General features: G+C 38.5%; 1 protein-coding gene across 3 annotated transcripts; it reads left to right on the plus strand.

Moving 5' to 3' along the window:
* The first annotated feature begins 5,312 nt into the window (after positions 1-5,312).
* AGO3 (Argonaute 3) lies at positions 5,313-471,503 on the plus strand. Of its 3 annotated transcripts, none has more exons than XM_067138589.2 (17): positions 5,313-5,533; positions 82,569-82,756; positions 134,199-134,372; positions 171,680-171,878; positions 174,538-174,737; positions 193,085-193,198; positions 201,561-201,726; positions 243,671-243,778; positions 251,557-251,722; positions 284,338-284,519; positions 293,829-294,113; positions 316,946-317,062; positions 355,375-355,569; positions 373,114-373,305; positions 413,102-413,212; positions 425,012-425,152; positions 470,788-471,503. In XM_067138589.2, exons 1-17 carry the CDS (start codon positions 5,423-5,425, stop codon positions 470,812-470,814), a joined length of 2,676 nt encoding a protein of 891 aa, XP_066994690.2. In that variant the 5' UTR covers positions 5,313-5,422; the 3' UTR covers positions 470,815-471,503. The 3 variants fall into 3 exon arrangements, with proteins under 3 accessions (XP_066994690.2, XP_066994691.2, XP_066994689.2); XM_067138590.2 differs by lacking the exon at positions 470,788-471,503 and adding an exon at positions 445,835-445,960; XM_067138588.2 differs by lacking the exon at positions 470,788-471,503 and adding an exon at positions 430,176-431,893.
* Positions 471,504-552,775: the final 81,272 nt, after the last annotated feature.

Consider the following 552,775-nt stretch of genomic DNA (forward strand, 5'->3'; position numbering starts at 1 on the left):
GCTCTACAAGAAATGAATATCTAATTACAAACCTCCTAAAATAATTGCAAACTCCCAAAAAGGACCGAAGTTGTTTGACGCTACGTGGTGTCCTAGTGTTGAAAATGTGTTCTAATTTCATCTGTTCTGGAGTTACACCCTGCTGCGTGATAGTGTGACCTAGAAATGTTATGTGTTGTGCACAAAATGTAGATTTATTCAATTTCAAGGTGAAACCCCCATCCCTCAACTTACGAAAAACAATCCCTAAGTGTTTCATGTGTTCCTCGAATGTATGTGACGCAACGACCAGGTCATCAATATAACTGGTGGTGAGATCCTCCGTTTCATGTCCCAACACAGTGTCTAAAGCTCTGATAAGTGCGGCAGATGATGTTTTTGTGCCAAAAGGGACGCGGGTGAACTGACTAAACTTATTCTTATAAAGAAATGCGGTGAACTGCCGATCTTCCTTCCTTAAGGGAACTTGCCAGAAACTAGAGCTTAAATCTACCGCCGTGAGCCATTTCCTACCATCAAAACGTTGGATTAGGTCTTCGGTAGTCTCAGGTCGTTGTTGATCGGGTGCAATGCGTCTGTTCATCTGTCTGATATCCAAGCACACACGAACTCTCCCATCCTTCTTGGCTACAACCACTAAAGGGTTCACATATTGACTACTTGAAGGTTCAATGATCTCATCCTCCAACATTTTCGATATAACCTCATCTACAGCTCTGGCATGAACATGTTGAATAGGGTACCGCGGTCCCACAAAACTCGAGCGATCAGTGATGTCAAACTTATGTTCATAAAGGTGAGTTTTTCCAGGCTTACCACTAGAAACGTCGCTATACTCTACTAACAAAGAAAATAAGCAATCCTTCTGCTCCTGTACTAAATTCGTTCTGTCCACAGCCTCGAGGAACTGGTCTTCCTGACCAGTGACTTCTCACTACCTGAATCTAATAAAGCCTTGACCTTATTCTCCCAAATCTCAACTTCAATCACAGGCGTAATCATAATAGCTTCAGATTCCTCCTGATCACAAAACACTTGGTCATTCAATAATTCCTCTTTCACGTCTAAATCATAACTTACATGTTTCATCACGTGAATAGGAATTTCGGTATAGGACTGCCTAACTGACCCAACTAAGAAGTCCGATTCCGGTTTAAATTACTTGACGTGGACTGTTCACTATTATCATGTCTCTGCACTTGATCTGGAGGTCTTTGATCCGTACGCCCCCTACTTTCTGATTCCCCTTGATTAGGTCTTCTGCCATAATATTCCTGGTGATTACCTCCTTGGTTAGAGTGTCTGTTTCCCCTTCCGGAATTACCACCCTGATTCCCTTGCCTAGAATGACTGAAATTCTGATTATTCCTATCTCCCGCTACCTGGTTACCTTGTCTCCCATTATCCCCGTAATTTCTACCTTCACTTTGCCTAGTCCTCCCCTGCCCTTCCAAAGCATCAAACCTCTCTAACAGCTGCTCTAATTCCTTAATCGTAACAATATTCTGCATACATGCAGCTAATCCGACCTTCTCAGGAAAATGCCTCAACATTTGGCGGACTGTATCTCTCTCCGATGCTAGACCTTCAATATTCTGGCTGATCAGAACATGCGCCAAGAAATACTCCGTCATAGATACACCTTCCTGAGGTTTATACCTGCCAAATAGCACGCGATCTCTTTCCCTTCCCTGAATAGCTTCACTCCAAAATTTAGAACTAAATTTCTCCCTAAATTCCTCCAAACTCGAAATACCCTGTCTGTAAACTTGAAACCAAGATCTCGCTTCTCCAACAAATGCAACATCCAACAGCTCATCAACCATACTCCAATCAATCAAACCATCGTCAAGATTGTGAAGCTTCCACGGTGTGAAGAATTATTTAAGTTATTTTCCGGGTTGAACCGTGTTGTACTTGTACGCATATCACTTACAGTTTGCCGACGTTTCGAATACATTGCAGTGTTCTTTGTCAAGACGACTGAAATACCCCTACTCGATCCGAGGTAATCAGTCTCCCAGGCAGAAATTACACTACTAGAGTGGCCTTGATCTTGGCCTTTTATATCCTAGCCTATCTGGCTGACGTAAGCCCTGGCTGTCTCGCGAGGCTTCTGGAAAATTTATGTCACAGCCAGGTAGTGGAGGCTTGCCCGCGCTGTTATGTAATGGGGTTGCGGCCCGTGTGTTTATGTTGTGGTCTGTATGTCTTAAACTATGAATGATGGGCATCCAAGAATTACTGATTTTGTATCCTTCTTCTAAATTTATGTTATTCGGATGTTTCTTTATTTCGATAGCCTCGCGGATTTTCCTTTCCAGGTTCCAAGGGATAGCTGCTAGGATCTTGGTCTTGTCAAATGATATTCCGTGCCTAGTTTCGTAGGAATGCTTGGCTACTGCTGAACTATCTGTGTTTTGGTTCTTTGTGTGACGGATATGTTCTTTTAAGCGGGTGGAGATCAGACGTTTTGCCTCACCTATATAACAAGCTCCGCAGCTACATTCAAAGTGATACACTCCAGGGGCCTGTAATTCTATTGTGTCTTTTACTGGTGGTAGATAACGGGCTAGCTTACGGTGAGGTTTATAGATAGTTTTTATGTTATATTTGTCCAGTATCTTGCCGATCCTGTCTGTAGTGTTTTTAATGTATGGCAGTATCGCTGTTTTCTGGCGGGTCAGTTCTCCTTTCCCGTTGTTTTCTCCTGCGGTGGTCTTTTCTTTCTTCTCTTCTGATTTTTTAAGGACTCGTCGGATGTTATGGAGCGAGTAGCCATTTTTCCTAAGGGTTTCCGTGAGGTGTTCTTTTTCTTCCTCGAGGTGCTCTGCGTCAGATATCGCTATGGCCCTGTTCACTAGTGATGTTAGGACAGCCTGCTTTTGTGATGGGTGATGATGAGACGAGGCGTGTAGGTACCTGTCTGTGTGAGTGGGTTTCCTGTATACTGCGCGACTCAGCGTCCCATTGGGGTTACGTATTACTAGCACATCCAGGAACGGTTCCTGGCTGTGGAAGTAAGGCGAAATTGAAAGAACTTACTGGAAAATTGAATCTAGCACAGAAGGCAGCTAAGGATAACATGATGGCACGCATAATTGGCAGTCATACGAATTTTAGTGAAAAATGGAAGGGTATGTATAGGTATTTTAAGGCTGTAACAGGTTCCAAGAAGGACATTCCAGGAAAAATTAATGAACAAGGGGAGTGTGTTTGTGAGGATCTTCAAAAGGCAGAAGTATTCAGTCAGCTGTATGTAAAGGTTGTTGGTTACAAGGATAATGTCGAGATAGAGGAGGAGACTAAGGCCAAAGAAGTAATAAAATTTACATATGGTAACAATGACATTTACAATAAGATACAAAAGTTGAAAACTAGAAAAGTGGCTGGAATTGATAAGATTTCTGGGGATATACTAAAGACAATGGGTTGGGATATAGTACCATATCTGAAGTACTTATTTGATTATTGTTTGGTCGGAGGAGCTATACCAGATGACTGTAGAGTTGCTATAGTAGCCCCTGTGTATAAAGGAAAGGGTGATAGACATAAAGCTGAAAATTACAGGCCAGTAAGTTTCACTTGCATTGTATGTAAGTTTTGGGAAGGCATTCTTTCTGATTATATTAGACATATTTGTGAAATTAATAACTGGTTCGATAGAAGGCAATTCGGTTTAAGAAAGGTTATTCCACTGAAGCTCAACTTGTAGGATTCCAGCAAGATATAGCAGATATCTTGGATTCTGGTGGTCAAATGGACTGTATCGTGAATGACCTGTCTAAAGCATTTGATAGGGTGGATCATGGGAGACTACTGGCAAAAATGAGTGCAATTGGACTAGACAAAAGAGTGACTGAATGGGTTGCTATATTTCTGGAAAATAGATCTCAGAGAGTTAGAGTAGGTGAAGCTTTGTCTGACCCTGTAATAGTTGAGAGGGGAGTTCCTCAGGGCAGTGTTAGCGGACCTTTATGATTTCTTATATATCTAAATGATATGAGTAAAGGAGTGGAATCGGAGGTAAGGCTTTTTGCGGATGATGTTATTCTCTACAGAGTGATAAATAAGTTACAATATTGTGAGCAACTTCAACGTGACCTCGAAAATGTTGTGAGATGGACAGCAGGCAATGGTATGTTGATAAACAGGGTTAAAAGTCAGGTTGTGAGTTTCACAAATAGGAAAAGTCCTGTCAGTTTTAATTACTGCGTTGATGGAATGAAGGTTTCTTTTGGGGATCATTGTAAAAAGATCTTCTTTGGGGTAATCACATAAATGGGATTGTAAATAAAGGGTACAGATCTCTGCACATGGTTATGAGTGTGTTTAGGGGATGTAGTAAGGATGTAAAGGAGAGTGCATATAAATCTCTGGTAAGGCCTCCAACTAGAGTATGGTTCCAGTGTATGGGACCCTCACCAGGATTACCTGATTCAAGAACTGGAAGACATACAAAGAAAAGCAGCTCGATTTGTTCTGAGTGATTTGCGACAAAAGAGTAGTGTTACAAAAATGTTGCAGTGTTTGGGTTGGGAGGAATTGAGAGAAAGAAGAAGAGCTGCTCGACTAAGTGGTATGTTCCGAGCTGTCAGCGGAGTAGACGAATAAGTTTGAATGGCGTTTATAAAGGTTGGAAAGATCACAATATGAAGATAAAGTTGGAATTCAAGAGGACAAACTGGGGAAAATATTCATTTATGGGAAGGGGAGTTCGGGATTGGAATAACTTACCAAGGGAGATGTTCAATAAATTTCTTTTTTCTTTGAAATCATTTAGGAAAAGGCTAGGAAAGCAACAGATAGGGAATCTGTCACCTGGGCGACTGCCCTAAATGCAGATCACATTGATTGATTGATAGACTTGTAAATGTTGGGAAATTTGGATAAGTTAATTGAAGCACAAAACCTAAATTTTAATCCTTTTCAGTGAATCTGTTTGTTGTCCTCGAGTCGAAATGTTGATCACTCCAGTGTTGTGTATGGAATTCTTTAGCCAACCGAACGTAACGTGAGATACCTTTCGTTTATTTTCGTTATCAGTTTTTTGTTATTATTCTGTTTACGGTACATTGTTAAGTTTCCTTTTATAATGAAATAATTCAATTAATACGCAATAAAAGAAAGTGATTTTGAAAATGGAAGCAAACATTTATTGATCATTCCGTAAAAATTTCTTTCTGTTTACTTATTCTATGTTGTAGAGTAATATTTTTGTTGTGTGTTGGCTGTAGTGGGATTTGATACACATTCTCTTTGGTTGATGCAGGTTATGCCATGCCATGCAGCCATGCTGTTGTGTTTAAGGGTTGAAACATTTTGTTTGTTACTGCGTGTCAGTGTTTTTCAGTTATTAGTGGTTGTGTTTGGCATGAGTTTTCGGATTATAACTAATCATTGGCTATAACGTTGTATAATAATGTCTGGAAGCGGGGGTGCTGGGCGTGGTGGAAGAGGAGCTGCCTTATTAGAGGCATTACGAGCACAAGGCTCGAGACCAGGCAGCAAGCCTGAAGAACCTCCAACATCAGTAAGTATGAGAATGAGAACATATTATGGTACTTGAAGATTAGGGCTGTTACACCTCTCGTGTGCGTTGTGTTTTTGGATATTTTTACGTTATATTTCGGTAGTTCCCACGTAAATTTCAGTAGGTAATTTGTTTTGATTCTTAATGGCACTTTGAAGTGATGATTGTTTATAATTTATAGGCTATCTTAATTTAATACTGATTCAATTTTACGTTGAGACTAGCTGAAAACACGACTTATTTATGATTTTTCGGCCTCTATTATGTTGTAATTCACGAGTTGTGCTCTTCGTATCATTCTTCTTCTTGTAGGTAGTACTATAGCAGCATATCTGGGTAGGGAACAGCATTTACAGTACGTTTAATTCATTCTCAAATCGTAACAAACTTGGTGCTTAGTTGATGGAAGGGATAGGAATGATGCAATTTTTTTAGTAATGTTGATTAGTGTTAATATCACTGTAATTGGATTTTTAATGTGTGAAAGCAAATTTTCGAATAGCTCTGAAATTGGATTTTTATTGCTTGATAGCAAATTTTTGAACAGTAACCTCTCCTAGGCATCATGGAAAAAGAAAACAACATTGTTTTATAAATCTTCAGTTGTCTAGTTTGGTACAGTATACAGTTTATTGTTTTTGGTCATTCGCCTTGGTTTATAGCCTTCACTTAAGCACATTATTGAATTTGCATTTTTGAGTTTCATTACTCAAAAGCATGAAATGATGGTATGCGTATCCAATGTTGCCTATAGTACGTGCACTTTTTAGTCATAGATTTTTGTACTCGGTGAGGAATAAGAAGGGAACACTGCCAGTTCCGGTAAATACTAGCAGTTGAATGGAAATGAAATCTGAATTGAATCGATAGTATGATCGATCGATATGAATTTTCTAGACCTTTATCATCTTACGCCAACAACTGTGTCACACACACAGTATATAATACTACACAATATTTCCCGATGCGAAACGTGTTCCTAGCTTTAATTCTATAGTTTGGCTTTGGTGTGTAAACAACAACAGTACGAGTACGTAAAGTGTACGCCAGATGACGCACAGCGATGGTAAGCGATTCTTCGTTTGTGTTTCAAAGGTTGCCAATACGAATCTCGAAGATAACCTAAGTTGACCAATTCAGCACTAGGGTGTAAATCTATCGCTAAAAAGTCCGCAGATAGTACTTCCATTTTATCACATACATCTGCACATTTGGTCCAATGGTGCTTTCATGATTGCAAGCAGTGGAAGGTAAGTGTTATTGAAGTAAGCGGCCAGATGGCAGCTGTCTGTCATCGTAATGCTGAAAATGTAAATTGAACGCCCACGAGAAGGTAATCGAACCTACCGAGCAAGTGGCTGCAAGGTTTGGGTCACATACCTGTCGCCTTGTATTTGGGAGATAGTGGTTTCAACCCCCACAGTTTTCAAGCCCTGAAGATGGTTTACCGTGTTTTCCCATTTTCACATCAGGCTGTTTCTGAATTAAGGTCATGGTTGCTTCCTTCCCATTCCTAGCTCTTTTCTGTTCCATCGTCGTCATAAGACGTATGTGTGTCAGTGTGACATAGAGCAAATTGTAAAAAATTAAATTAACCTCCTATGTTTGGTGTAAGGGACTGATAATCATTACCAAAACTTAACCAATGCAGATGTCATGCCGGGGGGCGGGGGTGGGGAGGGGCGGCTTTGTATACTAGTAATTACATAAGGGTGGTCCCTAAACAGAAAGTATGGCTGATAATTGCTGCCAAGTTGATTAGTTGTGTATTACTTACATACATACATTCATTACATTATCATTATAGGCTGTTATGCCTTTCAGCGTTCAGTCTGCAAGCCTCTGAGAATTTACTAAACGTCACCACAATCCTCGATTTGCAACTAGTGTTGTGGCCTCATTTAGTTCTATACATCTTATCTTTAAATCGTTAGAAACCGAGTCTAACCATCGTCGTCTTGGTCTCCCTCTACTTCTCTTACCCTCCATAACAGAGTCCATTATTCTCCTAGGTAACCTATCCTCCTCCATTCGCCTCACATGACCCCACCATCGAAGCCGGTTTATGCGTACGGCTTCATCCATCGAGTTCATTCCTAAATTAGCCTTTATCTCCTCATTCCGAGTACCCTCCTGCCATTGTTCCCACCTGTTTGTACCAACAATCGTTCTTGCTACTTTCATGTCTGTTACTTCTAACTTATGAATAAGATATCCTGATTCCACCCAGCTTTCACTCCCATAAAGCAAAGTTGGTCTGAAAACAACCGATGTAAAGATAGTTTCGTCTGGGAGCTGACTTCCTTCTTACAGAATACTGCTGATCGCAACTGCGAGCTCACTGCATTAGCTTTGCTACACCTTGATTCAATCTCGCTTACTATATTACCACCCTGGGAGAACACACAACCTAAATACTTGAAATTGTCGACCTGTTCTAGCTTTGTATCACCAATCTGACATTCAATTCTGTTGAATTTCTTACCTACTGACAGCAATTTAGTCACCGAGAGGCTAATTTTCACACCATACTCATTGCACCTATTTTCAAGTTCCAAGATATTAGACTGCAGGCTTTCGGCACAGTCTGCCATTAAGACCAAATCGTCAGCATATGCCAAACTGCTTACTACATTTCCACCTAACTGAATCCCTCCCTGCCATTTTATACCTTTCAGCAGATGATCCATGTAAACTACGAACATCAAAGGTGAAAGATTACAGCCTTGTCTAACTCCTGTAAGTACCCTGAACCAAGAACTCATTCTACCATCAATTCTCACTGAAGCCCAATTGTCAACATAAATGCCTTTGATTGATTTTAATAATCTACCTTTAATTCCATAGTCCCCCAGTATGGCGAACATCTTTTCCCTCTGTACCCTGTCATATGCTTTCTCTAGATCTACGAAACATAAACACAACTTCCTATCCCTCTCGTAGCATTTTTCAATTACCTGGCGCATACTGAAAATCTGATCCTGACAGCCTCTCTGTGGTCTTTAACCACACTGGTTTTCATCCAACTTCCTCTCAACCACTGATCGCACCCTCCCTTCCAAGATGCCAGTGAATACTTTGCCTGGTATACTAATCAATGAGATACCTCGATAGTTGTTGCAATCCTTCCTGTTCCCTTGCTTATAGATAGGTGCAATTACTGCTTTTGTCCAATCTGAAGGTACCTTACCAACACTCCAGGCTAATTTTACTACTCTATGAAGCCATTTCATACCTGCCTTCCCACTATACTTCACCATTTCGGGTCTAATTTCTTCTATTCCTGCTGCCTTATGACAGTGGAGTTTATTTACTATCCTTTCCACTTCCTCAAGCATAATTTCATCAACATCATTTTCCTCCTCCCCATAAGCTTTGCCGTTTGCAATACCACCATGATGATTTCCTTTTACATTGAGATGATTCCCTCCACCTCTCCAGTGATTCCCTGGGATCTATTATGAGTTCACCTGAATTACTCAAAACACTGTTCATTTCCTTTTTCCCTCCCTTCCTAAAGATTCTTTATTACTGTCCAGAAAGGTTTCCCTGCTGCTTGACCTAGCCTTTCCAGGTTATTACCAAAATCTTCCCAAGACTTCTTTTTGGATTCAACAACTACTTGTTTCGCTCTGTTTCTTTCATCTACGTACAAATCCCTGTCTGCCTCGGCCCTTGTTTGGAGCCATTTCTGATTAGCCTTCTTTTTACGTTTATAGGCTGCTCTCACTTCATCATTCCACTAAGATGTTCACTTTTTCCCATCTTTACACACAGTTGTTCCTAGGCATTCCCTTGCTGTTTCTACTACTGCATCCCTGTATGCCACCCATTCACTTTCTATATCCTGAACCAGCTTACTGTCTACTGTTCGAAACTTCTCACTAATCATATCCATGTACTTCTGTCTAATTTCCTCATCCTGGAGATTTTCTACCCTTATTCGTTTGCAGACAGATTTCACTTTCTCTACCCTAGGCCTAGAGATACTTAGTTCACTCCAGATCAGATAGTGGTCTGTATCATCGAAAAATCCGCGAAAAACTCTTACATTCCTAACAGATTTCCTGAATTCAAAGTCTGTTACGATATAGTCTATTATGGATCTGGTGCCCCTAGCCTCCCATGTGTAGCGGTGAATAGCCTTATGCTTGAAGAATGTATTCGTAACAGCTAAACCCATACTAGCACAGAAGTCCAGCAAACGCTTCCCATTCCCATTAGCTTCCATATCTTCCCCACATTTACCAATCACCCTTTTGTATCCTTCAGTTCTATTCCCAACTCTTGCATTGAAATCGCCCATTAGCACTATTCTATCCTTGTTGTTGACCCTGACCACGATGTCACTCAATGCTTCATAAAACTTATCAACTTCATCCTCATCTGCACCCTCACATGGTGAATACACTGAGATAATTCTAGTCCTAATTCCTCCCACTGACAAATCTACCCACATCATTCGCTCATTTACGTGCCTAACAGAAACTATGTTGCGTGCAATGGTATTCCTGATAAAGAGCCCTACCCTAGACTCTGCCCTTCCCTTTCTAACACCCGTCAAGTACACTTTATAATCTACTATCTCTTCCTCATTATCTCCCCTTACCCGAATATCACTTACTCCTAGCACATCCAGATGCATCCTCTTTGCTGACTCAGCCAGTTCTACCTTCTTTCTTCCATAAGCCCCATTAATATTGATAGCTCCCCATCGAATTCCATTTCGTTCGCCAAGTTGTTTCCAAGGAGTCCCTCGCCTGTCAAATGGGAGTGGGACCCCGTTACTTCCATAGGTCCGAGGCTTGCTTTACGTGTTCTGAGCTCGGTTAATTCATGAAGCAGGATGCTGCCCTACTTGCACATAGTCCAAGTGAGGATCTCTTCTCTAACGGGTTATGGACCACCGGTGAATTGTATAGTCCTAGCCGCCTGAGCACAAGGAGGGCCAACAGTCAGAATATGTCCGAGATGCCCACTCCCATTCCATAGCAACTGGTATCCCGACTCTCAGGACCACTTACTAGGCCACTCAGCCGTTGCCCATGATTCACGAACTAGGACGTGACTACAGTAACCCACAAACATGAACCCATAGTTGTGTATGAAAATTATCAAAATAACCTATTGTAAGCAGAAATAATAATAAAAATTATAATTCAAAAAACTTAAAATGTAACAGTGCCCTTTATGTGGCCGTATGAAATATTCATAATAAAGTTAGTTTTCAAGCTCAGTGAGGAGCTGAGAAGAATTGGTTTGATGTCCCACTAGCTATTTTTATGGCTTTCAGAGATGTCGATGTGCTGAAATGTGGTCCTACAGGTGTTCTTTTAAATGTCGGTAAATCTACAGACTGAGACATGTATTTGATCACCTTCAGATACTGTCAGGCTGAGCACGGATCAAAGCCACCAACCTGAGCTATTCAGCCTGGCAAGGGGAGTTAAAGAAAACAAAGAAAGACAGACGCATTTTCTCCCTCGCTTCATTAATTTAATTTGATACACTTCCTGCTTTTAATTTCTATGTACACATTACTATAACTGTCTTCTGAAAAGCAAAGAGGTGACTTGAATGATTTATTGTGATTTTCAAGTTCAAGTTGAACTTCAAGAATTTTTACTGTCCTTTCTTTCCTTTGTTTGAATGTTGTTTTCCTCTTTTTTTTTTCAGTAAGAATTAAGAGAGGGAGGTTTTAAATATATTTTCAGCTTGCAGGCTGGTTGAATTTTCATGCCTACCACATTAGGGAAATCTAGAAAGTATACACAGGCACTAATGAGTCAAACTAACTTGTGTTTTTTAATCATCAGTCCATAGAATGGTTTGATATAACCCTCCATACCACCCTATCCACATCCCAATTAAAATATGGAAAGATCATTTTAGCTAAGTCTTGCAAACAAAAGAAACTCGACCAGAAGAGCTAAATGAAGACGAGTATCCAGAGATTAATTTCACTCCCTTTACGGTAGAAGAAGTAGAACATGTAATAAACACAACGAACGAAAAAACGGCTTGTGGTCCAGACGGAATTTACTACGAAAATCTTAAAGGTACAGCAACCCATCTCAAGAAAATATGGACAGACCTATATAATGAATGCATAAAGCAAGGAAAAATACCTCATAACTGGAGACTTCCTACTCAAAATTTTATACAAAGGGAAAGGAAACATCAGGGATCCAAACGCATATCGTGGAATAGCTCTCGAATGTACTGCCCTAAAAATACTGACAAGCCTTATAACAAAACGTCTATACAGCTTGGTTGAAGGATCAATACCAGAAGAGCAATTTGGATTCATGAAGGGAAAATCAACACTCCAAGCGGTAAAATGTTTACAAGGGGATATAGAAGATGCATTAAGATTCCACAGAGGTAAACTACACGCCGTCTTTATAGACTACACTAAGGCCTTCGACCTCGTGAATAGAAATATAGCAGTCGATAAACTGGAAAAACTCATTGGGAAAAATTACATCACGAGGATTTTAAGGAACATTCTGAACAAAAATTTCATACAGATAGATGACAATGTTGATATATCAGATCCGAAAGAACAAACAAACAGAGTTTAGTTCGCTCCTATTTAACATAGTAACTGCGGACATAACTCGGAGCTTTAGAACAGAAAAGGTCGAATTGTACGCATACGCGGACGACATGGTGGTTGTATCCACTGAGTTAGCGAATCTCCAGGAGCCTTTCAACAAACTTACTGTATGGGCAACCGAGAACGAACTTCAATTAAATGAAAATAAAACTGTGTCAGTGACTTTCAGGAAAGGAGGCAAACCTGCAGCTAACGAATATAAAAGAGACACACTCGATTGTAGCACATTACAAATATTTGGGAATCACATAACAGACTCACGGAAATGTATACATTATCCATGTTCGGGAGAGAGTTATCTCCGCTTTATCAACTATGAACAGTATACCAAAGTTACGGAAGTCATCATTAAATACCGCGTTAAATATTTTTGAGTTAAAAATCACTCCAATAGTGACATATGGTTTGACTTTAATTTGGGACCAATTAAGAAAGAAGAATCTGAAGGAAATCGAAAAATTAAAAGCAAGATTCCTGAAAAAGGCCTTGTGTATTTCAAAGCATACACCCTCACGTCTGGCATATGTTCTCGCCAGAGAATCCTTCTACATTGAGGATTTGAGATACGACCTATGCCTGCCATCAACAGAAGCATACCAGAGTCTACTCCGTGAACTGCAAGGAAAAAGAGAAGAAATATTTACTGAATTTTACGCTACAGATACTATGGTCAACAGAGAATGGATAAAAGCCAATTACGCATTGAGACACTTCATGACGCGTTTTGCTGTTCATGGTTTTCACCACCGTATCTGCACGGGAGACATCTACCACCAACCAGATATACTATGCGTGTGCAAACTTTGTGATAACCCATGTGACAGATATCATGTAATGACATGTAAGCGCAGAGAAATATCTCTGACAAAATTCTGTGAAAATGCTTAAGAGTATGTCCTCTAATTATGCACATTGTGCAAAATTAATCATTTCTACATAACTGCTGCATCCTACATCTGCTCTAATCTGCTTGTCATATTCATACCTTGGTCTACCCCTGCCATTGTTACCACCTACACTTCCCTAAAAAACCAACTGTACAAGACCTGGGTGTCTTAAAATGTGCCCTATCATTCTATCTATTCTTCTGGTCAAGTTTAGCCAAATCGATCTCCTCTCACCAATTCGATTCAGTATCTCTTCATTTGTGATTCTACCTACCCATCGCACCTTCAGCATTGTTCTGCAACACCACATTTCAAAAGCTTCTATTCTCTTTCTGAGCTAGTTATCGTCCATGTTTCACTTCCACGCTCCGGGCGAAAGTCTTCAGAAACCAGGCACGGCTCCATAATACGATCTGCAGAGCTGCAGAACCACCACAATGATAGATATACAGTAATATGTAGAGATTAACGATCCCATCCTTCATATTGAGTGTTTATATCGAGCCAAAGATTGATACCCGTACAGCTGCTGGTGATCTGGCAACCCTGTTTAGATCTGTGAACGACAGAACATTAGGAGAGTACACTTTAACTACAGCTTTCTTACGATAGGTGGTTAAGAGTCGCCTATAAGGTTCTGCATGAACCTTGCAGTACGTCTGGCTTATTCCCGTGACCATATAGTTAGTAAATAATGCACTGGAGGTATCAGCAGTGCCACGGTCCGTGAGAGAATATCTGCAGGGAGCGAGCATGTTGAAATCTCAACTGTTTGGGAAAAGCCTCCTCCATTGTACTCATCAGTGTAAATAGAGAACTTTTAGAACTGTGTGGATATTGATATGGTTTAAAATTCTTACGGGTCAACATTCCCATTATATTACAGTATAGTTGTGATTCTGTTAAGTAGAAAGGATGAATGAGTAATTAAAGAGGATAGTTGTGATTAAGTAACACAAAATCAATTTACTGTTCATGTTAAGTCTTCAATCAATGTACCTTGAGATTGGAGGTATGTATATTTCTCTATCTTTTGTGTAAATGACCAGGACTTCAGCATAATTCTATCCAACGACCAAAAACATTCTCTCTCGTACGAAGCGAATGAGTGAGTTCTTAGTAATCATGACTATGTTTCACAATTAGAATTCAAGAAGGTTCAACCTATTCAATACAAAATGTGTTGTACAAGGTGTTCACAACATATTATTTATTATTACTAGTACCGGTTTCGACACTTAATGGCGTCATCAGCTAGAAATAACAAAGTGGGCATAGTACATGTCATAAAAGTTGTATAGATAATAAATACATTGCAAAATACAAATGATAGGCTGTTTTCTCATTAAAAGCTAGATGAATGATGTGTAAAATATGTGTGATAAAGTATAACACATAAAGGCGTTATAGTCTAAAGAGGCAAGTGAGTATTATACAATAAAATTGGTCTGATGAATGAGAATAGAAGTCTTCATATGATAATAAAACGATGCAATAAAATTGTCCACTCTTCTATTGTTGTTCAATGGAGACATACATAAGTCCAGGTCCAGTGTTGTATGTGGTTGGCAAGACCATCAAATATTTGTCTAAGTCCGGGACATCTGACGTTGAGAGGTTGAATAAGGTTGATTTTTAAGGTTGTCTCAGCTCATCGTGGGTGGTGGAGCTTAAAAGGAAGAAAAAACTAAGTTAATGAAATGAATAGCTAAAAATGGGATCGCGGCCGAATATGATAGGATATGAGACTCGCCTTGTTTAGCATGCTGGTTCCTTGTTTAGCGTGCTGGTTGTATGTTGTGAGAAGAGTTGTGGACGAGTGAAATGGGTGTGAGTAAGTTGAGTGAGTGTGAAGGTAGGATGGGAGGAGAAGAGGAGGGGGGGAGGAATAGTTAGGGGAAGGCATAAAAATTTAATTCTCAGGTATTTGTTATTAATGGTCGTATCCAGTCACTCTTTTGTCTAGTCCAATTGCACTCATTTTTGCCAGTAGTCTCCCATGATCCACCTTATCAAATGCTTTAGACAGGTCAATCCCGATACAGTCCATTTGACCACCTGAATCCAAGATATCTGCTATATCTTGCTGGAATCCTACAAGTTGAGCTTCAGTGGAATAACCTTTCCTAAAACTGAATTGCCTTCTATCGAACCAGTTATTAATTTCACAAACATGTCTAATATAGGCCTAATCAGAAAGAATGCCTTCCCAAAGCTTACATACAATGCATGTCAAACTTACTAGTCTGTAATTTTCAGCTTTATGTCTATCACCCTTTCCTTTATACACAGGGGCTACTATAGCAACTCTCCATTCATCTGGTATAGCTCCTCCGACCAAACAATAATCAAATAAGTACTTCAGATATGGTACTATATCCCAACCCATTGTCTTTAGTATATCCCCAGAAATCTTATCAATTCCAGCTGCTTTTCTAGTTTTCAACTTTTGTATCTTATTGTAAACTAGCTGATGTACCCGTGCTTCGCTACGGAATTCTACACTGTATACAGAATTCTAGGCTAGGTAGTGTACACGTTGTGAGCAAGATTGTATTAAATTGCATAGCTCTTAACGTTACCCTAGAAACGCGACGGGGAAGTCATTAAACGACTTTTCGCATATGAAGACTGTGTTAGGGAATTTTCATTGTAACGGTAGGCCCGCTTGCCTACCATCAGTCACAATCAGGTTGGGGAGTTTTCATTATAATGGCAGACACTCACTCTCCACCAGCCATTTTACATCCTCAGAAAGACTGTCTTAGTGTTTATTTTCAACTGAAATGAGCATAGGTCATTGCAATGACGTCAGTAGGAATGGCGCGATTAAAAGCAATACTTTCATATGAAATACTCCATCAAATGAAAGACCACACACTTTCTCACTTTTAACGAACAGTACTATGCTGGAATTCCAGAGCTGGAATGACCAAGTCGCAGACAGTTCTGATCCGTGAACACACTTAGTCTTTTTATCTGCGGTGCGGGGGGAGTGGGGGGGGGAAGGCGAATAGTGGAGAGTCCCAGGGCAAAAACTATGCCTTTTTACTAATCTGTTTCCGAGGAGTACCCGATGAGTCTAAAATCTCAATTCACTACAATGGGAACGGAAAAACCTATTTGATTTGGAGGCAATTTTTTCCTCCAAGCCAGAGGAGAAGCCCCCTCTTCACTGCTAATTTGGAATTAAATGAATGTAGAATTTAATAAAAGTGAAGCGGAAGAAGCTTTTCTTAAGAAACGGCTCTTTTCAGGGTTGACTTTTGAGTTATTTAGTGAATTGTGGTGGTATAATTGGAAATAGGCTTAAATAGTAATTCTAGACCAGGTCATACTACTGCTATAATTTGAAATAGGCTTAAATAGTAATTCTAGACCAGGTCATACTACTACTACTACTACTACTACTAAGTTAGCATCTGCCGTAAGTGTGTGCATACAGCTCATTCAAAACAGCGCGTCAGAGTAGGCATCGAATAACTGGAATACTATGATGAACCAGTGTGTTACGTACCTGCAGTATCAGAAAATGTATGAACCAGAGGAAAATGAAAATGAAAACCTACAACCTGTTTTCCAGTCATTGACCGGGTCAGGGATGTAATAAATGAAGCATATATATATATAGGCTGTTAGTACGATGGGTTCGTCACTCCCAAAGTGATTTTATTAATGACTGATAGATGCTATGAAATGAGAATGGAGAGTGTTGCTGGAATGAAAGATGACAGGGAAAACCGGAGTACCCGGAGAAAAACATGTCCCGCCTGCGGTTTATCCAGCACAAATCTCACATGGAGTGACCGGGATTTGAACCACGGTTACCAGCGGTGAGAGGCCGACGCGCTGCCGTCTGAGATACGGAGGCTACATGAACCAGAGGAATGGCATGCTAAAGAAGAAAGTTTTCCAATACCCCAGCTATTTCCCGCTAATGTCCAGTCGGGCTGTTATACTCGGTACGCAGCAGTAATCCCATCCATCGGAGTTGAGCAGGACCATAAGAAACGAAGAACATCACAACAAACAATGGTCAATGTAAAGTTATTGTTGATCAGTAACAAACAATGGTCAATGTAAAGTTATTGTTGATCAGTGTTATGCGCTTTCGATATTGTAGGCCTTCTGAAATACCACTCTTATCATAGTCGGTACAGTAAAACACTGAAACATAAATGATCGGAAATTGTATTGTCTATAACTTTTGTTATGTAGTACTTTTCGATAGCACCAATAACATAGGTACCGGTAATTAAAAATTAAATTTTAGGCGCCTTCCCCTAAACTACCATTTCATCTCGGGCGAATAAAATTATTTACAGCCTAGACTGTAGTTTCTTATTCCCCGACTCTATATAGCGGTTTTCATTAAATTCTGTTAACCAGTTTTCTCGTGGCTCGGCGTTGATATGGACTTAGCAACAAAACTACAAATTCATTAATATCTGTGTTATCAGAGCCGGTACGGTAAAAATCTATAAGAGATAATTGATTGGAAATTTAATTCTATATAACTTTAGTTACATAGTATTTGTCGATAGGGCCGGTAATAATATAAATATTCGAGAATTAAATTTAAGGCCTTCCCCTAAACTACCATTTCACTCGGCGTGAATACAATTATTTATAGCCTAGATTGTAGCGGTTCATCCCCCGACTTTACATACCGATTTTCATTAAATTCTCTTCAGCCGTTTTCTCGTGATGCGTGTACATACATACATACAGACAGACAGACAGAAATTACGGAAAAGTAAAAAATGCATTTTCTTGTTACTGAGGACATGACCGATACAGAAATACCATTCTTTTCAAATTCTGAGCAATGTACAGACAAAACTCTTATTTTATATATATAGATGTCATTGTTATCGTATGTAAATTTTAATACTTCTTTAGCCTTAGTCTCCTCTATCTCGACATTATCCTTGTGACCAACAATCTTTACATATTGCTGACTGAATACTTCTGCCTTTTGAAGATCCTCACATACACACTCCCCTTGTTCATTAATTATTCCTGGAATGTCCTTCTTGAAACCTGTTTCTGCCTTAAAATATCTATACATACCCTTCCGTTTTTCACTAAAATTTGTATGACTGCCAATTATGGTTGCCATCATGTTATCCTTAGCGCCTTCTTTGCCAGATTCATTTTTCTAGTAAGTTCCTTCAATTTCTCCTTACTTCCACAGCCATTTCTAACTATTTCTTTCCAGTCTGCACCTCTTTATTTCTCTATTATAAAAAGGTGGGTCTTTACCATTCCTTACCTCCCTTAAAGGTACACATCTGTTTTCGCATTTCTCAACAATTTCTTTAAACCCATCCCAGAGTCCGTTTCACTCGGTACGACCTGGCGAGTTGGCCATGTGCTTCAGGGCACGCACCTGTGAGCTTGCATCCGTGAGATAGTGGATTCGAACCCAACTGTCGGCAGCCCTGAAGATGGTACCCTGTGGTTTCCCTTTTTCACACCAGGCCTTAATTAAGACCAAGCCTGCTTCCTTCACACTCCTAGCCCTTTCCAATCCCATCGTCACCATAAGACCTATCTGTGTTGGTGCAAAGTAAGGCAAATTAAAATAAAATACTCGGCACGTAGCAGTAATGTTATCTACCGGAGATGAGGAGCAACAGAAGACACAAAGCACATCACAACAAACAGTGGTCAATGTAATGTTATTGTTGATATATTTTTTGAGCTTTCTGTATTGTAGGCTTTCACATTGTTTTCTCCTGACTCTGTGATATTAGGGTGTCCTATAAAATTATTTATAGCGTAGACTGTAGTTCCTTATTCTCCGACTTTACATACAGATTTTCATAAAATCCTGTTTACCCATTTTCTCGTGACTCGGCGCTGATATGGACTTAGTAACAAAAATCCTAATTCATGAATAACTCTGTGATTATAGCCGGTATGGTAACAATGTATAAGACATAAAGGATTGGGTACTATATAACTTTAGTTAGGTAGTATTTATCGATACGACCACTAGCCTAATAACATAATTATTTGGTAGTTAAATTTTAGGACTTCCCCTAAATAAAATTATTTATAGCCTAGATTATAGAGAGTTATTCCCCGACTTTGCATACCGATTTTCAATAAGATAGGACCACTAATAACAAATATTTGAGAATTCCATTTTAGGGCTTCCACTAAACTATCATTTCTCTCAGCGTGAATACAATTATTTAGGGCCTAGATTGTAGCGACTTATCCCCCGGCTTCACCTGCCGATTTTCTACAAGATACGACCATTAATAACAAATACCTGAGAACTAAATTTTTATGCCTTCCTCTAACTACCATTTCACTCAGCGTGAATAAAATTATTTATGATCCAGATTATAGCGACTTATTCCCCGACTTTGCATACCGATTTTCATTAAGATAGGACCACTAATAACATAAATATTTGAGAATTACTTTTTAGGTCTTCCCCTAAACTACCGTTTCACTCAGCGTGAATCAAATTATTTATGGCCTAGATTGTAGCGACTTATTCCCCGACTTTGCATACCGATTTTCATTGAATTCTCTTCAGCCGTTTTTTTTCGTGATGTGTGTACATACAGACAGACAGACAGAAATTACGGAAAAGTAAAAAGTGCATTTCCTTGTTACTGTGGACATGACTGATACAGAAATACCATCCTTTTAAAATTCTGAGCAATGTACAGACAAAACTCTTATTTTATATATATAGATGGTACTGCCTAATAGTCCTTTTAAGACCTTCCTTTCTATCACATTTATTTTTAACTACTACAAAAACAGCTTCATGATCACTAATACCATATATTACTTCAGTTTCTCTATAGAGCTCAACTGGTTTTATCAGCACCACATCCAGGATATTTTTCCCTCTGGTTGGTTCGATCACTTTCTGAATCAGCTCTCCTTCCGAGATTAACTTATTTGCCATTTGTTGGTCATGCTTCCTATCGTTCGCATTTCCTTCCCAATTGACATCTGGTAAATTCAGATCTACCGCTACAATCACATTTCTTTCCTTGTCGTTTCCTACATAGCTGATTATCTTATCAAATAATTCTGAATCCGTGTCAGCGCTACCCTTTCCCGGTCTGTAAACTCCAAATATATCAAGTTGCCTATTATCTTTAGAAATGAGCCTTACACCTAGAATTTCATGTCTCATCTTTAACTTTTTCGTAGCTTACAAATTCTTCTTTCACCAGAATGAATACTCCCCCTCCCACCATTCCTATCCTGTCTCTACGATACACACTCCAGTTCCCATGAGAAAATTTCTGCATCCATTATATCATTTCTCAGCCATGATTCAACTCCTATTACAATATCTGGTAAATATATATCTATTAAATTACTCAATTCTATTCCTTTCTTTACAGTACTTCTACAGTTCAACACTAACAATTTTATATCATCTCTACTTGATTTCCAGTTCCCTGTTCCCTTATCACCGCTTCCTAGGCCACCCTGTTTCCCTGAATGTACCTCCCTATTACCCTTCCAAACAAATTTCCTAACTTATACGTACCACTGCAGTTTAAGTGAAGGCCATCTGAGCGCAGATCTCTATCTCCCACTCACCCATGAAGATGTAGCCATTTCACTCCCAGTTTCCCACATACCCACTCCATAGTCTCATTTAAATCCCCAATCACCCTCCAGTCAGTATCCCTCCTACACAGTATTCCACTAATAACAATCTCCGCTTTCTTAAACTTCACCCGTGCTGCATTAACCAGATCCCACACATCTCCAACTATGTTGGTACTTATATCAGCTTGCCTTACGTTGTTGGTACCAACGTGAAACACTACCACCTTCTCCTTCCCCTCCTCCCTCTCTTCTACTTTCCTCAACATCTGCCTCAACCTAATTCTTGGATAACATTCTACCCTGGTTCCCTTTCCTCCACACACTTTCCCCACGTGTCTAACGATGGAATCCCCCATGACCAGAGCCTCAACCCTACGCACCTCATTTGATCCCTTCCCCTCGTGGTCAGCCCTATCTTTCCTGATAGCTGCAGAAGCTACTTCCTCCTGCCTTTTCTCCTTCCCATGACCCTGTTCCACCTGTCTTTTCCTATCCTCTACTCCACATTTCCCTTTCCTACCTTTTCCCGTCCTCCTACTTCCACACATCTCAGCAACAGTTCCCTGTCCCTCATCTTCCCTCTGTTGTTCTACCTGGAGTGACTCATACTGATTTCGCACAGACACTTGTCCTGAATTCTGATCCTGAATAGAGCCCTTAACTGCAATCTCCTTTCCCTTAGAACATTAGACCACCTGTCTTCTACAACTCCCCCCTTTCCTTCTCCTCCCTCTTGTATACCTATTGTAACCTGTACATTGTTTCAGGGAGTCCTATCTTCCTTCCTGTCTTCTGTGAGAATCCTAATTATCTCCCTCCATTCGCCTCACATGGTCCCACCATCGAAGCCGGATTATGCGTGCAAATTCATCCATCGAGCTCATTCCTAAATTAGCCTTTATCTCCCCATTCCGAGTACCCTCCTTCCATTGCTTCCACCTTTTTTAAAACCAGCAATCATTCTCGCTACTTTCATGTCAGTTACTTCTAACTTATTTATAAGATATCCTGAGTCCACCCAGCTTTCGCTCCTGTAAAGCAAGGTTGGTCTGAAAACAGACCGATGTAAAGATAGTTTCGCCTGGGAGCTCACTTCCTTCTTACAGAATTCTGTTGATCGCAACTACGAGCTCACTGCATTAGGTTTTCTACACCTTGATTCAATCTCACTATATTACCATCCTGGGAGAACACACAACCTAAATACTTGAAATTATTGACTTGTTCTACCTTTGTATCACCAATGTGACATTCAATTCTGTTGAATTTCTTACCTACTGACATCAATTTAGTCTTCGAAAGGCTAATTTTAATACCATGCCCATTGCACCTATTTTCAAGTTCCACGATATTAGACTGCAAGCTTTCAGCACAATCTGCCATTAAGACCAAGTTGTCAGTGTAGGCCAGACTGCTTCATACATTTCCACCTAACTGAATCCCTCCCTGCCATTTTATACCTTTCAGCAGATGATGCATGTAAACTACGAACAGCAAAGGTGATAGATTACAGCCTTTCTGAATGGAAAATTGTAAGTTCACATGGAGGGAATTGCTAGGCGGGCAATAATTCCATTGTGGAGATTTATCTCCTCTATGCAGTTATCAGACTGTGCCTCTTATAATGGGCTTCTGATAAGTTCACCTGCATACACCCCAGCGTCAGTGGGTAGAGTCTGACACATCCCACTGTGAGTCTGGTGTCAGACCTAAGACGAAACGCTGGTTAATAGAGCAAACGCCTGAAAAGCCTTACATCTGATCAGATTACAGCCTTGTCTAACCCCTGTGAGTACCTTGAACCAAGGACTCATTCTACCATCAATTCTCACTGAAGTCCAATTGTCAACATAAATGTCTTTGATTGATTTTAATAATCTACATTTAATTCCATAGACCCCCAGTATGCAGAACATCTTCTCCCTCGGTACCCTGTCATATGCTTTCTCTAGATCTACGAAACATAAACACAACTGCCTATTCTTCTCGTAGCATTTTTTCAATTACCTGGCGCATACTGAAAATCTGATCCTGACAGCCTCTCTGTGGTCTGAAACCACACTGGTTTTCATCCAACTTCCTCTCAACGACTGATCAATGAGATACCTCAATAGTTGTTGCAATCCTTCCTGTTCCCTTGCTTACAGATAGGTGCAATTACTGCTTTTGTCCAATCTGAAAATACCTTACCTACGCTCCATGTTAATCTTACTACTCTATGTAGCCATTTCATCTCTGCCTTCCCATTAACTTCACCATTTCAGGTCTAATTTCATCTATTCCTGCTGCTTTATGACAATGGAGTTTATTTACCGACCTTTCCACTTCCTGAAGCATAATTTCATGAACATCATTTTCCTCCTCCCCATGAGCTTGGCTGTTTGCAACATCACTCGGAAGATTTCCTTTTACAATGAGTTGTTCAAATTATTCCCTCCACCTCTCCAGCTGGGATCTATTATGGGTTCACCTGAATTACTGAAAACACTGTTCATTTCCTTCTTCCCTCCCTTCCTAAGATTCTTTATTATTGTCCAGAAAGGTTTCCCTGCTGCTTGACCTACGGTAGCCTTTCCAGGTTATTACAAAAATCTTCCCATGACTTCGTTTTTGATTCAACAACTGTTTGTTTTGCTCTGTTTCTTTTATCTACGTACAAGTCCCTGCCTGCCTCGGCCCTTGTTTGGAGCCATTTCTGATTAGCCTTCTTTTTAAGTTTACAAGCTGCTCTCACTTCATCGTTCCATCAAGATGTTTGCCTTTTCCCATCTTTACACACAGTTGTTCCTAGGCATTCCCTTGCTGTTTCTACTACAGCATCCCTGTATGCCACCCACTTACTCTTTCTATGTCCTGAACCTGCTTACTGTCTACTGTTCTAAACTTCGCACTAATCATATCCATGTACTTCTAATTTCCTCGTCCTGGAGATTTTCTACCCTTATTCGTTTGCAGACAGATTTCACTTTCTCTACCCTAGGCCTAGAGATACTTAGTTCACTACAGATCATATAGTGGTCTGTATCATCGAAAAATCCGCGAAAAACACATACATTTCTAACAATTTCCTGAATTCGAAGTCGGTTAAGATATAGACTATTATGGATCTGGTCGGTTAAGATATAGACTATTATGGATCTGGTACCCCTAGTCTCCCATGTGTAACGGTGAATAACCTTACGCTTGAAGAATGTATTCGTAACTGCTAAACTCATACTAGCACAGAAGTTCAGCAAACGCTTCTCATTCCCATTAGCTTCCATATCTTCCCCACATTTACCAATCACCCTTTCGTATCCTTCAGTTCTATTCCCAACTCTCGCATTGAAATCACCCATTAGCACTGTTCTAATATCCTATCCTTGCTGTTGACCCTAACCATGATGTCACTCAATGCTTCATAAAACTTGTCAACTTCATCCTCATCTCCCCCCTCACACGGTGAATACACTGAGACAGATCTCGTCCTAATTCCTCCAACTGTGAAACCTACCCACGTAATTTGCTTACGTACGTCCCTAACAGAAACTATGTTGCGTGCAATGGTATTCCTGATGAAGAGCCCTACCCCAGACTCTGCTCTTCCCTTTCTAACACCCGTCAAGTACACTTTTTAATCTCCTGTCTCTTCCTCGTTATCTCTCCTCACTCAAATATCACTTACTCCTAGCACATCCAGATGCATCCTCTTTGCTGACTCAGCCATTTCTACCTTCTTTCTTCCATAAGCCCCATTAATATTGATAGCTCCCCATCGAATTACATTTCGTTCGCCAAGTTGTTTCCAAGGAGTTCCTCGCCTGTCAAATGGGAGTGGGACTCTGTTACTCCCATAGGTCCGAGGCTTGCTTAAAATGTTCTGAGCTCGGAAAATTCATGAAGCAGGATGCTACCCTACTTGAACATAGTCCAAGTGGGGGTCTCTCATCTAACAGGTTATGGACCACCGGTGGATTGTATAGTCCTAGCCGCCTGAGCACAAGGAGGGCCAGGACTCAGAATATGTCCGAGATGCCCACTTCCATTCCATAGCAACTGGTAACCTGATTCTCAGGACCACTTACTTGGCCACTCAGCCATCGCCCATGGTTCACGAACTAGGACGTGACTACAGTAACCCACACTATGAACCATTTACCCTGAACCTTTTACATGCTATATTAAATCTTCTATCTCTTCATATATTCTCTCGATTTCTTCACCAGCCGCTGAACTAGTAGGCATATAGACCTGCACTATTGTGGTGGGCATTGGCTTGGTGTCTGTCTTGATCACTAAAATCCTTACACTATGCTGGTCATAGTAGTTTACCCCCTGCCCTATTTTCTTATTTTTTATTAAACCTACTTCTGCATTTCTCCTACTTGATTTTGTGTTGGTAACTCCGTAGTCGCCTGACCAGAAATCCTTCTCTTCCTGCCAGCGTAATTCACTTATACCATCTACATCTAACTTTAGTCTATCCATCTCCCTTTTCAGATTCTCTAACCTACCACAACGATTCAAACTTCTAACCTTCCATGCTCCGACTCGCAGAATGTCTGTATCCATCTTCCTGTTGATTGCCCTGTGTCGTGCAGTCCCCACCCGGAGATCCGAACGGGGTACTATTTTACCTCTGGAATATTGTACCCAAGAGGAAGCCATTATCAGTACATCATTCATACAAGGAGAGCTGCATGCCCTCGGGAGTTAGTTACGGCTGTAGTTTCCCGTTGCTTTCAGCCGTGTAGCAGTATCTACACAGCTAAGCCATGTTGAGTAATTATTACAAGCATGGAGTTAGTAAATTATACAATAGAGGTAGCATTTGCGCTACAGTTGCGTGCGAAGTTGAGCGAGTGTGCTGTTTGGCAAAAGCTGGAACGTTTGGCACTGTCACTACTGGAGCTTTACGTCTCTGAAGGAAGACGCCAGTCTCCTATCTTTGGATCTCGCCGTGAAGAGTAAAATTAATGTTTTAGGAAATACAAGGGATGACGTTTTCCTTTCACTGAATGGCCATGCCTTTGAAAGCGAATATCCAGAAAAATCATGTGCATGACACCGAGTGAGTGGTTGCAAGCTTTAGGTCACGTAGCTGTCAGCTTGCATTCAGGAGATAGTGGGTTTGAACCCCACTGTAGGCAACTCTTGAAGATGGTTTGCAATTTTTACACCAGGCGCACCTTTATTAAGGCCACAGTCGTTACCTTCCCACTCCTAGCTCGTTCCTGTCCCATAGTCGCCGTAAGACGACATAAAGCAAATTAGTACAAAAAATAAAATAAGTAAAGATGTGCATGATAGCCTGGAACTGTGCTTCTTCTTTCACTTTTTGTGTGTATTTATAGTATTAAAAGCTGTTGAATATATTTTCTGCGTATACAATTTGTTGCATTCCGTTCGTACAATACGTGTGGCAGTCCCCGTTCACACCTTACCAGATTGTAATATATAGAGACTAGATGTGCAACAGCGTGTGAACATCCGAGGCCTTTAAATGTCCTATAGGACTATATACAAGCATAATAAATTAATGATTGAGCTAGTTGGATCTGCGGTTAGGGCCTCGCAGCTGTAAGCTTGCTTTCAGGAAATAGTGGGTTCAAACCCCACTGTTGGCAGCACCGAAGATGGTTATCCGTCGTTTTTCATTTTCACAACAGGCAAATGCTTGGGCTGTACCTTAATTAAGCCCACGGGTGCTTCCTTCACACTCCTAGTTATTTCCTTTCCCATCGTCGCCATGAGGCCTATCTGTGTCGGTGTGATGTAAAGCAATTGTAAAAAATATTGTAAGTATTTTTTCAGTTCTCTTCAGTCATATAATTTACCACTCTCCCTTTCAATTAACAGAAATCATTTTACAAGTTAAAATTTTAAAGCAAATCGTACATTTTAGGAAAAACTAAGTAAAAACCACAACCGAGTGTCATATTTTGACTTGTAATTATGTTTCGAAAACGACAATAATAATAATAATAATAATAATGATAATAACAACAACAATAATAATGATGATGGCTTTACGACCCACTAAGTATTGCACGATTTTCGGAGACGCTGAGGTGTCTGAATTTTTCCCCATGAGAGTTCTTTCATGTGCTGGTAAATCTGTCTACAAGAGGCTGACATATTTGTGCACCTTCAAGTATCACCGGACTGATCCAGGCTCAAACCTGCCAACTTGGGCTCGGAAAGCTAGAGTCTAAACCTGCGATGATAATATTTTGTCTATTTTACCCTAATATTTTGTTTATTTTACCCTATAATCTTGGCAACGTTTTCAGGCCTAAAAATTCGCTCGCTTCGTACGAGAGAGGACATTTTCAGTCGTTTGGCAGAATAATACCAAAGTCCTGGTCATTTACACAAAAAAATAGCAAAAATACAGGTGTCCTCTTCCTAAACGTATGTTGTAAGAAGACCTAATATGAACAGCAAAATTGATTTTGTGTTACTTAACTGCACCTGAACACGTCCTCTTTTATCACGCATTTATTCCTGTATTTATGCTTTTTGGGTTTTCTTTTTTACTGGAGAGGAGCATCACACGGTATCTGAGAATGTTTACATGTAACAATTTTAAACCTTAGCTATATCCACGCAGTTTTAAAAGTCTCGTGTTTACATTGATGAGTACAGCGGAGTGAGCTGTTTGCCAAAGAGCTGGGATTTCTACATGCTCCGCTCACTACAGTGATTCTCTCGTAGACCGTGGCGCCAATGCTACCTCTAGTGTATCATTTACTAACTCTATGATTACAAGGCCATATCAGTCAAACATCGAGACTGCTGCGCTTGAAGCTTCCGAAAGGCTGCTACCCCCCTTTTCGATGAACCATTCGTTAGTCTGTTCTCTCGACCGATACCCATCTGAATGGTTGCACCTACGGCTTGGCTACCTGTTTCATTAGGACGCACAAGCTTCCCCATCGTGGCAAGGTCCCATGGTTCACAGGGCAGGCAAACTAATGTATATGGACAGAAATCAGGCTGCCACTTAAGTCACTCAAATGATTTAAAACTCTGATTAGCGAGAAACCTCAGTAGTTTTGGGTGTTGGATTTGTTGCATCAGCTGAAGACAGGTCTTACGGTGATAATGGGACAGGAGACTGCAGTTTGGAAGAAATACTAATAAATGTAGCCAGTTGTGCAGAAAGGTACCTACAGTAGGATTATTCAGTTTAAAGATTTTTGTGGTTCTGAAATTGACTGCTGTTCAGCCTTAAGTCCTGCAGATTATGAGGTGGTGTGGTCACCATGACATACCTCTTGGTTGTCTAGACTGGGGCCGCTATTTCACCGTTAGGTGGCTGATGGTTCTGTGTGCAGTACTTCAGAATTTGCCAGTCCTGTGAACATGTAGAAATGAAAAACCACCTCAGATCTCCAGCAGTGGAGTTAGATTCAACCATGTCCCGAATGCAAGCTCGCAGCAACGTGACCCAGACTGCGCAGGCTAATCGTTCCATTTCTCGTGATTTTTAATACCACATGAACACACTAGTCGTTGCTACACTCGTGACCGAGTATTGCGACTCAAGCACTTTCTTGCTTTTCCCTAAGTTGTTGCCATTCTGTGTAATTTTGCATCTTCCAGACAGTAGTTCTCCATGTCAGATTAGTTATCGCTCTGATTCAACCAACCCATCTTTTTGCAGCTCGTTCTCTTTACCTTTTTCTTTTCCTTGAACAGCTAGCTTTGGTAGAAATATAGTCTGCTCTGCAAGGATTGTAACATATGTTAGTTTCATTGCTGCTATTTTTACCTAGAAATAATTCTGGAGGAGAGATATGTTCGTTACGGAACAAGTCCAGAAGATATAGATGTTGATTCCCATAGGGAACCTGAAATATTTGTCCTGAATGAGTAAATTTATAATACCAATATAAATGGTCCGTTATTGGACATTATACATTTTCCAGCTAACTCATTCCTGGTTGCCAGCGTTTCGCCCTCGTGTGCTAGGTTGGCCTCACGGTATGCACTAGTCAGCGTCTTGGTAGGTGTGCTAGGTACCAACTGACGAGCCCAACCTAACACACGAGGGCGAAACGCTAGCAACCAGGAATGAGTTAGCTGGAAAATTTATAATGTCCAATAACGGACCATTTATATTGGTATTACAAGGCCAGAATCCGCCGACACAGCTATGACGACATACTTATGGGACCTCCTGGGTAGTAGGGGTTTCGGGTGGGGAGAAACTGAAAGTTACTGAAGAATTTTCCTCGTTTTACTTTCCATCTTTTCACTGTCCTTCCCCTCCCACTTTTACTTCACCATTATCCACTTACCCATATACATATTTACACTGACTTAGCAAATGTCATGGGATAGTCACCTAATAGCGTGTGGGGCCTCCTCTGGCCCTGCGAACTGCAGTGAGATGCCGTGGAAGTGAGTCGACAAGTTCCTGGTAGTCCTGTGGATGCAGCTGACACCAAATCATTTGCAGAACGGCCGCCGAAGCTGGTCTGTTCGTGGGTGCAGGATCCATGGCACGGAGCCTGCGTTCCAGGACATCCCAGATATGCTCGATAGGGTTCATATTGGGGCTCCTGGGTGGCCATGGCAGTCGTTGGACCTCCACTGCATGTTCCTGGAACCATTCCCGGGCGATGTGGGAGCGATGTGGCGGCGCGCTATCATCTTGAAACACCGCGGAGCCGTCTGGGCGCTGGAAGGCCAAAACTGGGTGGAGATGGTCTTCGAGCAGCTCAGCATACAGCGTACCATTCAAAGTCTCTTCCAGAACCACTAGGGGACCCATTCCATATCAGGAAAATGCACCCCAGACCTTAAGAGACACCAGTGCCCTGGACCACACCTTCGAGGCAGGCGGGATCCTTCGCTTCATGTGGTCTGCGCCGTACACGATGCCTCCCATTGGCACGGTGCAGTTGAAACCGTGATTCGTCCGAACATATCACGTTACGCCATTGTTCCAGTGTCCATCCCTGGTGACTGGCGACAAAGGCGCTTCGTGCCCGATGACGTTGGCTTAACAGTGGCACCCGTGTGTGGTGCCGGCTCCCATACCCCATAGAACCCATGTTCCTACGGTTGTCCACGGGGAGACGTGCCTAGCACGGCCTGTGTTGAATATAGCCGTGATTTGTTGCACGGTTGCCTGTCTGTCACTATTGACAATCCGTCTCGGATGTCGCCGGTCACGGTCATCAAGGGTTGCTGAATGGCCGGTCGTTTGTCTGTTGTGGACGGTGACACCCGCATTCAACCATTCACGATACACCCTGGACACGGTTGATCGTGTGAAGCTGAATTCCCTCACCACTTCCGAAATCGCATTTCCCATCCGCTGGGCACCGACCACCATACCCCGTTCGAACGGTGTCGGCTCACGACGACGTTCCATGTTACACCTGTCACATGCACAGCCACTGCCCACAAGGTCTCCTATACAACTGCCACTGGCACAGGTGTGGTGCGTAGACAACACACCTGCGCATCAGTGCTCCACTACCCCCATGACATTTGCTCAGTCCGTGTATATCACATATTTGCATATTATACAAATTTTATTTACCTGTTATAAATTCGTGGTGACAGGCCATCTTGAACCAGTGATCTTCAACTCCGCAGTCAATCAGCTTCTCCACTCAGCTAACAAGTTACTAGATAATCTGAGGTGTTAAGGATGTTGTGTATAAACATATAGATACAGATACTTCATAACCAGTAACACAGTTGGCATCGCAAAGTAATTAATATTTATCCCAAAAGATGACTCTGCCATCTCTCTCTCTCAGTTGTTGCCAACGTAACTTCTAAGAGCAACAAAAATACATCAAACTCAAATCACGAGTTTCATTACCAGCGGTGCTGATTATTGTTTTAAGAGGAAGTACAACTAGACAAAACAATCCAGCTGTGTGAAGGTGGTGATTGTTGTTTTAAGAGGAAGTACAACTATGCAAACACAAGAAGTCCATCTTCTGTCCACTCCTGTGCCAACGGATCCTGCACTTATGGTGAGTAGGCCTAACCTCGTCTTAGTGACAGCAGTATACTCCATATATATTGTATTGCTTTCCCATTAGTGACGTGATCACCAAAAGTATACTTCCAATGACAGTCACTCAATTAGCAATGCTGTCGCGCCTAACCTAACCTGTCACTATCACAGAGATGCCAACCTTCAAGAAAGGCAATTCATAATGCAGCCGTTAGGGCACTGGGTTGGGTGGGGGGAATTGCGGGCGTAGATTTTTCTTTTTTTCCGAGATCTTAATAACTTCCATATCATTAAAAATCAATTAACATACAATTCAACCAGATGTAACATATTCAAAGACTGGCATATAAAGAGTGTACGATTCTTACCTGCTAAAGTAACAGGTGATTTGCATTACATATCTGAGTGGAGGTTGAAGGATCATTTCTTTTGTTGAGTGCTGTAGTTGCTCCCTTAGCAGCTTGTAGTTCCTGTTTGGTAAACGTACACTGGTGACATGCTTTTTCTTTTGATATCATGTGTATCCTCTGCACTAACAGAGCACTTAAGAGTTGAGAGTTCATATTAGCATGGAATTCAGTCTTGTTCTTCCTCATCACGCACATCTGAAAAATCGCTGCTACACACTTCAAAAGACGTGTGAATGAGATTTTGAGAAACGCAGTAAACAGGGCCATTTTTTCGAGTATTCCTCCCTAAATTTTTGAACTATTTTGGTTTATTACTAGCGTCACTAGTCACGGTAATGTAATCACGTAATGTAATTTTCCTGCACAAGAAATCGCTTCATTATTTCAAACCTATCGCATTTCGTAACACACGATTAGCAATATATGTAAATCTGGCAACCAAAATCACAATAAATACATCTTCAACAGTCACACACACAGTATTCATAATTAAACGGAGTTTGTCACCACTTTGCCGCCAAAAGTAACGGGTGAAGAACTCTCATACTTGCATGGAAGTTTGATCATGTGACGCACACAGACAACAACTCCGCAGGATATACCACTTTACAGGTGCCTATATTTCCGGTACTGGAATCACACACTGTGTTCGGCGCGCGAAAACTCGAAATATTGTTAAACGTGGGACAGGAAAGGGGTATAAATCATTACTGAGAAATCCGAAAATAATATTCCGAGAATTCAAGCTGTAATGGCATTCCTTGTGTATCCATTTGAACACTTCACACACTTAGATTTAAAAATCAGCAAAAAATCATAATTTGTGGTGTGTGATTCGTAAAGGCGTAATTATGATGAGTAATTTGTAATTATTACGATTGAATCGTAATAGTTGGCATATCTGCTATCAGTGGTTTTTGGTGGATCACGACCTAACCCGTCACTACCAGTTCTTTTTGGTGAATTACAATTGTTTTCGTAAGGAATGCTAGAGGCCTGTTGGCCGCTTTGCGGTCCTAACCTGGGGACTTAACGCCCCCCAAACCCCCTTTGCTTGTCTCCAGACCAATGGTTTTGCCACTAGCCAGACCTAACCAAACCAGACCAATGCTTTTCGTACTTGCCAGACGTACCTCATACTCATCAAGTTTTGGCCTTGTCATGTCAGCTGCATCATATCAGCTCGTTAATGTCTCTTTTTATGAACCACCTAGTGAAGTCTTAACCCAATTTAGTGCGTGTAGATAGTGTTACATCTCAAACAGCCAAATATACCAGTTCATTAATTTATACATTTAGCAGCTGCTACACGTACCTTCGAACTATCTGCCATGATTGCAAACCTCAACTGTCTATAAATACATCATACATGATGTCCTATAGCCGCACAATCAGTAGCCGCGGAGCCTGTACCGGCAGATCCTGGACTTATATACCTTCATTACGCTTGCTAGGGACCATCCTACCTGACCCTAGAAGTATAGTTACTTTTAAAACCTATGGTAGTGATCCAGATGCCGTGATCCATTACTTCTGCCAATGATCATGGGCATTGTCTGGGATATCGAAGATTAAGACATCATTCCCACCAGTGAAGAGACAGATTTTGTTACCAACTAGTGCAGAAGAAAATGTGCCAAAGAGGCCCGTAAAGTTTGAAAGTGTCATGGTGTCGACAATTACGTCACACTTTCTCAGTTCCTCCTTTAATCTCGGGGTTTGCGGCAAGAAAAGAAAAGGTCATTTAATAGCTGTAACGTATTTTTACACATCCAGGCTAACCTCTGTCATGAGAAGCACGCTCCCCTCGAGAGGCTCTATCTATGGTCGTGGCGCATACTGTCCACACGGCAAGAAAAAAGTAATTTAGTAGTTGTAACCAATCTTTGCACATCCAGGCCAATCTCACATGGGAACAGTGACTCCCTTCAAGAGGCTCTTATCTATCACTGCGGTGCATACTGTCTGCCCGGCAAGGAAAAGGAAAAGACAACCATATCAAACCAACATCCAACAGTTGGCACCAGTGCTATTCTACTTACCTCAGCGCTACTAGTGGAAAACTAAGTATTAAGCAACAGAGGACAGTCCCTTTGCATGCACCACGTAGTGGTGCCTCGTGTTACTAACATTGCGGAGTGGACTCTATGATAAAGATGTTGATTCCCATAGGGGACCTGAAATTTTGTTTCAAGTGAGTAAATTTACCAATATAGTTGGTCCGTTATTGGACATTACAAATTTTCCAGCTAACTCATTCCTGGTTGCCAGCGTTTTGCCCCAGAGTGCTAAGTTGGGCTCATCAGTTGGAAATAGCACACCTAGCAAGACGCATAGCTATCGGACACGTCCCCATTGACAATTTCCAGAATTGCATTGGAATCAAGGCCTTAAAAAAAGAGAAACGTTTTATAAAATATTACTTCAAGTGAGACCCACTGTAACCTATAGGTTACATCATTACAAGATATGCCACTGTTCGTTACACTTTGCTGATTCCTATAAAATTATTCATGAATTACGTATTAGTGAACTTGTAGAATCATTACTACTCTTTTTTAGAATACTAGAACTGTTATATTACTGGAAAAGTGTACTTACTTTCACTGTGATGCGATTTCCGCTAATAACTTGTGGACTCCATTTTGTAAACATTTATTCTGACCAACTGAGGCGAGATAAGTGTCTGAAAATCAGCGTAGCCAATGCCGTACTCTCTGAGATGGTGTTGGAATCATTAGTATCGGCTTGCACTGTTTGGCGACCGAGATAAAAAATTGGGAACCTATGTAACCTATAGGTTATGTGCGGCACGAGGAGGTTAAGATGGAGGACTTCCAGCAACCTCTCATTAGGATAATATCAATTTGATTTCATACCTTGTCTCCAGGGTATGTTGTTAGTCATCAGTTCATAGACTGGTTTGATGCTGCTCTCCATGCCACCCTATCCTATGCTAAACTTTTCATTTCTACATAAGTGCTGCATCATACATCTGCTGTAATCTGCTTGTCATATTCATACCTTGGTCTACCCCTACTGTTCTTACCCCCTACACTTCCCTCAAAAACCAACTGCACAAGTTCTGGGTGTCTTTTAAGATGTGTCCTATCATTCTATCTCTTCTCGTCAAATTTAAGCACAACGATCTCCTCTCACCAATTCGATTCAGTATCAAGTGAGCATATTTCTTATCTTAAGATAGCTCTTCTTTGCTTGTGCTAACCTGCATTTTATGTCCTAACTTCTGCCATTGTTAGTTAATTTACTACCCAAATAACAGTATTCATCTACTTCCTTCATTTCCTAATGTAATATTTGCTGCATCACCTGACTTCGTACGACATTACTTTTGATTTGGACTTCTTCTTCTTGAGGCTCCGTCTCCTAGCGGAGGTTGTCGGTCCACATAGCCAGCTCCGTACGTGATGTTGAAGCATGGAAAGCATATTTGGAGTGCAGTTGTGGCATCTTCGGATGTCCTTCAGCTATGAATTCCTCCTCCTGCTTACAGACATTTTCCCCAGTATCTTACCTTCAATGATAAGTTGTAATAGCTGGTATTTCTCACCTCTCATAATGTGCCCTAGATATTGGGTTTTCTTTTTTTTTTTTTTTTTTTTTTTTTTTTTTTTTTTTTTTTTTTTTTTTTTTACAGGAAGTAATAGTTCTTTTTGTTTCTTCATGCGATGAAGTACTTCGTCATTTGAAATTTTCAGCACCCAAGGTATTCAGAGTAGGCGGCAATATAGATACATTTGAAAAGCATCAGTTCTTTTTTCTAGATTTTGGTCAAAGGTCCAGCTTTCACATCCAAAGAGAAAAATGGAGAACACATAGCACCGAATTATTCGCATTCTCAATTGCAGACTTAGATCCGATCTTGTAAATAGCTGTTTCGTGCTAAAAAATTGTCTCCTGGCCTGTTCTATGCTAGATTTTATCTGTCTCTTGGAATCACATTCCTCATCTAGCACAGTGCCCAAGTATTTGAAAGAGGGTACTTGTTCAATCTTATTGCCTTTTATTGACAGGGTTGCTTGGATTTTTCTTTTAGAGAAGACTACAACTTTGGTCTTGGAAGCTTTGACAAACAGGCCTAACTCGTCACTGCGCTGGACTAATTTGTCTATCATGCATTGGAGCGTAGGTAATTCATTTGCTGTGACAACACTATCACATGCGTACCTGATATTGTTAATTGCCTGTCCATTTATAACTATCGGCTGTATTTTTCCAGCAACACTTCCCTAAATATTGCTTCAGAATAAATGTTGAACAAGAGAGGTGATAGCACACATCCCTGACGAACACCTTTTCTGATTGTAGTCAGTTCTGATGTTCTTTGGTCGATTTTGACATCTGCTGTTTGATTCCAGTACGGTGCGCTGATAATGCGTAAATTGCTTTGGTCAATACCAGTCGATCTTAATATCTCTACCATCTTTTCATGTTTCACACAGTCAAAGGCTTTTTTTGTAGTCAATGAAGCAAGCATATACATCAACATTCGTGTCCCTGCACCTCTGTACTAGTACATTTAAGGAGAAGAGTGCTTCACTGTGCCAACCCCATTTCGGAAACCAAACTGGGTCTGATCCATATGAGATTCACATTTCTTGTAAATCCGGGTGTGTATGATTCGTCAAAATATTTTGAATACATGGGACATCAAACTAACCATACGGTAATCATCACACTGGGAGGAGTTCTGCTTCTTTGGTATTGGTATGAAAGTTGATCTCAGCTAGTCAGAAGGTATTTTTCCTGATGTATAGATAATGTTGAACAATGATGTTAGTAGACTGAGGCCGGATGCGTCCTGTTCTGCTATAACTTTAACAACTTCAGCGTAAATTCTGTCTTGTCCAGTGGCTTGACCGTTCTCCTAAAGTTTAATGGCATTTAATACTTCACTCTTCGTTATTCCAGGACTGGCTTAATTGATTCTTTAGTCAGGTAGTGGAGGATCATCTCTGTCATCTTTGAAGAGATATTCGACGTATTCCTTCCTGCTTTTAAGTTTCTCTTCAACTCCTAAAATAATCTCATTGTTTGTGTTCCTTAATATTTGTCTACATTGCTTCCTTTGTAGACCACACAGCTCTTTCACCTTTTTAATATAATAATAATGTTATTTGTTTTACGTCCCGCTAACTACTTTTTAAGGTCTTCACAGATGCCGAGGTGCCAGAATTTAGTCCCGCACGAGTTCTTTTACGTGCCAGTAAATCTACCGACACGGGGCTGTCGTATTTGAGCACCTTCAAATACCACCGGACTGAGCCAGGATCGAACCTGCCAAGTTGGGGTTAGAAGGCCAGCGCCTTAACCGTCTGAGCCACTCGGCCATTTCACCTTTTTAAATAGGTTAAAGTGATTATGTTTCTCATGAAATTATCTATATCCTTGTATTTGTGAGACTTTCAGGATTCCTTTGCTTCTCTGCATTTTCTATGAATCTCTTTGTGTAGATTTTTGTCTTTAACAGGATCTTTATCTTTATAATTCCTTCTTTCATTCATAAGCTCCAGGACTTCATCAGTCATCCAGTTTTGCTTTTTGTTGCTGTCAACGTATCCAATGTTATTTTCCTGGACTTGAGTTATGCTATCTCTTATGGAGTTCTGTGGATTCTATTTCTATATTTTGAGACTCTTTTATTGCTTCCATCTTTTCTTACCCCCTGTGGGTGGGGGACGCAGACAAAGAATACACCCACGGTATCCCCTGCCTGTCGTAAGAGGTGGCTAAAAGTGGCGACCAAGGGATAATTATATTAGAACCATGAAACTACTTTTGATTAGTACCACCATGCGGGGAACACCATGGGTCGCTTTTACTTGTGCGTAGTACCACTATGTTAGGTACCGATAGGTTTGTGATTAGTAGCAAACGAGGGCTCGGCGGCTTTTGCAGTACCTGTGATTAGTAGCACTATATGAACAACACCATGGGATGAGGGAACCCCTGGTTCTGGCTTGCCTATGATTAGTACCTACTATATGAGGAACACCACGGGGTAGTACGAGTCCCTGTGGTTAGTACCCTTTCGTGATGAACACCATAGGTTTGCGTTGTCTGTAAATGGCGCCGCAATGTGCGAAACAGCGTAGGTCTGTATTACATGTGTGAATTTCATTACCTGTGAGTAGTACCGTAATAATGTGTGGAATACCGCGAGTCTATGCTACTCTTGATTAGTACCGCAACATGACAAATACCATGGTTCTACTTTCCTAGCAATAAGTACCATTATGAGGGGCCACTGACTTGGATTTTGGTCCCCTTTTGACTACAAACATCATCGATTCAGTATTGTGCTATAGAAACAGTCCCTTGGTCAGTACTACTATTGTTCTACGCCAGTTTCTGTGCATGTGAGGCACTGTGGGTCGGTTCCACTGATAGTTTTAAATTCATATCCATCCATTCATTCTTCGTCCTCAAGTTAGAATTGTGGTCAGTGGATGTTTTGGGCTTTTAATTTGTCATTTCATTTCGTACCATTAAGGGCCGATGACCTCGCTGTTAGGCCCCTTTAACACTTTGAATACGATGTCGCCCTATGTGGGGTGATGGACCCTCATACAAAATATAGTATGTCACCCCTTATGGGGTGACACGGCCTCAACTTTAGGCCTTGGCCTGAAACTAGCGCTACCATTCGTTGTTGTATTGCATTGCTTGTTCACGTAAGGTGTCCATAGAGTGCAGCTCAGTGCCCATTCCTTTCTCAGCACACAACAGACAGTGGAATTTCTCTGACATTTGTCACCCCGTATGGGGCGACATACGCAACCATCAGAATTCAGTTATTAATGGCCAGGAAAATAATGTGGATTGGAGTTTTATTTTATTTATTTAGTCTGATCCAGGACACCCTAAATTTGCCATAAGTCACAGAATAATACACAATAACAATTTTGAGGGAAGATAAAAAGATTAATGTTTAAAAAAAATGATAGGTTACAATTAACCATGTTAAATGGCACGAACTCCATATAAATGGTGACGAAGAATCAAAACGGAGTATTTGATGAGTGAGACGATTATCTCATCTTGTAGGCTTCTCGCTAGTTTATATTTTTGTCACTATGTGACGAAAGATTTGGGAATTGTTCCCCTCGCGCCAAAGAAAAGTCCAGTCACCGTAATTTTTTTAAGGTTATACGACTCAAGAAAGAAAGGGATGGTTGGATTATAGATATCCTATTTCTCATTGTCTACGTCAGTCGGCTGAGAGGCTGAAGATTCAAAGTGTACCGTAGGATCAATAATTTCTGTTGTTCCTCCGTCTGTCAATCGCTATAATATCAATCCTGTGAGTGCTGCCTCATTCGGTGAGGCAGTGGACTTCTTCGTACACTTCTAGATTTTTGAGACGAAGAGCATTAGCAATCGTTTTCTTTTGATGTTATGGTGTTTGATCCTAAGCAGTTCTCCTTGAGGGCAACTCCCCAGCACATGTGGTAAGGTTTCATACTCACTGCAGTGTCTGCAGTGGCGTGTGCTGGTAGAACGTCCCGGCAGAGTACGTACTGGTGCAACCATCGCGGTCATCTTCAACATCTCCCTCCATTCCGAACAAGTTAAAACATCTCTTCTGGTAACCCAAGAATTAGCAGCAGGAACTTGAGCAAATAACTCAACACCTCTTCCTTTTTGTGGATATGCACACCAAGCTTCAAATTCGCGTGTTCTAAGTATATCGCGCAGTTGTCTAACAGATTTCGTTGATGTCTCTTCATTGAGTTGAAGTTCAGATAGGTAGCAAGTTTTTATTGCTGTGAAATTTCGAACAGCATTTATGTGCGAATCATTCACAGCTTCTAGCTTAAGATTGATGATTCTATCATCTTTGTCAGAAGTTGGTGCATAAATCTGGATGATATTCATAGGTCGGTGTGATGTTTGCAACCTTACTAACATTACTCGATCACTAATTGGAACAAAATCTAAAACTGATTTTGCACTCATTGATGACACAATCACGCCAACTCCATACCTGTGATACAAGGATCCTTCCTTCATAATCTGAATCCCTGATCCAGGCCATCTTACTTCACTTAAACCAAGAATGTCAGTTTTCAGCCTGCATCTTTCTGCTTCCACGTATGCAAGCTTCTCTGTCATATATGAGCTGCGCACATTCCGTGTAGCAATTTGAACTTTGTTGTCATACACTTTGATCTTTCCAAAACTGTCAGGCTGTCTAGTCATGGCAGCGTTCAAAGCATTCCCTCCTGGAGATCCGAATGGGGGAATATAAACTCCGGATAATAATTTTACGTTGAACAGAGCCATGCCACATGAACTCAAAGGGATATCCTTCAGGATCTTTAATGCAGTGGTTTCCCGTTGCCTTCCGCATCCTAATGCCTTTGACCAGTTGTTGGTTCTTCCGCCTTTTGGGACCATTTCCTGTCCCAAGGACAATAGAGTGCCCTAACCTCTACCCGATCATCCACCCTCAAGGAAACTGTTTTCACTTGGTAGAGGGGATCTTCTTATACCGGAGGATACTCGGTCCCTTCATTCGTTAGCCGCCTGCATATAACAAAATCGTCATAAACAGTCATTGCCCCCTATCTACTGTGGGGAGATCAATATCAGGACTTCACCATCATTGAAACTGAGACCATAATGGCTTTTCTCAGTTTCTCTGGATCTTCAGAGAGGTTGTTTTGGACTTAGTGTATTTTTCATCTTGTACTGCTCACCCAAGAGTCCATCCATACCATTCAGAAACTTCTCCAGATCTTCTACAGTCTGAGATAAAATAACAATATCATCGGCAAATCTTAGGGTTTTAATTTCCTCTCCTTGGATTGTGATTTCCTTTCCAAATTCTTCCTTCATTTCCTTTACTGCCTGTTCTATATAAACATTGAAAAGGAGGGGGGACAAACTGCAGCCTTGTCTCACCCCTTTTGGATTGCTGCTTCATTTTCAAAGCCCTCCATTCTTATCACTGCAGACTGATTTTTGTATAGATTGTAGATAATTCTTCTTTCTCGGTACCTGATCCCAATCACCTTCAGAATCGCAAATAGCTTGGTCCAATCAACATTATCAAATGCCTTTTCTAGATCTACGAACGCCATGTATGTATGTTTGCCCTTCTTATTTCGATCCTCTACGATCAGACGTATTGTCAGGATTGCCTTGAGTGTTCCTGCATTTCTCCTGAAGCCAACTCAGTTTCAACTTGTCTTTCCATTCTTCTGTAAATAATATGTGTTTGAATTTTGCAGGCGTGAGATACTAAACTAATGGTGTGGTAGTTTTCACACTTGTCAACACCGGCTTTCTTGGGAATAGGTATAACAGCATTCTGGCGAAAATTGGATGGCACTTCTCCTGTCTCATACATCTTTTACACTAAATGGAATAACCTCGCCATGCTGGTGTCTCCTAAGGCAGTCAGTAATTCAGAGGGAATGCCATCAGTTCCAGGTGCTTTGCTCAATTCTGTTTTCTGTATATGTCTCTCTTCTTTGTTATTTTAGCTGATGATGACCTGTAGGCTACATCACATGTCCCACGTAGCTTTTTAGACAGACCATTTATCAAATGGCAAACATGTATTGAACAGGTGGACTTTATTATTATTTATAAATTTCATTTTCCGTATTGACAGATTCAAAGTATAGATAAGAAAAGTGTTTTTCCACCAATCAATACACAATTTATTTTAAATAGATTAAACTAGTACCGGTTTCGGCTCTTTAACGGCCATCATCAGCTAGTACATGATTTGTTTCAACCATTACATTACAATGCCCAAAGACACAACAAATTCTCCACAATGGCCAACCACATGAGGGACACAGGGCATAAATTCACCACAATAGAACAAGACCTCCGTATCCTAAAAAGAGTCGATAAAAGCAAACTCATGACAGAATATGAAAACTTATTTATTTTTCTCGACCAACATTTTAATAAAGATAAGAATCTAAATGACACTATCGATAAAAAAAGCCCCTTGTATGAACAGATTCTTATTTTATCAACTTCCCTCACCAACATATTCTTAAAAATCTTCGACCTCACATCAGTTAGAGTTCCCACCTCCCCTACAGCTAAAATACCCCCCTCCCTTCCCCCCCGCCGCTAGTACCTCTAATTCAAATACATCCAATAAACCCATAGCCACACCCACCGTAACATCGCTCCCTCCAATAGCCTTACACCGTTACAACACGCGCAGTAATACACTCTTCCTTCCCTCCCACCAATAGCAGCCCCCAATAGTTACGTCAACGCAAACAGATCCCCCTCCAGCACAAACCTTCAGTTATAACACACGTAGCAAGAAGTCTACTGATGCAAATACTTCTAACTCATAATGTTACAAGCTATCTTTGTCACCGTCAAATGGTAAGTGCACACGATATTTTCAAATATCTTTTCACACAATTAACTCTACGTTTCTTGCTTCCTTTTACAGATTTCACTTTTATATGCTTTTTCAACTAGAATATCTACAAACTCACAATTTACAACATTTGAACATCACTTCAAATTTTGAGATGGTCCATAGTGATCCTATTTGAAACTGTTCTTCAACTTCTATTCACCAACTTCATATCCTCAACGTGTTCTACAACTTCACCATATGCTTCTGACTTTCGTCTTTTATCTTCAAGATCATGATTAACTCCGGATCTCTCGACTAACTTTGACTTTTATTCTCTCTTCTTTACTTTGATTATATACGATTTTTCGTCATCGTCTAATTATAACCGCCAGACTATCAACTTTACTTTTATGCCATCTTACTACTTGTTGTATAACAATCTGTTGTTTTATCCATTGTACTTATTTTAGCAGCCTTCTAATGTTAATTTTGTCAATACTTCCACTATTATATCTCATCACATTGTATTTTCAAACCATCATTGTTATTTTTAATGTTATTTTACTTCAAATCTCTTCAAGATTTAAAAATTCATTTCATTACTACATGTTATTTAGACGCTTATTTTTAATTTAAGGTTAAGACTATGGCTGATGATGCCTTCAGGGAAGGCGAAACATGTACCACTATTAGCTAACAAATCTTCGTAAATCATCCAAGACGATTTTGTATTGATTAGGTGGTCTAATAAATAACTTAATGTTATTATTTCAATCAAATATCATCAATACGGACCAAAAATGATATTTATTACATGTAATGTCAGTGCCAACCAGGCAATAGTAAGACCTAACAAGTACTTGAACCTAGAAATTAAAATAGGCAAGATTTCTAGAGATATCAAGTTTCTTAAAGATTGCTTGAAATTAGAGTTGGTACCTAAATTTCTCAAATCTTTACAAAGAAAAAGTCATCCCTATTCAAAATCTAATGCCACTCAAAAGAAAGTAAACAACATATGGTTGAAAAATGAAATTAAACTATTATACAAGAAGAAATCTCTACTAAATTTACAATTATATAGGACTCATTTGACCATCTCTCAGAAATTATCCCCACTTAAATGGAGCTCATTTTTAAGGTACACTGACCTTAAACTATCTTACGTATTAGACAAGAAACAGAAAACCCTAAACCATAAATTACTTTGTCTTCAAGAAAACAAATGTAAAACTCCTGACCAAAATACAAACAACAAAGTGTCCCCTTCCCATTTGACTTATATTCCCACTACAATCAACCTATCTAATGCAACCTTCTCTAACCAAGAATTAAATCTATTAGATAAAGGCATCAAACATAATTGGCCTAATCACAAAAAAGCAGAAGACATCATCACTACCATCGCTGAAACTGAAACTAATATCGATAAACAAATCCCAATTGATAAACAGAATGACGTACGATATGAAGTAAAAAAGAAACTCCCAAATTTGATTAATGAGATAACATCTAATAATAACTACAATGTCTCGAAACAAATTCTAAACCTGAAATCCAAAATCCATAACAACAACGTAGTAATTACAAAAGCAGATAAGGGCAACACCATAGTAATAATGAACAAACAAGATTACATCAATAAAACTGAAACCTTTTTTTCAGACAATACCTATACCTTAATTAACAAAGATCCAACAAACAAAATACAGCGTAACTTAAAGAACCTTCTTAAAAATTCACACTTCATTTTAAATGATCAAGAGTATCAGAAATTAACTGTAATGAACCCAAAATTACCTACAGTCAGATCACTGCCCAAAATTCATAAAAATGATGTCCCCATTCGGCCTATAATTAATAGTATCAATAGTCCTACCTATAAAACCTCTCAATTCCTACACAAATTCCTGAAAAAACACTTCAAATATCACAACTCCAACCCCATAAAGAACTCGATCGAACTTTGTAATTCCCTAAATAAGTTCATTCTACAACCAAACCACGTTTTATGTTCTTTTGACATCACCAACATGTATACTAATATCCCTATCAACAATACTATTAACATCATAAAAAACAATCTGTTGAAACATAGCACATTGAGTAAAATCGAAATTGATGAATGGTTAAAATTACTTAATTTCGTTTTAGACAACAACTATTTTACCTTCAATAAGAAAATTTACAAATAAGAAGGTCTAGCGATGGGAGACCCGTTATCTGGAATACTAGCCGATATATACTTAGATAATCTCGAACATAGTAAGATTATTAACAACATCAACGGACTCTGTCTTTGGCATCGCTATGTTGATGATACCATAGCTATCATTGATAAACAAATCAACAACAGCAATAACATACTATCATTTCTCAACAACTTAGATAATAATATTAAATTCACTAAAGGAGATGAGTTCAATAACTCTTTGAACTTCTTAGATATCAAAATCACACGAGCATTGAACAAATTCCACTTCCAAATATACAGAAAACCCACCTTTTCTCCAACAACCATAAAAAATGATTCTTTACATCCCAACTCACATAAAAAAGCCACTTATCACAGTTTAATATATAGAGCATTAAAGATCCCTATGTCCTCTATTAATTTAAAGAAAGAATTACTATTCATTAAGGAAATAGCTAAATTTAATGGATTTAACACGAGTATGATTGATAAAATCATCAATAAAACCAAACTGAAACTAGCTACCAATTTAACTCCATTGAAACCCGTCAAACCAAAATACGCTAAATTCACGTTCACTAACTATAGCATTTATCCGATAACCAATTCAATAATGAAGCACGAAATAAAAATAGCCTACACAACAAAAACACTAATCGTAATTTATTCTTCAATCACAACTCTATTAACATCACAGACAATAGTTACTCTGGATCAGGAATATACAGATTGAAATGCTCTACATGTAATTTTTCTTATGTTGGCCAAACTGGCCGCAGCTTCTCTACCAGATACGCCGAGCATTACAATGCCCAAAGACACAACAAATTCTCCGCAATGGCCAACCACATGAGGGACACAGGGCATAAATTCACAATTGAACAAGACCTCCATATCCTAAAAAGAGTCGATAAAAGCAAACTCATGACAGAATATGAAAACTTATTTATTTTTCTCGACCAACATTTTAATAAAGATAAGAATCTAAATGACACTATCGATAAAAAAAGCCCCTTGTATGAACAGATTCTTATTTTATTACGAGAATCAACTTCCTTCACCAACGTATTCTTAAAAATCTTCAACCTCACATCAATTAGAGTTCCCACCTCCCCTACAGCTAATATACACCAATAGCAGCCCCCCTCCAATAGTTACGTCAACGCAAACAGATCCCCCTCCAGCACAAACCTTCAGTTATAACACACGTAGCAAGAAGTCTACTGATGCAAATACTTCTAACTCATAATGTTACAAGCTATCTTTGTCACCGTCAAATGGTAAGTGCACACGATATTTTCAAATATCTTTTCACACAATTAACTCTACGTTTCTTGCTTCCTTTTACAGATTCCACTTTTATATGCTTTTTCAACTAGAATATCTACAAACTCACAATTTACAACATTTGGACATCACTTCAAATTTTGAGATGGTCCATAGTGATCCTATTTGAAACTGTTCTTCAACTTCTATTCACCAACTTCATATCCTCAACGTGTTCTACAACTTCACCATATGCTTCTGACTTTCGTCTTTTATCTTCAAGATCATGATTAACTCCGGATCTCTCGACTAACTTTGACTTTTATTCTCTCTTCTTTACTTTGATTATATACGATTTTTCGTCATCGTCTAATTATAACCGCCAGACTATCAACTTTACTTTTATGCAATCTTACTACTTGTTGTATAACAATCTGTTGTTTTATCCATTGTACTTATTTTAGCAGCCTTCTAATGTTAATTTTGTCAATACTTCCACTATTATATCTCATCACATTGTATTTTCAAACCATCATTGTTATTTTTAATGTTATTTTACTTCAAATCTCTTCAAGATTTAAAAATTCATTTCATTACTACATGTTATTTAGTGATAAAAATCATTGCTATCCGTATTGAAGATACTGAATGTAGGATGCTAAAAGGTTAGTTTTTTCCACCTATTCAATACATATAAACTTTATAAATTAGGAATTTATTATTGATTCCACTTGAGACATGTTTCGCCCTTCATTGAGGGCATCATCAGTCAAAATATCACCTCAAGGTAAAAAATCAGGTAACTGCTTGGTAGTTGACATGTACAAATTAATACATATTATTAATACAATTACAAAAATTAAGTTTGGGAAATAGTTGTACAAAAGTGATGGTTGAACATATAGGTTTATAGATGAAAAGTCGGCACCAATGCCTAAAATTAACATAGTAGAGTTCGGCAGTGGTGCTCTGGAGAAACAGTTGACGCCATCATAGGAAAATAATGAACAATGTAAATACTGTATAGTTACCAACCTTTGACATTAATTTTTGGTTACAAACATTGACGCCGAACACTACACCTTTTCTCCCTTAATTCTTTTAATGTAAATATTTTTTAACTTTTTATTTTCCTATGATGGCGTCAACTGTTTCTCCAGAGCACCACTGCCGAACTCTACTATGTTAATTTTAGGCATTGGTGCCGACTTTTCATCTATAAACCTATATGTTCAACCATCACTTTTGTACAACTATTTCCCATACTTAATTTTTGTAATTGTATTAATAATATGTATTAATTTGTGCATGTCAACTACCACCCAGTTACCTGATTTTTTACCTTGAGGTGATATTTTGACTGATGATGCCCTCAATGAAGGGCGAAACATGTCTCAATTGGAATCAATAATAAATTCCTAATTTATAAAGTTTATATGTATTGAATAGGTGGAAAAAACTAACCTTTTAGCATCCTACATTCAGTATCTTCAATATGGATAGCAATGATTTTCATCACTTGCAACGTCAAAGCCAACCAGGCTACAGTGAAAACCAACAAATACCTAAACCTCAAGGTAAAAATCGGCAAAATTTCAAAAGACATTAATTTCCTTAAAGAATGTGTTAAGCTAAATTTAGTACCTAAATTCTTGAGACCACTGCAAAGGAAAAGCATTCCGTTTCAAAACTCGACTATCACCCAAAACAAAGTCAACAACATCTGGTTGAAGGACGAGATTAAACAACTATACAGGAAAAAATCATTCTTAAATTTACAGCTTTATCGAACACATTTAACCCTTGCACAACACTTATCCCCTCTTGAATGGCAATCTTTCCTAAGACATACTGACAATAAATTAACCAACGTACTAGAAAAGAAACAGGACACATTAAACCTCAAACTAGCCCATCTGAAGGGAACCAAACCAAGCACATCAAACCACAATAAGAACAATAATACTACATCCATTATTTCAAACAACACCCCTACTACCATCAATTTGTCTGACACCACCTTCTCTGACATAGAAATGAACCTCCTAAACAGAGGCCTAAAACACAATTGGCCTAACCCCAATACTATCGATGACCTAACCACCACTATTGCAGAAGTAGAATCCAACATTAGTAAACAGATCACCACAGAGAAACAAAATGACGTCAGACACGAAATAAAAAAGAAACTGCCCTCCCTAGTTAATGAGTTAAAAACCAACAAAAACACTACCCTCTCAAAACAAATCCATGCTTTAAAGACCAAAATAAACACTAATAACGTTATAGTAACGAAAGCTGACAAAGGTAACACAACTGTACTCATGAACAAACAGGACTACATCAAAAAAACTGAAGAATTCTTTTCCGACACAACCTACACCACCATCAACAAGGATCCTATACCAAAAGTACAACGCAACTTGAAAACCCTTCTCAAAAATTCAACTTTCCTCTTAAATGACCATGAAATCTTTAAACTAGTCAACATGAATCCAACTTTACCCACAGCCAAGTCCTTACCCAAAACCCACAAAAAAGACATTCCCCATCTGACCAATTATCAACAGTAGAGGCAGTCCAACATACAAAACTTCAAGATTTCTACACTACTTTCTCAAAAAACACTACAAATTCAACAACATAAACCCCATTAAGAACTCAATTGACCTATGCCAAACCCTGAATAAATTTACACTGCAACCAAACCACATTCTATGTTCCTTTGACATCACCAACATGTATCCGAACATCCCAGTTCTCGAAACCATCAACATCATAAAAAACAACCTCTCCAAACACAGTGGACTAAGCAAAATAGAAATTGATGAGTTCATTAAAATATTAACCTTTATTTTGAACAATAATTACTTCACGTTCAACAACAAGATTTACCATCAAAAGGGCTTAGCTATGGGAGACCCTATTTCTGGCATTCTAGCGAACATCTATATGGACAACTTAGAACACAATAAAATTATAAATTCCATCAATGGTATTCATCTTTGGCTCCGCTATGTCGACGACACACTTATAATCATCGATAAACAGTGCAACAACAGCGACAACATCCTCACATTCCTAAACACTTTAGACAACAACATAAAATTCACAAAAGAAGATGAGGACAATGGCTCCATCAATTTTTTAGACATCAACATCACACGAATGGACAACGCATTTGAGTTTCGAATACACAGAAAACCCTCATTCACCCCACTAACAATAAACAATAATTCCTTACACCCAAACTCCCATAAACAAGCCCCTTACTACAGTTTAATATACAGAGCTTTAAAAATTCCCCTTTCACCTACCAATCTGAAAAAAGAACTTGATTACATAACAGATATTGCCAAGTTCAATGGCTTCAACACCAACATGATCAACAAGATCAACAAAGTAAAACTAAAATTAACAACTAATCTTTCCCCAACAAAACCCAATAAACACAAATACGCAACTTTCACATACACTAATCCAGTCATCCACCAGATAACCAACCCCCTAAAAAAGCACGAAGTCAACATTGCTTTCAAAACGCAGAACACGAACCAGAACATATTTTTCAACCAGAACTCTGTCAACCCAAGAAGAAACCACTACGCGGGCTCAGGTATTTACAGACTCACCTGTTCACAATGCAACTCCTCGTACATCGGACAAACTGGCCGAAGCTTCCAACCCCGTTATTTAGAACACTACAATGCCCAAAAACATAATAAATTTTCCGCAATGAGCACCCACATGAGGGACACTGGCCACCACTTCACCACAATAGAACAAGACTTAACAATCCTAAAAAAAGTCGAGAAAGGCAAACTAATGACTGAGTTTGAGAACCTATACATCTATCTAGACCAACACTTCAACAAAGATAAAAACCTCAACGAGGTAATAGATTTAAAAAACCCCCTTTATGAACAAATTCCCACCTTACTACAAAAAATAAATTTTCAAGGCAACAACTTGTCTAAAATCTTCAATACCACATTAACTAACTCACCCAGCATGTCGACAATTACCCCCCTACCCCCACCTCCCCCTTTCCGACCAATTCCCCCACACACATCCTCCCACCCAAGCACCTCCCCCCCACCACGACCCCACCGATACAACACGAGAAATAATAACCACTCGACCTTCAAAAACAATACAACACCCAACACAAGCAAATAACATTCATCACATTAACAAATAGGCATCAATATTATTTCCCATACTTAATTTTTGTAATTGTATTAATAATATGTATTAATTTGTACATGTCAACTACCAACCAGTTACCTGATTTTTTACCTTGAGGTGATATTTTGACTGATGATGCCCTCAATGAAGGGCGAAACATGTCTCAAGTGGAATCAATAATAAATTCCTAATTTATAAAGTTTATATGTATTGAATAGGTGTAAAAAACTAACCTTTTAGCATCCTACATGTTATTTAGACGCTATTTTTAATTTAAGGTTAAGACTATGGCTGATGATGCCTTCAGGGAAGGCGAAACATGTACCACTATTAGCTAACAAATCTTCGTAAATCATCCAAGACGATTTTGTATTGATTAGGTGATCTAATAAATAACTTAATGTTATTATTTCAATCAAATATCAATACGGACCAAAAATGATATTTATTACATGTAATATAAAAAATCTTACGCAAACCTTATTTGACGACGTAGAAACGGATATGTTGAGCAGTGGACCCAAACACAACTGGGGTAATGCATCATCCTACCAGAATATTATAACTACCATTACCGAAACAGAACTTGCTTTACAAAGGATCCCATATGATGTACGAGACGAAGTTAGACACGAAATCAGCAGAAAGATCCCACAATACATCAACAACATTCACAATAATAACCTAAACATGAATACCACCAATAGATCGAACTTAAACAAACTTAAAAATAAAATAAAACAGAACAACTTACTAGTAACGAAGGCCGACAAAGGCAACACTACGGTTATAATGGATAAAAATGAATACATAACAAAGACTAAAAAAATGTTCCAAGACAATACTTTTTCTATTAAATGCCGATATCCAACCAATAACATACAAAGGAATTTAAAAATTTTACTTAAAAACACACACTTTCTTCTCACCGAAACTGAATCTGCTAAACTCATAACAATGAACCCCCAATTACCGTCCGCGAAAGCCTACCCAAAAATACATAAAGAAGACGTACCTATTAGACCAATTATAAACTATAGAGCCAGTCCAACCTACAAATTATCGCAATTCATCCACAAATTTTTAAAAAAGCACTATACATTTTTAGCAAACAAAACAATACTAAACTCAATAGATTTCTGCAACAGAACCAAAGAACTAAAGATCGAACAACACCATACCCTTGCTTCATTTGACATAATAAATATGTACCCTAACATTCCTGTTAAACAAACAATCAAAATAATAGAATCTAACCTAAAAAACAATAGCAATTTGAGCACCTTAGAAATAAACGAATTCATAAACTTACTTGAATTCGCCATAAACAATAACTATTTCAGATTTCACGATTCCATTTATCAGCAACAAGGCCTACCTATGGGGTCTCCTGCCTCCGGAATATTAGCAGAAATATATATAGATTACTTAGAACACATGTCAATCAAAGAAATAGATAATGTACATTTTTGGTGCAGATTTGTTGACGATATCTTCGTAATTTTAGATAATAGATCCACTGACGCACAAGCTATACTAGACAAACTTAACACTCTAGATCCCCAAATTAAATTCACCAAAGAAACCGAAAATAACCGTACACTAAATTACCTAGACTTAACAATAACCAGACACGACAACCACTTATCTTACAAGATCTACAGGAAACCCACACACACCTCAAATACCATAAAAAATGACGTCCATCCCAATACACAAAAAAGAGCAGCCTATTATAGTATGATTTATAGAGCTTTTAACATCCCAATGACGTCAGAAGACCAAAACAATGAATTGAAGTTAATCCACGACATAGCTAAACATAACGGATACAGCAAAGAAATGGTCAACAAAATCATTCACAAAATAAAATCACAACCTAAAACTAAATTAGCAAAAACAACCAAACCCAAAAAAGACTGTCTTATTTACCTTTAACAACACCCATATATATACTATAACTAATATTTTCAGAAGCACAACATGAAAATAGCATTTAAAACCACATACAATAGTACCAACATTATACATAACACTAAAACAGTCAATAATAACAATAAATACAACCAATCAGGTGTCTACCGTATCAAATGTAACAACTGTGACACAAGTCACATAGGACGTACAGGCAGAAACTTCACCATCCGCTACAATGAACATATAAATGCAGTAAAACATAACCATTTCTCATCAATAGGCCAACATGTAGAAGAATCCAAGCACAGTTTCACAAACATCAATAACGACATGACGATACTAAACATAAGCTCCAAGGGCCCACTGCTCAACATAACCGAAGATTTCTACATTTCTTTAGACCAATACGCTAACCCCAATCATAACATTAATGATATTACTGATAAAACCAGCATCATTTTTGACAAAGCCATTCCGGCATTAAAGAATGATTACCTCAAAATAGTAAACACACGCTCCAACAAACCAACGAATCACAAGCCTGACCCCGCCCCTACTTCCCCAACGGCCACTCCTTCTTCCCCTCCACCTACATCCCCCTCCACAGCTAATATGAGCCCCAGACGCACTCGCAGTAGAACACAACAAGCCTTCAAACACATCGGCACAAGACTTCCACAACAACTATAGTAAGTACTCTTTCCATACACACACCAGGCATTCCTTCATACATACACCACCAGTATACTTATATTACCTTACCTTTACAGACTACAACCACAAACATAGACAAGAGAGGTGTTGCCACCAACTACTTCTAATTCAAACTCAAGACCTGCTGTTTACTATATTAAAACTTGCCAGAGTACATCACAAATTCGAATAAGGTCCTTATCAATATGACGCATACCAGCTTCAGAAATTTCTCGAAGATTACCATACACAGCTAAAATCAACACAACATAAAAGCAATGGAACTCCACAGAAGATAGAAGAATGGAACCTATGTAACATGACCTAAAAATTTTTAACAAGTGTCTACCTATACTTACCAAATTTTAATGTGTTAAAACTTTTTAAGTGTTTTATATTATGACCCATATGTTTTAATATGTCCTACATACTCATGTTCTAACTTATTGTAACTTTTTACCTAGACTACTGATATTTTAATTACATGCTATTGTATACATTTCCATCCCCCCTTAGACATCCGGATGTCTAATTCAATAACAACTTGTGAATTGTCTAATGGTTGAAACAAATCATGTACTAGCTGATGATGGCCGTTAAAGAGCCGAAACCGGTACTAGTTTAATCTATTTAAAATAAATTGTGTATTGATTGGTGGAAAAACACTTTTCTTATCTATACAGGTGGACTTGATACAATTAAATTCTTGTAGAATTTCATCTTAGATATTTTCTGGATCTTTAGATCTGCATTTTTTGTGTGGCTGCTCTATGAAATAAGGAAAGCGAGTGTGGAAGGTAATTTTATTAAGATGATGTGAGTTTGAGGCCCTTGAGGGCATAGTAAGGTGTAAAATGTAAATTATTGTCCAGGGTTCGAGACTTCTAAATGTAACCCTGAAGTTGGGCGTTGGATATCCCTCGCCATGACCTTGTTCCAGAAGCTCCTGCTTCTTTCTTTATGAACATGTAATATTGTGTGTCCTCTCTACAGGGAAACTTCTCTTGTAAAGGCTAAAGATTTGTGGGGGTGGTAGAATAATACCCATGGTACCCCCTGCCTATTGTAAGAGGCGACTAAATGGGGCCTCAGTTGCTCTTAACTTGGAAGTGTGGGTTGGAGACCACAGGGCCCTCAGCTGAGTCCTGGCATTTCTTCCACCTATTTGTGCCAGGCTATCCTGACCGCCCTTCCTTGGTCAACTCTTGTTCTTTTCCGACCCTGATGGTATTAGAGCACTCAAGGCCTAGGCAGTCTTTCATTTTCACGTCCTTCGTGGCCCTTGTCTTTCTTTGGCCGATACCTTCACTTTTCGAAGTGTCGTATCGCTTCTATTGATTAGTGTTATATAGAGGATGTTTGCCTAGTTGTGCTTCCTCTAAGAACAGTAATCACCACCACCATCTCTGTCCACCTCCGTAGCGTAACAGTGTTATTGGGGGCCCGGGTTTGTTTCCTAGTATTGCCAGGAATTTAAGAATGGTAGCAGGATCGGTATGTGGTTGAAATGGTACAGGCAGCTTACCTCCATTGGGGGGGGGGGGTGCCTGAAAAGAGCTGCACCACCTCGGGGTGAGGATAGGAGTTTGCTTCACTTCTGCCACCCCCTCTGATTTTAACTGAGTCTTGTGTAAAATGGTAGTCCTTTCTCCTCAGTTCTGAAAATTCTGAGCTTGCTTGTTAATTTCCTATTATTGTTCTCTTGACGATGTTTCTAAGAAAAGAAACACAATTTCAGTAATTATTGTCAAAATTTAATCCTCGGTTCATGCTTTGTGCAGCCATTTACCCCTCACGCTTCTTTCCTTCTGTGGACCACGGAAATTCATGGAATAATAATAATCGTCATCAAAATAGGAAGTTGTAGGATAATCCATTGAAATTTATTATTTGAAAATAGGTCAGTCCTCCTTGTGTTAATGATGTTAAATCTCATTTACCTGAATAATTCAGTTCCATATTTTTGGAGGAATATTCTGGTAATGCCTATTCTTTTTACTGCCGTATGTCACACCGACTCAGTCACGTCTTACGGCTGCGATGGGAGAGGTCAAGGCTGGACCTGGGAGAGAAGTAGCCGTGACATTACTTAAGATACACTTGCCCTGGCATTTACCTGATGTGAAATGGGGTACTAAGGAGAATCATCACTCAGTACTGTCAACAGTGAGATTAGAATCCGCCATATTCCAAATGCAAGACTACGTATTAAAACCTTTGTGGAAAAGAGGTCATTTTAAACCCTTGAAATAATTCTCGGTCACGGTGTTATCTATTAACAAGGAAATGAAATGTCGTATGGCTTTTAGTGCCGGGATATCCCAGGACGGGTTCGGCTCGCCAGGTGCAGGTCTTTCTATTTGACTCCCGTAGGCGACCTGCGCGTCGTGATGATGAAGACAACACATACACCCAGCCCCCGTGCCATTGGAATTAACCAATTAAGGGTAAAATCCCCGACCCGGCCGGGAAGCGAACCCGGGACCCTCTGAACCGAAGGCCAGGACGCTGACCGTTCAGCCAACGAGTCGGACTATTAACAAGGTTCTAACCCTGAGTGGTAACATTTCAGTACAAATCAATAATATGTTATTTGCTTTACGTCCCACTAACTACTTTTTTGGTTTTTGGAGATGTCGAGGTGCCAGAATTTAGTCCCGGAAGAGTTCTTTTATGTGTCAGTAATCTACCGACACAAAGCTGATGTATTTGAGCTCCTCCAAATACCGCCAGACTGAACCAGGATCGAACCTGCCAGTGCCTCAACTGTCTGATCCACTCAGCCCGGCTCGATACAAATCAAGCCTGATCTTTCCTTTCACATCCAGCAAGACAAGGTCGTCTGGGGTGATGGTCCAAGAGAGGAGAGTGTGATTTGCAGACGCGTTTGGGGAGAAAATGTCAACGATTCCAACGTCTCAGCCATAGAGTTAGTAAAATATATGTTTAAAAAACAGCTATGGCAATAATTTGTCTACTTAGCCCCATAAACTCACCAAGGCTTTCAGGCCTAAAACCTCACTCATTCGCATTGTATGAGAGAAAATGTTTTTGGCCGTTGGATAGAATTATACGTAAAGTTTAGGCCATTTACACAAAAGATAGAGAAATATATCTACCCCTAATCTTAAAATATGTTGTTTGAAAACTTGACATGAACAGTAAATAGATTTTGTGTGATTTAATTGCAACTGACCACTGTTCTTTTTATCACGCATTTCTCCTGTATTTACGCTTTTTAGGCTTTCATTCTACTGGACAGTTAGACACCATTTATTCTAAGTTTAAGATGGCTTATTTCTAAATTTAAATACAGTAGAACCCCGTTTAACTGAAACCCGGCTTAACCAAAATGCTCTGGCAAAATTGTATATTAATATTTTGTTTTTACCCTCTTGTTCTTAGCCAGCGATATTAGTAATTCTCTTGCTATACGTGCTGAGAGCTACTAGGCGAACCCAATTTTTATATTCTGACTTAGGGCCGGTTCTACCATCTGCTGGTAAAGTGGCTGGTAGTTGCCCGGGAGGTGAACTACCTGGAGGTGTAAATCGGCTGGTACTTTGGCTTGCGTCCAACCACCTCCGCGCAAGCGCTAGGTAGCTACCCGGAGCTAGACACCGATGTACGAAGTTGGCTAGACTGATTTTCAGCGACTTCTCACTTTCGAGTGTGGTGCTGTCTATCATCAGATGCATGAAACTCATTTCGATTGTCTTATTTCCCTGTGTTTGCATCTGCTGATTATCACGAAAAAGCCCAATAAGGGGAGTCTTAAGATGGACAACGAGTTATGTCAAGCTTTCTTGATTTTAAGCTATGATCTTCAATATCAATACCTAATTGGGATTAAAATCTCAAGATTGCATTTTCTTATGCCGGTTATAACCTGTTATGCAAGGCAGCGTTTTTGAAAAGTATTCTCGTAGTAGATTGGTGTAGTTGCTCGCTCCGTGATAGAAGGTACGCAGGTTTTCATCGTATTTCTAATTTACATTTTAAAATGTATTTTCGTTCCCTGCCGTTGTTCTTAACTCTCTTTTACGCACTTCCATATAGATATATATACACTCGCACATCTTCTTTATGGACTTATTGCCTTTGAGCAGTCTATCTGCAGGCTTCTGTGAATTGATTAAGTATCTCCACGAAGCTCTATTTGCAACTAGTTATGTGACCTCGTTTAGTTCCACATGCTTCCATTTATTGATAAAGCATTTCATTCTAATGTTTAACTTTATGAAGATAAAGTTGGAAGGTACTGTAAATGTAAAGAACTAATCGGGATAAATATCCATTCATAGGAAGAGGAGTTCGGGAATGGAATAGTTTCCAATTTCTTCGAAATAATTCACAAGAAGACTATGTAAACAACTAATAGGGGATCTGCTACATGGGCGACAATCATATGTGCTATTAATCATAACACCACTTTCTATAAGTAGCATACATATAAAGCAATTTCCTAGTAGACATAATATTGTGATTAAATATTTCAATGAAATATATTATTAACAAAAGAACATATGAAAAGAGGCATACAGATTGACACAACACTAATAATAGAAATAAAAAAGATTCGTCATAATGAAGGCTTGAATCTGCATACCTCGTATTACGAGGTGAGCATGTTAGCCATTACGCTAGGAAAACGCTTGAGGTAGTTAGGATACATACATTAACTTATACCTCATGTCTGAAAACTGAAAAAATAGAAAATTAAAGCTCATTTGAAATTATTTCCAAATAGATTTTGATTTTCTATCCTTTTAAAGTTTCTTTACGAAAGCTTGACGTATAAAATGTGTTCCCTAAGCTACCGATGCGAGAGGCCGGTGTGATCGTTGCAACTCAAGGGAAGCATTAATGTTCAAGGTCCTGCAATACAATATCGGCCACGGTTACAGTATCATGCTTCTTTCAGTATACAGTACTGTACCAGTAAAAGAGCCCGACTCTCAGATTAAATTTGATAGGGGCATGAAATAGAGTTCTCAGGGTGAAAAACTGGGTTAATTGTAGCTAGGGCTCGGGACAGGAGGTAGGGTCCTATCTACAGAAAACTTTGACTCTGATTGTATAAGAGTTTGTTCAAATAAGTCATGAGTTTGCACATCACCTCTAAGTAGAAATGGACTGTCTTCCTCGTATTCCAATAGTATGGCTTGGGTTCTCCAGCTCACCAAGCCAAGCTGGTTGAAGCACGTTCCAGAAGACTCCAGGGATTCCAGGGACTCCAAATACTCCAGACAGAGGCAGCTGGACTGTCTGGATTGACGGCAAGTAGAGATGACTCGAACTCTGATGCCCGGGTTGAACCCCGATGATCCAGGCGATGTTGTAGATAGTCACGTACTACCTCAGCCCAATGAGACTGAGAGGTTTGATGTTCCCAAGGTCACTAGTAGCACTGAGTCCATGAACACCTTGGATGATCAACTTATAAGCAGAGATCTTGATAATTGTACATCAAGACTTTCAACACTCCTAAAATGATATGAGTGGTATTAATAATTTTAGAGTTCATCACTAGGAAATTCTTCGTCTCTGAATAACGTTTGGCAACGAAAAATACAAGTCCCTTCTTGCGAAATTATAGTTAAACTCAAAGTTCATTACTGGCGAAGGTGCAAGTCTTTGTCTAAACTCGAACGAAAAAACACAAGTCCATTCACTTGGAAGTCTGAATATATTTAAAGTTAATCACTGGTGAAATTCATAAAGTCTTTGAGTGACCACTGAAAGTCCATTCACATAAATAGATTCACTGACGAAATTTATAAGTCTTTTAGACCAACACTGGCAAATGTACAAGTCTTTGAGTAAATGCAAGTGAAATCCTAACTTTGTTCAAAGCCGTTGGAAAGTTAAAGTTCATCACTAGCAATGTTAACCAATCACTGTCTATTAGAAGAATGAGTTTCTCAACAGTTGCAAATATTCCACGAAAAAAAACACAAGTCCATTTTACGAACACTTAGAAAAGTTCCAATCTCGTTTACGTGTAAATAATACAAGTCCGTTCAGTGAACACTTAGAAAATTCCAGCTTCGAAGACACGCAAATAATACAAGTCCATTCAGTTAACACTTAGAAAATTCCAACTTCGAAGACACGTAAATAATGTTCAGTGAACACTTAGAAGAATTCGGGTCTCGAACCCATGGAAATAATACAAGTCCATACAATTAACACTTAGAAAAATTCCAACTTCGATGACACGTAAATAATATTCCGTGAACACTTAGATGAATTCGGGTCTCGAACCCATGTAAATAATACGAGTCCATTTAGTGAACACTTAGAAAAGTTTCAGTCTCGAAGACACGTAAATGATACAAGTCCATTCAATGAACACTTGTAAATATTCTGAGTTCAATTACGAAGACTTAGAAAAATTTCTACAACACTCGAAGTCTTATGAGTCCACTTTATAAAACTTGGAAGAATCGTCTTCCCACACTTGTATAATGACAGAGTTCCACGATGATAGTAGCAGCAAGAGTGTCCTCACTGACTACTCAGCGGAGACTGTGTGTATAGGCTACAGTGGGTCCCCTTTTTATTCAATCCGGGATGTCTCGTCATAATACGGTTTGATTGAATAACTCCCGAATCCCTCGATGGATTTGCTTGAAACTCGAGCATTGGGACGTTTAGGTGATCCCAAACAAGATGACATATCGCTCGACTTGCTAGCACAATTATTATAGAAATTTCCAAATTTTCTCCATCGAACTCACTAGAACAAGTGACGTGGAATCCAGAAAATACCAGTCAAGGCTGGTAACACGTGTTGAGACATGCGGGCGGCCTAGCTAGCCCCTGTGGCTACGTCACAGCTCACAGTCGTCATACACTTCGCTAGCTGGTCCTCGCTGCTGGGAAACAAACCAGATGCGCTCGGAACATTACGCGTGGTAAATAAACGTAACTTATGCTCAAAAAATACTTATGTACAGGTCGTAACCAGTACAGTACTAAGCTAATTTAAGTTGTATCTCACCAGAAATACAGCTAATAATGTTCAACTCACAAAACTTGCCCGGCAGGTAAAGTTTTATCGGGCCCTCGAAGTGGTCGATAAATTACGCGCCGGGTAGCTACGATTTATGCTGCCGATAGCGCTACCTGGGGGTGGTCGAACGGAAACATCCTTTTACGCGGAGGGCAAGTTACGCGCTACTTTACCAGGAGGTGGTAGAACCGGCCCTTAGGCCAGAATGCACATGTAGCATTAAAAAAAAAGTTTCTTACCCTCTAGTTTGTACCATTCATTCAATGCCTAAAGGCAAGGCCTTGTCGCTGGAACCACATTTGTCTCTCCTCTGCTGAATGTTTCAGGTCAGCATATTTTTTCAAATTCAGCTAGTTCGTACCATGATACATTTTTCTTGAACAAGCAGTAATTATTATTATTATTATTATTATTATTATTATTATTATTATTATCAGTCATGAAAGTTATGCAGACGCCTCCGACCTTGGCAGTAGCAGTTCTGAGATTCGAGTTGCATTAGATGATGGATTTAATGCATTGGAGGTAAGATTGATTTAGAATTTTTGTTAAAATACAGTACCACACGCTTTACTTACAGTACTGTAATGAAATTACTGTATACAGTATTCATTTCAGTAGTAACAAAAAAAAGTTTAATTATTTCAGATTGCATTGTGCTTTGTTGAACAAAGCGATGAACCCACACCAGCTGATGTATTGTTGATTAAACGGTGGCACGGCATAGTTGCACGACAGCACTGCAATAAGAAAATTAATTTTAATGTTAATATACAGTAGGGGCCTATGCAACTGCTTAAGAAAGTTTATGCATTCTTATTTTGACATTTAACTTCCGAAAATATTTATCACGTGTCATCCAAAAATTCGCGTCAACCGAAATGGCTTCGCCCCCTTTATTTTGGATAAACGGGGTTCTACTGTAATACAATTTTGTGATAAAACTTGTGTCCATATGTAGTCTAAAATTTTCAATACAAAAGTATGGTTCATGTTTGTGGGTTGCTGTAGTCACGTCCTAGTTCGTGAACCATGGGCAACGGCTGAGTGGCCTAGTAAGTGGTCCTGAGAGTCGGGATACCAGTTGCTATGGAATGGGAGTGGGCATCTCGGACATATTCTGAGTCGTGGCCCTTCTTGTGCTCAGGCGGCTAGGACTATACAGTCCACCGGTGGTCCATAACCCGTTAGAGGAGAGATCCTCACTTGGACTATGTGCAAGTAGGGTAGCATCCTGCTTCATGAATTTACCGAGCTCAGAATATTTTAAGCAAGCCTCGGACCTATGGGAGTAACTGTATCCCACTCCCATTTGACAGGTGAGGGACTCCTTGGAAACAACTTGGCGAACGAAATGGAATTCGATGGGGAGCTATCAATATTAATGGGGCTTATGGAAGAAAGAAGGAAGAACTGGCTGAGTCAGCAAAGAGGATGCATCTGGATGTGCTAGGAATAAGTGATATTCGGGTCAGGGGAGATAACGAGGAAGAGATAGATTATAAAGTGTACTTGACGGGTGTTAGAAAGGGAAGTGCAAAGTCTGGGGTAGGGCTCTTTATCAGGAATACCATTGCACGCAACATAGTTTCTATTAGGCATGTAAATGAGCGAATGATGTGGGTAGATTTGTCAGTTGGAGGAATTAGGACTAGAATTATCTCAGTGTATTCACCATGTGAGGGTGCAGAGGAGGATGAAGTTGACAAGTTTTATGAGGCATTGAGTGACATTGTGGTCAGGGTCAACAGCAAGGATAGAATAGTGCTAATGGGCGATTTCAATGCGAGAGTTGGGAATAGAACTGAAGGATACGAAAGGGTGATTGGTAAATGTGGGGAAGATATGGAAGCTAATGGGAATGGGAAGCGTTTGCTGGACTTCTGTGCTAGTATGGGTTTAGCTGTTACGAATACATTCTTCAAGCATAAGGCTATTTACCGCTACACATGGGAGGCTAGGGGTACCAGATCCATAATAGATTATAATCTTAACAGACTTCGAATTCAGGAAATCTGTTAGGAATGTATGAGTTTTTCGTGGATTTTTCGATGATACAGACCACTATCTGATCTGTAGTGAACTAAGTATCTCTAGGCCTAGGGTAGTGAAAGTGAAATCTGTCTGCAAACGAATAAGGGTAGAAAATCTCCAGGACGAGGAAATTAGACAGAAGTACATGGATATGATTAGTGAGAAGTTTCGAACAGTAGACAGTAAGCAGGTTCAGGATATAGAAAGTGAATGGGTGGCATACAGGGATGTTGTAGTAGAAACAGCAAGGGAATGCCTAGGAACAACTGTGTGTAAAGATGGGAAAAGGCGAACATCTTGGTGGAATGATGAAGCGAGAGCAGCCTGTAAACGTAAAAAGAAGGCTTATCAGAAATGGCTCCAAACAAGGGCCGAGGCAGACAGGGATTTGTACGTAGATGAAAGAAACAGAGCGAAACAAATAGTTGTTGAATCCAAAAAGAAGTCGTGGGAAGATTTTGGTAATAACCTGGAAAGGCTAGGTTAAGCAGCAGGGAAACCTTTCTGGACAGTAATGAAGAATCTTAGGAAGGGAGGGAAAAAGGAAATGAACAGTGTTTTGAGTAATTCAGGTAAACTCATAATAGATCCCAGGGAATCATTGGAGAGGTGGAGGGAATATTTTGAATATCTTCTCAATGTAAAAGGCAATCATCCTGGTGGTGTTGCAAACAGCCAAGCTCATGGGGAGGCGGAAAATGATGTTGTTGGAAAATTATGCTTGAGAAAGTGGAAAGATTGGTAAAAAAAAAAACTCCATTGTCCTAAGGCAGCAGTAATAGATGAAATTAGACCTGAAATGTTGAAGTATAGTGGTAAGGCAGGGATGAAATGGCTTCATAGAGTAATAAAATTAGCGTGGAGTGTTGGTAAGGTACCTTCAGATTGGACAAAAGGAGTAATTGCACCTATCTATAAGCAAGGGAACAGGAAGGATTGCAACAACTATTGAGGTATCTCATAGATTAGTATACTAGGCATTCACTGGCATCTTGGAAGGCAGGGTGCGATCAGTTGTTGAGAGGAATTTGGATGAAAACCAATGTGGTTTCAGACCACAGAGAGGCTGTCAGGATCAGATTTTCAGTATGCGCCAGGTAATTGAAAAATGCTACGAGAGGAATATGCAGTTGTGTTTATGTTTCGTAGATCTAGAGAAAGCATATGACAGGGTACCGAGGGAAAAGATGTTCACTATACTGGGAGACTATGGAATTAAATGTAGATTTTTAAAATCAATCAAAGGCATTTATGTCTACAACTGGGCTTCATTGAGAATTGATAGTAGAATGAGTTCTTGGTTCAGGGTACTTACAGGGTTTAGACAAGGCTGTAATCTTTCACCTTTGATGTTCGTAGTTTACATGGATCATCTGCTGAAGGTATAAAATGGCAGGGAGGGATTCAGTTAGGTGGAAATGTAGTAATGAGGTGCAAAGACTAAATTGATGTCAGTGGGTAAGGAATTCAACAGAACTGAATATCAGATTGGTGATACAAAGCTAGAACAGGTCGATAATTTCAAGTATTTAGGTTGTGTGTTCTCCCAGGATGGTAATATAGTAAGTGAGATTGCATCAAGGTGTAGTAAAGCTAATGCAGTGAGCTTGCAGTTGCGATCAGCAGTATTCTGTAAGAAGGAAGTCAGCTCCCAGTCGAAACTGCCTTTACATCTGTCTTTTTTTTCAGACCAACTTTGCTTTACGGGAGCGAAAGCTGGGTGTAATCAGGATATCATATTCATAAGTTGGAAGTAACAGACATGAAAGTAGCAAGAATGATTGTTGGTACAAACAGGTGGGAACAATGGCAGGAGGGTACTCGGAATGAGGAGATAAAGGCTAATTTAGGAATGACCTCGATGGATGAAGCTGTTCGCATAAACCGGCTTCGGTGTTGGGGTCATGTGAGGCGAATGGATGAGGATAGGTTACCTAGGAGAATAACGGACTCTGCTATGGAAGGTTAGAGAAGTAGAGGTAGACCAAGACGACAATGGTTAGACTCTGTTTCTAACGATTTAAAGATAAGAGGTATAGAACTAAATGAGGCCACAACACTCGCAAACCGAGGATTGTGGCGACGTTTAGTAAATTCTCAGAGGCTTGCAGACTGAACGCTGAAAGGCATAAGAGTCTATAATGATAATGTATGTATGTATACAATAGTAATGATTACAGTAATGAAAATGGGAGCTCTTATGAAATTTTATTTTAATTGATAAATTTTGTTAAAGTTACTCAAATGTAAAAATAGTGTTCCATTTACCACAAAAGACTTGAGAGAAAGAGAAAATACAGTTTTCTAAACAGACAACTTTACTAATATGTAGACAATCTTACGTATTCACGCAAATTTGAAATATGCGGGAACATGCGCTAGGCCGTAAAACGAACTCGAATCATAATAAAATGTAAGAATTGTTTCGAATTCATATGTCAATAATATGTTCATTTGCGCATGAACTTATAATGTATCATAAAATATCAAAAATATCACTTTCGTCAAGCACATGTTTGCCGCGAGAAGCCATGTCTTAGAGCTCACTGTGTGACGACATCTACTGATGCATGTTGATTGAAAATATAGTAAATTCTCTGACTTAGACATATAATACTGCCATCTGCTTAAATGCTCTCGTAACTAATACATGAAGAAACACGATGCAACCACCAGAATGCGTGCATGGCTCGTTCTCAATTTTTAGTGAATTGTCAAACCTTACTATGTGCTATGCCCCCACCACGGCCTGAGCGTAATTTCAGCCACTGCGAGCATATCTCGCAGTTAGACCGGAAAGAGTTAAATTTCCTTAAATAAATGTTCTTTAAGAGGCATTGAAAAGGATGTGGGTTTTTTCCATTATTTCATTGAGATTAAAATTTGGGTTGGCAAATTGGTCCATGTTGATACAGAATTCCTCAAAGATATTGAACAAAGGGCCCTTGGAATTCATGTTTAGAATTTCCATATCACTTTCAATATTGGAAAATTCATGTTTGTATACTTCTATATGTTGTCCTATGGAAGAAAATCAGTTGTATTTTATAGTGTTTGGTTGGGTGGGGAAGGAGGAGGGGTAAGGTATGGGAGAGGGATATTCAGAGAAGGTTGGGTCTAGTTCTGGAATGTTGATGGTGAAACTCGTTTTTATTAACAAACTAGCTGATGTACCCGTGCTTCGCTACGGAATTCTACATTAGAATTCTGGATTATGTAGTGTACATGTTATGAGCAAGATTGTATGAATTGGCAAACGCGATGGGGAAGTCACCGAACATATTTTCTCATATGAAGACTGAGTTACAGAATTTTCACTATAATGGTAGACCCGCTTGCATACCATCAGTAACAGTAAGGTTGGGGAGCTTTCATTATAATGGTAGACACTCTCCGCCTGCCTTTTTACATCCTCAGAAAGACTGTCTTAGTGGTTTTCCCAACTGAAATTGACATACATTACAATGACGTCAGTAGGAATGGCACGGTTAAAAGCAATGCTTTCATATGAAATACTCAATCAAATGAAAAATCACAAATTTTCTCATTTCTAAAGAACAGTACTACGCTGCCGATCAAACAGTCCAAAGTTCCAGAGCTGGAATGACCAAGCCGTGAGCCGTAAACACTCTTTGTACATTTTCGGCGGGGAGGGGGTCGAATAGTGGTGACTTCCAGGGCAAAAACTATGCCCTTTTACTAATCTGTTTCCTAGGAGTACGCCGATGAGTCGGAAAGAATCAATTTTCTACACTGACTACGGAAAAATCTGTCTGACTTCGAGGCAAATTTTTCTCCAAGCCAGAGGAGAAACCCCCTCTTCACTGCTAATTTGGAATAAAATGAATGTGGAATTTAATAAAATTTAAGAGGAAGAAGCTTTCCTTCAGAAACGCTTGTTTTCAGGGTTGAATTTTGAGTTATTTAGTGAATTGTGCTGCTATGATTTGGAATAGCCCTAATTGTTATTCTAGACCAAACCATACTACAACTACTACTTTACTAAGTTAGCCTCTGCCTTAAGTGTGCCCACTGCTCATTCGAAACAGCGAGTCAAAGTAGGGATCAAATAGCTGGAATACTATGATGAACCAGTGTATTACGTACCAGCAATATCAGAAAATGTATGAACCAGAGCAATGGCATGCTATAGAAGAAAGTTTTCTAATTCCCCAGCTATTTCCCGCCAATATTCAGTCAGGCTATTATACTCGGTACGTAGTAGTAATCCCATCTATCGGAGTTGAGAGGCAGCTTAAGAGATAAACATCACAACAAACAATGGCCAATGTAATTTTATTGTTGATTAATGTTATGAGCTTTCGATATTGTAGGCCTTCACATTTAGTTTTGTTCCGACTCTGAAATACCTCTCTTACCATATTTGGTATGGTAAAACTGAATAAAACACAAATGACCAGAAATGGTATTCTCTGCAACTTTTGTTATGTAGTATATTTCGATAGGACCAAATACATAGGTATTTAAAAATTACATTTTAGGCGCCTTCCCCTAAACTACAATTTCATCCAAGGTGAATAAAATTGTTTATATTTTAGACTGTAGTTTCTTATTCTCCGACTATATACCGATTTTAAAAATTAAATAACTGGAGGTTCAACCTATTCAATACTCAAAAGAAAGAAACGTAGCAATCACATTTCTATTTAAATGGGACCGGTTTCGACCTTAGTCTAGGTCATCATCAGCCACGTTTCTTTCTTTTGAGTATTGAATAGGTTGAACCTCCAGTTATTTAATTTTTAACATCAATAATTTCAATACGGAACAATGAAATTTTTATCTTTAAATATATACCGATTTTCATTAAATTCTGTTCACCCATTTTCTCGTAGCTCGGCGTTGATATGAAAAATTGTTTATATTTTAGACTGTAGTTTCTTATTCCCCGACTCTATATACTGAACCCTTTAGGTCCATATTGAGGGATACCTACCTTCCTTACCTATCAGCAAAGTTCATGAGATCTGTCTCTTGGGTCGTTTCGGGTTCTTCGTCACTTGCTGAGGTAAAGGTAGGGTTCATTAATTCTAATCTATCTACTGGAATGAAAGGTCCATTTAAAGGATTCCTATTTATTCAGGAAAATTCTGAAGTAATTTACTATGTCAACGGTGTCATAGTCAATTGTGTCCACTGGACACCACAATCATTTTTACATAAATGTCAGAACACTGGTGTGAGACTTTAACATAACTGCCTGATGGGCATTCTTACTAGAAACCATTGTCTCAATTATTAATCATTTAAGAAAGGAAAGTCTGGAAATCCTTAAATTCGGCTTCCATGTGAGATCACATGTACCATCATAGTGATTCGTTATGGTCCAGCCCTCGTAACACGAACTCTGGACTCTGAGTATAATTAAGGCCGTCCAATCGGTGTGTGCCACACAGTGGTTCTACGGCATGGACCCTTAATTGAATCGATGTGACCTGCGTCTATGTCATGGACCGACATCTAATCTTCTAAGTTACTTTAAAGTCATTGTGGATGATGACCGCAAGGAAATGATGCTACAATGGCATATGGCCCTAATCTAAGTCACTGAGGTTGATGACCCCCTGACCATCCAAGTTTCTAGGCTGAAGGCTAAACACAATTAAGTTACATCGGTTGATGACCAAAGTTCCACTTTACTATCCCCAGCACATTCACTGCTCAATCAATCAAAGTTCAATAATTACACCAACAACAATGCTCACAAACTTTGTGGCAGTAAAATCCATTTCCTTCGGATATGTCCCTTTAATCTTTACTTTATTTTTAATATTCCCCAGACAACAAACTAAAATTTCCAGAATGCATCTCCAAGGTATTCGCTTGATTAAAGTTATTTCAAAATGCGGGTTCACTGAATTTAATAATTTAATAAATTTAAATGATTTAACGAAATATTCACAAACAACAAATTTTATCTCCGCGGACTCTGGTTTCCTCACAAATTTCTACGCAGCTGTGATGTAAAATTCAATATTGCGATGTTTATCTGGCTGGAAAAGAATTTGTTACATCATTCATGTCCAGCTATATATCTCATCTCGTGATATCATGCTTAAAAATCTAATCTAATCCTAACCGTTATTAACACTTGGATATCCTAATAATCTACGTACAAAGCAAACAACTCGCCATATCATTACGATGTCATATCTCGTCATCACTGAATTTTGCACACCCCTCGCAGACAAATCGATCATCACGACCATCGCTCTATATTTTAGACAACCCTGAAATTGGGTTACTCTGTTCCTTATACTCAAAGTTCATGGTTTCAAATGTTCATTCCGTCCCCAATTACAGTATTTCACAATACTTAGATCATTACCGGCTATGAATTTTCAACTAAATCCAGCATTTTAACGTTTCCCTGGCCAAGAAATGCAGTACAATCTCGACTCCACTCCTATTCCCGTTATTATCCCCGCTGTCCGCTTAGGTCTCTCACCCCATGCTCTCTTGGCAGTTACAGGAACCACCTGGTTTATTCACAGATGACTGACTTCTCAAAATGCTCCCTTTAAACTCTGCCGACATGATTCAACAAATACGATATTCTAACCAACAAAATGCACAGATATGCTTCAAGATGCCCACACTAATTATACGCCAATTATACCGCTATGGATTTCTATGAATTTCTTTCCATTCTCAACATTATAAAATATTCCTCGGGTTATCATATCCCGGCTTCAATGACAGGACTCTAACCTGATTCGCACATCTCATCTCAACTCATATAAAACATTCCTCGGGCTTCCGTATCCCGGCTTCAATGACAGGTCCAACCTGATTCACAAAACTGACCTCTATTTCCCAGCTCCACAATTATCATCGACCAAGAACTGGAATAAAATCCTCACTAGAAATTCCGACATCTAATATCGCACAATGCATTACTCATGAATAACTTCGCATAAATGATATCGTATTTAATAACTTGATTTTTACGAGAAATGACTGAAACATTCTACTAGATCTTTTTATTGTCAGTCAGACACAGTTTAAAATGGGCATAGAAAAACGTTTCTCTCCGTGACCAAATTCATCTCCCTTGGCTCTCACCCGACAGCGCGCTTCCTCTCGATTGAAAATGAGTAACCATGGATTATTATTATTAACGTCAAATTGCAGACAGAAGAATTTTACATCGAATGGACATCTTACTCCGACATCACAAAATACAGGCAGTACACTCACACGGATGACGATCTACATTGGACGTGATATCACTTCAGAACCCTATTCAATAACTTTTTACAACATTATACGGCCCTCGCAAGACTTCAAAAATTTATCCAAGTGGAAAATAAAACAAATGACTCTTTTAGTCGTACCCTCACATTTACAAAACTTAGTAGGGGTGACCACTGCGTCGTATATCCCCATGCAAAATACACTTTTAGAAATCACGAGATGAGATATAAGAGGCAGTAAGATGGGAAGTCACCTACCTCATGTCTTCATGCCAGTATTCGTCTTAGGGCTCACCTGCGACCCTGGCATTTTATTTAGCCATTTTTACATTCATGGCTTTACAATTTATAATTATTTCTTCAGGTTTCCTGGAATAAAGCATTAAAAAAAAGAAAATACCCTTCACTTGATTGCTTGAACGCACACGATGGATTATAATTACTCCCGCACACGAATTACTTAATCACATTAGAATATTTCAGTACTTTGACCGTCCTATCTGATACACTTATTTCTCTCAAGAAAACTATCTCCCATGGAGTCAAGACTTAGCCACACTGGCTAAAATCTGCAGTCGAACTCAGTCTACTTTCGTTGATTTGATTTCGCGGAGCAACTCAACAGTTTCGTCCGCTTTGTATCACAAATGCCGGAGAAGGAAGCTTCGTCATGGCGTCCCTTCATATTTATAGCAGTATGCCGCCAAGAAAATTCCTATAAATTTTCTGACTTACCTAAACTGTAATTTCAAGAGTTTTGAAAGTGACTACATTCTTGCTACACTTCTGGCGGTAGTGTTCATGGACATTTAAAAATTTTACGGGTTCGATTTGTGAGATTGATTGACCTCCTTTGATAGGCACTATATTTTTTGACTTGGCGTTGTCACGCCGTGTACACGCGCTTCGAAATAGTTCATAAAAATGAATTGAGATTCTTCCGCCGTCGACACGTGTGGCTGACGTCACGTACCCCAGAGCGTGGGACCGAAGGTAATCACCCCCTCGTCACGTGTCAAATCCATGCTATCAAGAATCCAACTTTTAATTATTTTGTTACATTATGCATAATGTTCTTAGGGCACAAAGGTCATGGGTTCATATTTCCCCCAAGACACGAATTCCTTTCGCACAGTGACAAGGAATTTCCTTTAAATACTCCAGATGGCGAAATTTCTAATTTTGACGTCTGATGAAACATGACCTTTGAACATAAATTCCTTTCTTCTCTCTTATGCAGTTGGTCATCTTCTGGCGTACGGATACTGGTTGATGCCTTCAGCTTTCTGGTAGTTCTCCACTGAATTTTCGACTGAGCTATTTATCCCTTCGTCGCCATCAAAGTCTTCCTCGCTGTCAAAGTCTTCCTCCTCAGAACCTTCCTCAAATTCTCCCTGTTCTATCGGGGTTTTCTCTGTAAGATTCCAATACTCCTCAAATGCTCTCAATATCACAGAGTCTGGGACTTGCCTGCATTCCCTACATCGTTTCAGTGGGTCATCCTGCTTTTCTTCGAGCGGTTCCACATCTTGATCCACCACTGATTCAATGAGGTTAACTTCCTGGTCTGCCATATCTTCAGGTTTGCGATAAACCTTCAAGTTGGCTGCATTGAAAATAGCCTCAGAGCGTCCATCTAACGACTGGATTTTATAGGAATTATTTCGGAAACTCTGGATGACTTTAAATGGACCCATATACAACGGTGCAAACTTCGCGTAGTACTTGTCCTCAGGTTTTGAAAGAGCGGGTTTACGAACAAGCACATATTCGCCTTCTTTCAAGGGCCGATGGAATCTCTTATTTTTGACGCGTCTCAAACGTCGGTCAGCTTGCTGACGAAGATGCCTAGCTGTCTCTTCAATGCGCATCGCTTGAGTCGGCCGTGGGTCGCTCGGACACTTCACCACTGCGTGCCATGGTCTCAGAGGATAAATATCGGAATGAACCACATTTGGGACGCATCCTATAGATTCGTGGATTGTGTTATTCACGCAATCTTCTATGATAGGTAACACATCCATCCATCTCCAATGCTCTTGAGCACAGAAGATCCGACAGAACTTCGCGATGACCTGCATAATTCGCTCTGACGGGTTTCCCTCCGGATGGCGAACTGAACTAAGAATATGTCGAATTTCAAGCCTTTGCAACTCCTGTTTAAATTGAGCTGAGGTAAATTGTGTACCGTGGTCCGTTAATAAAAACATGGGCTTCCCCATAGTTGGAATGATGGTCCTATTTATAGCTCTTAATACCAATTTAGTGTTTGCTTTCTGTAATGGACATAACGATGTGAACTTAGAGAATACGTCCACGGTTACCAAGACGTATCTATTCCCTCTACGTGACTTGGGAAGGACTCCGTAAATATCCATCGCGAACAATTCACGAGGTTTAGCTGGTAAGAGAGGTATCGGTGCCTGTCGAATGAGGTACGGGTTCGCCTTAACCCTCTGGCGTGTGTCACATGTAATTACAAGGCTTCTCACGTCTTCTCGTAGATGAACCCAAGTGAACGTTTCCTGAAGGGTGGCGGTGACCTTGTCAATCCCACCATGACCGGTTATCCTATGGGCATTCCATATAAGACCCTTCCTAAGTGGTGGTGGTATCACAATTCGAGATTTAGTGTGATCCTTGTCTATGAATTTCAACAAGGTGTTGTCGACAAACAAATAGCTCTCAGCTAGCTTCTCAACTTCTCCACGTCCTGGGTCGTCATGCGGAAGTTCTCCCTTCAACAACGAAATTAACCTGCCACAGAACTGGTCCTGTCGCTGACATTCTGGCAAGCGTGTCAGCTCATTTAGAAAGGTTCTATCCTCGTCAGTTAACTCCACGAAGTTCACCTCATGTTCGTCATCGTTTGGGTTTCGACTTAGGGCATCCGCCAGGACATTTGACATTCCTGAACAGTGCTCGATGGTCAGATCAAACTGCTGGATAAACAGTGCCCACCTAGCTACTCTCTCGCTAGCAACTACCGTTTTCATCACAAAGGTCAAGGCCTTGTGATCCGTCCTAATGGTTATAGGGAATCCAAAAATCATCTTTCTCCAGTGCTGTAGTGATTGAACAATTGCAAGCATTTCTAATTCAGTGACACTGTATTTTAGCTCGTGTTTCCTAAGTTTACGGCTAAAGAATGCCAAGTAGTTCTTCTTCTTGGGTTCTTCTCCTTCCTCTTGGTATAAAACTGCACCAATCCCTACGGTGGAAGCATCAGTTTGCAAGATAAAGGCCTTATCGAAATTCGGGTACCCTAGCTTCACACTTCTAGCTAACATCTCCTTAGTATCCCGAAAAGAAATCTCATGTTCCCTAGACCATTTCCATCGATTGTTCTTTACTAGCAAATCTTGCAATGGAGCCACAACCTCCGTATAATTTGGACAGTGATCACTGAAAAATTGACTCATACCCAAGAACTGTCGGACGTTCTTTACCTTGATAGGCCTTGGAAAGTTGTCAATTGCCTGCAATTTCACTGGGTTAGGGCGTACTCCTTCACCATCAATGATGTGTCCTAAGAAGAGAACTTCCTCCTGTCCGAAATTTGATTTTTTCAAGTTGATCTTAAAACCGGCCACCCTGAGATTTTCGAGTAGCAACTCGAGATGATGAAGATTTTCCTCGAAATCCTTCGACGAAAGCAATATGTCATCGACATAGCGCGTAGTTATGGCCTTAACCTGTTCGGTGAGGTTGCGATCTAGGGCGCGTATGAGAGCTGCACCGGCGTTTTTTATTCCAAACGCGAGACGGTTAAAAACATACGTGTGCTGGTCATACAGGAATCCAGTAAACAATCTTGACTTCTCATCGAGCATTATATGATGATACGACGAGGTCAGATCAATATTAGTGAAGCGGCGCTTGCCCCTGAACCTCCTAATAACTTCTTTGATGGGAGGAGCTCTATCATTTTCAGGGATTAGTCTGTCATTTACGACCCTTGCATCGAGGCATACCCTCAGGGACCCGTCGGGTTTCTGAACGGTAACTAAGGAATTAACGAATGGTGTATTTGCCTTGGAAATCAACCCACTTTCTTCCATCTCTTTAATAATTTTTCCAGCCTCCTGGCGATGTTTCTCCGGAATGGGATACGGCCTACGTTTGAACGGCTCCCAACTGTTTACAGCCAACACATATTTGAAATTTGGAATGCATCCTGGCTTTGAATCGAATACATCCTGATATTTGAGAAGTAGTTCCCTCAACTTCATCTTCTCTTCCGCCGTCCCTGGGCATTCTGATACTTTCTGATTTATCAAATCTTCTACAGCCTTTCCCAATTCAGTCTCGAGGACATCCCACTCTTCCTGGTTGACCTCTTCTGTTCCCTGTTCTATCTCCTCTTCTGCCTCCTTAGAAACGGTAGTGAAATGGACTTCTTCCTCACACATTCTTCTCCCAGTCTGACCCAATGATTCTTCGTTTAGAGCTACTAATTCCGGTCCGTCATCCTTCTTAAATTTCACCTCTCTCCTTCCTAAATCGATGACGGCTTACTCTCACAAATGAAGTCTGCCCCCAGAATAACATTATAGTGCAGCTTTGAAATTATGACAAAAGGATGCGAAAATGTCATGTCTCCTATCTGCAAATCCAAAAATGTCTGCGTTTTACAAATGGCAGTTTTGTCGGGAATGACTCCTCTAATTTTGATATTTGCTACAGGAATTTCTGGCAATTTCTTCCGAGTAGACAATTCGTTAAAGAAATTTTGTGAAATTAAGCTGATGCTGGCGCCTGTATCCAATAAACAGCTCACCTTAAAGTTGCATATCCTGACATTAATGATTGGTAGCTCTCTTATTTTCCTAACCTCCTGTCTGAGGTGGTCTTCCACTAATTCATCTGGTTGTATAATCCAGGAGTCAATCTGGGCTACTATCCAGCCGTCGCGAGAAACATATTCAGGCTGTGTGTGGGAATCCTGTCTCGTAACCACTACTGGAAATTTGGAGTTTTTTTTTTCCGCTCATTTGACGAATTCAGATTTTCGTCGAAATGAGGCGCATTAGGGTTTAATTCTCTATCCTGGTGGTAGGTTTTTCGGATAGCTCCAGTATGGGACATGTCTTGAGCTCCTACACAGTCAGTGTTGACTTCCCTTCGCTGGATGCTGTCCTTCCACTTGTCCTGTCCGGTACCTGACCTCAGCTCTCTCAAATACTGGTCCCCTTCTCTCCTTCTCTCTTCAGGCCCGTGCCAACGGTCAGAACGTCTGGAATTTTCGTAACCGTCCCCTCTTCTGTTGCCTTCATTCCCGCGTGGGTTCCTTCCTCTTAGATCTGAGTTCCCCTGGTATCGACCCTGGTTTCTTCTCCATTGTTCTCGGCGTCTGTCCCACTCTTCGTGATGGTATCTGGGCTGTTCCCAGTTCTTCCTACCTTGGTATGGCCTGGTGTCGAACCGCCGCCCCTCATTCTCATATCTCGGTGCTCGTGAAACTTCCCTATCTGGCGCGCTCTCCTGGCTGTGATTTACGACATTCACCTGGGGCTCTGAATGCCTGACTATTCGCGGGGCTGATTGATGCGAATGGGTCTGGTCCAGCTGTCGCAATATCAATTCTGCCTGCATCGGGGTTTCGACCTTCGCAGCAATAAGTATTCTCTGGATATCCGGTGGGAACTGTTTCTGGATAGCCTGAACCAGTTCTTGCTGACTTGGGGCTGATTCCAGTTCCTTGAACTTAACTAATTGTTCGGTAAAATAAAGCGAAAATTTCGGTGGTCCTGCGGTGTTATATCGGCGACTATATAACTCTAGCCTTAGGTTCTGCTGAATTTCAGAATTCCAAAATTTGCCCAAAAATGCGGTCTGAAATTCCTCGAACGTGTCAAAGCTATATCGGAAACCTTTGAACCACAGCGACGCAACTCCGTCTAGGTACCGTTCCACAGTCCTTAGTTGCCTCTCTTCAGGTATCCTATTATCGCGAATATACTCCCTAAGTTCTCTAAGAAAACCCTTTGGCGTCTGGGTACCACTGCCATCGAATTTCTTAGGCTGATCTTCCTTGAGATGAATCATGTTTATAACATTAGTGACGTTTTGCCCCTGAGAATGGGTAGAATTGTCAAAGTGTCCGTTCCCTGCAGGATGTATGGGACTACTAGCGTTGCTAGGGCAACTGAACGACATATCTGAGGTGCGGCGAGATTTACTAACCACTTCCTCTATCTTGGCCTGGACTCCTACGATGTTGTTCACTAACCCATCCAGTTCCAATTTCTGGGCACTAACTTCCCCCTTAAGAGCCTCATGAACAGATGTCAACTCATCGCTCAGTGTTATGACCTTATCTTGGGTATCTTTAAGTTGTTTCGATAGGTCTACCCTTGTATCGCCTAAATCCTTTCCTAGTTCCTCAATATCTGCTTGTACCTCCTCAATACTCCTAGCCGTTTCTTCCTGAGTTGTACCTAATTTTCTCATATCCTCTTTATTCATCTGGATTAATTTAAAGTCAATGGCCTCAATACGCTGGTCTACAGTTGCCTTGACGTCTTCGGCTAACTGGTCTACTTTGTCATTTACGACGGCTATCTCTTTACACAACATTTCCTTATGTTCATTCATTGCTGTGAAGACCTTTGACTTATCGTCTTCGCGCATGATGTTGAACTTCTCTACCTCTGTCTTCAGATCGGCCTTAAGCTCAGCTTGATCTGACCTCAACTGCTGATGTAGTTCCCTACTTTCGTTGACGTGCCTATCGAGGTCTCCTCTAATTATGTCCTGATTTTCACTAAGAACACGATGTAGCTCGCGAGTTTCTATAAACTGCTGATTTATTTCATGTTTAAAGTCACCAATGTCCTTCCTAATATCAACGCTAGCTTCCTTACAACTATCCTGCGTGTCCTGCACTTTAATGTCAACATTTTGAACAACTTCCTTCATACCTTTTAATTCTACATCTGCACTATCTAATTTATTGTCCATTGTTCCTACGACTTCCTTCATACCTTTTAATTCGACATCCGCACTATCTAATTTATTGTCCACTGTCTCTAGCTTATTATCCAACCTTACACCCATAGATTTAATACTCTCACTTAAGTCCTTCCTATTGGCTTCCATCCTTTCCATTAAGTCCTTGATCATTTGGACCACCTGCCCTTGGGCCAATTCTCCCTCCTGCATAAACATACTGTATTTAACAGAAAACGATAGGTCATCGGTGAGCCCGAGACTTCAACGGCGTATAATACGACTACAACGATAAACATCACAACATCCTCCTATCTAACACATCACACTGTTAATGCAATATTCTCTAAAATTTTATTTAATAAAATGTGAAATTCAATGTTCACTCGATCAAAGTGATCAGCCAAAACACTCAAACCAGTATTCAAAAATTTGGGAAATTACACTAACACACTTAAATTATACCTTTCATTCAGTAGATAAATTATTCTCATAATGGTATCTCCTAGCCTTACTCATCGGGCGTTTATCTATTTCTTCGAGTTCACTATCAACTCTGGCGCACGATTTTATCATCCATAATGTGGCATAGCCTCAACATTATTTCTCTTTTCCCATAGTACACGATTTTTCCAAAATATCGTTATCGTTATCGTGACTTAGGTTCCCTCATCGTTATCGTGACTAATGCCCCATCGTTGGTGCGACATTTTAATGAACCCTTTAGGTCCATATTGAGGGATACCTACCTTCCTTACCTATCAGCAAAGTTCATGAGATCTGTCTCTTGGGTCGTTTCGGGTTCTTCGTCACTTGCTGAGGTAAAGGTAGGGTTCATTAATTCTAATCTATCTACTGGAATGAAAGGTCCATTTAAAGGATTCCTATTTATTCAGGAAAATTCTGAAGTAATTTACTATGTCAACGGTGTCATAGTCAATTGTGTCCACTGGACACCACAATCATTTTTACATAAATGTCAGAACACTGGTGTGAGACTTTAACATAACTGCCGGATGGGCATTCTTACTAGAAACCATTGTCTCAATTATTAATCATTTAAGAAAGGAAAGTCTGGAAATCCTTAAATTCGGCTTCCATGTGAGATCACATGTACCATCATAGTGATTCGTTATGGTCCAGCCCTCGTAACACGAACTCTGGACTCTGAGTATAATTAAGGCCGTCCAATCGGTGTGTGCCACACAGTGGTTCTACGGCATGGACCCTTAATTGAATCGATGTGACCTGCGTCTATGTCATGGACCGACATCTAATCTTCTAAGTTACTTTAAAGTCATTGTGGATGATGACCGCAAGGAAATGATGCTACAATGGCATATGGCCCTAATCTAAGTCACTGAGGTTGATGACCCCCTGACCATCCAAGTTTCTAGGCTGAAGGCTAAACACAATTAAGTTACATCGGTTGATGACCAAAGTTCCACTTTACTATCCCCAGCACATTCACTGCTCAATCAATCAAAGTTCAATAATTACACCAACAACAATGCTCACAAACTTTGTGGCAGTAAAATCCATTTCCTTCGGATATGTCCTTTTAATCTTTACTTTATTTTTAATATTCCCCAGACAACAAACTAAAATTTCCAGAATGCATCTCCAAGGTATTCGCTTGATTAAAGTTATTTCAAAATGCGGGTTCACTGAATTTAATAATTTAATAAATTTAAATGATTTAACGAAATATTCACAAACAACAAATTTTATCTCCGCGGACTCTGGTTTCCTCACAAATTTCTACGCAGCTGTGATGTAAAATTCAATATTGCGATGTTTATCTGGCTGGAAAAGAATTTGTTACATCATTCATGTCCAGCTATATATCTCATCTCGTGATATCATGCTTAAAAATCTAATCTAATCCTAACCGTTATTAACACTTGGATATCCTAATAATCTACGTACAAAGCAAACAACTCGCCATATCATTACGATGTCATATCTCGTCATCACTGAATTTTGCACACCCCTCGCAGACAAATCGATCATCACGACCATCGCTCTATATTTTAGACAACCCTGAAATTGGGTTACTCTGTTCCTTATACTCAAAGTTCATGGTTTCAAATGTTCATTCCGTCCCCAATTACAGTATTTCACAATACTTAGATCATTACCGGCTATGAATTTTCAACTAAATCCAGCATTTTAACGTTTCCCTGGCCAAGAAATGCAGTACAATCTTGACTCCACTCCTATTCCCGTTATTATCCCCGCTGTCCGCTTAGGTCTCTCACCCCATGCTCTCTTGGCAGTTACAGGAACCACCTGGTTTATTCACAGATGACTGACTTCTCAAAATGCTCCCTTTAAACTCTGCCGACATGATTCAACAAATACGATATTCTAACCAACAAAATGCACAGATATGCTTCAAGATGCCCACACTAATTATACGCCAATTATACCGCTATGGATTTCTATGAATTTCTTTCCATTCTCAACATTATAAAATATTCCTCGGGTTATCATATCCCGGCTTCAATGACAGGACTCTAACCTGATTCGCACATCTCATCTCAACTCATATAAAACATTCCTCGGGCTTCCGTATCCCGGCTTCAATGACAGGTCCAACCTGATTCACAAAACTGACCTCTATTTCCCAGCTCCACAATTATCATCGACCAAGAACTGGAATAAAATCCTCACTAGAAATTCCGACATCTAATATCGCACAATGCATTACTCATGAATAACTTCGCATAAATGATATCGTATTTAATAACTTGATTTTTACGAGAAATGACTGAAACATTCTACTAGATCTTTTTATTGTCAGTCAGACACAGTTTAAAATGGGCATAGAAAAACGTTTCTCTCCGTGACCAAATTCATCTCCCTTGGCTCTCACCCGACAGCGCGCTTCCTCTCGATTGAAAATGAGTAACCATGGATTATTATTATTAACGTCAAATTGCAGACAGAAGAATTTTACATCGAATGGACATCTTACTCCGACATCACAAAATACAGGCAGTACACTCACACGGATGACGATCTACATTGGACGTGATATCACTTCAGAACCCTATTCAATAACTTTTTACAACATTATACGGCCCTCGCAAGACTTCAAAAATTTATCCAAGTGGAAAATAAAACAAATGACTCTTTTAGTCGTACCCTCACATTTACAAAACTTAGTAGGGGTGACCACTGCGTCGTATATCCCCATGCAAAATACACTTTTAGAAATCACGAGATGAGATATAAGAGGCAGTAAGATGGGAAGTCACCTACCTCATGTCTTCATGCCAGTATTCGTCTTAGGGCTCACCTGCGACCCTGGCATTTTATTTAGCCATTTTTACATTCATGGCTTTACAATTTATAATTATTTCTTCAGGTTTCCTGGAATAAAGCATAAAAAAAAAGAAAATACCCTTCACTTGATTGCTTGAACGCACACGATGGATTATAATTACTCCCGCACACGAATTACTTAATCACATTAGAATATTTCAGTACTTTGACCGTCCTATCTGATACACTTATTTCTCTCAAGAAAACTATCTCCCATGGAGTCAAGACTTAGCCACACTGGCTAAAATCTGCAGTCGAACTCAGTCTACTTTCGTTGATTTGATTTCGCGGAGCAACTCAACAATTTCGTCCGCTTTGTATCACAAATGCCGGAGAAGGAAGCTTCGTCATGGCGTCCCTTCATATTTATAGCAGTTACCCCCTCTCTTCGGATCTCTCCCTTTGCCGCCAAGAAAATTCCTATAAATTTTCTGACTTACCTAAACTGTAATTTCAAGAGTTTTGAAAGTGACTACATTCTTGCTACACTTCTGGCGGTAGTGTTCATGGACATTTAAAAATTTTACGGGTTCGATTTGTGAGATTGATTGACCTCCTTTGATAGGCACTATATTTTTTGACTTGGCGTTGTCACGCCGTGTACACGCGCTTCGAAATAGTTCATAAAAATGAATTGAGATTCTTCCGCCGTCGACACGTGTGGCTGACGTCACGTACCCCAGAGCGTGGGACCGAAGGTAATCACCCCCTCGTCACGTGTCAAATCCATGCTATCAAGAATCCAACTTTTAATTATTTTGTTACATTATGCATAATGTTCTTAGGGCACAAAGGTCATGGGTTCAATACAGAGTTTCATTAAATTCTGTTCACCCATTTTCTCGTAGCTCAGCGTTGATATGAACTTGGCAACAAAAACACAAATACATGAATATCTGTGTTGTTATGGCCGGTACGGTAAAAATGTATGACGTAAATGGTTGGAAATTTAATTCTGTATAACTTTGGTTATGTAGTATTTATCGATACCACCACTAATAATATAAATGTTTGAAAATTCAATTTTAGGCCTTCCACTAAACTACCATTTCACTCAGGGTGAATTAAATTATTTATAGCCTAGATTGTAGTGGCTCATTCTCCGACTTTGCATACCAATTTTCAATGAGATAGGACCACTAATAATGTAAATATTTAAGAATTAAGTTTTTTGCCTTCCCCTAAACTACCATTTCATTCAGTGTGAATAAATAATTTATGGCCTAGATTGTAGTGATTTATTCCCCGACTTTGCATACCAATTTTCATTCAATTCTCTCTAGCCATTTTCTAGTGATGCGTGTACATGCATACAGACGGACAGAAATTACGGAAAAGTAAAAAGTGCATTTCCTTGTTACAGTGGACATGACCGATACAGAACTACCATTATTTTCAAATTCTGAGCAATGTACAGACAAAACTCTTATTTTATATATATAGATTATCGACAGATGAGCGGGACAAAGGTTTCCCTAAAACATTTTTCTTTTCGTTGATTTCATTTAAGTTGTGTGAGGAATTGTTGTATTGAACAATATCAAATATAAATATTCTCAACTATATTGAGTAAGGGGCCTTTCTGTTCAACCCAAGCTCATCAGCTCTGACACGCTGTAAACAAGCTTAGTGTTAATAGTGACATGAGACTTTTGCCGGGCGAGTTCGTCATGCGGTTAGGGGTGCGCAGCTGTGAGCTTGCATCCAGGAGATAGTGGGTTTGAGCGCCACTGTCGGCAGCCCTGAAGATGGTTTTCCGTGGTTTCCCATTTTCACACCAGGCAAATGCTGGGGCTATACCTTGGTGAACACCACGGCCGCTTCCTTCTCATTCCTACGCCTTTCCTATCCCATCGTCGCCATAAGACCTATCTGTGTCGGTGCGATGTAAAGCAAAACAAAATGTGGCACGGAACCGACAAGATCGTACCATTTGAGGCGACAGCCTTTTAACGAGTAAGTTGATTGGGTCTCTTTTTTGCCATGGGATATTTTTGGCTTTGGTTTCATCCATTCATTCTCTTTTTTTTTCCCCCATTACAGATGATGCACACTTATTATTATCTTTATTGACGGTCTCACTACGCTGCGCAACACAGTGTTCCACTTTTTAAAAGGATTAGAAAGTTTTATGTCAACCAAACAATTTCAGACAAGAGGATTTTTCTACCTCAACATGTTTTTTAATATGTCAGTCATGATCGTTGTATTTTAATTTCACTCACTTCATCAGTGTTTTTATTTGTTTGCATAAATGTAATATTTGAGCTTCTACTGAGGATGGTCTTTAGATAGGCTGAAACATGTATAGATTTAGTCTCATCTTATATAGATGGTTGTTTTGTATTGAACCGGAGGATGATATAAGACTCTTATTTTTAAAGTGATAACCGTCAATACGGAATGAGATTTATAACATGCAATGCTTCAAGCTCTTCATGATGACATGTCTGGACAGGTTCTTCATGGTAACTCAGTATCGTATTCGCTCCCAATCACTCGTGGATTGAAACAAGGCTGTGTGCTTGCTCCGACTCTCTTTGCACTATACATGGCTGCCATATGAATCATCTGCAAACAACTTGGGCATGGAGATTTAAGTTTAATTTTGATGAAGGCTTTTTCAATCTGGCAAGTCTTCGCTCACAAAGACGCACTCTGGTTACCCGGATGACAGAACTGCAGTATGCTTTAAAACTGCATGTGATCGTTTTGGTCTTACCATTAATGCGAAAAAATGAAGGTACTTGCACAACCTGCCCCAGGATTGACTCTTCCTGGGTTCAGTATCTCCATCTTAGACAAAACACTGGAGCAGGTTGATCACTTTTCATATCTTGGTAGTATCTTATCTAAACGGTGTACCTGCGAACAAGATGTTGAGAAAAGAATCAGGGCTGCTCATGCAGCATTCGGACGGTTAATGTACAGTTTCTTCTTGAATGACAACTTAAAACTGTGTACGAAACTCATGGTGTACAAAGCTGTTGTCATTTCCGTGCTGCTGTATGGCTGTGAAACTTGGACACTATTGCTGCGATATCAAAAAACTTCCACCAACGGAAAATGACTTACATCTTCAATATTAAGTGGGAGTACTATGTGAGCAACACGGCAGTTCTCGACAAAGCGCAGCTAAATAGCTTTGAGGCAACAATCATAGCTCACCGACTGAGATGGTTATTAAGGGTTATAAATTTCATGTTGTTGGTCCGTATTGAACTGAGAATAACATATGAGTAAACAACACAGTAAAGGTTTCCACCTATTCAATACAAAATATATTCACAATATTTTAAAGTTACATGGAACTAGTTTCGACCCATCTAGGGGTCATCATCAGCCACATCAAAGCAAAGATCACTCTTGACGAAATCCTAAGAACATGTTAATTTTAACAGAAAGATTATTATGGAATAACAAGTGAATGTGGTAAATGAAAAGAGATGTTAGTATGGGACAGGTGAGTAATAGCTAATGAATATGCAAGGAATATACATAACAGGTTTGGAACAAAGTATAAAAGGGGGCTTAGTGTTGTAAAAAATTATATAATCATGGAAAACAGTAAGTCCTTATAATGAAGAATGCAATGTGAAATGACACACACAAAATCATTTACTGTGTTGTTTACTCATATGAGATGGTTAGGACAAATTCACCACATGAGTAATACCAGCCTTCCCTGCCAAATTCTTTATGGTGAACTTTGCCCCATCAGTGGACCTCATGGAGCCTCTCTAAGTGTTTTTAGGACCAGCTGAAACACATCATGAAGGCAACTGGTATAAATATACAGACATGGGAAGAATGTGTTGTGAACCGCTCACTGTGGCAAAACACTACATCCACTGCTGTCAGCTTGTTCGAAAGAGAATGCCGCAGGCATCAATAGGCCAAACGACAAGCAAGAAAACTCCGTCAATTACAACCCTGCCCTCCTGCATCCATTCAGTGTGACTTGTGTGGCCGTATGCTTTATGCCAAGATTGGTCTGTTTAATTATAAACTGAGTTGATCTGTTCACCTTATGTAGGAAGTTATATACTCGGATTGTGTTACAGCCTACGACGTTGTGCCAATTTCACCCTAGTTGAGGTGATCCAGTTACATTATTTCCTTATGTTGGCTTGCATATATAAAGTAGTGAAGAAAAAGAAACCATATTTGATTTGGTGGGGCATATTTCTGTAAATCTCTGAGTGGAAAGTAAAAAAAAAAAATGATATTCTGGTTTTGGGATTACTTTTTAATTTTGTTTGTACTGGTACAGGTGATGAGTGTAATGTCCCTGTTTTAACTCTGATCATTTTGTTTCTTGAGAGTTAATAATTGCTGCTACTTGATTGTTCTGTATCTTATTGTTCTGTATTTTGTAGGCTGCTGGAAGTGCTGCTCCATCTCCAGGGCCATCAGGAGGGCGTGGCCGAGCTTCATTAGTTGCTCTCTTGGCATCTCAAAAAACTGAGACTCCTCAAAGTCCAGTAAAGGAAGAACCTTCAGTACCAAGACCTACTGGCCGTGGCCGAGCTTCTCTACTTGCATCTCTTGCAAAGGCACCTCAGCCGTAAGTTCTTGATGCAGGAAGCTACTTAATTCCAAGTCAAAGCTTTGTACTGGATATTTCTAATCAGGGAAAAGTTGAGGAATTGAGTAAGATTTGAAAAATCTTGAAACACAGTAGAGTTTGGATGAGACCAAGGCTACTTTGAATTTAGAAAACTCACATATTGAATGGGAAAAAAAAGATACATTGTATTATACCTACTTAGGCCCGGTTTCATCAACACATGTTAGTACTTAACAAGGTGTTAAATCATTTTAACATACGATTTAAGAAAATTTGCGTTTCATCAACAAATGTTAACATTAACAAATGTTAAACTGCGTATTAAAGTTAACATCAGCCATTTCCAATGTTAAATGGCTAACATTAGCATTTAGCAACCTGTTCCAAAATGGCTGCTGTGAATCTCGCTTTCGAGGCGGAATTGCTCTATTTAGATCTTTTACAAAACAATCCTGATCGAAGAAGAGTTCAGCGACGTAATGACTTTGAAAATTTGACGGATCCGAAATTTCTTCATAGATACAGGTTATCGAAAACAGTCGTTGCTAAGGTTGTTGACGAAATACGAGTGAGGTTAGAATATTCTACGAAGAGAAACTTACCTCTTTCTCCAATGTTGCAGGTACTGATAATATTACGAGTTTTTGCTACTGGTTATTTACATATAATGGTCGGAGACAATGCTGGAATTTCTAAAGCCACTGTTAGTAGAGTTGTTTGACTAGTGTCTGCAGCAATAGCATCCATGAGGGGGAGGCATATAACATTACGTTCCCTTCAGTAGAAGAGCGTCAGCAAATTTTCCGCGACTTCTATGAAATAAGCCGTTTTCCTGGTGTTTGTTCTACGTGCAATAGATTGCACACATGTAAGAATCCAATCACCTGGAGGCAATTGGGCCGAAATATACCGTAATCGAAAGGGATATTTCTCTGTTAATGTTTATGTTCAGGTGATTAGTGAGCCTAACCTCCAAATCAGGGATATATTTGCTAGGTGGTCTGGTTCTGCACACGACAATACAATATTTAATAACTCCCATATCGGAGCACAGTTTGAAGTGGGACAATTAAGAAAGTGATTTTGTTAGGTGACAGCAGATACACACTAAAAAAAGGTATCTGTTTACCCCATTGAAACTCTCGCGGACTTTTCCCGCACCTCGTCCTTTACTTTTATCCTCAAGCCATCTGTGCGCTTGCACTCAATAACTTATATATATTTACGAACTAATTCAATTAACAACTCTTTTTCGAAGGAAGAAAAATTAGAACTACGATTCCGTTTCACTTCACGCGCCATATTTTACAGCTGTGCTCAAACAAAAGCGCATCGGAGCGCGCTGTAAAACAGCATGTTCGTACCACTGCCTCCTTGATTCACACCAGTTCGCAATATTGGGAGAGTTAACAGTCGATTAGTTAACATTTCGCAAGAAAAGTTTGATGAAACGCAAGAAAACTAACAAGATGTTAAATTTCTAACTCCGTATTAACTAACTACTTGTTAGTATATATTTAACATGTGTTGATGAAACTGGGCCTTTGAGTTACTTCTTTTGAGCATCTTAAAATTACAATGTTCATAACATAGCAGTTCATTACCGTTTTTGAATAAAAATGTTTTATCTTTGAATGGTATTCTGTTTTATGGCTGCAGTGTCTCACCAGTTTGTCGCAAAGTGCAAAATTTCAATTTTTGTGTGAAATTTTACAAACTTCAGCTCAAAAAATCTAATCAAAATCGTTAGATAATTGGTGAAATTATATGGAATCGCTACTTGATCCAAGCAGCATAATGAAAGATGATTTAGAAAATGATGAAGTCTCTCATCTAATGAAGCAAATTAGAATGGGAAATTTCATGGTGAAGATATTGATGGGACGGCCATTCTTCTTTCCTTGAAATCAGAATATAGACATTTTGTGGAAGCTGCAGTGAAGGCTCTATGAACCCCAGTTAGTAATGTTGATAGTGGTAGGTCATTTTCATTGTCTGACAGGAGAACAGCCCAGGCTCCCTGTAATATGGAACTCATGGCATCTGTTTTTTTTTTAGACTGATGTGTAAATTATGTACATAGGCTTTTTTCCAACGTCCATTCTTTGTTATGTGTTTTTTCATGTTTCTTATACATAGGCTATCTACATATAAAATACATACATACATTATCATTATAGGCTGTTATGCCTTTCAGCGTTCAGTCTGCAAGCCTCTGAGAATTTACTAAACGTCACCACAATCCTCGATTTGCAACTAGTGTTGTGGCCTCATTTAGTTCTATACCTCTTATCTTTAAATCGATAGAAACAGTCTAACCATCGTCGTCTTGGTCTCCCTCTACTTCTCTTACCCTCCATAAGAGAGTCCATTATTCTCCTAGGTAACCTATCCTCCTCCATTTGCCTCACATGACCCCACCACCGAAGCCGGTTTATGCGTACAGCTTCATCCATCGAGTTCATTTCTAAATTAGCCTTTATCTCCTCATTCCGAGTACCCTCCTGCCATTGTTCCCAGCTGTTTGTACCAGCAATCATTCTCGCTACTTTCATATCTGTTACTTCTAACTTATGAATAAGATATCCTGAGTCCACCCAGCTTTTGCTCCCGTAAAGCAAAGTTGGTCTAAAAACAGACCGATGTAACGATAGTTTCGTCTGGGAGCTAACTTCCTTCTTACAGAATGCTGTTGATCGCAACTGCGAGCTCACTGCATTAACTTTAAGACACCTTTATTCAATCTCACTTAATAAATTACCACCCTGGGAGAACACACAACCTAAATACTTGAAATTATCGACCTGTTCTAGTTTTATGTCACCAATCTGACATTCAATTCTGCTGAATTTCTTACCCACTGATATCAATTTAGTCTTTGACAGGATAATTATCGTACCATACTCATTACATCTATTTTCAAGTTCCAAGATATTACACTGCAGGCTTTCGGCACAGTCTGCAATTAAGACTAAGTCGTCAGCATAGGCCAAACTGCTTACTATATTTCCACCTAACTGAATCGCTCCCTGCCATTTTATACCTTTCAGCAGATGATCCATGTGAACTACGAACAGCAAGGGTGAAAGATTACAGCCTTGTCTAACTCCTGTAAGTACCCTGAACCAAGAACTCATTCTACCATCAATTCTCACTGAAGCCCAATTGTCAACATAAATGCCTTTGATTGATTTTAATAATCTACCTTTAATTCCATAGTCCCCCAGTAGAGTGAACATCTTTTCCCTCGGTACCCTGTCATATGCTTTCTCTAGATCTACGATACATAAACACAACTTCCTATTCCTCTCGTAGCATTTTTTCAATTACCTGGCGCATACTGAAAATCTGATCCTGACAGCATCTCTGTAGTCTGAAACCACACTGGTTTTCATCCAACTTTCTCTCAACGACTGATCGCACCCTCCCTTCCAAGATGCCAGTGAATACTTTGCCTAGTATACTAATCAATGAGATACCCCAATAGTTGTAGCCATCCTTCCTGTTTCCTTGCTTGTAGATAGGTGTAATTACTGCTTTTGTCCAATCTGAAGGTACCTTACCAACACTCGACGCTAATTTTACTACTCTATGAAGCCATTTCATTCCTGTCTTCCCACTATACTTCACCAATTCAGGTCTAATTTCATCTATTCCTGCTGCCTTATGACAATGGAGTTTATTTACTATCCTTTCTACCTCTTCAAGCATAATTTCACCAACATCATTTTCCTCCTCCCCATGAGCTTGGCTGTTTGCAAAACCACCATGATGATTTCCTTTTACATTGAGAAGATGTTCAAAATATTCCCTCCTCCTCTCCAGTGATACCCTGGGATCTATTATGAGTTCACCTGAATTACTGAAAACACTGTTCATTTCCTTTTTCCCTCCCTTCCTAAGATTCTTTATTACTGTCCAGAAAGGTTTCCGTGCTGCTTGAACTAGCCTTTCCAGGTTATTACCAAAATCTTCCCATGACTTCTTTTTGGATTCAACAACTATTTGTTTCGCTTTGTTTCTTTCATCTACGTACAAATACCTGTCTGCCTCAGCCCTTGTTTGGAGCCATTTCTGATAAGCCTTCTTTTTACATTTACAGGCTGGTCTCACTTCATCATTCCACCAAGATGTTCACTTTTTCCCATCTTTACACACAGTTGTTCCTAGGCATTACCTTGCTGGCCTTTTCCCATCTTTACACACAGTTGTTCCTAGGCATTACCTTGCTGCTTCTATTACAGCATCCCTCTATGCCACCCATTCACTTTCTATATCCTGAACCTGCTCACTGTCTACTGTTCGAAACTTGTCACTAATCATATCCATGTACTTCTGTCTAATTTCCTCATCCTGGAGATTTTCTACCCTTATTCGTTTGCAGACAGATTTCACTTTCTCTATCCTAGGCCTAGAGATACTTAGTTCACTACAGATCAGATAGTGATCTGTATCATCGAAAAATCTGTGAAAAACTCGTACATTCCTAACAGATTTCCTGAATTCGAAGTCTGTTAAGATATAGTCCATTATGGATCTGGTACCCCTAGCCTCCCATGTGTAGCGGTGAATAGCCTTATGCCTGAAGAATGTATTCGTAACTGCTAAACCCATACTAGCACAGAAGTCCAGCAAACGCTTTCCATTCCCATTAGCTTCCATATCTTCCCCACATTTACCAATCACCCTTTCGTATCCTTCAGTTCTATTCCCAACTCTCGCATTGAAATCGCCCATTAGCACTATTCTATCCTTGCTGTTGACCCTGACCACAATGTCACTCAATGCTTCATAAAACTTGTCAACTTCATCCTCATCTCCCCCCTCACATGGTGAATACACGGACACAATTCTTGTCCTAATTCCTCCCACTGACAAATCTACCCACATCATTCGCTCACTTACGTGCCTGACAGAAACTATGTTGCGTGCAATGGTATTCCTGATAAAGAGCCCTACCCCAGACTCTGCCCTTCCCTTTCTAACACCCGTCAAGTACACTTTATAATCTCCTATCTCTTCCTCATTATCTCCCCTTACCCGAATATCACTTACTCCTAGCACATCCAGATGCATCCTCTTTGCTAACTCAGCCAGTTCTACTTTCTTTCTTCCATAAGCCCCATTAATATTGATAGCTCCCCATCGAATTCCATTTCGTTCGCCAAGTTGTTTGCAAGGAGTCCCTCGCCTGTCAAATGGGAGTGGGACTCCATTACTCCCATAGGTCCGAGGCTTGCTTTACGTGTTCTGAGCTCGGTAAATTCATGAAGTAGGATGCTACCCTACTTGCACATAGTCCAAGTGATGACCTCTCCTCTAACGGGTTTTGGACCACCGGTGAATTGTATAGTCCTAGCCGCCTGAGCACAAGGAGGGCCAGGACTCGGAATATGTCCGGGATGCCCACTCCCATTCCATAGCAACTGGTATCCCGACTCTCAGGACCACTTAATAGGCCAGTCAGCCGTTGCCCATGGTTCACGGACTAGGACGTGACTACAGTAACCCACAAACATGAACCATTACAAATAAAATAAAATATGTTTTACTGCAGTTATGCTATCAAATATATTTTAATGTAGCATTTATTGCTGAAAAGTGGAAATAATATATTACAAAATTATTGACGAAATAAAATATACAAAGCAAAAAAGGTATGTCAAAATAACGTTCCTAAAATGATTAAATTCGGCAAAAAATTTCACCACGAACAGGTGCCTCTACTCATCAGCATTCAGTGAGCAGAACCTCTGTAACAGTTCCCTCATCCTGCTGTTTCCCATAGAGACTGAGTTTATCTGAACTGCCAACCACAGTTTTCACATCCTGCTAAACTTTTCCCTAAATTTACCAGTGATAATGTCCTGGGTATGAAGTTAAACTGCGTCCGACCGAGTGACCACCGGTTTCAGTGGTCTCCCTCTTTATAGTGTGGAAGAGGTACAAGGCACTCTCTTGTCCTTGGGGTGAGAAATCATCCCTAAAGGCGGATGGACGAACAAGGAATCAACGGCATAGAATGCAGAAGGCAATGGGAAACCACTGCATTAAGGATCCTCTGGATATCCCAAGGAATAGCGACTCATGTCAAGAAACATGTACTGATAAAAATTTTCCGGATTAGCACCGCAATCGGATCTCCGGGCAGGGTGAGTGTACAAGTGCTCAATGTAGGACATGGAACGTTTGATCATACTGCGACTGAAGGAGGACAACAACGAGAAATGAAATAAATCGAGAGGCAAAGGCAGCCAGAGAAAAACTAGTTAAGAATCATAAATTTGAGACAGCGTTTGTCAAAAGGTTCTTTGGGGATGAGAGGATTAGGTGCAATGGATTGAAGACAGATGGAGAACTGGTCTGGTATATGGAGAGTCTGAAATTGCCTCAAATTAGAAAGAATACATTGAAAATTTATATCGAGGAAAACGTACACTGTGTGAAATGCTAGAAAATTCAGAGCTAGTGCATAAGGAAGATGAGGGAGATGAAATACTCCTGGATGAATTTAATCAGTCAATGGAAAGGCTGAACAACGGAAAGGCCTCTGGGGTTGATGATATGCCAGCAGAGTTGATAAAAGCCACTGGAGACAATGTGAAGAAAGCCCTTAGATCTGATTTGTGAAATGTACAACACGGGACATATCTCATTGGACTTTAGTGAGTGGGTCATAGTGACCATTCCAAAGAAATCATCTGCTAATAGATGTGACCAATATCGCACACTGAGCCTTTTAACCTGTGCCTCTAAAATACTCACCAGCATTATCTCGAAGGAAAGGTGGTGTTGGCATTGACAGAAGATCAGGCCAGTAAGTTTGATACGCTTTGCATTTAAGCTTTGGGAATGCATTCTCTCTGATTATATTAGCCATGTTTGCAAAATTAATAACTAGTTCGATAGAAGGCAGTTCGGTTTTAGGAAAGGTTATTCCACTGAAGCTCAGCTTGTAGGATTCCAGCAAGATATAGCAGATATCTTGGATTCAGGAAGTTGAACGGACTGTATCGTGATTGACCTGTCTAAAGCATTTGATAGGGTGTATCATGGGAGACTACTGGCAAAAATGAGTGCATTTGAACTAGACAAAAGAGTGACTGAATGGGTTGCTATATTTCTAGAAAATATATCTCAGATAATTAGAGGCGAAGCTTTATCTGACCCTGTAATAATTAAGAGGGGAATTCCTTAAGGCAGTATTTTTGTACCTTTTTGTTTTCTTATATATATAAATGATATGAGTAAAGAAGTGGAGTCAGAGGTAAGGCTTTTTGTAGATAATGTTATTCTGTATAGAGTAATAAATAAGTTACAAGATTGTGAGCAACTGCAACATGACCTCGATATTGTTGTGAGATGGACAGTAGGCAGTGGTATGTTGATAAACGGGGTTTAAAGTTAGGTTGTGAGTTTCACAAATAGGAAAAGTCCTTTCAGTTTTAATTACTGCATTGATGGGGTGAAAGTTCCTTTTGGGGATCATTGTAAGTATCTAGGTGTTAATATAAGGAAAGATCTTCATTGGGGTAATCACATAAATGGGATTGTAAATAAAGGGTACAGATCTCTGCATATGGTTATGAGGGTGTTTAGGGGTTGTAGTAAGGATGTAAAGGAGAGTGCATATAAGTCTCTGGTAAGACCCCAACTAGAGTATGGTTCCAGTGTATGGGACCCTCACCAGGATTACCTGATTCAAGAACTGGAAAAAATCCAAAGAAAAGCAGCTCGATTTGTTCTGGGTGATTTCCGACAAAAGAGTAGCGTTACAAAAATGTTGCGATGTTTGGGTTGGGAAGAATTGACAGAAAGGAGAAGAGCTGCTCGACTAAGTGGTATGTTAGGCATAGATATCAAGGATAATTTAATAAAAAAAACACCTTTTTTATTAAATTATCCTTGATATCTATGCCTAATATCATCTTCAATATGGAACAATAATGAGAGTTATTACGTGTAAGTGGTATGTTCCGAGCTGTCAGCGGAGAGATGGCGTGGAATGACATTGGTAGACGAATAAGTTTGAATGGCGTTTATAAAAGTAGGAAAGATCACAATATGAAGATATGAAGAACTGGGAGAAAGAAGACGAGCTGCTCGACTAAGTGGTATGTTACACGTGATAAAATTCATTTTTGAATCCATATTGAAGGTATTTGTATTAAATAACACTAGTATATTTTTCTTTACCCACATATTCAATACAATACAATCTTAAAAATTGGGACTTTGTACTTATCAAAATTGTTTTTCTTCTAGTTGCTTTACGTCGCACCGACACAGATAGGTCTTATGGCGACGATGGGACAGGAAAGGGCTAGGAGTGGGAAGGAAGCGGCCGTGGCTTTAATTAAGGTACAGCCCCAGCATTTGCCTGGTGTGAATGTGGGAAACCGCGGAAAACCATCTTCAGGGCTGCCGACAGTGGGGTTCGAACCTACTATCTCCCGAATACTGGATACTGGCCGCACTTAAGGAACTGCAGCTATCGAGCTCGGTATCAAAATTAACATAAAATTAATACATTTTATGTTACATGTTTCGCTTATCAATAGTAGGCATCATCAGCCATATTTTACTGTAGGAATAGATCAGGTACCTGATTGGAAATGACTAATGAATACGGTACTGTTAAAAAGTAACTATGTCTTGTAAAATGGATTAGAGATTTTTAAATAACCATTACAATCTAAAATGTAGTATACTGTTACTTAATAATATCTGTGTTAATATTTGAGTCTAAAGCATGACAATTGTTTGAAAATTATGACATAGGTGGTTGTTTCTTTATATTAAAAGATATTACAATAAAGTTAAAAATCGGAAAGCGCATTCCAATTGATTGTCAAATGGCTTGTTGTTAAAAACTTGAGAAAAGTTGAGCATTGATAATAGTCCTTGGTTCTTTAAGTTGATAATTATTGATTTTCATTTAAATGCTTAGAAGTTTTGAAAAATTTTAATATGGCGTGGTTCCTTTTTGATGTAATATTAGTTAGAATGCTGGTGTCGTAGGCTATATTGGAGTTTATGTAGACGTCATTAGGCCATCTTCTTTGATGTAGTATTTGTGGGAAGAGTTTGTGATAGGTGTGGCTCTTTGTTAGACGTGTTGAAATGAGCGTATTAGTCGAAGGGGAACGTTGTTGTAGTAAAAGTTGTTGTCACTCAGAAGGTAGACGTGTGTGTTGAAATTCCCTTTGACCGCTGAGATGTTAACTTATATTGAGAGCTTTAGAGCAAGACGCACGACTAGTGCACACCGTGGAGGCCACTTTGTAGGCTGTTTGGAGCCGCCGGCTGTGTCAATGCACTATGAGACTGTCTCATTACCAAAAATTGATGTCTGCCCATTTACTCATCGGTTACATAAATTATATGTTATATTTTATTTTTTTCATCTTGCAGCTCCATGCTCACCTTATATAGAAGGCAGGTGCCATTCTTTCTCGGATCAATAATAATAATAATAATAATAATAATAATAATAATAAGCACCTCACCCTACGTGGCAACATTTGTTGACTTTCAGAAGGCCTACGATTCAGTAGATAGAGAGTCACTCTTCCAGGCACTCGCTGAACTGGGACTAGATAAGAAAACCTTGAATCTAGTGAAAGCAACTCTTACCAACACTACTGCCAGAATCAAATTCAGAGGGGAACTGCCCCAGAGATTTGAGATCAAAACAGGTGTTAGACAAGGGGATGGCCTATCTCCAATCCTCTTTAATTGCCTACTTGAAAAAGTCATTCGTGAGTGGACGAAAATGCTACAGGATGACTCTGGATTGAGAATTGGCTACAAGAAAGACAAGTTGACAGTCAACTGTTTAGCCTTCGCAGACGACCTTACACTCCTGGCATCCAGTGTAGAGGAAGCTATCCATCAACTATCCTCTCTCGACCACATAGCAGCTAAAGTAGGGCTGAAGATCGCCATCAACAAAACACAGTTTATCACCAACGTCAAAGATGCACCCAAATCAATCCCACTGGGGGACAAAACAGTACAAAGGACTAACTCCTTCAAATACCTAGGAGAATGGATAACCCCAAACATGAATGAAGATCAGGCCATGAACAGCAGATGCATCAAATTGGAAAATGCCTACCACCTATGTAAGAGTATGTACAAATCCAAATCCCTCTCCCTTAACCTCAAAATCAGGCATTACACTACTGTAGTGAGACCGTCAGTACTATACGCCTCAGAATGCCTAAACATGGTAAGAAAAGGGCAACTTAGAAAACTGGAGCTGAAGGAAAGGAAGATCCTGAGAAAAATCATGGGCCCCATTAAAGAAGAAGGCAAGTACAGAATCAGGCACAACAACGAACTGTACCAACAATTGGAGAGCATTACAACATCTATGAGGAAGAGGAGATTGAACTTCTACGGTCATGTCATGAGAATGGACAATCAGAGGCTCACCTCCAGAATCTTCCACACCATCTCTAGAGGGAAAGCGACTAATGCCAAGTGGGCAAGACTCGTCAGAAAAGACCTTCAAGAATTGGACATTGCTCCCAGTGAAATTTATGACAGGAATAGGTACAGAACGTTGATCAGAACATCAAACTCTCTCCAGTCACTAACAGAAAAAACAGTACGTCCGGGAGGAGGTGTGAAATGGACTCAGGAGCGAAAAGACATTCACAGTGCAAGAATGAAGGAGTACTGGTCAAAGAAGAAAGCTGCTAGAGATAAGAACCACGTGGTCCATAGCAGGCCCAAACGGAACTAAAAAAAAAATAATGATAATAAAAATAATAATATTCATGATTGTTAATCTAGGCCGTTTTGTGTGATAATCACCCTGTGAAACTGTTTCATTTCCTTTCTTTGATGTATGTGTCCAAGCATCTTCTTCTTTTCTTCATGGGGCATCTAAATATTAGTTCGTAATTAGCGTCAACCTCTAAGATCTTTTGCTACCATTTTTTTCCTTCATTCCCACATAGATATACCTGCTCCTTTCACAAAGCTGCAGATTGTTCTTACTGGTCCTCTTCGATTTTCTCTCTCTCTTCACCTGGTATTGTTACAGTGGAGTGTCTGATTCTACCCAGCGCCTCACATTCGAAAAGTGTGTGTTCAGCTGATTCCTCTGCTTCATTGAATTTCCTACATATATTGTCTCTTAATACAATTCTATGTAGGTGTTTTTTCAGATGGCGGTGTCCAGTCAACAGTCCTACTACCCATCTGTAATTTTACTCTTCTGAGTTTCAACAGTTCTTTAGTATGCTTCTTGTTTGGTCCTTTTATCAGTTCCTTTGCAAACCTGCATCCTGGAGTATATTTCCAGTTCTCCATTTGTTTTTGTTTTTTGTACCCATTTTCCTATATAGTGTCGGGGCTTGTCCATGGGAAACCCCACACACAGGTTCTGGGCCTACAAAATATGTTTCTGCCCCTTTCCTGGCCAGTTTATCTGCCTTTTCATTTCCCTCTATACCTGCATGCGCAGGTACCCATATTATTTTGACAGTGTTTTTTTTACTTTGAGAGCTTCAGGAGAAGTGAATGTCAATACCAGGCAATTCTGGATATTATCCGGACTGCTTCCAGTGCCTTAAGTGGCCGCTTGGCTGTCCGTGAAAATGAAAATGTTCTTATTCCTATAGTTCATTTTCAGATTTTCTTCAAGACATGTTTTGATAGCCATCACTTCAGCTTGAAAGACTAGTGTGTTTGCCCAGGCTCATCTGGATTGATCTCTCAGGTCTTCCCCCATTGATCCCTCCTCCTGTGCCATCCAGAGTCTTTGAGCCATCAGTCCACCACACTATATCTTCTTTTTCAGTATGCCATTGTTGATATCCCAGTCTTCTTTTTTTTTTTAACTGTGTCTCAAACAGTTTTTCAAAGTTGTACTTTGGTATCATATGATCAGAAGGCATGTGTAGAACTTCCTCTGTTATTACTCTGTTAATTTTAGAGTGTCCTACATTGGGTTGTTTTGCATTCCAGCACTCTGATTGTGCTAATCTATATGCACTCATTTTAGCGTGTCCTTTTATGAAATTGCATAGTGATGGGAGGTCTAGTAAAGTATTCAGGCTTCTGTCAGCATAGTTATTATGGCCCCAGTTATAGCTATGCATTCCATTCTCTGTAAGCTATCCAATCTACTGTTGACTTTTCCTTGACTTACTTTCTGCCTCCAGATTATTGCGGGAGATAGTAGGTTCGAACCCCACTGTTGGCAGCCCTGAAGATGGTTTTCCGTGGTTTCCCATTTTCACACCTGGCAAATGCTGGGGCACATCAAAGAAAAGTACAATAAGTTCCACCTTTTCAATACATTATATTATGTGACAGTTTTACGTTACAGTTAAACCTTCACATTTTTATACACTCGGGACCTGTTTCGACAGTGTCCCTGTCATCATCAGCCAAGAACAATTAATCGAGGACATTAAACCTTACAATATTTCAGGTATGATATAACAGTGAATATAAAATTATACATTATCTATCTACAAAAAGGTGTGAACATGTCCAGGTAAAAAATCACGATTAAGAAAAATCATGTCCTGTAGGGTGTACATTTATAAAAATTTCTAATTAAAATAACGTGTTAAAAATCTGCTGTTATATTATAGCTATAGCAGAGTATGTTTATAGGTGTAAATCTATGAAATTTTGGCACTCAAGACTTAAAATATGTGATGCAGTTCAGCTGAGGTTGTAGTAAATATGTTTGTAGGCTTGATTTTGGTATTTTTAACATCTGGGGCTGTACCTTAATTAAGGCCATGGCTGCTTCCTTTCCAGTCCTAGCCCTTTCCTATCCCATCGTCGCCGTAAGACATATCTGTGTCGGTTCGACGTAAAGCCAATAACAAAAAAAATAGATGATTGCGGCATAGGCCATCAACGGTCTAATGATCATTGCGTATATCCACATTACCATTGATGGTCTTAGGCCCCATGTCTTCCTGACGGCTCTTTTACATGCATACTGCAAGTTCTTGGCCGGGGTTATGTTCCTTTCTATATGTGGATTCCAGGTTAGATTTTTATCTAACACTACACCTAGGTGCAGTGCCTGTTCTTCCATATATATATCGTGACCAAATAGCTTCAGTGATCTCTTTCCCTCTAATTTTCTTCTTCTTGTAAAAGGGACCAGAGTTATCTTGTTCGGGTTGACTGATAGTTGTTCTTTGCATGAGGTCCTCTATAACACTCATCACCTTACCTTTTACCATAATCACTAGATCATCTGCGTATCCTTGTGTATAAAAAGCCTGTTCGTTGAGCATAGCTATGATTTTGTTCACCACGAGGTTCCACAGCAGAGGCGAAAGAACTCCTCCTTGAGCACAACCTCGGGTGGCTCTAACCGTCAGTGTTTCTTCAAACAGGGTTACTGTATTTTTCTATCTGTCTAATATGGATTTAATCCATTTGATGACGGTTTTACTCACCTTGCTATTTTCCAATGCTTTGATCATAGAGTTCATAGGTTGTATTGCTGAAGGCTCCTTCTATATCTAGTAATGCTGTCAGTGCAATTTCTTAATATTCTAGGCTTTCCTCCAGTTTACAAACCAACTGGTGGAGTGCTATTTCAGTGGATCTGCCAGGTCTATTTGCAAACTGATTTTCATGTAACGTTGAGTTCAGTTGCACCGTTCTTCTGATATATTTATCCAGAATTTTCTCTATTGCTTTCAGCATGAAGGAGGGTAAACACAATGGTCTGTATGCTTTGGCTTGGGCATAATTTGCCCTTCCAGGCTTAGGTATGAATACCGCTTTAGCTTCAGACCATGATTTCAGCACATACCCTAAAGCTAGATTAGCTCTGAAAAGGTCCGTCAGGGCATTGACGAGTATCTCCCGTCTTTCCTGTAGGGAGGAGTATCGGAAGTATCTCATCTGGCCCCGGAGCCTTTATAGGATGAAAAGTGTCGATTGCCCATTTTACATGGGTGTGTTTTATTATTCTGTTGGCACAGTTCCAGTTTGCTCTTCGAGCTCCGGTCTCTGTTCCAACCGTTTCTTCTTCTGTCATCTCCTCAGCCTCAGGAAAGTGACACGCCATTAGTATCTCCAGCGTGTCCCTCCCCGTCTGAGTTAATGTCCCATCTGATTTCTCCAGTGTCCCCACTTAATTTGTATGGGTTGCATTCGGAACCTTCTGGAACCTTGCTGTTTCAGTGTGTGATTCCACTTTCTCACAGAACAGTCTCCAAGATTACCTTTTTGCTTTCCGGTATCTCTATGTAGGTTATACTCAGTGAGTTTCCTATGATATACGTTCCACATACCATTCTAGATGATATTCTATACAACATCCTAACCTCTTTTTTCATTTTGGCTAGTTTGTTGTTCCACCAACTTACTTTTTTGGTGTTTTTCTTTTCTTTGAGAGGACAGTTGTCATGGAATGACTATAATGGCCTCTTCTAATAGTTCCACTGCCTCATCCAATTCTTTCTGTCCTCTCACGTTAGTTGGAATATTTTGTACAGCCTTCCCTAGAACTTCTCTGTATCTATCCCAGTTAGTTCCTTTTGGGTCTCTGTAAATTTCAATCCCACATAGTCTCGCATCTATTCCAAATTGAATGTGCTGGTGGTCTGCCAATAACGGTACCTCCAGTACCTTCCAGTCTTTAATAAAGTTTGCAATATGCGTAGTGCTTAGTGTAGGCTTGTTTCCTAGGTTTAGTATCGTCAACTCAGTTCCAATAATAAACTCTAGTAAAGACTCGCCTCTTGCATTGCAGTTCGTGCTTCCCCATGCCGTGTGGTGTGAATTTGCATCTGGTCCAAGGACTAGGTGTTCGCCTTTCCTCTTTGCTTTGCTTTGCGAATTAAGTTCTCAACTTCTTCTGATGGGGGCAGATTAGTTGAGTCATATGGGAGGTGTGCAGAGCCTTTGGTTATTTCTCTGGGTCCCTCCCAATTTCCAAGTTTAATCTTGGCCACGATTAAGTCTCGTGATCAGTGTTCCTGCAACATAAGACATTTTAGTTTCCTATTCATAAGAAGACAAGTTCTGGGTATTTCTGATGTTGTATCGTACATCAGCCTACCTCCAGATTCCGCCAGTCCTGCTACTCTGCGCTTGACTACCCAAGGCTCTTGAATAAGGCCCACGTCAATAGCCTCGGACTTGAACTTCCTGGTGAAATTGGCCACAGCTGCTCTTTTATGCTTAAGATTGGCCTGAAGGACCTTCAGCACCATCTTTATCAACATTGGGTTTTGTTTTTCCCCTGATGATCTAAAACTTGATCTACCCAAGTCCGAGCTTAGCCTTACGGCTTCTCTTTTTGAGCTCTTCAAAGTCTCTTTCACCAAGGGCTAAAACGACTGTTCTTCCCGTCTTGTCGATTGAAGTGGCATTCAGCACTCTTCACTCTTGCGTTATAAGTTTGGTATCGTGCTGATTAATTCTGACAAGAACATCCTCCACTTTCATCTAGTCAAAAGGAGGTGGGAACTTAGTGACGACCTTGGTCGTATTCAGCACCTGAGTCCAAGCATACAAACAATTTATTTTTTCAAAACGGTAACATTACCCAGGATCCTTGTGGTCTCACGGTACATGCGCTGATGTTATATGAAAGTATATATAGAATTAATTTGGGGATCCATAAATTTTTTTCAAATCCAAAGGCATCTGCGATCAAAAATGTTTGAGAACCACTGTACTAAAGGATAACCCCCTGTGGGTGGGGGCCGCAGGCGAAGAACACACCCACGATATCCCCTGCCTGTTGTAAGGGGCAACCAAGGGATGATCGAATTAGAACCATGAGATTACTTGTAATTAGTACCACCATGCGGGGAACACCATGGGTCGCATTTACTTGCGCGTAGTACCACTCTGTTAGGTACAAAATAGGTTTGTGATTAGTAGCAGCAGAGTTTTACAGTACCTGTGATTAGTAGCACTATATGAGCGACACCATGGTTCTGGCTTGCCTGTGATTAGTACCCACTATATGAGGAACATCAGGGGATAACACGAGCCCATGTGGTTAGTATACTTATGTGATGAACACCATACGTTTGCGTTGCCCTGCACCGGGCGAGTTGGCCGTGCGCGTAGAGGCGCACGGCTGTGAGCTTGCATCCGGGAGATAGTAGGTTCGAATCCCACTATGGGCAGCCCTGAAGATGGTTTTCCATGGTTTCCCAATTTCACACGAGGCAAATGCTGGGGCTGTATCTTAAGGCCACGGCCGCTTCCTTCCAACTCCTAGGCCTTTCCTATCCCATCGTCGCCATAAGACCTATCTGTGTCGGTGCGACGTAAAGCCCCTAGCAAAAAAAAAATAGCCCCGCAATGTGCGAAACACCATCGGTCTGTATTACATGTGCAAATTTAATTACCTGTGAGTAGTACCATAATGTGTGGAATACCGCGAGTCTATTCTACATTTGATTAGTACTGCAACATGACAAAATACCATTGTTCTACTTTCCTAGCGATAAGTACCATTATGAGGGGCCGATGATTTGGAGTTTGGACCCCCTTTCGACTTCAAGCTTCATCGATTCAGTATTGTGCTATACAAGCAGTCCCTTGGTCAGCAAGACAATTGTCTTATGCCAGCTTCTGTGAATGTGAGGCACTGTGGGTCGGTTCCACTGATTGATTGAAATTCATTTCCATCCATCCATTCATTCTGCGTCCTCACAGTTTGTATTCTGGTCAGTGGAGGATTTTGGACTTTTAATTTGTCATTCATATCGTCTCATTTCGTACCGTTAGGGGCCGATGACTTAGATGGCAGGCCTGGACACCATGCGGTGGCACTGCAGAGTTTCGAGCAATGCGTTGAATGTAAGATGTGGCATCTACACAGTCTACATGGCCCATCTGAGCTTTGTATTTCTATTTGTTTCACCAGTCCATGTGATTGATTGTGTTCTTCTAAGGTTACTGACTGGCCGGTGCTGAACCTCACAGTTGCATGTGCATCGAACATTGTAGATTTCCCATTCATGTGTTAATTATCATGTTATATGTATAATTATGCAACAATAAAGATATAAACAAAATATGGTACAATTGACAGGGTCCCTTACTTTAAATACCTCGGAGAATTTATCGAACAGACAGGCCTTGAAAAGATCTCCCAACAAACTCATCTCCGAAAAATTAAAGCATTAGGGTTAGTCCAAAACATCTACAACAAAAAAATTCATGTCAGCTCATACAAAAATTCGTCATTACAACAGAGTCATAAGACAAGTGAAACACTGGCACTCAAGTGAAAGCAAGAGAGGAAGATCTTAGGAGCAAGATAGTTACACGTTACAATGTAAACTCCCGAGGTGTTGCAGCTCTTTTTACACTGAACACTGTTACGCTACAGAGGCGGATACAGGTTGCTATCAATCAGAACAATGGAAACATTCTCTAACATTTAAATTGACATTAGGAAACGCAAATGAAATTCTTCAGTCATCTCACAAGATTACCACAAAATCGACTCACAAAAAGGAAAAGGACAATAGATTATGTAACCTCGCTTAAGAACTCAACTCCCCGGTTTAACGAACCTCGAAAGGACCTCAAAAACGCAAACATAAGTTCACCAGACTTCTAGAAAGAAACATCTGTAGACACAAAGTAAACAATTGGGAAGCTACATCGGAGCAACCACAACAAAAACAGTATAGACCAATCTGGTCGGAGGAACATAAGTCTTCTTGGAAAGAATGAAGCTGATTGGAAAAAGAAGAACCACCACAGAAGAATTGAATTACCTGCTTAACATCTTCCAATATTGGGAGAATTCTCTATTAATAATAATACTAATAATGGTTTAACATTCCACTAATTACCTTTATGATTATCAGAGAGAGAGAGGTGTCAGAATTTTGTCCCATAGGAGTTTTCATGTAATGGTAAATCTGCTGACACGAAGTTGGGGTATTTGAGCACCTTCAGAAAACCACCAACTTGAGCTCAGAAGGACAGCTGCTCTACTGCCTTTTATTTATTATTTATTTTTACTTATATGAGAATCTTACGGTTCTAAGTCGAACTCGATACTTTCAAAGTTCTAACTTGAGTGAAAAGAATTGTGTTAAGTGTCATTCTAATCGTGACTTCAAGATTTTGAAAATAAGTCCCATATTAAGTGTGTTTATATGTGCATTGATATAATATTTTTATTAACGATTGCCTGTTCTCATATTTGGCTGAAGATGACGCTCACCAGCGTCGAAATTAGTGCCAAGTAAATGTTATAACTTGTTTAGTTTAATATTAGTATTGAAAAGGTAGATTTTTAATTTTACTTATCTATAATTCTTGGTTCAATCGCACTTAAAAATGAAATTCTTAAATTTAGACTACTCAGCCTGGCACACACAACGGTATAAAGATATGAAAGATAATGGAATGGAGGAAAACAGTAAGTAATTCCCAAATAGGGATGTATAGAACTAGCACTGATAGAGCGCACTGCTGTTGTACTGGGTAAGCGCAATGCACTCTTCATTTGTCTCCTCTGTACTCATGCTGCTAAATATCCACGAATTTAAGTTTCTTGAATTGTTATTTTTCAAGATGTACAATATTATAGGGCAGGATCCACCTTTCAATACTCCGTAATAAGATGGTAAAAAGTAGTTACAACCTGTTTAATGGGACCGGTTTCAACACATTTTGAGTGTCATCATCAGCCAATTAGCGAAGATCTTAAAATAACTAGCACATTGAATACAGGCAAAAAATTAACATTGTATCATAACGTAGCAATTCAGTAAATGTTCAAAACACAATAATCACAGTCAAGAGAGTAAACAGAACATCACTATCTTGCGCCGAAAACAAATATAGCTGAAGTTCATAAGCAGGTCAAGTATGCACTTATGTAAAGTCGTTGCTAGGCAGGTCTTGTAGGCATTTGTTTCTCCGGCCGAAGAGCAAAAGGTGACGTGAATGAAGTCCTAGGAAAACAGTGTAGGATTTAATTTCGTCAAATTTCAAAGTGGATATATAGGTTTTTTAAAACAATTTAAAACGCCAAAAAAGAACAAAGCCAAAAAAATATATTTAAAAAATAGGAAGAAATAATGAAAGAAATACGAGGTTCAACTCGAAGCAACTTGCCGTAGTAATTGATAAAGAAATGATAAATAGAGAAAGGGGGGACGTTAATTAGAGGGTGGTGATGGTGGTGGTGGTGGTGGTTGTTATTAGAGGAAATACAATTGGGCAACAATCCTTAATATAACACTAATTCGAAGAAAAAAGAAAGAGAACCGACACTTCGAAAAATGAAGATATCGGTTAAAGGAAGACAAGGGCCACGAAGGGCGTGAAAATGAAAGACTCCCTAGCCCTCGCAAACCTAATAGCATCGGGGTCGGAAAAGAACAAGAATTGACCAAGGGAGGTCGGACAGGATAGATGAAAGTGAGGAGCCTGGCACAAGTAAGTGGAAGCAATGCCAGAACTCAGCTAAGGGCCCCGTGGTCGCCAACCCACGCTCTGAAGTTCAGAGCCCCTGGGGGATGGAGGATGGGAAGGAAAGAAAAATGGAAGGGATCCGATACTTCGAAAAATGAAGATATCAGCCAAAGGAAGACAAGGGCCACGAAGGGCGTGAAAATGAAAGACTCCCTAGCCCTCGAAAAACTAATAGCGTCGGGGTCGGAAAGGAACAAGAGTTGACCAAGGGAGGTCGGACAGGATAGATGAAAGTGAGGAGCCTGGCACAAGTAAGTGGAAGCAATGCCAGGACTCAGCTAAGGGCCCCCGTGGTCGTCAATCCACGTTCCGAAGTTCAGAGCTCCTGGGGGATGGAGGGTGGGAAGGAAAGAAAAATGGAAGGGATCCGATACTTCGAAAAATGAAGATATCAGCCAAAAGAAGACAAGGGCCAACGAAGGGCGTGAAAATGAAAGACTCCCTAGCCCTTCGGAAACCTAAAAGCGTCGGGGTCGGAAAGGAACAAGAGTTGACCAAGGGAGGTCAGACAGGATAGATGAAAGTGAGGAGCCTGGCACAAGTAAGTGGAAGCAATGCCAGGACTCGGCTAAGGGCCCCGTGGTCGTCAATCCACGTTCCGAAGTTCAGAGCCCCTGGGGGATGGAGGGTGGGAAGGAAAGAAAAATGGAAGGGATCCGATACTTCGAAAAATGAAGATATCAGCCAAAAGAAGACAAGGGCCAACGAAGGGCGTGAAAATGAAAGACTCCCTAGCCCTTCGGAAACCTAAAAGCGTCGGGGTCGGAAAGGAACAAGAGTTGACCAAGGGAGGTCGGACAGGATAGATGAAAGTGAGGAGCCTGGCACAAGTAAGTGGAAGCAATGCCAGGACTCAGTTAAGGGCCCCCGTGGTCGTCAATCCACGTTCCGAAGTTCAGAGCCCCTGGGGGATGGAGGGTGGGAAGGAAAGAAAAATGGAAGGGATCCGATACTTCGAAAAATGAAGATATCAGCCAAAAGAAGACAAGGGCCAACGAAGGGCGTGAAAATGAAAGACTCCCTAGCCCTTCGGAAACCTAAAAGCGTCGGGGTCGGAAAGGAACAAGAGTTGACCAAGGGAGGTCGGACAGGATAGATGAAAGTGAGGAACCTGGCACAAGTAAGTGGAAGCAATGCCAGGACTCAGCTAAGGGCCCCCGTGGTCGCCAAACCACGTTCCGAAGTTCAGAACCTCTGGGGGATGGAGGGTGGGAAGGAAAGAAAAATGGAAGGGATCCGATACTTCGAAAAATGAAGATATCAGCCAAAAGAAGACAAGGGCCATGAAGGGCGTGAAAATGAAAGACTCTCTAGCCCTCGGAAACCTAAAAGCGTCGGGGTCGGAAAGGAACAAGAGTTGACCAAGGGAGGTCGGACAGGATAGATGAAAGTGAGGAGCCTGGCACAAGTAAGTGGAAGCAATGCCAGGACTCGGCTAAGGGCCCCGTGGTCGCCAACCCACGCTCCGAAGTTCAGAGCCCATTGGGTGAGAAGGGGAAGAACTGAGGAGGATCAAGGGGGGTGTTGCGGAAGGGGGAAGTGGCATGAGAGGGTATTGTGTAAATTGTGAAAGATTGATTCCTTATTTGTTGACTTCAGGTTATTTAAAAAGGAGATGAGAAAATCGAAAAGGGGGTTGGGTTTCTCAGAAATATCATTCAGATTAAGATTTGGATTGAAAAACTGGTCAAGGTGTATAAAACAGTTTTCGGTGATGTCTAGGAGAGGGCCTTTATTTAGAGTGCTGAGAATTTCAATATCCTGGTTTATTGTAGTGAAAGCATGTTTTGTGTCATGTATGTGTTGTCCCACTGCCGAAAATCTGTTGTGCTTTATTGCATTAACGTGTTCAAAGTACCTAATTTTGAAGTTGCGACCAGTTTGACCTATGTAAGAAGAATTACAGTTGTGGCACTTAAAACGGTATACGCCTGATTTAGAAAAGACACTTGTTCTATTTAAGGAGTGGGAATTATGTAATAATTCAAGGTTTCTATTATTAGTTCGAAAAGAAATCATAGTATTATGTTTTTTGAAGACATTAGCTATACTATAGGTATTTGCATTGAATGTGAATGTGGTGTAAGCAGCTGGTTTGGGAATATCTTTTAAGAGTGTTGTGTTAGGGCGGTGTCTAAATTTGTTAATGATTTGTTCAATAAAATAAGAATTATAACCGTTAAATTTGGCAATAGAGCGGATGATGTTTAGTTCTTTATTTAAGTTATCCTTTGATAGCGGAATTTTGAAGGCGCGGTTAACCATACTGTTGTATGAAGCACGTTTATGTGACTGTGGGTGAAAAGAGTCTTGTTTTATGGTATTAGCTGTATGTGTGGGTTTTCTGTAAATCATATATGATAATGAGGAAGGTAATCTGTTTATTGTTATGTCTAGAAAATTAATAGATTTGTTTGATTCTGTTTCAAGAGTGAATTTAATATGTGGATCAATTTTATTGAGGCTATTAAGAGTAGAAGCTGCATTGAAAATTCTATCATCCAGTATAACAAATGTGTCATCCACATATCTAGCCCAAAATAATACATGTTTAAAGTCGTCATTGTTATCAATGAAATTGTGTTCCAAAAAGTCTAGGTATATTTCTGCAAGGATCCCCGAGGCTGGAGAGCCCATAGCTAAACCATCTTGTTGATAAATTGTATTGTCGAAGATGAAGAAGTTGTTAGTAACTACTAATTTTAAGAGGGTCATAAAATCATTAATTTCAAGTTTGCTTAAGCAACTATATGTATTTAAGTTATTTTCAATAATAGGAAATAATTTTCTGATATTAATACTGGGATACATATTGACAATATCGAAAGAGTGTAGAGAGTGGTGTGGTTGGATTTTGAAGTTATTTAATTTCTCAACTAGTTCTATGGTGTTTTTTACAGACTTATTCGATAAAAATTTGTAATTATTCTTAAGAAATTTATGAATGAATTGTGCTAATTTGTAAAGTGGGCTGGGTCTGTAATTAATAATTGGTCGAATAGGGATGTCAGTTTTATGAATTTTAGGGAGAGATTTAGCGGTTGGTAGGCCTGGATTCATACTTAATAATTTTGTTTTTTCATGTTCAGTAAATAAGAAAGAAGAGTTCTTAAGGGTTTGTTTTAGAAGACGTTGAATTTGTTGGGTAGGATCTTTCTTTGTTATAGAAAAGGAATTATTGCTGAAGAAATTTTTGGTTTTCTCGATATAATCAACTTTATCCATTATTACTGTAGTGTTACCTTTGTCAGCTTTTGTGATGATGAGGTGCTGGTCTTTAATTTTCTTTTTGAGGTTAAGAATGTGTTTACGTTCAACGAAGGGAACAGTGTTGCTATTATCATTGGATGTGTAAATCTTATTAAGTTTTCTTTTTACATCAAGTCTAATTTCGTCCTGTAGTTCTAAAGGCATTTTTTTGATAGCCAATTCAGATTCAGTGATTGTATTAAAAACACTGTTATTTTTATTTAAGTTAGGCCAGTTATGTTTAGGGCCTTTTGATAGGATTAAGTTATCATTATCATCTAGGATTGTTTTGGATAAGTTTACAACAGGGGGGTGGAACTTACTAATTATACTGTCATGATTTTTTGGTTCATTAGGTAATTTAGTAAAAGGTTTCCTTGTCGTACAGATATTTTTGAGATTGTTAAGTTTTCTGTCTAGAATTGATTGCTTTTTGGAAAGTATGAAGAATAATTTATCGTCTATATGGGATTGAAATAAGTCCCATTGAGCACTTGATAGTAGGCGAGTTGCTTCGAGGTGAGATTCGTAAAGACGATTGTTTAGGAAAGATTTCTTCTTATAAAGGAATTTAATTTCATTGGTTAACCATATCTTGTTAATTTTCTTTTGTGTTCTTGAACATTCATAAGAATTGCGATGTCTAAAACTGGTAGGTTTAAGAAAATTGGGGGTTAAATTATGCGCGATACACTGTTTGTGACTATGCCGAGCTGTTGCGGTGTGCCTCTTTGAAAAATCAGGGAAGCCCATTCTTTTTCGTTTCACCAGTTTCCACAAAATAAAGAAATCAGGACGAAATGGTTACATGCTATTAGAAGGAAAAATTTCGGTGAGAAGAATCTGACCGAAAATATTAAAGTGTGTTCCCATTATTTTAAACCTGGTGATTTCACGAAAACTTTGTTGGGTAAGTGCGATTTACGAAGAGAAATAATTCCTATTTTCAACCCATAAACTGTTTAGGCATTTTGATAACCAGGGAATTTATGCGTTTGTATTTAAAGGTGAGAGGGCAAGATTAAAACCGGGCGCTGTTCCATCGCTTTTTCCGTGGACCACGAACACAATAAAAACAAGGAAGAAGCCATACACCAGAAAATTGCCCGATTACCACAATAAACCTACATATCGGAATATGCAGAAATAACCTCCTTTGAAGTACGGGAGAAATCGTGCATATACCCGAAGAAGTGAATGTTACATTTGTGACTCCCATTTTCGAAGACATCAGCAATCAAAAATACTACAGGTAATTTGTTTTTTGAGCAAGCAATGCGTAATTGTGATGCCATATTGCTTTATGCAGGGTTTATAGACGACCAACATTGTAAGCTGGTGTTTGCTGTTCTGGGAGAAAACAGATACAATTTACAGATATTCCCTCTTGAACCCAGACTTTGTTTCTTCTTGACAGTTACGAAGCAAAGGACCAACAAATATGACAAGGAACCAGGCCTTAACTTCGAAATCCATAAAACTATTGCTGGGAGAATATTTAATGTTTGGATTAATTTCATGTACTGCAAATTTAAAGAGTTGCTTTTAGACAGAAATACCCCTCGACTAGAGTTATAACTAGTGCAACTGAGATTATACATAGCAAAACTTGTTCCAAGGGTATACATTCCACTTTCATAGGGCTAACTGGCCTCTACCGTTTGGTGGAGGGATGCTGAAAAGGTTATACATTTTGGCTGCATGTTTCTGAACACTGAATAATACCAGTCTTGGGGAAGTGCTCTAATGCGTAGTTTACAGCAGCCTGCTCCAGCAAAACGTTCACATTCCCCTCCTATAATGTCACCAGGTAATCCTAAAATAAGCTTCACATTACAGGTCTTATGTATTGTGTACTCGGTTTTCACAGCACTGCATTTTAGAATTTCACCCGATTGAAATTAACCTTTTAAAAACAAAACACTTTTCACTGAAAAGTCTGTATCTAGCATAACACAATGATTTGTAGTTGGAAACAGGTGCTCCATCTATTTCCGATTTTCTAAATACTGTAACAGTAAATTTGGTACTTCGGTAGAGATGAGACGCAGGGCGTGTACCAGTCGCTGAAGTGCATACAGAGGGAGAGGGTTTGTTTAAAAGAAATCCTAAAAACCTTTTTTCAGAGTTTATTAAAAGATTGAAATTAATATCACCTCTGTACAGCGTATACAGTCGAAAATGTTCCTCGTCCTATGGCTGGCGATGTCCTTGGATTCCGGCAGCTCCACTTTCCATAGCAGCGGACCACCATTCATCCCCCGATGGAAGTTCTAGAAGATCTATTCGGTGTCTTGAAAATCCATGGCGTTGAGGTAGTCCTTGTAAATGGTGAACATGAATGAACATCGTTAAGCTCTGGGGCGAGTTAATGCAAAGGCTGCTTCTGCACAGATGAGAGAGTGTTTATAAATGCTTTTAACAAAGTCCAAACACAAATGTCTCGGTGAAATATCACTTAATTTTGTCACGTGTCAAGTGAAAGAAATATTCATAAAATAAAGTCCACTCGGAACTGATTGTCGAGTTTAACAGAATTACTTAAAGTTCGTTGCACCTAGTACAACGTGAAGTAATGTCACATGACTCAGTTCATTGAAGCACTGTTCAATATAATTTAAATGAAATAAAGATGTTCCGCCCGTGAATCAGAACTCATTCACGTATTGAAAATAACATGAAACCAAAGACGAAATTAATTGAGTACTGACAGTCCTTGGTTCGACTGTTCGTAAACTAAATGTTCGCAGAATTGAAATACACTGCTTATTAGAATAGAAATGCACTGTTCACACATGCACAGTTCACAGTTTATGACCTAAAATGTCGACACAGTTTATGGATTGGTAAATTAAATTTGGATTCAAACACAGTTTATAACTCAAAGTATTTAGTACTCGGCAAGGAGCAATCAGTTCTAAGTCCTGTCCATAAAATTTCAATTTGAGCACTCGAAAACGTTTGTGGGTCGTAGACACTCGTATAGAGTAACAGTCAATAGATAATGTCCAGACGATACACAATTCACCTCACGTCTTATCGGAGTAAAAGTTGTCACAATAGAAATCTGCACAAGTCCATATCCAACACAATTAAGTTAAAGTCCACGAACTTGAAACTTAATAGCGGCTTCACGCTCGATCACGGTACCTGCGAACTGACTGTGCGAATACTACAGTCTAGTGTGCACATAGAAATTCCGGCCACACACTGGTATTACACTCAGGCAACATACTGTAACCTGCTGGAACACACACACTGCAGCGTACTGTAACCTGCTGGGATAGACACTGATCTGCTGAGCGAAACAGTACGTATTTATATCTGATCCGTCGAAACTCGTAGAACATTCTACATCGGTCCAGGCTCTGTAGTGTGGCGAGGCACGCTGTGACGTCACCCGCTCACTACGTCACACGCGCGCAGCTGTTGCTCGCTGCCTAGTTAGTTCTTCGTAAGCGGTCCGGAGCATAACACGTAAGTTTAAGATTTTATGACGGGGACTTAGTTGGTACCGCCGTTACCGGTACATCTCCCCCTCCTCCTGGGGAAAAGAAAATTCGATAGGATTTTCTTTTAATGATATTCTCTCTCGAAATATTTCTTTAGGTTGGCTGCATTGTAAATGCCCTCGATGCTTCCATCCGGTTTATTAATTTTGTATGCCCCGTTTTCGAGAACCTCTGCAATTCTATATGGTCCTGCATAAAGTGGGCAAAACTTTGCATAAATGCGAAGTTCAGGATGTGAAACAGCTGGTTTTCTTATCAATGGCCAGGGGGTTTAGATACAGAGTGACACATTTAGAAATGATACCATTATTTTCCATTTCCTTTATCACGGTCCTGGCTTCCTCTCGGTACTTCTCAGGAACTGGATAGGGCCGTTTTTTATAAGGAGAGGTGTCCTTGACATTCAATTGGTATTCAAAATCTCTAATAACGCCTGGTTTGTCATCAAAAACTTCAGGGAATTTCTCAAATATTTGTCGAGTTGCTTCTGCCACGCGGGAATCGAACTCTGGGCTTTCAGCCGCACTGGTGAGAAATATGAAGTGATCACGACCTTCGTCGAACACATCCTCAACAATGGGCACTTCCTGGCCCTCGACGGGTCCCTCTTGACCGGGTCTACCCTCTTCGCAATCTATTTCATCGGCAGGCAAAGCATCGCTCATCTTGCCTCCGGCTTCTATGAATGGGGTACCCAGACCTTGGCACTTCAAATTATTACAATCTACCAGCTGCAACTCTACAGAGTCGATATTAAAAAATCGTATGACGTTGGCAGGATAATCAATGATTCCCCCATACTTGGCTAGGAAATCTGACCCTAGGATGACATTGAATTTCATAGGTGAAATGACTAGGAATATATGCTCGAACTTGACACCTTCAATGTCAAATGTAACAAAAGCTTGAAATTTACATTTGATATGCTTGTCCGGTACTATCCCTTTAATTTTAATCTGTGCGACTGGTATCAATAACATGTCTTCTCCCCCCTTCAACATTTCAATTAACCTCTCAGACATTAATGAAGCCTGAGCTCCAGAATCGATTAAGGCAGTTACGTAAAGAGTATCCAAAGTAATATTAATAACTGGAAGACTTCGCTGGACCTTCGGTGTTGTAGGAGTGGGATCTTCATACAAGAGATCTGAGTCATCCAAGTACCAGTAATTAATATTAGTGACACAAATTATTTCCCCTCTACTACGGTTTTCAGGCAATCTTATTGTTGTGTTGTCGAAGTTTTTTTTTTTAATTGCGCCTGTCGATTCAAGGTTGGTCGCAGGCGTCGTGTTCTGTCTTCTGGCATGCTCTTGATATTCTAAAGAGGTAGCGCCAGGTAATCCTTCATCCCGGTTTCGATTCTGGATATATTCGCGAGTCTCTCTCCATCTTCTTTCGATCTCGGCTCTCGGGGAATCTCCATCTCGAGTAAACGACTCGGTAGGTTTCTTCCACGTTTGATTACGTCTATAAGGCGTACTTTGCCCGTACTGACGTCTCCTAAATCGCCGGAAATGAGATAACGAATCTCTCCGTGGTTCTACTTCCTCACGGGGTTCGGGATTCGATCTCGGCGGGTTGTTAACTTCGACATGGTTGGTTGCAACCTCTTTCGTCTTAGTAACCCTGGGTAGATTTTGTGTATGGGCAGTGTCAAGTTTCCTTAATAAATCATCAAGTTGTTCTAGGTCTTGAACATTGGCTGCCACAAGAATTTCTTGTACATGCGCCGGAAATTGTAAAGTTACTACCTGTATTAACTCCTGCTCTGGCAAAGGAGGATCAAAGAACTGCATCTTCTTTAATTGGGAAATGAGAAAATCAGAATATCGTGAAGAATTAATAGCTGTGTTGTATCTCCTAGAGTACAATTGTAGCTTAATGAAATGTTGAATTTCCGAATTCCAAAACCTCTTCAACAAGGCTTCCTTGAACTCATCATAGGTTTTAATGTTAAATTTAAATGCTGTGTACCAATTTAGTGCTTTCCCTTCCAATAATCTAGAAGCTATCCTCAATTGATGATCGGATCGTACTTTATTCTCTTGAAAGTACTCTTCAATATTAAGAAGAAATTCTTTCGCAGTGTACTCTTCCTTTCCGGAAAATTTTGCAGGTTTATCGTCTGATAATATTAAGACAGTGGAAATGCTAGAAGTATCTGCGCTAGACCCTTGACACTGGTGTGTAGACACCTCCTTGTCCACCTGAGAGATTCTATTATCAATCGTCTCTATTTTTCCTTGCAATTCGACCTTGATAGTCTTAACTTGCCCACGGATGGAGTTTTCCACGCTCTGGACTTCCTTTTCGAGGTCCTGTTTCACTTCATTTACATCGCGGCCTATGCAAATGATTTGAGTATGTGCGCTATCTAATTGGTTTTTTACATGCTTATCTGTTTCCTCCTGCCTTGTTTTAAGTAAATTAACCTCATTACTTATTTTCTGAAAGTTAGTCTTAAAAGATTCATGGATGTTATCCTGAATAGAGGCTATTTTTGCTTGTGCCTGTGATAACTGACCATGAGATTATTTAAATTCTGCCTTTAAGCTTTCAACTTCCTTAATCAATTGATGTGAGGTGGGAAAAGAAGCTTTTAAGTCTTCAACTATTTGTAGTTTAAGGTCCTGTTTTACTGTTTCTAGGTCATGGGTGAGGCGTTCGTTTATTTCCGTAAACTTACAATTAATTTTCGCATTAGTTTCAGAGAATCGTTTTTCAATCTCAGAACTAGCTTTAGTAAGCCTATTTTCCAAATTAGCATTAACTTCGGTAAACTTGGTATTAATTACTTTAGTTACTTGTGTGATACGACTTTCTAAGTTGGCTGTAGTTGCGGTACTGGTCTCATTAATACGAGTGTTAATCTCAGTAATACGAGATTCTAAAGTACTACCTAATTGAGCAGTTACGGCATTAGCCTCGTTAATACGAGCTTGTAAATCAGCACCTAATTGAGCAGTTGCGGCATTAGCCTCGTTAATACGAGCTTGTAAATCAGCACCTACTTGAGCATGCGATTTGGCGATACGTTCATTTAAGCTAATCTTAAGAGCTTCAATAGCAGCTAAAATATTTTCCATTTTGATGGTAATGTATTTAAACCAAGCCACAAGAAAATCATAAATCACTTGAAAAGAATTCAGATATCACCATTATTGTCCAATGGTTAAAAGTTCATGTTCAAAGTCATTCTCAAAAAGAAAAAATCTCCAAGACATTTAACACACAAAAATTATCCCATATCATTGATAGCACTTCTTATAAAAGAGAAGTTAAATCTTGTTAGAAAGTTCACTATAATGTCAATAGTTATTCCACATAAAGCACTGGGAATGTATCTGAATTATATTACTAAGTCACACGATTCTAGTGGGATTTTGTCTATCACTGCACTTCTAAATTTATTACTAGTACTTCAACATTGAGCCTAGAATGGTTAAGTGTCAATTTAATGTCTACTGCACTCATAATTAAGTTCTGATATTACTGAAGCGCTAATTTCTAATTTTACTGCACTCCAAATCGGCCCCGACACGACTGGGGCGCCAATTTCTTCCCCTCTCCTCTGTAACAGTAAATTTGGTACTTCGGTAGAGATGAGACGCAGGGCGTGTACCAGTTGCTGAAGTGCATACAGAGGGAGAGGGTTTGTTTAAAAGAAATCCTAAAAACCTTTTTTCAGAGTTTATTAAAAGATTGAAATTAATATCACCTCTGTACAGCGTATACAGTCGAAAATGTTCCTCGTCCTATGGCTGGCGATGTCCTTGGATTCCGGCAGCTCCATTTTCCATAGCAGCGGACCACCATTCGTCCCCCGATGGAAGTTCTAGAAGATCTATTCGGTGTCTTGAAAATCCATGGCGTTGAGGTAGTCCTTGTAAATGGTGAACATGAATGAACATCGTTAAGCTCTGGGGCGAGTTAATGCAAAGGCTGCTTCTGCACAGATGAGAGAGTGTTTATAAATGCTTTTAACAAAGTCCAAACACAAATGTCTCGGTGAAATATCACTTAATTTTGTCACGTGTCAAGTGAAAGAAATATTCATAAAATAAAGTCCACTCGGAACTGATTGTCGAGTTTAACAGAATTACTTAAAGTTCGTTGCACCTAGTACAACGTGAAGTAATGTCACATGACTCAGTTCATTGAAGCACTGTTCAATATAATTTAAATGAAATAAAGATGTTCCGCCCGTGAATCAGAACTCATTCACGTATTGAAAATAACATGAAACCAAAGACGAAATTAATTGAGTACTGACAGTCCTTGGTTCGATTGTTCGTAAACTAAATGTTCGCAGAATTGAAATACACTGCTTATTAGAATAGAAATGCACTGTTCACACATGCACAGTTCACAGTTTATGACCTAAAATGTCGACACAGTTTATGGATTGGTAAATTAAATTTGGATTCAAACACAGTTTATAACTCAAAGTATTTAGTACTCGGCAAGGAGCAATCAGTTCTAAGTCCTGTCCATAAAATTTCAATTTGAGCACTCGAAAACGTTTGTGGGTCGTAGACACTCGTATAGAGTAACAGTCAATAGATAATGTCCAGACGATACACAATTCACCTCACGTCTTATCGGAGTAAAAGTTGTCACAATAGAAATCTGCATAAGTCCATATCCAACACAACTAAGTTAAAGTCCACGAACTTGAAACTTAATAGCGGCTTCACGCTCGATCACGGTACCTGCGAACTGACTGTGCGAATACTACAGTCTAGTGTGCACATAGAAATTCCGGCCACACACTGGTATTACACTCAGGCAACATACTGTAACCTGCTGGAACACACACACTGCAGCGTACTGTAACCTGCTGGAATAGACACTGATCTGCTGAGCGAAACAGTACGTATTTATATCTGATCCGTCGAAACTCGTAGAACATTCTACATCGGTCCAGGCTCTGTAGTGCGGCGAGGCACGTTGTGACGTCACCCGCTCACTACGTCACGCGCGCGCAGCTGTTGCTCGCTGCCTAGTTAGTTCTTCATAAGCGGTCCGGAGCATAACACGTAAGTTTAAGATTTTATGACGGGGACTTAGTTGGTACCGCCGTTACCGGTACAATACGAAGTAATCCATCAGATGCAAATTTGTGATAGTGATCTTCACCTTATGGCTGATGGTGAAATATTAAAGTAACCGGCACTGGGATACTCAAGAATATTCACATGCCTTTGGTGGTAGACAAAGGCTGTATCTGCAGTTTCATGTAAGCCATCAACCTAAAAAGAATACATGAATCGAAGTCTACAAGCAAGAGGAGCAAGTGCGTGTTTAAATCTCTATTTATGATTTGTCTTGTGGAGGTACATTTATATATTTATCAATGTACAATACTCAAGTAATTGTAATCTTCAGGAAAAGGCATGCTGAAACCTATTCATTATTTGGATAATAAAGCGTATTATAATTTTCTAATTACCGCTGTACTAATTCTTCCTTCCTCCCGCTAGTTTTAGCGTTTCTGGTCCGTAGCTCATTTTGCAGCTGTTTAAGGCTTAAACGCTGAAACCGTTCGTAATATACTAGGGGATATACCTATGCAATTAATTAATATAGTCTTGGAGTAAAATTAGAGAAGATACAATCGGCTTTAGCTCAAAAAACTCGGTCACATTATATACATTACTCGCAGGTGACTGGGGGAAACACGAGACGATCGCCTTGCGCTTACCCAGTAGTACACGAGCGCTATCTGGTGCGAACTTTCTCTGCCTACATCCCTATTCTTAAAAACCTTCCCAAAGAAAAAATATATCATATATCAACTCACTTTCACCTTTCGATTCAAAACAAGGTCAACCAGTTATAGTTAAGGAAAGAGATTAAATTTCTTTAGAGAAAGATATCCTTTTTAAATGAAAAGTAGTATTTAGCTCATCTTGAGGCTCCCTATGGCTGGTCCCTCTAGAATGGAATTCATTACAATGTCATGTCGCAAATAAAATGGAATACATCTTAAGTAAGAAACAGGCCACATTGGACAAGAAACTAGATAATTTAAGAGGGCAAATTATGATAGGAAGATTCTTAACAATAACATTAATGATAGAAAATCCAGAGTAAATCATTTGAACGGTACAAGACAAGTTAAGTTCAGGCAGTTCAGTGAAAAACCTTTCTAGAATCCATTTCACAGACCAAGAATTAGACACTTAATAGAGGACCTAAATTCAATTGGCCAAGTTTTAACAAAGATGATATAACACCTATCGCCGAATCAGAATGTAACATCCAAAAACTCCCTGTAGATCCTCAAGACAATCTTAGGTACGAAATAAAGAAAAGATTCCCTCAGCTTAAAACCAATATTCCGTTTGACAAGGTTAATTGTAACAGGGATCTTAGGAATAAAATAAAAGACAATGACGTTATTGTGACTAAGGCAGATAACCATAATAAGACAATAGATATTATTAGAACGAATTTAACCAGTCAAGGTCGTCTAGGGAAATTAGAGATTGATCAATTTATGAAAATTCTTGTATTTGTTACAAGAAACAACTATTTTACATTCAACTACAGTATTTATAGTCAAGAGGGATTACCAATGGGAGCTCCTGCCTCGGGCATATTAGCCAATATTTATTTAGACCATCTAGAGCACCGCAAAATAATAGGATATATTCCTAGTTTGGATTTTTGGACACGATTCGTGGACGATACCTTTGTAATAATAGATATAACAATAGTAACAATATCTTACAGTTTCTAAATTCATTAGATGAAAGAATAAAATTCACACTTGAAAATGAGAAGGACAATGCTTTGAATTTCTTAGATGTAACCGTTAAGAGGGAACCTGGCAAGTTCCCTTATAAAGTATACAGAAAGGATACGTTTACTCCTGTGATCATTAAAAATTATTCTTTACATCCTGGGAGTCATAAAAGGGTTGCCTATTTCAGTAGGTTTATTGAGCCTTCAGTTTACTTTATCTCATACAGAAAGAGAAGAAGAATTACGATACATACAGAAGATAGCTATTATGAATGGGTTCAGTGTTAATACCATCAATAAAATTATAAGTAAAAAGAAAGAACAACATAAGATTAACACCAGAGAATCCCAAGAGTTCAAAATACGCAAATTTCACTTTTACTAATCCAGGGATTTTTCAAATCGCAAAATTATTTAAGAAACACGACTGTCGAGTCTCATTTTCGACTAAAACAATAATGGTCATATATTTTATTATAACCATAATATTGTTAATCACAATAAAGAGGATTTCTTAGATTCAGGAATCTATAAACTTAAGTGTGATAAATGCTTTGTCAAGTACTTGGGGCAAACAGGTAGGAGTTTTCAAACCAGGTATCTCGAACACGTCAATGCGAACAGACACAAGAAGTATTCTGCAATGAGTGTCTATATGGGGGATACTGGTCACCTATATACTGGCATAAATAAAGACTTAACCATTTTAAGAAAGTAAGCAAAGGGAACTTGATCAGCAATTACAGAAATATTTATATAGGTTTGGAGCAGAGTATTGATGCAAACAAAAATTTAAATGATGTACAAGAGAACAAAAATCCATTATATGAACAAATACCATCGCTTGTATCATCACGGAAAATTAATAATTTGAAGTCACCTCATCTAATTCAAACTTCCCGCCCTCCCGCTCCTACTACAGATTGAGCTATTTCCCCTTCCCTCACTAATAGTACTCTTCCCTCGCCGTTTCTTCACTAGCCAAGTTCCGCTGGGCGAAAGAAAACACAACTACAACACGCACATTAGCACGGCGAGAAGCAAGTCAGAGCGAGGCTCAGTCTAAACTAGCTATAGGGTGTTTCATTTTAGTAAGCTTTTACGTCATACATTTGTGACGGAATCTCTTTTCTTAGATATCCGAGGGTTTTAAACCCATTAATTTTTATCTCTTTTTCTTTCCGGACTTTGTCTATTTCAAAAAGGAATATTCTTAAGATTTATGCCAGGAATATGGTGGTCATGCAGCACTGGTCCTTGCCATATGATAGGCGGTCTCATAAGGCTTCAGGTTTCTTCTACCAGAATAGCTCAATTTGAAAGAAAGTCTACAAGTTAATGCTTTTAAATGTTGTGATATGGATTTAGTACCAATCCTTTTCCGAGGCCAGAATTTTGATCTTCCCAGTCAACACACTGAAACTACCAGATTCCAACAAGGCTTGCAACGTTTTTCAAGTAACGTCGTTCATGTTTAACTTTGCAGAAAGATTGTTTACAGCTCTCAGCTGAGACATCTGGTTATGTCTCATTGGGAGATGGAGTGGCAGGCCACTTCTCTTCCAAATAAGCTGAGAGCGGTTAAATGTACTACGAAGGCATGGAAGACTTCCCTTTGGGCCTCTCTGAGGGAAGCAGTGGTATTATGTCGTCTTCGGATCGGCCACGGTATCCTGACTCGCTCCCATCTATTGAAAGGAGAACCCCCTCAGGTGTGTACTTGTGGCGATCATCTTACCGTGGCACATATCCTTACGGAGTGTGTGGACCTGCTCGATCTGCGCCGTAGTCTTAACCTCCCGAGTACAATCTCTCTTATCTTGCGAGATGACGAGCATTCAGCAAACCTCGTCATTTGCTTTATGAGGGATAGTGGTCTGTTTTATCGTGTGTAATGATGTCCTTTGTTGTTGTGTTTTTGTGTCAATTGCGCTTTTATCCCATTGACTTCATTTTAGTTTGTGTTGCGTATTTTAATGTGTTAGTTTAACGTCCAACGTAAATTATGTGTATTTACCTATACTACCAGGCAATGCCTTATTCCTTTGTTTCCTGTATTTTCTCTTATTTTATTAAAAAATAAGGCATTGCGCATTAGATCCAGTGGTTGTTTTAATACCATACTCATTTTTCTTCATCACCATTTTTTTAAACTCTAGTCAGCGGATACATTTTAAAATTTTAACTATCATATATCCTGTCGTCCGTCCCATTCCATTAGGGGCCGATGACCTTTGATGTTAGGCCCCTTAAAACAACAAGGATCATCATCAAGATTGTTTACAAGATGTGTTAAACTACCTCATTAAATATGTGTATATTTGTTCTTCAATCTTTTTTCAACAGTTCAAGAGGAACTTCCATTTTAAATACGGACAGCAACAATGGATTTGGATTCCGTACGAGACTATGGCAGGCTTGTCATATTTCAGGTTATATTTCTTTTTTCAACATTAAAGACAACAAATGTTTTGCAAGGAGTGAGGTCAATTTTTGTAAATACTGTATTTATATCTCTTGTGTTTCTCAAAAATGTCCTTAAAAAGGCATTGGGTTGTTCACTTTTTTTCAATTTTTGAGTTTTTGTAATCTACCACCCGCTCGGCTCCTCATTCCTGCCACCCAGCTGACGACAATTTCTGGGGAGATCACTGTATTTGATGAAGGCTGTTCATGCAATCTTAGAATATACCTATATGATGCACTAAGTAAACATTATTGCATCATACCAAAGTCATCTGTCATGAACAAGACAGAGTATTTTGAACTTCTCATTTTCTACTGCTCGTTCATAATCATAAAATAGATAGACATTCAGTAAGGGTTACATTACTTTTATAGCATGATAAGGACGTAATGGGTGATATGAATAAAAATGAGATGTAACTCAGAGACAAGTCTCGAAGGAGGATTGAGACGGAAGTCACTTGCGAGACAGAACTCGTCATGTATATGAATAAAGTTTGTTTCTCGCTAACAAGACTTGTCTCCTTCCACTTGAGATGAGTCTCGCACACCGGCTCTGGTATCTGTCAGCTGACGAGTGAATTACTACAAAAAGTGGTTTTGATGGAACAGATGAAAGTGTTAGATTTACAAGCGAAAAAGATTGAAAAGCGACAGTGTGTTCTCGAAAAAACAGAAGAACTCATTTCAGTGCAAAAACAGATTCTGCAACTGCAAATGGAAAATCTTTTACCTGAAAAGGAGAGAAGAGCAGAACAAACAAGTACAACCGAAGTGGAACACCCACCGATATTTTTTTTCATTTAGAATAGTTCTTGACAGACTTTTCTTCTTCTTCAGTTATGTTTAACTTGGGAGCCTATTCTGCAAACTACAGGCTACCTTTCGTATTAATCAATATTCAATAATCACTAGTTCTTATTTCAATTCTTTCTAGGCTTACATAAACGTAGTGGCTCGTACATTTGGTATACTTGAAGCCCAGCTTGTGAACGACTGATTTAAGGTTTCTTTTCTTGTAAGTTTCCTTCAATATATTGTGTAAGAAGTTACATTGTATTTATCATCACATTCAGGATCCACATACAAATGCATAATTTTCTGTGCGGTCATTGAAAGTCACTCAAACACATTTTAGCACACGCTTCGTACTTCATTCTTCACGAATATGAAGAGTTTATTGACCATACCTGTGCATAGCTAGGGGTGTTTCTGCCTATAATGTACTTTTTTTTCTACAATTTGTTTTACGTCGCACAGACACAGATAGGTCATATGGCGACGATGGGATAGGCTTAGGAGTGGGATGGAAGCGGCCGTGGTCTTAATTAAGGTACAGTCCCAGCATTTGCCTGGTGTGAAAATGGGAAACCACGGAAAACGATATTCAGGGCTGTCGACAGTGGGGCTTGAACCCACTACCTCCCGGATGCAAGCTCACAGCCTTGCGTCCCTAACCGCACGGCCAACTCACCCGGTATATAATATACTACCAATACCTATATACTGTTGCATAAACTGTCTAAATTGCAAACTTTCAAAACTTAGAAACAATACAAAATGCTATCCATATTGATAAACGAAGGGAGTTGTTTGATTTGGACCGGACGAATTGCAATGAAACTTAGTAACATGATGAGCTAAGACATCCGGAATTCAATGGTGATTACCGTTCTGCCGTGAAATAACATTTTCTTACTGGTATTTATTGACAGTAAATTTTTGCTCCAGTTTTAAAAGGAAAAGGAACGTGGTGTGTAGATGGCAGAGATTTCAATGAAACATGGTAGGATGGTCAATTAAGACATCAGAACATCGCTGCATGATTGACGTTGTTATATAGGTTACCCGCAGTGTGACAAAATGAATCACTCTCAACAAGAATCCGAAAGTATAAGGCTATTTATAGCATGCAAGTTTATATACTAATGACGAGGATTTCATATTACATATTTCAGCCTCAATTGTAAACTACAACGAAGTATTAAAAGCCTAATATTTTGAAATATTCATATACTGTGCATGTTAGTAAAATGGGTTTGACGAGCAAGACATTCTGTTCATATTGTCAAAATCTAATTTTCACTCTACAGTATAGCGCACTGTTTAATGTAACTTTAAAATAGAACTATCAGTGCATGTCTACAGTGCATACGCGAGGTCAATACAGCTGCAACCCACCCAGCTGTTCTTTAGCAATTACTCATAACAATGTCGTTGATTTTATGACAAAGTGAATATCAGCAATAAATTTAAGACAGGTAGATTGACAATTCATGGAAGTTTCATCGAAATCTGTCTGATCCTAACTAAATGTTTTCCTCGTAGTATTCGGCGCAAGTGAGATTTTGGTGCGATGGTTGAGAAAGAGCAGCACTCAGCAAGTAATTGGCCGAATAACGTCATTATGCGAATCTGTTAAATGTTGTGAGACCAGTTATAGCATATTTTTTCAAGGGCACGAGCCGCCGGTTGAAACTTTTAAACAAACTTAGAAACAGTGCAATCGAAAAAGGCATGGGCAGGAAATTTTACGGCACTTAAACATAAATGGGATAGCTTACACCTGGACCAAAGATACTCGCACATTCGTTCAATACCATTTGGCCAACATGTGATAGAGAGCGATAATTTTCAGACTTGAAAAAATATCCTTCCAGATATCAAAATGTGAATAATAATAATAATAATAATAATAATAATAATAATAATAATAGGTAATAATTTCGTGTGGCTATTTCTAGCCTGGTACAGCCCTTGTAAGGCAGACCCTCCGACGAGGATGGGGTGTCATATGCCGTGTTATTGTAGTGGAGGATAGTGTTGTGTGTAAGTTGCAGGAATGTTGAGGATTTAAGGTTAAAATCTCTGACCCGACAGCGAATTGAACCCGGGGGCCCCCTGAACCGAAAAGTACCACGCTGACCATTCAGCTAAGGAGCAGGACAAAGTGAATAATGAAAACCTTGAATAATTGTAAGTCATATCTTAAACATACCTATGTTTTATTTCGGCCTTTTCCGTGATTGTGAATTAATTTTATTTATAAAATGTTAGTCGTATTTTGTGAATAGAAAAATGTCTACGTACAGAAAAAAATCACAAATGTAGAATATATTAAGAATAATTAAAGTAATTTAATAATTACTAAGAAAATTATTAGAATTGTATGTTGCACGGTTTTGCATATTTCTGGTTTGATTTTGAACATTTTAGACTTTATGATGCATGTAAATCCTATCGCAAATGGCTATCATCGTCATCATCTTTATCATTATTGTTATATGAACATCTCGTGTATTGGCTCCAGAAAATGTGCTAACCATTCCACATTTTCTTTCCGGTAACGGTAGAGATCTTTATAATCATGTTCGAGAGAATTTCTTCGTGGTTTATAAATTTTTCTTCTCCGTTGTAAAACCATCATAAACTTCGCCATCACGTTTTCAGCCTGATTCTGTCGCCTTGAGTCACGCTTTTTCAATCAATCAATCAATACTGATCTGCATTTAGGGCAGTCGCCCAGGTGGCAGATTCCCTATCTGTTGCTTTCCTAGCCTTTTCCGAAATGATTTCAAAGAAATTGGAAATTTATTGAACATCTCCCTTGGTAAGTTATTCCAGTCCCTAACTCCCCTTCCTATAAATGAATATTTGCCCCAGTTTGTCCTCTTGAATTCCAACTTTATCTTCATATCGTGATCTTTCCGACTTTTATAAACGCCATTCAAACTTATTCGTCTACTAATGTCATTCCACGCCATCTCTCCGCTGACAGCTCGGAACATACCACTTAGTCGAGCAGCTCTTCTTCTTTCTCTCAATTCTTCCCAACCCAAACATTGCAACATTTTTGTAACGCTACTCTTTTGTCGGAAATCACCCAGAACAAATCGAGCTGCTTTTCTTTGGATTTTTTCCAGTTCTTGAATCAGGTAATCCTGGTGAGGGTCCCATACACTGGAACCATACTCTAGTTGGGGTCTTACCAGAGACTTATATGCACTCTCCTTTACATCCTTACTACAACCCCTAAACACCCTCATAACCATGTGTAGAGATCGGTACCCTTTATTTACAATCCCATTTATGTGATTACCCCAGTGAAGATCTTTCCTTATATTAACACCTAGATACTTACAATGATCCCCAAAAGGAATTTTCACCCCATCAACGCAGTAATTAAAACTGAGAGGACTTTTCCTATTTGTGAAACTCACAACCTGACTTTTAGCCCCGTTTATCAACATACCATTGCCTGCTGTCCATCTCACAACATTTTCGAGGTCACGTTGCAGTTGCTCACAATCTTGTAACTTATTTATCTCTCTATAGAGAATAACATCATCCGCAAAAAGCCTTACCTCTGACTCCACTCCTTTACTCATATCATTTATATATATAAGAAAACATAAAGGTCCGATAACACTGCCCTGAGGAACTCCCCTCTCAACTATTACAGGGTCAGATAAAGCTTCACCTACTCTAACTCTCTGAGATCTATTTTCTAGAAATATAGCAACCCATTCAGTCACTCTTTTGTCTAGTCCAATTGCACTCATTTTTGCCAGTAGTCTCCCATGATCCACCCTATCAAATGCTTTAGACATGTCAATCGCGATACAGTCCATTTGACCTCCAGAATCCAAGATATCTGCTATATCTTGCTGGAATCCTATAAGTTGAGCTTCAGTGGAATAACCTTTCCTAAAACCGAATTGCCTTCTATCGAACCAGTTATTAATTTCACAAACATGTCTAATATAATCAGAAAGAATGCCTTCCCAAAGCTTACATACAATGCATGTCAAACTTACTAGTCTGTAATTTTCAGCTTTATGTCTATCACCCTTTCCTTTATACACAGGGGCTACTATAGCAACTCTCCATTCATCTGGTATAGCTCCTTCGACCAAACAATAATCAAATAAGTACTTCAGATATGGTACTACATTCCAACCCATTGTCTTTAGTATATCCCCAGAAATATGATCAATTCCAGCCGCTTTTTTAGTTTTCAACTTTTGTATCTTATTGTAAATGTCATTGTTATCATATGTAAATTTTATTACTTCTTTGGCCTTAGTCTCTTCCTCTATCTCGACATTATCCTTGTAACCAACAATCTTTACATACTGCTGACTGAATACTTCTGCCTTTTGAAGATCCTCACATACACACTCCCCTTGTTCATTAATTATTCCTGGAATGTCCTTATCGGAACCTGTTTCTGCCTTAAAATACCTATACATACCCTTCCAATTTTCACTAAAATTTGTATGACTGCCAATTATGCTTGCCATCATGTTATCCATAGCTGCCTTCTTTGCTAGATTCAATTTTCTAGTAAGTTCCTTCAATTTCTCCTTACTTCCACAGCCATTTCTAACTCTATTTCTTTCCAGTCTGCACCTCCTTCTTAGTCTCTTTATTTCTCTATTATAATAAGGTGGGTCTTTACCATTCCTTACCACCCTTAAAGGTACAAACCTGTTTTCGCATTCCTCAACAATTTCTTTAAACCCATCCCAGAGTCTGTTTACATTTTTATTTACCGTTTTCCACCGATCATAGTTACTTTTTAGAAACTGCCTCATACCTGCTTTATCAGCCATATGGTACTGCCTAACAGTCCTACGTTTAAGACCTTCCTTTCTATCGCATTTATTTTTAACTACCACAAAAACAGCTTCATGATCACTAATACCATCTATTACTTCAGTTTCCCTATAGAGCTCATCTGGTTTTATCAGCACCACATCCAGGATATTTTTCCCTCTGGTTGGTTCCATCACTTTCTGAATCAGCTGTCCTTCCCATATTAACTTATTTGCCATTTGTTGGTCATGCTTCCTGTCATTCGCATTTCCTTCCCAATTTACATCTGGCAAATTCAGATCTCCCGCTACAATCACATTTCTTTCCATGTCGTTTCCCACATAGCTGACTATCCTATCAAATAATTCCAAATCCGCATCAGTGCTACCCTTTCCCGATCTGTACACTCCAAATATATCAAGTTGCCTATTATCTTTAGAAATGAGCCTTACACCTAGAATTTCATGTGTCTCATCTTTAACTTTTTCGTAGCTTACAAATTCTTCTTTCACCAGAATGAAAATTCCCCCTCCCACCTTTCCTATCCTATCTCTACGATACACACTCCAGTGCCGTGAGAAAATTTCTGCATCCGTTATATCATTTCTCAGCCATGATTCAACTCCTATTACAATATCTGGTAAATATATATCTATTAAATTATTTAATTCTATTCCTTTCTTTACAATACTTCTACAGTTCAGCACTAAAAATTTTATGTCATCCCTACTTGATTTCCAGTTCCCTGTTCCCTTATCACCGCTCCCTAGGCCATCCCGTTTCCCTGAATGTACCTCCCTATTACCCTTCCAAACAAATTTCCTAACTTATACGTACCACTGCGGTTTAAATGTAGGCCATCCGAGCGCAGATCCCTATCTCCTACCCACCCATTAGGATCTAGAAATTTCACTCCCAGTTTCCCACATACCCACTCCATAGTCTCATTTAAATCCCCAATCACCCTCCAGTCAGTATCCCTCCTACACAGTATTCCACTAATAACAATCTCCGCTTTCTTAAACTTCACCCGTGCTGCATTTACCAGATCCCACACATCTCCAACTATGTTGGTACTTATATCAGCTTGCCTTACGTTGTTGGTACCAACGTGAAACACTACCACCTTCTCCTTCCCCTCCTCCCTCTCTTCTACTTTCCTCAACATCTGCCTCAACCTAATTCCTGGATAACATTCTACCCTGGTTCCCTTTCCTCCACACACTTTCCCCACGTGTCTAATGATGGAATCCCCCATGACCAGAGCCTCAACCCTACCCACCTCATTTGATCCCCTCCCCTCCTGGTCAGCCCTATCTTTCCTGATAGCTGCAGAAGCTACTTCCTCCTCCCTTTCCTCCTTCCCATGACCCTGTTCCACCTGTCTTTTCCTATCCTCTACTCTACATTTTCCTTTCCTACCTTTTCCCTTCCTCCTACTTCCATGCATCTCAGCAACAGTTCCCTGTCCCTCATCTTCCCTCTGTTGTTCTACCTGGAGTGACTCGTACCGATTTCGCACAGACACCTGTCCTGAATTCTGATCCTGAATAGAGCCCTTGGCCTGCAATCTCCTTCCCCTTAGAACATTAGACCACCTGTCTTCTACAACTCGTCCCTTTCCTTCCACTCTCTCTTGTACACCTACTGTAACCTGTACATTGTTTGAGGGAGTCCTATCTTCCTTCCTGTCTTCTGTGAGAATCCTAATTATCTCCCTCAAACTTTCCAACTCCTCCCTCATACCCCTCAATGCCTCACCACACCCACAATAAGTACACTCGCGCTCCTTAGCCATTCTTTACGGGGGAAAAATTATAAATTAAAAAAATAAAGTAACTTATTTGCAAAAAAAAATAAATGAACAGAGGGATATATTGTCTGGGATAGTACACAACAATAAGGTAATTAATATACGACTACACTACAATACTACTTAGTCGTGCTCTATTTTTTTTAAATCCTACAACCCCTAACAGGATAAGAACTGCTGTTAATTACTGAATATCGAAAGTAATACACAAGAACTACACAATTCCAAACTGCAATTAAGCCTATCCTAATTTCAACAATATTTTAGTAAGAGTTTCTACGGATACCTCTACTACACCAGTACTACACAAATATTTTACAATAATAAAATAAGCACACTAAATTCTAATAGAATATTACTCGTATACTACTGTACAGTACACTACAGTAATTTTTAAACTACTTTCAGACGTATCCTAATTACGATATCGGTACCGTACCGTATGTCACTACTAAGCACAACAGAAATGAAATTTGCAAGAACTACTGTACTCAAAGATTACCAACGAAGCTAAATGCTTAGACAAATTATTATTAGTATTAGGGTCTAATAGATACACACGAAAGATAACACACGAATATAGCAGGCAAGATACGGCACTATCTAAATGTACCGTACTGTATCTACACTACAATGTATCTACACTACACTATACTGCGTTTGGTTAAATGCTTAAGTATGAAAAGGATTGCCGTACACGAAGAAAAACACGAATATAACTGGCAAGATACTATCTAATATATTATAACTTATCTTCACTACAATTCTACTGAAATGTGGTTATGTGATTATTACAGCTGGTGGATTACTATTATTTTCCCTACTCCACGGGACGGAGAAAAAAAAAGTGTCCTTAATTAGGCCTACTGAAAAATACGAGGTTGTCTACAATAATTTCTCAAATATTCTGTCAAAACTACTACTACTATTACTCCAGGGACTTGAACTGCAATTACTGGGATATATGAACTTTATTATTATTAGCTAACCGCTCATAAATACTGAAAGATCGAGGGAGCGAAATATAAATTACGGATACTAACTACCTACTCAGAAGTACAAATGAATGGAATACAAGGTCAGCTGATTTTTATTTATATTTACTTGACTACACTACACCCTTTGTTCACGACTGTAGCCAACAATGCAATATTTGAATATGAGGAGCGACAATAATCAATAATAATACGACTGTTAACTATTACCGTGTAATCTCTTTAACTTCTTTTTAAATGGAAGTTTACAGGCGTATCATGTTTTTTAATGTAGTAAATTATTACCTTCGCGATAGTTTGAACGTATATCTATACGAAATACCGGAGAAGTTGCTGCAGAAGTTACGGTACTATTCCTTATGATAATCTGCCTTTGTAAGTACAACCAACGAACCTACAGATAACGGTATTTACAAATATTTTTAAAGTTAATATTGTTACCTAAAGTATTACCTAAACCTAAATTCGAAACAAGGTGCACCTAGGTAGCCTACTTAACCTAGAAAACGTAACTTACTGAAGACCAACTGAATTACTTGTTACAAAATTTAAATAATTATTACTACTCCCAATTTCTACCAACAAGCACTAAACACCACTATATAAACAGCACTAAATGAATCAGATATACACAAAATTAAGCTATTTCAATAGGTTTTCACCTTCTGGGCAGTCTCAAGAAATTCTGAGACCAGTCTCCATTCAGAGAGACTAAACTCCAGTTTATTCATATACATTTGGAGATGTGTCACCGAGAGAATCCGCTAACGAGCTGTGTCTCAAGGAGCAAAGGTTACTGCTGAGACATCGCTTTTTTATTCATATACATTTGAGACATGTCTTAATATTTATGAGACAAGAGACAAGATATCACCCAATATGTTGGAAATTTTAAGTGGAATACCTTGTAGAGGAGAGATGTGTTCACTGCGACAGTTAAGATCCCACCCACCGTCCCCCAGAAGTAATTTTGCTTTTATAACCTAATTCAACTTATCACGCGCCATAGTCCATCGCCTAACTACGTTCCAGCATTTTGATTGGGTGAGACACAATGGGATGTGACGTCACTCATAGCAATGAAGTAAATGAATTCCGTTACAACCCGCGCACAAGAAATACACAACAGCCCAGACCATTGGAGGTGTCACGCGGGATACTAGAGGCCTATGGCCGCTTCTAACTTTTAGAGAGACAAAATATAGCATGATGCCATGCAGTGTCACAGATGTTTTTGTTGCAGTGGTAAAGGGATGGAACGTAGATCAGAAATTCTGGTGTCGTGGTGGTCTCGCGCGTATTCGTTGTGAAATGTGTTGCGAACACCCAGTCCCCCAGTCAGAGGAATTAACCACTCCGACCCAACCAAAAATCTGGTCCCTCTGAGTCAAATTGCCTACTTTACTGCAAAATATTCATAAACTAGCCTATATTCCCCCACCGCCTCCCAAAAGCGAACCATGTGGATGGTTGTTTTGAAGTATTACGATTTTGATTGTTATACGGCCTTGTTGAATTTTAGGTTAGGTAAACTTTCGATAAAAAACTAGATAGATGCATGTTTCCTAATATGACTATTTCATGTGGAATTATAGGTTATTCAAATTTTCAACCAAAAAAACCAAATAGGCCATGGATGGACGTTATTTTAAAATGTTATAATTTAATAGACCCTCTAGGATATAAAATAATTGCTTGTTTTCATGTACATAAATGGAAGTTTATTGGGAAAAGCTTTAAAATTCATTCAGCGATTCAAATCTTTAAGGATTTGTCCTTACCTCTGAACTTTATTATTATTATTATTATTATTATTATTATTATTATTATTATTATTATTATTATTGTTGTTATTATTGTGTTGTTGTTGTTGTGTGTTTGAGTCATCAGTCCATAGACTGGTTTAATGCAGCTCTCCATGCCACCCTATCATGTGCTAACCTTTTCATTTCTACATAACTATTGCATCCTACATCTGCTCTAATCTGCTCGTTATATTCATACCTTGGTCTACCCCTACCGTTCTTACCACCTACACGTCCTTCAGAAACCGATTGAACAAGTCCTGGGTGTCTGAAGATGTGTCCTGTCATTCTATCTCTTCTTCTCGTCAAATTTTTCGTGATTCGATCTATCCATCTCACCTTCAGCATTATTCTGAAACACCACATTTCAAAAGCTTCTATTCTCTTTCTTTTTGAGCTAGTTATCGTCCATGTTTCACTTCCATACAATGCCACGCTCCACACGAAAGTCTTCAGAAACATCTTTCTAATTCCAATATCAATGTTTGAAGTGAGCAAATTTCTTTTCTTAAGAAAGCTCTTCCTTGCTTGTGCTAGTCTGTATTTTATGTCCTTACTTCTGCCATCGTTAGTTATTTTACTACCCAAGTAACAATATTCATCTACTTCCTTTAAGACTTCATTTCCTAATCTAATATTTCCTACATCACCTGCCTTCGTTCGACTACACTCCATTACTTTTGTTTTGGACTTATTTATTTTCATCTTGTACTCCTTACCCAAGACTTCATACCATTCAGCAACTTCTCAAGATCTTCTGCAGTCTCAGATAAAATAACAATATCATCGGCAAATCTCAAGGTTTTGATTTCCTCTCCTTGGACTGTGATTCCCTTTCCAAATTTCTCTTTGATTTCCTTTACTGCCTGTTCTGTGTAAACATTGAAAAGGAGAGGGGACAAACTGCAGCCTTGCCTCACTCCTTTCTGGATTGCTGCTTCGTTTTCAAAGCCCTCGGTTCTTATCATTGCAGACTGATTTTTATACAGATTGTAGATAATTCTTCGTTCTCGGTATCTGATCCCTATCATCTTCAGAATCATAAATAGCTTGGTCCAATCAACATTATCGAATGCCTTTTCTAGATCTACGAATGCTATGTACGTGGGCTTGTCCTTCTTGATTCGATCCTCTAAGGTCAGACGTAAAGTCAGGATTGCTTCACGTGTTCCTACATTTCTTCTGAAGCCAAATTGATCTTCTCCCAACTCAGCTTCAACTTGTTTTTCCATTCTTCTGTAAAAAATACGTGTTAAAATTTTGCAGGCATGAGATACTAAACTAATGGTGTGGTAGTTTTCACACCTGTCAGCACCGGCTTTCTTGGGAATAGGTATAACAACATTCTTCCGAAAATCGGATGGGATTTCTCCTGTCTCATACATCTTGCACACTAAATGAAATTACCTTGCCTTGCTGGTTTCTCCTAAGACAGTCAGTAATTCAGAGGGAATATCATCAATTCCAGGAGCTTTGTTCCTATTTAGGTCACTCAGAGCTCTTTCAAACTCTGACCTCAAAATAGGGTCTCCCATTTCATCAGCATCAACAGCCTCTTCATGTTCCAGAACCAAATTATCTACATCTTTACCTTGATACAACTGTTGGATATGTTCCTGCCATCTTTCTGCTTTGTCTTCTTTCCCTAGAAGTGGCTTTCCATCTGAGCTCTTAATATTCATACACCTAGATTTCTTTTTTCCAAAGGTTTCCTTGATTTTCAGGTATGCAGCATCTACCTTTCCCAGGACCATACAGCCTTCGACATGCTTGCACTTCTCCTTCAGCTTTTCTTCCTTAGCTGTCTTGCACTTTCTATCCACTTGATTCTTTAATCGCCTGTATTCTTTTCTGCCCTCTTCATTTCTAGTATTCTTGTATTTTCGTCGTTCATCAATCAGGTCTAGTATTTCCTGAGTTATCCACTGATTCTTAGTTGATCTTTTCTTCCTTCCTAACATTTCTTCAGCAGCCCTACTGACTTCATTTTTCATGACTCTCCACTCTTCTTCTATAGTGTTTCCTTCAGCCTTTTCATTTAGTCCTTGTGCAACATGTTCCTTGAAACAATCCCTCACACTCTTTTCTTTCAACTTGTCTAGATCCCATCTTTTTGCATTCTTTCCTTTCTTCAATTTGTTCAACTTCATATGGCATTTCATGACCAACAAATTGTGGTCGGGGTCCACGTCTGCTCCTGGGAAAATTTTGCAATCCAACACCTGGTTTCTGAATCTCTGCCTAATCATAATGAAGTCTATTTGATACCTTCCAGTGTCTCCAGGTCTCGTCCACGTATACAGCCGTCGTTTGTGGTGTTTGAACCAAGTATTGGCAAGGACTAAATTATGATCAGTGCAGAATTCAACCAGCCAACTTCCTCTTTCGTTCCTTTGTCCCAATCCAAATTCTGCTACTGTACTACTTTCTCTTCCTTGGCCTACCGCTGCATTCCAGTCTCCCATCACAATTAGATTCTCGTCACCTTTTACATATTGTATTAAATCTTCTATCTCCTCATGTATTCTTTCGATTTCTTCATCATCCGCTGAACTAGTAGGCATATAGACCTGCACTATTGTGGTGGGCATTGGTTTGGCGTCTATCTTGATGACAATAATTCTTTCACTATGCTGGTCGTAGTAGCTTACCCGCTGCCCTATTTTCTTATTCATTATTAAACCAACTCCTGCATTTCCCCTGTTTGATTTTGTGTTGATAATTCGGTAGTCGCCTGACCAAAAATCTTGTTCTTCCTGCCAACGTACTTCACTTATACCAACTACATCTAACTTTAGCCTATCCATCTCCCTTTTCAGATTCTTTAACCTACCACAACGATTCAAACTTCTAACATTCCACGCTCCGACTCGCAGAATGACTGTATCCATCTACCTGATGATCGCCCGCTCTCGTGTAGTCCCCACCTGGAGATCCAAATGGGGGACTAGTTTACCTTCGGAATATTTTACCCGGGAGGAAGCCATCGTCAGTACATCATTCATACAGAGAGAGCTGCATGTCCTAGGGAGGTAGTTACGGCTGTAGTTTCCCGTTGCTTTCAGCCGTGTAGTAGTATCAACACACCTAAGCCACGTTGAGTATTATTACAAGGCCGTATCAGTCAATCACCTAGACTGCTGCTCTTGCAGCTACCGAAAGTTAGTCTGGTCTCTCAACAGATACCCATCCGATATGGTTGCACCTGCTGCTCGGCTATCTGCATCATTGTGACACGCAAGCCTCCCCACCGCGGCAAGGTCACATGGTTCGCAGAGGATTATTATTATTATTATTATTATTATTATTATTATTATTATTATTATTATTATTATTATTAGCATGTTTAACGAAATGTTATTGGTCCCGTAGGTATGTCCCAGGATCAGGAGATTGCCTCAAGTCAGTACCCTTAGCAGAGATTTTGGTCCACGTTGTGGAGATTCAGCAAGGGCAGAAATGAATGCTGCATTGGACCGGAAGCCCATTGTAGTAATCGCAGATGAGATGTCGGACAATGGAGGCAGATGTATCTTTGCTGTTCTATTCAGGACGATCACACCAACTGCAGAACAAGTTTATGTGGCAAGCTGTTCATTTTTGGATGCTGCCAACGGGACATCATGCAGCGGAGCCATCCTTGATGCTCTCAAAGATTATCATATTGATTATGAAAATGTGCTGTTTAGTGTCAGACTCTGCCAGATACATGGGTACATGTTTCCAGGCATTACAGATGATAATTGGAGACCATCTTCTTCACATAAGTTGCATCTTGTGGGGGATGTTATAGGAACTGTCACAGTTGAACAATTTGGTTTCAGAACTTAAGCTTTCTTTTCTCCACTGCAGGAAGTTAAGGAAGTCGTATCAAAATGTTTCCAAGATAATGTCCCTGATTTGAATGCAGTGTTGTTCCCAATGGAAATCTTGGTTTCGCTCATTCCAGTATTTGATAAGTACTTCACACCTCTGGTAGAATTCTTAAGTTCTCTTGATGAGAATTCCCTAAATAGCAGTGGCCATTCATTGTTGGATATGTTCAGAAATCAACTTCTGTTGATGAAAGTTTAGATAAAGTTTGTTTCACAGATAGCTGCAAAAATGAATGCAGCACTCATAGTACTGGAGGGATCATTGTACCCGTATGCTCGCAAGCTGTGGGATGATCTTTCCACTATTTGTGGAGAGAAGAGGTGTGCTGACGGATGGTTCCCGTTGGAAGCAAGTGAACTGCTGGAGAGTTGCAGAAACAATGTGAAGAAGGAGGAGATTAAGTTGCAATTTAAGCAGCGTATGCTTACATTCATAACTAAGCTCTCGAAGCACATGAGGGTCAGTGTTACTAACGTGTTTTTCAAAGAAGTGTGCATTTTATTTAATCCTGCAATAGCAGGGAAAAACTGTGCTCTGGAACCCAAATCACTTGTGCCTTTGAAGTATAAGTTGCCGTTTTTTAGCAGTGTCACTGTTGATCAGTTTGTCAAGGGCTGCGAAGCATGTCACCAACAGATGCTGCAGAACATTAGAATGGAAAAAAACAAAACACTGACACTCTTCAAATGTTGATGGCACTTAGGTTAAAGTTTCCTTCCTATGCCTCGGCAGCACTGCAGTGCATTTTGGGCCCCTACGAACAGTGTCGATGTAGAGAGGTTTTCTAGCAAGTACAACATGATTTTAACTGATAGGCAGTCTCGAATGAAGGAGGACACAATTCAAACAATTGGCATGGTGTACTTCAGTCATCATTGAAATTCCTCTTCCTTGTAGGTCTGCTGTACTGGGATAAATGAATACGATCAGAGTAGTATTTTTCACTTTGAAATTGTGTTTGTAAATGTTTATTCATGTATGTGTGTTAATACTTCTTGCAATCTTATGCTGGTGTTTGTCTTATTTTCCATAGTGTATTCAAAACTGCATGACAAGCAATTTGTGATTAAATAGTATACTCCCAACTGTTGTGTGCAATTTTGCAAATTATGCCTATTTTTAACTAATTTGCTACAAAACACTGAATTTGAGAAGTATATATGCTACAAAATACTAAATTTGAAAATCAAAATGCTGAATGTCTGATTTTTAAATGCTATAAACCACGAACTCTATTAATCATGTAAGACGGGGCCTAACCACTTGGTTGCTGTGAGTGCCACATGGGTTTGTGAATTCACGCGGAATTGAGTTCTTGGTCGGGATTCCACGCTAATTGAAACACTGCTTGCGCATGACACTACGTGGTAGTCTAACAAAACCTTTTAAGTATTTACATTTTAATTTGGAACACCCAGCAAGTCAAATATGTATTGATATTATGTAACTAGCACATGTTAGCCGGGAGTTCTGTAAAAGTGGCAGGGCAGGTCCTAGGGAGAATGATATATAATTGCTTCGGCACCACTGGAACATTGTGCGTTAATCGGCTTAGCACTTAACATGTTCAGTTCCTCATAACTGTTAGTGAGCATGTGGAGTAATGTTCCTAACTTCAATATAACCGTAATCATGATTAATTGTAACTTGCTTAGTGAGCCAAACCCCACAGTGCCACAGTCCGGATGGGCCATGGTATGCAGGGAAATTAGTGTCTTTTGCATTTCTTAACTCTTATTTAAAATGTTGTCTCCATTACATCTGCTGTACTAATTTATAAACTAATGAGAGGGGAGAAAATTGTAAACAGTTAGTTTGTTATTTTAATGTGGAATAATCCTCTTGGACAGTTCTACCTCCATTGTACCTGATATAATGTAACTTCTTGTACATTTTGGCTTGTTCCAGGGAACCTGAACTATTTAAGAAAGATGCTAGAGCTGAAACTCCCGAGGCTGGTACATCAAGAACATCGGAATCATGGTCCTCAAGGACTTCCGTCACAAGTGTTACACGATCTTTCTCGCAAGCATCGTTGGAGGAAAGGCCTCCCATCAAAATGCATGGTTCTGATGGCAAACAGTAAGTATTGGTCACAATTTTTTTTTTTAATGTCAGAGTGAATTGTTCATGTCACGTTGCTGCGAGCTTGCATTCAGGAGATCGTGGTTTTCTATAGTTTCCCATTTTTACAACATGAAAATGCTGGGACTGCACTGTGAGGTTGCAGCTGCTTCCTTCCCAATCCTCGCACTTTCCCATTCCCGCGTCGCCGAGAATCTCCCATGTGTTACTGCAAAGTTAACCCACTAAAATAGAAGAAAAACATTTGTTAAGCTTACAGTTAGGCGATTTCTGGCTGTTACTCCTCCTCAAAGAGTTAATTATTTGGAGAATATAAAGATGAAGTGGTTCGTGTCTCTTTTACTTTTAATTATATTTTCAGTGGAGGTTCATGGTGTGGGTTACTGTAGTCACTTCCTAGTTCCTAGCCACGGGTCAAATTCATAGTCATCACTTATATATAAGTGGAACCCTTAAGTAATAAGGGATCACTTATAATAAGTATTCACTTATATGAGTTTACATTTCATAGACAGCACTTAAAGAACACACTCATTGATACAGTAAGTATCACTGGAGATGTGGCAATGCTGTATATTATGCCCATGCTTCCTGGATCGTGCAGTTCCGGCTACCAAATAGCGGGATGATCTATTGCGTTTTGCTTATCGAAGGACATTGCACGACCACGCTCACGCAAAATTTTTGAGGTTAAAAGATCGTCTATATTTTATTTGGTTATCAAAATGGATAACAAAACAGCGAGCTGAGACGACACCTGCAAGAACTTGCACATAATATAGAACAAGCAGACAGACGCATTTTCCCATCAGAATATGAATGATGTGGGAAAAACTTGTTGTGGACAATGCAAACTATGAAAATGCCCAGTCTAATTTTCTTAATATAATGTTTATAGTTATACAGGTACTCGAACCTATACAAATATTCATCCAAATGTTGAATATCTAGCCTTACAACGCTTTTAATGATTTGACAAATATATCCGTAGGTAACTGTTATGTTGTAATAGGCCGAATTATTTCTCCAATAAAACGTAAATAGTATGTTTTGATGTGCGATGCCATAATTTCAGAAACTTCCGAGATAACCTGGCAAATGATTGGTTGATAACCTGATACCTTATATAATTAGCACAAATCAACCTTAAAATAAATGGTGGTAGTGCAACACGTTCATTTTTCTTATAATTCTTTACTATTCCATAGGCCTACAGTCTTGATAACTTACCAACTGTAACGCGTTTCCAATTAATTAAGCGAAATACCGGTAATGATTATCGTGAAAATAATAATAACCTGAAATTAAGAGCTGGCATAAAATATAAAAACAATATCTTCATTAATGGTGAGGTAGCGAGTCCTCCAGGGGTTATGTTCACTCTCTCAATCAAAGGAACAAGAATATTCATAATTCTCACTTTACTAAAACAAAACCTTCTTTAAATAGTTGGTCACATTACATTTCGACAGGATTTTCCATCTCTACTGTGTGCACGGGTAGCAGGTAACAGGTAGGGACCCTCTTCAGAGGCAGCTCTACCCAGGGAGTGGCGCCCCTGCCTATGTGAGTCCCAGAGCACACTGACCCGGTGTGTAAAACCTGTATGGGTCCCTGCTCAGGGTTACGAGTGAAGACCTCAACGGCATCTACGGCGGAGAAGGTGGACTTCGGTACGGTGGAGATGGCCGAAGGGGCAAATCCGTAGCGTCTACTCCAGAGGAGCGGCCACGAAAGGCACCTGTCTCCATGTTAGGTGCGGCCTAATTTTGAATCTGGCAGAAGGTATAAAATGCCTTTGGGTGTGGCGAGCCCGTCATAACAATAGCCTATATGGATAAAGCAGATATGGTGACTCGTGAAAGGTTAGGGCGTCCCCTGCTAAAATTGACACGCAGCTCTTCAGGTGCTGGGGGAACTGTGATAAAAGGAGCAACCAGCACCAAACTACATCAAGATTGCAACAGTAAATGTACTGACTCTGACGGAAAAGACAGAAGAACTGGTTGACTTCATGATAGAAAAAGATATAACCATACTTGGACTGTGTGAGACCAAGAAGAGGGGTACAGGGGAGATTCCTCTGAGAGAAGGATACAGGCTGTATTACAGTGGAGGACCTGAAGCAAAAAATGGAGTGGCCATCATACTTAGAAAAGAAATCCAAGAATATGTGGAATACACAAAATACGGCAGCGATAGGAGGAGGAAGATGATGATGATGATGACGATGATGATGATGAGACTCCAGTTTGAAAATGGAGTGAAAGATCTATTTCAGTTGTATGCCCCACAAACTGGTTGCATAGATGAACATCTAGAGGACTTCTTAGAGGAAGTGGAGAGACAGAAGTGCTATTGATGGGAGTTCTAAATGCACAAGTTGGAATGGAAAGGCAAGGAAAGGAACATGTTGTAGGCCCCTTTGGATATGGAAATGTAAATCTAGAAGGTGAGTTGTTGGCTTTTTGCATGAGGAATCAAATGATTGTTGGAAACACCTGATTTAGGAAGAAGAAGAGTCAGAAGATTACAAGGTATGGTTCGGGAGACAGACGAACAAAGACCATGATTGATTATATAATCATAGAGAAAGAATGCCGGAAGAACCTTTTAGATGTAACAGCCATGCCTGAAGAAGCCTTTGCTGGTGATCATAGAGTTGTGATAGGAAAATTGAAAGTTGGAAAGATTCAAAAACTCCCATTAAGAAGAGAGAAAAGAATTAAAGTATGGAAGTTGAAGGACAAAAGCATACAAGAGGAATTTCAAAGGGAAATAATACCCTTGGTACCCAGGACAGAGGTGGGGGATGTTGAAGATGAATGGAAAATATTTAAGGAAGCACTGGTTGGATGTGCAGAAAAGGTATGTGGTCGAACATCAGGAAATGTGAAAGACAAAGAGACACACTGGTGGAATGATAGGGTAAAGACTAAAGGGAAGGAAAAGAAAATGGCATGGAAAACATCTAAGACTGGAAAGTAGAAGAAAATATGTGGAGGCAAAGAATTTGGCCAAGAAAGTAGTGGAGGAAGAAAAGAGGAAAAGCTGGGCCTTATTCATGTAGAAATTGAGAGATTATACGCAGGGCAGCAAGAAATTACTGTATGGTATCTTAAGAAACAAAAAGAGAGATCAAGTAAACACCAGATTTGTGAAGGATGAAGGTGGCGTAATATTAACACATTGCTGGCTGGATGCTTGAGCTTGTCACATACCCTGTGGACCGGACATTTTTCTACTAAGCATACTAGGGTGCACTGGATTATAAAAATGTACATAAATATTAGACCAGTAAAGATTTTATCTTTAAAGTTGGTGGATCTGCCTTTACAAAACCATCTCCCGCGTCAATTACTAACCTGTCATTAATGTTTACATCGTTGTCGTCATCGGAGTCACTTGAATAAATAAGCACACTAGGTAAATAATGGCGTGTAGAGGCTTGAATATCACTTCCACTATCACTCTCACATTCAGTTTCCACTAATTCATTATCACTATATCCATTTGAATGATCATCGGCATATAATTCTTCTAAAATATCGTCGTCAGCTAACACCGTATTCCACGGGCGCTCCATCTTGTCATTGACTGAACCGGCAGAAAGAAAGTCGATGTTTCGAAACTAAATCAAAGTATAAAAGAGGCCATGAATAAAAGAAAAGTGGCAGATATACATCTACGATTTATTCTACTCAATGTGCAAGTCTGAAATACCGTATTTCACGGCATAATCGTTGCCACCGCGTAATCGTCGCGTCGTTTATTTTCAATACAAAAATCGGACTTTAAACCTTTAGTTACATAATCGTCCCACGTCCAAATTTTGTTCACTAATCTGGTTAAAAGGTAAATGGAACTGCAACGTAAGTTGCACATGAATGCGCAATTTAAATACGTGTATGGTTTATGGGCAATTTGGCAACACAGTCACGTTTGCGACATGTTGCACAACGTATAAATAAATGATACCGGTATAAGTACGACGCATGGCTTACCGGTAGACTATCGGCAGTTTGACAACGTGGTCGCGAGACAGTGTACTATTTATTCACCACCCACATATTATGCTTACCGGTAGGCTATCGGCAGTTTGACAACGTGGTCGCGAGACAGTGTACTATTTATTCACCACCTACATATTATGAGTTCCCATTTGAAATATGTAAGGCTGTAAGTTATCGCTTATCGGCAACGTCGCCAGAAAATACCGGCTAGGTAGGTTGAATGGACCTCGAACCAGCCCTCAGATACAGGTAAAATTCCCTGACCCGGCCGTGAATTGAACCCGAGGCCTCCGTGTAAGAGGCAAGCACGCTACCCCTACACCATGGGGCCGGCTCCTGTGTTATTGCGCACGAAGTGAAATCCAAGACGATAACGCAGATTTCCACGGAATTATTCAGCCGAATTATTTACGATGTCTCAGTTGTCATCGCTAGACTCTTATCTTACTACTACGTCATAAGTGTCCGGGGATGGGATGAAAACTTTTATCCAAGCAGTCAAGATAATTATTATCCAATGCTATCAAAGTTTTATTTTATAAACTCGTCAGTAGTGTAATGTAAAATCATCAATAACTGGAAAGAAATATTAACCTAATTACCGTATGTTTAAAAGAAATTGAAAAAAATGAATGTTTGTTACTGACGTCTCGGAATACAGTCAACTATACAGTAGATCTACACCGCGCTAGCTAGAGCTCCGGTTTGCGAGCTTTGCGCAAGCGCAGTAGTGTGTCGCAACCAACGAGCTAAACTGATAAATTGTTGCATGCTTCCTTGCTGCCTAACAGTATTGGCTGCTCTGGAATGGACAGATCACAGATGCATTTATTTGTTTCAGATTTACGTGATTACTGTAGACATGTGTGCGTGAGAATTTAAGTTTTTAATTTGTGTTTTGGGTGTTTGCAGAAATAATTTGTTTTAATAGTGAACAATTACGGAAAGTCATTTATATCACAAAACATTAACGTGTGAAGCATTTATAAGCGATTATGGGTAAATATAGAAACTATTCTGCGGGCTTCAAGCTAAGCGTAATTGCCTTCGCTGAACAGCACGGGAACAGAGCTGCAGAAAGAAAATTTTCTGTGAGTGAAAAGTTGGTGCGTGACTGGCGGAAAGTAAAAAACAAGCTAAAAAGCACAAACCCTTCTAGACGCGCGTTTCGAGTTCCTAAAACAGGGAAGTTTCCTATAATTGACGAAGAAGTGTTTCGGTACGTCAGTGAAATACGTAACAACGGCTGCAGTGTATCATATGAAATGTTACAAATTAAGGGACAGGAGGTAGCGCGCAAACACAACATACCGGTAACTCAGTTTAAGGCGACTCGTGGGTGGATTAAGGGGTTCATGCGACGACACAATCTGTCAGTGCTAAGGAGAACAACACTAAGCCAAAAGTTGCCTGCTGATTACACGGACAAGATTGTAAATTTTCACCGATTTGTCATACGTTTGCGCAAGGAAACTTCGTACTTGCTTTCTCAATTCGTTAATGCCGATCAGACTCCAATCTTTTTTGATATGCCTCGCAACAGCACTATTGCGCTAAAAGGATCACGGAGTGTATTAATGAAAACCAGCGGTAGTGAGAAGTTGCGATGCACGGCAATGCTAGCCATTACAGCTGACGGGAGAAAGTTGCCGCCTTACACGATTTTCAAGAGGAAAACGATGCCTAAGAATATACAGTTTCCCCGTGGAATTCATGTACGATATTTCCGGTTGGATGGACGTAGAACTCGTGCTGGACTGGGTTAAAACTGTGTGGAATAGAAGACCTGGTGCACTACTAAAACAACCAGCTCTGCTTGTTTTAGATAGTTTCCGAGGTCACCTCGTGAACGAAGTGAAGCAAATTCTCACTACAAATAAGACACGACAGATAGTCATTCCTGGTGGCCTAACATCTGCTTTGCAGCCACTAGACGTATGTGTTAATAAACCCTTTAAAGACCACTTACGTCGATTTTACAACGAGTGGATGATGAGCGGCGATCAGCAATTGACGCCCGCCGGAAATATCAGGCGTCCACCCTTGGACTTGTTATGCTCGTGGGTGAAGAAGAGTTGGGATCTTATACCACCTGAACTAGTCTCCAAGAGCTTCAAAAGGACTGGGATTTCGAATGCACTAGACGGTTCCGAAGATGACGCAGTGTGGCAGGGAGACGAAGAATATGATACTGGTATTAACAGAGGCGAGGACGGCGCATCAGATAGCGACACCGAAGATTTGGAATAAATTGCGTACCGGTAAGTCCGCATTTCACAACAAAGCGATAATTTTTTGCAAGTGTAATATTTTAACTTTAATACTCAAATTAATGACAAATTAACTTAATACGTTCATTTTTATTTTCAGGTTGGAAAAACGTTCGCCGAATTGTTGCGAAAAATTATGAATTTTGTTTTAGACTATTTTAATTATTTTGATGTATAAACGCGAGTATTACGTGCATCTTAAATTTGTATCAAATACAATTTAGTTATAAATACATTTTTTGAGTAATACAAATACTGGTGTTAAATATTCATCGTATAATGGTCGCACCCTACGATTTTTTTTGAAAATTTTGGTATAAAAAGTGCGACGATTATGCTGTGAAATACGGTAGTTCAATATATGGTCAAAAGATGTCACAGGAAGACCAAAAACAACTTCGTGAATAAAACGGAAATTTCTCGGGGCCCATCGCCTACTGCTGGCGAGCGTACTACGAGATTTCTCGGGGCCTGTCACCCATGTGTTAACAAAGCCTGAAGAAATAAGAAATAGATGGAGAGAGTATTTTCAGAAGCTGCTGAACATAAGAACGGATGACAGTCATTCAGTGGACGACCAGCAAAGGCAATTAGTTGATGAAGAAATGGATAAAGAAATTACAATGGATGAAATTGAAATGGCAGTATGAAAGATGAAGAATGGAAAAACTGCTGAAATAGATGAAATTTCAGTGGAGATGATAAAGGCAGCTGGAGGTGTAGGCCTGCAGTGGACATATCAGATTCTCGGGAATGTCTGGGAGAATAAGGAGGTCCCTGAGGATTGGCAAAAAGGAATAATCATCCCAATTTTCAAGAAAGGTGATAAGAAAGTTTTGAAGAACTACAGGGGAATTACTCTAATATCCCATATTGCTAAGATAATGGAAAGGATACTGGAAAGTAGAATAAGGTTGAGGGTTGAGAATCAGATACAGGAAAATAAGTTTGGTCTCGGAAGTGGAAGGTCAGCAATGGAGCCCTTTTTCATTAGTAGACAACTAATGGAAAAGCAATGGAAGTACTTGAATGATATGGTGATGACATTCATAGATATTGAAAAGGCATATGACAGTGTCCCCAGGACTAAATTTTGGTGCATAAAGGAATTGGACAGGGATTAATAAAAATTATCATGGCATTGTATAAGTAATGTTTTAGTTGCGTGCAAACACAAGTTGGCAGGACAAGTTGGTTCAAAATAACTAGTGGGCTGAGACAGGGAAGTGTTCTATCACCAATCCGGTTTACCCCTATCGTGCATGCATTTTCAGTTTGAAGTGAAAAAAAAATATTGTCTTGATTTTTTATTCATTAGAAGGTTACAAAATACAGTCATGTTAAAGAAAAAGAAATTATAGTTCATTTTCTTTCAAAATGAGGCCTATGTGCATGAAGGGAATCCACACACACCACAACCCAACTGAACCGAGGAATAATTTTCTTGGGAGATACTGTGGGCTGGATGTCAGTTTTACGTGCACGTTTTACCAAAGTAAATTTTGCATTAAGGAGCGGCTGTTGTTGTTATTTCCTGCTATGGAATTCCTCAAAACACTGTGGACAAAGGGCATATTGGCAGCAAAGGCAGACATACCTGGTTTTCCTTGAACAGCCGTGAGGGTGGCACTTTTATCCTTTCCCAGCTTATAGGTAGCCTTCACTTTCAACCATTTTTTGGTTGTTGGTGGCATCTGTGAAGTGGGTCTTCCTTTCTTGGGTTCATGATTGCTTCCCATGTAAATGAGAGAAGTAGTTGCTGAGGACTTGGAATTCTAACAGATCCAGCTTCTCACAATCTGGGTTCATTCTCCAGAGGATCCAACAGTTTACAATGGTCACATTCTGTAGATAATGGAATACTCTGAAGTATTCCCTTTTGTACCTTATGGTGTGCCGATAAAGACCTACGAGCGAGTCCATTAGATGTACGCCACCCATGTGGGAATTGTAAATGCTGATGGAATATGGTTGTGGAATTTCAATGATTGTGCGCAGTTTTCAACACCATCTCTTAGCAATACCTACAGGTTCTGCTCCAGCAAATGTAGATGCTACGTGTAAAAATGAATTATCATGCCAGCAGGTTACTGTGATTTTGGACTGCGACGTAACACAGTACAACCCTCTCGGTTCCTTCTTCAAGCTTTTCACAGACCGCAGCTTGAGATCACCACCACAAGGCCTTTTAGTTCTGATAGTCCTGGAAGCATAAATGCCATCTCCAAGAAGTTTCTAGAGAAGATTAATCGACGTAAACAGATTATCAAAAGCTTACGGCTTTTGAACTTCACGTCTTCACGCAGCCCAAGAACATCATCACCAACTGCTCCAAATTCAGAATGACCTTCACCATTTTGCACTTTTCCTTGATAGATCTCAAAGCTATGGACGTATCCTGAGGAACTGGTTGAGACCAAAATTTTGAAGCCTCATTTTTAGGGTTTACTCTTCATCCATTGTTTCAGCTTTGATCGGCCTTTGAAAGGGACTATCTCATTACCTGATGAAAATTCTTCTGGCTGGGAAGAACATCTAAAGATGTGCTTGAAATGGTCAATCGTAGGACTTAAATGTATAAGCCGATCAATAATGTCTGCTGGAATGTTCTGATTGTAAATGAAATGCAAATACTTCCGTATCTCGCAAAAGCGATTGTCAGGTATTACTGACAGGACGCAGAGTATATTGTGACATTTGTTGTGAAGACTACATTTTCTACAGACGGCCATTGTTCTTCATCCATTTTGTTCTAAATGCATAGAAATGAGAATATATGACAAATATGCCATGAAACCTCAGTAGTCTGTCTTGGTTTGCATAAAAAATTCCACCAAAACACTACAATATGGTGTAGTTCTAATTGAGGTTATGACTGTGAACCATAACCTCTCGTACATTTAGACCTCATATGAGGCCCCTATATTATTACATAAAATAATGGTAATAAATTGGATGTACAATAAAAATACTAATACCATTGGAAAGAGCATGCTTTTCTGCTATATAAAACATTTTTACTTATCAGTTGCATATATTTGTAAAGGACATATCAATTTCAATAATTTAGTCTCTATATGAAACACACAAATAACAAGAGTGCCACAACAGCCTACAACTTTGCAGCTGCAAGGAAGTGGTCTCATCTCATAGATATAGTTGTAACTAATATCACACCTCACTTAAGGTCTAAAGTGAAGAACAGAGTCATAATTTTTCACAAATTCATAACAATATTAAATGAACGGCGCACTAAACGAAACATCATTTTGGGACCTCATATGAGGCTTGTGCACACAAGAGGGTTACAATAGTAGTGGATGACATCATGAGAACAGCAAAAGCAGCATATGGAGGAAGAGAAATGAACATGATGTTATTTGCAGATGATATTGTGATTTGGGGAGAAGACGACAGGAAGGTTCAAGAACAGTTGAATGTGGTGAATGGGAAGATCGAAGACTGTGGATTTAAAATAAGTGTAGAAAAGAGTAAAACTCGTGTTATGACTAGAGGGGAGAAGGAAGGGAAAGGTCAGATGAGACTTGCAGACAAGCCCCTCGAAGTAGTGGAAACGTTCAAATACGGGGAGTGAATTAATGGAGAATGCTTGACTGGATGCTGAGATTAATAAGAGGACTCAGGCTGGAAGTTGTTTCTATCATAGTGTAAGAAACATGTTATGGGACAAAGATGTGCCAATGGAAGCAAAGGAAACTATGTACAAGATGTATTACGTACCCATAACAACTTACGGAGCAAAAACTTGGACAATGACAAAGAAGCATGAGGATACAGGCTGCCGAAATGAAGTTCTTGAGGAGTATGATACAAAACAGTAGAAGAGACAAACTAAGGAATGAGAAAATCCGGGAAGAAATTGGAGTGGAAAAAATGAACGATAGAATAGAGAAGAGCCGACTAAGATGGTTTGGGCACATAAAGCGAATGAGTGACGAAAGAATGCCAAAAAAAGTGATGGAAATACAAATCCAAGGAAGGAGAGGCCATGGACGACCACGATTGAGATGGAAGGATACAATCCAATGCAGTATTATAGAAAGAAACCTGGACTGGGACACAGTGTTCGAGGAGGAGTGGTGGAAAGTCTGAAGAAAGTGGAGAGGAACCATATTTGCCCCTACCCGGCTACGGCTGGATTACGGGAAATGATGATGATGATGACTGTGTGCACGGAAAGCATTCTGTGAATGAAATGCAACATAAGTGACGAACGAAACGTGGCCTATAAGGGGCACTTATGTATAAGTGCTGTCTATGAATTCTGCCCTGAGAGTTGGTATACCAGTTGCTATGGAATAGGAGTGGTTATCTCGGTCATACTCGGAGTTCGTGGCTCTCCTTGTGCTCAGATGGCTAGGACTACAGTAAAACCTCGTTAAGGCGTTTCTGTAGGCGGCAAGGAGAAAGAAAGTGTTAAGCGAGAAAACATACTTCTGAATATACGAATAAAAACTATTCGACAAGGATACAAACAATAGATACAATATTTTCCAACATGAGCTCATTTTATGTCGTGTATCCACGGGTATAGTGTAAACTATACCAACCCTCTCTAAAGATGAGAGGAAAGTATTAAAAGGTGTAAAATATGATATAGATTTGATTCCCATAAGGAACCTGAAATATTTGTCCCGAATGAGTGAATTTATAATGTCCAATAATGGACCAACTATATAGGTGTAAAAAACACTAGTATAAATCTGAAAACCTTTTCCTGGGATTTATAAAATAACAGTGTATTGAAAGGTGTGAAAAACATCAGACAACAAATATGAAAACGTGCGCTGGGGCCAATAAAAATATCAAAGTATTATTGCAGATCACACACTTTCTAAACCAGACGTTAGTAGAAGCCTTTGGATTTTGAATCCAACCAACTGATCGAGGTGTGAGTTTCAACATTCGCGACCTCTTCACAGTTAATGATGTGAATGTCAGTCCACTCTTTGACAGATTTTTAATTGTCACCATTAGTAAGGAATTTCATGAGTTTTTCCGTATCCATAACTAGACAGTCACAAGACAAATATGCACTGTGTTTGTCAACTTCACACAATTATGTTGCTAATCCAGCTATCACGCGACAAATATCCCCTACACTTCACTGTAACTCTCAATAAAAAATACATTTCTAACTTCTGAATGGATGCAAAATACAAGCACCAATAGGTTTAATGTGTTATTTAGCGATCTTGCTACTAATTGGCAAGCAAAATTGTACATTCCTGAGGCTAACGGCTTGCTCCCCGAAGGTGCAACTTATCTTGTGAAGTTTAGTATTTCAAGGACTTCTCCTGTAATCATGCAACTTTGGCGACGGCTTTTAACCAAGTTGGAAATCGCGATTCTTTCACAAGACATGCAAATAACATTTTCAGGGCTAGGTAAAATGTGATTGTGCTAAGCAGCAATAGCAAAAATTCGTGACTCAATAAGTGTGGTATTTTAATATAGATTTAATACGATATATTAACCGGTCGGCATCAGGAAAATTCTGCCGTATTTCCTCAGCAACCCTCTGCAACCTCTGAACAAGACACATCAGATGGACAATTTTTGAATAGAGTACCTTAGTCCCATGTGTGGTGCAGCATTGTTTACTATCAAGAAGATTCGTTATTGCCCAATTTCATCATTCCAAAAAAGCTTCATGGTATTGCCGAAATGTACTGCAGTTGTTCGCGGCATCTAAAACCTCTGAATGAAGTTAATATACATTGCCCGGACGATCCACAACATATCTCCTACAAACATCCATAGTAGTCCCATCAACGGATTTCCAGATGCCGTTGTTGCCTGTTCTGTTTTTCCATAGCGTGTCTTCATAACCAGAGGGCAAAAAAACTTTTCCGTAAGGTTAGACAGTGTTGTGTATGTAGTTAAACATTTTTGGAAGTGCTCGTTGCTCAGTTTATCAAGTGGAATATTGGTGTATACCAACATTTCACATAGGTCTTTGGAGAAATCAGAAAGCTTGGTAGATGAAGATTTCACTTTGTCAAACAAAACAGCCTGCCTGCTCTATTGAGAAGAGTTTTGATTTACTCAGAGCTTTTATGCTTAGTCGTTGTGCGATGCAGTTGGACATTAAATCTCTCTATCGCTGCTACATGCTTCACATGCTTTACAAAAATTGTTCCATCAGTACTGTAGACCTCTTCATCAAACTCTTTCATATTTCTTAGTTTTTCACCTTCACTGCCCTTCACTTTAGGAATGATGGAAAAGTCTTAAAAAACTTTATGTACTGGAGTACCTTATTAGGAAGATCCGAATGCTATATACAAATTACAAAAGCTCTGTCAGTATTGGAGATGGTAACTCTGAATGGTTCAATACAACCAAAGGAGTACAACGGGGAAGTGCTTTATCAGTTCTTCTATTCATAACAGTTATGCATACAATTTTAAAGGAACTAAAAGGAAAAGGTAGTAAAGATCTTCAGGCTCTGGTGTTTGCAGACGATGTGGTAATATGGGATAAAGCAGAGGAGGGAGTGCAAAATAATCTGAATGCATGGTGTATGAAGTTTGATGATTATGGAATAAAATTGAACCCATCAAAAACAGTAGCATTGAAAATCTGCAGACATAATACAGAATGCAACGTAAAAATACAGGACCACCTAGTTGAAGTAGTACACCAATTCAGTTATTTAGGAAGCATAATGGCTGGTAATAATAGAGCTGAGATAGAAATAAGAGTAGACACCTACTATGGGATGAAAAGGTCCCACAAAGAACAAAAATGACCCTGTACAAGTCATATTTAATTCCCATCCTTACATTTCTCTGGAAACCTGCACACTAATATCAAAGGATTGTAGTAAGATTCAAGCCTGTGAAATGAAATTTCTTAGAACTGCCCTCCTAAAGACACGACTTGATCGCATGAAGAAAGATGAGATCCGATCTAACCTAGGTCTAAATGAATCGATGGAGGAAAAACTTAGGTCATCTAGACTTAAATGGTTTGGGCATGTTAAACGAATGAGTAGCAGAAGGTTAGCATGTGCTTATTTGGAAAAGAGAATAACAGGTAGAAGACCAAGAAGAAGATGGATTGACCAACTGAGGGAAGACGTGGAGAGAAGAGGATGGAATTGGGAATCTGTCATGGACAACAAAATCTTTTTGAATAGGCAACTTTGTAAGACGCTCGTTTTCAAACACACTTCCCAGCTCGTTGGAAGGGCAAATTGATGATGATAATGACTACAAGTGTGACCAGAAATTCGTTCATGGTGAACAGGGAAGGGTGCTGTAACTGGATGAACTGGGCAAGAGATAACATGGAATTTCCTTTGTTAATTCTCTCCAAGCTAAATACAGTAAAACCTCGTTGATTCGAAGTCGTTGGGACTAAAAAATCGGATTTTGAATTAACCGCCAATTTGCAATTCAGAAGTACCAACCCTCGCTGCGTTACAAAATATTCTAAGGCCCGTTACTGCATGCAGTTAACCTTGAATCACAGTTTATACCTTTCAAATGCCATGAAAAAAGAACTATTTCCAAAATGTATCCAAGAAGGTGCATTTACAGTATTCAAATAGTGCACTTGGGTAAGTCACTTACAAACATAACCTCATGCAACGAAAGAAAAAAAAACAATCACACAATTCAAAGACGAGGATAAATTATGCTGGTTCCCCTGTGCAAATGCATTATTTTTTGGATTTCTGTACTGTTTGCATATTTAGATGCTTTGTACTGGCATGGAAAGTGCCCGACGCCCATAACCTTGTGGCTTATCGATCCTTCCTATGACTAGGGGATAAAGTTTCTCACTTCCATGGTGCATTGCAACGCACTACAATGACCCCCATCCCTCACACTTGTACGATTCTCCGGCTGGCACTTTCTCCTTTAAAACCATATTATCGTTTTCGCTCGCATTAAAATAAAGTAATGCAGGGGTTTTTTTTATTTCCCCCCCATCAAACGTCGGCATCGCCAGTGTCCGTGGATTCTGTTTTCCCGCACACTGCCTGTTGCGTGATATTACGGCGTTGCTTAAAAGGTTGAATACAAAAGAATTCTGATTTCATTCAACTTAGTAATCATGAAGCGTACTGTAGATCCACCGAAGTGAGTGTAAATGCGGAAAGCTACGGTACCATTCCACGTTCTGGAACACGCGTTCTATTATGACGCACATAGATTTCGAGTTGGAATTACTGTGTAACATACTACTGTTTTAAAATGTAAAGGCAGTTTCAAATTAAAAGTCTAAATTTCGGTAATGGGGCTGACATTGTACTTCGAATTACGAATTATCCGTATTTCGAATTAAACAATTTAAATAACATGCAAAACTGTATCTCATGTTTCCGGGAACGAGACCTTCTTCGAATTAGGCGGGATTTTGAATTAACCGATTTCGAATTATCGAGGTTCTACTGTAACAGCCTATCTGGAAGGAGTGAATGAAATGAACATTCAGCAGTAATAAGAACAGTGTCAAGAAGCCATTTATTTTTCAAAAATACTTCTAAGTGGAAGACAAATAGATATTTTTAGTGTAACAGAGATGAAATTTTTAACAGCTATTCTAATGAATAGATATAGTTTTTAAGCAGGCTAACCATGTATTCATCCTATCTGCTGGAGTGACATCCTACTCAGTGAGACGTCCGTACAGCTGCTCGTAGTCAGAATCAGGTCTTCTAAACCTGCTACCTGCCTCTTCTGGGAAAAGAACGAGGAAGGACGCTGGAAGCCATGTCTTCCCTCTCTGCCATTATTGTTTATTATATTGATGGATGAAATCATAAAACGTGTAAAACAGAGTATCAGTAGTGATGAAGTGAATGCTTTGATATTTGCAGATGATGTGGTGAGAATTTTCCTAACTCCTTCAGTAATTTTAAAGCCTTACAACTGCATTTAAAATGAAAAATATTAAAATGAATATTCATTAAATAAAATACACAATCGTTGGACCTTGTACTCACACTTAGCTCTTACCTGCTTACTTACACATACGTTGATGGGCGCCAGCTACAACTCAGTGCAGCAAGAAGAGAATGAGGTTCTTGAATATCTCTAGGATGTGGGGTAATAAGCTTACTTTTGCCAACATACCATATAAGTTCTGGGAAAAGGAGATTGGCGTTCGGTTTCCCAATTAAATTTGAGGTTAAGAAATTTTACTGTTTAAATAAAACGATTAATTAATTTGATAGAACAAAATATATTCTTGAAATAATTTCAATGAAATAGTGAGAACTGCTGCGATTAAACAGATGAGAATATAAAATTATGACATTGCAGCTGAAAGAAACTAGGCACGAGTTTGAAAATCTTCTTGACCGGACATTTGACTATTATACATGAAATTTATCCCTCACTGGTTCACTTGACTGTACCTTCAACACTTCGAGTGTAATTGCGATGTATTCGTTTGATCTGGTGTTTACTGTAGATGTATAAAGCCTAATTTGGTGATGTATCCTTTTTATTTCACTGACAACTAAGTATCCATGCGACTGCTTCTTCTCTATTGAGAGGACTTCTTTGTAAGTCTGTCCTGTATGCCTTCATGGTAAGTGTATCCCTCTAACTGAACTGACTGACTGAGGTCTCACCTTCTACTTGACTCCATCACTGTTCATCTTCCACTTTACTTCTCTTTTCACCTTCCAATTGAATAATGACTAATGACCGACTGAGGCCTCTCCATCTCGTTCACTGAATGACCAACTGTGGCCTCTGCTTCCAATTGAATAATGACTGACGCTACAAGATACAGCCACCTTATATAGTTCTTGGTTGACATATCTACGCAATCTCCAGAAATAACTATGATCTACTCCCACCTCGCGACAAATGTTACACCCTATGGCGAAATCGCCGTGGCACCCAGTAGGTATCTCCAAGAATGTGAACTCGCCACTAAATGCTCACGATGACATAGCGATGACTTGGCAGTAACGCCAGCAGTATTGCACAGTGTAACAATGTCATATCCACATCTGATATACAGCAACTGTTACTGTACATGTTTTAGTGTTAATCTACACACACGTATATATGCATACATTTAACTACAATCACGCAAGCGACAAGCATTGCAGAATTGAGTTGACTAATAATTATAGTTACAATAATAGTAATAATAAGGGTATAGACATAATAATAATATCACAGATGAAATAATAATAGTAAAACAAATACAGATATCATCTTGTAACGGGATTTGAACCGTTACAGTGGTGATTTGGGGAAATGGTGGAAAGGAAGTACAAAGGAGACTGGACATTTGGAATGAAAATCTGCAGGAGTTTGGAATGGTAATTAGTAGAAAGAAAACTGTAGTCATGCACTGTGGAAAAGAGTACAAAGAGATGCCAAGTGAACATAGGCGGAGAACGGTTAGAGAATGTAGAACAGTTTACATATCTGGGTAGCATTATTAATGGAAGTAATGAAATCAGGTACTTGAAAAATTGAAAGCTAACTTAGATCAGATTACCAGGACTCACTTACTCCAACCGCATCAAAAACTGACAGTAATAAATCAGTTTATTGGCCCTACACTGATATATTCCTTCTAGACTGTTTCGGTTGAGAAAATTCCTAAATCAAGTCTGTTAAAAGCTGACAACATGATCAGAAGCGCACTTAAAGAAATTCTACAACTTCCGAGTGACACGCCGACAAGTATGATCTAACTATTCTCATTGTGGTTCCGTATTGAAGAAGTAAGTACCGCCTTAGGCATTTTTGACGTACGGGAAATCTCTTGTACAGTATTATTTTTACCAACTTTCTTTAACATTTTGTTTCAGAAAGAACTCGATCATTTCTTCCAACAAATGTTTCAACGGGGTTATAACACCAACTTGACCGTCTTTTGGATCCAATTGACTACCAACATAATTACTGACACCCGCTAGCTTTGACATACGTTATCATTAGCAACGCCTCCAATAAAAGTTCCATTTTCTTTTCTACTTTCAGATATATCAACCATATACACATTTTAACATGTTTATTACGTTCACACTTCTGTTTTAAATAACTGACAGTGATTTTACCATCTTGGATTCATACTATGGGAATTGAAGAAACATCCCCCTTTGATTGTGTTTACACTCAAGGCCGTCACAGTCTTAATGATATATAACAAAAGGATCCATTTTAGTTTTAAACTCTCAAATATTCATGTTTAACCACGTTTTAATCTTCAAAAACTGTTATTTTTTTTAACACACTGGTGCATTATTGTTGTTTTAGATGTTATTGTATAATGTTTTACGAAATCATCATTCATAATTCATAAGATTAGAAAGACTCCATATGTATTATTTTTAGGATTGATATGGCTGATGATGCCCGTAAAGAAGGGTGAAGCATGTACCATTGACTTTTATGTATTATGTATAAAATTTTAACCATATGAAGTAGTGGTTTATATTGTATTGTATTGAACAGGTGGACTTAAAAAAATATTGTAATAATATTCGAGACATAAGTATGATCTATTCGAGCCACAGTTATAAAGGGTTAGCATTAATGCGCGCTACTTGGGAAGCTTACCTTCAACAGCTGAACATTAATCTTAAGCTAGAAGCTGTGAATGATTTGCACGTAAATGCTGTTCGAAATTTCACAGCAATAAAAACTCTCTGCCTATCTGAACTTCAACTCAATGAAGAGACATCATCGAAATCTGTTAGACAACTGCGCGATATACTTTAGAACACGCGAATTTGAAGCTTGGTGTGCATATCCACAGAAAGGAAGAGGTGTTGATTTATTTGCTAAAGTCCCTGCTGCTAATTCTTGGTTTACCAGAAGGGATGGTTTAACTTGTTCGGAATGGAGGGAAATGTTGAGGATGACGCGATGGTTGCACTAGTATCAATCAATCACTACTGATCTGCATTTAGGGCAGTCGCCCGGGTGGCAGATTCCCTATCTGTTGTTTTCCTAGCCTTTTCTTAAATGATTGCAAAGAAATTGGAAATTTATTGAACATCTCCCTTGGTAAGTTATTCCAATCCCTAACTCCCCTTCCTATAAACGAATATTTGCCCCAATTTGTCCTCTTGAATTCCAACTTTATCTTCATATTGTGATCTTTCCTACTTTTAAAGACACCATCCAAACTTATTTGTCTACTGATGTCCTCCCACGCCATCCCTCCACTGACAGCTCGGAACATACCACTTAAATACAAAGTATGTTACAAGTGTTATTATTTTTTATATCCACCTATTCAATACAAAGAGATCTTTTTAGAAATGAAATATTATTGCAAAATGTTAAGGGGCATGTTTCGCCCATATTAAGGGCATCATCAGCCTCAAACTCAGACCTGTATGGTGAAAAAGCAAGATCCTGATTGTTCTTACAAGTCATAAAAAGATGATATCATTGTAGGTGTCGGTCCAAACATACAAATTGTTAGAATGTCCTTGGCTAAAATTGCAGTATCAAGTTGCATGTCAAAAGTTCACACAATTATACTTTCTGGAGCGTTGAAAAACTTGTGTGAACTTGTGACATGCAACTTGATACTGCAATTTTAGCCAAGTACATTCTAACAATTTTTATTTTGGCAAAATCGTTGAAAATACTGAAAATATGATGCATAAATCGATGAAGGAAAGTAGCCGATTGATTGCTGCTTGCTGACTTTAATCGATATTTACAATGGGATTAGCAAGGGGAGTAAGATCTGTATCGATTATTATCAAAATGTAAATTGGGTGTCACAGAAATAACGAGATAGATGCAGTGTTGTTTTCCTGTTGTTCAAAATTGAAACTAGTGAAGAGTAGAAAGTTGAGCTATTGTTTAGGTTATGGGGCGCACGACAAAAACTGTGCACGAAAGGCCTCAGCAATATGCAAAGGATGGTTTATATGCCACAGATTCAGCGACAGTGTTTTGCAGGTATTGTAATTGCTGAGTTGGGTGGGGAAAAAAGGATAGCATTGTGAAAAATGTTAAATCTGAAAAACACTTGGGTAAGCGACTCGATAATTAAAGTTCAATCCCTGCTGCTAATACGTCTCAAAGAAAGGTATCTTTTGTGCTTACACAGTTAGATAGTTGTAAAAGATGAAAATTTTCTAGATATAACTTCTCGAAACGCACAGTTGAAATATTTGCCAAAGCAAATATACCTCTGGAAAAGCTGGAATGCAAAGAGCTAAGAGCCTGGATCACTGAGTTTTCAAATGAAGAGCTGCCATGTGTGAGAACTCTACATGAACTATGTTTACCGGGTAAGTTTCTATTTCATTGATCGGGTACGGTTTAGGTATACAACATCGAAACCACGCGCAAAATTGGAGGATACCAAATTTGGGTGCTATTTCCATATCAAACTATCTTACCCGTACCCAATTGATCCAGTAATTTTAAATTATTTTGTTATAATTTGAGGCCTTTCTTCCTTTCTAGAAGTTGCATCTGACCACCAGAAAAGAACAGCAGACGCTCTAGTGGGGAAGAACATTAACATACTCTGTGACGAAGCTACAGATAGAATGGGCCGTTGTGTTTTTATCATCATATTCCAAGTCCCAGCCGGATCAGAAAGAGAGCTGCACGTTGTTTCTGTGAACTATCTTGATGCAGGAAATGCTACAAACTGCTCTCGTGCTGTTTTAGAAGCTCTGCGCAGTTATCGTGTTTGTTAGTGACAGTGTCCCGTACATGACCTGGTGATATGAAACATTAAGTGTGGTCATAGGGGATCATTTAATGCATGTACAGTGCTGGGCACATAAGATCAGCTTGGTTGGCAATAGTTGGGTCGCAGTGATGGCAGATTTAAATCACGTGGTTGCGATGGTAAAGCCTGCATTTTTGAACACAAGCAAACGAAAATATAATTATTTACAATTCTTAACATCGAAGTAGGGTGCTTTAAAGGAAGCAAAGATTTTTCCTGCACCTGTCATAACCCGATGAAATAGCTGGTTTCAGGCTGTCTTCTATTTGAGTGCTTACTTTACTGATGTTACATTTTTCAAGATGTCTGACATGAAAGACATCAACAACTGTGGTATTAAGTACCTGACTGATCTGAGTGACCAAGAAGTGAATAGGCTTCACTCCCACATGGTTTTTGTCACAGATCATGCAGCTGGATTGGTTGACCTTCTTACTGAACTTGAAAGGTCTCTGTATCCTACCTCTCATCTCCTTCACCCCGAATTGCATAACCTTGACACCAGTATGACCTTAATTTGTGAGGGGAATTTTTCTGCAGCAACTAATGATGCTTTGATTAAGTTCACTCTTCTACAGCAGGCTGCATGTAGACACATTTGTCAAAGCTGCTCATTCTTCACAGTGCAAGCTAGCCACATTGAAAGCTAAAGACGCCAACCATAAACATTTTGTGTGAATTTCTCAAGCTTTGTATCCAAAAAGTATAATTTTCAATAACACTGATAAATTAGATGAGCTTGAGAAATTGTTTGGAGTAACAGATCTCTCACGAAACGATATCTGGTCTGGTTGCTGTTCTCTGAAACATGCAATTCAAACCCAGATAAAAGAAAGTGAAAAATGTGATTTCATGCTTGCATTAACTGCAGTTCAGACAGAGTTCAGCATATTAGCTAAATATTGTCTTGAGTTGTTGTGGACTCCAACGAACAATGTAGATAGCGAGCGTGTGTTGTCTCGTTACAACACAGTGGTTACAGACAGACGGTGCAGTTTGAAAAAAAAGCAGTGCCAAAGTTCTGCCAGTGCTTTCGTTTGAACAATGAATTTGCATTGTGTGTGAGCCAACGACGATAATTGGAGTGCATAAACTTGGAATCGTTAAAATTAGTAATACCATGCGATTATTTTAACGTAAATAGATGCTAATTTTGGAAAAACAGGTGCTAATTTTGAAACAGATAGATGGTAATTTTTCAGGTCCCTACTAATAAGAGACAAGATAGTAAGATCCAAGCAGTAGAAATGAAATTTTTAAGAACATCAGTTAAAAAGACAAGAAGAGATAGAATCCAAAATATTAACATCAGAGAAGAGCTAATTATAGAACCGTTAGTACAGAACATACAGAAAGCAAGACTGAGATGGTTTGGACATGTAAAAAGAATGGGAAAGGAATAGGTAGCAAGAAGGGAATTGAAAAGAGAAGTTAAGGCAAAAGAGACCGGTTGGAAGACTGAGAAGAAGGTGGATGGATCAGATTTCGAAGGAAATTAGAGAAGCTGGACAGGATGTGGCAGAAGTAATGGAGCATGAAAAAGTGGAAGGACAGAAAGGAATGGAGGAGGCTTGTTAAGCACACCCTGGCGACTGGAGTGGGATGATGATGATGATGATGATCATGATGATGATGACTTCAATACATTATGCTAGGAATGAGTGCTGTTGACATTTTTCTCAATTACTGTATTTTGGCTCCTACAGCTACGCCGCTCATGTTCTCTCATTTTCAACAGCAGCGTATTTTCTACCATCTACCGAGCTCGATAGCTGCAGTCGCTTAAGTGCGGCCAGTATCCAGTATTCGGGAGATAGTGGGTTCGAACCCCACTGTCGGCAGCCCTGAAGATGGTTTTCCGTGGTTTCCCATTTTCACTCCAGGAAAATGCTGGGGCTGTACCTTAATTAACGCCAAGGACACTTCCTTCCCACTCCTAGCCCTTTCCTGTCCATCGTCGCCGTAAGACCTATCTGAGTCGGTGCGACGTAAAGCAACTTACAAAAAAAAAAATTCTCTACCATCTTGCTGTACATTAGGTCGAAATGCTTGATAATGGTGGCCATTCAGTTATTTTACTCGACCCTATGCCTCAGCTTTCACGCTATGCTGGTATCTCACAGCATGCACACCTGGCAACGTCAGCCGTTCTGCCGTATCAACGTCTCCGCCAAATGGCTGTAGTTATGATACTATACAGATGATAATCCATGATGTCCTAATAATCTACACATACATACATACATACATACATACATACATACATACATACATACATACATACATACATTATCATTATAGACTGTTATGCCTTTCAGCGTTCAGTTTGCAAGCCTCTGTGAATTTACTAAATGTCGCCACAATACTCGATTTGCAACTAGTGTTGTGGCCTCATTTAGTTCTATACCTCTTATCTTTAAATCTTTAGAAACTGAGTCTAACCATCGTCGCCTTGGTCTACTTCTCTTACTCTCCATAGCAGAGTCCATTGTTCTCCTAGGTAACCTATCCTCCTCCATTCGCCTCACATGCCACCATCACCGAAGCTGGTTTATGTGTACAGCTTCATCCATAGAGTTCATTCCTAAATTAGCCTTTCTCTCCTTATTCCGAGTACCCTCCTGCCATTGTTCCCACCTGTTTGTACCAACAATCATTCTTCCTACTTTCATGTCTGTTACTGCTAACTTATGAATAAGATACCCTGAGTCCACCCACCTTTCGCTCCCGTAAAGCAAAGTCGGTCTGAAAACAGACCGATGTAAAGATAGTTTTGTCTGGGAGCTGACTTCCTTCTTACAGAATACCGTTGATCGCAACTGCAAGCTCACTGCATTAGCTTTATTACACCTTGATTCAATCTCACTTACTATATTACCACCCTGGCAGAACACACAACCTGAATACTTGAAATTATCGACCTGTTCTAGCTTTGTATCACATATCTGACATTCATTCTGTTGAATTTCTTACCAACTGACATCAATTTAGTCTTTGAGAGGCTAATTTTCATACCATATTCATTGCATCTATTTTCAAGTTCCACGATATTAGACTGCAGGCTTTCGGCACATTCTGCTATAAAGACCAAGTCATCAGCATAGGCCAGACTGCTTACTACATTTCCCCCTAACTGAATCCCTCCCTGCCATTTTATACCTTTCAGCAGATGATCCATGTAAACTATGAACAGCAAAGGTGAAAGATTACAGCCTTGTCTAATTCCTGTAAGTACCCTGAACCAAGAACTTGTTCTACCATCAATTCTCACCGAAGCCCAATTGTCAACATAAATACCTTTGATTGATTTTAATAATCTACCTTTAATTCCATAGTCACCCAGTATAGCGAACATCTTTTCCCTCGGTACCCTGTCATATGCTTTACTCTAGATCTACGAAGCATAAACACAACTGCCCATTCCTCTCGTAGCCTTTTTCAATTAGCTGGCGCATACTGAAAATCTGATCCTAACAGCCTCTCTGTGGTCTGAAACCACACTGGTTTACGTCCAACTTCCTCTCAACGACTGATCGCACCCTCCCTTCCAAGATGCCAGTGAATACTTCAACAACTATTTGTTTTGCTCTGTTTCTTTCATTTACGTACAAATGCCCATCTGCCTCGGCCCTTGTTTGGAGCTATTTCTGATAAGCCTTCTTTTTAAGATTACAAGCTGCTCTCACTTCATCATTCCACCAAGATGTTCGCCTTTTCCCATCTTTACACATAGTTGTACCTAGGAATTCCCTTCCTGTTTCTACTACAGCATCCCTGTATGCCACCTATTCACTTTCTGTATCCTGAACCTGCTTACTGTCTACTGTTCGAAAATTCTCACTGATCATATCCATGTACTTCTGTCTAATTTTCTTGTCCTGGAGATTTTCTACCCTTATTCGTTTGCAGACAGATTTCACTTTCTCTACCCTAGGCCTAGAGATACTTAGTTCACTACAGATCAGATAATGGTCTGTATCATCGAAAAATCCCCGGAAAACTCGTACATTCCTAACAGATTTCCTGAATTCAAAGTCTGTTAAGATATAGTCTATTATGGATCTGGTACCCCTAGCCTCCCATGTGTAGCGGTGAATAACCTTATGCTTGAAGAATGTATTCATAACTGCTAAACCGATACTAGCACAGAAGTCCAGCAAACGCTTTCCATTCCCATTAGCTTCCATATCTTCCCCACATTTACCAATCACCCTTTCGTATCCTTCAGTTCTATTCCCAACTCTCGCATTGAAATCGCCCATTAACACTATTCTATCCTTGCTGTTGACCCTGACCACAATGTCACTCAATGCTTCATAAAACTTGTCAACTTCATCCTCATCTGCACTCTCCCATGGTGAATACACGGAGACAATTCTAGTCCTAATTCCTCCAACTGAGAAATCTACCCACATCATTCGCTCATTTACGTGCCTAACGGAAACTATGTTGCGTGCAATGGTATTCCTGATGGACAGCCCTACCCCAGATTCTGCCCTTCCCTTTCTAACACCCGTCAAGTACACTTTATAATCTCCTATCTCGTTATCTCCCCTTACCCGAACATCACTTACTCCTAGCTCATCCAGATGCATCCTCTTTGCAGACTCAGCCAGTTCTACTTTCTTTCTTCCATAAGCCCTATTAATATTGATAGCTGCTAATAATCCTAATAATCTATTGTGAAAATATTACATGAATGGAACACTCAATCACCACTTAATCAGTGAGACCTTTTAAGCCTGGATATTATTAAGAATCTTGCTGATGTCCACATTTTAACTTTCAAACAGATGTTGCAAAGCCAACAACAGCTGCAGATCTATGAGTTACACTGTTGTAATAATTGAATGTTCCTGAGTGACTATATGGGCAATTGAAATGGATTTAACACCATGTTGAATAATGGCTCACTTGCTTCCAAAATATAAAAATTTGCATTGGAATCTTTCAATAGTTCCTTCAAAGTAAAAACAATAATTTTATCGCACTCAGATTCGGGATGATTGAGACAGAATAGCTTTTTGGGGAAGAGTTCTGTAAAATAAAACAAATATTTTTTACTCGCGGTTGTGAGGAATCTTCCTAGTTTTGCACGAAAAGAAAATATCCTTTCTTTAACCACTCAGGCTGGTTTGACGTTTACGTGTATGGACCTACAAAACATACGCCATGAGCGGTTTGATGTATAACTGTACAGATTAGGCTAGCGATGTTTTAGATGAACATCCGCGTGCCATCTGTTGGTTGTCAATGTGATCTTTTAGTACAACTCACAGCACAGGGTATCATTCTATGCGGGGGAATATCTTCTACTGTAATTTGGCATTGTATTGGCGTAAAAAAAAAAAGTTTCATAAACGATTGTTGTAAATAACATGGCAGTGTCCTCGCATGGTGTGTATTTATCTAATGCAGCTCTCGAATGCATGTTAGGTGAAAGTAGTGATAATGAAAGTGTCAGTGATGATGATTATGCACAGCAGAATGTGAATAATGATAGTAGTATAAGTCAATGCTCACCCGAGTGGTCATGGACACCTGTTGATTCAAATTTTATTCCTACAAGAATGTAATTAGGCATTTTTTTCACTTTGCATGCAACCTTTTTGTATGTAGATACATCTGCATGATATGAACTGCATATCCGCTTAATTTGAAGAAAATAAGACATGTCGTTTAGAAGTTATAGCAGTGTTTGGAACAGCATGTGATATTTACTATCTCTGTAGGGTAAAACATGGCCAACTTTTAATACCGGCTTGAAGGGCTAAGTTCAAAAGTTGTACTTACTTGTCCTTAAAGCCGTGTGTTCAGTTCATTCATATACTGAAAGAGGTGTACTCTGAAAGTGAGATTGATTAAAAAATCATCCTCATACAATGCTGGAAACTTTTAGAGGTATGATTGTTAGAAGCGAAGATTGATCTTATTTCTTCAAAGAATTCCCATATACTATTGCCTGCCCGTGGCTTAACCAACAAATGTGCATGAATCATCAGTTTTGAATGAGGTGCTGATAAGTCATTCAGGAATACATTTAGTAAGCATTTATTCTGGTTTAGAAACAAGGAAGTTTATCAATTTAACAATGACATTGAACTGCTCTGAAATTTCTGGAACCGAGTTAAAATTACAAGCAAGATTTTCAATGTGGACCAAACAATGGTAATGAATGAATGAAAGAAAATTCGCATCATGTTTCAGGAGTGATAAATCCTTTGTTTTTCCACACAGTCGAAGTTGCACCATCAATAACATCACAGATTAATTTTGATTTGGTCAGTGTTATTAGATGTTAAGAAATTTGTGACTGAGCAATAGAGGTCTTTTACCATAATTGTTACTGATAAAGGTTAGCACTGTCAAAAATAAATGATACATTTCCTGGATCGTCTATGCAATGCGCAATACACATTAACTGTTGTACAAAAGAAATATCAGTTGATTCATCAACTCCGAAAGAGAAATAACTACACTCAGACAATGTTTGGAGGGTTTTATGTTTTATGTTTTATTTGAGCTATGAAGAAGTCAACATTCCTAGCAGCTGTATTGTTGCTTAAGAGGGCTCGTGTTGCTGCATTTATTAAACTGTTCTATATTTTTGAGGTACGCTTTCATTAAGAGTCGTCACAGCTGAAACTATTCACTCTTCTGTTGTCACTTTTACAGTTGAAAATGATACCATAATCCATGTTGGACAAGTCTGTATGAAATGTCTATGGATACTTCAGTTGAAAGTTTATGTTGCTGGATGAAAAATATTTCTGTAGTCTCTTTAGCTGTAATTTTAGTTTATGAAACTGTTGTGCTCTAGCTTCTGTCACAATCGGATATTCATCGACAAAAATTTTGTAGTGAGTAACGTAGTGTCTTTCAGCTTTCCTAAAACCCAATAAGACCGTGTGCCATAAAATAAAACTTATTCCTATATAATTACCGTTTTTCTCAACTAAAACATCTTCCCGCTCGCCTTCGAAACCTCGCATATTTTACTGGAATTTTCCAATGACGAAGAATGTAATAACCTTTCTACACTATGTTTCCATATCACATATTTATCCATTTAGTGTTTAAACAAACGAACTCTCCACAATCAAACTAGATAATGATTGGCCCCACTATCGGCAGCCCTGAAGATGGTTTTCTGTGGTTTCCCCATTTTCACACCAGCCAAATGCTGGGGCTGTACTTTATGAAGGCCACGGCCGCTTCATTCACATTCCTAAGCCTTTCCTATCCCATCATCGCCATAAGACCTATCTGTGTCGGTGCGATGTAAAGCAAATAGAAAGAAACAAGATACCCATTGGCAGTGAATCCATTTCTAGCAGTTAATGGCCTGCTGCTAACAGCAAATTACTTCACCTTTTCTTTAATGACCTGTAATTAGGGCAGTGACCGGATCCATGGGGGTGCCATTGGTCTGCTCCTATCTTTCCATCTCCATGCAACTACGTCAATCTTTCCATAAGCTCTGGGACTGCTGCTAATTGGTGGACAGAAGTTAAATACATACCCATATTTCAGGAAGGTAATAGCCTTCCGAGCAGGCACTCCCTCCGCACTGAGCTGGGCGAGAATCATCTCTTCTGAAAAGCATGAACTACCATCCCACCTCATTGATATCAGTAGAGTGTAAATGCATGGAATGCTTGATTAAGATCTGCTAGTGCTCGCAAGCACCAGGTTGAGAAGGAATACTCCCGAAGCGACACTTATCTCTTGTTACTCCAGGGAGTTGCAAGAAATGATCCACAGCCCGACCTGGGAGTTCCCTAGATAGAGATGAGTAAGGAGAAAGAACAATCTGCATACCTCCATTCAGATCCACAGCCCAACCTGGGAGTTCCCTGGATAGAGATGAGTAAGGAGAAAGAACAATCTGCATACCTCCATTCAGTGCACTGTGTTGTCTCGTATAGGCTAGAAAGTTTGTTACTTTCATTTATCTGTCTCTAAATCTCATATTTGGATTTGATAATATGAAAGTGATATTTAGTTCTTCTTCTGGGGTTGAACAGTATTGTTGTTTTGTGAACATTACATGCAGTTTGCTGACATTTCAAATACATTGCATTATTATTTGTCAAGGTGATTGAAATACCCTTACTCGATCTGATGTAATCAGTCTTCCAGGCAACTAAGGGACGATTGTTTTTTTCCTTGGCCAGTTGTATGTATCCTGTTAATGTGTGAGCTCCCTTCAGCTTTGTGATTCTGCAGCCACAAGGGCGAACAAAAAATGTAATTAAGAAAGAAGTTCTATAAAACAACTGGACTTCACCAACCACCTTGGACAGGCAAAAGGAAAGGGGGCCTGCCATTATAATATAAACTCCCCAACTGGATGGTGACTTCAACAAGAACTCAAGACAACATAATTTGAATGGCAGTAAACAAGGGGGGTATGCCCTTATAACTATACAATTCAGTTGTGACTGGCTGTAGGCAAGGGACTCTGCCATTATCATGATAACTTCCGAAGTTGAGTGTGACTGCAATCAAAACTCTCCAAATCGATTGTGACTGGCAATAGGCAAGGGGGCCTACCATCATAGTGAAAACTCCCCAACTTGGACATGAGAAACGACGTATGTCAACCTAACCATGGTGTTTCTCAGGTAATGCAGTACAAACTAATTACAGTAGAACCTCGATAATTCGAAATCGGTTAATTCAAAATCCCACCTAATTCGAAGAAGCTCTTGTTCCCGGAAACATGAGATACAGTTTTGCATGTTATTTAAATTGTTTAATTCGAAATACGGATAATTCGTAATTCGAAGTACAATGTCGGCCCCATTACCGAAATTCAGACTTTTAATTCGAATCTGCCTTTACATTTTAAAACAATAGTATGTTACAGAGTAATTTCTACTCGAAATTTATCAGCTTCTTGTCATAATAGAACGCGCGTTTCGGAACGTGGAAAGGTAGCTTTCCGCACTTACACTCACTTCGGTGGGTCTACAGTGCGCTTCATGATTGCTAAATTGAATTAAATCGGAATTCTTTTGTATTCAACCTTTTAAGGAACGCCGTAATATCACTCAACAGGCAGTGTGTGGAAAAACAGAATTCGCGAACACTGGCGATGCCGACAGTTAACGAAAAAGCGTAGGCACCGAACAATATTGTCATTGCCGGTGAAACTCCATTGCTTTATTTTAATGCAAGCCCAAACGGTCTTATTGTTTTAAATGGGTCATATTAGTACGTTGCAATGCACATGGGATGGAAGCGAGAAACTTTATCCCCTCATCATAGGAAAGTTCGAAACCACAATGTTTCAAGGGCGTCGGGCACTTTCCATGCCAGTACAAAGCATATAAAAATGCGAACAGTACAGAAATCCAAAAAATAATGCATTTGCACAGGGGGACCGGCATAATTTATCCTCGTCTTTGAATTGTGTGATTTATCCAAGTGCATTATTTGAACATTGTAAATGCACCTTGTTGGATACATTTCGGAAATAGTTTTTTCCATGGCATTTGAAAGGTTTAAACTGTGAATCGAGGTGATTGCATGTATTAATGGGTCTTAGAATACTTTGTGACGCGGCAAGTGTTTACATTTCTGAAGTACGAAAGAAGTTGGTGGGAAATCGTACAAGGCTAGAGTCATAGAAAAGTTCGATTTTAAGGGCATCGGGTACTTCCTTTGTAAATACAAGGCATCTAAAATGCATAAAGTATAGTAATCCAATTAATAAAGCACTTGCACATGGGAGCCAGCATAGATTTCTCCTCGTCTTTGAATCGTGCTTTTTTTTCTTTCGTTGCGTGAGGTTATGTTTGCCAGTGAGATATCCGAGTGAATTACTTGAATACTGTAAGTGCACCTTCTTGGATACATTTTGGGAATAGTTCTTTTTTCATGGCTTTTGAAGGGTATAAACTGTGAATCAAGGTTAACTGCATGCAGTAACAGGCCATAGAATATTTTGTAATGCGGCAAGGGTTGGTACTTCGGAATTGCGAATTGGCGGTTAATTCGAAATCACGTAATTCGAAGTCTGATTTTTGAATCCCAACGACTTCGAATTAACGAGGTTTTACTGTAAATCTTACCTACAAAATGTATAGTATTGACCTGGAATTCCATAATAGATAAGTAAAATTAAAAATCCACCTTTTCAATACTAATATTAAACTAAACAAGTTATAACATATATATGTATTGAAAATGAAAATCCACAGACTGTTTCCAGTCATTCGACCGGGTCAGGAATGGAGTGAATGAAGCGCCCATCTAGCGGCGAGGATAGGGACTGTGCTTAATGCCGAAGCCTCTAGGGCAATGATTAATGAATGACAGGTGAACTGAAATGATAATGGAAAGTGTTGCTGGAATAAAAGATGAGAGGGGAAAAAAATCAGAGTACCCGGAGCAAAACCTGTCCTGCCTCCGCTTTGTCCAGCACAAATCTCACATGGAGTGACCAGGATTTGAACCACGGAACCCAGCGTGAGAGGCCAGCACGCTGCCGCCTGAGCCACGGGGGCTCATGTATATAATTATATAATGATAAAGTGATGACATGTTAATTTACGATTGCCTGTTCTCATATTTGGCTGAAGATGATGTCTCACCAGCGTCGAAACTAATACCAAGTAAATGTTATAACCTGTTTAGTTTAATATTATCATTGAAAAGGTGGATTTAAAATTTTACTTGTCTATTATTCTCAGTTCAATATGAACTTAAAACTGAAATTCTTAAATTTAGATCTAGAATGCCATAGCGAAGCGCGGATGCATGAACTAGTCGTCCTTAAAATTTCATTTCACTGGCCTGGAAAAGTCTTCATTCATTCTTTCATTCATTCAACCTTTCGTTTATTTATTTAGCTTCCATAGAGTGTCAACTGAAAATGGGAAAATGAGGATGATTGTATTGTAATGTTTGTCTACAATAGGTTTATTTGTTTCCTTTCCACCATTTATTCTCAGTAAATTGTAATTAAATATAAATGATGTTTGGCTTTTTTTTTCCAGGATTGATGCCACAGCCAATTACATCCCACTTATTGTAGAGCCTGGTAAAGGAGTTTTTGAATTAGCCTACCTTCTTTGTCTGTTGTCTCATCAATGGAAACCCAAATTGGACCGTCTTTAATCTCTTGCCTTATCTTCCGAACAGTATCATCGTATATGGCTGAACAGTACGTTTTTCTGAACGTTGACTTATCTGGGATGGATCGTTTAGTATATTTCGCGAGGAATTCCCTGAAGCTCTGATTATTCCGTTTGAAGAGATTTATGTCAGCGGAGATGAGAGCACGGCAGAGATCGGTGTTGAACTCGGGCGTTACACTGCATGTCAGATACAACTGTCTCTGCTTGGAATCTCGTTGTTTGTTAGCCTGGTTTACTGCTGTTGCACTAGGAACCTTTGAGTAGATGTCACTGTACAATGAACGTGAATGTCTTCAATGAATATACAACTGCACACTATAATCCGTCTCACTGCTAATATAAACTGTGAACTAGATGGAGTTATGAAGCAATCAAAGGGAATGCCTGAACTACAAACTAATCCGGAAACCACTAGCACATCGTCGATGAATGAGATTTCCCTAGTTGCGAAATTATGGCACAGACACAGTCGATGTTATGTAATGCTGCTTATCAGTGTTATAATTGTGATTTAGATAGTTACGGTACTGACCGGCTGATCTCCACTACTTCCGGGCTCAACCTCTCTCTTTCTTTGCACCGCTTATCAGCTTATTTTATCAGCCCAGATGAGGACAGGCGTGATAATAACCTGCACACCAGTTAAAATATCAATTTTATTTATTTATTTATTTATTTATTTATTAATGCCTTTTTTTCAGTGGTGAAGTTAGGGCTCGAGGCCCTCTCTTCCACTTAACCACATACTAATCAAAACCATACATAAAGTTATGAGATATTTAAAATAGTTAAAACCAAACAAAAAATTAATAGAATTGAGAGCAATTTTAAATACATTACTAAGATAATAATAAAACTAATTAAAAGTAAGAACTCTTAATAATGACTTATCCTCAGGCGCGCACACATTCATACTTCAACCATTCAGTTAGCTGTCCTCAGCAGGTAGTCTCGGCAGGTGACCATAAACCTTTGTAAAGAGCTAGTTTCTCTGACCTGAGCTGGCAGGGAATTCCATAATCTGGTGCTGGTCACTACAAACGATCTATTAATTTTATTTGTGCGGTGCACGGGAATAGAAAGAGTGGATCTGGAACGTGTATTTAAGTTGTGAAATGATGATAGAAAGGTGAATTTAGAAGAAATATACAGTGGCTGACTTTCCGCTAGTACTCTAAATACCATCGTTAAAATGTGTAGCTGCCGACGTTTATCAGGCTTCAGCCATGAGAGAGCCTTATAGTATGGAGTAATGTGAACATCGTATCCAATATTGTAAATAAATCGCACGCAGGAATTCAGTGCTCGTTGAAGTTTAAGTGTTTCTTCTCTTGTCATATCAACTAGAACAACGTCACAATAATCAAGAATAGGGAGAACCAGTGTCTGTATTAGTTTGGCCTTAAGCTCAAATGGAAATACATCCCTTTGCCGTTTAAGAGGGTGTAGCGCTCCAAAAATCTTTTTACAGATGATTTTCGTGTGATCAGACCAATGAAGTGTTTCATTCATAATTACGCCCAGATTTTTAACTGTTTTATTGTAGTGAATAATGTTACCATTCAGTAGGATAGGCGGGATTGCAATATTGTTTGAGCAGTTCAGTAATTTTCGTGTTCCTATTATGATTGCCTGAGATTTTGTGGCGTTTAGTATAAGAGAATTTCGTTGTGCATATATACTGAGTCGTCGGAGGTCATTGTTAATATCTTGTATTGTTTCATCTAAGTCTGAAGTCTTGCAGTGTCGATAAATCTGAAGATCGTCAGCATAGAGGTGGTGTGTGTTATTTCCTGTCACAGATGATATGTCATTGACATAAATACAGAAAAGTAAGGGCCCTAGAATACTGCCCTGTGGGGCACCACTAAGTTTCATTTTCCATTTAGAGACCTTGTCGTTTACTGTTACACGCTGCTGACGGTTACTCAAATAAGAACTAAAAAACTTAAGCACAGCCAGGTCAAAATTTAGTAGTTCCATTTTCTTTATCATAGTCTGAATGTCTATAGTGTCAAAGGCGCTACTGAAGTCAAGAAGGATAAGTATAGTAAGCAGTCGTTTGTCCATAGCATTTCTAATGTCTTCAGTAACCTTCAAAAGTGCTGTCGTGGTACTGTGCCCCTTCTTAAATCCAGATTGCAAAGGGTCCAAAAGAGCATTTTTATTTAGGTACTCCAGAACCTGCTCGTATACTAAACGTTCGAAGGCTTTAGAAAGCGCAGGGAGTATGGACACCGGACGATAGTCAGAGGGTGATTGTGGGTCTAAACTCTTAGGTACCGGTATAATATTGGCTGTTTTCCAAACAGTTGGGAAAGTTCCGTTTAGTAAACAAACGTTCAGTATGTGCGTCAGTATAGGCAGGACAGCACCCATAATGTTATGTATAAAAGCAATAGGAATATCGTCTACACCTGTGGCCTTTGATTTAATCGAGTACAAAGCCTTTTTAACCTGATTTTCTGTGACACTGTGAAATGTGAATGGTGGATTGGCTGGAGGGGAGGGCGGTGAGACGGTACAGTTAATTGGGGTAGGTTGAATATTTATTCTACTAAAGTAATCGTTCAGTTCGTCAAGTGGAATGTCAGTTGTTGTCTGTCTCTGTTGATGTTTTCCTATTCCCAGAGCTCTCAGTTGGTCCCAAGCACGATTAGAATTTATGTTGTTAGCTAAATTCCAGAAATATGCACATTTTTTATTTCTGATTAATTGCTTTGTGCGATTTCTTAAGATCCGGTAAGATTCGAAGTCTGCGTCATCTAGGGTATGCTTATAATGTCGAAATAAAGAGTCACGGTGGGCCATCATTCTCTTGGTTTCATCATCTAGCCATGGACAAGAAGGGCGAGAAACCTTTATTCGACGTTTGGGGGCATGTCTGTCATATAAGTTCTTTACCATCGTATTAAACAATTTAACTTTAGCGTCAGTATCATTTAGACTCCGTATATCGTCCCACGGTAGTTGATAAGCGTCATATTTCAAGTAATCCAAGTTTAAGTCCTTCGTATTTCTGACAGTTATGTACTTGGGTTTGTATTTAGGCACTTTGAGGGAATAGGATAAATATATAAGGTCGTGGGTCGAAATGGATGGTACAGGGATTTGTCCATGGGTTATTACTTTACCTGGGTTGTTCGTTATAATGAGATCTATGAGTGTGTGTGATAAACGGTTTGTTGCATACACGTGGTTCGTGGGTTGTAGTGGGAGAATGGTCATGTTACAGGTACTAAACAAATCTACTAATCGTTTACTGTCATGAGTCGTATTAAGTAGGTTACAGTTAAAGTCACCCATAATGATTATGTGTTCATAAATAGCCTGGAAGTCTAGTAAAGACGTTTCGAATTCGGTCATATCAGTTACACCAGGCGGTTTATATATGACAGAAAACATCACTTTTTGTCTGTTGATATTTACTTCAACGAACATGAATTCCGGCCGTGTTCGTACACCCTGGGAAGAAGTACATATCACTCGGCTCTGTAGATCGTTTCTACAGTAAATCGCTGTCCCGCCACCACGCCTTCCATCCGACCGATCGAAGCGTATTAGATTATATCGATCGATATCAACCATGGAGGAAGGGATGCTAGGAGACAGCCAGGTTTCAGAGATGCAAAGTATATGTAAATTATTTTCCGTTAGTATTGCTTGAATTTCGTCGTTGTGCGCCGGAAGAGAAAGAGCATTTACATGGCAACACTGTAGACTGTAAGAAGAGGACGACAATGCATGTTTCAACAGAGTACCGGTACTTGCTGAGAAGGGAGAGACCGAGAGTGAGGGATTATTGATACTGTCACTGCCAAGGTCAGGTCCAGGTGCACAATAACTGTCTAGCTGAATACTAAGAATTCCAACAAGTAGATTATAAGATAACAATACATGCTATTTAGAGGAAGGAAACTCACCTCGACTTCCTGGAGAATGAGACAGCTAACAATCACTTGCCGGCATTTACACACACATTCACACATTCTTAAAAACACTATAATAATAACAACAACAATAATAATTACAAGAAACACAGTTGTTAACGTTTATCCCACTAAAACTTTAAAGATTTCAAATCCGCATTCGTGGTAATAATCTTCTTAGTGCCGTCTGGAAGCAGAACTACAATATGACCATCTAGTGTCCACACATTTCTCATGCCGAATCTGTCCCGAGCAGAATTTAAAATTGCCTTACGTGTTCTTGTCAGCAATTCAGTGATCAGGATTTTCGTGCCTTTTAGCTTGCGCTTAGCACCCCACACGCGTTCACGTTCCCAGTAGCGAGTGGACTTGACGATAATCGGCCGCTTACCCGCTGTTAGTACCTCTGCTGCTGTCCTCTGAGGCTTTCCAATTCGGTGGATTCTATCGATCCCTTCCATGGGCACTTCCAACTCTAGATGTTTGGAGAATACGTCCTTCACTTTTCTGTAAATGTCTTCATTTGGTTCCTCGGCGATACCATGTATGAGCAAACAGTTTCTTCTACTGTACTGCTCTGCCTCATCCAGTAGCTCATCATGTTCCTCCAGTTTATGTTGAAGATCATTTAGTTCATCTCTAAGCGACTTGAGTTCACTGGTTATCGCTGACCTAAATTCCATGAATTCCTGCCTCAAGGAAGCTAGGGAATTACCAGCAGGGTTGGTTGTGCTGGAGCCTTGGGAGCCATCAACAAGTTCTAGGCGTGCCTCGAACCTGTTCATAGCTGCTTCAAATTTATCCAGTCTTTCGTGTGCACCTTTGACTGAAGGCATCTTCCAACGTACACTAGTTACTAGTTACAACTTAACACCACTTTTCACACAACTTACGGAATATATATGCTGTTTTAAATGCAGTTAGCGCGGGATAAACACGGAGCACACTCACAGCGTCACCTCAAAGTCCGCCATTTATTTCTCCATTATTGAGAGGACTGCTAATTTAATACAGTTTAATATTTTTTAGCCGAAACATGGACTATATATTGATTCTAATGATGAAGAATATGGAACATATGTGCTAAACTCCAAAATATGGAAAAAACATGGAAAATGTATACTTCATTTTTCAACTCCACATGTCATGATTCGTAAAGATAATGCAAAATATAGTTAATTTTAGCTTCCAAAAGAGAGATGTATTTATATATAAATCCGTTCGCTGTTCATCACTTTATTACACTTCCTGCTTCCAGGTGATATAGATGTTGATTCCCATAGGGAATCTGAAATATTTGTTCCGAATGAGTAAATTTATAATACCAATATAAATGGTCCATTATTGGACATTATAAATTTTCCAGCTAACTCATTCCTGGTTGCCAGCGTTTCGCCCTCGTGTCCTAGGCTGGGCTCATCAGTTGGTACCTAGCACACCTACCAAGACGCTGGCTACTGCATACCATGGAGGCCACTGCATAGGCTAATTGTAGCCACTGGCAGTGCCAATGCACTATGAGAGACTTTGCCTCATTATCAAAAATTGAAAATGGGACTCAACATATATATCATCTGATGGCCAAGCAGGCATCAATTTTTGATAATGAGACAAAGTCTCTCATAGTGCATTGGCACTGCCAGTAGCTACAATTATCCTATGCAGTGCCCTCCATGGTATGCACTAGCCAGCGTCTTGGTAGGTGTGCTAGGTACCAACTGATGAGCCCAGCCTAGCACACGAGGGCAAAACGCTGGCAACCAGGAATGAGTTAGCTGGAAAATTTATAATGTCCAATAACGGACCATTTATATTGGTATTATCCTTCTTCCAGATCAAGCTCATCACACTCTGGTAAAATGTATTTGCTGTGGAATCTGGAATTACTATTCGTGCCCCCTCCGACAAACTAACGAAAGTGCAAATGATCAGTTTATCAGAAAACCTTAAACGATTCATGATTGTTCATGTAAAATCCATTTTATTTTTTGTTATGGTAGTTTTTGTGTGTGATCCATACAGAATGAGGTGCAGATGCAAGACTTTGCCTGAGGGTAGATCTTATACAAATATAAAATCTAGACCTTAACTGTAGGTTTGTAGTTTTCTAGAGGGTGTTGTATTGTAATGTTTGTCTACAATAGGTTTATTTGCTTCCTTTCCACCATTTATTCTCAGTAAATTGTAATTAAATATAAATGATGTGTGGCATTTTTTTTTTCTTTTCAGGATTGATGCCACAGCCAATTACATCCCACTTATTGTGGAGCCTGGTAAAGGAGTTTTTGAATATGAAGTGCGCTTTAATCCTGATCTGGATGCAAAGAAATTGCGTTTTCAGTTGTTGAACCGTCATATGGATGACCTTGGTGGATGTAAAACTTTTGATGGAGTGACTTTGTACCTCCCAATAAAATTGCAGCAACAGGTATGTATGACTAGTAAGATGCTAGACGAATGTAATGGGAATTTAGGGCTGAAAATGAGCAGAAAGAACATTGGAAATATTGCTACCTGTTGGTCCTTTTTTATAAAGCCGACTTTTGAGAATTGCTTTTGTTGAGCTGGTGACACTGTCAGTGGCAGTTGACAAGAAGAGAAGACAGGTACAATTCGTGTATCCGCTAATATCTTATTAAGTTTGAGTGGTGTTTCTAAAAGTAGGGAAAAACACAATATGAAGATAAAGTTGGAATTCAAGAGGACACATAGGGGCAAATACTCATTTATTGGAAGGGGAGTTAGGGATAGGAAAAACTTACCAAGGGAGATGTTCAATAATTTTCCAATTTCTTTGCAATCATTTTAAGAAAAGGCTAGGAAAACAACAGATAGGAAATCTGCCACCTGGGCAACTGTGTAAATGCACATCAGTAGTGGTTGGTTTGGTCGGTTGGTCAGTCGGTCGTGGGATTTACGGTGAAAGTTAGAGGCACGATTTAGTCATTCTTGATTGACATCTGTGACCTACTCGGAATCAGGAAGTCATACATGCTGTTGTCCTCACAGCATTGACAGAATCCATCAGAATATTGACACACCATGTTGGTGCTCTCAGTGCACCACAAATCACTTATGTTTTTCCTTTTACTTCGTTCATAACTGCTATATGTTATTAATTTATAGAATTGTTGTTGTATTCTGGATCCTTGAGGTCACCTGTAAGTGAAATAAATACAGTGGTGACAGCTTACAAAATACATAGAACAGTCCAGTTAGCCTAAACAGAGCCTAATATGACCCCAGTGCTGAACAATGTTGGTATTTCTTGGTTAAGTGATGTTGATGCCAAGCGTAGTGGGCATGCTTAGACAGCTTTCAAATACTGAAAAGGAACAAGCAGAGAGGACATGCAGTAGGACAAACTCAGTGAGAGAGAGAAGGTGAGAACACTTCTCGCGCTGATGAAGCTAGGAAGTTTGTTGAGCCTGTCTGTTGTTCTTGTCCCACACTCACCTGTCCTAGTGTTCTCTACCTCAGACAGCTTTCAGTGTTCGTGAGTACGATGTTAGCTTATCTCTGCATAGTTTTTTTTACAAATTAACAAATTTAATGAAGTTGAGAGGCAAAATTTTATTTTCACCTTCAAATGATGTTTTCCAAAATAGTTTGTCTAATGGTTTACCATCCTAGATTGGTTGTTCTGATCCTGCAAATGAAGATGTAATGCTTAGCCCTTTATAGCCTCTTGTAATAACATACAACTTTGAATGCATTTTTGCCATTAATATCAATCATCTGTTATTTTTTCTCATAAGTTTAAGATCAATTAAGTGTGCTGCATTTTTGGGTGATGTATTAGTGTATATTTATTGCAAGTTAAAAATGAACAAAATTATAGCATTTTAAATTTTTTTTTGTCTTAACACTCTTACATTCAGCTTATTTGTAGGGGTCTGCTTGAAGAGCTCTGACTATTCTCTGTGTTTTTACAAACAAAATATTTTAAAAATCAACACATAAACAATCAGACACAATGTGAAATGAAAAAATATCTTGCTAATATGTAGAACAATGAGTATTTTGGAAATAAATGTTGTTGTTGTTGTTATTATTATTATTATTATTATTATTATTATTATTATTATTATTATTATTATTATTATTATTATTATTATTATTATTATGTGCCAGCACCTTCTTACCATCATGTCATTCATTTCATCTCATTCAGTCCTCTGATGTAGTTAACGCCAAGGGAGACATCTGGTCGTAAAAACTCTTGGCAAAGATTCATCTTGCTTCATAACCTACTCCATAGAGAAATGGGACAAAGGTTGAAATGCAGACAATTATTGTTATTATTATTATTATTATTATTATTATTATTATTACATCATTATGCCCTACTTAGGAACTTGCTTGAACCAGCTTAGCTGATGTGTTGGCCTTCTCCTCCCAAAATCTCTTCATCCTTTCCCTGAGCTTCTTCCTTCGTTCTTCTGTCCAAGTTTTAATGGCTCTGGTGTTTGGTTTGCCTTTTAACTGGAATTGTTGATTTTGGTTCTGAATTTACATCTGTTCTGTGCAATGTCTTCAGAGATGATTTCCTGTAGATCTGTTTCAATTTCACAAAGCCAGCTGGCCTTGGTTTTAGATGAAAGGTATAAAATACTAAATGTTTATTTCTTGGTACCATGGTAGTTCAGAGCATGAAAGGAACAGGAAAACACTTCAGTATGATCTGTCATAGACTACTTTTATGCTTAATATACTGTAGTTCAGTTTCCCTATAAAGTAGCATCAGAAGTATGCAAAAAGGCGGTCATGAACTGTGTCGCTCGCTAGCCCTGAGACATATAGAACATGGCCATTTCTACTTTTGACAGTCTCATGTCTGACCTTCTTGAGGCTAAGGGAGTTGTACATAATGTGAGGTTTGGTATTTCCTTTACTGTAAGAAAATACCTTCATTTCTGTTTGACAACATGAGAACTACTACCGCTAGTAACTCGTGTAACCATGTTTATGGTATTGTGGTTTAGTAAAACATTGTCTAAATGGGAAATTGACTTGTAAAACAGCAGCATTTATGGCATGAATTATATTTAGTTCTTGTTAAGTTAATGTTTGTGTTCTTTCCTCAGACCACTGTGTTTGAGTGCGAACATCCAGTTGATAAGACAAATGTGACAATGACCATTCAATTTCGGCGCCAGAAGAGACTAGGAGAATGCATTCACCTGTACAACGTCCTTTTCCGTCGAATTATGAACGTACTGGAGCTAGCCCATATCGGAAGACAGCATTTCAATCCTCACGCAGCGCATAAAATACCCCAGCACAAGTAAGTGTTGTAATGTGTGTTGTTATTTTGAATAAATGGATCAAGGACTTCTACCCAGTAGTACACCCACCAATGGTTTGTGGAGTGTTAACCGAGATTTAATACAGAGTTGGCTGCTAGACTTACAGGTTATACACAGATTATACAGTGGAACATCGGTATCTCGAATCACCTTGCGCGCTGAACTTTATTTCGAGTTATTGAAATTTCGAGATATAGAGAATACTGTTTTTGAGCCTGTGTAGCACATAATTGAATTGCAAGTAATCAGCTTCATTTTCCGTATCAAATTCTAATCACAGAGAGTTACAATAATTGAAAATCTTCCACCTTTTTGGTACTTTTTATATGCTTTTTAGCAAATTATTAATTATAAACAGTACATGTTTCGTTCTATCTTTTCCTTACGCTATGATGTTCATGTTACCCCTTATTATCGACAACTTTCCCTTCTAAAATTTGAACAATATAGAAACCTCCACGTGGCAGTATTAAAAGAGAATATCCCATACTACTTATCTTCACAACTCAATTTCCTATCCTCTTTCCACCAGCATAACACACGCTCCGGCAGTACACTTGCTATCCCTCTCAGCAGGTCAGCAGCATTCAGCCGTTCCTTTGTTGCAAATGGAGCTAGAATATGGAATTCTCTCCCCCACAACATTAGAGCCATACAATCCTTAAATTCCTTCAAGTTGTCTTGCCGTGAACATCTCCTCGATGTGTGCCGCCAGGCTTAATGAATCTGGTAGAGTGAATGTGTGTATGAATGTACGTTTACTGTGCTTAGGGTATTTAGTGTCAATCAACTTTTAATTTGTAACGATAGTTTAAGACATGACTAAGAATATTTATAGAGTTTATGTTATTTTGTTTCATATTTTGTTTCTAGTTTGTAATGGTAGTTTTAAGATAAGATTATGAATATTGCTCTAAGATGTACAATGTTAATGAAGTGTGGTTAAGTGTAAGAGAGGACCATGAATCCTAACTTCGCCACTACAAATAAAGGCAAATATAATAATATAATAATATAACATCTTCAGGTGTTGATAAGCTTAGGTGAATCGCTAAGTTTCTGAATACATTATTTTCAGGTACATTGTTCCCCTTCAAGACTAATTTGAAGCTGCTACACGTCTAGTACTAGACGTAAAGCAGCTTCAAATGTTTCCCGTCCAGGGTCACCGTAGAATTGGAGTCTAACAACATTAAGAAATTAAGACAAAGCTCCCTTCTCGAAAAGTGACCGGCAATCAGCTTCATAGTTCCGCATTAGACTCAATTTAGGGCACATTAAGCAAGCTCAAAATAAATACAGTAAAACCTCGTTAATTAGAAGTCGTTGGGACTCAAAAATCGGACTTCCAATTTCGGATTAACCGCCAATTCGCACTTCAGAAGTACCAATCAATCAGTACTGATCTGCATTTAGGGCAGTCGCCCAGGTGGCAGATTCCCTATTTGTTGTTTTCCTAGCCTTTTCCTAAATGATTTCAAAGAAATTGGAAATTTATTGAACATCTCTCTTGGTAAGTTATTCCAATCCCTAACTCCCCTTCCTATAAATGAATATTTGCCCCAGTTTGTCCTCTTGAATTCCAACTTTATCTTCATATTGTGATCTTTCCTACTTTTATAAACGCCATTCAAACTTATTCGTCTACTAATGTCATTCAGCGCCATCTCTCCGCTGACAGCCCGGAACATACCACTTAATACCAATTCAATGGTCCGTTATTGAACATTATAAATTTTTCCAGCTAACTCACTCATGAATTTACTCATTCAGGACAAATATTTTAGGTTCCCTATGGGAATCAACATCTACATCAACATACCACTTAGTCGAGCAGCTCTTCTTCTTTCTCTCAATTCTTCCCAACCCAAACATTGCAACATTTTTGTAACGCTACTCTTTTGTCGGAAATCGCCCAGAACAAATCGAGCTGCTTTTCTTTGGATTTTTTCCAGTTCTTGAATCAGGTAATCGCGGTGAGGGTCCCATACACTATAACCATACTCTAGTTGGGGTCTTACCAGAGACTTATATGCACTCTCCTTTACATTCTTACTACAACCCCTAAACACCCTCATAACCATGTGCAGAGATCTGTACCCTTTATTTACAATTCCATTTATGTGATTACCCCAATGAAGATCTTTCCTTATATTAACACCTAGATACTTACAATGATCCCCAAAAGGAACTTTCACCCCAGCGCAGTAATTAAAACTGAGAGGACTTTTCCTACTTGTAAAACTCACAACCTGACTTTTAACCCCGTTTATCAACATACCATTGCCTGCTGTCCATCTCATAACATTTTCGAGGTCACGTTGCAGTTGCTCACAATCTTGTAACTTATTTATCATTCTATAGAGAATAACATCATCCGCAAAAAGCCTTACCTCCGATTCCACTCCTTTACTCATATCATTTATATATATAAGAAAACATAAAGGTCCGATAATACTGCCTTGAGGAATTCCCCTCTTAATTATTACAGGGTCAGATAAAGCTTCACCTACTCTAATTCATGAGATCTATTTTCTAGAATTATAGCAACCCATTCAGTCACTCTTTTGTCTAGTCCAATTGCACTCATTTTTGCCAGTAGTCTCCCATGATCCACCCTATCAAATGCTTTAGACATGTCAATCGCGATACAGTCCATTTGACCTCCAGAATCCAAGATATCTGCTATATCTTGCTGGAATCCTACAAGTTGAGCTTCAGTGGAATAACCTTTCCTAAAACTGAATTGCCTTCTATCGAACCAGTTATTAATTTCACAAACATGTCTAATATAATCAGAAAGAATGCCTTCCCAAAGCTTACATACAATGCATGTCAAACTTACTGGCCTGTAATTTTCAGCTTTATGTCTATCACCCTTTCCTTTATACACAGGGGCAACTATAGCAACTCTCCATTCATCTGGTATAGCTCCTCCGACCAAACAATAATCAAATAAGTACTTCAGATATGGTACTATATCCCAACCCATTGTCTTTAGTATATCCCCAGAAATCTGAACAATTCCAACCCTTGTCGCGTTACAAAATATTCTAAGACCCGTTATTGCACGCAGTTAACCTTGATTCACAGTTTATACCTTTCAAATGCCATGAAAAAAATAACTATTTCCAAAATGTATCCAAGAAGGTGCATTCACAGTATTCAAATAATGCACTGGCAAACATAACCTCACGCAACGAAAGGGGAAAAAAAAGCACGATTCAAAGACGAGGAGAAATCTCTGCTGGTTCCCATGTGTAAGTGCTTTATTCATTGGATTGCTATACTGTATGCATTTTAGATGCCTTGTATTCACACAGAAAGTACCCGATGCCCTTAAAATCGAACTTCCCGATGACTGTATCCTTGTACGATTTCCCGCCATGGCACTTCTCTCGTAACACAGAAATGCAAACACTTGCCACGTCACAAAGTATTCTAAGACCCATTAATACATACAATCACCTCGATTCACAGTTTAAACCTTTCAAATGCCATGGAAAAAACTATTTCCGAAATGTATCCAACAAGGTGCATTTACAATGTTCAAATAATGCACTTGGATACACTGTCAAACATAACCTCACGCAACGAATGAAAAAAAAACAATCGCACAATTCAAAGACGAGGATAAAATATGCTGGTTCTCTTGTGCAAATGCATTATTTTTTGGATTTCTGTACTGTTTGCATTTTTAGATGCTTGGTACTGGCATGGAAAGTGCTCGACGCCCCTAAAACATTGTGGCATAGAACTTTCCTATGACGAGGGGATAAAGTTTCTCGCTTCCATGTGCATTGCAACGCACTAGAATGACCCTCATCCCCCACCCTTGTATGATTCTCCAGCTGGCACTTTCTCCTTTAAAACCATTAGACCGTTTGGGCACGGATTTAAAGGAATGCAATTTCATCGGCAGTGACAATATTGTTCAGTGTCTGCGAATTTATTATACGAGCCACGTTTTTCGTCAACTGTCGGCATCACCAGTGTTCACGGATTCTGTTTTTTCGCACACTGCCTGTTGCGTGATATTACGGCGTTCCTTAAAATGTTGAATACAAAAGAATTCCGATTTCATTCAACTTAGCAATCATGAAGCGCACTGTAAACCCACCGAAGTGAGTGTAAGTGCGAAAAGCTACACCTCCACGTTACGGAACACGTGTTCTGTTATGACGCGGAGAAATTTCGAGTTGAAATTACTCTGTAACATACTGTTGTTTTAAAATATAAAAGTAGTTTTGAATTAAAAGTCTGAATTTCGGTAATGTGGCGGACATTGTACTTCGAATTACGAATTATCCGTATTTCGAATTAAACAATTTAAATAACATGCAAAGCTGTATCTCATGTTTCCGGGAACGAGTACTTCTTCGAATTGGCGGGATTTTAAATGAACCGATTTCGAATTATCGAGGTTATGCTGTAACAGCCTATCTGGAAGGAAACAGCCTATCTGGAAGGAGTGAATGAAATGAACATTCAGCAGTAATAAGAACAGTGTCAAAGAGCCATTTATTTTTCAAAAATCCTTTTAACTGGAAGACAAATAGATATTTTCAGTGTAACAGAGTTGAAATTTTTAACAGCTATTCTAATGAATAGATATAGTTTTTAAGCAGGCTAAGTATGTATTCATCCTGTCTCATTTTATCAACCCATTAACCCTCACATTGTTTTAACATCATTTTAATTTAATTTTATATTCAAATTAGTCTTTAAGGGGAACAATATACCTGAAAATAATGTTTTCAGAAACTTAGCGATTCACCTAAGCTTAACCCCTATGCACCCGTAAGCGGACTGGTACGCCGGGATGCAAGGTCGCATATTGGAGACATTTGTGACATCTGTTGGCTTTTTCCGGAAACATTTCTAATTGAAACCTGTTCTTGGTGTATCAAAATGTCACCAAAGTGCTCTGATATGCTTCTTTGGCAAAGAGAATTGATTAAAATATCGATAGAGAAATCTGTATTCTGTTCTTGACAAGATGGCTGAGAAGGAAGTTGCTTGCTCGCGCGAAATGCTCAGTAATAGCAAAATTCAAAGCATATTTGATGTCTGAGGCTCTGATTTCAGCAGTGTTAGTGAGGAGGAAGTTATTAGTGATCCTGTGCATGAATGAACACGAAATATATCACCAGAGATCTTTGGCGTAGTAATATCGTACGACATGGAATGCCGAATGAATTCTCTTCCGCCCCTCATGTTCCGATTGCGACTGCCGGATTTGAACCTACGATCTTGGTACCTTTTCCACTTTACCACTGATCCTCAGACTAATCCTGAATAATAATAATAATAATAATAATAATAATAATACAGCGAGTGAGACATATGGCTGTAAGTTCGTATTTGGGATATAGGTTCGAATCTCATCATTCACTTACTCATGATTTGTTTCCCATTAGTTCCTTATTTCCAAATCAGGCAAATGTTTGGCTCGTGTCCTATAATTAAGGTCATAACACACACTAAAGAACTTCTGAGGTGAGATAAGTTAATGAAAAATTTAAGATTTCAAAGGAATTTTTTATGTGTTATATTTCTGTATTGTTCTAGTTTTTGTGTCATGAGCAATAGCGTGGAATTTTTCAATAGTATAAAACAGGTCCCGTGATAATACGCGCAGTCGATCACCCACTATACTGTTTTAACCGAAAGCTTGCAACACCCAGATTGCATACTAAAAAGTTGTCGGATTCCTAGCAATGTCAGAGCAAAGGGCAGGTGGGTGCATATGGGTTAACAACAGCTGAAGATGTTCTCAAGTGAGAACGAATCATGTACTGTTTGTAATTAATAATTTGCTAAAAAGCAAATAAAAAGTATCAAAAAGGTGTAAGATTTTCAATTATTGTAACTCTCTGTGACATAATTGAATTGTACGTATCTAGGGGGTTATGCTGAATACATTATTTTTAACAGTATTTAAAAATATACAAACTCTATTTTACAGCATCGCTTTAATTATAACCCTTATTATAGTAACTTTATAGAAGACAGGATACAGTACACACAGTAGTGAAACAAGAAACATAGGTCCGTTAACACCTTTGGAATGTTACTGCTAACCTTTCCTCCCTTCATGGCGAAACTTCTCGTCAATACTACGCAGCCAAGATTCTTAAATGGAGCTTGTCATCACCGACTTCAGGGATTGCTTTCGCATGTGACCGGTAATTAATTCACACCGAGAAACTGGGAGGGTCCGCCGATTTTCCGATCACTAGAAGTTTTAGTTCTTTGGTTCCCGTTGTATTAGCTCCCAGCATCTCTTGTTAACTGTTCCTCTCAAACCACAAATGCCGTATTGCACAGTTAAGTATTTTTTTGCTTTGCTTCAAGGGAGGAAATGTTTGCTTCGAGAAATTTGTGTAACTGAATTTCTAATAATAGAGAAATAAAAACACGTGAAGAATAGGACATACAGTCGGGAAATTTAAGTTGCTTCGAGATACTGAAAATTCGAGGAATGGAGATTCGAGATATCGAGGGTCGACTGTATGGTTATATATATATATTTATATTTGCTTTCTTTATTTTGTTGTATTGTTCATTTTATTTCATTTGTTTAATATGTGTATATCCTAACACTTTTTCTACCATATCACAGAACATTTACGACTTTAATTCTTCTTGTATGCCTCTATATCTAAAATTCTTGCCTTGTTTTATGTTCTTTTGCCTGTGTCCTTTTTCACATGCGATGTTTCAGTTTAATGAGTTCCCCCCCCCCCCCCCAACTCGATGGATGAAGCTGTATGCATAAACCGGCTTCGGTGGTGGGGTCATGTGAGGCGAATGGAGGAGGATAGGTTACCTAGGAGAATATTGGACTCTGCTATGGAGGGTAAGAGAAGTAGAGGTAGACCAAGACGATGATGGTTAGACTCGGTTTCTAACGATTTAAAGATAAGAGGTATAGAACTAAATGAGGCCACAACACTAGTTGCAAATCAAGGATTGTGGCGACGTTTAGTAAATTCACAGAGGCTTGCAGACTGAACGCTGAAAGGCGTAACAGTCTATAATGATAATGTATGTATGTATGTATGTATGTATGTATGTATGTATGTATGTCATTGATAGCCTACATTTCAGTTCGGTAAGAAATTTCATATCCCGTGATAGGCGTGATAGGAAGGGAAACTCTACAACATCCGATATTAATTTACTTCAAAAGAATTTTTAAGTTCTGTATTATTTTAACTTGTGTATTATTTATGGCTCCTTCTCCTTGAAGAAACTTCAAAACATTTTTGCATAGTTTTTGGTTTTAAATAAATTCTCCTTAGTTGGCAGAATGTTGAGCTTTTGGTGAGCTATTTGGTTACACAGTTGGAATGAGCATACTTCTGTCTTAGCCGGATTTGGACGAAGTCTCCACTTTGTGTAGTATGCATTCAAGGTTTTCAAGTCATTGGAGAGAATGCTTTCCCCCTCTTCTAATGTGACAGTTTGGACAGCGATGGCTAAATCATCAGCAAAGCAGAATTTCTTACTGATGGTGTCAGGCATGTCACTAGTGTACAAGTTGAAAAGTAGTGGGGCTAATACAGACCCTTGAGGTAGTACATTTTTTACTTTAAAAGACTGTCTTTTGGCCTATGATGACCTTGAAGTGATGATTTGTCAGCATGTTCTTCAGAAGTGCTGTAAGTTTTCAGCAGCGTGTATGCTTTTCAATTTTGAATAGTAGTCCATCCAGCCATACTGTATCATATGCCGCTGTCAGGTCAACAAAAACGACAGATGTCTTTAACTTCTTCGGGAATCCTGCCTCAGTATGTGATGTTAATGCTAATACTTGTTCACAGCAGCTTCGTTTGGTTCTGAAACCCGCCTGGTATGTTGGTGTTATGTCATTCATTATTTCCTGGATTCGGTTGAGGATGAGGCGTTCCAACAATTTGTAGCAGACACTCGGTAGTGCAATAGGACAGTAGCTAGAGGGGTCATCTGCTGGTTTTCCTGGTTTGAGGATTGCCATGGTTTGAGCCATCTTGAACTCCAGGGGAATGATTCTAGTCTCTAATACGTCACTGAAGAAGTTCTTGAGCCATATTTTCCCATGCTTCCCAAGATATCTTATGAATTCAGGGAAAATATTATCTGAACCTGCAGCCTTCCTCCTTTTTAGCATGATGATGATAGGAAGAGACCAAAGGCCACTTATACGGCACCATTTCTGAAGGTCTGCAGCCCAATATAATGATGAATATTATTATAGTTTTTGGCGTGGTTTACCAACACATTGAGCTTAAAACCTTAGACTCACTTTTACTTTAAGAATATTCCATTAAATTCTAATGTACGGCAAGTAAAATTCATCTCTTCATGACAATGTCATGCTAATGAAGAAATGTATTCCTTCCAGGGCTGTTTTGAGATTTTCTGTAGAGAACTTCACAGTCCTTTTTTATCAAGATATACAGTAGAACCTCGATAATTCGAAATCGGTTAATTCAAAATCCCACCCAATTCTAAGAATCTCTCGTTCCCGGAAACATGAGATACAGTTTTGCATGTTATTTAAATTGTTTAATTCAAAATACGGATAATTCGTAATTCGAAGTACAATGTCGGCCCCATTACCGAAATTCAGACTTTTAATTCGAAACAATAGTATGTTATGGAGTAATTTCAACTCGAAATTTATCCGCGTCATAATAGAACGCGTGTTCCGGAACGTGGAGGGGTAGCTTTACGCACTTACACTCGCTTCGGTGCGTCTACATTGCGCTTCATGATTGCTAAGTTGAATGAAACCGGAATTATTTTGTATTCAACCTTTTAAGGAACACCGTGATATCACGCAACAGGCAGTGTGCGCAAAAACAGAATCTGCGAACACTGGTTTTAAAGGAGAAAGTGCCAGCCGGGGAATCGTACAAGGGTAGGCGAATGGGGGTCATTGTAGTGCGTTGCAATGCACATGGAAGCGAGAAACTTTATCCCTTCGTCATAGGAAAGTTCGATAATCCACAATGTTTTAAGGGCGTCGGGCACCTTCCATGCCAGTACAAAGCATCTAAAAGTGCAAACAGTACAGAAATCCAAAAAATAATGCATTTGCACAGGGGAACCAGCATCATTTATCCTCGTCTTCGAATTGTATGATTTTTTTCTTTCGTTGCGCGAGGTTATGTTTTCAGTGATTTATCCGTTACCTACGTTATACTCAGGCCTGGAAATAGAGCCCGTAAAACGCTATCTAAGTGGTCACACTGAAGTTCAATGCCGGGCCGCTAGGTTCGCTTTCTTGCCCCCTGTCTACCAAGTTCGCGCCTTAAGAGTTTATTAACTGGGTTGGTTGTGAATGTATTATGTATTCGTCTGATGTTAAACATTTGCAGTTCCAGTCATGGCTTATTCACGAGAAATTAAAGGTAGTGGAATTTCGTATCACAAGTTTCCAGTGAATGTTCAATGTTCGAAACATTATACAAAGGGAGAATTACGCATGAGATACGACTTCCAGCTGATGAAATTAGACCTCTGTTCCTACGTTTTGATCCAAGTTACGTCATAAGAATCTGGTGATCCCAAAATTTGTCACTGGACCTTTTTGGAAACAATGCTACAGTGACCGGCGAATATTTGAGAGGCTTCTTCAAACTCAGAAATCTTAAATTAGGATACCAACCAGAAAAATAATTTACCCAACAAATCTGGAGAAAATGAATGTAGCTAGAGCTAAAAATATTGTGTTCCCCTGAAACAATCTCTGGTTTCAAAAGTGTGGAGGTGGTTTGTCCCGAGAACATTAAATACAGTTTAAAATAAACCATTTGTTTTATGAAGCATTTTATGAAATTGTTTGATGCGCATGACGTCTGCAACACTTCACTCGGGACATATTCGAGGAATGAGGACAAACGAGCATCTTTTAGTACTGAAGATGAACGCCTCAGTTAATTAATGATTTCCTGTCATATATAAATAAAATTCAAATGCATTCAGAGAAAGTAAAAACAGATTCATGCGGGAAATGTATCAGGCGTAGATCTTGACTACCCAATCCAATGTGGCCTGCGTAAAATACCTCGTAGGTATACATTTGCATTATGCATTGACGAGGAACCTGACAAGCGATGACATCGAGCTCTTCTTCAGCTACCTAAGATGCCAAGCAGAATACAATGACATTATGGTTCGTGTGGCAAAAGAACAAACAGACTGTAAAGGCTGTTTAGAACATATCTCTTCTCCAGCTACTCAAAGTTCAACGTTGTGTCTTATTCATTTTCAAGATAGATGAGCCGTCAGATACAAAAAATACACTTGCAGTGAACGATGGAAATTGTCACGTCCGCTACGCAGTACTTGCCCCGAAGAGAGTTACTGAATGGTGTACGGTTTTTCTTTTTGAAAGACATGTTCAACAGTGAAATTAAGTGTAGAAAGTGTAAAGACGACAAACCACCTCTTTTTCTACTCTGAAAATTTCTGTGACCTATGTGACAACATTGCTTTGAGCCACTCAAGTAGAAGAGAGAAAGTTTTGAAACTTGATAAGAAGCCCCTCAAAAGGAAAGTTTTTAAACTTCAATGACATATCCAAGCCAATGCAGTACCGCTCTGTAAGTAAATACGTGCAAAAACATTCAGTTCTTTTTATTTAGGATATAATTTACTGATTGACATATACGGACATGCGAATACAAGGGGGCAATGACGCGATCCTTGCGGCTGAATGGTGAACTAGGATGTCACCCGTTTCCATGAATGCATTTCAAGGCCTTGTATTATAGCGTAGGCAACAGATTTATTCAAGTGCATTATTTGAACATTGTAAATTCACCTTGTTGGACACATTTCGGAAAGAGTTTTTTTTACAAGTAATAAATCTCATTGTAGACCGTATTGGACATCAGATATGAACATTAAAACAAGAATAATAGTTAACACCACCTTTCCAATACTTATCTTTCCTTATATTTAGGAAATAAACATTACAACAGGCGTTGTAAGATGAGGCATGTTTCGCTTAACAGTCGTGAGCATCATCAGCCGAAAATAAATCTTAGCCTAAAGTTAGGTCAGGGCCCTGAACCTAGTGTCCTTAACATATATGGCACCGTAAAAATCAACATTTATATTTAGAAAATGAAAATAGGCTTAAAACTAGTGTGAAAAAAACATAGAATGTTAAACATGGCTAAGAGAAAAAACACAATCGAGTTGAGACAGAGGATAAGAACAGAAAGTACAATACAGAGCTGGTAGTGAAATAATTAAAATCATTAGGATATCATTGTTACCAGTCAGTCAATCAGAATGTTCAAATATAAAAACAAGAGTGAAAATATATAAGACTGTTAATCATGGCTGAGTTAGAAAAAACATGTAATTGTGTTGCCAGAGGTTAAAAACATAAGGTACAGCACAGAGCTGGCAGTGTAATAATCAAACTCATGGCTGCCAGTCAGTTAATAAGAATGTTCATACATAACAAAACATGATGGTTATATTCTTTTAACTGAAGAAATAATTAAATCCCACTCTTGTATAGATATGTGAGAACGGGCGAGAGAAATCATATATTGTAGCAGACATGGAGTAGTAACACTTCAAACAGGATTGATCACGCCTGAAGCTGCTTCATTTTTGCTGGGAGTTCAAGACAAAGGATGCCAAGTGCGTGAACTGAAGTCTCTTATGTTGGATGAGCGTTGCCCGGAGACATTAGCCGTTCAAGGGGGTCTGTTAAATTTAAGCCTATTTTCATTTTCCATATACAGTGGAACCTCGATTATCCGTTCCCGGAAAATACGTTTTCCCGGAATATGCGTTCAAATTACGTGGTCCCGCGAGCATCGTAATTAAATCACGTTGTAATAGTCCCGCATTATCCGTTCCTCGAAGAAACGATTTCCCGGATCAACCGTCCAGAAATTCCAGTCCCATCAACGCTAAATCCTCGATCAATCGTTTTTTAATAAACTGTATCTCACAAAAGGACGGCTATGGCATATTTATGGATCTTGGCGTTAACGCCCCGTCACTGCGATAATTAAAGCAAGTACTGTACCGGTACTGGAAAAGCGATCGGCGGTGAACTTGCATAAGGGACCATCTTAGCATCGCATTCGGGTGGTATTGTTTAGAGAATCTCGGAAAATCATAAAGCAGAGAGTGGCGACAACAATTGCAAGGAGACACGGCGCATTTCGACAGCTCTGCTTGAAGACGGAACGAGTTTCGTCAAACGTTCGCACTTATAAAACGTCCATATTACGTCCAGGGTTAGATGTTTATATTTTTACTTTTTTCGATCGTACTGCCGAAGAGGTTTTTGGCACTTTGCTCAGGGCACTGCAGAGTAACCGGGCTTTCAGGCAGGAATCGAAACTGCTTCTTAACACAAATTCAGTATTTTTGATATTATCGTACATGATTATGTTAGCGAGACCAAAACACATGTTGCACCTACATGTAATTTAAAAAAAAGAAAGCCATGGGAGGTCTTGGAATTGCCTATTACTGTTTAGGTCCTAATGTAAGACTGGGAATTTTACGTTTTTGTGTTAAAATACCAAAAACCACAGTCGTTTTATTTGCGCACGTTACATTTTAAATGGTTGGTATAATTTCAAACTCGCACTGACATGTGCAGCGAGCGCGCTTTCCAGATGACCTCAAGGTCACGAATAACCGTAATTTCTGAAGTTTTGATATTTCTTTTATCTTTCCAATTTGATTGGATTTGTGACGCGCAGAATTGAATATAATGCATTCGAGAACTTTTAAGAATCGATACTTATATTCGAAACCATGTTTTCGAGTTCAACATAACCTTTAAAAGTCGACGTAGGCCTAATTTGCGCGGTACGAGATTTCCAGAAACTGACTACGAACAGTATACCGGAGACCAAATTACAATGAAAGATTAAGAAATGAACGGATTTCACATTCATTTTGGGTGCTTTCGTATCTAATATGCTTTATTTTATTAGATGAGAGAATTAAAAACTACTTGTGGTCGATTGTCGTTTGGCTTGGCGTTATTAGATTTTTCGAAGAGTTTGGCTAGCCTAATCAAAGTCGCCGAACTGAAAGAAGTTTTCACGGGAAACTGACGAAAATTCCCCTGTAAAACTGAATATAAAGTATCGAGATTTTGAACTCGCGTACCGGTAATTAATGCGGTTTCGTGGTCTAACATGCCCGCCTCTCATCCAGAGGCCCCGGTTCGATTGCGACCAGGTCAGACAATTTTACCTGGATATAAGTCTGGTTCCAGGTCCACTCAGCCTACGTGATTACCTTTAATAGTGGAGCTATCTAATGGTGAGATGGCGACCCCGATCTACAGAGCCAGGAATATCAGCCGAGAGGATTCGTCGCACTGACCATGCGCACCTCGTAATCTGGAGTCCTTCGGGCTGAGCAGCGGTCACTTGGCAGGCAAAGTCCCACTGGGGCTGTAGTTTGGTTTGGTTTAGGAGTTTTGTAAGATTATAATTATACATATTTCATTTTTGTGATGTTTAGCCAAATTGTTGATGGTTTTCATTCATTCCCGGATTTTCCGTTTTCCCGTATTGTGCGTTTTATTTTCATGGTCCCTCGAAAATCGGAGAATCGAGGTTTCACTGTATAAATGTTGATTCTTAGGGTGCCATATATGTTAAGGACACTAGGTTCAGGGCCCTGACCTAACTTTAGGCTAAGATTTATTTTCGGCTGATGATACGACTGTTAAGCGAAACATGTCCCATCTTACAACGCCTGTTGTAATGCTTATTTCCTAAATATAAGGAAAGATAAGTATTGGAAAGGTGGTGTTAACTATTATTCTTGTTTTAATGTTCAATAGTTTTTTTCCATGGCATTTGAAAGGTTTAAACTGTGAATCGAGGTGATTGCATGTATTAATGGGTCTTAGAGAATACTTAGTGATGCGGCAAGTGTTTACATTTATGAAGAAAGAGAGAAGTGCCATGGCGGGAAATCGTACAAGGATAGTCATAAGAAAGTTCAATTTTAAGGGCATCGGGTACTTTCTGTGTAAATACAAGGCATCTAAAATGCATACAGTATAGCAATCCAATAAAAAAAGCACTTGCACATGGGAGTCAGCAGAGATTTCAGCTCGTCTTTGAATCGTGCTAATTCTTTCTTCCTTTCTTTCTTTCTTTTGTTGCGTGAGGTTATGTTTGCCAGTGAGATATCCAAGTGCATAGTTTGAATACTGTAAATGTTCCTTCTTGGATACATTTTGGAAATAGTTCTTTTTTCGTAGCATTGGAAAGGTATGAACTATGAATCAAGGCTAACTGCATGCAGTAACGGGCCTTAGAATATTTTGTAACGCGGCGAGGGTTGGTACTTCTGAATTGCGAATTGGCAGTTAATTCGAAATCACGTAATTCAAAGTCTGATTTTTGAGTCCCAACGACTTCAAATTAACGAGGTTTTACTGTATAGAGAAAGCATATCCTATAAGTTTCTCAATCCGTTGAACACAAAATTTATCAACCAATCAATGAACCATCAGTGGTCAGCATTTAGGGCTGTTGCCCAGGTGGCAAATTCCCTCTCAGTTGTTTACCTATACCTTTCTTAAATGTATTCAAAGAACTTGGAAACTTATCAAACGTTTCCCTTGATAAATGATTCTAGTACCTTATTTTCATAATATAAATGAAGACCTTGGGGGGAAAATAGTGATAAGCCTCATTTTGTAAGTTCTGAGATATAATGAAATTAATTTTCACAAAATATTTACTGCTAACATTTTTGATTTTTGAAACATATTACTAACGACAGTGGTACATGTAGTCCTTCTTTATAACATCCTGGAGAAAAATGCATCAAGAAACAGTATTATAAGGAATTCGAGTATATTAAACACTGAATGTGCCTACCAATTTGAGGATTATAATTATTTACATGCAATGTGGATAAAGTAGTGAACAATTGACAATACAAGAAAACATCTCTATGAAATATACGCAAATACATACAGAACGAAACAAGTTAGTAACACAATTACAATAATTAAATGCTTTGATTAATATCAGTTAAGTAGTCTTTCTCACTCTCAACTGGACTTATCTCTCTCATCCTCATCAATGAACATTCCTGTACTGTTTGTTCCACTGCACTTCAAACTACCATCAAATTCATTGAAGCACTTTCCTTACTGCCCTAGGAAAGGAAGAAAAATTCTGAATGTAGACGTATGTTTAATAAAATGAACTACGTTAAAGAAAAATAATTTAATATAATGTTACTGCTTTTACGTATCACTAACTACTTTTATGGTTTTTGGATACTCCGAGATGCTGAAATTTTGTCCTGCAGGAGTTCTTTAAATCTATCGACACGAAGCTGATGTATCTGAGCGCCTTCAAATACCTAGATCAAACCCACTAACTTAAGGTCAGAAAGCTAGTGCCCTACCGCCTATGCTAGCCACCCTGGCATGTTAAAGAGATGTCACATAATGCGGTTACCCAATTATTTTAAAGAAAATAACCGGTAAACTAATAATAACCTACATAGCACCGGTACATCAACAAGTGAAAAAAGTTATAACCCACATAGTCGCATAAAGGATGTGTATAGAGCAGTTATGTTTATGGAGGAGGAGTGGTGGAAAGACCGAAGAAAGTGGAGAGGAACCATATTTGCCCCTACCCGGCTACAGCTGGATAAAGGGAAATGATGATGATGATGATGATGATGATGGTGAGTATGATTTGATAATAATAATAATGAATACTAATGCTAATACTTTTGCAAAAGGTATTTTATGTCACAGCATGTAAATAGTTACAACTAGAGCCCGGATTTCCATGCAGATGCATGTTTTTATATAAGCTAGCTACACTTCTCAAACTTAGCAAATATTTGTTTTACGGATTAACAATTCCAAATGACCGTTCTGTTTCCGTGCATGTTTGCATGTTTTGGCATTTTTTGGAGAAAATTCATGCATAATGCATATTTGGAAGATTTTGGATTTAATAGCGCATATTTGGACATTTAATATTGCATAATATGACTTTTATTCTGACTTTGATGCATATATATTGTTAACTTGCATCATAGTGCATTTTCTGAATGTTAGTTTGCAGAATTTGGGACAATTGTTCACGTTGTAGGCTACAGTATGTCTATTACTGAGAGACGGAGAGAATGTATTCCTGGCATCCTATGTGACAACCATAGTTAGTAGCCTGCATACGGTACAGGTCCTACAGTATAATGCAATTAACCAAACACTTTCTTATCTGTTGCTTGAGTAAACAATGACGAAAGTCGGAAGGCCCCACGTTGAAATCTAATTCTTAGGAATAAGGTGTCCCAGTTTTACAGTTGTACATTGCTATAAATTGAACCGTAATTTGTGCATTAATCATTGACGGCTCATTTTTCATCTGTTAGACGAACAAAAGAAACCTTGTATCGCACTTCTGTGGCGCCGCGTTACTGGGATAGCAGCTTACAAATTGTGGTTTTTCATTGAACCCTCTACTGTTGTTATCCTGGAATGTCCTACCCGGAACTCTCAATTGTCACACGTCTGTGTTATCGCAGCAAGCAATCGTTACCACTTATTGAGGACATTCAAATGTGTCTGCAATCATCGCATGGAGAAGCAGATGCCGCAGATAGAGATAAGTTGAACATACTAATTCGTTCAAATCCTGATTTTGAATTCGTCAAGCTTATAAAAGACGTATTGTGGTGAAAATGCAAAAGACATACAATTTGACCTCACTTTGTCCAAATAGTGCATGGAAATCCGGGCTCTAGTTATAACCAACATTCAAAAGCACATGGTAAACAAAGCTGCTAGTCATCTCGAAAATGTATTTGTTCACTACTTCCAGATGAACTTCCATAATATGTCTGGGTTTCGACATAATCCGGATCCTTTAAACTGTCATCTGTGTCCATAAACTCCTCAACTTCATTGTTTTCTGTACCATAAATGACATTTGTTTTGCAGAAGGCACATCATTAGAAATATGATCCGCCATCTTGGAAATGTGGATTGTCATTGTTTACTGCAGAGACATGTGGCTTGTTATAAAAATGAAGCTTAATTGTTCTGCCATCCCTCATTAAATCAACTAGCTTTTTGATAAAAATGAAACTTCATGTTGGATAGAACTGTTTACTACAAAAAACTGAAAATTTTAAAATTTGAGGGATATATCTATTTTCTCCCCGAGTTCTTCAAATATGTCTCAATTTGTCCTCTTAAATTTCGACTTTATCTTCATATTGTGATCTTTCGTACTTTTGAAAGCTCCACTCAAGCTTATTCGTGTAGTAATGTCATTCTATGCAATCTCTCCACTGGTAGCTCAGAACGTACCGCTTAGTCAAACAACTCTTCTCCTCCTCCCAAGTCTTCCCAACCCAAAGTCTGCAGCATTTTCTTAACACTGCTCTTGTTGGAAATAACCAAGAATGAATTGCGTTGATTTTCTTTGGATCTTTTCCAGTTCTTGTTTGAAGTAATTGTGGTGAGAGTTCCATACATTGGAATCATAGTGTACTTGGGTGCTTACCAGAGACTTATATGCCCTTTCCTTTACATCCTTACTACAACCCTTAATTACCCTTATAACCATGTGAAGAGCTTTCTTTACAGCCTCATTAATGTGATTACTACAATGAAGATCATTCCTTAACACCTAAGGTACTAAAACCCTGTCAAGAAGGTTGAAAGAACTCTAACCTACTGGGAAAATATTTTTTTTTATTACCAATAGAATGACATGTTCCTTTCTGCTAAAACATCCTCAGATTCTATAAGCTTACTTTTTTATTATCTGTGTGTATGTACAAAATGATTTACTTTATTTTATAAACTTGTCATTGATTAAGAATGGGTGATATGAACAACTGCAATGTTAAAATTCTTTGTACAACATCTTTACAAATATGAAATTGTTTTCTGAACTTGCAGCCTGCTGTTCTGAGCAGTAATTTTATACATTTATACACATGATATACACATGATTTGACAGAATCTGACAATGTTCTTGTGGAACAAAACATTTCATTCTATCATTTGCAGATACGTTATAGTGTTTCTTAAATTTATATTTTGTGTTCAGCAGACTGAAAAATGAAAAAATTGTACTAACAAAGTTGATCTGAAAAGAATGTCTTTCCATCTTAACAAATGATAAACATAAATTGTTATGCAATAAACAGGAGAGTGAAAAGATTTAATGAGAATAAAAATACATTCCCCTTTTCCTTCTGCTAATATTTGTTAGTGTCCTGTTCTTGAATTATTACTTGTTTTTCAGTATTGACAGAGTATTTGGATATTTTTCAGGCTAGAAATTTGGCCTGGATATGTGACAGCTGTGGATGAATACGAAGGAGGTATTCAACTGTGCTGTGATTCTTCTCACAGAGTGCTGCGACAACAGACAGTTCTCCAGTGCATGTTAGTACACAAACAATTTTAATTTTTAAAATATATATGTACATGCTATTTGTTGGGTTTTTCTTAGCTGCACTTCTTGATTGGCAGGTCATAGAACTGGGCTGTTTCTTGAATTACTGGGCCAGGGGCCTGTTCCACAAATGAACTTGACAGCTTTTCACTTTGAGCTTCGCACTTTTCAGTTCAAATTTTGTTCCACCATCACTTTTCACATTTATCTTGCAAAGTGAAAAGTTAGGAATCTCTTCGCTTTTCAAGCCAATTATGTTCCTCTATTGGTACAGAAATGCAAAGTGCATAGAAATGAAGTGGAACGTTTTCAGAAAACTTGCAAAGAGATGATTCAAGTACGTACAGTAGAACTTCGATAATTCGAAATCGCTTAATTCAAAATCTCACATAATTCGAAGAAGCTCTCGTTACAAACCATTATTCTTGTCATTGTTCCGTATTGAAAACAGCTTTATCACTAAGTTTACACACGGAATATTTTATTACACCACCTGTTCAATACAATCCATTTTTTTTCCTTCACAAACTAATTCCTTTGATATTAGTTCTGTTTATATTGTATTATAGCTGGGGTACCTTTCTCCACTTTCACTCACTCCGGTGTGTCTACAGTGTGCTTCATACATGCTAAGTTAGAGTGAAATAGTAATTATTTTGTATTCAGCATTTTAAGGAACGCCACAATATCACGTAGCAGGCAGTGTGTAGAGAAATGTAATCCACTAACATTGACAATGCCGATAGTTGGCGAAAAAGCGTTTCTTATATAACCAATTCATACGCACCATAGGATATTGCCAGTGCCGATGTAACTGCATTTTTCTTTTTTAATGCGGAGCCTGGACGGACAAGGTTTTTAAGGAGAGAAGTGCCAGCCGGGAAATCGTAGAAGGGTAGGTGTCACTGTACTGTGTTGCAATGCACACGGAAGCGAGAGATTTCCCTCGTCCCACGATGTTTTATGGGTGTCGGGCACTTTCCATGCAAGTACTTAAAATGCATGTGGTACAGTAATCCAAGAGATAATGCATTTGCACAGGAGAGCCAGCATAATTTGTCCTGATCTTTGAATTGCTTTTTCTTTCGTTGCGTGAGGTTATGTTTGCCAGTGTTTAATTCAAGTGCATTATTTGAATATTGTAAATGTACCTTGTTGGATAAATTTCATAAATAGTGTTTCCCATTGTATTTGAAAGGTTTAAACTGAGAATCAAGGTGATTGCATGCATTAATGGGTCTTAGAATACTTCGTGACGCAGCAAGAGTTGCCATTTCTAAATTACGAGACAAGGCGGCCGTGGACAAGTGCCATAGCGAAATCTTACAAGGATAGTCACTGTACTGTGTTGTAATGCAGACCGGAGTGAGAGACATCCTCCTCTCGTCATACGAAAGTTCGATAAGCCACGATGTTTTAAGGGCAGTGGGTAGTTTCCGTGCAAGTACTAGGCATCTAAAACGCATCCAATGCAGTAATCCAATGAATAAAGCACTTGCACAGGGGAACCAGTATAGATTTCTCCTCGTCTCTGAATAATTGTTTCTTTTTTTTTTTTTTTTTTTTAAATTTCACTGCGTGAGATTATGTTTGCCAGTGAGTTATTCAAGTGCATTATTTGAATACTGTAAATGCACCCTGTTGGATGGAAACAGTGTACAGATCGGGGAAGGGTAGCACTGACGTGGATTCGGAATTATTTGATAGGATATGCAGCTATGTGGGAAACGACATGGAAAGAAATGTGATTGTAGCAGGATATCTGAATTTGCCAGATGTCAATTGGGAAGGAAATGCAAACGACAGGAAGCATGACCAACAAAAGGCAAATAAGTTAATATGGGAAGGACAGCTGATTCAGAAAATGATGGAACCAACCAGAGGGAAAAATATCCTGGATGTGGTGCTGATAAAACCAGATGAGCTCTATAGGGAAACTGAAGTATGGTATTAGTGATCATGAAGCTGTTTTTGTCGTAGTTAAAAATAAATGTGCTAGAAAGGAAGGTCTTAAAAGTAGGACTGTTAGGCAGTACCATATGGCTGACGGTACTCTCGTTAATATTGATGCTCCTACTTAGCATGAAGACGTTTATGTTTATAGACATGGGAATCATTCTCTCAATATTATGTTCATTAGTGGTTGCGGACTTTATCTTCTACAGTGTTAATGCTAGCTGGCTGGCTAGTGAGCACGATTCCATTGTCCTGAGAAACACTGCTGTATGTGGACATTTTGACTCAGGTTGGAGGCCATTCCCAGGGCAGTTATGATGGGTGACAGTGCCTATGGACTAAGCGAGTGGCTAATACCCCTCTTAATAGAATCCTGAAGATGCTGTTGAACAACGATTTAACAAGGCACATAAATTGACACAGCGTATTGTTGAGACCAGTATTGGAATTTTGAAGGAACATCCCCCTGCTTAAACCACTTACAATTATGTCTAATAAAAGTGGGAAAGGTGGTCTCAGCATGTATTGTGTAGCATAATATTGCATGTAAGTTTGGAAGAGAATACGAAGGAGACTTACTTACCTTAATAGATGAAAATGAAGACCCCCAATCCTGGAAATAATGATGCACCTGATCTAGACGCTGTTGCTTAACTCAATTCATTGTTGAGATATTTTGCTAACTGAACAGAACAATAATATCTGTTTCAACATTAATAACATTTTTATTTACTATGGTGTATTTCTAGTGACCTACATACAATAAACATGTTGCTATGTAATTTACGTTCAAATGAATCAATCAACACTTTCGTTGGCTATGTATTCTAAGCATTCGTCTGTAGTACATACAATATCCTGAGAAGCAGAAACTGTAATGCCATTCATAAATTCTGAAAATGGTATCCCTAATTCTCTTTCCATCTTCAGAGTTTGCAACTTCCTATGGTAAATTTCTGCACAGGAATGTTCCTGCCTCATTTTTTGCTGGTGTTGTATCTTTCTCACTCTCTTGTTTCTTTTTTTATTTTGTCTGTCCACCACCGTGTCTCCTTTCCCTTAAACTTTGCTTTTGTTTTCCCGCATACCTCAGTTGCTGCTTCCACAAATGTCTGTCTTAAATTGTCCCACTCTTCTTCTCCACTTCATATTTGCATGTTAGGCAACTTCCTTTTTTATCCAGTCTTGGAATGCCATTCTTTTATCCTCCTTCTACAATTTCCAAATCCTGATCTTTGGTTTCTTCAATAAAATTTTAGGGATTTTTACTTGTTTTAATTCCACAATTAATAATATATGATCAAACTGGCTGAGTCAGCAAAGAGGATGCATCTGGATGTGCTAGGAGTAAATGACATTCGGGTAAGGAGAGATAACGAGGAAGAGATAGGAGATTATAAAGTGTACTTGACAGGTGTTAGAAAGGGAAGGGCAGAGTCTGGGGTAGGGCTCTTTATCAGGAATACCATTGCATGCAACATAGTTTCTGTTAGGCACGTAAATGAGCGAATGATGAGGGTAGATTTGTCAGTGGGAGGAATTAGGACTAGAATTGTGCTTGTGTATTCACCATGTGAGGGTGCAGATGAGGATGAAGTTGACAAGTTTTATGAAGCATTGAGTGACATCGTGGTCAGGGTCAACAGCATGGATAGAATAGTGCTAATGGGCGATTTCAATGCGAGAGTTGGGAATAGAACTGAAGGATACGAAAGGGTGATAAGGTAAATGTGGGGAAGATATGGAAGCTAATGGGAATGGGGAGCGTTTGCTGGACTTCTGTGCTAGTGTGGGTTTAGCTGTTACGAATACATTATTCAAGCATAAGGCTATTCACCGCTACACATGGGAGGCTAGGGGTACCAGATCCATAATAGACTATATCTTAACAGACTTTGAATTCAGGAAATCTGTTAGGAATGTACGAGTTTTCCGGGGATTTTTCGATGATACAGACCACTATCTGATCTGTAGTGAACTAAGTATCTCTAGGCCTAGGGTAGAGAAAGTGAAATCTGTCTGCAAACGTATAAGGGCAGAAAATCTCCAGGACGAGGAAATTAGACAGAATGTTGTGGACGACAAAACAACATATTCGCCACACATAACAAAGTTCAGTTCCATAGGCGCACAAATACAATTTAGAAACAAGTCAGATGGAGGACCAGACTGCCCCTAACGAGCAGACACAAACACATCATTCAGAAGGTGATTCAAACATTTATTACACATGAATAAAACACTGCACATTTACACGTATGTACAACAAATTCAGAGGTACACCAAAACACGTGTACTGCTGCCGACATGCATGTGTGTGTGTGTGTGTGTGTGTGTGTGTGTGTGTGTCAAAACTCAGCAGCACATTGCCTACTGTAACAAAATGAAATGTGGCAGGCGATTACCAACACAAAAGCCGCAACATACTCCCCCTTTGAGGGATCTCAACACTCAAAATCAAAGTCAAGTGTTTATGCTCATCACAGACAAATGAATAGAAAAAAGAAAACTCAGATACAACATATATAAATGGGCAATGGACACAATTTCTCTATGGCACGGTGCAAAAGACCAGTTTTAGTCTTTACACTGACCACACGAGTAATATTGTCACAACCAGGATGGAGCTCCTGGATTATACCAGTCTTCCAAACCAGAGGGAGAAGGTTATCCTCCCTTAGAAGCACCAGATCTCCCACAGTTGGAGTCCACTTTCCTACGGAAGACCATGTACGTCTTTGTTGAAGTGATTGTATGTATTCCTTTGACCACCTCTGCCAAAAATCGTGATATAGCTGTTGTACCAAATTCCATTTCATTAGACAGAAGCGGGAGCTGTTGGATATGTCTGGAGAGGGGATAGAGGTCAGTCGTCTCCTTACTAGAAAATGTCCAGGTGTCAAATGGCATTGATCATTGGGGACGTCAGTCATTGAACAGAGAGGTCTCGAGTTCAACACTGACTCAATTTGATACAAAAGAGTACTCAGCTCTTCAAAATTAAGAATGCATTTTGCTAGGGTCCGCTTTAACCTCTTAAGCGGGGAGCTCGGTACGCACTAGCTCACTCTCAGGTGGGGAGCGATTTCCCTGATTAAAGAAAATATTCAATTACTTGATTAAAAAACAATCTTAGACTAAAATGAACTATTGAATGGCTAAAAGAGAAATATTCACTTGAATATAATTTATTTAATTCTTAAATTCTATTATTTTAATTTTTCAATACTTTGTGCAAAAACGTACTAAGTGCTTTCACACTGTGATATCGAGATTGCTTCTTCCTAACAGTAAAGCTCTGGTTTTTGTTTATACAGAAACTTTCACCTGACTATTTTAGGCAGTTTACTATCAATCTCTGTCTGGAAATAAATATATAAACTGTAGATTTACAAAGTTTACATATACTTAAAAGATGTGGAATGGAATAAGTTATCATACTCATGCAATTTTCTGTTATGTTGGTTAGCGCTTTCGAGGGATCAAGTTTATATAGCCTCCCTACAATTATTAAGTCACACAAACGGACTACATTATACTACAATTCAGGTAAAATTTACAATATCTGCAGTCTTCACAGTGTTATGTCTTTTACAGCTGTTCATTATGATACACACGGAAGCCGGTCATGTTGTATAACCTGTATCGCCTTTGCATAATTCATATAATTCCATTCCGAAACGCGATTGTTTTCTTGTTATGTAAGCTTTCCACTCTAACCACCCTTTCCATAGCAAGAGGTTCTCATCAATTTACATTTTGCCATCAGGGGTACAATCTTCCGAAAATTAAGCTAACAGGTGGTCAAATACTGGATTAATCTTGTATATTTTTGGAGGAAGTTGTGCATTATTCACCTTATTGTCAGAGATATGTATAAAGCTGTGGAGGAAAATCTAATAATAATAATAATAATAATAATAATAATAATGTTATTGGCTTCATGTTTGTGGGTTACTGTAGTCACGTCCTGTTTCGTGAACCATGGGACAGGCTGAGTGGCCTAGTAAGTGGTCCTGAGAGTCGGGATACCAGTTGCTATGGAATGGGAGTGGGCATCTCGGACATATTCTGAGTCATGGCCCTCCTTGCGCTCAGGCGGCTAGGACTATACAATTCACCAGTGGTCCATAACCCATTAGAGGAGAGATCCTCACTTGGACTATGTGCAAGTAGGGTAGCATCCTGCTTCGTGAATTTACCGTGCTCAGAACATTTTAAGCAAGCCTCCCACCTATGGGAGTAACAGAGTCCCACTCCCATTTGACAGGCGAGGGACTCCTTGGAAACAACTTGGCGAACGAATGGAATTCGATGGGGAGCTATCAATATTAATGGGGCTTATGGAAGAAAGAAAGTAGAACTGGCTGAGTCAGCAAAGAGGATGCATTTGGATGGGCTAGGAGTAAGTAATATTCGGGTAAGGGGAGATAACGAGGAAGAGATAGGAGATTACAAAGTGTACTTGACGGGTGTTAGAAAGGGAAGGGCTTGCATCCGGGAGATAGTAGGTTTGAATCCCACTATCGGCAGCCCTAAAGATGGTTTTCCGTGGTTTCCCATTTTCACACCAGGCAAATGCTGGGGCTGTACCTTAATTAAGGCCACGGCCGCTTCCTTCCAACTCCTAGAGCTTTCCTATCCCATCGTCGCCATAAGTCCTATGTGTTTCGGTGCGACGTAAAGCCACTAGCATTTCAATCGCCATACCCATGTGGGAGAACAATAAAACTTTGATTTCCATCTATTCAATACAGTAAAAGCAATTATAAAATTAGGATCTCATCCTTATTTTATTGTTTAATTTTTGAACATCTTTAGCTATAAAACTTCTTACAAGGTTAAACTGGTAATATTATTATAGAACTTACACTTATTGTTTACTGCTAACAAATTTAACTTACACTTATTGTTTACTGCTAACAAAGTTAACCATAATAAGCTATAAAAATCTCTTAAATATAAAGCTTTATATATTACGTCGTCTTATCAAAAACAATATAACTATTTGTAGCGATTGAAACTTTAAAAGCTTGTTCTCATATTTGAAATACAATGTCACTAGTTAGTCTCTGTATAAATACATTTACAGTCTGTTAAAATTGCTGAATGTCTTAAATTAAAATTATTTGTTGGAATACACATTAAAAACATTTTGTTGGTATTGGTGTGAGCTTTCCACACGTTGTACCATATGGAAATGAAATCTTCGTACACTCTCAAAACAGCTGAGTTTAGGCATGATTAATATTCTTTTCGTCCGTAAAATGACAAACTTGTGTATTTAATAGTAATTTTTCTCGCTAATCACATTATCTTTCCTTGTCCTCTGTAGAAAGGTCCAAATAATGTTTTACTGAATAAACTAACCTCTAAAATGAGTCGTCCACTCTGCACCGTATTTTGTGGTGTATTATATTCTTACTTAAGTTCAGTACATAACATTTAATTAAGCGATCGTTTACTTCAGCTTATAAAGAGTTAACTACTCAGTCATGTTATTTACGCATTGATTACGGAAACATATTCTTTTATTTTCAATTTGAGTTTACACAACACCCGTCGACGAGTATTATTAATAGACTTCGATATCCCCTTCGAGTTTGAATGTTGATGAGAGAGCTTGCTAGTGCACATAGTGCAAAAACCACACCATTCATTCATTCATTTTAATCGCTGGAGTGCATAAATATATATAACAGAAAAAAATAACCCACGCTTAATCGTTCATAATAACGAATGTATCAGTGATAGGACTCTTGTTGTAACCGAAGGATAACACACAATTTTCAAGGGACAGGAAATATCTGTCATTACAATGGATTTCTCACTATAGCGGGCTTTTACTGTAATTTCTTACAACGTAAGTTATATTGAAAATTACCTTAATTTCTGTCTACTGAAAATGAAAAATAAGGCTATTGCCTTCATATTCAAATGAACGGTCGCCAATCACCTTTACAGCCTGTGACGTAACCGCAGTGTTGCTGAGGCGTGCACTGATCACTCGTCTATCCAGTCGCATGTTGTGTGCCCGCAAGACGAAAAGCCCTGGGTGAGCACCTTTGATATAGCCGTTACTAAGACGTAGTGGGTGTTGCTGAAACTGAACTAATGCGACATTGACACTGGATGTGTCTGAAGAGATCTTATAGAGTTGTATAATGCACTAAATATAACATTTTAGTAATTTTTGAATTGTACTACATCAGTCTGAAATGAAGTGGGAGTTCTGTATGAGCAATTGGGATATGTATGTAATATATATTCTTGAGGAGAGAAATTCTTTTCTTCTTTTTTCAGCTTAATAACTAGAATGTATCGTGATTTTTAATATTTTAATTTTGTTATTGATGTCAGTGTGGAATATTTCCAAGATTGGTGTTTTTGTTACAGTGAAGATATTTCTACAAGGCAACCACAGGCATATAAAGAAGAAGTACAGAAGTTGCTAATTGGTGCCTCAGTTCTGACCCGATACAATAACAAGACTTACCGAGTGGATGATATTATGTGGGATCAGAACCCATCCCATACATTCACGTCATCTTCTGGTGAACAGGTAATTTTTTTTCTTTTACATTTGGTTCTTTCCAGTCTTGTTGGTAATTACAGTTGTTCATTGCAAAAAGACAATATCCTTGCAGTGGATCATCAGTATGAAATATGTTGTTGCTTCTGGAAGTATGATGTAAATAAGAAAATAAATGAGGTTATATTGAGAGAGAGAGAGGAACATGGACAGCTACTCATAAGAGGTTAAACAAAATGACAAGTGCGTGTTGAAAAAAGGGATCAGTGGAAAGAAGAGACTAGTGCAAACGTAAAAAAAGGCAAAACGACGTGAAGTCTCCGCACCTTCATACACTGCTATCTTCTAACAGATGGGCTAAATAAATTAATTGACTAGGAATCAGGTATTGCAAGCTGTCCACTTCTTGTCCGTATCGATGAGTATAATCAACAAATTAATCTAAAAGGCCACCTAATCGATACTTTATTTCTTTTGCCTTTGGCAAACTTAAAAATACATTAACAAACACAGTACATGTTTCGACCACTTAGTGGTCATCTTCAGCTGGATATAAAAAATCTTAGATGATAATATTTAAAAAGCAAGCACATTGGATCTTAAAACTATATCCCATGGGAATCTAAACACTATTGTTCTAGATGCTTTAAATGAAATGGAGGATGGGGGGGGGGGGGGGATGAGGAGATTTATGTGAATGATACTTAAATTACAGTATCGTTTACAATTGTGTTTAAAAACCTAAATGATGAAAAACATATTTAAAATATTTAAAAGCGTCTATGGTAAAATTATTTTTGATAACATTAGGTGGCGTGAATAAAAAGTTTGTTTTTGTAATAATCTTCAGGCATTTGTGAGAAAATAATAACTTAATTAAAATTCGCGTCTGTGGTGATGTTAAACACTTTGTTTTTAATAAACATACTTTAAAATATTCTAAAGTGTCTATGGTAAGGCACTTATTCAAAAAACATTTGTGCTTGAATGAAAGTTTGTCATATGCACCAGTCTTCAGGTGTTTGTTGTTTATATTTAATAACTTCCTTGAGTGATATTCTTGTGGTTAAAAGGCCGTGTTGACTGTTTAACTTCCGAGAATTGCTCTTCGGAATGTGATAAAAGAAATTGTGTTAGTCGTTTAACTTGGTGGTGGCTTCTGTTATATAAAATGGCAATCTGATTCGGGCAGCTTGCCTCGCGATCTGTAACCAGCAGGAGATCGTAATATATTAAAATATGACATATGATAAAAGTAAAAAACTCCGAATTCTAAATAGATAGCAGGAAGATATTTGTATTCGAGATTGCGTGGCCTTGACTTACCTTATCTGGCAAATGTTTAATCCGAGTTGCCTTGGAGAACTGTCTTCGTGCACGACCTAGTGTGATAGCGGTGTGACATGGTCTGATTGTTCGTGGAATATTCCGGAGGAAGGGGAAGTAGAGTTGTGTCGTCATCTAGTACGTCTTGTGAGGGGGGAGGGATTACCGTTTGTGTTTCAGTGACGTCGTATTCGAGTATTTCATTTGTTAGTCTTGTTTGTTTACTGTTTACCATTTCCACGTATTTACCGAATTGTTCGTATAGGAGGTTTTTTTCGTTCGTTTCGTTTAGATTCCGTTCCCTGTTCTCTAGTTTGTCAAGAGTAATGTGGATATTTTCTAGGTTATTCATTAAACTTCCTTTATTAATCCTACTGATAATTTGGAGATCTTGTCTGACGTTAGTGAAATTGTGATTTGCCTCCTTCATATGAGCTCCCATAGCAGAGTATTTTCTGTATTTCTCTGCATTAACATGTTCCTGATATCTAATTAAAAAGCTCCTCCCGGATTGCCCCACGTATGTTTTTTTTGCACTGGGTACATGTCAATCTGTAAATGCCAGATTCTTGGAATTCGTCATCTTTAAGTTTATTGACTTTATTGTGATTAAAAATTCTGTGTTTTGTATTGTTGTTGGTTGAGAAAGCTATTTTGGTATTGTGCTTCTTAAACAAATTTGTGATTTCATAAATCCTCGGGTTATTAAAGGTGAATTTGACGTATTTCGTTGCATTCTCCGATTGTTGCTTTAGTTTAATTTGTTGTTGATATTTGCACTTGGTAATGATTTTGTTAATGGATTTCAAACTGAAACCGTTATGTATGGCTTGTTGACGAATGAAAGATAGTTCCTTCTTTCTGTCTGTATTTGTTAATGGGATTTCAAAGGCCCTGTTGACGAAACTGTAGCAGGTGGATTTCTTTTGTGAAGTGGGATGTAAAGAATCGCTTTTAATTGTAGTCGGTGTAACAGTGGGTTTTCTGTGTATTTTAAACTGGAAATGGTTGTTTATCCGAATTGTTTGAATATCTAGAAAATTGAGTGTACCTTCTTCTTCTTCTTCCGCTGTAAATTTAATGTTTGGGTCTAAAGTATTCAAGGTATTTAGAATACTTTGACTGTCATTAAGTTCTTTGTTTATAATGACAAAAGTATCGTCAACAAAGCGTACCCAGAAATCTAGTCCTTTAATGTGGCCTACTATCTGAGTGTATTCCAAGTGATCGAGGTATATGTTAGCTAAAACTTTTTATTCACGTCACCTAATGTTATCAAAAAGAATTTTACCATAGACGCTTTTGAATATTTTAAATATGTTTTTCATCATTTAAGTTTTTAAACACAATTGTAAACGATACTGTAATAAATCTCCCCCCCCCCCCCCATCTTCCATTTCATTTAAAGCATCTAGAACAATAGTTTTTAGATTCCCATGGGATATAGTTTTAAGATCCAATGTGCTTGCTTTTAAATGTTATCATCTAAGATTTTTTATATACAGCTGAAGATGACCACTAAGTGGTCGAAACATGTACTGTGTTTGTTAATGTATTTTTAAGTTTGCCAAAGGCAAAAGAAAAAAAGTATCGATTAGGTGGCCTTTTAGATTAATTTGTTGATTAAGAATCAGGTATTGTTAAATAGAAGAAAATGTACAAAAAAATATTTTTTTAAAATAAAAATGGTGTCTGTAACAACATTATAAGTCCAACATTTTCTATATAATTTTATACTCCACACCCAGATCTTATGTTAACCTCGATTTAGCAAAACCTACATTTAATGCAAGGAATTTCAATATGGGATATAAACTTCAAGTCCGGAAAATTATTCCATCAGAGCAGTCTGATTTTATATTCAATGTAGTATAACTCACATTATGGTATAACCCGCATTTTGCATAAGTAAATTTTGAATTCTCAGGTATTTACATCTCTTCGTTGTGGCTATGTGACGTTAAGAACCTACGAAAAAGACAAGTTTTTTAAGGATGATTAAAGCCAGAAATGGTATTTGCCGAGCACTGGCACTTGGTGCTAAAGTGAGATTTCAAGCTCACATATAAGCGTACATTCGACCTTAGCCGAGAGTTGTGTTCTTGTTTTTTCTTAATGACTGTCGTGGACTCAGCAAAGTTGAAGATTGATAATGTCACATGTACGGGAAGAGAAGTCGTAATACATTTGATGCGATGTTCTGGTATCTGGGTAATGGCAAAATGCAGAGCCCAACAAAACCGCAGAGGAGGAGGAGGAGGAGGAGAAGAAGAAGGAGGAGGAGATACCAAGTACAGTATAAGCCACAAGAAGGAGACGTTATCAAGTGATTCAGTGTTTGTCTTGCCGAAGTTTGTTATTTCACAGTTATTGTTTTACACTTGCGTTTGTTGTTGGAGTTGTTAAAGTTATTGTCGCTGATTCGTCACATTTATTTTTGTTATTGTTTCGGTATTTTTGTTCTTGTTATGTGAGTCGAGCAGTCAAAGTGAATTGCTGTGATCTTCCTTTTCCGTCGTGTGTATTTGTTAATCCTTCTTGGTCATTGCTTTGTTGTTTTCCTGCTAATAATGGAAAAAATGAAGGAAAGAAAAACTGTCGCTATGGATGAGAAAGTTTGAATATTAGAAAAGGTTGATTCGTACCACGGAACACATGTTTCATTGGCACGCGAATTGCAGCTTCCTGTATCAGCGCTGAATACAATTGTGAAAAACAGAGGAAGCATTACATCAAGTGCTTCAGAATGCAGACCAAACTCCAAGAAAAGGAAGTATGCATCATACTGCAAATACGAGAAAATGGAAAAAATTGTAAAAAGTTGGTTTGAAACTTTAAGAGCCGCAGACATTCCAATTGATGGTGTGCTCTTAAGAGAAAAGGCGCTTAAGGTGGCAAACATTCTTGGCATTGAAAATTTTAGCGCGTCCAATGGCTGGATCGACCGATTTAGGAAAAGGTATAACCTAATCTATAAAACTGTTTGTGGGGAATCTAATGCAGTTAGTGATGAAACTGTGGAAGAATTTATCGATAGAAGATTGCAGGAGCTGACCAAGGATTACGAACCTGGGAACATTTTTAACCTAGATGAAACTGGTCTGTTTTCCGTGTGTTGCCCAGCAAGACTTTGGCATTCAAAGGAGATACAGTGAAACCTCGATTCTCCGTTTTTTGAGGGACCATGAAAATAAAACGTACAATACGGGAAAACGGAAAATCCGGGAATGAATGAAAACCATCAACAATTTGGCTAAACATCACAAAAATGAAATATGTATAATTATAATCTTACAAAACTCCTAAACCAAGCCAAACTACAGCCCCAGTGGGACTTTGCCTGCCAAGCGACCGCTGCTCAGCCCGAAGGACTCCAGATTACGAGGTGCGCATGGTCAGTGCGACGAATCCTCTCGGCCGATATTCCTGGCTCTGTAGATCGGGGTCGCCATCTCACCATTAGATAGCTCCACAATTAAAGGTAATCACGTAGGCTGAGTGGACCTGGAACCAGACTTATATCCAGGTAAAATTGTCTGACCTGGTCACAATCGAACCCGGGCCTCTGGATGAGAGGCGGGCATGTTAGACCACGAAACCGCATTAATATCCGGTACGCGAGTTCAAAATCTCGATACTTTATATTCAGTTTTACAGGGGAATTTTCGTCAGTTTCCCGTGAAAACTTCTTTCAGTTCGGCGACTTTGATTAGGCTAGCCAAACTCTTCGAAAAATCTAATAACGCCAAGCCAAACGACAATCGACCACAAGTAGTTTTTAATTCTCTCATCTAATAAAATAAAGCACATTAGATACGAAAGCACCCAAAATGAATGTGAAATCCGTTCATTTCTTAATCTTTCATTGTAATTTGGTCTCCGGTATACTGTTCGTAGTCAGTTTCTGGAAATCTCGTACCGCGCAAATTAGGCCTACGTCGACTTTTAAAGGTTATGTTGAACTCGAAAACATGGTTTCGAATATAAGTATCGATTCTTAAAAGTTCTCGAATGCATTATATTCAATTCTGCGCGTCACAAATCCAATCAAATTGGAAAGATAAAAGAAATATCAAAACTTCAGAAATTACGGTTATTCGTGACCTTGAGGTCATCTGGAAAGTGCGCTCGCTGCACATGTCAGTGCGAGTTTGAAATTATACCAACCATTTAAAATGTAACGTGCACAAATAAAACGACTGCGGTTTTTGGTATTTTAACACAAAAACGTAAAATTTCCAGTCTTACATTAGGACCTAAACAGTAATAGGCAATTCCAAGACCTCCCATGGCTTTCTTTTTTTTAAATTACATGTAGGTGCAACATGTGTTTTGGTCTCGCTAACATAATCATGTACGATAATATCAAAAATACTGAATTTGTGTTAAGAAGCAGTTTCGATTCCTGCCTGAAAGCCCAGTTACTCTGCAGTGCCCTGAGCAAAGTGCCAAAAACCTCTTCGGCAGTACGATCGAAAAAAGTAAAAATATAAACATCTAACCCTGGACGTAATATGGACGTTTTATAAGTGCGAACGTTTGACGAAACTCGTTCCGTCTTCAAGCAGAGCTGTCGAAATGCGCCGTGTCTCCTTGCAATTGTTGTCGCCACTCTCTGCTTTATGATTTTCCGAGATTCTCTAAACAATACCACCCGAATGCGATGCTAAGATGGTCCCTTATGCAAGTTCACCGCCGATCGCTTTTCCAGTACCGGTACAGTACTTGCTTTAATTATCGCAGTGACGGGGCGTTAACGCCAAGATCCATAAATATGCCATAGCCGTCCTTTTGTGAGATACAGTTTATTAAAAAACGATTGATCGAGGATTTAGCGTTGATGGGACTGGAATTTCTGGACGGTTGATCCGGGAAATCGTTTCTTCGAGGAACGGATAATGCGGGACTATTACAACGTGATTTAATTACGATGCTCGCGGGACCACGTAATTTGAACGCATATTCCGGGAAAACGTATTTTCCGGGAACGGATAATCGAGGTTCCACTGTAAATGCCATGGTAGGAAACACTGCAAGATGAGGCTCACAGTGATGTTGGGAGCCAATGCTGATGGCTCTGAGAAGCTCCACCGCTATGTGATAGAGAAATCTAAAAATCCTTGTTGCTTCAAGAATGTGCGATCATTACCTACTGCCTTGGAAAGCCGTGAAGCAGGATTTTTCAAGAATCATCGCGAATCTCAGCTGCCAGGAGGAGGAGGCGGCGCATGCTTGCTGATGTATGGAGAATGTTGCAGTCAGACTGCACTACTGAGGACTTGCTTCGAGAGGATGATTCTGTGATCACTGCAGAGGAAAGTAGTGTGGAGAAGTTGGTTGCGGAACAAACAGCAGCCGAGTATCCCACCAGTGGCAATGATGAAGCAGAGGAAGACAGTGAAGTGATGCCTGCCAGTTCTGATGCAAGTGCAGCAGTGGATGTTTTACGCAGGTATCTGTCATCTGTAGAGGGGGGTGAAACTAATTTTCATAACCTTTATGAGCTTGAAAAACAAATAGAGGTTATAAGAAATAAGAAGTGTAAACAGAGATCGATTCTGGACTATTTTGGTAGGAAGCAGTGATTGTGTAATTTCTGTCTGGAATAAATTTGTGTTAATATTGTAAATACAGGTACAATAGTAGCAGAATGTTTCATTCAGAGAAAATATTGCATCTTAGATAATTCTACAGCCATTCTAAGAAAGTAACTACTGTATATTAAAAGAATATATTACACAAATTTTTAACCAGCTACCAGTAACCTTCTCCTGGGCAAAGGATAAGCGGAATTACAAAGGCAGTGTAGTCAACAGTTAATACAGTACAGTAATTAACGTACATGGACCTTTGAGGTCAGTACAGTAAATAGATTGAGATTGAAATACTCTATAAATTAATGATATGCATTTTTTTAACATTTACCTCCTTTTCCAGAGCATTTTTATATATACCTGTACAAGTTGTTTCCCACGATTTATATCCCTCCCCCTTTACATTTCCCCCCCTTTTACACCAGTATTCCTTGGTCCCTTAAAAATTGTAAAAGAGGGGTAATACTCTTATGGAGGAAGTGAGTCCCTTTGTGTTGTTTGCCGTGAGACCCTTTCCAACAATTCAGTGAAGCCATCTTTATTAAAAAGACATTTTCATACAAAATATAAGAACCTGTAGAATAAGTCACTAGAATTTTCAAAAGAAGGAAGCTCATCTAAGGTGTAGTAAACAACTGATTGCTTCATTTTCATCTGTGAATATGCAGGGTCTTGAAGCTTCCGTACTGCAGCTGAAGTCATTGGTCCGTATTGAATTTCTGTATAATCTTAAAATATTCATTTTTATCTTAAATTGTTTCACCTATTCAATACATTACATTCATTTGAACATTATGACTTATACATTATGAATCATAATCGTTATTGGGACATGTTTCGTCTCGTATTACGGGCATCATCAGCCTGCACCTCCTCCTCGAAATCATAAATCATCGGGATCCCGATTGTCTATTACTAGGCTTCTTTATTATATTAAGCATAAAAATGTAAGTTAAAATGTACATCTCTGTTAATCAATTTTAAATTAACTAGTGGAATATTTGTACTATTTGCTTATAAATTCACATTAAAGATGGATGGTAAATGCTCAGTAGAAACACATTAAAACAATACGTTAGATGGTAAGCCGTGTTCTGGCTTCTTAGTCATTGTCCCGTAGTGAATATAATTCACAGTCACACATCTTATACAATTAAAACACCAATTAGGTAGCACAATATAATAATTTCCTGTGGCTATTCCTAGCCAAGTGGAGCCCTTGTAAGGCAGACCCTCTGATGAGGGTGGACGGCATCTACTATGTTTAGGGAACTGCGTGTTATTGTGGTGGAGGATAGTGTTATGTGTGGTGTGTGAGTTGCAGGGATGTTGGGGACAGCACAAACACCCAGCCCCCGGGCCATTGGAATTAACAAATGAAGGTTAAAATCCTCGACCCAGCCGGGAATCGAACCCTGTACCCTCTGAACCGAAGGCCTGTACGCCTGTAGCCAATGAGTTGGACAGGTAGCACAATAATAATTATTCACTGAACTGAGAATCTGGTTAAAAATGTCAAGTGTTGTCTGTAGTAAATATTTGGACTATCCCTAATCCCTGACTACACGTTTAAACACGTGAAATCAACTATACTGAGAGTCAACTTAAGACCTTAGCGGTCCCTTTGATGTTAGTCAGACTTCTGGTCGGTGAAAAGGCTTCCGCAGCGCCAAATAGTTCCCTAGGTTTGTTACTTGTTCCTGAAGTCAGGAGCTTCCTTCAGTTTGGTTAGATATTCTGGTGAACTGACTTGATGAATTAAAATTTTTGCCTGTATAAATATGGAAAATATATCACAGGTTGTATGTTATTCGGGTTCGTTACCAACTCTTATATTTCATACGTAGATGGCTGTGAATAGTTATTGTTCTCAGTGGTGTATGTAGCAAAATAATAATAATTTAATATGATATTGATATCTTATTGCACTGTGTACTTAGTAAGTTTGTTCGAGTTCATTCCACTGTTGATAAGTTCTCATAATAGGTGGGACGTTGAAGATGGATCCAAGAAAACTGTTGGCAATACTGGCTGCAACAGCGTGTTCACTGTTCAGTATTCATAATGGCTGCCAGCTGTGAGCAAGACGTGTGTGATGCTGTGACGCTTGAGTTCCCTGTGAAATACTTTAAAGCTAACAAAAGTAGAGGAAAATAAAGTAGAAAATCTAAACCAAATTGTTTTAAACGTTTACAGTAGCCTACGAGATTAGAATCCACTGTGGACTGTGGAAGACGTGAAAAAGTCCGCGCAGCTGATCGGCATTTCTGTGTACAGTTTTTACGCCGTTCGCTTGGAATGGAAAATCCAAGTCTCCAGGGAAAGAACGATGTGTCAGCTCAGCACTCGCCGTAAATAAAACAGGAAGGGCCTTAACACGGTATGGGAATAGGATCTTTGGCGTATTCGATGATGATGATGATGATAATAATAATAATAATGTGTACTTTACTTTCTATTCGCAACCACCCTCTACCTACAGAAATGTTGTCATGAGAGGATCATGAGTTCGTTTTTACCTTCCGAATGACGAGACTACAATATTTACAACATTCCTGGAAGCATTGTATTTTGCAATCCCACTCACCGTTTGGTTTTTCAGCTTTTTTAACTGTGAGAAACTGCCACTGACAGTCGTTGCACGAGAGCGGAATCGTATACGTATGTTGTAAGTCTCCATGTGCCTCACACAAATCGCATTATGAAACAAAAATAATTCTTGCTTCTCTTGCCTCGGAATTCGTCAGTATTCTGTAGGTTTTACATGGTCAATAAAGGAATAAATAGGTATGGTACGCAATCAAAGTACAGCTATGTGAAAGGCAGTGATTTCGTTTGATGCTTCACTATTTCAGAATGAAGTACTGTACTTGTCAGATGGACGCACGGCGTTAATGATAAGCTGGTTGTGGCGGAGATGGAGAACCATGACAAGACGGGAGGGGGAACAGGGGACGTGCTCACATGCGGAAGGGATACTTTTCCTAAGCTCTTAACTTGAATTTCAGTATAGAATAGCCTTGAAAATTTGAAATAGTTTGTCTAAATTTGTGGTAATATGTTTGGCAAACTTATTGTACTCCTTGTTCATATTATTATTATTATTATTATTATTATTATTATTATTATTGATGTCGATGCCGGTATTATTTGTAAAACTTCAACACTAGCTTGGTGGGTAGTGTTAGTAGGATTGATTATCGAAATGCTGATAATGAAATCTTGCCACGGTTGTTGACGTTGGTCTAATGGGAGACTTGCGACTTCTCGAGATTCTAAAATTGGTGGTGAAATCGTTATTTCTGGATCCGAAATGAAAGATGTTAAAACGTCTGTAATGAAATTAAAAGGGTTGTTAAAGAAAATAAAGTATGTAAATGGACACAATAAGGTGTCAACTTTGGACCTTTCTGCTTACCTCCTTTTGTCTTTCGTGGCATGTTTGAACTACTTGCGGTGCCAGCTCGACTGGATATCACTGTGCTCGCACTTCATGTGTTGTAACTGTGTGTCATCCTTGGTGGGGAAGTGTAGGGGAAGGAGGAGTGGGCGGAGCATTATGTACTTGGTTTGTCAGTGGGGGCGCGTTTGTAGGGGATATATGGGAGGTGGTGGTGTTGATTCAAACTGTAGGAGTTGTTGAGGGAGGAAATTTATAGATATTATTAAACACATGTCCCTTTATTTTTAATACTTGCGGTAATAGTAATTTCGTGTGGCTATTTCTAGCCGAGTGCAGCCCTTGTAAGGCAGACCCTCCAATGAGGGTGGGCGGCATCTGCCATTTGAAGGTAACTGCGTGTTATTGTGGTGGAGGATAGTGTTATGTGTGGTGTGTGAGTTGCAGGGATGTTGGGGACAGCACAAACACCCAGCCCCCGGACCATTAGAATTAACAAATTAAGGTTAAAATTCCCGACCCGGCCGGGAATCGAACCCGGGACCCTCTGAACCAAAGGCCAGTACGCTGACCATTCGGCCAACGAGTCGGACAATACTTGCAGTAAATTATGTATTATATCATAAATGGAGTTATTGTCATCTGAAGTATCATTTAAATTTCGGTCTTTATTAAAATATTGGTTCAAAAAGATGTATATCTTCTCGTACTCGTTCATTAGTTTTCCCTTATTTTATTTTTTGTGGATAGATAGATCCTGTTCTATTGTTGTATATTGATGGCCTGTTCCTTGCATATGTGTGCTCATTGCGGAAAACTTACTGTGCTTGATTGCGTTCTGGGTACCTTGTGTAAAAGCTGCGGCCTGTTTGTTCGATATAAGACACCTGACATTGTGAACATCTCGATCTATAAATTCCCGAACTTGAGTAAGGATCATTGTTAGGATTTACTACGTAATGGTTAAAGAATCTGCTTTGATTGCTGTTTTGGGTTCTGAATGCTATTTTGACATTTTGTTTTTTTAAGTGGGTTTGACACTTGATGGATTTCAATACGGACCTAACATGAGAATTATAATGTGTAACTTGATGTATGTACCGATTGTTATTCGTAACAGTAGCGTAGATGGACTTATTTGGTTGGTCTGGAATGAGGTTTGTCATTAATTTATATTTTACTTAATGTTACGATTGATCATTTCCGTGTTGTATCCATTAAATTTGGCTAAGTTCTTTATATATTTTAATTCAGTTTTTCGGTTTTGAGGGGTGAGGGGAATTTTAAAAGCTGTAGATTAGGCTATAGTATGCGGCTTGTTTTTGAGAGTTTGGGTGCAAAGAGGCGTTTTTGGTTGTAATTGGGGAATTAGTTGGTTTTCTATATATTTGAAAATTGAAACTATTATTCAAGCTTGTTGCAGTAATATCCAAAAAATTTAATGACTTATTGATTTCATCTTCTTTTGTATATTTGTGTTTTGGTCTATGGTATTGAAATATTCTAAATTGTTGCCACTATTATTTAGCTTATTATCTATTATAACGAATGTGTCGTCTACATAACATAGCCCTTCTGTCAATATTTTATTATGTCTTAGAAAATCCACACCGAGCTCGATAGCTGCAGTCGCTTAAGTGCGGCCAGTATTCAGTATTCGGGAGATAGTAGGCTGAGCCCCACTGTCGGCAGCCCTGAAAATGGTTTTCTGTGGTTTCCCTTACTTTAATTAAGGCCACGGCCGCTTCCTTCCCACTCCTACAGTAAAATACCAGTATAACAAAATTTTGGGGACCTCTGAAATTAATTTGTTATACTGAAATTAATTTGTTATACTGAAATTAATTTGTTATACTGAAATAAGTCCATTCTTAAGAACTCACCTAGTATTATATCCGTTAGTTATTGTTGTTTTTAGGGGCGGAACTACGAGGTCATCTGCCCTGTTATATCAACTGCAGGATCTATATAACTTCAAAATACCATTATAATAATACGAGTTACAGTACTGACAGATGTTTTCAGAAAATCTATTTTTACATTGTACCAGCAAGTCTACACACTGTTCCAGAACATTTTTTGAAAAAGTCTGTGATTTTCTTCTGAACAGATCCAGACACAAAAGCTCGTTCCAAATAGTCACCAACCACTGCACATGAATTTAAAACAGATTCTGGCACATCACTTCGTGACACGAGAAAATCTTGAAGGCTACGTGCCATGTTCGTTGCCTGCTGAAGAGTCAAGCTCTGTCGATCAAAATCATTTTGGGGGTTGTTTTCCTCTTCCTCCTCATCGCATGGATCTCTATCATTCATAATGTCCTCCACAGTTTCCTCATTTGTGATTTCTTTGTGAACTATTACATCACTATCTGCATTGATGTAGTCGGTAAGACTTACCGTAGATGGCACATCCAACGTTGTACACAAACGCTTCCAATTCTCCTCGGTTTCCACATCATCCAACACTTCACTTTCTGTGACGTCTTCTGTGAAAACCACTCCAGCTTTTCTGAAGCAGTTTGTGATGATGTCTGCATTCAGGGATTGCCATGCAGCATTAAACATCTGCATTGCTTCCAATATATTGATGTTAATGTCTCTATTCGTGGCAACGTTGCACAGCATTCGACGGACTACAAGAGCTCGGTAATGCCGCTTTACTGCATGAATTATACCCTGATCCAGCGGCTGCAGAATTGAAGTTGTATTTGGAGGCAAAAATAAAACTTTTACATGCTCCAAATGGCGAGGCACACAATTATGAGAAGAGCAATTGTCCAATAATAGAAGAATCCTCCTCTTCGGCCTTCATCCGACGTTCCAAGTCCAACAACACTCCTTGAATAGCACAGATGTCATCCATGCCTTAGAATTGTGCCTGTATTCACAGGGCAGATGTTGCACCCCCTTGAAGCACCTTGGCTTCCCAAACTTCCCTATTACGAGAGGCTTCATTTTGTCCGTCCCTGTGGAATTGGTGCACAAAAGAGCCGTGATACGTTCTTTTGAACGTTTGCACCCAAAACCCTTATTTCTCTTAAAATCAAGGGTTTTGTTCGGCATTAGTTTATAAAATATCGCAGTTTTGTCTGCATTATAAATGTCTGCCGGCGAATATTCTTTCAAGGCATCCTTTAGAGTCTCCAGCCGCCATGAAGACGCAACTTCCTTCGGGGCATCGTTAGCTTCACCATTTATAATTTTGTGGGATATGCCATATCTCTCCCGGAACCTATGAAGCCAACCAGCACTACCCATAAACTCAGGTGACCCAAGCGAACGTGCGAAAAATCGCGCACGATCACATAACAGTGGGGCATTTATTGGAATGTTTTTACTCTCATTCATTCATTCATTCATTTCCACAAACCACGTATAGACGGCTTGGTCCACCTCCTTGTAGTCGGCTGTCCTGATCATCTTACGGTGTGGACCTAGGGCATCAGCATCGATGTTTTCCTCTATCTTACTTTTCTGTTTTAAAAACGTAGAAAGTGTTGACGGGCTAATGTCATACTTCTTCACTACATCTCCTTTCTTTCCGCCTTTCTCTACTTCCGCAAGTATTTTACGTTTTTCACTCAACAAAAACTGCTGTCGCTTCTGCTTATCCATTTGCGATATGTACGGTACCGGTACTTATTTATTTAACGAAATGCACACGAACTTTGCAAGTTTAATGATATAACCTTAACAGCAAGAAGTAGTAGTTCTCCAAGAGAGAAAGAGAAAACAAGCAGAAATCAGCCTGGATTTTTATTCATCTGATTGACCGCAGCTGGACCGGTCCAAATAATGACATGAGAAGAGAATGTGAGAAGTGCTTTGAATAGGAGTTACAAATTAAATACGAAGAAGAAACATGCAATGCATGATGCGATGAAACCGTCACGTTCATTGGTGGATTACAAACATCGCGATCCTACTCAGCCAATAGTGTGACGTCTTACATTGGTTGATGGGCGAAGCCTATTGGTTGCGCAAAGCGTGGCGTTCATTGGTGGATTGCAAACTTGGCGTTCCTACTCAGCTAATAGAGTGACGTCTTACATTGGATGACGGGCGAAGCATATTTATTTATTTAATAGCGTACAATTGTGCATTAAAATAAAAAAATACATTAATTTTCGCATATTCTAGTGAAGATATTGTTCTCTTGTTGCACTTGCTGAAATGATAGCGATAGCAATGTTTATCACACAACGTACGCACACAATGTAGGGACGGTTCATGAAAGTCTGATCGTTGGCATAGACCATGGTGAAACCCATGTACCGCCAGCCTATTCAAAGCACTTCTCACGTCATTATTTGGACCGGTCCAGCTGCGGTCAATCATAGCATCAGCTGAATAAAAATCCAGGCTAATTTCTACTTGTTTTCTCTTTCCCTCTTGGAGAACTACTACTCGCTGCGTATGTGAAAGCTGCATTCTTATTTTCAAATCTTCCCGTAAAAAAGTTTCTTTGGATAATTCGTACGCACGTCATGATGGTGACATCTTGGAGATGCCCAGTATTCGTTTCAGAAATCTGGCCTTTACATTTTCAATAGTTCGAAGGTCGGACACCGTTAGTCTTTCCCAAATAAGTTCCATATCATACGTGAGAACTGGGCGAAGCGTATTGGTTACACAAAATCCATTGCCTTCTCGATCGCGTACGTTGCATATATGGAAAATGGCGATCATATCGCCAAGAAAAATGTTGGTCATAAAACAGGATGAATTTTGGTTTTAATTTGAGAAAATACGGTCAAACTGGTAAAGAAAAGAGCTCAAGTTTAATTCGTTAAACTGAAACTACGAAATTCGTTAAAATGAAACATTTTAACATACAACAAATAGGGAAAAAGGAAGGGACCAAAAAAATTATTCGTTATTCTGAAAATTTCGTTATACTGGTGTTCGTTACAGCGGAATTCTACTGTAGCCCTTTCCTGTCCCATCGTCGCCGTAAGACCTATCTGTGTCGGTGTGACGTAAAACAACTAGCAAAAAAAAAAAATCCATGTATATGTTGGCTAAAATACCTGATATGGGATCACCCATTGACAGACCTTTCTGACGGTATATTTAACCATTAAAGGTAAAATAATTGTTTGTTAATATGAAATTTAATATTTTGATGAACTGTTCAATTTCAAAATTACTTAGATGGCTATGTTTAGTAAGATTTTCTTTGATGATATTGACAGTTTCATTTGATGGAATATTGGGGTACGTGTTAGTTATGTCGAAAGAGCACATTACGTGTTTGAATTGTATAGTGGATTTACCGTATAATCTCTCCGCTCTCAGTATATGCTACTTCTGCGCTTGGTGTCAGTCTCATGCACGTTCTCGGAGTATCAACATGAATTCCACAAAGCGTTTGCGATCTTTTACTGCGAGTGAGAAACTGAAAGTAGTGAGGTAAGCCGAAATTATTGGAAATCGTGCCGCCGGTAGGAAATACGATATTGACGAGTCGTGTATTAGCAATTGGAGAAAGAAGAATAATTTGCTATTAACATGTAGTGGTGACCGTAGAGCTTTTCGTTTTCCGGAAATTGAAAAAAATAAATAAATAAATAAACTTTATAAATATGTGACAGAAAGGCGGGAATTGGGTTATGGTGTGTCAACCAAAATGTGTCAGCTAAAGGCGTTAGAGATTGCAAAGGAACTTCCAGCCGTAGGGTTTAAGGCAAGCCGAGGATGGGTTTGTAATTTTTATAAAAGAAATGGGTTGAGCATATGAAGGCATAACTCAATTTCATAGCATTTTCCTGGTGCCTACGATGAGAAGTTATTTTCGTTTCAGTGTCACATAATTCAGTTGTGGAAGGAAAATGCATATTTGCTTTCCCAAATTGGCAATGCGGATCAGACGGCAGTCTACTTTGAAATGCCAGTAGACAGGACTGTGAATGTTAAAGGTGCGAAAAGTGTTACCATTGGAACAGGTGGTAATGAAAAACAACGGTGTACGGTAATGTTGTGTATTCTAGCCGACAGAACCAAATTGCCACCGAGCATTGTTCTCAAGCGAAAGACGCTTCCTAAAGATCTACCCGCTGGTGTTATCGTCAGATCCCAGAACTCCAGCTGGATGGACAGTTCACTTGTGGAAGACTGGGTAAAGTGTGTCTGGGAACGTCGCCCTGGTGCATTATTGGGACAAAAGAGCTTGTTTATTCTCGACAATTACCGCGGCCACATAACAGACGCTGTGAAGAAACTTATCAAGAATGGGAAAACCGACCTAGCAGTCATTCCGGCGGGATGACGTCTATGCTACAGCCGCTGGATGTCTGTGTGAACCGTCCATTTAAAGCAGCCTTGAAACAGCTCTATACAGAATGGATGGCGGTTGATAATCACACACTGACGCCAACTGGTCGCATTCGGCGCCTGGATTTTCAGCTGTTGTGTTCGTGGATTTTGACGGCATGGAATCGTATCACTGGAGACGTCATATGGAAGAGCTTCAGGAAATGTAGCATTTCTAATGCTATGAATGGCAGTGATGAAGACATTTTGTTAGAAGGTGATGGTGATGAAAGTTCCGAAGTTGGTACTGATGATGATGATAAATGAACTCGTTGGATACGTTCTGGAAATGTTTGTTTACTTTTATTTGTATTTTCTAATCATTTGGTGTGTGTTAGTGAAGATTGTAAATAATTTTGCCTTCACTTTTGTTTTAAATTTTGTTCTTTCAAAATAAGTGTGTGGGTCTTATTCAGTGGCAGGTGGTATACGAGATTATACAGTATTTAATCTCACAGAAATCGATTGAAGTTTTTTATTGGTATAGTATTATGAAATTTGTATTGTTTTTTAAAGAAACTATGTAAAAACTTTGAATTTTTGTAAGTTGGGCTATTTCTACTGTTTGTTATAGGTATTAATGGGGGTTTCTTTTTTTGTGAATTTTAGATAACGCTCGTGCTATGGGGTTTTTGGGGTTCATATCTATTAGTTTTTGTTGTTCATGTTCTTTTAGTAGGAATGTTGAATTTTTCAGTAAAGTTTGTAAGTTACATTGTATTTTGACTATTGGGTCGTGTTGACTATGGAGTAGGATTTGTCTGAGAAAAATTCTTCTGTTTTCTTGATGTAATCGTCTTTGCTCATCAATACTGTTGTTCCTCCCTTATCTGCTTTTGTGACTTTTATTTGTTTTTATTTTGGTTTTCAATTCTTGGCTTAATTTATGGTTAGTGTGCTCAGAATTGGTTTTTATTTCCATAGCTAAAATGGGGGAGGTTTTTCTTTATCTCGTGTTTGTCGTTTTTTTGTTCTAATAGAAGTTTTGCTATGTTGGATTCAATTTCCACAATTGTTGCAATGATGCCCTCTTTGTGTACACCGGGCCAGTTGAACTTCAGTCCTTTATTGAGGAGGTTTATTTCCTCTTCTGAAAACTGTGTATTCGACATGTTGATAATGAGCTGGGTGTTGTTGTTTACTGGGTGATGGTTTGTTGTTTCTTTGTTCTGGCTAGTTTTATTTAGGTTGGATTTTAGATTCAGAAACAACAAATTCACTACCAAATTTAGAATCTCGAAGTCTCCCATTAGACCAACGTCAACAACCGTGGCAAGATTTCTTTATAAGCATGTATAGACAAGAAAAGTGTTCCACCATCAATACTTATTTATTGTAAATGGATTTTACACTAGTACCGGTTTCGGCCTTTCATGGCCATCATCAGCTAGTACATAATTATATTACAGCCATTAGACAAAATCATAAAGGTGTTATGTTAGATCATCCGGATGTCTAATGGGGAATGGAAATAAAATATATTGCAGTAGTGTGAGGTTAAAATATCTCCGGATGATATAACATCTTTATTCTTTATAAGCATTTTGATAATCAATCCTACAAACACTACCCACCAAGCTAGTGTTGAAGGTTTACGAATGACACCGGCATGGACATCAGTAATAATATTATGAACAAGGAGTACAATAAGTTTGCCAAGCATATTACCACAAATGTAGACAGACTATTTTAAAATTTTGAAGGCTATTCTAGTTGATTTCACATGTTTAAATATGTAGTCAAACAATAAGGATAGTCTAAATATTTACTACAGACAACACTCAGGCATTTTAAACCAGATTCTCAATTCAGTGAATGATTATTATTGTGCTACCTAATTGGTGTTTTAATCGTATAAGATGTGTGAATGTGAATTATATTCACTAAGGGATAATGACTTAGAAGCCAGAACAGGGCTTACCATCTAACGAATTACTTTAATGTGTTTCTACTGAGCATTTACCATCCATAGTGCAAAGTTTTAACTCTCATACCGATTAACGTAGACGAAGATAAGACGAAAAACATTTGATACATCATTCATGTACATACAGTAATGTTAACTTTTTCATTATTATATCAGTTATTGTAGACGATTCTTTAAACTAGAGCAATTGTAATGACTATATTTTTACCCATACCATGTGACTTTCTTATTGTAATGTTTTAATTGTATGTTATGATTGTCAGCTGAAGATGACCTTCACAAGGTCGAAACCGGTACTGTTGAGCAATAATATATAAATATATGTATTGATTAGGTGGAAGCTTCAAATCTTCATATTATTGAATATAATCAATACGGAAATGAAACTTATAGATTATGATACCAAGCTAGGTACTACGCCCTTCCTGCGTCCAGGCTGGATCACTTAAATCCCGACCAGTCTCTCAATGTTCTCGAATGTTAAAGTATTTTATGTCTACGTTTTACGTTTATGCCGAGATCTATTTCTATTTATGTCTCCATCCAACATATCCGTTTTGCGCATGCATATCCAAACATTCCATTGCCTTAGCTCAACGGTAGCTTATATTACTACAACAAGCTATACATTAGACATCAAATAAACCTTAATTATTATTATGATTTATTGATAAAATAGAAATCTTGGAAGAGAAAAATGGAATAATAATAATAATAATAATTTATATTCAACTATTATTTAGTGGACTGAAATTCTCGGTTAGCAATTGTATTCTTCATCTTGATTTCTAATTTCATTATTTGCTATACTTTCATATTATTTACAATCTTTGCCAATAAAATTTATAACAAATACAAATTGTTCATGGGAAGACTCACGATATCCAGGTCATATTCCTCGAAGCTAGGTCCTCTATTCGTTGTAAATATTCCTATGTATTTATAGAATGCATTAATAAAATATTGCTTGTTAAGATTTATTTACATGTATGCATGTTTTACTCGCACACTTTTTAATGATAGATTTGTGTATGGGGTTGAGGAGTAAGGAGGGAGCTCTCCCGGTTCTGGTAATACTACCAACCGAATGGAAATGAAATCTGAATTGAATCTAGAATATGATCGATCGATATGAATTTTCTAAACCTTTATTATCTTAAGCCAACAACTGTGCGCACACATTTGACATTATATAACATTTCTCGTTGCGAATCTTGTTCCTAGCATGAATTCTATAGTTTGGCTTTGCTGTGTAAACAACAGTACTAGTACGTAAAGTGTATGCCAGATGTCGCACAGCAATGCATAAGCGATTCATCGTTTGTGTTTCAAAGGTTGCCAATACGAATCTTGAAGATTGCTGAGGTGGACCGATTCAGCACGAGGGTGTCCATCTATCACTAAAAAGTGTGCGAGTTATATATCTGCAGCTATGTATTATGTAGAAATGGGTTATCTCATAATATCTTTACTCTACTTCCTCCTAAGCATCGGGAAAATAAATCATCAATCACTACTGATCTGCATTTAGGGCAATCGCCTAGGTGGCAGATTCCCTATCGTTTTTGTAGCCTTTTTGTAAATGATTGCTAAGAAATTGGTGAATTTATTGGACATCTCCCTTGGTAAGTTATTCCAATCCCCTACTCCCCTTTCTATAAACGAATATTTGCCCCAATTTGTCCTCTTGAATTTGCAACTTATTGTGATCTTTCCTACTTTTAAAAGACACCACTCAAACTTTTATCAAAACATCCATAATTAAAATTTATAGAAAGCTCACTAATATGTCATTTCCATTCTGTAAAATTAAATGAATTATATAGACTATTTTCCATCACTCGTTGAATATATAGAAATGAACATCATATTTATGCCTCAAGGTATGGGTTTGCCCAAATCAAGTTCCAAGCTGGGTACTACGCTTTTCCTGAGTTACAATTCATATTATACAGGAATTCTAGACTAATGCCATGTCATTAGATCCCAAACACAAGTTATTCTAGTCTGTGTCAATTATCTCCTTTCTTCCTGGAAAAAGAATTGCATTTCTTCTTTTATTTCTTTCCTACTGATGTCCTCCCACGCCATCTCTCCACTGACAGCTCGGAACATATTACTTGAATACAAAGCATGTTACAAGTGTTACTTTTAATAATGAATAGGTGGATATTAAAAATAACACTTGTAACATACTTTGTATTTACGTACATTTCAGAACGGACCTAACATGAGAATTATTATGTGTAATGTAAAAGCCAGCCAGGCCTATTATTTGCTTAATAAATTTCTCAACCTGAAGGTTAAGATTAGCAGTTTAAATAAAGACGTAGTGTGATATTTTGATGACTACATATAAATAATTTCTTGAATATCATATAATATATCATAAATAAAAATATATAAAAACTTAATAAACATAATTAACCGAAATGTCCGTAGTGTGGGTGCCAGAGTTCACCAAAATGGATCCCTCGAATTTAGATAGAGCATGATAATTCTTTATATCCCAGAGAGTGTACATAATGCTGTGTACTGCACATCTGCTGTAGGCCATACCTAACCTCCTGAAAACGACTAAATAGGTAGGAACTGCACCTAGGTTCACCAATAACTCCACTGATTCTAAAATATCTAACTATATTCTCAATAAAATCCGTGCATGGGCACCTCATCAACACAACAAAATACACATATAATACACAAACAAAAGATTGCTGGAAGACTCCGTATTTACAACAACAACAATGAAAACAGTGGGAAAACGAAAGCGAGAACTATGCCACCATTTGCAGATAGTCCGTTGAACAATCCACATATATGTAGATAAATACCCTTCACTGTCTCTGTATCAACACGACTTGCCGATTCTCATAATCGGCAGTAATAACATCACACAGATACTATACCTCGTAATACTGTGTTCACAGACTTTAACACTTGTTGTAAAGATTTATACATTTGAGCAACACACGCTTGTCGATCCTGAACATAAATTATGGAAAGTCTGAGATAGCTTTCACCATCATATAATGCCAAGCCGCCATAAGTGCTACAATACCTACTTAATGCGTAAGCACTCCACAATTTGTCGATCAGCCACTTTCTACGAACATAACAAGACTACGTTCCACGAACGTTTGAGGTCCAGTCCAGTATAGTGCAGCAGGTCTCACTCCAGTACCGTGTATCAGTACTATTTCATTCCCATACCGTGTGTCCACACTACTTCCTTCTCGTACAGTTTGACAGTTGTGGTTCCTCTCCGCTGTGATGTTGAAGTATATAAAGACCTCATCTCTCACATGATTCGCCGAGATTGATCCTTGCCAGCCAATCATGAGTGGTCCTCTTGTCAAGACCATGTCCTTAACTACTTCTTGGTCCCAAGACGTAAACAAACTCTCTGAGGTGTTTCACATGAGTCATAGAACTTTCCTAGTACAACATCAACAAGCTCATGTGATTCTGGGCTATTCACATGATTCATCGAACTTACCGACAACAACAAGTACATCTCATAAGACATTGGGTTGTCCACATGAGTCATACAAATTACCAGAATCCAATATAGCAAGGTTTTCCCACTCGTTCAAAACAAATGACTCATACTACATATGTGGAGATCTCCCAGCTTACAAATATTAATGACAAAATATACAACTAAAGTACAGATGATGATGATGATGATGATGATGATGATGATAATAATAATAATAATAATAATAATAATAATAATAATAATAATAATAATAATAATAATAATAAATAATAATAATAAATCTAATACTGACAATAATATATCTTACTTCTACATATAGTGCGAGGGTGAGATATATGTACTATCATATAACGCTCCCTTGCTGAATAGATGATCATCATATATTATGATGCACCATAAAACAGAACTTCTTAAATTATATAACTGCACACTTAAATAGTGTGATAAAGATATATACATTGCATCTGCTGCATTGTATTCACACACATGAAATAAAAGTTGTCCAAATAATAATAATAATAATATGACTATATACAAACAACACTGATTGTTTCATACATCATTGAATACAATCCCTGCTTACTAATGTACACTAACTTCAAAATTGATAATATTTACATCTAAGGTGCAGAACCTATCTCTTATATCTACGAAGACGGTAGATATTAAATGTCCCAAGGACCTTGTTGTCAGCGGTTAGGAGCCTATAAGCACACTTGCGTATTCTACTGTCCACAGTATATGGACCCTGATACAATTGAAAAAACTATACCTAAACTTAATATCTATCAGCATCGATAGACGGGGAATGCGTACCGCAATAAAATCTAACTACGTCTAGAATCCACTCTATCTTACACACAAACATTCATCCCATCCAGTCACACAAGAATCATACAAGCTTTCATTCAAGACATTCATAACAAAGAAATCCCTATTTCTGAAATATTCGGGAATCTTTCTACGTTTTCTCTTCCACAAACCGACAATTAATGCAAGCAAACAGATCGCATACTTTTTCACACATTCCACATCGATATCATTCAACATATCATTCAGATCATTCACACAACTCTCAGTCTTAAATAAAACGTTACACACTCGCTTGAAGAGACTTTCTTTCATCTCACGAACACTTCCATTCTCGCTTTCCTTAAACATTCCCATCACACACACATGATCTCTGACTCAAAAATTTCTCACAAAATCTTCAAACCCTGAATTACCATACAATTTACCACCCTTCCGATGAATCCCCTTAAGCACAAAACATGACCTACAATTCGCTTCAAACAACCCTTTACAAACAACAGTCTTAGTTAACTCACACTTATCAAACATACATACTTCAATTATCTCAAGCTCATTCACACCACACTTAGCACATGTTCTCTCACTCACGCTCACACTATTACTGAAATCATCACCGTAAATCTATTCGAGATCACCATCATTACTACTTAATGCCCCAACAATCAATCTATTTTCACCACCTTTCATATCGGCTCCTACTCGCACCACTTTCATGCCAACAACACTGCTACTCTCGACTCTCTTACCAGAAGTTTCATTAATCTTAAAGTCACCCTTTTCACACATAATCGACCTAACCTTAATATCCTCACATACAATTAAATCAACAAATACATCTGATGTATACTCCGTAAACACTCTTCACTCACTAAACAACCTTCATCAACTTTTAAAGTAATAAACTTCATGGTTGGGTTCTGTATTGAGTTAAGACTCAATTTAAAATGAATACAAGATTTATTGCTTCACCTTCTCAATACTTAAAATCAACAAAACATTACAATATGATAGTGTCAGGTACTAGTTTTGGTCCATTTTTTGGATGGTCCAAAAACTTATTAAAAACCCAAAACAAAACTAATGAAATCTGGCTTAAGGATGAAATAAAAAATCTTTCTATAAAAAAAAGTCACTCCTAAACTTACAACTGTACAAACTACACTTATCGGTGTCTCAATGTGTGAACCCTACAGAATGGAATTCATTTCAGTTACATGTTGATTATAAATTAAATGGTATACTAAGCAGGAAACAGTTCACATTAGATAAAAAACTGGCTCACTTAAAAGAAAATCAACTACAAGCACCCATACCAAAAACAAAAAAAAAAAACTCTTTGTATTGAATAGGTGGATATTAAAAATAACACTTGCAACAAACTTTGTATTTATGTACATTTCAATACGGACATAACATTAAATTATAACATGTAACATACCACTTAATCGAGCAGCTCGTCTTTGCAACATTTTTGTAACACTACGCTTTTCTTTGGATTTTTCCTGTTCTTGAATCAAGTAATCCTGGTGAAGGTCCCATACACTGGAACCATACTCTAGTTGGGGTCTTGCCAGAGACTTATATGCCCTCTCCTTCACATCCTTACTACAACCCCTAAATACCCTCATAACCATGTGCAGAGATCTGTACCCTTTACTTACAATTCTCTTTATGTGCTCACCCCAATACAGATCTTTCCTTATATTAACACCTAGGTACCTACGATGTTCCCCAAAAGGAACTTTCACCCCATCAATGCAGTAATTAAAACTGAGAGGACTTTTCCTATTTGTGAAACTCGCAACCTGACTTTCAACCCCATTTATCATCATACCGTTGCCTACTGTCCATCTCACAACATCATCAGGGTCATTTTGCAGTTACTGACAATCTTGTAACTTATTTATTATGCTGTATAGAATAACATCATCTGCAAAAAGCCTTATCTCTGATTCCACTTCTTTACTCATATCATTGATATATATATATAAAAAAATACAATACGACATTAACTCATCTCTATTAGCCATGACCTTACATGTTACTCTACATATGTCATGCATAATTTAAGTGTGTGCATCTTTTCAGAAGAAAATCCCAAGTTAATATGTCCAAGTGTAATGCATATTCATTCTTATATTGGATATCTTTCGATGACCATGTGCTGTTCTACGAAAGGTTATGATACGGTCCAATTTATATTATACACAAATTCTTGACTAATGCCATGTTGTTGGATCCCAAACACAAGCGATTCTAGTCTGCGTCAATTATCTCCTTTCTTGCTTAAAAAGGAATTGCTTTTCTTCTTTTATTTTGACGTGGCATACATATATCTATTCAATTCATCTTATATTTCCTTTTATAACATCTCAATATTTACTTCTTTTACTTATTTCAACTCTTATCTCTTCTTACAATTCTCAGCTCTCTACATATTAACTTCATTTTGATGCATAAGAAGTTTTACTCTCATGTTTTCTCCTCATTGGATCTAAATCTAGTTGAATTACATCACCATTTCTACTATCAGCTGATACTTCCATGTTTCAGTACATCTCTCCTTATTATAGCAATGTATCATCTACTCCTATTATCTAACCCTGTCTCCTGCATTTATATTGTAACCTACCACTTAGAACTGAACATCATGTATGGCATAACATTACTTGGATCACATATCGCTTTTATCATCTAACTAGGATTTGATTATTTTTTGTAGAGATGACCACCTATCTCCATTTAAATTGATCTAAAGCAGAAACACTCGCGAGAAATGGTAACATGATATAGGTTATTTTTTATGATTAAATTGCACAATTTCAACACTTTGATAACCAATGATCTATACAAGATTATTTCTACCAAACTATGTATTTACATATGAAACATTCCTTTTTCCCTTGCCTTTGGGATGATTTATGCTTGGTTCATTCTGCGCCGTGGTTATCATGGATGTATTCTCAAAATACATATCATTGCAGCCAGTCTCAAGGGCGAATTCTAAACAGGTCTTGCAGTGCCTATTAAAAATGTACTACCAAAATGGGAAAGCCAGGTAAAGTACTAACTGACCAAGGTACACTGTTTTCATCTATGCAATTCCGCGAAGTCATGAGAGAAATAGGTTTTCGGCATATACTGTGCTCACTCAGGCACCCATCATCAAACCCAGTGGAAAGATGCTCTACAGCATTTATTGTAGAGACTGCCATTAGAAGTGGATAGACATTATTAAAATAATTGAACTGAGCATAAATTCCACAATCCACGAATCCACAGGGCAAATACCCAGCATAGTTCACAGCAGTGAATATCCAAGTAGAACATGGGGCGCTATTCAAGGCGAAATAGACTAAACAAAACCTGGTATCGAAGAGACAACTCAAATGGTCAGTGAAAGGATGGAGAAACAGTCCGAAAGAAGAATGAAGAGGACGCAGAATAAAAGATTCCACCCACTGTTAGGAAGAAAATGACCTAGTAATGATAATGAAGTCGCCACGTTCAAACATATTTGCAAAAGTATTCATTCATTCATAGGACGGATCATATGTAATCAAGAGTATTTGGAAACAACGCTTAGGAGGAGGAAAACATTAATGGTACTTCTAGGAGCATTCATAACACCGCGAACAGGAAACCAAGGAGACCAAGAACCAATACCAAATAACATGCTAGAAGTGTGTAGAGAAAAGAATTACTCTGATCTGGAGTATAAAACGGACGACAGTGATGAGTCAGGTTGACCAACGACAGGTAGGCCATATAACAACATATACAATGCGAGGCACAATTAAATTGAAATAACAAATAACGTAGTTCAACCTATTCAATGCAAGTAAATAAGAAATGTGGTGTTACATTCCTATTTCATTATAAGTGGGAGCGGTACCGGTTTTGACCCCAATCTGGGTCATCATCAGCCGAATAAAATGCAAAACACAATGCATAGGTAAATAAGAAATTAAAGAATGAGTAACAAAAACAGTTGAAGAAGCAATACAAGATAACGGGGATAGTCACTGCGCGATTTTAAATCGTAAAATCTAAAAGAAGTAGGAGGTCAGTCACTTGAGGCGCAATCTTCTGAATAGTAGCACAACACACGCAAAGTTCGGCACTGCCTCAAGATGTTTACGAGAAGCGGAGAGCAGTTAAGCGAGCCAGCCTGCATATACTATCAGGCGCGAAGTCACAATACAATGCAAGGCAAACATACAAATTAACATTATGAAGTATTGTATATTCAAGGCAGATGATATATCGGAGAGTTAAGATAACAACTTGGAATGGTGCAAAGTCACATTAAAGTAGAAATGAACAATATATTTAATCCAGGTGGGAGGAGGAAGGTGCCATTACATTATTTCCGAAATGAAAGATCAATCGATTCCGAATGAGTGCGATTGCTTAGAGGGTTATTAAGTAAAATGAATGACTTACTTAAAAAACGTGTCGAAGTAGATTCACGAGGCCAGTGAAAAGAGACAAAACAAGGGTTGGACTGTTAAAAAAAAAAAGGGATCCAACACTGTAGAAGACAACTAAATGACTAGCCATCTTAGCAAATTGACGTTTCATTAATAAGCAGCAAATTGAATCGCAAAAGAGCATTATAGAAGAAGAAGATTTAGAGCAGCCCTGAACTAGCATTTGATTTTTGTTTATCCAAACGCTCGTATACAGTGGTATAGGTGTTTACGGGCACAAAATTAACCAGTATATACTCACAAGACTCTAACATGGAAATATGAAGAAGGGATACGCAAGACATGAACTTTTAAACCCATCAAGTGATATACATGTTTTTAGTGTTTTCAGTGTGTTTAATGTGTATGTACAATTAGTTTTTAGGCTTAAGCTTATGTTTTTACTATCATATTTGAACCTCAAAAAATATTTCACTTTCACGGACTTACAGTTGAAATGACAACTCGTACCCGGATGTGCTAATGGATGAAAACATCTTTTTAGATTAGTAATACAAACTAATGCCTAATAGATGTAATGTCAGCTGATGATGACCGGTACTGATGTAAGTAAACAGTATTGATGGATGGAATTTCCTTCTTATCCATATATGTGTAACCAGTCAATACGGACATGAAACTCATTAATAATGAAGAAGCTGACTGTCAACATAATCATACATTTTATCTATTCAGAGCTCTCTTAATACTGTTTTTTCCCATCCTTTTTTTTTATCACACATTGTCTTGCATTTCATCGGATGTGAGTAAAGATGGCTTCTACAAGCAAGTGCGGGTTATTGAGCGTTGAAGTAGATGTTTTAGAACATTTGAGTGGTTCTGACGAAAGTTTATTAGAATCAGATGGTGATTAGATGTCGGTGACATCGCTATATGCGAAGTCCTCGGTTCGGAATCAGATATGAGTGACAATGTGCAGAAAGGTACTGTGCATGTCACGGCTAATGCATTTTGGTGGGAAAATGTGTGTCATTATGTGGGTCAAATAGAACAGTTTATAGGGACTCGCGGAAATGTGGTGGTGTGAAGGTTTTCAAGATATTCTTTACGGACCAGTTAGTGGAACTAATAGTTTGCCAAACAAATTTATATGCTGAGCAAAGAATCCTATTTAGGGGCTTATTACCATTTCGTTCCAAAAAGCGGGATTGGAAACCAGTCACGAAGGATAAGATATATGTTGTGGTTGCTCTTTATATGGTAATGTGTATAATACAAAAGCCTAAGTTATGAAGCTGTTTTTCTAAATAATCTATTCTGTCTATACATTTGAATCAATTAGTAATTTTGTGCTTTTCAACAACAGTGAGGCCGCTGATACATGTCAGGTACCCCTCCAAACTTTTTCAGAATGTATCCGATTATGTCCTACCTAAAATGAAGTTCCAGTATTATTGAAATCCGTAAAATAGTACCAAAGTTATGTTGCTTTGAATGAAGCCTTGCCCGAATCTGAAAAAGTTTAAACACCATGCTCAGATCTCCTCCCGCAGCAGAGAGACGACCGGGCATTTAAATCCACCGCGCTGAGGAGTTGAGGAATGATAGTAGTCAGCAGACTAATCAAGTACCGATTTGACTGCGCGATTCAGGTCACTTAGCTGTGAGCTTTCATTCTGGACATTGTGAGTTTGAACTCCTCCATCACCAAGCTTGAAGTTGCTTTTCTGTGGTTTCCTGTTTTGACACCTGGCAAAGGTGGCGGTTGTGTTGGTGATTATTGTTTTCAGAGGAAGTAAAACTAGGCAGCCATTCTCTGTGCTCAAACGCCAAACCCCACGGCACTTAACGCCGTTGAAAAGGCCTTGGCCTTCCCAGCGACCGCTGCTCTGCTCGAAGGCCTGCAGATTACGAGGGGTGATGTGGTCAGCACGACGCATCCTCTCGGCCGTTATTCTGGGCTTTCGAGATCAGGGCTGCCATCTCACCGTCAGATAGCTCCTCAATTCTAATCACGTAGGCTGAGTGGACCTTGAACCAGCCCTCAGGTCGAGAGAAAAATCTCTGATCTGGCCGGGAATCGAACCTAGGGCCTCCGGGCGATCCTCTATGCTCACTCCTTGCTAATACTGGGGTTGTAATTTAATTAAGATGGCAGCTTCCTTCCTAATACTGCCCCTTTTCTTTATCACTGAAAACCTTTCTAGTATTAAATAACACTTGTATGTTTTATTATAAATTCACCTATTCAATACAATACAATTTTAAAAATTAGGACATTGTCCTTATGAAAACTGTTGACATGAAATTAATATATTATATGGTACATGTTTCGCCTATCAGTAGTAGGCATCATCAGCCATATTTTTCACCTTAGGATAGATCAGGTACCTGATTGGAAATAATTTATAAATGCTGTGTAAATCTATGTCGTTTAAAATGTATTGAAGATTATTAAACATGTAGTATGCTGTTACTTGACAATATTTGTGATAATATTGGAGTCTAAAAACATGACAATTATTTGAGGATTATGACATATTAAAAGATATTACAATGAAGATAAAAATCAGAAAACACATTCCATTTAGTTGTCAGATGGCGTATTGTTAAAAACTTGAGCAATGGTAATGGTCGTTGGTTCTTGAAGTTAATAAATGTTGATTTTCATTTATTTGCTTATAGATTTTGAAGAATTTTTATATGACCTGGTTCCTTTTGAGGTACTATTAGTTGGAAATGTTGGTGCCGTACGCTATATTGAAGTCTTTGTAGGCGTCATTAGACCATTAGTTAAACAAAGTCTAAAAAGCAAAATTACAACAGAAATAAACCACACGGTCAGGACAGCACAAAATGCATTCGATGAAACAAGCACCAGTACATGTGAAGAGAAGAATCAAATTCGTCAGAGATATACAATAAGGGAAAGGAGAAACAAATGGAATAACATATCGCCCTTAACCAATCAAAGACAAAATGATGACGGTGAACTAGAAGCAGCAGAAAAAATGGCATGGCTGCACGTAGGTCGGCTCAAACAGAGCACCACGGCAACAAATATAAGGAAATTCTTGGAAAGGAATGGCATCATAGGAGACATAGAATGTGAAGAACTTCATACACTGGGAGACAGAAAAGCTTTTAAGGTCGGTTTCCCATATATCTATCTGGAAGATGCACAGAGTGCGGATTTCTGGCCACAGGGAATAGAAGTCAGAAGATTTCGCTTTCGGAGATATGATAGGAGACCAGAGGAAGAACGAGGGGTGGAACGTCAGTAAACATCTCACCCAATTGCCAAAGAAGAAGGGACCTTGGTCGAGCACGGAAATAAGTGTATTATTATGGAATATAGGGGGAATAAGAAACGCAATACCCCACATAAGAAACGCAATACCCCACATATCACAGAAGACAATAGACGACACAGATGTTATGATACTGACAGAGACATTCCTCACGGAACCAATGGACTTGCAAGGTTACTATGGTATACACACGCTAGCGACCCCGACGGAAGGAAGACCAGCAGGGGGAGTCACAATCTTCATAAAAGGGAAACTGGGAGATATCAAGCGAATCATCAAGGAGGAAAACATGGTCACAATCACATCAGAAATTACGATAACAGGAATTTATATTCAGCCAAATACACCTGTAGAAAACATAATGGATAAAATATCTATAGCCATAGAACAAACGAAAGCAGAAAGGAACATTATAATTGCCGGAGATTTTAACTGCAGGGTAGACAAAGAAAATACCAAAACTCTCATCCTTCTTGAGACACTGGAAGAAGAAGGCTTCAAAATAGCAAACAGAAAAGAAACACCAACCTACTTTGCACAGAACGGTCATAGCGCCATCGACCTACTATTTTTTAGAGGAGTACAACTACAATTGTGTAAACAAGAAGGTCTATGGAACTCATCGGCAGCACCAATAAGGAAACACGTACCTATAATGACACGCCTACGCATGGAAATCCAACAAAAGAGGAAGGAAGCAAAAAGACCAAGTATATATACTAGAAAAATCCAGCGGGAAACAGTAGAAGAAAGCGAGGAAAACATCGGGAAAGCTAGAAACCTAATAGAAGAAGAAAGACTAGAAGAAGCCCTAGCAACAGCCACCAAAGTAATAACGAAAGCCATAATAGTAAAGGAAAGAAGACACGCACAAGCTTGGTTTGACCAAGAGTGTTACAAGGAAAGGAAAGCAACTAAAGGCCCTGAATGCAGCAAAATTATACAGACCCCCAGAAGACTTAACAGCATATGCAGAGAAAAGGAAAAAAATATAAAGAACTAATAAAAAAGAAAAAAGAAGAATATACAGAGAAACAAGGAAGGAAACAAGCCGAGGAAGCAAAATCAGACCCATACATAGCGCTGAAAAAGAAGACATCAATCGCAACAGGAGAAATTCATATGGAGAACTGGGAACATCATTTCTCGAACATACTAAATAAGGAAGGGCTGAAGCAAGCATATGACATAGAAACAGCAGAACCCGCACATGCTGTGGAGCCAATAACAACGTATGAAATTAGGAAAGCAATACAAGGAGGGAGAAACAAGAAATCCGCAGGACCAGACAAAATTTACATGGAACACTTAAAAGATTCACGTGGCGGGATGGAAGAACTGTGGAAAGACCTAATGAACAAATGTATACAGACTGGGAAAATACCAGAGGGATGGAACACAGCGACTCAAAGATATTGTTCAAAGGAAAAGGGAGCAGAACATCACTAGACTCATTTAGAGGAGTAGCACTAGAAAATGCATCCTTTAAAGTTTTCACGAAGATACTAAAGGAAAGATTACTGGAAGCCTTCAGTGGGTACATTCCAGAAAATCAATTCGGTTTTATGAAAGGCAGGAGCACGGTCCAGGCAGTGAAATACCTAATAAATCAGGTAGAAGAAGCCTTAAGACACAAAGGAGGGAAATATCACGCAGTCTTTGTTGATTTCAAGAAGGCATTCGACTCAATCGACAGGCGAAAGCTAAACTGTATATAGGATAGTATCTTTTGTTTATTTCCACCTATTCAATACATTACAAGAAGTTGGCATTTATTTTAAAACATTATTCAGATGAGACATGTTTCGCCTCTCACTGTGAGGCATCTTCAGTCATTATCAAAAACCTTATTATTTTACCAGGCATCTGGTTAAAGATATTCAAAAATGTGTTTGATGATTATAAGAGAGGTAAGATTTACGTCCTCCTCTGCGAACCATGTGACCTTGCCGCGGTGGGGAGGCTTGCGTGTCCCAATGATGCAGATAGCCGAGCCGCAGGTGCAACCATATCGGATGGGTATCTGTTGAGAGACCAGACTAACGAATGGTTCATCGAAAGGGCGGTAGCAGCCTTTCGGTAGTTGCAAGGGCGGCAGTCTGGATGATTGACTGATACGGCCTTGTAATAATACTCAACATGGGTTTGCTGTGTTGATACTGCTACACGGCTGAAAGCAACGGGAAACTACAGCCGTAAATAACTCCCGAGGACATGCAGCTCTCTCTGTATGAATGATGTACTGATGATGGCTTCCTCCCGGGTAAAATATTCCGGAGGTAAACTAGTCCCCCATTCGGATCTCCGGGTGGGGACTACACGAGAGGGGGCGATCATCAGGAAGATGGATACTGACATTCTGCGAGTCGGAGCGTGGAATGTTAGAAGTTTGAATCGTTGTGGTAGGTTAGAGAATCTGAAAAGGGAGATGGATAGGCTAAAGTTAGATGTAGTTGGCATAAGTGAAGTACGTTGGCAGGAAGAACAAGATTTTTGGTCAGGCGACTACCGAATTATCAACACAAAATCAAACAGAGGAAATGCAGGAGTTGGTTTAATAATGAATAAGAAAATGGGGCAGCGGGTAAGCTACTACGACCAGCATAGTGAAAGAATTATTGTCGTCAAGATAGACACCAAACCAATGCCCACCACAATAGTGCAGGTTTATATGCCTACTAGTTCAGCGGATGATGAAGAAATCGAAAGAATATATGAGGAGATAGAAGATTTAATACAATATGTAAAAGGTGACGAGAATCTAATTGTGATGGGAGACTGGAATGCAGGGGTAGGCCAAGGAAGAGAAGGTAGTACAGTAGGAGAATTTGGATTGGGACGAAGGAACGAAAGAGGAAGTCGTCTGGTTGAATTCTGCACTGATCATAATTTAGTCCTTGCCAATACTTGGTTCAAACACCACAAACGACGGCTGTATACGTGGACGAGACCTGGAGACACTGGAAGGTATCAAATAGACTTCATTATGATTAGGCAGAGATTCAGAAACCAGGTGTTGGATTGCAAAACTTTCCCAGGAGCAGACGTGGACTCTGACCACAACTTGTTGGTCATGAAATGCCATCTGAAGTTGAAGAAATTGAAGAAAGGAAAGAATGCAAAAAGATGGGATCTAGACAAGTTGAAAGAAAAGAATGTGAGGGATTGTTTCAAGGAACATGTTGCACAAGGACTAAATGAAAAGGCTGAAGGAAACACTATAGAGGAAGAGTGGAGAGTCATGAAAAATGAAGTCAGTAGGGCTGCTGAAGAAATGTTAGGAAGGAAGAAAAGATCAACTAAGAATCAGTGGATAACTCAGGAGATACTAGACCTGATTGATGAACGACGAAAATACAAGAATGCTAGAAATTAAGAGGGCAGAAAAGAATACAGGTGATTAAAGAATGAAGTGGATAGAAAGTGCAAGGCAGCTAAGGAAGAATGGCTGAAAGAGAAATGCAAGGATGTCGAAGGCTGTATGGTCCTGGGAAAGGTAGATGCTGCATACAGGAAAATCAAGGAAACCTTTGGAGAAAGGAAATCTAGGTGTATGAATATTAAGAGCTCAGATAGAAAACCACTTCTAGGGAAAGAAGACAAAGCAGAAAGATGGCAGGAGCATATCCAACAGTTGTATCAAGGTAAAGATGTAGATAATTTGGTTCTGGAACATGAAGAGGCTGTTGATGTTGATGAAAAGGAAGACCCAATTTTGAGGTCAGTGTTTGACAGAGCTCTGAGTGACCTCAATAGGAACAAGGCACCTGGAATTGATGACATTCCCTCTGAATTACTGACTGCCTTAGGAGAAACCAGCATGGCAAGGTTATTTAATTTAGTGTGCAAGATGTATGAGACAGGAGAAGTCCCATCCGATTTTCAGCAGAATGTGGTTATACCTATTCCCAAGAAAGCCGGTGCTGACAGGTGTGAAAACTACCGCACCATTAGTTTAGTATCTCATGCCTGCAAAATTTTAACACGTATTATTTACAGAAGAATGGAAAAACAAGTTGAAGCTGAGTTGGGAGAAGATCAATTTGGCTTCAGAAGAAATGTAGGAACACGTGAAGCTATCCTGACTTTACGTCTGATCGTAGAGGATCGAATGAAGAAGGACAAGCCCACGTACATGGCATTCGTAGATCTAGAAAAGGCATTCGATAATGTTGATTGGACCAAGCTATTTATGATTTTGAAGATGATAGGGATCAGATACCGAGAACGAAGAATTATCTACAATCTGTATAAAAATCAGTCTGCAGTGATAAGAATCGAGGGCTTTGAAAAAGAAGCAGCAATCCAGAAAGGAGTGAGGCAAGGCTGCAGTTTGTCCCCTCTCCTTTTCAATGTTTACACAGAACAGGCAGTAAAGGAAATCAAAGAGAAATTTGGAAAGGGAATCACAGTCCAAGGAGAGGAAATCAAAACCTTGAGATTTGCCGATGATATTGTTATTTTATCTGAGACTGCAGAAGATCTCGAAGTTGCTGAATGGTATGGATGAAGTCTTGGGTAAGGAGTACAAGATGAAAATAAATAAGTCCAAAACAAAAGTAATGGAGTGCAGTCGAACGAAGGCAGGTGATGCAGGAAATATTAGATTAGGAAATGAAGTCTTAAAGGGAGTAGATGAATATTGTTACTTGGGTAGTAAAATAACTAATGATGGCAGAAGTAAGGAGGACATAAAATGCAGACTAGCACAAGCAAGGAAGAGCTTTCTTAAGAAAAAAAATTTGCTCACTTCAAACATTGATATCGGAATTAGAAAGATGTTTTTGAAGACTTTCGTGTGGAGCGTGGCATTGTATGGAAGTGAAACATGGACGATAACTGGCTCAGAAAGAAAGAGAATAGAAGCTTTTGAAATGTGGTGTTACAGAAGAATGCTGAAGGTGAGATGGATAGATCGAATCACGAATGAAGAGATACTGAATCGAATTGGTGAGAGGAGATCGATTTGGCTAAATTTGACTAAAAGAAGAGATAGAATGATAGGACACATCTTAAGACACCCAGGACTTGTTCAGTTGGTTTTTGAAGGAAGTGTAGGGGGTAAGAACGGTAGGGGTAGACCAAGATATGAATATGACAAGCAGATTAGAGCAGATGTAGGATGCAATAGTTACGTAGAAATGAAAAGGTTAGCACAGGATAGGGTGGCATGGAGAGCTGCATCAAACCAGTCTATGGACTGATGACTCAAACAACAACAACAAGATTTACGTTAGTTATAAACATGTTCATGAAGTAACTAAAAATCCAATATATTGATAAAAACATAAGTAGTTCTTTGTTGAGTAGGACTTGTTTGATTCTACTATAGTAAGAGAAGGTGGCTTGAAGCCGTAGTCGTTAATAGATGTCTAATACATAGCGGAAGGCATAAAATATCAGTTCTATGAGAATATACATTACATTCAAATGATACTAAAAACTAATGGATTCAAAGGTAGTACATATAAAACGTTCAATGAAATAACTATTGATCTAATAAAATGATAAACACATATGTAGTTCTTTGTTAATTAGGACGTCGTAAGATTGTACGGCTTAAAGCTGTAGTCATTAGTAGATGTCTAATACATAGTGGAAGGCATATGAAATCAGTTCAATGAGAATATATAATACAAACAATTGATACATAAAAACTGGTAGATTCATAAGAGGTACATTTAAAAATGAAGGCGTCATGTGACTATAAAAGACAGTTGATGGCTTAAAGCCGTAGTCAAGGTTTGAAATGTAGGTCAAATAACTGCTAAATATATGGTAAAAAGATATAAGTCAAAATATACAGCTTAGTATAAAAAATATGAAGGAAAAACATTCCAATTGCTTGACAAAAGTTACTTGACGTTGGCATGCGTATGTCCGTGATATTTATTGGTCAACATTTCGTAGGTTATTTTAGATTTATTCGGCAAGATTGCGTTGACAAGAAGTTCACCTGATGTTTATAGTTGGCCTAATTTGTAAAAAGAAAGTTGCAGAGATGATGATGGGTGGAAATTCTCAACGTTGGTATGGTTTTTTTGACGTGAAGGTTGGAGAGCTGTTGTGTTCTTCTTCGATGACAATATATTTTATAAAACGTTGATTGTAAATAATTTATACTATTGAAGAGTATTATGGAAGTTTGATGAAGCTGTTGAATTATTGTTGTTATAGAATGGTTCTGAAATGAAGAAAAAAACTGTAGTTAATTTTGACGAAAATGAAAGAAAACATGGGAAGGTTTTGTTTAAGTGTTGTTAGTGAGAAAATGTTGGTGCTTACCTATGGCTTTGTAGGCCCATTTAACAAGCTGTGTGAGGCGCTATTAGGATACTAATGGTCACTAACGGTTTTGACTCCTTGTGTTGTACGTATGTCGTCTGGCTAGAGGGGACGGGGGTAGGAGGGGGCGGAGTTGTAGGCTTGTGATTCGTGAACGGGAGGGAGTTGTGAATGGTAGGGGAAGCGGAGGGGCGTGTATCATTTATTGGTTTCTGAATGGCGCGTGGAGGGGAATTACGTAAGATGGGAGGGGGAGGGGGGTATCATGTATTTGTTGACGTAGGGGTGTTTGTTGATACTGTTTTGAAAATATTAAAAAACTTTTTGTTCCGAAGGTTTACATTATTGAATAATGTTACTATTTGGTCATATAAAGGGCTTCTATTGTCTATTGGATCATTTAAATTCTTATTAGCATTGAATTTTTGGTCCAAAAATACGTATAAATTTTCGAATTCGGTCATAAGTCTACCTTTGTTTACTGTTTTTAAAATTTGAAGGTCCTGTTCAATTGTGGTAAAGTTGTGCCCCGTTTCTTTCATATGATTGCTCATTGCTGAGTGTTTATTATGTTTTTGAGCATTGAAATGTTCTGTGTACCTAGTTATGAAGCTTCTTCCTGTTTGTCCGATGTATGAGCTGAGGCACTCATTACATTTTAATCTATAGATACCGGAGCCTGAGTATTTATTATTTTCTGAATTTATTGTATTATGGTTGAAGAACATTTTTTGGTTTGAATTTTGAGTTTTGAAAGCTATTTTGATCTCTTGATTTTTTAAGGTTTTGGTTACTTGGTGTATGATTGGGTTGGTGTATGTAAAGGTTGCGAACTTTGATTTTTCATTTTTTATTGGGGAGAGGTTTGTGGATAGTTTCAATTTAACTTTATTGATTAGTTTGTCTATGATAGAGGGATTATATCCATTAAAAGTGGCTATTTCTTTTATTGTATTTATTTCTTTTTTAAAATTGGTCGCTGAAAGGGGGATTTTTAGAGCTCTGTACACCATACTATAAAATGAGGACTGTTTGTGTGATTGTGGATGAAGGGAACTTTGTTTAATAGTTATAGGTGTGAATGAGGGTTTTCTGTAAATTTGGAAATCAAACTTATTGGAAGTTCTTGTTATTGTGATGTCAAGAAAATGAATTGATTTGTGGTTCTCGTCCTCTTTAGTGAATTTAATATTGTTATCCAGATTATTTAAATAAGTTAATATGTTTTCACTATTGTTGAGGTTTTTGTCAATTATTACTAGCGTGTCATCAACATAGCGTAGCCAGAGATTTAATCCATTGATGTTATTTATTATTTTGCTGTTTTCGAGGTTTTCCATATAAATTTCAGCAAGTATTCCGGATAAAGGGTCTCCCATGGCCAGGCCTTCCTGTTTGTATATTTTATTGTTGAAAGTGAAAAAGTTGTTTTGTAAGACGAAGTTTAGTACTTTTAAGAATTCTTCTATTTCTATTTTGCTTAAATTGCTATGTTTGGAAAGATTGTTTTTTATTATTTCTATAGATTTTTTAGCGGGAATGTTTGAATACATGTTAATGACGTCGAAAGAGCACAATGTGTGATTCGGTTTTAAGTTAAATTTTTTTAGAGTTTCACATAGTTCTATTGAATTTTTGGGGTGTTTGTTATGGAATTTGAAATGTTTTTTGAGAAATTTCTGGAGGAATTGTGAGGTTTTATATGTCGGGCTATTTTGGCTGTTTATGATTGGTCGAATGGGAACGTCCTTTTTATGTACCTTCGGTAGTGATCTGACGGTGGGTAGTTTGGGGTTCATATTAATGAGACTTTGGTATTCATGTTCATTAAATAAAAATGAAGAGTTTTTTAAAAGTGTTTTTAGATTACGTTGAGTTTTTGTAGTGGGATCCTTTGAGATTATTGTGTAGGTCTCATTAGAGAAGAACTCCTCTGTTTTATGAATGTAATCTTGTTTTTTCATTAAGACTACAGTATTGCCTTTGTCGGCTTTAGTTATTATTATGTTATTAGTGTCCACTTTTTTTCTTAATTCTTGGATCTGTTTTAGTGAGGACGAGTTATTTTTGTTAAAAATTTCTTTTACAAGGGCAGGTAATTTCTTTTTAATTTCGTATTTTATGTCGTTTTGTTTGTCTGTTGGAATTTGTTTGTTTATGTTTGTTTCAGCTTCGGCTATTGTAGTGATTATATCTTCTGCTTTATGTGGGTTGGGCCAATTATGTTTTAAGCCTTGGTTGAATAAACGTGTTTCTTTATCTGTAAAGGTGACGTCGGATAGATTAATTGTAGTTGGAATATTGTTCCAAGGAGAGGGGGATATTTTTATATTACTGTTCCTGTTCATTGATTTTGCTTTTTCTTCTTTTAAGTGTGTCAATTTACGATTTAGTGTTTCTTGTTTTTTGTTCAATGCAATCTGTATTTTATATGTAATGTGTTGTTGATAAGAAAGCCATTCTAGCGGTGATAACGATTGCGCGAGAATCAAATGTTCACGATAAAGTTGTGTATTTAATAAGGATTTCTTTCTATACAATAGTTTTATCTCATTTTTGAGCCAAAGGTTGTTGATTTTGTTTTGAATATCGTTAGATTTATGTTTCGGAATGTTTTTCCTTTGAGTCGATTTTAGAAATTTCGGCACTAGATTGGATCTTACACATTCTTTTTCATCACTTGTAATAAGGCGAAAGCTAATCGAGAAAATGAAATTGACAATCGGCGAGAGAGACCCACTAGTGAGAATAGTTGAAGCATGTCTACAGAGGAACATAATCCGAATAAACAACAACGTAGACATTTTGGAACACATAATGCATAATACCAATTTATAAATTTTCCAGCTAACTCATTCCTGGTTGCCAGCGTTTCGCCCTCGTGTGCTAGGCTGGGCTCATCAGTTGGTACCTAGCACACCTACCAAGACGCTGGCTAGTGCATACCGTGGAGGCCACTGCGTAGGCTAATTGTAGCCACCGGCAGTGCCAATGCACTATGAGACACTTTGTCCCATTATCAAAAATTGATGCCTGCCTGGCCATCAGATGATATAGTTGATTCCCATAGGGAACCTAAAATATTTGTTCCGAATGAGTAAATTTATAATACCAATTTTATAAATTTTCCAGCTAACTCATTCCTGGTTGCCAGCGTTTCGCCCTCGTGTGCTAGGCTGGGCTCATCAGTTGGTACCTAGCACACCTACCAAGACGCTGGCTAGTGCATACCGTGGAGGCCACTGCGTAGGCTAATTGTAGCCACCGGCAGTGCCAATGCACTATGAGACACTTTGTCCCATTATCAAAAATTGATGCCTGCCTGGCCATCAGATGATATAGTTGATTCCCATAGGGAACCTAAAATATTTGTTCCGAATGAGTAAATTTATTATAAATTTACTCATTAGTAAATGAGTAAATTTATAAATTTACTCATTTACTCATTCGGAACAAATATTTTAGGTTCCCTATGGGAATCAACTATATCACAAGACATAATGCATACGAACGGAGTTATGCAAGGGGATCCCATGAGTCCCACACTTTTCAACATTTATACAGCAGATGTGAACCGCATAGTAGAGGAAGGATCAAAAGCAGAGCTGATCCTATACGCAGATGACATGCTGATCGGAGCGGGAAAAAAAGGAGGTTGTGCAAAGGGCAGTCCGCAGACTAGAGACCTGGGCGGAGGAAAGCAGCCTACAGATAAATGAAGAAAAGACAGTACAAATGACCTTCAGAAAAGGTGAGAAATCAACGCCTGAAGACAACATAACATTACACCAAAAGCCATTACAAAAGGTACGAAATTACAAACACTACAGACAACGGCGGCATCCTTTGATATACATATTCAAGAAAGAATGGCAGCAGCAATCAGAGCCTCATACAGCATCCAAAACATTTCAAACCTATCAATCAGCGTGGCGATGAGACTTTTCAAGACGACAGGAGCGCCAGTGATAACATATGGAATCGAGATCGTGTGGGAAAAGCTGAAGATCGGAGACCTGATGAGAATAGAAAGAATAAAAGCAATGTTCATGAAGAGGATTACCCGCGTCGGAAAGACAGCGCCATCCCGGATGGTATACGAAATGATGCGGGAGACGTATTTCATAGAAGACATACGATCACAATTCTACCTACAATCAACGGAAGCAAGCAGGGCACTAGTAAACATCAGGGAAAGGAAGAAAAGTGAAATCGACCTCGACTTCTACGCCTCACCAGCGATGACGGACGATAGATGGACTAGAGAGTGCAACACACAACGCCACGTGATAACATGACTCTCCATACATGGGTTTCACCACAAGATATGCGTAAACCAGAAGTTCCATGAGCCAGACGAAGATTGTAAGTGCATTTTGTGTGGACAGAAGTGTAGTAGATATCACATCATAACATGCACGAAAAGAACCAGGACAATTACAGACTATAGCAAAAACTGAAATGTGAAATTTATTTAATGCTCAAACTTGAGTGTACATTTCTATATTAATAATAATTAGACCATCTTCTTTGATCTGGTAAGAGTTTGTGATGGGTATGGCTCTTTGCTGTTGGGCGTGTTGAGCTGAGCGTATTAATTGGAAGGGAACGTTGTTGTCATTAGGTGGTTAGCCAAAGGTATGATGAGTTCCCTTCGACCATGTAGTAAGAGCTCGGCGACTGCCAGTTACTCTAAAACTCTCAACCTAAACTAACATCTCAGCGGTGCAATCTCACAACTTTAAAAGAATATCAAATGACTTTGGCTACAAAACAGTTGTGAAGAACATTTGTCTTATTCATGTAGGACAAGAGTGTGAAAGTAAGGTAGGACTTCAGGTGCCGTTATTGGAACATCTGATTAATATTGGTATGTTGACTTCAGGAAAAAAATGTTGGCAAATGGTGGTGTACTTACAGTGTACTGTAAGTAGTTGTTAAAATATTGTTAATGGCAGAATTTTCCAGAAAATATATTCTAAACTAGCTGATTAGCATTAGCAAATAATTTTATACACTTCAATCTCACTTTAATCAATTATGATGTCTGATTTTGCTTTTTCTAGTTGTCATTTATGGATTACTACAAAAAGCAGTACGATCTTCGAATAACAGATCCTGGACAGCCTTTACTCCTTAGCCGAGTCAAGACAAAGATGCCTAGGGGTAAATCGGTGAGTGTAATAATTTAATTGTGGATTTGTTTTGTTTTTCTTGAATCCTATTAAAGTGTTATGTAGTGACAGTAAAGAGGGTGGCAGTGGAAGTATAATAGACATTTTCTTTTATCAGTTCTCATAAGGAAAGTCTTTCTGGTAGTATGTTATCACATTACTTGTCCAGTTGAATCTTGTTAGCACAGTTTCCTGCTAGGTCAATCCGATCCTGTTGATTAAAGTATAAAAAACTTAATTTCACAGTTATCTCCCTCTTTACTAAGTTCATAAATTTGACAGCAAATATTTTCAGTTTGATTGTTTGCTGAGCATATTGTGTTGCGAATTGGGAGCTCACTTGTAGTTCTATGCTTTAGCGTAGTGTTTCTGCATTTACTGCTGCACGTATAATCTATGCAAAAATATGAAAGTTAGAGATTTAATAGTGAAATATATTACAGGGTAAGAAAATTGGAGGCAAAGGAAAGGGCTTAGTAGGGAGGAAGGGGAGGCGATGATGATGGCCTGTAAGGTGACCTACTGAATTTTGTCTTGTCTTAATTTTAGCCTAGTTGTATCATTTTCGCGAGACAATCTATATAAAATAGTTTTTCTATCTGTATTTTTTAAATGTATGTCTGTTACAAATACTAGCCTATGTGGGGTTCAGTTTAATTTTTGTCTGTTACAGTATCACGGGAAAACAGATAGGGTGGTTTTAATGAAAGTTACCAAATGTCTTCATCAGGAAGTGGTGAATAAAATGTTTCATTATCGGTGGAGAAAAACTTAGGGGGTTGAAAAAGCACTAAAATACAAGACAATAGGGTAAAACGGTAAATACAATAATTAAATAATACAAGATATTTTTAATGCATCATAAAGCAAATTTAGGCCTAATAGCAGTAACAATAGTAGGTAGCAGGTAGGGACCCTCTTCAGAGGCAGCCCTACTCAGGGAGTGGCGCCCCTGCCTATGCGAGTCCCCGAGCTCACTGACCCGGTGTGTAACATCTGGTTCATTCGAGTGTGTGCAACCGTTGCTCGTCCAATGAACTGTGTCTTTGTCCACGTGAAAGACAAGATGCTCTACTTAGTTGTTTACATCAGGGTTTAACTCTCGTGTTAAGAGTTTGAACATGGCTCTTTGATTCGGCCACCATGTCTTGGTTACTCAAAGTGTCTTAGGTTAGTTGCGACAAACGTGGTGTAAATGTTGAACATAAAAGCGGGGTAATACTGTAGTGGTTTTTTTTTTTTTTCATGCGTTGACTCAAAGTATTTCCGTAAGTTTTCAACCATTTTAAAAGTGAGTGTTACAAATTCTGAATAACAAACTGTTGCATGTTTGTGTAAAGTTCAAAGCTATGTATGTTAAAACAAATTTATCTGGAGCATTTTTTATTCTAGAAAAAGTTGCTTTTGAGAAAAAGCAAAGCTTTAGTGTGCGTCCTCAAAGGAATGCACAGGTGCGATTTAAGAGTGTCATCGTGGGCATTTAAAAATGACCACACATGCAATAAAACAGGGTATGACCCTGTGCCCTGAAGTGTCTACCAGAACTCAAATCTGTATAGAATGTTTTTTTGTTGCCGTTTTTGGTCAAGAGTCTCAGTAGGGTTCCTTAAAGTTATGGAAAAGGAACAATCGAGTGACAGACAGTATTAAATGTAAAAAGCTAGGAATGAGAACAGGAACAGATACCACATACCTTCTTGTGTTCCGGCCTTATAAGGACCACGTTACAATTTCAATTCTTCCTCCTTAGTTCTTTCCTTTTCTTCCAGTATTCTTTCATTGTTTCACTGTGCTGCTTTTTCCTGTCTTCAGTCCACTTTGTGCCTGTTTTCTTTTCCTTCCTCCCTTGGAATCCTTCCATTTGTAAGACTTTCTTCCTAAAAATCTTTCTTTCCAATAATTCTTCTTCTCGTATGTTGTTCCTTTCCAGGTCTTTCTTGACTTCTTGAATCCAGGTGGTAGTTGATTTCTTTTCCCAAAGGTACTTGAAGATTCGTTTAGTTAGTCTATTGTCATCCATTCTGTAAATGTGTCCAAGAAATAGCAATCTCCTTTTTCTTATTGTTTCTGATATGTTTTCTATGTTCTGGTAAATTTCATTGTTACTTCTTTATTTCCAAAACTCTGCAATTCTTAGAGGACCTAATATTTTCCTTATAATTCTTCTTTCTAATATTTCTAATTTATAGAGCTTGTAGTTCAGTGCTAGACATTCGCTGGCATAAAGGCATTCTGGTTTCACTACTGTGTTGTAGTGCTTTATTTTAAGTTTTCTTGATAAGCACTTTTTGTTATAAGTATTCTTAGTTATACCGTAAGCTCTTTTCATCTTTTGTATCCTCTCCTCTATAGCAGATTTTTCTAAACAATTTTCTTGAATTGTCTCACCCAAATATTTGAATTTCTTTACCTTTTCTATTTGACCAATATCCGTTACTAAAAACTTCGGGTATCGTCGCCATAAGACCTATCTGTGTCGGTGCGACGTAAAGCCCCTAGCAAAAAAAAAAAAAAAAAAAAAAAAAAACTTCGGGGACCTTTTTATATTCGTAAAAAAATTTGTTTTCTCGGCAGAGATTCTCAAGCCTGTCATGTTGGCTGTCTTTTCAAGGAGATTGACTTGCATTGCTGCATCTGTAAGGCTTTCTGAAAGTATGGCAAAGTCATTCGCAAATGCTAGGCAATTTTTTATTGCAACACATTTGTTCTTCTTCCCCAGCATGAGTGGCAATATTTTGGATTCTTTCAGTTTTTCATTCCAAACTCTTACAATTTTCTCCATGACACAATTGAAATGGAGTGAAGATAGACCATCGCCCTGCCTGACACCTGTATTTATTTTGAAAGGTCGAGATATTTCACCCATAAATTTTACTTTCGAGATAGTGTCTGTAAGTGTTTCACGAATTAGGTTTGCCAATTTAGTTTTAACTTCAAATTCCCAGATTACTTTATCTAGGATTTCCCTATCAGCAGAGTCAAAAGCTTTTTTAAAGTCAATAAATGTTACAACTATGTCTTTGGAGTTTATTAATCTGTGTCGAATTATAGATTTCAGGTTGAAAATCTGTTCAGAGCAAGATCTTCCCTCTCTAAATCCACCTTGATATTCACCCAATTGACTGTCCAGTGTCAATTTTACTCTTTTTAGTAGTATTGTTAAAAATATCTTGTAAGCAACTGGCAAGAGAGATATACCTCTGTAGTTGTTGACATCTTGCTTGTTACCCATCTTGTGTAATGGGTGTATTAGAGCCACTTTCCTCTCCTCTGGGATCATTTCTGTTTCCCAAATTCCTTCAAAGATTATTTGTAGATCTTCCATTTTGGTTCAGCCCATTTTAAAAGTTCAGCTGTTATGGAGTCTTCCCCACTAGCTTTGTTATTTTTAAGATTTTTTAATGCTTCCTTAATTTCTTCCGCTGTTGGGGGTAAATCAACTTCTAGATTTTCGTGAATTTCTGAAAATTCTAATTTATGATTTGGCTCAAGGCAGTTCAGCAGGTGTTCGAAGTGTTTTGCCAGAATCTCACAATTCTCGGCATTGTTAAGGCCAATATTACCTTTTGGATCTCTGAAGCAAATACTCTGGGATTGATAATCTTTCAGGTTATTCTTAAAAGGTCCGATAGAAATTTCGGGAGTTATTTCTTACTAAAATTATTCTCAATTTCTACTAACTGCGATTTTTCAAAAGATCTTTTAACCTGCCTTATGATTGTTGTTTCTTTTCTTTGTTGTTTAAATCGCTCATAGTGTTCATTCTTTCCGGAACATTTCCATTTTTTCCACTTTTTCGTTCTTTCCATAAGTGCTTCCTCACATACATTATTCCACCATACTTTTTAGTTTTAACTGATCCAAATACTTTCTTCGCTGCACTATTAATCTGTTTAGATAATTCTGGCCATTTGCCATGCTGAGTTATTTTAATTTCTTACTGAAAGTTTTCTATAGTTGCTTGTGTAATGTTGAGCCTATCTATATTGTATTTCATTAATTTTCTCGGCCTTCTTTGATTCCTGACAGGTAGAAGCTTTAGCTTAATTTTAGAGGAGTAGTGATCGGAGTCAAACTCCCCACTTCTTATTACTTTAACATTCCTAATTTCCTTAATATTTTTTTGAGAAATAGGTACATGGTCCAATTGAAACTCACCTAACATCGGGCTTGGGGACACCCATGTTTTAGCCTTTCTTGGAAATTTCTTAAAGAAGGTCGACATTAATTTTAGGTGAAGGGATTTACAGAGATTAATTAGTCTCATGCCATTTTTGTTTGTTCTTTTGTGTGCCGGATATGCCCCTACTGTTTTGCTGAAAACTTTTTCTTTGCATATCTGTGCATTAAAATCACCTAGTAGAATAATAACATTTGATTTTGGAATTTTTGACATTTCATCATCTAGAAGACTCCACAATTCTTCAGTTTTACTCGGGTTCTTGCTATTATCTTCATTTGTTGGTGCATGACAGTTAACAAATGTATACATTTTGTTCTTGCATTTAAGTGTGAGAAGAGATAACCTTTCTGAACTAGATTTGAATTCCACAACATTATCAACTATTGCTTCATGGACATAAAAGGCGGTACCTAGTAGTGGCATTCCTTTCATAATTTTGGTTGCTGGTTTACCTTTAAAGATTCTATAATTTTTGGTTTCTGTTACATTCTCATCCAAAAACCGTGTCTCTTGAGCTGCTAAGATCTGGATTTCATGTCTATCTAAGAAAATTTCCAGTTCTTTATGTATGCCGGTTTTTAACAAGGAATTTACATTAAGAGTGCCTGCAAAGAATTTCCTCTTAAATTTAAGTCTGAAAGGATTCCAAGGATGCTCCGACTCACCCTTATTTCAGATGTTGGGACTCCCCAGAACCCTAGGTGGAAAGCAATGGTGGATTTCTCTTCTGAGCTACCACCTGGGGTAGTGCTTTCATTCAGCAGACTTTCCATTCTGCAATTGAAATTGTACATTGTACAAGGTAGGAAATTAATTCCAAGATAAGATCGGATTGTTAGTCCGAAATGATTTTTTATTCGTGCTTTACTCCACTGGGTTCTTCCACTCTCTCCGCCATTGGGACATTAAATTTCTCATCCGCCTTCAAGACCGTTGACCAGGTTTCACCTGTAACCCTACGCAGGGGCCCTTACAGGGTGCTAATCCGGAGCCAGGTGGATCCAGGTTTTTTTACGAGGTTGTTACTCCTCCCCCTCCTCCTTCCCCATCAACTGCAAGATGAGGCCCCGGGTTTGGGACCGGCAATGGCAGAGTTCCAGAATAATTCTTAATTATTAATTTCATTATGGTCCGTATTGACAATTAATAGGGTCCAACTATTCAATACCATTAGAATGTACAGTACATCTTCCCAACATTCCTCTTCTAGTACTTTATTGCTATCGACTGCTCTATTTGCGACACAGTATATTGTGTTATAAAACTGGGACTAGTTTCGACCTCATATATATTGGGTCATCTTCAGCCACGCTCCAACTCAAAGACATAAGCACACATATAATCAATAATAATATAAACACGTTGGTATGACAAAATTTACAGTCTTCATTTAAAACATTGATGAGGTCCAAACAATATATCCGAACTTGAAACTAAATAACACATCAAAAGTGTAGTGATTGATGCTGAACTATTTTGCCGTTCCTACAACAGCCAATGTTCTTGAGTTGATGTGGGACTTGGTAACCTTATCTGTGTAGATGAGCAACTTGATTGATAATTTATGTTTGTTCATTAGTATTATGGGTAATGACTTATGTAGCTTTAAGGGGATGTAGTTATGATGATGATGCTTGTGGTTTAAAGGGGCCTAACATCGAGCTCATCGGCCCCTATCAGATGTAGTGGAGTCTGGTGTTGGTATCTGTACCAAGCGCATGCAACTTACGAAGAATATAGGAACATTCACTTCAAAAGAAATTAAACAATAATCACTACATCTGATGAAAAGGAATACCTATTCAAATTACGAATGTTCCCCTTAAAGCTACATACATCATTACCCATATTACTAATGAACAAACATAAATTATCAAATTGTTTGTCTATACAGATAAGGATACCAACTCCCAGATCAACTAAAGAACATTGGCTGCTGTAGGAATGGCGAAATAGTTTGGCTTCAATCACTACACTTTTGATGTGTTATTTAGTTTCAAGTTCGGATATATTGTTTGGACCTCATCAATGTTTTAAATGAAGACTGTAAATTGTGTCATACGAACGTGTTTATATTATTATTGGTTATATGTGTGCTTATGTCTTTCAGTTGGAGCGAGGCTGAAGACGACCCAAATATATATGAGGTCAAAACTAGTCCCAGTTTTATAAGACAATATACTGTGTTGCAAATAGAGGAGTCGATAGCAATAAAGTACTAGAAGTGGAATGTTGGAAAGCTCGAGTAAGGTGGAGGGCTTTGGTACACTACCCTACTTAGAGAGAATCTGGAAAAGGGAATGAATGAAGAAGAAGAGAAAGACTGTACATACTAATGGTATTGAATAGGTGGACCCTTCCTACCCTTTGATAGAGAATAAACACATGGTTATGGTAATATGTCCCAGGAGTGAAAATCATTACAGTATGTTTAAACTATTGTAATAGAGTATTTTAATTGAAAAACACGTTTAATAGTACTTATTCCGAATACTTCTAGGTTAATTCATAGTGCTTAACCCTCTGCTGCATACTGTTGCCATTAGGCAACAAATAACTTTCCACCTGTGTAAATGGATAAATATTATAGACAGAGGTAGTTTTACGGCACACCTTCAACTGTACAGTCAATTAAACACATATCCCAGTGATGCCTTTGTTTTTTTTACATAACATAAGACAAAACAGCCCTACAATTTTATTAGGTATTTACTTTACTATTCTTCAAGCCTATGAATATATTGAAGCTGCTTTTACTATTAGTGACGCGGTATATGGATCAACCTTTTTTGTAGCAACAATAAAATATAGTTCCCATAGGTTTTCTCCTACTGCTATGGCGGCAACTATTCAACCAATATGATTAATAGAAGAATAAGCTATTAGCTTTTAAAGTGGTTGGTAAACAAATCATAGAAGGTGATGGAAATATAACTCAACTTAATATATACCCCCCTAAAATTGCTATTATGACCAACACTAATATTCTCTTCAATATAATTCATCCTTCATCATTTAATGGGTGAAATGATGTGGAATTAAATTCACCTGTTATTGAATAATATACTAATCGTAAAGAATAACATACAGTCAAACCTGTAGAGAAAAAATATTAAAAAAAACTAAATATATTAATATAAGATAATCTAACCTACAGCCAAAGGTACTCCTTCCACCCCGTCAACATCCATGCGAACCAACCACCGTTTATTTTACGTGGGCCCTCCCCATCATATTACCACAGGCTTCAGGAGTACCTCTGGCTCAACCTCAAAGACATTACCGACCTGCGGTCATGCAATACGTACCCATGGCCAGTAGGCAGTAATGTTCGGTCTTTGAATGTTAAAAGCTTAGCGTAAAATCGTGGACAATCGTATATATATTCCAATATGGCAATCCACATCACATACGAGTGTTTAGCTATTAGGCCCAGTTAAGAATTGCTGGTATATGTAAACCACTGAGCGTATGTTGAACATTAAAGTTTGGAATTTTCTTCACCAAACGGAAACGAAAAATAATTCATGCAGTAGAGGGTTGAACTTATAAATTTGGTTGTTAATTATATGTCATCATTCCTATTTGGTTATAGACTGAGGAGAGAATGATCTGCTTGGTACCTGAGCTATGCTACATGACTGGGCTTACCGATGCAATGCGATCTGATTTCCGTGTCATGAAGGATATAGCTGTTTATACAAGAATTACCCCAAATCAAAGAATGGGCGCTCTGAAGAAATTTATTGCCAATATCCACAGTAAGTATCCCTGTTATTTATTCCAGGATTTCTGTTGCAATATTCCCAGTTCAAAAGGTGTTACATGTACTAAAAACAATAGAAATCCAATTTTTTGTTACTTTATTTAAAACGAATGGTTTTCAGTTCTCATAAGTTAAAAATATTCACATTAAATTTTATCTTGAATCAGCATAGAGCCTATGAAGGGAAACTTACAATTACTCATTGCAATTGATGAGAATAAGGGACACTGTACTGCCGGGATCGAACTGCTATCTTGAGCTCAGAAGGCCAGCACTCTACCACCTGAGCTATTCAGCCCAGCCCAGGCCACTGGCATTTCTCCAAAGTGATATTGTCAAGAAATGTTTATTTTTTTATTTTTTATTTACTTATTTATTTATTTATTTATTTATTTTAAAGTGTCTTTGTCATGATGTGTGAGAAAATATACAGTGGAACCTCAATTCTCCATCTTTGGAGGGACCACAGGAAAATAATGTACAATATGGGAAGACGGACAATCAGCCCATTTAGGGACACAAGTTCATTTTCAACAAAAATGGTCATAGTAGGTATTACAGCCAAAGCTGGTTAGGAAGTTTTTGTGGGGACCAAAAAAAGTCATGAAGAAAGAACATGCTAAAAAAAATGAAAAAAATTACGCTGTTAAATTTATGGTTAGGTTTGAACTTCAAAATAATTACAATGAAAACAAAGAAACAGGTATTTACAATTATAATTAATTAAATAAATAATTAAATAATACATTTTAAGAACACCAATGTAGCAAAACATCAAAGGAAAACGAACGTTGCATTGTTGGATGCGCTTGTGAACGGTTGGCTGTTGAGAGAGCTTTTGCATTATTGTAGTGAAAAAGTAGTTAAAGCCTATTCAAATTATTTAAATTTTGTGTGTATGTGTTCCATTTAGTGCTATTTATTTATTGGTGTTTAGTGCTTGTTGGTTGACATTGGGAGTAGTATTATTTATTTGAATTTTATAACAAGTAATTCAATTGGTGTTCAGTAGATTACGTTTTCTAGGTTAAGTAGCCTGGCTACGTACTTTATTTTGAATTTAGGTTTAGGAAATACTTTAGGTAATAATATTAACTTTTAAAACAATATTTTTAAACATCTCTAGGTTCTTTGGTATAATAGCCTACTTACAGAGGCAGATTATCATAAGGAATTGAAATTTCCGCTGCTACTTTTTTGATATTCCGTACAGATATCCGTTTAAACTATCACAAAGGTAATAATTTATTACATTAAATAACACGATAAGCATGTAAACATCGATTTAAAGAGAAGTTAAAGAGAATTCATGGTAATTTCACTAGATAATTACGGTACTTAACAGTTTTTTGGATTGTTGACGATTGTTGCTACATGCACATGATAGTTGTGTAAATAAATACAAAGTCAGCTGATTCATTATTCCCATAATGTGTAGTCTTAGTTCCCTGCATACTTTGTACTTTCCACCTTCGTTTATTCATCGAGTAAAAGTTATAAATCAAATCCCTATATCCCAATAATATTGCATTTCAAGCCCCCGGCGTGGTTTTGACAGAAATTATAGTAGACAACCTCTTATTCTCAGCATTTGACACTTTTATTCTCCATCCCGCGTAGTAGGGTAAATAATACTAATCCACCAGCGGTAAAAGTTCATATAACCACACTTCAGCTGAAAATTGTAGTGTAGATACATTGTAGTGTAGATACAGTATATTTAGATAGTGCCATATCTTGTCTGCTATATTCATGTGTATCTATTAGAGCGTAGTTCTAATAATAATTTGTCTAAGCATTTAGTTTTGTTGGTAATCTTTGAGTACAGTAGTTCTTGCAAATTTCATTTCTGTTTGTACTTAGTAGTGACATACGGTACCGGTATTGTAACTAGGATACGTCTGAAAGTAGTTTAACACTAGGTTTACCGCAGCGGTCAAAATGACCGTTTTCAGTTTTGTTTTCTCTATCACTCTCGTTATACGGTTAGAACATACAAACCCTTCCGTGGCTTTTAACGATATTTAGTGTACTTTTCGGCACATAGCTTCAAAAAGCCGTGACTCCTTTCTAGTTAGCGCTATGAGGTCATATACCTACTTTTACCGGGCGGTCATTTTGACCGGTATTGCAGTAGCTACCTCATCAGACTTATGTGGCATTCATTTAGAACGGGATATCACTCTAACAAGCTGTTACAGTGTACTTTATTACCGTAGTATAGGATAGAACTTATTGTTGTGCTGCGATGGAACAGCCAATGGCTCTTTTCAAACATGATACACATACACTGACAGGAAAATATAGTCAGTATTTGTTCAGTAATGAAAGGTGTGCAATCATAACGAGCAGTCAATCGTCGTGTTCACTTGTTACAAACATCCAAACTAGATTTCCCGATTGTAATTCCCCTGAAGAAGCATGTTCTCGCGTAGTTTGCAAATGGATGCCGAAATTCTGAAGCATAAGCATATAATTTCCCCATCACAATCAAGCGATGAAGCTGGGACTGATTTAGACTTCGATAATTGCGAAGACCTGTATAACTAGACAAACGGAAAGAGTTCGGATAGTGATTCTAGTTGCGTCGAGCATGCAGAATTTCCACGTGAACATGAAATCACACAGCAGCCTTCGACCTCAAAGGTTAGGGAACTACCCGCCAAATGGCGATGCACGCACAGTTAGACATTTTGTATTTACGTAATTCTGTGCACAGTGTAAGTAAGTTTGGTATTACATTTTTCAGGTGAAGGAAACACTAAGATAATGAAATTACTAGCAAGGAGCATGATATCAACTACAGAAGGCCGAGCATACGCTGTGATATGTCAACATATGGGCGTGGTCAGCATATGACGGTCGACGAGGAAGAAGTCGATTTGGATGGAACAGTGCGGACTCTTGTCGATCTACAAAGCCTGCCAGGCCGTTGAGGACAGTAAAATATACTGAGGGAAGTCCGATGTCCCACAGGACATACAAAACCCCACAATAAAGGAACTTGAGCCGCTACAGCTTGTCGTCTTTTTATTGAAGAAACCAAGCAGCGCCACATCGAATGATATGCTAAGGTTGGAGCCAGCGAAGTTCTGAACAATCCTGAACGGACACTTTCTTTGGAAGAATTGGACGCTGTCATCGGTATTTTATACGCACGTGGAACGTATGGAGCTGACACGAATGTTCTCGATCTGTGGTCACAGAAGTGATGTCCTGGAATTTTCTCCCAAACTGTGGCACGAAACCGTTTCCTGGATATCATGAGGTTTCTTTGATTCGATGACAAATCTACCAGCAGGGATCACCTGAAAATTGACAAGATTGGCGCTTGTACCTGTTGTGCGGGACAAATTTATATCTAATTTTACTATTTGCTTCAGACCAAGTGAGAACATTGCCGTGGATGAACAGCTCTTTCCATCGAATGCTAGATGCCCATTTATGCAGTATATGGCCAGTAAACCAGAAAAGTTTGGTATAAAATTTTTGGTTGGCTGTGGATATGGACGTCAAGTATGTTGTAAACAGTTTTTCTATCTTGGAAAAGATGAAACGCGACCCACTGATCAGACCCTAAGTGAACACGTAGTATTTCGTCTTGCTGAGTTTTTCATCAATCAGGGAAGAAATGTGCAAAGGGAACAAAATAATTGAAAGGTGTGCAATCTCTAAAATAACTGGTCTGTTGTTAAGTTCACTTCAAAGGTGACCAAGCAAAGTGTGTGTGTGTTCAGTGCGACAAATAAGTTGAAAAGCAGAAAGTGACATTCATGCAGATATGTATACAATGTAAGGTAAAGTGTGTAAGAAGAACATTCTGCCTTACTAGTGTACTTATTTGTTTGTTTATTTATTTATTCATAATAGTGTTTACAAGTCATGCATGATAATAACTAAATTATGGTCTATGATGTTTTATACTAAATTCGAACGTTTTTCAGACATCAATATCCTCAAGAAACGAATACCTGCCACTATCGGTCAAAATGACCGCTTCGGTAAAAGTAGGTAGAAAGAATGTTTGGTAATCCTAGTGTTAAAAATTACTGTAGTGTACTGTACAGTAGAATACGAGTAGCCTAATATCCTATCAGAATTTAGTGTGCTTATTTTATTATTGTAAAAATATTTGTGTAGTACTGGTGTAGTAGAGGTATCCGTAGAAACTCTTACTAAAATTCTGTTGTTGTAATTAGGATAGGCTTAATTAATAAGAATTTATTGCAGCCAGATGGCCATATAATGGGATACAATAGGTTTCAAGGTTACAAAGTAAGCATGAAATACCGTCACTACATACTGCGATTCACAGATGCTCGAGGCGGTTTAGTCTTTGCTATAGTCAACTATGCTCTTTTCCCTTTTACTACACAATGTTATATGGTATTTGTCGCATGGCTTCTCACACAGAGAACATATACATTCTTTGTTCGGTTCATGATATTTTATGTTTTTGCAAATTTTGTGATGGAAGCCGTGTAGGGCGGGTCTAGTGATTACGTTTCTTAGTTCCTGATTTTCCTGTGTCCATCGTCTATTGGTCATTGCTTCCGTTGCATAGAAATCAAGTGGTGTGTCCTGTTGTTTCAGATGCTTTAGCTCAAGTACCTTCTCCATTTGTAGAGTAGATGGCAGGTGTAGTTTGAATCGGAGGTCTTCGATACAGAAAGGTTCCCTTGCTAATTCATAAATTAGTCTGGACGGTGACGATCTTGCCATGCCCAGTGCTCTCTTAAGGAATCGTGCTTTCACTTTTTCTATCGTGGTGAGGTCTGTTGTGGTTAGCCTTTCCCATATTATCTCTAGGCCGTATGAGATAGCGGGAGTTATTTTGGCGTGGAAGAGTCATCGCTGTTTGTAGTGAGAGTTTGGTTATGTTCTTCAGATCGTATATTCCTCTGATGGCAGCTGCTGCTCGTTCCTTTATGTGGTGTCTGAAAGAGTGGCACGTTGTTTGCAGGGTGACGCTGAGGTATTTGTAGGTATTGACAGGCGTGAGTTCTTCTTCGCTGAGAGTCATTTTGTTTTCCGCTGCTAGTTTTCCCCCTTTTCGGAAAGCCATGTACACTGTCTTTCTCTGATTTATGTTGAGATCATTATCAATTGTGAAGGTTATTTAAGACTTTCTGTAGCTCTTGCCAGTTTGGGGAACCCAGGACCATGTCGTCTGCGTAAACATAGAGAGAAACTGAAGTTGTTTCCTCTAGAATCATTGTGATGTCTGCTGTCGTGACGTTAAACAGGATGGGACTCAGTGGATCCCCTCGCAGAACTCCATTTGTCTGGATTATTGCAGTTTGGAATTGTGTAGTTCTTGTGTATTCTTTTAGATATTCAGTAATTAACAGCAGTTTTTATTCTGTTAGGGGTTGTAGGATAAAACATAGAGTAGTATTGTAGTGTAATCGTATATTAATTACCTTATTGTTGTGTGATCTTTGAGTACTATCCCAGACAATATATCCCTCCGTTCATTTATTTTTTTGCAGATAGTTATTTTATTTTCATTTTTTCCGTAAAGAATGGCTAAGGAGCGCGAGTGTATGAACTGTGGGTGTGACGAGGCATTGAGGGGTATGAGGGAGGAGTTTGAGAGTTTGAGGGAGATAATGAGGATTCTCACAGAAGACAGGAAGGAAGATAGGACTCCCTCAAACAATGTACAGGTTACAGTAGGCGTACAAGAGGTAGCATGCTGGGGTTGAATGCACACCACCACCTATGTGCGTCAACTGCCTGGGTACACATGCTCCAATCTCCAAGGAGTGCCCCACATTCAAGACAAAACAAAGCACAAAACCAGTAAAGGGGGGAAGGTAAGAGCAACTACACAATATCAGAAACCACTAAACACTCAGCGAAACATCAGCTGGAGTACGCGGGTTTTCGCCGACAACATACGTAAAACAGTAGGGCCAACTAGTGGATAATAAACTAGGAAGGTGGAAGGAGCTAGGACTTTACCGAGGGCATGGACACGGCTTAGTTTGCAGACTCCAAAATAATTCGCCGTGATCCTTAAATTTGAAAAATATTATTTACAAATGAAATTTTACAAAATACATTCCGAAACCAAATCCACAAACTTGCAACTTACGAACTATAAGCTCTGTGATACACATAACTTAGAGGTTCTTTGATAATATCTACATACAAGTTACAAAATTCCAAACCAACTATACATCTAGTTACAAAACCAGTTGTACAATGCAGTTTACAGTGAAGTAAACGTACTCTCCAAAACTCTAGCATACATCAAGTGACACTGAACTACCAGAGGCAAACCCCAAGGTAAATATATTAAATTACAATCTACATATTAAGTGAAATAAGAAAAGGGAATGCCTCGAAAACAAACAGGCAAGCCCAGCTGAAAAGCTAAGGCGTCTTAAATAATTAATTTGGCGAATCTAGGTTAGGCTAATGCAGACTCCTATACGAAATAGCAACCAAACATTGGGGAAGGTTTAGCCGGAACGGAATCCAAGAGTGCTTACCCAAAGGTGGCCCATCTTGGTAGCGAAGTGTCCCACACGACGTAAAACTTCAGCCAGGCCAAGACAAGACAGACCGAATTATTACGAATGCTGCCTCGCTCTCTATAAGTAGTAAAACCCTGGCCTTGGAGTAGCCAATTAGAATGCATGAGTCCGCCCATCCCCTCCTAGGTTCACCAATCACAACTCCAACTTTAGTCTCGAACTTAACCTACATTCTCGAAAACGCGATCGCGAACCTTCCATTTCCAGAACAGTTAGAAAATGCCTTCTAGAACACACAACCAACAAAAGGCAACACACCCTGTTCAAACATTCATGTAACAAATGTTTCTGGATACTTCCAGTAAATATAGAACTGAATCCTACTATTTACAAATACATGTGTTACAAATATTACACAGTACAGGTTAGGTCATTACAAATAAAACATTATATCATACTTTACAAATAAAGTCTTTAAAAAACACTTTCCACTTCCACTACATGTTCACCTGTAACAGATAGGAATGGTGGGAGGGGGAGTATTCATTCTGATGAAAGAAGAATTTGTAAGTTACGAAAAAGTTGAAGGTGAGACACATGAAATTCTAGGTGTAAGGCTCATTTCTAAAGATAATAGGCAACTTGATATATTTGGAGTGTACAGACCGGGAAAGGGTAGCACTGACACAGATTCGGAATTAAGATGATCAGCTATGTAGGAAACGACAAGGAAAGAAATGTGATTGTAGTGGGAGATCTGAATTTACCAGATGTCAATTGGGAAGCAAATGCGAACGACAGGAAGCATGACCAACAAATGGCAAATAAGTTAATATGGGAAGGACAGCTGATTCAGAAAGTGATGGAACCAACCAGAGGGAAAAATATCCTGGATGTGGTGCTGATAAAACCAGATGAGCTCTATAGTGAAACTGAAATAATAGATGGTATTAGTGATCATGAAGCTGTTTTTGTGGTAGATAAAAATAAATGTGATAGAAAGGAAGGTGTTAAAAGTAGGACTATTAGGCAGTACCATATGGCTCATAAAGCAGGCATGAGGCAACTTCTAAAAAGTAACTATGATCGGTGGAAAACGGCAAATAAAAATGTAAACAGGCTCTGGGATGGGTTTAAAGAAATTGTTGAGGAATGCGAAAACAGGTTTGTACCTTTAAGGGAGGTAAGGAATGGTAAAGACCCACCTTATTATAATAGAGAAATAAAGAGGCTAAGGAGGTGCACACTGGAAAGAAATAGAGTTAGAAATGGCTGTGGAAGTAAGGAGAAATTGAAGGAACATACTAGAAAATTGAATCTAGCAAAAAAGGCAGCTAAGGATAACATGATGGCAAGCATAATTGGCAGTCATACGAATTTTAGTGAAAAATGGAAGGGTATGTATAGGTATTTTAAGGCAGAAGCAGGTTCCAAGAAGGACATTCCAGGAATAATTAATGAACAAGGGGAGTGTGTATGTGAGGATCATCAAAAGGCAGAAGAATTCAGTCAGCAGTATGTAAAGATTGTTGGTTACAAGGATAATGTCCAGTTAGAGGAGGAGACTAAGGCTAAAGAAGTATTAAAATTTACATATGATAACAATGATGTTTACAATAAGATACAAAAGTTGAAAACTAGAAAAGCGGCTGGAATTGATAAGATTTCTGGGGATAAACTAAAGAGAATGTGTTGGGTTTTAGTACCATATCTGAAGACCACGTTTCCTTGAAAACTGGAGTCACTGTTTTTAAATGTTCATAGTTAATCTGATCAGGTCCACAAGCCTTTCCATTACCCCATGCTGTGTATAGCATCCTCGATATTCATTACTGTTATAGGCAAAAACTCGGTTACATCTTCTAATTGTGTCTGTAGTGGTCGAGTATCTTTAACCTGAAGCACTTGACACATATGTTTTTCCCAGGTTTCTATTGGTATGTTCTTAGGGAAGTTTGGTTTTCTTGGGTTCAGTATTTTATAAGGATGTCCTTCAGCAACTTCTTTATATCGAGCATTTCTTGGTACTCTTTCATCTTTTGTTTTATTAGCTGCTTATAGAGCCTGCGAGAAAGTGTGTGTATTTCAAGGTTTTGTGGAGACGGATAATTCAAGGTAATGTGTAATTTATTTAGTGGTTTTTTTTTCCTAGTAACATTGCAGTCTGAGTTGAACCAGGGCTTTGCTTTCCGTTTGTATGGATCTGTATACTGCAGAGGTGCCAACCTTTGAACTGGGTTATCAGTAATCCCATTTTTAACCCCCCTCCCCGCCAAAAACTTTTACGGGTTAAATCCAAAGCACCCCGTTTGCCCTTTCCTACAGCAATCTATTCTAAAGTATATCATATCGTCCCTGCTCTGGCAAACTAACGAATCTGCAAATTGTCAAAAGGTTAGGAGAGCTGAAAGAAGTTGTGATTACTCATGTAAAATCAATTTTTATATTTAATTATTGGTTTTGTGTGTTAAGCATACAGAACGAGCTGCAGATGTGAGACTTTGTCAGAGGGTAGACAATATATAAATAACAAAATCTAGACCAGAACTTCAGAACTACAGATTCTTTAGTTTGTCACTTTCGCTAGTTTGCCAGAGTGGGGACGATATAACACAATAAAATTTGCTCATTACCTGTTAGTTCTGCGATAAAAAATTCTTTGTAGCTTTTTTCGCACCCAGCAGCTGCTTTTCGGTGTAGGTTTTCTTGTAACATACTTCCCCCTGAGATGACATTTTCGTCTTCAGAACCATAAGCGATTCCAGTGTAGATGTACTTGGTGTAGGCCTGAATTCTGTCTGATTTTTCCAAACAACACTGAAAACTGTTTCTGTGGGAGAGTTACTATGAGGTACACTTAGTACTGCAAACACAACATTACTTAAGGTTTTATACTTAATTTGTCCACTTTCATTTTTAAGCTCTGCAATCTTGCCCCAATTCACATCAATGTTAGGTCCATGTACAATATATTCCGGGAAAGTATCACACTGGTAAACTGCAAATTCCTCTTCAAGTTTGTCATGTTCACTTTCTTTTACCAAAGTTGGGAATCTTCGAACAAAGTGTTCAAGAGATGAATAGGAAACCTTTGTTCTGAGAGAGATGTCTACAACTTAGGCAATATGAAGAAATTCATCATCAAGGGGAAATTTCCTGGTAATGTAACTGCAAGCTGCCATATAAAACTCTCTTACAAAATTATAAAACATCTCTTCATCACAGTCATTATCTTTCAAGTATGCCCTAGCTTTTGCTCCAATTACCATGTCCTCATTGGCTTTCTGGTATTTCCTCCTCTTGAATTCAACACTCAAAAGGGAGGTAGATTCTGACTGAAGAGAACATGACTGAACAAATCTGACCAATAGGTCAGTTAAAAGACTAGTAAGTGTCCTCCTAAGAAGATGTATGGCTGGAGCATCTTGTTGCAGAAATATATTCACAGAGTTAAAAACAGGAAGTGTACTGTGAAGAAAGTAGCAAACCAGTTTTGTGTGTGGGTCTTGTGTATGAAAGATTTCACAGTTTCAAACTGCTTGGTGGTCTCATTTTTATGGAGGGTCTCGCTACAAAACATGAGTGTCAAAGCTTCCCACTGCTCAAGAACTCTATCAATAGACTGCAGAAGCGAGAGCCAATGGGTACTAACATATTTCAAAATTTTGTGACCCTCTGTGCCACAAACAGCCTGATAAACTTTCAACGTGTTTTGTCTTTTAGAACTCTTGTCAAGATAGTAATATAACTGAACCAAAAAGTTCTCTACATTGACTGGCAATTGGGCTGCTGCTTTTTGTGCACAGATGTGTATGAAATGACATGAACAACCCGGGACATAAACAGAAGAATGCCTGTCCTTCACAAATTTGGCAACACCTTTATTTGCCCCTATCATTGTGTATGCATTGTCAGATGAAAAAGAAATGCAATTTTCCCATGGAATGGCTAAAGAAGACAATTCACTATTAATTACAGAGAAAATTTCCTCACCAGTATTGTCGCTACTCTCTAACGATGACAATAGAAGAGTTGATATTTGACCTCTCTGAGCATTAAAGAGAGAGACAACTATAGGATAAAGTTTAACTGCATTTGAATCCGTACTACCATCAGTAGCCAAGGAAAAAGGCGTTATTTGCAAAAGTTCACTTAATTCCTGTTCAGATGAAAAAGAAATGCAATTTTCCCATGGAATGGCTAAAGAAGACAATTCACTATTAATTACAGAGTATTGAACTAAAGGAGAAGTTTTAGTTCTTGCACAACCATATTTCTGAGATATTTTTGAGTCGGGGAACATTGATCTAAACAAATTTCCAGCGTGGTCTGAAACTGATAACGGAATATTATGCTCCAAAAGAAATGATGTGAACAATAATTCGGCATTTGTCACCGCAGTTTCATTACTTTTTACGAAGAACGATGGAACAGACTGGTTTCGTAATTTTGATTCATCGTATGTGTGATGTTTCTTGGATTCTATGTGTCTTCTGCAATCATCTCGTCCACCGTGAGCCACAGAGAAATCACACGAACACACACTACAAAACACGTGGTTTTCACTAACACGTGAGACAAGCAGGCATGGCCATTCCTTTGAGTAACCGTATCGATATTTCTGTAACACTGCTGTCTTCTTAGAAGAAAATGCAATTTGACATTTGCTCCGCTTCATATCACAAAACCAATCACTACTTTTCGAATCAACGTCTAGGATAATTAGAATTGAAATGCGCTAAATATATACAATTTTTTCTACGAACACAACAGAGAGCCGAATGTGCGCACTGGAGAACAGCAAGGCAAGGAGTAGCGAGTAGCAAGGAGTAGGGCCTTCCTCACGGCCGACTTGATACGTCATTCCCGCGTCATTCTAGCTAAGAGAGCAGCGTATATCTATGTAGCTGGCCGTGATTTCACAACGCTCGTGGGAAACAAAAGGAAGTGACGACCAAATAACTGCCAAATATGTTTGGTAGCCAACGTACAAGCATTGAAACGAGGCGGGTTGACCAGTAATGCTCTAAGAGATTGAACATTTTTTTACTTCGTTCCTTTTTTTCTCAGAAATTAATTTTTATTGTGACAAGGTTGCTTTTCCGTAATAATTTCCCCTTCGACCGTAATGCCGTAGTCCCGAAGTGAAATCCGTAATCATTACGGACAATCCGTAATAGTTGGCACCTCTGATACTGTATAGCCTCCTGCATCTGGCCATCTAATTCTAGAACAGCTTCGTCCAACATACCGTCCCTGATCAGTTCCTGTACTATTTCAAAATTTGCTTCTTGTATCTTGGCAAAGTCAAGCGTCCTTGTGGGGTAGAGTTTTTCCATCTTGCCATAAAAGATTAAAGTTTGTTACTACTGGCAATAGCAATAGGGATGACCTGTTGGTGCGTTGGATGGATGTTTTGCATGTTCGTAAATACAAGATCTAGTGTACTCCTCCCGTTATATGCTACGTATGTAAATTGATTTCGCTGGTTGATTAATTTTAAGCCTTCTTCCAAATATTCCATCACACACACACGTAGTTTTAAAATCTGGCTTGTCAATTCTTATTCATATAACCAGCAAGTAACAATGGTTCATCTGGGTCCATCTTGTTTAAGATAGTACCTAATCCTTCTATTATGTCATTCACTGGAGAGTGTGGTTGGTAGTATAGGCATGCTATGGAACATCTTATAAACAAGATTTGCTCTGAAGAGTGTATTACTTGAAAAGGTGAGAAATCACATTTTAATAGACAGGTGATTGCACCTTTTGGTCTGCCTACATGCTCCTGGGAGGCGAAATTATGGATTGTATACATACCTTTTGTGGACCATTCATATGTTAGCATTGTCTCAGTTAAAATTGCAATTTCGTAAGTCATGAAGAAGTTATCAGGGAGCACGTGTGTGTGTTTAGTCCTCAGCCCATAGGCTGGTTGGATCCTCAACAGTTCCGCCATCAGTTGTCATAGATGGCCTAGGCATCACTGAAGAGGTGTACTAGGGAAATGAGGAGTGAGGTAGTTTTCCGTTGCTTTCCTCACCGGGCCAGTAGTTGCTATTACACATCAGTCTGCCAAGCCTACTGAAATGCATGCACCAACTGACCCTATGAGCAATATTTTCACACCATTCATAACAGGGACTGGCTGCAGAAGGAATGGCATTACCAGCATCACTCATACCTCAGTCACTTTCATTTTGTCAAAGCCAAGGATAAAGCTGAGACAGATCAATGAAAGTAACAAAATTTCTCTAGCCCATAGCAGAAGAAATAGTGCACTGTAAACAGGGAGCATATTGCTTGTATTTGTCAGGCCTTCTATATAATTCAAAGTAATGTCCTAATTTGCATCTGTGTGGTGCATCCTGTGCATTGGCTTCCAGTATTTGCAACATAATTACTGCTAATCAAGTTTGATTCCCTCAGTTCTCGTTCTCCGAAACCGATACTGTCTTACGAGCACACCTTTGGGCCAGAATGCGGGTGAGCTTGTTCGTTCTAGTTCATCGAACCGTATTCCAATTTTTAAAGCTTTAAAGTAGCCTTTACTTTGCAGCTCATCACACTGTACTTCACCTGTTATACCTTGTTTCTGCATATGCCTTTTATCAGTTGTGGTATCCCAATGTAACTTTGCCACGTAAAGCCAGGCACGTCTTTCTCCTGCTTGTGTGCCCACAACGACAATACTGTACTTTCTGCCTTCTAGTTACACCTTGGTATCCCTCTCTAAATTCTATTTTATATTTGTCATGAACTTGCTCTGTTGATGGATTTACACTACATTCTTCAATCTCAAATTTTCCAGGATTGTTCTGCTCCTTGCTCCGCCTTTCTCTAATGATTGAGGAGCTTCAAGGCTTCTCTGCTCTAGGATTACGGATTCATCATATACAGTAACTTCGCAGTTTCGTTTACTGTCGTCAGTAGCTCCGTTTGTTGTAACTGAGCTTCTAGAATAAGGGACATTTTCTGTCTCAGCGACATCATTCAGCTCCTTACAGGACTTTATGCTTTCTGTGATGGCTTCGGCATTTTCGGGTGATGTTTTACACAGCCCATAGTTGTGTAGTCTGTACCTGCAAGTGTCACACATTCAGAGTAGATTACCTTTTTTGGAATTCAATGCCTCGGTTTCTGTTACTCCCAATGGGGTACCGGTACTATGAAACCAAAAGGGGGCATCCATCACAACCCACGGTGTTGTCGCCCTTTGTGAAAGGAGCATTACATTTTGAACATTTTGTCCCATCCATGCTATATCTGTTTGGTGTAATGTCTTGACGCAAAGACGAATGTTACACCGAACTGTGTTGTGGCAATTCGAGCAGTTATAGGGGAACTGTCACTGAATAATTATTGCAAAATTTGGTTACTAAATGCATCTATATTCCTTGCTATCAATTTTAAAAGTCAAATTCAAGAATCTATATGAACAAGTAAAGCTCACTATCTCCGAATAATTATTGTAATAGTCGATTACTAGTCACCTCAAGGAACTTTGTGAACTAGTAAAGCTCGGTTCTTTCATCCAAATCATAAAATGGCCGTTGCTTATTGTAGTGCACTCGCACTTGAGTTATATAACAATCACAATTTGAAGTTCTTCGCCTTATGCATATGTCTACTGAATCACTACACAAAACGCAAGACTCAGTAATCCGCAATTAATGACACTGGATCAGTTTTGAAATAGTAAACTGTTTAAATCAACAATGGCTCACGCAGTCTTTAGTGCAAGGATATTCGCACTAAGTCATGTCGTACACACTTATCACGAATAAATAAAATAATGCCTTAAATTAATTTATCCCCATATCTACAAAACTGAACACTTGAATAAGGTGTAATTCTCTTGTAGCTTCCAATTGATCACTTTATCAGATGAAACGCACACACTCAGATCGATGGATAATCACAATAGATTCACAATTAAGTATTTATTTATTTTCCACCTAGTCGATACAATGATTGCTTAAGGCAACTTTTAATGGTCAAAAGTGGTACATGTTTCGTATATTATCAACATCTTCAGCCACATAACACTGTTTAGATGAAAAATATATAAAATTGACAAAGTAATGCTTTAGATGAAGTGTCCTTAAAATTAACATAAGATTGACAAGATTAAAACAAACAAATAACTCAAGAGAAAATATATAAATTATTTCTACAATAGAAAGCAGTCGTCAAGGAAACACTTGTACAATATTCCATAGAGAAATTGTCCTAATAAATATTCTTTCCTTAATAATTCATGAAAAAAGATCAATTTATAAATTAAAAATTATACAATTTATAAGTAATTATCAAAATGAAGAAATCCTGATATCACAGTGCGGCTCTTATTATTAATGTAGATGAAAATATAACTAATTCCTAGTTGTCAAATTTTATTAAGCCTGCTTTCCTTTGGAACAGTAACTCCTGTCATTCTTTCACAGTTTTGCGCCGGGTGTAATATTGATGATGCGTTCTTCCTTGCTCTTGCACCTGAGGAGGTGGAGGAGCGGGGGATATAGGTGTGTCAAGAACTTCCTTGCTGTCACCTATAGCTTCAAGTGAGGAGGAATAAGTTGTAGGGCTATCTGTAGGTGGAGAAATTCCAATTCTTTTTTCGTGATCCTTCTCAAGCATTTTCAAATATACTAGAATTTGATAATATAATGGATTCTTATATTCTACAGCCTCATTAAGGTTATCCTTTTTCTTTACAAGTTGGTCTAGATGAATGTACAGGTCTTCATAAGTGTTCATTAAGCTGCCCTTTTTTAACTTTTTTATGATGGTCAGGTCTTGTTCTATGTTGGTAAATTTATGACCTGTGGCAGTCATGTGTGATCCCATTGCTGAGAATCTTCTATGTTTTTCAGCATTCACATGTTCCAAATATCTAACTTTAAAATTGCGGCCAAATTGTCCTATGTATGTATTTTTACATTCAAAGCATGTGAGTTTATATATTCCGGAATCAAAAAATTTATCTTTTCCCGAGAGATTTATTGTATCATGGTTGAAAATACTATGTTTCATGTTGTTATTGGTGGAAAATGCAATTTTGAAATTTTTTCTCTTAAATAAATTTGTTATTACATGAATGTTTGGATTATTATATGTGAACTTGATATATTTTTCAGTTTTACTAGGTTCGACTGCTAATTTAGATTGTTGCTTCTCCGAAAATTTATTAATTATTTTATCAATCATGTTATTGTTGAAACCATTCAAGAGGGCTTGTTGTCGGATAAACAACAGTTCTTTATTCCTTTCAGATTTGGATAAAGGAATACTAAACGCTCTGTTAACGTAACTATAATATGCTGATCTTTTCTGTGCCTCAGGGTGTAACGAGTTGTTCTTGATAGTGGTCAGTGTGAAAGTGGATTTTCTGTGTATTTTGAAAGAAAATCCTTTTTCTTCTCTTGTTGTGACTATGTCCAGAAAATTCAGTGATTTTTCAACTTCTTCTTCTAAAGTGAATTTTATATTGTAATCCAAATTATTCAATATATTTAAAACTTTATTGCTATCGGTGAGTCTGTTATCTATTATAGCGTAAACATCGTCCACATAACGTGTCCAAAAATCCAAACCCTCTATTTGATTAATAATTTTCGTGTGTTCCAAATAGTCTAAGTATATATTAGCCAATATTCCTGATGCTGGGGCTCCCATTGAGAGTCCTTTTTGTTGGTAAATTTTATTATTAAACGTAAAATAATTTTGATTTAACACGAATTTTAAAACATTAATAAAATCTTCAATTTCTGGTATGCTTACTAATTTGTTCTTCGTTAAATTCTTCTTAATGATTCTGATAGTGTCTTCTATTGGAATGTTTGTATACATGTTGGTTATGTCAAACGAACATGTCGTGTGAGATGATCCAAGTTTAAAATCTTTAACTAGATTGCAAAAATCCACTGAGTTTTTGATAGGTGTTTTACAATGAAATACGTATTTACTTGATAAGAAATTATGTATAAATCTAGAAGTTTTATAAATGGTGCTATTTTTGAAATTTATGATAGGTCTAATCGGTTCTCCCTGTTTATGTAATTTCGGTAGTGCTCTCGCAGTCGGGAGTCTAGGGTTCATATTAATTAATGTTTGCACATCATGTTCATTAAACAAGAAAGACGTGCTTTTTAATAGTTTTTTAAGATCCCTCTGAATACGTGATGTCGGGTCTTTATCAACTGTACTAAACGAATTGTTATTAAAAAATGTTTCTGTTTTTTCAATATAAACATTTCTATCTAGGGCTACAACTGTTCCTCCTTTATCTGCTTTTGTGATAATTAAGTTATTTAGTTTGATTTTTTGTTTCAAGTTATTAACCGCCTTGTTGGTGCCTCGAAGTGATTGTAAACCTTTTACTAAAGTAGGAATTTTCTTCTTAGCTTCATACCTTATGTCATTCTGTAAGTCTACAGGTAGATTCTGTATTGCTGTTTCTGTTTCAGCTAATGTGGTGATTAAATCATAACTTTTGTTTGAACTTGGCCAATTGAAATTAGGGCCTTGACTTAAAATAGAGGTTTCTTCTTCATTAAATTCTATCTCAGACAAGTTTTTAATTGGAGGTGGATAAACACTATCATCAAACGTAACATTAGGAACTAACCTTCTTTCTTCTCTATTAGATGCTAAATTTTTCAACTTAAATAATTTATTATCCAAAATTTCTTGTTTCATTTTAAGTGTGTTCTCCATTTTTTCATTGATATGTTTCTGGAAAGAATCCCATTCCAGAGGAAGCAAGTTCAGTGGTGCTGAGAGGTGCGCGAAGTACATTTTCTCATTAAGAAGTTTCTTTCTTTTATACATAAATTGAATTTCTCTTTTTAACCATATTTTATTGACCTTCATTTGAGTAAACTTATGATGATTAGAATATATAGTTTTTCTTTGGGCACTTTTTAGAAAACTGGGAGTCAAATTATTTTTAAGGCACTCCTTCAAAAACACTATATCTTTTGTCACTTTAGCTATTTTCATCTTTAAGTTGAGGTAGGTGTTAGCTTCTTTGCTTGCCTGGTTGGCATTAGGATTACATAAAACCAGCTTCATGGTCCGTATCGCACTTCAATAGATTCACAATTAAGTATTTATTTATTTTCCACCTAGTCGATACAATGATTGCTTAAGGCAACTTTTAATGGTCAAAAGTGGTACATGTTTCGTATATTATCAACATCTTCAGCCACATAACACTGTTTAGATGAAAAATATATAAAATTGACAAAGTAATGCTTTAGATGAAGTGTCCTTAAAATTAACATAAGATTGACAAGATTAAAACAAACAAATAACTCAAGAGAAAATATATAAATAAAAATAAAATAAATAAAATTTGACAACTAGGAATTAGTTATATTTTCATCTACATTAATAATAAGAGCCGCACTGTGATATCAGGATTTCTTCATTTTGATAATTACTTATAAATTGTATAATTTTTAATTTATAAATTGATCTTTTTTCATGAATTATTAAGGAAAGAATATTTATTAGGACAATTTCTCTATGGAATATTGTACAAGTGTTTCCTTGACGACTGCTTTCTATTGTAGAAATAATTTATATATTTTCTCTTGAGTTATTTGTTTGTTTTAATCTTGTCAATCTTATGTTAATTTTAAGGACACTTCATCTAAAGCATTACTTTGTCAATTTTATATATTTTTCATCTAAACAGTGTTATGTGGCTGAAGATGTTGATAATATACGAAACATGTACCACTTTTGACCATTAAAAGTTGCCTTAAGCAATCATTGTATCGACTAGGTGGAAAATAAATAAATACTTAATTGTGAATCTATTGAAGTGCGATACGGACCATGAAGCTGATTTTATGTAAGGATAATCACAAGTCGCATTAAATTTATTGATATAGGCCCTATGTATTTCAGGAAATTGAGTACGTTAATATCACATTCATCAATCAAATTTCACACTGCTCTTGCACAATTATATTCCCACATTATAATTAACAGACTATATACAACACTGAATGCTATGATAACACGACAGAGTATTTTAATAAATTTAACCAAAGTTTCGTACGATGACTGATCTTATGGTTGAAATAACAATTCACGAATACATAACTCGAACTGTGTTGAATCCTTTAGCAGCATATCCTTGAGAGGTTTTCATTCCCCGTCAGAAGTATTGAATAATAGCGAATTATTGAGTCTTGCGGTTTGTGTAGTGATTCAGTAGACATAAGGCAAAGAACTTCAAACTTAGTTCAACTTAATAAGAGTAGTGAAAGGTGGATCCTTCCTTCTATTTAATATTGTATACCTATCGATTTGTCATGTTTCTCTTGTTTCCTGTATGGTGCATGATCTTGTGCTGTTGCAGTAATGATGGACTCCGTTTCGTGCCTCAGCTCATGAGGTTGCTTTTCCTCTGTCTCAAGCAATTCAAATCTGTTCTTTAGCTTGATAGAATATGAAGGCTAGACCTTAGGGAAGACATATTTTTGTGGAAGAGCAAGCTTCTTAATCTTGTAAAATTATACTCTGATTTTGGCTGCAAAGAATTTATGATCTGAGCTACAGTCTGCACCAGGAAAGGTACAGAATAGACGGAGCTATTCCAACATTGACTACATTGAATGTAGGGGAGAATGTTGTACCTTGGAACTGTTTTGACATTTAATTTTAAAGTTTTTTTGTATTTTGTGAATCCTACTTATTATTCCTCATTAATATAGGTCTTCCCACCTATTTGAATGCAGTTTGCACTGTGCTCAGTGTCAGAATTCAGATTTTAAAAGACATTTTGTTGAACTCTGCAACATGTTCCAAGGTACAACATAGTCATTTACCTTGGAACAACTTTAACAGTTATGACAGAATTACTGAATATTACAAAAATATTGTATATTTCACAAGAAATGATGTTGATATTCATCTGTACATGTATACATAATATTAAACAGGTTGTGTTACTGGACACAGCATTATTCTCCCATTACAAGTGTCTAAAAAAAATGACTTAACAATTTGATGAAAATGACTATTACTAAGAAAATAAAAAGAATCTGATTAAACTAGTTTTGTTGTTAGTTTCCCTTCATATTATAGCAACAGCACAATCAAACAGATTTTTTTCAGTGAACATTGTACCTGGAAGTTATGAAATCTATTTCAAAGTGCATCTGTTTCTTTTGTCACTGGGTGCCATCATTGAGACATTTGGCTGAGGCAATTTCATTGTGACGTCTACCTTGGAAACATCATATAGTGTATCCTTGTCAAAGATGTTTTTAGTGTTGCCCTGTCTCTTTAAAAACTGAATTTCATACTCAGAACAACATTTCTCATATTCATGTATTTTACCAACATAATGTATGAGAGACCTTTTTGTTTGAAATTGAATCAGAACAAATTCTCCTGGAAGACATGAATGATCAAAGTGTAAGCCTAATGCTCTTCCAGCAGATCAGCTGCATAATCTGCTTCACTACCACTAGACACAAAATCAGGTTCCTCTGAATTGAGAATACAGTAGAACCTCGATAATTCGAAATCGGTTAATTCAAAATCCCGCCTAATTCGAAGAAGCTCTCGTTCCCGAAAACATGAGATACAGTTTTGCATGTTATTTAAATTGTTTAATTCGAAATATGGATAATTCGTAATTCGAAGTACATTGTCGGCCCCATTACCGAAATTCAGACTTTTAATTCGAAACTGCCTTTACGTTTTTAAACACTAGTATGTCACAGAATAATTTCAACTCAAAATTTATCCGCTCCGCGTCATAATAGAACGTGCGTTCCGGAACGTGGAGGGGTAGCTTTCCGCACTTACTCACTTCGGTGGGTCTACAGTATGCTTCATGATTGCTAAGTTGAATGAAATTGGAATTCTTTTGTATTCAACCTTTTAAGGAACGCCCTAATATCACGCAACAGGCAGTGTGCAGAAAAACAGAATCCGCGAACACTAGCGATGCCGACAGTTGACGAAAAAACGTGGCTCATATAATAAATTCATAGGCACCGAACAATATTGACAATAATACAGATGTTGATTCCCATAGGGAATTTAAAATATTTGTCCCGAATGAGTAAATTTATAATACCAATATAATGGTCCGTTATTGGACATTATAAATTTTCCAGCTAACTCATTCTTGGTTGCCTGCGTTTCGCCCTCGTGTGCTAAGTTAGGCTCATCAGTTGGGACTTAGCACACCACCCAAGACGCAAGGCTAGTGCATACTGTGGAGGCCACTGCATAGGCTACTTGAAGCTACCAGCAGTGCCAATGCACTATGAGAGCTATGTCTCATTTCCAAAAATTGATGCCTGCCTGGCCATCAGATAATACAGATGTTGATTCCCATAGGGAATTTAAAATATTTGTCCCGAATGAGTAAATTTATAATACCAAAATAATGGTCCGTTATTGGACATTATAAATTTTCCAGCTAACTCATTCTTGGTTGCCTGCGTTTCGCCCTCGTGTGCTAAGTTAGGCTCATCAGTTGGGACTTAGCACACCACCCAAGACGCAAGGCTAGTGCATACTGTGGAGGCCACTGCATAGGCTACTTGAAGCTACCAGCAGTGCCAATGCACTATGAGAGCTATGTCTCATTTCCAAAAATTGATGCCTGCCTGGCCATCAGATAATATTGGTATTATTATTAATATTGACAATGCCGGTAAAACGGCATTGCTTTATTTTAATGCGAGCCCAAATGGTCTTATGGTTTTAAAGGAGAAATTGCCAGCCGGGAAATTGTACAGTGTGAGGGATGGGGGTGATAATAGTGAGTCGCAATGCACATGGAAGCGAGATACTGTATTCCCTCGTCATAGGAAAGTTCGATAAGCCACAATGTTTTAATCACTTTCCATGCCAGTACAAAGCATCTAAAAATGCGAACAGTACAGAAATCCAGAAGATAATTCATTTGCACAGGGGAACCGGCATCATTTATCCTCATCTTTGAATTGTGTGATTTTTTTTTTCTTTCGTTGCGTGAGGTTATGTTTATCAGTGATTTATCCAAGTACATTATTTGAACATTGTAAATGCACCTTATTGGACACATTTCGGAAAAAGTTTTTTCTCGTGGCATTTGAAAGGTTTAAACTGTGAATCGAGGTGATTGCATGTATTAATGGGTCTTATAATACTTTGTGACGCGGCAAGTGTTTACATTTCTGAAGTACGAGTGAAGTGCCATGGCGGGAATCGTACAAGGATATTCATAGGAAAGTTCGATTTTAAGGGCATTGGGTACTTTCTGTGTAAATACAAGGCATCTAAAATGCATACAGTATAGTAATCCAATTAATAAAGCACTTTTACATGGGAGCCAGCATAGATTTCTCCTCGTCTTTGAATCGTGCTTTTTTCTTTCTTTATTTCGTTGCGTGAGGTTATGTTTGCCAGTGAGATATCGAGAGTGCATTATTTGAATACTGTAAATGCACCTTCTTGGATACATTTTGGAAATAATTCTTTTTCATGGCATTTGAAAGGTATAAACTGTGAATCAAGGTTAACTGCACGCAGTAACGGGCCTTAGAATATTTTGTAACGCGGCAAGGGTTGGTACTTCTGAATTGCGAATTGGCGGTTAATTCGAAATCAACGTAATTCGAAGTCCGATTTTTGAGTCCCAACGACTTTCAATTAACGAGGTTTTACTGTATTCCTTTCAGTCCTTTTCTTTGAAGTCGAAGTTTTAGATTCATTATTTTCTTTCATAGTGGACAAGTTAGGTTGGGGATCATATTTGTCAGGAGTAGCTGTTATGCTTGTGGACTTCCCTTTCCTTCTTCCCTTGGTGCTCCCGGTTTCCTCTCTTCAGCTATGGGGAAGGGCCTGATCATTTGAGGTGATACAAGAGGACGTCTGTTTTGATCAAGAGAAGATAAAGATCTGTAGACAACTTCAGATTATTGGGTCTAGATCTATTAATACTGAGTTGGATTCAGGTGAATACAGAATAAGAACAAGATAATGTTTCAAAATAGCATCTAAAAGAACATAGTGTACCTTGTAATGTACCTTGGAACACCTATTGTATCTTGGAACATGTTCCAAGGTACAATAGTGTGCATGTTCCAAGGTACATGATGCAGACATTTCAGGAGAAAAAATGAATTTCTTTTTGTAGGTTAGGTAGAACAAAAATGTAACCTGTGTAGAAATTAGCCCATTTACATACTAACTTAGTGTAAATATTGAAGGAAACTCTTTTACATGTGAGAACGACTAATATGCCAATTTAAAATCACTCTAAAAATACTTTCAAGTACCAAAACGCTTTACACTTAAATAACTTGGAACTGAAACCACAATGGATGCCACCAGACAAACTGTGCTGCCCAGGGTGGCAAAGTAATGAACTCAACTGATCCAAAGTATGTTTACTAAGATCAAAGATGATGCAACTGTTCCAAGGTACAACACTCTCCCCCAGTCCATCTGGTTATGATATGCACCAACAGGTATACAGCCAATGTGTGTATAATTCTGAATTGATTTTCCGTGCTGAAGTGGAATATTTAGTGTGAAAATGTCATTTTTTAAGAACCTGTGTTAATGTAGCTTTTTTAATGTCTTTGTTATACTTTCCTAGACTGATGATGGCATACCTTATTGCTGAAACAAGTCCCACGAATGTAAATAAAGATATGTGATGATTTAATCATAACCATTTTTAGTATTTAATAGGTGGATCTCTATACTTAATATTTTTGAATGAAGTGGAATAGTCCGTCACCAGAATCATTACACTTCCCTAGCCCAAAGCTACCGATATTGAGGTCTCATTATTTGGACACTGTCACTGGTGATTTTTTTATATGACGTACTGTTTTTTCTCGCATAATTAACACACTTTTTTGACTAAAAATACAGGCAAAACTTTGGATGTGTAAATTATTCAAGGAATTCAGATATTTAAAAATTATTTACAATCCATTTCCATTTAAAAGATACATCTATATATATAAAATAAGAGTTTTGTCTGTACATTGCTCAGAATTTGAAAATAATGGTATTTCTGTATCGGTCATGTCCATAGTAACAAGAAAATGCACTTTTTACTTTTCCGTAATTTCTGTCTGTCTGTCTGTATGTATGTATGTATGTACACGCATCACGAGAAAACGGTTGAAGAGAATTTAATGAAAATCGGTATGTGAAGTCAGGGGATGAGCCTCTACAATCTAGGCTATAAATCATTTTACTCACGCTGAGTGAAATGATAGTTTAGGGGAAGGCATAAAATTGAATTCTCAACTATTTATGTTATTAATGGTCGTATTTTAAAGAAAATGGGTATGCAAAGTTGGGGAATAAGTTGCTACAATCTAGGCTATCAATAATTGTATTCACGCTGAGAAAAATTGTAGTTTAGGGGAAGGCCTAAAATATAATTCTCAAATATTGTTGTTATTAGTAGTCCTATCTTGATGAAAATTGGTATGCAAAGTCAGGAAATAAGTTGCTATAGTCTAGGCTGTAAATTATTTTATTCACGCTGAGTGAAATGGTAGTTTAGGGGAAGGCCTAAAATGTAATTCTCAAATATTTCTTATTAGAGGTGTAATCGATGAATGCTACATAACTAGGGTTATATAGTATTAAATTTCCTATTATTCATGTCTTATACATTGTTACCGTACTGGCTATGATCACAAAGATATTCATGATTTTGGATTTTTGTTACTAAGTCCATATCAGCGCTGAGTAACCAGAAATGGGTAAACAGTATTTAATGAAAATCGGTATGTAAAGTCGGAGAATAAGATACTACAGTTTATGGTATAACATATTGTACAAATCACAGAGACGAAAGAAAACTAAATGTGAAGGCCTACAATATAGAAAGCTCATAACATTGATCAACAATAACATTAAATTGACCATTGTTTGTCGTGATGTGCTTTGTGTCATCTGTTGCCCTTCATCTCCGGTAGATAGGATTACTGCTGCGTACAGAGTATTTTTTATTTGATTTACGTCGCACCGACATAGATAGGTTTTATGGCGACGATGGGATAGAAAAGGGCTAGGAGTGCCTTAGGCCTTAATTAAGGTACAGGCCCAGCATTTGACTGGTGTGAAAGTGGGGAAACCACGGAATACCATCATCAGCGCTGCCAACAATGGAGTTCGAATCCACTATCTCTCGGATGCAAGCTCACAGCTGCGCACCGCTAACCACACGGTCAACTCGCCCAGTCGTACAGAGTCTAACAGCCTGCCTAAATATTGATGGGAAGTAGCTGGGGAGTTAGATAACTTTCTTCTTTAGCATGACATTCCCCTGGTTTATAAATTTTCTGATACTACTGGTACGTAACACACTGGATCATCATAGCATTCGGGCTATTCAATCCCTACTCTGAGGCACTGATTGGAATGAACAGTGTGCATATTTAGTGGAATAATGGCAGATGAGTGTTCATGGCAATCTGCGGCCTGGTCATCCCAGCTCTGGAACTTTGGACTATTAGATTGGCACCGCAATCTAACCGTAGCACTGTTCGTTAAAAGTGATAAAACGTGCGGCTTTCCATTTGATCGAGTATTTTATATGATAGCATTGCTTTTAATTGCTACATTCATACTTACGTTTTTGTAATGACCTATGTTGATTTCAGGTTAAGAAAACCACAAAGTCAGTCTTTCTGAGAATCCCGTAGCGAAGCACGGGTACATCAGCTAGTCAAATATAATATAAACACAATTTGTTTAACTCATTTGCGGTTATAGTCATTTGGCGTAAAATGCCAGCATGGGATTTTTTCTGAAAAGAACAGTCTAGGCCTACAGCAGGTAAGTTAGACACGTGGGATGAAGTACTTAGGCCTAAACTGGAAAATATTCTTCTGGTTCCGAGCTGACAGTACAACCTGTAGTGAATTAAACATGAACTAATAAAAGCACAATTCATGTTATGTCATAACAATGACATACCGACAAAAAAAAATGTCGAACACGAGAAGGGCCGAGCATCGAAGAAGGGACTCTGTTAGATTTCCCCAAATCGTTTGTTTGCAATCTTGTACGAGTGACGTGTCCATTCACCCCTTTTCTAGGATACGAACATGGATCCCATGCTGAAATTTTACTTTAGGCACTGTTTTTCGTTTTTAGAACAAGGTAAGGTGCAAGCGCTCTGCCATCAGCTGTTACAGCAAGCATTTCAGTACGCCGGTACATCGTTGTTTTTCGCTTCCAGTAGCACCTACGATAACACTCGATGTCCCTTTCTTATCGATTGTTCGACTTTGTGGTATATGCATACCTGCCAACTTTCTCCATTTAGGCGGGAGACTCCCGATTTTCGACCGTTTTTCCCGCCTCCCAATTATTTTATTAATTCTCACGATTTTAGCTTATTTTTTGGCGAACTTCAAACATTTGTTTTCAAATCCCGCCATTTCAGCATTTTTACGCCGGTGGCCGGATGTCCTTCGCTCATTGGCCGCTTTTAAACGAAATATCGACGTTTATTAATGCGAGAAATGTGCGCGCATGTGCGTTGTTTATTGAAACCTGTATATTGCGACGTGTATATCGATTGTCAATCTCACGTTCTCGCGTGCTATGTTCGTGTTCGTTCCCATCAGTCTAGTCGATTCTGGAGACCAGTCGTTATATATGGAGTCTTTTTTGGTAATTTAGTGACAGAATTTCAATGATAACAACTAGTGACTTTTCTAGAAATTTTAGGAGCCATTTGGTGACAATTCTGACTAATTTTAATTTATTGTAATATAAATAGAATAAGAGTTTTGTCTGCACATTGCTAAGAATTTAAAAAGAATGATATTTCCGTACCGGTCATGACCACAGTAACGAGGGGAAATGCAAGTTGTAATTTTCCGTAATTTCTGTCTATCTGTACGCCCATCACAAAAAAACGGCTGAAGAGAATTTAATGAAAAACGGTATATAAAGTCGGGGAATAAGTCGCTACAAACTAGGCACAAATAATTTTATTCACACAGCAAAATGGTGGTTTAGGTGAAGGCATAAAATGTAATTCTCAAATATTTGTTTTTATTGGCCCTATCGCGATAAATACTACATAACTAAAGTAACATATTATCAAATTTCGTATCGTTTGTCTTATACATTTTTACCGTACTGGCTATGATACGAGATATTCATGAATTTGGATTTTTGTTGCTAAGTCCATATCAGCGCCGAGGTATGAGAAAATGGGAGAACAGAATGTAATGAAAATCATTATGTTAAGTCGGGTAATGAAGCGGATCATGAACAAAGGGGGTTCACTTCTGTTTGTGAGAATGATACTTTGAATGAAGAAGTGAATTCTTTGACTTCTAAAGACGAGAGGTTAGATCATTTTTGGCTTCGCACTGTTTTTCCAACAGTAAATTTGAAAACAGTAAAGTGGGCTTCATTTCTCAAAATGATACTACTATTGTTTCATGGAAATGCTTCACTTGAACGTGGTTTTCCTTTTAATAAAGAAATTACAGTCAAGAACATGCTACAAGTATCCCTTGTAGCTCAAAGAATAATATATGATGCTATCCCAAACCCTGGTGGAATTGAAAATGTCTCCATTAATAAGAACAGGAGTGCTCACACTTTCTATGTTCAAAATCCAAAGAAGAAACGTGAAGCATTGGAAGTAGAAGATTCTTTGCAAAAAAAAAAAAACAGAAGAAGAAGAAGAAGAAGAAGAAGAGAAAGGCCGCTTTGTTGCTGAAAGAATTAGAAGAAAAGAAGCGGAGGGTGATGGCAGAAGCTCGGCAGTCGTTGATGGCTATGAAGAAATTTCTTCGCTGAAGCATTACATTTTTAAAAAAACTTAAAGTGAATTTAATTAGACTAAATTAAACTTCCAAGTTTTGAAATTTAATATGCACATTAATTGCTTTTTAAAAATGTATTTTAATATTACTGATACTTCCTTTATAATTTTGTTTTTTGTCATTTTGTGTCAGGGAAAAAACTGGTTTTAATGTCTGGAAAACAGGGAAATGTCAGGGAATTTTAAAATCTGGATTTGGTGGACACCCTGTTTAATGTATCGAACGCCTGGAAAGAACAGTGGCAACAGTAATCCTCGTTACCACATCGTCACATCATAGAGAAGCCCTGCAAGTGCCCAGATGGATTTTTCCTTCCCAGGTGGCAGTGGAGGACGCTAAACCGAATTAGGACCAGCCAAGGTAAATGTGGAGCCACTCTCTTCAAATGGGGATGGAAGACATCACCGTAATGTGACTGCGGAGAAGAGGAGCAGACAGTGGATCACATTGCATTTGAGTGTCCTGTGCGTGCTTATAGAGTCTCTATAGAGGGGGATGGAAGACATCACCGCAATGTGACTGCAGAGAAGAGGAGCAGGCAGTGGATCACATTGCATTTGAGTGTCCTGTGCGTGCTTATAGAGTCTCTATAGAGGGGGATGGAAGGCATCACCGCAATGTGACTGCGGAGAAGAGGAGCAGACAGTGAATCACGTTGCATTTGAGTGTCCTGTGCGTGCTTATAGAGCCTCTATAGAGGGGGATGGAAGACATCACCGTAATGTGACTGCGGAGAAGAGGAGCAGACAGTGGATCACGTTGCACTTGAGTGTCCTTTGCGTGCTTATAGAGTCTCTATAGAGGGGGATGGAAGACATCACCGCAATGTGACTGCGGAGAAGAGGAGCAGGCAGTGGATCACATTGCACTAGAGTGTCCTTTGCGTGCTTATAGAGGCTCTATAGAAGTGGATGGAAGACATCACGGCAATGTGACTGCGGAGAAGAGGAGCAGACAGCGGATCACATTGCACTTGAGTGTCCTTTGCGTGCTTATAGAGGCTCTATAGAGGGGGATGGAAGACATCACCGCAATGTGACTGCGGAGAAGAGGAGCAGGCAGTGGATCACATTGCATTTGAGTGTCCTGTGCGTGCTTATAGAGTCTCTATAGAGGGGGATGGAAGACATCACCGTAATGTGACTGCGGAGAAGAGGAGCAGACAGTAGATCACGTTGCACTTGAGTGTCCTTTGCGTGCTTACAGAGGCTCTATAGAGTGGGATGGAAGACGTCACGGCAGTGTGACTGCAGAGAAGAGGAGCAGACAGTGGATCATGTTGCACTTGAGTGTCCTTTGTGTGCTTATAGAGGCTCTATAGAGGATTTGCACTCTGTCTCATACGAACCTCTTTTCTGGCTCTCAACTTTTGATATGGAACTTAAGTTATGAACTTCAGATGGTAGTTATACATATTGTATATAATATTGTACTCATCATATGTTAAGTAAATAAATAAATAAATAATAATAATAATAATAATAATAATAATAATAACCCCGTGTGGGGATTTACCTGTTACCTCCATCGGGCGCGTCCCATTGGAATTGGGGAAGCTCGCTGGCTCTGCCGCCAGCAGAGTCAGAGGGTAGTAGGGAAATAAAATACCACCGTGAAAAAAAAAAAACTGGTCCCTTGCCAGGGTTACGGCGAAGACTGGTAAATTACCAGAAGCCAGAAAACATCTTGAGGCAACCTCTAGGGCTAACAACTCTAGTTGTAAAAGGATGGGTACCCGTCCAAAGGAAAGTCAAGTCAAAAAGCATGATGGCACAACATTTCAAGAAACATACCCCAGGGGGTAAATCTTCGGATAAATCCCTCGTTGTGAACGCCACGGCGCACGAGTCTCGTTCGGATTCTGGGGGAGACTCGACATCATGCAAGAGACGAGTCGGAGCATCTCGGTGTACCCCGAAGAGTCAAAAACTCAGGCCAAAATCTAAAACCTTTCTAGCAACTTTCAACATAAATTCACTTACACAAACTGGCAAGCTGAAAACCCTCACCAAAGCTCTTCACGAAAATCAGATATCCATAATGGCCCTACAGGAAACAAGGTACCCAGATGAAGAGATTTTTTAATCCGAAGGCTACCGATTTTTCAAGAGCAAAGCGCAAAGAGGAATCCTCAATGGAGCTGTGATGCTTGGAACCGCGTTTGCTGTTAGAACCAAGATCCTTAAATCGGTTGCAAATTTCGAACCTGTGAATGACAGATTGTCTATACTCACAATTAAATGCGCGAACAAAACCTACGCCCTAGTTAACGCACATGCTCCTACAAACGATAAGAAAAGGTCTGATCCAGACGAAGTTGATAATTTCTGGGACCTACTGGATGAAAAATTAAACAAAATCCCCAAACACCATGTCAAGCTTCTTTTGGGCGACTTCAGTGCCCAACTAGGTCGTGAACAGAAGTACAAGAAAGTTATAGGAAATTACCCTGCTCACAAAAGAACCAATCCCAACGGCAAAAGACTGGTGTCCATTTGCGAAAATCACAACCTGCAGGTCATGTCGACCCACTTTCGCCATCTACCCAGAAAGCAAATGACTTGGCGTTCTCCCGTCCAAGCTCTCGGAGAGTCCCAAATTGATCATGTTGCAATCTCCAGGAGAAACAGCCCTGAGATTATGAATGTGAAGGTAAAGAAAGGCATCAATGTGGCCTCAGATCATTATATGTCTCTTATCAGATTCAAACCAATTCCCGCAAACACAAGGAAGACAACCAAACAGATCACACGCTTCGATAATGATGAACTTCGGCAAAGGGTCGAGCAGTTCCAGGAGGAGGCTAGACCAAATGACTGTGACTTTAACAACGCCAAAAGTATCCTTGTTGAGGCCGCCAAAGACGTTGCAGAAATCAAGAGAAGCAAAAAGCATGCCTGGTGGAATGTTACCTGCGAATCAGTCCTCCAAGAAAGACTCAATGCGTGGAAACAGTACTACTCTACGAAATCAGAAAATGATTGGGAAACCTACAAAACTCAACGTGCCCAAGCAGCTAGGGTGATTAGAACTGAGAAACGTAAATACGAAAAATCTCTCATTGAAAAGATAGAACAAAACTTTAGGAAGAATGAAAGCAGAGAGTACTACAGAGCCTTCAAACGCAAACTCACTGGCTATAAACTACCATCTCTATGCTTTGAGCGAAAGGACGGCACACTGGCGACGTCAAATGAAGAAAATTGCAGCATTCTGGCAGATTACTTCAAGAATTTACTTAATTGCTCTAAACCGCAAAGCGCCATTGAGACCAAGGAACCCTTACTCAGGTACCCAGATTCCAGACCACCCGACAGAGATGAAATTAAGCGCCACATTGCCCGTCTCAAAAAGAACAAAGCACCGGGGGATGACTCAGTAGTAGCAGAACTATGGAAATATGCCCCAGAGGAATCACTTGATATCTTGCAAAAGCAAATAGAAGAAATTTGGAACAAGGAGACCCTACCCGAAGATTGGAAAATAGCTTTGATCCATCCATTACACAAAAAAGGCAGCATGAAGAACATCAACAACTATAGAGGAATATCTTTGCTACCCGTGACTTACAAAATTCTATCACTTGCCATCCTGGAGTGTTTGGTAGCACAAGTCGAACATCAAATAGGTGAATACCAAGGAGGGTTCAGAAAAGGTCGCTCAACAGCTGAACAGATCCAAAATCTCAAAACGATCATCAGATATTGTACACTAAGGTCCAAGCAGTATGTGTCTGTCTTTGTGGACTTTAAGAAAGCGTACGACTCCATTGACCGGGAAGTCCTGCTAAACATCTTAAATGAATTTGGAGTTGATTTGAAACTGCTGGCATTAATTAGAGCCACCCTGACCGATACAAAATCCAAGGTGAAGTTCCACGGATATCTCTCGCATTCCTTTGACATCAAAACAGGAGTCCGACAAGGTGATGGGCTATCCCCGATACTCTTCAACTGTGTTCTTGAAAAGATCATCAGAACCTGGCGGGTGAGATTACAGGAAACCAACTACAGTCCATTGAGAATAGGAACCAAATCCAAGGGGATCGCAACAGACTGCTTAGCATTTGCCGATGATATTGCTGTTCTCTCAAACGACATAGAAACCGCTAGAGCTCAAGTTGAAATTTTAAAGGAAATTGCCGAACAAACTGGTTTGCAGATATCGTTTGAGAAAACAGAAGTAATGACTAATATCAAAGAGGCTCCACCAAAACTCCATACAAGATACGGGGACATCACCCGAGTAGACAAATTCAAATACCTGGGTGAGATAATCATGAAAAATGGACTGGACAAAGAAGCACTTCAGGAACGAGTACGCAAACTGGAAATAGCCTACCAAACTTCCCGCACAATCTACAACAAAAAATGCCTTTCCAAAACACTAAGCTACGTCACTATGAAACAGTTCTGAAGCCAGTAGTTCTATATGCAGCCGAAGCCCTGTCTCTAAATGCCAACAAAGGACTCCTTGAAGAACTGGAGAAAAGAGAACGCAAAATTGTGAGAGGAATCTTGGGATCAAAGTACAGAAATGGAATCCATCAAAAGAGATCCAACAAGGAAGTCTACAGCAAAATAGAGAAAATTACCGACACAATCAGGAAGAGACGGGCACGATTTTACGGTCATCTGAAAAGAATTACTAAAGAAATCTTTGACTTTTTTGATTCAAACCCCAAAATCACAATTCCCTGGTTTAGAAATACCAAAGAAGACCTGCAAATGCTACATATCTCAGCTGAAGACGCCCTTAACAGAGATCTCTTCCGCAAGAAAATATTGACGAACGGGCTAAACCGAGTCGAGCAACCCAAGAGAAGACACGGTGCCCCTTGGACAGAGGAGCGTAAGCAGGCCCACTCACAAAGAATGAGGGAAATTTGGGCTCTAAAGAAGGCCAAGTTCAGTGTCAAATGCAACAAGACTTAACGTGGTCCTTGATGGCCTCAGCGAATTATATATAATAATAATAATAATAATAATAATAATAATAATAATAATTCGTGCTCGATATTGGCATTATTTACCCTTGGGTTAAAGAATATTGTTTTCAAGTTATGTTAGTCTGTTACACTTGCATCAGACCTATGAAGGAATGAAAGGTTAGTGTCAAGTATCCGTATCCTCAGCACTGATTGGAGTAATTTGATTAGACCCATGTCAGTACAAGGAATAATCTGGTGTACTCGTTTCTTTCCTAAAATGAGTGAACTCCTGGGTGAATTGAGAATGCCTGTATGACTTGCTAAAACTGTGTTTCTTTTGATTCCAGATAGTCCTAAGGCCATGCAACTGCTGGCAGATTGGGGCCTGAAACTGGCTCCATCACCCACACAGATCAAGGCCAGACAGCTAATGCCTGAAGACATAATGTTTGGTAATAATGTTCAGTGTAAAGGCTCGCCTCAAGCCGACTGGGGCGGTATGGCTACCCGCAACTATGTGCTTACTGGGGTGAGTGCCTTGTAAGATTTCCTTGTAGACACTAGTATTTCCTCTTGATATTTGCACTGTACATGGGCCCTGTTAGCTTGCTACTTTCTTTCTGAGATATTTAATCCGTTCCTACACTTTCACTAAAATGACAATAATTCCTGAACCATTCATGTAAAGTGTATACTGTAACGAGTGTTAATCTTAATATGATTGATGGCAACAATATTAAGATTACTTGATTAATCTCTTAATATGGTTTCTATTTCTAAGGTTGATATTTTACTGCCAACCTTAACATAAAAGCTCTTATTGTGGGCTACCTTTTACAGATAGGAGTGTACCATCCCAGACATTTTTGTTGAGCTTTTTATGCCTGAACATTTTTTGACATGTACTTAGGATCTTTCATTGATGGTTTAGGCTTCGTGAGCCAAGAAATCGCTTGAGTTGCTGTTTCATTTCTTCTTTCCTTGATTTTCTACACTAATATTGCCACTGGTAAGTGTTTTCTTTACCATCAGAGTTGCCAACTATTACGGATTGTCCGTAATTATTACGGATTTCACCTCACGATTACGGAGTTACGGTCAAAGGGGAAATTATTACGGAAAAGCTGACATTATCGTGAAAAAATAATTTTCGACAGAAACAAAAGAAAAGGAAAAATGATCAGTCCTTTCGAGCCTTTCTCCTAAATCGTCTTTATTTTAATGCTTGTTAGTTGGCAACGATACTTATTCGCTCGTGACTTCCTTTTGCTACCCATAAGCGTTGTAAAATTCATTGTGAATGAAGTAACTCAGGCGCTGCTATTCTCCATTACAAATCGTTCAGTAATGTTGTATTTGCTGTGTTAAGTGTACGTGACAGTTGACAGAAAGATTGAGAAAGAAGTGAGGCCTACATTAAGCACATCTGCCCTGGTATCGCTTATGGTTCAGAAAACGAAAATGTCATTACAGTCGGAAGGATGCTTCAAGAAAAACTACACTGAAAAGCAGCTGCTGCGTGACAACAAGCTACAAGGAATGTTCTATCACAGAACCAACAGGTTGCGTGCAAATGTCATTGTGTAATATGATATACTTTTGGATACATTGTTAGAGCGAAGGGCAAAAGGGGTGTCATTATCAAGAAGGAAGGAGCATGCTTTGGACTTGACTCAAAATTTTTCTCGGGGGTGGGGGGCAATTACTGTACCATGGATCAGTGCATCATCCCTGATTAACGCTCCGTACAACCATACTCATTGCACCTATTTTCATGTTGCAAGGTATTAGAGTGCAGGCTTTCGGCACAGTCTGCCTTTAAGACAAAGTCGTCAGCATAGGCCAGACTGCTTACTACATTTGCACCTACCTGAATCCCTCCCTGCCATTTTATACCTTTCAGCAGATGATCCATGTAAACGACGAACAACAAAGGTGAAACATTACAGCCTTTTCTAACCCCTGTAAATACCCTGAACCAAGAACTCATTCTACCATCAATTCTCACTGAAGCCCAATTGTCAACATAAATGCCTTTGATTGATTGTAATAATCTATCTTTAATTCCATAGTCCCCCAGTATAGTGAACATCTTTTCCCTCGGAACCCTGTCATATGCTTTCTCTAGATCTATGAAACATAAACACAACTGCCTAATCCTCTCGTAGCATTTTTCAATTAGTTGGCGCATACTGAAAATCTGATCCTGACAGCCTCTCTGTGGTCTGAAACCGCAGTGGTCTTCATCCAACTTCCTCTCAACCACTGATCGCACCCTCCCTTCCAAGATGCCAGTAAATACCTTGCCTGGTATACTAATCAATGAGATGCCTCAATAGTTGTTGCAATCCTTCCTGTTCCCTTGCTTATAGATAGGTTCAATTACTGCTTTTGTCCAATCTGAAGGTACCTTACAAACATTCCATGCTAATTTTACTACTGCCATTTCATCCCTGCCTTCCCACTGTACTTCACCATTTCAGGTCTAATTGCATCTATTCCTACTGCTTTATGACAATGGAGTTTATTTACCATCCTTCCACTTCCTCAAGCGTATTTTCACCAACATCATTTTCCTGTTCACAACACCACCAGGATGATTTCCTTTTACATTGAGAAGATTTTCAAAATACTCCCTCCACCTCTCCAGTGATTTCCTGGGATCTATTATGAGTTCACCTGAATTACTCAAAACACTGTTCATTTCCTTTTTCCCTCCCTTCCTAAGATTCTTTATTACTGTCCAGACAGGTTTCCCTGCCTTTCCAGGTTATTACCAAAATCTTCCCACGGCTTCTTTTTGTATTCCACAACTATTTGTTTCGCTCTGTTTCTTTCATCTACGTGTAAATCTCTATCTGCCTCAGTCTTTGTTTGGAGCCATTTCTGATAAGCCTTCTTTTTATGTTTACAAACTACTCCCACTTCATCATTCCACCAAGATGTTCGCCTTTTCCCATCTTTACGCACAGTTGTTCCTAGGCATTCCCTTGCTGTTTCTACTACAGCATCCCTGTATGCCACCCATTCACTTTCTATATCCTCAACCTGCTTCCTGTCTACTGTTCGAAACTTTTTACTAATCATATCCATGTACTTGTAATTTCCTCGTCCTGGAGATTTTCTACCCTTATTCGTTTGCAGACAGATTTTACTTTCTCTACCCTAGGCCTAGAGATACTTAGTTCACTCCAGATCAGATAGTGGTCTGTATCATCGAAAAATCCCCGGAAAACTCTAACATTCCTAACAGATTTCCTGAATTTGAAGTCTGTTAAGATATAGTCTATTGTGGATCTGGTACCCCTGGCCTCCCATGTGTAGCGGTGAATAGCCTTATGCTTGAAGAAAGTATTCGTAAGTGCTAAACCCATACCAGCACAGAAGTCCAGTAAACGCTTCCAGTTCCCATTAGCTTATATATCTTTCCCACATTTACCAATCACCCTTTTGTATCCTTCAGTTCTATTCCCAACTCTCGCATTGAAATCACCCTTCCTTGCTGTTGAACCTGACCACGATGTCACTCAGTGCTTCATAAAACTTGTCACTTTTATTCTAATCTGCACCATCATCTGAGGAATCTTCTTCTTATGACGCCGTTTCCGAGCGGAGGTTGGCGATCCACGTAACTAGCTCTGATCTTGACAGCGCAGAATGGAATGCCATTTCTGAAGTACAGCAGTGCCATCTTCGAAGGTCTTTCAGCCATGAATTTCTTCTTCTCCCAATAGATCTCTTCCCCTGTATCTTCCCTTCGATTATAAGCTGTAATAACTGATACCTCTCATTTTATGGTGAGCAAGTAGTTCTTTTTGCTCTTTCATCCGACGAAGCACCTTGGCATTTTAGATTTTCATTACCCAGGATTTCCGCAAGAGACGGCGATACAGGAACATTTCGAAGTCATCAATACGTTTTTCTATGAATGGGTCCAGTGTCCAGCTTTCACATCCATATAGGAGAACAGAAAATATACAGCAGCGGATCATACGAATTCGTAGTTGGAGACTGAGATCCGACCTCACAAAGAATTTCTTCATGGTAATGAATTGTTTCCTGGCCTGCTCAATTCTAGATATTATCTCCCGTTTGGAGTTACATTGGTCATCCAAGAAGGTACCCAGATATTTGAGAGAAGGCACTTGCTCAACTATTTTATCTTTTATTGTGAGATTTGTCCAAATTGCCTTCTTAGAGAACACCATCACCGGGCGAGTTGGCCGTGCGCGTAGAGGCGCGCGGCTGTGAGCTTGCATCCGGGGGATAGTAGGTTCGAATCCCACTATCGGCAGCCCTGAAAATGGTTTTCCGTGGTTTCCCATTTTCACACCAAGCAAATGCTGGGGCTGTAACTTAATTAAGGCCACGGCCGCTTCCTTCCAACTCCTAGGGCTTTCCTATCCCATCGCCGCCACAAGACCTATCTGTGTCGGTGTGACGTAAAGCCGCTAGAAAAAAAAAAAAAAAAAAAACACCATCAGTTTCATTTTTGAGGGGTTAACATATAATCCAAACTCTTCACTGTGCTGAACTAAGGAGTTTATCATGCACTGAAGGGCAGGCATGTCATCAGCTATGACAACAGTATCATCTGCATATCTGATGATTTTGATAATTTCCCCATTAATTTAGATCCCACCTTAGTCTTGCAATGTTTCTTTAAAGATTGCCTCTGACAACAGAGGTGACAGTACACAACTCTGGTGGACGCCCTCCCTGATTGAAGCAGTTTCTGTAGTTCGTTGATCAGTTTTGACATTTGCAATCTGATTCCAGTACAGGTTACTGATTATACATAAGTCACCAGAGTCAATACCTGTTGATCTCAGAATCTCTATCAGCTTATTGTGCCTGACACAATCAAAGGCTTTTTTATAGTCTATAAAACAGGCATAGACATCAACATTCATATCTCTGCACCGCTGTAACAACACATTTAACGAGAAGAGTGCCTCACGTGTTTCAACGCCATTTCGGAAACCGAACTGATTCTGATCCATTTGGGATTCACATTTTTTGTATATTCTAGTGTGAATGATTCGCAAGAATATTTTGAGCACGTGAGACATCAAACTTATCATACAATAATCATCGCACTAAGACGAGTTATGCTTCTTCGGTAGTGGTATGAATGTTGATTTCAGCCATTCTGATGGTATTTCTCCTGATACATATATTTGATTGAATAATGATGTTAAGATATTGAGGCCGGTAGATTCCTGTTCTGTTATTACTTTGAGAACTTCAGCGTACATACCGTCAGGTCCAGTTGCTTTACCATTCTTTTGAAGTTTTACGGCATGTACATCTTCACTTTTTGTTATTTCAGGGCTATTTTCATTTATTCTCTCGTCAGGCGAAGGAGGATCATTTCTGTCATCTTTAAAGAGATTTTCTATATATTCCTTCCTTCGTTTGAGTTTCCCTTCCACACCCAAGATGATTTCATTATTGGCATCTCTCAAAATTTGACCTTATTGTCTCCGTTTCAAACCAGCAAGTTCTTTCACTTTCTTATGCAAGTTAAAATAGTCGTGCTTCTCTTGAAGGATCTCAATTTCTTTACATCTGTCTGTCATCCATAATTCTCGAGCTTCCCTGCACTTTCTGCGTACAGCTTTGTTTAGAATTTTGTATTGAATGTGATCTGTATTTTTGTGCTTTCTCCTTTCATCCATAAGTTCTAGAATTTCATCTGTCACCCAGCTCTGTCTTTTGATGTTGTTGCAGTGTCCAATTTCATTTTCCTGGATTTCAATCACACTATCTTTAATGGGGTTTCATGTGTATTCTACCTCTGATGATTCAGTGTATCTTATTAATTCCATCTTCTTTTCCAGTGCAGTTCCAACATTAGTTCTTACTTTGGGATCCAATAGTTTCTTAATATCTAAATGCTTGGATGGTTTAACATTTCTTTTAATTTTTCTAAAACGTATCATTTTAAGGTCCATTACAACTGGATTGTGGTCACTATTTACACCATCACCGGAATACATCTTAACGGATGTCACATGTTTCTTTAGTTGTTGTTTTACCGAAATGAAATCAATTTGATTTCTTAGATCTTTTCTGTTGTTATCGGCGGATGATATCTATGTGTAAAGCCGCCGAGGAGGAAGTTTGAAGAATGTGTTAGAGACAAACAGATTGTGCTCCATACAGAACTGAACAAGTCTATCTCCTCTTATGTTACGTTCACCAAGACCATGGCTGCCTACAGTATTGCCTTCAATGCCAGCCCTTACTTTTGAGTTGAAATCACCCATGACCAATGTTATTTCTTCATTCTTAGTTATTTTCATAGCTTCCTCTAAGGTGTCATAGAATGCTTCTACTTCATCATCATCATTATCGGCAGTTGGTGCCTGGACCTGAATAACGCTCATGATTCGGTGTGATGTTTGTAACCTCAGCAACATTACTCTATCACTAAGTGGTACAAAATCTAGAACTGAATTTGCGATCATTGATGAAATAAGCACAGCAACTCCATGTCTGTGATTGGTGTCGGTTCCTCCCGAGAAGTACATATATCCTTCCTTCTTGTTCTGAATTCCTGATCCAGTCCATCTTACCTCACTCAATCCAAGGATGTCTACTTTCAATCTACATCTTTCTGCTTCCACATTTGCTAGTTTTCCACTCATATACAAACTGCGTACATTCCAAGTAGCAACTCATAATTTCTTGTCATAGACTTTGATTTTCCTAGTACTGTCAAGTACACAATCGTTCACAACTATGTTCGCAGCATTCCCCCCTGTAGATCCGATTGGGGGAATGGAAACTCCGGATACTAATTTCCGAGCCATATTATGTGAATTTATAGGGATGTACTTCAGGACCTTTAATGCAGTGGTTTCCCCTTCCCGGAGACAATTCTAGTCCTAATTCCTCCAATTGACAAATCTACCCACATCATTCGCTCATTTACGTGCCTAACAGAAACTATGTTGCGTGCAATGGTATTCCTGATAATGAGCCGTACCCCAGACTGCCCTTCCCTTTCTAACACCCGTCAAGTACACTTTATAATCTCCTATCTCTTCCTCGTTATCTCCCCTTACTCGAATATCACTTACACCTAGCACATCCAGATGGATCCTCTTTGCTGGCTCAGCCACTTCTACTTTCTTTGTTCCATAAGCCCCATTAATATTGATAGCTCCCCATCGAATTCCATTTCATTCGCCAAGTTGTTTCCAAGGAGTCCCTCGCCTGTCAAATGGGAGCGGGACTCCGTTACTCCCATAGGTCTTGCAGTTTCTTCTTATTCTGATTCTACTTCCTCCTCCTGGGATTTCTTCCTTTTGTGTCCCCTTGGTCTGAAGAAGTGCTCTAACTGATCCCAGCATGTTTCATGGACTTCCACATTACATTCTGGACACCAATGTCTGGATCGCCTTTGCTTTTCTGCTGTCTTCGCACGTACACTGCACTTCCTCAGTTGTGTGCCACGAAATCTAGCATAATAATACTTGGAATCAGGAGGGGTGTTTCGTGAACGTGTAAGTGGCAAAGTAATAGCTGTAGGAACTCATAAGTTTTCAACATTTTGAACTACGTAGGCCCTACACTCAAGTATCTTCTCGCTGTCGATGTTGCTACAGTAAACAATGTATGAATTCAGCAAAGACATGTCCATAAAATTTTGGAATATTTTTGTTCTGGTTCCATGGTTTGAACAAACATGATATTTTTTAACTTTTACATCTATTCCTCCCATGTACTTCTTGTAGCTGAGAATGTGGAGAGGTTTGTATACTTCATTACCATTTTTCTGTTTTAGTATCTGCATGAAAACTAGTACTGAGGCTGTAAACGGGTTTTTTTGTTTTCTTTTCCTTGAAACCACAAACAAGAATGTCTCCTTTCTTGCAGAATATGGACTCTTGAGGTTGCAGTTTAGTTTTCACAAGTTCAGGGATAGCAACTCCTGCAGAGTTGGCACGGACAGTCCCTGTTAGAGCCACCGTGACTTTAAGCAGCTTTTCAGCTAGGGGAACTTTTGTATGAAAGTTATCTGTGTATAAGTGATAGCCTATATCATGGAGACCACACTGCTCTGCAATATGGGTTAGCACTTTGAGTCATACCATTAGGATCCCCAGTTGCTAAGAAATATTTCCCACTACAATTCACTGTGCACGACATAACCAATTCGACTTTCACAGAGCTCAAACTTCTTTATTCCATACCTTGGATGTCATTTCTTAGGCATGAATTTAACAAAAGGGACTCTATTCTTCATTGCCACAAGTGATTCATCTAAAGATACTTCCTTCATTGGCACGTAAAGTCTCTTTCACAAGGCATTGAAAAGATCCAGTACAGGATGCAATTTATGCCGTGGATCATACCCTTGACTGTCTCTTGTAATGGCTGTGTCATTATTATTAGCATACAGTATCTGATTTAACAATTGAAATTCATTCCGTGACTTACATCTTGAAAAGAAAGGATGGTGCTGGGAAGGGCGTGTCCCAATGACGTTTCTCATCCTTTCTAGGATTGAGGCCCATATTTAGTAACACAGCAAACCAGACTTTTAGTCTTTCAACAGTAACAGGTTTGAATTTCCTAATTCTAATGTGAGGATGTGACTGAAAATACTCTTAACTTCCCATCAAACAGCTTTAGTCCATATCTGTTTGTTTCTGTGACAATTAAATCGCACAACTCGTAAGGGGAAAATAGATTGAAATATTCCGTCACACTAGCATTATGAGGAACTTGAGTCTGTAGGCCTACTGTTCTAGCAACAAAATTTACAGGATAAGTCACCTTTTGAAACGTACCTCACCTGTATTTTCGATGTCCTCAGAATCATTTTCACTATCATTTTCACCATGTTCAAAATCACTTAAGTCACTACCGTCATCAGAAGCTCGTAAAATATTTTGATTCACTTAGCAGTGTTTTTGATCTCGACGATGCCTTGTTTGTTTACTGCAGTCACATGATAACAACTAGATACAAGAATTTTATAGACATGCAACTCCAACAAATACTAACAAGAGCACCAGTAGTGGTGATAAGTGTGAATTAGAGACATTTAAGTTTGATGTAGTACGAATGTTTCACCAACATATGGCATAACAGTCAGGAAAACACACTTTTACTGAGGATCCCAATAAGCGATCCTGGCACCACAGGAAGACGCAGTGAGCCACTTTTGCCGATCCTTGGCACTTCTTGTGTTAAGGAGACGAAGAAGACAGCGTACTGAATTTGAACGATGCCGAGTAATGGGGCTGCAAGAAGGTGGATGTTCCTTTCTGTGATTTTGGAGAAAAACTTGGCAGGGATGTATCCATAGTGCATCAGTGTTGGCAACAATGGTCACATGAAGGCACTGTTTCAAGAAGACCAGACTACTGTAGAAAGGGAAGACCACCATATTCGTCGCATGGCTGTGGTGGATTGGACTGCATCTGCAGCAAGCATTAGAGTTCAGTTGACACCAGAAGGACTCAGTGAACTGTAAAAAATTGAATACCTTACGGACAGTCAGACATCCTGTAGTATTCATGTCACTAACTCCGAATTGCTGTCATCTAGCTCGAGCTGTTTGGAGGGCAAAGTGGAGATCTTCTGTGTTCTCAAATGAGAGCCAGTGATGGCCGTAGGTTGATGAGGAGAAGACGAGGTGAGCACATGGAAGGAAGATATGTGGCATTGACGCTCTGGTCCCACAGTGCAAGTTATCTTGGTTCGTGCTAATAATAAGAGCTATATCATCAATTCTGGGTTATGTGTTACGTAAATATTGTTTGTGTTTATTGTACATCTTGTATATTACATGTTCAATGAATTTCTCTTTTAATTACAGGTAGATCTGATTAACTGGATAGTTGTACATGTCCAGAAGGATACAAGATATGCAAGTGATTTTGCCATGATGATGAAGAAGATTTCATCACAGATGGGCATTCAGATTGCTGAACCCAAGATGCGTATTTTAAGGGACGATCGCACTGAATCCTATCTGCGATGTTTGAGGGAAAATATAAATCCTCAACTGCAGGTGGCAGTAATAATATGTCCCACTGCCAGAGATGACCGCTATTCAGCAGTAAAGAAACTCTGTTGCACAGAAAGTCCTGTAGCATCCCAGGTAATTCAAACACACTACTAGTATTTAGGTCTTGGAGATCATGGTTAATGTAAGAAGAAATGTTATGCAAGTACTGCATTTTAATTTATCTTGTAAGAGTACGTTATTGTCATTATGTATAACAAAATGTTGTAGTTTTTTGTTTTCTGAGACCTTTGTTTCATTTTGATCAATCTTGATGACAATTGATAGTAAAATATTAATTCTGTGACACATTTGAATATAAATTAATTACTGTAGTTTCCAGCTGTTGGCCAGGTCTGCTTAATTACTGATGTAATGAACAGTAAAAAGAAAGTGAACTGGAAAAATCAGACAATGAAAATGCGGAAGAAGTGTAAAAGGGTATTATTATTATTATTATTATTATTATTATTATTATTATTATTATTATTATTATTATTATTACTAAGAGGTAAGGAAACACGTGGGGTGAATGGCTGGAATATTATTATTCCTGTAAATTACAGCAAAAATTTACCTTAACTAAAATTGGAAATTTTATTTCTTTCCTCCGTTAAAACCCAAATAGAGTAATCTAATGATTTAACAAGAAATAGTTGGAAAAATGACTTGAGAATATTCACATTTAACAATGAGCTCGTCATCTCCAACAAAACATTGGACTTCATCAGGTACAAAATTAATTGGAAGGAACTCCCAGTTGTTAACCTACATATGAAAGAACATAATTGCTCCGAACAGGTCAACATAATAGGGTCTGAGCTCCAAATACATAGAGGCTAGCCTCAATAAAGCGATGTGTCACTTGTTACATTCTCAGTTACACAGTTAACCAATTGGGTGATCCCACTTCATAGTGTTCATACCCAGGTATCGCCATCATGGGCTTATTAACCCTAGAACCGCCCAACGTCACGTTTGCAGCTCAATATAATGTCACTATAGCTCATTCCACGTTAAGAAAACAGTATTGCTCTTATGGACCTACAAGGAGTGAACACACCCCGTCCAAGGCACCTGTAATTCCTTGTGATTAAGGCATATAATCCTGTACTTTGTAATGTATTTACGAAAAACAGATAAAAAGGCATTTTTGCCCTTGAGTTATTAAAATAACTACATACCATTTCCTTTTTCATAAATATATTTCTTAGGCAGGAAGCATCGCTTCGTTGCCTTCCTTCATTTTCCTTCTTCTGTGTTGCCCTGGTACAAGCATCGTGTAGTCCCGTACTCCGTGAACCGCCGGTGGCTCGCTTCTGTAGTGAAGTTATCTACAGTATTTATTTGTTGCATGTATGTTTTAGGCTTTAAATTGGTGCATATTTGTTTTGTGTTGAGTGGGAGTTGGCTGTATGTTGTATAGCATTTCTGTGTGTTCTATTATTTTCGTACTGTACAGAAGTTGTTACGGAAGGGTTTGGTGTTGTGATGTGCAGCGATGCATCATGGCGTAACTTGTGCTTGGTTTTGTTATTTAGCTGTTCTTTCTTAGCGCATTTTAATTTTACCTCTTTCTTTACGAGCGCATTTAATTGTTACTATATTGTTTGTGAGCGATACAACAGCACATTAGTACCTCGCGTTGCCTGGGGAAATTTATTAAATGCAATTAAATACATCCCTCACCCCTCGATTCCATAAACAATATTATTTTTATATTTTTTCTCCAATTTGCCTTACACTTCAATGCTGAGGTTTTTTTTTTTATGTGCCGTAGTTTACTTCTGATTCGGTACGAACCAAAAATAGCCCCTGTAAACACCTCGTCCCGTTTAGTTCATAAAAATAATGTTCAGCTTAGTTTCTTCCGCTATTTGTCTTGAACTTAAATACCAGATTTCACAAATTTATGTGCCGCCTTTTTCCTGTGATAGTGTAGAGCGGAGCCGTTCAATATTGCAACCCTGTTGTCATAAGAGCAATACTGTTTTCTTAACATGGAATGAACTTTAGAATGCCAACGTCGCAAGCGAGACGCATAGTACATGCATTCGCTTAATCAATTATAACATCATTTATCGTTCACTTATGCTATTTTAACAAGGAAGACATAGAAGAGGTAGCCTTAAGTCTTTCATTACACATTCCTCACTAGCTGGAAATGACTCGGTCAAGGTCAGTTAGGTATAAAGTAAGCTACTCTTTCCTCACCCCCATATTGTCTCAGTTGCTATGTAACTTCGCGTTCGCTCGCTGCTCCTGTTTGTTTCTGTGAATATCTTTAGTTATCTTTCAACAGATTATTGAGTTTATTTTTAAATTGTTTCTTTTGAAGTGTAAATTTTTGTCATGGATGATGAACTTTAAAATATGAAGGGAAAAAACCCTTTTTTTACTTTTCCAAAATTTTGATCGCCTGATACTCACCAGATAAGTAAAGCTTTCCGAGTAGTAATATGGTGTGCTGCATGTCTAACGTTTCTCTATCCAAGCGTGCTTAAATTTGTTAGACAAATGTGTAATGCATGCAAAAATGGCCTGGCATCTAAAGGTAGACACGGTTACCCGCAAAACCATAAAAGGATATACGGGGATATATCACCCATTCTACTAGGCCTTAAGAAGGAAAAGAAACAGGCCAGTAACAAAAGGCAAGGAGGCAAAATACCAGCAATCCTTAGAAAAATGCTCTGGAAAAGCAAAGAGCCTAAGTGGGCTTAAGGCCCAATGGCACAAAGGCTAAAAATGGTGACTAACAAGGTAAATTGAAGTGTTATGTTCCGAGCTGTCAGTGGAGAGATGTCGTGGAATGACATTTAGTAGACGAATAAGTTTGAGTGGTGTCTTTAAAAGTAGGAAAGATTAATATATGAAGATAAAGTTGGAGTTCAAGAGGACAAATTGGGACAAATATTTGTTTATAGGAAGGTGAGTAAGGGATTGGAATAACTTACCAAGGGAGATGTTCAATAAATTTCCAATTTCTTTGAAATCATTTAAGAAAAGGCTAGGAAAACAGAATAGGGAATCTGCCACCTAGGCGACTGCGCTAAATGCAGATCAGTAGTGATTGATTGATTGATTGATTGATTGATTGATTGATTGATTGATTGATTGATTGATTGATTGATTGATTGATTGATTGATTGATTGATTGATTGATTGATTGGACTTTTAAAGGCCGAGACAAATTTCCAATATTTAGAGGTTGAAAAACTTGAGTCACCTAGGTCAAAAGTAGAATTCTGAGGGCCACCACTTGTGCTTCCTTACATTAAATGTTATCCCGGTAGGGAATATAAATTGAATCTGAATACGGCACTGAAGGTCCTATATTTCAGGAAAGATGATTACATATTTGATTTTAAGGAGAACAGCTGAAATCTTCCCCTCGAAACACACACTTGTACAATCACACATTTAGGTAAATTATGCCATTACCTGTTAATGCTGGATCTTCTTCAAACCAGCCACCCTCTGCCCCCTGCCGCCTGTAACCTCCGTCAAGTTGCACTCTGTCACCGGAGCAAATCAGACCTGAGAGCCCGAAAGCGCTCTCCTTAAGTAGCACTGCAAGGAAAAGTTCTAGACTACATTAAAATCCAGAGCACTGATAAGCTAAATTTCCATACACTCCCCTGGGTACTGATTGGTTAGAGAACTGACTTACAGGCTTGTAATATGCAGATTACAATCAATCAGTACTGATCTGCATTTAGGGCAGTCGCCCAGGTGGCAGATTCCCTATCTGTTGCTTTCCTAGCCTTTTCCTAAATGATTTCGAAGAAATTGGAAATTTATTGAACATCTCCCTTGGTAAGTTATTCCAATCCCTAACTCCCCTTCCTATAAATGAATATTTGCCCCAGTTTGTCCTCTTGAATTCCAACTTTATCTTCATATTGTGATCTTTCCTACTTTTATAAACGCCATTCAAACTTATTCGTCTACCAATGTCATTCCACGCCATCTCTCCGCTGACAGCTCGGAACATACCACTTACACGTAATAACTCCCATTATTGTTCCATATTGAAGATGACATTAGGCATAGATATCAAGGATAATTTAATAAAAAAGGTGTTTTTTTATTAAATTATCCTTGATATCTATGCCTAACATACCACTTAGTCGAGCAGCTCTTCTCCTTTCTGTCAGTTCTTCTCAACCCAAACATCGCAACATTTTTGTAACGCTACTCTTTTGTCGGAAATCACCCAGAACAAATCGAGCTGCTTTTCTTTGGATTTTTTCCAGTTCTTGAATCAGGTAATCCTGGTGAGGGTCCCATACACTGGAACCATACTCTAGTTGGGGTCTTACCAGAGACTTATATGCACTCTCCTTGACATCCTTACTACAACCCCTAAACACCCTCATAACCATATGCAGAGATCTGTACCCTTTATTTACAATCCCATTTATGTGATTACCCCAATGAAGATCTTTCCTTATATTAACACCTAGATACTTACAATGATCCCCAAAAGGAACTTTCACCCCATCAACGCAGTAATTAAAACTGAGAGGACTTTTCCTATTTGTGAAACTCACAACCTGACTTTTAACACTGTTTATCAACATACCATTGCCTGCTGTCCATCTCACAACATTTTCAAGGTCACGTTGCAGTTGCTCACAATCTTGTAACTTATTTATCACTCTATAGAGAATAACATCATCCGCAAAAAGCCTTAGCTCCGATTCCACTCCTTTACTCATATCATTTATATATATATATAAGAAAACATAAAGGTCCGATAATACTGCCTTGAGGAATTCCCCTCTAAATTATTACAGGGTCAGATAAAGCTTCACCTACTCTAATTCTCTGAAATCTATTTTCTAGAAATAAAGCAACCCATTCAGTCACTCTTTTGTCTAGTCCAGTTGCACTCATTTTTGTCAGTGGAGCCAGGTAAAGTGCTGATAACTTCAGCACATAAAAAGAAAAAAAACAGTAAAAATGCTTAACAGCTATGACAAATTAAATTTCTCTGGCGATGAATTGGGACTAGAAACTAGAAGCATGAGCTACCTAATCATTGGAGAAGAAAGTTTTCGAAAGTCTTAAAAGTTCTTGATCACTGTTGGAGATGGCCATAGTAGAGATGACACACAATTTAAATAGCTGGGGAAGGTGTACCCCTGGTACATTTATTTATTTATTTATTTATTTATTTATTTATTTATTTATTTATTTATTTATTTATTTATTTATTTATTTATTTATTTATTTATTTATTTACTTTTTTTATGGCCTTCATTGCACCACTCTAGCCAACTTTATACAAAGAATATTTCAGTTTCCTGTCATCCCAGTACTTCTTCATTCTCTCTGATCTTATCCTTCTTTCCTCATCGGAATTCACCCTTCCTATTGTCTGTTGATTCTGGTTTGCTTGTCTGCGAGTTTCCTGATTTTGTTGGTTTTGTTTCTTAGGTCTTTCACTGTAATTTGTTGTTCATCCATATCTTCCTTGATTTCTGTAATCCACTTAATGTTGCCCTTACTATTCCATAATTTTTCTATTATTCTCTTGATGATCCTGTTCTCTGGTGTCCTGATTAGATGTCAAAAAAATGAAATGCATTTCTTCCTGATTGTGCTCATTACTGGTTCTATTTCCTTGCAGACTGTTTTATTAGAAGCTACTCTCCAGTGTCCATCTTTTTGGTATAATTTGTTGATGCACGTTCTAATGATTCTTCTCTCTATCTTGAGTATTTTGTCTATTTGTGTAGTGTTAGTTGTTTTGAAGATGGTTTCACTTGCGTATGTTATTTCTGGTTGAGTGACTGTTTTGTAGTGTTTTAATTTTGTTGCTATTGACAAGCCCTTTTTCTTGGTGACATATTGTGGTCTGGTCAATTTATTTATTCTATTCTTCCATGCTGGCTCTTCATTGAGGTTTATATTATGATTTCTCCCAGATATTTAAATTTATCTAAAATTTTGATTTCATGGTTTCGTATGGCAATTTTGTTTATGAGTGGTGGGTAAGTAAACATGATTACTGTCTTTTCAAAAGATATTCCAAGACCAATTTTCTGTGGTATTTCCTGTAGTGATATAACTTCTTGTCTGGTTTCCTGAATATTGTTGGACAAGAGAGCAAGGTCATCGGCAAATCCTAGGCAATTTAAACTTATGTTGTCTTCCAATTCGGATGTTCTTTGGGTTAATCTTGTACCATTCCCTCATTATATATTCCAAGGCAAAGTTGAACAGCAGTGGTGACAAGCAATCTCCATGTCTTAAAGCCTGTTTTTATGGTGAATGGTTCAGAGAATTCCCCTCTGAACTTGACTTTTGATTTAATGTTGGTTAAGGTTTCTATCATTTTGATTCATTTTGGATGGAGCCCGAAATTTCTTAAAATTTTCAACATTTAAGGTCTATGGATACAGTCGTAAGGTTTTTTGAAGTCCACGAAGGTTATTGCAAGAGGTTTGTTTTGTTTTTTGTAAAATGCTGTGGCTAATTTTAAAGTGATGATTAGTTCTGCACAGCTCCTCCAAGGTCTGAAGCCTCCTTGGTATTCACCAATTCTTCCTCTAGTTGCTCTTTGATCCTTCTGTATAGGATTCTGGAGAAAATCCTGTATTTGCAGTCTGAGAGAGAGATACCTCTGTAATTATCTGGATTGCTTTTATCTCCTTTTTTGTGGAGTGGGTGGATTATGGCTGTGGACCAATGTTTGGGGAACTTTTCTCTTATCCAGATTTTTTTAGGGCCATATGTAAGGATGTTCAACTTTATCACTGGCACATTTCCACATTTCTGCGAAAACTTGGTCTTCTCTGCATCCCTTATAATTTTTCAACTCTCCGAGTGCTGTTTCCACCTCTTGGATTGTTGGGGGGTTTATGAGTTCAGGCGGGGTTTTTATGGGCGTGTCTATATTAATTGCTAAAAGTTCCTGGAGTTCTTCACAATTCAAAAGTTTAATGAATACTTTTGCCATGATTTCGGCATTTTCCTTGCCATTACGTGTCGCTTTTCCATCCTCACTTTTCAGTATTAATGTGGGAGGGGCAAATTTTTGTACTTTTTTTCCAAACATTTTGTAAAAGTCTCTGGAATTGGTTTTGTGGTCATTTTCCTCTATTGAGTTGATTAGATCTTTCTGTGATTGTCTCTTGGTTTGCCTGATAATTTGCGTGAACATTATCCTGATATTTTTGAGGTTGGAGGCACTTTCTTCTGTTTGGTGTGTTTGAAATTTTAACCATGCCTGATGTCTTTCTTCATGAATTTTGTCACATTCTGAGGTCCACCAGGCATGTCTTCTATATAGGTTCAATGGGGCCAAATTTTCAGCTTGTTGCCTGAGAATTGGAACCAGTTCTTCTAAGTTCTGTCAGTTTTATGTTTTGTGTGACTTCTCTATATTTATCATTTCTAATTTATTGTTGTGGATCAAAGTTCCTCTTTCGTTTATTGCGTTTTGGTTTCTTTTTTTTTTGTGTTTTGAACTTAATTGTGATTTTGACTATGTAATGATCTGAACGTATATCTACTCTTAATACTTTAACATTGTAGATTTCTCTGTGGAAGGTTTTGTCCATAAATACGTGATCCAGCTGCCATTCCCCTTTTCTCCAATCAGAATGTTTCCAAGTTTTAAGTTTGTTTGGCCTCCTTTTGAAGTAAGTGGACTTTGAGATCAGTTTTTGTTCTCTGCAGAGTTCAACAAGTCTTTGACCATTCTTATTTGTATGTTTATGTGGAGCCCATTTCCCAATGATATCTCGGTATTTAGTTTCTCTTCCGAGTTGGGCATTGAAGTCCCCTAACAGGATCTTAACGTTGTTAATATTTATTTGGTTTACAGTTTGGTCAAGGAGATCCCAAAATTTTTCCACTTCTTTCCTAGTCTTTGTTAGAACATTCTTTCATTAGTAGGGGCATGGGCATTTATGATAGTATAAATTTTTTTGGATGTTTTTAAACTCAAAGTTGCAATTATAAGCGAGATGGCTTGAGAATCTATTATTTTCACATTGATATAAACCCATTTCCAAATTGTGGACGTTGTTTCATATCCCTTAGTCCAGGTTTCCTGTAGCCTTGAGATTCGAATGGTTCTTCTGTAGTATTTCTCATCTCCTGGAGTCCTGCTACAAAAATTTTCTGTTTATTTAATTCGTCCGTCAAGTTCCTTAGTTTTCCTGCTTTAAGTAGAGAATTAATATGAGTTGCAATGTAGCTGATCTGATCTTGTTTGATCGTGTTCTTATGTGCTGGCATAGGAATGGGTGATTACTAGGGCCCGGATTTAAAAAAAATGCATATGTGCATATGCAATTGCATATTTTGACATATTTTGAGGGTTAGTGCATATTCTAGACGTAACAGCATATTCCGGTATATAATGTCTGAATTTAAGGATAATTACAAGAACTACTAAAATAAATCTGTTTTGTACATCCCTAGCTAGTTGCCTATTTTATGTGCATCCCTCGCTAGTTGGTATTTTCGACTGTCTGTGTAACGGCACTTTACTTTCACAACTGACAATGGCAACAGATAGCTTAGGTGTGAGTAGGCAGGCTTGGACTTCCCTGAATTCCTTTCTCTACCACAGCAGGGGGCTGGGCACTTGGTCAGGACAGAAGTATCTTCAGTTCACTAGTTACGTTCCATTTTAATGCCCTGCATCTCATTTCTAAAAGTGTTAGTTTTAAAAAAATGCCTAAGGAAAAGAGCAGCAGAAGAGATTTACTAAATCAGTGGGTGTCGGGTAATAGGGACTATTCAACAGATGGTGTCATCGTGTACTGTCAAGTTTGCTCAAAGGAAGTGAAATGTGAAAAGAAATTTCAGCTTGAACAGCATTAAAAAACAACTGCACATATTAAAGCAAAGGAGGAGAAGAACAGCACACCACAACAACTACTTCTTACGCAGGTAAAGCCCAAGTCCTGTAGTCTTAATACATTTTCAAATGATCTTTGCAGGGCTTTCGTATGCAGCAACATTCCATGGAATAAATTAAACAATCCAGTTCAGCGATCATTTCTTGAGAATTATTGCGTAAATCAAAAAATACCAGATGAATCAACTCTTAGGAAAAATTACCTACCTCCGCTATATGAATCTACCCTGGAATTGAACCGTTCTGATATCGGAAGGAACTGTGTCTGGATATTGGTGGATGAGACAATGGATTCGTGTGGCCGTTACATAGCAAATTTCGTGGTTGGTAAATTACATCCAGACGAACCCGGTAAGCCACATCTTCTTGCTTGTAAAGTACTAGAGGAAACCAGCCATAGCACAATAGCAAGATTTATAAATGATTCTCTGCGACTATTGTGGCCATCTGAAATTGAGACTAATTGTTGTTAAGTGCTTGTACTGCTCCCAGATGCAGCTTCGTATATGTTGAAAGCAGCAAAGGCCCTCCAAGTATTTTATCCAAAACTCATACACGTAACCTGTTTAGCGCACGGATTACACCGCATTGCAGAAGAAATACGCGCACAGTTTCCAGCTGTTAACAATTTGATTGGATGTGGGAAGAAACTGTTTCTGAAAGCACCAGCTCGTGTCCAGCTCTACAAAGATTGTCTACCTGAAGTTCCTTTGCCACCTGAACCTGTCCTGACTAGGTGGGGGACATGGTTATATGCAGTATCATTTTATCAGAACATTTTAATGAAGTGAAAAAAGTGGTTACAAAACTTGAAGATGAACATATTGCGTGTGTCCGTGATGAAAAAGTTGTGTTTGAAACCAATACTGTTTATCAAGATGTGAATTTCATTCATGCACATTTTTCTAAACTTCCAAAAGCCATTGAGAGCTTAGAATCTTCTGGTACTCCCCTCCATGAATCACTTGATCTCGTTGAAAAAAGCTGCATCTTCTTTGAATTACGCTCCAGGCGAAATTGGAGAGAAGATTAAATGCAAGTTAGAAAAGGTGTTGAATTCGAACCCAGGACTGAAGAAGATTAAGTTAATTAGTCAATACTTAAGTGGAACTAGGGTATCCTTGCCAGATGTATTCTCCGAAACGTTGGTGCCCATGTATAAGTACTGTCCCATTACGTCAGTTGATGTAGAACGATCATTTTCAGCCTATAAACTCATTTTGACGGACAACAGACATAGTTTGTCTCCAGAAAACATTGAAAGACTACTAGTTACCTATTGTGATGCTTCTTTTTGCAATAAATGATACCTGTAAATAGGTAAGTGAATAAAATGGCATGTTTTTAAGAGCATATTTCCTTATTTTCCGTGCATATATTGTAACTTTTTAGTGCATATTTGCATGCATATTTTCAGGTTTTTTAGTGCATATAAATCCGGGCCCTAGCGATTGCCAACACTCCGACTCATTGACGCCTTCTAGGTGGCTACCCACCCAGTCCGATGTAGCCTACTCCTGCTTTCTTGGACAGGACGGTGGAATTTTTTTTCCTAAAAGACCTTTCCATGGTTGACTTTCAAAGGTAGTTAACACGTTGAGTGCCAAGCCGACTGTAGCACACTATTCCGCTGGCGCCAGGCATGTTTTTGAATTGCATTCCACTGGTGCCAAAGCAATTGTACGCGTTGTAGGCGGTTTATATAACCTTGGGATGTACTAAGTAAATTTTATCTCGCCATACCAAGGTCATGTGTGAGGCCATATGGTGTCACACCAATTTTTAGGAAAGATAATACCGAGCTCGATAGCTGTAGTCGCTTAAGTGCGGCCAGTATCCAGTATTCGGGAGATAGTAGGTTCGAACCCCACTGTCGGCAGCCCTGAAAATGGTTTTCCGTGGTTTCCCATTTTCACACCAGGTAAATGCTGGGGCTGTACCTTAATTAAGGCCACGGCCGCTTCCTTCCCACTCCTAGCCCTTCCCTGTCCCATCGTCGCCATAACACCTATCTGTGTCACAGCGACGTAAAGCAATGAATTTCATGTTTTTGGTCCGTATTGAACTGAGAATAATATATAAGTAATAATAATAACAACGTAAACGTTTCCACCTTTTCAATACAACAATATATTCACAAAATTATAAATTACACAGTACTAGTTTCGACCCATAACACCACTAACACCCATCTAGGGGTCGAAACTAGTACCGTGTAATTTATAATTTTGTGAATATATTGTAGTATTGAAAAGGTGGAAACGTTTACGTTGTTATTATTATTACTTATATAGTAAAGCAACTAGCAAAAAAAAAAAGGGAAGATAAAATATAGCGTGACGCCATATGGTGCACAGAATTTTTTGACATGGAATGTGCAATACGAATTTCAAGTACGGGAGATTTATTTGCTAATTCAAAGTAATGCAATATTTATGAAAACGTAGTAAAATGCAAAACAAGTACTTATGTTACATTACATATTGTTGTGAACAGTTTTCTGATAACTCTAAACAACGAAAATATGAGTCTCGGTACGATTGGCAGGCAGTGACACTCGCATTGCAACATAAGCATTAGACTTTAAACAACAATTAACCTTCAGTCACTCTTTGTTGTGAAATAATTCAAAGCACTTCAGACAAAGGAAAGGTGTCACGACAGGTCGTGCAGTTGACACCCTTTTTGCGGCAGAAGCAGCCGCCTTTCTGCCCTTGACCTTGCATAGTTGCCGATAGCAGCTTCGACACCGACCTTGAGCTTTCTTGCAATATTGAAAGGAAGAAATAAAAAATAATTTTATAATTAGTATTGACATCCTTTGAAAGTGCAATAATGTTGAAATTGATAACACTTACCTGGTACTTTTCTGTTAGCTGCCCCAAGGTAGTGGTTCTCTCTCTTAGGAGTACGTCTAACAGGGTCGTTAGTTAGACAAAGTAGAGTGCTGACCACGTTCCTTCGAAACTCCGCAAGAGACATTTTCCGATGTCCAGTAACCCGTGTCTTATTGTTCAGAAACAGTGCATTTACAACGGCAGTACCAAAAAGAATGTCTTCTGCAATTTTGTGGTACCATCGGATGGTTTTCCTCATTGCAGTGTGATACGAAGAAAGTGTGTCTGCAATATCTATTCCTCCTTTCATTTTATTGTACGTTATTACCATTTTCGGTTTAACCACATCTTCGTGTTTCCTCTTCTTTTTGCCCGTAGCTATTACATCATTAGAACATTTGGTTGACGTAATCAGCACGTCCCTCTGATCTCTCCACTTCATCACTGTCAATCCATTTCCATTCTCCATTGCAATGAGTTCTCCCTTCTTAAGCTTTACATTTACAACATCCTTTGGTAGACATTTTCTATTTTTCCTAAGTGTGCCAATAAAATGTCTTACGTTCCTGTAGCACCTCAGCTAACTCAATTGATGAGTAATAATTGTCGGTGCAGAGAAAGCGACCACTGTCCAGATACGGGTCCACAAGTTGCATTACAACTTGAGTAGCCATGTTCAGTGTATTTGGAGCATTCAAGGTACCTTTACCAGCGTATACTTTAGTTTTGTATATGTAGTCCGTGTCGTCGCACAGCTGAAATTGTTTAACACCGTACCTGTGTGCCTTACCAGGCATAAATTGCTTGAATGATAAACGACCCCTCCACGGAATCATTGATTCATGAACTATGAGGTTTACACCTGGAGTTTTGACACTTGAAGTTCATATGCATTATATCTAACAATGGCTGAATCTTGTGCAACTTTCCAGCTGAAGCATCGTTGGGACCAAAGTGCCAGAATCAAAGTAGTAACTGAAAACGATTTCGTGGCATTGCGTTACCAGCTACGCTATTTCCATGTACAGAAAACTGGCTCCAGTAATTTGATAATAAAGGCATTCTTACAAGACCCATCCACAATCTCAAACCTATAAAAAAAATTCATTTCTTCCTTTGTAGTATTTTCCCACTCCTTCAAACGACTAGACGCTAGTGTTTGATTTGCATTGATATTAGTTTGTACTACCATCAAATCAAGAACTTCGTCTGTTAGGAACAGTCTGTAAAACTCTTATGGTGTGGCTGTAGAAGTATCAATATGAAGATTTATATGCTCCTGGCTTGTAAATCGAATATCTTTCTGTGCCCCTACACAAGGACCCCAGGCATCATTGTTCACATTGTCTACACCATTTGCACCAGCACTATCTCAGTATAATATCACTATCATCGTTTCCGCAACATTCCATACATCCATCATGCTGTCACTGCACTCATCACTAGCGTTATCTTCACTGCCATCAACACTTACGTCTTCCTCTCCATCAGAATCCATGTGTAATTCACAAATATCCACTTCACTAATTCTTTTCTTTGCAAGTCATTTACCATTTCTACTAAGATTATTACCAATATCTTTCATTTTTTTTATATTTTTGCACAACTATACAAACTGAGTGATAATACGTATGTAAACGAGGAATAAACAATGCCTGGCGCAATACAGAGCTGGAATAGATCCTGAAGTTCGCCCTTCACGTCGTACCAATTTTACGCGCATAGATGTAACAGCTGATTATCTACGGCACATCGCCTGAAATTCTACTGTGCCGCCATATGGCGCCACGCCATCTCAAATTTGAAGACCCCTGTGACGCCGTATGGCAGCATGTGGCACTCAACGTGTTAACCTTGGGTGGAGCAAGCTCCGATTTACAACTATGGTTGTTAACCGCAGAGGGACAACCCCAGATGTTCAGGGTTCTAGGTTGGCATTTCCTCCTAACCCAATGAGGTATGGTTTTCCCGCCAATACTCGGGTGGCTGATTGCAGTGGTTTCCCACTGGGCGATGGGGTCACACGTCCCTACGCCATTATTATTATTATTATTATTATTATTATTATTATTATTATTATTATTATTATTATTATTATTGTTTTGTTTTTTTAACAAGCGAATGGACCACTAAGGATATTTCTCTGTGTCCAATACTCCTTCATGAGTTCGCTGGCCTGCTTCCGTTCATCTGTCCAGGCTCTTCCGGTCTTCCTAGTTCTTCCTGCTGCTTGAAAACTTCCGAATTCTTCAGTGTGTTCCTAAACATATTCCTTTCTAGGAGCTGGTCTTCCAAGATGCTTAACCTTTCCATATCCTTCTTCGTTTTCTTAATCCATGCTGTAGTGATCTTTTTTCTCCAGAAGTAATCAAATATCTGTTCGGTAAGTCTGTTTGAATTCATTCTGTATAGATATCCAAGAAACGCCAGCCTCCTTTTCTTCAGGGTCTCTGAGATTCTTTCCACCTTCTGGTAAACTTCTTTCTTACTCCAAAGTTTCCATCCGCTTTCAGTTTGGACAGCTCCCATAATTTTTCTGAGGATTCTTCTTTCCAGGACCTCTAGCTTCTCCAGCTTGTAGTTCATGGACAGGCATTCACTGGCATACAGGCATTCTGTTTTGACCACCTTGTTGTAATGTTTTAATTTGGAATTCCAAGATAAGCACTTCTTAATGTAGATTTTTTTTCGTCAAGCCATATGCTCTCTCCATTTTTGAGATCCGATCTTCCACTGCAGCCTTTTCTAGTCCATTCTCCTGTATCGTCTCACCAAGGTACTTGAACTTCTTGACCCTTTCTATCCGTCCTGTCTCTGTTTCCAGGAATTTTGGTCCATCTTTGATGTTAGTTGTGAATTTAGTCTTTTCTGCTGAGATCCTCAGTCTTGTTTGGCTGGTGATTCTTTCCAAGAGGTTAATCTGGATGGTTACGACCTCTGGACTTTCTGATAGTATAGCAAATTCGTTAGCAAAAGCCAAGCAGTTGACTTTAATCCCACCTGATTTTCTCCCTAGACAGATCGGGATTATCCATTGATGTTCAAGTTCTGAGTTCCATATTCTCACTATCTTTTCTAGGACATAGTTGAATAGGCGTGGGGATAGTCCATCCCCTTGCCTCACGTCTGTCTTGATTTCAAATGATAGTGAGAGATACCTGAAGAATTTTACCGTGGAGGTTGTGCCTGTTAGGGTCTCTTTGATTATATTTACATCCCTCATGATCTTATCCAAAGTCTCTCTGTCCACCGAATCGAAGGCTTTTTTAAAGTCTATAAACGACACCTCAATTTTCTTACCACTCAGCATTTTGTGGCGGAGTATTGACTTCATGTTGAATATTTATTTGATACAGGAGCGGCCTTTCCTAAACCCTGCTTGGTATTCCCCTAGTTGTTGGTCCAGATTCGCTTCTATTCTATTAATTAATCAATCAATCAATCAATCAATCAATCAATCAATAAGAAGCAGTTTTGAGAGAATTTTATAGACGATCATGAGGAGGGACACACCTTTGTAGTTGCTGACATCCTGCTTTACCCCTTTCTTATGCAGTGGATGGATAAGTGCTAATACCAATATAAATGGTCCGTTATTGGACATTATAAATTTTCCAGCTAACTCATTACTGGTTGCCAGCGTTTCGCCCTCATGTGCTAGGTTGGGCTCATCAGTTGGTACCTAGCACACCTACTAAGACACTGGCTAGTGCATACTGTGGAGGCCACTGCGTAGGCTACTTGGAGCCATCGACAGTGCCAATGCACTATGAGAGACTTTGTCTCTTTACCAAAAATTGATGCCTGCTTGGCTATCAGATCATCTGGATAAGTGCTGTTTTCCATTTTTCTGGGATTGTCTCCTCCCAGATTTCCTTGATGATTTGGTGAAGATCATCTAAGATTTCCGGTTCTGCCCATTTCAACATTTCTGCCGTTATTGAGTCCTCTCCACTTGCCCTGTTGTTTTTGAGGTTTTCAAGAGCTTCCTTGACTTCATCCTTTGTTGGTGGTTGGTCATCTTCTGAGTTCTCTGGTATGTCTGGAAATTCTAGTTTCGAGGTTGGGGAAGGACAGTTCAAGAGAGTGTGGAAGTATCTGGGTAATATCACAAAAGTTTTCTTGGTTGTTCAGTCCTATTTTAACCCATTCGTTTCTGAAGCTCAAAGTTGGTGCTTGGTATCCTTTGAGTTTTCTCTTGAAGGTCTGATAAAAGTCTCTGGAATTGTTCTTGACAAAGTCGCTCTGGATCACTTCCAGTTGAGCTCTTTCGAATGATTGCTTAGTCCTTCGAAATATCCTGGATGTTTATTTCCTCTGTTTGCCTGAATTGTTCCATTTGTTCCTTTCCTCTGGAGCATTTCCATTTTCTCCATTTCTCGGACATCTCCCTGAGAGCTTCCTCGCACTCTTCATTCCACCATATTTCTCTTTTCCTCCTAGCCTGTCCGAGTGTTTTCTTTTCGGCTTCATTGATTCCCGTGCATAGTTCTTGCCAGTTTCCCTTTCTGCTGGGCCGGATTTCGTCCCTGAAGTTTCTAATGATGTCCTCAGTGATGTTCATTTTGTGTGTGTTGTATCTCATTATTTTAGATGGGTCTCTCTTTTGTCCTATTGGGAGAAAACGAATTTTAACTTTGGAGAGATAGTGGTCTGAATCGAATTCACCGTTCCTAATCACTTTGACGTTCATCACCTCCTTTGAGTTTTTCCTTGCTATCACTACGTGATCCGATTGGAATTCCCCTAGTTCGGGATTCGGAGATACCCATGTCTTTGAATTTCTCGGAAGTTTCTTGAAGTGTGTTGACATAAGTTTCAACTGAAAAGCTTTGCAGAGTACAATGAGCCTTTCCTCATTCTTGTTTGTCCTCTTATGTGCTGGATATTCCTCTACGATGTCTCTGTACTTTCATTCCTTCCCAATCTGTGCGTTGAAGTCTCCCAGCAGGATTTTTACGTTACTCTTGGGTATCTGGGTGATTTCCATTTCCAGAAGATCCCAGAAGTTCTTGTTGTCTTCGTTGATTGGGGCGCGACAGTTGATGAGAGTAAACCTCTTATTCTTGCATTTAATAGTTGGTAGAAACAATCTTTCAGATTTTGATGTGAAGTCTGTGACATTGTTTACTACCGTCTTGTTTATGTAGAAGCAGTTTCCGAGCAGAGGCATGTTGGTGGTTGTTCTAACCGCTGGCTTTCCTTTGAATATTCTGTATTGATTGATGTCTGTGATGATTTCTTCCAGGAATCTTGTCTCTTGTACAGCTAGGATCTGGATTTGATTTCTTTCCAAAAGCCTGTCTAGTTCTTTTTGTTTTCCAGCTCTGGTAAGTGAGTTGACATTTATTATTCCAATGAAATAGTTCTCCTTTAATTCGAGTTTGGAAGGTTGTTCAAGACACTCCGACTCCTCTTTCTCGCAGCTGTTGGGACTCCCCAGAATCCTAGGTTGGGACTCCGCAGAATCCTAGGTCCCGTTGCATTGCATAGTGCAATGGTGGTTTTCTCTGCCGATTTGCCACCTGGGGTAGTGCTTTCTTTCAGCGACATTTCCATCTTGCGAATGAAGTTGTGATTTGTGAAGGAAGGAATTAGCTTCCAAAGTAAGATCGGTTTCTTAGTCCGAATTTTTTTTTTTTTTTTTCCTCGTGGTTTACTCCACTAGGTACTAATAATGATAATGTTATTTGCTTTACGTCTCGCTAACTTCTCTTGCGGTTTTCGGAGACGCCGACGTGCCGGAATTTAGTCCCACAGGAGTTCTTTTTACATGCCAGTAAATTTTCCGACACAAGGCTGACGTATTTGAGCACCTTCAAATACCACTGAACTGAGCCAGGATCGAACCCACCAAGTTGGGGTCAGAAGGCCAGCGCCTCAACCGTCTGAGTCACTCAGCCCGGCCCACTAGGTTCTAGGCATAGATATCAAGGATAATTCTTCCGCTCTCATTGCAGTTGGGAGTTAAGATTCCTCTTCCGCCTTCGAGACCGTTGACCGAGTACCTTGCAGCTGCCCCTAACATGGGAGACAAACGCTTCTGATAAATAGTGTACTTGTACTATTCCCTGAGTATTGGGCTGCCTCTTTCGCAGTCTCCACCGTTCCGAAGTTCAACTTCTCTGCTATAGATTCCGTTGATGTCTTCACTCGTAACCCTGAGCTGGGACCCTTACCAGATGATACACTCCGGGTCAGTGTGCTTTGGCACTCGCACAGGCAGGGTCGCCACTCCCTGGGTAGGGCTGCCTCCGAAGAGGGTTCCTACCTGCTACCTTTATTATTATTATTATTATTATTATTATTATTATTATTATTATTATTATTATTATTATTTATTTATTTATTTAACGCGCACAATGTGCAAAGAATTACTATATAAAACATTAGTCTTCGTTGCAAAATTTCACCAGTGATTCTGATCGCTGTTTACAATTTAAAACATGGTACCTAGTACAGTGTGCACCACATCTTAAACATACACAGTTCAAACCTGGTTCATGATAACGCTTTATATTACACAGTTTATAATGGAACCCATGAACGGAGAACCTTGTCAGCAGGTGTCGCAGTTCATATCCACCTTGAACCCACTCGCGATTTAGCATGGCATCGGTAGAGTAGAAATCTTCCCAGATGTCAGCCTTCTTCGATCGTAGGTCTCGAAGCAGATGTATATAGGGTGTTGTTGCTGGAAGTAACAACTGTAACCTTAGCTCTTCCGCATAAAATCCCTCTCTGGATAGCTCATACACGAGCCGGGACAGAGAATATTTGGAGAGGCACAGAGCCCGTTTCAAGTAGATTGCCTTCAACTTCTCGATTTTATCTAACTGTTTCATACTCAAATGTTCCCAAATGTTTTCCAAGCCATATGTTGCTATAGGGCTGATTTTTAGATGAAAGAGTTTTATGGCCGTTTCTAAAGACGAGTTTCTCAGGTGCTTAATGTCAGATATTGCTTTCATAGATGCATTTAGACGGTCTATGAGATGGAGGGTGAAAACATTACCTTGGATTTGAAAAATTACATCCAAGTATTTAAAATGCTTTACCGACTTAAGTTCTTTATCTTCATAATAGAAGATTCCATGAGGTCCCCCTCTTCTAAACGTCATGGACACTGTTTTTTCTACATTCAGTTTGAGCTCATTTTTCTTTATCCAGCCTACTATTTGGTTGTATCAACTATTACAGCATCTAAAGATAACAAGGCATGTGGCCCAGATCACATTTTTAATGAACATCTTAAAGCTGCTCTCACAAAATTGGGTGAATCCATCACTCGCCTAATGAATGAATGCTTGCGGCAAGGTAGGATACCAGACAACTGGAGAAAATCTACTTTTAAAATGCTATATAAAGGCAAAGGTGATACCGCAGATCCCAACTCATATAGAGGAATTGCGCTAGAGTGTACTCTACTAAAGACTTTAACTTCATTAGTGGGTAAACGTCTCATTAAACTGGTGGAAAATAACCTACCGGAGTCGCAATTCGGATTTAGAAAAGGGAAATCAACGACTTTAGCTATCCGGTGTCTCCAGAATGACATAGAAGAAGCCTTAAAGAAACCAGGGGGTAAACTGCATTCTGTCTTTATAGATTATTCGAAAGCTTTTGACACCATAAGCAGAACCATACTGTTAGAAAAATTGGAGAGTTTCATTGGTAGTACGAACTACCTTATACCGCTGAGTAGGAACTTACTGCTCAACAATTCAATAGAAGTAGATGATGGCATTACCAAATCTATTATTTTGGAACAAACACCCGGGGTATTACAGGGAGACCCGTTAAGTCCATTATTATTCATCATTGCAACAGCAGACATAGTAGATTTGGTAAACCAGGAAAGCGTCAAACTATTAATGTACGCTGATGATATGGTCTTAACATCGTCAGAGAAGGAACTCCAGGAATTATTATTATTATTATTATTATTATTATTATTATTATTATTATTATTATTATTATTATTATTATTATTATTATTATTATTATTTGATTTGATTTAAGTAATATTTGAAGATTTTACTGTTCCCTGTGCACTCTTCCTGTCCTAAAATGTTTTTCTATCCAGTTTGCAGTTATAAAATTTTGAATTTTCAGATGGCATTTACTGAACACATTCTGGAAGATATTTAACCAGTCATATTTTTGAAAATCTGTATTTTAAAAAAAATGTATGTCAAAATGGTGTATAGTTGCACACAGGAAAAAGTTACTTTGTTCTACTATTACATTGCTTCTGTTGCTGTGTTAACCACTGTGTTAAATAACGATATGAACTTGTAAATCAAAATATAAAAAATAACACACTCAAATATTGGTCTAAAGTGTAAATCAAAACATTTTTGTTGAAGAAATACAAATAAACCACACTCACAAAAAAAGGAAACTACAACATGAATATTTTCAACACCAGAAAGGGCATGAAGAACGGAACACATGATAAAGTACTGGGTAGACCAGTCCCTTCGAAGAGACTCTGGTAATGTACTGACTAAAATGACCCTATGTTGTCATGAAAGTGAAAGAAGAAGAAAAATATTTATAGAGTTCTTTTTTTATGAGAATTTGGGGCACACATTGTCAAAAATCACACAAACCCTTTCATGTCAGGTTCTGTAACTTATATAATCCTTTCCTTGATACTAGTTGGGGAGGATTTTAGGTTTGTAGCAACATCTGTTGTTATCATTTTGCACAATACCTTCAAGAGTTTTGGGAAATCTTCTGTTTGAAGCACAATATTTCTGTTTCCATTTGACTTGTTGTCGTACTGGGACTTAATCTGCCTCCATCTTCTGTCCCGTGGAGCAAAGAAAGCAACGTCCAACGACTGCATTGAGTGAGTGTTATTCAGGGCATGTGATGTAGATGTTGATTCCCATAGGGAACCTAAAATATTTGTCCTGAATGAGTAAATTTATAATACCAATATGATGGTCCGTTATTGGACATTATAAATTTTCCATGTAACTCATTCTTAGTTGCCTGCGTTTCGCCCTCGTGTCTACTTGAAAACATAGTCATGCGAAGTTTACAATACCTCATGGTGGAATAGTCAAGTCCCAGCATAGCACAGACAGCCCAAGAACACCTCGAATAGATGTCAAGTTGGAGAGGGGACGTACAGGTGAAGTTCATGAGACACAGCACTGGAAACGCCAAGATGTAGAGCCGATGATGTCATCCAAGTCTGACACAGGCGTCAGGAAGAAAAAAACAGAACTTGACAAATGCAGTGGAGGCAAGTTAATATCATTACCAAGTAAATAGGAGGTGCCTAGTATCAAAAGCCCCCAAATCCATTTTGTGACAAAATGAAGAGATATTTCAATGCAGTACTACTGCTATTGACAGTTTTTATCCCGAGGAATTCAATACAGCAATGATTTTGGAAGAAAACCAGACATATCCCGTTAAAATACATTATCACATATGAGGTCTAATTTCATTATCTGTCAAATCGAACACCTGTAGTGACATTTGTGGTGTCTGCCCATCAGCGCTTCCCATGCGCTGCGCGTGTGTTTACTGCTAATCCGCATGTCATGCTGTTTGAATGAGGTGTTAAAATTACTAACAAAACCTTTGGGAGAAGAATGGAGGAATAATGAGCTGCTTCAGGTTTATTCCTATTTAGAAAAACCGGAAGATCGAGCACTTCAGATTGAAGAAAATGAAGGAGACATAATGGTTTACAAGGAAGACATAGATGTAGTGTCAATGCAAGAAAAGTGAAAAACAAAAAACATACTAAGTTTCATTTTCATAATGCTTCCTGTACTGTGATGCCACTGAGTAAGTTGAGGCGGTGAGCTCAAGTTGGCAGTCCGTTGGTATTTGAAGCTGCTCAACTACCTCGCCTCGGTAGATTTATCTGGAATTAAAAAAACTCCTGTTGGACTACATTCCGGCACCTCTGAGTCTCCGAGAACCATAAAAGTAGTTAGTGGGACATAAAACCAACAGCATTATTATTGAACTGCGTTATCAAGTGACACCTTCTTTTATAAAGCGGGTAATAAAACTTGGTTAGATGGCTGAATTAATTTAAACTAGTAACCATTAATTATTAAGTGATTATTGTATTACACACGTAATTGCACCTACTTCAGTCTTACCCGCATTTTCAGATCTTTTTCAGAACCCTCTAAATCCCAGTTTCAGTATCAAACACTGCCACATCCAAATTTCCTCAACTGTGTTCCGTAAATGTTTCAAAAACAATGTTCTGTGAGACTTTTATTATTATTATTATTATTATTATTATTATTATTATTATTATTATTATTATTATTATTATTATTATTATTATGATGCTTTGATGGTCTCATTGGACCATTTCAATAATTTCTTAGTCATTTTCGGCAAGGTTTTTTTTTCCTATTGCCCAGTGGCTTGTCATTCCTTCTTATCTTTTCTTTCATTTCTCATCTCTAAATACCCTTTTCTTTGTATGTCATTTGTCTATTTTTGGTTTAAATCCTATTTTTATGGGTTTTTTTCAGTTTCCTTAAATTTTCTGTTTTGTTTTGGAGATCGTCAAGAGTTATTTCTAGTTCTCTAATTTCCTTAATCCATCCTACTTATTGCTTCAGATTCCAGAGGTTCTCTATAATTTTTGTTAATAGTCAGGTTTTTGGTTTTATGCTGAATGGCTAATTTAAGAATTTTAAGTTTTAGGCTATCTTACTGAAGATAATAGTTTATTGTGGACAGCGTTTTGCAGTTTGCCAAAAGTGCAGGTCAGTGGATTTGGCAGCTTTTGATACTAGGCACCTCATACGTAAGATACAGGAAAGACGAGTAATCTGGTGAAATAATACTTCAGTTCAATCAAAATTTTACAGGACAAAAAAGTGTATAGTGCTTCATTTTCTAGGATCTGTAAAGTACAAGTGATGAAGGCCATTAGCGCCAATGTATTACGTGTTTCCAGGAATACCAATCTCCTTTGCGGTCTGCCTATTTTCTCATTGGAACGAGACCGATGTGATGGTATGATAAATATTTCCAGACTGCGTACAAAATTACCTCATACGTGCAGAGTTAACCATTTTATGGTTTCATGTTCATGTGTATATACTTTTAAGTGTTATTGTAATTTCTGCCATCAAGTCTCATCAGGACTATTTCTGCCCTACATTGAACATTGAGGGTTGAAGACTTTATGCATAAATTTTATATTTCAGGTCATCAATTCAAGAACATTGTCAAAACCAGACAAACTTAGGTCCGTGGTGCAAAAAATAGCACTTCAGATTAATTGCAAGCTGGGAGGTACTTTGTGGGCTGTGAAGATTCCACTTGTAAGTATTTTAGAACAGAACAGTGGATGTAGAATGTTAAACTAGAACTACTTCTTGTAATATTTTCTTTCCATGGAATTGCTTTTTATAATTATCTTGTTGATGGGTAGTTACACAGTGATCATTGCCACCGGGTTACATTCCATTTAATACTTCATCATATAGATCCGTATTCATACAGTGTGTATCTTTATAGTGTTATAATTTATATTGTAATTGCAATGTGCGTGACAGACTGAAAAGTTTGTGTTACATTCAAAATGCTAGGAGGCGAACACTTTGGAAATACACTAGGAACACTTAGAACCCTATGTAGGCTTATGGCCCGAAGTTAGAGAGACTAAGTCTATACTACAGAGATGACTAGATGGTGACAAAATTTAAGTTCCAAAATACATAAATACATACATACATACATACATACATACATACATACATACATACATACATACATTATCATTATAGACTGTTATGCCTTTCAGCGTTCAGTCTGCAAGCCTCCGTGAATTTACTAAACGTCGCCACAATCCTCCATTTGCAAATAGTGTTGTGGCCTTATTTAGTTCTATACCTCTTATCTTTGAATCGTTAGAAACCGAGTCTAACCATCGTCGTCTTGGTCTCCCTGTACTTCACTTACCCTCCATAGCAGAGTCCATTATTCTCCTAAGTAACTTATCCTCCTCCATTCACCTCACATGACCCCACCACCGAAGCTGGTTTTTGCGTACAGCTTCATCCATCGAGTTCATTCCTAAATTAGCATTTATCTCCTCATTTCGAGTACCCTCCTGCCATTGTTCCCACCTGTTTGTACCAACAATCGTTCTTGCTACTTTCATGTCTGTTACTTCTAACTTATGAATAAGATATCCTGAGTCCACCCAGCTTTCGCTCCCATAAAGCAAAGTTGGTCTGAAAACAGACCAATGTAAAGATAGTTTCGTCTAGGAGCTGACTTCCTTCTTGCAGAATACTGCTGATCGCAACTGCGAGCTCACTGCATTAGCTTTACTACACCTTGATTCAATCTCTCTTACTATATTACCATCCTGGGAGAACACACAACCTAAATACTTGAAATTATCGACCTGTTCTGGCTTTGTATCACCAATCTGACATTCGATTCTTTTGAATTTCTTACCTACTGACATCAATTTAGTCTTCGAGAGGCTAATTTTCATACCATACTCATTGCACCTATTTTCAAGTTCCAAGATATTAGACTGCAGGGTTTCGGCACAGTCTGTCATTAAGACCAAGTCGTCAGCATAGGCCAAACTGCTTACTACATTTCCACCTAACTGAATCCCTCCCTGCCATTTTATACCTTTCAGCAGATGATCCATGTAAACTACGAACAGCAAAGGTGAAAGATTACAGCCTTGTCTGACTCCTGTAAGTATCCTGAACCAAGAGCTCATTCTACCATGAATTCTCACTGAAGCCTAATTGTCAACATAAATGCCTTTGATTGATTTTAATAATCTACCTTTAATTCCATGGTCCCCCAGTAGGGTGAACATCTTTTCCCTTGGTACCCTGTCATATCTACGAAACATAAACACAACTTTCTATTCCTCACGTAGCATTTTTCAATTAGCTGGCGCATACTGAAAATCTGATCCTGACAGCCTCTCTGTGGTCTGGAACCACACTGGTTTTCATCCAACTTCCTCTCAACGACTGATCGCACGCTCCCTTCCAGGATGCCAAAACTTTGCCTGGTATACTAATCAATGAGATACCTCGATAGTTGTTGCAATCCTTCCTGTTCCCTTGCTTATAGATAGATGCAATTACTGCTCTTGTCCCTGAAGGTACCTTACTAACACTCCACGCTAATTTTACTACTCTATGAAGCCATTTCATCCCTGCCTTTCCACTATACTTCACCATTTCAGGTCTAATTTAATCTATTCCTGTTGCCTTATGACAATCGAGTTTATTTGCTAACCTTTCCACTTCTTCAAGCATAATTTCACCAACATCCTTTTCCTCCTCCCCATGAACTTGGCTGTTCACAACACCACCATGATGATTTCCTTTTACATTGAGAAGATGTTCATCAAAATATTCACTCCACCTCTCCAGTGATTCCATGGGATCTATTTGAGTTCACCTGAATTACTCAAAACACTGTTCATTTCCTTTTTCCCTCCCTTCCTAATATTCTTTATTACTGTCCAGAAAGGTTTCCCTGCTGCTTGACCTAGCCTTTCCAGGTTATTTCCAAAATCTTCCCACGACTTCCTTTTTGGATTCGACAACTATTTGTTTCGCTCTGTTTCTTTCATCTACGTACCAATCCCTGTCTGCCTTGGCCCTTGTTTGGAGCCATTTCTGATAAGCCTTCTTTTTACGTTTACAGGCTGCTCTCACTTCATCATTCCACCAAGATGTTCGCCTTTTCCCATCATTACACACAGTTGTTCCTAGGCATTCCCTTGCTGTTTCTACTACAGCATCCGTGTATGCCACCCATTCACTTTCTATATCCTGAACCTGCTTACTGTCTACTGTTTGAAACTTCTCACTAATCATATCCATGTACTTCTGTCTAATTTCCTCGTCCTCGAGATTTTCTACCCTTATTCGTTTGCAGACAGATTTCACTTTCTCTACCCTATTCCTAGAGATGCTTAGTTCACTACAGATCAGATACTGGTCTGTATCATCCAAAAATCCCCGGGATACTCGTACATTCCTAACAGATTTCCTGAATTCAAAGTCTGTTAAGATATGGTCTATCATGGATCTGGTACCCCTAGCCTCCCATGTGTAGCGGTGAATAGCCTTATGCTTGAAGAATGTATTCGTAACAGCTAAACCCATACTAGCACAGAAGTCCAGCAAACGCTTCCCATTCCCATTAGCTTCCATATCTTCCCCACATTTACCAATCACCCTTTCGTATCCTTCAGTTCTATTCCCAACTCTCGCATTGAAATCGCCCATTAGCACTATTCTATCCTTGCTGTTGACCCTGACCACAATGTCACTCAATGCTTCAGAAAACGTGTCAACTTTTTCTTCATCTGCACCCTCACATGGTGAATACACGGGCACAATTCTAGTCCTAATTCCTCCCCCTACAAATCTACCCACATCATTCGCTCATTTACATGCCTAACAGAAACTATGTTGCGTGCAATGGTATTTCAGATAATGAGCCCTACCCCAGACTCTGCCCTTCCCTTTCTAACACCCGTCAAGTATACTTTATAATCTCCTATCTCTTCCTCGTTATCTCCCCTTACCCGAATATCATTTACTCCTAGCACATCCAGATGCATCCTCTTTGCTGACTAAGCCAGTTCTACCTTCTTTCTTCCATAAGCCCCATTAATATTGATAGCTCCCCATCGAATTCCATTTCGTTCGCCAAGTTGTTTCCAAGGAGTCCCTCGCCTGTCAACTGGGAGTGGGACTCTGTTACTTCCATAGGTCCGAGGCTCTCTTTACGTGTTCTGAGCTCGGTAAATTCTTGAAGCAGGATGCTACCCTACTTGCACATAGTCCAAGTGAGGATCTTTCCTCTAACGGGTTATGGACCACCGGTGAATTGTATAGTCCTAGCCGCCTGAGCACAAGGAGGGCCAACAGGCAGAATATGTCCGAGATGCCCACTCCCATTCCATAGCAACTGGTATCCTAACTCTCAGGACCACTTACTAGGCCAGTCAGCCGTTGCCCATGGTTTATGAACTAGGACGTGACTACAGTAACCCACAAACATGAACCATAAGTTCCAAAATTAATGTTCAAATTTAAAGTTTTACGAAATCGTAGTTACGTTAATACCAAGTTGAATGGTAATTACAACGGGGTGAACACACACTATTCCCTCTGTTACATCTTGAATCAAGTCCTTAAACTTGCTCGAAAATTTACATTGAAAAGATGTAGTTGAGATTTACATTAAGAAAGAATTTTTGTAAACTTCCCCTCAAGCCAGCTTTCTGAAACTATCACATAATCAAAAGGTGTCTGCCATTATCTTGAGCTGGTGGGCCTTCCGACGATGGGCAAGGCTTGCCCCTTGCCTCTAAACCCCTTGACTGGAGCAATGGAAAAGACAACATGGCCCAAAAGGTTCCAGCTTTTATAGTGAAGGGGATGGTTCTAGAACTCTCCGGGCTGAAGCCCTGTATACACACCTTCAATTCTGATTGGCTAATTTACTAAATATCCAACATTTCTGATTGGTTGATAATTTCATGAAACAGTGCTAGTAACCTAGAACACAAACTTCTTACAAAATTGTACAAAAACTATTTTAATCCTCCTAGTCAATACTATATGAAGGGGTTAAAGTCAAAGTGGTGTAAGTCAATTTTCGGTAGAAGTTGACTTAGGCACAGAAAGGCGATGTAGAAATAAAAAACTGTTCATAGAAAAAGTGGAGTAAGTCAGAGCTTCACTCATTTCGTCGTTAGATGGCAGCACAAGTTAGACTGGTAATGGATCATCTGTTTTGCTGATAACTGAAGTGGTGTGAGTCAGACTTACACCAGTGTGGTTGTAATTGTTCCGCGATGTTCATCGAGTGTTGAATGCATGCGTGAATACTCAAAGAAACGATGGATTCTGAAATAAGTTTAAGTGATCCGTTGGATGAGCTGGAGTCCAGTGATGAATGGGAGCGTGAACAAGGAGAAAACACATCAGAAACAGATGATGGTAAGTACTATTCACCTTCTAACCTCTCAGTTACTCACCTACTAACCTATTTTGTTGCAACGTTTTTAGCAAGTACTTACATTAGATTATGCCTTAGGTCCTTTTGGTCTACTATTCCCTGAATAATACACCTTTGTAATCGGTTCGGAAAAAAAGAAAGGAAAAATGGAGAAAAATGCATGAAGAGTGATGTTTTTAATGAATTTTCTGTGATTATTGAAAATGGTCGTGTTGAGTATCGTTTTTCACGTAATTTTGAATGTTGAATCGAAGCTTCCCCTGCAGTTTTTTATTTCGGTAGTAAGTGTAACAAGATGTTTGTTGTTTCAGAATCAGAAGGAGATGAAGAGGTAGACGGCGGACGCCAGCGCAACCATTCCAGCGAATTTCCTACTGCTGGAACTTCTGAGAATCGAGAAAACGCTCACCCGAGAACGAGGAAAAGACAAAAACACGAAAGTAAAGCTCAAAAGCGAAAGCGAGCACGAAATTCAGGGCTCCCGTACGTGTCCTCTAGAGGAAAAGAAGTGGCCGGTAAGCTGTATCAGAACTTTGATTGTAAATGTAAAAAAAAGTGTGTGGAGAACGTACCTGAAGTGGCGAGGCGAGAAATTTTCGACACCTTTTGGAAGCTAAGCAGTTTTTCTGAACAAAACGTATTTTTATGTGGTTTGATTGGTGCAACAGAAACCTAATGTAAGACGCCCACGAAATTCAACGAGAAATGCAAAGTCTGTTTCAAACAGCTTCAGATTCCAAGTCAGAGGCAATAGCGTTACTGTGTGCAAGCGTTTTTTCTTACAAACACTCCAAGTTTCGGATGGGCGAATGACAAGGGCAATACAAAAAGTACGAGAGGGTCAACAACCAGGAAGTGATGGCCGAGGACGCCATCCCCCCAAAAATAAAACACCGGAGGCTGCCATGAATGGTGTGCGTGACCACATAGCATCTTTCCCATCGTATCAATCGCACTACAGTAGATCAGAGAACCCTAACAGGAAATACCTTCCTCCTGACATGAATGTACGTACAATGTATGAACTGTACAAGGAAAAGTGCACGGAAAAAGGTGATATTCCTGTTTCTGAAGCCATCTACCGTCGAACCTTTAGCAATGAGTTCAACTTGCATTTCCACCGGCCTCTTAAAGATACGTGCACCAGATGCGATGTGCTTGACAAGAAGATTGAAGTGTGTGAAGATGAAGACGAATCTACAAAGCTGAAGGCTGAAAAAGAATTACACCTCAGAAATGCCGAAAAGGTGAGAGAGGCTAGAGATCGGGACAAAGTGAAAGCACGGGAAGACGAATCTTTCTATGGTCTGACATTCGACCTCAAAAAGGCTTTGCCATTTCCTGTTTTGACGACGTCCGTGGCTTACTATAAGCGGAATATGTATTGTTATAACCTTGGCTGCCATGAACTTGGAACAGGTTTAGGCTTCATGTTCTGCTGGGATGAAACGATCGCTTCTCGTGGGTCTCAAGAGATTGGTTCCTGTATCGTCAAACATCTTGCAGCAAGAGCGTCATCTGCTAGGCACATAGTGTTGTACAGTGACGCATGCTTGGGCCAAAACCGTAATATTAAGTTTTCCTTGTACCTCATGAAGTACATACAGGGCCCTCAAAGCAATGCAGAAATTATCGATCACAAATTTATGGTAAGTGGCCACTCTTTTCTACCCAACGACGCTGAATTTGGATCAATTGAATCGTACGCAAAGAACAAGTCCATTTATACTGCAGACGACTGGTACAGTATCATAATGAAGTGCCGAAGGAACAATCCATTCATGGTGACGAAAATGAGCCGAGAGGATTTCAAATCTGTTGCAAAGTTGGAAAGTTGTATCACGCGACGAAAGAAAAATGAGAACAACATTGCTGTTAATTGGTTGAAAATTCAATGGATACGAATTTTGAAAGATCAACCTTACACTCTCTTCTACAAAGAAACTGTGAATGAGGATATCCCATTTTCTAAACTAAATCTAAAGGCAGCAAAGCCCGGTAGGCGACATTCTCTGGCCAACGTTTCTCAAGATGTTTTGTACCCAAGGGAAAGGCCTGTTACCGAGGCTAAAAAGAAAGATATGCTTGATCTTCTGCCATACATTCCACCAGTGAAACATGAATTCTTCGTTTCCCTGCGAACCACTATTGAAGAAGGTGAGGAGCTTGTAGATGTTGGACCTCTGGAAATTGTGGAAACCACATATCCTGATGAAATAGACTGAATCCGTATTGCCATGTTAAAAACATTAAGACTCCATTCGTGATAAAAAATTAAATTGTTTGTATTATTCTTATACTTTGTGTAATGTTCAATAAAAATGTGTTTGAGAAGTGCAAGTCAACTTTACATCATTTTGTTGATGTCCATAGTGGTGTAAGTCTTTGGTTTTAGGTCATACAGTGGTGTATGTCACAGGCTTTGGTAAGGCACAGTGGTGCAAGTGACTTTGGTTAGTGCGTGAGGTACAACTTTTGAGCAAAAAAAATTTCAAATCAAGCCTAATCCCTAAGTTTGGACCTACGTAGTACCTCTAAAACAATACCATCACAAAAACTTGTCTACTGAATTAACTACAATACCTTTCGCATTATGCTCATTTCCTAAAAACGATGATAAAGTGACTTACACCACTATACCTTTAACCCCTTCATATATTTTTTACGTCCAATTAAGACTGAAGTTCACACACAAATAAGACATGTTTTGACCCGACATTGGAGCATCCTCCGTAAGACATGTATGATGCATTATAGGAGACACACAAAATTATGTTAGGTGAAAAGTTTTTTAGAAATCATGATGAAAGTTAAAAAACTGTGAAATGTTGATCGTTAGAAACAGTCTTGAGCTGGAAGTCTTTCTGTTTCAATGCTTTGCTGTCCTTTGGTATGGATCAGCTCGTATCTGTATACTGTTGGCTTAGTTCTTTTACCTATCATTTTGTGTCCTATGTTTTTAATGCATCATACATGTCTTACTGAGGATGACCCATTACCGGGTCGAAACATGTCTATTTATTTGTGAACTTTTGTCTTTTTGTACGTAAAAAGTATACAGTATTGACTAGGAGGATTAAAATAGTTTTTGTACAATTTTGTAAGAAGTTCAACCTTCAGTACGGATTCAACAGTGAGATTCATTGTCTGTAATTAGAACCTGAAAACAATCTACTAACATTTTAGTTTTGTAAACCTAGAAACTACAAATTTCTTTGGAGATTAATTGTCCCATCTTCCCACCAGAGGGAGCACATAAGTCAACAATAGAAACATCTAAAGATAAAGTTTGAAACTTCTTCTGATATACAGTTCAAGGTTCTTACTACAGATGGCCTTTCAAAAGGGGCTTTGTTTAAATGTACGGAGTAGGTGTACCTCTGGTACAATAATAATAATAATAATAATAATAATAATAATAATAATAATAAAAAAGAATGCTGGCATCCTATTGCAATCTACAGTATTGTCAAGGTAGAAGTCAGATAATCTGATATTATTTAAAAATTTTCTTATTATTATTATTATTATTATTAATGCCCGCCTTGTGGCCTTGATCATTAAGGTGCTGAAGTCTAAACGATGTGACACTAAAGTTAGCCGGTTCGAGTCCCCTGGGTCGAAAAACAAATTGCCATCAGAATGTTGGCCGGCAGGGTATTTTTTATTTCATGCCTTCATTTGTGGCGAAGTTCAGGCTCACGGCTCTCTCTTCCACTTAACCACATAATATCTAAAATAAACTTCATAAAACAGAATAATCAATTAAAATAAAAATCCTAACCTCATTCAATCTTTCATTCACACTGGCATTCACACAAGCTGGTTATACATTTAATAGGTAATCTCGGCAAGATCGCCTGAAAGAAGCTACGGTAAAGAAGTGCAATTTTATTCCTAACACTGACTGGAAGGGAATTTCATAGCCTTGCACCAGACACTTGAAAGGAGCGGTTATATGATGATGAGCTATGCACAGGAATTGAAAGTGTAGTAGTCGATCGTGTGTCATGTTCATGAGAGGAGTGGAGTAAATTAAAGTTTGAGGATAAATACTGTGGTTTAGATTCACTCAATGGACGAAATACGAGAGTTGCAATGTGAAGATCTTACTCTAATTGCCAATGGGCTCAGCTACTAATATTTACATAATTAATTGCTAACTTTCTGCGTAACTGTCACTAATCCTACCAGATGCTTATAACTTTGGTTCACTTAGCTCATTTTTGGAGACCTTCTTCTCTCTCCATCCAGACTCGGCTATGCTATTTAGCCAAGCATGATGATGATGTTGCTCATAGCTTCTGGTCCTCTTGTACTGATGTCTCCAGGCCGGTCCATCACAGGCTTGAAATTCTCGCCCACACGGTCTGCTCGGTTCCCAAATTACTGGAATGAAATACTCGGTTACTGAACCGCACAACACAGTCGTCATACAGACGCCATTTCCTACGTATACTAGACTGGTTAGAAATGTACTGAAGTTAAAATATAGTTTTTGTATTGTTAAAAACATGCACGGAGATGTGCCCAGGCTTACTTGTACGTGAGTTTGTAGCCTATTTTTGTCGAGTCAAGCTGATTATTTTAACCACACATGTGCGTCCTTCTGAAACAAAGAAATAATTTCAGTTCGCAGACTAAATCCTATTGCCGATCGACATCGTACTACGAGCTGACCTGTACTACTACTATGAAGAAGACTGTGCAAATAACAAAGTTTCTGGTCGATCAATTATGAGTTCATGACCGCACTATGACAAAATTAAATCTAATCTCATAATAAAAAACTATCGTTCACAGTTTTACAGCTCTAAATGAAGTTAGCGCAAATGCTCGAAAAGTAAAGTATTTGCTTAGACAAAGGTTTATGGCGCAGTCACCAAGACACACGCGACGCGCACTGGCAGCAATCTTACAGTCAAATCAGATGCCTCCCTCCAAATCACTCATCTCTTATTGGGAGCAAAAAGCGAAGCCACGCTGGTAAACTCCCTGCAAACTTACTTCAGTTTGGAATGCAGCCCCTTGACTGCTTCCCGCGGTGGCTGTATTAATGCGGAGTTATCAATTTTGTCATCTATTAATGGCGTTAGACATACCATTATGTTCACAAATTCTGGGGATTATTTTCATCGTTTTATTATCCTGAAAAACCCTCAGGTAGAGGAGATATCACTCGATTCCCGTTACGTGGTAAACCTGTCTCTTCCCGCTTTAAATGCTGTTAAGGTGGCATGGTGTTTCCGAAACAAAATTCTTATCTCTCTTTCCTTCTCCAGCACATCTTCTATTTCACTCATACATGATCACACCCATCCTAGGGAACCACCTCCAAGCTCCCGCGTTCTATACAGCTTCGCGCCCATGTACTCGGCGTCATGTTGCCTGTTAAGTAATGAACAGAATGGTTCAATATGGGTGCCATATGAGCTAAGTAACAGTAACAGTAAAGATCTGTCCATCATCAGCTTGCCCAGCACCAGTTGGCTTGTGACAGGAACGAAGCATTCCTTTCGAACATTGTCACTGGTTGGAAATTCTAAGTTCCTAAGCAGGGAATTAGATATTTTTCCACCAATAGAGCATGTCAAAAAACAGATCAGATGTAAGGCTTTTCAGGCATTTGCTCTATTAACCAGGGTTTCGTCTTAGTTCTGACACTAAACTCATCAGAGTAGGATGTGTCAGACCCTACCCACTGATGCTGGGGTGTATGCAGGTGAACTTACCAGAAGCCTATATAAGAGGCACAGTCTGATAACTGCATACGGGAGATAAAACTCCACATTCCATACACCCCACATTTTTCCATTCGGAATTGCTAGACGGGCAATAATTCCATTATGCGACGCCTGAGTGGGCTTTTTTGTATACTTCATAAGATAGGTTGTCATTACTCCTGTTGATTGTCATGTCTAAATAGTTTATCTTCTTGTTAGTTTCTGACTCCATTGTGAAACTGATGGACTTGTGTAAAGAATTTAATGTGTTTAATAACTCGTGTGCATTAGTGATGTCGTTATATCAAGGCCATTGACAATAAAATATGTAACCTAATGATTAAGCAGAAAAATCCAGAAAACAATAAAAACAACAAACTCGCTAATTTTCACCGTAGATTAATTAACAGATCAGACACTACTTTTTCAAAGAATGAAATAAATCTGCTAGTGAAAGGTCTCAAATTCAGTTGCCAGGAACGTCATAACGAAAACAATATTAAAGAGCTCATCACTGACGTAGAAATTGCTTGCGAACAAATACCCCCTCCACAAAGAGAAATAATAAAAAACGTAGCCACAAACGAAGCCCTAAAAGTAATCGCACAAGAAAATTCCACCAAACAATTGAATTGTGCCGCTCAATACTTGGCATTAAAAACAGTGAAGAACAAAATTAAAAACGATAACCTTGTCACGAAAGCGGTTAAAAGTAAAAGTCATAATGAAGAAAGACGAGTACATAGAAAAAACATTAGAATTTATCAACAACGGTATTCATGAATTACAACGCTACCCTACCAATAAATTTCAAAACGAAATAAAACAGGCTATCAAGGAAACAGATTTTATTTTCACAAAACAAGAAAAAGAAAGCCCCACACTAAGAGCCCTCCCCAAAATACACAGACGTGTCCCATTAGACCAATAGTAAATTTTAAAGATGTGCCAAGTTACAATTTAAGCAAACAACTCAACCTAATTCTAAAAAAGAAAATTTCACTTCAAGAAGACAGATCAATTAAAAACAGCCTCGAACTAATCAAAGAACCAAAAAAACTTAAAATAACAGAGAGCTCTCGTATTGAACCCTTTTTGGCCTGTATACGAAGCCATGATGGAAGCAAAGTTCAAGTGTCCATGACAACAGATGTGGCAACGCCCAGGGCCTGTGCAGGATTCAAACGCACACTACTCCGCACCCTTGATCTTGACAACTGGATCTCCTGGGCTGGTTTGTCCGAATCTAGAAATTTATATCTAGCTTACAGGCTTAAGGGTGTGGAGGAAATTCAGGACGCACTATTCTACGGCAAATGAAATTCTTCCAATAGGAACAAACTAAAATTTAATGTCCTTGGCAAAATAAAAGTAGTACTTTAAGATAATATACATGTTTACATAAGTCTTTGGGACCATACCACAGAGTACATGTAACTCCGAAATACATAAATTAAGAAAAAACAATAATTTACCAAACGAGATTATTGTTAGACATCTTTATTCTGATAAATGCATCCCCAATATAGTATCTAATAAATTACTGTAATTATGAATGAGTCAGTGAAACCTACATGACATTCCCCTTGACACTGGGAACCAAGTTACAACTAAACAAGAAAAACACTTGAAACTGGTTGAGTGGTCAATGCCCCCTTTACCATTAATAAACAAAAACAAAATGAAATGAAATTACATACATAATAGAGTGGTCCACTACTCAGGACAGAGAGATACGAACTCAGCATCATTACGTGAGTAAAGTCAAAATTTATTCAGAACACACAATCAAATCACTTGCATAAGCAGTCTAGAGACACAAAGAAAAACAATTAAAAGTACAAATTTAATCACTGGCTGTATGTATTGAACCCTTTGGTCCACTATGAAGGATACCTACCTGTCTGTCTCTTGGGTCGTTCCGGGTTCTTCGTCACTTGCTGAGGTAAAAGGTAGGGGTCAGTAATCCTAATCTATCTACTCAAATGAAAGGTTTATTCATAAAATATTTGTATTTTATTCTGGAAAAATTTACTGAAGAAACTAATATTTTGTAATCCATGTATAATTCGGACTCTATCTTGTCCACTTAACATCACAATCATTTTTACACAGAGGGGCCGAACGCTGGTTTGAGCTTTTGACTTAACTGCGTGATGGGCATCCTTACTAGAAACCATTGTCTCAATTATTAAATAAAGAAAGGAAAGTCTGGAAATCCTTCAATTCGGCTTCCATGTGAGACTACATGTACCATCGTAATGATTATATCAATCAATCAATCAATCAATCAATCAATCAATACTGATCTGCATTTAGGGCAGTCGCCCAGGTGGCAGATTCCCTATCTGTTGCTTTCCTAGCCTTTTCCTAAATGATTTCAAAGAAATTGGAAATTTATTGAACATCTCCTTTGGTAAGTTATTCCATTCCCTAACTCCCCTTCCTATAAATGAATATTTGCCCCAGTTTGTCCTCTTGAATTCCAACTTTATCTTCATATTGTGATCTTTCCTACTTTTATAAACGCCATTCAAACTTATTCGTCTACTAATGTCATTCCACGCCATCTGTCCGCTGACAGCTCAGAACCTAGAAACAGAACTAAATTATATAAAGGATTTAGCAAAAATCAGTGGATATAAACCTGAAATGATTAACCGTTTAATAAATAAGGTCAGATTCAAATTAACAACAAACCTCATCCCTGACAAACCCAAAAAATCCAAATTCGTTACCTTCACCTACAACAATCCAAACGTTCCCCAGATCTTGAACCCAATAAAAAACAAAAATACCAGTATAGCTTTTAGAACAACAAACACTAACCAAAAATTATTTTTTAATCACAACACAGTCAATTCAAGCAAAAACATTTACTCAGGATCAGGCATATACAGGCTCACATGCACGCAATGCAACGCCTCTTATATTGGTCAAACAGGCCGGAGTTTTCAAACTAGGTACTTAGAACACTATAATGCCATTAAGCACAATAAATTTTCAGCAATGAGCTTCCATATGAAAGAAACAGGACATCACTTCACAACAATAGAAAGAGATCTCACAATTATTACGAGTAGACAAAGGAAAGTTGATGAATGAACTTGAAACCATCTATATATTTTTGGACCAACACTACAACAAAAATCTAAACCTCAATGATTTAATTGAAGTCAAGAATCCATTATACGAAAGTTTACCCAAATTATTGTAAACTCTAAATTCAAAACATAACTACATTCTTAAAAATCTTAAGTTAACTTCTTCTAGAACCTCCACTACTTTAACTAACTTGACTCCCTTCATGCCCGCCCCCACAATTCTCCCGCAACCCAACACGACTCCCTCCCTGTCCGACCATGTAAATCTCTCGCAACCAACAACACATAAACTTAACGCTCTGCCTACCCCCTCCCCTCAAACACACCCTCCTCCGCCAATCTCACATCGATCTGTTGTCTTATCACAACATATGATATTGACATCTGTAACAGTGTATCAGCTTTGCTTTTTCTTATCATCTGCAAGGAGGCACATTTCTGTTTCATTATAAAGACTGAGCTGTTTACTGCCCTACCCCAACAAGTTTTTCAACGCTCCGGAAAGTATATTCATGTGAACTTATGACATGCAGCTTGATACTTCAATTTTAGCCAAGGACATTCTAATATTTTGTATGTTTAGACTGACACCTATAATGATATCCTCTTTTTATGGCTTGTAAGAGCAATCAGGATCCTGATTTTTCATTCATACAGGTTTGATTTTGAGGCTGATGATGCCCTTAATATGGGCGAAACATGTCCCTTAACATTTTATAATAATATTTAATTTTTAAAAAGATCTCTTTGTATTGAATAGGTGGATATATAAATAAACACTTGTAACATACTTTGTATTTACATACCACTTAGTTGAGCAGCTCTTCTTCTTTCTCGCAATTCTTCCCAACCCAAACTTTGCAACATTTTTGTAACGCTACTCTTTTGTCACAAATCACCCAGAACAAATCGAGCTTCTTTTCTTTGGATTTTTTCCAGTTCTTGAATCAGGTAATCCTGGTGAAGGTCCCATACACTGGAACCATACTCGAGTTGGGGTCTTACGAGAGACTTATATGCCCTCTCCTTTACATCCTTACTACAACACCTAAACACCCTCATAACCATGTGCAGAGATCTGTACCCTTTATTTACAATCCCATTTATGTGATTACCCCAATGAAGGTCTTATATTAACACCTAGATATTTACAATGATCCCCGAAAGGAACTTTCACCCCATCAACGCAGTAATTAAAACTGAGAGGACCTTTTCTATTTGTGAAACTCACAACCTGACTTTTAACCCCGTTTATCAACATACCATTGCCTGCTGTCCATCTCACAACATTATCGAGGTCACGTTGCAGTTGCTCAGAATCTTGTAAATTATTTATTACTCTATACAGAGTAACATCATCCGCAAAAAGCCTTAGCTCCGATTCCACTCCTTTACTCATATCATTTATATATATAAGAAAACATAAAGGTCCGATTTATTTATTTATTTATTTATTTAGCGTATGATGAATACAATATTATTTACAATATATACAACTACCATATCAAGTTCATAACTGAAGTTCCATGTCAAAATTTAATAGCCTGAGAAGAGCTTCGTTTGAGACACAGTTTAAGTCCTCTGTAGAGCCTCTGTAACCACGCATAGGACACTCAAATGCAAGGTGTTCCACTGTCTGCTCCCCCTTGTCCACAGTCACATTGCGGTGATGTCTTCCATCCCCATTTGAAGAGAGTGGCTCGACATCTACCTTGGCCGGTCCTAATTTGATTTAGCATCCTCCACTGCCGTCTGGGAAGAGAAAAACCATCTGGACACTTGCATGGGTTCTCAATGATGTGATGATGTGGTAATGAGGATTGCTGTCGCCATTGTTCTTTCCAGGCGTCCGATACATTAAAGGAGGTGTCCTGTAAATTCGCCGGCCCCGTGGTGTAGGGGTAGCGTGCCTGCCTCTTACCCGGAGGCCCCGGGTTCGATTCCCGGCCATGTCAGGGATTTTTACCTCGACCTGATGGCTGGTTCGAGGTTCACTCAGCCTACGTGATTAGAATTGAGGAGCTATCTGACGGTGAGATGGCGGCCCCGGTCTAGAAAGCCAACGAAACGGCCGAGAGGATTCGTCGTGCTGAGCACATGATACCTCGTAATCTGCAGGCCTTCGTGCTGAGCAGCGGTCGCTTGGTAGGCGAAGGCCCTTCAAGGGCTGTAGTGCCATGGGGTTTGGTTGGTTTTGGTTCCTGTAAATTCATTGCAGTACGCCAAGAAGGGTGTCTGGATTTCAGTCGTTTAGCTGGGGAAGCTGCTATGTCAGAATGAATAGGGAGGTGAGGATTGTCTTCAATTTTCTTCCACAAGTTAAGCAGTGACTGTGATCTTAGGGATGGAGGTGGTATGTGGCTTAGGGTGGGAAGCCAGTGTGTGGTAGTTGGTCGGATGCATCCCGTAATGATATGCATTGCTCGGTTCAGCCGGGTGTCTACTAATCCATTGTGAGCACTGTTAAGCCAGGTAGAGCAGCAATATTCAGCGACAGAATAAGAGAGTGCAAGAGCAGTGGATCTCAGGACTTGAGCATTAGCACCCCGGGATGTACCTGCCAGCTTTTGGAGGATGTTATTTCTGGTCTTGTTCTTGGCTGACACATTATAGAGGTGATTCTTGTAGGTCAAGGACCTGTCCAGGGTGACTCCCAGGTATTTTGGGTTACTACAATACTGTAGATTCTCTCCTCTGAATGGTATGGTTGGTTTGTACCCAGCACTTCAATTCTGCAAGTGGAAGGTAGACACAACAGTTTTCTTGGGGTTTGGTCTAAGGTGGTTGTGATAAAAGTAACTATCTAGAATCTTTAAGTCTGATGTAAGCGTCGACTCAGACTCATCGAAGCGTTGGTGTTGGGCAACCAATGCGATGTCATCTGCGTAGATGAATTTCCTGGATTTAGTTACAGGAAGGTCATGTGTATACAGGTTGAATAGAAGAGGGGCCAATACAGAGCCCTGAGGGAATCCGCCATTTATCTTATGTACTTTACTTCTGGAGTCTTCGGAAAAAATCTGGAAGTACCTATTACTCAGCATGTTACTAAGTAATGTGGAGAGTTTCAGACAAGGGATGATGCTGATAAATTTGAGAAGGAGCTTATCTTGCCACATGGTGTCATATGCAGCTGTCAGATCTAAGAAGACGCCCGTGCTTACCATTTTGTTCTCAGATCCATTTTCAATATAGGTAACTAGCGCTAAAACCTGTTCTTCACATGCTCGTGCCGGTCTAAATCCAGCTTGCTCGACTGGAATATGCTGGTTTATTGTTGCAAAAATCCTGTTATGTATCAGCCTTTCCATAAGCTTCATTGTAACACTGAGTAGTGCTATTGGCCGGTAACTCTCAACTTCTGTTGGGTCCTTAGATATTTTCAATACAGCTATTATTTTTGTTTTCGTGAAGACTGAAGGTAGGTTACCTGTCTCTAGTATGTTTGTGAAGAAGTTAGTAAGCTATTTGGCAGCAGCTGGTCCAAGATGAAGAAGGAACTCTGGATATATACCATCAGCACGTGCCGCTTTGCCAGGTTTTAGACTTTCTAAGGCCTGCTTAGTTTCTTGTAGTTGAAATGGGGCAGAGAATTCAGAGGATCGTTGCGCCGAATGTTTCTTTTCCTTCAGGAGGTGCTTTACTTGCCTTCTATGATGCTTTTCAACTGAGACCTTTGAGGTACAGATCATATGATTGGCCATGTCGTCGAGACTGATGCTTGTTTTCGGTCTAATTTTGCTATTTGGTGTGTCTAATTTCCTGATCAGGCTCCAGTGAGGAGTGAGTGAAGTCTAGAGACTCTACTGTTTCTTGCCAAATTCTCTTCCTATTTTCATCTAGGGATTGTAGCAGTTCCGAAGCTGTATCTGGGTCACCATTGGCCTCAAATTCTTTGAAGAGCCTTTCACTCTCCTCGTTCCAGCCGGGGATGTATTGTTTACGATATCCTGTTTTTACATTCCTCAACAATTTCTTTAAACCCATCCCAGAGTCTGTTTACATTTTTATTTACCGTTTTCCACCGATCATAGTTACTTTTTAGAAACTGCTTCATACCTGCTTTATCAGCCATATGGTACTGCCTAATAGTCCTACTTTTAAGACTTTCCCCTCTTAATTATTACAGGGTCAGATAAAGCTTCACCTACTCTAATTCTCTGAGATCTATTTTCTAGAAATATAGCAACCCATTCATTCACTCTTTTGTCTAGTCCAATTGCACTCATTTTTGCCAGTAGTCTGCCATGATCCACCCTATCAAATGCTTTAGACAGGTCAATCGCGATACAGTCCATTTGACCTCCAGAATCCAAGATATCTGCTGTATCTTGCTGGAATCCTACAAGTTGAGCTTCAGTGGAATAACCTTTCCTAAAACCAAACTGCCTTCTATCGAACCAGTTATTAATTTTACAAACATGTCTAATATAATAAGAAAGAATGCCTTCCCAAAGCTTACATACAACGCATATCAAACTTACTGGCCTGTAATTTTCAGCTTTATTTCTTTCACCCTTTCCTTTATACACTTATAGCAACTCTCCATTCATCTGGTATAGCTCCTCCGACCAAACAATAATCAAATAAGTACCTCAGATATGGTACTATATCCCAACCCATTGTCTTTAGTATATCCCCAGAAATCTGATCAATTCCAGCCGCTTTTCTAGTTTTCAACTTTTGTATCTTATTGTAAATGTCATTGTTATCATATGTAAATTTTAATACTTCATTGGCCTTAATTCCCTCCTCTATCTCGACATTTTCCTTGTAACCAACAATCTTTACATACGGCTGACTGAATACTTCTGCCTTTTGAAGATCCTCACATACACACTCCCCTTGTTCATTAATTATTCCTGGAATGTCCTTCTTGGAACCTGTTTCTGCCTTAAAATACCTATACACACCCTTCCATTTTTCACTAAAATTTGTATGACTGCCAATTATACTTGCCATCATGTTATCCTTAGCTGCCTTCTTTGCTAGATTCAATTTTCTAGTGAGTTTCTTCAATTTCTCCTTACTTCCACAGCCATTTCTAACTCTATTTCTTTCCAGTCTGCACCTCCTTAGTCTGTTTATTTCTCTATTATAATAAGGTGGGTCTTTACCATTCCTTACCTCCCTTAAAGGTACAAACCTGTTTTTACATTCCTCAACAATTTCTTTAAACCCATCCCGGAGTCTGTTTACATTTTTTTTTACCGTTTTCCACCGATCATAGTTACTTTTTAGAAACTGCCTCATGCCTGCTTTATCAGCCATATGGTACTGCCTAATAGTCCTACTTTTAAGACTTTCCTTTCTATCACATTTATTTTTGACTACGACAAAAACAGCTTCATGATCACTAATACCATCTATTACTTCAGTTTCCCTATAGAGCTCATCTGGTTTTATCAGCACCACATCCAGGATATTTTTCCCTCTGGTTGGTTCCATCACTTTCTGAATTAGCTGTCCTACCCATATTAACTTATCTGCCATTTGTTGGTCATGCTTCCTGTCGTTAGCATTTCCTTCCCAATTTACATCTGGCAGATTCAGATCGCCCGCTACAATCACATTTCTTTCCATGTCATGTCCCACATAATACCAATATAAATGGTCCGTTATTGGACATTATAAATTTTCCAGCTAACTCATTCCAGGTTGCCAGCGTTTCGCCCCCATGTGCTAGGCTGGGCTCATCAGTTGGTACCAGCACACCTACCAAGACGCATGGCCAGTGCATACCGTGGAGGCCACTGCGTAGGCTAATTGTAGCCACCGGCAGTGCCAATGCACTATGAGACACTCTGTCTCACTACTAAAAATTGATGCCTGCTTGGCCATCAGATGATACAGATGTCGATTCCCATAGGGGATGTGTAATATTTGGTCCGAATGAGTAAATTTATAATACCAATATAAATGGTCCGTTATTGGACATTATAAATTTTCCAGCTAACTCATTCCAGGTTGCCAGCGTTTCGCCCCCGTGTGCTAGGCTGGGCTCATCAGTTGGTACCTAGCACACCTACCAAGACGCATGGCCAGTGCATACCGTGGAGGCCACTGCGTAGGCTAATTGTAGCCACCGGCAGTGCCAATGCACTATGAGACACTCTGTCTCACTACTAAAAATTGATGCCTGCTTGGCCATCAGATGATACAGATGTCGATTCCCATAGGGGATGTGTAATATTTGGTCCGAATGAGTAAATTTATAATGGCCAAGCAGGCATCAATTTTTAGTAGTGAGACAGAGTGTCTCATAGTGCATTAGCACTGCCGGTGGCTACAATTAGCCTACGCAGTGGCCTCCACGGTATGCACTGGCCATGCGTCTTGGTAGGTGTGCTAGGTACCAACTGATGAGCCCAGCCTAGCACACGGGGGCGAAACGCTGGCAACCTGGAATGAGTTAGCTGGAAAATTTATAATGTCCAATAACGGACCATTTATATTGGTATTATAAATTTACTCATTCGGAACAAATATTACACATCCCCTATGGGAATCGACATCTGTATCATGTCCCACATAGCCGACTATCCTATCAAATAATTCCGAATCCGCGTCAGTGCTACCCTTTCCCGGTCTGTACACTCCAAATATATCAAGTTGCCTATTATCTTTAGAAATGAGCCTTACACCTAGAATTTCATGTGTCTCATCTTTAACTTTTTCGTAGTTAACAAATTCTTCTTTCACCAGGATGAATATTCCCCCTGCCACCATTCCTATCCTAGCTCTACGATACTCCAGTGCCGTGAGAAAATTTCTGCATCCATTACATCATTTCTCAGCCATGATTCAACTCCTATTACAATATCTGGTAAATATATATCTATTAAATTACTTAATTCTATTCCTTTCTTTACAATACTTCTACAGTTCAACACTAACAATTTTATGTCATCCCTACTTGATTTCCAGTTCCCTGTTCCCTTATCACTGCTCTCTAGGCCACCCTGTTTCCGTGAATGTACCTCCCTATTACCCTTCCAAACAAATTTCCTAACATATACGTACCACTGCGGTTTAAGTGAAGGCCATCTGAGCGCCGATCCCTATCTCCTACCCACCCATTATGATCTATAAATTTTACTCCCAGTTTCCCACATACCCACTCCATAGTCTCATTTAAATCCCCAATCACCCTCCAGTCAGTATCCCTCCTACACAGTATTCCACTAATAACAATCTCCGCTTTCTTAAACTTCACACGTGCTGCATTAACCAGATCCGACACATCTCCAACTATGTTGGTACTTACATCAGTTTGCCTTACGTTGTTCGTACCAACATGAAACACTACCACCTTCTCCTTCCCCTCCTCCCTCTCTTCTACTTTCCTCAACATCTGCCTCAACCTAATTCCTGGATAACATTCTACCGTGGTCCCCTTTCCTCCACACACTTTCCCCACGTGTCTAACGATGGAATCTTGATGGTCCAGTCCTCGTAACACGAACTCTGAACTCTGGGTATAATTAAGGCAGTCCAATCGGTGTGTGCCACACAGTGGTTGTATGGCATGAACCCTTAATTGAATCGATGTGACCTGCGACTATGTCATGGACCGACCTCTAAACTTCTAAGTTACTTTAAAGTCATTGTGTATGATGACCGCAAGGAAAGTGGTGATACAGTGGCATATGGTCCTATTCTAAGTCCCTGAGGTTGATGAACCCATGACCATCCAAGTTTCTAAGCTGAAGGCTAAACACAATTAAGTTACATCGGTTGATGACCAAAGTTTCCACTTTACTAACCCTAGCACATTTACTGCTCAGTCAATCAAAGTCAAATAATGCAACAACAATAACAACGCTCACAATACTTTGTGGCAGTAAAATCCATTACCTTCGGATATGTCCCCTTAATCGTTACGTTATCATTTAAATATTCCCAGAAAAATAAACTAAGATTTCTAGAATGTATCTTCAAGTTATTCGCTTGGTTTAAATTTATTTCACAAATACGGTTTCCACTGAATTTAATAATTACATACATACATACATACATACATACATACATACATACATTATCATTATAGACTGTTATGCCTTTCAGCGTTCAGTCTGCAAGCGTCTGAGAATTTACTAAACGTCGCCACAATCCTCGATTTGCAACGAATGTTGTGGCCTCATTTAGTTCTATACCTCTTATCTTTAAATCGTTAGAAACCGAGTCTAACCATCGTCGTCTTGGCCTCCCTCTACTTCTCTTACCCTCCATAAACAGAGTCCATTATTCTCCTAGGTAACCTATCCTCCTCCATTCGCCTCACATGACCCCACCACCGAAGCTGGTTTATGCGTACAGCTTCATCCATAGAGTTCATTCCTAAATTAGCCTTTCTCTCCTCATTCCGAGTACCCTCCTGCCATTGTTCCCACCTGTTTGTACCAGCAATCATTCTCGTTACTTTCATGTCTGTTTCTTCTGACTTATGAATAAGATATCCTGAGTCCACCCAGCTTTCGCTCCCGTAAAGCAAAGTTGGTCTGAAAACAGACCGATGTAAAGATAGTTTCGTCTGGGAGCTGACTTCATTCTTACAGAATACTGCTGATCGCAACTGCGAGCTCACTGCATTAGCTTTACTACACCTTGATTCAATCTCTCTTACTATATTACCATCCTGGGAGAACACACAACCTAAATGTTTGAAATTATCGACCTGTTCTAGCTTTGTATCACCAATCTGACATTCGATTCTGTTGAATTTCTTACCTACTGACATCAATTTAGTCTTCGAGAGGCTAATTTTCATACCGTACTCATTGCACCTATTTTCAAGTTCCAAGATATTAGACTGCAGGCTTTCGGCACAGTCTGCCATTAAGACCAAGTCGTCAGCATAGGCCAAACTGCTTACTACATTTCCACCTAACTGAATCCCTCCCTGCCATTTTATACCTTTCAGCAGATGATCTATGTAAAATACAAACAGCAAAGGGGAAAGATTACAGCCTTGTCTAACTCCTGTAAGTACCCTGAACCAAGAACTCATTCTACCATCAATTCTCACTGAAGCCCAATTGTCAACATAAATGCCTCTGATTGATTTTAATAATCTACCTTTAATGCCATAGTCCCCCAGTATGGCGAACATCTTTTCCCTCGGTACCCTGTCATATGCTTTCTCTAGATCTACAAAACATAAACACAACTGCCTATTCCTCTCGTAGCATTTTTCAATTAGCTGGCGCATACTGAAAATCTGATCCTGACAGCCTCTCTGTGGTCTGAAACCACACTGGTTTTCATCCAACTTCCTCTCAACGACTGATTGCACCCTCCCTTCCAGGATGCCAGTGAATACTTTGCCTGGTATACTAATCAATGAGATACCTCGATAGTTGTTGCAATCCTTCCTGTTCCCTTGCTTATAGATAGGTGCAATTATTGCTTTTGTCCAATCTGAAAGTACCTTACCAACACTCCACGCTAATTTTACTACTCTATGAAGCCATTTCATCCCTGCCTTCCCACTGTACTTCACACCATTTCAGGTCTAATTTCATCTATTCCTGCTGCCTTATGACAATGGAGTTTATTTACTATCCTTTCCACTTCCTCAAGCATGATTTCACCAACATCGTTTTCCTCTTCTCCGTGAGCTTGGCTGTTTGCATCACCACCATGATGATTTCCTTTTACATTGAGAAGATGTTCAAAACATTCCCTCCACCTCTCCAGTGATTCCTTGGAATCTATTATGAGTTCACCTGAATTACTCAAAACACTGTTCATTTCCTTTTTTTCCTCCCTTCCTAATATTCTTTATTACTGTCCAGAAAGGTTTCCCTGCTGCTTGGCCTGGCCTTTCCAGGTTATTACCAAAATCTTCCCATGACTTCTTTTTGGATTCAACAACTATTTGTTTCGCTCCGTTTCTTTCATCTACGTACCAATCCCTGTCTGCCTCGGCCCTTGTTTGGAGCCATTTCTGATGAGCCTTCTTTTTACGTTTACAGGCTGCTCTCACTTCATCATTCCACCAAGATGTTCGCCTTTTCCCATCTTTACACACAGTTGTTCCTAGGCATTCCCTTGCTGTTTCTATTACAGCATCCCTGTATGCCACCCATTCACGTTCTATATCCTGAACCTGCTTACTGTCTACTGTTTGAAACTTCTCACTAATCATATCCATGTACTTCTGTCTAATTTCCTCGTCCTGGAGACTTTCTACCCTTATTCGTTTGCAGACAGATTTCACTTTCTCTACCCTAGGCCTAGAGATACTTAGTTCACTACAGATCAGATAGTGGTCTGTATCATCGAAAAATCCGCAGAAAACTCATACATTCCTAACAGATTTCCTGAATTCAAGTCTGTTAAGATATAGTCTATTATGGATCTGGTACCCCTTGCCTCCCATGTGTAGCGGTGAATAGCCTTATGCTTGAAGAATGTATTCGTAACAGCTAAACCCATACTAGCACAGAAGTCCAGCAAACGCTTCCCATTCCCATTAGCTTCCATATCTTCCCCACATTTACCTATTAGCCTTTCGTATCCTTCAGTTCTATTCTATTCCCCACTCTCGCATTTAAATCACCCATTAGCACTGTTCTATTCCTGCTGTTGACCCTGACCACGATGTCACTCAATGCTTCAGAAAACTTGTCAACTTTTTCTTCATCTGCACCCTCACATGGTGAATACACGGACACAATTCTTGTCCTAATTCCTCCCACTGACAAATCTACCCACATCATTCACTCATTTACGTGCCTAACAGAAACTACGTTGCGTGCAGTGGTATTCCTGATAAAGAGCCCTACCCCAGACTCTGCCCTTCCCTTTCTAACACCCGTCAAGTACACTTTATAATCTCCTATCTCTTCCTCATTATCTCCCCTTACCCGAATATCACTTACTCCTAGCACATCCAGATGCATCCTCTTTGCTGACTCAGCCAGTTCTACCTTCTTTCTTCCATAAGCCCCATTAATATTGATAGCTCCCCATCGAATTCCATTTCGTTCGCCAAGTTGTTTCACAAGTCCGTGCTCAAATTTGATGGAATTAAATTTATTTTGCTCATGTTTATCATCTGTTGTTATCATGCAGCTGGAAAAAAAATTTACATCATTTATTTCCAGTATTATATCTTGTTTCATGACATGACACTTTAATGTAGTCTAATACTAACGATTATTAATACTTGAATACCCCTAAGTACAAAACCATAAATAACTCGCCATGCAATGTCAACTGTTCTAAAAATCTGCAAGATCATAATTACGTATTCAATTGGATTGAATCGTATTATAAGTATATATATATAGGTACATTTTCATGAACTAAGCAAATACTTGATCATTAATCTATCCTTCAATCTCCGTCAGTGTATGAAACTACAGCACTTGACGTTGTAAACACCGCACCGATCTTCTGAGGCTTGCAAGTTACTTCGGTTGAGCTGCTCGTCTTCGGCTTCTTCATGACTTTAGATCTTCATATTTGAATTGTGTTGTGACTTTGTGCCTGACGGTGTATTCAGTCTGGCTCATTTAACTGTTCTCTGCTTTTTGTGAACATTGTGAGACAGTGCCAAACATCGCCGTGCTGATGCTCGGAAGATTGCGCATTACTTCTTTTAAGTGACTTACATTCCACTTCGTCTGAATTTTACAGTGTCTACCCCCATCATTTTTATATCGCCTCTTCAACGGATATTGTGTGGACTTGACTGTGAACTTCTTTCTTACTTATGCATTGTTTTTCGAGTTATAATTGGCTGATGATGACCCAGACTGGGGTGGAAACCGGTACCATTTCCACTCTTAATTAAATAACAATGTAATCTCTACATCTCTTATTTACTTCTATTGAATAGGTTGAAGAAACCATATTTATTATTTCAATTTAACTGTGATGTCATGTCTTGTCATAACATTCCATAAAGCTTCGTGCACCCGTCACACACAATCATCCATCACTACCACCACTCAATATTTTGGACAACCCTGAAATTGGCTAACCTCGCTCATTATACTCTAACTTCGTTGTTTCAAATATACATTACGATCTCAATTAAACAAATTCACAGTATCTAATAACCTACACATTATTCCCGGATGATATTTTCAACTAGTTCTCGCAAATAATGATCTCCGTTGCCAAGAATGCAGTTTCATTTTTAACACGTAGCAAGCGCACAACCCCGTTATCTTTGTGCGGCGAACTCCAATCAGCTGGCGGCATTGAAAACAAGCGACCCTCCCCCTGTCTGTCAGTTTTAATATGAAACACATGTCTTTTGCCACGCGTGACTTGCTTCTAAGATTGAACCTCTTTGACTTCGCAAAATAGAACAAAATACGATATTCTGACCAAACAAATATGCACGTATATTTACTTTTAAATGTCCTACAATAATTGTACACATCGCAAATTAATACCGGTGTGGATTCTCGCACTCTACTTTCCATCCCAAACATTATAAAATCTTCCTCGGGCTCACACCAAAGTCCCGGGTTCACTACAGGCTTCCAAGCACCTGATTCACAAATCCTATCTCAACTCATACGGCAAATCTAACTCTTGCCTTCAACTCGACGACTCTCACTGACAGAAGAACTTGAATGAAAATCCTTACTAGAATCCACGACGCCTAATAACGCACAATACTTTATTAATGAACAACTTTGCATAAAATGACCTCGTATTTTGCAACTTGGATTGTCACAAAAATGACTGACAAATTTTACTGTTATTTATTGTCACAAAGACGCAGTTTAAACGGACATAGAATATTGTTACACTTCGTGACAAAATCCACCGATCTACATTACTCAACACTACATACAGTGCTTCCACCCGATTGAAAATGGGTAACCATGGATCCCTTTTGCACCAATTCCATCAAAATTCCAACAAACATTTTACGCTGAATAAACATCTTAATTTGACATCACAAAATATGGGCAATAAATTCACGGAAATGACAATCTACTTTGGACGTGATACCACTTTGAAACCCTCATTAATAACTTTTTACATCACACAGCACTCGCAATACTTTAAAAATTTATCCAAGCAGAAAATAGAACAAATTACCTTTCGTCATATTTCTAACATTCACGAAAAAACATGTGGGTGACCAACTGAGTCATAAATACCCATTTCAAATACATTTAAGAGTGACATCATAAAGAAAGATATAGTAGGCAGTAAGATGGCATGTCACCTACCTTATGTTACATCAGTGTCCTTCTTCGGGCTCACCTATGACCCTCTGTCATTTATTTAGCCATTTTTACTTTTCTGGCTGTACATAGAATTTTCTTTTTATATATATATATATATATAATTTATTAAACACATTGTGTACGAGGTATTGATTAATTAAACAAAATTAACATCTATTGCATAGTGTGACAAAGTCAATATCCTGTCTTTGCACTCAATGATATGATACGTGTTGCAAGTTCCTCCACATATGGTGCACTGACATCTGTCGCTGGGGCTGTGGTATCCATTAGTTGAACATATTCGGTGATGTAGTCCATGGGCTGCCACTCTCGTATATAAAAGGCGCAGTTGGTAGTTGGCCTTTTTCCATTCGTTGCTTGTCATCGCTGGGGTGGTGAGGAGTCCGGGATTGATGTCCCTCACTTTCTGTCGCCTATCTTCTAGGAATCTGGTGCTTTGTGGTATTGGTATCAGATTATGAGCTTTCATCAGATCTTCTATAAAGAAGGTTGTGTCTGCCAGGATATACGTTATTCTGTTTTGCATGTATTTTGAGACACAGAGCATTCTTTTCAGGTAGGCTTCAGATTCGAGTATGTGAGGTGGTTCCATATAAGCTGTATGCTGTATGAGGCAATGGGAGGAATCTTTATGATCTTTGATGATTGTGTTTACATTCAAGGCCATCACTGTTAATTTACTCTTTTTTAACATACTTTGGTGCATTATCGTTGTTTTAGATGTTATTGTATAATGTTTTACAAAATCATTTTTCAACATTCTAACCTATAACTTATAAGATTAGAATGACTCCATATGTATTCATTTTAAGATTGATACAGGCTGATGATGCCCGTAAGGAGGGTGAAACATGTACCATTGACTTTTATGTATTAAGATGTACAATATAATAGGTTAGGATCCACCTTTCAATACTCCGTAATAAGATGGTAAGAAGTAGTTACAACCTGTTTAATGGGACCGGTTTCAACACATTTTAAGTGTCATCATCAGCCAATTTTCGAAGATCTTAAAACAACTAGCACATTGAATACAGGCAAAAAATTAACAATGTATCATAACGTAGCAATTCAGTAAATGTTCAAAACATTTACTGAATTGCTACGTTATGATACATTGTTAATTTTTTGCCTGTATTCAATGTGCTAGTTGTTTTAAGATCTTCGAAAATTGGCTGATGATGACACTTAAAATGTGTTGAAACCGGTCCCATTAAACAGGTTGTAACTACTTCTTACCATCTTATTACGGAGTATTGAAAGGTGGATCCTAACCTATTATATTGTACATCTTATTTCTCTATTCAATACGGAACAATAATGAAGTTTTTAACTTTAAATTTTATGTATTATGTATAAAATTTTGACCATATGAAATAGTGGATCATTTTGTATTGTATTGTATTGAACAGGTGGACTTATAATATTGTAATAATATTTGAGACATAAGCAATCTTTATGTCGAATAGTCTCAGGGCTGTTGTGACGGATAGTAGATTCAGTTGTTTCCTGGAAATAAAGCATTTAAAAAAAAAGTCCCTTTCATTCGGCGTCTTCGTTGATCGCACTCGACTAATTGTATTTATTACCCGCACACAAATTACTTTTATTCACAATGTTACAAATTTTACCAAACTACTTCGGTACCTTGACCGTCCTTTTTATCACATTATTATTATCTTCACATAGAGTCAAGACCCAGCCACATTGGCAGAATCTAGGTTTGTAGTACTTAGTCTTCTTTTGATGAACGATTTACTTTCAGAGTTCAACCCTCTTTCTCACGCTTCGATGATACAAATGCAGGGGTTTCAACATGGCGTCCCTTCTTATTTATAGACGTTACCCCCTTTCTCCAGGCATTTTTCCTTTGCCGCCAAGAAAACTTGCGTAACTTCTCCGACTTAAATGAACTGTATTTATGAGTTTTTGATGTAACCACATACTTGTTAACTCATTAGCAGTAGTGTTCATGAACATTTAAAATTTATTCTCATTAAATTAACCATTAAATGACCTCATTTGACAGGCGCTATTTTCTGTCGACTTAGCGTGGGTAAGCTAGGCACGCGTGTCCTTCTGAAATAATCCACAGAAATAGCTTAGCAGTCTCAAATCCATCTTACTAAAGACCAATTGTCTTATAGATAAATACAGGTTCCTCATTATACTGCGTTCACCACTAATTCTTTCATTTAAATGTATTTATTCAACTTAAACTTTCTTCTGTATCCTTCCACATTCGACACGTGCGGATGACGTTACATCTCAGAGCGTGGGACAGAAGGTAGCTACCCCCCCCCTGCCACGTGTTGCTTCTTGAGATATATAAAAATTCGAACTTCTTATTACAATTGACAATTTAATACTTAAAATTCTTAGGGCACAAAGGTCATGGGTTCAGTATGTATCTGTCCAGGTCAAAGAAAACCCGGACAATTTCATGTTGGTTGTGCCGGGATTCAAATCATGAATCTTCTGGTATCGTAGCAGGTTGCTGAAAGAAAAACCCTATCTATTTTATTTGCGAAAAGGGTTCCTATCACCTAAATTCATTAATTACCTGGCCCTACGGCCGAACAATTTCTTCGTATACGGAAAAAACATAACGCATTTAGCACTCCCTTGTAACAGAGAATACGATTTTGGTTGAGGGTCTGCCTTTTACCATAATACTGTTCTCCCCTCAGCCATACATTTCAAAGTGACAGCCGAAACAGATGGGAAATCACGCACACCTGTCTTCTTCCGCTCACAAGTTCCCTTTTAAAATCTCAACCCTGCATGACCTCACAAAATACTCTAAACTTCTCATTCCATTGAAAACAAATCACATGCTTTTAAACTTCTCAAATAAATGACCGTAGCAATACCCTTTGGTAAGACAGCAAATCACAACTTTAAATAACTAGATCGTTAACAGGGATCTTCCCACTAATTCATACTGACACAGACTCAAGAAATACAGACCAAGGTTCGCGACCTGAACACGCCGAAGAATAACTAACAAAAAAAAAAAAAAAAAAAAAAAAAAAAAAAACGCTCTTAAACTCGATCAGTCATATAAGAAATATTATATACTTCTTTAAAATGCAGGGGGTTAGAGGACTTAACATAAAATGCTTTTTTATGGAAATCCCTTTCTAATTGGAGGTTGTAGATTCGAATCCCAGTGTCGTTCGTAATACATCATACAGCATATCTGTATCCGAGGACCTTATGCTACAAATCTAATACTAATTTGACCTTTAAAAGAAAATGTATCCAGTGCATTCCTTCTTCAAAAGAAAAATACATGCATTAATTATACTCTATTTACATGCAGTGTCTGTAGGCCTACTATATATCCAATCACCTTAATCTTTAACCTAACGCACTCACAAAGTAAATTTTAAAGTGTCTATTCTAAAAATTAAAAATAGACTGTACATCTGACCCGCTCCCAGAATGAATTATACGATCACTGTAACCTAATGATTAAAGTGGATTAATTACACCAATTTCCCCATGATTTCTAGCAAATCAACAACATTAACTCACTCAACAAGCTTCCTACTCTAAGCCCTTAAATATAATTTTTTTTAAAAATACATCCTAATGTACTATTGACCTATTTACAATCTACACATTCATAATTACTAATAATGGAATTATGCACTTATATGGTGTCTTCCGCTCGAGCCTCGGGTAGGCCCATGCTGGGAGACTTTAGACCTCCATATCAGCAACGATCATCACTGGTATACCAAGGTTCCAGAGCTGGGTAGCTGTTTCTTGGAACATGGTTGATCTCTCGTACTCCACTGAAGACACTGTTACACCAACAAAGTATTATCCACTCATGAACTTCATGTTACAATCACACTTTATAGTGATTTCAGGGCTACCATCACGCACAGAAGTTATGCCCTATTATATATTAAACAATAATCACAAACCGTTTTAAATGTTATAGAAATTATTCTATATTTGTTTGCTCTCAAACACATACATTTGTGAATTGTTTTCTGAATACAACCTTATATCTCTCAAATCATCCCCGGACAAAGGAACTGATTCTGGTGATGAGTGACGTGGAGCAAGCTCCGAGGCTATTTCCCGACTGAAGTGGAGTGCGCCTCCGGATGGTCTGTTTATTAAGACTAGCACAAGATGGCTGACCATAGACTCCTCCCAGAGAGAATATCAATCTATTCTGTTGATATTGTGAATATCAGTGAAGCATTGCCCTCAAGAGGTAGCTAAACATATTCCATGAATCTTGATTGTATGCGGAAACGATTCCGATCGTAAACTTTCTTGCAATATCCATAGCATCGTCCCTGCCTCTTAAGCATTTGCAGGATTCCCCGCGACAGGCCATGTGTTCCGTGTATCGCGTGGGGACGCTTTCTTTATGTGATAGTCACTACTCCATAATTTAAATTCCACGGGATATTTAGCATACCCCTTCCGGACAATCTCTCTACATAATTTCGAAGATGCATGTAGTGTCATTTTATCTCCTAATCATAGTATAATTTGAATTTAATCTCACCCAAACTTTTCGTCCCGTTAGGCTGGCTCCCCACATAACTTTTCTGTGCGGAATGTTGGCTAACTGCGATTTTCGCCCCCACGGTATTATCACATGGTACGCGATCGAGACCTGCCCTCTTCTTTTTCCGTCACACAGTTATCTCTATCGCACTTGCTCCTTAGATGGAACTTCCCATGGTTTTCAGTGCTCACGCGCTTCTCCTCTCGGATCCGCGCGCGCCAAACACAGAACATGTTTAATAAAATTTTGAATGTATGTGCCTGGATCACTAATTCATGGCTCTGATACAGCATAGTATGATATCTTTTGACATCACTAACATGTACTCCAACACACCAATAGATGAATCCATTAAAATTATCAAAAATCTTCTTAAAGAAAACACTTCTCTACAGGGAAAAAATAAAAATAAAAAAATTATTAGCCTTATTAGAACAACACTACACCAAAATTGCTTTGCATTCAACGACAAAATCCATTGCCAAAAAGAAGGGTTAGCCATGGGCTCACCATGATCAGGTATAATAGCAAACATTTTTCCAAATAACTTCGAAAACATCTTCTTAATGGGTCAGCGTTCAAAAGGAGTCTTACACTGGAGCAGATACATGAATGACGTCATGTGCATACATGATAATGACATCACTAATGCACACCAGTTATTAAACACACTAAACTCTACACAGGTCCATCAGTTTCACACTGGAGTCAGAAACTAACAAGAAAATAAACTATTTAGACATCACAATCAACAGGAATAATGACAACCTATCTTACAAAGTATACAAAAAGCCCACTCGGACGTCGCACACTATTGACGAGTCGAACCACCCATACACACACAAAATTGCAGGACTGAATACAATGATACACAGGGCTATTTCCATACCAATGAGCACAGTGGATTTCAGTGAAGAGGCACAAATCATTAAAGAAAACAACCACCCTCCAGGCACAGTAGTTAAACTATTAAATAAACATAAGAAAAATCACTGGGAAACCACCACACGACATAGAAAAATACGTGGTTCTCAACTACGTTAACAATAACACACAAGGTAGCTAATATTTTCAAGAAACAAGGTTTAAAAGTAGCCTTTAGAACGAATAACACACTACAGAGATACATCAGCAAGTGAAACCTAAACAAAAAGGACCCATTCTCAAAGTCAGGAGTATATGAACTCAAGTGTCAAGAACCTAACTGCAATGCCACGTACATAGGTCAAACGAAACGTAATTTCCACAGAAGATACAAAGAACACAAAAACGCGGTCAGATATAATCGGCATTCAGCCTCCGGGGAGCACATATATGACTGTTCACACCATTTCACAGACATCAACACTGATCTAAAAATTTTACACATCGAAAATAAAAGTAAATCTTTGAATATAAAGGAAGCAATCAAAACTTACATCGCAGAAAATGCTAACATAAGTAACCATACATACTCAAAATATTCCCCTCCCTTCGCTCTATTGATCTAAAATCTGGACAACACTTGCTCATTAAATTAGCTTTTATCATAATAACAACATTTAATAGTTGATCTCTATTTCAATTCCTTACTTTAATCGCCTAAAATCATTAATTTGCATTCATCCATGTGACATAAAAGTACATTTTAACATGAAGTTGGTTAATAACCTTCTCTCCCGTCTCAAGGGTGACAGAAGGTTCCACTGCGCTCCACTCACTCTGCCCTACTTCCCCCTCCCCTCTCCACGGTACAGTATACACTATTTTAACATTCAATAGGAGAGATCCACAACGCTCCCCACGGCTCTTCACAGCCTCTCCCATGCTACCTCTCCCCGAGCAGTGTGCTTTACCTAAAACTTTCCATGACCACAGTCCTGAAATAGTGTTTGGTGACAACGGACTTAGCATCAGCAGTCTAGATAAGTATGCAAGTTTTTTATTATATTAATACTGTAAATTTATTTTTTGTCATTACTGGTTCATGTTATCACTAAACTCTCTATCATGGACAATTTTGTATGTATGTACGTATGTTCAGTCTGTCAGCGTTGCCGCTGGTGGGATCCTCAACAGCTCTGCCATCAGCTGTCATAGATGGCCTAGGCATCACTGTAGAGGCGTACGAGGGAAATGAGGAGTGAGGTAGTTTCCCGTTGCTTTCCTCACACTGACAATTTTTTTTTCACAATGTAAACAATACGGTACATATATAAGCATGTTTTAAGTGATTTATTAGAATCTGAGGATGTTCTTGTAGACCGGAACATTTCATTCTTTGTATATTAGTGTATTTTTACAGGTATGGTTTTTTTTTTTGTTTTTTTTTTTTTTTTTTTTACAAGCGAATGGACCACTAAGGATGTCGCTACAACTTCATTTCTTTCTCTTCCTGTGGAGTTTTCTGTGTCCGATACTCCGTCATGCGTTTGCTGGCCTGCTTGAATGGAATAATATCAATAATATCAGTATCAGTAAGACCTGCTTCCGTTGTTCATCTGTCCAGGCTCTTCCGGTCTTCCTAGTTCTTCCTGCGGCTTGAAACCTTCAAAATTCTTCAGTGTATTCCTAAACGTATTCCTTTCTAAGAGCTGGTCTTCCAAGATGCTTAACCTTTCCACATCCTTCTTCGTTTCCTTAATCCATGCTGTAGTGGTCTTTTTTCTCCAGAAGTAATCAACTATCTGTTTGGTAAGTTGCGTTCATTCTGTATAGATGTCCAAGAAACGCCAACCTCCTTTTCTTCATGGTCTCCGAGATTCTTTCCACCTTCTGGTAAACTTCTTTCTTACTCCAAAGTTTCCATCCGCTTTCAGTTTGGACAGCTCCCTTAATTTTTCTGAGGATTCTTCTTTCCAGGACCTCTAGCTTCTCCAGCTTGTAGTTCATGGACAGGCATTCACTGGCATACAGGCATTCTGTTTTGACCACGGTGTTGTAATGTTTTAATTTGGAATTCCAAGATAAGCACTTCTTATTGTAGATGTTTTTTGTCAAGCCATATGCTCTCTCCATTTTTGAGATCCGATCTTCCACTGCAGCTTTTTCTAGTCCATTCTCCTGTATCGTCTCACCAAGGTACTTGAACTTCTTGACCCTTTCTATCCGTGCTATCTCTGTTTCCAGGAATTTTGGTCCATCTTCGATGTTCGTCATGAATTTGGTCCTTTCTGCTGAGATCCTCAGTCCTGTTTGGCTGGCGATTCTTTCCAAGAGGTTAATCTGGATGGTTACGACCTCTGGACTTTCTGATAGTATAGCAAATTCGTTAGCAAAAGCCAAGCAGTTGACTTTAATCCCACCTGATTTTCTCCCTAGACAGATCGGGATTATCCCTTGATGTTCAAGTTCTGAGTTCCATATTCTCACTATCTTTTCTAGGACATAGTTGAATAGGAGTGGGGATAGTCCATCCCCTTGCCTCACGCCTGTTTTGATTTCAGATGATTGTGAGAGATGCCCGAAGAATTTTACCTTGGAGGTTGTGCCTGTTAGGGTCTCTTTGATTATATTTGCCAGTATGGTTTTGACTCCAAATTCCTTAATGATCTTATCTAAAGTCTCTCTGTCCACCGAATCAAAGGCTTTTTTGAAGTCTATAAACGACACCACAATTTTCTTACCACTCAACATTCTGTGGCGGAGTATTGTCTTCAGGTTGAATATTTGTTCGATACAGGAGCGGCCTTTCCTAAACCCTGCTTGGTATTCCCCTAGTTGTTGGTTCAGATTCGCTTCTATTCTATTAACAAGCAGTTTTGAGAGAATTTTATTGACGATCGGGAGGAGGGACACGCCTCTATAGTTGTTGACATCCTGCTTGTCCCCTTTTCTTATGCAGCGGATGGATAAGTGCTGTTTTCCATTCTTCTGGGATTGTCTCCTTCTCCCAGATTTTCTTGATGATTTGGTGAAGATCATCTAAGATTTCCGGTTCTGCCCATTTCAACATTTCTGCCGTTATTGAGTCCTCTCCACTTGCCCTGTTGTTTTTGAGGTTTTCAAGAGCTTCCTTGACTTCATCCTTTGTTGGTGGTTGGTCATCTTCTGAGTTCTCTGGTATGTCTGGAAATTCTAGTTTAGAGGTTGGGGAAGGACAGTTCAAGAGAGTGTAGAAGTATCTGGGTATTATCTCAAAGTTTTCTTGGTTGTTCAGTCCTATTTTAACCCATTTGTTTCTGAAGCTCAAAGTTGTTGCTTGGTATCCTTTGAGTTTTCTCTTGAAGGTCTGATAAAAGTCTCTGGAATTGTTCTTGACAAAGTCGCTCTGGATCTCTTCCAGTTGAGCTCTTTCAAATGATCGTTTAGTCCTTCGAAATATCCTGGATGTTTCTTTCCTCTGTTGCCTGAATTGTTCCATTTGTTCCTTTTTTCTGGAGCATTTCCGTTTTCTCCATTTCTCGGACCTCTCCCTGAGAGCTTCCTCGCACTCTTCATTCCACCATATTTCTCTTTTCCTCCTAGCCTGTCCGAGTGTTTTCTTTGCGGCTTCGTTGATTCCTGTGCATAGTTCTTGCCACTTCCCCTTTCTGCTGGGCCGGATTTCGTCCCTGAAGTTTCTAATGATGTCCTCAGTGATGTTAATTTTGTGTGTGTTGTATCTCATTATTTTAGATGGGTCTCTCTTTTGTCCTATTGGGAGAAAACGGATTTTAACTTTGGAGAGAGTGGTCTGAATCTAATTCACGTTCCTAATCACTTTGATGTTCATCACCTCCTTTGAGTTTTTCCTTGTTATAGCTACGTGATCCAATTGGAATTCCCCTAGTTCGGGATTCGGAGATACCCATGTCTTTGATTTTCTCGGGAGTATCTTGAAGTGTGTTGACAAGTTTCAACTGAAAAGCTTTGCAGAATCCAATGAGCCATTTCCCATTCTTGTTTGTCCTCTTATGTGCTGGATATTTCTCTACGATGTCTCTGTACTTTCATTCCTTCCCAATCTGTGCGTTGAAGTCTCCCAGCAGGATTTTTACGTTGCTCTTGGGTATCTGGGTGATTTCAGCTTCCAGAAGATCCCAGAAGTCATCAACTTTCTGTGGCTTCTTCCTTGATGTCTTCGTTGATTGGGGCGTGACAGTTGATGAGAGTGTATGTTTATAGTGTTATAATTTATATTGTAATTGCAGTGTGTTTGACAGACTGAAAAGTTTTTGTTACACCTATGTTCCTTATGGAATAACCATAGTATTGTATAATAAATTTACCAGTAGATTTTATGATTAAATTATATAATTGTGTCGAGGACACAATAAGTGAAATATTTTTGTCAGTGTGGCTTAAGATGACCTAGATTAAGGTTGGAATTAGTACCACTGTGTGATGGTGTTGTATGATCAGATGGACATTCTTTATCATCCTATTGTAATTGTAAAATGATGAACCAATGTATCACGTACCAGTAGTTATCAGAACATGTATGAACTGAAGGAATGGCGTGCTTCCTCCGCCAGTATTCAGGCAGGTTCCCTTAGCTCGTACGCAGCAGTAGATGAGTGTCAGCAGAAGAACAAACAATTGTTAATGTAATGTTATTGTTGATAAATTTTATGGGCTTTCAATATTATACTGTAGTTCTTCACGTTAATTATCTGCTGACTTCATGATATTAGGGCATCCAATGTAAAGCGGGTCCTCCCTCGTCCTTTCATGACTTACTCTCGTCGTATTCTTCAAGGGATCATTCCTTCACTTTTTTGACAGTATGGACAGCTCTACTCAGGGAGTGGTGACCATGCCCATGAGAGTCCCAGTGTGTAGCATCTGGTAAGAGTCACAGCTCAGAGTTACGACTGAAGACCTCAGTGGAGATGGGCTTAAGTACAGAGTCGGTGGCGGAAGAAGCAACTCAGTGCTTGGGTTGAATAAAAGTTATCCATATCAAAGTTGGAAGCAGATATCAGCCATAGCATCTGTACCTCAGAGTTGGCTATAACAGCGACTGTCCCCTATGTTAAGGGCGGTTGATGAATAGCCTAAAACAGCACTGAGAAAGGCAAAGGGAAACCATCTCAATTAATTTTCCCATATATATTATGATTAGACCTGCCAATTGGTAGAACATAATGACGATTTTGCTAGTCATCTTCACAGTTTTCCTTGTTGATATACCATTTTTCACCTAATAGTCACGGCAAAAACCACCAACATTGCAAGTTAACATCCCTTGTTAGGGATGCTCGGAGTTGATATAGACTAAGCTACATAAATCTAAATTCATGACTACAACCCTATCATAGCCAGTATGGTGGAACTGTTTAAACAGAGCAAGTGACTGTGCATTTAGGGATTTTGGGGCATGTAGCTGTCATCTTCAGTTCTGGTGATAGTGGGTTTGAACCCTACTGTCAGCAACCCTGAAGCTGGTTTTTCATGGTTTCCCATTTTCACACTAGGCAAATGCTGGGGTTGTACCTTAATTAAGGCTACGGCGACTTTTTTCCCACTCCTAGCCCTTTCCTGTCCTATGGTTGCTATAAGACCTATTTGTGTCAGTGCGACATAAAACAAAAAAGAAATAAACGATGCAAAAATTGTATTCTCTATAACTTTATTTGTGTAGTGTTTATCGTTAGGACCAGTAATAACATAGATATTTGTGAATTAAATGTCAGGCCTTCCCCTACACTACCATTTCACCCATTGTGATAAAATTATTTAGAGGCTAGGCTGTAGTGCCTTGTTCCCTGACTTTACATACCGATCTTCATTGAATTCTATTCAGCAGTTTTGTTGTGATGCGTGTACTCAGACACATGGAGATCTCGGAAAAATTAAAAATTGCGTTTCCTTCTTACTGTGGACATAACCGGTACAGAAATACATTAATTTATTTCTGAGCAATGTGCAGGAAAACTCTTCATTTTATTTGAGAGAGTGAGATTTATCTTAAGACTTGGAATATCATTCAAATTGTAATTAGGGTGTGTATTCTTTGGTGAATAAGAGTAATGTAAATATTTGACTGATAAAATTGAATTATAACAGAAGTGTGTATTTAGAACTTGTGCTAATTCTTCTGTTAATCCCTTCCAGGACAATTGTATGGTGTGCGGTATTGACACTTATCACACGGCTACAGGGCGTGGTAAAAGTGTGGGAGCCTTTGTGGCTTCAATGAACAAACTTTTTACACGCTGGTACAGCCAAGTTTGTTTCCAAGGGCCTCAGGAGGAATTGATCAGTGGCATGAAATCTTGTTTCACTACTGCATTACGACAATACTACGAGGTACAGTATGATCATTAGCAAAGTCATTATTTTTCAGATCCGTCTAACCTTAATTAAATCTAAGTGTTTTAAACAACGTTGTTTAAAGTATGTATAGTTCAGTCAGATGTATCATTGATAGAAAAGCTTCTGTTTGCTTACATGGACAAACACAATACAGTAATAATACTAGCACATGTGTGTGTAATTTTTTTTTTTTTTTTTTTTTTTTTTTTTTCATTGAAACCATGCTATATTTCAAGAAGAAAGCGCCAAAATATTTAGTGTGCTTGTGAATATTCTTAGTTTCATGCCGATATGGGAAATAACCTAACATCCTAAAGGCCGACTCGCACATCTCTCGGTTGTGACAGTGGCTTGCGACGTTGCGCACACTGAGGTCAGTCCCAACTCCAATTATTCAGGAACTGATTAAGATGTTTCTATGGTTAAACATTTTGGCTATGCTAGCTTTTCCTAATTAAGGAAAACAATTACCTGTAATTTAATTGCGATTAAGTGTGCATGATGTAATCCCACCCCAATATATGGCATTTGATTTTTTGATCAGCACTGACAATAACTTCATAGGAACGGTTTTCCATACACCCTTGCATCTCTGATAATCATAATTATTTAATGCCAAGTTATTTTTACTTTGGTTTTTGAGAATTAGTAGCAGTAGTAGTAGTAGTAGTAGTATTTAACAGGGCCTGTATTGACGAAAATAAGGGTCATTCTTTTTTACAGAGGTTGAGCGCGATGCCATTTGATAATGAATTCATAGTCGAGACCACTAACATTTCAGGCAGACTATCAAAGGGTAGGAAGGGACCACGTATTCAGTACTATTAGCTTGTACCGGTATATTGTTTTATAAAACTGGGACTAGTTCGACCCCATATATATTGGGTCATCTTCAGCCACGCTCCAATTGGAAGACATAAGCACACATATAATCAATAATGATATAAACACTGATATGACAATTTACAGTCTTAATTTAAACCATTGATGAAGTCCGAATAACATATCCACACTTTAAACTAAATAACATATCAAAAATGTTGTGGTTGATGGCGAACTGTTTGGTCGTTTCTACAGCAGCCTTTGTTTTTGAGTTGATCTGGGAGTTGGTATCCTTTTCTGTGTAGACGAGCAACTTGAGTGATATTCATGTTTGTTCAATAGTAATATGGGTCAAGACTTACGTAGCTTTAAGGGGAAGATTCATACTTTGAATAGGTTTTCCTTATCATCAATGTAGTGATCTATTGTTTAATTCATTTGGAGGCAAATGTCTGAAAAGAAAATAATTTGAAGTAAATAATTGAGAATATATGGGAAGCAAGAAGATCAAGATAAATATGTATAGCCATATGAGACTCACCTCTATGTTGTTTGTAAATTACGTGCATTTGGTACCGATACCAACGCCAGACTGATTGTTGAGAGGGAGCAGAAGTATAGCTTATGATGCAGGGATTGGAGGAGGAATGTGTGAAGAGGGGCAGGTGGGGGGGTGAGTAGGTAGATTTGAACTGATTGGTGGACTTAATGTGTCTTTTTTCCATTTATACTTTGTGTATATAAGAATGATAATATCGAATAGAATATTAGATTTTTCATTAATTTTATTAATATTATGGTTAGGGTTAAAGTATTGTTTTAAATGAATGTAAAAATTCTCCAATATGTTGAGCATGTTGCCCTTCTTATCTACTTTTAAAATGCTTAGATCTTGGTCAATTGATGTAAAATTATGTTTTGAGTCTGTCATGTGCTGTGCCATTGTCAATATGGACCATAATGAAATTCATAACTTATGATTTCAGCCAGACCTCGCATATAAGAATGACAAAGATATTGGAGAATTTGACTCTCATTGAGTTGACATATACATAATTCTGTTGCCTTGAAGGAGGCGTGTGGTTTCTCCATTAATTCTCAACACCAGCAAGTACCTTCCCCTCCACGTGTGTTTCGTTCATGCTAGATATCCTCGTACTTCCATTTTCTCCACCTCTCCTCACTTTTTAGATGTGTGCATGTGTTAACGCGTCTAATGGTTGTGACCAATGAAGGAGAGTGTGTAAGCAGGTTCTGAGGGCTGTACTGATTTCTTGCCTGAAATGAATATTTATGGCCACAAGATACCATTTCGAGTTTACCATAGTACTCCTATATTGTGCAAGACATATAGAATAAGCAGTTTTGACCAATTGTATTTTGTGATTTGTTGTGATTTTCATATCAAAATATTCTGATTTTTTGTTTTGTAAAGTTAGCAGGTATATATAATAAAGCTCCTCCCAGTCTGTCCAATGTAAGAAAAATTATATCTGTTGCATTTAATCCTGTACACCCGTGACTTTGAAAAACTATTGAACTTGTTTGTGGATGTGGCATTATGTAAGACTTCTGCATTTCTATTATTGACTTTGAAAACTACTTTTACATCATGCTTTTTAAAGTTGTTGCTTAATTTAAAAAAATGTTTCTTGAACTTGAAGTAGAAAAAGAGGAGCTGTTTTGTTTATCTTCTTTCAAAGTGGTTAAGGGGCGATATATATATTTATTGTTGCCATTGATGCTTTCATGGTCCGTACTTATATACATGATATAGGCTATTGGGCTTATGCCGTATCAAGAAAATAAGGTGAAATTCTTAACGTTTTGCAGAGAAATTTGCTCTGTGTCATCAGAAGAAAATCTCGACTGTCCACGAGAAAGGCTTCTTAAACAATGAGCTTTGAATTTAAACGTTAAAATAGAAGTGGAAATGGTATGTTCATTTATCACCAAATGGCTCCCTGCACGCGGGACAGTGCTAGCGTTCGAAGTGGAAGCTGACGGAACCTTCAGAATCAGTCTGAGAGGGTCACGTGATATAACAGCTGTACGCACATGAAGGTATGACGTTGACATACGCCTGGAATGAAACATCTGGCGATGAGGAACGTACGAATTCGGAAAACACCGAAACAGAATAACATTAGTGAAGGGACGGAAGGGAACTACCTATGTAAACCCTTAATGGTTAGCAACCAGGTATTACTTAATTGATAGCCAGTGTCCCTGTTGAAATTGTTAGGATTTCTACGTATTTCTACAGCTTCCCGTATAATCCTGGACCTGTAGTGTCTAGTGTAGGTAAGAACTCAAGCATCTTCCATTCTCAGTTCAATACGGACAAAAATGAAATTCTTAGAAGATTTAAATCTGGGAACATGACATCAAGACCCGACGATAGAGCATGCTCAGCTATTGCTGATTTGTCTGGCTATTGAGACGAATATTACATTCATGTTCCTTGATACGAGTACCAATGGACCAGCATGTTTGGCCAATGCATAGCTTTGTTCGTGCAGCAATATGAAACTATCCAAAACTGTCAGGCGCATGCGCACATGCACTTCGCTTTATTTGAAGCGTTCGTGCAGCGAGAATTTGATATTCTGACTGCTAGTCTGCTGTTCGTGCAGTCGTGAATTCCAGTTTCGTACAGTCTGAGAACAGTCAGCAGAATTTGTGGATTGTTTTCGGATTTCTAAATAAGGCATGCGCATTAGCCCTTGTCACACATGGTTCACAAAGCACATATCCTTATAAATATATTTTTTCCGCGTATTTCTTGAAAATAACATTCCTTGATGGTGGTATTTTGAAATAAATTCTTAATTAAATGTAGCAGTTGCACATTCCGTTTAATGGGTGTACATGAACGGTTACTTTTCATCCAGTAGATATCGTCGTTAATTAAAACCAGTATCACGATAAAATACATGGGAACTGTCAATGTAAGTAAGTCCAGGTACTGTGGATAAACGAATGCAATTTAATAATCTGTTAGTCTATTCTTACTTGTTGGTAGTCACTAATCGCGAATATCACAGACTGTTGACGATATAAAATCTTGTATATTTTCAGTCTATAATGATAATGTATGTATGTATGTTTCAGATGTCAGACATTAGTTTTACGAGTGACTCCAGTGAATCTTCAACTGAGGATGACAATCTAGATTTATTTGATGATATTACCGGTAATCTGAATAGAGCACGGCCGAAGAATGAAAATTATTTTGAGGTTATTGTGCTAAGATAATGATCAAGAGTTCATGGAACATTTTAGAGTCAGTCGACACGTGGCAGAAAGTTTAGCTGGACGTTTTTCCAACAGCCAATATTTTAATTATCAAGCAGGGGGAAATGGGAAATTAAGTAGCTTCCGATGGACGCTCATATTTTTGTGGTTTGCTGGTTATCAGACAGCTTCATATCGTGATGTAAGTGATAGATTCAATATCACCTTAAGTACACTGCACAAAGTCATACAACGTATGGTGTACTTCATAAGTAATTTATGTGTTCAAATAATAAAGTGGCCTACAGGAGATGAAATCACTACTATTGAAAGACACTTTAGGCATAATCATTTCCCTGGATAATAGGAGTGATAGGTGGCACACACATTCGCATTGATAAGCCAAAAAGTGATCCTGATTCCTACCTTAACAGGAAATCTTTTTATTCCATCCAGGTAAGATACAAAGTTTTCTCTGCCCTTCATTTTATGCTTTATAAATCGGTAAAATGGTTTCACTTTATCAAAGGAATACGATAACTCGAATCACGAAGCCGAAATTTTGTCTCAGTTACAGGTTGTGTGCGATAACACAAGGAGAATAAGGGACGTGTTTCTTGGATTCCCTGGATCAGTCCACGATAGCAGGGTATTTCACAGATCACCATTACAGCAGAGCTTGCCAGAGAAATGCGGTGAATTTTATATCCTGGGTGATAGCGGCTACCCTTGTCTGCGCAACTTGTTGACACCTTTTAGGGACCGTGGTCAACTAAGGTGTGCAGAGAAAGAGTACAACGTGAAACTAGCCAGAAACCGATATGTGATAGAACATTGTTTCGGCTTATTAAAACAAAAGTTTCGTCAATTATATCTCATAAAATTGAAGAAGATCCCTGATATTGGGCACTTCATTCGTGCTTGTTGTGTTTTACATAACCTTGCTCTTGACGACAACTTTGAATATCATGAAAATGAAGAAGCAGGTTATGAGGTGCCGATTGTTCAAGAGGAGATAGAGGTCGTGGGAGTAGAGGATAGAGATGACAGAGATGGGATAGCCAGGAGAAATCATGTTGCCTTTAACATACTTTGAACAGTTTTCACAATAGATTTTACATTTAATGGGTACGGTAACAGAAAAATAAATCTTAAATTGTAGATACACACATTACATATCACTTGTAGAAGCTACATTTATATTCTTCTCTATCAGCTGTTTCAAAAAGTTATTCCTCTGTTCAATGAGATCATTCCTTCTTTTCTTTTCTTGCCATTTCCTTTCGTCCAATTCCATTTTTCTTTCGAATTTTACTTTTTCAAAATCTAACCTATCCTTCTGATACTTTAAACACTCCTGCCTAAAATTCCCTAGCATATCAACTCTATATTTCTTTCTAACTGCCCTTAATGAGCTCCTGTTTTCGGGCGACAATTTATTAGGAGTTAGATTCCCTACGGTTGGGTTGGGATCATCAACTGCTACGGAGGCTGCTTCACTGCAAGAAGCAAGACTTCCTTTGGCTGTTTCACAGTGTGTGGTTACCGGGAGATGGGCAGTTGTCGTGGTGGATAAGAGAAGTTCAGGATAAATATTTCCTTTCTTCTGAAAAATCTCATCCATCTCGTTGGCATACTCAAAGGTCTTCCTACCCCTCCCTGTTTTGTTCATATTGTCTATGTATTTCTTATAATTTCTTTCTATTACACGCCATCTGTTTTCACAGTTGGCTGGGGAAACTTTCAACACTAAACTCTTCATTCAGTTTCAATGCAATTAACTCCCACAATCTTTTCATATTCCTAATTTCCATCGACCCCACTTTGTTCCTGTATTTCTTGAATTGGTCTATTAAAAGTTTCGTGTTATCATGTGACCATGACCTATACTCAACATCACTATTTGATGCTGATGTGCCTTGAAGAATCAAAAATTCTTGAAGTTCTTCTGTAAAAGAAAAATAACTGTACTGTATTGCATTGCAATCTAACATACGTTCTTTATTCCCATTGTATTAATAATGGATACAATAATACTGTTCTGTAAAAATCCTTAGAATTTACATAATATAGACTTTAATAATAAGTTGTTTTATTCGTACCTTGCATGTTGCGTTCAATTTTCTTCCTCTTATTCCAAATGTGTAATGTATTTACGACAAAACAACTCGCAGTAAAACACAATCAATGCAACAATCTATCAATCAATCAAATCGAATAGAAATTAATTGGGAAATGTGCTGACATCTAGTGGTAATATTCAGTACTATGTGACCGTTCGCGCAGGAAAGAATCGGAAATTGTTTCCAACTGTTCCTAATCCGCGCATGCGCTCTCGAACAAAACACAAGCTATCACAGATTTACTGCACGAACAAAGCTTATACCTTACCGCAAGTACAGGGAATGTTGTATACCCCAGGATGTAAAAGTGGGAACAATTTGTCCTTGGTTTTACCCAGACTGTGAACAGTTTTAGTGACGTTGCCAAACATGGTTTTTATATTGTGTTTGCGGAGGACCTTGGCAATTCGATCTGTAGTGTTGTGAATGTAAGGCAGGTATTCCCTTCACTTCTTCCTTCTGTGAGCTTTGCTTGGTCATTTCTCTGGGACGCAGGACTCGGTGAATCTGCAAATTGCTGTAACCATTACTCTTGAACGTGACTTTGAATGTGTCCATCTCCACCTGAATATTTGATGGCTCATAAATTCATCTCGCCCTCTTGGTAGTGTCGTGAGAATGCCTTGCTTTTTGTGCTGGATGGTCGTGAGAATCTGAATGAAGATAACAATTTGTGTGGGTAGGCTTACGATAGACGGTATGTCCTAAGGAGCCGTCCGGTTTCTTTCTTACTAGAACATCCAAGAAAGGAAGGCATCTGCCCGACTCCATCTCCATAGTGAATTTAATTGAAAGCAAGCAAGTTGGCCATGCGGTTAGGAGCGCGCATCTGTGAGCTCGCATCCGGGAGATAGTGGGTTCGAACCCCACTGTCGACAGCCCTGAAGATGGTTTTCCGTGGTTTCCCATTTTCACACCAGGCAAATGCTGGGGCTGTATCTAAAGGCCAAGACCGCTTCCTTTCCATTCCTATCCCATCGTCGCCATAAGACCTATCTGTGTCAGTGCGACGTTAAGCAAATGGGGGGGGGGGGGAATTTAATTGAAGGATGTTGCTGATCTACGTGGTTTAGAAATAGATAAACTTTCTCAGGACCTTCTGTTCCGACCACAAATGTATCATCAACATACCTCCACCATATCATAGGTTTATATATCAGATGTAAGGCTTTTCAGGCGTTTGCACTATTAACCAGCGTTTCGTCTTAGGTCGCATAGGACACATGAATGTAAACAAAGCAATACGAGTCGTAGATAACAACTGAAATGAAGAGCAGATATGCTTAAAATATTGTAAGATTCCTATATAACATATTCCAAGACAGCATTTCAGCATTATTCATGAATTAATTCTATCATAAGCCAATTAAACTGATAAGTATATCACTTACCGTTATTCCTGTGGGAAGCCATTTTGTCAATGGGTCTCGGCATGGAAGGTAAGGTACTACCTCATTCAAAATGCAGTAAGAATATACACAAAGGAAAAAAAAAATTTCTATAGCCGAGTGCAGCGCCGAATCTCTGAACACCGCACTGTCATTAACTCTCCCATTGGCGCCGACATCTATAAACAAAAAACGGTAATCGCCACCTACCAAGACAAAGAGGACGATACTGTAAGTGCCCTTATAATTATAGAATTCAGCCCACTGTTACCTAGATGCTTTATTAGGCAGTGTTTTCCATCGATAGCTCCACAGCAGTTTGGGAAATTCCACTTTGATTTAAATTCATCCTGAATTCTCCCCCACCACTTTAGTTTGTGGTACCTGTAAAAGGAGAGAAGAGGCTGCCTGTACAAATATTTTATTTTTCTTAACTCTATCCTATATTTTCATTTATTTTCAAAACATAACCCTGGAACACCATACTCTGTCTGTCTGTTAGGTCATCAGCCCAGAGGCTGGTTGGATCCTCAAATAGCATCACCAAAGCATCACCGTAGTAGGGTCTGCTTGACCCAGTCAGATTATAGTCATTCATATAATATCCTTTGAGTTTCACCACTTGTTCTTATTCTAGCATTATGCCAGAAAATTACTATTGTGATCAAATCAAATCAAAATCTCTTTATTTGCAAATGAGGTGTCTACCTCGGTGGCAAATGGTACACTAAAATACATTATTGTCAAGCACTAAATATTAAATTAACAAGAGAAGAAAATTTTTCCTATAATACAATATTATATAATTTACGCTAACAATGTTTTCTATTAAACACACAGCTCATCCTTAATAAATTCATATTGTTTACAAAATTCTAATTATAATATCTCCTGTACTACTTACAAATATAGTCAACTGATATACAGTATGTGGAATTGTTTCAAATGATACTATAAAACTGGTATAACAATAATATTTACATTGCATTTATTTATTTACTTTTTTTTTTTTTTACCCGTTCTGGATCCTAAGTAGCATAACGACCTGCTGCGTGTTAACCAGAGCCCCTTTTGCCACCACTTTTCAGAGTTCCTGAAGGGCCTTCACAGCTACCGTAGCGGTCCCAGGGCCCTCGAAGTCCCCACTGTACTTCACCCCTACAGGCAGTCCCCTACTTTGGCTGTCCAAACTCCTTAGACCAGGGGATGGAATTAATTTATTCACACACATTTTTTTATTTACAATAACCTGCACCGGTCGAATGCCCTCTAACACTTCATTTATTTTCTCTGTTGCTGTTTATTCTCTTCTTGAATATCTGTACAGATTTTGGAAAAGGATCAAACACTACCCCTGGTAAACTGTTCCACTCCTTCACACCCTTCCCAATGAATGAAAATTTACCCCATTTGCTTCTGCTAAAATTCCTTCTAATTTTATATTCGTGGTCAGTCCTGCCGATATAATTATTTTCCAACTGAAGCCTCTCACGGATATCTCCCCATGCTTCTTCTCCTGTATAGGCTCTATATAATCCTGTAAGTCTAGTTTTCTCCCTTCTCTTACTTAAAGTTTCCCACCCAAGTTCCTTTAACATTTCTGATACACTACTCTTTCTCCTGAAATCCCCTGTTACAAATCTTGCTGCTTTCCTCTGCACACTATCTATTTCTTTTATTAGATATTCTTGGTGAGGATCCCAAACACTGTTTGCATATTCCAATAATGGACGAACCATACTCAAGTAACATTTTTCTTTTAATTCTTTGTTGCATCCTTTAAGTAGCCTCATTATGACATGTAACGATCTGTATGCTTTCCCAACAATGTCATCAATATGACCCTTCCAGTGCAAATTACTTTCAAATCTCACACCTAAGTATTTGCACTTGCCATCTTTTGGGATAACTACCTCATCCAAAGTATATTCAAATTCAGTTTTTAAGCTCCTGTTCGTAAAAGTTGTAACAGTTGATTTGCCTCCATTAACCTTCATATTATTTTCTTCAACCCATTGTTGGATACTTTCAAGGTCCCTTTGTAATTCTGAACAATCCTCAATGTTGTTTATTTCTCTATAAACAATTATGTCATCTGCATACAATCTTATTTTTGATGTTATATTGTTCCCTAAATCATTTGGTATATTAAGAAAAGTAACGGACCGATTATACTACCCTGTGCAATTCCCTTCCAAACTTTCTCTTCCTGAGATACATTATTTCCTACTTTGACTTTCTGAACCCTTGAATTTAGAAATGCTTTTATCCAACGTGTAACCCTTACGTCCAATCCTATTCCCTCCAATTTCTTTAATAATATTCCATGTTCCACTCTATCAAAGACTTTGGAAAGATCTATGGCTATGCAATCTAACTGACCTCCTGAATCCAACTGATCTGATATGTCCTGCTGAAATCCCACCAGTTGTGCCGCACAAGAAAATTTCTTTCTAAATCCATACTGGCTCCTCATGAACCAATTTTTATCATCACATATCCCTCTGATGTACTTCGATATTAAACTCTCCAGAATTTTACAAACTATACTGGTCAGGCTGATTGGTCTGTAGTTCTCTGGTTTCCTTTTATCACCCTTTCCTTTATAAATTGGTATTATTATAGATTCCTTCCATTCCTTTGGTATTACACTATTATTTATGACATAGTCAAAGAGAAATTTTAAATAAGGCACTATGTACCACCCCATTGTCTTTAATACCTCCCCAGTAATTTGATCACTTCCTGCAGCTTTTCCTTGCTGAAGCAGTTGGATTTCTCTGAAAATATCTTCATTTGTGAATGAGAAGCTTCTTGTTTCCCTCTGTCTCTCTCCCTCTCTATCTTCTGTTTCGGTTTCCAACTCTTGACAATCATCTACTGAATCTCTAAATTCCCTACTAAATAGGTTTGCTTTCTCAGTATCTGTTAAATAGTGTTCACCCCCTTCTCCCACCATTGTAGGAATTTGGATTCCTTTTCCTTTTTGATTCCTGATATATGAATACAGCTTTTTCCATTTCCCTTTGTGGTCATTACCCTCTTGAAGTATGCCATTCATATAATTCTCTTTTGCTTCCTTTTTCACTCTATTCAGTTCCCTCATTAGCTGTTTTCTAGTTTCTCTACTCTCCCTACCCTATTTGATTTTCCTGTTTACTATTCTACATTTTCTTTTTAATTTTCTTATTTCCCTTGTATAATAAACAGGGTCTGAGGTCATTTTACCCTTCTTAACTGGTACAAATCTCTTCTCTCCTTCCCAAATAATTCCTTTAAATTTAGCCCAAAGTGTATCCACGTTACTCCCTTCACTTATCCAACAACTGATTTGTGATTTGAGGTAAGTCCCAAATTCATCAACTTTAGTTTTTCTGTACAATTTCTTGTCTTGTGTAACCCTCTTATTAAGCCTTTTTGGTACCAGTCCTACATCCATTATTACAGCCTTATGGTCTTCTATTCCTTCAATTACCTCAGTTTTATCAACAATTTCCCAGGGTTTAACCAAGAATACATCTAGTAAGTTATCGAGACGAGTTGGTCCTTGTACTACTTGTGTAAATCCTCCCTCCCAAATTAACTTATTTGCCAGTTTCTGTTCATGGGCTTCACTTGCAGCTCCATTCCATTCAACTTCAGGCAAATTTAGATCTCCCCCAATTATTACCATATCATTGTTATTGTTTTTACAAGTATAATCTATTATTTTTTCAAAGATTTCCATGTCTCTTTCCTCTCTTCCAGGCCTGTATGTTCCTATAATTCCCACCTCCTTCATATTATCACAAACTAATTTTATCCCTAATATTTCATCCCTTTCATCAGTAAACCATTCATGTGAACAGTAAGTTTCCTTCACCAGAATAAACACCCCCCCCCCTCCCTTTTTATCTCCTCGGTCTCTACGATAGACTGTGTACCCTTCTGGAAATACTTCTCTATTACCCACCCCTTCTTTCAACCACGATTCCACTCCTATCACCACATCAGTCTCATAAGATTCCATCAATGTACCGAATTTTAATTGTTTATTTACTACACTTTGACAGTTTACCAAGAGCATTCTCAGACCCCCTTCCTCCCTAAAACTTGACTGTTGCAATTGGGTAACTTGAAATTCCTTACTATCCTGAGTTTCTTTTTCTAGTCGACTGAGCCAGCTTGAAGTACAGCTGGCTCTTTCTACTAGTTTTCCTGGTCAGTATTATAACTCAAGGGAGTTGCCTGTTTTACAGTACATATCTTAAGATTAATAAAATCTAGAACAATATTTGCTATCTTTCGTTTACCTGAATTGTTTAAATGGAGGCCATGTTTTGTATAACAGTATCTCTCAAAACTGCTGCATTCAATAACCTGAGTATTCCAAAAATGTTTACAAATTTTAACAATATCTGTATTGACCTTGTCCACTTCAATGTTCACACACGAGTCTCTACTCAAATCATGCCTGTGGGGCACGTTCACTACAAAAACGTTAGTGTGGGTCAGCTTCCCTAGTGTATGTTTAAGTTGTGATCTTACATTCTTGGCGTCGTCGCGAGCTACGTCGTTCGTCCCACCGATGATAAGCACTGCATCGCCGCTCCCGAAGTTCCTAGTTGCTGCTTCTACGTTTTCCACAACACTGCTGATAGAAGCTCCTGGATATATTTCTCCGGTTGCTGCTATATTCTCGTCGTTAATCACTCCCGCAATTCCCCTTCCTTGGCTATCACCAAACACAGCTACCTTCGCTGATTTAGGCCTAACTGGGTCTTGAATCTGAATTCTAGGCCTAAATTTTAAACTCGGCACGGCAACGGATCGCGATGATTTGGTTTCACGCGCGCGATCACTTTCTTCCAGGATTAAATTATTTAGGGCAGAAAGCCTATTTCTAATGTTTATTTCCGGAAATTCAGTTGTAGATTTCTTCTTAGCCGGCCATCCACGAACTACTTGACACCACGTGCTCGAGTTTGTTACTTGTACCGGTATATCACTCGAAGAATGGTCAGTCCCAAATTCTAGCGATCGCAGTCGTTCTTTTAATTCTTGATTTTCAAATCATCATGGTGGTGTTGCAAACAGTCAAGCTCTTGGGGAGGAGGAAAATGATGTTGGTGAAATTATGCTTGAGGAAGTGGAAAGGATAGTAAATAAACTCCATTGTCATAAGGCAGCAGGAATAGATGAAATTAGACCTGAAATGGTGAAGTATAGTGGGAAGGCAGGGATGAAATGGCTTCATAGAGTAGTCAAATTAGCGTGGAGTGTTGGTAAGGTACCTTCAGATTGGACAAAAGCAATAATTGCACCTATCTATAAGCAAGGGAACAGGAAGGATTGCAACAACTATCGAGGTATCTCATTGATTAGTATACCAGGCAAAGTATTCACAGGCATCTTGGAAGGGAGGGTGCGATCAGTCGTTGAGAGGAAGTTGGATGAAAACCAGTGTGGTTTCAGACCACAGAGAGGCTGTCAGGATCAGATTTTCAGTATGCGCCAGGTAATTGAAAAATGCTACGAGAGGAATAGGCAGTTGTGTTTATGTTTCGTAGATCTAGAGAAAGCATATGACAGGGTACCGAGGGAAAAGATGTTCGCTATACTGGGGGACTATGGAATTAAAGGTAGATTATTAAAATCAATCAAAGGCATTTATGTTGACAATTGGGCTTCAGTGAGAATTGATGGCAGAATGAGTTCTTGGTTCAGGGTACTTACAGGAGTTTGACAAGGCTGTAATCTTTCACCTTTGCTGTTTGTAGTTTACATGGATCATATGCTGAAAGGTATAAAATGGCAGGGAGGGATTCAGTTAGGTGGAAATGTAGTAAGCAGCCTGGCCTATGCTGACGACTTGGTCTTAATGGCAGACTGTGCCGAAAGCCTGCAATCTAACATCTTGGAACTTGAAAATAGGTGCAATGAGTATGGTATGAAAATTAGCCTCTCGAAGACTAAATTGATGTCAGTAGGTAAGAAGTTCAACAGAATAGAATGTCAGATTGGTGATACAAAGCTAGAACAGGTCGATAATTTCAAGTATTTAGTTTGTGTGTTTTCCCAGGATGGTAATATAGTAAGTGAGATTGAATCAAGGTGTAGTAAAGCTAATGCAGTGAGCTCGCAGTTGCGATCAGCAGTATTCTGTAAGAAGGAAGTCAGCTCCCAGACGAAACTATCTTTACATCGGTCTGTTTTCAGACCAACTTTGCTTTATGGGAGCGAAAGCTGGGTGGACTCAGGATATCTTATTCATAAGTTAGAAGTAACAGACATGAAAGTAGCAAGAATGATTGCTGGTACAAACAGGTGGGAACCATGGCAGGAGGGAACTCGGAATGAGGAGATAAAGGCTAATTTAGGAATGAACTCGATGGATGAAGCTGTACGCATAAACCGGCTTCGGTGGTGGGGTTATGTGAGGCGAATGGAGGAGGATAGGTTACCTAGGAGAATAATGGACTCAGTTATGGAGGGTAAGAGAAGTAGAGGGAGACCAAGACGACGATGGTTAGACTCTGTTTCTAACGATTTAAAGATAAGAGGTATAGAACTAAGTGAGGCCACAACACTAGTTGCAAATCGAGGATTCTGGCGACGTTTAGTAAATTCTCAGAGGCTTGCAGACTGAACGCTGAAAGGCAAAACAGTCTATAATGATTATGTATGTATGTATGTATGTTTCAACTTTAAGAGTCTCATTGTCCTTTTTTAGAATGTTTATAATTTCCAATGCACTTTTATATTCCTCATCGACTGTTTTCGGTGCTTCGTCAACGCCGTCCCCAACAACAACATTCCGAACACACTGCTCACAAATCCAGTCAACATTTTCATTAGTTTTTACGTCTCTAGGGCAATTTCCGCACTTATAATGCCACCATCGATCACATGAATCACACATTCCATTTTTCACTAATTTTCGACATTTTCCGCACTTTTCGTCACATTTTACGGTTAATTTACTCGGAGAATAAAACACTACGTCGTCATTACCGGGCGCCATTTTGAAAAAAAAAATTTCTTCAAGAACTCTCTGCTATTCAACCTACCCATCTAATACCAAACAAATGTGGTGGTGATGATGATGATGATGATGGTGATGATGATGACCATCTGAACCAAAAAGAAAACCATTCCCAGGAAAAATGCTCCATCCTTTAAACAAGGGGAAACGCAAGGATACTGGACTAGTTGCCGTGGAATCAGCAATAATGAAATTTCAAGATATAACACAGAGGCACAAAACCAATGATGAATACGATACATTCGGAAAACATATTGTTGCACAACTGAGACAGTTGGCATTACGCAGCTTTATAATCCTTCAGGAGAAATTCTAGTCTCTGATTACAACAGAGAGGCTTCACTGTATGGACGCTCTATCCCCTCATGTATCTGGTTTATCTTCTCCATTGCAAGAAAGCAATTCGTCAAGTGTAACTTGCTCTTATTATATCAGCATCAGGGCATGAGTTTTTGCAGTTTTTTCATTTGTAATTGGGTAATTTGGTGTACTGTACTTAGTTACTTGAATTTAAATTAAATTAAAACTATTTTATATTATTATATTCTTGTTATTAGAAGTATTATGTCTTACTTATGAGATAAGTACATACCTTTAAGAAGTCATCCAACACATTGATTACTGATTGCAGAGTTTCTGGTAGAAATCTCAATATTGTGCATGGTGGTATTCTAAACATTAACGCAAGAGAAGAGAAGCTATCTCCACTGGCAAGATGTCGAAGAGTAACTTCAAGCTTGGTTCTTGCTGTAATTGCACATTTCATAATTGTATCCTGTTTAGTAATAAAAGGTTCGACCCTGTGAAGCAGCTCCTCAAATTTATCTATACAGAGTCTAAGATGCTTCTGTAATCCTGCGGGTCTTCATTTGATAAATCTCAAAGCACACAGTTCGATGCACCATGAAATTCTCTGCAAGCAATCCAATATCTACATAGCCGTCGTTTTCGACACTTTTTCTTCATTATTTTTCCAAGTTCTTCACTTAAGACTACTACAACAGCATCAATAGTTTCTTCCATATCACACATTTCCACAGAAACCACAGCAGTATACTTTTATCTTTCTCGATCTGGGTGAGTGTAGACAATACAGAATGATGTATGGGTTGAACTAGCCGCCAACTACGCCCGGCTTCTACTAGCCCCTTGTTAATACCAACTGGCCTGGTAACCTTGACTTGGGGCTAATACTTACGGCAAGAAGACTGTTTTTTTCATTACTCATTTGGGACAAATAGACAAATATTTCAGATTCCGTATGGGACTCAACAAGTACATCAAGTAAACTAGCCCCGTGAAAATGAGCCTATATGAACAGAACTCATTGAGAGGAGGCCAATACTGCAAGAGAGAATGCTGGATAAACATGCAGGAAATAGGCGAGTCAGAAGAGATTAGAGGGGTGAACATTAAAGAGAGAGAAGGATTAACTCCACATCTTGATTCTCCACCATCTCTATCAGACCTGGTCTGAAGTCGACATATTGGTGTATATTGTGGGCTCACTTCAGATTTGTGGCCACTGACCAAGCATAGTCAGTCTATATTTACCGTTATATGTACCGGTACCAGGTACTTATATATACTATATATGTGGTCAAAGTTAAATTAAAGGCACCTCTCAAAAAGGTCAACTCTTCCTTCCATCCATTCATTGAAAGGCCCTCTCTCCAGATATGTGACAGTGTAGTTTGAGTAGAGGGTTGAACGTGGGAGACAAGGTTGAACTCCTATCTTGATTCTCTACTGTTACGAAGATGGGCTCATTGTCAACCTGCAGTGAGCTTGTTTCTGCTTTCCAGCTTTATCCAGGGAGGAAGCATTCACACTCATTGAGGTGCGTGTTTCTTTAAATAGGAGAATGCTGGATAAACATGTAAACATAGAAGTGGGTGAGGAAAATAGTAAAGCAGTTTATACAGATCCAGACATTTATTAATTTGGTCTGCAGACTTTTGTGTCCAGGAAAGGTTACAAAAATGCCCTATTTTGCTTCTCGTATTACTGTTTGATGTCATTTTTGTTACAATGTTCTTTTCACAAATCAAATCTTGGACATCTCCTTCATAATATAAAAAAAAACCTGACCATTCTTCACTAACCCTTTGGAGCCCAATTATATTTCCACTCGTATCTACTACAGGTCCAATTTAAGATCAGGTGAACATTGGCGAGGGGGAATTGCATAGATATTTATTCTATACAATTAACACTTTGAAAGTAAATCTCTACAAAGTTTTATATTTTCAGTCAACTGCACTCATAGCAATATTTTCTAATCACGGGGTACTTTCTAAAACACTTGTTGGGATGAAGTCCCGGATACATTGGATAAGTTCCTGCCTAAAACGTATGGCACAATTCTTCTTGTCCTCTTGGGCGTCAGTGATATGTAGCTTCCCACTGAGACAAAAAATTCGACATAAGAATCACATTAGTACTCATAAGCTTGCTGCTGGATGTGAACATAATTCTATTGATGTGTTTTCAGAGATAAGACTTCTGATATGAATCATTGATGTCAGCGCTATGAAAAGGAATAGTTATGCCCAATACAAGGTAAAGCATATGTGCCATTTTCCAATAAATTTACAAGAAATCTAACCTTAAAGTTAGGTTTGACCAGGTCCGTATTGTGTTTTAGCAATATCGGATCGAGTTAGAGGGACTTCAAAGGGTTAAAAAATGTATTTAACTCAATTACTGTTTAATGTTCTCTCTCACTATAGACTTTAATAATTGTTCAACCGTGCACGTCTTAACAATTTTAAGGCTGGTTGCCCAGTTGAACTTCCTCTTATTAATAATGACCGTTGTCACCCCTAGGTTCAAGCGTGAGTGGCTCACAGCAGACCTACCATGGCATATCTAATCTAGATATTAGTTTACTTTGTTAAACAGATGCACAATTGTGAAAATTGGATTCCTGTTTGTGTTGCAGGTCAATCACCGTTTTCCAGAAAGGATAGTCATCTACAGAGATGGTGTTGGAGACGGTCAGTTGATGACGGCTTTGAAACATGAGGTTCCTCAGTTTGAAAGTGTGTTTCACCTTATTAAGCCGGACTATAAACCTTCTCTGACTATAGTCATATGTCAAAAGAGGATCAACACGCGTATCTTCACTTATGCAGTAAGTAGGAACTAAAATATTTTTACTCTATTACTGTTTAATGTTCTCTCTCACTACAGACTTTACTAATTTTTCAACCGTGCACGTCTTAACAATTTTAAGGCTGGTTGCCCAGTTGAACTTCCTCTTGCACTGATGCAAGATACTTATAAACTTTTTTTTTTTACTCACAGCCATTAAATATTCAGTAAAAATTTGCATTGTTAAAGTCTTTCTTTATTTTGTTGTCGCTGTTCCTAGTATTTGGCCTCAGCTCCCTCTGTGGATCATTGGTAGAGATTCGGGTTCAAACCCTGCTGGATAGGCGCTCCACATTGTACAATGTTATCATGTAAAAGATATCCAGTGACACATTTGGTGTTCACCCGACAAAATTAATTAAACACTCAGCTATAGATCACCCTACATTTCTGCAGAATTCTCTGTAGACATCTTAGAATCCTCCGAGAATTCTGCCATATATATTCGCGAGGGTTTTCTTACTTGATGACTTTGGTTGGGATTAAGCCCACAATCTTGGCTGCTTGAATGCTAACCTCTTGACCACCAGCATGAGTAGTTGGTTAATATCGTGGAAACTAGTTCGCACTTTCTCCTTTAGTGTGTTTACTTTGTTAGTACATCAGTTTTCTCTAGATCTAGGTACTTGTTCCTATTAATTAATTTAGGTATTGCTATTATACAGTGGAATCTCGATTCTCCGTTCCCGGAAACTACATTTTCCTGGATTATTCGTTCAAATGACGTGGTCCCACGAGCATCCAAATTAAATCACATAGTAAAAATCCTGCATTATTTATTCCTCGAAGAAACTATTTCAGATCAACCGTCCAGAAATTTCAGTCCCAGCAACGCTAAATCCTTGATCAAGCATTTTTCAAGAAACTGTATCTCACGAAAGGACTTACATGGCACACTTACAGATCTTGGCGTTAACGCCCCGTCATTGCGATAATTAGAGCAAGTGCTATAGTGGAAAAACGATTGGCGGTGGACTTGCATAAGGGACCATCTGAGCATCGCATTCGGGTAGTATTGTTTAGAGAATCCTCGGAAATCATAAAGCAGAGAGTTGCCACAACTATTGGAAGGAGACAGAGCGCATACCGACAGCTCTACTTGAAGACGGAACAAGTTTCGGCAAATGTTCGTACTTGTAAAACATCCCATTATGTCAAGGGTTGGATGTTCTATGTTTTTGCTTTTTTCGATTGTATCACTGAACAGGTTTTTAGCACTTACCTCAGGGCACTGTATAGTCACTGGGCTTTCAGGCAGGAATCAAAACTGCTCCTTCCTAACACAGATCAAATATTATAATATTATCGTATACGATTATGTTTTTTGGATATTTGTATTTTTGTATTTGGGAAAAGCTAATGATGCAGTTAAGAGAAAAGGAATGTACCAAAATCATTAATTAACAAGATAAAAATGTTGCATCATCAGAGTAAAAGCAGTGTACAAGTGGGGAGTGGTGACTCTGAAACATTTTATACAAAAAAAGGTCTCAAGCAAGGAAGTGTTCTGTCCTCATTATTGTTTATTACCGTATTTACGCTAATAATCCCCGCACATTTTTAAAACAAAATTGAGGTAAGAAATTGGAGTGCGGGTTTTATTTGCGTCAAGCTCGAATCTAGCTGGAAATATTGCTATTAAATACGATACTGTTTATCAGTATAGTACTGACAATCTTACATACACATTAGAGTAGAGCGCAGCCGGGAAGGAGGTTTGAAGAAGGTTGCGCGCTTTGTAGTATGAATACAATTATGTCAGTAAGAGGTGCCTGTTTGTGTGGGTCATGAGTGAATGTTTCGAGTTTTATTTGTAAATATTATAACCAACGAATTTAGGGAATTATTTGCATGTGTACGGTGGATCCAGGAAGAGCAAAAATACAAGTATTGCATCGACAGGCGAGGGAAGTAGTATTTAGAGTGTATTTGTATTTTGTAAGCATGCAGTAGCAGGCGGGTAGGGTGAGGAACGCCATGTTGCCATGCCTCAAAAGAAGAGAGCACTCGCATGTGGTATCGGCCTGCCAACACTACAGAGGATATAACAAGCTATGGAAATAAAAATAATGCAGTGTTCAGGCCGCCAGGGTAGAACCCTAAGAGGAAGAAGCCAGTGACGGACCTCGATGATTTCAATAAAAATGTTCTGCATACAACAATATTTGATATGTATAAAAGCGGGGAATATCCTACGGCATTTAAACTGGCCTGCCCATTTACCTTCCTTAATATCTCGAAAATTTCCCTCAACACTTTCTCGGGGCTTGATGTTAAGAATTAATTTAGACTTTCGAGAAACATACTGAATAATTTGGATTCCAATATAAAATTCACTGTAGAAGAAGAAGTTGAAAGATCACTGAATTTTCTGGACGTAGTCACAACAAGAGAAGAAAAAGGATTTTCTTTCAAAATACACAGAAAATCCACTTTCACACTGACCACTATCAAGAACAACTCGTTACACCCTGAGGCACAGAAAAGATCAGCATATTATAGTTACGTTAACAGAGCGTTTAGTATTCCTTTATCCAAATCTGAAAGGAATAAAGAACTGTTGTTTATCTGACAACAAGCCCTCTTGAATGGTTTCAACAATAACATGATTGATAAAATAATTAATAAATTTTCGGAGAAGCAACAATCTAAATTAGCAGTCGAACCTAGTAAAACTGAAAAATATATCAAGTTCACATATAATAATCCAAACATTCATGTAATAACAAATTTATTTAAGAGAAAAAATTTTAAAATTGCATTTTCCACCAATAACAACATGAAACATAGTATTTTCAACCATGATACAATAAATCTCTCGGAAAAAGATAAATTTTTTGATTCCGGAATATATAAACTCACATGCTTTGAATGTAAGAATACATACATAGGACAATCTGGCCGCAATTTTAAAGTTAGATATTTGGAACATGTGAATGCTGAAAAACATAGAAGATTCTCAGCAATGGGATCACACATGACTGCCACAGGTCATAAATTTACCAACATAGAACAAGACCTGACCATCATAAAAAAGTTAAAAAAGGGCAGCTTAATGAACACTTATGAAGACCTGTACATTCATCTAGACCAACTTGTAAAGAAAAATGATAACCTTAATGAGGCTGTAGAATATAAGAATCCATTATATTATCAAATTCTAGTATATTTGAAAATGCTTGAGCAGGATCACGAAAAAAGAATTGGAATTTCTCCTCCTACAGATAGCCCTACAACTTATTCCTCCTCAGTTGAAGCTATAGGTGACAGCAAGGAAGTTCTTGACACACCTATATCCCCCGCTCCTCCACCTCCTCAGGTGCAAGAGCAAGGAAGAACGCATCATCAATATTACACCCGGCGCAAAACTGTGAAAGAATGACAGGAGTTACTATTCCAAAGGAAAGCAGGCTTAATAAGATTTGACAACTAGGAATTAGTTATATCTTCATCTACATTAATAATAAGAGCCGCACTCTGATATCAGGATTTCTTCATTTCGATAATTACTTATAAATTGTATAATTTTTAATTTATAAATTGATCTTTTTTCATGAATTATTAAGAAAAGAATATTTATTAGGACAATTTCTCTATGGAATATTGTACAAGTGTTTCCTTGATGACTGCTTTCTATTGTAGAAATAATTTATATATTTTCTCTTGAGTTATTTGTTTGTTTTAATCTTGTCAATCTTATGTTAATTTTAAGGACACTTCCTCTAAAGCATTACTTTGTCAATTTTATACATTTTTCATCTAAACAGTGTTATGTGGCTGAAGATGTTGATAATATACGAAACATGTACCACTTTTGACCATTAAAAATTGCCTTAAGCAATCATTGTATCGACTAGGTGGAAAATAAATACTTAATTGTGAAACATTTAAGCACACAAAAAATATAGGTGTTCGCTTTGGAATTCAAGATATAACTGGATGAAGAAATGTTTACACTTTCGTGCTCGCGGCTCTACTTCAGATGACAGGGTGTCCGCTGCCTCAGCCAGAAGCATGTCATAAATGGTCGCCGTTTCAGTGACCTTCAACAGGTGATGACAGCACTTCCCGTCTGGCATGCCGAGTCAAAACGTCTGGAAATGGTGCAATGCGCCTATCTTGCATGGGCCGTAGTGTCATTCTTCTGTGTGCATCAGTTGAAGTGAATCACGTGTTCGAGATAGCAACTAAAGGTACACGCTATAGGTCTTTCACAGCCAAAGAAAATCTGCAGATTATAAAAGACGCAGAAGAAATTGGAAATCGTGCAACAGGAAGACAATATGACGTAGACGAGAGCTGTATTCGTAACTGGCAAAAAAATAAATTATGGCCTCAGCAAACTAGTAGTAATCGTCGGGCATTTCGTGGACAGAAAGCAAAGTTTCCTGAGATTGAAGCAAGATTATGTGCGTATATTGACGAAAAGAGACAATGATATATTAACAATTTGTTGGTTATTTTGATCCACCTTTTCAATACAAATTACAGTTTGTGTTGTTAAGTTGTTATGTTACAACACTAATTTACCGGGACATGTTTCGCTTTTATTCATAAGCATCATCAGCCTATAGAATTGTCTCAAGGTTTGTCATATTTGGATTGTTGTTACAAATTTCATTACATTGAATGTAAATCTAATTTCATTGATAACAATATTTAAAACACAAGAATAATATACACATTAAAAATTATGACAATATGATTTGCAATGTTAAATGGAGTAACTCTTAATTCTAAAACACATTGACGTCCAAAACACAGTTTTTACAATTTGAAAATTTGGCTAAAAATTGTTTGCAATATTAAAATAAAATTGATTCAACTATAATTTTGGTATTAAAATTTGAGTCATAAATATAAATATTGGATGTTAATATGTAGGAGCTATAGTTTCTGAAGTGCGTTGGTTTCTTCAGAAACTTTATAGTCTTCTACGTCTTCTTCATTATCTCCCTTTACTCGAATAGCATTATCTCCTAGCACATCCAGATCTTTGGTGACTCAGCCAGTTCTACTTTCTTTCTTCCATAATCCCCAACCCATATCTTCCCACTGCCCCATTTTTGTATTGCACTTTTGTTTCCTCATTTCTTCCTTCCACGGGGACAATTAGGTGTTGAGAATTATGTTGGTGTCGGTGAGTAACTTTCAACTGTTTCTACTGTCCTGCCACCTACAAGGGATTTGCAAGGAACAAACAAATGTTAACCATTTGTCTACAACATGGCTGCTCCAAATAGGTAAGATATTTCTTCTTATGTTTATCAATATTCTGTCTGCTTTCATTGAAAGTATTATCTCCATACCTCATGGATAACATATCCTTCTTTCATGTATTCTGCTGGTGTAGGGTGAAATAGAAAAATGGTGAAGAAGGTGACCACCCCAATTTTGGGGCAGTTGGCATGAGTGGGTGGGGATATTTATTCTGTTACACATGCATACCTGCCAACTTTCCCGATTTAGGTGGGAGACTCCCGATTTTCGACAGTTTTTCCCGCCTCCTGATTATTCTATTATTTCTCACGATTTTAGCTTATTTTTTGGTGAACTTCAAACATTTGTTTTCAAATCTTGCCGTTTCAGCTTTTTTTTATTCCAGTGGCCGGAATTCCTTTGCTCATTGGCCACTTTCAAACGAAACATCGACGTTTATTAATGCGAGAAATGTTCGCGAATGTGCGATGTTTATTGAAACCTTTATATCGTGACGCTTGTATCGATTGTCAATCTCTGGTTCTCGCGTTCTATGTTGATGTTCGTTCACATCAGTCTGGTCGATTCTAGAGACTAGTCGCTAAATATTGAGTGTTTCTTAGTAATTTAGTGACAGAATTTCAATGACAACTACTAGTGACTTTTCTAGAGAGTTTACGAGCCATTTGGACACAATTCCGACTAATTTTTATTTGTCTCAATATAAATAAAACGAGGGCTTTGTCTGAACATTGCTCAGAATTTAAAAGAATTTTATATCCGTACCGGTCGTGACCATAGTAACAAGGGGATATGCACGTTTTAATTTTCCGTAATTTCTATATCTGTACGTACGTATGTACGTACGTATGTACGTACGTATGTACGTACGTATGTACGCACGCACGATCATCACGAGAAAACGGCTGAAGAGAATTGAATGAAAATCGGTATATAACGTAGGGGAATAAGTCGCTACAATATGGGCCATAAAGAATTTTATTCTCGCTGAGTGAAATAGTAGTTTAGGGGAAGGCCTAAAATTTAATTCTCAAGTATTTATGTTATTATTGGCCCTATCGATAAATACTACATAACTAAAGTTATATATTATAAAATTTTATGTCATTTACGTCTTACACATTTTTACCGTACCGGCTATGATGATAGAGATATTCATAGATTTGGATTGTTTTTTTCCTTGCTAAGTCGTCCATATCAGCGCCGGGGTACGTGAAAATGGGTGAACAGAATTTTTTGTAAAGTCGGGGAATAAGGAATTACAGTCTACGCTATAAATAATTTTATTCACTCTGTTCGAAATGGTAGTTTAGGGGAAGGTGCCAAAAATTTAATTTTTAATTACTTCTCTTACTGGTCATATTGAAAAGTACTACATAACAAAAGTCATAGAGAATACAATTTCCAATTATTTATGTCTTATTCACTTTTACCGTACTGACTACAATAATATTGGTGGTGATGGCGATTAAATTGTGAAGATAATTATAAGAATGAGAAAAAAGTCATGAGGAACGATTACTTAAATAACACATGAGGTTGTCCTGAAAGAAAGGACTCACTTGACATTAGATGCTCTAAATCACAGATTTGGAAGAAAACTAAGTGTGAAGGCCTCCAATATAGAAAGCTCATAAAATTGATCAATAATAATACACTGACTGACAGAGCAAATGCAACACCAAGAAGGAGTGGTTCGAAAGGGATGAAAGTTGGGGAAAAAACAGAGACGGCACGGACGAATAATTGATGTTTATTTCAACCGATATGCAGGTTACACAATGCGCACGGCATCGACTCAGTAGGATGTAGGCGATGCACGCAGAAACACGTCGAGGTACAGAGTCAATAAGAGTGCGGATGGTGTCCTGAGGGATGGTTCTCCATTCTCTGTCAACCATTTGCCACAGTTGGTCGTCCGTACGAGGCTGGGGCAGAGTTTGCAAACGGCGTCCAATGAGATCCCACACGTGTTCGATTGGTTAGAGATCCGGAGAGTACGCTGGCCACGTAAACATCTGTACACCTCGTAGAGCCTGTTGGGAGATGCGAGCAGTGTGTGGGCGGGCATTATCCTGCTGAAACAGAGCATTGGGCAGCCCCTGAAGGTACGGGAGTGCCACCGGCCGCAGCACATGCTGCACGTAGCGGTGGGCATTTAACGTGCCTTGAATACGCACTAGAGGTGACGTGGAATCATACGCAATAGCGCCCCAAACCATGATGCCGCGTTGTCTAGCGGTAGGGCGCTCCACAGTTACTGCCGGATTTGACCTTTCTCCACGCCGACGCCACACTCGTCTGCGGTGACTATCACTGACAGAACAGAAGCGTGACTCATCGGAGAACACGACGTTCTGCCATTCCCTCATCCAAGTCGCTCTAGCCCGGCACCATGCCAGGCGTGCACGTCTATGCTGTGGAGTCAATGGTAGTCTTCTGAGCGTACGCCGGGAGTGCAGGCCTCCTTTAACCAATCGACGGGAAATTGTTCTGGTCGATATTGGAACAGCCAGGGTGTCTTGCAATGCTGAAGAATGGCGGTTGACGTGGCGTGCGGGGCTGCCACCGCTTGGCGGCGGATGCGCCGATCCTCGCGTGCTGACGTCACTCGGGCTGCGCCTGGACCCCTCGCACGTGCCACATGTCCCTGCGCCAACCATCTTCGCCACAGGCGCTGCACCGTGGACACATCCCTATGGGTATCGGCTGCGATTTGACGAAGCGACCAACCTGCCCTTCTCAGCCCGATCACCATACCCCTCGTAAAGTCGTCTGTCTGCTGGAAATGCCTCCGTTGACGGCGGCCTGGCATTCTTAGCTATACACGTGTCCTGTGGCACACGACAACACGTTCTACAATGACTGTCGGCTGAGAAATCACGGTACGAAGTGGGCCATTCGCCAACGCCGTGTCCCATTTATCGTTTGCTACGTGCGCAGCACAGCGGCGCATTTCACATCATGAGCATACCTCAGTGACGTCAGTCTACCCTGCAATTGCCATAAAGTTCTGACCACTCCTTCTTGGTGTTGAATTTGCTCTGTCAGTCAGTGTATTACATTGACCATTGTTTGTTGTTATGTGCTTTGTGTATTCTGCTGCCATTTTTCTCCAATAGATGGGATTACTGCTGCGTATTGAGTATAATAGCCTGCCTGAATATTGGTGGGAAGTAGCTGGGGAGTGGGGAGTTAGATCTCTCTTCTTTAGCATGCCATTCCTCTGGTTCATAAATTTTCTGATACTACTGGTATGTAACACACTGGATCGTCATAGTATTCCAGGTATTCAATCCCTACTCTGAGCAGTGATTGGAATGAGCAGTGTGCACACTTAAACGGAATAATTACACAGGAGTGTTCGCAGCTGTCTGCAGCCTGGTCATTCTAGCTCTGAAACTTTTAACTGTTAGATCGATACTGTAGTACTTTTTGCTAAAAGTGAGAAAATATGCTGTTTTCATTTTATCGAATATTTCATATGACAACATTGCTTTTTATCGCAACATCCATACTGGCGTCATTGTAATGACCTATGTTGACTTTAGTTGCGAAAACTATAAGGACAGTCTTCCTGAGAATTCCGTAGCGAAACACGGGTTCATCAGCTAGTTATTTGATCCAAATAGCATTGCGCTTTGCATAATCGCACGGGCACTTGGTGCAATATATTAATCTATGCATTTGCTAAGTAATGGCATCTAAGTGCATGACTGATTCACACATGTGGAGTATGAGTTCATACTATTTTCAGCTTGCTTATCAGAGACCGATCATTTCACTCACATACTTCCTATGAAGGAATAGAGATGTGTAATTTTTAGCCTTGTAGCCTCGTATAGCTACAGTCGGGCTTTGAGACAATAAGTGTTATGAATATATTGTAGTACTGTAAGACCTGTAGAATAAGCAGTTTTGATCAATTGTATCTCCTGATTTTTCCTGATTTTCATATCAAAATCTCCTGATTTTTCGTTTTGTAAAGTTGGCAGGTATGCACATGTGATAAGTGTTTGTTCCAGTTCATCATAGAATAGTTATATTTCAAATTTGGCTCTTTCTATGATTTCGTAGGCCATAATTACACGAGTGGGTACATACGTAATGAATAGATTTCGTTTTTTAGGTAAAGAATTGTATGTTTATTTTTCAGATTGACTCTTGATGAAATAGCTTCTCTGCTTGAATCTGAAAAAGAGTTTCTAGACACAAATATTTACATTGGTCCACCAGCAAATCATGAGCTTAGTGATGAGGACAGTGGTGATGAAGGAGGTAAATCGTCAACAGTTAACAGTCTATCAGGAAATCAACTTTGGGGAGAGGCTGAACTGTTCCTGAGAAAAGTATCTGATAATGGCTTTGAGGAGGAAACTTTAGAGACTAGAAAGACAAAGTAGATTATACAAGTAATACAAATGTTTAGTGAGGGAGTGGTAATCAATGAAATTTTTTCACAAACATCGAAAAAGCAAAAACTAGCTTATCCTGTGCAGAGAAACTGGAAAAAAATTGACATCACACCTAAGCCTGAGCATTACAGTGTGTATATGGATAAGTTTTTAACTTCTGTACGATTATTGGAAGAATTGGGTCGTCGTGGTCACTATGGTACTGGAACTGTGAGGAATAACAGAGTCGAGAGAGCTCTTCTGAAGGAACCAAAGGATATGAAAAAAATGGCCCGTGGATCCATTGATCAGGATACAGATAATAACAGTGGGATCACTATTGTATGATATAAAGATAACAATATTGTGACTGTTGCATCCAACAGAACTGGAGTTGTGCCTGTTGGAAGAGCCTACCGTTGGAGCCAAGCAGGCAAAAAGAGAATTATGATCCCTCAGCCTGCTTGTTTCTCAGAGTATAACAACTATAATGGGAGGGACCGACAGATTCGACCAAATGTATAGACAAGAAACGTGTTTTTCCACCAATCAGTACTTAATTTATTGTAAATAGATTGCGCTAGTACCGGTTTCGGCTCTTAACGGCCATCATCAGCTAGTACATGATTAGTTTCCAGCCATTAGACAAAATCGCAAGTTGTTATTATGTTAGACATCCGTATGTCTAATGGGGGATGGAAATGCAATATACAGTAGCATGAAGTTAAAATATCTGTGATCAAAGGTAAAAAGTTACAATAAGTTAGAACATGAGTATACAGAACACATTAAAACATATGGGCCACAATATAAAACACTTAACAAGTTTTAACACATTAAAATTCGGTATGTATAAGTTAGACACTTATTAAAATTTAAGTTCATGTTGTTTAGATTCCATTCTTCTATCTTCTGTGTGGTTCCTTTGCTTCTATGTCATGTTGGTTTAGCTGTGTGAGGTAATCTTTGAAATTGTTCTGAGGCTGATATGTGTCATATTGGTATGGACCTTTGTCATGAAAAAAATTTCTTGTGTTATATAACCCAACTGTGATGTACTCCAGTAAATTTTTAATATAATAAACTGCAGGTCTTGAGTTCGAATTTAGAAGTAGTTGGTGGCGACACCTCTCTCGTCTATGTTCGTTTGTGGTTGTACTCTGTAAAGACAAGGTAATGTAAGTATAGTGTGTGTATGAAGGATTGCCTGGTGTGTATATGGAAAGGGTACTTACTATTGTTGTTGTGGAGGTCTTGTACCAATATGTCTGAAGGCTTGCTGTGTTTACTACGAGTGCGTCTGGGGCTCATATTAGCTGTGGAGGGGGATGTAGATGGAGGGGAAGAAGGAGTGACTATTGGGGAAGTAGGGACGGGGTCGGGCTTGTGATTCGTTAGTTTGTTAGAGTGTGTGTTTACTAATTTCAAGTAATCATTCTTTAATGCCGGAATGGCTTTATCAAAAATGATGCTGGTTTTCTCTGTAATATCGTTAATGTTATGATTGGGATTAGCGTATTCGTCCAAAGAAATATAGAAATCTTTGGTTATGATGAGCAGGGGGCCCTTAGAGTTTATGTTTAGTATCGTCATATCGTTATTGATGTCTGTGAAACTATGCTTAGATTCTACTACATGTTGGCCTATTGATGAGAAATGGTTATGTTTTACTGCATTTATATGTTCATTATAGCGGATGGTGAAGTTTCCGCCTGTACTTGTGTCACAGTTCTTACATTTGATACGGTAGACACCTGATTGGTTGTATTTGTTATTATTATTGACTGTTTGTGTTATGTATAGTGTTGGTGCTGTTGTGTGTGCTTTTGAATGCTATTTTCATGTTGTGCTTCTTAAAAATATTACTTATGGTATATATATGGGTGTTGTTAAAGGTAAATAGTGCATAATCTTTTTTGGGTTTGGCTGTTTTAGTTAATTTAGTTTTAGGTTGGGATTTTATTTTGTGAAGGATTTTGTTGACCATTTCTTTGCTATCCTTCAGCTAAATTTATAAATTTATAATAATTTATAATAATAAATTATTTATTTATTTATTTATTTATTTATTTATTTATTTATTTATTTATTTATTTATTTATTTATTTATTTATTTATTTATTTATTTATTTATAAATAATAAAAAAGTATCGATCAGGTGGAACCTTTTACTTAATTGTTATCTTGATGTTTAGCTATGTCATGGATTAATTTCAATTCATTATTTTGGTCTTCTGTTGTCATTGGGATGTTAAAAGCTCTATATATCGTACTATAATAGGCTGCTCGTTTGTGTGTATTGGGATGAATGGAGTCATTTTTTTATGGTATTTAAGGTGTGTGTGGGTTTCCTGTAGATCTTGTATGATAAGTGGTTGTCGTGTCTGGTTATTGTCAAGTCTAAGTAATTTATTGTACGGTTATTTTCGGTTTCTTTAGTGAATTTATTTTGCGGGTCTAAAGTGTTAAGTTTGTCTAGTATAGTTTGTGCGCAGTGAATCTATTACCAATAATTACGATGATATCGTCAATAAATCTGCACCAAAAATGTATATTATCTATTTTATTAATTGACGTGTGTTCTAAGTAATCTATATATATTTATGCTAATATTCCGGAGGCAGGAGACCCCTTAGGTAGGCCTTGTTGCTGATATATGGTATCGTGAAATTTGAAATAGTTATTGTTTATGGCGAATTCAAGTAAATTTATGAATTCATTTATTTCTAAGATGCTCAAGTTGCTATGGTTTTTTAAATTAGATTTTGTTATTTTGATTGATTGTTTAACAGGAATGTTAGGGTACATGTTTGTTATGTCAAATGAAGCAAGGGTATGGTGTTGTTTGATCTTTAGTTCTTTGGTTCTGTTGCAAAAATCTATTGAGTTTTGTATTGTTTTGTTTGCTAAAAATGAATAATGCTTTTTTTTTTAATTTTTGGATGAATTACGATAATTTATAGGTTGGACTGGCTCTATAGTTTATAATTGTTCTCATGGGTACATTTTCTTTGTGTATTTTAGGGTAGGCTTTCGCAGATGGTAATTGGGGGTTCATTGTTATAAGTTTAGCAGATTCAGTTTCGGTGAGAAGAAAATGTGTGTTTTTGAGTAATTTTTTTATATTCCTTTGTATGTTATTGGTTGGATCTCGGCGTTTAATAGAAAAAGTGTTGTCTTGGAAACATTTTTTAGTCTGTTATGTATTCATTTTTATCCATAATGACCATAGTGTTGCCTTTGTCGGCCTTTGTTATTAGTAGATTGTTCTGTTTTATTTTATTTTTGAGTTTGTTTAAGTTTGATCTATTGGTGGTATTCATGTTTAAGTTGTTATTGTGAATATTATTGATGTATTGCGGGATCTTTCTACTGATTTCGTGTCTAACTTCGTCTCATATATCACATGGAATCCTTTGTAAAGCAAGTTCTGTTTCGGTAACGGTAGTTATAATATTCTGGTAGGATGATGCATTACCCCAGTTGTGTTTGGGTCCCTTGCTCAACATATCCGTTTCTACGTCGTCAAATGCAGTTAGTGTATGATTTTTTATAGGTGGATGGAATTTATGTTGGGAATCCTTGTTACGAAGAGAGGGATCTTTGTTTTGGATTATGGTTAGTGGCTTTGGTTTACTTTGTTGTTTCAGTGTTTCCAGTTTTTTGTTTAGTGTGTTTTGTTTCTTTATGGCCAAGTCTTCTATCTTATCTCTGGAAATCTGTTGAAAGTAATTCCAGTAGCTGTGTGGGAGTTCATGGGATGTTTTCAGATGTGTTGAATAACGTTCATTATTGAGGTGTTGTTTCTTACGATATAAGAATTTTATTTCTTCTTTTAACCAAATTTCATTAGTCCTGTTTTGTGTTTTGCGTGTCTGAGCAGTTTTTCTGTGTTTATTATTGTATTTCTGGAGAAACTTCGGTGATAAAGTTGTTTGAAAGGCATTCCTTCAAAAAGGCAGTGCTTTTGGTTGCGTTCATTAGTTTAATTTTCAAGTTTTGATATTTGAATGCGTTACGTTTTGCCTGGTTGGCTTCCGTATTATTATTTATAAATTTCATTTTCTGTATTGATAGATTCAATGTATAGACAAGAAACCGGTACTAGTGTAATCTATTTACAATAAATTAAGTATTGATTGGTGGAAAAACACGTTTCTTTTCTATACATTGAATCTATCAATACAGAAAATGAAATTTATAAATATTAATAGATTCGACCAAAACCTGGCTTGTTTCAGAGTGGCAATAAGAATGAAAAAGTGGTATTGGCAGTTACGAATGTTCCCTCTCAACGCATCGATGTGTAATGCATACCATCTGATAAGATGACCCCAGGCGGGAGACAGGGCTCTATGGATTTTCTGACCTTTACAAGGAGTGTTATGATGACTTACCTAGCGAAGTACTCAAGACGTTGGAAGATCTCTGCATGCTTACATACATACATACATATATACATACATACACACATATATACATACATACATACATACATACATACATACATACATACATACATACATACATACATACATACATACATACATTATCATTATGGACTGTTATGCCTTTCAGCGTTCAGTCTGCAAGCCCCTGTGAATTTAATAAACGTCGCCACAATCCTCGATTTGCAACTAGTGTTGTGGCCTCATTTAGTTCTATACCTCTTATCTTTCAATCATTAGAAACAGAGCCTAACCATCGTTGTCTTGGTCTCCCTCTACTTCTCTTACCCTCCTTAGCAGAGTCCATTATTCTCCTAGGTAACCTATCCTCCTCCATTCGCCTCACATGACCCCACCACCGAAGCTGGTTTATGCGTACAGCTTCATCCATCGAGTTCATTCCTAAATTAGCATTTATCTCCTCATTTCGAGTACCCTCCTGCCATTGTTCCCGCCTATTTGTACCAGCAATCGTTCTTGCTACTTTCATGTCTGTTACTTTTAAGTTATGAATAACATATCCCGAGTCCACGCAACTTTCGCTCCCGTAAAGCAAAGTTGGTCGGAAAACAGACCGATGTAAAGATAGTTTCGTCTAGGAGCTGACTTCCTTCTTACAGAATACTGTTGATCACAACTGCGAGCTCACTGCATTAGCTTTACTATACCTTGATTCAATCTCACTATATTACCACCCTGGGAGAACACACAACCTAAATACTTGAAATTATCGACCTGTTCTAGCTTTGTATCACCAATCTGACATTCATTTCTGTTGAATTTCTTACCTACTGACATCAATTTAGTCTTCGAGAGGCTAATTTTCGTACCATACTCATTGAACCTATTTTCAAGTTCCAAGATATTAGACTGCAGGCTTTCGGCACAATCTGTCATTAAGACCAAGTCGTCAGCATAGGCCAAACTGCTTACTACATTTCCACCTAACTGAATCCCTCCCTGCCATTTTATACCTTTCAGCAGATGATCCATGTAAACTACAAACAGCAAAGGTGAAAGATTACAGCCTTGTCTAATCCCTGTAAGTACCCTGAACCAAGAACTCATTCTACCATCAATTCTCACTGGAGCCCAATTGTCAAAGTAAATGCCTTTGATTGATTTTAATAATTTACCTTTAATTCCAGAGTCCCCCAGTATAGTGAACATTTTTTCCCTCGGTACCCTGATATGCTTTTTCTAGATCTACAAAACATAAACACAACTGCCTATTCCTCTCGTATCATATTTCAATTAGCTGGCGCTTACTGAAAATCTGATCCTGACAGCCTCTCTGTGGTCTGAAACCACACTGGATTTCACCCAACTTCCTCTCAACCACTGATCGCACCCTCCCTTCCAAGATGCCAGTAAATACTTTGCCTGGTATACTAATCAATGAGATACCTCGATAGTTGTTGCAATCCTTCCTGTTTCCTTGCTTATAGATAGATGCAATTACTGCTTTTGTCCCTGAAGGTACCTTACTAACACTCCACGCTAATTTTACTACTCTGTGAAGCCATTTGATCCCTGCCTTCCCACTGTACTTCACCATTTCAGGTCTAATTTCATCTATTCCTGTTGCCTTATGACAATGGAGTTTATTTACCATTCTTTCCACTTCCTCAAGCATAATTTCACCATCACCATTTTCCTCCTCCCCATGAGCTTGGCTGTTTGAAACACCACCAGGATGATTTCCTTTTACATTGAGATGATGTTCAAAATATTCCCTCCACCTCTCCAGTGATTCCCTGGGATCTATTATGAGTTCACCTGAATTACTCAAAACACTGTTCATTTCCTTTTTCCCTCCCTTCCTAAGATTCTTTATTACTGTCCAGAAAGGTTTCCCTGCTGCTTGGCCTAGCCTTTCCAGGTTATTACCAAAATCTTCCCATGACTTCTTTTTGGATTCAACAACTATTTGTTTCGCTCTGTTTCTTTCATCTATGTACCAATCCCTGTCTGCCTCGGCCCTTGTTTGGAGCCATTACTGATAAGCCTTCTTTTTACGTTTACAGGCTGCTCTCACTTCATCATTCCACCAAGATGTTCGCCTTTTCCCATCTTTACACACAGTTGTTCCTAGGCATTCCCTTGCTGTTTGTATTACAGCATCCCTGTATGCCACCCATTCACTTTCCATATCCTGAACCTGCTTACTGTCTACTGTTTGAAACTTCTCACTAATCATATCCATGTACTTCTGTCTAATTTCCTCGTCCTGGAGACTTTCTACCCTTATTCGTTTGCAGACAGATTTCACTTTCTCTACCCTAGGCCTAGAGATACTTAGTTCACTACAGATCAGATAGTGGTCTGTATCATCGAAAAATCCACGGAAAGCTCGTACATTCCTAACAGATTTCCTGAATTCAAAGTCTGTTAAGATATAGTCTATTATGGATCTGGTACCCCTTGCCTCCCATGTGTAGCGGTGAATAGCCTTATGCCTGAAGAATGTATTTGTAACAGCTAAACCCATACTAGCTCAGAAGTCCAGCAAACGCTTCCCATTCCCATTAGCTTCCATATCTTCCCCACATTTACCTATTACCTTTTCGTATCCTTCAGTTCTATTCTTTTCCCCACTCTCGCATTGAAGTCACCCATTAGCACTGTTCTATCCTTGCTGTTGACGCTGACCACGATGTCACTCAATGCTTCATAAAATTTGTCAACTTCATCCTCATCTGCACCATCGCACGGTGAATACACGGACACAATTCTTGTCCTAATTCCTCCCACTGACAAATCTACCCACATCATTCGCTCGTTTACGTGCCTAACAGGAACTATGTTGTGTGCAATGGTATTCCTGATAAAGTGCCCTACCCCAGACTCTGCCCTTCCCTTTCTAACACCCGTCAAGTACACTTTATAATCTCCTATCTCTTCCTCGTTATCTCTGCTCACCCGAATATCACTTACTCCTAACACATCCAGATGCATCCTCTTTGCTGACTCAGCCAGTTCTACCTTCTTTCTTCCATAAGCCCCATTAATATTGATAGCTCCCCATCGAATTCCATTTCGTTCGCCAAGTTGTTTCCAAGGAGTCCCTCGCCTGTCAAATGGGAGTGGGACTCCATTACTCCCATAGGTCTGAGGCTTGCTTAAAATGTTCTGAGCTCGGTAAATTCCTCTAACAGGTTATAGACCACGGGTGAATTGTATAGTCCTAGCCGCCTGAGCACAAAGAGGGCCATGACTCAGAATATGTCCGAGATGCCCACTCCCATTCCATAGCAACTGGTGTCCCGACTCTCAGGACCACTTACTAGGCCACTCAGCTGTTGCCCATGGTTCACGAACTAGGACGTGACTACAGTAACCCATAAACATGAACCATCTCTGCAAGCTCTGAAGAAACTGGACGGAAAGGATCATTTCCCAACATTGAGTGCCACTCAAATAAGGTGTGCAGAGTGCCACAAAAATACAAGAAAGAATGTAGCAAATATAAGGTAGCTGTTCATGCCAACTGCTTTCAAAAGTTCCATAAGTGAAATACTATCCATCACATGTTCAAGTGTATTGTGATTGCACCATATACTGAAACTGCCGAAAAATATGTGTTATTTATAACTTACAATATACTGCTTTATTTCAAGGATTTATAATATGTTTGGGGGCAACAGGGAAACTTACGGATTACTGTTAATATTACTATAATTATTCTGGAAAAAGGGTATTTTTATGTGTTAAAATGTAAGATATCAATTTCTAACCAATTCTAGATCAGTTTTTATGCTGATTTACATACTAATGCACTTGTATAAACTTCTCACTATGTAAAAATCAGAAAAGGTCTTTTTTTAAATACCCCACCGCGGCAATGCCCACTACCCCATTTTTGGGGCGGTGCATTATGCAAAATCTAAACTTGATACAAATAAAATATTGATTTCTGCATAATCAAACGACCCAATACGATACGTTTAATAGCAAACGAGCACAAATTTTGAAAAAATGATAATAATTTGGGAAGATATGGGTTAATATTCAGAGCTCCCCATCAAATTCCATTTCGTTCGCCAAGTTGTTTCCAAGAAGTCCCTCGCCTGTCAAACAAGAGTGGAACTCCCTTACTCCCATAGGTCCGAGGCTTGCTTAAAATGTTGTGAGCTCGGTAAATTCATGAAGCAGGATGCTACCCTACTTGCACATAGTCCAAGCGAGGATCTCTCCTCTAAGGGGTTAGGGACTACTGGTGGATTGTATATTCCTTGCCGCCTGAGCATAAAGAGGGTTATGACTCAGAATATGTCCGAAATGCCCACTCCCATTCCGTAGCAACTGATATCTCGACTCAAGACCACTTACTATGCCACTCAGCTGTTGCCCATGGTTCTCAAACTAGGACATGACTACAGTAACCCACACCATGAATCGTCAAAAATCTAGTCTCCCATTAAATTCAACCAGAGATTACATCAGCTGTCTTATTTGCTCCATATGCTGTACTTGTCTCTGTAGTTTTCTATTTTAAACAACAGCTTACATTACATTAGAAACTAAAAGATTAATATATCCTAAAATTTGTATTTTAAGTTACGCTGTCAGCAGTTACTTTAATTAATTTGTCATGAAAATGTTCCTCTTTAGCTTTCCAAAATTAATAATTTGTTTGTGTAGGTGGTGTCATAAATGTAGGTTATTGAATGAAATAATTGTTCCATTCACATTTTTATTCCAAAATTCCATGGTGTACTCCAATGGACAGGTAAATATCCTAGGTGAGAAATTGGTACAAGTCACTGCACGTAGAACAACCGAGGGAAGATGAGGAACAGGGAATTGTTGCTGAGAAGTGCGGAAGTAGGAGGAAGGAGTAAGGTACGAAAGGGAAATGTGGAGTACTGGATAGACAAAAAACAGGTGGAACAGGGTCATGGGAGGCAGAAAAGGGAGGAGGAAGTAGCTTCTGCAGCTGTCAGGAAAGATAGGGCTGACCAGGAGGGTAGGGGATCAAATGAGGTGGGTAGGGTTGAGGCTTTGCTAATGGGGGATTCCATTGTTAGACATTTGGAGAAAGTGTGTGGAGGAAAGTGAACCAGGGTAGAATGTTATCCAGGAATTAGGTTGAGGCAGATGTTGAGTGAAGTGGAAGAGTAGGAGGAGGAGGGTAATGAGAAGGTGGTAGTGTTTCACGTTGGTACTAACAACATAAGACAAGCAGGTATTAATACCAACATAGTTGGGGTTGTGTGGGACCTGGTAAATGCAGTGCGGGTGAATTTTAAGGAAACAGAGATTGTTATCAGTGGAATACTGTGTAGGAGGGATGCTGACTGGAAGGTGATTGGGGATTTAAATGAGACTATGGAGTGGGTATGTGGGAAACTGGGAGTGAGATTTCTAGATCCTAATGAGTGGTTAGGAGATAGGGATCTGCGCTCAGATGGCCTTCACTTAAACCGCAGTGGTACATATAAGTTAGGAAATTTGTTTAGAAGGGTTATAGGGAGATAATTCATGGAAACGGGGTGGCCTAGGGAGCGGTGATAAGGGTACAGGGAACTGGACGTCAAGTAGAGATGGCATAAAAATGTTAGTGTTGAATTGTAGAAGTATTGTAAAGAAAGGAATAGAATTAAGTAATTTAGAAAATATATACTTAACAGATATTGTAATAGGAGTTGAATCATGGATGAGAAATGATATAATGGATGCAAAAATATTCTCACGGAACTGGAGTGTATTTCATCAGACAAATTTCATGTGTTTTGCCCTATTGTACTTACTAGTAATAATTACAATTTCTTGTTTTTATGTCCACCTAAAAGGTCTCTAAAAGGACATTTACCACTATACAAACATTAAATGGGACATGTTTCGCTCGTTGTGTCGAGCATCTTCAGCCATTTTGTACAATTATCTCAAGGTTGAGTCATTATATTAAACCTTATTTTACAATTATTTGTTCATTAAAATGTTTTTGTACAATAAAATTTTATTACTATATAAAAAGTAAACAGGAAGAAGTAACAATTAAAATGGGTCTATAATAGACTAGACATTAATCACAGGAAGTTGATGTCCAAGTCATAGTAGTGTGCCAATTAAACTGTAACATTTGGCTAAAAATTCCTGTTTTGATTTTTTAACACTGCTAGTGTTAAGTTATTTATCAAACTATAAATGTTCATGTGAAGATTAATGAATTAGAAGATTAAACTTGCAATATATTCTCGTTGGATGAGAATTACGCCATTATGAAAAAATGGAACATTGGTAGTTTGTAATCTGTTGTATGCGTCATACTTGTAGTCTTCACCAATCCCCAACTGATTTGAGTCGGCCAATTTTTACTGGTCTGTTTGTTATTAAAGCGTGGTTAAAAAGGACACGAAGATTTGTTACTTAGTTGTTGGTGTGCTGTTTACTGCAACGTTATGGATGAATATGTCTGTAACAAAAGAATGATATCAGTGTGATGGTTTGTAATCGTTTATTTAGATTTTTAAGGTTGAAACATCACTTACCCCTTTTTATGTCACGCTTTAGTGCCTAGGCGTGCTTGTTGCAGTACTGAGACTTTTGGTCTTCGTGCTGTTACTTCTTGTGTTATACGTATGGGACGGGTGTGGTGGGGAAGGAGAAGGAGCTGTGGGTACTGGCATAACTTGAGGAGGACAAGTAGGGGACGTACGAGAAGGGGGTGTGGGGCGAGTATTGTATGCTGGCTTAAATTGTGGAGGGGTGGTCTCTATGTATATTCAAGGTGGGAGTTGTATTTGTTGACGTATTAGAAGGTTTATGGTTGAAAATTTTTTAAAAAATTCTATTATCTGATTTAAAAGCTTGTAGAAATTTTGGCAGTTGTTCTATTATTGGGCTTTTTATTTCAATTACATCGTTGTTGTTTTTTTCCAATAGAAGTACTGATGAACGGATGACAGTCATTCAATGGACGACCAGGAAAGGCAATTAGTTGACGAAGAAATGGATAAAGAAATTACAATGAATGAAATTGAAATGGCAGTAAGAAAGATGAAGAATGGTAAAGGCAGCTGGAGCTGTAGGCCTGCAGTGGACATATCGGGTTCTCAGGAATGTCTGGGAGAATAAGGAGGTCCCTGAGGATTGGCAAAAAGGAATAATCATCCCAATTTTCAAGAAAGGTGATAAGAAAGTTTTGAAGAACTACAGGGGAATTACTCTAATATCCCATGTTGCTAAGATAATGGAAAGGATATTGGAAAGTAGAATAAGGTTGAGGGTTGAGAAGCAGATACAGGAAAATCAGTTTGGTTTCAGAAGTGGAAGGTCAACAATAGAGCCCATTTTCATTATGAGACAACTAATGGAAAAGCATTGGGAGTACGGGAATGATATGGTGATGACATTCATTGATATTGAAAAGGCATATGACAGTGTCCCTAGGACAAAAGTTTGGGACAGTCTGGTGCAAAAAGGAATTGGACAGGGATTAATAAAAATGATCATGGCATTGTATAAGGAATGTTGTAGTTGCATGCAACACAAGTTGGCAGGACAAGTTGGTTCAAAATAACTAGTGGGCTGAGACAGGGAAGTGTTCTATCACCAATCCTGTTTACAATAGTAATGGATGACATCATGAGAACGGCAAAAGCAGCATATGGAGGAAGAGAAATGAACGTGATGTTATTTGCAGATGATATTGTGATTTGGGGAGAAGACGACAGGAAGGTTCAAGAACAGTTGAATGTGGTGAATGGGAAGATTGAAGAATGTGGATTGAAAATAAGTGTAGAAAAGAGTAAAACTCTTGTTATGACTAGAGGGGAGAAAGAAGGGAAAGGTCAGATTAGACTTGCAGTCAAGCCCTTGGAAGTAGTGGAAACGTTTAAATACCTGGGGAGTGAATTAATGGAGAATGCTCGACTGGATGCTGAGATGAGTAGAAGGATTCAAGCTGGAAGTAGTTTCTATCATAGTGTAAGAAATATGTTATGGGACAAAGATGTGCCAATGGAAGCAAAGGATACTATGTACAAGATGTATTACGTACCCATAACAACTTACGGAGCAGAAACTTGGACAGTGACAAAGAAGGATGAGAGTCGAATACAGGCAGCCGAAATGAAATTCTTGAGGAGTATGATACAGAAGAGTAGAAAAGACAAAATAAGGAATGAGAAAATCCGGGAAGAAATTGGAGTGGGAAAAATGAATGATAGAATAGAGAAGAGCCGACTAAGATGGTTTGGGCACATAAAGCGAATGAGCGACGAAAGAATGCCAAAAAAGGTGATGGAAATGCAAATCCAAGGAAGGAGAGGCCGTGGACGACCAGATTGAGATGGAAGGATACCATCCAACGCAGTATTATAGAAAGAAACCTGGACTGGGACACAGTGTTGGAGGAGGAGTGGTGGAAAGACCGAAGAAAGTGGAGAGGAACCATATTTGCCCCTACCCGGCTACAGCTGGATAAAGGGAAATGATGATGATGATGATTGATGGCCGGTGTCGTTCATGACGTTAGCCATTGGGGAATACTTATTATGTTTTAATGCATTACAGTATTCCATATATCTTGTGATAAAACTACACCCAGTCTGGCCAACATATGAAAAATTGGACTGTGTGCATGTTAATCTATATACTCCAGAACCCTGATATCCATCTTTATTTGCATTAACTGTATTATGATTGAAAAATGTATTTCTGTTAGTGTTATGTGTCTTGAATACTATTTGTAAATCTCATTTTTTTAAAGGGTTCGTAATTTGGTGAATCGCAGAATTAGTGTAGGTAAAAGTAGCATATTTTGATTTTTTATTTTTCTCTGGACTAAGATTAATGGCCAGTTTAAGTTTTACTTTGTTAATGATTCAAATAATTATTTCTGTTTGGTAAGCATTAATCAGTGCTAGTTCTTTTATAAATCTGAGTTCATTCTTTAAGTTAACTGGTGATTAAGATATTTGGAAGGCTGTATTGACTAGGCTGAAAAAGGATGCCTGTTTATGGGATTTCTTATAAAGGGAATCGTTTTTTGTAGTAGTTGGGGTGTGTGTTGGTTTTCTATATATCTGAATATCAAATCCAAGGTTTGTACAAGTTATGTTTATATCCAGGAAGTTCAATGAACCATTGCTTTTGTCTTCCTTGGTGAATTTTATGCAACTGTCTACCCTTACAATTTAATTGGCACATTACTACAATTTGGACATCAATTTCCTGTTTTCTTCTTATATAGTAATGATATTTTATTATATAATAACATTTTAATGAACACATAATTGTGAAATAAGGTTTAATATAATGGCTCAATTTTGAAATAATTGTACAAAATGGCTCGACACAACGAGCGAAACGTGTCCCATTCAATGTTGTGACGTACCCACTCGGCCCACAGATATGTGACAAAATTGTGACGTGACAGGTCACCTTAATGTTAATATAAATAAGTACCTAATATATCATTGTTTCTCCATAAACAATATCCGGTGGGTGCCAGCCTTCAAGCTTATGGCTTGAAAACAATAGTTGGTAATTAATAATGATGATAATAATAATAATAATATTAATAATAATAATAATAACACGTAACAAGACTCTAAAAACTCCCAGGGGTGGGGTGACGGAACACTAACCATTAAGTACACTAACTTGGAAGTTAAGGATCATTAATAAGAATTTCAGAAAATACAAATTAAAACAGCTATTTATTAGGATGAAAAATGTGACATAACGGCGTATTAACGGAATCTGAACTTACGGAAGCAAAAGAAAAATTGAATGAAATAAACTTTTAAGAACATGAATTGTAACGGGTCGACTCATAGTAATTTATGCCATTAGCTCACCATTTGTAGATTCTGTTATCTGAATACGATTTATGAAGCATGGATTGATGGATCTCTCGTACAGGCGGCGTCATCTTTTGTTGTGGATTCCAGTCCTTCTTCTGCTTTGTGCATAGTACACTAGTTGTGCTACGACTTTTCCTGCCTTGAACACTTCCTACTGTATTCCTTACATAAGTTGTAATTTTAATAGCAAAACCACCGTGGGTTGCGTTCATGGAGAGAATACACTTGTATTCTTCCGTATTACAGAAATGTAGAGTAACTAAATTCATAACAAAATCTCTCCTTCCCTATACCAGTCAGAACCGGTCTCCCTTTGACTTCACCTCTCATCATTGCAATAACAGGTCCCAATGAGAGTAACTTTTGAAAAGTACACTACTCAGATGCAAAGTGAACTAAGTTAAGATCTTCGATGTCAAGACGTACAGCCCTCCTCCGATGATAGATTAGGATCGTAGAATCGTCGTAAGAGTGTCTGAGTCTCCTTCCAAGAGTGTCTCTCCAGCCCTTGTCGTTGAATTATATAGGTTCAAAAGTCTCCCTCCATCAACCACATCACATGATCCAGTAAGATTTGATGTACCATCCCTTCTCCTGTCCATGGCTATGAATCCATCACATTGCTTCATCACGTCCATTCACATAGGGTGAACTTTCCCGCGGAAATAAAGCGCCAGGTAGCGAACTTCGAAAAGTAGGCGTTTACCAGGTTTCAACTATCTCCTCAGAGTCAGGAAGGGGTACAGTCTCTCGTAAGCTTGCTGACATACATTTCCTGGTAATGGGCTGAAATTAGCCTGCCGACTCCAGTCACCTCACTACTGCGAGCTATTAATACGAAAGATGTTGAAATGCTTTACACAAAGTTGTTCGTTCAGAATACATTATAGCCGCGATACAAAGAAATGAAATCATGTGATGTGGATGATTAAATCCATACATATACATAATAATTTCAAAAATTACATACCAGTGATTAAATACATACATCTTATCACTTAATTATACAGTTCAGTAATTTAATACATGCAATGATGTCCCAAACAACACAATGTTTGTATTGTTGTAAATGTCCTTTTAGAGACAATAAACATGTTTGTGTATTGAATAAGGTGGACATTACTGGAGTGTGTATCATAGAGATAGGATAAGAATGGTAGGAGGGGGCGTATTTGTAAGCTACGAAAATGTTAAAGATGACAAACATGAAATTCTAGGTGTAAGGCTCATCTCTAAAGATAATAGGCAACCTGTTGCCTTTGGAGTGTACTGAGTGGGAAAGGGTAGCGCTGATGCTGATTCAGAATTTTTTGATGAGATAATCAGCTATGTGGGAAACGATATGGAAAGGAACGTGATAGTAGTGGGTGATGTCAATTTACCAAATGTCTGTTGCAAAGGTAATGCGTATGACAGGAAGCTTGACCAACAAATGGCAAATAAGTTAATATGGGAAGGGCAGCTGATTCACAAAGTGATGGAACCAACTAGAAGGAAGAATATACTGGATGTGGTGCTGGTAAAACAAGATGAGCTCTATAGAGAAACCGAAGTAATAGATGGCTTTAGTCAATCAATCAATCAATCAATACTGATCTGCATTTAGGGCAGTCGCCCAGGTGGCAGATTCCCAATCTGTTGCTTTCCTAGCCTTTTCCTAAATGATTTCAAAGAAATAGGAAATTTTTTGAACATCTCCCTTGGTAAGTTATTCCAATCCCTAACTCCCCTTCCTATAAAAGAATATTTGCCCCAGTTTGTCCTCTTGAATTCCAACTTTATCTTCATATTGTGATCTTTCCTACTTTTATAAACGCCATTCAAACTTATTCGTCTACTAATGTCGTTCCACGCCATCTCTTCGCTAACAGCTCGGAACATACCACTTATGATACAATTCCTTTAGTTTTGCCAATTGCCACATTTTCAATACAATAAAAATATATTACAAACTTACATATTTATTATGATGTTTATATGGTACATGTTTCGCTCCTTTTCGTGAGCATCATCAGCCAAACTATCATTAATCTAAGATTGTATAAGATCATAAAACAATTCTTTTGGTTCAAGATTACTCCTATAAAACTAATTGATAATCTTATAACATTTTAAAAGTCACACAACAATAAAACTGTCTTAAGCTAACACTTCTTGTCTAAAATCTTCTTCAGTCTAACATTTTATTGCCGAAACTCATCTGGTGAACATTTTTTAAAATTGTTTAAAAATAAAAATAAAATAAACTTTTGAGATCTGGCTAGTTGTGTTGATTCCTGTTGCTTAACTTATATAATTGTCATTAAAACTTCATAACAGTATTGAATATTTTCTGCAGTTGATAATTGTCATTATGGTCGATAGACTGTTCTCGTTGCTGGAGTAACATTTATAAAATGTATTGGTATTAATTTATAATATCAATGGGGTAAAATTGTTCGTGAACAAACTTGTTGATGAAACACTTTCTCATGTGCTGTTGGATTTAAAATGTTTTCGAACGTTCCATAATGGCTCATTGGTGTATTTTCCTTTTTGCTGCATAATTGTTTGGTGTTACTCCTAGCCTCTTGAGAACTACTTGTTGTCTTGTTTGCACTTCTTGTGTTGTAGTATGAGTTTCTCATGATACTCGAAAAGGAGCAAAACATGTACCATATAAACATCATAATAAATATGTAAGTTTGTAATATATTTTAATTGTATTGAAAAGGTGGCACTTGGCAAAACTAAAGGAATTGTATCACAAGTAGATCTTCAGTACGGACAAGGAAAATGAAGTTTATAACCTGCAACATACCATTTAGTCGAGCGGCTCTTCTTCTTTCTCTCAGTTCTTCCCAACCCAAACTTTGCAAGATTTTGGTAACTCTACTCTTTTGTCGGAAATCACCCAGAACAAATTGAGCTGCTTTTCTTTGGATTTTTTCCAGTTCTTTAATCAGGTAATCCTGGTGAGGGTCCCATACACTGGAACCATACTCTAGTTGGGGTCTTACCAGAGACTTATATGCCCTCTCCTTTACATCCTTACTACAACCTCTAAACACCCTCATAACCATGTGAAGAGATCTGTACCCATTATTTACAATCATATTTATGTGATTACCCCAATGAAGATCTTTCCTTATATTAACACCTAGATACTTACAATGATCCCCAACAGGAACTTCCACCCCATCAGCGCAGTAATGAGTGACTGAATGGGTTGCTGTATTTCTAGAAAATAGTTCTCAGAGAATTAGTGTAGGTGAAGCTTTATCTGACCCTGTAATAATTAAGAGGGGAATTCCTCAAGGTGGTATTATCGGACCTTTATGTTTTCCTTGTATATATAAATGATATGAGTAAAGGAGTGGAATCGGAGGTAAGGCTTTTTGCGGATGATGTTATTCTCTATAGAGTGATAAATAAGTTACAAGATTGTGAGCAACTGCAACGTGACTTCAAAAATGTTGTGAGATGGACAGCAGGCAATGGTATGTTGATAAACGGGGTTAAAAGTCAGGTTGTGCGTTTCACAAATAGGAAAAGTCTTCTCAGTTTTAATTACTGCGTTGATGGGGTGAAAGTTCCTTTTGGGGATCATTGTAAGTATCTGGATGTTAATATAAGGAAAGACCTTATTGGGGTAATCACATAAATGGGATTGTAAATAAAGGGTACAGATCTCTGCACATGGTTATGAGGGTGTTTAGGGGATGTCGTAATGATGTAAAGGAGAGTGCATATAAGTCTCTGGTAAGACCCCAACTAGAGTATGGTTCCAGTGTATGGGATCCTCACCAGGATTACCTGATTCAAGAACTGGAAAAATCCAAAGAAAAGCAGCTCGATTTGTTCTGGGTGATTTCTAACAAAAGAGTAGCGTTACAAAAATGTTGCAAAGTGTGGGTTGGGAAGAATTGAGAGAAAGAAGAAGAGCTGCTCGACTAAGTGGTATGTTACATGTTATAATTCTCATGTTAGGTCCGTATTGAAATGTACGTAAATACTAGTATGTTACAAGTGTTTATTTATATATCCACCTATTCAATACAGAGAGATCTTTTTAGAAACAAAATTTTATAATAAACTGTTAATGGACATGTTTCGCCCATATTAAGGGCATCATCAGCTTCAAATTCAAACCTGTATGGCGAAAAATCATTATCCTGATTGCTCTTACAAGCCATAAAAAGAGGATATCATTATAGGTGTCAGTCTAAACATACAAAATATTAGAATGTCCTTGGCTAAAATTGCAGCTTGATACTGATTTTTCACCATACAGGTTTGAATTTGAGGCCCTTAATATCGGCGAAACATGTCCCTTAACATTTTATAATAATGTTTAGTTTCTAAAAAGATCTCTTTGTATTGAATAGGTGGATATATAAATAAACATTTGTAACATACTTTGTATTTAAGTGGTATGTTCCGAGCTGTCAGTGGAGAGATGGCGTGGAATGACATTAGTAGACGAATGAGTTTGAATGGCGTTTATGAAAGTAGGAAAGATCACAATATGAAGATAAAGTTGGAATTCAAGAGGACAAACTGGGGCAAATATTCATTTATAGGAAGGGGAGTTAGGGATTGGAATAACTTACCAAGGGAGATGTTCAATAAATTTCCAATTTCTTTGAAATCATTAAGGAAAAGCCTAGGATGGCAACAGATAGGGAATCTGCCACCTGGGCGACTGCCCTGAATGCAGATCAGTATTGATTGATTGCAATTAAAACTGAGAGGACTTTTCTATTTGTGAAACTCACTACCTGACTTTTAACCCCGTTTATCAACATACCATTGCCTGCTGTCCATCTCACAACATTTTTGAAGTCACGTTGCAGTTGCTCACAATCTTGTAACTTATTTATCACTCTATAGAGAATAACATCATCCGCAAAAAGCCTTACCTCCGATTCCACTCCTTTACTCATATCATTTATATATATAAGGAAAACATAAAGGTCCGATAATACCGCCTTGAGGAATTCCCCTCTTAATTATTACAGGGTCAGATAAACCTTCACCTACTCTAATTCTCTGAGATCTATTTTCTAGAAATATAGCAACCCATTCAGTCACTCTTTTGTCTAGTCCAATTGCACTCATTTTTGCCAGTAGTCTCCCATGATCTACCCTATCAAATGCTTTAGACAGGTCAATTGCAATACAGTCCGTATGACCTCCAGAATCCAAGATATCTGCTATATCGTGCTGGAATCCTACAAGTTGAGCTTCAGTGGAATAACCTTTCCTAAAACCGAATTGCCTTCTATCGAACCAGTTATTAATTTCACAAACATGTCTAATATAATCAGAAAGAATGCCTTCCCAAAGCTTACATACAATGCATGTCAAACTTACTGGCCTGTAATTTTCAGCTTTATGTCTATCACCCTTTCCTTTGTACACAGAGGCTACTATAGCAACTCTCCATTCATCTGCTATAGCGCCTCCGACCAAACAATAATCAAATAAGTACTTCAGATATGGTTCTATATCCCAACCCATTGTCTTTAGTATATCCCAGAAATCTGACCAATTCCAGCCGCTTTTCTAGTTTTCAACCTTTGTATCTTATTGTAAATGTCATTGTTATCATATGTAAATGTTATTGCTTCCTTGGCCTTAGTGTCCTCCTCTATCTCGACATTATCCTTGTAACCAACAATCTTTACATACTGCTGACTGAATACTTCTGCCTTTTGAAGATCCTCACATACCCACTCCCCTTGTTCATTATTTATTCCTGGAATATCCTTCTTGGAACCTGTTTCTGTCTTAAAATACCTATACATACCCTTTCATTTTTCACTAAAATTTGTATGACTGCCAGTTATGCTTGCCATCATGTTGTCCTTAGCTGCCTTCTTTGCTAGATTCAATTTTCTAGTAAGTTCCTTCAATTTCTCCTTACTTCCACAGCCATTTCTAACTCTATTTCTTTCCAGTCTGCACCTCCTTCTTAGTCTCTTTATTTCTCTATTAGGGCGTACCATAGACACATACAGCAATCGATAGGTAGCTAAGTTTGAAAATTTTCTAGAATATCTAGTAATGCAACCCAGTCTTTAAAATGCTTTCTTACAAATATTTTCAATATGTTCATTAAATGATAGGTTATAACTGAATAAAACACCAAGGTCATTAACTTGTGAAACAGGAGTTAGAATGTTGTTATTACTAAATTTGTACTGAAATGATATTTTCTTCTTGTTTTTTAAAAAATGATATTATTTTACATTTGTCACGATTAAGTTTCAACCCATTTTGAATACAGTACTTTTCCAGTTGATGTAAATCTTCTTGAAGTTTTAAACAATCAAGTGGACAATTAATTTGCATTAAGATTTTTGCATCGTCAGCAAACAAAAGCAATTCAGAATTCTTAAGTATTTCTTTAATGTCATTTATGTAGAGAGTAAAAAGTAAGGGCGCAAGGTAAGACGCTTTGGAACTGCACTGGTAACAATAATAGGTGCAGAAAAATGATTCCTTATTTTAACAATCTGCAGGCGATTTTTAAGATACGATTCAAATTATGAGAGGAGAGGCCCATTAATCCCATAGCTCGTTGGATTTTGCAGCACTAGCCAGCGTCTTGGTAGGTGTGCTAGGTATCAACTGATGAGCCCAACCTAGCACACGAGGGCGAAATGTTGGTAACCAGGAATGAGTTAACTGGAAAATTTATAATGTCCAATAACGGACTATTTATATTGGTATTATAAATTTACTCATTCGGGACAAATATTTCAGATTCCCTATGGGAATCAACATCCGTGTCAGCAAGATATTGTGGTCGACAGTGTCAAAAGCTTTTGAAAGTCTGTATAAATGCAGTCCACTTGGGAGTGGTTCTCTATTACATCCTAGAGGAACTGATAGAATTAAAGAAGATTGCTACAGATTAGCCGTCCTGAAAATAATCCATGTTGCTCATCAATGATGATGTTTTTAAAGAGAGGTGTGATTTTGTCAAGAATTGTCGAGTCAAAAATTTTGGAAATATGAGAAGAAATTATAACTGGTCTATATTGTTTTATGTCAGTTTTATCACCATTTTTGAAAACTGGACTAACAAATCCTTTCTTCCATTCCTCTGGAAAAACGCCTTGGTTTAATGATAAGTTGAACAGATAAAAGAGTGCTTCACATAAAATAAATGAGCATTACTTGAGCAGGTACGTTGAAACACCATCAGGTCCTACAGTTTTCTTTAATTCCAGAGATATCAGTTTGTTGTAAATTTCACCCTTACTAATGTTTATAACTGATAGGTTGACAGAGAAATAATCATATGACATACTACTACTATTCTGATAAGAAGAATAAATGGATGAAAAGTAGTTAGCCAAAAGATTAACAATATTTTCTCCAGTATCTGCTGTAACTTCATTAAGATGCATTGTTGAAGGAATATTATTACATGACCTTTTAGAACTTAGATATTGCCAGAATTTCTGTGGATTGGAAGTAATACTTTGTTCACAGTTGGAGACATACATTGTATAGCAAGATATAGATTCAGACTTACATTCATTTCTTAATTTCGAGAAATGCTGATAATCATTATTGAGACCTGAGATTTTTTATCTCTTGTGTGCTTTCTTCTTTTCAAAAATCAGTGACTTCAATTTATGATTATACCACTTTGGGAATTTGGGAATCTTAAAATTCCGTATAGGGATGTAAAGTTCCATGGCATAATGTAGTACTGAATAGAAAGTTTCTACTGCTTTATCAATTGAATGGATGAAAACCATAATGGTAGAAGTAGCATTTTGTTCATTCCGAGAAAAAGGCATTTAAACATCATAACACTCGTATAAAGCATGCTATTTGTAGTTATACCACCCATCACTAGAGCGCAGAATATTACCGCTATCACTTGTATCTCTTTGCTGGTGAAAGGATACATCCTCCGGGAGTTACATCCTACACTTAACTCACTTTTAAAAAGAGTCACTTATACTGTTGTGGTTTTCTTCCATTCAATTGATACATTTTGAAACATCACCTTCCAGCTGAACTGTGATAGATAATAATTTAGTCCATTATAGTCACCATTTAAAAAATCAAAATAACTATCAGCAGACAAGGAATTGTATAGCGCATTTATAGGTAAAGAAATCTCTAATGCTGGGTGGTGTCTATCGAGGGGGGCAATGCTTTCATTACTAGATTTTACTTCAATGGAACTGGAATTCCTGAAAACCAAATCTAGAAGGTGATTCAGAAAATTTAGGATAGCATTAAACTGATTTAAACAGAGATAAGAAAAAGTGTCTATAACTAAACTGGACTGCATAGTGTGGTTACCTTCTGACACAAGGCCAGAAGATGTTTCTTCATTTACTATCCAATTAAGATGTGGTAGATTGTAGTCACCAACAATGAGCAATAAATGGTTGTCGAGATTTGACATAATTTTTTCAACAGCACTGCAATGTTCGAAATATTTTTGGACAGGAGACTTTGGCGGAATGTATACGGCACCAATGATTAATTGTGTGGTGTTAAAACTCAGGGTCACAAACAACTGTTCAACTGTGTTAATGCACGGTATCAAAGTAGGTTTAAACCTCTTGTTAATACAGATCATGGGATGCCTTCATACTCGTTAAAGAAGACCTATCATCTGAAAATTGAATACATTTCGATTCTGAGTTCCACATCACTAATTTCATCATTTAAGTTTGTTTCTGTTAATACCATGAAGTCGTAGTCGGCTAAACATGAAAAAATTTTAAATTCAGTTAGTTTGCTTCCAAGTCCATTTACATTTTGGTAGTATCCTGTAAAGTGTTCACCTAACCTTTTTATGGATGCCTTTGGCGCTTGCTTAGTATTGCAGAGGTGCCAACTATTACGGATTGTCCGTAATGATTACGGATTTCACTTCACGATTACAGCATTACGGTCGAAGGGGAAATTATTACGGAAAAGCAACCTTGTCACGATAAAAATTAATTTCTGCGAAAAAAGGAAAGAAGTAAAAAATGTTCAGTCTCTTAGAGCATTACTGGTTAACCCTCCTCGTTTCAATGTTTGTACGTTGGCTACTAAACATATTTGGCAGTTATTTGGTCGTCACTTCCTTTTGTTTCCTGCGAGCGTTGTGAAATCACGGCCAGCTACATAGATATACGCTGCTCTCAGCTAGAATGACACGCCAATGACGTATCAAGTCTGCCATGAGGTAGGCTCTACTCCTTGCTCTGCTGTTCTCCAGTGCGCGCTTTCAGCTCTCTGTCGTGTACGTAGAAAGAATAGTATATTTCGCGCATTTCAGTTGTAATTATCCTAGACTTTGGTTCGAAAAGTAGTGATTGGTTTTGTGATATGAAGCGGGGCAATTGTCAAATTGCATCTTCTTCTAAGAAGACAGCAGTGTTACAGAAATATCGAGATGGTTACACAAAGGAATGGCCATGCTTACTTGCCTCATGTGTTAGTGAAAACCACGTGTTCTGCAGTGTGTGTTCGTGTGATTTCTCTGTGGCTCACGGTGGACGAGATGATTGCAGAAGACACATAGAATCCAAGAAACATCACACATACAGTGAATCAAAATTACGAAACCAGTCTGTTTCATCATTCTTCGTAAAAAAGTAATGAAACTGCGGTGACAAATGCCGAATTATTGTTCACATCATTTCTTTTGGAGCATAATATTCCGTTATCAGTTTACGACCACGCTGGAAATTTGTTTAGATCAATGTTCCCCCAACTCTAAAATATCTCAGAAATATGGTTGTGCAAGAACTAAAACCTCTGCTTTAGTTCAATACACGGCATCTGAGGCAAAACAGGAATTAAGTGAACTTTTGCAAATAATGCCTTTTTCCTTGCCTACTGATGGTAGTACGAATTCAAATGCAGTTAAACTTTATCCTATAGTTGTCTCTTTCTTTAATGCTCAAAGAGGTCAAATATCAACTCTTCTATTGTCATTGTTAGAGAGTACCGACAATACCGGTGAGGGAATTTTCTCTGTTATTAATAGTGAATTGTCTTCTTTAGCCATTCCATGGGAAAATTGCGTTTCTTTTTAATCTGACAATGCATACACAATGATAGGGGCAAATAAAGGTGTTGCCAAATTTGTGAAGGACAGGCATTCTTCTGTTTATGTCCCAGGTTGTTCATGTCATCTCATACACATCTGTGCACAAAAAGCAGCAGCCCAATTGCCAGTCAATGTAGAGAACTTTTTGGTTCAGTTATATTACTATCTTGACAAGAGTTCTAAAAGACAAAACACGTTGAAAGTTTATCAGGCTGTTTGTGGCACAGAGGGTCACAAAATTTTGAAATATGTTAGTACCCATTGGCTCTCGCTTCTTCAGTCTATTGATAGAGTTCTTGAACAGTGGGAAGCTTTGACACTCATGTTTTGTAGTGAGACCCACCATAAAAGTGAGACCACCAAGCAGTTTGAAACTGTGAAATCTTTCATACAAGACCCACACACAAAACTGTTTTGCTACTTTCTTCAGAGTACACCTCCTGTTTTTAACTCTGTGAATATATTTCTGCAACAAGATGCTCCAGCCATACATCTTCTTAGGAGGACACTTACTAGTCTTTTAACTGACGTATTGGTCAGATTTGTTCAGTCATGTTCTCTTCAGTCAGAATCTACCTCCCTTTTGAGTGTTGAATTCAAGAGGAGGAAATACCAGAAAGCCAATGAGGAGTTGGTAATTCGAGCAAAAGCTAGGGCATACTTGAAAGATAATGACTGTGATGAAAATTGATTCAAGAACTGGAAAAAATCCATTGAAAAGCAGCTCGATGTATGGGTAGTAGCCTACGCAGTGACCTCCACGGTATGCACTAGCCATGTGTGTTGGTAGGTGTGCTATTTACCAACTGATTACCCCAACTTAGTACACTGGGGCGAACCGCTGGCAACCAAGAATGAGGTAGCTGGAAAATTTATGATGTCCAATAACGGACCAACTATAATTGGGTGATTTTGGGCAGAAGAGTAGCATTGCAACAATGTTGCTAAGTTTGGGCTGAAAGGACTTGGGATAAAGGAGACGAGCTGCTTGACTAAGTGGTGTGTAAGTGATAAATATCATTATGGATTTGTATTGAAGATACTATTGAATAATTTCAAGTCGGTCCTTGGCTGATGGACACTGTTATATGCCTTGCTCCTACTGTAAGTATGATAATACTAATTCTTAGTAATTATAATTTAAATATAAATTAGGTACCTGATTTAAACTTGAGGAGGTACATTGATTGATGATGCTTTCTATGAAAGGCGAAACATGTCTCTCATTCTTATGGTAATAATGATAAATTCCTAATTGTTAAAAATTTTAATGTATTGAATAGGTGATATTATTAATAAACTAATTAGCATTCTACAATAAGTGGTATGTTCCAAGCTGTCAATGGAGAGATTTAAATCTAAGAATTTCATTTTTGTCCGTATTGAACTGAGAATGGAAGATAGGAAACTTAAAAGGGTCCACCTTTTCAATACAAATAAATGTTATAGTTTATTTACAACATATATTTACACTTGGAACTAGTTTTGACGCTATTTGGCGTCATCTTCAGCCAAAATGTGGGAAATAGGCTAGCATGTAGACATTTATATTACAAGGTGTTACATTAGTGTGATTAAATGAGAGAACATGAAGACACGAAGAACAATGCCAGTTTCAAAGTGGTCCTGAAGGGTGAGTCGAACTTGTAGAAACATGAGATAACATAATCACTTGAACAATAAAACATATAAACATATAAACTGTAACAAAACCATGCGGAAGTACGAGATGATTGGCATTGGAGATTCAAATTATTTCAGACACTCTTCCATTGAATGTTGCCTGCCACGAGTGTAGTACAAAACATAGGTTATATTTCAATAAATGCAATCTTCTCAAAAATGCACATAACATTATAAAATATTTGGGTTGAGGTGAAATTTGGCAGTTAGGGATTGAAATCACTTATTCAATAAGCGTCAATTCAAAAAACAGTTGTAAAGGGTGAGACAAGAATTGCACAAGCGTGGTTTGGACACGATAAATGCAAAAAACACATGAAACACACTCGAAAATGTAGGTTCATGATGGATTTGGCACAAAGGGTCTGCGTTTAATCATTCATTGAATGGCACCGGTGCGAGTGTAGTTCAAATGTGAGTTAGGATTTAACAGCCTCATAGAATTGCACGTGAACTCTGAACTTACGTTGCGAGATGAACTTGGCAGTGAAGGTTCGACTAGCAGATATTCAGTAATGTCAATTCAAAGCAGTCCGTGAAGGTGAATGCAAAAGCTATAATTCATACGAGTTAGGACTCATAAATAATATTTTCAAATATAAATAACATATTCAACTTTCCGTGGTACACGGTGAAATTGGCAGTTAAATAAATCAGGTGTATATAGGTTTTCTTGCCAAGACTGCAAAAGTTCTTACCTAGGGCAAACAGGACGCAGTTTTAAAATCAGATATGCAGAACATGTCAATGCCATAAAACACAACCGTTTTTCCGCGGTCGGCCTACATATAAAAGAATTCAAGCACAACTTTACTGAAATAAATCAAGATCTTGAGGTATTAGAAATTCTAAACAAAGGTTCTTTCCTAGACGTCACTGAAAACCTCTATATTCATTTAGACCAATATTTCAATCCAAACCTAAACTTAAATGATATCTCAGAGAAACCAAAGATCCTATTCGACTTTCTCATTGAATTTTTCAAAAACATTAATATCCCGAAAAATAGATCTGTCGCATTATGAATAATACTTTGTCACGCCACACACTTTCACCACATCACCCTCCATATTTCCCCTCCTTCCACTCCTCCCCTACCACTCCTTCCCTCTCCCCTCCTCATCCAACAATGGCCGCTCCCCAGACCTAAACTATCCAATACGGTCTATTCCTCTTCATTTCACGCCATAGCTTTACCGCCTTAGGTCCTTCAATAAACATCATAGAAACCTGCCCCCACCCTACACGTAACGCTGCAACAATACACCACAAATGCTGGCACAGTCAACCTACCATGTTCATCTCACACTTGGATTCAAATATACATTTGTACCAGTTTGGATATGTTGAGCCCTGTCTCATACTTACGCTGCGCTTGACTTATATGGCACCTGACGAAGAAATCCTACAAAATTTTAATTATTTAACTGCCAATTTCACCGTGTACCACGGAAAGTTGAATATGTTATTTATATTTGAAAATATTATTTACGAGTCCCAACTCGTATGAGTTATAGCTTTTGCATTCACCTTCACGGACTGTTTTGAATTGACATTACTGAATATCTGCAATTCGAACCTTCACTGCCAAGTTAATCTCGCAACATAAGTTCAGAGTTCACGTGCAATTCTATGAGGCTGTTAAATCCTAACTAACATTTGAACTACACTCGCACCGGTGCCATTTCCTTTAGGAAAGGTTATTCCACTGAAGCTCAACTTGTAGGATTCCAGCAAGATATAGCAGATATCTTGGATTCTGGAGGTCAAATGGACTGTATCGCGATTGACATGGCTAAAGCATTTGATAGGGTGGATCATGGGAGACTACTGGCAAAAATGAGTGCAATTGGACTAGACAAAAGAGTGACTGAATGGGTTGCTATATTTCTAGAAAATAGATCTCAGAGAGTTAGAGTAGGTGAAGCTTTGTCTGACCCTGTAATAGTTGAGAGGGGAGTTCCTCAGGGCAGTGTTATCGGACCTTTATGTTTTCTTATATATATAAATGATATGAGTAAAGGAGTGGAATCGGATGTAAGGCTTTTTGCGGATGATGTTATTCTCTATAGAGTGATAAATAAGTTACAAGATTGTGAGCAACTGCAACGTGACCTCGAAAATATTGTGAGATGGACAGCAGACAATGGTATGTTGATAAACGGGGCTAAAAGTCAGGTTGTGAGTTTCACAAATTGGAAAAGTCCTCTCAGTTTTAATTACTGCGTTGATGGGGTGAAAGTTCCTTTCGGGGATCATTGTAAGTATCTAGGTGTTAATATAAGGAAAGATCTTCACTGGGGTAATCACATAAATGGGATTGTAAATAAAGGGTACCGATCTCTGCACATGGTTATGAGGGTGTTTAGGGGTTGTAGTAAGGATGTAAAGGAGAGTGCATATAAGTCTCTGGTAAGACCCCAACTAGAGTATAGTTCCAGTGTATGGGACCCTCACCAGGATTACCTGATTCAAGAACTGGAAAAAATCCAAAGAAAAGCAGCTCGATTTGTTCTGGGTGATTTCCGACGAAAGAGTAGCGTTACAAAAATGTTGCTATGTTTGGGTTGGGAAGAATTGAGAGAAAGAAGACGAGCTGCTCGACTAAGTGGTATGTTCCGAGCTGTCAGCGGAGAGATGGCGTGGAATGACATTAGTAGACGAATAGGTTTGAATGGCGTCTATAAAAGTAGGAAAGATCACAATATGAAGATAAAGTTGGAATTCAAGAGGACAAACTGGGGCAAATATTCATTTATAGGAAGGGGAGTTAGGGATTGGAATAACTTACCAAGGGAGATGTTCAATAAATTTCCAATTTCTTTGAAATCATTTTCGGAAAAGGCTAGGAAAGCAACAGATAGGGAATCTGCCACCTGGGCGACTGCCCTAAATGCAGATCAGTATTGATTGTATTGTATCGATTGTATATGATTAAACGCAGACCCTTTGTGCCAAATCCATCACGAACCTACATTTTCGAGTGTGTTTCATGTGTTTTTTGCATTTATCGTGTCCAAACCACGCTTGTGCAATTCTTGTCTCACCCTTTACAACTGTTTTTTGAATTGACGCTTATTGAATAAGTGATTTCAATCCCTAACTGCCAAATTTCACCTCAACCCAAATATTTTATAATGTTATGTGCATTTTTGAGAAGATTGTGTTTATTGAAATATAACCTATGTTTTGTACTACACTCGCGGCAGGCAACATTCAATGGAAGAGTGTCTGAAATGATTTGAGTCTCCAATGCCAATCATCTCGTACTTCCGCATGGTTTTGTTACAGTTTATATGTTTATATGTTTTATTGTTCAAGTGATTATGTTATCTCATGTTTCTACAAGTTCGACTCACCCTTCAGGACCACTTTGAAACTGACATTGCTCTTCGTGTCTTCATGTTCTCTCATTTAATCACACTAATGTAACACCTTGTAATATAAATGTATACATGCTAGCCTTTTTCCCACATTTTGGCTGAAGATGGCGCCAAACAGCGTCAAAACTAGTTCCAAGTGTAAATATATGTTGTAAATAAACTATAACATTTATTTGTATTGAAAAGGTGGACCCTTTTAAGTTTCCTATCTTCGAGTGGAGAGTAGGCATGGAATGACATTAGTAGACGAATAAGTCTGAATGGTGTCTTTAAAAGTAGGAAAGATTACAATATGATGATAAAGCTAGAATTCAAGGTCACAAATTGGGGTAAATTGGGGTAAATATTCGTTTATACGAAGGGGAGTTAGTGATTGGTATAACTTACCACGGGATATGTTCAATAAATTTCCAATTTCTTTGCAATCATTTAAGAAAAGGCTAGGAAAACAACAGATAGGGAATCTGCCACCTGGGCAACTGCCCTAAATGCCGATCAGTAGTGATTGATTGATTGATTGATTGATTGATTGATTGATTGATTGATTGATTGATTGATTGATTGATTGATTGATTGATTGATTGATTGATTGATTGATTGTCAGGCATTTTTAATTCAGCTATCAACCACCTCTAGTCCAACTATGCAGAAAGGTGAGAGTACCATATATGCAGTGGAAGTTAAATAAATGAAATGGAAGCCTTACTAAAGGCTCATACCTTCTATTTCATGTATTTATTATGTACAGTTTGTATAATTCTTTATTGCAGCATGAGCAGGGCGATGAATTAGTGAATCCTGGGCCTGGAACTGTCGTGGACCATTCTGTGACCCGTAGGGATTGGTACGATTTCTTTCTGGTGTCGCAGCATGTTCGACAGGTGAGAGTCTTCATTAGTATGTGAATATTCTAGTAATTGCAATTTGTTTTATATTATCAATAAATTTATGATCATTTTCCTATTAATTTTAGGATGAAAACATGCAGAAACTAGGAAACATAAATAAATATATTCAGATGAAGTTCAAAATCACATAACTCTAAATTGATTTACATATAAAGTGATTGAAACCATTGTGACATATCCCCTTGAATTTTCAATAATAAATAAAAAATATCCACCCTCAACTTTATTGCATACACATAGCCACAGTTCAACCAGGAGATAATGATGTAAACGGCTTCTGTGTTGCCTTGACTACTCTCTTACAGGATTGCTGGCAGATGGGTTGCCAACTGGGAACCTGTGTTTTATTCAAAGTCTCCTTGCCTCGACAAAATGACTCCGTATGTAACCTGTTTAAGTAGTAAAGTATCCAATGCTGGAGATTATGACTTCTAATCTTACCTGGAATATAGTACCTTTTTTGTTGCTTTTCTGTCAGAGAATTTGGAACTCCCTTGTCTTTTGTGACTTTTATGATACATTATCAAGTCCTCCTCGGTTTTATTGTCACTGTATTGTTAGAGAATACTCATTTACATTCTTATCACATTCCCTGTCTTCCTAAACTTATTCACTATATTACAGTTTTACAAGGCCAATGACTCCTTTCATAATTTTATCGCTAAGCTAGCAGAGTTGGGAACAGTGCCTCATATTATTATGCTGAACTTACAATAAGTGGTTGGTTTTTTTTTAAGCACACTGGGGCGAAACGCTGGCAACCAGGAATGAGTTAGTTGGAAAATTTATAATGTCCAATAATGGACCAACTATATTGGTATTATAAATTTACTAATTCGGGACAAATATTTCAGGTTCCCTATGGGAATCAACATCTATATCAACTTGGCTTTATGGGAGTGAAAGCTGGTGGACTCAGGATATCTTATTCATAAGTTAGAAGTAACAGACATGAAAGTAGCGAGAGTGATTGCTGGTACAAACAATGGCAGGAGAGTACTGGGAATGAGGAGATAAAGGCTAAGTTAGGAATTGGATTTATTTATTTAGCATACGGCTAACACATCACATTACATATAAACTCAGTAGTAATACATAATATTTACACTTTGGAGTATTTAGATGTTCAAGTTATTTACATAGTCAGCACGCAATGGTGAGAGCAGAAAAAAGTCTCTAGGCTTTCCCTGGTAGGCGGTGAGAGGTCACCGCTCCACAATGTGCCGAACTGTTTGCTTCATGGCACCACAACTGCACGCCGCCAAATTAAGTATTTCTCATTTATGGAGAGAGTTCGCGCATCTGCCATGGCCATTGCGAATTTTGTTGATGGTTGTCCAGATCTTCCATGGCAGTTCAAAACCCTTTGGTTTTTTTTTTTCAGCCATGGTAGATTGTGATATTCTGATGGAGCACTGGATATCCTTACCTGCTTCCAGGCCTGAAGTAGATTAATGTTAGCATCTGCTAGATTTTAGCCTGTTGATAAGAGCATCATTCATGTCACCATGGATTGGCAACTGACTGTTGTTAGTTACAGTATTAATTCCGTTATAGCAAGAATTCTTGACGGCTCAAAATTCACTCGCTATAGCGGATTGTTGTTATATCCGATTTTGTAAACGTTGGAGAAAAAACCCACACGTTACAATAGGTATGGAACAGCAAACGGTTTGTTCAAAACTTGCATTTTTTGCAGATTTCCTTACCACGGCTTACTCGTAAGTTATTTTTCTAATTCCCAGTCAACGCTAACGCGTATGTTCAATTTCATTCTGAAAAATTTGTGTAGTATCATTGCAGTGGCTTCTGTGGCACATGTTTCAAACAGAGTCACCTAACTTAACCTCTTATGTAACCTGAAAACATATTTCAAGCAACAGTAAAGTAATGATCACCTTTTTGCTATAAATTAATCATGAATAGCCTTTCCGAAATTTAACCAGCCACAAGAAAATACAGGGAAACCTCGTACTGTGTTCCTCATTAAGACAATCTCTCGCCTAGCACATTGTAAATTCAAAGTCCCAATTCACGTCGTATTAAATCCTGTTAAACATACCTCACTTATCGCATCACAAATTTTCATTATCACCACTCAGTACGATCACATTTTTCCCAGCCCTGAACTTGTTCTTTGTCATCCCTTATAAAAGGAACGTTATTTCCAGCACAGATTAGAGCCCTTGCCACAGGAGCCAGGTCAGGGAAAGTTACGTAAAAACGGGGATTTGCCTTGAGTTCCGGAAATGTAGAGTAAATTATATGAGGAAAGTTCACTTTTGCTTTCCGGTTTTCGTTGATATGGCTGAATAACCCAGTAAGCCTGTTTGTGCTTGTATTTTGCATTCCATTCTGGAGTTAGAAATTTATTCTGTGTTGAGTGACACAGTGAAGGGTAGCGAATATTTGTCGCGTGATAGACTACGTAAGGATTAGGAACATAATCGTGTGAAGTTGATTCGCGTAATGCATGTTTGTCTTGTGGTAGCGCAATTATAGATACTGAAAAGGTTGTGAAATCGCTTAATAATGAAGACAAAATCCAGGAAGTGGACAGGCATCCACATCTTTCAACTGTGGCCCATATGTTGAAACTCGCACCTTCGAGTTTCGACTCGAGTCGATCGAAGTGTTGTCGCGTTCAAAATGATGATCAAAGTCACTTCTCTTGCACATGGCTGATGGTTGAAGAGTGTGACCAGAAAACAATGTTTAACTCACTGGTCTTAATATAAGATTTCAGCTGACATTTGTTTTAGAAAGTGAGTGATCTGCAATGATGAACTGATACATTTATGTGGCCCCACTGCAAATGTTTTTATATGTGCTGACAGGTGTTTTACACACCTTCTAGTACACATTTTATTTAATAAGCCCCAGTGGGAAAGGTTTTCATATTTGTTCTCTCTTTTTTTTTGTTTTTTTCACGGCTTTTAATACTCTCATTGCATCTTTAGAAATGGTAGATAGCCTATATATTTCACTATACCCATGCATACACGACAAAAAATGCATGCATGCCAGAAAAAAAAACCAAAGTGTTTATATATTCGTGTTGGATAGCTTTTATTTGTGTATTCAAAAGTATAAGTAATGCCACGGGTGCTTCCTTCCCACTCCTAGCCCTTTCCTGTCTCATCGTCCCCATAAGACTTATCTGTGTTGGTACGAAGTAAAGCAACTTGTTTAAAAAAAAGAAAATCCAACGTTTTTTTCGCTTAACACATTATCTTTCCTTGTCCCCTGCAGAAACGCCTAACGAGGTTTCTCTGAATAAACTAACCTCCAAAATCAGTCATCCACTCTGTGCCCTATTTTGGGGTGTATCGCATTCTTGCTTAATTTCAGTGCATAGTTTTAAAATTAAGCGATCATTTACTTCAGCCTTTATTTCTAACGAGTTAACTACTGCTATCAGCCACGTTACTTATGCATTTATTATGGAAACATGTTCTCTTTCATTTCGAATTGTGTTTATAGAACACCGGTCGACTAGTATTAGTAATCGACTCAGATATCGCCTTCGAGTTCAAATGTCGTCGAGAGTGTTCACTAATGCACGTAGTGAAAAATCTGTACCGAAGATGATCGAACACATTCGATATAATTCGCTCGAGTGCATAAATATTTATAATGTGAAAAATATTATGCACGCTTAATTGCTCGTAATAACAGATGCATCTGTGATAGGGTTCCCTCTGTAACCAAAGGATAATACACATTTTAATATAAGAATTTTCAAGGGACAGAAAAAAGCTGTCGTTATAATGGAGTTCACGTTATATGCCGTACTCGCTATAGCGGGCTTCTACTATATTTTCTTATATTCTAGTAAGAGGGCATTTTCCCGACGGAGGTGAGGTGGTGGAATGTGGGATAGAACAGGTAGCCAGAAAGTGGGAGTAGATCTAATTGTCCCTGTTATCATACGCATAGTGTGATTCACCTGAGTGTCAATTAATTTGGTGTGATTGCTGTTCAGCCATATGGATGAGCAGTATTCTGCAGCAGAATACACAAGACCAAGAGATGAAGACGGTAGGGTAGATGCTAATGATCCACAGGTGGTTCCACACAGCTTCTGTAAGATGATGTTCCTTGATCGTAACTTAGCAGCTGTTTTCTGAAGATGTTTCTTGAAGGACAGAGTTATGTCAAGAATAATCCCTAGGTATTGTGGATGTCTGTTGTGGGCAAGACAAGTGTTCTCAAACTGAACCTTCAGTTCACGATTATCCATTTTGTTGCTAAGTATAAAACATTTAACTTCTGTTTTATTTGGATTCGGTTGTAATCTCCATTTGCAAAAGTTCTATCCCAAGGAGGTAAGATCAGCTGTCAGTGTTTTCCATGAATTTATCTTGTACTGCTAGAGTCCAATCATTAGCATATCCAAATGAACTCGATCGATGGAGCCTTACGCATAAACCGACTTTGGTGGTAGGGTCAAGAGAGGCGAATGGAGGAGGATAGGTTACCTAGGAAAGAAATGGACTCTGTTATGAAGAGTAGGAGGGGAAGAGGTAGGCCAGGATGCTGATGGTTAGACTCGGTTCCTAATGATTTAAAGATAAAGGGTATAGAACTAAATGAGCCCACAGCACTAGTTGCAGATAGAGGATTGTGGAGATGTTTAGTAAATTGACAGAGGCTTGCAGACTGAACGCTGAAAGGCATAACGGTCTATAATGATGACGTATGTAATTTCTTTACGTCGCACCGATTCAGATAGATCTTATGCTGACGATGAGATAGGAAGGGCTTAGGAGTGGGACGGAGCAGCCATAGCCTTATTTAAGGTACAGCCCTAGCATTTGCCTGGTGTGAAAATGGGAAACAACTGAATACCATCTTCAGGGCGGCCCACAGTGAGGCTCGACCCACTAACTCCCGGATGCAGGCTCACGGCAAGCAGTGAATGAGACTTATCTGTGCAGCTGGCACAACTTTCATAAATGATCTTGCCAACGAGTGCAAAACCTGCGAAAACACCTTCCAGGTTACATCTGACTTGGTAACTAGCCCTGTGATGTAGCATTAGTGTACATTCCTGTTACTCGGATGTTCTGGCTTTTATTCCCAGCTTGTTCAAGAATTTTAATCCTGCATGGAGAGCTTGGAAGAGGATACATTCAGCCTCGTGGGACCAAGTGGGGAGCTGTTGATATGAGCAGCAGTACATCTGAGGATATTGTTACACTGATCATGTAGAACGCAAATACCGGCAGGCCACCTGGCTAGGCAGAGGTTAAGGCCCTTAATTAGTTGTACATACCACAAGTTTTGTTTTTATTGGTGTAAACTTCTCAACATAAAAACTGAATTGACTCTTGCATAGAAGAATCATCATCAAACTTCGTATTTCTTTAAATACTGTTAGATATATGATTTCACTGAGTTCAAAATAAGTTTGCAAATGATATGATCCAATACGAAGGTAATCCCAAAAATATCTCCTACTTTTTTATAAATACATAGATCTGTTTATTTCTACAATGGTTTCCATCATTTTACAGCTTGAACATTTAGCTATTTTTCTACATAATCACCATTTCGGTTGGTGCATTTTTGTAGACACTGTGACATTTTTTGTATGCCTGTGTCATGCCAGCTCCCCGCCGTGCTGTTCAAGAAGTTGTGAACCTCATCTTTCACCTCGTCCTCGGTGCTGAATCGCTTTCCAGCCAAATGTTCTTTCAACTTAGGGAACAAGTGATAGTCACTGAGCAAGAAGTCGGGACTATAGGATGGGTGGGTGATGATGTTCCACTGAAACTGTTGCAGGAAAGCAATGGTTTGCCGGGCGTTGATATTATGGAGAATGTTTATGCCCATGCTCAATATTCCTCTTCTTCGGGTCTGAATTGCGCATCTTGAGTTTTAATAGGGTCTCACTGTATCTGTCAGCGTTAATTGTGGTCCCAGTGGGCGTAAAGTCGACCAACAATACCCCTTTTCGATCCCAAAACACAGTTGTCATGACTTCACTGAAAGACTGTGTTTGCTTGAATTTCCGCAGCTTTGGCGAAGAGGGATGTCGCCATTGGCGTGATTGTTGCTTGGTCTCGGGTGTAAAGTGTAACGCCTAGGCTTCGTCACCCATGACAATTGAGCCCTGTTCGGCTGCAAAGCATTGAAGAAAAGTGCGGGAAGAATCAACTCGTTGCCGCATGTGGTCATCAATCAGCGTGCGTGGCAACCGTCTTACGCACACCTTCCGGTATTTGAACTTTTTCGTTAAAATTCTGTGAGCAACGCTTCAGGAAGCCTCAGGAACCAAAGTGCAGAGATCATCCAGGGTGATCCGCCGATCTTTACACATGATTTGCTGAACGTTCATGACTGTCTAGACGGAAATTGACGGTCTTCCGCTCCTTTGTTCGTCGTGAGTTTGTTTGACCGGCTGCAAACTCTCAACACCACTTATGAACATTTTTGACATCTATGCACGACTCACCATACACTAAAATAGGAACAAAATAATGAGTCCACCTATTCAATACAAAACCATGCTATAATATTAATTACAACATTTAATTATTAAATGGAACCGGTTTCAATGCTTATTCCGTGTCATCTTCAGCCAATTGGCGTCTTCCGTCAATGGATTTCAATTGGTTCAGTACCTTTTGCGTTCAAAAACTGAATAATTGCGCGTACTTGGCGGTAATATCCAACGGGAGCTCCATTCTCAATGGCTGCCAAGCCAAGACGGAGTGCCTCAGTGCGGCATGCAGATGTTTATACGCGAGCGCGGGATACACTCTTCACAATATTGTGACCAGCAGCCACACGAACAGATGGAGGTGTGATGTTTGGAAGAAGTTCTGCACTGCAGCGAGGTTTGAAATTTAATCCAGGCTTTTGGCCGTAGCCGTGTTGAAATACCAGATCCCGTGAGATCTCCGAAGTTAAGCAACATTGGGCGTGGTCAAGATTTGGATGGTTTGCCACATACTGTTGGTGGGGGTTAAGGGAATGGAGGAGCGGAAAGGAACTGGCCACCTTACCGTACGTAAACTCCGGCTTAGACACACCTCTGTGGAGGTTCGGACCTGCCTTTGGGCAGAATACACTCTTACCTATCTTATTATCTGGAAAGGAGAGCTAAGAGGAGAGAGCAGTAGCGAGAATTTCAAAACTTTACTTAACACAGAGATTAGGTACAATTCTGAAACATATACCTACTCAATGGTCATTGTCAAGAATGATGTTTGGATAGGATTTTGCAGCAGTGGGACACATTGATTACTTTATTCAGGAGTGAAATTGTGAGGAAAGTTTCTCAGATGGGAACTTTGAAGCCTTACTAAATTCCTAAGCGCAGTCTAAGTGCACATGTCTTGTTCATCTGAAAAGGTGAAACATTGTAATAAGATTTGAGCATACTCCTCAGTTACAAGGATGACCCAGTCATCATTTCCACCAAAAGTAATTGAAACTGCTGATGACACTATGAGCCAGGCTTTGCCACGGGAAGAACAACTGTTCATGTCCCTTTCATCACAGTTACATAAATCTTTATCTTTTTCTCTCAAGTTTCTTAGCTGTCTTTGAGAATTCAAACGTAGCTGTTTAGCCAGGTATGCCAGACGTCCATTTATGTGAGGTCTATTTTGGATGAAGAATATGTTTGCAAGGTTTATGGAATTGCACATTATTAAAAACTCCTCCTTTCTCCTTGGTATAGATTATCATACTCCAGCAAATCAGAAAGATGATTTGATTTTGATGATAGGGAACTATACTACACTTTGATAAGTATGAAGGCTTTCACGGCTGGATTCAATATGATAAAAGACCTGCCTGATTGAGCACAAAATGGAACTGTCGTCTGGGGCAGTATGACAAGTCGTCAGTAGCGGAGCATGTGCTGCTTGACAGAGAGCATGAAATACGTTATGATACCGATATACCGGCCACAACATCCCACTTCCATGCCTGCCTCTACAAGGAAGCTATTGATATACACAAACATCTCGATAACTTGAATAGAAAAGAGGAAGGATTGAAGCTCAGCAAGGCCTGGTATACCCCTTTATATAGCTCATGGCCGAAGCCAACTAGGATCGGTCAAGAATCTTTATTTGCCATTGACCATATACAATGAAATAGGCTTCGTCAACTGATAATTTAGTACTTAATATTAATAAGGCCAAATGAAGAACACCATTTATTAAAACTTAATACTAACATTATGCATTTCTAAGAATTCAGAGGTATTATAAAATGCATTTTCTATTAACCAATCTTAAATTTCCCTTTTAAAATTACTTAAAAGGAGTGGACCTTGCAGAATGTGGTAATTTATTAAACAATCATAAACAAGTGATTGTATGTGAATGAGCAGTTTTTGACAGCCTATGAATTGGGATGTCAATATATGCTTTGTCCCGAGTATCATGAAGGTGAATGTTTTCCCTAGTACTGAATCCATTTATATTGCTTTTAACATATGTCAAAGAAATATAAGTATACAAATTATAATTGTCAGTATTTTAAGCTTAATGAAAGAGAGGTCGACAATGGTCAATTGAACCTGCCCTACACATTGCTCCGACAACCTTTTCCTGTATTAGAAGAATATTATATACGTAAAAAGAATTCCCCCATAATATGTCCATAAGTAATGCGTGAGTGGAAGAGACTAAAATACACCATCCTTAGGTAGTTATTGCTAACTAAATCTCTCAATTTCCATATCAAATAGGCCACTTGTGATACTGTTTTACAAACATGATCAGTGTTTTCCAGTTCAATTTGGCATCAATATGAAAACCCAAAAGTTTGACTGACTGACTTTCAATATCTTTGGATAAACCTAGTGTGAGAAATTGAGTTTTATCCTGATTGTACAACAGCCTATTGGATGTAAACCAATGCATCATTGCAGTTGCAAGAGCTTCCTGCGACATCTGATGCAAACCTGAGATACTCTGGTGATTTGTAATTAACGTTGTATCATCTGTATAGGATATAAGAGCATGAGCTTTGACATTTTGTGGTAAATCATTGATTACCCGAATTAATAAAAATGGACCGAGGACAGGGCCCTGTGGCATACCAGTTGTGACTTTCTTCAAAGTCAAAAATTAAAGCTAGAGGTTCAGAAATGACATGTATTTTAATGGTTATAGCATCCGCCATGCCAACTTGCTATGGTGGGGACGTTGCCATATTGGCCCACCTGCTTATGCTTTGACTGCACCAATCGCGAGCAAGACTTAAGTGCTAGACCAGCCCCCTCTCGCTTCCGTCCATGGTAGTTTGGCATGGGACTATTCAGATGAGCAGATTTCTAGAAATTTTCTGAATTTACTAAGAACTCTAAATTTAACTTGCACAAACAGGCTACCTACACATAATACATGCTTAATATTATTTTCAATATTGCAGCCAATGGACCAGGGCGTTTTGCAAAATGTAAAACTTGTGTATAAACAGAAACTTCTCAGGTACGTGATTGAGAATGGCAGTTCACTTACTATGCTTCAAAACTGAAAAAACCGGGCGAGTTGGCCGTGCGGTTAGGAGCGTGCAGCTGTGAGCTCGCATGTGGAAGATAGTGGGTTTGAACCCCACTGTTGGCACCCTGAAGATTATTTTCCGTGGCTTCCCGTTTTCACACCAGGCAAATGCTGGGGCTGTACCTTAACTAAGGCCACAGCCGCTTCCTTCCCATTCCTAGGCCTTACCTGCCCCATCGTCGCCATAAGACCTCTCTGTGTCAGTGCGATGTAAAGCAACTAGCAAAAAATAGAAGAACTGAAGGACGTGAATGTAAAGGACGTGGTTTACTGGGCAGCAGAGGCATCGGAGGGTGTCATGAGCAAAACGTGGAAGAAATTGTGGCAGAGTCTCACATTCATCGAGAGTAGCAGAAGCGTCTGCAAATGTTAATCTCCTTCCTGGGTGTGAGGAAGCCAATGAAAATGACATTAGCAAGTGGATGGAAGATGACAGACCAAGAAATTGTAGCTATGGTGGAGAAAGAATCTGGAACAGAGTGACGACGAAGAACAACTAGTGTCACATTCAGATGCCGCTGCTACCCCCACTGATGTGATGTTTATGAGACGCTGGTTCAACACTGCATCTTCGAGTAGGTTCCAATCACTAAGGTAAAAGAAACTAACGGACTTTGTAAAGATAAACGACCAGTGATTGATGATTTATGATGTGTAATTATGTTTACATTAAGTTATTCTAGTAAAATATAACTAATAAAATGCAAGTACATCTTCATTCTATAATCTTTCATTACAGTAAGGAGTATTAAAAAAAAAATTGAATATTTCAGTTCGGATCAAAGGGACTCTAGTGTATGATCTTCCTGAGTTAGACTGCCGAAAATTCTGTTATGCTGATGATATTGCACTAGTCACACAACACTGAGATCTCAAGAAAACTGAGGGACCTGCCACTCTAGAGGTCTACTTCAAGAAATGGAGACTTTGTCCTAATGCAAGTAAAACAGAAGTGTCAACCTTCCATTTAAATAACCGGCTGGCTAACACAAAATTGAACATAAGTTTCTGCAATAGAGTTCGTCCTACATATCTACGCGTAACGTTGGATCCCACTTTATCCCCAAGTTGACCCGCACAGTTTCTGAAGAATATTGTTTTGAGTTTTCAGTTTCTTAATAGATGAATGATAAAGTAATCGGGAGATAGTGGGTTCGAGCCGCACTGTCGGCAGCCCTGAAGATGGTTTTCTGTGGTTTCCCATTTTCACACCAGGCAAATTAATTAAGGCCACTGCTGCTTCCTTCCAATTCCTAGGCATTTCCTATTCCATCGTCGCCAAAGACCTATCTGTGTCGGTGCGACGTAAAACAAATAGCATTTGTGTGAAATGGGAACAAATGCCCCCAATGGCTATGGGAAAAGACCAGATTATTAGTTAGCTGGACAGTCACAAAGTGATATGGTCAAAGCAGAACTGCTTGAGCAAGCAAAGTCAGTGTGAAACCTGTATGATACGTATATTTCAGACAAAAGAGCACAGGAAAGAGGCCGCTTTGTTCTGCAACATCCACCCTATCATTGCATTCTTGATCCCATTGAACTCGTGTGAAGTTGGGCGAGAAACCAACTACATGACGTACGAGCCCTTGAAAATGTGTCTGCAGATAACTAAAAGGATTGCATTCAACACACCACCACAGCCTAACAGATGATGTTTTGGAGAGATGGCAGCTAGAACAGCAGTGATTCATCACACAGTGACAGGAATGAGATTGTACGATATGCGAGGAATTTTGTTCCTAAATTTTTAAAAAAATATTGCAGTTTTCTGACAACGCTCTGATGTATTGTCAGTCATCATCATTGTCAAATGTATTCAAAGTAATTCAACCCTTATTGAGCAGTTCTTTCAATAAACCGCATATTTTACATAAAAAATGCTGAATGTGATTCATTTGTGTGTCGACTGACCTAGCAAAAAAGTTTGATAGATCTGCTCAGAACATGGGGGATTTAGTTTTGAGTTCTGTTCATGCACCTTGGTAACATAGTGTGTTTTTGAAGGATAAACGCTTGGAATTTCGGTACCTTAGAAGAGAGATTGCATATACCACTTGAAATAGATTAAGTTTTGTACATATATGTTAATTGTATATGTGTGTGTTGTTAATGAGTAAAAAAATTAGTTTTGATGCCATATTCGGTCAATATTCTGTTCATAAGAAATCTTAGTCATTTATGTTAACATTTTGAATTACAGTCACTTTTGTAAATAATTTATCTGCTTTTCTATTTTTAGGGCACTGTGAGTCCAACACATTACATCGTCATCTACGACACTAGCAAAATGAAGACCGACCATGTTCAGCGGCTGACGTATAAATTGTGCCATCTGTACTATAACTGGCCAGGAACTGTTCGTGTTCCAGCACCATGCCAGGTGAGAGATTTGTAGGTGAAATGAAGGAGAAAGGGTAATTTATATTGTAAAAATCCATGTGATGTAAGGAACATGGTCTCACCATGAAGACGTCACTTCCCTGTGAAATTGGAAGTCCCATGGCTGCGATCACTATCAGTCAACTTGATGCTGTAATGAAATATTCAGAACTGCAAAATTATTTTAAGGCCTATCCCTTTTCTCTGTTTGAAGTGTGTTAAAATACAGTTCAAAACCTCATTTGTGCATTCCTCAATAACATGTTTTCCTGCTTAGCATGTCATAAATTCTCATCGTATTAAATCTATATAAAAGTACCCCCACTTATCGCATCATGAATTTTCGCTATTACCGCTTAGTGCAATCACATTTTTCCTAACCCTGAAAATGTTATTTGCCATCTCTTATGAAAGAGAAGTTATTTCCAACTCAGGCAAGAGCCCTCGTCACACTTGCGTGATTGTGGGAAAAGGCCTTGGATTCCTGAACTTCACAGGATAAGTTGAAACTTTGGGAAGCAAGTCGTTGGCCTCAGGAATGTTCAGTTCTGCTTGCTGGTTAGCAGCAAGATTACTGAATAACCCAGTAAGTCTGTTTGTACTTTTATTTCACATTCCATTCAGACGTTAGAAATTTATTTTATGTTCAGAGGTACAGCGAAGGGTAACGAATATTATTTGTTGCCTGATAACCTCCATCTGGATTAGGAACATGTTTGTGTGATGTTGATTTGCGTGGTGCATATTTGTCGTGTGATAGCCTAGTTACGGATACAGAAAAAGTCGTGAAATTCCTTGCTAATGAAGGCAAAATTAAAATCTGTCAGGAAGTAGACCGGCATCGGCATCTTTAAGCGTACAGAAGTCGAATGTTTAAATTCGCACCTTGGAGTTTTGACTCGATCATTCGAGTTGATTGAAGTTTTGCCGGATTCAAAATGGCGGCAAAAGCCATTCTGCGCCGTCATACATGTTCAAGTGTAACCTCCAATTCATTATCTTAGAGTGTGACCAAAAAATAATCTTTCCTGACCCACTGCTCTGAAATAAAAGGCTTCTATTAATATTTGTTCTAGAAACAGTGTGATCTGTAATAATACGTAGAAACTTTTATTGGCCCCTGTGCAAATGTTTCCGTATTTATTGTCTAGTGTTTTTCACATCTTTCAGTACACTGTTGTTATTTTATAAGCCCCAGCGTAAGAGGCTTCCATATTTGTTCTTTCGTGTTTTTCACACCTTTTAATACTTTCATCTCAGCTTTAGAAATGGTAGATCTAGTTTTCACTGTACCCACAAATACAAGATGTAAAATGCCCTCATGTCGGAAAGTCATATCTAGTGTTTCCATGTCCCTGTTGGATAGGTTGTACAAGTTCTTTTTCCTTCACAAAATCCTGCAGAACCCTTAACGAGGTTTTACTGTTTCAGTTCAACAAATTTCCAACTTTCAGTATAACAAATTAATTTAGCCTTTTTGCCTTCATTTCTCTTAACACTGTGTACCTGAACTTGATCCTGTTTTAATGGGAGACTGTTTCTTGGCTTTAGTTTTCTTCAAACGCATCTCTGAGTGTTTTAAATTGATATTTAATGTCCCACTGCACTCTGGGCCACCTTTTATGTTCATTGCAATATTTTTGGGATTTTGTGAACTGAAGTTGGTTGGTGGGAATATACACTGACCGACAGAGCAAATTCAACACCAAGAAGGATAGGTCAGAACTTTATGCCAATTGCAGGGTAGACTGACGTCACCGAGATATGCTCATGATGTGAAATGCGCCGCTGTGCTGCGCACGTAGCGAACGATAAATGGGACACGGCGTTGGCGAATGGCCCACTTCGTACCGTGATTTCTCAGCCGACAGTCATTGTAGAACGTGTTGTCGTGTGCAACAGGACACGTGTATAGCTAAGATTGCCAGGCCGCCGTCAACGGAGGCATTTCCAGCAGACAGACGACTTTACGAGGGGTATGGTGATCGGGCTGAGAAGGGCAGGTTGGTCGCTTCGTCAAATCGCAGCCGATACCCATAGGGATGTGTCCACGGTGCAGCGCCTGTGGCGAAGATGGTTGGCGCAGGGACATGTGGCACGTGCGAGGGGTCCAGGCGCAGCCCGAGTGACGTCAGCACGCGAGGATCGGCGCATCCGCCGCCAAGCGGTGGCAGCCCCGCACGCCACGTCAACCGCCATTCTTCAGCATTGCAAGACACCCTGGCTGTTCCAATACCGACCAGAACAATTTCCCGTCGATTGGTTGAAGGAGGCCTGCACTCCCGGCGTACGCTCAGAAGACTACCATTGACTCCATAGCATAGACGTGCACGCCTGGCATGGTGCCGGGCTAGAGCGACTTGGATGAGGGAATGGCGGAACGTCGTGTTCTCCGATGAGTCACGCTTCTGTTCTGTCAGTGATAGTCACTGCACACGAGTGTGGCGTCGGCGTGGAGAAAGGTCAATTCCGGCAGTAACTGTGGAGCGCCCTACCGCTAGACAACGCGGCATCATGGTTTGGGGCGCTATTGCGTATGATTCCACGTCACCTCTAGTGCGTATTCAAGGCACGTTAAATGCCCACCGCTACGTGCAGCATGTGCTGCGGCCGGTGGCACTCCCGTACCTTCAGGGGCTGCCCAATGCTCTGTTTCAGCAGGATAATGCCCGCCCACACACTGCTCGCATCTCCCAACAGGCTCTACGAGGTGTACAGATGTTTACGTGGCCAGCGTACTCTCCGGATCTCTCACCAATCGAACACGTGTGGGATCTCATTGGACGCCGTTTGCAAACTCTGCCCCAGCCTCGTACGGACGACCAACTGTGGCAAATGGTTGACAGAGAATGGAGAACCATCCCTCAGGACACCATCCGCACTCTTATTGACTCTGTACCTCGACGTGTTTCTGCGTGCATCGCCGCTCGCGGTGGTCCTACATCCTACTGAGTCGATGCCGTGCGCATTGTGTAACCTGCATATCGGTTTGAAATAAACATCAATTATTCGTCCGTGCCGTCTCTGTTTTTTCCCCAACTTTCATCCCTTTCGAACCACTCCTTCTTGGTGTTGCATTTGTCAGTGTAGTTTTCTTATGTTGGCTGCTCATTCCCACTCTATGCTCTTCAGTTGTTTTTTCCATGCTTGTTGTCACCACATTTATTTGTATTGGCTTGATCATAAAAACGATACAAGAAACGTAAGGGGAGGGACTGGTATGAAGAAAACCACATCAGAGAACTCTGTGGAATGTGAAATGATGCGTTTCTTGTAACTCTTGCAACATTAAAAGGTCTGCAATAAGATGCCACTAGGGTAACTCGGTGACTCCTCCTATGATAGCTGTTGATTTGATACTTGTGCTATATTTCCATAACACTAATTGGCCTGTTTGTACTGCATCTTGTGTAACTAACTGGTGGGACCATCTTTTATTATAGTAGGATTATTAACAAATTTATAATTCTGCAAATGTGATAAAAGTGTAATTGGGATAACACCAGTAAAGAGGGGGAAGAGAAGGAAATAAAGAAAATCATTGGCCCCTACAAATGAAAAAGTTTCAGTGAAAGAAACTGTTCAAAAATTGGACTTCAAAGGGGTCAGTTTTGGTTTCCTTCCATGTGGATCATATTATATTCATAAATTTTCAACCAAATGTGCATATGCCTTCGCCTCGAAAGATATATTAGTAATTCTCTCCCTGCTATAATGCTGTGATGTTTTTGTTTTTCTGTAGTACTTTTCAGAATGAACTGTTTTTTAATTTATTTTTTTTGTATGAATTTTATGCACAAATTGCTCTAGTATGATATTGTTCTCAGTGCGATTTTATTTTGGTATAAATAAATATCACACGAGGTACGTTCACTTCTTTGCATAAAACTACTTTATTGCCACTATGTCTGTTTCTTAACAACACAGCTATAAACAACACAACACTATTAGGGAAACACACTGAAGCAATTTACTGTCAATTCTGTGAAGTGCAGATATCAGCAGTCCACACTTTCCCATCACAAGGCAGGACCGACTAACCTCTCACTCAATTTGATTCTGACAAGTTACGATATCAACCAAATCCTCAACTCACTGTTCACTCTAACCCATAGTCTACACTGGCCTCGCAGCCTGTCAGCTCGATATATATACTGTTCGACAAGCAGTCTAGAAATATTGATCTGTAGAAACATTCTTGCAACACACTAAATGGAACACATCTAAACATACAAGGAACAATTAATTGATCAGGCGGCCTCTTGATTGGAGTGGAAAACTCGAATATTCGATTACAGTTTACAAACACACATGGAGAAATCTATAACATTCGTAATGTTTCTACATGTATCTGGATAATAAATCATTACAATAAGTTTCCAGAAATCTCCATCGGAATGATAGTGGATCATACCCAATATACAAATATTACAGAGTTTTCTACAGTTTTCGACTACACAGATTTTGAGGTTAAACATATTCACAATACGTATTTGAGGTTATGCAAATGCACAGTACATATTTACAGGGTATAGTCGTACCTAGCATTTAATAAAAGATAATTAAAATATATTAAACATAATAATTGAAGGTTTTACAAGTTAGGTAATGTGTTAGATGATGTACATAGGACAGTGACAGGTAGCAGAGCCTCTGTGACATAGATGGCAGTGCACTGGTCCCTCACCGCTAAGTTCCGTGGTTGAAATCCTGGTCGCTCCATATGAGATTTGTGCTGGACGAGGCGGGTGCTCCAGCAACACTTTCCAGTATCATTTTGTTTCATTAATCATTGCCCCAGAGGAGTGCGACAGTCTTCGGCAGCCGGCACAATTCCTATCCTCCCCGGCAGATTCGACCCGGTCGAATGACTGGAAACAGGCTCCGAATTTTAAAGAAAGCTAGCAGGAGCGGGGAGCGGCTTACCGTGTAAAAATGTGTTTTGTACTGTTTTGTTTTGTTTTGTTTTGTTTTGTTTTGTTTTGTTATGTTGTGTGTACCAATATGTCTTTTCTTTTTTCCAGTATGCTCACAAGTTGGCATACTTAGTTGGGCAGAACATTGGTCGAGATCCCAGCGTGCATCTGAGGGACAGGCTGTTTTTCCTGTGAATGTTTGTGGTGTGTTATTGTACAGAGTAAGAAGAAACGTTTTTAAGTTTGTGACCTCTCTTGAGATCTAGAACTGTTCTTGTTGTTTTATTAGTGTTGGACAAACAAGTTGGTACATTTTCCTGACTTCAATCTGCATACTGATAAGGATATCTGTTGCTGGCCTGAATCACTCAGAAATTGTTCTAATTTGTCATGATAGGGTTTATAAGAAACATTTCATTAATACTGCTGCTTTAAATTATGATTCTAAAAAAGTGCGTTTCAGTTTTATTAATTCGATTGCTTATCGGGATTGTCGATAGGTGTGGTTAACGCATTCCTTTAAAACCTGCAAGGGATTGAGAAAAAATGTATTTTACCTCCGGAACTTGTATTTTGTTTTTATAAGTTACAAATGAGTACTAAGATAAATTACTAAAACCTGTTTATATGATGAGGGATATCGAAGAAGAATGTTTCAGCTGGCCAGTGCAAATTCTTTTTATGATTAAATTTATATTATAAAGCCTTAAAAAAAACACTATATATTAATCTGCCTGAAATTACAAGTGACAACAAGGATCCAGAATAACCTACATCTTTTATGATGAAAGGAAATGAATACCAAAAATAAAAATTTTTGGTTTGTGGTGCATTTAGCATGTTAACACGAGGATGAATGTGCATAATGTCTCGGTATCCTGATTGATCCCTTCAGTGCTGTAACGCCAGTGGCATATTTGCTGTTTCTGAGTCTTCAGTTCCTCTTTTCGAAGAATTATTATAATGAAAATCAGAACTTGTCGTTCACATAGAGAATTTCATTCATATTTCTAGCCTGTCACATTTGTATGTTCTTTCTGAAGTAATTTTTAAATTTGTAAAAATGATATATATCTGCTCAGATTATTTTCAGAAATGTGTAGTTCCTAGCATTGCTCTCCTCATGGAGATGACTTTTTTATGAGTTATTGTTATTTGGTGCTTGATATGTTTCTCTGGGTGATGGGAAAAGGCACACAAGTCAAAAAGTTCAACTTTTCAGAAGAGACTTTCTTGAGTGCCTACAAAGAATTTATAAGGAAAAGATTCACACATAACATGAAATCTTCTCCAAATACACCGAGCAAGTGGCGGCATGGTTTGGGTCACGTAGTTGTCGGTAGTTGACAGCTTGCAATCGGTAGAAAGTGGGTTCGAACCCCACCATCGGCAGCCCTGAAGATGGTTTTCCGTGTTTTCCCATTTTCACACCAGGCAAATGTTGGGGTTGTACCTTAACTAAGGCCACGGTCGCTTCCTCCCCATTTGTAGCCCTTCCCTATCCCATCGTCACCATAAGACCTGTCTGCGTCAGTGCGGCGTGAGGCAGATTGTAAAATAATAACAACATAACTTCTCAGTTCACAGAAAATTTATTTAAATATGTGATCAAAATGGAATGTTAGGTTTTACAAAGAAATGGATGACAGGTGAATTTGTTCAGAAGTTAGCAATGACTTACATTATTATGTTCATTACAGTTCGTATTAAATGCTCTGTTATAACATTGAAAATAAGCTCTACAGTGTATACAAGTCGTTAGGCTGCCAAACTGTGCACGTCCAAAACCCTATCGTTATTGTTTTTCAGGAAAACAAATTTAAAGTTTGCAGCTCATTGTAAATTCAGTTATATTTCTTGAATAAATTATAGCTTTCAATCAGAATGTATAAATCTGTTTTGTAACTTTTTCAACTATCTCAAAATCTAAACATTCAGATTCATGATCTTAAAAAAGGACAGAACTTGTTTCCCTAATTACTGTAAAACAAAAATAAATTGGGAAGGGTTGAAAATTGAAAACCTACAACCTGTTTTCCAGTTAATGACCGGATCAGGGATGGCATGAATGAATGGAAAGGGTAATGGGATTAAATACAAGTTGGCAATCTCCTAAAAAAAAAAAACAGAACTGTCATTTATTATAAAAGAAATACAAATATGAAAATTGAAACATACAAAATGCAAATTCATACAGTGTCGTCTGATGTTATCATGGTTTTATCATATTAATCACCATTTGAAGCGCTGCCATGATCAGCTTGTAAGCGCAGAAAAAAAAGGACGGTGGCAAGGGGGTATAAAATTCAGTAGGTCCAACATCTTTTTTTCTTTGTTTCTGTGACTAAATCAGCGTAAGCTGTTTCGAGATGATGGCAAGTCAGTCTCATTGACGGAAACCCAGGCATGCTTCCAGGAGCATTTCCTTTTATCAAGTGAGGCTCCCCAAATTCGAGCATGTCGTTCAGGCTTTCTTTATAAAAAGCAGCTTCAGCAAGTTGCCTTCATTTCCAGCAGTTTTTTAATTTTCCTTTTCCTCTTCATGATACACTCTTGAAGACCTTTAACTGCGAGAAAATCTAAACATCGCATTTCATAAACCACAAACTAATTTGATCTTCGGGCTTCCTTCATCACATTACACAATCCTTTGTTACATAGATCAGTTGAACACACCCAAAATCAGCATCGTTGGGTAGGCATGAATGTCTCGAAACCAAACATTTTTGTTCAATGATTTTGGTGCCATTTTCATTGGACAGAACATAAAGTAGAAGTGCAAGGACTACGTTCGAATTTCAATTTTGTACCGTACAAGAATCGAACCAAATCACAGTATGCCTTATAGCTGGTTTAAAAGACAACTCCTTCAAGTGAATCAACAGAGATGAGGCGATTTCCAGAGAGTCTTGAGATGCAATCGTTTCATCCCCTTTTCTTTTTCATGTCATTAATGCCAAAAATTATAAACATATAGGTCTTTTTTTTTATTAAGCATCACTGACTGTCACTACTGGGAATGGAAGGACCTTTCTCGAGATCCATGTATATCACATACATTTCAGGCTTACGATTGGAATAATCGCTTCATACATTCACGGGCTCCCTCGGCTCAGGGTTTGTCTCCAGTGTTGCTTTTTCTTCCACTGTAAGAGTTATGCCTATTTTCTTGATTTTGTAGATGTCACAATCTTTACATGTATATTTTCTCAGTTTCTGGAAGCATAAGTTGAACTTCTCATTAGAAAGATTTCTGTACAAACTTTCCTTCACAACCTCTTCTTCTTGGTACAAATCATACATGTTTCGAATGTTCAGAAGAGGACTTTAGCATGTCGGGTGTTGTGCGATGGAGATATGTTTGTATGGTGTTCAGTGAAAGCTGTTTGCATAGTTCTTCAAGGCTTATGACAATCTCCCATCACTTTACAAATAAAAAGTCTTTCCTCCTTTTCAATACAAAACAGGATTATATAAGACTTTTTATTTGGGAAGTGATAACCATCAATACGGAAAGAGATTTATAACATGCAGTCTCCCATCATTCGTTGAAAATGTGTGAAGAAAATATTGTTTGCACTACCAAGGTCCCCTGTTTTCCAAACCATTTGAACTATTTCTTTCGTTCATCTTGTCACCCATGCAGCAGTATGAATGATCCTTATACAATTCGCCACTATTTCACAACCGCTCTGTGATCCGTACACACATTCAAAATACGTCAAGGTAATAGGCACTGCCTGATGTTACTAGAATTCCACTTTATCTCGTAAGGACAGACACGACGACCTTCCGTACACTTCCTTATTTGCTAATGTCGGCCCTATCCTTAATTACACAAACACTTCTTCAGACTAATGCCTTGAGTCCTCCCCACTTCCAGGATATATTTACACAGGTTAGTCTGGTCCTTCGCGTCGCTCCGAGACATTAATATACATGAATCACCTCTTTGGTTCACTGACGTATGTACATAGTTGTGAAGACCAAGCTTCAAAGTAACGATTTCATATGGATGAGATTGCTGTTCCTTTCTTAACCTTACACCATCACCTTGGAATAAAGTTAGCAATGCTCTCCCTGACACATCTTCAGGCGTCTCTGTCATCGCGACATTGTTTAAAATCTGAGCCTTTGGATTGGCTATCAAACTCATGTTCATCCACATTGATGACCTACAATCTTCAGCCTATACTCCCCGACTGTACCCCAGGTTTTCAAGCCACTTCTTGCAACACTTTCAGCCGACTTCAACCATCTTTACCGATATACTCACTGTTTCCCTTGTTGTACAATCTTGAGCAATCTGCACTGCTAATGTCATGTGTACAAATTAAAACAATGATATACATGTTCAGTATTCCCTAACTACGAATTCTTCTTGTAACACTATGTTCTTCTTCTTCCGGAAAAGTGTGGTTGGACTCAGTAACAGTATGTTCTCGCATCTTAACCCTTTCCTGCGGGTTGCGTAGTAGAGCATACTGGAGTCGCACATTGTCTCCCGCAGGTTGCATAGTAGAGTGCACTCGACTTTCAAACAGACTTCCTCTGCTAACTGTCTGCTAAACATATAACTTCTTGGAACCAGTGAATTCCTTACGCTTCCTAGATGCAACCAACGTGCACGGAATGCTAAAATAAAGTGTTTTTATATGTTTTCTTAGATACAACAGACAGATGACTGAATGTAAACACATTGCAGCAACATGGCTGCACATAACCAGTTGGGTGGAGAGGATATTTGTTACAAATTAGATCAATATGTCACACCAGGCAAATGCTGGGGCTGTACCTTAATTAAGGCCACGGCCACTTCCTTCCAACTCCTAGGCCTTTCCCATCCCATCGTCGCCATAAGACCTATCTGTGTCGGTGCGACGTAAAGCCCCTAGCAAAAAAAAATTTATCTTCCAATCCTATTCAGTGAAAAATAGTTTATAATTTGTATGTCCGAGAGGAGGTATGATTTGTTATCTAAATATCTCCATCCGACAGATACCGAAAATGAAATAAATGGAGGGATTCAGGGTGAAGTCTTGTGTTCTCTGCATTACCAAGAAAATAAGAGCCGCGTCAGATCAAGCAATCCAGACTGACTTTAAGGACAAGCAATTTAACATTAGCTCGCACCATGTTGGATGCTTCTTGATGTTTCATTCCAAACTGGGGGGGGGGTTCCTGCATTTAATTAGGTGATCTCATTGTATCATTTTAGAATAAGTATGGTATATTTTCCCTTGTTAAAAAATTTGAAACCGATATCTTAAGGGGTTTTTACAGAATAAATTATTTATTGAAGGTATTCCACAATTATACCTGACAAGCAAATTATTACTCTAGGTTTCGCCAGACAGTGAGTGAAAGATAGTCCGTGGGAAAGGGTTAATTTAACAAACTTGCATCATATTCACTACTTTTTATTACAAATTAATTTACAGACATTTCCTAACCTAAAATCGGGAGATTGTATTTGTGTACGGCTACAAGGCAAACAGCTTTTGAATTATTCCCATCAACAGAACCTACACTGAGGAGGAACAACTAGGATTTAGAGCTCATCTTTGCCACCAGAATGCTCTATGAGAAGTATTGGGTGAAAAGTAAATCACTTATAACTAGAGGCACCTGTTTGCGTTGAAAATTTTTGCCTAATTTTGTAATTTCTTAATAGTTATTTCAGTATATTTTTAGCTACTTTTATTTTATTTCATCAATAATTTTGCTAAATTTTATTTCCACTTTTCAGCAATAAAAGGTAAATAATGATAGCATATTTGCAGTATAACAACGTTGTATATTTTCATGAGGAGAAGTCCGCTATAGCGAGTACAGCATATAACGAGAACTCCGTTATGGTGACATTTTTCTGTCCCTTCAAAACTCCTATATTAAACTGTGTATCGTCCTTCGGTCAAGTCTGCAGCACCTTAAAAAATCAATAGGCCTAATATTAGAGGGCTATTTAACATCATTTGAACGAATTAAATGATTTATAATTGTAAGTAAATGAGGGATCCAGATGCATTATCTAGGCCTAAATGTCATTAAACAAGAAAACTAGCATAACCGCACAGAGTTATTAGGAAAACATAACCTCACATCCTTTCCTCAGAAAAAATGTATGGTTATGCACAAACTTGGTATATATTTCTCATCCACTCTCTCAGCTTCGGATGATCAACTTTTTCCAGTGGAATATTTGCCTCCATAAAAGCTCGAGTTGCAGATAAAATGAATGTGTCTTTATCATATTTTGCTCGTTTTGCCGCTGAAGTAGTGTCCGTGAGACTAGCTTGTCTTCTGATGCCTGTCAACGTTAGTGCCTTTTCCTTGTTCTTATGTGAAACTCTGTTATTAATGTGTTTCAGGCGTGTATCCTTTCTGTGCCACTCAATTTGCACATTACATTATGAGGGCTATGCCGAAAGTTTTTAACAGAGTATGAGAAAAATTTTTTTTTTGTGAAACGACAATTGCAACTTTTCAAAATACTCTCCATTAGCACGTATACATTTTTCCATTCTCTAAAACCACTTAGAAAATCTTTCAGTCCAAGCTTCTTTCGGGGTGTCACTTAGTGCACTCTCGTACGCTGGAATGGCCTCTTCATCTGACGAAATCTGCTGCCCACGTATTTTTTCCTTGGTTTTAGGGAACAGGAAGAAGTCACATGGGGCCAGGTCAGGTGAATAGGTGGGATGAGGTAACACTCGCACTTTTCCCCTTTCCAAAAAAGTCCATTGTTCCGGCAACCCTGTGTGCAGATGCATTGTCGTGATGCAGCAGAAGGGGCCCACTCTTGGACTTTGGGTGCTGTGACCTCCAAGTGGCGAGGACTTTGGGAAGAGAGTCATTCACATACCATTCAGCATTGACTGTACGACGTGTGTCCAAGGTCACAGAGGTGAGGATGCCCTATTTCGTAAAGGAAATGTTGCCACCATCTTCTTTCCGGAGCTCCGACTTCGTTGAACTTTTGTGGGTGGTTCCTCCCATGGAAAGCACCACACAGAAGACTGTCTCTTCGTTTCAGGGTCATAATGGTAGATCCATGTTTCATCACCTGTGACGATATTGTAGGTGTCTTCGGACTGTCCTCCATTGAATTTTTCTAGCATGAAATGACACCAGTCCACTCTCTCCTCCTTTTGGCTTTCCGTCAGGGAATGTGGCACCCAACGGGTACATCTCTTGGTAAGGCCTAAATAATCGTGAACGATGGTCTGCGCTGCTCTTGACCCAATATTTAAGGTCCCTTCAATGTCACAGAATGTAAGATGTGGATCTGCTTTGATCATTTCCCTCAAAGCATCAATGTTTTCTTGAGTCACAGCTCTTGCTGGGCGACCGGAACGAGGTTCATCTTCAATTGACTGCTGACGCCTTGAAAACTCGTGAAACCAATTTCCAACTGTGGCTGTAGAAGGGGCAGCCTCACCAAAAATGTGCAGCAAAATAGAATGGCATTCTTCGGTCCTTAATTTCTTTTTATATGGAAAATTCTAAATTCCCATGGAGGGAATTAGATGTTTTTCACCAATAGAGCATGTCAAAAATGTCAAAAACATATCAGATGTAAGGCTTTTCAGGCGTTTGCTCTATAAACCAGTTTAAGTTCACCTGCATACACCCAGCGTCAGTAGGTAGGGTCTGACATATCCCACTTTGATGAGTCTAGCGTCAGACCTAAGACGAAACACTGGTTAATAGAGCAAACGCCTGAAAAGCCTTACATCTGATATGTTTTTGATTTTTTTTTCTTTTTATAATCATAAAAAATCGTTGCTCGAAAATCGCGGCATGACAGATCCATCTTACACTGTCTGACTCAGCACTGCCTGTGCTTTCTTCCCTCGCTGTGGAGGAACTACCGCTAGGAGGGGTTGCGTGCGCATGTTCCAAGGTCGAAAAACATCGCTCTTTCAAATGAAAACAATCCCATTGTCCTCAGAATTACGGTTTACGCGCCGCTAAAAACTTTGGGCATAACCTTTGTATTTGCACATCAGTATCTTTCTAGTTTTGTCAAACACATAAAATCCTTCTGATGCAAATTCTTTTTCTCGATCAAAAACTGTTGCAACCATTTTAATAAACTGACCACAAAGTAGGAAATTAAACGCACCGATCAGCCATGATTTTCAACAGGCAAGAGGAAATACACCGCCACGTTACACATGATTATGAATACGATAAATTTCTCATTTCAAAGGAAGCTAATTTAGCGATAATCGATGTACTATATCTTAGCTTTCAATATATATTGAAGGGGTATAAATTTGATTGTGGCATCGATTATCAGATTTTATTGCCACAACTTGCCTTGAATCTCTGTCCTAAACTTCAAATGATGCAGTTCCAAATATTTCGTAAATTATTTCGCAATTTTGCTTAAACATAAATAGTTTTGCGGTTTTTAGCCAAATTTCAAAAATTCTGTGCTTTGCAAAAAAACAGGTGCCTCTACTTATAACTGTTCTTCTGGACATTGAGAAAGCATATGACCATATACCATGCAGTCATATATGGGAAGAAAGTGCCTGATGACATCATAGCATGAGTACGACGACTATATGATAAAACCAAGAGTTGCGTCCAGGTCCAGGATGGGAGGTCAGGTTGGTTTGAAATGAAGAGTTGGAGTCCAGCAAGGAAGTTGTCTTTCACCACTCCTGTTCATAATCATAATGAAGTTGTAGAAGTGTTTACAAGAAAGGATCCAACAACTAATGCCCAGGCTTTTACTGATGTAATGGTATGGGGTGAGACGAAAGCAGAAGTACAAGCTAGACTAGATCTTTGGCATGAAGCTGTTACAACCTTAGGTCTTAAATCAACAAAACCAAGACACATGGCTTGGAGACAAGCAGGTGGATATTGTAGAGAACTTCCAGTACTTAAGTAGTGTTCTGTTCTCAAACATCACCATACATCAAGAGATTAGCAACAGAATACAGAAAGCTTCCACATTCTATCACACTGTACTTCAAATACTTTGTTTTTGTTAATTTCCAAGATTGACACTTGTCTGGAAGCAGCAGCACTTACTGGATCTTCAGGCAACAGAAATGAAGTTCCTCTGTTCTTGTCTACAAAGAACTAAACTGGATAAAATAAGGAATGTGGATATCCGACTGCAGCTTGGATTGGAAAGAAACTTGCTGGAGAGCCTCAGAGTGAATATACTGCAATGGTATGTATGGTCACATGAAAAGAATGGATCCCCACAGGACTCCTCAAGCATACTTTGACTGCAGTGTTCCTGGAAAGAGACCAAGAGGAAGACCTCATGATGTTTGGGAGAAGCAGATTTTCAAGAACGTTGAAATCAGAGATAATAATAATAATAATAATAATAATAATAATAATAATAATAATAATAATAATATGGCCTCAGCTACTGTGTGCAGACATTTCAATTTGACGCCATCTGGCTGTCTGCTCGTCAATTTCAACGTTCCGTTTTACTCTAGGCCCACTAGATGGCAGACAGAGTAAACCGGATCTCTCTTGGGCGTCTATGGCTGAGATTTAATGAATTTTGTCGGGTAAACACCAAATGTGTCGCCAGAGATCTTTTACATGCCGACATCGTACGACATGGAGTATCGAATGGACTTTTTTCCGCCCTTCAAAAATCCGACTACCTCTGCCGGGTTTGAACCCGCTATCTTGGGATCCAGAGGCCGACACTCTACCACGGATCCACAGAGGCAGCTGAAATCAGAGATGCGAAGAAACAACTATGATGATGAACAGAGCTAATGCAATAAACAGCTGCTTTTCATGAAAGTTGGTTTCTTTCCAAAACGGTGCCATTGTATGCGGAGATTTAATAATCTTAAGCATAAGAATTGGTTTCTATCCCTACAAAACTTACATTGTCATCCATTTGGAATAGTTCAAAACAGTCGATCGTGCCCATCTCTGGTAATAATCCAACCCTTAAACCAGGTTTTCCCATAAATGAAATTGTATTAGATTGTGCAGTATTTTCAGGTTTACCCCGTGTGGGTGGGGGATGCACACGAATACATCCACAGTACCCCTGCCTGTCATAAGAGGCAACTAAATGGGGCGACCAAGGGACGATTGTATTAGAAGCATGAAACTACTTGTGATTAGTACCATCACGCGGGGAATACCATGGGTCGCCCTTAATTACAAGTAGTACCACTATGTTAGGTACCCGACAGGTTTGTGATTAGTAGCAGCAGAGTGGCTTCACTGTGGGTTTACAACACCTGTGATTAATAACACTACATTAGCAACACCGTGGGTCTGCGTTGCCTGTGATTAGTACCCACTGTGTGAGGAACACCACGGGAATAACCGACACACGTGATTAGCACACCTATGTGAGGAACACCATTGGTTAGCGTTGCCTATGAGTGGTGCCATTATGTGAGAAACACCATAGGTCTGTGTTAGTTGTGCAACGTACGATACTGGTGAGTAGTACCATAATGTGTGGAACACTGCGAGTCTGCGCTACTTTTGATCATTACTGCAATATGACAAATACCATGGTTCTATTTTCTTAGCAATAAGTAGCATTATGAGGGGCCGTTGTTGTGGATTTTGGACCCCTTTAGACATCAAGCATGATTCTAATATGCCTTAGATAGCAATAGTATTGTTTAAAGATAGTTTCTGGAAAGGTGGGGCATAGCGGGTTGGATCCACTGACTGTTTTAAAATCATATTCATCCATGCATTCTTCATCGTCATGTTTTGAATTCTGGTCAGTGGATGATTTTGGGCTTTTAAATTGTCGTTACATTTTGTTTCATTAGAAGCTGATGACGTAGATGTTAGGCCCCTTTAAACAACAAGCATCATCCTTATCATTTTCAGGCTAAATCACTTCGAGATTCATCTACAATGTACTCCCTTAGTTGTCTTCGGAAAACTTCCATTTCATGCTCAGCTAGTCAGAGAGAGGAGAGAAGATAAGGCATGACTGCCGTCTGTTGAGAATTCTAGGAATATATTGGACGATTGCAAAATGAAACACTGTAGCTAAACAAGAATTTCTTGAGTGATCACATTATGGACAAGCGCACGCAGCTGGAGAATTTATCGGGTGTGCAAGGTGGTGAGCGCTATCTGTGGGCATGTCCAGCAATGATAAGTGGGGAATGGCAGCCAACCCACCCAATTCTAGCAAGTCAGGGTTTTGTATCCTGTGGTTTGCTAGAAGTAGGTGGAAAGTGGGATCTTTCTTCTCATCTGCACCAGTTGGATCTTGTTCTTTTTTTGTGCATCTTTTCAGAGATATTGCTGCAAAAAGTTCTTGCTCTTTGAGTGTTGTCTTGAATTTAACTTTTTCCAAAATTAGATTCGTAAAGGAATCGCATTGCCTTTTGAAGGAATTTCCTTTTTCATCTTTGTTTTGAAAAACAAATAGGCCTTTTGGAAGTGTTGAAAGTTCCAGAAAATTCCTCATTGTTTCATTTCTACTACAGTGAATCTTATACGACTTGACAGAACCAGTTGGTACTAATGATGTGGATCTTCTTCTTCTTCTTCTTCTTCTTTACAGAATGATCTGAAATTGCCTTCATGTCAGTTCCTATGTAATTATAAGATGTATATTAATGAACAAGCCGATGATTTAGTTTTACTATCAGTTGACCTAAATGAAGCAAAAGCTCAGATATCAGAACTTCAAAACATCGCGAATAAAATTGGACTCAAAATATGATTTGAAAAAACAGAAATTATGCCCCAAAAACCAACACAACTAAAAGAAGTTACCATAAATGGTAATAAAATCAAAATAGTAACTCAATTTAAATATCTTGGAGAAGTAATAATACGTAACCTAAATGAAAAATCTCATCCAGACAAGAATGAATATATTAACAAAAGTACCAAAATTAACATGGTACATCTACAAAAGGAAATGTCTATCAATAAATGCAAAAATAAAACACTGCAACACAGTTATAAAACCAGAGGCTAGGATACATATGCAGCAGAAACATTTTTTCACCTGAATAAACAATCGAAGACTGACAGGCGTAAGAAATTTGCAAGGAGGATTGGAAGGACCAGCATCAACAAAATATACCAGAAAGAATTTCGACGGAGAGGCAAAGATTGACAGTTTACCAACTGAAGTGCAGTTGTCCGGCTCCGTGGCTAAATGGTTAGCATGCGTGCCTTCGGTCACAGGGGTCCGGGGTCGGGAATTTTAACCATCATTGGTTAATTTCTCTGGCACGGGGGTTGGATGTATGTGTTGTCTTCATTCTCATTTCATCCTATGGGCGTCAAATCGAAAGACCTGTCCTCGGACACTTGCACACTAAAAGCCATGCCCCATTTCATTTACCAGAAAGATGGACAGTGGCAGATAATATCTAAGAAAGTTGTGCACAAAGATCTAGAACCCTTTACGGAGGAGACTGGGATTCTAGACTTCTGAAACAACTAGTACAACACAATCTCGTCTCAAAAAATAAATGGATCAGAGAAGTAAGAGAGGATCTGAAGGAAATAGGCCTTACAACAGAAAACACCACGTATAAGATAAAATTGAATGCAAAACTCAAGAATAAAAATGTCTGATTTACCCTTACACAAAACAAACTAACAGCACGCATATTTTCAACTGAGGAAAGGGCATGAAGATCGGAGCATCTGAAGAAGTACTGGGAGGACCACAAAGCCCGAACAACCCCTTCAAAGAGACCTGAACGATGCACTGACTAAAGTGATCCTATGCGGTCATAAAAGAAGAAGAACAAGCCATTCAAAGCATTGGAAATTAATAGGCAACAGGGAGGTGATGATGATGGATGTACAACATTATGATTCAGATTAGTTATATTCATTTCAACAAATGATTGTAATACACTATCATTCTCAGTCTCTGACGTTATACATACCATACCTCTTTGTTTTATAATGAGAAATACTTGTAAAGTGACTTTATGCCCTCATGTACATATTGAGTCCAACATCGGGCCACTCTGACATCTGAATGGCCCACGTGCCTGGTAATTGCACGATACGAAACCTCATACAGCCCACAATGCGGCCTCTGTCAGATGCTGTCAATTGGTAGAGATGCTGTCTAACGCATCTGCGAGGCATCATGGGTGCTTCGTACTGTACGTGGTCCTCTCCGTATGTCTTGCTTAACTGTTTGACTCACAGAAGTTGACAGGTAACAACTTATCAACAGGGCGGTCCAATTTGATTATCTGGATGTACACAGTACATTCCCTTAAAAATGGGATTTTCCTGCTCAAGGGTAGTAGTCGTAGGACAACTATGAGTAATGTCCCTAGATAACAAGTTTAGACTTGGCAGAGGTAATCGGATCTTTGAAGGGCAGAAAAAAGTCCATTTGACACTCAATGTTGTACGATGCCGGCACACACAAGATCTCTGGTGCTCATTTGGTGTTCATGATTGTGTTTATGTTCTTCCTGAGAACGACATTATTCTATGAAGACCGATATTTTGTACTTTGTTTTAAGGACGTGCCATTGTATTACAAAAATTATATAGAGAATGCAATTGTCTTTGTGAAACAATTGCCGACTTGGGTGTTGATATTTCATTGATAAATGATGATGCTGTGGTGGAAATGAATGCTGAAAGTGGAGGCGATGGCGAGGCTTGCATATCAGATGTGTGTGCCTTTCAGTGAGATGGTATATCTGCTGGAGTAGTTCAGAGGGAGCTGTTTCGTTATGTAAAGTAGAAGGAGCATATTTTACTGTAGAAAAATATTGTGTGCGTATTTGTAGAAACTTCAGTGTTACAGTGCTGGCTCGGTTCAATGGTATTTGAAGGTGTTGTCAGTAGATTTACTGGCAAATACAAACTCCTGCAAAAAAAAAAAAAAAAAAAAAAAAATTTCCAGCACCTCAGTGCCTCCAAAAATCGTAAAAGTAGTTAGTGGGACGTAAAATCAATAACATTATTAGTGAATTCTCCCACGACATAGCTGTTACATAACAGCTCCTGAGTTTGTGTACATTTGAAGAGATTGTCCTGTAGAAGGTCAATATTTTCAAAGCCAGCAACATAATTGACGCATTTAACTCGCAAATGCCATCAACTTCAGCTGGGATCGACCCTGTTATCTAGGGAACAGAAAGACCGGGTGCAGAATGAAATGAGTTGTAGTCTGTCTCCTTGGCTGAATGGTCAGTGTAGTAGCCTGGGTTTTATTCTCAGCTCGGCTGAAGATTTTAACTTTATCTAGTTAAATTCACTGGCTCGGGGACTGGGTGTTGTTGTGATAAACATCTCTTCATATACATACAACACAGCAGACTACCAACTACTACACAAATATGCATTAGCGAATACATTCCACCCCATAGCGTTGATGTCAGGAAGGGCACTCTGCTGTAAAACTAGGAGTGCTCATTTGTTGTCACAAAACAGGAAGTCACGCATCTGATACTTTATTTGCCATTTCTGGGAACATGCTGCTTCCTCTATTGGAGTGTTTGTGTCTTGGTTGTATGAAATCATGACAAATTGGAATTACATTTATACCTCTTGTTCTTGGGGTCACTTATGAACTGTGGTGAGTGAATCAGTCCATTGTGGTTATCCTGAGATTTATTTCCAGACAAATTCATATTTTAGTTACCTGCTGTGTTCATGGATGCCTTGGAACATAAGCAATGCAGATATTGACTGTTTATAATATTACATGAACATTTTATTAAAAGAGGAAGTATTGTATTATTATATTTTATATAAATCAAGTGATGTTTGAATTAAACTGTTATATTTCTGTTCAAAGTTATTTTTATATTTTTATACTCGTAAACATTTGTAAAAATCTTCAGATGTATTGTAGAAGTTAGAGCTATGACAAATTATTGTGTAGAAAACTGTGAAATAAGGGATAAATGATAAAATATTGGTTCAGTGGAATACTTACGAGAGTGATTGAAAAAACTTTTCCAGTCGGCTATTTGAAAAGTTCAGACAAAAATGTTTTGCCGTCAGTATTATTCTTGTTTAAATTTATGCCTTATGCACTGTTTTTCTTGTAAAACTTGTTAATGTTTTATGAGAAGCCAAATACAAGTGAATCAAACCTCTTTGTTATTTTTCTTTATTTTATTATTTATGGCTGACTAGTTTACTGTTATGCAGCATTTGATGAGCTTGCATTACAGGTAATGTGAGTTCCTTTAATTGTTCATTAATCTTGCTTTAATCACGTATACAGTGAAGACTGAATAATGATTTGCTTTCTTCAAACATTTTTCTGTAGTGCTGACATTTTTATTCCTCTCAAGAAACTCGCTTAGTCCATAATAATTGAATGTAGCATTAATACGTATGCATTTATGAGAAAAAGTACAAATTATTCTTATGAACGTAGGATATTTTCTGAAGTAATGTGTTTTCTTGCTGTGTACAACTGCAGGGGCCAGTATTGTCTTGTTAATTTTTAATTATAGCAGAATTTCATTAATCCACAGAGTTTAGAATGCTACACTTCTTGTATTTTTGAAGTAAAATAATGAGGGAGAGCCTGTATTGAAATATTCCTTTATTTTAATGAAAATATTCATTAGTGAAAAAGAGAGATATTTTTAGTTGGTGCTCATTGATGTACTTGATTATTGCCTTTTGCTGTGTATGTTCCTTTAGTTTATTTAATTATAGGGTAATAGATATTAAGTAATTTATATTGAAAGTTTTTTTTTTTTTTTTACATTATTTCATAATAAAGTCAGATTTAAGAAATGGTGTATTATTTTTTATATTTTCAGAACTTATTTCCACAGTCAGACATGTAACACTGATGAAAAGAATATTGAAATGTACCCGTTTTTAAATGTGGTACCGTTAGGGATCGATGGCCCAGATGTGAAGAGGACGGGGGCTTTGTACGACTTACATCGTGTGTTTACGTCACCTGGAAGATTCATCACCTCAACGTCTGTCACCCCATTTGAACATGTTCACAATTCAGTACTACAAGTCTCATTGTGGCTGCCTAGGAACTACTATGTACACTGCCGGCCAAAAGTTTCCGGACAAAACATATGTACCCACACAAATTTGTTTAATGACAGAATATATATTACTGTAACCAAGTTTCGAAGGTTTTAGGGCGACGGCAACTGGTTTATGTTTGACGTTTAGCATCGGAAAAAATGCATCCTACTGTATAACACGTACAGTGAAACATGGAGGGGGCTCTATGATTGTTTGGGGTTGTTTCACATTCAGTGGAGTTGATAGACTGCACCTAATTCGAGGAACGCTGGACAAAAACGGCTACCATTCCATTCTATCCCATTATGCTCTTCCGTCTGGATAACAACGTGGGTTTGTCCTCCAGCAAGACAGTGACCCCAGTTACACGTCTCGCTATTGCATGAATCATCTACAAAACAGACAAGACCTTGGGGAATTGTTTTTAATGGAATGCCCCCCCCTTCCCTATCGAGCTGCTGTGGGAGGAGTGGGATCGGCAAACCTGAAAATAGTGTCCTCCATCAGAAAAGCTGTGGGTCTCTTCCAGAATGCCTGGCAAATTATACCTGCATCAATGTTAGAAAAACTTGTTCTGAGAATGCCGAGAATAGTTAAAAGTGTACTTACAGTACAACAAAGCGGTGTTTCTTTGGTGAGAAGAGAATTTGATGTGTTCTGGTGATCTGTGGGAGTAAGTCTGTACATATTGTCTATTACTTGCTCAGACATAATGTAAAAACATAGTTTATTGTAAAACTAGCTGATGTACCCGTGCTTCGCTACGGGATTCTCAGAAAGACTGACTTTGTGGTTTTCCTAACTGAAATCAACATAGGTCATTACAAAAACGTAAGTATGAATGTAGCAATTAAAAGCAATGCTATCATATAAAATACTCGATGAAATGGAAAGCCGCACGTTTTATCACTTAACGAACAGTGGTGCTGTTAGATTGCGGTGCCAATCTAATAGCCCAAAGTTCCAGAGCTGGGATGACCAGGTCGCAGATTGCCATGAACACTCATCTGCCATTATTCCGCTAAATATGCACACTGTTCATTCCAATCAGTGCCTCAGAGTAGGGATTGAATAGCCCGAATGCTATGATGATCCAGTGTGTTACGTATCAGTAGTATCAGAAAATTTATAAACCAGGGGAATGTCATGCTAAAGAAGAAAGTTATCTAACTCCCCAACTACTTTCCTTCAATATTCAGGCAGGCTGTTACACTCTGTACGACTGGGCAAGTTGACCGTGTGGTTAGCGGTGCGCAGCTGTGAGGTTGCATCCGAGAGATAGTGGATTTGAACTCTATTGTCGGCAGCACTGAAGATGGTATTCCGTGGTTTCCCCACTTTCACACCAGTCAAATGCTGGGCCTGTACCTTAATTAAGGCCTAAGGCACTCCTAGCCCTTTCCTATCCCATCGTCGCCATAAAAGCTATCTATGTCGGTGCAACGTAAATCAAATAAAAAATACTCTGTACGCAGCAGTAGTCCTATCTACCAGAGATAAGGGGCAACAGAAGAGACAAAGCACATCACGACAAACAATGGTCAATGTAATGTTATTGTTGATCAATGTTAGAAGCTTTTTATATTGTAGGCCTCCACATTTAGTTTTCTTTCGACTCTGTGATTTGTAAAATATTTTATACCTTAAAATGTAGTTTCTTTCTCCGAGCTTACATAACGATTTCCATTAAATACTGTTTACACATTTTCTCGTTACTCGGTGCTGATATGGACTTAGTAACAAAAATCCAAATTCATGAACATGTTTGTGATCAAAGCCAGTACGGTAACAATGTATAAGACATGAATAATAGGAAATTTAATACTATATAACCTCAGTTATGTAGCATTCATCGATTACACCTCTAATAAGAAATATTTGAGAATTACATTTTAGGCCTTCCCCTACACTACCATTTCACTCAGCGTGAATAAAATAATTTACAGCCTAAACTGTAGCGACTTATTTCCTGACTTTGCATACCGATTTTCATCAAGATAGGACTACTAATAACGACAATATTTGAGAATTAAATTTTAGGCCTTCCCCTAAACTACCATTTTTCTCAGCGTGAATACAATTATTGATAGCCTAGATTGTAGCAACTTATTCCCCAACTTTGAATACCCATTTTCTTTAAAATACGACCACTAATAACATAAATAGTTGAGAATTCAATTTTAGGCCTTCCCCTAAACTACCATTTCACTCAGCGTGAGTAAAATGATTTATAGCCTAGATTGTAGAGGCTCATCCCCCGACTTCACATACCAATTTTCATTAAATTCTCTTCAACCGTTTTCTCGTGATGCGTGTACATACATACATACATACATACATACAGACAGACAGAAATTACGGAAAAGTAAAAAGTGCATTTTCTTGCTACTATGGACATGACCGATACAGAAATACCATTATTTTCAAATTCTGAGCAATGTACAGACAAAACTCTTGTTTTATATATATAGATATTAATTTTAGACAATAAAGTTTGGTGAATAGTCCTGTACTATCAACATAGATGAACAATGCAGGACAGTGACCATACTGTCCTTCGAAATAGTCCCCTCCCATAACTATGCACTACTGAGATCGGCTATACATGTCCTGGAAACTTTGCAAGAAGGCTTCCTTTGGGATGGTGTTCAAAAGCCTCGTCACGTTTCGTTGGATGTCAGGAATATCGTCAAATCTCTTTCCTTTCAAAACGTGTTTGAGTTGTGGGAATAGGCTCCGACCTTTTTCCGACGAGGGGATCCGAGAGAACGCCATTCTATGCTTTGCCGTTTCGTTTCAGGGTCGTACCTGAGACACCAGGTTTCATCCTTAGTGACAATACAGTACAAGAAATTTGGTGTTGCATGCGCCGTTTCGACAAAATCCTCTGAAGCCTCTAAACGTGCCTGCTTCTGATCGTCCGTCAAGTTATGTGGCATAAGACGAGAACACGTTTTCTTCTTGCCTAACTTTTGGATAACGATTTGTCCATACGGATTCATGGTTAATCTGCAGTTCATCCGCTATCATGCGCACGGTTAATCACCGATCGTTCTTGATTAATGTCCTCACCTTTTCATTGTTTTCGTCACTTACGGCGGTCGCCGGTCTTCTGCTGCGGGGGTTGTCAGAAACACTTGCATAGGTGTGTTTTCTTTTAATCTCAGTCCATTCTTTAACAGTGCAATGGTTGTCCGGAAACTTTTGGCTGGCAGTGTATGTGACAGAAATCGGTACGTTCTATTAAAAATAAACAACTTGGTATCACTGCCTCAGTGCTTATTCAAGCAAGGTGGCACACATTGCACGTTCTTTCATGGGCCCCTTATTTTTATTCTCCCATCTTCCATTAATCAGAAGATATTTGAGGTGAAAAATGTACATATACCATCTTGTGTAGTATGAAATCCAGTGCTCTAATTTTTACAAGGAAACTTCCACATCATTCATCTGCCAGCCCCAAATGTACAGCATCCCAGCAGTTAGTTGCTTTTGAGAATTGTATTGGAATGTGTGTGCGACCGTTGCTTGTGTATTAACCCCTTGACGTCAAACTCCATTCGTCGTACAGACCTTCCTTTCTTCATACGCTGCCGACCTCCATGCGTGGTATAGATCCCTGCAGGCCTAACTTTATTTTGTTCTTGCTTGTAAAGTTTTATAGTTGTAGTGATGGAAATGGTATATCTTCAAAGGTGAATATCTCTGCCTTCCTTGTATGTATGAAACAGCCCAAAGCAGTGTGTGCGTGTGTCTCTCTCTCTCTCTCTCTCTCTCTCTCTCTCTCTCTCTCTCTCTCTCTCTGTGTGTGTGTGTGGAACGTACCCAAGGATATGGAAATATGCAATCATAAATTCGGTACCAAAGAAGTGTCTAGCTGTTTCCCTATTATACTATCGACCGGTGTGTATACTTTCATCTCTCTCGCAAACCCTTCGAACGGATAATCCATTGGCAACTAACCAAGTATCTTGACAAATATTCCTTGTTTAACCCTTTAGAGGCAGGCTTTATAAAAGGCACACAGCATGACCACTGCTGTATTGATGGTTAAAGATGACATTAGATACGCAGTGTGTGAACAGGAGGTCACGTTACTTACTCTTCTTGGTTTAAGTAGTGCATTTGACACTGTTAACATAGACATACTGCTGGCCAAATTAAAATCCCTTCATTTAAATTAGGCTGCTTTACAACTCTTTAGCTCTTACCTCACAAACCGCAGACGAGTCGTTAAAGAATAGGAATTCTCAATGGGCAATGCAGGAGTACCTCAATGTTCTGTACTTGGACCATTGCTTTTTATTTTGTACATAAACAACATAGTATCTTTATTAAAATATTGCAGTTATCATATATGTGCTGATGACCTCCAAATATATAATCACACAAAACTGGGAGATATTCATATAGCAACTGATAGAATGAATGCTGACTTACAAAATATCATATGCCTGTGAAAACTCTATATTAATAAATCCCTCCAAGACAAAGCCATTATAGTTGGACAATCGAAATTAATAAACATGACATAGACTTGAGATATCCCTTCACTCACTCTTATCTGATACCAAAATTCCGCATGAAATTTTGGTAAATGATCTAGGTGTTGTTATAAATGAAAACCTAAATTGGAATGAACATGTCAGTCATATCTCTAACAGAGTATATGCCTCACTCCATCCTGAACTACCACCAAAACATTTTACCGTTAAATATGAAAGTAATATTTGTCTGATGAAGCATGGTTCCACCTTTCTGGACATGTAAATTCCCAAACTGTGCAGTTGTGGATTACTGGAGAACCCATATATTGTATCGGAAATGGCATTGTATCCCATTAAAATGGAGGTATGGTGTGAGTGTGGTGGATAATTGGGCCTATCTTCTTCAATGACCACATGGATTCAGATTTGTATGTGTCCATTCTTTAATGAACTGACACAGGACTAAAAGGATTATCTGGCACGTAAAAGAACTCCTGTGGGACTAAATTCTGGCACCTCGGCGTCTCCGAAAACCGTAAAAGAAGTTAGTGGGACGTAAAGCAAATAATAATATTATTATTATTATTAAAAGGATTATGGATATTTCCAACAGGATGGTGCCGGGTTGTGTGGTTCAGACGGTTGAGGCGCTGGCCTTCTGACCCCATCTTTGCAGGTTTGATCCTGGGGCAGTGCACTGGTGTTCGAAGGTGCTTAGATACATCAGCCTCATGTCTGTAGATTTATTGGCACATTGAAGAACTTGTGCAGGACAAAATTCTGGCACCTCGGCATCTCCTAAAACCGTGAAAAGTAGTTAGATGTAGCAACAATAATATTATTAGTTTTGAAGTTCCTTTTAAGTGAGTCTTTTAATATTAGATGTGATTTGGTTGAGTTCTTGAGTGTTCTGTGGCAATTTTGGAATATTTGTGGTCAAACACGTTTGTTTACATGACATATCTGCCAACTTCTGGAAACCAAAAATAGGAAGATTTTTTTTTAATTCTTGGATTTCATCACATATATTCAACCATGGTCTACGTGAAAAAAAGGTCAGGATAAAAGGCATACATATCTAGTTACAATGCGATTTAACCATTAAATTTAAAATCTTAAACTAAGAAAACATAAAAATGGTTACAAGAAAATGTACCTAATCTCTCTCATTTATGACACGAATAATAATATTTATGTCACACTGACACACACAAAAAAATTGCATAATACTGTATTTTCTCACGTAATTAACATACTTTTTGACAAAATTTCAGGCGAAAACTTCAGATGCATAAATTATTCAAGGAATTCAGAAATTTATAAATTATTTACACTTCATTTACATTTAAAAGATACATCAAATATAATATAAACACAATTGGTTCAACTCATTTGCGGTTATCGTCATTTGGTGTAAAATTCCGGCACGAGATTCTTTCTGAAAAGTCAAATAGGGTACATCAGGTAAGTTAGACACGTGGGTTTGAAGAACCAACACTGGAAAATATTCTTACCATTGCAAGCTGACAATACGACCTGAATGACATACTGGCAAAAAAAGGAATACTACCAGGATTCGCGGTCTTTCTTCTGTATCCTTCGTGAGAAGAAAATGTAAGTAAATATTGGGTTTGCATATATATTCTCTGATTTACGAAGAGATTTTTATTGTACTTCCTAAACTTCTGATCTGCGCGACCCATATTTTAACTGGCTTATTTTATTGTACAGTGCCGCAGATAACCTTCAATACCGATGTGCTGTTGTAGGTGTGATCTTTGGGTTTGATTTAATTCAGGAAAATACATATGCATATGTGTGTGGCTGGTTGTGTTGCAAGTTACCCCATTTGGAATGCCATAATGCGTTGTCAAGGATTGAAGAAAATATGGGTGATTTAAGAAATGTACATATTTTGTTAAAACAAGATGATGATAAAATTTGTTTTACCCTAATGTATTGCTTATAGGGAAAGTTTGAATGTTTCTGAGGCTAAATTTATAGATTTTCTTTCTGTTAGTAGGCTTCAAGTTAAAAGGAAAATTATCCAGCTCTTAAATGTAAATGAATTGAATCGTGTGTAAGGAATATGCCGATATTTTTGTTGATAAGTGTTTTAATGTGATGAAACAATGCTTTTAAATTAGAAAAGAAGAGAAATCTAGCCGTGAAAGTTCAGGCAAGAATGTTAAAGCTAATATAGTAATGCATAAATGAAAGATCATGCCCTTTCACAGCATTCCATTTCACATCTTGATTATATGTCTAATTTCAGTCTTTAAATAATAACCTGTTAAATAATTCTTCATTCATTTATCCAGAATTGCTTTAGCAACTTTGAAGTTAATATCTTAGTAACTCCTTCTAGACATAATTTATTTAACCATTTCCGTATATACATTTCCATTGATATTTGAATTTAGCACAAATTTCCAGGTCACACCACTTGCGAATTGTCTCCCATTTTAACAAGGCTAAATCCGGAAGTGTCGCGTATTGTCTCTACTGTATTTGGTATATGGAAACTGATTGACATCTGACCTGCGGTTCCTATAAGGGAGATCAAATATTCCTTCGCTTTACGCTTCTCAAACACAAAGCGATGAAAATGGTTGGAATTATTTGCCACTTTTCGGCATAATGTTGTTCTTCGGCGAAGAGAAAGTCCATTTCTCTTCATAAAATTAATCAAGCCTCACCTAACCTTCAAATCCAAGACATTAATTCCATGTGCCGCGGATATTTCTCATTCTTTAAAATACAGCATTTCGTGAGAAACGGCTTATCCAACATTGCATAACTAAATCATATATTTAAGCAGATAATCCTTTACTTGCGGAAACTTGCCGCATTTGGTCCGCAAAATGCTCTGCGAGACTTGTTTGCTGTTCAAAGTGCACGTTTTATTTGGACATTGAATACCAGTACTTGCTGCTCGCTGCTCTATTCCCGTATGTTTCGGCGTAACTGATCACCGCAAGTTTGTATGATCCAGTATTACTCCAATACTGTGGACTGACAAACAATTTTGAGATCACAGAATGTCCCGTACCCGAAACACTCGTAAAACTAGTGCAGTGGGATTTCCTGACGGCTAATAACAGCACTTACTTTTTTGTTAAGAATGAAGCCATATTTTCCAGTGTCGACTTAGTTAAATGCAATAAAAAAATTCCAGTCTGTCAAACACACAGCAATCATAACACTATAAACAAACCTGTGAAATACACACTAACATACAAAGAATGACTTGTTCCATTCTACAAGAACATCTGAGATTCTATCAAATAACTTAAAACATGCTTATATATGTACAGTATTGTTTATGTTGTGTAAACTTGTCAATGATTCAACGACAAAAGCTATTGCCAAAAGGAAGGGTTAGCCATGGGCTCACCATGATCAGGTATAATAGTAAACATTTTTCTGAATAACTTCGAAAACATCATCTTAATGGGTCAGCGTTCAAAAGGAATCTTACACTGGAGAAGATACGTGGATGACGTCATGTGCATACATGATAATGACATCAGTAATACACACCAGTTATTAAACACACTAAACTCTACACAGGTCCATCAGTTTCACACTGGAGTCAGAAACTAACAAGAAAATAAACTATTTAGACATCACAATCAACAGGAATAATGACAACCTATCTTACAAAGTGTACAAAAAGCCCGCTCGGACGTCGCACACTATTGCCGAGTCGAACCACCCATACACACACAAAATTGCAGGACTGAATACAGTGATACACAGGGCTATTTCCATACCAATGAGCAGAATGGATTTCAGTGAAGAGGCATAAATCATTAAAGAAAACAACCAACCTCCAGACACAGTAGATAAACTATTAAATAAACATAAGAAAAATCACTGGGAAACCACCACACGACATAGAAAAATACGTGGTTCTCAACTACGTTAACAATAACACACAAGGTAGCTAATATTTTCAAGAAACAAGGTTTAAAAGTAGCCTTTAGAACGAATAACACACTACAGAGATACATCAGCAAGTGAAACCTAAACAAAAAGGACCCATTCTCAAAGTCAGGAGTATATGAACTCAAGTGTCAAGAACCTAACTGCAATGCCACGTACATAGGTCAAACGAAACGTAATTTCCACAGAAGATACAAAGAACACAAAAACGCGGTCAGATATAATCGGCATTCAGCCTCCGGGGAGCACATATACGACTGTTCACACCATTTCACAGACATCAACACTGATCTAAAAATTTTACACATCGAAAATAAAAGTAAATCTTTGAATATAAAGGAAGCAATAGAAATTTACATTGCAAAAAATGCTAATGTAACTAACCTAAATGACCATACACATTTAAAAAATTCCTTCCTCTTCGCCCTACTCACATATCTTTCTCATTAAATTACCCTTTTTCTTAATAACAACATTTAATAGTTAATCTCTATTTCAATTCCCTACTTTATTAACCTAAAATCTTTAAATTGCACATAAAAGTACATTATAACCTGAAGTAGGTCGATAACCTTATCACCCCCTCCACGGTATAGTGAACTCGCCTCTATCATCCGGTAGAAGAGGTCCACAACGCTCCACAAGGCCCCTCCCATGCTACCCCTCCCCTCTCCACGAGCAGTGTGCTTTGTCCAAACGCTCCATTACCACAGTCCTGAAATAGTGTTTGGTGACAACGGACTTAACATCGGCTGTCTAGAAAAGTACGTAAGTTTTCCATTATATTAATACTTGTATATTTATTTTATTTTGTCATTACTGGTTCATGTTATCGCTAAACTCTATCATTGACAAGTTTACACAACATAAACAATACTGTACATATATAAGCATGTTTTAAGTTATTTGATAGAATCTGAGATGTTCTTGCAGAATGAATCAAGTCATTCTTTGTATATTAGTGTGTATTTCACAGGTATGTTTATAGTGTTATGATTGCTGTGTGTTTGACAGACTGGAAAGTTTTTATTGCATTTAATAACAGCACGTTGCCGTGTGTTTGGAATGCCCGCTTTGCGATAGGAAACCCGCTACTTGAGTAGTTGATATCTTTATTTCGAAACGCATCCAGAGCTGAGTGGTGGATGTTCAAAGTTGTGGGTGCGTCAAATATGTGAACTTTTTTTTCTCTACTTTGGACCCAAAAATATTGGGATGCTAAATTATGCAAGGGCGTTAATTACTTGAGAAAATATCGTAGTTTCCTTTATCAGATGGTAAATTGAACGGAAATTTATAGGTATCTTTGAACACTTGGAAATAACGTTTGTTATATTTTTTGGCCATAATGAGTAAAGAAAATACCAGAAACTGTCGCCGACACAATCCCTTTGAAAACATTCAGCTCATTAAAATTATGCACTTAAATACACGAAACCTCCTCAAACAAAACAATTCAATATGTCCCATACGTTTTTTTTTTTTTTTTTTTCCTTTTTGCTAGTGGTTTTACGTCATACCAACATAGATAGGTCTTATGGCGATGATGGAGTAGGAAAGGCTAAGGAGTTGGAATGAAGTGGCTGTGGCCTTAATTAAGGTACAGCCCCAGTATTTGCCTGGTGTGGAAATGGGAAACCACGGAAAACCTTCTTCAGGACTGCCGACAGTGGGATTCGAACCCACTATATCCCGGATGCAAGCTCACAGCCGCACACACCAAGTTCTTCAGCACTGATGGATGCAATTGTAACTCTAATATTATCTTTTAAGTTCATCTAGTGTGGGAGGGTTGTTCCCATAAAGTACATTTTTTAACATTCCCCACAAATAAAAATCACATGCCGTTAAATCTGGGCTACGAGGGGGCCATAGATTTTTACTTATGATCCTCTTACCAAACACGCTTCAGTAAGGAGATAACGACCTTTACGTCTATTTTTATTGTTTATTGAACCTGCACGTTTGAATCTCATGGCCAGTTGTTTTATTGTCCAATTGATGGGAATAGTTCAAATTTCAAGAAAATTTCAATAAAATACTTTCCCACCTTGTCAATATTTTTCATATTTTATTATACCTAATTCCCGTACATGTTTCGAGAGCCAATTACTCTCTTGATGTTTTGGCACCGCTGAGGAGGAGAGTAATTGGCTCTCGAAACATGTACGGGAATTAGGTATAATAAAATATGTAAAGTACTGACAAGGCTGGAAAGTATTTTATAGAAATTTGAATAAAAGTCGATACGGACGGGAATAACCAACATGGTGAAAATAATCAATTCTGATAGGAAGAGGTCTCCCTGGAAATTTCCCTCAAAACTTTTGTCTTGTCCTAGCGCACAATTTTCCGCACTTAATGTAAGTACTGTGCACATATGCACGTTCACGTAATGAATATTTCACATACATTACAGCATTATACACAATCACAATAAAACACTATACACTATGACATACAGTACGCAGTAGCTACATTGAACAACCTACTATCTCGGAGCTCCGCTCTCGGCAACTGCAGTAAGTGCTGGAAACCGCATGCGGTAGCGGCCTGTCATCGGCGGCCAAGGTCTAGCGAGAAAGTCCTTGCCAAGCATAAATAAAGACCCTGTATTAGTCAAAAGTCGGAAGAAGTAAAAATAAATTGGAATAAGAGTTAAAAACTGGGAAGTTCCTGGGTAAATTGGAAGGGTTGGCAGATATAACATGATAACCAATTGTTGCCGTGGTGCTTGGGTTATGTATCGAGGTTATAAGAATTGAAATTATCTCATATGGTAGGATAGTTTTTAGCTTGTTTCTAAATATTCAATTCCGTAATTAGTCACGATTTGGGTATATATTCCTTCTTGAGATATACTGGGAAATGATCGAGGATTGGGGCATGGATGGTTCTTATGAAGTAGGTACAGAGAGGTATATGCAGAGTGAAATAATATTTGTGCTTAAAATTCAACTGATGTGCCTGTTAGAAATATTTGTATCGTAGATAAATTATTAAAGTAAAATATTTCATGAGATGATTGTCTTTCGTCTCGATGTTTGAAAACAATTCATCATAAATTAATTGAAATGAAAGTGTTTCTTTTAAAATTGAAAATTCCAAATATCAGAGTTACTTCCTACAGTCTTTCTAAATAACTTTAACATATATATTATTTTCACTTCAAAATAAATATTTCTTCACTTCCAAAGTTGATGAAGATTTCTCCTACACTCTTTCAAAATATTGAAATTTAACACTCTTAAAAATAACACAAAATCAAAATCAATCTGGTTTCCAATGAACATTATATTATCTGTCTGTATAACTGCCAACATAATCACCGACTTTATCATTCCACTAAGAAAATTAGTCGGGTAAATTTTTACACTCTTGTTCTGAAAAATGGATTTAAATGCACGTCAAATCACTTGTATTCACTGGAACTCAGGACCGGAATGTAGACAGATGCTGGTCAGCGAACAGCAAGTTGATACCATAGGCAGTCGATTTACAATGGCGAAAAATGAAAGTATCCTCCTATTCAATACATCATATATTCCGTCATTAGGGGGGTTGGAATAATTTACATAATATGAGTTGAAAAAATGCTAAAAAACATAATGAAAGCGCAAATGAAAAAACAAACAAAAGAGAGCCTAGACGGAAACAAAATAGCACAAATATACAATATTTACATCAATATGCAGAGCAAAAAACAACTTATTGCAACAAAATTCAGTGAAACAGGAGTTTTTTTTTTTTTCACTGAACGAGCCGAAACATGTCTGAACTTGTTTACTCCGTCTAATGACGGAATATATGATGTATTGAATAGGAGGATACTTTCATTTTTTGCCATTGTAAAGTGAAAACCGTCAATATGGAATGATTCTAATATCTTGTAATAGGCAGTCGATGTCGTGAAGTCGTCCCCATGGCACCCCGTTCCACTTCCCACGTTGAAACCACATTCAATATCCCTCGTAGACACGTCCCATATCGACTCAAGATAGCAGCAGGTAGATAAGATGATTTTTAAAAAATACGCACTCATCAGGTTTTTACGCATCACCGTGTGGTATTGCAAGTTGTCCACTTCTTGACCATATTGATGAATTCAATCAACAAATTATTAAACAAATGAATTTAAACACCACCTACTCAATACTTCATTTCTTGCCTTTTGGCAGAATTCTACAAACATCATATACAGGACATGTTTCGACCTCTTAGTGGTCGTCTTCAGCTGTCTTTAAATAGCTTAGATGAAACAATTTGATTAGTAAGTACATCAAAATCTTACATTACTTTCCCATGGGAACTTATAACTATTGCTTAAAGTGCTTGAAATTTGGGAAGGGCGGAATGAGAGGGGGGGACTTTAGTGATGTGGTGTGTAAAAAGGTACTTAAATTACAATTCGCGTCTGTGTAATATTAGAGTAATGTATATATGTCAGTAGCCTGTAGGTAGCACCACTTCGGTTTGGTGTGATGCACTTCTCTCTGGCGCTACCAGATGCCCTCCGGATGTCCCCTGGCAGCTCGTGTGTGGGGGGTGTGAGGGACAGGGTGAGTGAGTGGGGGTAGCTCTGGACATGAGGGACAGAGATGTTATGTTTGCTTGCTTGAGTGTTAGTGGCAGCGTAGCCCTGCATTTTGCAGCTTAGTCCTGCACCAGTGTATTAACTACCTATACAGCATGTATTGATTGTTCACATGACAATGTTTAATATAGTTACTAAAGTTTACCCTTCTTGCATCCTGCGAGAGAACCAGTCTCGTGGCAATACAGTCCACTTCACAATACTTAAATATTTTCAAGTTTATTCAGCGTCTACAGTAATATTAAAAAACTTATTTTCTAATTGAACATATTTAAAAATCGTAAAACGTCAGTAATTGGGCACTTTTTCTAAAAACACTAGGTGGCTTGATCTTGTTGATTGTCTGTTGTGTTGATTTATGTTCTTTGAAAGCTGCTTTTTATTTTTAGTAGCAGGTTGTGTTGAACTGTTAATTTACAATGGTCCTATGGTGACTTCTCTATTAAGGTGCATGAAATGGCAGTTCGCCGGCCCCGCGGTGTAGGGGTAGCGTGTCTGCCTCTTACCCAGAGGTCCCGGGTTCGATTCCCGGCCAGGCAGGGATTTTTACCTGCATCCGAGGGCTGGTTCGAGGTCCACTCAGCCTACGTGATTACAATTGAGGAGCTATCTGATGGTGAGATGGCGGCTCCCGTCTAGAAAGCTAAGAATAATGGCCGGGAGGAAACGTCGTGAGCCGGCCCCGTGGTGTAGGGGTAGCGTGCCTGCCTCTTACCCGGAGGCCCCGGGTTCGATTCCCGGCCAGGTCAGGGATTTTTACCTGGACCTGAGGGCTGGTTCGAGGTCCACTCAGCCTACGTGATTAGAATTGAGGAGCTATCTGACGGTGAGATGGCGGCCCCGGTCTAGAAAGCCAAGAATAACGGCCGAGAGGAATCGTCGTGCTGACCACACGACACCTCGTAATCTGCAGGCCTTCGGGCTGAGCAGCGGTCGCTTGGTAGGCCAAGGCCCTTCAAGGGCTGTAGTGCCATGTGGAGGGGGGGGGGAGGAAACGTCGTGCTAACAAAACGACACCTCGTAATCTGTAGGCCTCGGGCTGAGCAGCGGTTGCTTGGTAGGCCATGGTGCTGCGGGGCTGTTGCGCCATGGGGTTTGGTTTGGAAATGGCAGTTCTCAGATTTGGGCAGCTTGCCTCACAATCTTTCTGGAATGGTGTTTATACTCCGCCGCCTTGGGACTGTTTTCGTGTTTAGTACGCAAAACTTTTCTTGATCCCTGACCTCCATAGTGCTGAATGGGAACTTGAGATCAAGAAAAGTTTTGCGTACTATACACGAAAACAATCCCAAGGCGGCGGAGTATAAACACCATTCCAGAAAGATCGTGGAACAAGCTGCCCAAATCTGAGAACCACCATTTCACGCAACTTGGCAGAAAACTCACCATAGGACCATTGTAAATTAACAGTTCATCACAACCTGGTACTAAAAATAAAAAGCAGCTTTCAAAGAAGGTAATCAACACAACAGACAATCGATAATAAACTTGAAGACTGTTATAAACATCGATTTTAACATAAGAACAAGCCACCTGGTGTTTTTACAAAAGTGACAAATTACAGATGTTTTAAGATTTTTTTAATATATTCAATTAGAAAATAAGTTTTTTAATATTACCGTAGATGCAAATTGCAATTTAGGTATCTTTTTACACACCACATCGCTAAAACCTCCCCTCTTATTACCCCTCCCCCCAAAAAAAATTTCAAGCGCTTTAAGCAATAGTTCCCATGGGAAAGTAGTTTAAGATTTTAATGTACTTACTATTCAAATTGTTTCATCTAGGCTATTTGAAGACAGCTGAAGATGACCACTAAGTGATCGAAACATGTCTGGTATATGATAATGTTTTTAGAATTCTGTCAAAAGGCAAGAAATAAAGTAATGATTAGGTGGTGTTTTAAATTAATTTTTAGATAATTTGTTGACCGTGTGGTATAGCAAACACTGACTAGAGTATTCAGAATACCTCATATTTGTATATCATAAAATGGACATGGTGTTTCACCGTTCTTAATACTGGAACCATTATTCATATGGAAAACACAGTTCTAACATAATTACAGGTGTTACACACAAAGAAAAAGATTTATTCACTATAGAAAAGTGATCTAAACTGTGCATGTTTATATGTTCCAATGCTTAGAATGTTATGGAATGTCTAATGCGACACTGTCTTATTCACTCGCGATGAGGTTTAAAGTTATATAAACTTTAAATTGAATACATGTCTTCAAGCTAGTGATGGGCAACGCTTAAGACTTGTGAGAATCTCAAAACAGATCCTCCTGTAGCGCAAGCTGTGCAACGTACCAGTAACTGCGACTGTATACTTGATAGTATATCATTGATAGTTATTGCGTGAAATAACGTTCCATATGAAAACGTGTGAGCCAATACATTTTGTCAAAAGCCTGGAAAAGTACTGCATGTTCAACTATGAACCCCTTAATACCATGAACAAAAGTAGGCAGTCTGGCTTAAGTAAGCGAACAGCGAGGTCGTTTTGTACAGTGCGTGCCGTAAATATGATTAGTATCGAGCAGTACCGGGCTGCGATTGGGAGGTAGCAGAGGAAGGAGGCCAAGAATGGACTGGCAAAAGGAAAAGAGGAGGTAAAATGGGATAAAGCGGTGCTGGTAGCAGCAGTGTTAGCTGTGCTTCTGGTCATTGGGGGGGGTGGAATTAAACCCAGGTCCAAATACCAGTGGCAAATTCAGCACGGAGGATATGGCAGCACTTAAGGTGGGAGTGAAGGAAGTAATTCAAGAAATAAAGAACATGATGGAAGAACAGAGAAAGGAGATAAGGAACATGAAGAAATGGTTAGAAACGAAGACTGAGGAATTGAACAAGAGAGCGTGCAACAATGAGAAAGAAATAGAGTTATTAAGAGGGGAGATGAAATATCTGGAAGAGGACGTGATGATAATGAAGAAGGAAGCAGAAGGGTACAGGCAGGAAAGAACGAAGAAAGCCATATTTATATATAGTGTGGAAGAAGCTGAGAAGGAAGGAAAGATTGATTTAATCTATAAGGTGGTAGAGGTCATATGGGAGAGGATGAAGATAAATTTCAGTGAAGTGGACATAGACGATGTGGAGAGAGTGGGCAAAGCAAAAGGACGGAGACCAATTAGGGTACAGTTTTTCTCTACCCTAATGGCAGAAATTGTGTTAAGAAACGGCAACAACTTGCAGGGTCCAAAAGTATGGGTGAAAAGAGACATGGGAAAAGGTGGAGAAAATATGAAGATTCTGAACAGGCATCTTTGGAGAGCGAGACAGCAAGGGCTAAAAGCCCGCATAAGAGGTCAGAGACTAGTGGTGACGAATGGGAGATGGGTTAGAGAGCACCCAGTGTCGAAGCTGAAAGAGATGGATTAACACGTCAGTTCCAAGGGGGGAGTGATGGCAGTGCAAGACGGAAGGCAGGAAGCAGAAACAACTAGGGGTGAAGTGGAGGAAGGAGTGGAGATCCACCCATGTGGAAGTGGACAGTGCAGTGTGGATACAGAAGAGCAGAGCAGTGAAGGGGTGAGTGAGGGTGAGCCGCAAGAACCGGCGGGTGCAGTGTGTAGTGGTTTAGAGAGCAAGAAAGGACACAAGAAGAGTGATCGACAAAAAGGTAAAGATGTTGTGAACAAAGGAAGAAATGAGAGCCTAAAAGACTTGTGGGGTAAAGTGTGCAAGGGGGCGGAGGATACGGAGGGCATGGAACGGCAAAGAATGTTAAGAAAAGGAGGAATCGAAACAGGGAATGAGGGGGCGAGAGCTACAAGGAGTAAGAATAAGGGAGGAAATTTACAAGGGAGGGAGGATAAGTTACAACTATATTGGAAAATAGGATGTGTGAATATTGAGTGGTTAAGAAACAAAATAGGAAATAAGAAGGCGAGGGAAGTACTAGAAAGTTTTGACGTTGTGGCACTTTTGGAGACGTGGTTGGAAACAGCGAAAGCGATTTCATGGAAGGGATTTGTGGTTAAATATAGAAGAAAGGAGAGGAATAAGGGACGTGCACCAGGAGGAATGGTAGTAGTAATTAAGGAAGAAATTAGTGAACTAATAGAAGAGATTGAGGCAGATATACAAGAAGCTATATGGATGAGATTTAATATGTGATGGGTAGAGGGAAGGATGAAGAGAATAAATCTAGCGTTCATATATTGCCATCCTAGTAGTTCCGTATACACAAATAAGCATCTTTTTGAAGAACTATTGGTGGAGATTAATATGATAAGAGAGAAGTTTGAAGAAGAGGACATGCTGCTATTTGGAGATTGGAACGCTAGAATAGGGGAACAGAGCCCAGCATATAGTAGGGAGGAAGGGAGGTGTATGGTGAGAAGTAGAAGTGAGGATAAAATTATAAACAGTTATGGGGAGAAGCTCTTAGAGTTGTGCGCAGAGGGGAATTTGTATATTCTGAATGGATGGAAGGAGGGTGACATTACAGGGAAATTGACCTTTGCTTCAGAGCAGGGAGGCAGTGTGATAGATATAGTTTTAAGCTCGGAGGGAGTGTTAAGAGGATATTGTAAGGATGGAAGTAGGAAACTGGATTGAATCACACCATTTCCCAGTGTGGGTTCTGTTAAAAAGGGGAGAGGAGAAGAATATAAGGAAAGACGTTACGATGAAGGACGAACTAGGGAATGAGTATAATAAGTACAAATGGACAGAGAAAGTGGAAAAGGATTGGTATAGGGTAGCTAAAGAAGAAGTGCACTTACTGAAATATGGATGGGAAAGAGCGTCAGAGGAGAATAATGTCGATAAAGCCTTGGAATTGCTGATACATCCAATAAAGATGATAGCGCAGACGGATAAAGGTGGAAGAAGAAAAAAGAAAGAGGGAGAAGAATGGTTTAATAAAGAGTGTGAAGGTATGTGAAAGAGGGTGTTGAGAGCATTAGAAGATTATAGGAGAAAAGGTGGGAGCGCAGAAAGAGAGGTATTCTGTAAGTTAAGGAGAGATTACAAAAAGAAAATTTGGGAGGTAAAACAAAGGCGTGGCTAGAGGAACAAACTGAAGCCATAAATAAAGAATGTAAGTTGAACAGCACTGAAAAAGTTTGGGGAAGGATAAACAGAATAATTAAGGGGATCGGAATCTAGAGAAAACTGGTATTTAGGATGTACAGTGGGTTAGCTACTTTAGGGAATTACTCGGGGGGAAGGGGGAAGTATGCTTGAGTGAGATGGAGGATGAAGCAATTTGGAGGAATAGAAGAGTGGCAATTTACACACTAGACAAGGAAATTACAAGGGAAGAAACACTGGGAGTGATAAGAAGGTTGGCGGGGGGGTTGCAATGGTATCAGTAACAAGTTTTGGAAGGAAATTAGCAAAAATGAGACGGGCGTAGTTGATGAGGGGAAGTACCTTAGAGAGTGGGAGACAGGAATTGTATGCCCAATATATAAAGGAAAGGGTAGTAAAAACAGTATGAATAATTTTAGGGGAATATCTCTGCTAGATTCCTTAAGTAAAATTTATACAGGGGTGTTAGCGAACAGGTTAAGTTAATGGGCAGAAAGAAATGAAGTATTGTCAGATTACCAAGGCAAGTTTAGAAAAAAAGAAAAGAACAGTGGACAATATAATGATAGTGAAGACGGTTTTGGAGAAGTATATGAGCTTGTCAAGAGGTAAGGTGTATGTAGCGGCAATTGACTTTGAAAAGGCGTTTGATAAGGTGAATACAGGGGCTCTATTAGAGAAATTGGGTAGGTTGGGGGTGTCAGAAAAGACATTAAGGGCAGTGGAGGTGATATATAAAGTGGTTAAATGCTGTGTAAAATTGGGTGACGATAAGCAAGGGTGTAAATTATCGCCAATATGGTTTATTTTATTTATTAACAATAATCTGGATGGACATGGGGGATGCAATTGGGCCGTTCCGGTGATTAATGTGTTGGAGATACCGGGATTGATTTTTGCTGATGATGTGATATTGATGACTTTTAACGTCTAGAGGATGTAGAGGGACTTAATGCGGTGTTGGATTTCACAAAGAAATGGACCTTGAAAATTAACGGCAATAAATCGAAAGTGCTAGTAGCCCAGGTACACAAAGGAAGAGAGGAGGTTGGGAAATGGGTCGTGCAGGGAGAAAGGTTGGAACAAGTAAGATGGAATATTTAGGAGTCATTAACAGAAAAGGGACTTGGGACCATCAAATAAGTCGAGTGAGAAGCAAAGGTATGGCCGCCATAGCCTCAGTCAAAAACTTGTTGGCTAAATTTCCAGGTATCAGTTATAAAACCTTCAGGTTAGTTTTAAGGTCGGTCGTTTTTGGTAGGGTAATGTATGGGGCTGAAGTATGGGGGTTGGATGAGAAAAGAGTGGAATTATGATGAATCATTTGTAATTTTGGTAAGTCCCGCAGTGCACAGCTAATGCAGGGGTGGAATTATTATGTGGGGAAGATACAGAAGTTGAGTGTGTGAAAAGAATAGTTAAATACTGGATGATTTTGAAAAGAGGAAAGGGCGGGAAATTGTTGCAAGCCGCGTACAATCAACAACTGAAGAGCATGTATAAGGGATGCTGGCTAGAAAAAATTAAAGGATATTTGAAGAAGATAGTTTTGGGGTACATGTGGGATGAGGTTTGGTCGAAGACAGATGCAAGAGGATGGAAGGTACTCTCCAGGAGGATTAGAGATATGCAAAAGCAGAGATTATTAGAAGAAATTACTGTAGGCTAAGAATATCCCTCAGTGTTTTGAATAAAGTCTTAAAAGTAACGGGGATAAATATTAGGTATGTTGATAGGCTAAAGAGGGGTGGGATGCCATGGTGGTTGATGGAACTCTGCAAGAACAAGGGATGGCTAAAGGGTAGAGATAAGACGGTATGTGTATTATGTGGGGTAGTAAACGACGATTTTCATTTAATTGGTAATTGTAAAGAAACGAGTTAAGTTAAGGAATTGTCTATTGAGTGCCAAACATTGTGAATTATTAGAAAAAGGGGATGAGAGAAATATTATAAGAGGTGAATTATCAGGCAATGGGAAGATGGGGCGGGAGTTGAACAGGTACTTATGTTGCCATTAAAAATGAGTGTGAGAGAAAGGTGAGAGAGGAGGAGGCATAGGAAGAATAAGTGGATGTGTAAAGGCTGAAAATTTGGAAGTGTGTTTATGTCATTGAAAAAAGGAAGGTGAGTGTAATGTGTTAAGTTAGGGAGCTTATTTGATTTTGTACCTGTAGGAGGCCCTATGGATCGTGATTGTGAAACTGTTGACTAACAGTGTATTGGAATTCAGCCAGAGTGGGACAGTGGACAAGAATTGCGAACACAGTAGATAGACAGGCAAGGTCATGTGCTAATAGTTGATGAAACCTGATGTTGGTTGATTTTGTAACAATGACCTGATATAACTGATACGTGTAGAATTTAAGGATAGAGTAGGACCAGATTGGATTTATTTAAGAATGGAATTGTAAGTATGCAATTATTATTTTATTTGTATGATAGTTAATTGTGATTATTATTTCTTCATTATTATTTTTATTTTATTTTTCCCATATTATTAATTGTAGTATGGTAGCAGGAGGATACTTAGTTGTAGATATGAAGGCATGTGCTGTTTTCTCACTATTTATGTATAGTGGATGGGTAAGGGAGAGGAAGGCATGCTCGTAAGAGGATGGGGTAGGACGGGCCTACCCCAAAAAATGATGGAGATATATGTGGGATGAGGAATGAGAGAGGAGAGGAACAGGACGAGAGGGGTTTCAGCCCCAAGTGGCCGGCCTTAAATGGAATGGTGAGAGAACTGCACTGTCATTTGGAAGAGGTAGAGGGGGTGCTCTTTTGGGCCCCATGGGTAGGGCCGGTTGTGCCATCGCAGGGAGGGTGGCCTTTTTCTCACCGGAGGTGATAGCGCAGCCGGACAGTAGTAGTAGGTAGCTAGCTTATATTATTGATATTATTATATTTTGTTTATTTCTTATTTATCTTGTGTCTTAATATTAAATGGAGGTGATGGACGTGGCATGAGGGACTGAGGATAACTGCCGTGGTGACCCTCACTTGGGAGTGTCATGTTTCCGGAGTATCTGACGGGCCTCATGGCATACCCAAGGAGTCTCGTGCTTCTTTTCTTTTGTTGTTAGTTGTCTGTGCATGGAAAGGGGCTGTGTAAACATGTATCGGCTGTTATGTTTAAATAAATACTATTACTATACTATACTACCATTAACGAAAGTAAAAACAGTATGTCAGTATCTTAAACTTTTCGTGACTTATTTGTGGCGGATATCTTAGCTGAATAACCATGCATAATTTGTAAATAACTGTAGATAGGATGTACACCTACTTGGATACCAGAGGCGTACATTATTCGAACTTGAGACGAGAAAGATGTGCTTTGCTACATATGTAACCCCCATTACACATGAGTGGAACGTGTAATCTAAAATGGCCGACTTTGCTCCAATATTCTATCAGCAGGGGTGATGGGCAACACTCTCGAGACCGATTCTCGTGTACAGCGAGCTGTGCGACGTCCCAGTAACTACGAGTGTAAGCTTGATATTTATCATCAGCAGTTCTCATATGGAAATATGTGTGGCGATACATTTTGTCAAAAGCCTAGGAAAGCACTGCATGTTGGATTATGAGCTCCTTAATACCATTAACGAAAGTGAAGACAGAATGCCAGTATCTTAAATTGTTCACGAGTTATGTCAGGTGGATTTCTTAGCTGAATAACCCATATAACTGCTATTAGGATGTAAACCTACCTGGATGTCGGCAGGGTAGCTTCTTGTGATGCAGACCGGGCCGGAGGTGTTCTTCATTTATGTGTTTTTAAGTGTCAGATCATCCCAGAAGTATTTCTGCCAACGTATTTTACTTCTTTTGAATAAGCAACACAGCGGGCTGAGCTATGTGACATCTCTTCAAAATAACTGACATCCACAACTTACATTACGTTTCGGACATTGTCTTCAAGTTATCACGTACAACTAGACCCAATTTCACATTGCACCGTCATATATTGAAGTACCCCGAATACTCTATGACACTGTAAGGAATTCAAAATCAAATCAAAATCTCTTTATTTGCAAATGAGGTGTCTACCTCGGTGGCAAATGGTACACTAAAATACATTATTGTCAAGCACTAAATATTAAATTATTTCCTTAGTCACCAAAATATTAGTAAACATAAGCAGTGGTCACATGTTATTGAATGTAGGGTCTGATAACGATGTACACCTATTTGTAAGTACACCTATCTGTCGAAAAAACTGGAGCAAACTGAAGCATTTTAGATTACACAATCCACTCGTGCCTCGTCACTAGTTCGAATAATTCATGCCTCTAGTATCCATGTAGGTGGCCGTCGTGTACCTACCAGTGCATACAATTCCAGAATGATGTTATACTGCATCAAAATAGACCTGGGTAGAAATGAACGCCCTAGTCGCTTGTTGACACGTATTTACGAATTTAAGAAGGCCCGTGGTTGGCTATTCGCATTCTCACACATACATCATTCAGCTCCGACTACCTGCAGGCCTACAACACGCTGCTCGCCACACAATGTGGGGACAACACTCTCAAGGATCTCTCGAAATTTCTCGCGAGAAATAGTACCTGCGCTAGTCTCGAGAAATCTGGAGAATACTCGAGACCTCGTCTCAGACTGCCCATCGCTACTTTGAGCACTTTTATGGACTTATTTGTTTCAATATACTGAATATTTATGTAGTTCACTAGAAAATTGCGTTATGTGCACACGCTTCATGATCTCCCCACGGTCAAAGCCCAACCAAAAATCCATAAGGAAGGAGTACCTATACGTCCCATAGTAAATTTTAGACCGAGCCCTCTTTACAAGACAGCGCAATTTATACAACAGTTCTAAGAAAACACTATACTTTTCAAGCAAACAAATCCGTGATGAACACTCTAGAATTAGTTAAAAAACTAGACAACTTTAAAATGCAACCCCATTATACGATGCATTCATTTGTTATCATCAACATGTATGCAAACATAAAACCAGAAAAAGTACTACCAATAATTTCAAAAAACTTACGTACTCACAGCAAACTCAATCAATTAGAAATAGCAGATTTTATGACCATCCTTAAACTGTTGGTTAATAGCAATTACTTTACATTCGACAAAGTGATATACAAACAAGATGGACTGGCCATGGGGTCATCAGCGTCTGGCATTTTGGCTGATATATATCTAGATTTCCTTGAACATACTAGAATAGAAGATGATCAGAAATTTAATAACATTCTCTTGTGGGCCAGATTTGTTGATGATACGTTTATAGTTATGGACCAGCACATTTCAGACCCACCTACCACCCTGGCACACCTTAATAATATTGATCCAGATATTAAGTTTACAATAGAATCCGAGGCCAACAGAGCCCTTAACTTCTTAGATTTAACAATCACTCGGCTCCCGCATTCCTTTAAATATAAGATCTATAGAAAACAAACGCACACCGCTACAACCATTCATAAGGACTCCATACACCCACCCAGCCAAAAGCGAGCAACCTATAATAGTATGATACACCGGGCTTTTAGCATTCCCATGTCAAAATCAGACTTAAATAGAGAACTAAAAACAATACGTAGCATTGCAGCCCATAACGGCTGTAATCGTAGTTTCATAGAACGAATAATTTATAAGTTCAAGCACAGACCGAAATCAAACCTACAAAAAGAAATAACTAGACCAAAAGTTTACTCAACATTCACATTTAATCCTAATGTCTATAGAATCACAAAAAGTTTCAAGAAAAAGATCAACACCTCTTTTAAAACCAACAACAGAAATCTTGACATATTTCATAACGCTAAACTAGTCAACGCACCAAACCCATACAATAAATCGGGCGAATACAGATTTCACTGTAACAGCTGTAATAGTACATACATTGGACAAACAGGGAGATCCTTTAAGGTTAGATATAATGAGCACATCAACGCCATTAAAAATCAGATCAAAATTAGATGGATGGCTTTTCCGGCGTTTGCTCTATTAACCAGCGTTTCGTCTTAGGTCTGACATAGACTCTTCAGAGTGGGATGTGTCAGACCCTACCCACTGACGCTGGGGTGTATTCCCTCCATGGGAACTTAGAATTTCCAACGCCATTAAATACAGGAGATTTTCAGTTATAGGACAACACATAAATGACTATAAACATAGTTTTCATGACATCAACCATGATATTGACGTCGTAGAAATAATGGAAAAGGGGCCCTTACTTGACATAATGGAACAATGTTTCATATCATTAGATCAGTATTTTAAACTGAATTATAATCTGAATGAGGTATCCGAAAAACCCACGATATTGTTTGATATGCTCATTTCAGTGATCAACAATCTAAAAAGACCAATAAATCAACCAGTACACAAAATGGTGTGCAATATACTCATCTACCATCCCCTCCGTAATCCACGCCCTCCCGAACAATTACCTCGCATTACCGCGATCCCCCTTCCCCTACATAACATGCTCCGCCCCTCTTCTAATACTCGTAGTCTGCTTTCTGCCTTTCTGGTAGACAGTTCCTCACCAGCTTCATTCTCGACAACATAGTGCTTAAGGTGAGTTTCTACTTAAACGAAAATAATGCCTATTAAACTTGGTTATTCTTACGCTAATACATAGTATATATCTCTCTCTTCTTAGGTCCGTCTTGGATCGAGATACTTCTAGAACCTCAAAGACCTCGAATGTAATGGTCCAAGAAATTTCGGTTCACCAATCCACTTCTATCAAGTCGATCTACATTTTAAGAACATTAGCATAAAAGACGGAATATTACATATACGAACATTGCTCAACGACATTATATTACGAAATAACAAATTTATTCAATCCAAAATCCACCTAAAATAGAGTGAACCTGTAATCAATTCTAAGAGGAACTGTTTTGCTCACTATATATCTTCACTGAAAAAGGGACCTCTATAATAGACAATTAATGTTTTAAAGTTTAAAATATCAGCCGAATTTATCATTTTATTCGACTTGTTATTAAATAACCAAACTATATTAATGCAAGATATAGAATTACTAAAGATTTATAATGTAACTTATCCCCATACCTAGTACAAATAGGTCACTGTTTTCCAATCTGACAGTAGGCGATTTCATTTTAATGCATGTCAATTTAGTATTTTTGACCAAACAAATGCACCATTATCTTTAACGCCTAGTAGTTATAAAAGTTTTTAAAGATTGAAAATTGTTATCTGGATGTTCAATTAACATTTTGTAATATTAATAAAAACTGACAAAAAGCTTTAACTTTAGTCAAATAATTGTATAAAGGAGATAAGTCATAATATGTCGCATAAAATATGCTACCAATTTTAATCTAAGGTTTTATGGTGTACACCAAATTTTAATAGTCATGTAAGAATATGTTCAATTTTTATATATATATATGTTGTAAGTTGTGTTAATATTGTACTTGGGCCTTGTCACAAAGTTTCCTATGGCTGATGATGGCATACAAATAATGCCGAAACCAGTCCCAATCTTTGAAAGGTAATAAATATGTGATGTGTTAATGACGTCACATTGTTTTTGTATTGAAAAGGTGGACATAATTATCCTCAATTTATAGTGTAACGCTACTCTTTTGTCGGAAATCACCCAGAACAAATCGAGCTGCCTTTCTTTGGATTTTTTCCAGTTCTTGAATCAGGTAATCCTGGTGAGGGTCCCATACACTGGAACCATACTCTAGTTGGGGTCTTACCAGAGACTTATATGCACTCTCCTTTACATCCTTACTACAACCCCTAAACACCCTCATAATGTGCAGAGATCTGTACCCTTTATTTACAATCCCATTTATGTGATTACCCCAATGAAGATCTTTCCTTATATTAACACCTAGATACTTACAATGATCCCCAAAAGGAACTTTCACCCCATCAACGCAGTAATTAAAACTGAGAGGACTTTTCCTATTTGTGAAACTTATAACCTGACTTTTAACCCCGTTTATCAACATACCCTTGCCTGCTGTCCATCTCACAACATTTTCGAGGTCACGTTGCAGTTGCTCACAATCTTGTAACTTATTTATCACTCTATAGAGAATAACATCATCCGCAAAAAGCCTTACCTCCGATTCTAGTCTTTTACTCATATGATTTATATATATAAGAAAACATAAAGGTCCGATAACACTGCCCTGAGGAATTCCCCTCTTAATTATTACAGGGTCAGATAAAGCTTCACCTACTCTAATTCTCTGAGATCTATTTTCTAGAAATATAGCAACCCATTCAGTCACTCTTTTGTCTAGTCCAATTGCACTCATTTTTGCCAGTAGTCTCCCATGATCCACCCTATCAAATGCTTTGGACAGGTCACTCGCGATACAGTCCATTTGACCTCCAGAATCCAAGATATCTGCTATATCTTGCTGGAATCCTACAAGTTGAGCTTCAGTGGAATAACCTTTCCTAAAACCGAATTGCCTTCTATCGAACCAGTTATTAATTTCACAAACATGTCTAATATAATCAGAAAGAATGCCTTCCCAAAGCCTACATACAATGCATGTCAAACTTACTGGCCTGTAATTTTCATCTTTATGTCTATCAGCCTTTCCTTTATAGACGGGGGCTGCTATAGCAACTCTCCATTCATCTGGTATAGCTCCTCCGACCAAGTGCACTTATTTTAAGTGTTGTTCATTCTGTATTGGTGAAATTTGGTGAGTTACTTATGTTTGTGCAGTTTACTCTTGTACTGCTTCTTAGGCAAACCTATGCTCTTATGTGGTATGCTCTAGCCCTGGCTCAGTCGATTGTAATGGGAATTTTAAATTTATAGTGATTTTTGGATCTTAGTTATCCTGTTAGAATGTATTCACCAATTTAGCCTGTTTTCCTTCCTTGCTCGTTTGCGTTCTGATCTTGCGGTGATGCCAATTTGATTTTGAAATGAAACAAGAGGCATGCCTCTTACTACTTAAATACCTGATTAAAAAAAACTGTAAGAAGATGTACAATATTATAGGGAAGGATCCACCTTTCAATATTCCGTAGTAAGTTGAACTAAAAAGTAGTTACAGCCTGTTTATTGGGACCGGTTTCAACACATTTCAAGTGTCATCATCAGCCAATTAGCGAAGATCTTAAAACAACTAATATATTGAACACAGGCAAAAAATTAACATTGTATCATATCGTAGCAATTCAGTTAATGTTCAAAACACAATAATCACAGTCAAGAGAGTAAACAGAACATCACTATCTTGCGCCGAAAACAAATATAGTTGAAGTTCATAAGCAGATCAAGTATGCACTTATGTAAAGTCGTTGCTAGGCAGGTCTTGTAGGCATTTGTTTCTCCGGCCGAAGAGTAAAAGTTGACGTGAATGAAGTCTTAGGAAAACAGTGTAGGATTTAATTTCGTCAAATTCAAAGTGGATATATAGGTTTTAAAATAATTTAAAACGTTAAAAAAGAATAAAGCCAAATAAAAATATATTAAAAAATAGGAAGAAATACGAGGTTCAACTCGAAACAACTTGCCGTAGTAATTGGTAAAGAAATGATAAATAGAGAAAGGGGGTGGGGAACATTTATTAGAGGGTGGTGATGGTGGTGGTGGTTATTGTAATTAGAGGAAATACAATTGGGTAACAATCCTTTATATAACACTAATTCGAGGAAAAAAGAGGAAGAGAACCGACACTTCGAAAAATGAAGATATCGGTTAAAGAAAGACAAGGGCCACGAAGGGCGTGAAAATGAAAGACTCCCTAGCCCTCGGAAACCTAATAGCGTCGGGGTCGGAAAGGAACAAGAGTTGACCAAGGGAGGTCGGACAGGATAGATGAAAGTGAGGAGCCTGGCACAAGTAAGTGGAAGCAATGCCAGGACTCAGCTAAGGGTCCCGTGGTCGCCAACCCACGCTCCGAAGTTCAGAGCCCCTGGGGGATGGAGGGTGGGAAGGAAAGAAAAATGGAAGGGATCCGATACTTCGAAAAATGAAGATATCAGCCAAAGGAAGACAAGGGCCACGAAGGGCGTGAAAATGAAAGACTCCCTAGCCCTCGGAAACCTAATAGCGTCGGGGTCGGAAAGGAACAAGAGTTGACCAAGGGAGGTCGGACAGGATAGATGAAAGTGAGGAGCCTGGCACAAGTAAGTGGAAGCAATGCCAAGACTCAGCTAAGGGCCCCGTGGTCGCCAACCCACGCTCGGAAGTTCAGAGCCCGTTGGGAGGGGGAGAGGGGGGAGAACTAAGGAGGATCAATGGGGGGTGTTGCGGAAGGGGGAAGTGGCATGAGAGGGTATTGCGGAAATTGTGAAAGATTGATTCCTTATTTGTTGACTTCAGGTTATTTAAAAAGGAGATGAGAAAAACGAAAAGGGCATTGGGTTTCTCAGAAATATCATTCAGATTAAGATTTGGATTGAAAAACTGGTCAAGGTGTATAAAACAGTTTTCGGTGATGTCTAGGAGAGGGCCTTTATTTAGAGTGCTGAGAATTTCAATATCCTGGTTTATTGTAGTGAAAGCATGTTTTGTGTCATGTATGTGTTGTCCCACTGCCGAAAATCTGTTGTGCTTTATTGCATTAACGTGTTCAAAGTACCTAATTTTGAAGTTGCGACCAGTTTGACCTATGTAAGAAGAATTACAGTTGTGGCACTTAAAACGGTATATACCTGATTTAGAAAAGACACTTGTTCTATTTAAGGAGTGGGAGTTATGTAATAATTCAAGGTTTCTATTATTAGTTCGAAAAGAAATCATGGTATTGTGTTTTTTGAAGACATTAGCTATACTATAGGTGTTTGTATTGAATGTGAATGTGGTGTAAGCAGCTGGTTTGGGAATATCTTTTAAGAGTGTTGTGTTAGGGCGGTGTCCAAATTTGTTAATGATTTGTTCAATAAAATAAGAATTATAACAGTTAAATTTGGCAATAGAGCGGATGATGTTTAGTTCTTTATTTAAGTTATCCTTTGATAGCGGAATTTTGAAGGTGCAGTTAACCATACTGTTGTATGAAGCACGTTTATGTAACTTTTCAGATTCTCTAACCTACCACAACGATTCAAACTTCTAACATTCCACGCTCCGACTCGCAGAATGTCAGTATCCATCTTCCTGATGATGGCCCCCTCTCATGTAGTCCCCACCCGGAGATCCGAATGGGGGACTAGTTTACCTCCGGAATATTTTACCTGGGAGGAAGCCATCATCAGTCCATCATTCATACAGAGAGAGCTGCATGTCCTCGGGAGGTGGTTACGGCTGTAGTTTCCCGTTGCTTTCAGCCATGTAGCAGTATCAACACAGCTAAGCCATGTTGAGTATTATTACAAGGCCGTATCAGTCAATCATCTAGACTGCCGCCCTTGCAACTACCGAAAGGCTGCTACCCCCCTTTCGATGAACCATTCGTTAGTCTGGTCTCTCAACAGATACCCATCCGATATGGTTGCACCTGCGGCTTGGCTATCTGCATCATTGGGACACGCAAGCCTCCCCACCGCGGCAAGGTCACATAGTTCGCAGAGGAGGTATATATATATATATATATATACACATAAGAAAACATAAAGGTCCGATAATACTGCCTTGAGGAATTCCTCTCTTAATTATTAAAAGTTTCGCCTACTCTAATTCTCTGAGATCACTTTTCCAGAAATATAGCCACCCATTCACTCACTCTTTTGTCAAGTCCAATTGCACTCGTTTTTGCCAGTAGTCTCCCTATCAAATGCCTTAGACAGGTCAATTGTCGCATAGTCCATTTCGACAGTAATGTCACGATCTTCCTCGTGATTAGAACGCCACCACCATCGTCTGAACGACTGAACAATATTCTCGTTGTTGAACTTAAATCTAACAATCTAATTCGTGAGTATCTGCATCATTATAGCTCGTACGGTGAAAACGTATCAGATATAAACTGAATGCCATATGCACATATACTGAGATGTCTGCTAGTTCCTGAAAAATGTAATAATCACGATTATCTTGGTTATGCGGCAAAAACGAATGAAGCGTTAACGATACATAACGTTTATCGTGTATAGTTTTAGCCTAGTACACATTATGGCTATTAAATACAAATTTTCGAGAAATTCTTTTAATGTCATGTAACAAACGACAGATAGACGAAGAAAAATTGAAGTGAACCTATTTTCAACTTTTGTGCACCTTGGCCTATCAAGCGTTCGCTGCTCAGCCCGAAGAATCCTCTCGGCCGTTATTCTTGGCTTTCTAGACCGGGGCCGCTATGTCACCGTCAATAGCTCCTCGATTGTAATCACGTAGACTGAGTGGACCTCGAACCAGCCCTCAGTTCGAGTCCCCCTGTGGGTGGGGGCAGTAGAATAACACCCACGGTATCCCCTGCCTGTCGTAAGAGGCGACTAATAGGGGCCCCAGGGGCTCTGAACTTTGGAGCGTGGGTTGGCGACCACGGGACCCTTAGCTGAGTCCTGGCATTGCTTCCATTTACTTGTGCCAGGCTCCTCACTTTCATCTATCCTGTCCGACCTCCCTTGGTCAACTCTTGTTCTTTTCCGACCCCGATGCTATTAGGTTTGCGAGGGCTAGGGAGTCTTTCATTTTCATGCCCTTCGTGGCCCTTGTCTTCCTTTAACCGATATCTTCATTTTTCGAAGTGTCGGTTCTCTTCCTCTTTTTTCCTCGAATTAGTGTTATATAAAGGATTGTTCCCCAATTGTATTTCCTCTAATTACAATAACCACCACCACCACCATCACCACCCTCTAATAAACGTTCCCCACCCCCTTTCTCTATTTATCATTTCTTTACCAATTACTACGGCAATCTTGGAAATCTTTTTCCTATTCTCTTTTACTTTGTAAACTGTGCGACTAATGTAGCTAACTGTATCTGTATTCAGTCCATCTGTCCGCGGGGCACTTTAAATGTTTAATTTGTTGTACGTCACCATTACCCCATTATCTACTGGTCTGATCTCGGGCCAGCTTTGTAGCGAGTTTGTTTTGGTCCGGTTGCGAGCCTATGCTCTGTTGGTGTACCTCACCTTGCTGGCGTGGTGGAGTGCGTTGTTGGAATCCATGCTGTATGCAAGCTTTGCGAGTTTGCTCTACAAAGGAGCTTTTACCCACCGCAATATGCCTGGGTAACGCGTAAAGAATACGGGGCTACGGCCCTGAACTGATTTATTCTTTTAATTTAAAATTTTCTTTCTTCAAATGAGTGGACACGGATTATTTATTTAGCTTGTTTTGAGCTCTTCAAGAATGTTAGTAGCTGTTTATCTATCTGACGCCATGCGTTAGCTGGGCTTCATGGACAAAATGTAAGATCTATTTTTCAAACATATCTTATTTAAATTTTCTACTGGAACTGGATTGAATCATCTCAAACCCAAACTTAATTTGTGGACATTACTACGCTCTACGATCTCCTATTCTGGTAATCCTTCATTTCGAGCCTACTTGGAAATTTTATGCATAAAAAACTTTCGGCCTATGGACTACTCAGTTTAATCAGCATCTCCGTGGGAGTAATACCTTTCGACTGAGAGTTTATAAGCTAGAAGACTTTTCTGTTTCATCGGTGTAGAAGAAGTTTGGAGTAATGTAAATTTAATTTTTATAAAAGGGGAATCATGTAATGCTATCAAATTGTATGAGATCGCGAGATTATCTCTGTGGATCGGAATCTGTTTTCTGCTGAATTTCTTTTCTCTCTGTTCTTGTTTTCTCTTGCTGTTGATTTTTCCTTATTGCTGGGGTAATGCTCTGTCTTGTTTACGTTTCTATGGTTACCGTCGCCCATACGAAAGTTTGTTCCTGATTATTGAAATGTATATGTGGTTCTTGAAAATAAATTGGGGACGTGCGTGTTTTATGTTGAGTGCTGTGGGCTATTTATTCTTCTTCCTTGTGATCTGTAATTTATTTCCGTGAGCTTTTCCTTTGGCGTATTGTGTGCTCACTCAGTTCTGATTTGAGCTGCTTACCCGGTTAATTAATGTTTGACGTGCGCCTTTCGATTTGGATATGGTTTCTGGGCACGTTAATTTGTTTCTACTTGTATCCATTGTGAACCAGTTTCAGAGAAGAATCTCGCGGTCTCGCCTTGCCTAATGAACAAATTATTCCCGGAGAAGGAGTTTAAAAAAGAAGTAAATTATTATTAATTTTCATGTAAATCTGCATAAAGGTAACTTCTTGTGCCCTTCCGACGGTCAGTATAAATGTGACCATGGACATTCTTGACTTTTACCTACCTTGTTTTGATTTTCTTTCCATTTTACCCTTTATTTGTTTTGAAATCCTACGACGTCACTCTATTCCTAATTTTTCAAATCCAATCTATTTGTTAAACAATTTGTTACTTCAATTGAGTTCAGAGTTTGTTTTCTTAATTAACCGACCTTTAAGCAATTCATTCTATAGCTTTTTAGAGGTGCACCTCCCTAGTCATTGTAGGTTATGTTCTATTATCTTGTGTTAATGTTTTTTAAAAATCTTGGGAATTGAACAATATATTAAAAAAAAAAAAAAGAAATTAAGCAGTGTTTTTCTTTCATTCTACAATCATTTTCCACCGCAAAAACCGCAAGGTTATGGTCCCAAATGCCTCTGTTTTATGGTCCAGTTTCTGCTTTGGGTGAGTATCACGTTTCCTGTTTTAATATTTTTCTTGTTTGTGCTATTTCTTGCCTTTGTTTACTTGTGCCAGTAATTGCCGGTACGAGCTGGTTCAATGTAGATCTCGGCTAATATACCTCCTGCAGGGGATCGCATTGGTAGCCTTGCTGTTGGTAAATGGTATCATAAAATCTAAAATACTTGTTGTTGATGGCATATTTGAGTAGTTTTATAAATTCTTCTATTTCTAAGGTACTTAAATTACTGTCATTATTTAAGTTGGATTCAATAATTTTTATGGTTTTCTGTGTAGGTATATTAGGATACATGTTTGTTATGTTGTATGATGCAAGAATGTGCTATTCTTCGATCTTTAACTCCTTCGTGATATTGCAGAAATTTATTGAATTTTGTACTGTTTTTTTTTTTTTTTTTTACCTTAAAATGCGTTATATTTTTGAGAAATTTCTGAATGAATTGTGATAGTTTATAGGTTGGGTTGATCTGTAGTTTATAATGGGTCTCATTGGTACATTTTCTTTGTGTAAGCTTTTGCTGTTGGTAATTTGGGGTTCATTACAATAAGTTTTGTGGATTCTTGTTCATTTAAGAGAAAGTGTGTGTGTTTTTGTTCTGTTTAATTTTATCTTTGGACGGACGGATGCATGGATTTTTTAAAAATTTTGTGCCTAACTTCATGACGTGGATCGTATGGGATTTTTTGTAAGGCGTTTTCAGTTTCTGTGATAATGGTTATAATGTTCTGGAATGATGATGTATTTCCCCAATTATGTTTGGGTCCCTTGCTCAATATAACAGTATCTATAACATTTTTCATGGGTGGGTAAATATGGGTAGGAAGGTTAATGTTCGGGGTTTTGTTTGGATGATTGTTTAAGTGCTTCTAGTTTCCTGTTCAAAGTGTTTTGTTTTTGGATCGCTAGGTTTGTCCCAGTAGTGTATGGTAGCTCATGGGATGCATTTTAATGTGCTTCATACAGGAGATGGAGGTGGGTTTTGTTTGTGTTATGGAAATTTTGACAAATATATGGAATGAATGTTTCAAATAGAATGTTCTTTTTCTCGCTGACTTCATTTAAATTGTGAGGGGGGTTCACCTCCATCTCTCCAACTCAGCACCACTCCCCCCTCCTCACCCCAGCCCTGGACCACCCCTTCCCCCTCCACTCCTTCCATCGTAGCAAACACAGTCGAACCAACAATAGACTCGATCACGCCAACGAGACCTTTACTTTGAGAGGCCAAGCCATTTGAGAGGACAACCACCTGCTAAACACGGTAAATTTAAGCTTTCTTCACACCCATTCTACACTTTTTACTTATCACCCCACGTTTCTCACACAACCTCATTTTTCCATTACAGATTAGAACTTCATTGCCGGTTTCCACTAGATCACTTACAGTTTACTATGCATCTGTCTTCTACCTAACACAGCTTCTCAATTTTATATCGCGGCCTTTCCGACCCTTTATAATAAGGCAAGACACCAGCCAAAATTATGAAACAATAATCAAGAAAGGGACCGCTAGATTGAGAAGATTTTGAGAATGCTGCTGTTTCTAAAGCTTTAAATTCCATTGGTGTTTTTTCCTTGTCACAGGCTTTTCGCCTGCACGTTATATCAGGCTTGGTTTCTCAAAAATGTTTGCTCCCGCTCCCCTCCTGATCAATTTGATGTGATGAGTTTCTACAAGGATGATTTTCAACAGTGATTTCAACCTGTCTTATTATTGTTACTAAACAATATTTTGTAAACTATGAGGTCCACAACCTCTCCATGTGCTACTATTGTTCATTTCCATCTGAATCATTTGTTTTTCATTCCTTTGTTTTCTTACATTAACACAGTTTTTAGTTTCTATTATAATTTTAAATTAACACCTTTTCACTGAATTTTGTCACAGTGAGTTGTTTTTTGCTCCGCATATTGATGTAAATATTGTATATTTGTGCTAATTTTGTTTCCATCTAGGTTCTCTTTTGTTTGTTTTTTCATTTGCTCCTTCATTATGTTTTTTAGCATTTTTTCAACTTATATTATGTAAATTATTTCAAACTCCCCTCATTTTTCATTGAAGATGGCTCAAACGAGCCGAAACATGTTAGAATTTGTTTACTCCATCTAATGACGGAATATTTATTGTATTGAATTAGCAGGATACTCTCATTTTTCACCTTTGTAAAGTGAAAACCGTCAAGATGGAATGATTCTAATATCTTGTAATTCAATAACTTGGTCTTCAAGTTTTGGTATCTATAGGCGCTGTGTTTTGCCTGGTTGGCTACGGTATCGTAATCTATAAGTTTCATTTCCGTATTGATGATATACACAAATACAATGAGAAGAAGACTTCCACTTAATACTTATTTATTAAAAATTTAAACTACAGGACTGGTTTCGACCTTTCTAGGTCATCTTCAGCTCATCATACAATCACATATAATATATCATGCAATCATGAAACATCACTAGATCTAACGTCCGGCTCCATGGTTAAATGGTTAGCGTGCTGGCCTTTGGCCACAGGGGTCCCGGGTTCGATTCCCGGAAGGGTCGGGAATTTTTAGCTTAATTGGTTAATTTCGCTGGCCCGGGGGCTGGCTGTATGTGTCGTATTCATTATCATTTCATCCTCATCATGACGCGCAGGTTGCCTACGGGAGTCAAATCAAAGGACCTGTATCTGGCGACCCGAACTTGTCCTTGGACACTCCCGGCACTAAAAGCCATACGACATTTCCATTTTTTACTACATCTAACAAAGAATGTCGTATGACAATAACATGTCAAAATTATTGTCATGATTGTGGGCAACTGTTGAATTGGAACTTGGTATTCACTGTCTTTTCATGGATAACATACATAAAAACACATTCGTAACAGTCTGGATTGTTCATAGGCATGAGTTTTTCTAAAATTAGCTGCTACCTTTGTAAAACATGTATGGTAACAAAGAGAGAGCATGTCTATTGATCGCAATTTGTTAGTCTTGTGGGTTGCACTTCCCTGTTTCCTGAACCTTCAGTTGTTGCTCAATGTTAGTTAGGCACGAACTTCCACAATACATTAACAGAACCTACAATATTAGTCAAAACAAAAACACAATCAATGATATGCACATAAAAAAGCTCAAATATAAAATTACACAGAATAAGCTACTAATAACCTAAAGCCGACAAAGGTAACACACAACTCCTTCCCATGTGCCCATCACAGGCCCACTCCCCTCCACCAAGACGTCACACGTTCAGTACGAGGAGCAAGACGTTAGTGACAGCCCGTGCTTCAAAAACCTCTTAACAATAAGGTAATAGCCCAACAACACTTAAGGTAAATTTTTAACCACACAGTCTCAACTCATTAAGGACATATTCTTCCTTTCAGATTTTCACATACATAAGACAGCTCAACATTAATTATGTCAATGTCAATCAATACTGATCTGCATTTAGGGCAGTTGCCCAGGTGGCAGATTCCCTATCTGTTGCTTTCCTAGCCTTTTCCTAAATGATTTCAAAGAAATTGGAAATTTATTGAACATCTCCCTTGGTAAGTTATTCCAATCCCTAACACCCCTTCCTATAAATGAATAATTGCCCCAGTTTGCCCTCTTGAATTCCAAGTTTATCTTCATATTGTGATCTTTCCTACTTTTATAAACGCCATTCAAACTTATTCGTCTACTAATGTCATTCCACGCCATCTCTCCGCTGACAGCTCGGAACATACCACTTAACTGTATTAACTAATGTTTGTAAATATTGTATATAGTGTATATATTGGTATGTTTATATTGGTTAAAAAGGTCCCAAACCTTGACCTAAAGGTTGTTTACAGGCTGAAGATGCCCAAAATAATGGGTGAAACATGTACCTGACCAAATAAGTCTACATAAAATCATGTAGAGAATAACCACATTAAACGTGGAAAGTATTGAATAGGTGGATTTTTATTAAATTATCCTTGATATCTATGCCTAACATACCACTTAGTCGAGCAGCTCGTCTTCTTTCTTTCAATTCTTCCCAACCCAAACATTGCAACATTTTTGTGACGCAACTCTTTTGTCGGAAATCACCCAGAACAAATCAAGCTGCTTTTCTTTGGATTTTTTCCAGTTCTTGAATCAGGTAATCCTGGTGAGGGTCCCATACACTGGAACCATACTCTAGTTGGGGTCTTACCAGAGACTTATATGCACTCTCCTTTACATCCTTACTACAACCCCTAAACACCCTCATAACCATGTGCAGAGATCGATACCCTTTATTTACAATCCCATTTATGTGATTACCCCAATGAAGATCTTTCCTTATATTAACACCTAGATACTTACAATGATCCCCAAAAGGAACTTTCACCCCATCAACGCAGTAATTAAAACTGAGAGGACTTTTCCTATTTGTGAAACTCACAACCTGACTTTTAACCCCGTTTATCAACATACCATTGCCTGATGTCCATCTCACAACATTTTCGAGGTCACGTTGCAGTTGCTCACAATCTTGTAACTTATTTATCACTCTATAGAGAATAACATCATCCGCAAAAAGCCTTACCTCCGATTCCACTCCTTTACTCGTAGCATTTATATATATAAGAAAACATAATGGTCCGATAACACTGCCTAGAGGAACTCCCCTCTCAACTATTACAGGGTCAGACAAAGCTTCACCTACTCTAACTCTCTGAGATCTATTTTCTAGAAATATAGCAACCCATTCAGTCACTCTTTTGTCTAGTCCAATTGCACTCATTTTTGCCAGTAGTCTCCCATGATCCACCCTATCAAATGCTTTAGACAGGTCAATCGCGATACAGTCCATTTGACCTCCAGAATCCAAGATATCTGCTATATCTTGCTGAAATCCTAGAAGTTGAGCTTCAGTGGAATAACCTTTCCTAAAACCGAATTGCCTTCTATTGAACCAGTTATTAATTTCACAAACATGTCTAATATAATCAGAAAGAATGCCTTCCCAAAGCTGGGCATGTCAAACTTACTGGCCTGTAATTTTCAGCTTTATGTCTATCACCCTTTCCTTTATACACAGGGGCTACTATAGAAACTCTCCATTCATCTGGTATAGCTCCTCCGACCAAACAATAATCAAATAAGTACTTCAGATATGGTACTATATCCCAACCCATTGTCTTTAGTATATCCCCAGAAATCTGATCAATTCCAGCCGCTTTTCTAGTTTTCAACTTTTGTATCTTATTGTAAATGTTATTGTTATCATATGTAATGTAAATTTTAATACTTCTTCAGCATTAGTCTCCTCCTCTATCTCGACATTATCCTTGTAACCAACAATCTTTACATACTGCTGACTGAATACTTCTGCCTTTTGAAGATCCTCACATACACACTCCCCTTGTTCATTAATTATTCCTGGAATGTCCTTCTTGGAACCTGTTTCTGCCTTAAAATACCTATACATACCCTTCCATTTTTCACTAAAATTTGTATGACTGCCAATTATGCTTGCCATCATGTTATCCTTAGCTGCCTTCTTTGCTAGATTCAATTTTCTAGTAAGTTCCTTCAATTTCTCCTTACTTCCACAGGCATTTCTAACTATTTCTTTCCAGTCTGCACCTCCTTCTTAGTCTCTTTACTTCTCTATTATAATAAGGTGGGTCTTTACCATTCCTTACCACCTTTAAAGGTACAAACCTGTTTTCGCATTCCTCAACAATTTCTTTAAACCCATCCCAGAGTCTGTTTACATTTTTATTTACCATTTTCCACCGATCATAGTTACTTTTTAGAAACTGCCTCATCCCTGCTTTATCAGTCATATGGTACTGCCTAACAGTCCTACTTTTAAGACCTTCCTTTCTATCACATTTATTTTTAACTACCACAAAAACAGCTTCATGATCACTAATACCATCTATTACTTCAGTTTCCCTATAGAGCTCATCTGGTTTTATCAGCACGACATCCAGGATATATTTCCCTCTGGTTGGTTCCATCACTTTCTGAATCAGCTGTCCTTCCCATATTATCTTATTTGCCATTTGTTGGTCATGCTTCCTGTCGTTCGCATTTCCTTCCCAATTTACATCTGGCAAATTCAGATCTCCCACTACAATCACATTTCTTTCCTTGTCGTTTCCCACATAGCTGACTATCCTATCAAATAATTCCGAATCCGCGTCAGTGCTACCCTTTCCCGATCTGTTCACTCCAAATATATCAAGTTGCCTATTATCTTTAGAAATGAGCCTTACACCTAGAATTTCATGTGTCTCATCTTTAACTTTTTTGTAGCTTACAAATTCTTCTTTCACCAGAATGAACACTCCCCCTCCCACCATTCCTATCCTATCTCTACGATACACACTCCAGTGCCGTGAGAAAATTTCTGCATCCATTATATCATTTCTCAGCCATGATTCAACTCCTATTACAATATCTGGTAAATATATATCTATTAAATTACTTAATTCTATTCCTTTCTTTACAATACTTCTACAGTTCAACACTAACAATTTTATGTCATCCCTACTTGATTTCCAGTTCCCTGTTCCCTTATCACCGCTCCCTAGGCCATCCCATTTCCCTGAATGTACCTCCCTATTACCCTTCCAAACAAATTTCCTAACTTATACATACCACTGCGGTTTAAATGAAGGCTATCCGAGCGCAGATCCCTATCTCCTACCCACCCATTAGGATCTAGATTTTTCACTCCCAGTTTCCCACATACCCACTCCATAGTCTCATTTAAATCCCCAATCACCCTCCAGTCAGTATCCCTCCTACACATTATTCCACTAATAACAATCTCCGCTTTCTTAAACTTCACCCGTGCTGCATTTACCAGATCCCACACATCTCCAACTATGTTGGTACTTATATCAGCTTGCCTTACGTTGTTGGTACCAACGTGAAACACTACCACCTTCTCCTTCCCCTCCTCCCTCTCTTCTACTTTCCTCAACATCTGCCTCAACCTAATTCCTGGATAACATTCTACCCTGGTTCCCTTTCCTCCACACACGTTCCCCACATGTCTAACGATGGAATCCCCCATGACCAGAGCCTCAACCCTACCCACCTCATTTGATCCCCTCCCCTCCTGGTCAGCCCTATCTTTCCTGATAGCTGCAGAAGCTACTTCCTCCTCCCGTTTCTCCTTCCCATGACCCTGTTCCACCTGTCTTTTCCTATCCTCTACTCTACATTTCCCTTTCCTACCTTTTCCCTTCCTCTTACTTCCATGCATCTCAGCAACAGTTTCCTGTCCCTCATCTTCCCTGTGTTGTTCTACCTGGAGTGACTCGTACCGATTTCGCACAGACACCTGTCCTGAATTCTGATCCTGAAAAGAGCCCTTAACCTGCAATCTCCTTCCCCTTAGAACATTAGACCACCTGTCTTCTACAATCGTCCCTTTCCTTCCCCTCTCTCTTGTACACCTACTGTAACCTGTACATTGTTTGAGGGAGTCCTATCTTCCTTCCTGTCTTCTGTGAGAATCCTAATTATCTCCCTCAAACTTTCCAACTCCTCCCTCATACCCCTCAATGCCTCACCACACCCACAATAATTACACTCGCGCTCCTTAGCCATTCTTTACGGGAGGAAAAAATTTAAATTAAAAAATAAAGTAACTTATTTGCAAAAAAAATAAATGAACGGAGGGATATATTGTCTGGGATACTACACAACAATAAGGTAATTAATATACGACTACACTACAATACTACTTAGTTGTGCTCTAATTTTTTTTAATATTCTACAACCCCTAACAGGATAAAAACTCCTGTTAATTACTGAATATCAAAAGTAATACACAAGAACTACACAATTCCAAACTGCAATTAAGCCTATCCTAATTACAACAACAGTATTTTAGTAAGAGTTTCTACGGATACCTCTACTACACCAGTACTACACAAATATTTTACAATAATAAAATAAGCACCCTAAATTCTAATAGGATATTATTCGTATACTACTGTACAGTGCACTACAGTAATTTTAAACTACTTTCAGACGTATCCTAATTACGATACCGGTACAGTACCGTATGTCACTACTAGGCACAACAGAAATGAAATTTGCAAGAACTACCGTACTCAAAGATTACCAACGAAGCTAAATGCATAGACAAATTATTATTAGTATTACGGTCTAATAGATACACACGAAAAATAACACACGAATATAGCAGGCAAGATACGGCACTATCTAAAAGTACTGTATCTATACTACAATGTATCTACACTACACTGCACTGCGTTTGGTTAAATGCTTAAGTATTAAAAGGATTGCCGTACACGAAGAAAAACATGAATATAACTGGCAAGATACTATCTAATATATTATACCTTATCTTCACTACAATTCTACTGAAATGCGGTTATGTGATTATTACAGTTGGTGGATTACTATTATTTTCCCTACTCCACGGTACGAAAAAAAAAGTGTCCTTAATTAGGCCTACTGAAAAATACGAGGTTGTCTACAATAATTTCTCAAATATTTCTATCAAAACTACTACTACTACTCCAGGGACTTGAACTGCAATTACTGGGATATATGAACTTTATTATTATTAGCTAATCGCACATAAATAATGAAAGATCGAGGGAGCGAAATATAAATTACGGATACTAACTACCTACTCAGAAGTACAAATGAATGGAATACAAGGTCAGCTGATTTTTATTTATATTTACTTGACTACACTACACCCTTTGTTCACGACTGTAGCCAACAATGCAATATTTGAACATGAGGAGCGACAATAATCAATAACAATACAACGGCTGTTACCTATTACCGTGTAATCTCTTTAACTTCTTTTTAAATGGAAGTTTACAGGCGTATCGTGTTTTTTAATGTAGTTTATTACCTTCGCGATAGTTTGAACGTATATCTATACGAAATACCGGAGAAGTTGCTGCAGACGTTACGGTACTATTTTTTATGATAATCTGCCCTTGTAAGTACAACCAACAAACCTACAGATATTTATAAATATTTACAAATATTTTACAAATATTACATCGGACAACGTCTTGACTGTCAGCCATTCAACCAGTAAAACTGCAGCCCATACTTCAACAACATAAACACATGGAGAAACTTAAAGAAACTTAGTCAATTGGGAAGACTTAACGACATTTCAACCGCCCTCATTCAAGCCATTATTTTTACTGTTTTCAACATGGTTCCTTTTAAATCAAATATCAACTGTTGTTTACATGCACTAGGCATTCCGTCTTCATAGAGAGTGTCCAACGGAGGTGAATAGCCCATGGATACTTCAACGTACTATTTTGTTTGAGTCTAAAACATAATTAGTCAACATAGACATCCAAGTTGAATTACGACGTAATGCAACATTTTTACATGAGCTGATCATAAATCACATACAAAATTTCACATCTTGAAGCCATTTCTGATTAGACTGCATCAGGACCGTAACACTGAGGTCCGGAATTTTAAAAAAAATTTTTTCTTCCATGGATATTAATACAAATCTGGAATGTTTTTTTCCACATTATTTTACAATGTAAAATACACGTACAGTAAATTGCAATTATATGTATTCTGCATTCATTCTCAACATTTGTACATAACATTTTTAAACTGTCTCCGAACTTAGCACCAAATAAGACTTTAACTACCCTTATTGTCAATACTGTACATATGACGGCCTTGTCTTGAGTGAAAATTCACCAACATCTTTACTTGATAACATTTTTTAGTTGATTTTGATATTTTGTTAATGATAAGATCTTGTAAATGTTTTTTAATGTATTCACTCAAGTACCATATTTTTATCATTTCCAACCAGACGTCTGGTAGAATTTTGAGGTATTTGATATGAATGATGATGCCCCATAGAAAGGGCGAAACATGTCTCAACGATTTTTAACGATGTTTAACTAATACGTTAACATCTTGCACTGTATTGAATAGGTTGAGTTATTGTTGACAATAGATTTACCAATGAAACCAACATACTAGACCACCTAAATACAATAGACCCACACATAAAGTTCACTAGAGAAACAGAAAAGAACCGTACCTTACACTACTTAGACACATCCATAACTAGACATGAGAGCCACTAAACTTACAAAATATACAGAAAGCCTACACACACCTCTAACACAATCAAAATAGATTCTATCCACCCCAACGCACACAAGAAAGCTGCATATTACAGCATGAGATATAGAGCATTTAACATACCGCTAACGAAAGAAGAATTATTTATGAAATAGCCAAACATAATAGATATAAGAGGGAAATGATTAACAAAATTATCCACAAAATAAATATCAGCCTAAATCAAAGTTAACCAGAAGAGAAAAATCCAAGAAAGACTACATACCCTTTGCCTTCAATAATACACACATACATAACCAATACACAACGTGAAAATACCGGGCAAGTTGGCCGTGCGCGTAGAGGCGCGCGGCTGTGAGCTTGCATCCGGGAGATAGTAGGTTTGAATCCCACTATCGGCAGCCCTGAAAATGGTTTTCCGTGGTTTCCCATTTTCACACCAGGCAAATGCTGGGGCTGAACCTTAATTAAGGCCACGGCCGCTTCCTTCCAACTCCTAGGCCTTTCCCGTCCCATCGTCGCCAAAAGACCTATCTGTGTTGGTGCGACGTAAAGCCCCTAGCAACCTGAAAATAGCGTATAAAACTACACAAAATCGAAATGAGGTGCTGTCGTGGTATGTACTGCATAATGAACAGCCTCCGTGTCGGCCTCTCACCACTGGATACCGGGTCAGTCCATGTGAGATTTGTGCTGGACAAAGCGGAGGTGGGACAGGTTTTTCTCCGGGTACTCCGGTTTTCCCTGTCATCTTTCATTCCAGCAACACTCTCCATTATCATTTCACAGCATTTATCACTCATTAATAAATCACCTTGGGAGTGGCGACCCCATTGTAATAACAGCCTATAGATGTTTCATTCATTCAATCCCTGACCCGGTCAATGACTGGAAAACAGGTTGTAGGTTTTCAACCATTTTACACTCACCATGCCCAATTTGGACACTTAGACATGATGCTTCCCTATGGCATCTCCCTTTAAAAAAGGGCAATACCAACTAATGCTTGACACATATGTAAAGGTATTCATGTACAGCTGATGATGACTATTTAAAGTCGAAACCGGTCCTGTAAGCTAATTCTTACAATAATAAAATTGTACCGATAAGGTGGAACCTTTTCTTGTCTATACATACATGAACTATCAATACAGAAATGAAACTAATAAATCAAGATAATGGCATGACATTAAGAGGGGAGCAGTTGAAAAGAGCTCAAAAGTTTTAAATGCCTGAGAAGTGTAAATGAAGAAAATGGAGGAAACAGAATGGAAACCAATGAATGAGGAAGATGTGCAAATGTATTTTTTAAGAGTGTGGGAGGATTGATATGGAACAGGGATGTACCACAGAGACTTATTCTGTGCCAATTTTGACATAATGATTAGAAACGTAGGTGATGAAAAAGAGGGATAAAACTAGAATACAAGCAATGGAAATGAAGTTTCAGAGGTGCCAAGTAGGTTTAACAAGAATGGACAGAGTACGAAATGAGAGAGTCGGGAAATGTTGAATGAGGTACAGGGAAAGAGAGATAAATCAAGGCTGCAGTGGTATGCAGACCTACCAACTTTACAAAACAAAAAATCGGAAATTTTGATTTGAAAATCAGGGGATACAATTGGTCAAAACTGCTTATTCTACATGTCTTGTGCAATACAGGAGGACTATGGTAAATAATACACTAGTGTCCAAAAGTTAAGCATAATCACTAAACGAGGCCATACCGCCTGATAGGAATGTCAGACGGATTGCTGAAAAAACGGAAGCTGACTTGCACACCATGTCACACAACTTGTCCAAAAAAAAAACAGTGTCAGAAAGGTTCTGATACCTAAGGTACACCTTTGACAACAATTAACAAAACTTAGCGATGTCTTCCACAACAAAATATGCTGTTAATAGGGTGTATGGTTACCCCAAACAGCCACACATGCTTCACAGCGACGTGGCATGCTCTCTATCAGATCGTCCAAGAGCTCTTGTGGCAGTTGATCCCATTCCTCCGAAAGGGCAATGCGAAGGTCTTGGAGGGTCATTGGTGGAGGCCAACGGGATGCAATTCGCCTCCCCAATGCATTCCAGGCATGTTCTATAGAATTCAGATCCGCAGACCTCGCTGGCTAGTCCATGTGATGAATGTCTTCCTCACCCAGAAATTCATCCACCAGAGCAACGTGGTGCGGTCGGGCATTATCGTCCATTAAGAGGAAGTCTGGACCAACTGCACCTCTGAAGAGTCGAACATGTGGTCTCAGTACCTCATCTCTGTATCTCCGAGCGTTAATAGTGTTCCTCGGACCATCCATGAAGATGTGCAGGTCCGTACGGCCATTCAACATGATGCCGCCACCACCACCATACTGGTCCCGTTCCACGATGTTCCTGTGCTTGTATCAGCTACCCGGTTCTCTCCAGATTAATGTGCGACAGGAATCATTCTGCAAACTGAAGTGGGAGTCATCTGTGAAAAGCACACGCCTCCATTCATTCATGGTCCAGTTTCGATGTTGACGGCTCCACAGTAAACGGGCCCATCCCTGTGCTGGAGTGAGTGGGACGCACACCGCTGGACGTTGAGCAAACAGCCCTGCTGTTCTGAGCCTCCAGTACACAGTTTGCCAGGAAACTGCAACCCCTGAGGTGGCTGCAAGCTTCGCCGACAATTGTCTTGCAGGTGCACTCCGATTTCGTCGGACGGTTAAGGCCAGATATCGGTCCTGCTGTGGGGTGGTTTCTCTTGGTCGACCTGGTACTGGCCTACGACTAACATCTCCTGTGTCTCAAAATCGTCTCCAAAGCCTGGAAATGACACTTTGTGGCACATTCAGGAATACAGTGATCTGGCCTGCTTCCAGGCAGCCAAGTATTCTACCCTGCAAAACCGTGTCCAAATGGCGTCGTGCCATTATGTTGTCACATTCACCACGAGGCTACACTCTGCACACTATAACAGGGCAAACACGACTGAGGGAATATGAGGCGCAGGCACTAACTGTCTTTACCTTGCGGTTACGCCGCTAGTCAAAACAGGGAACACTCTTTTCCTATACAGAGCGAATACGTAAGGTTGGTAGGTGCATATGCCGTGCGATTTGCGGTCTATTTCCTGTTGCCGTGCTTACTCGTAACTTATGCTTAACGTTTGGACACTAGTGTACTTATGGTCTCAAAACCCGACTGTTGCTATACAGGATGTATGAGAGTGAGATGATCTGTCTCTGATAAGCCTTCGTACTCATGCTCCAGAAGTGTGAATCAGTCATGCACTTATATACCATTACTTGGTAAATGCATAGATTAATATATTGCATCATGCGCCCACGCGATTATACTAAGCGCAATGCTATTGTTATCAAGTAAAATTTGCCTGAATTGTCTACAAATGGCTCCTAAAATCTCTAAACCAAAGTCACTACTCGCTGTCTTTGAGATTCTGTTGCTAAATTATCAAATAAAGACCCCTAATCTAGCAGATAATCTACTATCTACTAGACTGATGAACAAACACAAACATAGCACGTGAGAACAAGATATACGCATCGCGATATACAGGTTTCAATAAACATCACACATTCGCGCTCATTTCTCGTATTAATAAACGTCGATATTTCATTTGAAAGCCATCAAAAAATTAAGGACTTCCGGCCACTAGCGTATAAAGCTAAAGTGGCAAAATTTGAAAACAAATGTTTGAAGTTCACCAGAAAATAAGCTAAAATCGGGAGAAATAATAGAATAACCGGGAGGCGGGAAAAACTGTCCAAAATCGGAGTCTCCCGGGTAAATTGGAAAAGTTGGCAGGTATGAGTATGGCATGTTAAGGGAATGGAAAAAGCGAGGATACCAAGAAAGATGTTATAAATGGAGTTGAAGGGAAGGAGACCTAGAGGAAGACCGAGGGACAGATGGTTGAGAGGTGTAAAGAATAGCATCGAGGCAAGAAGAGGGAACTGGATGATAGTGAGAGAAGAGAAGTGGTGGATGGACAGAAAACGACAGAGAAGCTTATGTTCCACGCTGACCCAGCCTTTGGTTGGAAACTGCTACAGATGAGATGTATTGCTGGTCCATGGACAATCATCGTTGATGGCGATCCTGAAGTATCAATGTATGTTGGCGACCAGTTCAGTGTACCTCCCTTCCTTGAAGGCACCCAAACAGCTGCAAAATACATCACATTACTGCAAAATGATCTGCCAACTTTGCTAGAAAATGACCCGCTGGAAACTCGGAAAAGGATGCATGGTATCTGCATGTAGACTGATCCGTTTAGATTTCTTTTTGTGGGGTAGATTGAAGAAGGTGGTCTACCAGGCTGCATCAGACATGCTGTACCCGTGTTATTCATTCATTACACAGTCGATTACAAGTGTGTGTGGAAAAAAGGGCAACATTTTGAACATTTAATAGTGTAATGGAATGTTTACATCTTACATGAACTAAGGTAATGCAATGTTGGCATGGGCATAAAAGGGGCTGTTTGTTTTTACTACTAAGTTACATCACTGTTTCTCCGACAGACATATGATTTAACTTCACATTGGGATAAAGATAATAGGAGTTTAGGTTTTTGTTGAAAATTATGTTTCTGTTCATGTTTTAATTAATTGTATCCCCTCTCGTTATGTTCTCTCTGTAAACTTTGTTTTTCAAAATTACTTGTTGTTTAGCCAGCAGTAACACTGAGTGAGTATATGACGAGACTTAAAAGTGAAAATTTTGGAATACTGGATTACAAATGCCTTGTTTCGCACCTAATGCTATACACTACTATGAAGAAGTAGAATAAGAAGGAGACTGCAACACTTTCACTCACAGCTCTCACTAAAACAATTCTCCTCAACCTTCAAGACTGCCTCTTTATATACATTGCCTGGCCAGACTTCTAGAAAAATATGACACAACATGTTTTCTTATAATTTCGAGAGTCTCCAATAAATTACTTACAATGAATGGAATTTTCTGTAACTGTCTAGTTCCAAAGATACGTTGTTCTGGACTATTACCGTGTGTTGCACAACACTGCAGTGGATTTGTACATCATATATATAGGTAATAATAAATTAATTATGTGTTCTTACATTAAATAAACTCTCATTAATATACATACAGCAGATGTTTCATGACATAACCTCACAAGTAATATGATCGCGATTTATACCAAATGAAGTCCGGTCATACACTAGCATCAGAAAGTTTAGACTCACCCATGAATTTTCACTTACCATGAAAGATAAGGGCTATTTGTTGAAAATCAACTAACTAGTTTTATTACACATTTCACCAGATTTTCCTTTACACTGATCATTCACAGGGAGCTAGAAATACAATCACAGCATCTTAACCAATCCCACTGCCTGTTCATCAATGTGTCCACCCTTTGCTTTGATCACTGTTTTACAGATGCGTGGCATTCTAGCTCTTAATTTTTCCAAAATCTCTGTGTTTATACATCCCCAGTTTTCTAACACACATTGCCACAATCCATCCACATTGTCTGGCACCTTTTATTTCACTTTCCTGTCAAGTTCTTCCCACAAAAGTTCAATAGGTGACAGATCGGGTGATTGAGGAGGCCAGACCATTAATTCCAATTTTCCGTCAGCTTGTTTCCTTTCCAGATACTGCTTGCAAAAATAAGAGATGTGTTTAGGATCATTGTCCTGCTGTACAACAAATCCTTCACAAATCTGCTTCATTCCAGATGGCACGGCATTGTGCGAAAGGATACGGTGATATTCTTTTCTCGTATTCCCTCTACTTTCACCAAATCACCAACCAGATTATTTTCAAAACATCCACACACCATCACATTTGCTCCTCCATGCTTCACAGACAGAATTATGCAGGATTCCATAACCCTTTCGCTGGGGCGTATTGGCGACAATTGGGACGGAATTTTTCAAATTTAGATTCATCCGTCCAAAGCACCCTTTTCCATTGTTCAGCGGTCCAGTTAGCATGCATTTTGGCCCATTGTAGCCTTTTCTGCTTGTGTACAGTTTTCTACAATGGTTTCCGTGCTGCTACGCGACCAAACAATCCTTCAAAGATAAAAATTTCATTGTTCCGTATTGAAATTATTGATGTTAAAAATTAAATATTTGAAAAGGAGGTTCAACCTATTCAATACTTAAAAGAAAGAAATGCAGTAATCACATTCCTATTTAAATGGGACCGGTTTCGACCTTAGTCCAGGTCATCATCAGCCGTAAAAACATATACAATGTTTATGAATATTGGAGGTCAGTTTCACACTCTGATAGGCACAAAGACACGACACCACATTCTGTCATGCACAAAGTCACAACACTATCAACTAATATACGAAGATCAAAAATAACTTGAAGTCGCAGACGAATAGATTTGTAGTAGAAAGCCGCCAGCTCCTGGTGATCAGCGCGGCACATTCAAGGTCATGTGCTGCGGTCGAACGCCAAAGTAGAGTGGAGAATGTTTTGAAGGTCCAGAATTTGTCACGGTTGCGGGAAGTTAAGTGCGTATATAAAAATATACGACGCAAATCAGTATAATTGACTTGTACTCATTCAATTATACTGATTTGTATCGTATATTGACTTGTACTCATTCAATTATACTGATTTGTATCGTATATTGACTTGTACTCATTCAATTATACTGATTTGCGTCGTATATTTTTATATACGTACTTAACTTCCCGCAACCGTGACAAATTCTGGACCTTCAAAACATTCTCCACTCTACTCTGGCGTTCGACCGCAGCGCATGACCTTGAATGTGCCGCGCTGATCACCAGGAGCTGGCGGCTTTCTACTACAAATCTATTCGTCTGCAACTTCAAGTTATTTTTGATCTTCGTATATTAGTTGATAGTGTTGTGACTTTGTGCATGACAGAATGTGGTGTCGTGTCTTTGTGCCTATCAGAGTGTGAAACTGACCTCCAATATTCATAAACATTGTATATGTTTTTACGGCTGATGATGACCTGGACTAAGGTCGAAACCGGTCCCATTTAAATAGGAATGTGATTACTGCATTTCTTTCTTTTAAGTATTGAATAGGTTGAACCTCCTTTTCAAATATTTAATTTTTTACAAAAACAATGCTTCCTCAAGCAGACCATTTTTCACTGTTGTCACAGACACAGGTTGTTCTCTTGTTTTATTTATCTATGAGCAAATATCTACCACTGTACGCATTCTGTCATGCTTGCTGAGGATTAAAACACGGTTATCTTCAATTTTAGAAGTCTTCCTTGGACGTCCACCAGTTTCCTCTCTGAATTTTCAATTTTTCCACAATGTTTCGGTTCGACCACCCAATTTCCTTATAAGCACAAGCCATGGGTCTGTTTTCCTGGGTTATATTAGTAGCCTTCTTCCCCATATTTGATTGTTTGATATGTGTTGTTACCGTAGTTATGCCCAGATAACAACAATGTAGAAAATAAACAATCTGGTACAGAGATTAACATACAACTGTTCAGGATAACTTCTGTAGGCTAACTGTTGACTTCCAAGACAGCGAGGAAACAAGAAGGACAAGCAATCACGTGAGAGAGGCATGTTTATTACCTGGGAAAGGACCAGAAGAAGCAGGCAGTAAGACCTGGGGACCATAAATCTGTCAACTTCTTTGGAAAGATAAAGTAGAATCTCGCAATATGCACTGAAATAGCTTTAATAATAATAATAATAATAATGTTATTTGCTTTACGTCCAACTAACTACTTTTTAAGGTCTTCGGAGACGCCGAGGTGCCGGAATTTAGTCCCGCAGGAGTTCTTTTACGTGCCAGTAAATCTACCGACACGGGGCTGAAGGCATCCATACATAAGTAACAGAACTAAAGTACTACTTCTCATCACACAGAAAACAATTATTTAAGAAAATTATTAATTTTAATTTTCGTAGGTGAGTCTGAACTTTCTGACGCTAGTGTAACTACATAAATACTAATACTAACAGATGTAAACAAGTCATAATGATAGTCAATATACCTGCATCATACTTTGTTTCTTCGCGTTACTCTTAAAGACAAGAACTGACATAACACAACGTCATCTTGCTTTCCACTTCATATGTTTCATATTTTGTAACTCCTACATCTTGTACCAAGCAACTGCTTGGGACAGATTATTAGATAATTTAAAGACCTGAGGTACAAAATTGCCTAAGCCATCTGTGTTCAGACTGTGGAAACATTGCAGGAGTGAAAGATACAGGCTTCCTCTATCCATAACTTTAATTTGTTACCTCCATAAAATTCTAATATTTTCTGACTTACAATGTGCCTTTCAAAAGCTGCAAAATTCCTGTTGGAACCTGTCTACTCATCATTATGTATTAGATATTTTGAACTTAATCTATACCGCCCAGAAAGCAGCTCAGGAAGTACATCTTATATGGATTAAAGGTCACGCTGCTCTAACAATGAACGAGATAGTGAAAGAAGCCACAACATGCGAACTCCGCCTTTACAAACAGTAACCATATTCTGATTTTCTACCCACAATCAAACAACAGGTCTGCAGGGAATGGTCTGAGTACTGGAAAATGTCACAGCTTACGAGAGGAATGCACTATGTTAAAATTCAGCCCACCATACCAACCAAATCTGGTTCAAGAAATGGAAACTAACTCGCACACACCTGGGTCATGGATGCTATCCGAGTCATCTGCACAGGATCAAGGTCTTAGACACCCCTCACTGCCCAGAAGACCCTGAACCACATCATACTGTCATGTAAGAAGTACTGCTATCTGTACTCTTCTTTAGTGAGGTTAAATACCCTACTGCCATCCCGTTATCAAACCTAACTCCACAATTATGCACTGTAATCAGACTGTAGTACTTTATAAGATATGACTTTATTTTTCAACCATGACATGTATGTACCATAAATTTATTAGTAGTGTTACACATTCAAGATGCGATTGCACTTGTGCTTGAAGATGCTAATGTTTACCAAAGTTTGTTGATGATAGGCATTAAACAAGTGTCTCATTACCAACAGGACAAGGTTAATTTTAGGGAATATTGGTGCAATCAGCTATTTTAGAATGAAAGTATGACCAAGAACTGTACCTGATGACAGAGCTCCGAACGTGGACAAGGAGCATGGCCAGGTGCAATCATGTCTTGGAAATATAAGAAGCCTCATGCTCAATTGTCTTTATACTTAAGAATTAACCTTGTATTCATTTTTGGTGTGAGTTGGCCCAAGAGAAGTCTACATTTTTCAAATACCACTTCCTTCCAGGTGAAGATGTAAGTGTGATGCAGGTGTATCTCCAACAGCAAAGAAGTTAGCGGTGAAAGTGCATTAATCTGTTGGGTTCCAAGGAATTGTTTGGTCTACTGTGTGCCCTGAAATTTGAAGACTGTTGGTTTTAACCCTTTTAGGACCAGATATATTATACAATGGATTTATTTTGTCTGGCAAGATTAAGGCCATTAGGCCCTCTCTTCCATCTAACCAGAAAATACAGTATCTACATGTGCAAATTAAAATAAATAGACTTAGGCCTACAATTGAAACATCTTGCAACTAATATACAATGCAATATTATGATGAAAAGCAAAAAATTAAAAATAGAAAAATGATGATGATGATGATGATTATTATTTACACAATTATGACATGATTACCTAATTTCAATTAACCTTGATAATAACAGTGAGATTATATAAAGTCTATAGTTTGAGGAAGGCTAAATCTACAAAATTTTCATAACATACAAATAACAATATAGGACTTTATCTATTACTTACTAGGTACCGGTGACAAAGTTGCCTAAAACTAGCAGGTGAGGCTCCTCTAACAGAGACGGGTAGTGTATTCTACTGTCGTGCCAAAGAAATAACAAATGAGTTTGTGTATTCGTATAGTGCAGTGAGGTGGAATAGATAAGAGTGTATCAGATTTTGACCGTGTTCTGAAACTGTGATTGCATGAGAGGTGATGAAATTTACTGTACAAGTAGGGAGGTGAGCATGAGGAGAGTATTCGATGAAGAAGGCATAAAGCATGAAGATTACGGCACTGTTTGAGTTTTAGCCAACCGAGTTCATCGTAGGCAGGTGTAACATGGTCAAAGTAACGTAGGTCACATATGTAGCGAATACAGGCATTTTGCGCGCGTTGTAGTTTGTCGTTAAGAGTAGCAGTCAGGTCGTTGTACACGGTGTCACAGTAGTCGAAATGAGGTAATACAAGAGTGCAAATGAGGCGTTCTTTTAATACTCGAGAAAATATGTTGCGGAATCTTCTAAGTGAGTTAAGTGTCGCAAATACTTTCCTGGAGATGCTGGTAAACTGCTGCTTCCAGGAAAGATGTTCGTCTATAATAACACCGAGATATTTGACAGATTCACTGAAATCAATGGGTGAATTTTGTAGGTAGAGTTTTGGTAAAGTGAGGTTGCTTATGGTTTTTGAACAAAGCCGAGGATGTGAAATTAATATAGCTTGAGATTTTACGTTATTTAATCTAAGTCCATGCATGTCAGTCCAGTTACAGATTTCTTGTAAGTCTCTATTGAAATTTTTAATTTCGTCGGTTAGTCTTTCCTGTTCACAGTGCAAATAAAATTGTATATCGTCAGCGTACATGTGGTGTCTACAGCTGTTTAGCGACGACGTAATATCATTGATATAGAAAGAAAATAGAAGCGGTCCTAGGACAGACCCCTGTGGAAAACCAACTTCTATGGATCGCTAGGAAGAATATTCATTACTGTTATTTCTTACACACTGCAGACGACCGCAGAGGTATGAATTCATCCACTGAAGACTGTCTGTCGAGAACTGGAGTTTAAATAATTTGGAAAGTAGTATGTCTATGTCAACTGAGTCGAAAGCTTTAGAGAAGTCAAGAAGAGCTAGGATGGTAACTTGTCTTTTGTCCATAGCATTGCGAATGTCATCGGTAACCTTAAGTAGTGCAGTACTAGTGCTGTGGTAACGTCGAAAACCAGACTGGTGTTTGTCAAGAATATTGTGTGTTTGCAAGTAGTTGGAGACTTGTTGGTGTACAATGAATTCTAGGGCTTTTGAAAGGACCGATAATATGCTCACAGGTCTATAGTCAGTTACGTCTTCAGGCGGTGATTTTTTAGCGAGCGGGACGACAATGGCAGCTTTCCATAAGGAGGGATACGCGCCAGTCATTAGTGAATGGTTGAATATGTGAGTTATAGTAGGTAAAATTATGTCAATTATTGTCTTAATAAGTTCTATTTCTATGTTGTCTATCCCTTTGGACTTCGATTTTATTCGAAATATGGCTTGTTTAACTTGCGAAGGTGTCACATGTGAAATTTTCTCTGTCAGGTGCAGGGGAGTTGTAATTGTTGTATAGTGTTCTATGTTTCATTTCTCTGTCAATGGTATGTCCGGGAGTGGTAAAATATGTATTGAGGGAGTCCAGGGATATGTCAATAGGATGATCGTCTCTTTGTTTACCTATTCCCAAGTGTCTTAGTTCTTTCCAAGCCATACCAGGTCTAGTATTTTGTTTTAACAGGGTATGTGCATGTCTAATTCTAGCGTTGCGTACTGCTTGTGACGTTTTTATTTCGTAGCTGTTTAAATGCGTCAAAATTGTCTTGTGTCGGTTGTCGCTTAAACTTTCTGTGTGCGGCATCTCGTCTTGCCATTAACTCTTTTAGCTGCAGGTTTAACCACGGTGCTGGGGCTCGTGTTACCCGTACTGTTTTAGGCGGGGCGTGTCGATCATAGAGCGCTGTCAGATATTCGTTAAATATATTTACTTTAATGTCAACGTCGTCAACTGTCAGTATATGGTGCCATGGAACATTTACTGCGTCTTCAGTAAACATACTGTAGTCAATTTGAGAGAGATCTCTGAATGTAATAGTCCTTGGTTTTGTCTTTCGGGTCTTTAAGGAGTAGGACAAGTATATTAGGTCATGAGCTGAAATTCCTGGTACAGTTGTCTGCCCGTGTTGTAGTACTTTGTCTGTATTCTTGACAATCATTAAGCCGATGGTCGTGTGTGACGTGGCGGTGTGATGAGTAGGGAGTGTTTGCAAAATACTCATATCGCAAGACGTAGTCATGTTTATGAGCTGCCGACATTCGGCATTGTTGTTTCCGGTGTCTGTGTTAAAGTTGCCCATGACAATTACATGTTCATATTGCGGGAGTACGCGTAACAATGCATTCTCTACGTCCTCCAAATGTCCAATAGCAGGTGGCTTGTAAACCACATAGACAGCACATTTCTGATGGGCTACGATTATTTCCACGAGCAGGAACTCGGGTCGTCTATTGTATTCGCTATCTGAACATGCAATTATCCTAGGCTTTAAACTGGTTTTGACTATCGCTGCCACACCTCCTCCCCTCTTTCCTGCTCTGTCGTTTCGGAGTAAACAGTAGCCAGGTATGTTGAAAGTCTTCGAAGGGATCAGATCATGAAGCCAGGTTTCAGTGAGAAGACAAACATCAAATACGTCCGGGACAAGTTCCTTAAGTTCGTGGAAATGGGCAGACAATGAATGTACATTTAGATGAGCTATATGGAGACCTTTAGTGAAAGAGGAAACTTTAGCTAGGAGCAGGTCTCTAGTTGAGAGAAAAGGAAGGGGGGTAATTCCAGGAGGGGTCAGTGGACAGTTGTCACAAGGTCGTGTTCTGTTTGTGGAGAGTGGAGGGGTGAGTGAGGCCTTGAAAGGGATCGTGGCTGGGAAGGAATGTCCGGTACTGTCAGAGGAGAGTGACCCATTAGTTCTTGTAGCCACCTTATGAAAAATTAATAATTAAGTGAATGAATAAACTAACTACAGTGAGCTAATCTAATTAAATTACACAAAGGTGGTAATTTATATAAAATGAAATATAGTAAATAGAGATCAGAACAGTCAAGTGAATTGTCCGCTTAGTTGCTATTTCTATCCTCCGGTAAGTCACACAGCCGGTTAATGCGCACTTTGCCCCCATCGGGTTTCTTAATGATGATATCACCGTCTGCAGTCCAACAGTTGCTTACATGGAAACGGTGAATGCGGCCTTCAGTATCGAGAGTCTAGTGGACGTGAGATCTTCGCGGATGGTAACATCAGTGCCCTTTAGCCTCCTTTTGTTACGGAATACTTCTTGTCGTGTACGATAGGAAGTAAACTTTACAATGATAGGCCGAGTTTTCCCTACAGATTTAGGCCCAACACGGTGACTTCTAACAATATCATTGATATTTATATTCACGCCTATATCTCTGAATACTTTTGCGGCAAGTTCGTCAGTATTCTCTTGTGAGCTCTCCTGCACTCCAAAGATTCTAAGATTATTTCTCCTACTATATTGTTCGAGAGAGTCGCTTCTAGCTTAGAATTCTTCCCTAAGTGCCTGGATTTCCTTGTCCCGACACTCAAGTTTGTTCTTTAAATCCGCGACGAGTTCAGCGTTGAATTGGAGAGATTTCTCCAGTTCCTTTACGACAAGTGTGGTCACTCGCTCCGGTATTGCCTCTATAATTCTGTCCAGAAACTTACCCGAGCTGAGAGTCTCATTCAGGATCGTCGTGACGGTCTCTTCCACGAGGTTGGCACTACCGCCCGCTTCCTTGCTGTTGCGCTTGTTGCTCCTGGTCATCTTGTTTCACAATGAAATATTGAATGAAATGATAAAACAAAATATGGCCACGACAGGGAGACACTTTCACTGAAAACACGTTCAGACTATGTTTGCACACGTTAACACAACGTTTGATATATATCACTAGGAAATATCGCCTGCTAATTCACTTTGACTGAGGAGCTGATCTCACGCACGTCCGTCAGCTCAAGGAGGGTGCAGTTAAGACCACCTGTTTAGCATGCGGTATGGCGAAAAAGACTAAGGTGTTCGAGGCATATTTTTCGCATCTCCTTTCAGAAACCTATAACTTAGTCTGTAATAAAGGTTTCTTCACGATTTTTTTCCAAAATCTTGGTTCCACAAAATACCCCTTCCACTCTGGTAGAAGCTGTTTGCTTGTTGTATTCTTTTCCAAATTTCCTCAGTTACTTTCTGTCTTCTGTGATCACATTTCCCAAGTACTTGAAACTTTTAACCACTTCCAGAATTTTACCATTCAGTTTTATCTTTCCTCTTCCTTCCTTCCCCTTGTGATCACTATTGTTTTACCTCTCTCTGTGCTTACTTTCATCCCAAATTTTTCTATTTCTTGATTCCATACATCTACTTGTTTTTGCACTTCCGTTTCATCCTCACCCCATCTGCAAACAACATGGCTTTTGTTGCCTGTCTTCCCAATCTCTGTTTAACGTTCTTATGAATTTCATCCATGACTATGATGAGTCGTATGGGGATAGTGCACTTCTCTGTTGGAGACCAGTTTCAACTTTAAACCATTTTGTTTTTCCTATACTAGTCTTCACACTACTAACACAATTTTTGTACATAGCTTTTATCATTTGCACTTCCTCTCTGTTAACTTGTTTTTTCCTTAATGTGTCCCATACCAACTGTCTGGGCTCAGTGTCATAAGCTTTCTCAATGTCAATAAATGTCATCACTATGTCTTTTCCAAACTCCCATCTTTTCTCCATCATATGTCTTAATGTAAAGATCAGGTCAAACGTTGATCTGTCTTTCCTAAAACCATACTGTTCTTCTTCCATTTCTCGTTCTAAAACCCAATAATATTTTAAAATGTTTCCAGTTGTTTTCCACATTCACAAAACTTGTTTACAAGTATGTTTCGCAATGTCCAGTTAGCATGGTCATCACTTTCATCTGAACTTGATCTGTCAGCATTACTAGTCATGCAAGATGTAACCACTGTCTTGGTCTCACTGCGAGTAGCATTCTTGTGTTGGCACTCCCGATGTCGAAGGCTGATCTGGATCAAAACACGGGTTTAAATCGCTGTCATCATCAGAGATATCTAATAAATCATGTAACAAGTCATCGTCACAGTTCTGCCTCCAATTCACTACTTGTCGTACGTTTACAAGAAACCCTCATCATTTACGAAGGCGATAGCTGTATCACTCAAAATGGAAATCAACTCTCAAAAAATAATTACCCACTTGGAAAGGATATACCATACAAACAAACAAACAAACAAAGAATAAAACTGAGAAGAGTGCACTAGGTTTTGCCACCGCACAGCTCAGCGATAGGTTAGTGCGGCTGGCGCTCTGCTCTCTACTTGTTGGTGTTTACTTCATGCTTTGGCTCTCACACCCTATCAAATTTAATCTAACAGTCCCCAAAGATCTTCAAGACGCTAGATATAGTCACATGTTAAAATGTTTGGCCTACAGATATCCTTTTATTCCATTGACGAAATATCGCCAGCGGGTTTTTTAGCCAGTGTGACCATTGATCTTTCTTGCAAGGATTGTCACTGATGATATATCGTCAGCTGGTCCTATAAGGGTTAAATATGTTGAGTGTATTGATCCAAGTTATTACATGTAATAAATTCCATTGTCGGTTCTGTATTGACTTTACTATAAAGATAATTCCTAAAACCTAATATAATTTTTTCCACCTATTCAATACAAAGTTTTTTACCATTTCAAATGGTTTGTCTAAAACATTATATTCAACCTTTCTACATGTCAACTTCAGCTTAAAGATTACTGAGAAATAAGATATACATGTCCCACTCGTGCATAATGGTGGTTGCATATGCAGCAAGGCTCTTGCTCAAATAATGCGCACCTCCCGTATCCAGCTAGGTATACATCCTATCTACAGTTATTAACATATTATACAGGGTTATTCAGCTCAGATGTGCCGAACCTCCGTGGCTCAGGCGGCAGCTCGCCGGCCTCTCACTGCTAGATTCCATGGTTCAAATCGTGGTCACTCCATGTGAGATTTTCGCTGGACAAAGCGGAGGTGGGACAGGTTTTTCTCCAGGAAATTCATTCCAGCAACACTCTCCAATATAATTTCATTTCATCTGTCATTCATTAATCATTGCCCCAGAAGAGTGCGACAGGTTTCGGTAGCTGGCACAATTCCTATCCTCGCCGCTAGATGGGGGCTTCATTCATCCCATTCCTGACCCGGTCGAATGACTGCAAACAGGCTGTGGATTTTCATATTCAGCTCAGATGTCCACTTCAAGTAAGTCGTAAACAGTGTAAGATATTGGCCTTCTGTTTTCCTCTTTCGTTAATGCTATTAAGGAGCTCGTAGTTGAACATGCAGGACTTTTATAGGCTTTTGACAAAATTTATCGGCACACACATTTCCATACGAGAATGTTATTTCACGCAATAACTACTTAAGATATTATACTATCAAGCTTACACTCATGGTTACTGGAACATCGCACAGATCACAGCACAGGAGAATCACTCTCGAGAGTCTCGAGCGAGAGCATTGCCCATCACTACACCTAGGTATTTCTGAAGTTGTACCGGGCTGATTATTGTTCCTAACGATTTTGTTATATGATAGCTCTGGCTGTGTGAATCTCAAAAAAGTCTTAAAGTGGCAGGTTTATTGGAAAACCCCACAGGAAAATTGTAAAACCTCAAAGTCCTTAGAATATCGAGTTAGGGCGTCTTTTATTCAAAACCCTGGCGCAAAAAACTTGAGAAGTTGTTTTTATCAAATAAAAAATTCTATAAACTTTACTGCATACTTTTCTAAAAGGTGTAATGAATTACTGATAATGGTTGATTTGAAGAAATTTACAAAAACTGCTCCGTTGTCAGCTGGCAACGGAATTGAGCATCACAAAGGCAGATATTTATAGTGTAACATGACATGAAGTATGAGGAGTATTATTCAGCCACTTGCTGTGCTTAGAGGACAATGCAGCTATGAAACAAGGAAATGATATAAATTACTTTAAAATTGGAAAATATAATTGATAAAAGGCTTAGTACTAGCAAACCCTATAAGAATTTGCAAGTTTTCAGTTGAACCCATTCTATTTTCCCATCCAATGGGCTCTACTGCTTGTTTTGATTTTATTTGTCATCAACAGAGTTATTACTTCCCCAATTACAGATGATAAAATAAATTGAAATAATAACAATATTAACAGCACTTGCTACTAGTACTAATAATATATACAAAGACATACGGAAGAAGAGAACGTGAAGACAGAAAAGCGTTTATAAATGTGAATGACCCGATAACTTTGAGTTACCAAGTACGCAGAACAGAATACAAGGAACTCTCTGTCTATGACTTTCACTAGCTCACGACTAGAATACATAAAAAACAGATCAGATGTAAGGCTTTTCAGGCGTTTGCTCTATTAACCAGCGTTTCGTCTTAGGTCTGACACCAGACTCGTCAGAGTGGGATGCGTCAGACCGTACTCACTGACGCTGGGGTGCATGCAGGTGACTTATCAGAAGCCCATTATAAGAGGCACAGTCTGATAACTGCATACGGGAGATAAACCTCCACAATGGAATTATTGTCCGCCTAGCAATTCAGGCATTTTATAAACTCACGCTGAGACCACTGGCAGGAAGAAATTAACTGGTTCCTGCTTGGAGACATCTAGAGATTGATGGAGACTACAAACAGCCAGCTGCTTGTTTAGGGGAAGAACAAGTAGGGAATATGAGCAGCCTGTATGACAAGCTTGGCAAATTTGAGCAAGATCGATCAACTAGACATTATATATTAGAAGGGTTTTAGAGCTAAATGTCTTGATTTAACAAAGTACATTATCAAATGGAAGAAAGGGAACACTTCAGCAGAATTTATGGAAGGTATGAATTACTCAACCAGTAATTTTTGAAACATGGTACTTTGTGCATACTTCAGAGATAAGTAAGGCCTCTAAATATCCCACTAATATACTATCTGCGCCTGACGGCAGCTTGTAGATACGGCACGAGCTACAAACATTAGTCATGACAAACAATGCAAGCTCTCTGAATCAATGCATATTCATTATGAAGTACTTATTCAATATAAATAATGTGAAAGTAAAGCACAAGTGCACTACCATCTTCAAGTTATTGAATGCAGCAGTTTCGAGAGACACTGTTACACAAAACATGCCTTCCATCTAAACAATTCAGGTAAACAAAAGATTCCCAACATTGTTCTCGATTTCATTCATCATAATATATGCAACTCCCTTAGCTTATAATACCCACCAGGATAAGGAGCCAGTTGTTCTTCAAGCTGGCTCAGTCAACTAGAAGCTGGCCCCGTGGTGTAGGGGTAGCGTGCCTGCCTCTTACCCGGAGGCCCCGGGTTCGATTCCCGGCCAGGTCGGGGATTTTTACCTGGACCTGAGGGCTGGTTCAAGGTCCACTCAGCCTACGTGATTACAATTGAGGAGGTACCTGACGGTGAGATAGCGGCCCCGGTCTAGAAAGCCAAGAATAACGGCCGAGAGGATTCGTCCTGCTGACCACACAACACCTCGTAATCTGCAGGCCTTCAGGCTGAGCAGCGGCCGCTTGGTAGGCCAAGGCCCTTCACTGGCTGTAGTGCCCTGGGGATTGTTTGTTTTTGTATGTAAACCAAAACTAGCATCTGTGACTGAATCAGATCGGTCACCAATATCAAAGATAGTTTAGTAAGTAGCCAAACTCAGGTATGTTATTCTCCTATTCATAAAATACCAGCACATGAAACATCAGGTCAGAAATCTCCACCAATAATGAGTGATACAAAAAGTAGTTGCCGAGAGGTAAATGGCATCCAAAAGAAGGATAGCAAGGGTAAATCTCTCAATTAAATATCCAATGCATTAGAAATAAGTTGTTAGAATTAGAACACTTTTGCCAAACCAAGAAAGTTGATGTGATTTGTGTATCGGAGCATTGGCTTTCTGAAAATCAAGTAGAATATTTTGTGCCCCATGGATATACTGTTGCAGATATATTTTGTAGGAGTAAAAAGAAAAATGGGAGAGCTGGGATTTTAGTTAGAGAGTGTTTAAAATTTGTAAATATTGATGTAAGTCAATATTGTGTGGAATTAGAGGGAGAATTTAGTTATGTGAAGCTGGTTGATCAGAAAGTGGGGAAAGGGGAAAGTGTGTGGAGGAAAGGGAACCAAGGTAGAGTGATATCCAGGAATTAGGTTGAGGCAGATGTTGAGGAAAGTAGAAGAGAGGGAGGAGGGAAAGGAGAAGGTGGTAGTGTTTCACGTTGGTACCAACAATGTAAGGCAAGCAGGTATAAGAACCAACATAGTTGGAGATGTGTGGGATCTGCTAAATGCACCACAGGTGAAGTTTAAGAAAGCGGAGATTGTTATCAGTGGAATACTGTGCAGGAGGGATACTGACTGGAGGGTGATTGGGGATTTAAATGAGTTTAAATGAGACTATGGAGTGGGTATGTGGGAAACTGGGAGTGAAATTTCTAGATCCTAATGGGTGGGTAGGAGATAGGCATCTGCGCTCAGATGGCCTTCACTTAAACCGCAGTGCTACGTATAAATTAGGAAATTTGTTTGGAAGGGTTATAGGGAGGTACGTTCAGGGAAACAGGGTGGCCTAGGGAGCGGTGATAAGGGAACAGGAAATCAAGTAGGGTTGACATAAAAATGTTAGTGTTGAACTGTAGAAGTACTGTAAAGAAAGGAATAGAATTAAGTAATTTAATAGATATATACTTACCAAATATTGTAATAGGAGTTGAATCATATAATGGATGCAGAAATTTTCTCACAGAACTGGAGTGTGTATCGTAGAGATAGGATAGGAATGATGGGTGGGGGAGTATTCATTCTGGTGAAAGAAGAATTTTGTAAGCTACGAAAAAGTTAAAGATGAAAAACATGAAATTTTAGGTGTAAGGCTCATTTTTAAAGATAATAGGCAACTTGATATCTTTGGAGTGTACAGACCGGGAAAGCTTAGCACTGACACAGACTCAGAATTATTTGATAAGATAATCAGCTATGTGGGAAACGACATGGAAAGGAATGTGATTGTGGTGGGCAATCTGAATTTACCAGGTGTCAACTGGGAAGGAAATGTGAACGACAGGAAGCATGACCAACAAATGGCAAATAAGTTAATATGGGAAGGAGAGCTGATTCAGAAAGTGATGGAACCAACTAGAGGGAAAATATCTTGGATGTGGTGCTGGTAAAACCAGATGAGCTCTATAGAGAAACCAAAGTAATAGATGGTATTAGTGATCATCAAGCTGTATTTGTCGTAGTTAAAAATAAATATGATAGAAAGGAAGGGAGTACCATATGGCTGATAAAGCAGGCATGAGGCAGTTTCTAAAAAGTAACTATGACCAGTGGATAATGGTAAATAAAAATGTAAACAGACTCTGGGATGGGTTTAAAGCAATTGTTGAGGAATGTGAAAACAGGTTTGTATCTTTAAAAGTGGTAAGGAATGGTGAGGACCCACCTTATTATAAGAGAGAAATAAAGAGATTAAGAAGGAGGTACAGATTGGAAAGAAATAGAGTTAGAAATGGCTGTGGAAGTAAGGAGAAATATAAAGAACTTACCAGGAAATTGAATCTAGCACAGGAGGCAGCTAAGGATAACATGACCGGGCGAGTTGGCCGTGCGCGTAGAGGCGCACGGCTGTGAGCTTGCATTGCAAGTGATAAAAATCATTGCTATCCGTATTGAAGATACTGAATGTAGGATGCTAAAAGGTTAGTTTTTTCCACCTATTCAATACATATAAATTTTATAAATTAGGAATTTATTATTGATTCCACTTGAGACATGTTTCGCCCTTCATTGAGGGCATCATCAGTCAAAATATCACCTCAAGGTAAAAAATCAGGTAACTGGTTAGTAGTTGACATGTACAAATTAATACATATTATTAATACAATTACAAAAATTAAGTATGGGAAATAGTTGTACAAAAGTGATGGTTGAACATACAGGTTTATAGATGAAAAGTCGGCACCAATGCCTAAAATTAACATAGTAGAGTTCGGCAGTGGTGCTCTGGAGAAACAGTTGACGCAATCATAGGAAAATAAAAAGTTAAAAAATATTTACATTAAAACAATTAAGGGAGAAAAGGTGTAGTGTTCGGCGTCAATGTTTGTAACCAAAAATTAATGTCAAAGGTTGGTAACTATACAGTATTTACATTGTTCAATTGAACAGTTGAGATAAAGTTTTAAAAATATTTACATTATAACATTCAGCGTAAATGTTTGTAATAAAAACTAATGTCAATAGTTGGTAACTATATAGTAATTACATTATCTAATTGAATAGTTGAGAATTTACAAATATATACATAATTACACAAGAGCAGCTGGTGTGCAAGGATAAAAAAATTTTAGTACCAAGTGCGTCCTGATGTTTTAGAGGTTGGAAGAAGGAATTAGTATTGACATTTCAGAAATATGTAGAGCAGTTTATTTTAGTTAAAATCACAGGGGGTAGGGAAATATTTCATAGGCAAATGAGGTTTTATAGGCATCAAGCTGGAAGTTTTTCAGTTGCAGTGCCGAGATCGGTACGGAGACTGCCGTTCAAACGCACGGAATACCCATGAATCTCCATCCACACTGACCAGTCTCCGTACCGATCTCGGCACTGCAACTGAAAAACTTCCAGCTTGATGCCTATAAAACCTCATTTGCCTATGAAATATTTCCCTACCCCCGGTGATTTTAACTAAAATAAACTGCTCTACATATTTCTGAAATGTCAATACTAATTCCTTCTTCCAACCTCTAAAACATCAGGACGCACTTGGTACTAAAATTTTTTTATCCTTGCACACCAGCTGCTCTTGTGTAATTATGTATATATTTGTAAATTCTCAACTATTCAATTAGATAATGTAATTACTATATAGTTACCAACTATTGACATTAGTTTTTATTACAAACATTTACGCTGAATGTTATAATGTAAATATTTTTAAAACTTTATCTCAACTGTTCAAATGAACAATGTAAATACTGTATAGTTACCAACCTTTGACATTAATTTTTGGTTACAAACATTGACGCCGAACACTACACCTTTTCTCCCTTAATTGTTTTAATGTAAATATTTTTTAACTTTTTATTTTCCTATGATTGCGTCAACTGTTTCTCCAGAGCACCACTGCCGAACTCTACTATGTTAATTTTAGGCATTGGTGCCGACTTTTCATCTATAAACCTGTATGTTCAACCATCACTTTTGTACAACTATTTCCCATACTTAATTTTTGTAATTGTATTAATAATATGTATTAATTTGTACATGTCAACTACTAACCAGTTACCTGATTTTTTACCTTGAGGTGATATTTTGACTGATGATGCCCTCAATGAAGGGCGAAACATGTCTCAAGTGGAATCAATAATAAATTCCTAATTTATAAAATTTATATGTATTGAATAGGTGGAAAAAACTAACCTTTTAGCATCCTACATTCATGTGAGCTTGCATCCGGGAGATAGGAGGTTCGAATCCCACTATCGGCAGCCCTGAAAATGGTTTTCCGTGGTTTCCCATTTTCACACCAGGCAAATGCTGGGGCTGTACCTTAATTAAGGCCACGGTGCTACCTTCCAACTCCTAGGCCTTTCCTATCCCATCGTCCCCATAAGACCTATCTGTTTCAGTGCGACGTAAAGCCCCTAGCAAAAAAAAAAAAAAAAAAAAAAAAAAGTTAACATGATGGCAAGCATAACTGTCAGTAATACAAATTTTAGTGAAAAATGGAAGGGCATGTATAGGTATTTTAAGACAGAAACAGGTTCCAAGAAGGAAATTCCAGGAATAATTAATGAACAAGGGGAGTGTGTATGTGAGGATCTTCAAGAGGCAGAAATATTCAGTCAGCAGTATGTAAAGATTGTTGGTTACAAGGATAATGTCGAGATAGAGGAGGAGACTAATGCTGAAGAAGTATTCAAATTTACATATGATAAAAATGACATTTACCATAAGATACAAAAATTGAAAACTAGAAATGCGGCTGGAATTGATAAGATTTCTGGGGATATACTAAAGACAATGGGTTGGAATATAGTACCATATCTGAAGTACTTATTTGATTGAAGGAGCTATACCAAATGAATGGAGAGTTGCTATAGTAAGTAGCGCCTGTGTATAAAGGAAAGGGTGATAGACATAATGCTGAAAATTACAGGCCAGTAAGTTTGACATGGGTTGCATGTAAGCTTTGGGAAGGCATTCTTTCTGATTATATTAGACATGTTTGCGAAATTAATAACTGGTTCGATAGAAGGCAGTTCGGTTTTAGGAAAGGTTATTCCACTGAAGCTCAACTTGTATGATTCCAGCAAGATATAGCAGATTTCTTGGCTTCAGGAGGTCAGATGGACTGTATCGCGACTGACCTGTCTAAAGCATTTGATAGGGTAGATCATGGGAGACTTCTGGCAAAAATGAGCGCAATTGGACTAGACAAAAGAGTGACTGAATGGGTTGCTATATTTCTAGAAAATAGATCTCAGAGAATTAGAGTAGGTGAAGCTTTATCTGACCCCGTAATAATTAAGGAGGGAGTTTCTTCAAGCAGTATTATTGGACCTTTGTTTTTTTATATATATAAATGATGAGTAAACAAGTGGAGTCAGAGGTAAGGCTTTTTGCGGATGATGTTATTCTGTATAGAGTAATAAGTAAGTTACAAGATGGTTAGCAACTGCAACGTGACCTCGATAATGTTGTAAGATGGACAGCAGGCAATGGTATGTTGATAAACGGGGTTAAAAGTCAGATTGTGAGGTTCACAAAAGGAAAAGTCCTCTGTTTTAATTACTGCATTGATGGAGTGAAAGTTCCTTTTGGGGATCACTGTAAGATTCTAGGTTTTAATATAAGGAAAGATCTTCATTGGGATAATCACATAAATGGGATTGTAAATAAAGGGTACAGATCTCTGCACATGGTTATGAGGGTGTTTAGGGGTTGTAGTAAGGTTGTAAAGGAGAGTGCATATATGTCTCTGGTAAGACCCCAACTAGAGTATGGTTCCAGTGTATGGGACCCTCACCAGGATTACCTGATTCAAGAAATGGAAAAAATCTAAAGAAAAGGAGCTTGATTTGTTGTGGGTGATTTCCGACAAAACAGTAGCATTACAAAAATGTTGCAAAGTTTGCGCTGGGAAGAATTGGGAGAAAGAAGGCGAGCTGCTCGACTAAGTGGTATGTAAACTGTATATAGGATAATATCTTTTGTTTATTTCCACCTATTCAATACATTACAAGAAGTTGGCATTTACTTTAAAACATTATTCAGATGAGACATGTTTCGCCTCTCACTGTGAGGCATCTTCTATCATTATCAAAAACCTTATTATTTTACCAGGCATCTGGTTAAAGATATTCAAAAATGTGTTTGATGATTATAAGAGAGTTAAGATTTACGTTAGTCATAAACATGTTCATGAAGTAACTAAAAATCTAATATATTGATAAAAACATAAGTAGTTCTTTGTTGAATAGGACTTGTTTGATTGTACTATATAGTAAAAGAAGGTGGCTTGAAGCCGTAGTCATTAATAGATGTCTAATACATAGTGGAAGGCATAAAATATCAGTTCTATGAGAATATACATTACATTCAAATGATACTAAAAACTAGTGGATTCAAAGGTAGTACATATAAAATGTTCAATGAAATAACTATAGATCTAATAAAAAGATAAACACATATGTAGTTCTTTGTTAATTAGGACGTTGTAAGATTGTACGGCTTAAAGCCGTAGTCATTAATAGATGTCTAATACATAGTGGAAGGCATATGAAATCAGTTCAATGAGAATATATAATACAAACAATTGGTACATAAAAACTGGTAGATTCATAAGAGGTACATTTAAAAATGAAGGCGTCATGTGACTATAAAAGACAGTTGATGGCTTAAAGCCATAGTCAAAGTTTGAAATGTAGGTCAAATAACTGCTAAATATATGGTAAAAAGATATAAGTCAAAATATACAGCTTAGTATAAAAAATATGAAGGAAAAACATTCCAATAGCTTGACAAAATTACTTGACGTTGGCATGCGTTTGTCCGTGATATTTATTGGTCAACATTTCATAGGTTATTTTAGATTTATTCGGCAAGATTGCGTTGACAAGAAGTTCACCAGATGTTTATAGTTGGCCTAATTTGTAAAAAGAAAGATGCAGAGATGATGATGGGTGGAAATTCTCAACGTTGGTATGGTTTTCTGACGTGAAGGTTGGAGAGCTGTTGTGTTCTTCTTCGATGACAATATATTTATAAAACGTTGATTGTAAATAATTTATACTATTGAAGAGTATTATGGAAGTTTGATGAAGCTGTTGAATTATTGTTGTTATAGAATGGTTCTGAAATGAAGAAAAATCTGTAGTTAATTTTTACGAGAATGAAAGAAAACATGGGAAGATTTTGTTTAAGTGTTGTTAGTGAGAAAATGTTGGTGCTTACCTATGGCTTTGTAGGCCCATTTAACAAGCTGTGTGAGGCGCTATTAGGATACTAATGGTCACTAACGGTTTTTACTCCTTGTGTTGTACGTATGTCGTCTGGCTAGAGGGGGGTGGGTAAGAGGGGGCGGAGTTGTAGGCTTGTGATTCGTGAACGGGAGGGAGTTGTGAATGGTAGGGGAAGCGGAGGGGCGTGTATCTTTTATTGGTTTGAGAATGGCGCGTGGAGGGGAATTACGTAAGATGGGAGGGGGAGGGGGGTATGATGTACTTGTTGACGTAGGGGTGTTTGTTGATACTGTTTTGAAAATATTAAAAAACTTTTTGTCCTGAAGGTTTACATTATTGAATAATGTTACTATTTGGTCATATAAAGGGCTTCTATTGTCTATTGGATCATTTAAATTCTTATTAGCATTGAATTTTTGGTCCAAAAATATGTATAAATTTTCGAATTCGGTCATAAGTCTACCTTTCTTTATTGTTTTTAAAATTTGAAGGTCCTGTTCAATTGTGGTAAAGTTGTGCCCCGTTTCTTTCATGTGATTGCTCATTGCCGAGTGTTTATTATGTTTCTGCGCATTGAAATGTTCTGTGTACCTAGTTATGAAGCTTCTTCCTGTTTGTCCTATGTATGAGCTGAGGCACTCATTACATTTTAATCTATAGATACCGGAGCCTGAGTATTTATTATTTTCTGAATTTATTGTATTATGGTTGAAGAACATTTTTTGGTTTGAATTTTGAGTTTTGAAAGCTATTTTGATCTCTTGATTTTTTAAGGTGTTGGTTACTTGGTGTATGATTGGGTTGGTGTATGTAAAGGTTGCGAACTTTGATTTTTCATTTTTTATTGGGGAGAGGTTTGTGGATAGTTTTAATTTAACTTTATTAAATAGTTTGTCTATGATAGAGGGATTATATCCATTAAAAGTGGCTATTTCTTTTATTGTATTTATTTCTTTTTTAAAATTGTTCGCTCAAAGGGGAATTTTTAGAGCTCTGTACACCATACTATAAAATGAGGACTGTTTGTGAGATTGTGGATGAAGGGAACTTTGTTTAATAGTTATAGGTGTGAATGAGGGTTTTCTGTAAATTTGGAAATCAAACTTAATGGAAGTTCTTGTTATTGTGATGTCAAGAAAATTAATTGATTTGTGGTTCTCGTCCTCTTTAGTGAATTTAATATTGTTATCCAGATTTTTTAAATAAGTTAATATGTTTTCACTATTGTTGAGATTTTTGTCAATTATTACTAGCGTGTCATCAACATAGCGTAGCCAGAGATTTAATCCATTGATGTTATTTATTATTTTGCTGTTTTCGAGGTTTTCCATATAAATTTCAGCAAGTATTCCGGATAAAGGGTCTCCCATGGCCAGGCCTTCCTGTTTGTATATTTTATTGTTGAAAGTGAAAAAGTTGTTTTGTAAGACGAAGTTTAGTACTTTTAAGAATTCTTCTATTTCTATTTTGCTTAAATTGCTATGTTTGGAAAGATTGTTTTTTATTATTTATATAGTTTTTTTAGCGGGAATGTTTGAATACATGTTAATGACGTCGAAAGAGCACAATGTGTGATTACGTTTTAAGTTAAATTTTTTTAGAGTTTCACATAGTTCTATTGAATTTTTGGGGTGTTTGTTATGGAATTTAAAATGTTTTTTGAGAAATTTCTGGAGGAATTGTGAGGTTTTATATGTCGGGCTATTTTGGCTGTTTATGATTGGTCGAATGGGAACGTCCTTTTTATGTACCTTCGGTAGTGATCTGACGGTGGGTAGTTTGGGGTTCATATTAATGAGACTTTGGTATTCATGTTCATTAAATAAAAATGAAGAGTTTTTTAAAAGTGTTTTTAGATTACGTTGAGTTTTTGTAGTGGGATCCTTTGAGATTATTGTGTAGGTCTCATTAGAGAAGAACTCCTCTGTTTTATGAATGTAATCTTGTTTTTTCATTAAGACTACAGTATTGCCTTTGTCGGCTTTAGTTATTATTATGTTATTAGTGTCCACTTTTTTTCTTAATTCTTGGATCTGTTTTAGTGAGGACGAGTTATTTTTGTTAAAAATTTCATTTACAAGGGCAGGTAATTTCTTTTTAATTTCGTATTTTATGTCGTTTTGTTTGTCTGTTGGAATTTGTTTGTTTATGTTTGTTTCAGCTTCGGCTATTGTAGTGATTATATCTTCTGCTTTATGTGGGTTGGGCCAATTATGTTTTATGCCTTGGTTGAATAAACGTGTTTCTTTGTCTGTGAAGGTGACGTCGGATAGATTAATTGTAGTTGGAATATTGTCCCATGGAGAGGGGAAATTTTTATATTACTGTTCCGGTTCATTGATTTTGCTTTTTCTTCTTTTAAGTGTGTCAATTTACGATTTAGTGTTTCTTGTTTTTTGTTCAATGCAATCTGTATTTTATATGTAATGTGTTGTTGATAAGAAATCCATTCTAGCGGTAATAACGATTGCGCGAGAATCAAATGTTCGCGATAAAGTTGTGTATTTAATAAGGATTTCTTTTTATACAATAGTTTTATCTCATTTTTGAGCCAAAGGTTGTTGATTTTGTTTTGAATATCGTTAGATTTATGTTTCGGAATGTTTTTCCTTTGAGTCGATTTTAGAAATTTCGGCACTAGATTGGATCTTACACATTCTTTTAGGAATTGAATATCTTTTGAGATCTTGCTAATTTTTGTTTTAAGGTTTAGATACTTGTTTTTATTAGCCTGGTTGGCTTTATGTTTTAAAGTAAATGCCAACTTCTTGTAATGTATTGAATAGGTGGAAATAAACAAAAGATATTATCCTATATACAGTTTATGAAACTTTCAATACGGACGAAAAATGATTTTCATCACTTGTAATAATATTAAGTGGTATGTTCCGAGCTGTCAGCGGAGAGATGGCATGGAATGACATTAGTAGACGAATAAGTTTGAGTGGCGTTTATAAAAGTAGGAAAGATCACAATATGAAGATAAAGTTGGAATTCAAGAGGACAAACTGGGGCAAATATTCATTTATAGGAAAGGAGTTAGGGATTGGTATAACTTACCAAGAGAGATGTTCAATAAATTTCCAATTTGCTTGAAATCATTTAAGATCAAATGTAACACCTGTGGAAAAACCTACATCGGGCAAACCGGTAGAAACTTCAATATCAGATACCACGAGCACACTAACGCAATAAAATACAACAAGTTTTCAGCCATCGGCCAACACATGCAAGATTATAACCATAATTTCACCAATATCGAACAAGACATGGACATCCTCGTATTAGCAAAGAAGGGCCCATTACTCGACATAATGGAAAATTACTACATACACCTAGACCAATACTTTTAACGCCAGTAACAATCTCAATGAAATCTCAGAGAAACCCAACATACTCTTCGATCTATTTATCACTTTCCTCAGAAACAATAATGCAGCCAACCAAAACTCAATCCTAAATTTAATCAAAGGTACTTTTCCGAGACAATTACCCTTTCTCCCGCACCCTTCAACCCAACCTTAAGCTCTCTTCCCCTCCTAAACCACCTCCAGTCTTCCTAAGCCATATATAATTGCATTCTTCATTATAAGGACTTACTGTTTTCCATGATTATATAATTTTTACAACACTAGCCCCCTTTTATACTTTATGTATATTCCTTGTATATTTATTAGCTATTACTCACCTGTCCCATACTAACATCTCTTTTCATTTACCACATTCACTTGTTATTCCATAATAATCTTACTGTTAACATGTTCTTAGGATTTCGTCAAGAGTGATCTTTGATGTGGCTGATGATGACTAGTACCATGTAATTTTAAAATATTGTGAATATATTTTGTATTGAATAGGTGGAAACCTTTACTGTGTTGTTACTCATATGTTGTACAATATTTTCCATTGTGATGTTTTAAGAACCATATTTGTAATTGTCAGCTGAGGATGACCCTTGAAGGGTCGAAACTGGTACTGTGAATGATAGTATATAAATAAATGTATTGATAAGGTGGAGGCTTCAGTATCATTCTTATGTTGTAGCTACAATCAATACGGAAATGAAACTTATGGATTATGACCTTTTACATATTGTATTAAATCTTCTATCTCCTCATATATTCTTTCGATTTCTTCATCATCCGCTGAACTAGTAGGCATATAGACCTGCACTATTGTGGTGGGCATTGGTTTGGTGTCTATCTTGACGAAAATAATTCTTTCACTATGCTGGTCGTAGTAGCTTACCGGCTGCCCTATTTTCTTATTCATTATTAAACCAACTCCTGCATTTCCCCTGTTTGATTTTGTGTTGATAATTCGGTAGTCGCCTGACCAAAAATCTTGTTCTTCCTGCTAACGTAGTTCACTTATACCAACTACATCTAACTTTAGCCTATACATCTCCCTTTATAGATTCTCTAACCTACCACAACGATTCAAACTTCTAACATTCCACGCTCCGACTCGCAGAATGTCAGTATCCATCACCCGGAGATCCGAATGGGAGACTAGTTTACCTCCGGAATATTTTACCCGGGAGGAAGCCATCATCAGTACACCATTCATACAGAGAGAGCTGCATGTCCTCGGGAGTTAGTTACAGCTGTAGTTTCCCGTTGCTTTCAGCCATGTAGCAGTATCAACACAGCTAAGCCATGTTGAGTATTATTACAAGGCCGTATCAGTCACTCGTCCAGACTGCCGCCCTTGCAACTACAGGCTGCTACCCCCCTTTCGATGAACCATTCGTTAGTCTGGTCTCTCAACAGATACCCATCCGATATGGTTGCACCTGTGGCTCAGTTATCTGCATCATTTGGAGACGCAAGCCTCCCCACCACAGCAAGGTCACATGGTTCGCAGAGGAGGATGGATTGTTATTGGTTATCTAATTACATCATCAAAAGAATAATACATTTGATTTCTGAACTTCTAGCTTTAATTTTCAATAAGTGTTTAGAGTTTGGAGTTTTTCCTGATCTACTTAAAATTTCTAAAGTTATTCCAGTATTTAAAAGTAGCGACAAAGAATTTCTTCAGAACTATTGTGCAGTCTCAATTGTTCCAAAAATTTCTAAAATATTTGAATCACTTTTGTACAATCAACTTAAGCAACTATTTTGAAAGTTACAATCTCCTATCCAACCGTCAGTTTGGGTTTCGACAAGGTAAATTACTACTACTGCTGTTCTTGAAATTGTTAATCGGATATTAACAACTTTGGAAAACAAGCAGGTGATCTCTTTGGTGTTATGTAATCTAAGTAAAGCTTTTGATTGTATTAATCATGAAATTTTACTTGCAAAGCTTGAGATGTATGGTGATGAGTATCCCTCACTGAACATAATTAAGTCATACTTAAATAACAGGTATCAGTTTGTCTCAATTAAAAATAGGTATTCCACTTTGAGGAAAGTTACAACCAGTGTGCCACAGGGTTCTGTCCTTGGTCCATTTTTATTCATTCTGGCCGTCAATGATTTACCGCAAAATGTCCAATGTCATGCTCTTATATCGTATGCGGACGATACAACGTTAATTACAAAACACCAGAGCATCTCAGGTTTGCATCAGCATACCTGCCAACTTTACAAAACCAAAAATCAGGAGATTTTGATATGAAAATCAGGAAAAATCAGGAGAAATCAGGAGATACAATTGATCAAAACTGCTTATTCTACATGTCTTGCACAATACAGTACTACAATATATTTATAATACTTATTGTCTCAAAGCCCGATTGTAGCTATTAGAGGCTACAAGGCTAAAAATTACACATCTCTATTCCCTCACAGAAAGTATGTGAGTGAGATGATCGGTCCCTGATAAGCCGGCTGAAAATAGTATGAACGCATGTGTGGACCAGTCATGCACTTAGATGCCATTAGGCTACTTAACAAGTGCATAGATTAACATATTGCACTAAGTGCACGTGCGATTATGCAAAGCGTAATGCTATTTGGATCAAATAACTAGCTGATGAACCCGTGCTTCACTACGGAATTCTCAGAAAGACTGTCCTTATAGTTTTCCCAACTAAAGTCAACATAGGTCATTGCAATGACGCCAGTATGAATGTTGCGATAAAAAGCAATGTTGTCATATGAGATATTCGATAAAATGAAAACAGCACATTTTCTCACTTTTAGCGAAATGTACTACGGTGTCGATCTAACAGTTCAAAAGTTTCAGAGCTAGAATGACCAGGCTGCAGACAGCCGCGTATACTCCTGTGTAATTATTCCGTTTAAGTGTGCTCACTGCTCATTCCAATCACTGCCTCAAAGTAGGGATTGAACAGCTGGAATACTATGCTGATCCAGAGTGTTATGTACCAGTAGTATCAGAAAATTTATGAACCAGAGGAATGGCATGCTAAAGAAGAGAGAGATCTAACTCCCCACTCCCCAGCTACTTCCCGCCAATATTCAGGCAGGCTATTATACTCAATACGCAGCAGTAATCCTATCTATCGGAGATAAATGGCAGCAGAATACACAAAGCACATCACAACAAACAATGGTCAATGTAATGTTATTTGCTGATCAGTTTTATGAGCTTTCTATATTGGAGGCCTTCACACTTAGTTTTCTTCCAAATCTGTGATTTAGAGCATTTAATGTCAAGTGAGTCCTCCTTTCTTTCATGACAACCTTGTGTGTTATTTAAGCAATTGTTCCTTCATGACTTTTTTCTCATTCTTGTAATTATCTTCACAATTTAATCACCATCACCACCAATATTATTGTAGTCGGTACAGTAAAACTTAATAACACATAAACAATCAGAAATTGTATTCTCTGTAACTTTTGTTATGTAGTACTTTTCAATATGACCAGTAAGATAGGTAATTAAAAATTAAATTTTTGGCACCTTCCCCTAAACTACCATTTTGAACAGAGTGAATAAAATTATTTATAGCGTAGTTCCTTATTCCGCGACTTTACATAACATTCTGTTCACCCATTTTCACGTACCCCGGCGCTGATATGGACTTAGCAAAAAAATCCGAATCCATGAATATCTCTATCATCATAGCCGGTACGGTAAAAATGTATAAGACGTAAATGATAGGAAATTGTATAATATATAACTTTAGTTATGTAGTATTTATCAATAGGGCCAATAATAACAAATATTTGAGAATTAAATTTTAGGCCTTCCCCTAAACTACCATTTCACTCAGCGTGAATAAAATTATTTATGGCCTAGATTGTAGCGACTTATTCCCCGACGTTATATGCCGATTTTCATTAAATTCTCTTCAGCCGTTTTCTCGTGATGAGCGTGCGTACGTACGTAGGCTACGTACAGACAGACAGAAATTACGGAAAAATAAAACGTGCATATCCCCTTGTTACTATGGATGGTCGCGACTGGTACGCAAATATTATTTTTAAATTCTGAGCAATGTACGGACAAAACTCTTGTTTTATTTATATTGAGATAAATAAAAATTAGTCTGAATTGTCTCCAAATGGCTCGTAAAATCTCTAGTAGAGTCACTAGTAGTTATAGTAGTTATCATTGAAATTCTGTCACTAAATTACCAAGAAACACTCAATATCTAGCGAAGAGTCTCTAGAATCGACCAAAGAGAATGGAATCGACTAGACTGATGTGAACGAACACCTACATAGAACGCGAGAACGAGAGATTGACAATCGATACACGCATCGCGATATAAAGGTTTCAATAAACATCGTACATTCGCGAACATTTCTCGCATTCATAAACGTCGATGTTTCGTTTGAAAGCGGCCAATGAGTGAAGGACTTCCGGCCACTGGCGTAAAAAAGCTGAAACAGCGGGATTTGAAAATAAATGTTTGAAGTTCACCAAAAAATAAGCTAAAATCGGGAGAAATAATAGAATAATCGGGAGGCGGGGAAAACTGTCGAAAATCGGGAGTCTCCCGCCTAAATCGGGAAAGTTGGCAGGTATGCATCAGATTTCACAGGAAGCTCTTGCAACTGCAATGCATTGGTTTTCATCCAATAGGCTGTTGTGCAATCAGGATAAAACTCACTCTAGGATTATCTAAAGATATTGAAAGTCAGTCAGTCAAATTTTTGGGTTTTCATATTGATGCCAAATTGAACTGAGAAACACACATTGATCATGTTTGTAAAAAAATATCACGAGTGGCCTATTTGATATGGAAATTGAGGGATTTAGTTAGCAGTGACCACCGAAGGATGGGATATTTTGGTCTCTTCCAGTCGCACATTACTTATGGACTGTTATTATGGGGGCATTCTTCTTATGTTTATAATATTCTTCTAATACAGGAAAGGGTTGTCTGAACAATGTGTAGGGCTGGTGCAATTGACCATTGTCGACCTCTCTTCATTAAGCTTAAAATACTGACAATTATAAATTTGTATATTTATATGTCTCTCTGACATATTTTAAAAACAACACAAATGAATTCAGTACTAGGGAAAACATTCACCTTCATGATACTCGGGGCAAAGCAGACATTGACATCCCAATTCATAGGCTGTCAGAAACTGCTCACTCACACAAAATCAGTTGTTTAAGATTATTTAATAAATTACCACATTCTGCACGGTCCACTCCTGTAAGTAATTTTAAAAGAAAAATGTATGATTGGTTAATAGAAAATCCATTTTATAATACCTCTGAATTCTTAGAAATGCATAATGTTAGTATTAAGTTTTAATAAAAGGTGTATGTTCATTTAGCCTTAGTAATATTAAGTACTATATTATCAGTTGATGAAGCCTATTTCATGGTATATGGTCAATGGCAAATAAAGATTCTTAGTTCTTAATTCAACTAAGGTTTAGGTTGAAGGAAGAATCCCACCCTCTAATACTTACTTGTATTTCTTCCTTCAACGTAAACCTTAGTTCAGTTGATGAGATTTATAAGTTGTACCATTAGAGTCACCACGGACAGAACAGATGTTTATTGTCAGGCCTTGAATCTTGAGATATGCGTACGTGACTTCTCCTCAGAAGACTGTAGTACAAGTACGTTGTTCACAAAAGCTCTAAGACGTTCCAGAATATTACTTTTATTGAGCAAAACCAGATCATACAGTGTACAATAATTAATGGTAACAATAGTAAAAAAGAATATTTAAAAAAGTATTCAGAATAATCACCAAGGAAATACTTATCTGTTTCAATAGAAAGGCCTACAAAACTTAAAAAGAAAAATATGTCATTTAAGCTCTTCAGGAAAAACATTTTCTTCCTATACCAAATGTCTTAAAATATCATTTCTGGAACAATATAAAGATGATACTTTCACAGCCCATATTTTAATACACATGATAACCTTTTGGAATTTTGTTGCATCAAACAAAACAAAGAGAACCTGGCAGTAATGGAAACGGCGAAATTCCAAGAGATTATTATGTGCAAAATAAAGTCCATATTTATCCAATATTCACTTTAAAGTTAGGTTTATCATACTGTATCCCAACATTTGTTACTACACTCAATAAAATACGCTTCATTATGCTAAACTGCAATACATTGTATCAAACTAGTGTTCTTCAATATTTACTATTATAGGCTATATTTAAAATATTAAATCCTCATTAAAAAGTCAATATGTGTGTATTATAAGTTACACCAGAGGCACTAGCATTAAATATGATAAAAATTTGTTTAGTCCCATACAAATATTTCCAACGTCATAATAAAAAGTGGACTGTAGCTTGGTTTTTGGTCTGGCAAATTAAAATTCAAACACAAAATAAAACATTGTCTTTCCGACTGCACAGATTTGGGTTTCAACAAAGTAAGTGTCTCGATAGTATATCAAACTGTGATAAATGCACTAGAATATCATTCAGTAAAATTACTATTTACATGCTTATTTCGTACTCTGATAAGCTACAAGGAAGATAATTCAAGATCTATAATGCAAGGGGCGTTCAATATATAATGCAACACATTTTATTTCTTAAACAATTTCGCTTTTAGAAAACTGGAATTTTGTTTCGGAGATCTTTGAATATTCCCGCTTTGCCTCCTCGAGTCTCTTTAATTTTGGATAGGTGGCAGAGCTATAATTAGCGTTCAAAATGGCGTCTATAACGGAGGTGAGTAGCAAACAGAGAGCAGTTATTGAGTTTATTTTGGCGGAAAACCAGGGCATCACAGATGTTCATAGGCGTTTGCAGAATGTCTAACGGAGATCTGGCAGTGGACAAAAGCACACAGCTGTCACGCCTGCGAAGTTAGAACATGCGGACACCCTTATTTGAGGCGATTGACGGATCACAGTCGAACAACTCGCTGCTGAACTTGATGTCTCTGTTGGTAGTGCTGACACACTTATCCACCAATTGGAGTATTCAAAACTTTGTTCCCGCTGGGTTCCTTGACACCTAACGGAAGCCCATAGAGATGAAAGAAGAAACATTTGTGCAAAATTGCTTGGTTGTTATGAGCCTGAAAGTGAGAATTTCTTGTCAAACATTGTCACAGGCGAGGAAACATGGAAACAAACAGCAATCCATGCCAACTCTCCCACAAAGAAAAAGTTCAAAATTGTACTCTCATCTGGTAAAGTCATGGCTACGGTCTTCTGGGACTCTCAAGAGGTTATTCTGTTCAATGTCCTCCCTCATGGTGAAACGATCAACTTTAAGGTCTATTGTGCTACTCTAAGGAAGTTGAAGAAACGACTTCAGCGTGTTCATAGCCACAAAAATGCAAACCGACTTCTCCTTCTGCACGACAACACACGACCTCACACAAGTCTCCGCACCTGACAGGAACCTGCAAAACTTGAGTGGACTGTTCTTCCTCATCCACTCTACAGCCAGAATCTTGGACCTTCGGACTTCCATCTGTTCGGCCCAACGAAGGATGCACTTCGCGTGAAGCGCTACGTGGACAGGGGGGAAGTTATCGATGCAGAACGACACTGGCTCTGACATCGACCAATCGAGCGGTACCGTGCAAGCATACAGGCCTTCACATTACGCTGGCGTAAGGCTGTAGCACTAAATGGAGATTATGTCGAAAAATAGGGTATTGTAGCAAAAGGATTGGTGTATTTGAATCCTCAATAAAAACAACTTACTTTTAGAGAAAAATGTTTTTCATTATACAGTATATTGAACTCCCTTCGTAGAACAGACTTTATGTTTATCGAACACTTCAATTGCAAATGAGCATCAGCAGACATACAAACAAATAAATGTACACATGTTTATTTCTTGTCTCCCTATTGGAAAACCTAATTATACCACAAAATGATGAAAACTGTGCTATGACCAGTCCATTCTACACGGAATGTTTCATTAATGCTCTTAAGGGCTGGCAGGATTTTAACTCTGTTTGGTGTATTCTCTGCGAGTACAGGTTAATTTCCTTTCTAAATCTAATTAAAAAGTCAGCTTCCATTGCACTGCTGGTGATGATGTGCTGTTACATTGCTGTCGTTTAAAGCTTTGACTAGAAAACCTCTAAATAATGCAATTCTAATCTTCATAAGCAAAACTTATCTCTAATTTTTTAACTGACTTGAGTTATTAGTGTACCCGTTCTCTGGTGAAAAATACTTCCATATCTGATTATAGTTTCACTTCTGAAAAAAATTCCTCCCTGGGATTTAGATCGGTAGGGAATATACCTTTGCAGCTCTAATACCAACCCTGCAATCCAAGGTTTATAAGGTCAGTGACTCGCTCACTATTATTACGGTATCTAAAACAAGAATATTTCTAATTTGCAAGTGCTAATGTCAGAAATAAAGGCATTATGTGGTGGGTTAAGAGAAGGAGACCTAATACATTATATTCTTGATTAATTATTAAAAATATTGAATGCAATGATCTTTGGAATTAAAGATACATCTAGGTCTGTGTATGCGTGCACAAGCATTGAGTTACATTTCTTTTAAGAATGGGGTGAGAAAGCAACACTTACTTGAAGATGATTGCGTCTATCATCAGGCACATATTTAGAAAAGTATCTTGGGTGAGGTCCCGCATCATTTGCTGAGCGTTGATGTTTAGCTTAAATTTCACGAATTCTGAATATTTATCTTTTAAGTACAGGTAGTGCTATAGAAGATTTATGGGGATGTGATAAGACATCATCATCAATGTTCCACTCCACTTCTTTCTGTCTTTCCACTTTTCCTGCTCCATTACTTCCGCCATATCCAACTCAGCTTCTCTAATGTCCTACCAAATCTGATCCATCCACCTTCTTCTCGGTCTTCCAACTGGTCTCTTTCCCTTAACTTCTCTTTCCAATTCCCTTCTTGCTACCCGTTCCTTACCCATTCTTTTTACACATCTAAACCATCTCAGTCTTGCTTTCTGTATGTTCTGTACCAACGGTTCTATATTTAGCTCTTCTCTGATTTCAATATTTCGAATTTTATCTCTTCTTGTCTTTTTAACCGATGTTCTTAAAAATGTAATTTCTACTGCTTGGATCTTACTATTTTGTCTCTTATTAGTTAACAGCGTTTCTAGTCCATATGTTACAATTGGTATGAAATACTGTTTATATAATGTTAATTTTGTTCTCTTGGGTATCTACTTTGTTATCCCATAAAAGCTCTCTGACTTGATGATAAAATGTTCTGTTATTAATTTCAGGGTTTATTTCATTACTTCCATTAAGAAGTTTAGGTTATAGGTTAATTTTTATGGATCCCGTTTTTTTTTTTTGCTAGTTGCTTTACGTCGCACCGACTCAGATAGGTCTAATTAAAAATTTATTGTATATACAGTAGAGTCCCGCTCATCCGACCTTCGCTTATCCGACATTCCGTGTTATCCGACACTGGTAGACTTAATTTGAACTTTTGGTGGAGACTAAATTCAGGGACACCCGGTGTGGAGGGTGCGACCTTGGGACAAGCACTGGCCTGACCGCTGGCGGTAGGACCGGTTTTTCTCTCAAGGACAGGTGCAGTGAGTCTTCAGTCATTGTTCATTATAGTATTGGTTGGGTGCGGATGTTATAGTTTTCATATCCTTTGTGAGTATGGCGAGTAAACGGAAGAAAGTGATTGTTTCTATGGAAGACAAGTTGAGTGCATTAAAGAGACTGGACAAAGGGGAAACTCTTCAAAAAGTGGCTTCAGATTATGGTGTTGGACGTGTTACAGTGGGAGACTGGAAAAAAAAGAGGGAAGAAATTGAAAAGTGGTGCTCTACCAGAGCAACAAGTGATGCACTGAAAATTAGAAAAACAATGAAAAAATGTGAGTACGAAAAAGTAAGTGAAGCGCTATTTCTTTGGTTCACTCAACACCGGGAAAAGGGCCTGCCAATATCGGGCCCTATTCTGCAAGAAAAGGCGGTGTATTTCCAGAAGGAGTTTAATGAAGGGGACCCTAATTTTACTGCCAGTGCGGGGTGGCTTGATCGGTGGAAAAAACGGTACGGCATTAGGCAGCTTAATATCTGTGGAGAAAAACTGTCAGCTAAATCCGATGAGGTTGTGAAATTTAAAAAGGAATTTCAAGAAATAATTCTTGCTGAAGGATTAACCGGTGATCAGATTTTCAATTGTGATGAGACTGGGCTAAATTTCAAGATGCTGCCATCAAAAACTCTCGCAGCCCAAGCCGAGACGTCTGCACCTGGCTACAAGCGTAGTAAGGAAAGAGTTACTGTTCTTGCCTGTAGTAATGTTACTGGGAACTTAAAAGCAAAATTGCTTATGATCGGTAAAGCAAAGAAGCCTAGGGCTTTTAAAAACATTTCTGTTAATGCTCTTCCAGTCCAGTACACGAATCAGAAGGCTGCCTGGATGTCTGCTGACATATTTAAAGACTGGTTTTTTACACAGTTTGTTCCAGATGTAGAAAAATTTCTAGCTTCGAATAATCTCCCGAGAAAAGCGCTTCTTCTACTAGACAACGCTCCATCACACCCAAATGAAGAGCAACTTAGAAGTGGTGACATCAAAGTCATGTTCCTCCCTCCTAACGTGACGTCATTATGCCAGCCAATGGACCAAGGTGTGCTGGAAACATTGAAGAGGAAATATCGGCGGAAACTCCTTTCATCCCTGATAGAGGAAATGGACAATGGCAATGACATGATAGAAAAGTTAAAACAAATCAACATGAAAGACGTGGCATATTGGATAGCGCAGTCTTGGGAAGAAGTTGAAACAACGACATTAGCAAAGTCTTGGAACATATTGTTGAGTGACGTTGAACATCGAGAGGTGGTACAAGAAGACATGGAAAATATTGTGCCCCTACTGAATTGCATTCCTGGCTGTGAGGATGCTACGACTGAAGATGCGAGTAAGTGGTGTGCACAAGATCAGGTGTTTGAACTAACCCTGATATTATTGATTTTGTGAATGCTAATGGAAACGAGGATGATGATGAAGAAGAACGAGGCATTGCAGAACAAGAGGAGAAAACGATGACTCACAGTGAAGGATTAAGTGCATTGGAAATGGCATTAACCTATGTTGAGCAACAGCCGGAAGCAAGCGCAACAGAGGTGCTGATTTTTCGTCGATGGCGGGATCTCGCAGCAAGAAAACGTGGATCAGCAGGCAAGCAGACATTGTTGACAAGTTTCTTTACATAAGACATTTGGAATGCTTTCATTCAATACTGCATGCAATGTACAATTGATCTGATAATGCATTAAATATAGTACCGTAAAACATGTCATTGTTTTAGTACTAGAATACAGCCTTCCTGTTTGTTTCAGGTCATTTTCAAAGTTATTCTGTATTATCCGACATTTTCGGTGATCCGACATACTCCAGGTCCCGTTTAGGTCGGATAATCGAGACTCTACTGTATTAAACTACAGGACCGGTTTCGACCTCATATTCAAGGTCATCTTCAGCTGAACCATACATACATATTTATATAATGAAGCTTTGATTAAGATTGTGGTGTTGAAGGAATGCCATATGATGATGATGTATATTTAGTTACATACAAATGGGGCACGTCTTAGCGTGAACTGGCGTATATGTCATTCTGTACAATATTGCAACTGTATGTCTAAAATGTTGAAGGTCTTAAAACTAGTGTATAAAACACGTCTTTTCCTAAACTAACTTATATATATGTACAAGATAAAAACACTTCATGCATATGAACATTCGTTCTTGCTTGGTGGTCAATACATCGACTAACTTCCGTATTTAAGTCTTATTCACAGTTGTACAATAAATAAGTATTGATTGGTGGAAATCCTCTCCTATTTTTAATTGTGCAATTGTCAATACGGAAATGAAGATTATAGATTACGAGATCAGATAGGTCTTACGGCGACGATGGGACAGGAAAGGGCTAGGAGTGGGAAGGAAGCGGCCTCAATTAAAGTACAGCCCCAGCATTTGCCTGGTGTGAAAATGGGAAACCACGGAAAACCATTTTCAGGGCTGCCGACAGTGGGGTTCGAAACTACTATCTCCCGAATACTGGATACTGGCCGCACTTAAGTGACTGCAGCTATGGAGCTCGGTGATCCTGTTTTTAATTAGGTCTTGCCAGTTTTGTGAAAATTTGTATGTACTTTATGCATTGTTTATAGTAACTTTGTCTATGTATATTTTTCTTATTTTTGGCCGATGATGATGCACACCGGTACCGAGTATAATAAAATGTTATAATTTTTCTTATAACATTATATGGTATTGAATAGGTGGACCTCTCTTGTTTCCATTAGATTCCATTAATAATGCTACCCAGATATATAAACTGTTCTACATTCTCTAACCGTTCTCCGTCTATTTTCACATGGCTCCTCTTTTTCTTTTTCCCACAGTACATGACTACAGTTTTCTTTTTACTAATTACCGTTCCAAACTCCTTCAGATTTTCATTCCAAATGTCCAGTCTCGTTTGTACTTCCTTTTCTCCCTTTCCCCAAATCACCACATCATCTGCAAATACCAAAGGATTCACTTCATCACTGCTAATACTCTGTTTTTTTTACATGTTTTATGATTTCATCCATCAATACAATAAACAATAATGCCGACAGTGCAGTTCCTTGCTTGAGACCTTTTTTTGTATAAAATGTTTCAGAGTCACCACTTCCCACTTCTACACTGCTTTTATTCTCATGATACAACATTTTTATCTTGTTAATTAATGATTTTGGTACATTCCTTTTCAGTAGGCATTCCCATACATCTTTTCTCTTAACTGTATCATAAGCTTTTTCCAAATCCAAAAATACGAATATGATTTCCTTGTTCATTTCCGGACGTTTTTCCATTATCGTTCGTACTGTAAATATCAAGTCTGTTGTTGATACATTTGGTCTAAAGCCATACTGTTCTTCCTCTAACTGTGTTTCTATTATATCCCTCAGTCTTTTGTTTATGACTTTTTCTATTAATTTTAGCCCATGTGATAATAGGGTTATACCTCTATAATTTTCACATTTCTTCCTATTTCCTTTTTTGAACAATGGTACAATGCTTCCTGGTTGGCAATCTTCAGGTATCCTTTCATCCTTCCATATGGCATTGAGGGCTCGGTATAGCCACTATAGTACAATGCTTCCTGCTGCCTTAATCACATCAGCATTGAATTTGTCTTTTCCACTTACTTGCTTTACCTTTGGTCATTGCTTTCCCTGCCAAGTTCCAACCATGTTATTGGGTTCTCTTCTTTATCTCTGTCTATTATTTCCATTTTCTTATCTCGTTCTTCCTCAGAGCAGCCATCCTCATAAAGTTTTTCAAAATACTTTGCCATCACCTTCTGAAGACCCTTTTCATCATGTACTATGGATCCCTCTCTAATACCTTGATTTTTTTCTTTTCGATTTTATTACTCTGTATAATAGTTTCTGATTTCCTTGACTATCTTGTTCAATTTTGTTTGTAAACTCTCCCTAATATTTCTCCTTTTCTTCCTTGATACTCCTCGTTACTTGTAGTTTCAATCTTTTGTATTCCACATGTAACCTTTCTATCTTATTCTCATCCCTCTGATATGTATTTTGCTCTTCCTTATCCATTTCTTCCTTCACGTTGTTCCTTTCTTTTATATTTTGTCTGTCCACCACCGTGTCTTCTTTCCCTTAACCTTTGCTTTTGTTTTGCCGCATACCTCAATTGCTCCTTCCACAAATGTCTGTCTTAAATTGTCCCACTCTTCTTCTCCACTCCGTATTTCCGTGTTTGGAATGCCATTTTTTTATCCTCGTCCTCTAATTCCCAAATCCTGATCTTTGGTTTCTTCTTCATTACAATTTTAGGGACTTTTACTTGTTTTAATTCCACAATTAATCATTATGATCACCCTCTATACTTTCACTGGCGATTATCTTTGTATTCATGACATATCTGTCCCATTCTTGGTCTGTTGTTATAAAATCGATGAGTGTTCCATACTGTCCATCCCGACTATATCAGCTGATCTTATGGCTATACCTCTTCATAAACCATATGTTCTTTATTATCAGGTTATTTCTGATACAAAAGTCCAACAGTTTCTCTCCATCTTCATTTCTATCGCCAAATCCTTGTGGGCCCAGAACATTCTCATATCCCATTCTATCACTTCCCACATGAGCGTTCAGATCTCCCATTATCATGATCCCATCATATAAATTATTATTATTATTATTATTACGTAGTTGTGGTAAAGGATTTCAATATGACTATTTGTTAATCCAATAATACTATTTCTTATTTACATACAATCATCTGAATAAAAAACAAAAAGGTACGCTATCCAACTCCTGACCAGCTTCACTGTACACTGCTAACTGGAGCTCATGGTAATTTTTAAGTTACTGCATAAACTGAATTTTTATTAAAGGTTGTATGCTGTATACAGAATGTCCTGAAAGTCCGTTAACATTTGACGAGGCCATACTTCACAGAATATTGGAGGTAGACAGGTAATGACTGGCATGACATGGGGTTTTATTGACACTAGAATAAAGCACACAAGATGACTAATAGATGGAGCTTCATAGGATACACCAGCAATAATTAGCGTAACAACTGAGGTTTAGGAAAGATGATGTTCTTTATAACACACGCTCACCATCATAGGTTATGAATTTCATTATGGTCTGTATTGACAACTGATCACTATCAAAGGATAGAGAAGGGTCCACCTATTCAATACCATTAGCTTGTACACTGTCCTACATAACTAGGACTAGTTTCAACCCCGCATACATTGGGTCATCGTCAACCGTGATCCAATCGGAAAACATATGCTCACATACAACCAATAATAATGTAAACAATCTGGTATGTCTCAATTTACAGTACAATTTTAAAACATTGATCAAGTTCGACAACACATCCAAAATTGAAATCAAATGACACCTGAAAACTACTGCAGTTCGCACTTAACTATGTCATAAATCCTACAGCAACCAAACGTTCCTGAGTTGATCTGGGAGTTGGCATTCCCCATCTGTATAGATGAGCCACTTGATTTGTAAATTATGTTTTGTTCAATAGTAATATGGGTAATGGTTTGTATATAACTTGAAGGAGAACATTCATAACTTGAATAAGTATTCCTTTTCATCTCACTACATCTGTTTTAAATGTTTTAAATTTGGATTGTAAATTGAGACATACCAGATTTTTTACTTTGTTATTGGTAGTATGTGAGGATAAGTTTTTCAACTGGATCATGGCTGAAGATGACCCAATGTATGTGGGGTCGAAACTAGTCCTAGTTATATAGGACACTATACAAGCTAATGGTCTTGAATTGCTGGACCCTTCTCTATCCTTTGATACAGGCTCAACATGTCATTCATCAAAACAATATCTGTAGTCGGGGGACAATGTTGTGAACAGCACTGTACAGCATATCCGTAGGTATGGTGAGAAATCGCCATCGAATGTTGTCTTTTAGCATCTGTAATGAGGTTGGACGACAGCAGTAGACTTGTGACTTTATTTTGGTGTCAATAAAACCCCATGTCATGCCAGTCATATGTGTCAATTATTGCCACTCTACCTCCAATATTCCGTCAAGTATTGCTTTATCTTTCAGGTCATCCTGTATTCTTTTAGATTCTACAGGCAATGTCAATTTTAGTGGAGGTTGATCAGTTAGTGAATTCAGCCTGCAATGTAAAGTATTCACAAATAGGCCAACATCAAACTTTCCAAAAGATTGGGGGAAAATTCGGAAAGGGTCTGGACCACACCTAAAAATAAGTATGTCCTTGTATATAATATATCCACAGGGAGTGTAATTTAAGACTTCAGAGCGGAGTACCAAGGCATGGGAGCACAGAGAAGCAGTGAGAGCGACTGCAGTGCAGTTGTCTCAAAGAAACTACAGAAACTCAACTCAACAGCTATATACATGCTGAGGACAAATAAATAAACTAGTAAGGGAAATTGAACTCACCACTGAATGTTGGCAAATGTGAAATACCAGTTTCCTGTCTGAAGCGACTCATGTGGACAACGGTATATATCTTCTAAAGTTTCTTGTGGGAGAGCTCTTCTCCTTCGCTGTTTTATGCCACTTGTGAACAACTTGTTGCACGTAGCATTTTGATGGTACCGTAGAACCGGGAAACTGTCTACGGAATTTTTGAAGCCACCTTTTAAGTGATTTGTTCTTCTTGTGCAAATAAACTTGACCAATAATATTCTCTGTGCTTTAGTGTACTCAACCATTGCGATACAAGATCAATACAGATATTGTTAAAATTTGTAAACATTTTCAGAATACCCAGGTTATTGAATGCAGCAGTTTCGAGACACACTGTTATACAAAACATGCCCTCCGTCTAAACAATTCAGGTAAACGAAAGATTGCTAATATTGTTCACAATTTTGTTAATCATAAGATGTGTAGTATGAAAAATGCAAGTCCCTTAGGTTATAATACCGACCACCTGGCTCAGTCAACTAGAAAATGTTATGAATTTTACAAGGCCATGTAAATCAAAACTAGTATCTGTGACTGAATCAGATCGGTCACCAATATCAAAGATAGTTTAGTAAGTAGCCAAACTCAGGTATGTTATTCTCCTATTCATAAAATACCAGCACATGAACCATCAGGTCAGAAATCTCCACCAATAATGAGTGATACAAAAAGTAGTTGCCGAGAGGTAAATGGCATCCAAAAGAAGGATAGCAAGGGTAAATCTCTCAATTAAATATCCAATGCATTAGAAATAAGTTGTTAGAATTAGAACACTTTTGCCAAACCAAGAAAGTTGATGTGATTTGTGTATCGGAGCATTGGCTTTCTGAAAATCAAGTAGAATATTTTGTGCCCCATGGATATACTGTTGCAGATATATTTTGTAGGAGTAAAAAGAAAAATGGGAGAGCTGGGATTTTAGTTAGAGAGTGTTTAAAATTTGTAAATATTGATGTAAGTCAATATTGTGTGGAATTAGAGGGAAAATTTAGTTGTATGAAGCTCGTTGATCAGAATTTTATAATTGTAGCTTGTATAGATCTCCAAACGCCGACGCTTACATATTTCTGAAGAATTTTGAATTAGTAATGGAAAAAATGTTGAAGTTCAAGGCCACAGTTGCAGTTTGTGGTGATTTTAACATAGAGATGGCATATTCAGATGGGCAGATTTCTAGAAATTTTCTGAATTTACTAAGAACTCTAAATTTAACTTGCACAAACAAGCTACCTACACATAACAATGCATGCTTGGATAATATTATTGTAAATATTTTGAGAGACTTGTTGGTGGGGGTTTTGCAGATCATGACCCCTTGCTTATATCATTATATCTTAACCAGCCTGACATAATTTACAATGACGAACCTGTTCTGATGTGGGTGAAAGTCAGGGTGATGATTATATTAACATATTTATTGAAAATCTGAAACAAACTAACTGGGGCTTTGTATTTGAATTTCATATGGGAGAAAATGATATTGAAACTGTATTTGAAAACTTTTTAGATAAATTGGTTGAATTGTGGCATTTATGTTCACCACTCGTAAAAATTAGTCGTAATGGTAAACTTAAAAGCAAGAAGGTGAACTGGTATACTGATGAACTGACTCAGTATAGAGTTTATAAGAACTCTTGTCAAGGAGGAACCGAGCAGAATGGCTTGTATAAAGCTTATCTTAATTGTAAAAAGTTATATAAAAGAAAACTTATTCATGCCAAAACTTTAGGTTGTGAAAAATATATTGAGAATGCACCCAACAAATGCAAGGCGGCATGGGATGTTATAGTACAAGAAAATATCCCTACTCGAACTCAAGACACATTTGATCCGGAAGAACTGAATAAGTATTTCTTAAACTCTGTAAATGAAATTGGAGATCAAATTAAGGCAACAGGTGCAGCTGCGAGTGACTTTCTTAAAAATTAATCCCCCCGCCGAAACACTTTCCATTGGGTTGAAATCACATCTGATGAAGTAATTAAAGTTAGCTTAAAATTATCAAACTCTAAGGGCATGGATTGTTATTGGTTATCTAATCACATCATCAAAAGAATAATACATTTGATTTCTGAACCTCTAGCTTTTATTTTTAATAAGTGTTTAGAGTTTGGAGTTTTTCCTGATCTACTTAAAATTTCTAAAGTTATTCCAGTATTTAAAAGTAGCGACAAAGAATTTCTTCAGAACTATTGTGCAGTCTCAATTGTTCCAATAATTTCTAAAATATTTGAATCACTTTTGTAGAGTCAACTTAGTAACTATTTTGAAACTTACAATCTCCTATCTGACAGTCAGTTTGGGTTTCGACAAAGTAAATTACTACTACTGCTGTTCTTGAAATTGTCAATCAGATATTAACAGCTTTTGAAAACAAGCAGGCGATCTCTTTGGTGTTATGTAATCTAGTAAAGCTTTTGATTGTATTAATCATAAAATTTTACTTGCAAAGCTTGAGATGTATGGTGTCGAGTATCCCTCACTGAACATAATTAAGTCATACTTAAATAACAGATATCAGTTTGTCTCAATTAAAAATAGGTATTCCACTTTGAGGAAAGTTACAACCGGTGTGCCACAGGGCTCTGTTCTTGGTCCATTTTTATTCATTCTGGCCGTCAATGATTTGATATAGATGTTGATTCCCATAGGGAATAACGGGCCATTTATATTGGTATAGTCAATGATTTACCACAAAATGTCCAATGTCATGCTCTTATATCGTATGCGGACGATACAACATTAATTACAAAACACCAGAGCATCTCAGGTTTGCATCAGATGTGTCACAGGAAGCTCTTGCAACTGCAATGCATTGGTTTTCATCCAATAGGCTGTTGTGCAATCAGGATAAAACTCACACTAGGATTATCTACAGATATTGAAAGTCAGTCAGTCAGTCAAATTTTTGGGTTTTCATATTGATGCCAAATTGAACTGGGAAACACACATTGATCATGTTTGTAAAAAAAATCACGAGTAGCCTATTTGATATGGAAATTGAGGGATTTAGTTAGCAGTGACTACCTAAGGATGGCATATTTTGGTCTCTTCCAGTCACACATTACTTATGGACTGTTATTATGGGGGCATTCTTCTTATGTATATAATATTCTTCTAATACAGGAAAGGGTTGTCCGAACTATGTGTAGGGCTGGTGCAATTGACCATTGTCGACCTGTCTTCATTAAGCTTAAAATGCTGACAATAAACTTGTATACTTATATATCATTGACATATGTTAAAAACAACATAAATGAATTCAGTACTAGGGAAAACATTCACCTTCATGATACTCGGGGCAAGGCAGACATTGACATCCCAATTCATAGGCTGTCACAAACTGCTCACTCACACAAAATCAGTTGTTTTAAGATTATTTAATAAATTACCACATTCTGCACGGTCCACTCCTGTAAGTAATTTTAAAAGAAAAATGTATGATTGGTTAATAGAAAATCCATTTTATAATGCCTCTGAATTCTTAGAAATACATAATGTTAGTATTAAGTTTTAATAAAAGGTGTATGCTTATTTAGCCTCAGTAATATTAAGTACTATATTATTATCAGTTGATGAAGCCTATTTCATGGTATGTGGTCAATGGCAAATAAAGATTCTTAGTTCTTGATACACAAACCATATGGCACTCGTGTGGGGATTCCCGCAAAACAGAAGAACGAAGTCTTAAATCATACTCCCTGTATAGCATAACAATAAATGACAGAAAGGAACAGACAAGTGAGAAATAATGTCATGTAAAAAAATACGATCATAGATTAACACAATGGCACATCAGTTATGGGACAAAATAGAAAAGGAGACAAGGAGTTGATAAGGAGAGAGCTCATGCTGACCTGTCATTGTGTTCATACAGCAATCGGTTAGTAACAGGTACGCCATTAAATGGCCAAGTGAAGGTACTCCAACGAGATAACATGGTTAACATAAAAATTGTAGTGAAGTTCTTGCATTCATTGTTGATATCAAGTAGTTAAAAGTAAAACCTATTATAAGTAGAGATGAGCTTACATGATATTTCAGAATATCTGTGACAAAACTATCTACGACCTAAATCTGTGATTCAGTCATAGAAAGCGCCAGCACAGTCACTCTTTGATCGTGGGCGGCCAGTTTGAAAATACTTGTAGTTGGTATGATGACAATTTCGGGTAGTATTTTTCGGAAGATTCGGGACATTAAACGTGGGAAAAATATTCACATTTATAATCTGAAGTTTTAATTATGTATAGGGGAAAGGTCATTATTATGTTGAACAATAAATTAACAAGTGGAATGTGATTACCCATGTCGTGTCTCCGGGATACCAGTTGGGTAATTATGTTTTAACCTTACTTTATTATAACTTGTAATGTTAAGCTCAACCTATAGTATTGTAAGCCACAGTGTTAAGTACTGGAAATAATAAAGTTGCGTGCAAATTTGTATATATAATGATGCTGAATTTAGAAAGTTAAACTAGTAGTATTTCTTAAAATATTTTCTTTCCATGGAATTGCTCGTTGTACTCTTGTTGTTTGTTGTTGTTGTTGGGTAATTATGTTTACTTTATTATTACACTACTGTAAGTGCAATAGAGTAAATTCAAAGACGTCAAAACACATGAATACTTTAAAAAATGACGTAACTTCTTTGAATATACAACAGCAAACTCAAGAAGCCAGCATTCAACTGATAATTCTTCTTTATAACATCTTTTAGTGCACACTGGACTTTTAATATTATACGGCGCAATGAACTTTATTCATAAATAAACAACATAACTTCCGCTCAGTGCTTCGTCAATTGGAAGAGTTATTATTTTTAATATATTGCTGCTCAATATCCCACATGGTATGTACTTTTAAAAAGACTGTACTTGTGTTTACATTGTTTATTTTTTCTTTGATATTTACGCTTTAATTTACATCAGGCTGATGATGACCTATTACTAGGTCGAAACTAGTCCCTATGTTATTTAAACTATTTACATTTAGTATTGAAAAGGTGGACCCAAAATAATATATTAATTTACTCTATTGTAATCACAGTTCAATACGGATCTATCATTATGAAACTTATTTCTTTTAACTACTGTAAGTGACCATTGCCACTGGGATATTTCCCATTTGCAATGTATTTGTTAATAATAATAATAATAATAATAATAATAATAATAATAATAATAATAATAATAATAATTATTATTATTATTATTATTATTATTATTATTATTTACAGTACTTAATGTAGGTTTAAAAATAAAATGACCAAAAATAATAAATTTATGAACTTAATACAAAGATTTCTCCCACACACAAGGTTATTCAGCATAGTTGTCCATCACAAATAACTCTTGAATGGTTGAAGATATTGACATTTTGTTTTCACTTTCAGTAATTGTATCAAAGGGCTAATAACACTAGCCAACATGATTTTGCGGTAACATAGAAAATATGTAATTCTTATGGAAATCGTTGTCCTGATTCCGAAAATGATGCTATTTTTTTCCTATCATGTCTAGTTTTGACGCAATTCTGTGTTTTAGTATCTGCATGAATTCGTAATATGTAATGTTGAGAGAGGTTCTCGCGCAACTTTTTTTAGAATACAATTATGTGCTTTGATATGTTATTGTTTGCATTTTATTATAGGTTTATTGCTGTCTAAATTTTCATTTTGTAGTTGGGGATTTCCTGGTAAATTCATAAAAAAACTCCCCCAGATACCGCGAGGTATGTAGGATTGAAGATATGACAGTTGAGAGTTTGTCTATCATCCTAGATCACTTAAATAAACAGACGTGTTAAAAGCCCCAACCCTTATGCAATGTTTATGATGGACTGATAAAGCAGTTTCCTTTCAAAGATAACAGTCCAAAAGTATTATACTCAAGAAGATGAACTTGTATTTTGTACGGATGTTTCAAATCTTCAACGTCGATTGGGAGAGAAAGAGTGATCCTAGTAACTGGCGTGTTTTTATTGACTCTTCCAAAATAAGTTTAAAGGCTGTTTTGCTTCATAATACAAATGTTCTGGCATCCGTCCACTTGCACACTCCACAAAAATGTCTGAAACATACGAGACCTTAAAGTTGGTGCTTGAAAAAATTAAATATCATGAGCATGGGTGGCAAATTTGCGGTGATTTGAAGATCATTGGATTGTTGCTGGAACAACAAAAAGGCTATACAAAATTTCCCTGTTTCCTATGCGAATGGGATAGCAGGGCACGGGATAAACATTGGGATACAGTGAATTGGACAGAAAGGAAACAACTACAACCAGAATCCAAAAATGTCTTGAATGTAAGTCTTATTGAGCGTGAAAAAATTCTACTTCCACCCTTGCACATCAAATTTGGATTGATGAAACTGTATGTCGAGGCATTAGATAAAAGTAGCCTCATTATTAGATGCAAAAATCAAAGAAAGCGTATTTGATGGACCACAGATTCGTAAACAGATGAAGGATAAAATTTTCACAGACACGATGACCAAAATTGAGAGAGACGCATGGAACGCATTCAAAGATGTAGTGACTAAATTCCTTGGCAACATTAAGGACCCTCAATACAAAGAAATTGTAAGGAAAATGTTGGTAAAGTTTAAGGAACTCGGTTGTAATATGAGCCTTAAGCTTCATTTCTTAGCTTCACATCTGGATTATTTCCACCTAAATTTAGGAGCTGTCAGTGAAGAACAAGGTTTCACCAGGATCTCAAAGATGCAGAACGATGCTATCAGGAACGTTGGGATGTGAATATGATGGCCGATTACTGTTGGTCGATTGCACGAGACGACCCTTCTAGAGATCATTCAAGAACTTAAAAAACCCGGAAATTCCAACGAAAACGGGAAAAGACGGAGGTGTGAATCTAACCTGCACATAATGTAAGTAACAAAACTATGTAATTTTTATTCAAGGTACGGTTATATTTTGAAAGCAACTGTACAGTCAAAACTAAATAGGTGCTTTATGCTTCAGTTCTACGAATTTCAATATACATTAAAAATATAATACATACTATCTACTTGCTTACAAAGCAGCATTTGTGTGTATTCAATGCGTGCAAAATATGATTACGTTTTGCAAGCTGAAATTTACATTAATACATCAAATTTAATCAATACTAAGTATCAACAATTTTACATAAGAACAAAATAATATTTCGTAAAATTGCCACCAAACCAGACGTGATTCGCCAAAACTATTCTTTTTCTCGAATTCTGCGTTAAGAAATTCATAAAACCCACCTAGTTTTGTTTTTACCGCACAAAAAAAGTTTATTTTGCAGGCTAGTGTAATCTGTGTCATCACGTTAATATTCTGAGATCATGGTATTAAGTTCGCTTTTTTAAATGGTACCACACTATTTTGTACAGGTAGTCTTCAATCTACAAACATTACAAATTCATCACAGTGATTATTTTGAAAATCGGAGTTCTTCTCAAAAAAATGTTATGTATTCAAACATGCCTCATTTGCCAGCTGACAACTGATCTGTTCGGTTCGTGCTACGTATGAAACGTGAGCTAGTTACTGCCATATAGAGTTGCTAAATACTCTCTCTACTGTGCTCATACGTACACTATGATAAAACATACGATTTTGCCATATGTAACTGGTAAATGGAAAACAGATATAGACCTTGAGCTACAGCAGATAACATTGCCCTGTGAACGTGATCCAAGTACACAACTTCAACAATATTTTGTGACAGATACTTCCGTGACAGTGTATCTGATACATTGATGACCGAGAAATATCATTGACAAGGTAACAGGGTGTGATTTAAGAAGTTATTATAATAATAAAAACAACTTTCCAATACACAGTAGTCCTTTATATTTAGGATAAAACCATTTAATTACAAGTAGGACATGTTTCGCTCAATCTTAGTGAGCATCATCAGCTATCAGCTGATCCTGGTATATATCACAATTAAAAATGAAATAATTGATAAGGAGATTCCACCTATTCAATACCAAAGAATAAGAAATGTAGTGAATTACATTCTCATTTAATAATAATTAGAAATGGTACCAGTTTCGACCCTAGTCCAGGTCATCATCAGCCGATTAAGAAATGGAAAACAATGCATAGGATCAGTAGAAGAGGCAATATGAAAAGGAAATGAATGGGGGTAGACACTGTAAAACTTAGAAGAAGTAAAATACAAGTCATTCAAAAGAAAAACAGTGCGCAATTCTCTTAGCGGCAGCAAGGCACACGCAGCGGTAGGCAAAGTCCCACAATGATTACGAATAGCGGAGAACTGTTCAAAGCCAGTTATTTAAACACTGTCAGGCATATATAACGAAAAAAAGTCTAATATACATTGATAAAATACAAAATTATAAAACGTCGTCTGGATCGGCGTAAATAACCTTATGGGACTTCCTCGTGTTGTGTTTCAAACATTATTATATATTGTGTAGTAGTGATAATATTGGGCTTCAAATGGAGAACTACTGATCTCCTAGGGGAAATAATATAAATCGGGTGTATCCCGTGTATTGAGGGGAGATTAGTCCCTTGGTTGTTTACTGAGGTTTGATGGTCACTCAAACCTCCATCCAGACGACGTTTTATCATCAGTGCAGTTCGTTTTTCAACCAATATATGTGATTTTAGCATTCCTCAGCATGTATATTTTTAAAAAACAACATCATAGTTCATTACAAGAGCTCACCCTTATGAGAATAACTGTCTAATGCAACTGACCGAAGATTATTATGGTCATTGATTTATACGAACATTTAATCACTACATACTATAGTAACATTTCATGTCATTCATTCCACTTACATTTTAAGCAATTTTAATGATCAATATTTGTTTTAATAGACATAATATAATCTTATTGATTATTTTTAAATTGTTAAAATTTCGTATTTTATTAATGTACATTAGATGTTTTTTAATTATATATACTAGGATCGGGGCCCTGACCCACCATGGATTATGTTATCTATAGCTGATGATGCTCACTAAGATTGAGTGAAACATGACCCACTTGTAATTAAATGATTTTATCCTAAATATAAAGGACTATTGTGTATTGGAAAGGTGGTTTTATTAATATAATAACTTCTTATTCTGAAATCCAATACGGTTTTACAATGAGATTTATAACTTGTAAAGGGTGCGATTTATCGACCATCAATATCAAAATTAAAACAACAGAGTGTTATCCAAGAAATTTTCAACATTATAATGTAGAATTCTGATTCCAGGGTGATGATTCTAATGATTATCATTATAATCAGAATTTCATGTTCATAGGAAACAAAATTTATGATGCATTATACAGGAAGTTTCTCTCATTGGTTGGCCCAGCTATCTGTTTCATCACAAGGACAGCACTTCGCTCAATTTATCAGTGCAAAAGAAGATATAACAATTAAAATTATTAGGAATTAAGAAAATAAGCTTGTACATTATGACAGGAGATGTTGGGAATGTTCTCCTCCTGCATCCACACATTTCTGGCATCATCTTAGAAAACTCCAATTCACACGTTTATGTTCGTCGTTCATAATTGAGGCTATTTCTCTTTGGATATGTTTGTCCAACGTGAAGCGACAGATCAAGAATTAATAGACGTTCTAAGCACTGTGTAACGGGAAGTAATGAGTCGGCGGGAGGTAGATAAGCTGGGTGCGCCAATGAGAGAAACTCACTGTGGAATGCAACACAAATCTGACATATTGAATTATTATAAGAAAATTATGTACAGCTCGTTGAAGCACTGTCAACCACTTTAGGTACAGGCTTTTGTACTTACATATATAACGAATCTTGTATACAAAATTGTGCCATAGAATATATTGTCCATTATTAAGCAACTTTGGTGAGGAAGAAAAAACTTCAAACACAAATCTTAACTTTTGGACATTACAATAACCATTTCAAGTATTTGATGACTACCTACTGTTACGTTATTTTTCGTAATAGGTTATCACAAATACAGAAGACAAACTCGGCGAGTTTAAACTTCAAAGCTCTAGCACAGAGGTGCTCAGCTGGGAGCCCGTTGAGACCGTACTGGTCTGACATAAATGTGGGCAGCTTACGTCGCAGTGAAGCGGGAGAATGAACACACTTCGCAGGGAAGGCGGCAGTGACTTTGATTGTGATTATGGAGCTCTCCTCCACTACTCAGCGAAATGTGGATTGGGGTACAGTATTTAAAATAAAACGCTATAATTGCTGCAACAACAACAACAACAAAAAAACAACCTTTTCAAGCTATTCTGATTTGATTAATACTGCGCTCAATATAAACAGTTAGTTTTATTTTCTTATAGGTATTATTTCAAAGAAAACTGACACGCTATAATTTTTGTTACAATCTAGAAAGGTAGAGAGTTTAAAAATACAAACTAAGATTTCCAAGTCTTTGGATGAAAATGACAGTATATTCATTAATTATTCATTAAGCAAAAAGTAATATAATTACATAATTCAAGAAGTTTACTGCTTGATTTTGCACAGTGCTGTAGGGTTGTGTGACTTTACCTGTTCGCAGAATTTCTGAAAATAGTATTTAAAACTTATCAGGCATACAATGATAACCGGTGGCCTCTAAATGGCGAGGGAGTTTCATCTCGTGGGAGGACATAGATATTTACTATGCAAGATTAAAGTACAACAAGAATATACAGATATACAGTATTGCTTTCAAATAAATAACCTAACTGATGTTATTCGTGGTAAGCATGATTGGATTTTTGGTGAGTTTATCAGATAATTTAAGCTTAAACCACCACAAGTTACAGCTTATCCACCTTGACTCCATATTATATTAATAATGTTTCTAAAGCAGCTCTTAAAACTTATTAGTGAAAATTGTAATTCATTATGTACATTATAAAAATATTTGAGCCTGTAGGCCTAACTCTTCATTGTATCCAGTCAAAATACATAAACTGCAATGAACAAAAAGTAGCTCACTTCTTACAACGTGAATTGAAAATCACGTGGATTTCTGCCCTCTTTCTTTCATTATTTTCTTCCTCCACTTCAAACTCTAGTATCGCTGCAGTGATGGAACGTACGACAACGTCACTGTGGTTGCCTGCCAGCCCGCCCACTTAGTGTTGGGCACCTGCGGGACGGAATGCCCAACATAAGAAGAATTGCATTTTTGTCATCTTTCTAGATTAAATGATAATAGGATAATAAAACAACTACTGTATTTAATTACTTTTGGAAAAGTAAAACAAAAAATAATTGGTTTAAAGAAGTTCAGAATGATTCGAAGAGCTGAAAATAAATAAATAAATAAATAAATAAATAAATAAATAAATAAATATTTGCCCGAGGTATGAGCTGCTGCAGTCTTTGCAGATCTATTGATAAGGTTGGAATTGTGTAGAATGTCCATATTTCTATTGTTAGTTCTAAAGGAGATGTTAACATTATGTTTCTTAAATATATTGGTAACGTTATATATGGTTTTATCAAAAGTGAAAGTCGAAAACAATTCAGTATAATAGATTTTCCGTGGTATGCCAGCATATACACGACGCTAAGCACAAATTTTATGGAATAGACCAGGATATTGAAATCTCTGACACGCTTAGCACAGGCCTCCTTTTAGATACTACCGAAGACTGCTACATTCACTTAGACCACTTTTTTAATCCAAGCTTTAATTTAAATGACATCTCTGAGAAATCAAAAGTCCTGTTTAATGTTCCCATTGCAGTGTTTAATATGTTCAAAATTTCAAAAAACAGCTCTGTCTTTCAGTTAGGACGTAACACTTTGAAGCGATATCCCCTCGTACCTCTAAAACTCCCTTATCCCGCTCTTTCTGTTGCCCCTTCCCCTCCCTAACACACTCCTTCCCTCTCCCCTTCCTTCCTTAACCGGTCAACGCGACTTCCAAGCCAGTTCCTCTTCAACTCTCTAGCACACGCAACCAACCAACCAACCAACCAACCAACCAACCAACCAACCAACCAACCAACCAACCAACCAACCAACCAACCAACCAACCAACCAACCAACCAACCAACCAACCAACCAACCAACCAACCAACCAACCAACCAACCAACCGAGGTGAATCTCTTCATAAGGATTCACTTTCTTGCTCCTGGCACAAGGCACCTTCAAATACCATCAGTCTGGGCTATGATTGAACCTGCCAAGTTGGGCTAAGAAGGCCAGCGTTCTACCAGCATGTACTGTATATCTGAAGTATTTATGTTTGTTTGCACTGAGGTTTCCACAAATAAAATCTTCAGTCATTTCCTACTGGCTGTACCTTACGCGCACCTTTTAGCGATACATAGACACCCTAGTGCTGAATAGGTCAACCTCGGGGATCTTCGAAATTCGTATTGGCAACCTTTGAAACACATTCCATGAATCGCTTGTGCATCGCCTAGGGAGCGGTGATAAGGGAACAGGGAAATGGAAATCAAGTAGGGATGACATAAAATTGTTAGTGTTGAACTGTAGAAGTATTGTACAGAAAGGAATAGAACTAAGTAATTTAATAGATATGTATTTACCAGATATTGTAATAGGAGTTGAATCATGGCTGAGAAATAATATCATGGATGCAGAAATTTTCTCACGGCACTGGAGTGTGTGATACAAATTCTTATAATTTTGTTAATTACCACCTATTCAACACAAAATTAACAAAATTATAAGAATTTGTATCACAAGTAGATCTTCAATACGGACAAAGAAGATGAAATTTATAACCTGCACTGGAGTGAGTATCGTGGAGATGGGATAGGAATGGTGGGAGGGGGAGTATTCATTCTGGTGAAAGAAGAATTTGTAAGCTACGAAAAAGTTAAAGATGAGACACATGAAATTCTAGGTGTAAGGCTCATTTCTAAAGATAATAGGCAACTTGATATATTTGGAGTGTACAGACCGGGAAAGGGTAGCACTGACGCGGATTCGGAATTATTTGATAGGATAGTCGGCTATGTGGGAAACGACATGGAAAGAAATGTGATTGTAGCAGGATATCTGAATTTGCCAGATGTCAATTGGGAAGGAAATGCAAACGACAGGAAGCATGACCAACAAAAGGCAAATAAGTTAATATGGGAAGGACAGCTGATTCAGAAAATGATGGAACCAACCAGAGGGAAAAATATCCTGGATGTGGTGCTGATAAAACCAGATGAGCTCTATAGGGAAACTGAAGTAACAGATGGTATTAGTGATCATGAAGCTGTTTTGGTCATAGTTAAAAATAAATGTGATAGAAAGGAAGGTCTTAAAAGTAGGACTATTAGGCAGTACCATATGGCTGAAAAAGCAGGCATGAGGCAGGGTTGGGTTTAAAGAAATTGTTGAGGAATGCGAAAACAGGTTTGTACCTTTAAGGGTGGTAAGGAATGGTAAAGACCCACCTTAATATAATAGAGAAATAATAATAATAATAATAATAATAATAATAATAATAATAATAATAATAATAATGTTATTTGCTTTACGTCCCACTAACTACTTTTTAAGGTCTTCGGAGACGCCGAGGTGGCGGAATTTAGTCCCGCAGGAGTTCTTTTCCGTGCCAGTAAATCTACCAACACGGGGCTGTCATATTTGAGCACCTTCAAATACCACCGGACTGAGCCAGGATCGAACCTGCCAAGTTGGGGTTAGAATGCCAGTGCCTTAACCGTCTGAGCCACTCAGCCCGGCAATAGACAAATAAAGAGACTAAGAAGGAGGTGCAGACTGGAAAGAAATAGAGTTAGAAATGGCTGTGGAAGTAAGGAGAAATTGAAGGAACTTACTAGAAAATTGAATCTAGCAAAGAAGGCAGCTAAGGATAACATGGTGGCAAGCATAATTGGCAGTCATACAAATTTTAGTGAAAAATGGAAGGGTATGTATAGGTATTTTAAGGCAGAAACAGGTTCCAAGAAGGAAATTCCAGGAATAATTAATGAACAAGGGGAGTGTGTATGTGAGGATCTTCAAGAAGCAGAAATATTCAGTCAGCAGTATGTAAAGATTGTTGGTTACAAGGATAATGTCGAGATAGAGGAGGAGACTAATGCTGAAGAAGTATTAAAATTTACATTACATATGATAACAATAACATTTACAATAAGATACAAAAGTTGAAAACTAGAAAAGCGGCTGGAATTGATCAGATTTCTGGGGATATACTAAAGACAATGGGTTGGGATATAGTACCATATCTGAAGTACTTATTTGATTATTGTTTGATTGAAGGAGCTATACCAAATGAATGGAGAGTTGCTATAGTAAGTAGCCCCAGTGTATAAAGGAAAGGGTGATACACATAAAGCTGAAATTTACAGGCCAGTAAGTTTGACGTGCATTGTATGTAAGCTATGGGAAGGCATTCTTTCTGATTATATTAGACAAATGGTTCATGTTTGTGGGTTACTGTATTCATGTCCTAGTTCGTGAACCATGGGCAACGGCTGAGTGGCCTAGTAAGTGGTCCTGAGAGTCGGGATACCACTTGCTATGGAATGGGAGTGGGCATCTCGGACATATTCTGAATCGTGGCCCTCCTTGTGCTCAGGCGGCCAGGACTACACAATTCACTGGTGGTCCATAACCCGTTAGAGGAGAGATCCTCACTTGGACTATGTGCAAGTAGGGCAGCATCCTGCTTCATGAATTTACCGAGCTCAGAACACTTTAAGCAAGCCTCGGACCTATGGGAGTAATGGAGTCCCACTCCCATTTGACAGGCGAGGGACTCCTTGGAAACAACTTGGCGAACGAAATGGAATTTGATGGGGAGCTATCAATATTAATGGGGCTTATGGAAGAAAGAAGGTAGAACTTGCTGAGTCAGCAAAGAGGATGCATCTGGATGTGCTAGGACTAAGGGATATTCGGGTAAGGGGAGATAAGGAGGAAGAGATAGGAGATTATGAAGTGTACTTTACGGGTGTTAGAAAGGGAAGGGCAGAGTCTGGGATAGGGCTCTTTATCAGGAATACCATTGCACGCAACATAGTTTCTGTTAGGCACGTAAGTGAGCGAATGGTGTGGGTAGATTTGTCAGTGGGAGGAATTAGGACAAGAATTGTGTCCGTGTATTCACCATGTGAGGGTGCAGATGAGGATGAAGTTGACAAGTTTTATGAAGCATTGAGTGACATCGTGGTCAGGATCAACAGCAAGGATAGAATAGTGCTAATGGGCGATTTCAATGCGGGAGTTGGGAATAGAACTGACGGATACGAAAGGGTGATTGGTAAATGTGGGGAAGATATGGAAGCTAATGGGAATGGGAAGCGTTTGCTGGACTTCTGTGCTAGTATGGGTTTAGCTATTACAAATACGTTCTTCAAGCATAAGGCTATTCACCGCTACACATGGGAGGCTAGGGGTACCAGATCCATAATAGACTATATCTTAACAGACTTTGAATTCAGGAAATCTTTTAGGAATGTACGAGTTTTTCGGGGATTTTTCGATGATACAGACCATTATCTGATCTGTAGTGAACTAAGTATCTCTAGGCCTAGGGTAGAGAAAGTGAAATCTGTCTGCAAACGAATAAGGGTAGAAAATCTCCAGGATGAGGAAATTAGACAGAAGTACATGGATATGATTAGTGAGAAGTTTCAAACAGTAGACAGTAAGCAGGTTCAGGATATAGAAAGTGAATGGGTGGCATACAGGGAGGGATGCTGTAGTAGAAACAGCAAGGGAATGATTAGGAACAACTGTGTGTAAAGATGGGAAAAGGCGAACATCTTGGTGGAATGATGAAGTGAGAGCAGCCTGTAAACGTAACAAGAAGGCTTATCAGAAATGGCTCCAAACAAGGGCCGAGGCAGACAGGGATTTGTACGTAGATGAAAGAAACAGAGCGAAACAAATAGTTGTTGAATCCAAAAAGAAGTCATGGGAAGATTTTGGTAATAACCTGGAAAAGCTAGGTCAAGCAGCAGGGAAACCTTTCTGGACAGTAATAAAGAATCTTAGGAAGGGAGGGAAAAAGGAAATGAACAGTGTTTTGAGTAATTCAGGTGAACTCATAACAGATCCCAGGGAATCACTGGAGAGGTGGAGGGAATATTTTGAACATCTTCTCAATATAAAAGGAAATCATCATGGTGGTGTTGCAAACAGTCAAGCTCATGGGGAGGAGGAAAATGATGTTGGTGAAATTATGCTTGAGGAAGTGGAAAGGATAGTAAATAAACTCCATTGTCATAAGGCAGCAGGAATAGATGAAATTAGACCTGAAATGGTGAAGTATAGTGGGAAGGCAGGGATGAAATGGCTTCAAAGAGTAGTCAAATTAGCGTGGAGTGTTGGTAAGGTACCTTCAGATTGGACAAAAGCAGTAATTGCACCTATCTATAAGCAAGGGAACAGGAAGGATTGCAACAACTATCGAGGTATCTCATTGATTAGTATACCAGGCAAAGTATTCACAGGCATCTTGGAAGGGAGGGTGCGATCAGTCGTTGAGAGGAAGTTGGATGAAAACCAGTGTGGTTTCAGACCACAGAGAGGCTGTCAGGATCAGATTTTTAGTATGCGCCAGGTAATTGAAAAATGCTACGAGAGGAATAGGCAGTTATGTTTATGTTTCGTAGATCTAGAGAAAGCATATGACAGGGTACCGAGGGAAAAGATGTTCGCTATACTGGGGGACTATGGAATTAAAGGTAGATTATTAAAATCAATCAAAGGCATTTATGTTGACAATTGGGCTTCAGTGAGAATTGATGGTAGAATGAGTTCTTGGTTCAGGGTACTTACAGGAGTTATACAAGGCTGTAATCTTTCACCTTCGCTGTTTGTAGTTTACATGGATCATATGCTGAAAGGTATAAAATGGCAGGGAGGGATTCAGTTAGGTGGAAATGTAGTAAGCAGCCTGACCTATGCTGACGACTTGGTCTTAATGGCAGACTGTGCTGCAAGCCTGCAGTCTAACATCTTGGAACTTGAAAATAGGTGCAATGAGTATGGTATGAAAATTAGCCTCTCAAAGACTAAATTGATGTCAGTAGGTAAGAAATCCAACAGAATTGAATGTCAGATTGGTGATACAAAGCTAGAACAGGTCGATAATTTCAAGTATTTAGGTTGTGTGTTTTCCCAGGATGGTAATATAGTGAGATTGAATCAAGGTGTAGTAAAGCTAATGCAGTGAGCTCGCAGTTGCGATCAGCAGTATTCTGTAAGAAGGAAGTCAGCTCCCAGACAAAACTATCTTTACATCGGTCTGTTTTCAGACCAACTTTGCTTTACGGGAGCGAAAGCTGGGTGGACTCAGGATATCGTATTCATAAGTTAGAAGTAACAGACATGAAAGTAGCAAGAATGATTGCTGGTACAAACAGGTGGAAACAATGGCAGGAGGGAACTCGGAATGAGGAGATAAAGGCTAATTTAGGAATGAACTCGATGGATGAAGCTGTACGCATAAACCGGCTTCGGTGGTGGGGTCATGTGAGGCGAATGGAGGAGGATAGGTTACCTAGGAGAATAATGGACTCTGTTATGGAGGGTAAGAGAAGTAGAGGGAGACCAAGATGACGATGGTTAGACTCTGTTTCTAACGATTTAAAGATAAGAGGTATAAAACTAAATGAGGCCACAACACTAGTTGCAAATCGAGGATTGTGGCGACGTTTAGTAAATTCTCAGAGGCTTGCAGACTGAACGCTGAAAGGCATAACAGTCTATAATGATAATGTATGTATGTGTATGTTTGTGAAATTAATAACTGGTTCGATAGAAGGCAGTTCGGTTTTAGGAAAGGTTATTCCACTGAAGCTCAACTTGTAGGATTCCAGCAAGATATAGCAGATATCTTGGATTCTGGAGGTCAAATGGAGTGTATCGCGATTGACCTGTCTACAGCATTTGATAGGGTGGATCATGGGAGACTACTGGCAAAAATGAGTGCAATTGGACTAGACAAAAGAGTGACTGAATGGGTTGCTATATTTGTAGAAAATAGATCTCAGAGAATTAGAGTAGGTGAAGCTTTATCCGACTCTGTAATAATTAAGAGGGGAATTCCTCAAAGCAGTATTATCGGACCATTATGTTTTCTTATATATATAAATGATATGAGTAAAGGAGTGGAATCAGAGGTAAGGCTTTTTGCGGATGATGTTATTCTCTACAGAGTAATAAATAAGTTACAAGATTGTGAGCAACTGCAGTGTGACCTCGAAGATGTTGTGAGATGGACAGCAGGCAATGGTATGATGATAAACGGGGTTAAAAGTCAGGTTGTGAGTTTCACAAATAGGAAAAGTCCTCTCAGTTTTAATTACTGCGTTGATGGGGTGAAAGTTCCTTTTGGGGATCATTGTAAGTATCTAGGTGTTAATATAAGGAAAGATCTTCATTGGGGTAATCACATAAATGGGATTGTAAATAAAGGGTACAGATCTCTGCACATGGTTATGAGGGTGTTTAGGGGTAGTAAGGATGTAAAGGAGAGTGCATATAAGTCTCTGGTAAGACCCCAACTAGAGTATGGTTCCAGTGTATGGGACCCTCACCAGGATTACCTGATTCAAGAACTGGAAAAAATCTAAAGAAAAGCAGCTTGATTTGTTCTGGGTGATTTCCGACAAAAGAGTAGCGTTACAAAAATGTTGCAAAGTTTGGGTTGGGAGAAAATGAGAGAAAGAAGAAGAGCTGCTCGACTAAGTGGTATATTCCGAGCTGTCAGCGGAGAGAAGGCGTGGATTGACATTAGTAGACGAATAAGTTTGAGTGGCGTTTATAAAAGTACGAAAGATCACAATATGAAGATAAAGTTGGAATCCAAGAGGACAAACTAGGGCAAATAATCATTTATAGGAAGGGGAGTTAGGGATTGGAATAACTTACCAAGGGAGACGTTCAATAAATTTCCAATTTCTTTGAAATCATTTAGGAAAATGCTAGGAAAACAACAGATAGGGAATGTGCTACCTGGGCGACTGCCCTAAATGCAGATCAGTATTGATTGATTAATTGATTGCTGTGTGACTTCAGGCATACACTATACGTACTAGTACTGTTGTTGTTTACACAGTAAAACCAAACTATAGAATTCATGCTGGGAACAAGATTCAGATCGAAAAATGTTATATAATGTTATATAAAGTGTGTATGACACAGTTGTTGGCTTAAGATAATAAAGGTTTAGAAAATTCATATCGATCAATCATATTATCGA

The sequence above is a fragment of the Anabrus simplex genome, chromosome 1 (genome assembly GCF_040414725.1).
Source record: "Anabrus simplex isolate iqAnaSimp1 chromosome 1, ASM4041472v1, whole genome shotgun sequence".
Lineage (NCBI taxonomy): Eukaryota > Metazoa > Arthropoda > Insecta > Orthoptera > Tettigoniidae > Anabrus > Anabrus simplex.

Excerpts from the sequence above, each read along its gene's own strand:
- AGO3 (XM_067138588.2), top strand. The coding sequence starts at position 5,423 with ATGTCTGGAAGCGGGGGTGCTGGGCGTGGTGGAAGAGGAGCTGCCTTA. Across the intron at positions 174,738-193,084 it reads CATAAAATACCCCAGCACAA|GCTAGAAATTTGGCCTGGAT; the intron begins GTAAGTGTTGTA and ends GATATTTTTCAG. Across the intron at positions 193,199-201,560 it reads CAGACAGTTCTCCAGTGCAT|TGAAGATATTTCTACAAGGC; the intron begins GTTAGTACACAA and ends TTTTTGTTACAG.